Source organism: Salmo salar, chromosome 14, assembly GCF_965601325.2.
Source record: "Salmo salar chromosome 14, fSalSal1, whole genome shotgun sequence".
Classification (NCBI taxonomy): domain Eukaryota; kingdom Metazoa; phylum Chordata; class Actinopteri; order Salmoniformes; family Salmonidae; genus Salmo; species Salmo salar.
In genome coordinates this window covers 29,709,591-30,230,000 of record NC_138304.1, presented here as the reverse complement: position 1 = coordinate 30,230,000, position 520,410 = coordinate 29,709,591, and the positions used below count along the sequence as shown (strand labels likewise).

General features: G+C 42.8%; 9 protein-coding genes and 1 non-coding gene across 24 annotated transcripts in view; 5 read left to right on the top strand and 5 right to left on the bottom strand.

Annotated features, from left to right (window-relative positions):
* LOC106569178 (zinc finger protein 521) overlaps positions 1 to 57,507 on the top strand; it is a 169,254-nt gene extending 111,747 nt beyond the window's left edge. For 4 of the 6 annotated variants that reach the window (XM_014140254.3, XM_014140250.3, XM_014140253.3 and 1 more), the window contains exons 6-8: positions 17,312 to 17,443; positions 27,401 to 27,516; positions 56,043 to 57,507. In XM_014140254.3, the coding sequence (XP_013995729.1) occupies positions 17,312 to 17,443; positions 27,401 to 27,516; positions 56,043 to 56,072 (278 nt within the window). In that variant the 3' untranslated portion in view covers positions 56,073 to 57,507. The remainder of the gene's footprint in view (positions 1 to 17,311; positions 17,444 to 27,400; positions 27,517 to 56,042) is intronic. The other 2 variants (XM_014140256.3, XM_014140255.3) reach the window with 1 other exon arrangement.
* A 17,335-nt stretch (positions 57,508 to 74,842) lies between these two features.
* LOC106569281 (histamine H3 receptor-like) lies at positions 74,843 to 94,374 on the bottom strand. The gene is made up of 3 exons (XM_014140466.3): positions 93,767 to 94,374; positions 92,948 to 93,114; positions 74,843 to 78,170 (listed from the first exon to the last, which is right to left on the bottom strand). The coding sequence occupies exons 1-3, from the start codon at positions 94,011 to 94,013 to the stop codon at positions 77,382 to 77,384; spliced, it is 1,203 nt and encodes a 400-aa protein (XP_013995941.1). The 5' UTR covers positions 94,014 to 94,374; the 3' UTR covers positions 74,843 to 77,381.
* A 109,688-nt stretch (positions 94,375 to 204,062) lies between these two features.
* On the top strand, positions 204,063 to 255,743 carry LOC106569180 (oxysterol-binding protein-related protein 1). The gene is made up of 13 exons (XM_045694154.2): positions 204,063 to 204,423; positions 232,381 to 232,590; positions 242,296 to 242,371; positions 243,600 to 243,734; positions 243,873 to 243,970; positions 244,155 to 244,337; positions 244,615 to 244,722; positions 244,987 to 245,076; positions 245,555 to 245,681; positions 246,459 to 246,575; positions 246,857 to 246,980; positions 247,081 to 247,171; positions 254,206 to 255,743. Exons 2-13 carry the CDS (start codon positions 232,529 to 232,531, stop codon positions 254,306 to 254,308), a joined length of 1,314 nt encoding a protein of 437 aa, XP_045550110.1. The 5' UTR covers positions 204,063 to 204,423; positions 232,381 to 232,528; the 3' UTR covers positions 254,309 to 255,743.
* Positions 255,744 to 266,744: 11,001 nt separating this feature from the next.
* On the bottom strand, positions 266,745 to 269,286 carry LOC106569283 (uncharacterized). Its single transcript, XM_014140469.3, has 6 exons — positions 269,155 to 269,286; positions 268,732 to 268,892; positions 268,547 to 268,600; positions 268,041 to 268,445; positions 267,040 to 267,909; positions 266,745 to 266,807 (listed from the first exon to the last, which is right to left on the bottom strand). The coding sequence occupies exons 2-5, from the start codon at positions 268,874 to 268,876 to the stop codon at positions 267,047 to 267,049; spliced, it is 1,467 nt and encodes a 488-aa protein (XP_013995944.3). The 5' UTR covers positions 268,877 to 268,892; positions 269,155 to 269,286; the 3' UTR covers positions 266,745 to 266,807; positions 267,040 to 267,046.
* Positions 269,287 to 284,813: 15,527 nt separating this feature from the next.
* On the bottom strand, positions 284,814 to 309,797 carry LOC106569184 (tetratricopeptide repeat protein 39C). The gene is made up of 14 exons (XM_014140268.3): positions 309,303 to 309,797; positions 295,836 to 295,884; positions 295,046 to 295,174; positions 293,025 to 293,136; positions 292,394 to 292,775; positions 290,153 to 290,321; positions 289,848 to 289,941; positions 289,638 to 289,745; positions 289,297 to 289,406; positions 288,428 to 288,551; positions 288,147 to 288,244; positions 287,913 to 288,017; positions 287,746 to 287,784; positions 284,814 to 287,571 (listed from the first exon to the last, which is right to left on the bottom strand). Exons 1-14 carry the CDS (start codon positions 309,440 to 309,442, stop codon positions 287,479 to 287,481), a joined length of 1,752 nt encoding a protein of 583 aa, XP_013995743.3. The 5' UTR covers positions 309,443 to 309,797; the 3' UTR covers positions 284,814 to 287,478.
* A 175-nt stretch (positions 309,798 to 309,972) lies between these two features.
* LOC106569186 (laminin subunit alpha-3) lies at positions 309,973 to 427,894 on the bottom strand. Of its 7 annotated transcripts, none has more exons than XM_014140270.3 (77): positions 421,672 to 422,246; positions 421,553 to 421,579; positions 420,571 to 420,723; positions 395,876 to 395,993; positions 394,421 to 394,539; positions 394,133 to 394,303; positions 393,282 to 393,379; positions 391,310 to 391,425; positions 389,193 to 389,311; positions 387,463 to 387,553; positions 374,311 to 374,442; positions 372,000 to 372,050; positions 371,666 to 371,713; positions 370,360 to 370,494; positions 370,025 to 370,165; positions 369,408 to 369,545; positions 367,459 to 367,517; positions 366,685 to 366,784; positions 360,610 to 360,662; positions 359,885 to 359,990; positions 359,492 to 359,591; positions 356,716 to 356,872; positions 356,070 to 356,238; positions 355,120 to 355,262; positions 354,907 to 355,010; positions 349,199 to 349,355; positions 348,822 to 348,985; positions 348,573 to 348,681; positions 348,274 to 348,371; positions 344,240 to 344,441; positions 343,828 to 343,954; positions 342,767 to 342,906; positions 341,385 to 341,500; positions 339,862 to 340,073; positions 339,539 to 339,743; positions 339,105 to 339,249; positions 338,772 to 338,912; positions 338,242 to 338,403; positions 336,312 to 336,413; positions 336,102 to 336,185; positions 335,734 to 335,964; positions 332,744 to 332,857; positions 331,477 to 331,595; positions 331,147 to 331,328; positions 330,960 to 331,013; positions 330,695 to 330,846; positions 329,332 to 329,442; positions 329,085 to 329,196; positions 328,590 to 328,757; positions 328,120 to 328,316; positions 327,810 to 327,926; positions 327,537 to 327,691; positions 326,541 to 326,682; positions 326,318 to 326,417; positions 326,097 to 326,213; positions 325,800 to 325,970; positions 325,337 to 325,488; positions 324,837 to 325,052; positions 323,596 to 323,744; positions 323,334 to 323,496; positions 323,086 to 323,213; positions 322,478 to 322,625; positions 322,240 to 322,338; positions 321,953 to 322,116; positions 321,634 to 321,751; positions 321,092 to 321,232; positions 320,780 to 320,928; positions 320,416 to 320,547; positions 319,884 to 320,007; positions 315,734 to 315,867; positions 315,452 to 315,632; positions 315,092 to 315,247; positions 314,502 to 314,667; positions 312,300 to 312,454; positions 311,929 to 312,022; positions 311,672 to 311,791; positions 309,973 to 311,435 (listed from the first exon to the last, which is right to left on the bottom strand). In XM_014140270.3, the coding sequence occupies exons 1-77, from the start codon at positions 421,930 to 421,932 to the stop codon at positions 311,290 to 311,292; spliced, it is 10,350 nt and encodes a 3,449-aa protein (XP_013995745.3). In that variant the 5' UTR covers positions 421,933 to 422,246; the 3' UTR covers positions 309,973 to 311,289. The 7 variants fall into 7 exon arrangements, with proteins under 7 accessions (XP_013995745.3, XP_013995747.3, XP_013995748.3 ...); XM_014140272.3 differs by lacking the exon at positions 356,070 to 356,238 and adding an exon at positions 355,626 to 355,761 and having other exon boundaries at positions 421,672 to 422,245; XM_014140273.3 differs by lacking the exons at positions 421,553 to 421,579; positions 421,672 to 422,246 and adding an exon at positions 427,839 to 427,894.
* On the bottom strand, positions 335,649 to 335,724 carry trnaa-ugc (transfer RNA alanine (anticodon UGC)). Its single transcript has one exon. It is a non-coding gene; the product is annotated as a tRNA-Ala (tRNA).
* Positions 427,895 to 428,119: 225 nt separating the features above from the next.
* LOC106569187 (vacuolar protein sorting-associated protein 4B) lies at positions 428,120 to 460,868 on the top strand. Of its 2 annotated transcripts, XM_014140277.3 has the most exons (14): positions 428,120 to 428,467; positions 429,089 to 429,200; positions 430,436 to 430,536; positions 430,763 to 430,807; positions 448,819 to 448,930; positions 449,121 to 449,271; positions 449,473 to 449,531; positions 449,773 to 449,892; positions 450,121 to 450,277; positions 450,560 to 450,708; positions 455,810 to 455,891; positions 458,509 to 458,728; positions 458,859 to 458,999; positions 459,127 to 460,868. In XM_014140277.3, the coding sequence occupies exons 1-14, from the start codon at positions 428,435 to 428,437 to the stop codon at positions 459,226 to 459,228; spliced, it is 1,584 nt and encodes a 527-aa protein (XP_013995752.1). In that variant the 5' UTR covers positions 428,120 to 428,434; the 3' UTR covers positions 459,229 to 460,868. The 2 variants fall into 2 exon arrangements, with proteins under 2 accessions (XP_013995752.1, XP_013995753.1); XM_014140278.3 differs by lacking the exons at positions 428,120 to 428,467; positions 429,089 to 429,200; positions 430,436 to 430,536; positions 430,763 to 430,807 and adding an exon at positions 434,790 to 435,081.
* Positions 460,869 to 461,191: 323 nt separating this feature from the next.
* Positions 461,192 to 468,897, top strand: LOC106569188 (3-dehydrosphinganine reductase). The gene is made up of 10 exons (XM_014140279.3): positions 461,192 to 461,632; positions 462,094 to 462,183; positions 463,659 to 463,715; positions 463,906 to 463,971; positions 464,071 to 464,166; positions 464,996 to 465,187; positions 465,314 to 465,397; positions 465,497 to 465,580; positions 465,750 to 465,851; positions 466,109 to 468,897. The coding sequence occupies exons 1-10, from the start codon at positions 461,444 to 461,446 to the stop codon at positions 466,226 to 466,228; spliced, it is 1,080 nt and encodes a 359-aa protein (XP_013995754.1). The 5' UTR covers positions 461,192 to 461,443; the 3' UTR covers positions 466,229 to 468,897.
* A 1,034-nt stretch (positions 468,898 to 469,931) lies between these two features.
* On the top strand, positions 469,932 to 519,751 carry LOC106569189 (apoptosis regulator Bcl-2). Of its 3 annotated transcripts, XM_014140280.3 has the most exons (3): positions 469,932 to 471,078; positions 500,977 to 501,041; positions 515,845 to 519,751. In XM_014140280.3, exons 1-3 carry the CDS (start codon positions 470,533 to 470,535, stop codon positions 516,296 to 516,298), a joined length of 1,065 nt encoding a protein of 354 aa, XP_013995755.1. In that variant the 5' UTR covers positions 469,932 to 470,532; the 3' UTR covers positions 516,299 to 519,751. The 3 variants fall into 3 exon arrangements, with proteins under 3 accessions (XP_013995755.1, XP_013995758.1, XP_013995756.1); XM_014140283.3 differs by lacking the exons at positions 500,977 to 501,041; positions 515,845 to 519,751 and adding an exon at positions 507,295 to 507,475; XM_014140281.3 differs by lacking the exon at positions 500,977 to 501,041 and having other exon boundaries at positions 469,934 to 471,078; positions 515,845 to 516,262.
* The last annotated feature ends 659 nt before the right edge of the window (positions 519,752 to 520,410 follow it).

Here is a 520,410-nt window from a genome sequence, read left to right as displayed (position 1 = left end):
TTTCACAGAATGCAGTGTTACCCAATAGTCTGTTTATAGGAACTCTATGACTAGAGAATGATAGGAGATGGGCTTTTCCTCCAAGCAAAGTTATAGTAGCCAGACTATCTATCTGACTGAGATAAGCCAGAGAGCAGATTCAGCTTGACCCTGTATACAGTATGGTTGGCTAGTAGCTTCTTATAGTGCTCCCCTCTCCTCTAACCCCCAGCAGCCCCAGACTGAGTGTGCTCTCTGAAGACCTCTTCAGAGATATGGCCTATTGTATTCAAGGAGCATCCTCTGACAGTCTTAATGGACAAGTGGTCTCTCTCCAAGGCTATGGACTGTCTCTCTGTCTCTCTTTGCTCTCTCACTCTCACTGAAAAGACCACTCTGGGCATGTCTGGGATAAGAGCCGTTTTCTCTCCTATCCTCTTATCCTCCTCTCAGGCCCTACCAACGCTGTTGTATTTACTGGGAGGAACTAAACAGAGCGATCAGAGAACAGTGAACACAGTGAGCAGAGCTGAGGAGAAGAGGCTGGGGAGTGAACATGAGGAGGTGTGGGGATAAGATGCTTGGCTGAGGTGCTGAACAGGGCTGAGGAGGTTGGATGAGGAGTGGACTAGGCTGGGGATGAGGAGCATGGCTGAGGGATGAGGAGAGGGGCTGGGGAGTAGAGTTAAGGGGCTTGGATGAGGAGGTTGAACGAGGAGCGGGGCTGAGGAGGTTGGACGAGGAGCAGGGCTGAGGAGGTTGGATAGTCCGCCCGCTAGTCAGGAGCTGCCAGAGCTGCCCGCCTGTCAGGAGCTGCCAGAGCGGCCCATCTGTCCGGAGCTGCCAGAGAGGCCCGTCTGCCCGGAGCTGCCAGAGCGGCCCGTCTGCCCGGAGCTGCCAGAGCGGCCCATCTGTCCGGAGCTGCCAGAGAGGCCCGTCTGCCCGGAGCTGCCAGAGCGGCCCGTCTGCCCGGAGCTGCCAGAGCGGCCCGTCTGCCCGGAGCGGCCAGAGCGGCCCGTCTGCCCGGAGCGGCCAGAGCGGCCCGTCTGCCCGGAGCTGCCAGAGCGGCCCGTCTGCCCGGAGCTGCCAGAGCGGCCCGTCTGCCCGGAGCCGCCAGAGCGGCCCGTCTGCCCGGAGCTGCCAGAGCGGCCCGTCTGCCCGGATCTGCCAGAGTGGCCCGCCGTGCCGGATCTGCCAGAGTGGCCCGCCAGCCAGGCGTAGCCATCGCCGCCCGCCAGCCGGGCGCAGCCAGGGTCGCCCGCCAGCCGGGCGCAGCAAGGGTCGCGAGCCAGCCGGGCGCAGCAAGGGTTGCCCGCCAGCCGGGCGCAGCAAGGGTCGCCCGCCAGCCGGGCGCAGCCAGAGACACCTGCCAGCCGGTCGCGGCAAGAATCGCCCGCCAGTCGGGCGAGGTCAGGGGCGCCACTTAAGTGGACTACGTCAGGGATGGAGCGGAGTCCACGTCCCGCACCTGAGCCGCCTCCTATATAGGTGGGTTGTGGAGGGGGGGTGTAAGCACTGTGCCGTCATTGACGGCAGCCACCCTCCCTTCCCTCCCTTTTTGTTTAGGGGATTTTTCTGGTTGTTTTGGGGGTTTTCTGTGTTTTGTGTAGGTGCATTCCGGGGTCTGCACCTTTGGGGGGGGTACTGTCACGTCCTGACCAGTATAGAGTATATTTGGTTATTGTAGTTTGGTCAGGACGTGGCAGAGGGTAGTTTATTTATGTATTACGGGGTTTTTTGGTCACTGGTTTATGTTTGTATTTCTATGGGTAGGTTCTAGGTTAGTTTTCTATGTGTAGTTTGGGTGCTGGATGCTCATTTGGATGCAGGTGTTTCTAGTTGCCTCTGATTGGGAGTCCTATAAGTAGGTGTGTGTTTTGTAGGTTCACTTGTGGGTAGTTGATTTTGCGCAACTATATGTAAGTACCTAGCCTGTAAAACTGTCGGTCTGTCGTTCTCTTTTGTTTATTGTTTTTCGTGTTCACGTGTATTGAATAAATGATCATGATGAACATGCAACCCGCTGCGTATTGGTCATCTTTCTCAGACGATGATTTCTCAGTTTCGTCTGACAACGACAGCTGTGACAGCATGCTTTTCATTGACATCTTCAAAACGGATATAAACAACATGACCAAAAGTATGTGGACACCTTTTTGTCATACATCTCATTCCAAAATCATGGACATTAATATGGAGTTGGTCCCCCCTTTGCTGCTTTAGTAAAACAGCCTCCACTCTTCTGGGAAGGCCTTCCACTAGATGTTGGAATAATGCTGTGGGGACTTGTTTCCATTCAGCCGCAGGAGCACTAGTGAGGTTGAGCATTGTTGTTGGGCCATTAGGCCTGGCTCACAGTCGGTGTTCCAATTCATCCCAAAGGTGTTCGATGGGGTTGATGTCAGGGCTCTGTGCAGGCTAGTCAAGTTTTTCCACACTAATCTCGACAAACCATTTCTGTATGAACCTCACTTTGTGCACGGGGGCATTGTCATGCTGAAACAGGAAAGAGCTTTCCCCAAACTGTTGCCACAAAGTTGGAAGCACAGAATAGCCTAGAATGCCATTGCATGCTGTATCGTTAAGATTTTCCTTCACTTGAACTAAGGGGCCTAGCCCAAACCATGAAAAACAGCCCCAGACCATTATTCCTCCTCCACAAAACTTTACAGTTGGCAATATGCATTGGGGCAGATAGCATTCTCCTGGCATCCGCCGAACCCAGATTCGTCCATCGGACTTCCAGATGGTGAAGCTTGATTCATCACTCCAGAGAACGCTTTTCCACTGCTCCAGAGTCCAATGGCGGCGAGCTTTACACCACTCCAGCCGACGCTTGGCATTTGCGCATGGTGATCTGAGGCTTGTGTGCGGCTGCTCGGCCATGGAAACCCATTTCATGAAGCTACCGACGAACAGTTCTTGTGCTGACGTTGCTTCCAGAGGCAGTTTGGAACTGGTTTGGGATTATTACAACAGAGGACAGATGCTTTTTACATGCTACGGGCTTCTGCACTTGGCGGTCCCGTTCTGTGAGCTTGTGTGGCCTATCACTTCGAGGTTGAGCCATGGTTGCTCCTAGACATTTACACTTCACAATAACAGCACTTACAGTTGACAAACTGACTTATGACGGTGCCACGTTGAAAGCCACTGACCTCTTTAATAAGGCAATTCTACTGCCAATGTTTGTCTATGGAGATTGCATGGATGTGTGCTCGATTTTAGCGCACAGCAACGGGTGTGGCTGAAATAGCTGAATCCACTAATTTGAAGGGGCGTCCACATTCGTATATATAGTGAAACTTCATCTCAATAGGCACAAGCCATGAGCTTTAAACAAAATAACTTAGCACAACAAATATTCAGACAAACCCCCTAAGCAATTAGTCCACTGCCTCCTTTCTCTTTGTCCACATCACCATTGTGCTCTTTTTAAAAGTCACTCCTCCCACCTCCTCTTTCTTCATACTTTTTCCTCTGAGACTCCATTGCAAGTCCAAGGTTTCTGAGTTGAACCCACAGTTGGTTTAAGTGTAATAAAATGTATGTCATGTCTGTGGCGCTGAGGCTCTCTGGCTCTCCCCCCCTGGCTTCGCTCACCCCCCTCACCCCATCACCCCTGGCCCTGAAAAAGCCCTGAGTCTGTTCTGACAGGAAGGCCTCTGTGGCTTCCTCTGCAGTGATCTTTAGCCCCTCCGGGTCCTGTCAACTATTTCAGGACGTTTGTGTGATTTGAGAGCGGACTCAATCGTTTACAGCTCCACGCATGCTTCAGAGAATCGACTGAGGAGGAGGAAAAATAGACAGAAAGATGGGATGGGGATGGAGGGATGGAAGACTTGGACAGATAGACTAGTAGGCCTCTGGGAAATCCTACTCTGATGCCGGACTGGAGAGAAAAAAACAGGCCGGCTCTGGTTTAATCATGTTTATTAATATATGGAGCCTCTTCATATGGAACAATGCTATGGTGCAACGGTGCTATTCTTGGGGTTATGACATCTAGTAGGCACCCTTTTTTTATTGGATTAGTGAGTCATCTTCTTGTGTGTCCTTTTCTGCCCTTTCATTTGATTCCGATGGGTTCAGATAATGGAAACTATGGCAATGGAAGTCAGGTGCAGTCAGTGGCTGCAGAGGAGACCAGAGGCACGCAAGCTGATCCGTGTCCCAGATGATGCACATTTCAATTTGAACATATATTGACTCAATTCCTGGTATCTGTTTGTTTATCATATATTCAATCTTTATGTAGATGAGTGAGAATATAAATTATGTGTGAAGTGCTTTCCTTCAATGGCTTGTCGCACTTGTATATGTGTGTCTGTGTGATTTTATGGGTAGATGTGTGTGGGTGCATGAGTATGTGTGTGTGTGTGCGTGTGCATGTGTTATTGCCACTCTGAGAGACTGTGTGTGTGTGCACACTATATTAGACAAGGGGTGGCGAAGGGGGGTGCCCCAGCTCAGAGCTCTCGAGCTCTCCAGGGGTACAGCTTGGGGGAGGGAGGCCTGGCAGGTGGGGGGGTGGGGGTGGGGGGGGGGAGGGGGGGGGGTAGCGAGCGTAACTGCCATTCCAAGTGCCACATCTGCTTGACACCAGTCAACAGGCACAGTGATGACACAGTGGATGCCGTTCAGGGCCTGACTGTCCTCATCCACGTCTCTGGATTTTGGGCTGTTGGGTTGGTTCTGGTGAAGTGCAGAGGTGGATGGGGTGTGTCCAACGCAACACAGGCTTATAAAACTGTATGATTTTGTTGGGGTTTTGGGACAAAATGTGACAGGATTCGACTTTCACCCAAAAACACAGACATAGTGGATATCAATTTTGCTTCTCTATATCTCTCTCTCATGTGTATGTGGCCTTGTAGACTATTAGTTCATATTTGAACTAACCGACTGAGTCCATTGTCTGTTCTGTATTTGAGTGTCCGCCAACCAACCCAGCCATAGTGTAGTCGTTCAGCCCCAGAGGCTCCAAGGTCTGTTGGGGAGACGGGACGTTTCAAACAGCATAACTCCCTCTCTCTTTACACCCTCTCTGCTCCCATTACTTCATTATATGCAGGTGTTTTCCTAACTCAAGTTCCTCTCTCAGGTTCTTGCTCTTGATCTAATAAAAATGTAAGTGTAAATGCATAAGGCAAGGAAGAAGGGGGGAGAGGGAAAAGGAAAGGAGAAGGAAACAGGAGGCTGGTGGGAGAAGCTATATGTATACAGGCTCATTGTAATGGCTGAAATGGAATCAATGGAACGGAGTCAAACACTTGTTTCCATTTGTTCGATGTGTTTGGTACCATTCAATTGATTCCATTAGAGCTATTACAATGAGCCTGTGCTCCTATAGCTCCTTCCACCAGCTTCCTCTAAGTAGGAAGTAGCAGAATATGCTGTCTGAAGCAAATTATGGGCCCCATATAGATTCATCAGTCTTCCCGGCTGGATTAAGGAAGGGCCTTTCTAATGAAGTTCGCCCTGTCAAAATGAAGGGACTAATTCTGATTTAGCTGCGGTAATGAACTTCTCCTCTCCTAGTGAGATCAGCACCATGGGGCGAGAACGGGGGAGAGAGGGAGCAAGGGAGAGAGAGAGAGAAAAACAGGACAGGAGAGCGACGTGGATAGGAGGGACAAGGAGAGACAAGAGAATAAACTAGACTACACTCTTAGAAAAAAGGTTTCCAAAAGGGGGCTGTCCTAATAAGAGATCCCTTTTGGGTTCCATGTTGAACCTTTTCTGGAGAGGGTTCTACAATGAACCCAAAACGGTTCTACCGACAATCAAAAAGGGTTCTTGAAAGGGTTCTCCTATGAGGACAGCCGAAGAACCCTTTAAGGTTCTAGATAGCACCTTTTTTTCTAAGAGTGTATAGACAGGTAGGTATGTCGCTCACAGAAAATAATTAAAAACATTATGCAAAATGCCTGTCTCATATTTGCTGAGATGTATTACATTTCCAGCGTGGCTGTGTTATATAAAATGATGCTAATGTCTGGCTGACCCGCTGCGAATGGTGGCTTGCTGGTCCTGAGCATGCGTGGCTGGCCGCTACATGGAGCGTGCTCAGTGGGACTCGGCTTTTCTATTAAGGAAAACCTCTAGATACCTGATGATGAATTCTCTCTCACCAAATGTTCCCCTCTCTTTTTTGTGTTGAAAATATGAGCGCTTTTATAAATGACTTTGTAGAGCCCGGCGTGGTGCTCGATGCTCCGTGGTCTGCGCTGAGCGGAGGGGTGTGTGTGGTGTGTGTGTGTGTGTGTGTGGGGGGGGGGTTGTATTGAAGAGAGGAGGTGGTGGGGTCCCTCTGCACCAGGCTAAGGGAGTCAATTAAAGAGAGCACTGATAATTATAAGCCAGCAGAACGCAGGGGCTGGCTAATTGTACAGTGCTCCATGCCGCGAGACCAGCCAAGGGAATTTTCTCCATCTCTCCCCGCTCTCCAGCCATCTATCCTCCCTCCTGCTTCTTTGTGTGGATGGGCTGCGGACGGACACCATAGAGCCATGCGATCCTCAGCCTGCACAACGCAGCTGCCACCATGTGAATAGCGAAGAAAGGCCCTTGCAAGTGTGTCATAATTAACTTTTTACATTTAGGCCACTTACTCTTTTCATGGGCAGAAAGACAGATTCTTGTTAGAGTTGTCCCTCCTCTACCTCCCTAACTTGTGCTTATTTGCCTGTTAGCTTTTTTGTCTGATTCACTTCTGTCTTTTTCTCTTTCTTTCGGCAGCGGGTTGCTTTGAGCTCCAGTCAGAGCCTTCTTGTGCTGTGAAATAGCAGGGATATAGTCATTTGACCTTTATTTTCTCCCAACAAGAAAAGGCCCCATTAGTTTAGAATGGGGCATGGATGAAGTAAATGAGAGCAGTTGACTGCAGAATTGTGTTCGTATGGCTGCAGGGGGTCTAATGCTCCAATACCATCCATCTCAGCAGCTAGCCTGCACTGTTTGGCCCCGATGGACCTCCATACCTGGCCTCAAGCTGCAGTGCCTACACATAATTCGTTAACAAGTCTTCTGCTCTGCTCTCCCCTTTGCTATGGTGGGGTTTTTGTGTGTGCATTTTGGTGAACTGCAGCCCCAAAGACCTACCAACTATTAATTTGAGTTATAACCAGTGTGTCTTCTTGCTTTAACTGTAGCTATTAAGCAACAAAATGACAGACAGTCAGAAGATCGTATACTACCTAAGTAGTGTGTAAACACCAGGTCTTCTCTGGTTTCACTGTTTGAGTGTAGTGCACACTTCCCTACAGCAGCATCCTTAACTTCAGCTGAGTACTGATTAGCTAGAGAGAAAAATGCCACATGCCCAATGTTTTGATGTTCTTATTATTTACCTCATATTAGCCATCTTGATGTCAGACAGTGACTATTAGCTCATACTGTATGTATTTTACCATGTTGATTGTTAAGTTTGCCTTTTTGTGACTATTTAGCAACACTTTTTATGCATTGTATAGGTCTACTGTCTACTGTGCATAACCCATAAAGAGGCTATGCTATAGAACAAACACCTTGTAGCTCACAGATAACCCAGATATTACAGTGTGCTGTCCTCTTCTTCAAGGTGTTCTAGTTGGCTACGCCTTTTATACTGTCTTCAGGCCTTACGCTTGTTTATCTCAATACCAGTTTGGCAGTTAGAAGGTGCCTGTGACCTAGCCAACCTGGCCGCTAGGGGATGGTGTGAGACGGATAATGCCGGCGGTGTAGAGAGAGAAAGAGAGCGAGAAAGTGGCTAGCATAAGACTAGCTGTGCTCTGATTAGCACTTACACCCTACACTGTGCACTACTGTGCGTCCAGGTTCAAGTTCAGCCATGCATCAGGCCTGACAATCTCCCAGAGACTTAGGCTGCGTCTCAAATCACACCCTATTCCCATTTGGGACGCAGAACTATATCCCGCCCACCCCCAGTCGCCAGCGGCAACTCGCTTGTAAGGTCGTCGCTACCACTGTCACCCGACAACCTCACCCCTTAGTTCAGTTCACTCTGGAGGTTTGAAGTAAAAGTCACACAGACATGGCACAAGCATGGGACCCTGACATTGGGTTTTTTCTTTCTGTCTGTCTGTGGCACATTGGTTTTCACTTCCTGTTCTCTCCTTGTGATTGTCCCGATTCCCTTATACTCTCACTTCAATTCACGTCTTCTCTCTGTTTTGACATGGGTACACTTCTCTGCTACACATCTCTCCTCTATTCTTCTATTTTATAGCTGCTATAAAGGTAGTTTTACCAGTCTTAATGAGGTTATTAGCTAGCATTTGACCATACTAGGGCATCATTATCATCATACCTGTATAGTAATGACGGTGATGTTCAGGACGTTAAAATAGGGTTTTATTCTATAATGTTGTTCATAATGGCATGTCCTCCTCTTTAAACTGAGAAGGCAGGATATAAATATTAGGTATATTCCCCTCCAGGTGCCAGTTCTCCAATCAGCCTAGGTTCACAGGGAGCCAATCAGCCTTGGTCCAGGGGGAGCCTGGTCCCCGTGCGCTAGCTACAGTAGCTCCCATCTACCAGCTACATCCATATCCCGCCCCCTTTCTCTTCTCAACGCACTAATGGACCTTCTAGTATCTATAAAATGAACTGAGTTCCACATGAGAAGTGGTTCTATATCTCCAGAGAACACACATACACACTCACTCCACCGCACGGAGATGAATTTGTATTCACCCATAATTCCCTGGGCCTTAATCACTCAGATTTTCCCCCATTATCTGTTAATGGATAGTTCCCATGGAGATGTAGAGCCAAGTAAACCCACCTACTGTTTACAGCCCCAGAGCTGTCTACTCAACTCTGCCACCATACACACAACACCATAGCTTTACTCTATATACTAGTATGTCCTCTAAAAACCCAAATGATATCCTTCTCTCGCCTTCTCACAATTTCAAGAAGTATTACAGTCACAAGTAGCATTTCAGAGAGTGTGTAAGTTGAAAGATGTTTGAATGCAGGATATGTAACTGAGTCTTTCAGAAACAGCTGTGGACTACTCTGGGTTTTTATGCCAGGCAATTTCCTCAGATGTTTCTTGGTGTGTTTCCTGTGACCTATAGTACACCATATAGACCTGATTGAGCACAAATAATACCTTGTTGAGAGACTGCAGTCTGAATGTGACCTCAACCTTGACTTGACCCCGATTGTAGTTTGTTTAGTCTACCGTGTTTCCAATTCCTTTTCTATGACTACTGTTTTCTAATTATTCTCACCTGAGGAAAATGGCCTTCTTTTTAACGTCTTTGGTTGACATCTTTTGTTTTGTCTCCACAACTTTGTTAGAGGTTGCTGCCTGATTTTGAGAAGTGGGCAGACTTGGTTCCTTTAACTTCTATGGGCTACGTGGGACGCTAGCGTCCCACCTGCGGTACACACTATAAACAGCCAGTGAAATATCAGAGCGCCAAATTTGAAAACAACTAAATGTCATAATTCACATTTCTCAAACATACAACTATTTTACACCCTTTGAAAGATAAACATCTCCTTAATCTAACCACGTTGTCCGATTTCAAAAAGGCTTTACGGCGAAAGCATAAAGTTAGATTATGTTAGGACAGTACGTTGACAAAACCTTACACACAGCCATTTTCAATACAAGGACAGGCGTCACCAAAAGCAGAAAACCAGCTAAAATTATGCACTAACCTTTGACAATCTTCATCAGATGACACTCCTAGGACATTATGTTAGACAATACATGCATTTTTTGTTCTATCAAGTTCATATTTATATCCAAAAGCAGCATTTTACAATGGCGGTGATGTTCAGAAAATATATTCCCTCCAATACCACCGGTGAATCAGCGCTACGATTTACAAAATTACTATTCGAAAACATTGGTAAAATATAATATTGTCATTCAAAGAATTATAGATTAACATCTCGTGAATGCAACCGCATTGCCAGATTTCAAAATAACTTTACTGGGAAATCACACATTTCAATAATCTGAGCACTGTGCTCAGAAAAATACGCTAGGCGATACAGACCAGCGCCATCTTGGAACCATCTACAATCGTAAATAGTATTAAAAATATTCACTTACCTTTGATAATCTTCATCAGAAGGCACTTCCAGGAATCCCAGGTCTACAACAAATGTTGTTTTGTTCGATAAAGTTCATAATTTATGTCGAAATAGCTCCTTGTTGTTTCCGCATTCTGTAGGCTACTCCAAATGTACGAAGCGCGCGGAACATGTCGCCACGAAAAGTACAAAAAAAATCTATTTACGTTCGTTCAAACATGTCAAACGTTGTATAGCATAAATCTTTAGGGCCTTTTTCAATCAGAACTTCAATAATATTCAAAGCGGACGATTGCATTGTCTTATAAAACGTTTCGGAACAAAACAGTCCCCACATGAACGTGTGCCATAGGAGTAATGGCCATCCGCTTGTGACCAAGTTTCCAGCCTTCTCGTTCGGTCTGTTTTTACTGGAGAAGACTCAAACCACTTTGTAAAGACTGTTGACATCTAGTGGAAGCCTTAGGAAGTGCTAAACGAGTAACCAGTCCCTGTGTGTTTCATTGGCAAAGGCTTGAAAGTGATTCCACACATCAGATTTCCACTTCCTGTTAGGATTTGTCTCAGGTTTTTGCCTGCCATATGAGTTCTGTTATACTCACAGACACCATTCAAACAGTTTTAGAAACTATAGAGTGTTTTCTATCCAAATCGACTAATTATATGCATATTCTCGTTTCTGGGCAAGAGTAGTAAACAGTTTAAATCAGGTACGTTTTTTATCCGGCCGTGCAAATACTGCCCCCTAGCCCCAACAGGTTTTAAGAGGGAGCTTGTGAGTAAGATTCACAGTGCAACAGAGAGAAGTGTAAATCTAACTATCAGATTACTATGAAGTGATCCTGAATTCCCCTTTCAACTGGACCTGCTCTGAAGCAGAATTGTTTATATAGGGTATGGGGTAGTATGTAAGGTGTAGGGGTTAGGGTGGGATGAGGAGGGGACTTGGCTAGGATACATATTTTAATTAAGCCCTGTAGTGCAACATACTTAATTTTGGTCAAATTTTTGAGAATACCCAATACCTGAGAGTATTTGAGAAATCTCAGTAGCGTCTTTCAGTAACTGTATTCACTAGTGTGCACTATATCCACACTAAATCCTCACACATACTATACTGCACACACAGAGAGATTCATACTCTTACTTAAACCTACTCTACACACATACTGTACTATATACTGAGTTTACAAAACATTAAGAACACCTGCTCTTTCCATGACATAGACTGACCAGTGAAAGCTATGATCCCTTATTGATATCACTTGTTATATCCACTTCAGTCAGTGAAGGGGAGGAGACAGGAAAAATAAGGAATTTTAAGCCTTGAGACAATTGAGACATGGATTGTGTATGTGTGTCTTTCAGAGGGTGAATGGGCAAGACAAAAGATTTAAGTACCTTTGAACGGAGTATGGTAGTAGGTGCCAGGCACACCAGTTTGTGTGAAGACGCTCAACAGTTTCCTGTGTGTATCAAGAATGGTCCACCACCCAAAGGACATCCAGCCAACTTGACACAACAATGCATTGGAGTCAACATTGGGCCAGCATCCCTGGAGAACGCTTTTGACACCTTTTAGAGTCCATGCCCCGACTAATTGAGGCTGTTCTGAGGGCAACTCAATATTAGGAAGATGTTCTTAAAGTTTTGTACTCTCAATGTATACAAAGCTGTACTTGAACAGCCAGACGAAACCGAAAGGAAAACAAACCCCAGTGTCCCAAACAACCTTCAACAGAACATTAACTTCAGCCTGGTTGCTGAAGAGTAAACACAAGAAGAAATAATAAAGGCTGTCCTTTTTTTAAATAGTTTTCCTCCTCCGTCTCCCTCTCTCCTTACACATGGGAAAGATATTAGATGTTTGTGTTTTTCAGGAGCTGTGAAATACATAAACCATGAACCTTAGGCATGCCACCATGCCCTGTGGATATGCAGATGGACTTACTTTGCTGGTGTCAGGGACGCTTAGAGGGAGCAGGAACAGAAAAGATCTCATCTAAAAGATTTCGCTTATGAGTGCAGGGGGACAGGGTGGTGGCAGTGGAGGCAGAACACTCACGAGAGTGGAGGGAGAAGGGAGGGTGAGGGGGGGTGAGAGAGAAATATATATATAGAGAGAGGGAGAGCTTCCAGTCCCCAGTGGCTCTGTAACTATATCAAGTGTCTGCTCCAGTCGGTGCAGAGCGGGCCAGGGTGGGAGCTCCTGAATGCTCCGTCCTGATTGGACAGCCCTGGGGGGAGTCTGGGGGAGCGACAGGAAGTGACCTCACCCCGATGAGGGAGCTATAGGGGCACGCTGGCTGACTTCCTCCCTTGACTCTCACTAAGGAACAGGCTGCCAGTGTGATCCAACCCCTGCTCCCCTGTCGCATTCAAACCCGTCCCCCTATACACAGTTACATTACGGGGGCGGGCAGTACCGAATAGACTCGTGCACTCACACACTGAGTCATCACACTTGCACTGTATTGTCTTACACACACTCTTCATGCACACACATGCAGTAACAAACAATCACGTATCTTAGATTCACAGACATATGCAAACCTCTCTCTCTCTCTCGCTCCCTCTCTCACACAAATACACACACGCATGCACCCAAGGTCAGACGGTTGGGCAGGTGCAGAGTTATCTGCATAATGAAGCAGGTCAGGTCTCTGAAGGAACAGGAGTGTGCTCCAGGGTCAAACAAGGGCTGCACATATGGGCAAAGGCATGGAGTGCTCTGAACACACACACACACACAGACGGCCAGGTTGAATGGGGATCAAAGAACTCTGTCGCTATCTTACACACATGCACAAATTATGCACACACATCTGCACACACACACGTGCACACACACCATGTCTCATCTTTCAAAGGGGAATGCACAATTACAGGCGACACAATCAACTCCTCTGGTTTCTGTGATAAAATTGTTTTTTTTAATCTTTCCATCCATACCTAAGCCACTAAGCCAGACACACACAGTAAGACAATAGCTTGTCATGTGAGCTCATTCAGACATGACCAGCTTTAAATGTTTGTTTTGAGGTCATAGTAGAGGTTTCTTCTTGACAGAGTTATCAGGAGAAGAGGGCTGGCCATATGGTGATATAGAGCATAAACATGCTCTGTATATTATAAATTAATAGACTCACTATGCTGTGTAACACGTTTCCCATTGACCTCCTAGAACAGCCCAGGTCATTGGGTTGTATTGTCACTTTATATCGTATTACATGATATACAGTGGCTAGTCTCCATTGTACTGTAGGCAGCTAGTCACCAAAACAGGTACAGATACCTCTAATTGTTTTATTACTATACTGTACTGTTACTGTACTATACTGTAGCACCTCTTATTAAGTGACTACACTCCCCTTGTAAAGATTTAAACCAATAACATTTAACTTGGTATTAAAATGCTTTATTAACATTATTTTGCAAAGCTTGTTGTAATCGGCTGCAGGTTTCAGAAATTACCCGTTTTTTATAACGTTGCCAAATGTTGTTAGTGGAGCGATCCAGCCCATGTTGTTTAATGTGTGCTTTGAGCAGCGGAACAACAATTGACCATAAAAGTACAAATGGGAAAGTCACTGGCAGTGTGTGGGCTGGGGTTTTAAAACACTGGCATCTAGGTGGATCTGGGACGAATCTGTCCCGTTCATCGCAGGCCATTGTTGTTAAGGTGAGTTGCGTTGCCAGATCTGTGAGTTGCGTTGCCAGATTTGCCCAAGGCCCATCCGGTAACCCCCCACTCTGATCCTCCAGGGCTTTGGATGGCCACAGCTGTTTAGGTGGATTGTGTGTTTGCGCGTCTGGTACCCTGGGCCCATGTTGTGGGCATTGGGCTGTAGAGACTGAAGGATGGGCCCTGGCCCTGGATAGGCACCCAGGGACCCTCCTTCCATCCCCCTTCAACCCCCTCTCGCTGGCCCCATGCCTGGACCCATGCTTCACGGGACAAGGGGATTTTGACAGAGTACAGGCCCAACTGCATGGATAGCAGAGTGCACTGGGTTTTTATTGGCGTGTAGTTCAGAAGATGGGCAGCTCGGTTCTGTGGAATGCTGAGTCAGCGGATCGTTGTGCAGCAAATGAGCAGTAGGGAAGGTTCAGTGTCTAAACCAATGCCATTTATTTCAGCTATCAAGGTCTGAAATATCGGTCCGAGGTAATCTAATGTCAGGGAGAGACGTGTCATACATTCTAATGTAACAGGGGAATGGATGCAGACTCACAGTTGTTTTGGCCATTGCCATGAGCAATATCTCATTTCATGTATTAATTATAACTTGTGTATTAGTAATAACATGAAAACATGGGTATTCAACTTGGTTGAAAACCATGAGATTGAATTCAAATCAAATCAAATTTATTTATATAGCCCTTCTTACATCAGCTGATATATCAAAGTGCTGTACAGAAACCCAGCCTAAAACCCCAAACAGCAAGCAATGCAGGTGTAGAAGCATGGTGGCTAGGAAAAACTCCCTAGAAAGGCCAAAACCTAGGAAGAAACCTAGAGAGGAACCAGGCTATGAGGGGTGGCCAGTCCTCTTCTGGCTGTGCCGGGTGGAGATTATAACAGAACATGGCCAAGATGTCCAAATGTTCATAAATGACCAGCATGGTCAAATAATAATAATCACAGTAGTTGTCCAGGGTGCAACAAGTCAGCACCTCAGGAGTAAATGTCAGTTGGCTTTTCATAGCCGATCATTGAGAGTATCTCTACCGCTCCTGCTGTCTCTAGAGAGTTGAAAACAGCAGGTCTGGGACAGGTAGCACGTCCGGTGAAACAGTTGTGTTAAAGTGTCACGCCCTGACCATAGAGAGCCCTTGGGGTTCTCTATGGTGCAGTAGGTCAGAGCGTGACTAGGGGGTGTTCTAGTATTATATTTCTATGTTGGTGTGAGTATGGTTCCCAATTGGAGGCAGCTGATTATCGTTGCCTCTATTTGGGGATCGTATTTAATGTGGTCCTTTTCTCACCTGCGTTTGTGGGATATTGTTTTGTGTGAGTGCATTCAGCACCACGTAGTTCACGTTCGTTGTATTTTTATTGTTTTTTGTTTAAGTTTTCACTGCAAATAAAGATGTGGAACTCAACACATGCGTGCAGCAGAATTGGTCCGTCCATTATCACGACCGTGACATAAAGAGAGCGGTTAAAATGCCATGGTGATAATAATGGGAAGTGTGCAAACGTTGAGATGTTGAAACATCTATAATATTCTCATTTGCTCATATTGTTTATTATTAAATGTTGATTATAAAATTAATATCTTCCCACGCTTCGCTATTCTTACATTTTCCACTTTAATCTGTAAATTAGCCTACATGTTTTTATGCATTACATCTTTCCCTTTATCAAGCTACAGTAGCACTGCACCCTACAGTCATTTGCCCACACCAAGTCACCCACAGAAATGAATTTGCGTGTAAGCCAATCAAAAAGAGCGATGCTTTCCATGTTCAAAGTGCAAGACCTCGCCTGTGCAATTAGGCCCTACACTGGCCATCCAATTTATGCCTAATGGGTCTAGCTCACACATTACTGTTGTATGAGCCACGAAAGTTACAGGCAGGAGCCTTTGACACAAATGTGTTGGAGCTCAATTAAATGGGGAAGGAGGAGAAAATAAATAATATATACTACCGTTCAAAAGTTTGGGGTCACTTAGAAATGTCCTTGTTTTTGAAAGAAAAGCACATTTTTTTGTCCATTAAAATAACATCAAATTGATCATAAATACAGTGTAGACATTGTTAATGTTGTAAATTACTATTGTAGCTGGAAATGGCAGATTTTTTTTATGGAATATCTACATAGGTGTACAGAGGCCCATTATCAGCAACCATCACTCCTTGTGTTAGCTAATCCAAGTTAATCATTTTAAAAGGCTAATTGAACATTAGAAAACCCTTTTGCAATTATGTTAGCACAGCTGAAAACTGTTGTGCTGATTAAATAAGAAATTAAACTGGCCTTCTTTAGACTAGTTGAGTATCTGGAGCATCAGAATTTGTGGGTTCGATTACAGGCTCAAAATGGCCAGAAACAAAGTACTTTCTTCTGAAACTCGTCAGTCTATTCTTGTTCTGAGAAATGAAGGCTATTCCATGCGAGAAATTGCCAAGAAACTGAAGATCTGGTACAACGCTGTGTACTACTCCCTTCACAGAACAGCACAAACTGGCTCTAACCAGAATAGAAAGAGTGGGAGGCCCCGGTGCACAACTGAGCAAGAGGATAAGTACATTAGAGTGTCTAGTTTGAGAAACAGACGCCTCACAAGTTATCAACTGGCAGTTTCAAGAAATTGTACCCGCAAACACCAGTCTCAATATCAAGAGTGAAGAGGCAACTCCGGGATGCTGGCCTTCTCGGTAGAGTTGCAAAGAAAAAGCCATATCTCAGACTGGCCAATAAAAATAAATGATTAAGATGGGCAAAAGAACACAGTCATTGGACAGAGGAACTCTGCCTAGAAGGCCAGCATCCTGGAGTCGCCTCTTTACTGTTGATGTTGAGACTGGTGTTTTGCGGTCATTGTTGACGTTGAGACTGGTGTTTTGCGGGTACTATTTAATGAAGCTGCCATTTGAGGACTCAACATTCGACTCGACTAGGCACTCTAATGTACTTGTCCTCTTGCTCAGTTGTGCACCGGGGCCTCCCACTCCTCTTGCTATTTCTCACATGGAATAGCCTTCAGTTTTCAGAACAAGAATAGACTGACGAGTTTCAGAAGAAAGTACTTTGTTTCTGGCCATTCTGAGCCTGTATTCGAACCTACAAATTCTTATGCTCCAGATACTCAACTAGTCTAAAGAAGTCCAGTTTTATTGCTTCTTTAATTAGCACAACAGTTTTCAGCTGTGTTAACGTAATTGCAAAAGGGTTTTCTAATGATCAATTATCCTTTTAAAATGATCAACTTGGATTAGCTAACACAACGTGCCATTGGAACACAGGAGTGATGGTTGCTGATAATGGGCCTCTTTACGCCTGTGTAAAAATCAGCCGTTTCCATCTACAATAGTAATTTACTACATTAACAATGTCTACACTGTATTTCTGATCAATTTTATGTTATTTTAATGGATAAAAAAATGTGCTTTTCTTTCAAAAACAAGGACATTTCTAAGTGACCCCAAACTTTTGAACGATAGTGTATATTCTGGATCCCTTTCTGCTATTTGTACTCAGATTATTCACCCTTCTAACTATGCTGTTTTGTGTGTTGTGTGGTCTCTTTCTCCTTAGAAGAGGGCCTGAACCATGAGTGTAAGCTCTGCAGTCAGTCGTTCGACTCGCCGGCCAAACTCCAATGCCACCTGATCGAGCACAGCTTCGAGGGCATGGGCGGCACCTTCAAGTGTCCTGTCTGCTTCACAGGTGAGTGTCTGCGTGTATGTATGTGCTTGCACGTGTGTCCTCAGAGGGCCCCACCCACAAAATTGCATTACAATGCAAAGCAATTTTCAGAAACCTCATTGTTTGTCTAAAATGGCAAATGGTTTACTAAATGAGTATGAACAGGTCAGAAAGGCAGGTCAGCCAAAGCTGAAAGCAGTTCGTTGCGTGCATCTTAATATTTACTCAAATTTCCTCTAAATCAAGACCTGTCATGAGCAGAGGGATAGAGGGTAGAGGAGGGGAGAGAGAGAATGGGGGAGAGTGCGAGAGAGAGAAAGAGAGATGCGGTAGAGGGAGGGTATATAGAGAGGGAGGAAAAGAGTGTGCTATTGTGGAATAAAGAGGAAGGGGGGATGAAGGGAGTGAAGGAGGGAGAGTGAAGTGCTAATTGTGGATGTCGGTGGTGCTGATAGCTGTAATGATCTCATCTGTCTGTGTGCGTGGAGGTGGAAGGACCATGCAGGACTCCTCCGGAGAGGATAACGCCCTCCTTCAGTGTCAACAGGGTTAACTATCTCTATAATGAAATCTGCAAAGTCGTTAACTTCTCCTCATTCTTTCTTTTCCCCCTCTCTCAGCTCTTTAGCTATACCCGTTATTTTTCACTTTTCCATTCCTCAGCTGTTTACTCACTTCACTCGTTTTTACCTCAGTGTTTTTTCATCAGTTCATATTTAGAATTGATCAGGTCTCATCATTTTACTTGTCTCATATTTTCCCTCCTCCGCTCTTCATGTTCAGCTCTTCTCTTGTCCCATTGTCCAGCAGATGCTCACTCATTTGGCTTGTTTCTCTCACTTTTTCTCAGTATTCACCCCTCCTCTCATGCCCATCTCCTCTCATTGCTGTTTGGCCTTATCTCTCTTTTAGCAGCAGCTTATTGATATTTCTCCTCCTCCCCTTCTCCACCCTCCTCCCCCTGCCGGGGTCAGGCCGTTTAATATACAGAGCATGCTTTCTTCATCTGAGCCTTCATTTTCTACCGGCTGCTTTGACAGACAGGTCCCCCTTCTCCCTCTGCATCCATATCGATCACGGCGGCAGGCGCAGGAGAGAGTGGGATGCAGAGAGGGGGAGAGAGAGAGAGAGAGAGAGGAGAGCGAGAGAGAGGATGAGAATGTGAGCGAGAGAGAGAGAGAGAGAGAGAGAGAGAGCACCCTCAGGACAGTGGTGGTAGAGCAGACACACAGAGGAGGGGGACGGGGGGATGGATTGAAGTGGTGGACCATGGGGAGTATGGATGGAGGGACTGAAAGGCCTGCTACTGTTGAGAAAGAAGGGAGGGGACAGGCTGAGACTCAGATCACACTAGCCTCCTCAGGCATTTTCTCGATAGGGAGAAAAGGATGGGGGCAGTTGTCTGTGAGACCCAGTCTGTCCTTGAAAACATTTATACCCATTAAGATGGACTCAGTGATACAAGTCTGTATCCAAATTATCCAGTTTACCCGGAGAGGCATGTCTGTGTCGGAGGGGCAAAATTACTTGCAGTTATTCATTTGAGTTATTCACCACCTGGATTCGGTCTTATGTAGTCAAATTTGAAATATATATTTTTTTACATTGTTATCCAATGTTATCCAAGTAGAGACTCAGAGCTACAAAATGGTATATCATACACTTCATTTTTTGAGGAACAATGAGAAAGTAATTCTGCTTTGAAAGTTGATACACTTGTAAACTCAGTTTTGAGAAAAGGGCCTTTGAATGTTTTGGTACCTACTGGAGAGCTCTCCTTTGTCTACACCCATTCAGCATTGTTCACACCCTCTTAAGCCAGCCCCACACATCTCTTTAAGGATTCACATGAAGTCATGTGCTAAACAGTGAGTAGTGTAGTAAAGTTAAGACTAATACTTCTAGTAGCCTACAATAAGGGACAATTACAGGTAAACAGAAAGTGTCCAGATATTTAATAAATATTAGATGACGCTTACCCAGACACACTTGTCTAAATTGATGGGTCATGTGAAAGAAATGCTATAACCCCCAGGCACATCCAGTGGTGGAAAAAGTACTAAATTGTAATACTTAAGTATAAATCATTTCAAATTCCTTAGATTAAACCAGACATCTGTGTCCAGTCCAGGTGGTGCTCGTACAGGCAGACCATCTGTGGGAGAAATAATGTCAGTGTTGCACAGCAGCTGAAACCTGGTCCCGACAGTCAGAACGCTTCTTGGCGACAACAACACCAGGCTCCAGAGCATCGAAGCTGTAAAACAGGGAATAACAACAACAAAAATCTGAAAATATTACAACCCTGCACAATGTCAATTCACCTCCCAAGTTTAGATAAGAAAAATAACCTCATACAATGTAATGAAAATTATTTTCACCTGAAGTGCTGGTACTGCTTGATCTGTGGCAGCGGCCTGAAGTACGGAGTCAGGTGTTGTTGCCAGCCATAGCTTTCCACCAGCACCGTACCATCCTCCAGTCCAACCAGCTGTGGGATGTTGACCCCTGTCACAGTGCTGTCTTTCACAACACCAGCAATCTCAGACAAAGTGTTCACTCTGGTCTTTCTGAAGCGCTGCTTGATGAGACCGAATAACCAGTCGTGGGCAAACTTGGTGTGACCTGGGATCAGGAAGTGAAGGTACCAGAGCACAAACTTGTTCTTGTTTTGGCCACTGCAGTTATCACAATTCAGGTCCACACGTGTTTCCCCAACTCCGAGGTTGGTGAAGAAATGGAGCATGTAGTTGATGACTACGCTGCTGCCTTTGCTTGTTTGGGCCAGCTCTCTATTTGATGGAAGGCATTAGACCATTGTCCTTGTATGACTGGTGGAGAGTCAAGCGTGTTCTACTGATGCTGAAAGACAAATTCCAGATACAAATATTTTAGCATTATTATACAATAGATGCGAAATGGCATTCTGAGAAAACATCACTAACCTTACACACAATTCAATCATACACGTTACTAGCAATACAAACCGATTGTCATAGCTAAAGTTAACCAAATAAATTAGGTTCAACATTAATGTTAGCTAGCAAGCTAGCATCTAACCTCAGATAACTTTAGCTAGCTAACAGCAAGTTTTAACTTTAGCTACTGTAGCTAAAAAATGAACTATAATCCCAATCCATAGAGTAACATTATTAGCAATACAAACTGATTGTCATAGCTAAAGTTATCCAAATAAATTAGGTTCAACGTTAATGTTAGCTAGCAAGCCAGCAATCGAACTCCAGCTGGCTAGCGAATCATACATGTATATTAATGTTAGCTAGCAAGCTAGCCATCTAACCTCAGCTAATGTTAGCTAGTTAACAACAAGCTTTAACTTGGGGTCTTTTGTTTAGACATGTCACGTTAACGTTAGCTAGCTAAAAAATAAACTATAATCCCAATCCATAGAGTAACGTTACTAGCAATGCAAACCGATTGTCATAGCTAAAGTTAAACAAAAACGTTAGGTTCCTTGTTAACGTTAGCTAGTAAGCCAGCCATCGAACTCCAGCTGGCTAGCTAACAGCAAGCCTTAACTTGCAATGAAAACAACTTTCTGACAAAATTAGAAACGTATAATATCTGAAACTGTAGCTAGATTCTTACCCGTATACATGGATGAATGCTTCACGGCAGACTGCAACCCCTTTCATTAAATAAGACGTCCTGTGTCGTTTCCGTTTAGTTTGCACAGCTTGTTTAGCCCGTTGTGTTCCACTGATTTCAAAACTCGGTCAACTTCTTCCGTGACAACAATACTGTTGATCACCGTTTCTTCCCCATTACCGGCATCAGAAGACTCTACAATGTCTCCTTCAATTAAAATGTTGTTACCTAAATCAGGGATTTCCTCATTGTCTGATTCATTTTCAGAGTCATGGCACGATCGTCCTCCAGAAAGTAGTCTATTACAACTTTTTCCCACTGACCTTTGTCGATAGCGCCTGATAAATTCAGGGCAGCAATGTTATTGAGCAGTAGCAACATATCTGCAGTTCTCCATGGCTAACGTTATATCTTTAGAAAAAACTGCAGTAGAAGGATTATCTACGCATAACGAAAAGCTCATTTTAATGACACAAGATGCTACAATGCAGATCAATCTGAAATTCATCTCTCGGCATGTCCAGCCCACACATTATCATGGCTAGTGGGAAGGTTCCTTACTTTTTCTTTGGCTAAACCAACTAGGCTCGCAATTTAACAACTTCATTCGTATTTAAAGATGGCATAAAAGTTTGTTATTAAGGCACATGAAAGTTCACATGTTCGAGAAGGCATTTCTGCCAAAAAACGTCTCTCCTGTGAAGTCGTGACTTGCGACATATGCCTAGTTTCCTGAATCGGGTTACAATTACACTCTAGTCTGGTGGAGGTAGATCCCATTTACAAAACCAGGAGAATGGACAGACCATATAGGACCTGGTAATGAAAAACATAGGTAATATAGTAAAGGAAGAAGAAGAAGACAACTTTGGGGAAAGCTATGGTACAGCTCTGCAAATGGCATGTTGTGAATGTAAGATGAAAGGATGGAGAGAGGGAGGAGAAGGGGAAGAAAGCTGGGGAACAGAAGGAGGGTAAATGGGAGTGGAAGCGAGGAGAGGAGATGAGAGGAGAGCAGAGGTCCATAAGCCCCTGGATGATGAGATAGAGTGAGGCTGACTCTCCCAGGACAGCTTTGACAGGTTTCAGAAATGGGTGAGCCTGCAGTTAGAAGTGTCTGCTCTTCCCGCACCCTTAGGAGCTACGGGGGGCTGCCAGGGAAAATGTGATTGGGAATATTAAGACAAACAAAACAGGAGAAAGTGTTGTGGGTGTTCCCCCCCTTATGTCACAGTAGGCGAATGAAAGTCATAAAACTCCAGGATGTTCTTTGTCTTTTATTGGAAATAGAAAGTGATTTCTGTAGTGCATTCCTTTCATTCCTTCTATGAACTGCCCATCTCAAAATTAAGCTTATTACTAACAATGAAATGACATCAATCTGAGAGTACTGACTCACGTTGCCAGAAAATCTATAGCTGTCCTATCATGAACTCCTGGGTGTGAAACACAAGTAAATAAAACAGATAAATAAATACATAAAAAAGATGAAAGGGAGAATAAAAGCAGGATCAACTTTTCTCCCACAAACAGCTTAGTATTGGTGATGTATGTTCAGAGAGAGTGAGTGAGAAAGAGAGACAGCCTGCAGAGAGCACCGTCCACCCTGCCAAAATAAAGATGAGTTGGGGCCCGTGCTGGGGCCCGTAGTAAAGGAGACGTCTGCCATGGCGGAGGCCCCTGAGATCTAATCAGAGGGCTTAATATCCCCGACAGCCAGGAGACCTTGGCCCCTCCGCCCCGCCGCCTCAGCTCAGACCAGCCCCAGACCTGCTCACTCATTCGGCCTCCACTCACACAGCCAGAAAAGTCCACAAAGTCGTATTCCTCGCTCTCTCTCGCACTCGCTCGCACTCTTTCGAACGCACTTGTTTTCTCACTCTCTCTCTCTCCCTCTATTCCCCGTCTTTCTTCCTCTTTCCCTCTCTCTCTCCCTCTCCTTCCCTGTCTCTCTCTCCCTCTCCTTCCCTGTCTCTTTCTCCCTCTCTTTCCCTGTCTCTCTCTTTCCCTTTCTTTCCCTGTCTCTTTCTCCCTCTCTTTCCCTGTCTCTCTCTCGCCCTCTCTTTCCCTGCCTCTGCCTCTCGGTTTCTTGCTCTGTATCTTGCTTCCTCTCTCTGCTATTACTATGGCCCTGTGTAGCCATTGATAGGGATAGTTCTAAACGAGAGGTGCCAAAACTCAGTGTCATAAAAAATGTGCCCACTTCCCCAATGTTAAAAATATTTTCTCACAACCCTCGCCCTGTACTGTAAAACATTTTTGCATACCCTCCCCCTCATAAAATTAACTCAAACTAATGTTTCCGACCACAAATAACAATAACTTTAGTGACCCTGTGTTTATAAATGTGGATATCGACTTTGCCACTTCGGCATGCTTTTGTGGCACAGTCGATTACATACAAGGCTACGGGCCAGAAGATTGAGGGTTCGCCGACCACCACAGCTCTCCCGGCCTGTTTCATTAGACCCACACTACGATCAGAGCCAGCTGTAGACAATGATCAGTTAGGTGGAAATCAGATTTTCAACATTTTAATGTTATATTTATAATTATATATGCAACAAATTTTCCACCAACAGTTTCTGTGCCAACGCACCACAACCAATAAGCAAAGCTTACTGACTTTGGGTGCTTCAACATCATGATTTGCATTTTTAACACCACAATCTGGACAGTTTGGATGCCTGAATTATATTTTGAACAAATGTACGCATGAAGCCTACAGGAGACTTTTGAAGAAGCTTAATCAGATTAAAACGTGTTTATGGAAAGGGGTTACCAAGTCAGTTGCACAACTGAATGCATTCAACTGAATTTAACCCAACCCCTCTGAATCTGAGAGGTGAAGGGGGCTGACTTAAACCACATCCATGTCATTAGCGTCTGGGGAGCAGGTGTTGTTGGCAGTTAATTGTCTTGCTCAAGGGCAGAAATGCAGATTTTTCCACCTTGCTCAGGGATTCAAACCAGCGACCTTTTGGTTACTGGCCCATCGCTCTTAACATTATGCTACCTGTCTCCCCTCAAATGTAATACATTTTAAAAGATAAATGACAAATATTTAGGCTATATTGAAGTGTTAGGTTCTAGGTGCGCAAGGAATAGCTGCTCGGATCGGAGAGGAGGCAGAAAACGCATGACGCTTTCCTGAATAACTGGGCCTGCTGGGAGCATATGTGATCACATTATTATAGCACGACTTAGGAGAATGATGATCCGCAACAGACAGCGCATCTCAGTACTTAAAATACAGCCAGACTGGCCTGGTATTGTGCCTTTATATGCCTTATAAACTGTCCAGAGTAGACCCACAACTGATCCAAATTGAATTAATAGAATGAAATATTCAAATCACAGGGCTTTGTACCGTTATTCAAATGACAATTTCACTGCAGTTTACAGCCTAGAGTAGAATGTTGTACTCACTTGAAAACAATAAGGCAATTACTCATTGCTATGTGGTGTTGTAGGCTAGTCTAGGTAGGATAACTGTCCCTAAACAACATCAGTAGGGGAGCTTTTGGAGCTGCCTCTCCGCTTATACTGAACATTGTTGCAGCTTTGAATGATTTTGCGTGTGGTATCATTGTTAGTTAGCATATTGCAGATCTGGACAAACTATCCACCTACCACCATTGTCCCGTGTAGCTCAGTTGGTAGAGCATGTTGTTTGCAACACCAGGGTTGTGGGTTTGATTCCCATGGGGGACCAGTATGGAGAAAACATTTATGAAATGTATGCATTCACTACTGTAAGTTGCTCTGGTTAAGAGTGTCTGCTAAATGACTAAAATGTACTATGAAAGGTGGATAGAGGGCAGGATAGACAGACTGGTAGACTATATTGGCCTGTGGTATAGTTAATGTGTGGAAAGTGAAGTGCATAATGGAACCTCCAAAACACCTTGATATAGGGGAGGTGCATGCAAGCAGATGATAGAAGAAATCATATAGTAAAACCTACAAATAGGGTGAATGTAAACCTGGGGGAAAATGCATTATAAGAGCTAAATAAAAAGTTAGACAACACTCCCCAATTAGCCCACTTGGTCTTTTTACTCATAGTGTTACAATTTCTGATGATCAAGCTGTGAATGCATATTTGCCAGGGATATGTTTCAAGGATTGGTACAAACGTAGCGATGACATCAACCCACTGAATATTGATGTATGAACAAGGTCAGAAGACATGTTAACATCATGATATGAGGAGCACACCTGACACCTCTCTTGTGTACTGTATTGTAGGTAGGCAGGTGTGGGATTTGCAACCTAACCCCCAGATGAAAGTGTTTATTTATAACTACGAAAGTAATTTAAGAACAAATTGTTATTTACAATGACGGCCTACTTGTAAAGTCCCCTAACCCGGACAACGCTGGGCCAATTGTGCGCCGGCCTATGGGACTCCCGATCACGGCCGGTTGTGATACAGCCCGGGATCAAACCTGGGTCTGTAGTGATGCCTCCCAGTCTTGAAGCTTTTTTTTGTCGTAGTGATTTCTCTGCCTCCCAGTCCAAGACTGATAACTCACTGTTGCAGCTATTGTCTGCTAGCCTATTTTCAGTTAAAAAAAATATGTCAAAAACACAATCAAAGCCACAATCATTGTAGCCTCTTAGAACAAAGTAGTTGTATATTTAAAGCGTTGGATATTCTCATGTTGTAGTTAACCTTGGGATAAAACAAGGCTGTTGTGAATAGAACATCCAGCAAGCTGTCTCTATCTCTGTCTGTTTGTCCTTGTGTTTTTAAAAGTCTGCCATAACCATAGCTGTAGCGTTGTTTGTTGGTTCATTAGTGTGACTTTGTTCATATCAGTGTTCAACACGGTGTTTAGTTTAGTCGTGTACCACAGACAGCTGTCACTGAGATATTAGTAGCCAGGCAGTGTCTGTCACTCTGGATGTAAAGCACTAGCTGGAGATATATAAACGTTTATTTAAAAAAAAAAATGAAGGACCGTAGGTGGCGGCCATCCTGGTGTCTGTTTGCCGGAGCTAAGTGAGCCTCAGGCATATACAGCTCAATAATTAATATCAGCTCTCCCTGGTGCACTCAAATTGGGACATGTTGATGTTGCGAGCTCCGCCATGCGCCCGTGCGCTGCAGTGTGGCTCCCATCAGGGGCAAATGGGCTGAAGCGACCCCAAAGTGCTCTCAAATAAACACCTCACCTTTAGCGGCTGCTTTTCATTCACCTCCCTGCGGGCCTCAGCCCCTCAGCCCAGGCGGTGCATGCATTAAGAGAAAAGTTATTTTGAGCCGTTAAGAAATTCAAATGAAGCCTGGCTCCACATGGTAACTTTTCGGAAGCAGCCAAACCTTAGAGAGTAGACAGCCGGTACGTACTTCCTTAAAGCACAGGGGTCTGGGATAACAAACGCCATGTTTGAAGTGCCCCTCTGAGAACACAGAAGAGACACACACACACACACACACACACACACACACACACACACACACAAATTACACAGACAAGCACACACGCATATACCCATCTCCCTAGTCTACTGTAGCAACGTGGACTATCTATGGCTTAATTAAAGCACAAATGCATAGTATATATTTATATATTTTAAGTGCTAGGCAAGTTGTATGCGTGTATGTGTTTATATCATAGTGACTGTAGTCTTAGTCTGCATAAATAAATAGTGCATCTGCATGAATATTTATATTGTCGATATCATTAGCGATGTAGAGTAATGGAGGCCATGTTTTGCACGAAGCAATGCCAATTTCTTCTGTGGTTGTTTATTTTCTAGTTTGTTGTCCCCACAGTATTTCTAAATAAAGATCATCATTATTCTCCTAACATTATGTCCTAGCTCACTGTACTGTAGCAGCACAGCCGGGTATGACCACTCTGTTCAAAGATTGTTAGATAGGCCTATCAAAGTTCACTTGTTTTTTTCTTAATTACTGACATCATAGTGTCCTTTATTGTCCGTACAACATATTCAGGCGCAAGGATTTAGTGCGTTTTCCTAGCTATTGTCGAAGCATATATATTGGCTTTACAATCATTTGTTTCTCTTTTTTGTTTCTGTCTCTTTTAGCCTATGTCATTGTGGTTTATTTTGCATTTGCCGTTATTTCCTGATAGCTGTATTTGTTTTGTTAGCAACATTTTCAATATTTTACTATGATTTCAAAAAAGAAACTCATTTTTGTTTTTCCTCTTCCTCTCTTTCTCTCCCTCTCTCTCTCTCTCTCTCCCTCTCTTTCCCTCTCTCTCTCCCTCCCTCTCTCCCTCCCTCCCTCCCTCTCTCCCTCTCTCTCCCTCTCTCTCTCTCTCCCTCTCTTTCCCTCTCTCTCTCCCTCCCTCTCTCCCTCTCTCTCTCTCCCTCTCGCTCTGTCTATAGTATTTGTCCAGGCCAGCAAGCTCCAGCAACACATCTTCTCAGCTCATGGCCAGGAGGACAAGATATATGACTGCTCCCCGTGCCCACAGAAGTTCTTCTTCCAGACCGAGCTACAGGTAAACCCAAACTTAGCCCTGGTAGTGGACACCACCACCAAGCACACACTCACTCACTCACTCACTCACTCACTCACTCACTCACTCACTCACTCACTCACTCACTCACTCACTCACTCACTCACTCACTCACTCACTCACTCACTCACTCACTCACTCACACACATACATACATACATATGCAAGCAGGAGCACACACACATACACACATTACACCCTGCCTCCTCTCTGTCCCGGTTGAGACTGGGAGACTCAGACAGAATTACTCCAGTTGGTTTCCAAACGAATTTGTGATCAACAGATACAGAATGATTTGATTTGCTTATTAGACCTTACATATCTGGAATTAGAAGGATTAGGAGAATGTGCTTTTTGGGGAGTATTAACTATACTGTACAGAGAAAAAAACACACTTCAGTCAATAATATGCCAGCAACTCCCAGCCTCGTAATCACAGAGGAGGCACTCATAGCTAAATATGATCTGTGACTTTAGGGATGCCATATCTGCCCTTCAACATAGTTAGAATTTGGACTCTTTGAAATGTTCAACATTGTAGAGATAATCCATTTGCAAGTCATCTCTTCCCACTATCCTCAGAGTACTTAAACAAAATGACATAATTTCAGTCATCATTTTGTTGTTTTTAAGCAGCTCGATCATATTTGAGGGAATTGTATCCTGGCAGATCATGCCACATCTTTCCTAGTTCCTTGTACAAATCTTTAATTTTCTAGCAGTACCACTTTTATCTCTCATAGTTGAGAACCAAGGACCCTAACATATATGAATATATCCATCTGAGTAGAGACAATTAAAATGTTCGTATGTCCAAGCACCTTGTGAAACCCGCTAGTATACTCTCCCCTTTTTTGATTCCAGATAGAAGCCGTTTTGGTTCCAGGGAGAACTCTTTTGGGTTCCATGTAGAACCCTCTGTAGATAGGGTTCTAAATAAAATCCAAAAGAGTTCTACCTGGAACCAAAAGGGTTACTCAAAGGGGTATCCTATGGGGACAGCCAAATAATCCTTTTCGGTTCTAGATAGCACCTTTTTTTCTAAGAGTGTACCGAACATCATACTACTGACCTCTAACCCCAACCACCACTTACACAGATTGGTGGAGCAAGCTCAGTATTAGCATCTAGCCAGCAGATGGAAGGGTGAATCCAAGGTTTTAGCTTAGCATTGATCAGACAGTTTATATTGAGATTCAGCCAGTAAACACATATCCATGGTGTGCCAGGAGGAAGGTGAATGTGATTATTATCTACCGGTCAGTTGAGTCTACAGAACAGACCAGCATGAATAAAACAAGTGTTGATGCACCACCCACCAACATACAGGTTCCTCATGGAGGACAAGGTTATTAGTAACTAAAAAGTAGTGTGTTTAACTAACACGTCTTGTGTGTGTTCTCTATCTCTCTACACAACATGGCAAACAGCATCTGATTTATCCCACTTCATCTCTCATTGGAACGAGTGTTTTGAGTGTTTTCGCTATAGCCAGGGTTGTTACAAGTACCTGTAAACAATCTCAAATAACCTGGGGATGTTTTTCCTACTTTTTACTCTGACATGTTTTGGGATCCAGCTCCCGGAGGTGTTGTTTCATGCTTATATTGTTTTACACCCTTTGTGAAGAGACGGAGAGCAAACATGAAAGATCTATGGCACTTTGTTGTGGAGCAGAGGGCTGTGAAAAGGAGAGCATGTATTGAGCATAGGGGATAAGATGATCATCAAATTCAACCTGTGCCATGGCATGCTCTTGAAGCAACCCCAAGTGGGTGCATACACACATAGACACACACACACGTGTGCACACATGCTCAAACACACACACACACACACACACACACACACACACACACACACACACACACACACACACACACACACACACACACACACACACACACACACACACACACACACACACACACACACACACACACACAGGCTTATCACACTTAAACATACATTCAGAACACAGCATTACATACATTCACATTCTATAAGTTACACAAGCAGTTTATTAACACCAAGACCATCCACTGACTCCGCCTGGAGTTCCTTATTTTTAATAATGAAGACACATGTTTTCAAAGAAAATTACATTTTTCTTTGTAGACCTACAATGTGTTGTACAGCGTGGACAATGTTTCTAGAATATACAGTTGAAGTCGGAAGTTTACATACACCTCAGCTAAATACACATTCTGTGACGTCTCCATTCTGTGACGGCTGGGTGGTCCCATGTTGTTTATACTTGCGTACTATTGTTTGTATAGATGAATGTGGTACCTTCAGGCATTTGGAAATTGCTCCCAAGGATGAATCAGACTTGTGGAGGTCTACAATTGTTTTTCTGAGGTCTTGGCTGATTTCTTTTGATTTCGCCATGATGTCAAGCAAAGAAGCATTGAGTTTGAAGGTAGGCCTTGAAATACATCCACAGGTACACCTCCAGTTGACTCAAAGGATGTCAATTAGCCTATCAGAAGCTTCTATAGCCATGACATCATTTTCTGGAATTTTGAAAGCTGTTTATAGGCACAGTCAACTTAGTGTATGTTAACTTCTGACCCACTGGAATTGTGATACAGTGAATTATAAGTGAAATAATCTGTCTGTAAACAATTGTTGGAAAAATGACTTGTGTCATGCACAAAGTAGATGTCCAAACCGACTTGCCAAAACTATAGTTTGTTAACAAGAATTGTGTGGAGTGGTTGAAAAACGAGTTTTAATGACTCCAACCTAAGTGTATGTAAACTTCTGACTTCAACTCTAGATGTCTCTTTTCTACTGCATCCATACTGCGGCATAATGCTCGTCAAAGTTTATGTACCGTATACGAGTTGTTTGTTTCGGGATGTTGTTTTTTATATCACTACTCAAAAATGTCTCCCTAACATGGTGAAGTAATTTGTCAATCTCTCTGTAGTGAAGCTGTCATCCAGCGATGAGGAGATGGATGTTGCTTCTCTCTCTGCCTGGTCTACCTGGAGTTTTGAGTTTCTCTCTCCTCCTACACCCTGACACTCTGGCCCACTCTCTTGCTACCTCGGCTCCTCATCTCTCACTGTAGTCAGAGAGGTCAGGGGGTTACTGCAGGCAGGGAGAGAGAGAGGAGAGGGGAAGCAGGCAGGGGGGAGAGAGGATAGGGGAAGCAGGCAGGAGGGAGAGAGGAGAGGAGTGGAGAGGGAGACCTGTCTGCCATGGTAGGCAGGTAAAGGGAAGCAGCAATGATATTTGATTAATTTGCTGCTGAGATTCCCTGAAACAGACCAAAGGCTGTGATAGGTATGCAGGGCCACTCCCCTCTCCCCCACCGCCTCCCCTCTTCTCCCCCACTGTCCTCCCATCCTCCCACACCGCCTCCCCCTGTGAACTCTACCCTGCGAGGGGTAGACAATTTTCGCCAGCCTGTCGAGATGGATGATGGGAGAGCATCCGTCTAACCAGCCCTCCCAGGACCCCCCACCCGGCCACCCCCTCGGACCGGACAGATTGACTGACTCCTGGGCCTCGGTGACCCAGAATCCACAGTCCAGAAGAGACTCTGCTCTCCCCTAGACCACCATTGTTTCCAGAAACCCTCTGAGACCTGTCCCCACCCTCCACACACCACATCAAATTTATTTTTAAATCAAATTTATTTTTATATAGCCCTTCGTACATCAGCTGATATTCTCAAAGTGCTGTACAGAAACCCAGCCTAAAACCCCAAACAGCAAGCAAAGCATGTGAAAGAAGCACGGTGGCTAGGAAAAACTCCCTAGGAAAAACTCCCTAGAAAGGCCAAAAACCTAGGAAGAAACCTAGAGAGGAACCAGGCTATGAGGGGTGGCCAGTCCTCTTCTGGCTGTGCAGGGTGGATATTATAACAGAACATGGTCAAGATGTTAAAATGTTCATAAATGACCAGCATGGTCACATCTCCCCTTCCCCCATCCCATTAAAATATGGAGAGGAGATATTGCATGAGGTACTGATGGGGAGGGCCAATGGTTCAGTGCTGGTGCTATCAGGGCTAGCTGTGGTGTGGTCTCCAGTATGGTCTCCCTGCTCTCTCACTCTTTCTCTCTCTCTCTCTTTCTTTCTCTCTTTCTTTCTCTTTCTCATTCTCTCTCTCTCTTTCTCGTTCTTTGGATGTCTCTTCCTTATTACATAAGGCACTGAGTCACTGACAATGCTCTACTATTCCACTGGGTTAATGAGGCAGATATATTAACTGATGGTGGTGGCAGTGAATTAGCCACAGCTTAAATCTTTCTATAAGTGGAAGTTCATTTTGCGGTTCCACTTACATTTTTACATTTTTTCTGGGATGAGATTCCCCCTCGTTCCTCTTGGCTGGGGCTCTTTTCTATCCTACACTTTCATTATCATTCCTTGGAAGTCGTGTATGTCCTGCTCCAATTGACAGATGAGAGGAGGGGAGTGACTGGGTAGTCAATTGGTACACTAGGACTTCTCCTTCTCCCTCTTTCATTAGATACCCGCAGGACACCCACCTTAATTGGAGTGTCTTTTAAAAGGATTCCTTCAAAGACGCCGATGCTCGGTCCAAAGATCCAGCTCTGTAATGAGTGCTACAAGTCACAAGAACACGTCTGTATCATGTTGTACTACTTCTTCTCACAAATTACATCCTCCTTTTTCCTCTGTGTGTGATAGCCATTATTGCCAAGCTGTGACCGATTTTTCTGTTTTAAATTAAGGAAATGTATTAGCTGCTGTGTCGCCGTGTTAGTGTAAACAGCGATGCATGTCGTGACATCCATAATTTCTGGGGAAAATGCTTAACAATTGGGGGAAAATATATCTCGGAAATAGAGCAGAAATAATCACCATGGTTTGCTGTATTACTAATGATATTATTGCATTAGCATATGTAATAGCATAGCCCATGCTACTGTAGACCGGATAACAATTTTAGGGTCATTTCTCAAAGTCTGCGAGAGCCAAATATACGCAGTCATCACACAAAATATTATTTAAACAATATTACATTATATTATTTAGTGTTACGTTTGTCAGTGTTTTTTGGAGTGTGATATTTATTTGTGTTTTTGGGTCTCTCGCCGTCTTTGAGAAACTGAAACGAGGTAAAGCATTATTCTGACACGGTACATTGGGACTATAATTCCCATGAAGATTGATTTTTAGAATGTGCACATTTGGGATATGCCCCCACCTTGAGTGCACCATGTCCCTAACAACTTTCCACTCTGAGGCTGATCTACATTTCACTTTTTGAGAATACACTATCTTCATTTGCCAAGTGTGACAGCTTCACATGCATTTGAACTTCTGTTTTTTTCTTTTTAAATGACAAGCCATTCTTCTCTTCATCACCCCAGGTGCTCACAATGCTGTCACCATTTCAAAAAGTTGAGCAGCAAAATAAAAGTGAATAAAAGGGCACAACTGTGTGTTTGTGATGCGCTATAATTAATATTTAAATGTATTTATAATGATGTACAAACACGCTGTACAAACAGTCGCCAGCCCTGTAAAAAGGGATGTAAACATTGTGAGTTGAATGGCAACGACGTAACACGGACGTGGCGTTCTACTTTCCTACTGTAGGTGGATCAGAATTAGACAGCATGACAAACCTAATGATCCTACGAGGATTTTCTCACTGCAATGTGTGTGTGTGTGTGTGTGTGTGTGTGTGTGTGTGTGTGTGTGTGTGTGTGTGTGTGTGTGTGTGTGTGTGTGTGTGTGTGTGTGTGTGTGTGTGTGTGTGTGTGTGTGTGTGTGTGTGTGTGTGTGTGTAGAGTATGTGCCTCTGTTTCTTCCTCCAAGGGTGGATCTGATGTGTACATGCGAACACAGTGTCTGGAGGGAAACATGACAAAAACTCCCAGAAGCCTTTGAGGCATTCTCTTTCTCTTCTTCCTCCGCTCGCTGTACTACAGGGAAAAGTTAAAACCAAACAGAGGAAGGGATGCTCAGTGCAGGAATTCATCATCGGATCTGTTCCCTAACACACACACATTTGTATTTCTATTTCACTTTCTGACACTTTGATGAAGCTTGTCATTAACGCCGCATGAGAAATATATTCCAGGTTTCATTTACCTATTTAAAGAGATTCACTTTGCAAATGTCTGATTCTAAACGTGTTTTACAAAACCCTGTTGAGGCTAGCTGGTCCTCACAGCGTCAGATTAAACAGTTCCTCACAGATACGTTTTCGAACATGTACAATAATTATTAGACATTTCAATTTTGTACAAATGTTACATGACACCAATTGTGTGGCTATTAAAAGTGAATATTCTGACTGACTCTCTCCAAACAAGTGGGTAAACGTGAGAGTGTTTTTGTTCTTTGTCGGCGTCACAGTTTCCACTCAAATCTAACAGTAACCTCAAATTTACTCCTAAAATTCACTCTGTCACTGAAGTAGCTATAGCAGCGAGAGGAAAGGAGCGAGAGACAGAGAACAGAGAGAGGAGTATTGTATGAGTGAGTTTGCTGTGCTGTAGCATCATCGCTCCACCACTCAAACTCTTGTCCGTAAGTGAAGCAGTTAAATGTGAGAGTAATTTTGTTTTGTTTCTGGGACTGTGGAGCTCCATGGACCCCATCTCCCTCCCAGTGACAGGCTTGGATCTCACATCCTCTTCCCCCCTTCCACCCCCTGCCTCAGTCTAATTAGTGTGTGTAGCCCAGGGCTCACGTCCCACCAAGACTCATCCCCCCCATCTCCCTCCCAAGATGGCTCCCCTAAGAAAGATCCTTAATTGGGTTCTTTAGTCATAGTCTCCATTTTAAGTGTGGAAAGGCATCTGTGTTGGTAGCTATCATCTCAGAAATCATCTCAGATTTTTCTCTTTCTCTCGCTCACTGCTTTCTTTATCTCTCTCTTTTCACTGTCTCATTCTCCCCATCTCCCTCCCTCTCCATCTGCTCTCTCTCTCAATTCCTGTATGTATCTCTCTCTCTCTCTCTCTCTCTCTCTCTCTCTCTCTCTCTCTCTCTCTCTCTCTCTCTCTCTCTCTCTCCCCATCTCCCTCCCTCTGCCTTCTCTCAATTCCTGTATATATCTCTCTCGCTTTCTCTCCATATCCCTTTCTCTTTCTCCCCATCTCCCTTCCTATTTCTATCTCCCCTCCCTCTTTCCATCCCTCCCTCTCTCTGTTCTTTCTCTCCTTCCCTCTTTGCCGCTCTGTAGTCGCTTCATTAAATGAGGCTCTATAATAACCCAGTGGTTGTGCAGTTGTTTTGCTACCTCAGTCAAACGTCACTGCATAGTGGGTTTCTAGCACCATTCACTTGTCTACTTAGACAGGGTAATGATTATCATTTGGTGGAACAAAGCACACTAGCCCTCCAATAAGGGATCTGTCATCTCCCGTTGCACCTCAAAAAGTATCACGACTCAGGATATGACCCAAATGCAGACACAGGAGGTGGATGGTTCGGTACTCAGAATATTTATTATCACATAGGGTCAGGCAAAAGGTCAGGACGAGAGCAAGCAGAGGTTCATAATCCAAGGCAGAGTCAACAAGGGACAGAACGGCAGGCAGGCTCAGGGTCAGGGCAGCTAGAAAGGTCGGAACCGGGAAGACTAGAAAACAAAACTAGAGAGTAACACAGGTAACACATGGAAAACATGCTGGGACGACTTGACGAGACAAGACGAACTGGCAACAGACAAACAGAAAACGCAGGTATAAATACTGTAGAGTATTTGTGTCATCAAGGCAAAGGGTGGCTACTTTGAAGAATCTAAAATCTAAAATATATTTTGATAGTTTTACACTTTTTTGGTTACTACATGATTCCATATGTGTTATTTCATAGTTTTGATGTCTTCACTATTATTCTACAATGTAGAAAATAGTAAAAATAAAGAAAAACCCTTGAATGAGTAGGTGTGTCCAAACTTTTGACTGGTACTGTATACGGAGGGTACGGGGCAACAGAAGATGAACAGCAGAGGGGCTAAGGACTTTAAAGATGGGGAATGGAACAATAAAACAGGGGGAAAGTTTTCGATACTCCGCCTGGAGGGGCAGATCATGGGTGGACAGCCACACCCTCTGCCCGGGTCGATAGCATGGAGCCAGGGTCCGGGGGCGATCCGCTTCTCGCCGAGACATGGAGGAGGTCTAAAGAAGAGCGGACCAAGCTCTCTTCCAGGTATGCCAACAGCGGTGAATGAACATCTGGGCCGAGGGTATGCTGACATCTTCCTCTTGCTCAGGGAAGAGGGGTGCTGGTAACCCAAGGAACACTCGAAGGTTGAGAGTCCAGTGGCCGAGCAGGGAAGGGAGTTGCGGTCGTACTCCACCCACACAAGTTGCTGGCTCCAGGTGGTGGGGTTGGCAGAGACGAGGCAGCGAAAAGTAGTTTCCAGGTCCTGATTGGCTCGCTCCGATTGGCCGTTGGACTGGGGATGAAACCTGGAGCACAGGCTGGCCGATGAACCATGGAGGGTGCAGAATGCTTTCCAGAACCTGGACGAGAACTCAGGACCCCAATCAGAGACCATGTTGACTGGAAGTCCATGGATCCGGAAGACGTGCTGCACTATACGTTGGGCCGTCTCCTTGGCTGAGGGTAACTTGGGAAGGGGAATGAAATGTGCAGTTTTGGAAAACCTATCCACCACAGTAAGGATGGTGGTGTTGCCATCTGACGGAGGGAGACCAGTGACAAAGTCCAGGGATATATGGGACCAGGGGCGATGAGGAACAGGGAGTGGTTGAAGGAGAATCGAGAATTTCAATAAGCATTTCTCTACGGCTGGCCATGCTTTCCTCCTGGCTACCCCAACCCCGGCCAACAGCTCCGCACCCGTGCAGCAACTTTCCCAAGCCTCCCTAGCTTCCCCTTCACCCAAATCCAGATAGAAGATGTTCTGAAAGAGCTGCAAAACCTGGACCCGTACAAATCAGCTGGGCTAGACAATCTGGACCCTCTTTTTCTAATATTATCCGCCGCCATTGTTGCAACCCCTATTACCAGTCTGTTCAATCTCTCTTTTGTATCGTCCGAGATCCCTAAAGATTGGAAAGCTGCCGCAGTCATCCCCCTCTTCAAAGGGGGTGACACCCTAGACCCAAACTGCTACAGACCTATATCCATCCTGCCCTGCCTTTCTAAAGTCTTCAAAAGCCAAGTTAATAAACAGATCACTGACCATTTCGAATCCCACCGTACCTTCTCCACTGTGCAATCCGATTTCCGAGCTGGTCACGAGTGCACCTCAGCCACGCTGAAGGTACTAAACTATATCATAACCGCGATTGATAAAAGACAGTACCGTGCAGCCGTCTTCATCGACCTGGCCAAGGCTTTTCACTCCGTCAATCACTGTATTCTTATCGGCAGAATCAACTTCTCAGATAGAGTTCAGTGTGTCAAATCGGAGGGCCTGTTGTCCGGACCTCTGGCAGTCTCTATGGGGGTACAACAGGGTTCAATTCTCGGGCCGACTCTTTTCTCTGTATATATCAACGATGTCGCTCTTGCTGCGGGTGATTCCCTGATCCACCTCTACGCAGACGATACCATTCTGTATACATCTGGCCCTTCTTTGGAGACTGTGTTAACAAACCTCCAAACGAGCTTCAATGCCAAACAACACTCCTTCTGTGGCCTCCAACTGCTCTTAAATGCTAGTAAAACTAAATGCATGCTTTTCAATAGATCGCTGCCTGCACCCGCCCGCCCGACTAGCATCACAACTCTCGACGGTTCTGACTTAGAATATGTGGACAACTACAAATACCTAGGTGTCTGGCTAGACTGTAAACTCTCCTTCCAGACTCATATTAAACATCTCCAATCCAAAATTAACCTCTCTTGGGTAGGTGGGACGAAATTGTCCCGCACTATTCAACAGCCAGTGACACATCAGAGTGCCAAATTTAAAACCACAAAATGTCATAATTCAAAGATCTCAAACATAGGACTATTTTACACCATTTTAAAGACAAGACTCTCGTTAATCTAACCACATTGTCCGATTTCAAAAAGGCTTTACAGCAAAAGCAAAACATTAGATTATGTTAGGAGAGTACATAGCCAGAAATAACCACACAGCCATTTTTCAAGCAAGCATATATGTCACAAAAACCAAAAACACAGCTAAATACAGCACTAACCTTTGATGATCTTCATCAGATGACACTCCTAGGACATTATGTTATACAATACATGCATGTTTTGTTCAATCAAGTTCATATTTATATCAAAAACCAGCTTTTTACATTAGCATGTGATGTTCAGAACTAGCAACTAGCATATACACTGCAAACTTCCGGTGAATTTACTTAATTACTCAGCATAAAACGTTCACAAAATACATAACAATTGTTTTAAGAATTATAGATACAGAACTCCTTTATGCAATCGCGGTGTCAGATTTTAAAATAGCTTTTCGGCGAAAGCACATTTTGCAATATTCTGAGTAGATAGCCCGGCCATGACAGCTAGCTAATTTGACACCCACCAAGTTTGGCCCTCACCAAACTCAGATTTACTATAAGAAAAATTGGATTGGACGGCTTTGCTGTTCTTCGTCAGAATGCACTCCCAGGACTTCTACTTCAACAACAAATGTTGTTTTGGTTCGAAATAATCCATAGTTATATTGAAATAGCTCCGTTTTGTTCGTGCGTTCAGGTCACAATCCGACGCGCGAGCGCATTTCGTGACCAAAAAATTCAAAATATTCCATTACCGTACTTCGAAGCATGTCAAACGCTGTTTAAAATCAATTTTTATGCGATTTTTCTCGTAAAATAGCGATAATATTCCAACCGGGCGACGTTGTATTCGTTCAAAGACTGAAAGAACAAAATGGAGAATTCACATGAATGCGCATCTCCAGTGTCACTGTCCCCAGGCAGGCCAGTAAAAAAACTCTGCTGCTGTTCTTTGCCCAGAGACTGCAGACATCTCATTACACTTTCTGGCGCCTTCTGAGAGCCAATGGAAGCCTTAGAAAATGTCACGTTACAGCACAGATGCTGTATTTTTGATAGAGAGGCTACAGAAGGACAATAAATTGTCAGACAGGGCACTTCCTGTATGGAATCTTCTCAGGTTTTGGCCTGCCATATGAGTTCTGTTATACTCACAGACACCATTCAAACAGTTTTAGAAACTTTAGAGTGTTTTCTATCCAAATCTACTAATTATATGCATATTCTCGTTTCTGGGCAAGAGTAGTAACCAGTTTAAATCGGGTACGTTTTTTTATCCGGCTGTGCAAATACTGCCCCCTAGCCCCAACAGGTTAAATCTAGAATCTGCTTCCTATTTTGCAACAAAGCCTCCTTCACTCATGCTGCCAAACATTCGCTTGTAAAACTGACTATCCTACTGATCCTTCGACTTCGGCAATGTCATTTACAAAATAGCCTCCAACACTCTAATCAGCAAACTGGATGCAGTCTATCACATTGCCATCCGTTTTGTCACCAAAGCCCCATATACCACCCACCACTGCAACCTGTATGCTCTCGTCGGCTGGCCCTTGCTACATATTTGTCGCCAGACCCACTGGTTCCAGGTCATCTATAAGTCTTTGCTAGGGAAAGCTCCGCCTTATCTTAGCTCACTGGTCACGATAACAACACCCACCCGTAGCACGTGCTCCAGCAGGTATATCTCACTGGTCATCCCCAAAGCCAACACCTCATTTGGCCGCCTTTCCTTCCAGTTCTCTGCTGCCAATGACTGGAACGAATTGCAAAAATAGCTCAAGTTGGAGACTTATATGTCCCTCACTAACTTTAAACATGAGCTATCTGAGCAGCTAACCAATTGCTGCAGCTGTACACAGCCCATCTGTAAATAGCCCATCCTATCTTACCTCATATTTACTTTTTTGCTCTTTTGCACACCAGTATTTCTACTTGCACATCATCATCTGCACATCTATCACTCCAATGTTAATTTGCTAAATTGTAATTACTATGGCCTATTTATTGCCTTACCTCCTCACGCCATTTGCACACACTGTATATAGACTTTTTTCTATTGTGTTATTGACTGTACGTTTTGTTTATTCCATGTGTATCTCTGTGTTGTTGTTTGTGTCGCACTGCTTGCTTTATCTTGCCAGGTCGCAGTTGTAAATGAGAACTTGTTCTCAACTGGCCTACCTGGTTCAATAAAGGTGAAATATATATATATATTTTTAAAAGAGCCCAATGAGCCTGCCTTGAGTTGAGGCGCTTGGCAGTGAGGAGATATTCCAAATTCTTATGGTCGGTCCACACTAAGAATGGATGTTCCGGCCCTTCAAGCCAGTGCCTCCACACCTCCAGCACCGTCTTGACCGCCAGAAGTTCCCGATTTCCCACATCATAGTTCCCAGCAGAATTGAGATGATGGGAGAAGAAAGCGCAAGGATGCAGCTTTTGGTCCTGGCAGAACGCTGGGACAGGACGGCCCCCACTCCAATGTCCGAGGCGTCAACCTCCACCACGAACTGACGGGATGGGTCCAGATTAATCAGGATGGTGGAAGTGCTGAAACAGTGCTTCAGATCCAGAAACGCCCGGTCAGCAGCAGGGGACCACATGAACGGAACCTTAGGAGAGGTGAGTGAAGAGGGGGTAGGCCAGGGTGTTGTAGAGTCGAATAAAGCGGCAGTGGAAATGAGCAAATCCCAGGAAACGTTGCAGCTGCACTCTGGATGTGGGTTGGGGCCAATCCACAACCGCTCTCACCTTGTCAGGATCCATCTGAATGTTCCCTGCAGCGATGACGTATCCCAGAAGGAGACAGTGGAAAAATCTTCTTTAACAAACAACTGGTTCTCCAGGAGGTGCTGGAGGACTTGTCGGACATGGAGAACATGCTCTTGAGCTGACCGGGAAAAGACAAGGATGTCATCGAGATAGACAAACACAAACCATTTCAACATGTCACGGAGCACATTGTTGACCAGAGCCTGGAACACTGCAGGAGCGTTGGTCAGACCAAACGGCATTACTAGGTACTCGTAGTCTCCTCTAGCCATGTTGAAGGCTGTCTTCCACTCATCTCCTTCCCATATCTGAACCAGGTGGTAGGCGTTCCGAAAGTCCAACTTCCAAAAAATTGTCGCCCCCTGGGGGTGCTCAAAAGCTGAGGAGAGGAGTGGAAGCGGGTAACATTTTTTTACAGTGATGTCATTAAGGCCCCAGTAGTTGATACACAGGTGCAGGGTTTTGTCCTTCTTTACCAAAAAACCCTGCGCCGGCAGGGGAAGATGAAGGATGCATGATCCCAGCAGTTAGAGAGTCCTCAATGTATACCACCATGGTCTTGGTCTCCGGGCCAGACAGGGAATAAAGCCGCCCCCCGAGGTGGTGTGGTGTCCGGCAGGAGGTCAATAGCGCAATCGTAGGGTCGATGCGGAGGAAGGGATGAGGCGCGAGCCTTGTTGAAAACCGCCCGGAGGTCCTGGTACTCTGCGCGAACCGCGGAGAGATCCAAGGCTTTTCACAAGCCCGCAGAACGACGTCCCAGGGCAAGCTGCGCTGCCTTAAGGCAATGTGCATGGCAGAACAGGCTACAATCCAGGATAGAACGAGTGGCCCAGTCAATCAGGGGGTTTTGCCTCTGGAGCCATGAAATCCCAAAGCCACAGGTGTATGAGGAGATTGAATTAGTAGAAACTGTATGGAATCACTGTGATTACCCGACACTCGCAGGTTAACGGGAACCGTACTGTGAGTGACCCTGTCAACGGAGCATCAGTCCAAAGCTCTGGCATCCATGGGAATGGAGAGGAGTTGAGTAGAGATACCCAGCTCAGATACCAGGGTAGCGTCCATGAAGCTCTCGTCAGCCCCAGAGTCAATGAGCACCCGGAGAGATTTTGACCAGTCAGCCCACAGCAGGATACCGTGGAGTGGAGTGTGAGTAATGGGAGTTTGGAGACTCCCTGTATGGCCCACCAGCATTCCCGTACCTACTGATGAGCCTGATCTTTTACTGGACAGGTGGATATGTAATGTCCTGTTGTACCACAATACAGGCAACTGTTGGCGCTCTGCCTGCGTAAATGTTCACTAGGAGACAATCTAGCCCTGCCCTGTTGCATGGGATCAGGAGAAGATGAGCCGCTAGTCCCAGATGATCCCAGAGGGGGTTCGGGTGATTTCGGATTCTCTTGGGAATGCAGGTGTCGGGGACTTCCGGGGTTCTTCGGAGGCGAGGGTGAAACCATGGACGAGCGAGTGTGGCTGAGAACAGACCTTCTCTCCCTCCTGTGTTCCAGGAGGCGCCATCGATCCTTATAGTCAAGGCTATGAGGGAGTCGTGGTCCCTGGTTAACTCCCGGGCTGTGAGTTCCTCTTTGATTTCCTCCAATAATCCATAAAGGAAGGTGTCGAACAGGGACTCCGGGTTCCAGGCACTCTCGGCGGCCAGCGTACGAAAGCCAGCCGCGTAGTCTGCCAAACTTCGGGAGTCTTGATGAAGTAACTTCTGAGCCGCCTCTCTCCCGGACACATGGGAATCAAACACCTTCCTTACCTCCTCCACGAAATCTCCAGACTAAGGCAAACAGCGGATTGTTGATCCCACATCAGTAGTAGCGAGGTTACTGAGCACCCGGGAGGTTTCCGTTGTGGCTTGCTCCAGTAATGAGTTGAACATACAGTTGAAGTCGGAAGTTTACATACACCTTAGCCAAATACATTTAAACTCAGTTTTTCACAATTCCTGACATTTAATCCTAGTAACTGTCTTAGGTCAGTTAGGATCACCACTTTATTTTAAGAATGTGAAATGTCAGAATAATAGTAGAGAGTGATTTATTTCAGCTTTTATTGCTTTCATCACATTCCCAGTGGGTCAGACGTTTACATACACTCAATTAGTATTTGGTAGCATTGCCTTTAAATTGTTTAACTTCTATGGGCTAGGTGGGATGCTTGCGTCCCACCTACTCAACAGCCAGTGTAATCCCGTGGCGCGATATTTAAATTCCTCAAAAATGCAAAAACTTCAATTTTTCAAACATATGACTATTTTACACCATTTTAAAGATAAGACTCTCATTAATCTAACCACACTGTCCGATTTCAAAAAGGCTTTACAACGAAAGCAAAACATTAGATTATGTCAGCAGAGTACCCAGCCAGAAATAATCAGACACCCATTTTTCAAGCTAGCATATAATGTCACATAAACCCAAACCACAGCTAAATGCAGCACTAACCTTTGATGATCTTCATCAGATGACAACCCTAGGACATTATGTTATACAATACATGCATGTTTTGTTCAATCAAGTTCATATTTATATCAAAAACCAGCTTTTTACATTAGCATGTGACTAGCATGTGACTAGCATTCCCACCGAACACTGCCGGTGAATTTACTAAATTACTCACGATAAACGTTCACAAAAAGCATAACAATTATTTTAAGAATTATAGATACAGAACTCCTCTATGCACTCGATATGTCCGATTTTAAAATAGCTTTTCGGTGAAAGCACATTTTGCAATATTCTCAGTAGATAGCCCGGCATCACAGGGCTAGCTATTTAGACACCCAGCAAGTTTAGCACTCATCAAAGTCAGATTTACTATAAGAAAAATGTTATTACCTTTGCTGTCTTCGTCAGAATGCACTCACAGGACTTCTACTTCAATAACAAATGTTGGTTTGGTTCAAAATAATCCATAGTTATATCCAAACAGCAGCGTTTTGTTCGTGCGTTCAAGACACTATCCGAAAGGGTAAATAAGGGTGACGAGCATGGCGCAATTCGTGACAAAAAAATTCTAAATATTCCATTACCGTACTTCGAAGCATGTCAACCGCTATTTAAAATCAATTTTTATGCCATTATTTTCATAAAAAAGCGATAATATTCCGACCGGGAATCTGCGTTTAGGTAAACAGACGAAAGAAAATAAAGCATTCGGTCGACTCGGGCACGCGCCTAAGCCCATAGTACTCTGATCGGCCACTTGCCAAAAGCGATAATGTGTTTCAGCCAGAGCCTGCCTCGATATCGTTCAGCTTTTTCCCGGGCTCTGAGAGCCTATGGGAGCCGTAGGAAGTGTCACGTTATTGCAAAGATCCCCAGTCTTCAATAAAAAGAGCCAAGACAATTTGTCAGACAGGCCACTTCCTGCATGGAATCTTCTCAGGTTTTGGCCTGCCATATGAGTTCTGTTATACTCACAGACACCATTCAAACAGTTTTAGAAACTTTAGGGTGTTTTCTATCCAAAGCCAATAATTCTATGCATATTCTAGTTACTGGGCAGGAGTAGTAACCAGATTAAATCGGGTACGTTTTTTATCCGGCTGTGTCAATACTGCCCCCTAGCCCTAACAGGTTAACTTGGGTCAAACATTTCGAGTAGCCTTCCACATGCTTCTCACAATAAGTTGGGTGAATTTTGGCACATTCCTCCTGACAGAGCTGGTGTAACTGAGTCAGGTTTGTAGGCCTCCTTGCTCGCACATGCCTTTTCAGTTCTGCCCACAAATTTTCTATGGGATTGAGGTCAGGGCTTTGTGATGGCCACTCCAATACCTTGACTTTGTTGTCCTTAAGACATTTTGCCACAACTTTGGAAGTATGGTTGGGGTCATTGTCCATTTTGAAGACCCATTTGCGACCAAGCTTTAACTTCCTGACTGATGTCTTGAGATGTTGCTTCAATATATCCACATACATTTCCTTCCTCGAGATGGTCATTATGGCCAAACAGTTATTTTTTTGTTTCATCAGACCAGAGGACATTTCTCCACAAAGTACGATTTTTGTCCCCATATACAGTTGCAAACCGTAGTCTGGCTTTTTATATTGGGGTTTTGGAGCAGTGGCTTCTTCCTTGCTGAGCGGCCTTTCTGGTTATGTCGATATAGGACTCTACTGTAGATATAGATACTTTTGTACCTGTTTCCTCCTGCATCTTCACAAGGATTATTTGCTGTTGTCCTGGGATTGATTTGCACTCTTCGCATCAAAGTACGTTCATCTCTAGAAGACAGAACGCTTGTCCTTCCTGAGCGTGTGACGGCTGCGTGGTCCCATGGTGTTTATACTTGCGTACTATTGCCCTTCGGGCATTTGGAAATTGCTCCCAAGGATGAAGCAGACTTGTGGAGGTCTACAATTGTTTTTCTGAGGTCTTGGCTGATTTCTTTTGATTTCCCCATGATGTCAAGCAAAGAGGCACTGAGTTTGAAGGTAGGCCTTGAAATACATCCATACGTACACCTCCAATTGTCTCAAGGGATGCCAATTAACCAATCAGAAGCTTCTAAAGCCATGACATCATTTTCTGGAATTTTCCAAGCTGTTTAAAGTCACAGTCAACTTAGTGTATGTAAACTTCTGACCCACTGGAATTGTGATACAGTGAATTATAAATTGACCTCTCTGGTATCATTGGGACAATAGCGTCCCACCTCGACAACAGCCAGTGAAATTGCAGGGCGCCAAATTCAAACAGAAATCCCATAATTAAAATTCCTCAAACATACAAGTATTATACACCATTTTAAATGTAAACTTCTTGTTAATCCAACCACAGTGACCGATTTAAAAAAGGCTTTACGGCGAAAGCACACCATGCGATTATGTTAGGACAGCACCTAGCCACAAGAAACCATACAGACATTTTCCAGCCAAGGAGAGGACTCACAAAAGTCAGAAATAGTGATTAAATGAATCACTAACCTTTGATGATCTTCATCTGGTGGCACTCCCAGGACTCCATGTTACACAATAAATGTTTGTTTTGTTCCATAATGTCCCTTTTTATGTCCAAAAACCTCAGTTTAAATTGGCGCGTTATGTTCAGTAATGCATTGTCTCAAATAACATCTGGTGAAATTGCAGGGAGCCAAATCAAATTACAGAAATACTAATCATAAACATTGATGAAAGATACAAGTGTTATACATAGGATTAAAGATAAACATCTTGTTAATCCAGCCGCTGTGTCAGATTTCAAAAAGGCTTTACGGCGAAAGCACACCATGCGATTATGTTAGGACAGCGCCTAGCCACAAAACAACATACAGACATTTTCCAGCCAAGGAGAGGACTCACAAAAGTCAGAAATAGAGATTAAATGAATCACTTACCTTTGATCTTCATCTGGTGGCACTCCCAGGACTCCATGTTACACAATAAATGTTTGTTTTGTTCGATAATGTCCCTCTTTATGTCCAAAAACCTCTGTTTTGTTGGTGTGTTTAGTTCAGTAATCCAAAGCCACAAAGCGCGCTCTCAATATCCAGACGAAAAGTCAAAAAAGTACAATAAAAGTTTGTAGAAACATGTCAAACAATGTTTAAAATCAATCCTCAGGTTGTTTTTGTCATAAATAATCAATAATATTTCAACCGGACAAAAGCTTCGTCAATAGAAAAGGAGAAACAAGAAAGGCGTGCTCCTGATCACGCACTGGACTCATGTCTGGAAATTTCCACTGTTCACTCATTGAAAGTGCTGTATCTCCCTCATTTTTCAGAGTAAAAGCATGAAACAATGCCTAAAGACTGGCTACATGGAGAAGAATCCATTAAGATCGTGAACTGGGTCCTAAGTCTTTGTATGGTGGATAGGCTTTCAATGGAAAAACAGCCTTTCAAAATAATAGTACTTCCTGGATGGATTTTCCTCTGGTTTTTTTTGCCTGCCATATCAGTTCTGTTATACTCACAGACATTATTTTAACAGTTTTGGAAACTTTAGAGTGTTTTCTACCAATTATATGCATATCCTAGCTTCTGGGCCTGAGTAGCAGGCAGTTTAATTTGGGCACGCTTTTCATCCAAAATTCCGAATGCTGCCCCCTACCCTAGTGAAGTTAAATCATCTGTCTGTAAACAATTATTGGAAAAATTACTTGTGTCATGCACAAAGTAGATGTCCTAACCGGCTTGCCAAAACTATAGTTTGTTAACAATACATTTGTGGAGTGGTTGAAAAATTTGTTTTAATGACTCCAACCTAAGTGTATGCAAACTTCCGACTTCAACTGTATGGTCACGGCATTCATCCAAGGTATGGAGTCCCTCCATAAGGTTCTGAAGTAGCTCCTCGTGTTTTCCAATGGTGGCTCCTTGCAGGGAGAGCTGGTCTGAGTCTGCTGGATTGAGGGCAAGCAGAGGTTTGTAATCCAAGGCAGAGTCATCAAGGGACAGAACGGCAGGCAGACTCAGGGTCAGGGCAGGCATAAAGGTCAGAACCTGGAAGACTAGAAAACAGAACTAGACAGAAGGTAACACACGTAAAAGACGCTCGGATGACTTGACGAGACAAGTCGAACTGCCTAACAGACAAACAGAAAACACAGGTATAAATACACAGGGGATAATGGAGAAACATGTGAGACACCTGGTGGGGGGTGGCGAGAAGCAAAAAACAGGTGATACAGATCATGGTGTGATAAAGAGATGGCTCTTTTGTCTATCCAGCCAGACTATTCCAGCTATTACTCATTTATTACATGGCTATTATACACACAACCACATGCCAGAGGCTAGACACAATAAGACACACACCAAAGTCTCCCCACTCCACCCTAGCCCCAGAGCTGTACTGAATGTCCATGTGTCCCCAGACACCACACTTCAAACAAGACGGTTGGTTACCGAGGAGACCATGGCGGTGGTGGCCAAACAGCGAACAAGGTCAGCCCTCCCTACGCCCAAATAAATCAAATCAAATTTTATTGGTCACATACACATATTTATCAGATGTTATTGCGGGTGTAGCAAAATGCTTGTGTTCCGCGCTACCACAGTGCAGTAGTATCTATAAACAAATCACAACAATACACACAAATCTAAAAGTAAAAGAATGGAATTAAGAAATATATAAATATTTGATCGAGCAATGTCATAGTGGAATTGACTAAAATACAGTAGAATAGAATACAGTATATACTAATACAGTCAATAAGTGTTGACTGTGGAGAGTGCCAGCTGCTAGTTTTATTAGTTGTATTTATTTATTTGATTGTATTCTTCATAAGCCTGGCCTGAGGCCAAACAGGAAGAGATTGCCCCCCTAGTGGTCGTGCCAACAGTGTGGAATGGAGATCACTGCAAGCAAAGGGGGACTGAGTCAATACTGGCCTGGGTTCAATTAAACCCGCGATCACTTCTCAGACAGAACCCAGGGAATGTAGCACTGGGACTGCATGGGCCTTCTCTGTCTGGTCATAGGGGTGAACTTCACGTATACAGGTTAGGTATGATCAGTCTTTTTACAGTAGCTGGTGAAAACACCATAGAAACAATGGCTATTTAGAGCTGTGTGGAATGAAATAGCATTTGTCCAGTGCTTTGTGTTAGTAGTTCGGATACAGCATGACCCATATGTGTCTTTTAAAGCAGCCCAATGTTCCTGTTTAACTTGTGATCTGTTCTGAGGCCTTTGAGTTCTTTGCTCAGCGTATCTGAGCAGCAGCGTCCTCTGCTCTTATGCCTTAATTAAACTTCTGACTGATGACTAGAAGTGTGCTGTGGCTGGATCTCTGTGGTTTGGCGCTCCACTTGCTCCCTGTGCTCCAGATCCAGCTACTGTATGTTAGCAGACTTATGTCCGCTACGAGCAGAGAGGTAGTTTCAGCACACACTCAGTAGACATGGGGGGCATAGCCACTACTGTTTAGACATGGGGGCATAGCCACTACTGTTTAGACATGGGGGGGATAGCCACTACTGTTTAGACATGGGGCGATAGCCACTACTGTTTAGACACGTGGGGGATAGCCACTACTGTTTAGACATGGGGGATAGCCACTACTGTTTAGACATAGCGGGGTAGCCACTACTGTTTAGACATGGGTGGATAGCCACTACTGTTTAGACATGGGGGATAGCCACTACTGTTTAGACATGGGGGGGATAGCCACTACTGTTTAGACATGGGGGGATAGCCACTACTGTTTAGACATAGGGGGAGATAGCCACTACTCTTTAGACATGGGGGATAGCCACTACTTTTTAGACATGGGGGATAGCCACTACTGCTTAGACATGGGGGATAGCCACTACTGTTTAGACATGGGGGGATAGCCACTACTGTTTAGACATGGGTGGATAGCCACTACTGCTTAGACATGGGGGGTAGCCACTACTGCTTAGACGTGGGGGGATAGCCACTACTGTTTAGACATGGGGGGATAGCCACTACTGTTTAGACATGGGGGGATAGCCACTACTGTTTAGACATGGGTGGATAGCCACTACTGCTTAGACATGGGGGGTAGCCACTACTGCTTAGATGTGGGGGGATAGCCACTACTGTTTAGACATGGGGGGATAGCCACTACTGTTTAGACATGGGGGGATAGCCACTACTGCTTAGACGTGGGGGGTAGCCACTACTGTTTAGACGTGGGGGGGATAGCCACTACTGCTTAGATGTGGGGGGATAGCCACTACTGTTTAGACATGGGGGGATAGCCACTACTGCTTAGACGTGGGGGGGTAGCCACTACTGCTTAGACGTGGGGGGATAGCCACTACTGTTTAGACGTGGGGGGATAGCCACTACTGCTTAGACGTGGGGGGATAGCCACTACTGCTTAGACGTGGGGGGATAGCCACTACTGTTTAGACGTGGGGGGATAGCCGCTACTGCTTAGACATGGGGGGATAGCCACTACTGCTTAGACGTGGGGGGATATCCGCTACTGCTTAGACATGGGGGGATAGCCGCTACTGCTTAGACGTGGGGGGATAGCCGCTACTGCTTAGACGTGGGGGGATAGCCGCTACTGCTTAGACATGGGGGGATAGCCACTACTGCTTAGACGTGGGGGGATAGCCGCTGCTAGGGCTGTGAGCTGTATGACAATAAAAACAATTGTGCATGTCTTGGATGGATACAGGTAGCAGAAGTAAGGGGAGTTAGTGCTGGAATCGCTATAAGTTCTTGTTGATGTGAATATATGAGTTAGAAGAAAGTTTCCGTTGCCTACATGCGTCTCAACTTAGGATTCAAAATAAAATAGATTGTTTTGGCGTTTTTCTGTCTTTCAATGTCAGTTGAAATGTCACAAATCAAAATTACCTGACAACTCCCTAAATTGTTCTTTAGCAAATTATTCAATCATTGTTGTGAATTGGTGCGCATAAAACGTGTCAACAAAGGTTTACCATTTCAATTATGTCTCTTTGAGGCCTAATGAGAATCTGATGTTTTTCACCTGGCCTGGTCTGTGCTCTCTGTTGCCTGGCATCACGCTTGTAAAATATAATGTCTCCTCGACTTTCCCCCAGTTTGAGGGGTCCCCCGAGACCCAAGCTTAGAGAGTAATTATTGTTCATTCCATCAGCTTTCTGAACACTCTATAAAGTCACAGCTCTGGGTTGTAAAAGACAGGCTACAACCAGAAAGAATGAGTTGAGTTTTTAGTCCTGCTATAGTTTTGCCTAGTTTGTAGATTAGGGACTGACGCATGCCAGATCTTACAACTCCTACATAGGCATTTTAAGTATCAGCTAACCACATCATATGTTATAGCAATCTGTCAGTCGATGGCACAGTCGATAATGTGGCACGCAACAATTGGTTGATGCATGCAACATCTGAGCAGGGGAACGCGACCTAGGAGTAAACGAGAGGTTTAAAATGGCAGCTGATCTTTTTCCTCTGCAGGGCCTTGCTGCACTGGAGCCCAGACCGGTGCTATTGATGGTGACCAGAGGAATTGGAAACTACATAAAGAATGATTAATTAATAAATCAACTCCCCAGCCTGCATGCACTTTCCCTGTCTCTCTCCTCCCTCTCTCTCTATCTCTCTTCCTCTCCTCCTTCTCTGTTAAATTCTTTAAGACATTTGCATGGGTTTTCATAGGTACACAGGACCCCTGCCGGGCGTTCTCCCTCCCTCCCTCCGTTCCCTCTCACCCCCCGAGGGCGTTCCAGCAATATGATGTAATCTGATGAAAGAAGGCGGATGGAGGGTTAACGGTGGCAGAGAGCCAGTCGATGGAGGAGAGAGAGGAGGAAGAAGAGCCTTCTCAGGCACAGGCTTTATTCAGGAGAGAGGCGCATGCTCATTATTGATCAGAGCAAAACTTTATTTAGTGGAGAATTGACTGCTAAGGGTTTTACCTGGGCTCTGCTGGTAACTGGGACCTGCAGTATAGCAGCATGGTATATGTAGCCCAGCGAGTGGTCGGGAAGAAGAACCATGGGGGGTAAGGGAGAGTGTGGGTAAGAGAGGGGGAGATTGAGGATAAGATAGGGGGAGATGCGGGGTAAGTGAGGGTGAGATTGGGGGTTAGGAAAAAAGAAGATGGGGTAGCAGGGAGATTGGTGGTAAGGGGTTTAGTGGTTGGGGTCAGTCAATCTGTTATGAATTGACCTGTTTGATTTAGGTGACATTGGTGGGCTGAGGTTAGGAGCTGAGGCAGTGTATTTGCTGTATTTCACTGTGTGAATGGTTGCACACATTGGCCTTCAAGAATTTCATAAAATGATGGAGTCGAAATTGAATGATGGAGTTCTTATTTTCTCTCCCTCTTTATCACTCTCTCTCCCTCCCTCCGTTCTCCACTGATATACAGAACAGTATCTATCTTCCACTCTGTGGAGTTCAATATCCACAGAGGTAAAGGTATCATTTTCCTTTTACCTTTTTTTCTCTCTTTCTTTCTTTTCTTTCTATTTCCCTCCAGCCTGCATGGCTGCCACGGCCACTGAAGTCATTTAGCACCGTCCTTGAAAAAGCCCTCAGTGAGAAAACTACTGGCATGTTTAAGGAAAAGGTAGAATGCAGTGTGTGTCAGACAAAGCTGGGATGTGCAAGGGGTAGGGTGGTGGAGATGGAGGGGGGGGTACTCCCCAGGGGGGTTATTTTCCCCTCTAATAGCTGTTACGAGCCCTACATTATATCCAAGGAGCTACATTCCTTTGGGGTCCAGACACACACATACACATACACACACACACACACACACACACACACACACACACACACACACACACACACACACACACACACACACACACACACACACACACACACACACACACACACACACACACACACACACACACACACACACACACACACACACACACACACACACACACACACACACACACACACACACACACCGCGCGCGTGCGCGCACACGCAGGCACACTCTCCCTCTCTCTCTCTCTCTCTCTCTCTCCCTCTCTCTCCCTCTAACACACACAGACACAGAAAAAAAGCACACACACTCTCTCCCGGCCGCTTTGCTCGCTCCGTGTCAATATCCTGCCATTTGAAGTCACGTACTGCAGGGGCTTCTGGGAGTCACCGAGGAGCCAGTCTGACGGGTAATGGGCCGCATTCATTAATAAGGTTGCCGTGCTCCTGTCCCTCCCCGGCAATGCCACGGATGTCTTCACCGGGGGGATGGGAGGTGGGGGGGGGGCCGTCCCGTGGGGACTCTCCTCCCAGACTCACTTAAAGGAGCTTTATTTCATCGAGAGAAGAGAGAAAAGAGAGAGAGGAGAGGGAAGCAGAGGAGAGAAGAGAAGCCGGGGCCAGCTCTTTAAAATGAAGTGCGGGGGCCCAGATGGGGCCCCAGGCAAGCTGAGGCTAACCCTTCTAGGGGTCAAACTCCCTCCTGCCCCCGTCAAACAGCTTATTACCCCACCTGTCGGAAAGTAATCGCCCCGGCTGAAAGGAAAGCTGTCGAGGTGTTTAAATGCTTTATATGGAGGCACTTGAAAGGGTAAAGAGGGAGGGGATGGAGGCGAGGGGAGTAATGGACGTGGCCTAGCCTGCCTTAGGGATTCTGCTATGTTGATAAGACTGAAGGTGACTGCAGTCAGTGCATTGGTAAACTCACCTTTATGGCTCAGGCTCGCTGAAGGAGTCACAACCTTTTGTGGTTCAGGGTCTTTCCATGTTGTTTATTCAAAGAGAATTCAAACCTACCCAGAGTAGGAGTTTGCGTACGTGTGAGGGTGAGAGTGTGTTTGAACTGTATGTCACTGTTCTTCTTTGTGTGTGTAATCAGCGTACTGATGAGTGTGTGACAGGTGTGCCTAGTCCGTGGAAGTGTAGCGAGTCCAAGGCCATGTTTTTAACAGAGCGCAGCAAGTGGGGCATGTGGTTTGCATTAAAGGGATTAGCAGTCACTTCAAAAGATGACCTGGATTCGGCCCACCAGGGACACCAGTTACACACACACACACACACACACACACACACACACACACACACACACACACACACACACACACACACACACACACACCACACACACACACACTCCCTCCTTTAAAAACCTAGCTGGCGCAGCTGCCCCCACTACAACCACTCTCCCTCACTGCACCACACCCCACTGGTGAGTGTGAGAGTGTTTGTGTGTGTGTGCAGGGTTGCGTAGGTTACTTTCTAAATGTAATCCGTTACAGTTACTAGTTACCTGTCCAAAATTGTAATCAGTAATGTAATTTTTGGATTACCCAAACTCAGTAACGTAATCTGATTACGTTCCGTTACTTTTAGATTACTTTCCCTTTAGGAGGCATAAGAAGAAGACACAAATGTATGTTTCCAATTGATCGACATCTATTGCAGGATATATCAATGTTAAAGTTTAAATAGCTGGCCATATATTGATGTTAAATGTTACTTTATGGGTTGGTTAAGTAGGCTTCTTCTAACCCATCGCTTTCTACTACATATAATAATACGATAAAATTAAATCAGCAACAAAAAGAAACGTCCCTTTTTCAGGACCTTGACTTTCAAAGATAATTCGTAAAAATCCAAATAACTTCACAGATCTTCATTGTAAAGGTTTAAACACTGTTTCCCATGTTCAATGAACCATAAACAATTAATGAACATGCACCTGTGGAACGGTCGTTAAGACACTAACAGCTTACAGACGGTAGGCAATTAAGGTCACAGTTATGAAAACTTAGGACACTAAAGAGGCCTTTCTACTGACTCTGAAAAACACCAAAAGAAAGATGCCCAGGGTCCCTGCTCATCTGTGTGAACGTGCTTTAGGAGGCATGAGGGCTGCAGATGTGGCCAGGGCAATAAATTGCAATGTCCATACTGTGAGACTCCTAAGACAGCGCTACAGGGAGACAGGATGGACAGCTGATTGTCCTCGCGGTGCCAGACCACGTGCAACAACACCTGCACAGGATCGGTACATCCGAACATCACAGCTGCGGGACAGGTACAGGATGGTAACAACAACTGCCTGAGTTACACCAGGAACGCACAATCCCTCCATCAGGGCTCAGACTGTCCACAATAGGCCGAGAGAGGCTGGACTGAGGGCTTGTAGGCCTGTTGTAAGTCAGGTCATCACCATACATCACCGGCAACAACGTTGCCTATGGACACAAACCCACCGTTGCTGGACCAGACAGGACTGGCAAAAAGTGCTCTTCACTGACAAGTCGCGGTTTTGTCTCACCAGGGATGATGGTCGGATTTGCGTTTATCGTCGAAGGAATGAGCGTTACACCGAGGACTGTACTCTGGAGCAGGATCAATTTGGAGGTGGAGGGTCCGTCATGGTCTGGTGCGGCGTGTCATGGCATCATCGGACTGAGCTTGTCATTGCAGGCAATCTCAACGCTGTGTGTTACAGGGAAGACATCCTCCTCCCTCATGTGGTACCCTTCCTGCAGGCTCATCCTGACATGACCCTCCAACATGGCAATGCCACCAGCCATACTGCTCGTTCTGTGCATGATTTCCTACAAGACAGGAATGTCAGTGTCCTGCCATGACCAGGGAAGAGCCCGGATCTCAATCCCATTGAGCACGTCTGGGACCTGTTGGACCGGAGGGTGAGGGTTAGGGCCATTCCCCTCAGAAATGTCTGGGAACTTGCAGGTGCCTTGGTGGAAGAGTGGGGTAACATCTCACAGCAAGAACTGGCAAATCTGGTGCAGTCCATGAGGAGGAGATGCACTGCAGTACTTAATGCAGCTGGTGGCCACACCAGATACTGACTGTTACTTTAGATTTTTGATTTTGACCCCCCCCCCTCCCCCCCCCCTTTGTTCAGGGACACATTATTCCATTTCTGTTAGTCACATGTCTGTGGAACTTGATCAGTTTTTCTCAGTTGTTGAATCTTGTTATGTTCATACAAATATTTGCACATTTTAAGTTTGCTGAAAATAAACACTGTTGACAGTGAGAGGACGTTTCTTTTTTTGCTGAGTTTATATCTTTACATTACAAACCAAAGTCTATCAGAATTCCAGTCATTCCAATAAATGTTATACCCCTTGATCTTCAGGAATAGGACTTGGAAATATGGAAGTTGTCACGTCCTGACCAGTACAAGGGTTAATTGTTATGGTAGTTTGGTCAGGACGTGGCAGAGGGTATTTGTTTTATGTGGTTCGGGGTGGTGTTTTTGTAGAAGGGCGTTTGATTTATTATTTCCGGGTTTTGGTTTATGTTCTATGTTTATGTATTTCTATGTTTAGTCTAGTGAGTGTATTTCTATGTTAGGTTAATGGGGGTTTGGGACTCTCAATTGGAGGCAGGTGCTTCCTTGTTGCCTCTGATTGAAAGTCCTATAATTGTTTGGTGTAGGTTTTGTGGGAGATTGTTTCTTGTCTAGCGTGTGTGAGCCTGAGAAGACTGTTCGTTGATCGTGAGTTCGGGTTGTTATTTTGGTGTTCATTTTGAGTCTAATAAAAGTTCAAGATGAGCAACCACATACCTGCTGCATTTTGGTCCTCCTTTCCCAACGACAACCGTGACAGAAGTATAGATTAGCAAAATTAAGAATTTATTAGCCAACCCTACGCTGTTGTTTATGATTTTGTTGTCATGGAGGACTGATTGGGCTCGTTGATTCGAGTTGAAAAGTAAATGCTGCGCTCATAGAATGGCATGCTTTGAACACTACTGAAAGTGCTATTTACAAAAGTAATCCTCAAAGTAATCATCTGATTACAATATTTTTGCTGGCAATTTAACGGATTACAGTTACCATTTTTTTGTAATCCCTTATACTCCCCAACCCTGTGTGTGTGTGTTAATATATTCCATCACAGATATTACATGGTAACTGTTGTTTCCATGGCCACAGCCATTGATCTGATGTTGGTATTGATGGTTGGGGATTGAGATGTTGTAGGGAGGGAGATGTTGGATGGAGGGAGATGTTGTCAGCTCAGTGGTGGCGTGTCAGTGTGTCAGGAGAGGATTTAACCATGTTTAATCCCTTGGAGGACCAGAACATATGGCTCCTCATAACCGTTTGACTGCTGCTTGGGTTGATTGGACATACACCCACATCCTGACATTCACCACTAACAACACTACATTATGTCAATCACTAACCCTCTGAAAAACCAATGGTGAATTCATTATTTGGTATTAGGAATATGCCTTAATGTTAATGAGAAGACATTCAGTGTTCGAATTCAAACTTTCTAAACGGAGTAAATGTTGAATGAAATTAAATGTCCTTGTGTTCAATTTGATCTTGATTCAGTCGTTTCATTCCTTTCTCTCTCTATCCCTCTCTGTTCTTCCTCCTGTGCAGAACCACACGCTGACTCAGCACAGCAGCTAACCAGGCAGATCATCACTTGGCCTGAGGAGCAGAGGAGAACCATACGGCGAGGAGGAGAATCATGTCTGACCCAGTCAGTCCTCCAGCCACCGTCAGTGCAATAGCCCACTGGCTCTATTACACTGAACTTTGGATTCACTTCACATCAGGAAGGACCATGTCACACAAAAAGAAAAGGACAGATGAAAGACAGAGGTGTGAAATAAAGACAGAAAAACGTATCTCTGGTCTTTGTCTGGTCGTCATGTCAACAAAACTGGACAACTATCTTTGTAAATAGAAGTACTTCTTCATGTGTTGCTTAATAACTCCAGCTAAATTGTAGTCTTATACAGTACAGTATTTGCTAATGTACAGTTCAGAACCGGTTGTCCCCAAAAAATAGAGATTAAAAAAAGCTAAACAGAGAATGCCACTGTCAATCAGAAGATGTGGAACTCATCCACAATATGTTGGCGAAACAGGGTGCCATTGTGGGGTATTATTATATAGGGAACAGGAGGTTGTGGTATGGTCAGTCAGGACCCTTTTCATCAGCGCACATTTCCTGTATGTGACACTATTCTGACCTGGTCACTTATGACAGAAGGGTGTAGCAGGATGCTCGATCACCAGCAGAGCCTGACATGACATCACAGGTCTCATTCCAACATGGCTGCCATTCCAGTTGACCAGCTGAGGACTAAGTTGTGCATTTAATCTGGTCCGCCTGCCTACCTGCGCATGGACAAGTTCAAATGAGACAAAGATTTTAAAAAAAAGGGAAAAACAGGACAGGGTTCTGATATATGCAAAAGCAGTGACACAGATTTGAAAAGGCCAGCTAGCTACTCTGGTTGGCACGGTAACAGAGACATCGTGAACGCCCCTGTGTCTCCTAGAGCATCATGGGAAATCTCCAGCCCACTGACTCAAACCTGTACGTTTCTGTTATTAATGTTTACTGCTCGTTCAAGCCTGGAGATTACTGGAAAAATTATGTAATTTTTCTTAGCTCTTTGTATTACATTTTTTTTGCAACGGGGAATAAATCCATTTTGATTTGGGGTCGTGGGGGAGACTAGATGTATTAGGTCTCTCTGGGGGATTCTCTGGGGGATGTGCTTAAACTTATGTCCTGGGCTCTCCTTGAGAGCTCCCAACTTCTCCTCTTCCTTCCCTGTTTCCTGCGGTATCCCATTGCTCTGCTCTCTGCTCAAGCTGGAAGCCATTGTGGCATTATAATACACCAATATAAATCATTCTGTTATGTAAATGTTTTTGCATTCATTGAACCTGAGATGCACTTTTGTATGAAACTTTAATGTTTTGATCTTTTGATTGAGAATTGTTCGTACTCAGTTTACAGGAAATTAACCACCATCTCCTGCTTCAGCAAAAGGACAGTTATCTTGTCTGTTATTCAAATGTTATTGTAAAAATATCGAGTTCTGTATTTGGCAGACCTCGTTTTTTTTTGGTGTTGCACATGTGATGGAAATATTAAAACTGTATGAAAAAATGGCGTGTGTGTGTGTGTGTGTGTGTGTGTGTGTGTGTGGTGTGTGTGTGTGTGTGGTGTGTGTGTGTGTGTGTGTGTGTGTGTGTGTGTGTGTGTGTGTGTGTGTGTGTGTGTGTGTGTGTGTGTGTGTGTTTATGCATGCATGTGTGCGTGTGCATAGAGTATGTGTGTGGATCAATTAATTTGATTAAGTAGCAAAATGGGCCCTTGGCAGCATAAACATTATCATCTTCAAAAGCTTACTTTGCATTTTTGGTTTTAAATCAAATTCCATCCTTTTCGCTAGTTCCCTTGTGGCTCTGCCTAACGAACATCTGAGCATCTTAAGGGAGGTCTGCGTTATTAATGACTCCATTACCCATCACCCTGTGCGGTCCCATTCCACACACCCTCGCACCAGGCCTATTAGGGAGCCTGCAGCACTCCAGGGGACCAATGGAAAGGAAGGATGTCTGTGCCGAATGGGACAAAGGGCCAACTAGTAACATCTGTCTGTCTTTACAGATGATTCCTCACAGCAATGAGATGAAAAACACTGTCCAAAATAACTTATGACAAGGGACATGAGTATTTCATGCTAAAGCATACATTTAACAAAGACAACAAATTGAATAAGATTATAGAATACTTTATTAATGTTTTAATAAAATGCCACTTTTTTTCTAAACAAAATTAAGATTAGAAATAAATTAAATCAGCAGGGAGTATTCATTTGTACATATAGTATTATGATTCACCAACCTACCGTCTTAATACATCAATACTGTCACGCCCTGACCTTAGAAATCCCTTTTATTCTCTATTTGGTTAGGTCAGGGTGTGACTAGGGTGGGAAATCTATGTTTTCTATTTCTTTGTTGGCCGGGTATGGTTCTCAGAGGCAGCTGTCTATCGTTGTCTCTGATTGGGGATCATACTTAGGCAGCCTTTTTTCCCACCTTTGTTTGTGGGATCTTGTTTTTGGTACTGTGCTGTATGCCCTACTGAACGTTACGTTTTCATTTTGTATTTATTTTGGTTTTGTTTCGGTGTTCATCTAAATAAAGAAAGATGTACGCTTACCACGCTGCACCTTGGTCTAATTCTTCCCTCAACGAACGTAACAGAAGATCCCACCACCAAAGGACCAAGCAGCGTGGCCAGGAGGAGCAGGGATCCTGGGCCCGGGAGAAAAGGGAGTGGAGGACATCATGGACATGGGAGGAGCTTATGGCAGGGGACAAGACCCTGCCATGGAAGCAGGCGGAGGCAGCGAAGGAGGATCAACGGCGACTCCGAAGTTCACGACCACGACGGAAGCCCGAGAGGCAGCCCCCAATTTAGTTTATTTTTGGGGGGGGGGCACACGGGTTGGTCGGCGAAGCCGAGGGGCAAGTCTGAGAGTGAGGAGGAATATTGGGATAGACTGAGCGAGGAGTATTGCGAGATAGTTGAGGGGGGTGATGAGGTAGAGTGGATGCATTGGTGTCTGGATCAAGACAGTCGCCGTGAGGAGCGTGGGACCAGTCAGGCACCATGTTTTGCGGAGATACGCAATGTGTCTCCAGTGCGCATCCACAGCCCGGTGTGTTCTGTGCCAGCTCCTCGCACTTGCCGTGCGAAAGTGAGCATTCAGCCAGGACGGGTTGTGCTGGCTCAGCGCTCCTGGTCTCCAGTACGCCTCCTCGGTCCAGGATATCCTGCGCCAACTCTACGCACTGTGTCGCCAGTGCGCCTTCACAGCCCAGTGCGTCCTGTGCCAGCGCCCCGCACTTGCCGGGCTAAAGTGAGTATCCAGCCAGGACGGGATGTGCCAGCTCTACGCTCCAGACCTCCAGTGCACCTCCATGGTCCAGTATATCCTGCACCGGTTCTACGCACCAGGTCTCCAGTGCGCCTCCACAGCCCAGTACGTCCTGTGCCTGCTCCTTGCACTCTTCCTGAAGTGCGTGTCCCCTGTCAGGTACGTCCTGTGCCTGCTCTCCGCACTCGCCCTGAAGTGCGTGTCACCAGTCTGGTGCCACCTGCCCCGGCTCCACGCACCAGGCCTCCAGTGCGCCTTCCCAGTCCAGAGCTTCTGGCGACAGTTCCCAGTCCAGAGCTTCCGGCGACAGTTCCCAGTACGGAACCTCCGGCGACGGTTCCCAGTCCGGAACCTCCGGCGATGGTCCACAGTCCGGAACCTCCAGCGACGGCCCACGGTCCGGAACCTCCTGAGACGGTCCGGAACATCCTGAGACGGCCCACGGTCCGGAACCTCCTGAGACGGCCCACGGTCCGAAACCTCCTGAGACGGCCCTCGGTCCGGAACCTCCTGAGACGGTCCATGGCCCAAAGCCTCCAGTGATGATGCATGGCCCGGAGCCTGCAGTGATGATCCATGGCCCGGAGCCTGCAGAGGTGATCCATGGCCCGGAGCCTCCAACGATGGTCGGCAGTCCATGGCCCGGATCCTCCAACGACGGTCGGCGGTCCAGAGCCTCCAGCGACAGTCGGCGGTCCAGAGCCTCCAGCGACAGTCGGCAGTCCAGAGCCTCCAGCAACGGTTGGCGGTCCAGAGCCTCCAGCGGGGGTTCCCAGTCCGGAACCTTCTGCGGCGATCTATGGTCCGGAGTCCCCGGTGACGATCCACGGTCCGGTTCCTCCGGCGACGATCCACGGTCCGGAGATTCCGGCGATGATCCCCGCACCAGAGTCGTCACCGAAGATGGCGGATCCGCGAGCGGAGCGGGGTCTACGTCCCGCACCAGAGCCACCACCGAGGCTAGATGCCCACCCGGACCCTCCCCTATAGACTCAGGTTTTGCGGCCGGAGTCCGCACCTTTGGGGGTGGGGAGTACTGTCACGCCCTGACCTTAGAGATCCCTTTTATTCTCTATTTGGTTAGGTCAGGGTGTGACTAGGGTGGGAAATCTATGTTTTCTATTTCTTTGTTGGCCGGGTATGGTTCTCAGAGGCAGTTGTCTATCGTTGTCTCTGATTGGGGATCATACTTAGGCAGCCTTTTTTCCCACCTTTGTTTGTGGGATCTTGTTTTTGGTACTGTGCTGTATGCCCTACTGAACGTTACGTTTTCGATTTGTATATATTTTGGTTTTGTTTCGGTGTTCATCTAAATAAAGAAAGATGTACGCTTACCACGCTGCACCTTGGTCTAATTCTTCCCTCAACAAACGTAACAAATACAAGAAAATAGATACACTCACAGCACCTCCCTTTGGTCTGCCTGTAGGATGATTAGCTGGTAACAGACCCAATCATGTGTCCAGACAGATTATTGACCATGACGAGCCAGCACCAGGACCATGGGGAAATAAAGTCACTTTATATGTGACGTGTCAACAACAATTACTTCACTGGATTCTCCTTCACTGTATCCTAATGAACACATATAATGATAAGCTGATCAGGTATCTGTTTTGTATCTGATGTATCTGATGTAGAGGTTTTATCTGCCATTTTGACTCCTCTTCATTATGCTTTTCTGACTGTGACAATCTTTCTCAATTGAAATGGAATGCCACCACATTCCAAATTCAGAAATGGAATGGAATAGATGGCTCATCTCACCAGTGTTCCAGCATTAACTGTCAAGCAGAATGCAAGCTGGGCAGCCATTAAACAACTTTGCTAGCATCTCCCCGTGCCAGACACTTTTAATAAGCTTCAAGGGCATTCTGAACGGGTCCAGAACTTTGTGTTGCCAGAGATGGACTGGCCCACATCATCCATTACGTTAAATTGGGTGGCGGCCTCCAGCTCATATTTATGATTTAATTAAATTAACTTGTGAGAACCACCGAGGCCTCCCTTTCGCCCGCCAGCCTCAGCAATGAAAAGCACACACACAAAAACACACATGCGCACACAGGCACGCACACACACATACGCACATGTATACACTCTCACACACACACAAACACACAGATGCATATGCCTCCAAATTCCTCCTGCCCAAGAGTGAGACTGTGGGCGCTTTGGCAAGGGGACTCTCAGAGGCTCAATTAAAGGAATATAAATACACAGACCCCAGTCATCTCCGACAGCGAGCGATGGACCACATGGCCTGCACGGCATCTATAGAGATGCCATTACTGGGCTGATCCACCATAATATGGTTGTACACACATACTGTACTTTCAGTGCAAGAAGAATGATGTTCCTGGGTTGGTTGAACCGGGGTTTGGACATCTCACGCGCTGGTAGTCTTTGCCTGTTGATCTTCTTTTAACCACACAGGGTGGGTCAACTCCCACCACGCATTGTAGGCCTGGATTATCCTGCGGTATGAGCCTCTTTCCTGGTGAGGGGTCTCCCTGTCATCCTACCCTAAACTGAGTTAGCAGTGGAGTCCTGACACTTTATCAATCCGGGTCACCTCTCTTGGTCTATCCCTGCTTGCCACAGAGGTTAGCTCACTCCTTCATACTGTTAACACTTCATGGGTAGTTTGTGACACGGTATGCTACCTGTCAGAGGGAGCAATCCAATATTTATTTATAGTCCGCTCTGCTCTATTTTCGCGTGGCCCGCCTCTTACTGCTGTTATCTTGCAGTTCACGCAGGATACGTTCAGCCACGGGGTTAAACTATTTTTATAAGCGCGGCATAATCTCAGACACTCCTGCTAGCGGCTGGTCTTCCCTTTATAGTTGATCTGATAACACAACTTCAGGGGTGAATCACACTTGCCAAGTCCCGGGTATAGGGTTTCAGCTAAAACAAATTTATTGAAATTAATTCTCAGCCTAAAGCAGGGGTTCGGCACTTCGTCTGAGTAAGGACAAACTACAGACAATCGGTAGTCCTTTTGTGTGATTTTTACACAGTTACCCGCAACCTCCCCTGTGGTTTCCTGCTCAAGCCCACAATATGGTATGGCCGTGGGACACCTAAGGTGAACCCCCTGAGCCTATATTTGTTATAATGCAACTTTTTGTCTTCAGCACTTTATTTAACAAATAGTGTAATTTAACTAGTTAATGAAAACCAGTAACAATTCTCTTTAGGTTCCACAGCTTCACAACTGATGTGTTTTACCGGTTTCTTTGGTATAGCAATTACGATGCAGTAGCTTCTAACAATAGTAATTAAGTTCTGTTCTTACCTTACCCCACATTCTAATACAGGGCTGCCCAATCCTCTTCCTGGAGATCTACTGTCCTGTAGGTCTTCAGACCAACCCTAATTTAGCATATCTGATTCAGCTAGTTAAGGTCTTGTTGAGCAGCTAGTAAGTAGAACCAGGTGTGTTAAATTAGGGTTGGACTGAAAACCCACAGGACTGTAGATCTCCAGGACGAGTGTTGGGCAGCCCTGTTCTAATACATCAATCAGCTCCTGAAGCCCATGTCTCCTTTGACTACAGCCACACAAAACACCCCCTCCCACCTACACGTGATATTTAAGGAAAATGACATACCACATTGTCTCCTTTACACGTGATGTCTACACAGAGTCAGGTAACAAATTGGTTCCTTCGTAGGTGACGACAACCCGTGGTGTCATCTGCTTCATGGCCACGTCCCATCAGGCAACTCTACCAACTCCATCCGAGGGCCGAGGTTTGACGGGGGTGTCTTCAAATGAGATGAACCTCCACCGTCCGGCAGAGGATCATCTACCTACAGTCCACCCGCACCCATCATTTCCTCTTTGACTGGGTCTTGCTGCTCTTTAGCTACTTGTGGTCCTTCTTCCGTTCTTCTTGTCCCTTCCTAGTTTCAGTTACCAGATTTCTGTCTGGGGACTGGAGGAGTCATCAGTTCATACTGACTAGGCTCATTCATGACAACATGAAGCTAGGGTTAGGGTTAGGGTAATGGATAGGATTAGAGTTGTGCCAGGCGGTTGACATGAAGCTAGGGTTAGGGTTAGGGTAATGGATAGGATTAGAGTTGAACCAGGGGGCGGACATGAAGCTAGGGTTAGGGTTAGGCCTGAAGGACAACGTAGGGTGAGGCGGCAATCAGCAGGAGAAGCTCTCTAGTCTGCTGACCTCTGCTACCAGAGGCATACTGTACTGTATGATTCATGAAAGAATAATGAAAACCTACTGGGGTATTCAGCATGCTGAAAAAGCATTGTTTTTGCACTGCAAAAAAACACAAACACCAAACAACTCCTTCTTCGCTTCTTTTTGCTCCCTTAGCTTCTCCTTACTGCTGTTTCTTTTTCTTTTGTGGATTTCTTTTTTTAAAACTGACCATGGTTTAGGCTGAGCATTCCTCCCACTGAAGGGGACCTGGGAGACCTCTTATGGCATTCAATATGTGCGCCCAAGCATGAGATCCAGATCCATTTAGCCGTGGGATCCGTGGGGACTGTCTGGGGTAACCCAATCTCTCACACCACCGAGCCCATAGAATTAGGAATTAGAATACTAGAATGGATATGAACCTTCTTATGATGAGATAAAGGTCAGCCATTTTGGTCAGGGAGTTGGTCAACCTTGGTTTGCCAGTGCTGTGATAAGATATTGTGTAAAATAATGAATATGCCAACATTCCATTCAAAAGATGCAGTCAATCCACAGCCATACTGGCTGAAATCAGCTGATGATAGAACTTAGACAAATTGTAAATGCAACAAGTACTGCTAATGTATCATATATTAACACTCACAGCTTTTCAAGAAAACAAACATTTAGACATTTATGGTCTGTTTGCATATATTTTAGATGCTATTTATATAGATAATTGGTATAAAACCTGTATAAACTGTATTTATGATAATACAATGTATATTAATGTATGTGGACACCCCTTCAAATTAGTGGATTCAGACATTTCAGCCACACCCGTTGCTGACAGGTGTATAGAAACTGAGCGCACAGCCATGCAATCTCCATTGAAAAACATTGAAGAGCTCAGTGACTTTCAAAGTGGCACCGTGATAGTATGCCACCTATCCAACAAGTCAGTACGTCAAATTTCTGCCCTGCTAGAGCTGCTCAGGTCAACTAAGTGATGTTATTGAGAAGTGGAAACGTCTAGGAGCAACATCGTCTCAGCCGCCTCCATTGGAGGCGAGCAGGTTTGGCTGATGCCAGGAGAACACTACCTGCTCCAATGCGTAGTGCCAACTGTAAAGTTTGGTGGAGGAGAAATAATGGTCTGGGGACGTTTTTCATGGTTCAGGCTAGGCCCCTTAGTTCCAGTGAAGGAAAATGTTAATGCTACAGCATACAATAACATTCTAGATGATTGTGTTTCCAACTTTGTGGCAACAGTTTGGGGAAGGCCCTTTCCTGTTTCAGCATGACAATGCTCCTGTGCACAAAGCGAGGTCCATACAGAAATAGTTTGTCGAGATCAGTGTGGAAGAACTTGACTGGCCTGCACCTTTGAGATGAATTGGAACGCTGACTGTGAGCCAGGCCTAATTCGTCCAACATCAGTGCCCGACCTCACTAATGCTCTTGTGGCTGAATGGAAGCAAGTCCCCGCAGCAATGTTCCAACATCGAGTGGAAAGCCATCCCAGAAGAGTGGAGGCTGTTAATGCCCATGATTTTGGAATGAGATGTTCGACGAGCAGGTGTCCACATACTTTTGGTCATGTACTGTAGTGTATGACAATATTTTAGGTTGACAATAATTCTATTATATAATTTCTGATATATCACATGCCTTACTTTTATTTCCCTGCATAAGTAAAATCAGTGTTATGCCCCTACTGCCATTCATTCCAATTAGACTGGTTTGGACTTCTCCCTGACCAATATGGCTGCCATTTTCATTCCATTCTGGAATTTTGATGGTTTATGACATATCCCTTGTAATAATTGAATAGGATCTCTATGACCACACCGTCCCCTCTCCTCTCTCTCGCCCAAAGAGACATCTTTTCAAAACGGTGTCAGCAAAATGAACATTGTTGCCTCTCCATGTCTAATCGAATCTGTGTGAAAAGGGGCCTCCTTTAGTATTTTTTTTCAATTCACTGCATTTTCCATTTTAACAGACGCTTTTATCCAGAGTGACTTACAAGAGCAATTAGGGTTAAATGCCTTACTCAAGGAGACATCGGCAGATTTTTCACCTAGTCGGCTCGGTGACGCGAACCAGCGACCTTTCGGTTACACTCTTAACCACTAGGTTACCTGTAGTCATCTCCTCTTATTTCGCTGATGAATGTTTTGTGTCAAACTTGATCATTGTGATGCGTAGTAATCAGCTCTACTGTAACTCATAGGCTCTTTGTAAAAATCCATCTTTATAGAACACCTTCTAAAGAGAAAGAAATACTTATCACAGTGACTTCAAAACTAACATATAGAGAATTATTAAGGGCTATAGAGGTGTGGATGGCAAGAAAAAATCATCTCAGGTGATAATTGGAGATAAAAGTGTGTAGCTGTGAATATCGCCTTCGGATCTTGGAGGAGAGTCACAGAAGCTTGGCAACAGTGAATCACCCGCCCCCATGCAACACCACAAATCCTCTCTTCCTCTAATTCACCTGACAACACAGGTACTACGATACGTCACTACAACACTACTACTACAGTAGAACAAACATGACCTCAACTGTCTGTAATACAACGATGCGGCATAATGTTATATTAACTGAATGTATTGGAGGTACCATTGGAGCTTTGCCTATGTGATCTAGATCTTAACTTCCTCTTGAGCTGTGTACTTCCCATTTACACAGTTAGCTGCAGTAGCTGTATGTACACTGCATTATTTATATACACAGTACTATCTCGCTCTCTATCTCTCTCTCTCAGATGTTCAACCTTCCCTTCCCATCACACTGACATGCAGGAGCCAAGAGTCTTCCTGTGGGTTTGACCACACATAGTCTATATTTCATTACTTGGTGTTTAATTCATTTTAGAGAATACAAAAATAATCCCTCTGTTTTAGGTGTTTTTCTGTCTTGTTGGGTCTGCTAGGGCAGTGGGGTGGGATGGAAGATGATGGTTAGAGAGAGAGACTCACCTTCAGCCTCTCCCAGTTCAGGACGCAGGGGGGATCATTAGCCATCAGGGCCGCAGGAGGGAGGAGGGAGTGGGGGATGGACAGAGGAAGAGCCGAGCTCACATGGCCTCTGCTCTAAGTCTGAGTGTGTGGGGGTGTAGGAGAGGGCAGAGTAAGAAAATAGCTACTTCTCGGAGATGGGCAGGGATAGATAGAGAATGAAAGACAAACACAGCCACACTGAATTTAGTTGATTTAGTTGTATTTGGGCTAATTAGACTTGAGTCAGTCATTCCATGGTTTTATATGATATGTTTGATTGAATGCTTTCCTGGCAGAGGAGGCCTAACACACTGCAATGGAGGTGTGTTTTGGTGAAGTCTTATTTTTGTCTGTTTGTTTTGCCTTATGGAAGCTGGGAGGAAGGGGAGCTAATTGTATTGCCTCATAATGACAGTTAGCTTGTCATTTGTTTTCCTACATGTGCTTATTGGTGAACTAGGAAATGCTCTATAATGGTGCCTCGTGGGAGATAAAGGCCTCATTCCCCCTGCCTCTGTCTTTCTTTTTCTCTCGCTATCCCTGCATTACCTACTTTCTCTCACCCTCGTTTTATTTACTGCAACCTCTTTTCCCACTCTCCTCAACTCTTTTATTTCCTTCTGTCTCTCCCCCTTTCCCTCCCCTCTCTCTCCCACCATCCCTCTCCTCTCTTGCATATCTTGTATTGTAAACAGCTCACAAAAGTGTGACAAGGTCTCCTCGTGTTCCCCCTTCTTTACTCTCCCTTCTCCCAGCTGTTTGTTATTGTCTCCTCTGCTATCGTGTGTTTGTCTCTATCACACTTTTCTTTATTCCTCTCTCTCTCTTTTTTTCTCTCCGCCGCGTCAGAAAAGAAAAAGTTAATTAAATATGGAACGAGACGGAGCAGCATCTCTTTAAACCATCATGTCATTAAAATGGCATCCCTGGGAGATCAGCTTAAAAAGAGTCGGAGCACAATGTCTTCTCAGTCAGATATTTATGGGCCTGGTTATGTAAACATGCTCTCTTTATTCTCTATGTATATTTCATGTAATTATCACTTTTTGTAGCGCCTGTCCCCCGAGACATGTAGAGGCAAGGAGTTACTGGGGGAATGTCATTAGAAGAGACTATTGTTACAGAGCCGTTATGATACTGCTGTTGAATATGCTGTATGCTACATTCCCAGACTCACTGAGGAAGGCTTTTATCTATATTTGAGATGTATCATCCATAAATCATAATTGTATGTATTCATATATGCTTTTGAATCTGACTCATATCTCTGTCTGGTACGGGACTCAAGCTTAATTTAATCATCTGTACATTTACAACAACAGACCTTGTATCCAATTCACTCAATTATTTCTTCATCTGAAAGCAATGGATAAATGTCCTACAAAGGACTGATCAACTGATCAAATAAAAACAGTGGACCCTTCACCTCACCCATGATATGTTCCCATCTATAAAGAATAGGGATCTAGTGCAGTGTGAACTCGCTTCTCCAACAAAACTTGGAGAAGCCACTGCCAGCTGACGGAAGCTGCTAATTAAGACGGCTGGAGAGCCAGCAGGGGCATCTTATGAAACACTACAGGCACCTGGGTTGAACTAGAGTAGAGGAGGCTGGGCCTGGATCTCTATCACAACCCACAACAATGGTGCTGTGGAGGAGAGACAGGTGACAAGGGAGACACTATAGTAGAGGAGGATGGGACCTCTTTTGCGAGAGGAGGAGACAGTAGAGAGGGGAGACAGGGGAGAGGGAGGGGAGATGGGAGACAGTAGAGAGTGGAGACAGGGGAGAGGGGAGAGGGGAGTCAGAGGGGAGGGGAGATAGGAGGCAGTAGAGAGTGGAGACAGGGGAGAGAGGAGTCAGAGGAGAGGGGGGATAGGAGGCAGTAGAGAAGGAAGACAGGGAAGAGGGGAGATAGGACACAGTAGAGAGGAGAGACAGTAGAGAGGGGAGACAGGGGAGAGAGGAGTCAGAGGAGAGGTGGGATAGGAGGCAGTAGAGAAGGAAGACAGGGAAGAGGGGAGATAGGACACAGTAGAGAGGAGAGACAGTAGAGAGGGGAGACAGGGGAGAGAGGAGTCAGAGGAGAGGTGGGATAGGAGGCAGTAGAGAAGGAAGACAGGGAAGAGGGGATATAGGACACAGTAGAGAGGAGACAGTAGAGAGGGGAGACAGGGGAGAGGGAGGGGAGATGGGAGACAGTAGAGAGTGGAGACAGGGGAGAGGGGAGAGGGGAGTCAGAGGGGAGGGGAGATAGGAGGCAGTAGAGAGTGGAGACAGGGGAGAGAGGAGTCAGAGGAGAGGGGGGATAGGAGGCAGTAGAGAAGGAAGACAGGGAAGAGGGGAGATAGGACACAGTAGAGAGGAGAGACAGTAGAGAGGGGAGACAGGGGAGAGAGGAGTCAGAGGAGAGGTGGGATAGGAGGCAGTAGAGAAGGAAGACAGGGAAGAGGGGAGATAGGACACAGTAGAGAGGAGAGACAGTAGAGAGGGGAGACAGGGGAGAGAGGAGTCAGAGGAGAGGTGGGATAGGAGGCAGTAGAGAAGGAAGACAGGGAAGAGGGGATATAGGACACAGTAGAGAGGAGACAGTAGAGAGGGGAGACAGGGGAGAGAGGAGTCTGAGGAGAGGGGAGATAGGAGACAGTAGAGAGGAGAGGCAGGGGAGAGGGGGGAGAGGGGAGACAGGGGAGAGGGGAGTCAGAGGAGAGGTGGCATAGGAGGCAGTAGATAGGAGAGACAGGGGAGAGGGGAGTCGGAGGAGAAGGGAGATAGGAGACAGTAGAGGAGAGACAGGGGAGAGGAGAGTCGGAGGAGAAGGGAGATAGGAGACAGTAGAGAGGAGAGGCAGGGGAGAGGGGAGAGAGGGGAGACAGGGGAGTCGGAGGAGAAGGGAGATAGAAGACAGTAGAGAGGAGAGGCAGGGGAGAGGGGAGAGAGGGGAGACAGGGGAGAGGGGAGACAGAGGGGAGGGGAGATAGGAGACAGTAGAGAGGAGAGGCAGGGGAGAGGGGAGATAGGACACAGTAGAGAGGAGAGACAGTAGAGAGGGGAGACAGGGGAGAGGGGAGACAGAGAAGAGGGGAGATAGGAAACCGTAGAGGGGAGACTTTCCTAAATTAATTTTGTCCTCTCCTCTCCTCCCTGGTCCTGTTCCTGTCCTCACCTCTTTTTTGAAGAGCTGAGGTTCCTTCTCCTCCAATGCTTCCATCTGCAACTTCCCTATCAAGGAATAGACATTTGAGATATACCCAAGGAGACAGTAGAGACAGGATATACAGAGCAGACTGCTCTATGCCACACACATTCACTCAGGCATGATGTCGTGTCAAATATGATTCACAAATCAAAAGCTCTTTCCTTGTTTTCTATACATACAGAAAGATGTGATTGCATGGTATGATGGAACAGCTTGTCAAGGTGCATCAATCCAAACACAGACACACATACATGCCTATATTATAATGGGCACACACACGCAATTATTGCCACTAACTATTGTTCATTTGAATCTACTGTGCCATGGAGTCAAAGTGTCTCTGTTTAATTTAACAATGTCTGATTAGGGACAGGACAGTGCACGCAGGTCTACTGACTGTGAAGCTGTAATTTGTCCTCTGGTTATCAGGACCAGAAATCCCTCGTCTCGTCCCTCTCGCCCACCAGTGAACCTGCCATAATGCCATCCAATCTGACCCCTCACATCACCCTGCCACATCACCATGCAGTAAACCTATGTGAACTGCAGTGTTCTAAAGTTGTCTGCAATAACCACTGCAGAATTGCTTTTAATCAACGTCTGAAATGAGGGTGACTGGAAGCGTCGCCCCATGCTGATTAAATGTAATTGTTTAATTGCCAAGTGCTGGGAACCCATCCTAAGAGGATTCCAATGGAATTATTTAAGCTCCAGTCAGGAAACGATGTGTCCCGGAAAAGTGGAAGGAAGGAGGGAAAATGGAAAGAGGGAAAAATTGCACACAAAAAAAACTAGCTTTTTAAAATATTCTGTCTATGAAATACTGAGTGTGGTTTACCTTTCAGTTGGGTGATAAGTGAACAGCCTGGGGCCACATTGAACAGCAGCGACCCTGGTCAATCATCATCTCAAAGGAGGTCAGGTCACACTGAGGCCCTGTGTGGGGTGAAGGAGGATGGCCTCACCTCCCTCCTGTGTTTGATTTTCCCTTTCCCCTGTGGACCTATGGATCTATTCTCAAGGTGCTTTGGCCTTTATATCTACTGAAATATCCTGTGACAATGACTTTGTGATAAGGTCTGTGTACTGAAATGTCTGTGAGGGGTTTCACTGTCCTTCATCATGTTACAGTAAAGCACAGGTAAGCACAGCACCTATTCACCATTTTCAGGTCTAAGTCTTTTTCAGTGTCAAGTCTGAAGATTAGTTAGTCATTAGACGTAGAGAACCTAAACAGAGGTTTTCAGCATGAAGTCATTGTATCCGGCCCTATACATGAAGGACTCCTTAAAGGTTCTCATGAATGGGGTTATATAGGCCCCCTCCTCCATCTGTTAACCACTTCGTTTATCCGATAATGGACTCTATAAACTTATGGGGCACAGGTGCACTCCATTTAAGGTCGCAGAATTTAGTCACAGATGTTCAAATGTCTTCCTGCACAGACACAAACACACACACACGCACACACACACGCAGAAACACACATGCTCAAAGCCACACACAGTTAACATATTAGGAACACCTTCCTAATATTGAGTTGCACACACTTTTGCCCTTAAACCAGCCTCAATTGGTAGGGGCATGGTGTTGAAAGCATTCCACAGGGATGCTGGTCCATGTTGACTCCAAAGCTTCCGACAGTTGTGTCAAGTTGGCTGGATGTTCTTTGGGTGGTGGACCATTCTTGATACACACAGGAAACTGTTAAGCGTGAAAAACCCAGCAGCGTGGCACCTACTACCATACCCTGTTCAAAGGCACTTAAATATTTTGTCTTGCCCATTCCCCCTCTGAATGGCACACATACACAATCCATGTCTCAAATGTCTCAAGGCTTAAAAATCCTTCTTTAACCTGTATGCTCCGCTTCATCTACACTGATTGGCCACATTTAAAAACATATTTCCACAAACCCCATGACATTTTAATCTATCAATCACACTATCTTTCCTAACCTCACTGACCTAGTGCAGAATAGATGTCCGTTAGCGGAGCTTGTTTTAGCATTTACAAACATGCAGGAAGAACTGAGGTTTGGTATTTTGATGATGAGTGTAGTAATCCATCCCTACCGTAGGGAAATGCTCTTCCTACTGCTACTGCTGCATCCCGTGCCTCTAGGCACAAGTGTGTCTCTGTCTCCCAGTCCTGGGTTCAAATAGGATCTGCAATCTTTCAAATACTTTGAACATTTGTTTGAGCCTACCTGGAGTGACGTATAGTAGGGGTTTGCACTTTTTGAATTATTCTGTGCCAGGCAAGCTCAGTAAAGCGCAGCTATAGCATTTGAAAGATTTGGAATACTAATTGAACCCATGTCTGTCTGCTATCCCTCACCACCATACAGGGGAGGGAGAGGAGCTTAGCACCCTGCAGCTGTGGCTTTATTCCCAGGCAGGCAGCCAACACCTGACCATGCAAGGCCAGCTGGCCCAGATGTGCACACAGACAATGGCAACACTTTGAGCAATGCAGTCCCCTCTGGGACCCCAGGCACCTGCAAACCAAAGGCCCTTCTCACTATCTAGCATCATGTTGCAATTATACATCTAATAACTCACCATCACCCTGAGAGAACCACACTAATTAAAACAATAAAAATAAATATTTCACCTTTATTTAACCAGGTAGGCTAGTTGAGAACAAGTTCTCAGTTGGAACTGCGACCTGGCCAAGATAAAGCATAGCAATTCCACACATACAACAACACAGAGTTACACATGGAATAAACAAAACATACATTCAATAATACAGTAGAACAAAAGAAAACAAAAAGTCTATATACAGTGAGTGCAAATGAGGTACGTTAAGGCAATAAATAGGCCATGTTGGCAAAGTAATTACAATATAGCAGTTAAACACTGGAATGGTAGATGTGCAGAAGATGAATGTGCAAGTAGAGATACTGGGGTGCAAAGGAGCAAGATAAATAAATACAGTATGGGGATGAGGTAGGTAGATAGATGGGCTGTTTACAGATGGGCTATGTACAGATACAGTGATCTGTGAGCTGATCTGACAGCTGGTGCTTAAAGCTAGTGAGGGGGATATGAGTCTCCAGCTTCAGCTTCAGTAAACCAGGCGAGGCAATCATTTGAGAAACCAAGGCTGTCGAGTCTGCCAATAAGAATGTGGTGATTGACAGAGTCGAAAGCCTTGGCCAGGTCGATGAATACGGCTGCACAGTAATGTCTCGTATCGATGGCGGTTATGATGTCGTTGAGCATGGCTGACCTTGAGCATGGCTGAGGTGCACCCATGACCAGCTCTGAAACCAGATTGTATAGCGGAGAAGATACGGTGGGATTCGAAATGGTCGGTAATCTGTTTGTTAACTTGGCTTTCGAGGACCTTAGAAAGACAGAGTAGGATAGATATAGGTCTGTAGCAGTTTGGGTCTAGAGTGTCACCCCCTTTGAAGAGGGGGATGACCGCGGGAGCTTTCCAATCTTTGGGAATCTCAGACGATACGAAAGAGAGGTTGAACAGGCTAGTAATAGGAGTTGCAACAATTTCGGCAGATAATTTTAGAAAGAGAGGGTCCAGATTGTCTAGCCTGGCTGATTTGTATGGGTCCAGATTTTGCCGCTCTTTCAGAACATCAGCTATCTGGATTTGGGTGAAGGAGAAATGGTGGGGGCTTTGGCGGGTTGCTGTGGAGGGTGCCGGGCAGTTGAACGGGGTAGGGGTAACCAGGTGGAAAGCATGGCCAGCCGTAAAGAAATGCTTATTGAAATTCTCAATTATAGTATCATCTATATCATAACACAGGAGTGACTCTCCACAATTTATTTTGGAGCATCATACTAAACAAGTCTGTAGAAGATTTAGTACTACTGTAGATGACCCAGAAGCGTTCTCCACAGCAGTGGCCCAATTTGTGGAACTTACTTGCAGGTTTTGGTCTGGAAAGTTCACCAAAAACAACAGATATCTTGTCAATCTTGTCAAGCACTGTGTCACATTGAAGCCAAGCAACGTATTCAAAACAAGGCTGCATCTCAGGGTCTTATCCTTTCTAATAGACCAATGTTGGTGACATCTTTTTTTAAATCAATGACACAGCACAGCATAAAATTATCAAAATGACAGGGTTAAATATTTTACACATGGATTGCTTGAGTGAAGAAAGCGCAACTGAAGCCTAAGAAAATAAAGGCCTCAAATGAATAATTGTTGAATAATTGTTTTTTAGAATACGGAGGAGGCGGCGTGGTTACCACGCCGCCTCCTCTGTGCTTATTTTTAATCTCAATCAATCGAGGGTATTGATGCAGTCAGTAACTAAGTATTATGCATCGGCTGTCAGAGCAGCTTACCGATCACTGTACCTGTACACAGCCCATCTGTAAATAGCACACCCAACCACCTCATCCCCATATTGTTACTTACCCTCTTGCTCTTTTTCACCCCAGTATCTCTATTCTCTACTTGCACATCATCATCTGCACATCTGTAATTCCAGTGTTAATGATAAATTGTAATTATTTCACCTCCATGGCCTATTTATTGCCTTACCTCCCTACTCTTCTACATTTGCACACACTGTACATAGATTTTTCTATTGTGTATTTGATTGTACGTTTGTTTATGTGTAACTCTGTGTTGTCGTCCTGCTTTGCTTTATCTTGGCCAGGTCGCAGTTGTAAATGACAACTTGTTCTCAACTGGCCTTCCTGGTTAAATGAAGGTGAAATGAAGTAAAAAATAAAATAAACTATGGGTACACAGAGGGTGTTGATACAAACAAAAGCTAGAAGATGCACAGTGACATCTAGTGGCGAATTTACTCCTGTACACCATGTTCATTATCCAATATGGTACAAAAGAAACAAATACTTTGATTTACCATCTGTTTGTCATACAATAAAATGCCTTCTTGTATAATGCAGTTTAATCTGGCCAATATGGTAATTCAGCCTAAGAAATGTTAACATATCAGTTCATGTTGGCCAATGTTTGAGGACAAAGAAATATTTTCCAAAGAGGTCAGTAGTGGCATAATTCTGACAGCAGAGGAAGGTAGTGGCCTGTTTCTGAAAATAAAAAGAAACATGACACTTCTGTTGCTTTCTCCATTTCTCTTTTTCTGTGACCAAAGGTAGAGAGGTGGGCCAGAATGAACCTGCTTTGTTCCAGTATAATTCAAAAGGTACCACATTAAAACCTTTGAGGTTTGATATCAAAGTTAAACATGATTGTTTTTTATTCATACACCAAATATTGGTCTTATGATAATGATGACAAGCATGAATTCACATGGGCCACATAGTACCTTGGTGCCATATAATTTGATGAATACTGTACATTTGCACAAAATTCAGACTTCACAAAACGAACACTGCCATACACATGCTCATAATACATTCAAATCTACTCTTCAAATACACTTTTGTAAACAGCAGTCAATATGACAATCTGTTTTGTTATATCCAATATGTTCATTGGTAAAATATCAGATTTGATCATTACCCCTGGGAACACCACGTAATTGCAACGTGGATAATTGGGTACTGTAATATTTGGTTAAGAAGTTGATCAATGAGATTACAACCTATAGGCCTATCCACCCACTCAAAAACACAGCCCAAAGTTAGTTGAATTTACATCATGTTATCATTATGCTTTCAACCATCTAAAAGAACAACCAAATTCCAATGGAAAAGCAATGTCAGATGTTTTGTTTAATAACCTATCACTGCTTTAAAAAAAAACACAGCAAAGTTCAAATGAGAAAACAATGTCTGAGATTTTGTTTCGGTATACAACAGATTAATGTGTTATCACTGTGCTTCATCTAATGGCAGAAACAAATGACCTGGATTGCAGTTGAGATTACTTTAAAAGTACATGGTGCAAGTGATCACTGCAGTCAACACAGCCAAATATCAACAATTTAAGGAGATTTATCTTCTGCTTTCGGAGAGATAACATTAATAATATGCATGTAAATCTCTCATGGCTCAAAGTGGAGTAGAGATTGACTTTATCACTACTTGTTTTTGTAAGAAGTGTTGACATGCTGAATATATCAAGCTGTCTGTTTAAACTACTATCACACAGCTCAGAAATGCATACCCCACAAGACATGCCACCAAAAGGTCTTTCACAATCCCAAGTCAAGAACAGACTATGGGAGGCGCACAGTACTACATAGAGCCATGGCTACATGGAACTCTATTCCACATCAGGTAACTGATGCAAGCAGGCCAATCAGATTTAAAGTTCCCCCTATGGAACAGGGGACTGTGAAGAGATGGCACGCACTCTACACACACGTACACATGGATGTTGTATTGTAAATATGCGATAGTAGAGTAGTGGCCTGAGGGCACACGCTTAATGTGTTGTGAAAGGTGTTATGAAATGTAATGTCATGTAATATTTTAAATTGTATATAATTGCCTTAATGTTGCTGGACCCCAGGAAGAGTAGCTGCTGCTCTGGAGGAAGCTAATGGTGATCCTTAATAAATACAAATTCCAACTGTACCATTGACTTGGTCTGGCTTCAATTCCAGTTATTCTACAAATAATGTACATGTTAGATTCAAGTCTCCATCTCCATCCTATTCTTTAACTTCGATTTTTGGTTGAGATGGAGACATGAATCAAACATAGAAATGATTAATTAAGTCAGTGGCACAGATGGAACATAGTCAAAAAGAAGATACAACTCCTTCAAATGTTGATATTTGGTTGCGTTGACAACCAGACACAATTCAATATCACTACATATCATTACATTTCAAACCAACCAGAGTGAGAGCCTAGGCCTACTGAACTGAAACATTAGCTGTTGGTGACTTTACAGATTCTACTGTATATAGGTCTAAATAGCATCAATGATGATACAGTACATGAGTGATAAAGTATGGTCTCTTCATTTGCTACATAAAACCTACCCTTTCGGGAATGACTTTGAGAGCAACAGCAAATCTATTTCATTATTAAGTAGAGAACTCGCAAAAATCATTCTCATGATAGCGCACTGGTAAGAGTCAGTGACAAATATCATAGCTAAGCAGGGCTGGGCTTTGTTAAAACCTTGGGTAGGAGACCAAAGGGTATCTGTACAGAAATACATTCTCCAGTAGGAGGTGCTCTCCTGCCTATTGTTGTTTTTCTTATTTTGGTAGTGTATATGACATTGAAGATCTTTTAAAATGGTACATATTTTATACAAGGTTTGTCTATGTTAAAATCTGGTTACCATGACGACATAATCCTGTGGTAGAAATATCACCCTCAAAACAACAGTTGATGACTTTTTGTATTTTCCACTTAGATTCCACGTCACAAGACGTTGACAAATTACGTTGAAACCACGTTGATTCAACCAGTTTGTGCCCAGTGGGTAGTATCGCCTTTGAGTTTATGTAGTATCACCTTTGAGTCTATGTAAAGTGCTTCTCTTACAATCATTTTGGCTTTCGAGATTCACCCCACTTCTCTGGCCACTGGCCTATCACATGCAAGACAATCTGTTTTGTTCCATTAAAAATGTTCATTGCTAAAGTATCAGTTTTAGTCTTGATTATCTCCTTTAGGTCTATGTACAGTAAAGTGTTTCATGTGTGTATCACCACCTCTCTGGCTACTGGCCTATCCATCACATGATACAGTAGAGGCCCTTAAGTGATTGGCCATACTGCAGGTCAGTTGGTGGCCAGCTGAGTTGACCTCCGTCTGGGACACAGGATCCTGCTGAAGGCCCTGCGGAAGCTGCTGTGACAGAGCGGGTAGAGGAAAGGGTTAATGGCCGAGTTGAGCCACAGCAGCCAGAAGGTGACCTCATACCAATGGTGCTGGACGCAGCGCCCCTTACAGGCGGCTCTGATTATCATCAGGAGGGTGTAGGGCGCCCAGCACACAGCAAACACACACACGATAACAGCCAGCGACTTGGCAATCTTCTTGTCCCTTGACAGGCAGCTGCGCTGGGTGCCCCTAGTGGAGGTGTCCTGCCGCTCCAAGGGGGGATGGAAGATCTGGGAGTGGAAGGAACCCGAGCCTGATCCCCTCTCCTGGACAGACACAGTGCTAGACAGCTTCTTAACCACTACCGAGTTCCGGGAGAAGAGGGAAGTGAGGCGGAGGCATTCCCCTCTCCCCAGGGAAGGGGGCTGTCCATCGGGCGCGTGTGCCTGTCCACTTGTCTCATCTCTGTTCCGGAGCCTCCTCCGACGTATGTTGAGGTAGATGCTGAGGTTGAAGAAGGATACAGAGATTAAGGGGGAGAAGAACTCCAACATGGAGGCACTGAGGAGGAAGTACCAGGTGTAGTAGAACTCAGCGTAGCACTCATCCTCTGGGACACGGCTCTTCCCCACCACCAGCTCCCAGAAGATGATGGCAGGGCCATAGAGGACAAAGGCCAGGACCCAGACTGCTATCATCTTCATGATGGCTTGGTGGGTCATGCCCTGTCTGGCACGGTAGCTCACCTGGTGGAAACAAGAGACAAAGATGATAGACATGATTGGTGATTTTGGGCTTTGTTGTGTTATGACTCATTCTGTCTAGATGTTGGTTTGTAAAGGGCAATTCCACATGAACTGAATTGCACTGAGACTCAGATGTTTTACTTATAATGTATGCCAAACAAAAACCATTGATTTCAAAGTTCAATAAACCATGCAACTGTAACGATGTGCGCTGAGAGTCGGAAAGCAAGTTCAGGGAGTGCGTGTTTTAATAAATAAATGAAACATAATACAAAACAAGAAACACGAACAACGCACAGACAGGAAACTGAAACAGAAACAATGACGCCTGGGGAAGGAACCAAAGGGAGTGACATATATAGGGCAGGTAATCAGGGAGGTGATGGAGTCCAGGTGAGTGTCATAATGCGCTGATGCGCGTAATGATGGTGACAGGTGTGCGCCATAACGAGCAACCTGGTGACCTAGAGGCCAAAGAGGGAGCACACATGACAACAACTTTATGCACAATGACTAACTTTAACAATTTACACAGTACATTTTACAAAAACACATCTACTGGAAGAACTGCGCACATGCAAAGTTTGGTAACAGTTTTTTATGTCCACGTTTTCAAAAACCCTTAAATATCTGCTCCAAATTAACATTCAAGATATCTGCAGAAAGAATGGGGTGTCAGCTATGCTTTTGGTAATTGAACTGCATAATAATAATAATAATAATAATAATAATAATATACATCCAGTAACAGAATTGTAGTAATGGAATTTCATCATGGGTCCCTGATCTATAATACACAGAAATGTATAATTATTGATATGGCATTCTCTTCATGGTGATGTATCCTAAATAGGTACACAAAGGTAGAAATATGCAATATCTCCCTTTACATATTTGGGTATTATTCTACACACTGGCTATTACTTTAATGAGCTCCACCACCAAACAAGACCGCATTTAGTTGGTCCGGACAGGACCGAATCTGAACCAATCCTAGACGTCTATGTTTCACAAATTTGGACATCAAAATACAGCACAGTAGCGCTACTGTACCATAATGTACTGAACTATACTCTACTTTTCTTTACTGTACTCTACTGTAATGCACTATATTGAACTATACTCTAATTTTCTTTAGTGTACTCTACTGTTATGTACTGAGCTGTCCAAACTTGTGGCAACTATGATTGGTTCACATTTGGACCAAATCTTAACCAATCATGGACGTCTATGTTTGGACGTTAAAATCAAGGCTGGTCCGGACATGACCAAAAAACAACTGTGGAAGTCTGTGGACGTTGAAATCATAGCCAGGTCGGACCAAATTTTAACCACTTTTCAACGTCCATGAACGTCTCGGTGCTCAGTGGTTGAACAAAAAAAAAGACCCCACCTTGTCTAGTATATTTTGGTTTTGGTGACATTTGGAAAGTTTACAGACAAATGTGCTGAATCCATCAGGCCTGTCGTGAGATTTTTCATCCGACATGTACTTTACTTGCATAAAAAGGTTGGATGGAAACCTGGTTGTGAGGATGAAACTTAATATATGTACACAATATATGTAAACTTACATTGTGTAATATATGTACACAATATATGTAAACTTACAGTGTGTAATATGTACACAATATGTAAACTTACAGTGTGTAATATTATACAGTGTGTAATATATGTACACAGTCCACCCTTCAACTTGCTAATAGTAGGGAGTGACCAGGACCATGTGACCATGTACCAGGTAGTGTATAGGGGCTAGAGTTCTAGGTACCAGAGTATTTCCTGGTCAGGTCAGTAACAAGTCCTGGCCCTAGTCTTGTAGTGGAGGGCTTTCTAAGGAGATGTCTTGGTACATCTCCCTCAGCCTAGTCTGCTTCATGAGCTTCAATGAGTCAATGAGGTTCTTCAACAAGTCAATGAGGTTCTTCAACATGCTCTCTTAGATTTGATCCAATTTCTATCGGAAAAAGCTCAACTTGCCCCACCTGTCCTGACCTTACATCTCCATCTTGATCCCAATCTTTCCTTTTTACTTCAGATGCTCTACAATATGTGACGGCCTGCCACTTCTATTTCAAGTTGGGAGGAAAGTGCTTTAAGGCAAAATGCCGCTCCTTGGCTGCCGACCATCTCTTTCTCTCTACTTCTCTACTGATTGATTGGAGGGAAACTGGAGAGGATCATAGAAACTGGAGGATGTCTATGATCAAAGCGTAATGTCGTGTGGCTTAAAGAAGAGCCTCAGCCTCTCTAGTTTCATTTGTATTCATGCCTCTGATGTTAAGTGTTGTGCTGTGTGCTGGTGAAACAAAACAGAACATTATACACAGTATTACTCTCCTTTGTCTACTGTGCTTTGTGTGCTTTACCTCATACAAAGACACTAGAGAAGGCATGATCAGTCACCTGGCATATGCACATACAGTCACTGATGGCGCAAATTATTTAAATTGGCATAATGAAAGTGGGTGACACTTTCTGAATTCAGAGATGATGTTGTTTGGTACGAGAGCCAGTCAGTTTAAATAAATATATACAAATATTTCTACGCTCTCTGCCACATTGTGTTGCTAAAATAGGAGTTTTACACATCACAGATGACTTACTACCAAGACATTTTGTGCAGTAATTGTTATGGTTAAACTGATTGTGACAGTTCAGTCAGTGGTCTAATAAGGTATCTGATACATTTGTTCGCTATAGTTTATTTTAATTCAGTATGCATCTTTAGTATGTCCTTTGCTGGTCACGTTGCCGACAGAAGCAACCTATTCAAATACGGTCGATATGACACACTCACACAGAACTAAAGATGATGTCAATATACTCGATCTTCTTGCTCACCAAATAGTCCAGGTAGCCATTTCATTACCTGTTCAGGAGTCTTATGGCTTGGGGGTAAAAACTGTTGAGAAGCCTTTTTGTCTTAGACTTGGCACTCCGGTACCACTTGCCATGCGGTAGTAGAGAGAACAGTCTATGACTGGGGTGGCTGGGGTCTTTGACAATTTTTAGGGCCTTCCTCTGACACTGCCTGGTGTAGAGGTCCTGGATGGCAGGCAGCTTAGCCCCAGTGATGTACTGGGCCATACGCACTACCATCTGTAGTGCCGAGCAATTGCCGTACCAGGCAGTAATGCAACCAGTCAGGATGCTCTCGATGTTGCAGCTGTAGAACATTTTGAGAATCTCAGGACCCATGCCAAATATATTTAGTTTCCTGAGGGGGAATAGGCTTTGTCGTGCCCTCTTCACGACTGTCTTGGTGTGTTTGGACCATTCTAGTTTGTTATTGATGTGGACACCAAGGAACTTGAAGCTCTCAACCTGCTCCACTACAGCCCCGCCAATGAGAATGGGGTGTGCTCGGTCCTCCTTTTCCTGTAGTCCACAATCATCTCCTTTGTCTTGGTTACGTTGAGGGATAGGTTGTTATTCTGGCACCACCCGGCCAGGTCTCTGACCTCCTCCCTATAGGCTGTCTCGTTGTTGTCGGTGATCAGGCCTACCACTGTTGTGTCATCTGCAAACTTAATGATAGTGTTGAAGTCGTGCCTGGCCATGCAGTCGTGGGTGAACAGGGAGTACAGGAGGGGACTGAGCACGCACCCCTGGGGAGCGGGGTTCTTGGGCAGAGGGACTATGGTGGTCTGCTTGAAACATGTTGGTATTACAGACTCAATCAGCGACATGTTGAAAATGTCAGTGAAGACACCTGCCAGTTGGTCAGCACATGCCCGGAGCACATGTCCTGGTAAACCGTCTGGTCCCGCGGCCTTGTGTATGTTGACCTGTTTAAAGGTCTTACTCACGTCGGCTACGGAGAGCGTGATCACACAGTCGTCTGGAACAGCTGATGCTCTCATGCATGCCTCAGTGTTGCTTTCCTCGAAGCGAGCATAGAAGTGATTTAGCTCGTCTGGTAGACTCGTGTCACTGGGCAGCTCGCGGATGTGCTTCCCTTTGTAGTCTGTAATAGTTTAAAAGCCCTGCCAAATACGACGAGCGTCGGAGCCCCGGTGTAGTATGATTCAATCTTAGCCCTGTATTGACGCTTTGCCTGTTTGATGGTTCGTCGCAGGGATATAGCAGGATTTCTTGTAAGCTTCCGGGCTAGAGTCCCGCACCTTGAAAGCGGCAGCTCTACCCTTTAGGTCAGTGTGAATGTTGCCTGTAATGCATGGCTTCTGGTTGGGGTATGTACAGTCACTGTGGGGACGACGTCCTCGATGCACTTATTGATAAAGCCAGTGACTGATGTGGTGTACTCCTCAATGCCATCGGAAGAATCCCGGAACACGTTCCAGTCTGTGATAGCAAAACAGTCCTGTAGTTTAGCATCTGCTTCATCTGACCACTTCTTTATAGCCCGAGTCACTGGAGCTTCCTGCTTTCATTTTTGCTTGTAAGCAGGAATCAGGAGGATAGAGTTGTGGTCGGAATTAGCAAATGGAGGGCAAGGGAGAGCTTTGTACGCGTCTCTGTGTGTGGAGTACAGGTGATCTAGAATTTTTTCCCCCTCTGGTTGCATTTTTAACATGTTGATGGAAATTTGGTAGAACTGATTTAAGTTTCCCTGCATTAAAGTCCCTGGCCACTAGGCGTGCCTGGGTGAGTTGTTTCCTGTTTGCTTATTTCCTTATACAGCTGACTGAGTGCGGTCTTAGTGCCAGCATCTGTCTGTGGTGGAAAATAAACAGCCACGAAAAGTTTAGCTGAAAACTCTCTTGGCAAGTAGTGTGGCCTGCAATTTATCACAATATACTCTACTTCAGGCGAGCAAAATCTAGAGACTTCCTTAGATTTCGTGCACCAGCTGTTTACAAATATGCACAGACAGCCCCCCCCCCCTCATATTACCGGAGTGTGCTGTTCTATCTTGCCGGTGCAGCGTATATCCATGTCGTCATTCAGCCACGATTCCGTGAAACATAGGATATTACAGTTTTTGCTGTCCCGTTGGTAGGATATTCGTGATCGTACATCGTCTAATTTGTAATTTGGTTGACAACTCAACCAAATGTAAATCAAAACTAAACATCTAACTGACGTCTGTGCCCAATAGGCGAGTAAGACACTAGAGAAGGCACGATCAGTCAACTGGCATATGCATATCCAGTCACTGATGCTACAAATGATTTAAATTGGCACAATGAAAGCAGGTGACAGTGTCTGTGCCCATTTCTGAAAACCTAAGTTCAGAGATGGTGTTGTTTGGTACGAAAGCCAGTCTGTTTAAATAAGTTCATATAAATATTTATACGCTCTCTGCCACATTCTGTTGCTAAAAGTTGTGCACATCACAGATTACTTACGACTAAGACATTTTGCACTGTAATTGTTATGGTTAAACTGATTGTGACAGTTCAGTCAGTGGCCTTAATAATGTGCATTCCCTATCATTTATTGTAATATAATTTTTAAGCAATGGTGGCCAAGCTTTTCAGATTTGAAACCTCATTCCCCTGGCTGAAGAGGAGAAGCCCACACCAGGACAGGAGTTCTAAAGTTGAAAAGTGTCTTTAGTTTTCTGCTTTCATCATTGTGCGGGGGGGGGGGCATATAATTAGTGTTGGCACTGAGATTTGGGTGGTGGTGGGGGGTTTGGGAGGTCATGAATGATTAACCTGTCCAGATGGGGACCTCTGGGATGGTAGCAGAGTGGCACAGTCAGGGGTGAAAGTAAGGCGGTACGGTCCGGACGGCATCCCGGCAAAATAAATAGCGGGGGTACTCCGTACCGGTAAAACATGAGCCTATCACAATAATGAAAACAAAATGTCAAGAAAACTGTAGTCTATCACACCATTAATGTACGTATTTCAGAAATTAGCGAATGGACTTGGAAACGGGTGGTAGGCCTACAGCCTATGCTCCAAAATGCGATGTGATTAGAGAACACTGAAATTTGGAAATACACTATAAATACAAAAGTATAAGGACACCCCTTGAAAATAGTGGATTCGGCTATTTCAGCCACACCCATTGCTGACGGGTGTATAAAATCGAGCACACAGCCATGCAATCTCCATAGACAAACATTGGAAGTAGAACGGCCTTGTTGTTTTTGAAAGAAAAGCAAAAAAAATTGTCCATTAAAGTAACATCAAATTGATCAGAAATACAGTGTAGACATTGTTAATGTTGTAAATGACTATTGAAGCTGGAAACGGCAGATTTCTTTTAATGGAATACATAGGCATACAGAGGCCAATTATGAGCAACCTTCAATTCTGTTTCCCAATGGCACGTTGTGTTAGCTAATCCAAGTGGATTATTTTAAAAGGCTAATTGATCATTAGAAAACACTTTTGCAATTAAGTTAGCACAGCTGAACATTTTTGTGCTGATTAAAGAAGCAATACAACTGGCCTTCTTTAGACTAGTTGAGTATCTGGAGCATCAGCATTTGTGGGTTCGATTACAGGCTCAAAATGTTCATAAACAATGCACTTTCTTCTGAAACTCGTCAGTCTATTCTTGTTCTGAGAATTGAAGGCTATTCCATGCAAGACATTGCCAAGAAACTGAAGATCTCATACAACGCTGTGTACTACTCCCTTCACAGAACAGTGCAAACTGGTTCTAACCAGAATAAAAATAGGAGTGGTGCACCCTGGTGCACAACTGAGCAAGAGGACAAGTACATTAATGTCTAGTATGAGAAACAGACGCCTCACAAGTCCTCAACTGGCAGCTTCATTAAATAGTACCCGCAACACACCTGACGGGAGTCTTGACCCTTTCAATAGTAATTGAGCACTTACATTTGTTTGGTTGTTAGAAAAACAGCACTAAGGTTTAAGTGCCTAAATGTTCAAGAGAATGCGTGGAATGGTTTACCAAACTCTCAGACTCTCCTCTCTCTGTCTCTCACCTCAATCTCAGGCAACATTTCCTCTGCAAGTTGTCAAGCAAAATGAAAACAATGGCAACCAACATCAAGAGTTAAAGGGGCAGTGCATAAAAAAAACACAGCTTCATATTAGTGGAAACCAAGACTGTTCTCAGGGCAGGCCTGGTTGTAACTTGACATGTTCGAGTCGTGTCTTGGACAATTTCAGCATTTTAGCTAACCCAGCGCGAGAGGAAAGGCGACGATACGATGAATTAGCACGGCAACGACGGAAGCCCGAGAGGCAGCTCCCCAAGGTTCTTTTTTTCTAGGTTGGGGTTTTCGTATGATTCCCAATTAGAGGCAGCTGGTCATCGTTGTCTCTAATTGGGGATCATATTTAAGTTGTTGTTTTTCCCCACTAGTGTTTGTGGGAGATTATTTTGAGTTAGTGCATGTAGCACCTCTTCGTCACGGTTTGTTTTGTTTATGGTTTATTGTATGTATTGCATAGTTTCACATTAAAATAAAATATGTGGAACGATACGCACGCTGCGCCTTGGTCCATTCCTACACACACACACACACACACACACACACACACACACCTGCTACGAAATATAACTGCTAGTCAAAACTGGCAGACCTGCCCTGAGAGCAGTGTGAGTATCCACTAATAAGAGACAGCGTCAAAAACATGATGTCCATGCTTTTTTTATGATATTTCCATTCTCTGAGGTCGAAATAACACTCTGAAATTATGAAAATGATAATGCCCTTTCTGTGTAAGAGCTGTCTGAAAAAAAAATGCCCGTAATTTCAGCTTGTGTACCCTCCTAAATGTATCCTCCCAAATTGAAGGGGTAAGCGGGGTAGACTCTAGAGCAGGGGTCTACAACCGGTAGATCAGGAGCTACCAGTAGCTCGCAGTCGACCTATGATTAGCTTGCCAAGCAATTCTGTAAGTAAATTTTTTAATTTGTTCCATCGCAAACTGTCATAAATATAAAGCTCCCGGCTACAATCAAATCAAAGCCACATTGACATTATCCCACAACTGGTCAAATCAAATGTTATTGGTCATATACACATGGTTAGCAGATGTTATTGTGAGTGTAGCGAAATGCTTGTGCTTCTAGTTCCGACAGTGCAGCAATATCTAACATGTAATCGAACAATTCCACAACAACCACCTAATACACACAAATATAAGTAAAGGAATGGAATAAGAATATATACATATAAATATATGGATGAAGATTGACAGAGCAGCATAGGCAAGATGCAATAGAGGTGTAAATTACAGTATATACACATATGAGATGAGTAATGCAAGATATGTAAACATTATTAAAGTGGCATTACTAAAGTTACTAGTGATCCATTTATTAAAGTGGCCAATGATTTCAAGTCTGTATGTAGGCAGCAGCCTCTCTGTGTTAGTGATGACTGTTTAACAGTCTGATGGCCTTGAGATAGAAGCTGTTTTTCAGTCTCTCGGTCCCAGCTTGGATGCACCTGTACTGACCTCGCCTTCTGGATGGTAGCGAGGTGAACAGACAATGGCTCATGTGGTTGTTGTCCTTGATGAGATATTTTTGCCCTTCCTGCGACATAGGGTACTGTAGGTGTCCTGGAGGGCAGGTAGTTTGCCCCCGGTGATGCATGGTTCGCCACTATTGGCTTAAAATTTGTGATGGGGGGAAAACTCGATGCAGTTGCATATCACAATGTTATTTTTTGACAAGAATATATGTGATGGGGGAAAACTCGATGCAGTTGCATATCACAATGTTATTTTTTGACAATAATATAAACTCAGAAAAAAAGAAACGTCCCTTTTTCAGGACCCTGTCTTTCAAAGATAATTCGTAAAAATCCAAATAACTTCACAGATCTTCATTGTAAAAGGTTTAAACACTCTTTCCCATGCTTGTTCAATGAACCATAAACAATTAATGAACATGCACCTGTGGAACTGTTGTTAAGACACTAACGGCTTACAGACGGTAGGCAATTAAGGTCACAGTTATGAAAACTTAGGACACTAAAGAGGCCTTTCTACTGACTCTGAAAAACACCAAAAGAAAGATACCCAGGGTCCCTGCTCATCAGCGTGAACGTGCCTTAGGCATGCGGCAAGGAAGCATGAGGACTACAGATGTGGCCAGGGCAATAAATTGCAATGTCTGTACTGTGAGACGCCAAAGACAGCGCTACAGGGAGACAGGATGGACAGATGATCGTCCTCGCAGTGGCAGACCACGTGTAACAACACCAGCACAGGATCGGTACATCCGAACATCACACCTGCGGGACAGTACAGGATGGCAACAACAACTGCCTGAGTTACACCAGGAACGCACAATCCCTCCATCAGTGCTCAGACTGTCCGCAATAGGCTGAGAGAGGCTGGACTGAGGGCTTGTAGGCCTGTTGTAAGGCAGGTCCTCACCAAACATCACAGCAACAACGTCGCCTATGGGCACAAACCCACCGTCGCTGGACCAGACAGGACTGGCAAAAAGTGCTCTTCACTGACGAGTCACGGTTTTGTCTCACCAGGGGTGATGGTCGGATTCGCGTTTATCATCGAAGGAATGAGCGTTACACCGAGGCCTGTACTCTGGAGCAGGATCGATTTGGAGATGGAGGGTCCGTCATGGTCTGGAGCGGTGTGTCACAGCATCATCGGACTGAGCTTGTCATTGCAGGCAATCTCAACGCTGTGCGTTACAGGGAAGACATCCTCCTCCCTCATGTGGTACTCTTCCTGCAGGCTCATCCTGACATGACCCTCCAGCATGACAATGCCACCAGCCATACTGCTTGTTCTGTTTGTGATTTCCTACAAGACAGGAATGTCAGTGTTCTGCCATGGCCAGCAAAAAGCCCAGATCTCAATCCCATTGAGCACATCTGAGACCTGTTGGATCGGAGGGTGAGGTCTAGGGCGAGGGCCATTCCCCCCCAGAAATGTCCGGGAACTTGCAGGTGCCTTGTTGGAAGAGTGTGGTAACATCTCACAGCAAGAACTGGCAAATCTGGTGCAGTCCATGAGGAGGAGATGCACTACAGTACTTAATTTGTACGCTCATTCCTTCGATGATAAACGTGAATCCGACCATCACCCCTGGTGAGACAAAACCGTGACTCGTCAGTGAAGAGCACTTTTTGCCAGTCCTGTCTGGTCCAGCGATGGTGGGTTTGTGCCCATAGGCGACTTTGTTGCTATGATGTTTGGTGAGGACCTGCCTTACAACAGGCCTACAAGCCCTCAGTCCAGTCTCTCTCAGCCTATTGCGGGACACAGCCAGTGAAATATCAGGGCGGAAAATTCAAAAACAACAAAATGTCATAATTCAACTTTCTCAAACATACAACTATTTTACACCATTTTAAAGATAAACTTCTCGTTAATCTAACCACATTGTCCGATTTCAAAAAGGCTTTACAGCAAAAGCAAAACATTAGATTATGTTAGGAGAGTACATAGACAAAAATAATCACAGCCATTTTCCAAGCAAGGACATGTGTCAATAAAACCCAAAACACAGCTAAATGAAGCACTAACCTTTGACGATCTTCATCAGATGACCCTTCTAGGACATTATGTTACACAATACATGTATGTTTTGTTCGATAAAGTTCATATTTATATCCAAAAAAACGCATTTTACATTGGCGCGTGATGTTCAGAAAATGTATTCCCAGCAAAACGTTCGGTGAATGTGCACATCAATTTACAAAAATACTCATCATAAACGTTGACAAAATATATAACAATTATTTTAAGAATTATAGATAGACTACCCCTGGATGCAACCGCTGTGTCAGATTTGAAAATAGCTTTACGAAGAAAGCAAATTTTTCAATATTCTGAGTACATAGCTCAGCCATCACGGTGAGCTATTCAGACACCCGCCAAGTTCGGGGCAACCTAAACTCAGAATTAGTATTAGAAATATTCTCTTACCTTTGCTGATCTTCGTCAGAATGCACTCCCAGGACTGCTACTTCCACAATAAATTTGGTTTTTGTTCGAAATAATCCATATTTATGTACAAATACCTCCGTTTTGTTCGTGCGTACAGATCACTTATCCAAAGGCATAACGTGCGAGCGCGGAACGAGAGACGAAAAGTCAAAATGTTCCATTACCATACTTAGAAGCATGTCAAACGCTGTTTAAAATCAATCGTTATGGTATTTTTAATGTAAAAATTGCGATAATATTCCAACCGGACAATAGCATATTCATTCAAGAAGAAAAAGAAGGAACGGCGTGCTCGCGTGACCACGCATATCCAATCCCTTTGTTGCCAGGCAGACCACTCAGTAACTGAGCTCCTATTATCTGCCCAGTGACAGGAAAATGCTCAAACCACTTCCTGAAGGCTTTAGACAGCCAATGGAAGCCTTAGGAAGTGCAACGTCCCCCACAGACACTGTAGCTTCGATAGAGAATCAAAAGAAGAACTACAATTCTCAGACTTTTCACTTCCTGCTTGGATTTTTCTCAGGTTTTTGCCTGCCATATGAGTTATGTTATACTCACAGCCACCATTCAAACAGTTTTAGAAACTTCAGAGTGTTTTCTATCGAAATCTACTAATAATATGCATATTCTAGTTTCTGGGCCAGAGTAGTAACCTGTTTAAATTGGGTACGTTTTTCATCCGGCAGTGAAAATACTGCCCCCTAGCCCAGACAGGTTAATGCAGCTGGTGGCCACACCAGATACTGACTGTTACTTTTGATTTTGACCCCCCCCCCCACACACTTTGTTCAGGGACTCATTATTCCATTTCTGTTCATCACATGTCGGTGAACCTTTTTCCGTTTATGTCTCAGTTGTTGAATCTTGTTGTGTTCATACAAATAATTACACATTAAGTTTGCTGAAAATAAACACAGTACGACAGTGAGAGGACGATTCTTTTTTTGCTGAGTTATATAATATATATATATATATATATATATATATATATATATATACACACAGTACCAGTCAAAAGTTTGGACACACCTACTCATTCAAGGGTTTTTCTTTATTTTTACTATTTTCTACATTATAGAATAATAGTGAAGACATCAAAACTATGAAATAACACATATGGAATCAGCTAGGAACCAAAAAAGGGTTAAGCAAATCAAAATATATTTTATTTTGCCATGATGAGAGCTTTGCACACTCTTGGTATTCTCTCAACTAGTTTCATGAGGTAGTCACCTAGAATGCATTTCAATTAACAGGTGTGCCTTGTGAAAAGTTAATTTGTGGAATTTCTTTCCTTCTTAATGCATTTGAGCCAATCAGTTGTGTTGTGACAAGGCAGAGGTGGTATACAGAATATAGCCCTATTTGGTAAAAGACCAAGTCCATATTATGGCAAGAACAGCTCAAATAAGCAAAGAGAAACGACAGTCCAACATTACTTCAAGCCATGAAGGTCAGTCTGCTTCACAGAGTTCAAGTAACAGACACCTCTCAACATCAACTGTTCAGAGGAGACTGCATGAATCAGGCCTTCATGGTCGAATTGCTGCAAAGAAACCAGTACTAAAGGACACCAATAATAAGAAGACTTGCTTTGACCAAAAATCACGAGCAATGGACATTAGACCATTTGGTCTGATGAGACCAAATTTGAGATTTTTGGTTCCAACCTCGGTGTCTTTGTGAGACGCAGAAGAGGTGAATGGATGATCTCCGTATGTGTGGTTCCCACCGTGAAGCAGGGAGGGGGTGGTGTGATGGTGTGGGGGTGCTTTGCTGGTAATACTGTCTGTGATTTATTTAGAATTCAAGGCACACTTAACCAGAATGGCTACCACAGCAATCTGCAGTGGGACTTTCATTTGTTTTCAACAGGACAATGACCCAACACACCTGCAGGCTGTGTAAGGGCTATTTGACCAAGAAGGAGAGTGATGGAGTGCTGCATCAGATGACCTGGCCTCCACAATCACCCAACCTCATCCCAATTGAGATGGTTTGGGATGAGTTGGACTGCTGAGTGAAGGAAAAGCAGCCAACATGTGCTCAGCATATGTGGGAACTCTTTCAAAACTGTTGGAAAATCATTCCAGGTGAAGCTGGTTGAGAGAATGCCAAGAGTGTGCAAAGCTGTCATCAAGGGAAAGGGTGGCTACTTTGAAGAATCTCAAATATATTTTGATTTGTTTAACACTTTTTTAGTTACTACATGTTTCCATGTGTTATTTAACAGTTTTGATGTCTTCACAATTATTCTACAACGTAGAAAATAATAAAATAAACGTGAATGAGTAGGTGTTCTAAAACTTTTGACCGGTAGTGTATGTGATCATATTCAAATGAAAGAACGGTTTGAAATTATTATGTTTTAGTCAAATAATATATCTGTTTGGGCTTCTTGCGGTCAATTTGCAGTCTATAAATTATATATAATTATGCTCCGGCCCCCTGACCATCCACTCAAGAAAAAATAAATAAATGTAAAATAAATGTAAAAAATGTATAATTAAAAAAATATATTAAAAAAAAAACATAGGTGATGGGCTAATAAAGAATACTAGTATAGAACAAGAAGGCCTGCACACTGTTAAAGCTCCCAATTCACCGCTTTCTTGACAATGTTTCCATCCGAAACGGATCTTCCGTCAGGACAAACACACTGAGTGTTCACATCCCAAAATATACACATTTTACCTCACATGACCATTGCGGACATGACGCATGGTGGGTGCAAAAAGCATTTGCATATCACTAATAATTAAATAACAATGAGATGGGTACATGTAATGGTTCCAGAACATAATATATATTTACAAAATGACCAAGTGGGTAACCTGGAAGGCAAGACAAATCAAAGTGAAGTGACATATTTCAGGTAAGAAATGGTCTGAAATCAAACTCTTGATTCAGAGACATGGTACACAAACGGTGCATTCAATACAGTTCTCTTCTCAATAATAGATTATTAGTATCTGCGCCCATCCTAGGTGTCTTGACATGTTCGATGCCAATGTATCTCAAAGAGCTCATGTTGTGACGAGCCTCCATGACATGCGCAGCCACAGGGTTTTCTCTGGTCAAGGGTCCTGATATTACTCCTGTGTTCTGCTATCCTTGTTTTCAGAGCTTGTTTTGTTTTTCTTACATAGCATAGACGACAAACACGTTTGATCAGGTATATCACATTTTTGGGGAACATGTAATGATGCCCTTAATTTTAATGGCCTTGCCCGTAAAAGGGTGATTGAACATTGTGCATTTGTTCGTGAAGTTACACTGGGTACACCCGCCACATCTATAGTCACCGTCCAGCACATTGTCTAGAAAGGTACCGCGTGGCACTGGTGGAAGATCAGACCTCACCACCATTTGATGTTGGGGGCGCGTCTGAAGACTACCCACTGGGGTTCTTTAAACGTATTTTTCAGTTGTGGATCGGTGCTCAAGATCTACCAGTGTTTTTAATAATATGGTCGAACTGTTTACCAAATGGGGAGTACTGAAGGAAGCATTGAACGCGTTGGTCAGGGGGGCGGGGACGTTTGGGCGTGAGGCTGTCATCCTGGGTCATATTTTTTATAACGTTCCCTTGCGTCATGCAGCCATTCCTCTGGGTAACCCTGCTGTCTGAAACGCTCATCGAGATGGTCGGTTTGTTTGTCATAGTCCCCTGTGTACTACAAATCCTACGTATGCGACTGTATCGGCTAAAAAGAGGCTCAGGGAAATAAATGATACAAAACATATTTGGAGTTATTTTCATGAAATAAACACAGTGATTTAGTAGACATACAGTGATGATGCATAAATAAAATGAAAAAGACTGCAAGGGGGCTTTAAGAACTGACAATTGTGTGTAGGGTATCCTCCTGTCAAGGCATTCCCTCTCAAGGCATTCCAACGAACGAACTAATTCAAGGCCATAAGGTTCCTCCTACTCACCGCTCTGGTGACAGAGAGGAAGCGGTCATAGCTGATCAGGACAATGTTGAAGACAGAGGCAGTGCAGAGCAAGTAGTCCATGACCAGCCACAGTTTGCACAGTCCTCTGCCCAACATCCATCTCCCTGTCAGGATGTATGGGATGTACACTGGAATGCAGAATGCCCCTGAAAAACCAGATGGGGAGAGAGGAGAGGCATTGCACTTATTAAGATTACTTTATTGGTCAATATTGGGTCAACCAAAATGTGCTTCCACTTTTAACCCAACCCCTCTGAAAGACACACTTCACACGTTTTGTTTTTTTAGAGGTGCATGGAGCTGCCACATGAGAGCTGATGTTGTGGGGGTTAAGTGCATTACTCAAGGGTACAACAGCAGGCAATGGAATCTAGGTTTGATACCAGCAACCCTCCAGTTGCAAGCTCACTTCCCGACAGATTTTTCCCGTCGGACCCAGGATTCGAATTGGCAACGGTCCCGTTGTTATCTGGCCTCTCTAGCCGCTAGGATACATGTTAGTCTTACGCTTTAATAAATGTTTTTATTCTACTTTGCCAGGAGGAGTGGAGCCCTCATTTGTTCATCTGGACTTCCTGGCATTTGTCTGCTGTCTATAACAATGTTTTAATCGGAGCCTGTACCACTAATATCAGGCTGAGTTGCGGTCCACAAATAACATTCCTCATATTCTACTGTTTATTATTCTCACTCAAACACACAGACCAATAAATTACTTTAAATAAGAAAATAAATGCAAATGACATCTTCAACATGCAATAACAATGTACTTAATTTAATAATCATAAATGTTCTCACCAACAAGAAAATCCGATATGGCGAGATTCAGGAAGTAATAGTTGCTTTGAGACCTCAGACTCTTGTCTACTTTAAAGGCGAAAATGACCAAAGCGTTTCCCAAAACTATCACAACAACCAAAGTTACCATCATCATCAAAAGAATGACCATGACAGGCGCTGTGAATGCGTTGTCGCTCCACATTTTGGTTGAGTCGTTGTGCATGTAATTCCAGCTCGCGTTGGCATCGAGTTGATCTCCCCCCATGATCTTATTTATCAGCTTTAAATTGTGTTAAATCATTGACGGATATTCCAAGGAGTTGGAAATAGGCAATACAACACCTGAAATCCATGCGCATCTGCATCCACGCATCCAAAATGCAACTTCAGTATGTCCTTTGCTTGCCACCTCGCCGACCGGCGCAGCCTACTCAAATATGCATATGACCTAAAGATGCTGTCAATATCATATATCTTCATGCTCAACAACACTCATCCATAGCCTATCATGAAGTGCGCGCAGGTCTAGGCAGCATCAGAACTTTTGTTACGTGGAAAACGCTTTGGCATCTACATCACTATATACGTCGTCTGTGGTAACTACAATGAATTGAAACTTCAACTAAAAGTTTCCACAAGTGAGCAAACACCTCCACTAGCCTAAAGCCATACACTTATATGTGCTCTGGTATACCAGTGGCGACGGGTCATTCAGGGAAGGTGGGGCAGAGCCTGTTTTGACATTTTAATTTAGCGTTAATCATTGTCACATATCAGTTTTCAAACAATGTAAAACATTTTTATAATTGAGTTAATAAAGCAGCATACAAACAGTCTTTTTTTCTTTCTTGAATAAGGCAGCTCCAAAATGTAGGTGTTTCAGCCTAGCTCAGTGCTTTCTGTGGTGGTGGTGTGGCAGCCAGCAGAAAATAAGGAGAGTTGGTAATGCTCTCTAGTTGTGCCGTGATTGGCTCATTGTTCTGTCACTCATGGGGACACTAAATCAAAGGGAAAACAGGTTTTTAGAATTTTTAGCAAATGTATTAAAAACCAAAAACAGATACCTTACTTACATAAGTATTCAGACCCTTTGCGATGAGACTCGAAATTGAGCTCAGTTGCATCCTGTTTCCATTAATCGTCCTCGAGATGTTTCAACAACTTCATTGGAGTCCAACTGTGGTAAATTCAATTGATTGATTGGACAAGCTATTGAAAGGCAGGATTGTATCAAGTCACAGATCTGGGGAAGGGTAACAAAAAAATGTCTGCAGCATTGAAGGTCCCCAAGAACACAGTGGCCTCCATCTTGTATGCGGCTGCATAAATAATGTAATATGCCAGGGAGATATGTATACAGTAAATAAAACTAAGTGTATGTTGTATAGTAAGCTGATAGTAGCCCATGTGCCTCACCCTAATCATCTGGTCCCTTTCCTCCCTTAGCCTACTCCTCTAACTTGGTGGTGCACATGTAGCCTATAACCTGTTTTAGAGAAATGTAATCATTGAATATTGTAAGAGCTTTCATTGTCCGCATATATGCCCCCTTTGTGTATCCTACGGTTCTGACTTGGTGTACAGGAAGAATACTGTAAGAACAGCCCATGTTCTGAATTCTGTCACTGTGCATTTCAAAATTTCTGAACAAATAGGTATATTGACTACTTCCATTCTGGCGCGCTCATTAATGTCTCAATCGAAATTATGGATTGCCTCTTACCCGCTCGTCATTCCATTATGCCATATTTTGTACATCTCAATTGGCAGTAGAAACCGCATTTGTTTAAATAAGTCACCGTTTCAGCAATGTTTTTTTTAAAGCAGTAAATGAGGCTGAATGAACTGTTTCACTGGCAGACAAGACTCTACTAAAAGCCAGGTGTAGCAGTGGTAAGGATTCACTCCATTTTGCTGAAAAGAAAGCTCTGCTGTTGGGACAGCTTTATGTAGGCCCTAACAGTTTGTGGGCACCATTTTTTTGCTTTGCCTCCTCAGACTCTTGTCTACTTTAAAGGCAAAAATGACCAAAGCATTTCCCAAAACTATCACAACAACCAAAGTTACAATCATCATCAAAATAATGACCATGACTGCAGGGGCGAAAATCTGATATCAACTTTGGAGGGGACAATTACATGACATTTTCTCAAGAGCAATTCCTGAGGGGGACACCAAAAGTAGTGCTGTAACACATAGCCGCCATTGTAATATGGTAAATGTATATTGAGGAACCAAAGAAATAAGGTGTTTGCCGTACTCCTAACTACCGGTACCCAAAACTACACAACTAATCACAACAGCAATACCATTGCCTTTAACAAATCTTAGTTCAGTCACCAGTTTAAGTTGAGAGTGGGGGTATCCATGGCATTTTCCAATTATGTTCCTATTTTACAAGTCAAAAAAATGGAGAACCTTTCATAATGTTGCCAAACAAAGACTCAACAAACTTACCTGAGACTCCCTGTCTCTGCCAGTCTGTCCCTGCATATCTGTCCCCAACTCTGCTGTCTGTGTGCCATCTGTTGCCTGCTCTGCCTAATGACATCATTGTGAAACATTTCCATTAGAATTTCATTTCTTTCTTATGAACATTTTATCAACTAGTCTTTGAGATATTAGGCTACTAGGGTTCTTACTATGCGTTTTGGTGTATTGAAAAATACTCTGATGTCCGTCTTTTGTTTTCTGCCATTTTTCTACCTGGCTGGCTGGCTACACACACAGTGTGTAGGTTATTTACAGTAGGAGATGGGCTTCTATCATCTTCAATCATTCTATTTGGGCTTCGATCTAAAAGGTAGCTAGCAAATGTGAAACGGATTAAAATGACAAGAGTTGACAGCTGTATGAGTTCACCATTTACACAACATATGCTGCAACCTTTTGTAATTTTAATAGTTTGTTTCATATTGGCTGGCTTCCAACAATAGCTGAATTTGCAAAGCTAGCGAGCACCAATTCAGTTTCAGTGGTGTTTGCTATAATCTTTGCTACCCGGGTTAAATAAAGGTGAAATAAAATAAATAAATAAATAAAAGTTCACTTGCGAGAATTTAGCTTTTGCAATGAGGCCATTAAATATATTTAAGACAATGGTAGAAGAGAGTGTAGTTCTGTTCAGTTTGGATTTCAGTTTATCGCTAACCTTATCACAGGGACTTTGAAGCACTAACTTACATCATCTGCATGCTGATTCCATCTTTGACGACGCCACATAAATGGAATAGGTACTAGCTAGCTTAATAGTTAATATTTGCGCGCTAGCTCTGCATATTCAGCTAGTGTGTGTGCGCGATTGACTGGATTAACCTCACGTCAGTTACGTTCATTGAGTGCCTTTCAGACAGTAGATACGACCTCTCTGTTACCTAGCAAGCTAAGGAACTGGCAGTGGATCAAACCATTGTGAGGCAAAGGGTGGGGGGGTTGCAATCTTTTGAAACTTAAAAACGCGCTATTAAGTGTCTATAATCAGCACAATTGCTTTCATTGCGTATTATTAATATTATTTAAATTACATAGTTATGTTTCAGTGATATATTGGGGGGGGACAAATCATATTTTTTCCAGGATGGGGGGGTCGTGTCCCCCCCGTCCACCCTGGGATTTCCGCCCCTGCATGACAGGCGCTGTGAATGCGTTGACGCTCCACATTTTGGTTGAGTCGTTGTGCATGTAATTCCAGCTCGCGTTGGCATCGAGTTGATCTCACCCCATGATCTTCTTTATCAGCTTTAATATGTTGTTAAATCGTTGACGGGTATTCCAAGGAGTTGGAAATAAGCAATGCAACAGCTGAAATCCATGCGCATCTGCATGCACATCCACACATCCAAAATTTAAAATGCAACTTCAATATGTGCTTTGCTTGTCACTTTGCCGACCGGCGCAGCCTACACGAATATGCATATAATGACCTAAAGATGCTGTCAATATCATATACAGTGCCTTGCAAAAGTATTTATCCTCCCTTGGCATTTTTGCTATTTTGTTGCATTACAACCTGTAATTTAAATGGATTTTTATATGGACATGTAGAAATTGGTGAAGTAAAAATAAAACCTTTTTAAAAAAAAAAAGGTAACATTTTTCCAAAACATTATGTAAAAGTGGTGCGTGCATATGTATTCACCCCTTTGCTATTAGGCCCCTAAATAAGATCTGGTGTAACCAATTACCTTCAGAAGTCACATAAGTAGTGAAATAAAGTCCACCTGTGTGCAATCTAAGTGTCACATGATCTGTCACATGATCTCAGTATATATACACCTGTTCTGAAAGGCCCCAGCGTCCACAACACCACTAAGCAAGCGGCACCATGAATACCAAGGAGCTCGCAAAACAGGTCAGGGACAAAGTTGTGGGGAAGTACAGATCACAGTTGGGATATAAAAAAATATCTGAAACTTGAACATCCCATGGAGCACCATTTAATCCATTATTAAAAAATGGAAAGAATAAAAGACTCTCTCTTCTGTCTGTGTCGCACTCTTTTCAAATTATTGAATTGATAACAGGTTATGTGTTTATGGTTTTCAATCTCATGAATAGCCTTGCTTCTAAAACTTGAAGCTGTGCCACACAATCCAGCCTCTCGGGTCACTGCCTAACCACCAGCCCCAAAGTTAAGTGCTTAATTAGCCATTCAAAAGTGTATTTGTCATCTAACGTTGGACAGTGCTACGATGTTATGATTATGTTAACATTTATACAGCCAGGATCATCGTCAGAGGGGATTACCCCTTTGGGCATAAGTAATGCCACGCTGCAGGCCTGCGGTAGGCACCTCCAGCACAGCCATGGTTAAAGACCAGGCTGTGTCTGTGTTTGGGAAGGAAGTGATTGCTACCCATGGCTGGAAAAATTGGAAATGCCAATAAAGGAACTTCAGCAAAGCCGGTCCTTGATGAGGGAAAATTCAAACTGATAATTGGTAAGGGAAAGATTTAGATCCTAATGCAGCACTAAGTTATTTCCAACTCATATAATGTTTTACCTTGACACAATTTGGATTTGCAGAAACTGTGCAAAACAAGTTTCTAGATATACCCCCCACATTCATCTGATCAGATGAACAATGAGTATAAACTTCAAATCAGGTATAGGTTTACATACTTTCTTGTCAATGTATAGGTGTTTTGAGTGTTAATATACACATTTCTTCTGTGTTTTCTTATTTACAATGATGGCATTACTTACTTAAAACGGAGCCTAACATGCATGCATACAACACAGATGTTGTTGGTGCACCAGCCATAATATGAAAATGTATGCACTCACTACTGTAAGTTGCACTGGATAACCCTCGACGCTGGGCCAATTGTGCACCAATTGTGCACCGCCATATGGGACTTCCGTGCACCGCCAGTTGTGATACAGCCCGGGATCGAACCAGGGTCTGTAGTTACGCCTCTGCCGCTGCGCAACTCGGGAGTATATCATTACATACAGTAGGATAATCATTACCCATGTGACTGAGTTGACAGCCTATTAGTAATACCGCAAATATGGGCTTAATAACGATGTTTAACAACGATTACGGTTTTTTTTCTGTTCCAAGTACGACCCGTACTGTTCTGGGAAGTATGACCTAACTGTTACTTGTTATTTCCTTTGTCACTGTTCCTCATATAACACACACAGAGTTTCTGCTGTTACATCCTGTGAACTCTGCCCCTCTCCTCTTTCATCTCCTCCCCAGTTAAGACCGAGCCTATGAACAACAGTGAGACTGACTATCACAGAAGGCAGCACTGGACAGCCATGCAGGCAAAGGTAATATACTGTTATATACTGCATCCACTGTCCCTCTCATTTCTCCCCTTTCCTAACTAGTTAAAATGGAGCCACACATACACACACAGCTTCTGCTGTTACATCCTGTGAACTCTGCCCCTCTCATCTCTCTCCAGTTCTCCCCAGTTAAGACAGGACCTGTAAACAACAGTGAGACTGACTACCACAGAACGCAGCACTGGACAGCCATGCAGGTGAAGGTAACACCACACACAGTTTCAGCCTCTTATTTCTCCCTTTAAAACAGAGTCTAACATGCATGCATACTCACAGATGTTGTTGGTGTACCAGCCATAATATGAAAATGTATGTACTCACTACTGTAAGTTGCTCTGGATAAGAGTGTCTACTAAAATGTAAAAGACATTCATTTGAATACAAGGAATGCATTTCAGACTCCACATAGAAATAAGTTGCATTTGCAAAGTATTTCAAGAAACTAGAAAACATGTCAAGCAAGTATTTTTATATTCCACAAGTATTATCAGATTAACTGTTTCGTACAGATAATTATCAGACTCAAGCTACAAATGCTGGAAAAACATTTTTTCACAAAAGTAGTGCACTAGGCCTGTATTAGCGGACGATATGGAGGTCTTCAGCCGGGCATTTTTTTTCTTCCTGCATCTCCCACTCCCGTCAGCGCAGAACCCCCACCTCTCCCGTCGGCTTTAGCAACCCCACCCCCAAACTACTTCCCGCCAGCTATGCTTCCAGGTTGTCAGGTTTTATTCTCCCAGCTGGGTCAGGAGGGCAACATAGTGATTTGCATACAGATTGGGTCTTATGAAGCATTTACCTCACCCACTTTTCACCCAGTCACACATCTGTGGTACACAGGAGAGGAGAAATAGCCTTTCCAGCCCTGGAGGTGAGTGAGGGAGGAGGAGAGGGGAATTGCTATTCTTACACAGATGGAACACACACTAAAGAGATTACATGTTCAATAAAGATGGGTCTCAGATCCTGTAAAAGTAGCCAATGTAGCCATACTTGGGACTGAATGTCTACCCTACATCAGCTGACTAATTGACAGGTGTCATGCTGGATCTGAATTTACATGGCAATAGTTATCCAATCTCTGGAGCCTAACATTCATGGTGGTGAAAGACATTATGTGAGGATTATGTGTCCCACTTTCCTGATTACGTTTCCCACTTTGTAACTGCTGACTAGGATAATGGAGTAATCTTTCGGGAAATAATGTGAAGCAATTACTTCTTGTTGAAAACCCTATACTTACCTAGTGTACTGTAGCTCCCATGATGTGGGATTCCTGCATAAAGTAATGGTCAGACAGTAGAAAGTCAGTATTTTATAGCAGTGGTTCTAAATGTTATGTGATGAAAGAGAAAAACATTTCAACATTAGCTAGGTGTCCATCCAATTTGTGACAGACTTTCATACAAATATTCTAAAATCTGTAATATGCACATTTCCCACCTGAGATGCGTTTCCATCAAACATATTTGTTGCAGATAAAAGGCTGTACATGATGAAGCAGTGCACATACAAATTACTTTTGCTGTTAAATAAAAAATACAAGGTAAATGGGTTTCCATCGCTTTTCCAACTCTACTCTACACAAAAACTAAATAGCAAATGTGCCACTCTGGTCTTGGCATGTGCGCTCTAACAAACAGTTTGCAGATACAGTGTGGGTAGGCTACTTCTTACACACAGGAGGTTGGTGGCACCTTAAGCGTCCCCCTCTTCCTCAACCATGTCTAAAAAAATCAGATGTGCCATTTGCCTGAGAGTCAGAAAAATCACCATCATTGCTGCTGGCAAACAAACAAAAAACAGAGTGGGACCGGGTCTGTGTAGGCCTATAAGACCCGCGTGCAGTCTTGTTGTGCGTCCAAGAGTAGACAGACGAGCCATATTTGTAATCATCCTTGTCTCTATCAAACTTTTCCAATATCTTACGTCTCAAAAAACTATGGAATTTGTCAACGTCCTCTTTCAATTTGTTCTCTAAAGGGAGTTTTTGTTCCTCAGAATCAATATGAGCAATTTCTCCTTTGATCCCCTCGATATCTTTGTTTAGGAAATCTTTCTGACGTTTAGATTCCTCAATCAGTAACAAGATTAAATCAGTTGAACACTTGAGAATTGCTTCCAATTTATCTTTCAAATCTGGGTTATCATGTCCAAAGGATGGAAACTTCTTAATTTGAAAATCCTTGAGGAATAATTCCCTCTCTCCAATAGTCAGACAACGTGATTGTATGTAAGCCAACTTTTGTTTGTTTTTCCATCATTTTTTTTCAGATCATAGTATAGTCTGTGTAAATTTAGTGGGGAGTTCTCGCCACCATGTAGTAAAGAGTCTTCAACTATTATGTTCTTGCCTTGCTCATTTGTGAAAAATAAAGTGTTTGAAGAAGCCATAGTGGGCTGCTAAAAAATACCAAACATTCAGGAAAATGAATGGAGCAACTCCAAAAAAGACCTGGCAATATAGTGGCACTTAGTTTAAAGATCCAGAAAGTTCACATCGTAGGAGGCGTTTGAGACGATCACGAGAACTGGGAACCACTTCAATGGCCATGGCTTCTAGAGAGTTTGGGCTGCCATGGCCAACCTGTCTGTAATGTTCAGCCATGGGATATTTGTCGTTAGTAGTTCCTATAGCATAAGCATGTTCAGACACCCATTCCTTAAGCTTCCTCTCAGGGGACACTTGTGGACCTAGAACCTACTATACCAAGTGCAATCGTTTATCAACTGCAACACTACCTATGTTGTGTACAGTGCCCATGTAGATATTTGTAAATACACTACATAACTAAAAGTATGTGAACCCCTACTGGTCAAACATCTCATTCCAAAATCATGGCCATTAATATGGAGTTTGATGCTATAACAGCCTCCACTCTTCTGGGAAGGCTTTCCACTATCCATTTCTGTATGGATCTCACTTTGTGCATGGGGGCATTGTCATGCTGAAACAGGAAACTGTAACCACAAAGTTGGAAGCACAGAATCGTTTAGAATGTCATTGTATGCTGAAGCGTTAAGATTTCCCTTCACTGGAACTAAGAGCCCTAGCCCAAACCATGATAAAGATCCCCAGACCAGTATTCCACCTCCACCAAACTTTACAGTTGGCACTATGCATTGGAGCAGTTAACTGGATTTGGCGGATGCCAGGATAACGCTTTGTCCGTTGGACTGTCAGATGGTGAAGCTTGATTTATCACTCCAGAGAACGTATTTCCACTGCATTTCATGAAGCTCTGACGAACAGTTCTTGTGCTGACATTTCCAGAGGCAGTTTGGAACTCGGTAATGAGTGTTGCAGTCCCATTTTGTGAGCTTGTGTGGCCTACCACTTCGTGGCTGAGCCGTTGTTGCTCCTAGACGTCCAATTCACAATAACAGCACTTACAGTTGACCGGGGCAGCTCTAGCAGGGCAGACTTGTTGGAAAGGTGGCATCCTATGACGGTGCCACGTTGAAAGTCACTGAGCTCTTCAGTAAGGCGGGTGTGGCTGAAATAGCCGAATCCACTAATTTGAAGGGGTGTCCACATACTTTCTATATGTAGTGTAGGACGTACTAAGAGAAGGTTTATGGGCATCTGTCATCTTAAGCCGAGAATAACTAAACTCACACATTGTTTATATGTTGAGCTACAGTATACACTACCGTTCAAACCTTTGGGGTCACTTAGAAATGTCCTTGTTTTTGAAAGAAAAGCAAAACAATTTTGTCCATTAAAATAACATCAAATTGATCAGAAATACAGTGTAGACATTGTTAATGTTGTAAATGACTATTGTAGCTGGAAACGGCTGATTTTTAATGGAATATCTACTTAGGCGCACAGAGGCCCATTATCAGCAACCATCACTCATGTGTTCCAATGGCATGTTGTGTTAGCTAATCCAAGTTTATCATTTTAAAAGGCTAATTGATAAACCCTTTTGCAATTATGTTAGCACAGTTGAAAACTGTTGTTCTGTTTAAAGAAGCAATAAAACTGGCCTTCTTTCTTCTGAAACTTCTGAAACTCGTCAACGTCTTCTTGTTCTGAGAAATGAAGGCTATTCCATGTGAGAAATTGCCAAGGAACTGAAGATCTCATACAACACTGTGTACTACTCCCTTCACAGAACAGCGCAAACTGGCTCTAACCAGAATAGAAAGAGGAGTGGGAGGCCCCGGTGCACAACTGAGCAAGAGGACAAGTACATTAGTGTCTAGTTTGAGAAACAGACGCCTCACAAGTCCTCAACTGGCAGCTTCATTAAATAGTACCCACAAAACACCAGTTTCAACGTCAACAGTGAAGAGGCGACTCCGGGATGCTGGCCTTCTAGGCAGAGTTCCTCTATCCAGTGTCTGTGTTCTTTTGCCCATCTTAATCTTTTCTTTTTATTGGCCAGTCTGAGAAATGGCTTTTTCTTTGCAACTCTGCCTAAAAGGCCAGCATCCTGGACTTGCCTCTTCACTGTTGACGTTGAGACTGGTGTTTTGCGGGTACTATTTAATGAAGCTGCCACTTGGAATACTTTTACATTAGGTAGCGGCAATTAGCCAAGTGGGCAGAGCGTTGGACTAGTAACTGAAAGGTTGCAAGATCGCAATCCCCAAGCTGACAAGGTAAAAATCTGTCGTTCTGTCCCATAACAAGGCAGTTAACCCACTGTTCCTAGGCTGTCATTGAAAATAAGAATTTGCTCTTAACTGACTTGCCTAGTTAAATAAAGGTAAAATAAAAATAAAATAAAAAACATCAGCGTGTAGTTTACCAATAAAATGGTCTGACGGTGAAGTCTGTATTCATATCCCAAAATAGATTATCTCATTACAATACATTTTAATGGAAAGTTAGAAAAAATAACTAAGATCTTGCTACCGAGGAAAGGAAAATACTTGTCTATTTGTGGAAAAATCCCCCTGATTAACTCTGTAGTCATATCCCAGTTTACCTATTTGCAAGAAAAACCCTTTAATGAGTAGGTGTTATAAAAATGTTGACAGGTAGTGTATATATTTTATATATAGTGTATATATTTACAACAAAAACATATGTGGGATTGTAAATGATGCAGACAATTACATTGATGGAAGCTGCAATCTATCTGCAATATTAGAGCTGATTTACCCACCCCCGCCCCCACAATAAAAAAAATAAAAATTAAATAAAACCTTTCTATGCGGTTCATTTTATTTTCTTTCATTCATTTTAGCAATGTTGCTTGCAAAATGATTGCAGTTGTTCCCATAGAGATAGACAGTACATGGTTGCTCTATGTATCACTGACCCTGCATAAGCTAGCGACTGGGCTAACACAGCTAACCTTTTAGGTCAATAATATGCTGTTTTATTGAAAATGTTGTTGGCTTTATAATTGTGAGAGAAATTTAACTTGCTATTTAGTTATACTTAGGTAGCACAGGAGGCTGCTGAGGGGAGGACGGTTAATAATAATGGATGGAATGGAGCGATTGGAATGGCATCAAACACATGGAAACCATGTGCTAGGTAGCTTACAAGGTTAGCTGACTTTTCTCAAAATGAACCTTGAAGAAAATACGCTAGACAAGGTGGGATCTTTTTGTGTCTGTAAAATTAATTATGTGAGAAATGGCGGTGGAAATGCTTTTATGTGCAAATATTGATATAATAACCATCATAGCGAAGTAAACTTGGAGTCACACGATAACATGTTCTGTGGTTCTCCCACTACGACTCGTAGTGCAGTTTATTAGGTTATATAGGAAATAAGTGATGATGAACTTCACAGGGTGGAGAAAGTGCAAGGTGATGAGCTTTCCAATAAATATTGAGGGGTCTTGTTCTGGTGACATGATGATCAATGCTTGGCTGCCATTTGGCAAATTAAAATAATCTTGCTCTTTTGTTCATAATAATCTCATCATGTAGGCTATACTCACACTGTAGCTCTGCAAGCTGTTGGCTAGAATGCAGGTGTATATTTTTGTGACAAAACCATCAGTAGAGTTGGAAATGTGATGGAAACCAAATTAACTTCTATTTTCATTATTTGGGAATAGCATATTTTATTTATGTGGATTTTTTAATATTTACATCAAAATCTGTCACCAATTGGATGGAAAACTAACAATTGTTGACCATTTCTCCCCTCTTGCTGCAGCTTTGGCTCATCTCAAAATAACAGAAAAATGCTGTCTAAACCAGCATCCTGCAAACATTCAAAATGCAAACGTTCAAAAATGTTTTGTCACCCATGCTTGTTTTGTTGACATTGTTTTGTCCTTACTCACTGTTGCACCTATGGCACTAATCTGGTGAGCACCTTTGGAGCTCTGCCTAAGCAATGCATTTGATTGGTTGACGTGTTTTGCCAGGCATCACGATCGTGTCACTGTTTACAAATATCTGGGCATCTGGATAAATGAAAAGCTGTATTTTAGAAAGCATATTTCTGAGTTAGTTAAGCTGAGAATAAAAATGGGCTTCTATAGAAATAGGTCCTGCCTCTCGCTAAATAGTAGAAAGCAGATTATTCAGTCAACGTTCTTATCAGTCCTAGACTATGCCGACATCATCTAAATGTATATGGGCACAAGGCGAGACCCAAATGCAGAGATGGCTGATATTTATTATAGCAAAAGGGGCAGGAAAAAGGCAGGTCGGGTACAGGCGAGAGTTCATAAACCACGTCAGAGTCCAAACAGTACCAGGCGATAGGCAGGCTCGAGGTCAGGGGCAGGCAGAGTGGTCAGGCAGGCGGGCTCAGAGTCAGGACAGGCAAGGGTCAAAACCAGGAGGGCGAATAAAGAGAGACTGGGAAAAGCAGGAGCTGAGACACAAAAACGTTGACTTGACAAATATGACGAACTGGCACAGAGTGACAGGAAACACAGGGATAAATACACCGGGGATAATAAGCAACACCTGGAGGGGGTGGAGACAAGGACAAGGACAGGTGAAACAGATCAGGGTGTGACAATATTTTTGCAGCTGCCACTTCATTAAAGCAGTTAGATGCAGTTTATCATAGTGCACTGCCCTTTTTTAATGGCAACAATTTTAGTACTCATCACTGCATTCTCTACCACAATATTGGTTGGCCCTCTTTGTCTTCATGTAGATTGATACACTGCTATGTTTTCGCTTATAAAACGCTTTTACAAAAAGTCCCTCTGTACCTACCGTCGTTAGTAGTTATTTTGTTTATCTTTGTATCTTGAATGCTTTTCCCACATTTTGCTACTTGATCAATTACAAATGGTAATTAATTTAGTCACATCCTGTGAGAGTTGGGTTTACACCTGTTTGTCCACCACTAGGCGCGGCAGTGTTTTTTTTGTATTCTTTCCATGCATAAGCCAAAAAACAAAGGCTAATAAATGTTTTCACTACATGAGAGTGCCTTGATTACTTCTGGAAGTTTGTTTTTCTCAAAGGCTATTTCAGCAATGTTCATTATCTAGCATCAATTTATTTTTATTCTATAATATTTCATCCCATGATCAAAGAGCACTTCATGGATTAACTACATACCAAAGAACCACTCCTCTCCTGTCTCTTCAATAAATATAAATTGCAGACTGTCGGTCACACTTGATAACGTGAAAACTAGCACTTCAAACTAGCATAGTCAACAACTAACCAGACGGCACTACCCAGACCTTCTATGGGCGTGTGAGGGGAGGGTTCTTGAATTGTAACATCCAATCAAAATATTGCTATTCAAACCGTTTTTGTGATAGTCGTAGTGGGAGGACCACACAACATATCATCGTGTGACTCTAAGTTTACTTTGATATGATAGTTATTATATCAATTTTTGCATAATGGCGTTTCTACCACCATTTCTCGCAGAATACATTTTACAGACACAAAAACATCCCACCATGTTGAATGAACAAAATGTCTGTCAGCATTTGTAAATCTGTACTGGCATTTCCTGTTTCCGTCAGCCATAGGGTTGCCAGGTATAGCAAAAATGTCTAGACCAATTACCACTCAAAACCCACCCACAAGGCCTGAAAACTAGCTCAATAAATGTTTTTTTACAGCAAGAGAAGAGTTGCCACATGAGGGAGAAGTATATACAGTGAGGGAAAAAAGTATTTGATCCCCTGCTGATTTTGTACATTTGCCCACTGACAAAGAAATGATCAGTCTATAATTTTAATGGTAGGTTTATTTGAATAGTGAGAGACAGAATAACAACAAATAAAATCCAGAAAAACGCATGTCAAAAATGTTATAAATTGATTTGCATTTTAATGAGGGAAATAAGTATTTTACCCCTCTGCAAAACATGACTTAGTACTTGGTGGCAAAACCTTTGTTGGCAATCACAGAGGTCAGACGTTTCTTGTAGTTGGCCACCAGGTTTGCACACATCTCAGGAGGGATTTTGTCCCACTCCTCTTTGTAGATCTTCTCCAAGTCATTAAGGTTTTGACGCAGACTTTTGGCAACTCGAACCTTCAGCTCCCTCCACAGATTTTCTATGGGATTAAGGTCTGGAGACTGGCTAGGCCACTCCAGGACCTTAATGTGCTTCTTCTTGAGCCACTCCTTTGTTGCCTTGGCCGTGTGTTTTGGGTCATTGTCATGCTGGAATACCCATCCACGACCCATTTTCAATGCCCTGGCTGAGGGAAGGAGGTTCTCACCCAAGATTTGACGGTACATGGCCCCATCCATCGTCCCTTTGATGCGGTAAAGTTGTCCTGTCCCCTTAGCAGAAAAACACCCCCAAAGCATAATGTTTCCACCTCCATGTTTGACGGTGGGGATGGTGTTCTTGGGGTCATAGGCAGCATTGCTCCTCCTCCAAACACGGCGAGTTGAGTTGGTGCCAAAGAGCTCAATTTTGGTCTCATCTGACCACAACACTTTCACCCAGTTGTCCTCTGAATCATTCTGATGTTCATTGGGAAACTTCAGACGGGCATGTATATGTGCTTTCTTGAGCAGGGGGACCTTGTGGGCGCTGCAGGATTTCAGTCCTTCACGGCGTACTGTGTTACCAATTGTTTTCTTGGTGACTATGGTCCCAGCTGCCTTGAGATCATTGACAAGATCCTCCCATGTAGTTCTGGGCTGATTCCTCACCGTTCTCATGATCATTGCAACTCCACGAGGTGAGATCTTGCATGGAGCCCCAGGCCGAGGGAGATTGACAGTTCTTTTGTGTTTCTTCCATTTGCGAATAATCGCACCAACTGTTGTCACCTTCTCCCCAAGCTGCTTGGCGATGGTCTTGTAGCCCATTCCAACCTTGTGTAGATCTACAATCTTGTCCCTGACATCCTTGGAGAGCTCTTTGGTCTTGGCCATGGTGGAGAGTTTGGAATCTGATTGATTGCTTCTGTGGACAGGTGTCTTTTTATACAGGTAACAAGCTAAGATTAGGAGCACTCCCTTTAAGAGTGTGCTCCTAATCTCAGCTCGTTACCTGTATAAAAGACACCGTGGAGCCAGAAATCTTTCTGATTGAGAGGGGGTCTGTAGTAACTTGACAAGGAATGCCCACACGCATTTCGATATTACTTTCCTTTACTTTCAACCCAAACCTAAAGGTGTATTGCCAGGTACAAACGGTACAAATATAACAGAACTATATAGCCCACTCAACCGGTGGTAGAATCACATTACACAGAACTCACTCTTAGTGATGACATCATCAAAAGGGAAAGGTCACAGTCAATACCAATAATAACCATGTCATTATTTATATAGTGTCCACACTATAACACTTCTCCCCCCTCAATTTAAATCCCCCCTGTAAGGCAAACATAAGGTTAACAAGTAAACCACATCAGTGTTTTCTTTTCTTTACAACACCACACTGTAGAACTTCTGCTGGTGTTACCGTAAATGTAAACAAAACAACAACAAAATGACAGTCCTTATTTCTTTTCAACTAGGTCTGCTGCTCCAAACAAACACTAACACCACGAGTCTCTCAGTCTCAACTACAGAGTTAGTCTTTCAGGAGGCTTGTGACTACGCTGTGATCTGCGCAGTACTCCTGGTGTGCTACGAGACACAGGTAAGGCGTGCCCCAGTGGAGCTGGGTCTGAGGGCACAGGAGCGGGTTGGGTGTTTGTGAGAGAATGTACATCACCCTCTGCTGGAACCACTGAATGCCCCTGTTCCTCAGATGCTGTTTCCTGTGGGGTTTCAACTTGTATACTACCACCCACAGCTGTTCTGTCTGAAAACATGGTCTTGTCTTTGTCATAGCGCAGGCGGAGATGGTCCTGGTGTCTGCGCATGACTCGCCCATCAGTCAGTTTGACCACAAAGGAGACGGGACCACTCTGACTCAGAATGATACCTGGCAACCAGCGTTGGCTGCTTGTGAAGTTGCGGATGTAGACAGTGTCATTGGGTTTTAACTGTCTCTCCCTTGCGTGGTGGTCATGTCTCTCTTTTTGTTTCTCCTGCTTCCGTTCCACTCGTGCTCTGATGTTCGGACGCAGTAGATCCATGTGAGCTTTTGGCTTTCTGCCCATTAACATCACCGCTGGAGCCTGTCCTGTTGTTGTTTGTGGCGTGATGCGGTACTGGAACAAGAACCGAGTGAGCTTAGTTGTGATGGTTCCCCCAGTCATCCTTTTGAGCCCCTCTTTCAGTGTCTGCACAGCCCACTCCGCTAAGTTGTTTGAGGCCGGGTGAAACGGGGCGCTGCGGACATGGTGGATCCCGTTTCTACGCATGAATTCTTGGAACAAGTCACAGGTAAACGTTGTTGCGTTGTCGGATACCAGAGAGTCCGGCAGACCATGGGTTGAAAACACCTGCCGAAGCTTTTCGATGGTTGTGGTCGCTGTGATGTTGCTCATGATGTGCGCCGCCACTTGGAGTGTGCGTCCACCATGACAAGGAACATGTGACCCATGAAAGGGCCTGCAAAATCTATATGCAGCCTGGACCATGGGCGGTCAGGCCACTCCCACAGATGTAGTGGCGCGGGCCGCGCCATCTTCTGGTTGATCTGGCACTCAGAACATGATTTAACTTTGCCTTCTACCTCCTGATCCATGTTAGGCCACCAGATGTAAGATCTGGCTAAACTTTTCATCCAGGAGGCACCCGGGTGAGCCTCATGGACCTCATCCATGACTTGTGCACGGCCAGGGAGTGGAACAACCACTCTGGACCCCCAGAGTATGCAGCCATCCTGCACACTCAGCTCAGTTTTGTGCTTTGCATAAGGTCTTAGTCCATCATCCTCTATGACAGGAGGCCAACCCTGCATCAGGAATCTTTTCACTTGGGACAGGATAGGATCCCGGTCTGTCCACTGTTTGATCTGTTTGGCATTCACAGGTGAGTTTGACAATCTCTCCATTAGGAAAATTGTCTCGGGAGGCACCACAGTTGTGGCAGGCATCTCTGGTAGCGGGAGACGGCTGAGCGCGTCTGCATTTGCATTGTCCTTCCCCGCTCTATACACTATCGTGTACTGGTAAGCTGACAGTGTCAGGGCCCAGCGCTGTAACCTTGCTGAAGCCATGGGCGGAATGCATCTTGATTCACTAAAAAGGCTCATCAGTGGTTTGTGGTCAGTGCATATGGTGAAATGACGACCGTAGAGGTACTGATGGAAGCGTTTCACAGCAAAGACTATGGCCAGACCTTCCTTGTCTAACTGTGAATAACCCTTCTCAGCACTCATCAGCGTACGTGATGCGAATCCAATGGCTCTCTCTGACCCGTCCTCCATCTGATGAGAGAGTACTGCCCCGACGCCATAGGGTGAGGCGTCACATGACAGGATGATCTCTTTGTCTTGGTCAAAATGAACCAGAAGTTGTGCTGATTGTAGTAGTGCTTTCACTTCCTTGAAAGCTTTCTCTTGTGCTGGCCCCCACTTCCATTTACAGTCTTTGTGGAGCAACTGATAAAGTGGGAGCCAACACTGTTGACAGCTCCGGGAGGAACTTACCATAGTAGTTCACCATGCCCAGGAACGACCTGAGCTCTGACCCATTCTTGGGGTTTGGAGCATCCTTGATTGCCCTGACTTTGTCCTCCACAGGACACAGACCCTACGCTGTGATCTTGTGACCTAGGTATGTCACACTCTGTGCTTGGAATGTGCAGTTGCTACGCTTCAGGCGCAGCCCTGCCTCAGAGAATCTCTTTAACACCTGGTCCAGATGGTGGAGGTGCTCCTCCTCCGTCTCCCCTGTAACCAGGATGTCATCTAGGTACACTGCTACATGAGGGATCCCATGCAGCAGATTGTCCATTGTCCTCTGGAAAATGGCTGGGCTGGACGCCACTCCGAAAACCAAGCGGTTGTACCTGAACAAGCCTTTGTGCGTGTTCACTGTGACATACTCTTTTGAGTCCTCGTCCAGGAGGAGCTGTTGGTAGGTGTGACTCATGTCAAGCTTTGAGAACGTCTTGCCTCCTGCCAGTGTCGCGAACAAGTCCTCCACCCGTGGCAGCGGGTAAGCGTCTAGCTTAGAGGCCCTGTTGATGGTGAGTTTGTAGTCCCCACATATACGCACCGTGCCGTCACTTTTCAGAATGGGAACGATAGGAGCTGCCCAGCGGGAGAACTGAACAGGAGTAATGACGTTTGCTTCCTGCAGCCGCTCCAACTCATCTTCCACTTTCTTTTTCATGGCGTAAGGCACTGTCCTAGGCTTGAAAAAGCAAGGCTCGGCCTGAGGATCCACGAACAGCTTAACTGCAGTGCCCTGCAGTGTGCCTAGTTCATCTTTGAAAATCTCTGGGTACTTTTGAATGACATCTTCAGTCACTCGGGTGTGTTTTATCTCACCCCAGCTCAGTTGTATTTTGTTTAGCCAGTCACGCCCTAGTAAACTAGGCCCATTCCCTTTCACCACCAGGAGCCGTGCTCTCGCTTCCTGGCTGTTGTATGCAATGTCCACCTCTAGAGCCCCCAGCAATGGTATGGTCTCCCCGGTTTACGTACGCAGTCTGATCCCTGCCGGTGTGAGGGCAGAAACCTGTCTTGAGACCCATTTTTGTTTGTAGGTCTCCTCACTTATGACAGAGGCAGAGGCCCCCGTGTCAACCTCCATCCTCATCTGCTTTCCATCTACCTCCACTGTAGCATAGATAGGCTCTGCGCGCGGCTCCCTCACATTAAACATGTTGTAGGAACAATGGTCTTCCTCCTCCTCTGTGCTCTCTAGGTGGTGCGCTGCTGACTGAGGCTTTGGTGCTGTGAACTTGCCCAGCCCAGTCCGCACACCCTCTGGCTTGCTCCTAGGACCCCTGCGTTTCCGTCCAGCGGCACCTGCTCTCCGTTGCTCATTAAGCTAGCTAGCTAACTGACTACCTCCACTGTTTCTTAGCTAGCTAGCACCTCGCCCTGTACAAGTTGATAAAGTTTTATCCTCGTTGCCAAAAAGGTGTAAAAACTTGACAAGGAATGCCCACACGCATTTCGATATTACTTTACTTTACTTTCAACCCAAACCTAAAGGTGTATTGCCAGGTACAAACGGTACAAATATAGCAGAACTATATAGCCCACTCAACCGGTGGTAGAATCACATTACACAGAACTCACTCTTAGTGATGACATCATCAAAAGGGAAAGGTCACGATCAATACCAATAATAACCATGTCATTATTTATATAGTGTCCACACTATAACAGGGTCAAATACTTATTTCCCTCATTAAAATGCAAATCAATTTATAACATTTGACATGCGTTTTTCTGGATTTTTTTGTTGTTATTCTGTCTCTCACTGTTCAAATAAACCTACCATTAAAATTATAGACTGTTCATTTCTTTGTCAGTGGGCAAAGGTACAAAATCAGCAGGGGATCAAATACTTTTTTCCCTCACTGTAGCTAGCTAATGCTGTTAGCTCATTGTTGTCACATCACTTGTCATGATGTGCTGGCACTGCTCTCCTCTCACTCACACTGCTGCCTGCTGCGCTCCCTCAACACACAAACACGCTCCTCCGGCCCGCCCCCTCCCTCCCCACCACTCACTCACAGCCTGCGTCATTGCCTGATAGTCAGCAGCTGCAGGTAACAGTGAAATTAATAGATTAAAAAAATGAAGAGAAATGCCATGACGGCTGCGGTACAATTTAGAAGCCCAAAAACCCGTAACCCACGACCAATAGATTTTCACTTGCGGCATCGCTTTCAAAGTAACCCAATTTACCCGGAAAAACTGCAAACATGGCAACACTGATCAGCCCAGTCATGACTTTTCATGAGAAACACTCTTTTCACGCCACTTCGATACAGCTACGACCAGAAGTGATTTTTTTGTATCAGGTCAGGAGATTTAACATAGCAGGTTAGGTTAAGATTAGGTTAAGATTAGGAAAAGGTTTAGGGTTAGGTTTAGTGAAAATCACTTCCGGTCGAAGCTGTATCGAAGTGGCGTGAAAAGACTGTATTCCTTTTTTCATGCGTCAGGTAATTAATCCATATTAAATGGTTGGATGGAAATTTGGTTACTGTTGCCTTGATAACACAATCATTTTTGTCATGCCAATAAAATTATTGAAATTGCAATTGAAATTGGAACATATAAGGGTGAGCCATTACATATTGTCATAAAGCTAATATAATCCTAAATGTAGAGGTACTTTAATTATAGTAAGAGTGTCTGGAACATTTACCTAAGTGGCCTGGGCCCTGCCACAGGTATTTGTTATTCAAGAGAACGAGTCAATGGATTAACAAATGCAAGTTCGAAGCTTAGCTTGAATATGGAGAGCAGAGCAGAACTCTGTACAGTACATTGATTATACACAGCCGCCAGGTGAATGCTCTAGGGCTGGGGATTATACACTACTTGGTTTATGCACTCTTCTGTCTGTCCTCAAGTGTTAGTAGATGGAGGCTGCGGAGGATGTCAATGATTCCACACGTCATGTTACTGCATTACACTCATAAAACTATAAATATAGTTGTCTCAAGGATACTGAACACTAGTTTTCTCCCAGCAAACGGTGGGTTGTGTAAAAAGAGTTGTTAAAGTCACTGCATTGTAATAAAATGGAACCTTTTTGAGTCGTGGAAATGAACAGACGTGTTTGAAGTTTTTCTATCTTTTTGTGGATTTTGTTCTACTTTGCTGTGCATTGTGGTAGTTTTCAGTAGTTTAATTTTTTATGTTGTGACATCTGGGGGCCTTTGTGATATTTTGTTTTCGATAGTTTGTGATATTTAGTAGGACCCCATCTCACAAAATAGTAGACACATAAGATGAAAAACAAACTAGCCCTCCAAACGTACTTTTACATTCTGCTTCCATAATGCACATGCAATTCAACAATTGCCAGTGAGAGTTTGTTACCATGGCAGTTCAAAGTCATTTATAGATGTCAGACACAAAATAACTATTGAAAATAGACTGTTCTATGCCCCTGCTGACCCCCTTATTTACCGTTGTATAATAATAAAGTAGGTGTGCCAACAGAGAACAATGCCAACCTATTTATGTGGTGTAATAACTACGTCATCAACTTCCAATGTCTGACTTGAAGTATGTTTTTTGTTCATTCCGTAAATGGACAGGCCACAAAACATATTCAGCATTTTGATTCAAAGCATAAAAGGATATTCTGTCCCACAGTCCCACATATTGATACCATGGCATTGTTGAATACTCGTTGTCTTCCCTTGCCTTGAGTATTTATTTCAGATTGGGTTAATACTGCAGCTCAGTAATGCTCAACACATATCCACTCTGTGATGTTGTCTGAACACACAACATGGTCTCAGAGCATTTCATATTATTCTGTACATAAACACTTCATTTAGTATGATATGTTACGTTTTGTATGGTATTTGTGGATGTCCATCATCCATTTAGTATGATATGCTACGAATTGCAGTTCATGCGATTGCATTGGTTAGGGGTTAAAGTTAGGGTTAAGGTTATGAGTTAGGTGAAGGTCAAGGTTAGCTAAAAGGGTTAAGGTAAGGGGAATGGTTAGCTAAAAACGTTAAGACTAGGGTTAGGGTTAACATACTAAGTAGTTGCAAAGTTGCAAATTAGCTAAAATGCTAACGTTGCTAGACATTCATGTTTTATGCCCAACCAACCACCTTTCTTTAGTTTTTGCCTTATGTAACCTTCTTTTTTATGTAACCATACCAATTGCAACATATCATACTAATGTGAGTGTCCCAGATTTGCATTTACTATGTTAGGTCTAGTCTTTGAGACCAGTCTGGAACACAACACACACCAGGCAGTGTAGATTGACTGCTGGAGAGTAGTACCTCTGTCACTCTCTGTCACTTCCACAATCACAAAATTATACAGATGATCCTTCTATTCCAAAACACAAAATCAATAAATAATTTCCAGCCATTCACGATTTGGACCCTTTTTGCTCAGGCATGGATAAATAAATGTGGACAGTCTTCCACACATGATAATGTGGAATTGTCCGATTTAGAGTAGATAGATAATGAAGGTCCACATTATTTCTGTAGTGTAAGCCTATTAGACTCTCTTATACAGCACTCATGACGAATCATGCCAATTCGAACATGCAGGCAATGTATTTCTGATGAGGACCATGAACCTGAATCGCTTTGAATTCATCAGTCCATGTTTACTGAATATACAGCATTTGTCTCCTTTGTGCATAAACCCTTGATAAATCCATTAGGTATAGTCTACAGCACATTAATAAAATAGACGTATGCATTTAGCCTCTCTACCTGCAACAGGCATGGAGATCCCATCTCACATTAATACTAATAAAAATACATTTCCATCAATTGATATACAAGGTACATAACCTACATAGTGTGTTGCTGCCATCACCACAACCCTCCAGCCTGCTGCCAACCCAGGATCCAGGACCGCCTAGTGAGGGCACAGTGTTGGCATTTCCCTGCAGGTAGGTTAGAGCTAATTTAGATGCAAAAGGGCATGCCACGTCATAACTACACTTTGAGCAGATAAATGTTTTATTTAGTTTGGGCTGAATGCCGTTGTCGCCTGCTGGCTAATCCCATAGCAGTGTGCCACGACACCCCTATAGACTGAAACAACACTGGTTGAGACAAAACAATCACAAACTGAAAGTAACTGATCAAGAGGAACTGTGTTAGTTGAGGGTATGATTTCTCTAGCCTATATTATCTTTTTGTATCTATTGTAGGATGTTATGATTTTACTATTTGATAAAAATCTATGATTGTACATTTGTGTACAATTCAGTCTATGATTGCGAGGAACCAATCGAATCTACTATTACTACAACCCTAAATAAATATTTATCTGTTCAAAATATTTTCATGTTGATTTATCATGGGCTTATAAAAAACATGAGCTGGCGCACACCCAAAGAAAATTATTTTATGTAGAGGTGCTGACTAATGGCGAATAAAATATAAACTGTAAAAATAAATTACTGGGAGTTTATATGTAGAGTGTGCGACTCTATTTTATAGCTTATATGATATATCATGGGCTGACAACACCGGTGCAAGCAAAAAAACACCAGTGACTAGCATGCATTGGCATTTTCTATGGCAACACTGCACATATGTATAAAGGTGTTGGTTTTCTTCTCTTCCTGTAACGGGGTGAGTGACTGGTTGCCGGGAAGTCAGGCGCATGAGAGCAGAGATGGGTGAATGCAGGAGAACTTTAATATACACCCTGGCCCAAAGGCACAGGCGAGGCAGCACAAAGCACAACCACGGTAACATGAACCGGATTAAACAAACCTAGGTTTGAAACAAACCGAGCGCAAGCCAGCCTGTAGCGTAACACCCTACACAAAGAAAAATTCCACACACAGACATGGGGGAAACAGAGGGTAATATACATTTAGTCTGATGAGGGAATGTGAACCAGCTGTGCGGGAAAACAAGACAAAACAAATGGAAAATGAAAGGTGGAGCGGCGATGGCTAGAAGACCAGTGACATCGACTGCCGGACGCCGCCCGCACAAGGAGAGGGACCGACTTCGGCGGAAGTCATGACACTTCCAGACAGCTCATCCTCACCTTACTGCTTAGGCTTACAATTGATGTTGGTATGCCTCTCCACGTAAAGCTGCCTACAAACAAAACACATACAGTTGAAGTCGTAAGTTTACACCTTAGCCAACTACATTTAAACTCAGTTTTTCACAATTCCTGACATTTAATCCTAGTAAAAATTCCCTGTCTTAGGTCAGTTAGGATCACCACTTTATTTTAAGAATGTGAAATGTCAGAAAAATAGTAGAGAGAATTATTTATTTCAGCTTGTATTTCTTTCATCACATTCCCAGTGGGTCAGAAGTTAACATACACTCAATTAGTATTTGGTAGCGTTGCCTTTAAATTGTTAAACTTGGGTCAAACGTTTCGGGTAGCCTTCCACAAGCTTCCCACAATAAGTTGGGTGAATTTTGGCCCATTCCTCCTGTCAGAGCTGGTGTAACTGAATCAGGTTTGTAGGCCTCCTTTCTAGCACACGCTTTTTCAGTTCTGCCCACACATTTTCTATGGGATTGAGGTCAGGGCTTTGTGATGGTCACTCCAATACCTTGACTTTGTTGTCTTTAAGCCATTTTGCAACAAATTTGGAAGTATGCTTGGGGTTATTGTCCATTTGGAAGACCCATTTGCGACCAAGCTTTAACTTCCTGACTGATGTCTTGAGATGTTGCTTCAATATATCCACATACATTTCCCCTCCTCATGATGCCATCTATTTTGTGAAGTGCACCAGTCCCTACTGCAGCAAAGCACCCCCACAACATGATGCTGCCTAAACTCTCCCCGAATGCTTGAAAAAAAGCAAGTGACCCTCCCCTATACCCCAAATAATAAGTCAAATAAAGTGGAAAGAAGAGAACATGTCTACCAAACCCTCACTTCATGGACAGACCAGAGCCCTAGATATGTAGGTTCGCAGACCACAGTGAACAAGAGTAGGGGTGGAAAGATCTGCTTTATAGTAAAAACATTGTATGAATCTATCATCGTATTTGCAGGTCCGAGAAAATATTGCCTTTAATAACATTTCATGCAATTTTACGTAATTTTGAATATTAGCAGAATATTTTTGAACACCACACAAATTGCCGAAATTACAGGCTAAGAATGAACAGAGAGATTTCTCCAATGCCAAATCAGTGTGTCTTGTTTGTAATGAAACTTTCCCAGTTTGCAAATAATGAAATCTGTGACATCATTAGAAATCTGATCATGGTACTTTCAAAAGTTAGGTCTAACTTTCCACCGCAGACAGAGTAGGCATACCGACTCAGAAACATTTAAGCGTTAACTGCTGGCTATTCTTCTTCCGTGGCTTAACCCAACGAGAGAAGGTCACAAGTGTTTCCTTAAAAGCTGTCTGGGTTTAAACATCTTCTATTTTACAGAAAGTGAATATTTTTTTATTTTTTTATTTAACCTTTATGTAACTAGGCAAGTCAGTGAAGAACAAATTCTTATTCACAATGACGGCCTACCAAAAGGCAAAAGGCCTCCTGCGGGAACGGGGGCTGGGATTAAAAATAAAATAAAAATATTGGACAAAACACACATCACGACAAGGGAGACACCACAACACTACATGAAGAGGGACCTAAGACAACAACATAGCATGGCAGGAACACATGACAACACAGCATGGTAGCAACACAACATGACAACAACATGGTAGCAACACAACATGGTAGCATCACAAAACAGGGTACAAACATTATTGGGCACAGACAACATCACAAAGGGCAAGAAGGTATTCACAACAATACATCACGCGAAGCAGCCACAACTGTCAGTCACAACTGTCAGTAAGAGTTTCCATGATTAAGTCTTTGAATGATGAGATGCAAAAATAGCTTAACTTTTTTGGGATGGGGACAACATTCGGAATTTTGGATGAAAAGCGTGCCCAAAGTAAACTGCCTGCTACTCAGGCCCAGAAGCTAGGATATGCATATAATTGGATAGCATTTGGATAGAAATTTGGATAGAAAACACTCTAAAGATTCCAGAACTGTTAAAATAATGTCTGTGAGTATAACAGAACTGAAATGGCAGGCAAAAACCTGAGGAAAATCCATCCAGGAAGTGCTATTATTTTGAAATGGGTGTTTTCCATTGAAAGCCTATCCACCATTTAAAGGAATAGGACCCAGATTCCATTCCCTATGGCTTCCACAAGCTGTGAACAGTCTTTAGACATGTTTCAGGTCTTTATTCTGAAAAATGAGGGAGAATGAGCAGTTTCAATGAGAGGCCAGTGGAAAGTCACCAACCTGTTTGGTGCGCAATCCTGAGAGTGCGCCTTTCGTTGTTTTTCTTTTATATAGACGACGCTATTGTCCGGTTGAAATATTATTGATTATTTAGGCTAAAAATAACCTGAGGATTGATTATAAACATCGTTTGACATGTTTCTACGAACTTTACGGATACTATTTGGAATTTTCGTCTGCCTCTTGTGACCACATTTGAGCCATTGGATTAATGAACAAAATGCGCCAACAAATGGAGATTTTTGGATAAAAAAGAGGGACTTTATCAAACAAAACGAACATTTATTGTGTAACTGGGAGTCTTGTGAGTGCAACCATACAAAGATCATCAAAGGTAAGTGATTCATTTTATTGCTATTTCTGACTTTCGTGACTAATCTACTTGGCTGCTAACTGTTTGTAATGTTTGTAATGTTTTGTGTGCTGAGCGCTGTCCTGGTTTGCTTTCGCCGTAAAGCCTTTTTGAAATCTGACACGGCGGCTGGATTAACAACAAGTTAAGCTTTATTTTGATTTTGCACTTGTGATTTCATGAAAGTTAAATATTTATAGTAATTTAATTTGAATTTGATGACCATCGTTATGTTTGGAGGAAAAAGGGGGAGGCTTGCAAGCCGAAGAACACCATCCCAACCGTGAAGCACGGGTGTGGCAGCATCATGTTGTGGGGGTGCTATACTGCAGGAGAGATTGGTGCACTTCACAAAATCGATGGAATCATGAGGGAGGAAAATGATTTGGATATATTGAAGCAACATCTCAAGACATAGGTCAGGAAGTTAAAGCTTGGTCGCAAATGGGTCTCCCAAATGGACAATGACCCCAAGCATACTTCCAAAGTTGTGGCAAAATGGCTTAAGGACAACAAAGTCAAGGTAGTGGAGTGTCCATCACAAAGCCCTGACCTCAATCCTATAGAAAATGTGTGGGCAGAACTGAAAAAGCCTGTGCGATTAAGAAGGCCAACAAACCTGACTCAGTTACACCAGCTCTGTCAGGAGGAATGTGCCAAAATTCACCCAACTTATTGTGGGAAGCTTGTGGATGGCTACCCAAAACATTTGACCCAAGTTAAACAATTTAAAGGCAACGCTACCAAATACTAATTGAGTGCATGTTAACTTCTGACCTACTGGGAATGTGATGAAAGAAATAAAAGCTGAAATAATCATTCTGTCAACTATTATTCTGACATTTCACATTCTTAAAATAAACTGCTGATCCTAACTGACCTTAAACAGGGATTTTTTACTAGGATTAAATGTCAGGAATTGTGGAAAACTGAGTTTAAATGTATTTAGCTAAGGTGTATGTAAACTTCCGACTTCAACTACATACATACATACATACATACATACATACATACATACATACATACATACATACATACATACATACATACATACATACATACATACATACATACATACAAAAAAAATGTATTCATAAAAATGTTTTTACAAAGTTGCCTTGATTATTTTCCACTAACTTTACCACCCCTCCCCTAATTGCAGTAAACTAATGAACAACAACACTTAGGCCTCTACATCCAGCTGATACTGTACATCATGGGCAATAAATATTGTTTTTAATCAAATAAATGATAGTAGTAGCAAGATATCAAAGTTCACCTCCGGTCCTCCTTCTCATCTTTGCGCTCTTCTTCTCAAACTGAACAGAACAAAGGCTATACATGTAGGCAAGAGCAGAGCAGGCCGAGGCTCAGGGTTGGAATGTCCATTACAGTGTGTAATGCAGTCTAGTTTTATTTACACCATCCCAGCAGCAATCTTGGAAATATAACTTTGCTGAGCATGCAATTCGTAGTCTTTAGGCTATGTATCATTTGATTGAGACCACACTAAATAGCCTATAGACGCACTTGATATTGTGCGCCCAAAGGAGAATCAGAGGTGAAGGGCAGCATTGGGCACACTTTGATATTGCCTAATAAGCAACTCATTCTAAAACACTGAGAAATATTACTAATTACATGACCCTCCCTGGACTAGATTAAAAAAAAATACTAAACCCTCCCCTTGACTTAAATTGAAAAAGCATGACCCTCCCCCATTTTTCTCCAGGTAACCATTCTGTACATTTCAATTCACCAGTTACAGAAAATACATTCCATTGCATGAGCCACATCAGTTAGCATCATTTGAATGAATACTCAACATTAAAAAAAAATTGCATCACAATACTAGGCAACCAATGCAAGTGTACCGTGAGGTTACCATGCTGTGTTCAAGGTAGGTATCAGTGAGTCCGAGGAAAAGGAGCTATGCAGAGGAGTTATTGATCTCTCTTTCTCTCTCTCTCTCTCTCTCTTTCTCTCTCTCTCTCTCTCTGTTTGTGTGTGTGTCTGTCACTCTCTCTCTCTCTCTCTCTGTGTCTCTGTCTCTCTCTCTCTCTCTCTGTGTGTGTCTGTCACTCTCTTTATCTGACTGTCACCCCACCTCTATCTGTCTGCTATGAGGTTTCACAGGTCTCCTGCTTCTCATCAGGAAGTAAACAAGAGGAAGGTGCATTTAGCTGTTGGGGGAAGAGATTTGTTATCTTAAAAATACATTAACCCTTTACTGACACAACAAGAAAAAAATATAAGAAAAACCTGTATTTACCCTCAGTAAAAGCCATAGTGAACCATTTTTGTTTGCATGACTAAAACTTTGATAGATAATGCATCGCAAACATCTCAACCAGCTTATCGAGTTTCCCAATTAGAGTAAACAAATGTTGTTTTGGAATTTGCATAGACTTTTTAAATCATCAAAAACATTATACAATATTTTATACTATGTCTGCTTCATTTACTTATAATGGAAGATAGGCCTAGTTAAATGAGGACTGATATAAAATCTTAATAAAATATGACACATTTGTGTGTCCAAATATGAATATTCAAATGCATGTAAATTAATGTGTTTACAGTTTATATTCTTATAATACAAGTTAAAGTGCATGTACTGAATTATATTTTAAAACATATTGAAGATAACAGGCAGACAGTAAATAATTACATGGATTTGAAAGGATTTTTGTATTTGCACAGACAAAAAAATCTCATTACAATATTTCTCTATTATTACTAGCTTTGACTTAATAACGTTCCTTTAATGGGCAACTCAACCACCTGGTACAGCACATTTTTCAAGTGTTCTTAAAATTGTAAAACAACAACATATTAGTAATTTAATTATTCTTCTATTACGTTTTAGAGGACAACAACATTTTACAACCTTGTAATTTACCATTTTATACACAATTAGTACCAAAAATGTGGTAAATCAAAATCAAATCCAATTTTATTTGTCACATACACCGAATACAACAGGTGTAGACCATACCGTGAAATGCTTACTTACAAGCCCTTAACCAACAATGCAGTTTAAGAAAGAGTCAAGAAAATATTTTCTAAATAAACTAAAGTAAAAGTAACACAATAAAATAACAATAACGAGGCTATATACAGGGGGTACCGAGTCAATGTGCGAGGGTACAGGTTAGTTGTGGTAATTTGTACATGTAGGTATGGGTAAAGTGACTATGCATAGATAATAGACAGCATGTAGCAGCAGTGTAAAAACAAATGGAGAGGGGTGGGGGGGTGTCAATGTAAATAGTCCAGGTGGGCATTTGATTAATTGTTCAGCAGTCTTATGGCTTGTTGGTAGAATCTGTGAAGGAGCCTTTTAGTCCTAGACTTGGGGCTCCGGTACCGCTTGCCGTGCGGTAGCAGAGAGAACAGTCTATGACTCTGGAGACTGGAGTCTTTGACAATTTTTTGGGCCTTCCTCTCACACCACCTAGTGGATAGGTCCTGGATGGCAGGAAGCTTGGCCCCAGCAATACGCACTACCCTCTGTAGCGCCTTACGGTCAGATGAAGAGCAGTTGTCATACCAGGTGGTGATGCAACCGGTCAGGATACTCTCAAATGGTGCAGCTGTAGAACTTTTTGAGGATCTGGTGACCCATGCCAAATCATTTCAGTCTCCTGAGGGGGAAAAGGTGTTGTCATGCCCTCTTCACGACTGTCTTCGTGCGTTTGTATCATGATACTTTGTTGGTGATGTGGAAAACAAGGAACTTGAAACTCTCAACCCACTCCACTACAGCCCCGTCGATGTTAATGAGGGCCTGTTCGGCCCGCCTTTTCCTGAAGTCCAAGATCAGCTCCTTTGAGAAGTTTGATTTTGCACATATTCATTTCCTAGTTTTCAAGCAATGTTGAAAAAAAATGTGAGTCCGATAATGAAAACTACATGATCATTTTAAATGGCATTGGTTGAGATGATAAAATATGCCAAACATAATTCATACGTTTAATTTCATTTCAAATTGGTTGTCAGCATTAGCTCAACCACTCGGTTAACCTCAAAGTCTAAGCCTTCTATGGGTAAGAGTATAACACGAATGTCTAGCAACCCAAAGGTTGTGTGTTTCGAATCTCATCATGGATAACTTTAGCATTTTCGCTGATTAGCTACTTTCCATCTACTTACTAATTTTGAGCTACTTTGCAACTACTTAGCATGTTAGCTAATCCTTCCTCTAACTCTAACCTTAACCCCTAAACTTAACCTTAACCCTAACCTTAACCCCTAACCTAGCTAACATTAGCCACCTAGCTAGCCTAGCTAATGTTAGCCACAACAAATCGGAATTAGTGTAATGTACACGAATGTGTTCAAATCGTGCAATACACACAACAAGCTGTGACAGTGTGTTGCCTGGTCTGACAAACAGCACTGTGGAAGGTCGACATAGGAGGAAGTGGTAGAATGAGACGCAGCCCACACAAAAAACAGATAGCTCTAGCTTAAATTGACAGATTTTGATGGGGATTTTTGAATTATGTTAATTAGACTGACACACGGGTGCATCAATAGACTCTTAAGGATTTAAAGGGTTATTAAGCATCTGTTTAAACACTTTTTCTACCCTTTAACATTATAGCAGTAGCAGTAGTTTGGCAAAATGTCATAGTTGTATGCGGATCTTGTCCATGGCTGTGTCTAACAGACGAGGCCCTCACCTTGGCTTTGAATTAGTTGCCTTGGAAACCTGTCAATTTACATTCTCCAAAATACTATTTTAAGATTTAAAATTTTAAAATGACTAAATCTACTATTTACTTCGTAAATAAAATATAATTTAACTTTACATATCATAAAGCATTCACTTGTATATTATATTGGTTTTCAATCAATTGTGTATCTCTCCATAATAAAAGATGTTGGAATATTTAACTTATGCTAAAACCATTTGAATTCATTCACTTTTTGACAGCAGCCCTTTTGATTTGAAAAAAACCTTCCATACATATTTTTCCTTTATAGAAGTGCTCAGTAGGTGACGTTTTGCACCAGAATGCCAAAACATTTAAGAGATAAAAGTGCTCAAAGTTGACATATTTTGCATACTCCATCATACTATGTCTTCTTCTGAGACATAAATGTCTTCACACTGGAAAAGATAAAAGGTTGAGATTGATATAATTTAAAAGCTTACAAACAGGGTTGTCAAACTATTTTATAATTTCAACAACAAAAAGTTAATTGTCTTTTTTTACCTTAAATGTCAAATATATAAAAATGAATAAACTCAAATTATTTTTTATGTTCGCAGATGTTGTTGCTTAGACCCTATTTTACATCATCTAAGGTTTTTGTATTGTGCCTGCCATCGGTTGAGACAGAACATGCTCTTGAATATGGGGTGGGTGTCATGTACTAAAATGGGAATAATATTGACATTTTGACTTTCAAATGATACCACAAAGATGCAGATCCACACATCAGAAGATGTTGACTTGAATGGGAATATCTGTTGTTTAAAACTATACTGTCAATTCGACCTAGAGTAAAAGCAGGAAGTGTACCAATCAATGTGCTGTGATTTGTTGAATCAACTCAACTGACATTACAGCAAGTAGCCTAGTGGTTAATAAGAGCGTTAGGCAAGTAACTGAAAGGTCACTGGTTGGAATCCCTGAGTCAGCTAAGAGAGAAATCTGGCAATGTGCCCTTGAGCAAGACACGTAACCATATATTCTTCCTGTAAGTCGCTCGGGATCAGAGTGTCTGCTAAATGACAAAAAAATGTAAATGTAAAAAAATACAGTCCATTGCATGAGCCACATCCGTTAACATCATTGAATATTCTACATTACCATGGGCATTTTTTGTTGTTTTGAGCGTTTCGCTCTCGGAGTGTTCAGAGCGCACACTGGACACTCTGGCCGAGGAGTAGGGTTGATCCAAGTGTTCTGACCTAACAACGGCAGTCAAGCACCCAAGCTAACAGGCTAAAGTTAGCTAGCTTGCTAGCTACTTCTAGACATAAATGAGAGAACACCTCACTTTGAACGTTTTTCTCACCCCAGCAGAGCTGTTTAGGCATCTGTGCAGCTGAGAACAATTTAATTAAAAAAATTTGCTGACATTTACTGACACCGCAATATTCAACGGGTGTTGAGCATTTGTAAATTCATCAGTTATTTAGGGCTCTGGCACACAGATGAGAGTGCTCTGAAATTGGAGTAGATAGTCAGAGGGAATTTACGAACGTACCCTATGTATACTTTGTTCTTCACCAAATCTGGATTATTAAATAAAAGTAAAACTTCCTTACCATCATGCTGAATCTGTCCAAACATTTTTAGAAAAAATATAATTGTAGAAAAAATGACTTATAGTTTAATTTACAATTTGACAAAACACACACTTTTCATCAATATCGGTTTTAAATGTTGACAGTACCTGGTTAACTGCATAAATTAAGTGAATCATTTTAAAAGACACTTCACAGACTTTGTTAATGACACAATACTTTCTATTTAAATTCCATACCACTTTCCAATGAATGTTATTACATTTAGAATTCCAGTATACTTTTGCAGGAGGAAATCCAGGCTCAGAACATATCTTCCTAATATTAGTTCACTTTTTATCCTTGATACACACATGATCTAATAGGATGCTAAAATTGAATTCTTTATTCTTCTCATAAACATAATTTCCCTGTACAAGTCATATAAGACCTATAGGTATTGCATCAAAAACTATGGTATATTCCTTCAAGTCACTGGAATACCATATTTATTCAAAAAACTCAACATCAAATCAAATCAAATGTATTTATTTAGCCCTTCTTACATCAGCTGATATATCAAAGTGCTGTACAGAAACACAACCTAAAACCTCAAACAGCAAACAATGCAGGTGTAGAAGCACGTAATTACATAGTTGTCCATTTTCATTAAATAACTGTGTCACTAACAAAATACCATTCTCAAACAATCTTTAGAAAAATAAAGGTATTTTGATGTCTTTGTTATTCCAAATCAAACAGCTATGAAGTGAGAAATTATGTTTATACAGAATTTACCAGTATAGCAACGCTTGCTTATGTAGAAATTGGCTAATTTAAGGGGAATTGTATTTAGTTCAAAGTAACATTTTATGAGAAATTCAATGCCACCAACCTTTAAAAAACAAGTTTTGGAATAATATTCCAAATTCTATCCTTAAAGTGGATGTAATTCTTGATCCATCTAGTCTTAAAAAGAATGTTGGATGTAACAAAATCAATGTTAGATGTACCAAAATGTAAACCTCCCTGATCTTGAGTATTACATTACTTTTTTAAATAATGTGGTTTATTCCTCAAACAAAATTAAAAAGTTTAGTGTCTACCTCTTTAATTGTTACTTGGGGAACATCCAATGCCATTGTAGTATATATTCATCTTGATAATCCTTCAGTTTTTGAGAGCAATACATAACCATTTAAAGATAAAGACCTTAACTATCACGGCTCAGGCTAAGACCCAGATGCAGACACAGGAGGCGGATGGTACGAGTCTCAGAGTTTATTATAGTACAAGGGGCAGGCAAAAGGTAAGTCAAGGCAGGCAAAGAGTCGTAATCCAAATCAGAGTCAGGCAGGTACAGGACAGCAGGCAGGATCAGGACAGGCAGAAAGGTCAGAACTGGGAACACTAGGATAAATAAAAACAGGAGACAAAGGGCTGTGAGACAGAGGTTTAATCCTAGACACATGAAAAGTGGGATGTATACAGAGGGTGCGGGGCAACAGAAGACAAACAGCAGAGGGGCTAAGGATTTTTGAGATGGGGAAAGGGCAGATGAAACTGGGGGAAAGTTTACAGGTGGATAACTATACCCTCTGCCTGAGCCGTTAGCAGGGCGATCAGCCTGTCGCCGATACCTGGATGTGGTCTTCAGAAGAACGGCCATGGCTCTCTTACAGGTACGGTGACAGCGGCAGACGAATATCTGGTTGGAGGGTATGCTGACTTCTTCCTCTTGCTCAGGGAGGAGTGGGGGCTGATATTCCAAGGAACACTTGAAGAGCGAGAGACCAGTGGCCAAGCAAGGAAGGGTGTTACGGGTGTATTCCACCCACACAAGTTGCTGGCTCCAGGTGGTGGGGTTGGCGGAGACGAGGTAATGTAGAGCCGCCTATAGGTCTTGATTGGCCCGCTCTGACTGGTCGTTAGATTGGGGGTGAAAACCAGAGGACAGAGGACACCCAATGAGGGTGCAGAACGCCTTCCAGAAGCGGGACGAGAACTGACGACCACGATCAGAGACCATGTCGACCGGAAGTCCATGGATCCGGAAGATGTGCTGCACCATGAGCTGGGTCGTCTCCTTGGCTGAGGATAACTAGGGAAGAGGAATAAAATGTGCGGCTTTAGAAAATCTATCCACCACCATCAGGATAGAGGAAGACCAGTAACAAAGTCCAGGGATATATGGGACCAGGGGCGGTGAGGAACAGGGAGTGGTTGAAGAAGGCCAACCGGAGCTTGCCAAGGAGTCTTATTTTGTGCACACACAGTGCAGGCAGCCACGAATGCGGAGACATCAGGAACCATAGAAGGCCAAAAAAAAAGCATTGTTGGATGAAAGCCAGGGTCAGAAGGGAGACTGGATGGCAGGTCAGTCTCGAGGAATGTGCCCATTCCAGAACCAGGAACGGGCAGAGTCCGGGACAATCATCCAGTTAGCCGAACCCGGGGCAGGGAATGCTGTGCCTTATGGACTAGGCTCTTTATACCCCAGACAAGTGCAGCCGCTAGACAGGCGGTAGGGAGGATGGTCTCGGGGTCAGACGGAGTAGCAGCTGGGCTATACAAACGTGAGAGTGCATCAGACGTCACATTCTTGGACCCAGGGCAGTAGGAGAGAGTGAAATTCAATAACAGGGCCCAATGAGTCTGCCTACAGTTGAGGTGCTTGGCGTGCTGAGATATTCCAGGTTCTTATGGTCAGTCCACACTAAGAATGGGTGTTCCGCCCCCTCCAACCAGTGCCTCCACTCCTTCAACGCAATCTTGATGGCGAGGAGTTCTTGATTTCTCACATCATAGTTCCTCTCAGCAGGTGTAAGACAATGGGTGAAAAAAGGGCAGGGGTGCAGCTTTTGGTCCTGGGCAGAACCCTCCGACGGGACGGCCCCCACTCCAACATCCGAGGTGTCGATCTCCACCACAAACTGATGGGACAGGTCCGGATGAATTAAGATGGGGGCTATAATGAATTGATGTTTGAGGTCAGAGAATTCCCGGTCAGCTGCTGGAGTCCAGAAGCCAGGGTGCTGTAACCCCGGATGAAATGGCGGTAGAAGTTAGCAAATCCCAGGAAACGTTGCAGCTGCACTCTAGATGTGGGTTGAGGCAAATCCACCACCGCTCTCACCTTGTCTGGATCCATCTGTATATGTCCTGCAGCGATGACATATCCTAGGAGGAGATGGTGGAGTGATGGAATTCATATTTCTCCGATATAATGAAAAGCTGGTTCTCCAGGAAACGCTGAAGGACCTGTCAGATGCGGAGGACGTGCTCTTGAGCTGAACGGGAAAAGACAAGGATGTCGTCGAGGTAGACAAACACAAACCGGTTCAGCATGTCCCAGAGCACATTGTTGACCGGGGCCTGGAACACAGCGGGAGCTTTGGTCAGTCTGAATAGCAGAGCCAAGTACTCATAGTGCCCACTAGCCATGTTAAAGGCTGTCTTCCACTTGTCTCCTTCCTGTATCCGAACCAGATGGTAGGCGTTCCGAATGTCCAATTTCGAGAAGATAGTCCTGCTCCGAAGAGGTTCGAAAGCAGAGGAGATGACTGGTAGAGGCCCCAGAAGTCGACATACGGGTGCAGGGTTTTGTCCTTCTCCACAAAGAAGAACCCTGCAATGTATTGAATGCATGGTCATGGTGTTCTGCCAGGGTATGGAGTCCCGCCATAAGGCTTTGCAGTAACTCCTCTTGTCTTCCAATGGTGGCTCCTTGGGAGGAGACAGCGTTGCGGAGCTGGTCAGTCATGGCCAGTTCGTACTATTATGGCTAAGACCCAGATGCAGACACAGGAGGCGGATAGTATGAGTCTCCGAGTTTATTATAGTTCAAGGGGCAGGAAAAAGGCAAGTCAAGGCAGGCAAAGAGTCGTAATCCAAATCAGAGTCAGGCAGGTACAGGACAGCAACCAATCGGTAGGTCAAGGCAGGCAAAGAGTCATAATCCAAATCAGAGTCAGGCAGGTACAGGACAGCAGGCAGGATCAGGGTCAGGACAAGCAGAAGGTCAGATTTGGGAAGACTAGGGAAACCAAACAATAGAGCACAGGAAACACAGGAACATGCTGGTAGGACTTCATGGGACAAGATGAACTGGCAACAGATAAACAGAAAACACAGCTATAAATACACAGGGGATAATGAGGGGAGATGGGAGACACCTGGTGGGGGGTGGAGACAAGCACAAAGACAGATTAAACAGATCAGGGTCTGACATTAACAACCAAGCATCAAACCTATCTCTTAACTTTCTTAGCGAAGTGATTCAAATTCAAATTAGACTTTTTTTCCTAATGAATAACATATTTTATGGGAATACCGGCATTTTTTATATTTTTTTCACTAGGCAAGTCAGTTAAGAACAAATTCATATTTACAATGACGGCCTAGGAACAGTGGGTTAACTGCCTTGTTCATGGGGGCAGAACGACAGATTTTTACCAACCAAATCATTAGGTTTTAGCCTTTAAAGCAAATAAATCATTATTTCTTTTGCATTTAAAGTCAATCCAGATACAGAACAAAATACATTAAAACAATCCATAGCTTTTTTCTTTTCTTCTTTTTTTTCACTCTAAAAGTTGACATTTTATTTATTTTTCAAATATTTGAATACCTCTAAATGTATCGTTTTTTTTATTTGAAGCACCATAGACTGTGTGACCAATAAAAAACAAGAATAGTGCTATTGGGTTTCCTTGTTTTATCCCTCTATCTATTTAAAATCTGGGGGTAGTACCATTAGGACATTTAATAGAGCTATTGCATCCATTATACAATGTCTGAATAACTCCTTTAAATTAATTACCAAAACCAAAAGAAATCCAATGTTTCAAACATAAAGCCCTTGTGTACTCTTAACATTCTGTATACTACCATTGTCCTGAGAGTAAAAAATGACCCGCCTTCACTAAACCCCTAAAATAAAGCAGCTTAATTGAATTTTAAAACCCAAATCTATTTTGCATGAAGAAACAACCTGTCATTAATCACTAACTTTGTGAATATCTGGGTTTTCCCTAGTCACAATGCAGAAAGACTGCATTTAATCAGTGGACACCACTCATTTTTATTACAACACACCTGTCATAATTGTTTTCTTTACTAAAGTAGAGGTTTATTATTATAATTATAATTATTATTGCTAAAGGTACTGCATAGGTGTAAACATAATTTTTTTTGCAAGAGATAGCACTTGTATAGCCTAAAAAATTGCAGGAATGTTCAGAAAGTAGTTTTGAATGCATTTTTTTTAAGGGAAACAATAACAGTCTTGAACTTATTTGGCAACATAGTGATATATTGTTATATACTGTACAATGAGGAATTCAAATACAAAATTCTATTCTTCTCCCATTTTTTATAACCTTTGCAACCACCCACAAGGTGTATAAACAACAACAATAAATAAGAATAAAAATAAGAACATAAATCAATCAACTCTAATTAGCACATGTAGGACAGTATGCAAGTGTGCATGGACTTTGCAGATGTATTTCTCACATGTGCAGCACATAGTATTTGTTTTACAGTCCTTCTTTGGGGGGCAGAATTGAAATTGCCTCCTCTTGCCTGCTTCAGCTACAACCTCAGGTGGATCAGAACAAGATTCAGCCCCCTGAGCAGCTTTCACAAGTGCTGCAGAGGCTGCTGCAGAGACACCTTCTTTGAATGTGTGGGGTTACAAGTGCCTTTCCCAGCTGGTCCAGGAAAACTCTCCTCTTGTTCCGCTTATCAGGCATCAAGATAGGGTTGATGTTGTTCCTTATCACGAAGGCATTGAATGAGGACACATCGATGATGTTTTGGAAGATAACCAGGGGCCAGCGGGCAGTCATCCTCCTGCTGCTATAAATTCCAATCGACTTGTCCAGGTTGTCCACGCCTCCTTTGTTGTGGTTGTAGTCCAGGATGATGGCTGGCTTCCTGTCTTCACGATCACTGATCTCAGCCATTTTGTGCAATGTGTTCCAGTAAACATGTACATTACAGTTTAGTCATTTAGCAGACGCTCTTATCCAGAGCGACTTACAGTAGTGAATGCATACATTTCATGTCTTTTTTGTGTTTGTACTGGCCCCCCGTGGGAATCGAACCCACAACCCTGGCGTTGCAAACACCATGCTCTACCAACTGAGCCACAGGGAAGGCCAATGTGCTCAGGTGGACCACATTCTTGTTCCTCTTTGGGAGGTAAGAAACTCGAGTGGTGGTGAAGGCAAACTTTGATGAGAAAGCCTCTCTCCCCGTTGTTGCGAGGAGTGCAGGGGGGAGCCCAGGCTTGTTCTTTCTAACTGTGCCAACCATGGTGATCTTCCTCTTCAAGAGCTGCTGGCTGTTCATAAGAGGTGAAGAAATTGTCATATGTGAAATTTTGCTCCCTCAGTCCATCTGTCACATTATGCACAACCTGCATCCCCTGGTTCTTCTCCGGGCCTCCACTGGTCGACTTCCCTGTGTAGACTTGTATCTTACAAGCGTAGCTGGATTGTGCGTCACAAGCCACCAATATCTTGATCCCATACTTTGCTGGCTTGCTGGGCATATACTTCCGGAAAGGAAAGCAAAAGAGATTGCTATCAGTAATTAGTATCAGTGTCACAGAAAACAATCAGATAAATCAATAATATTAAAGCAATACATAATACAATTAACAGTGAAAATCACTTACATTACAGATATGAAAATAAAAATTGACCTCTGAATGGAACCACTTGCTCATCCACTGTTACTTCAGGCCCAGGGTTGTAGAGGTATGGCAGACACTCCACCCACTTTTTCCAGACCTCTCTTATGGCCGCCAGTTTGTCTCTCACACGTCTTGCAGGTCTTGACTCACGGTTGTCAAATCGTAGCATTCTTGAGAGAAGTGTGAAAGACTTTCAGTGGCATCATAGCACAGAACATTGCCCTTTATCTCTCTGCATCCCAGAGACCACATTTAGCCATGCCTCGGGACCTATACACACCCGTTAAGTTTAGCAGCCCTATGTAGGCACGCAGATCAATCTCACTTATCCTTTTCCAGTTGTCTCCATATTTATGGAAACACTCCAAATTTGTCATCTCCAGGATGATTTTTTTGATGGCTGGTGTGATGAACATGTAGAATGTTGAGGTGATGTCCTGGGCATGGGCAACTGCGCATCTTGTGGGCCCTGGTGTAATTAATCCTTATGACATTTTGTGCTGCCTGGTTGTCATATGGTGAAAAGGACTAGGGTTGCAAAGGGTCGGAAACTTTCCATGGGAAGTTAAGCCCAGGAATTTGGGGAATTTTGCTTAAATAATAATAGTGAACCTTTTTTGTGGGATACACATAAGGCAATTCTAGGTCTTGTGGCATATTTTGGTTAAACTATCCCCAATTCAATGGAATTGCAACCCTCTGCATGCACAGTGCATTCCTCCATCATATGTGCATTGCACTCTTCCATCACATATACAGCTGATTCTCAAGATCTTGCACACGAATGAGATGCTATTGAGCCCACACTACTACACTGTCTGAGCCAAGGACTACATGCTTTCTGGTAAGTTTTGATTACAATACTGGGTGGTGTGAATATATTTTATATGACATACATGATTTTTTGTTAACTAGTAAATAATAGCCTTCAGTAAAGTTAGTTTAAATCATTTCTAACTTGTTAACAAATTCTGCTAGTTAGTTTTTGCTACCATGTTGGTTTTAGATGGCTTGAGCCTGCTAACTGAGGAGTGTTAATTCACCTTTTTCCATACATGTTTCATTTTAAAACATTTATCTTACAAATGAGTTCTTTAATCTAACTGTTTAACTATTTATCTGTACATGGAATTGTATTTTATTTTTTTCTAATCTTTACAGGAAAATGCCACGGGCACTATCTGATGTGTGGAGACATTTCACTGCAGCTAATGTAGAAGGAAAAGCTATGTACATTTGCAAATACTGTGCCAAATCATATGTGAAGAATGCAACAAAGATGCAGAATCATCTGGCCAAGTGCATAAAGTTCCTTGAATCTGCTCGTCAAGGACACCATGGCACTGAAAACAATGGATACACTCTACAAGAGAGCCAAGGAAATGGTTAGGTATTTGAAGGGTCATCAAGTTATAGCAGCAATCTACCTCACCAAGCAAAGTGAGAAGAATAAGAGCACCACATTGAAGCTGCCCAGCAACACCCGTTGGGGTGGTGTTGTCATCATGTTTGACAGTCTCCTGGAGGGTAAGGAGTCTCTCCAAGAAATGGCCGTATCATAGTCTGCCGCTATGGACAGCCCCATCAAGAGGATCCTCCTGGATGATGTATTTTGGGAGAGAGTGGTAAGCAGCCTGAAACTCCTGAAACCTATAGCTGTAGCCACTGCACGGATTGAGGGAGACAATGCCATCCTGTCTGATGTTCAGACTCTGCTTGTAGATGTAAGATAAGAAATCCATCCTGCCCTGCCCACTTCACTGTTGCTCCAAGCAGAGAAAACTGCAGTTCTGAAATACATCAAAAAATGTGAAGACTTCTGCCTGAAGCACATACACGCCGCAGTGTACACGTTGGACCCCAAGCATTCTGGCACGAGAATTCTGTCTGCTGCAGAGATCAACAAGGCCTATGGTGTCATCACTACCATGTCTCGCCACCTTGGCCTGGCAGTCTGGCAAAGTACACTTCCAAGCAAGGGCTTTAGGATGGAGATGCAATATGGCAGTCGTGCCAACATATCTCATCAGCCACCTGGTGGCAGGGACTTTGTGGATCTGAGGCTATTTCCCTTGTTGCCTCCGTCATCCTTCTTGTTTGAGAGCACACACACCAAAGCGTGCAACAGGCTGACCAATACAAGTGTTGAAAAATTGGTGGCCATCCAGGCAAATTGTTGGCTTTTTGAGCCTGACAACGAGTCACCCTCAACAAGGTTGGATAGCTTTGGATAGAAAACACCCTAAAGTTTCTAAAACTGTTTGAATGGTGTCTGTGAGTATAACAGAACTCATATGGCAGGCAAAAACCTGAGAGTATTCTGAACAGGAAGTGGCCTGTCTGACAAGTTGTTGTTCATCTTGGCTCTTTTTATTGAAGACTGAGGATCTTTGCTGTAACGTGACACTTCCTACGGCTCCCATAGGCTCTCAGAGCCCGGGAAAAAGCTGAATGATATCGAGGCAGCCCCAGGCTGAAACACATTTACGCTTTTGGCAAGTGGCCGATCAGAGGACAATGGGCTTAGGCGCGTGCCCGAGTCGACCCCATGCTTTATTTTCTTTCGTCTGTTTACCTAAATGCAGATTCCCGGTCAGAATATTATCGCTTTTTTACGAGAAAAAAGGCATAAAAATGGATTTTAAACAGCAGTTGACATGCTTCGAAGTACGGTAATGGAATATTTAGAAATGTTTTGTCACAAAATGCGCCATGCTCGTCACCCTTCTTTACTCTTTCGGATAGTGTCTTGAACGCACGAACAAAACGCCGCTATTTGGATATAACAATGGATTATTTGGGACCAAACCAACATTTGTTATTGAAGTAGAAGTCCTGGGAGTGCATTCTGACGAAGAACACCAAAGGTAATAACATTTTTCTTATAGTAAATCTGACTTTGGTGAGTGCTAAACTTGCTGGGTGTCTAAATAGCTAGCCCTGTGATGCCGGGCTATCTACTTAGAATATTGCAAAATGTGCTTTCACCGAAAAGCTATTTTAAAATCGGACATATCGAGTGCATAGAGGAGTTCTGTATCTATAATTCTTAAAATAATTGTTATGCTTTTTGTGAACGTTTATTGTGAGTAATTTAGTAAATTCACCGGAAGTTTGCGGGGGGTATGCTAGTTCTGAACGTCACATGCTAATGTAAAAAGCTGGTTTTTGATATAAATATGAACTTGATTGAACAAAACATGCATGTATTGTATAACATAATGTCCTAGGTGTGTCATCTGATGAAGATCATCAAAGGTTAGTGCTGCATTTAGCTGTCTTCTGGGTTTATGTGACATTATATGCTAGCTTGAAAAATGGGTGTCTGATTATTTCTGGCTGGGTACTCTGCTGACATAATCTAATGTTTTGCTTTCGTTGTAAAGCCTTTTTGAAATTGGACAGTGTGGTTAGATTAACGAGAGTCTTGTCTTTAAAATGGTGTAAAATAGTCATATGTTTGAGAAATTGAAGTAATAGCATTTCTAAGGTATTTGAATAACGCGCCACAGGATTCCACTGGCTGTTACGTAGGTGGGACGATTTCGTCCCGCCGACCCTAGAGAGGTTAAACAAATCAAAATGTATTTCATATTTGACATTCTTCAAAGTAGCCACCCTTTGCCTTGATGACAGCTTGGCACACTCTTGGCATTCTCTCAACCAGCTTCACCTGGAATGCTTTTCCAACAATCTTTGAGGAGTTCCCACATGTGCTGAGCAATTGTTGGCTGCTTTTCCTTCACTCTGCCGTCCAGCTCATCCCAAAACATCTCAATTCGGTTGAGGTTGGGTGATTGTGGAGGCCAGGTCATCTGATGCAGCACACTTTTTTTGTTCACCTGGTATTATGCGTTAGTAATAATAGCCTACTTATTATTAAAATATCCCATGTGTTTACCAGTCACATTTCCAGGATTAAAAGTTCCAAGCCTTTTATATTCATTATATTTCTATGCTTCTTAGATTCCTGCAAACAAGCCATTGTTTACCAGACAACCATGTGACATTCAGGAAATCTGGTACCAAACAGTAAACTCTTCACTGTAGGATTCCAATTCAGACCTGATCCTTTGTTTTGCACATCCAGCAGAAAGGAGTGACATGTGGCTAAGCAGTGTGCTGTGATCAAAGTAGGTATCAGTGATGTGATCAGGAGACATGCAGAGGGATTATTGATCTCTAATAACTTCATCTGTCTCTCTCTCTCTGTATCTGTTTGTCTGTCAAACTCTATATCTCTGTGTATCTTGTCTGTCTGCTATATGAGGTTTCACAGGTCTCCTGCCTCAAATCAGGAATAAGCAAGAGGAAGTAAACAAGAGGAAAATGATTTTTGCTGTTGGGGGAAGATTTGTTATCATCAAAATACATTTAGCAACTGTGTAGAAGTTATTTTCTACTATTTAATAGTATAGCAGTAGCAGTGGTTTGGCAAAATTGTATAGTTGTATGCGTATCTTGCCCATGGCTGTATCTTTCCTTAGATGTTTTGAGTGTCCTGCTCATTAGTACAGATCAGGCTCTCACCTTGGCTTTGAACTAGTTGCCTTGGAAACACCTCAATTTACATCTTCTAAAAAAAATGTAATTGACTATTCAAAAATAAAATATTATTTAACTTGACATATCATAAAGCATTCACTCGTATATTGTGTTGGTTTTCAATCAAAGCAATACATTGTGTATCTCTTCATAATAAAAGATAAGTGTTGGAGTATTTAAATCCATTAGAATTCCTTCACTTCTTGACAGCTACCCTTTTGATTTGAACGAAACCTTCCATACATATTTGCCCATTGTAGAAGTGCTCAGAAAGTTTCTTTTTGGACATGAATGCCAAGAGAATAATGTCAAAGTGGAATTATGTTTTTCGAAAGTTTTACAGATTAATTAAAATAAAAAGCTAAAATGTCTTGTGTCAGTAAGTATTCAACTCCTTTGTTATGGCAAGCCTAAATATACTGAACATAGTAAATATAAACGCAACATGCAACAATTTCAAAGATTTTACTGAGAGTTACAGTTCATATAAGGACATCAGTCAATTTAAATAAATGTATTAGGTCCAAATCTTTGGATTTCACTTGACTGGGCATGAGTACAGCCATGGGTGGGCCTGGGAGGGAATAGGCCCACCCACATGGCAGCCAGACCCAGCCGCTGGGGTGCCAGGCCTAGCCAATCAGAATTAGTTTTTCCCCACAAAAGAGCTTCATTACAGAAATAAATACTCCTCGGCACTAAAGTAATACTGCAAAAATGTGGCAAAGCAATTAACTTTTGTCCTGAATACAAAGTGGTATGTTTGGGGAAAATCCAATACAACATATCACTGAGTACCACTCTCCATATTTTCAAACATAGTGGTGGCTGCATCATGTTATGGGTGTACTTGTAATCCTTAAGAACTGGGGAGTTTTTCAGGATAAAAAATAAATGGAACGGAGCTAAGCACAGGCAAAATCCTAAAGAAAAACAATGTTCAGTCTGCTTTCAACCAGACACTGAGAGATGAATCCACCTTTCAGCAGGACAACAACCAAAAACACAAGGCCAAATATACACTGGAGTTGCTTACTAAGATGTCAGTGAATGTTCCTGAGTGGCAGAGTTCTGACTTAAATCTGCTTGAAAATCTATGGCAAGACTTGAAAATGGTAGTCTAGCAATGATCAACAAGTAATTTGACAGAGCTTAACGAATTTTGAAAAGAATAATGGGCAAATATTGTACAATTCAAGTGTGCAAAGCTCTTCGAGACTTACCCAGAAAGACAAAAAAATGTAATTGCTGCCAAAGGTGATTTAACATGTATTGACTCAGGGGTGTGAATAGTTATGTAAATTAGTTATATATATATCTGTATTTCATTTTCAATAAATGTGCAAACATTTCTAAAAACATGTTTTCCCTTTGTCATTATGAGGTATTGTGTGTAGATGGGTGAGAAAAAATCCATTTAATCCATTTTGAATTCAGACTGTATGTAACACAACAAAATGTGGACCAATGACTGGAACGAACTGCAAAAATCACTGAAGCTGGAGACTCATATCTCCCTCCCTAGCTTTAAGCACCAGCTGTCAGAGCAGCTCACAGATCACTGCACCTGTACATAGCCCATCTGTAAACAGCCCATCAAACTACCTCATCCCCATACTGTATTTATTTATTTATCTTGCTCCTTTGCACCCCAGTATCTCTACTTGCACAGTCATCTTCTGCACATCTATCATTCCAGTGTTTAATTGCTATATTGTAATTACTTCGCCACCATGGCCTATTTATTGCCTTACCTCCCTTATCTTACCTCATTTGCACACACTTTATATAGACCTTTTTTCTACTGTATTATTGACTGTATGTTTGTTTATTCTATGTGTAACTCTGTGTTGTTGTATGTGTCAATCTGCTGTGCTTTATCTTGGCCAGGTCGCAGTTGTAAATGAGAACTTGTTCTCAACTAGCCTACCTGGTTAAATAAAGGTGAAATAAAAATAAATACAAAAAGTCAAGGGGTATGAATACTTTCTCAAGGCACTGTATCTAAAAATGCGCAAACTTGCATATGCTGTAGCTTATACCCTATTTTGCATTATCTGAGTTTTTTTTGTGCACACCGTTGGTTGAGACACAACATGCTCTTGAATACAGGGTGGGTGTCATGTTTTGGCTAATAAACGTATTTTCACTTTCAAATGGTCAACACATCAGAGAATGTTGACTTGAATGAGAATATATGTTGTTTTAAATGATACCGTCAAACCTACACAGTAAACCTTTTTATAGTTTGACAACCCTATTTGTAAGCTTTGAAATAATATCAAACTCAACTGTTTATCTTTTCCAGTGATGAAGACATGGAAGCCTCATGGTATTGTGGGGTATGCGAAATGTCAAGCACCTCTATCTCCCGAATGTTTTGGCATTCACGTCCAAAACGTCGCTTTCTGACCACTTCTTCCATGGACATGGAAGGTTTCATTCAAATCAAAAGGGATGCTGTCAAAAAGTGATTGAATTCAAATGGATTTACCAATTAAATCCATTAAAAAGCATTAGGCCAGTAACCAAAACATCGCTGGTTCGAATCCCAGAGCCAACTAAATAAAAAAATCTGTCGATGTTCCCTTGAGCAAGGTACTGAACCCTAAATGCTCCTATAAGTCACTCTAGATAAGTGCTAAATGACTAAAATGTAAAGAAAAAATAAGTAGAATTAACAAAACTGTGAAAACACATTTAGCAGATTTCAGCATAATAGCTCCCCCCCCCTTCCTTCCTCTCTCCCTAAAAGGTCCCTGTAGACTTGAGGATTCTATCTCCAGGTTCCTTTAGAAGCGGTGGCCTCTTTCTGGCTCCATTATCTTGTCATTTGAGGAGGATTATGTTCCGTAGCACACACGGTCCAGACTGATGCTAAATAACTGTGACAGCTTACAATAATTGCCAAGCTAATTAGTGGGAACGAGCTCAGCATCACTCTTCTCCCTGACCAGGCCTGGTTTGATGAACATGGTTTGACTAATGCATGCAGTGGAGTGATGTGTTTTTGGGGGTACTGTGACAGAGCTGGCCTTACTCTGTGCGCTTCAGTGGTTTAAAATGTTATAATTTTTCAAGAATTACAGATATTTATTTAAAAAGCAGGTAGAATTAGCAGCCTTCTTTTTCAATCTTCTTCTATGGTACTATGGCTCAAACCTACAGTACTGTGTGTGCTGTGTGTTCGTCTACTGTTCTGGAGTGTGACTCAAGTACACTTTGTGACACAAAAAAGGGGTGGGAAAAAAGTATGGGGAAAAGAGAAGAAAAAATGCCCGACTGTACCAACTAACCCTACATCCATTAAAACCTCACCACTATTCTACTACTTTGGCCCTATCGGATCCTACACCAGGCTTCCATTTCTGCTTTACAGTTGATAATCATGGCTAAGAAGCCAACCTTACTGAAGAACAGGTTATTCCTATTACTCTCTATTGGCCTCAACCTACTCACAGGGAGCCTTTTAGAATCCCTCGCCCTGGACCCATCTTCCTCTACTACTCTTTTCACTGCCTCAGCATATGACACCTTCTGTACAACTCTGAACCTGGCAACTTCGACATACTTTTATCTTACTGGACACTTCTGATCTCCAGCAACATGGGTAACCGTACAGTTAACACGCACAGCATTTTCCACCGACACTACACATTCCTTTGCATCATGCCCTCCTGCACACATCTCACATCTAGAAATCTCCCTCCTACACACTGCTGCAACATGACCATAAGTTTGGCACCTAAAACACTGTAAAGGGTTCGGGACAAGTTTCAAGTTTATTTACCACGTGCACAGGATACAACAGGTGTAAAACAGTACAGTGAAATTCTCCCCCTTGAGAGCTCTTTCCCAACAATGCAATGATAATAATAATATAGATAATAACATACAGTACCAGTCAAAAGTTTGGACATACCTACTCATTCAAGGATTTTTCTTTATTTTACTATTTTCTACATTGTAGAGTAATAGGGAAGACATCAAAACTATGAAATAACACATATGGAATCATGTAGTAACCAAAAAAGTGTTAAACAAATCAAAATGTATTTTATATTTGAGATTCTTCAAAGTAGCCACCTTTTGTCTTGATGGTAGCTTTGCACACTCTTGGCATTCTCTCAACCAGATTCATGAGGTAGTCACCTGGAATGCATTTTAATTAACCTGTTTAGGATAGGGGGCAGTATTGACACGGCTGGATAAAAAACATACCCGATTTAATCTGGTTACCACTCCTACCCAGTAACTAGAATATGCATATACTTATTACATATGGATAGAAAACACCCTAAATTTTCTAAAACTGTTTGAATGGTGTCTGTGAGTATAACAGAACTCAAATGGCAGGTCAAAACCTGAGAGATTCCTTTACAGGAAGTGGCCTGTCTGACCATTTCTTGAACTTCTTTTCCATCTCTATCATTTACTAAGGATCTCTGCTCTAACGTGACACTTCCCACGTCGTCCATAGGCGCTCAGAGCCCGGGAAAAAACAGAATGTCGTCATTCCAGCCCCAGGCTGAAACACATTATCGCCTTTCTCAAGTGGCCGATCAAGGGACACTGGGCTTATGCGCGTGACCCCGACCGCCCCCGCCTTTGGGATTTTTTCCTCTGTTTGCCGAAAAGGAGATTCCCTGTAGGAATATTATCGCTTTTCTACGAGAAAAATGTCGTAAAAATTGATTTTAAACAGCGGTTGACATGCTTCGAAGTACGGTAATGGAATACTTAGAATTTTATTGTCACGAATTGCGCCATGCGCGCGACACTTCTTTACTATTTCGGATAGTGTCTGGAACGCACGAACAAAACGCCGCTATTCGGATATAACGATGGATTATTTTGGACCAAACCAACATTTGTTATTGAAGTAGCAGTCCTGGGTGTGCATTCTGACGAAGACAACAAAAGGTAATCAAACTTTTATAATAGTAAATATGATTATGGTGAGTGCTAAACTTGCCGGGTGTCTAAATAGCGAGCCCGTGATGCCTGGGCTATGTACTTAGAATATTGCAAAATGTGCTTTCACCAAAAAGCTATTTTAAAATCGGACATATCGAGTGCATAGAGGAGGTCTGTATCTATAATTCTTAAAATAATTGTTATGCTTTTTGTGAACGTTTATCGTGAGTAATTTAGTAAAATGTTAGCGAATTCCCCGGAAGTTTGCGGGGGGTATGCTAGTTCTGAACGTCACATGCTAATGTAAAAAGCTGGTTTTTGATATAAATATGAACTTGATTGAACAAAACATGCATGTATTGTATAACATAATGTCCTAGGGTTGTCATCTGATGAAGATCATCAAAGGTGAGTGCTGCATTTAGCTGTCTTCTGGGTTTTGGTGACATTATATGCTGGCTTGAAAAATGGGTGTCTGATTATTTCTGGCTTGGTACTCTGCTGACATAATCTAATGTTTTGCTTTCGTTGTAAAGCCTTTTTGAAATCGGACAGTGTGGTTAGATTAACGAGAGTCTTGTCTTTAAATGGCTGTAAAATAGTCATATGTTTGAGAAATTGAAGTAATAGGATTTTTAAGGTTTTGAAAATCGCGCCACAGGCTGGCAGTGGCTGTTACGTAGGTGGGACGAATTCGTCCCGCCTAGCCTAGAGAGGTTAACAGGCGTGCCTTGTTAAAAGTTAATTGGTCGATTTTCTTTCCTTCTTAATGTGTTTGAGCCATTCAGTTGTGTTTTGACAAAGTAGTGGTGGTATACAGAAAATATCCCTATTTGGTAAAAGACCAAGTCCATTTTATGGCAAGAACAGGTCAAATAAGCAAACAGAAATGGCAGTCCATCATTACTTTAAGACATGAAGGTCAATCAATCAGGAAAATTTCAAGAACTTTGAAAGTTTCTTCAAGTGCAGTCGCAAAAAAACATCAAGCACTAATGGACATTAGGCCGGTGGTCTGATGACTCCAAATTTTTGATTTTTGGTTCCAACTGCCGTGTCTTTGTGAGATGCAGAGTAGGTGAACGGATGATCTCCGCATCTGTGGTTCCCACCATGAAACATGGAGGAAGAGGTGTGATGGTGTGGGTGTGCTTTGCTGGTGACACTGTCTGTGATTTATTTAGAATTCAAGGCACACTTAAGAAGCACGACTACCACAGCATTCTGCAGCGATATGCCATCGCATCTGGTTTGCGCTTAGTTTCGACTCTCATTTGTTTTTCAACAGGACAATGACCCAACACACCTCCAGGCTGTGTAAAGGCTATTTGACCAAGAAGGAGAGTGATGGAGTGCTGCATCAGATGACCTGGCCTCCACAATCACCCGACCTTAACCCAATTGAACATTTTAAAATGTGATGATCTAGTTTCGTTGGCGGAATTCAAACACTTGATCGATGTCTATATTATAGAAGAGTGTAATTGTTTTTAGGCCAGCTGTTTTAGTCAAGATGTTTGTGTTTTTAAATGTAATATGTTTTTGATGTACTGTATGTGTGTTTATAGTTTTGTTTAATGTTGTGTGAGTGTATGTAATTTGGTTTGTCTGAAACGTTGTTCCCCTTGCTGCTATTGGACCAGGTCTCTCTTGGAAAATAGATATTTATCTCAATGAGAATAAACCTGAATAAATAAAGGTAAAATAAAAAAAATTTAAAAATTGAGATGGTTTGGGATGAGTCGGACCGCAGAGTGAAGGAAAAGCAGCCAACAAGTGCTCAGCATATGCGGGAACGCATTCAAGACTGTTGGAAAAGCATTCCTCATGAAGCTGGTTGAGAACATGCCAAGAGTGTGCAAAGCCGTCATCAAGGCAAAGGGTGGCTACTTTGAAGAATCTCAAATAGAATCAGCCAAAACAAACAGTTTGTAACCCCATTTAGTTGGTTTGTTACGCATGTGTTGTTTTAGGCCAATTCTGGCCTTTGAGGCTACCATCCTCCCATCTATAGAAAGGTTCTAGGCGGGCTGAAAATAGGTCTTGCAGGCCTCAACGATGTTGTGGTAGAGAGGTTTTATTTTGCAGAGCAGTCCCGCTCCATGGCGGGAGCCTTCCTAAGCACCGATGCCCAGTCCAGGCACGGCGTCCAGTCCAGCTCCAGGGCAGGAGCCTTCCTCTGCGCCGATGCACAGTCCAGGCACGGCGTCCAGTCCAGCTCCAGGGCAGGAGCCTTCCTCTGCGCTGGTGGCCAGTCCAGGCACGGTGTCCAGTCCCGCTCCATGGCCAGAGCCCTCCTTTGCACCGGTGCCCAGTCCAGGCACGGCGTCCAACCCAGCTCCATGGCCGGAGCCCTCCTTTGCGCCGGTGCCCAGTCCCCATTTTGTTTCAGGTTTTGCGGCCGGAGTCCGCACCTTGGGGGGTACTGCCACGCCCTGGCCATAGAGAGCCCTTGGTTCTCTATGGTATAGTAGGTCAGAGCGTGACTAGGGGGTGTTCTAGTTTATAATTTCTATGTTGGTGCTAATTTGGTTCCCAATTAGAGGCAGCTGTTTATCGTTGCCTCTGATTGGGGATCATATTTAGGTAGCTTTTAGCCACCTGTGTTTTGTGGGATATTATTTTGTGTTTGTGCACCACGTAGTCACGTTTTGTTGTTCGTTTATTGTTTTGTTGAAGTTTCACTAAAATAAAGATGTGGAACTTTAATTACGCTGCGCCTTGGTCCCGTTCTTACGACAACCATGACAGTAGGGAACCCAATCACTATGGTGAGGTGCTGTTCCATTCCATGTTTAGATAAGATAAAATAAAATAAATGTAAAAATATCTAATACACACAGACACAGACACAAATTCTATATAGAGTAGGGAACCCAATCACTATGGTGAGGTGCTGTTCCATTCCATGTTTAGATAAAATAAAATAAAATAAATGTAAAAAATATCTAATATATACAGACACACAGACATAGACACACAGACACAGATTCTATATAGAGTAGGGAACCCAATCACTATGGTGAGGTGCTGTTCCATTCCATGTTTAGATAAAATAAAATAAAAATGTAAAAAATATCTAATATATACAGACACACAGACACACAGACACAGACACACATACACCCACTCACAATGTAGAGCCATGTGTACTTTACACATTTCATTACTGATTATATTTTTATATATGGCAAATAAAATAAAAATATCTCCAAAACAACTCAAATGAATAATATTTGATATTATTCAATATTATTCATTTCAAACAACAGTACTTATCAGTCATACACTGCATCTTCTCTGTACAAGAACATCTCCTCAGTTTGCGAGTCAAAAGTATTCTCACTATCCGAATCATCTTGAAGTAACTCACTGTCACTTTCCCTAACAATTTCTTCAATAATATCGTGTAGATCTACATACCTAGACTTTGCCTTTGATTTTCCAGATTTACTCGCCATAATTCTTCAGATAAAATAGTGGAAAATGCTCTCGAAACAATACTGCTACGCATAACCAGCGTGTCTGCTTCAGGTAGAATTTTCAATGGCGAATGGCTATGTTAACACTCAAGTTTTAAACAAAGGCTGGTCTTCCCGGATAGAACCATTACATATTGCCATTTACCTCAGCTCATTGGCTATCTACCAAGCTAGATTTCAAGATGATCAGTGGTCATTGGTCCGAAATACAGTCATTCAACGAAGCACTGGTCATATCATTGGTGCGCAATGAGGTCATAGTTTGGTGTGTTCAAATCAGTTGCTTTCGGTCAATATGGCCCGGGAAAAGAACCATGAAGTATGGCTGTGTTACTAACAAACAGAGGATTGCAATGAAACCAACCATGACTGGATAAACGTCCGTTTAGAGTGAGTAATTACATCGAATGTTACATCCAAAGTTTAAGGACACTGAATTCATGACACAAGCCATTTACAAAATGTTTTGTGTTAGGCTATAAAAATGGATTTTATTGAACAAAACGACAATTTATTGTTTTGTCGTGACCTTTTGTATTGCCAAAAGAAGAAGATCTTCAAAGGTAATTGATGAATTTTATTGCTATTTCTGACTTTCGTGACTAATCTACTTGGCTGGTAACTATGTGTGTAATGTATGTAATGTTTTGTCTGCTGAGCGCTGTCCTCAGATAATCGCATGGTTTGCTTTCGCCATAAAGCCTTTTTGAAATTAACAAGAAGTTAAGCTTTATTTTTGTGTATTGCACTTGTGATTTTATGAAAGTTAAATATTTATAATAATTTAATTTGAATTTTGCGCTCTGCAATTTCATCGGATGTTGCCGCTAGCGGAACGTCTAGCCATAACAGGTTTAAATGAAGACCTGAATCATCAACGTACAATGACACCTTTGTTTTTAAGCCATGGATTTCTAATCCCTTAATATTTTTGTTTGATCTAATATTAACAGCTAACATTTCGATGGCAATAATAAATAGATATGCCGATAGTGGACATCCTTGTTTTACTCCTCTTGACAGTTTAAAACTTTCTGAGATGTAGCCATTAATTACGATTTTACACCTAGGGTTACTATACGTAACTTTAACCCATTTTATAAGAGATTCTTCAAAAATGAAATATTCCAGATATTTATATATAAACTGCAGTCGTACTTTATCGAAAGCCTTTTCAAAATCAGCTATGAAAACCAGGCCTGGTTCCCCCGATAATTCATAGTATTCTATTGTTTCCAGTACTTGTCTTATGTTATCTCCAATGTATTGTCCATGTAAAAAATCTGTCTGATTAGGATGAAGAATATCTGACAGAACCTTTTTAAACAACAGGTTTATATTTTTACTAAATTAATGCAACAAGTTGAAATGATTAGATTGCTGTCACGGGAATTTTTGAATCCCATTGATAATAATTAACAATCAATAAGCCTTGACTAATCCCCAAGGTTTGTAAGACACTGGGTTAATAATAATTAGGCAAGGACTCAGCTTTCTGCAAAAGGTCTGTACAGTTTATTCAGAGAACGTTCTGAAGTACATTACACAAAGAAGTTCATTTTATGCTCTCTCCCCGCTTACGCACATACCTCCACACAAACAGTAGATATCCTACGCACATCCATACACATGAACAGTACGTGAATAGTATCCCTCCCCGGACTTCTCACCACTGTTAATCACTATCCAGCGCTGCCTGTTCCTTTCCCCCGAGATTAGGGGGACCTTGAAGGTTACTCCCTGTTTCTTCCAAGCCTCTTCAGGTCGGGTCACACACACATGTCTACAGTTCCCTTAGGCCCACTAACACACACACTTTCTCTGAAAAACATTAGCGCCTTTGGTAAGTGGTCGATCAGAGGACAATGAGACTGAGGGTTTCCCGGTCGGAATATTATCGCTTTTTTACGAGATAAATGGCATAAAAATTGATTTTAAACTGCGGTTGACATGCTTCGAAGTACGGTAATGGAATATTTAGACATTTTTTGTCACGAAACGCGTCGGGCGCGTCACCCTTCTTTACCCTTCGGATAGTGTCTTGAACGCACGAACAAAACAGAGGACATTTGAACATAACTATGGATTATTTTGAACCAAACCAACATTTGTTATTGAAGTAGAAGTCCTGGGAGTGCATTCTGACGAAGAACAGCAAAGGTAATACAATTTTTCTTAGAGTAAATCTGACTTTGGTGAGGGCTAAACTTGGTGGGTGTCTAAATAGCTAGCCCGTGATGGCAGGGCTATCTACTCAGAATATTGCAAAATGTGCTTTCACCGAAAAGCTATTTTAAAATCGGACATAGCGATTGCAGTTGCAATATTATTCATATTTGATTCAGTTATTTAAATAGGACGATTGCAATATTATTCATATTTGATTCAGTTATTTAAATAGGACTCCATTCTCAATATGTTAAATCCAGCAGAGCATTTAGGCCACACAACGTTTTATACATATTTAAAAAATCCTGTTTATCCTGTTATGGCTAGGGGGCAGTATTTTCACGGCTGGATAAAAAACATACCCGATTTAATCTGGTTACCACTCCTACCCAGTAACTAGAATATGCATATACTTATTACATATGGATAGAAAACACTCCAAAGTTTCTAAAACTGTTTGAATGGTGTCTGTGAGTATAACAGAACTCATTTGGCAGGCAAAAACCTGACAAGGTTTCAGGCAGGAAGTGGCCTGTCTGACAAGGTGTCATTCTTCTTGTCTCTGTTTATTGAAGAGTGAGGATCTTAGCTGTCCCGTGACACTTCCTACGGCTGCCATAGGGTCTCAGAAGGCGGTAAAAAGCTGAATCGTGGCTTTGCAGGCTCTGGCTGAAAAAAAGTAGCGCATTTGGGTAGTGGCTGGTTACAGTACTGTGAGACTCAGGCTCGTGCCCGCGTCGACCGAAAGCTTTGTTTACTTTCCTCAGTTTAGCTAAAAGGAGATTCCTGGTCGGAATATTATCGCTTTTTTACAAGAAAAATGGCATAAAAATGGATTTTAAACAGAGGTTGACATGCTTCGAAGTACGGTAATGGAATATTTAGATTTCTTTTGTCACGAATTGCGCCATGCCCTGATTTACCATTTCAGATAGTGTCTGGGACGCACGAACAAAACGCCGCTATTCGGATATAACGATGGATTATTTTGGACCAAACCAACATTTGTTATTGAAGTAGCAGTCCTGGGAGTGCATTCTGACGAAGACAACAAAAGGTAATGAAACTTTTATAATAGTAAAGCTGATATTGGTGAGTGCTAAACTTGCCGGGTGTCTAAATAGCTAGCCCGTGATGCCTGGGCTATGTACTTAGAATATTGCAAAATGTGCTTTCACCAAAAAGCTATTTTAAAATCGGACATATCGAGTGCATAGAGGAGGTCTGTATCTATAATTCTTAAAATAATTGTTATGCTTTTTGTGAACGTTTATCGTGAGTAATTTAGTAAAATGTTAGCGAATGTTTGCGGGGGGTATGCTAGTTCTGAACGTCACATGCTAATGTAAAAAGCTGGTTTTTGATATAAATATGAACTTGATTGAACAAAACATGCATGTATTGTATAACATAATGTCCTAGGGTTGTCATCTGATGAAGATCATCAAAGGTTAGTGTTGCATTTAGCTGTCTTCTAGGTTTTTGTGACATTATATGCTAGCTTGAAAAATGGGTGTCTGATTATTTCTGGCTTGGTACTCTGCTGACATAATCTAATGTTTTGCTTTCGTTGTAAAGCCTTTTTGAAATCGGACAGTGTGGTTAGATAAAGGAGAGTCTTATCTTTAAAATGGTGTAAAATAGTCATATGTTTGAAAAATGGAAGTTTTTGTATTTTAGAGGAGTTTGTATTTCGCGCCACACCCATCATTGGATAATGGAGCAGGTGTTCCGCTAGCGGAACGTCTAGATGTAAGAGGTTATCTTATTTTCTGTAATTAGCAATTCATATTTGTAGTAATGTTGGCAGTTTATGCAAAGGATTTTTACCTCTCGCCATTATCAAAATTACATTATGGCAAGCAATTATTATCTTAGCAAACACTTATTATGATTCATCCTATATTGTCCCTAACATCTTTTCCTCCCTCGCAACAGTTGTGGGACACACACACACACACACACACACACACACACACACACACATACACGCTCAACCCCTTTACCCCAAAACAACCATAGACTCAGATTCTCAACAGTTGCACCATCCTAGAGCCCAACTCAAGAAAGGTCTTGATTTACGAATGCATATACAGTTGCAGCTGTACGAGAAGGCCTGCAAAACTGAACAAAAAATGGGCAGAAATGGGGAGATTTGATTAACCATTGTCACGTCCTAGGTGATGGAGGTCAGATATACCCCCTTCCCCTGAAACTCCCACATATGGTCCCCTGTAGTGACCATACTCCTAAGCATCTCTGTGCAGTCAGACCTTTGATTTTGTGCCACCATGGCCACAATAATATGCCCCCTCTCTGAACGTCCGAGTGTGACCTCCTCCCCATGGATTACTGCAGCTAGTGTTGCCAGCACTGCCAATGCCTGAGTGGGGGCACCCCACTGGAATCCCCACCGGTACAAGGTCGTCAAGGTTCTCATTAGCAGCTTTGAGAATTTCCTTGTATATTAAGCTCTCCCATAAGGGGGCTCTAGCTTTGCAGGACCAACCCTGCCAGGCAGACTCAGAATCTTGAGGGGGCGGTGCTGCTCTAGTAGGTCTCTGACTGCATTTTGGCTGCATACAGGCCGTTTACAGCAGGCCCATAAAACAGATAGGGACTTCTCCTTAGTATCTGGGTCGTTCAGGTGGGTGTCTAGAGTATAGGGTTGTGGACTGTTAGATCAATATAGGACCATTAATTAGAGGTATAATTTATTTTTTTAAAGTAGTCCCCCCTGATAGGAAATAAATTAATTAAATGTATCATTTATTTTAAAATGCTGTTCCACCATGTTAGGACAATAAATAAATAAGATGTATCATTCATTATAAAATGTATATCCCTCATCTGCACAAAATTGAAAGCTCTCTCACAACCCCTGCTCACAGACATACATTGGTTCTGGAATATGCAACTTTCCCAAACACCAAAAAACACACACCACACCATCCATCTCAATACATTCACACATACTCACATACTGTGCCTTCTGTCTGCTTTGTTTTTATCTCCACCATGTTGAATTTGTAATTTTGTGTTCCAATTAGTTTTATTTGAAGATAGATAGAAAAGCTATATATTGTTTTGTATTATTACAATCCATAACAGGGCTAGAATTGTGTGTTTCCTTATTTGCCTCCTCTATGAGAACTTTGTAATTTTTAGAATAGTCTTTGTGTCTCTGAACAATTTGTAATTAATATACAGTTCATCCTCTACGAGAGCTATGCGTTTCCCTTTCCATTTATTTTCCTTGAAACTTTGTGACTAACTTTGTCGTTAGCAAACTTGATGATGGTGTTGGAGTCATGCATGGCCACGCAGTCGGGGGTGAACAGGGAGTACAGGAGAGGACTAGTCACAACCCTGAGGCGACCCATGTTGAAGGTCAGTGTGGCGGAGGTGTTGTTGCCTACATTCCCCACCTGGGGCCGGCCCGTCAGGAAGTCCAGGATCCAGTTGCAGACGGAGGTGCTGAGTCCCAGGGTCCCCAGCTTGTTGATGAGCTTGGAGGGGACTATTGTGATGAACGTTGGGATGTAGTCTATGAACAGCATTCTTACATAGTTATTTCCTGTCTTGTCCAAGTAGGGAGAGGGCAGTGTGAAGTGCAATTGAGATTGCATCATCTGGAAACCTGTTGTGGCGGTATGTGAATTGGAGTGGGTCCAGGGTGTCTGGGATGATGGTGCTGATGTGTGTCATGACCAGCCTTTCAAAGCACTTCATAATTTCAGATGTGAGTGCTACAGGGCGTTAGTCATTTAGGCAGATTACCTTGGGAACAGGGACAATGGTGGTCAACTTGAAACATGTTGGGATTACGGACTGGGACAAGGAGAGATTGAAAATGTCTGTGAAGACACTCGCCAGCTGGTCTGCGAATGCTTTGCGGATGTGCCCTCAGCTATTTGCACTGCCTCTGTATAGGAGACCTGCTGTACTGCCCGGATTCTTTCTACTTCAACCTCCTTCACCCTTACAGGGCACTCCTGGAACTCGGGAATGTCGCTCCCCTGTGTATCCACTGATTCTTCCACAACATATTTATTCTGTCTGCACACACTTTTCACGTGGCCAAACTTTTTACATTTACGACACTGCAATGGTCTGTTCACATAAGCTCTCACAGCGTATCTCATAAACCACAGCTTTCCACCGCGATGCCAGAGATGACACCTTTTACCAGTGCCCTTTTCAGAAAATCTTTCTACTTCATACTCCGATAATTCCCAGAGCTACAATTCACTTTCCTTTTGTTCTTCTGACATACAGTAAAGCAATGCTATACCACTCCTTGTCACTTTGATTAACTCCTTTCCCAGTTTGTCCTCTAACATCTCCTTGTCCGCAAATGGATCTCCCAAAAACACATTCCTATCCATGAAACATACTTCAACAAGGAACAAGGCATTATTCATAAACAGCTTTAGCCTAGACAACACCTGCCTTCAATTGAGAGTCCCAACCCCAATGAACCCAAACATAGAAACAGACACACTAGACTCAACATAGAATACATGAAAATCAAACAGTGCCCAAAAACCCCGGAATACCTAAATCAGCTGCCCTACAACAAACACACCACCCCTAACCACATAAAACAAATACCCTCTGCCACGTCCTGACCAAACTACAATACCAATTAACCCTTAGACTGGCCAGGACGTGACATATAGGTATCGTACAGTATATACCCCAACTTCACGTGTCGGTCGACGCTCTTCAAACATCAGTAAAATCTCTAAAAACTTTCCTCCCTTTTCCCATCCACCATACGGGTCACGCAACGCGTGTTAACTGCTCCTGGGATTTCCTGCCAGAGAAGACTGACGATAATAGCCATCGGTACACCAGAGATTACTCCTTTTACTGGTGCCCTGCTCCACATATTATAGCTATGCACAGTATGCTTCGATAACTTCAATATCCCCAATGCACGCCCTTTTACTCCCTTTGCTCTATATATAATGGCGCCGACAGAGAGGGCTGCCTCGCTTCTAGCTATTGGTAACCATCTTCTGATTTACAGTGCATTCGGAAAGTATTCAGACCCCTTGACGTTTTCCACATTTTCTTACGTTATAGCCCTATTCTAAAATGTACTAAATGTTTTTTTCCCTTATCACTTTACACACAATAACCCAAAATGACAAAGCAAAAACAGGTTTTTAGAAATTTGTGCATATATATAAAAAAACTGAAAAACTGAAAAATCACATTTACATAAGTGTTCAGAACCTTTACTCAGTACTTTGTTGAAGCCCCTTTGGCAGCTATTACAGCCTTGAGTCTACTTGGGTATGACGTTACATGCTTGGCACACCTGTATTTGGGAAGTTTTTCTCATTCTTCTCTGTAGATCCTCTCAAGCTCTGTCAGGTTGGATGGGGCACGTCGCTGCACTACTATTTTCAGGGCTCTCCAGAGATGTTCAATCGGGTTCAAGTCCGAAGCCACACCTGCGTTGTCTTGGCTGTGTGCTTTGGGTTGTTGTCCTGTTAGAAGGTGAACCTTTGCCCCAGTCTGCGGTCCTGAGCAGGTTTTCATCAAGGATCTCTCTAATACTTTGCTCCGTTCATCTTTCTCTCGATCCTGGCTAGTCTCCCAGTCCCTGCCGCTGAAAAACATCCCCACAGCATGATGTTGTCACTACCATGCTTCCCCGTAGGGATGGTGTCAGGTTTTCTCCAGATGTGACGCTTAGCATTCAGGCCAAAGAGTTCAATCTTGGTTTCATCAGAGCAGAGAATCATGTTCCTCATAGTCTGAAAGTCATTTAGGTGCCTTTTGGCAAATTCCAAGCGGGCTATCATGTGACTTTTTCTGAGGAGTGGCTTCCGTCAGGCCACTCTACCATAAAGGCTTGATTGGTGGAGTGCTGCAGAGATGGTTGTCTTTCTGGAAGGTTCTCCCATCTCCACAGAGGAAATCTGGAGCTCTGTCAGAATGAACATCGGATTCATGGTCACCTCCCTGACCATGAACCCTTCTCCCCCGATTGCTCAGTTTGGCCGGGCGGCCATCTCTAGGAAGAGTCTTGGTGGTTCCAAACTTCTTCCATTTAAGAATGATGGAGCCCACTCTTCTTGGGGACCTTCAATGCTGCAGACATTTTTCAGTACCCTTCCCCAGATCTGTGCATCGACACAATCCTGTCTCAGATCTCTACGGACAATTCCTTCGACCTCATGGCTTGGTTTTTGCTCTGACAAGCACTGTCAGCTATGGGACCTCATATAGACAGGCATGTGCCTTTCCAAATCATGTCCAATCAATTTAATTCACCACAGGTGGAGTCCAATCAACTTGTAGAAACATCTCAAGAATGATCAATGGAAACAGGATGCACCTGAGCTCAATTTTGAGTCTCATAGCAAAGGGTCTGAATACTTTCCGAATGCACTGTAGAACATATTTATTTATTTAATTTTAATTTGATTTAACCTTTATTTAACTAGGCAAGTCAGTTAAGAACAAATTCTTACTTACAGTGACGGCCTATCCTGGCCAAACCCTAACCCGGATGATGCTGGGCCAATTGTTCGCCGCCCTATGGGACTCCCAATCACGGCCGGTTGTGATACAGCCTGGAATCGAATCAGGGTCTATAGTGACACCTCTAGCACTGAAATGCAGTGGCTTAGACTGCTGCACCACTCGGGAGCAGCATATAAACACAGTACCACTCCTGGTTACACTTGACAGCATCCATCTTTCCCAGCTACTTTTTTGCCATCTTTGTGACCTCAAAAGAGTTTCCTAGATGAACATCCCTATCCCTAAACCATATTCCACAAGAAACGATTCACCAGCCTTCTTTTCCACATAAACGTTTGCCTTTTTCACTCCATTTTTGGACTTTACTGTTGTCAATTCATTCTCACTAGCTTTTTCTCGCGCACTCCGACTTCTGACATTTCTCCGCCTCCACTTGTTCAGTCTGCTCTACACAGCACTATTTAAAGGGCAACCATACAATCAAGGATAGGTGTGGCCAATCAACACAAAATGGCTGCCACCAGCCCTGCACATTTAACAGGTGAAAATAATTCAGCTGTTTAGCGTGTAACTGTGTAACGCCCTGGCCATAGAGAGGGGTTTTTGTTCTTTATTTTGGTTAGGCCAGGGTGTTACATTGGGTGGGCGTTCTATGTTCTGTTTCTATGTTTTTGTATTTCTTTGTTTTGGGCCGTGTGTGGCTCCCAATCAGGCACAGCTGAAGTTCGTTGTTGTTGATTGGGAGTCACACATAAGTGCAGGTTTTTCCGTTGGGGTTTTGTGGGTAATTGTTTCTGTCATTGTGTTTCACATGACAGGACTGTTTGGCTGTTGTTTTTTTCTTGTTTTGTTTGTATAGTGTTCTTCCTTACTTCAGACAGCCATTACAAACTGGCAATAGAGATCTTGTGATACTGGTTGGATATGAATAGTGGATTTAGACTAGGCCCAGGTAAAAACAGTTAAACATACAAAATATCATATAGTAAAACAGTAAAGGGGATTAAACACTGTCCAGTGAGAATGTCTTCCTCACCGGTACCTTCTCTTTCTCTGAATCAAGTTCAAAGCCATCATCCTGGCCTATTAATGACACTTCTAGAATACACTTTGAGTTTATTTGTCTGGAGTTATTCTAATGGGAAAGACCGATGCATATAATTCTAATAAAATTAAAATAAATAATAAAAAGGATTGCATAGAATGAGTCAGTATAAGCAAATGTCCACATGTCACCACTATTCAGTCAATAGCACAGTAGCTCTCTCCTTCCATCCCTGAATACTAAGTTTAAACTACACTCATCTCTGCCTGCCACCTCATTTCCTGAGTGGCCTCTGGTCACCTCTTTGGAGAGGGCCTTAATGGCCTGCCATGCCCTGCAGTGTGCCCGTCTTTCAAAGCCCCAGGAGGAGAGTGTTTGGCCCCTTGCGCCAGACAAGGAGATGACCCTCATTAGTCCCAATGGCTGCAGACAGGGGCTTCCGGAACTCACAGCATCACAAATAAAAAGACCACTTTGTCTGCGTGCCCTGCCAGGGGCCTAATTTATCAACCATGTGTACGTTTCATACTAAATTCCAGTGGTGTAAAGTACTTCAGTACAAATACTTTAAAGTACTACTTAAGTCATTTTTGGGGGGTATCTGTACTTTGCTATTTATATTTTTTACTACTTTTACTTCACTACCTTCCTTAAGAAAATATTATACTTTTTACTCCATACATTTCCCTTGACACCCGAAAGTATTTTGAATGCTTAGCAGGACAGGAAAGTAGTCCAATTCATGCACTCATCAACTGAACATCCCTGGTCATCCATACTTCCTCTGATCTGGCAGACTAACTAAACACACATGCTTTGTTTGTAGATTATGTCTGAATGTTGGAGTGTGCCCCTGGCTTTCTGTAAATAAAAATAACAAGAAAATGGTGCACTCTAGTTTTCTTAATATAACGAATTTGAAATGATTTATACTTTTACTTTTGATACTTAAGTATGTTTTAAACCAAATACTTTTAGACTTTTACTCAATTATAATTTCACTGGGTGACTAACTTTTACTTGAGTCATTTTCTATTAAGGTATCTTTACTTTCACTCAAGTATGACAGTTAGGTACTTTTTCCACCACTGCTAAATTCCGGCACAGACTACGCGGATATTCTAATATTTGCTTGAGCAAAGAAATCTTGAGATTTATCCCTAGCCACATCCTCAGAGCATGCGCAGACCAGCTGACTGGAGTGTTTATGGATATATTCAATCTCTCCTTATCCCAGTCTGCTGTCCCCACATGCTTCAAGATTTCCACCATTGTTCCTGTACCCAAGAAAGCAAAAGTAACTGAACTAAATGACTATCGCCCCGTAGCACTCACTTCTGTCATGATGAAGTGCTTTGAGAGGCTAGTTTAGGATCGTATCACTTCTATTTTACCTGACACCCTAGACACACTTCAGTTTGCTTACCACCCCAATAGATCCACAGACGATGCAATTGCCATCGCACTGCACACTGCCCTATCCCATCAGGACAAGAGAAATACCTATGTCTGAATGCTGTTCATTGACCTTAGCTCAGCCTTCAACACCATAGTAACCTCCAAGCTCATCATTAAGCTCAGGACCCTGGGTCTGAACCCCACCATGTGCAACTGGGTCCTGGACTTCCTGACGGGCCGACCCCAGGTGGTGAAGGTAGGAAACAACACCTCCACTTTGCTGATCCTCAACACAGGGGCCCCACAAGGGTGCGTGCTCAGCCCTCTCCTGTAATCCCTGTTCACCCATGACTGCGTGGCCACGCACGCCTACAATTAAATCAGCAAGTTCGCAGACAACACAACAGTAGTAGGCCTGATTACCAACAATGACGAGACAGCCTACAGGGAGGAGGGGAGGGCCCTGGTGGAGTGGTGCCAGGAAAATAACCTCTCCCTCAACGTCAACAAAACAAAGGAGCTGATTGTGGACTTCAGGAAACACCAGAGGGAGCACGCCCCTATCCACATCAACGGGACTGCAGTGGAGAAGGTTTATAGCTTCAAGTTCCTCGGCGTACACGTCACTGACAATCTGAATTGGTCCACCCACACACACAGTGTGGTGAAGAAGGCACAATAGCGCCTCTTCAACCTCAGGAAGCTGAAGATTTTCAGATTGGCCCCTAAGACCCTCAGAAACCTTTACAGATGCACAATTGAGAGCATTCTGTCGGGCTGTATCACCGCCTGGTACGACAACTGCACCGCCCGCAACCGCAGGACTCTCCAGAGGGTGGTATGGTCTGCCCAACACATCACAAGGGGCACACTGCCTGCCCTCCAGGAAACCTATGGCTACTTTTGCTTCACTCCGTGGTCCAACTCATCTCTAAACATCTCAATTTGGTTGAGGTCAGGTGATTGTGGAGGCCAGGTCATCTGATGCAGCACTCCATCACTCTCCTTCTTGGTCAAATAGCCCTTACACAGCCTGGAGGTGTGTTTGTTTATTGTACTGTTGAAAAACAAATTACAGTCCCACTAAGCGCAAACCAGATGGGAAAACGTATCGCTGCAGAATGCTGTGGTAGTCATGCTGGTACCTTGAATTCTAAATAAACCACCAACAGTGTTACCAGCAAAGCACCCCCACACCATCACACCTCCTCCTCCATGCTTCACGGTGGGAACCACACAAGCGGAGATCATCCGTTCTTCTACTCTGCATCTCACAAAGAAACAGCAGTTGGAATCAAAAATCTCAAATTTGGACTCATCAGACCAAAGGAAAGATTTATACCTGTCTAATGTCAATTGTTCATCTTTCTTGGCCCAAGCAAGTCTCTTCTTATTATTGGTGTCCTTTAGTAGTGGTTTCTTTGCAGCATGAAGGCCATTCACACAGTCTCCTCTGAACAGTTGATGTTGAGATGTGTCTGTTACTTGCACTCTTTTAAGCATTTATTTGGGCTGCAATTTCTGAGGCTGGTAACGCTAATAAACTCATCCTCTGCAGCAGAGGTAACTCTGGGTCTTCCTTTCCTGTGGCGGTCCTCAGGAGATCCAGTTGCATCATAGCGCTTGATGGATTTTGCAACTGCACTTGAAGAAACGTTCAAAGTTCTTTAAATTTTCCGGATTTGTCACACCCTGATCTGTTTCACCTGTCTTTGTGATTGTCTCCACCCCCCTCCAGGTGTCGCCCATCTTCCCCATTATCCCTTGTGTATTTATACCTGTGTTCTCTGTTTGTCTCTTGCCAGTTCGTCTTGTTCGTTCAAGTCAACCAGCATTTTGTGTCTCAGGTCATGCTTTTTCCAGTCTTTCTTTCCTCACACTCCTGGTTTTGACCCTTGCCTGTCCTGACTCCGAGCCCGGCTGCCTGACCACTCTGCCTGCTCCTGATCCTGAGCCTGCCTGCCGACCTGTACCTTTGCCCCCCTCTGGATTACCGACCTCTGCCTTACCCTGACCCTGAACCTACCTGCCGCCAGGTATCGTTGCACCACCTCTGGTTTACTGACCCCTGCCTGCCTTGACCTGTCTATTGCCTGCCCCTGTTGGAATATTAAACTATTGTTTATTCGACGTGGTCTGCATCTGGGTCTTACCTTTTCCAAGGCTGCCCACTTCATTCCTCTCCCCAAGTTACCCTCTGCCAAGAACACGGCCCAGCTCATGGTGCAGCACGTCTTCTGGATCCATGGACTGCCCGTGCGTGGACATGGTCTCCGACCACGGCCCTCAGTTCTCATCCCGGTTCTGGAAGGTGTTCTGCACCCTCATTGGGTCATCGGCCAGCCTGTCCTCCGGGTTCCACCCCGAGTCTAACAGCCAGTCAGAGCGAGCCAACCAGGACCTCAAGACCACCCTGCGCTGCCTGGTTTCCACCAACTCCACCACCTGGAGCCAGTAGCTGGTGTGGGTGGAATACACCCGCAACACCCTTCCCTGCTCTGCCACAGGCCTATCACCGTTTGAGTGTTCCCTGGGGTATCAGTCCCCGCTCTTCCCTGAGAAGGAAGAGGAGGTCGGCATACCTTCTGCCCAGATGTTTGGTCGCTGCTGTCGTCATACCTGGAGGAGAGCCCGGTCAGCCCTCCTCAAGACCACCTCCGGGTATTGATGATAAGCGGATCGCCATTGAACCCCGGCTCCCCAGTATCGTCTCGGGCAGAAGGTATAACTATCTACCTGGGATCTTATTGGCCCATTCCCCATCTCCAAGATCATTAGCCCCTCTGCTCTTCTGCTGCCCCGTATCTTTCGTATACATCCCACCTTTCATGTGTCCAGAGTCAAACCCATGTCTCACAGCCCTTTGTCTCCCGTGTCTGTTGCCAGTTCGTCTTGTTCGTTCAAGTCAACCAGCGTTTTGTGTCTCAGCTCCTGCTTTTTCCAGTCTCTCTTTTCTCACCCTCCTGGTTTTGACCCTTGCCTGTCCTGACTCCGAGCGCCCTGCCTGACCACTCTGCCTGCCCCTGACCCTAAGCCTGCCTACCAAACTGTACCTTTGCCCCCCTCTTGGGTTCCCGACCTCTACCTTACCCTGACCCTGCCTGCCGCCCGGTACCATTGTCCCACCTCTGGTTTACTGACCACTGCCTGCCTTGACCTGTCTATTGCCTGCCCCTGTTGGAATATTAAACTATTGTTTATTCGACGTGGTCTGCATCTGGGTTTTACCTTCATACCTGATAGGATTGACTGACCTTCATGTCTTAAAGTAATGATGGACTGTAATTTCTCTTTAATTATTTGAGCTGTTCTTGCCATAATATGGACTTAATCTTTTACCAAATAGGGCTATCATCTGTATACCACACCTACCTTGTCACAATACAACTGATTGGCTCAAACGCATTAAGACGGAAAGATAATCCACAAATTAACATTTAACAAGGCACACCTGTTAATTTAAATGCATTATAGGTGACTACCTCATGACGATGGTTGAGAGAATGCCAAGAGTGTGCAAAGCTGTCATCAAGGTAAAGGGTGGCTACAGGCCATGTGTAGCCAATGTGATTTATAGGATATTTATTTTTATCAGGATATTTTCTACCTGCAATGTTTTTATGTGTTGGCTTTATGTAGGCAATTTTTTACATAGATGGCAATAGAAGTTATGTTTTACATTTGTATAATTTTCATTGAGATTTTGATTTAATTTTGATTAATTGAGATGTTATTATAAATTAAATGAAAATGTTCCACGAAAATGTGCATATGAAAATCATAACTGGCATGCAGATTGGTAGAAATGGAAAGATAAATTGGCATTCCACATGAGAAAGGTTGCCGACTCCTAGTGAAGCCTATTACCGGCAACTTCAGGAGAGTAATGGCAGAATCTGCGAAAGCCAGCAAGAGTGGGAGAAGAATAGTTGGGTCAGGGTAAGGTTATTTTCTTCTGGTTATCTAGATCACTGGCACCCTCAAGGAATCAAACCCTACGCTTACGCATCAGACAAGCTCGATGCATATAGTTGATTTTATTAAAACACATAGGGTGTGTGTATATCTACAGTTGAAGTTGGAAGTTTACATACACCTTAACAAAATACATTTAAACTCAGTTTTTCACAATTCCTGACATTTAATCCTAGTAAGAATTCCCTGTCTTAGGTCAGTTAGGATCACCACTTTATTTTAACCTGTTGGGTCTAGGGGGCAGCATTTGCACGTCTGGATAAAAAAAATGTACCCGATTTAATCTGGTTACTAATCCTACCCAGTAACTAGAATATGCATATACTTATTATATATGGATAGAAAACACTCTAAAGTTTCCAAAACTGTTTGAATGGTGTCTGTGAGTATAACAGAACTCATTTGGCAGGCAAAACCCTGAGACATTTTCTGACAGGAAGTGGATACCTGATGTGTTGTATTGACTTTAAACCTATCCCATTGAAAAACACAGGGGTTTAGGAATATTTTGGCACTTCCTATTGCTTCCACTAGATGTCACCAGCCTTTACAAAGTGTTTTGAGTCTTCTGGAGGGAGATCTGACCGAACAAGAGCCATGGAACGGTGATGTCCCATTAGACACCTGGCGCGCTAGTTCATGTTGGGTACCCTCGTTCCAATACGTTATAAAAGAGTATGCATTCGTCCACCTTGAATATTATTCATGTTCTGGTTAAAAAAGGCCCTAATGATTTATGCTATACAACGTTTGACATGTTTGAACGAACGGAAATATATTTTTTCCCCTCGTTCATGACGAGAAGTCCGGCTGGCTTACATCATGTGCTAACGAGACGGAGATTTTTGGACATAAATGATGAGCTTTTTTGAACAAAACTACATTCGTTATGGACCTGTGATACCTGGAAGTGACATCTGATGAAGAGAATCAAAGGTAATGGATTATTTACATAGTATTTTCGATTTTAGATCTCCCCAACATGACGTCTAGTCTGTATCGCAACGCGTATTTTTCTGGGCGCAGTGCTCAGATTATTGCAAAGTGTGATTTCCCAGTAAGGTTATTTTTAAATCTGGCAAGTTGATTGCGTTCAAGAGATGTAAATCTATAATTCTTTAAATGACAATATAATATTTTACCAATGTTTTCTAATTTTAATTATTTAATTTCTGACGCTGACTTGACTGCCGGTTATTGGAGGGAAACGATTTCCTCAACATCAATGCCATAGTAAAACGCTGTTTTTGTATATAAATATGAACTTGATAGAACTAAAAATGCATGCATTGTCTAACATAATGTCCTAGGAGTGTCATCTGATGGAGATTGTAAAAGGTTAGTGCATCATTTTAGCTGGTTTTATGGTTTTGGTGACCCTGTCTTTGACTTGACAAAACATTACACACAACTCTTGTAAATGTACTGTCCTAACATACTCTAAATTTATGCTTTCGCCGTAAAACCTTTTTGAAATCGTAAAACGTGGTTAGATTAAGGAGATGTTTATCTTTCAAATGGTGTAACATAGTTGTATTTTTGAAAAATTTGAATTTTGACATTTATTTGGATTCAAATTTGCCGCTCTTGAAATGCACCTGCTGTTGATGGAGTGCACCACGGGTGGCACGCTAGCGTCCCACCTAGCCCCTTAAGAATGTGAAATGTCAGAATAATAGTAGAAAGATTTATTTCAGCTTTAATTTCTTTCATCACATTCCCAGTGGGTCAGAAGTTTACATACACTCAATTAGTATTTGGTAGCATTGCCTTTAAATTGTTTAACTTGGGTCAAATGTTTCGGGTAGCCTTCCACAAGCTTCCCACAATAAGTTGGGTGATTGTTGGCCCATTTCTCCTGACAGAGCTGGTGTAACTGAGTCAGGTATGTAGGCCTCCTTGCTCGCACACACTTTTTTTCAGTTTTGGCCACAAATCTTCTATTGAATTGAGGTCAAGGCTTTGTGATGGCCACTCCAATACCTTCACTTTGTTGTCCTTAAGCCATTTTGCCACAACTTTGGAAGTATGCTTGGGGTCGGTGTCCATTTGGAAGACCCATTTGCATCCAAGCTTTAACTTCCTGACTGATGTCTTGAGATGTTGCTTCAATATATCCACATAAATTTCCTCCTCATGATGCCATCTATTTTGTGAAGTGCACCAGTCCCTCCTGCAGCAAAGCACCCCAACAACATGATGCTGCCACCCCCGTGCTTCACGGTTGGGATGGTGTTCTTCGGCTTGCAAGCCTCCCCCTTTTTCCTCCAAAGATAACGATTGTCATTATGGCCACAGTTCTATTGTTGTTTCATCAGACCAGAGAACATTTCTCCAAAAAGTACGATCTTTGTCCCCATGTGCAGTTGCAAGCCGTAGTCTGGCTTTTTTAGGGCGGTTTTGGAGCAGTAGCTTCTTCCTTGCTGAGCAGACTTTCAGGTTATATTGATAAAGGACTCGTTTTACTGTGGATATAGATACTTTTGTACCTGTTTCCTCCAGCATCTTCACAAGGTCCTTTGCTGTTCATCTGGGATTGATTTGCACTTTTCGCACCAAAGTACGTTCATCTCTAGGAGACAGAATGCGTCTCCTTCCTCAGTGGTATGACGGTTGCGTGGTCCCATGGTGTTTACACTTGTGTACTATTGTTTGTACAGATGAACGTGATACCTTAAGACATTTGGAAATTGCTCCCAAGGATGAACCAGACTTGTGGAGGTCTACAATTTGTTTTCTGGGGTCCTGGCTGATTTCTTTTGATTTTCCCATGATGTCAAGCAAAGAGGCACTGAGTTTGAAGGTAGGCCTTGAAATACATCCACAGGTACATCTCCAATTGACTCAAATGATGTCAATTAGCCTATCAGAAGATTCTAAAGCCATGACATTATTTTTGGGAATTTTCCAAGCTGTTTAAAGGCACAGTCAACTTAGTGTATGTAAACTTCTGACCCAGTGGAATTGGGTCAGAAGTGAAAGTGAAATAATCTGTCTGTAAACAATTGTTCGAAAAATGACTTGTGTCATGCACAAAGTAGATGTCCTAACCGACTTGCCAAAACTATAATAATTTGTTGACAAGAAATTTCTGGAGTGGTTGAAAAACGAGTTTTAATGACTCCAACCTCGGTGTATTTAAACTTCCGACTTCAACTGTATATGGCAAAAATACATGTTAAAACATTTTGAGCAATCGATTGGTTGAAAGAACAGACGACTTTCGGTCAACCAAGATTTTCTTTTATCAAAAGAAAGATATGAAGTCAGAAACAGTTGTTGATTGCCATTGTTACTTGTAATGTTAAAAAGGGGATAAATCCAGTTTTTCTACATTAGCTATCTAGGCTACTCACCATCTAATTAATCAAATTATTAATCTATCAATAAAAATACTTATTATTTTGTAAGAAATGTAAGGTATTTTAACATGTTGCAATAAAGTTGACTAAAGTAGAAGCTCATGTATTTTTTGTATGTATTTTCACTTGGTAATGAGCAGTAGGCCTAAATAATTATATAGAAATAGTTCAATCCTGTGAAACATCTACTGTAGTAACAACATTGTATTCATGCAGATATTACATGTACTCTGTGGTGTACTAGTGTGTTTATTTTTCACTTGGATGCCGCTTTCAGAAGCTGACAATTAGATTGTCAGGATGGGTAACGTACTTTGCTGGTACACTATAATTACAAGTCTGTACCCATCATGACACACTTAATTTTAACTATCCAAATCCTGTGTAACACTTATGTGAATATTACATTGACTCTATGGTGTACTATTGTGTTTATTCTCCCACTTGGATGGCGCTTCCAGAAGCTTAAATTGAGGGCCAGGTTGTCAGGATGGGTAATATACTGTATAAGTACACATTCGTAACAACTAAGTACCATGTAAGATAGTTAAAATTAAGTGTATCTAAATCCTGTGTAACAACTAGTAATTACATTGTACTTAAGCAAACATTGCATGTATTATGCTTGGAAAGTGTATTATTCCTCAACTCGATTTAGATCTGTTTTCGTAAACTCAATCAAGTTAACCCAGATGGTACGCTTTATTTTGGGGGCAAGTGCTAGCAACAATGTATACTGGAGATATATTTTGAACAGTGCATATTCATGGTTAAGTGTTTAGAGCCTATTGAGCATAAACTATAATCTCTCAGACTCCCAGCGCATCTACAAGGGATCCCAACCTGTCACAGTTGTTAATGAATCGGATAGAGCTGAGAAGACGTGAAACAATACGTTTGTGAATTTAGTGGAAACCTGCCCATTTCTAACAAGAATTTGTGTCACTGATCTACACACAATACCTCACAATGTCAAAGTGGAATTCTGTTTTTAGAAATGTTTACAAATTAATAAAAAATGAAAAGCTGAAATTTCTTAAGTCAATATGTATTCAACCCTTTTGTTATGGCAAGCCTAAATAAGTAATAATAATAATAATAAGTTGCATGGCTCACTCTGTGTGCAATAATGTTTTTTATATGAGTACCCCATCTCTGTACCCCACACATACAATTATCTGTAAGGTCCCTTTGTTGAGCAGTGAATTTCAAGCACAGATTCAACCACAAAGACCAGGGAGGTGTTCCAATGGTTAGCAAAGAAGGGCACCTATTGATAGATGGGTACAACAAAAATGTGCAAACATTGAATATCCGTTTGAGCATAGTGCAGTTATTAATTACACTCAGTTGCCGGAGAGGAAGAAAACCACTCAGGGATTTTACCATGAGGAAAATGGTGATTGTAAAAAAATTGTAATGCTGTGATAGGAGATAACTGAGGATGGATCAACATTGTAGTTACTCCACAATACTAACATAAATAACAGTAAAAAGATGCAAGTCTGTACAGGATAAAAATACTCGGAAACATGCATCCAGTTTGCAATAAGGCACTAAAGTAATACTGCAAAAACGTTTTGTCCTGGCCAAATCCAACACAACACATCAATGAGTATTTTCAAGCATGGTGGTAGACACTGGGAGACAAATTCACCTTTCAGCAGGACAATTATCTAAAACACAAGGCCAAACATGCATGGGAGTTGCTTACCAAGGTGACATTGAATGTCCTGAGTGGCCTAGTTACAGTTTAGACTTAAATTGGCTTGAAAATTGAAGAGCTTGAAGAATTAAAAAAATAATAATAGGCAGATATTGTACAATCAAGGTGTGCAAAGCTCTTAGTCCTACGCCGAAAGACTCACAGCTGTAATCGCTGCCAAAGGTGATTATAACATGTATCGATTCGGGGGGGGAACAAAATGACGCCGTAGAGAGAACACGGTGTTTCAGCGAGCTCACGCGGTATTCGTAAATTTATATTCTTACATTAATCTCCTAGCTTGAAAAAGTGGTAGAATTGGCTAAATAAGTTACCCTACAATGAGTCTTGGCGACTATTTCTCAAAAATCTCCGACAACATGCCCAACAGAGCTACTAAGAAGTCGACCAAAACCGCCATCCGTGTAGATGTGCAGGAGGAGCTAGCTAACGTTAGCGAATCTAACAACATTACAGATCCAGGCACAATGGACCTGGTGATTCAAAGGATGACGGATAACATTACTAAAGTGATCGATGTTAAGATAAGAACGGTCCTGGAAGCAATAGCAGGCCATTCAGCTGAACTACAGAGGGTTGTCAAACGTGTTGATGAGGCGGAAGGAAGAATTGCTACTGTGGAAACTTCAACTACATCCATGGACACTAAGATAAAAGCACTTGAGAAACAGGTGCGCGAAATGGCGGAGCACATTGACGACTTGGATAATCGAGGACGCAGATGCAATATACGTGTTGTGGGACTCCCGGAAAATTCTGAAGGGACACGTTCAGTAAAATTTTTTGAGGAATGGATCCCTGACTACCTACAAATGGACACTAAGGCTGGTCGGGTGAAGCTAGACAGAGCACATCGCTCTCAAGCACCGATACCCGGTCCCAATCAGCGCCCACGACCAGTGGTTATAAAGTTCCACAACTTTACCGACAAGCAGCGCGTCATGGATGCGGCTAGAAACATCGGTTCTGACGGTAGTCAACGTAAAGGTCCAAAGGTCTCATTCTTCAATGATTATTCCACAGTGGTTGTACGAAGGCGCAAGGCGTTTGATGAGGTGAAGGCTCGACTCAAGAGAATGAAGATCGACTACGCACTGCTGTACCCGGCCACATTGAAGATTATGGTCAACGGATCGCCTAAAAAACTCTACACATCTGAAGCGGCTGCTGCGTTTATTGACTCTCTCGGGTAAATAACCTTAAGCTGCACCTCCGCAGCATTGGATAACGTCTTATTTTATTTTTAATCTGATCATGAAACAGTGGTGTAAGTTCTCATGTGCTCCTGTTCAGTAATATTCGTATCGTTATTATTTTTCTTGCTAAAGTAACTGCCGCCGTAGCTCAGACTGAGATATGTGTGAACGTATATTGGTGCCCAGGCTTGGTTTTAGGTGGAAGAGCCTCAATCTTCTTCTATTGATTTTAATTTCCACATATATAAAGGATGAGGCTATTGAGTGGCAATGCGGACTTAAGAGTCTACATTGGAAAGTTGAAATCCCCTGCATGTTAGCTAGTGGGAAAACCCCCTTTTGGATCTTTTCATGTTTAATTTTTGGGTTTAGTATAGTTCGAGTTCAGGGTTCATATCGTTTGTTTACGCTCAGTGAGATAGAGGAGAGTTCAACACATGGAAAAAGGTACCACCCTATTTTTACAGTAGGATTCAGTCTGGATATTGAATGGTCAAAGCGCAATGGCAGGTAACAGACTACGTGTATGTACATGGAACATGAGAGGGAGCCATAACCCCATTAAAAGGAAGAAGGTACTGTCCTTTTTGAAAAAAGAAAATATTGATATTGCCCTGTTACAAGAAACTCATTTGAATGATAAGGAACATCTGAAATTACAACAAGGGGAGTTTGGTCAAGTGTTTTTCTCATCATTTACATCCAGAAGTAGAGGTGTAGCAATTCTTGTGAAAAATAACCTACCACTTAAGGTCTTGAAGTGTGTGAAAGATAAATTGGGTCGCTTTGTTATAATTAATTGTACTTTACAAGGGCAGAGCATTTCCATAATGAATATTTACTTCCCCCCCCCCCCCCCCCCCCCGACTTCCTCACTAAGGTATTTCTAGACTTTTCAAAATTAAACTCAGACACTGCAGTGGTTGGAGGAGATTTTAATTGTTTGTTGAACCCCCTTATTGATAAGCTTCCCAGTGGTATAGCCTCACTCTCTCCTCAAGCTAAGTCACTTACAGCTATTTGTGATGATCTGGGGTATGCTGATGTTTGGAGAGCTTTTCATCCCTCCAACAGAGAGTTCACTTTTTTCTCTGCACCTCATGGATGTCAGACTAGAATAGATTAATTTTTTATGCCCAGGACGTCACTGCAGTCGGTTTTATCCGCTAGGATAGGAAGCATAGTCATATCTGATCATGCGGAGGTGATCCTGGACATAAAACTCAACGGGGCATTCAATCAATCAAGACACTGGAGGTTGAATACAACCATTCTTAAAGACCATACATTCACATCATATTTTATTACAGAGTTTAAAGCATTTTTCTCTATTAACTCTCAAATCAACAGATAACCCCTCACTCCTTTGGGAAACCTGTAAGGCGTACGCCAGGGGTCTGATTATGTCATACGCAGCCACTAAGAGGCGGAAAAAGCGTGAAAAGCAAAAAACACTAGAGGGTGAATTAGGAACTAAAGAGAAGGACTACATTGAAACTCCCACTCCTGCCCTATTAACCTGTTGGGTCTAGGGGGCAGCATTTGCACGTCTGGATAAAAAAAATGTACCCGATTTAATCTGGTTACTAATCCTACCCAGTAACTAGAATATGCATATACTTATTATATATGGATAGAAAACACTCTAAAGTTTCCAAAACTGTTTGAATGGTGTCTGTGAGTATAACAGAACTCATTTGGCAGGCAAAACCCTGAGACATTTTCTGACAGGAAGTGGATACCTGATGTGTTGTATTGAGTTTAAACCTATCCCATTGAAAAACACAGGGGTTTAGGAATATTTTGGCACTTCCTATTGCTTCCACTAGATGTCACCAGCCTTTACAAAGTGTTTTGAGTCTTCTGGAGGGAGATCTGACCGAACAAGAGCCATGGAACGGTGATGTCCCATTAGACACCTGGCGCGCTACTTCATGTTGGGTACCCTCGTTCCAATACGTTATAAAAGGCTATGCATTCGTCCACCTTGAATATTATTCATGTTCTGGTTAAAAAAGGCCCTAATGATTTATGCTATACAACGTTTGACATGTTTGAACGAACGGAAATATATTTTTTCCCCTCGTTCATGACGAGAAGTCCGGCTGGCTTACATCATGTGCTAACGAGACGGAGATTTTTGGACATAAATGATGAGCTTTTTTGAACAAAACTACATTCGTTATGGACCTGTGATACCTGGAAGTGACATCTGATGAAGAGAATCAAAGGTAATGGATTATTTACATAGTATTTTCGATTTTAGATCTCCCCAACATGACGTCTAGTCTGTATCGCAACGCGTATTTTTCTGGGCACAGTGCTCAGATTATTGCAAAGTGTGATTTCCCAGTAAGGTTATTTTTAAATCTGGCAAGTTGATTGCGTTCAAAAGATGTAAATCTATAATTCTTTAAATGACAATATAATATTTTACCAATGTTTTCTAATTTTAATTATTTAATTTGTGACGCTGACTTGACTGCCGGTTATTGGAGGGAAACGATTTCCTCAACATCAATGCCATAGTAAAACGCTGTTTTTGTATATAAATATGAACTTGATAGAACTAAAAATGCATGCATTGTCTAACATAATGTCCTAGGAGTGTCATCTGATGGAGATTGTAAAAGGTTAGTGTATCATTTTAGCTGGTTTTATGGTTTTGGTGACCCTGTCTTTGACTTGACAAAACATTACACACAACTCTTGTAAATGTACTGTCCTAACATACTCTAAATTTATGCTTTCGCCGTAAAACCTTTTTGAAATCGTAAAACGTGGTTAGATTAAGGAGATGTTTATCTTTCAAATGGTGTAACATAGTTGTATTTTTGAAAAATTTGAATTTTGACATTTATTTGGATTCAAATTTGCCGCTCTTGAAATGCACCTGCTGTTGATGGAGTGCACCACGGGTGGCACGCTAGCGTCCCACCTAGCCCCAAGAGGTTAAAGGAAATATTAGTCATTAGATCAACATTGGACTCCCTCCTAACACTCTCATTTAAGAAATTTTATGCAAATCTTTATGCCTCAGAACTGCCAAATGACGCACCCAAGTTAATGGAGAACTTATTTTCTAAGATTGAGCTCCCTACTATCTCCGAAGAACAGAGGTCTCTTCTTAATGCTCCTATTACTGAGGAAGAGATAATGTCCGCAATTAAGAATCTGCAAAATGGTAAGGCCCCAGGACTGGACGGGTTTTGTAGTGAGTTCTATAAAGAGTTCCATGGCCTGATCCTTGAGCCATTGCGTGATATGTTTAACCACTCATTTTCAAATGACCAGCTCCCCCAAACGCTGCGAGAAGCCAATATATCACTTATTCTCAAAAAGGGAACATGTCCGGAGTCTTGTTCCTCGTACAGACCAATTTCCCTTCTGAATGTGGATAGAAAATTGCTTTCTAAAATTCTAGCCACAGGATTAGAGGACTCACTGCCACTAATTGTGAAAGGAGACCAAACTGGCTTCATTAAGGGACGTAGGTCATGTAACAATGTCAGACGGCTTCTTAATGTAATTGAAGTCTACCAACGAAGTGCTATGGATGGTCTTGTGCTCTCCCTAGATGCTGAGAAAGCATTTGATCGTGTGGAGTGGTCTTACCTATTCTTTGCTCTAAATAAATTTGGTCTAGGGAACAACTTTATAAAATGGGTGAAAGTTTTATATGATGATCCTCAGGCTGCTGTCCTTACTAATGGACTACGGTCAAATAACTTCCCTATACACAGAGGTACCAGACAGGGCTGTCCTTTGTCCCCCCTCCTATTTGCACTTGTTATGGAACCACTGGCCGAGGCCATCAGGGTAACGCCTGCTATACAGGGGCTGCTCATCGGTGATGTTCACCATAAAATAAGCTTGTATGCTGATGATGTCCTGATATTCATTTCTAATCCCGAGACTTCAATCACATCTCTTATTAATATTATTGAGTTATTCAGCGAATTCTCAGGCTACAAGATTAACCTAACTAAATCAGAGGCTATGCCACTTGGTAATCTTCACTCTGTACCTAATACTTCTCCCCCCTTCCCTTTTAAATGGTCTCCCTCAGGTTTTATGTATCTGGGTATATTTGTAACTCCTAAATTCCAACAAATGTACAAAGCCAATTTTGTTCCCTTGTTCGACACAATAAGACAGGATCTGGAGTGCTGGAACTCTCTTCCGATTTCATGGTTGGGTAGAATATCCCTCTTGAAAATGAACATTTTACCTAGGCTACTCTACCCAATCCAAATGATCCCAGTATTACTCTCCAATAAGGTAATAAAGGATGTAAATGGATGGCTAAGTTCCTTTATATGGAGTAAACGCAAGCTAAGACTTAAGATGGCAATATTGCAGCTGCCAAGTTCTATGGGTGGCTTGGATCTGCCCAATATCAGGTTCTATTAGTGGTGTGCCCACCTATGTTATATCTCAGACTGGATCACAAACGACGACTCCTCTATTTGGTTAGACATTGAGACTTCTCTTTCAAAATACCCTTTACAGGATCTTTTGTTTTTCACAAGTTTCAAGTCTGTAAAAGATCATTGTAACAACCCCATTACACTTAACACACTCAAAGTATGGAGGTCAGTTCAAAGTTTCCTGGGAAGGTCCAAACTAACCTCTGCTCTTACCCCAATTCTTAACAACCCAGATTTCGCCCCAGGATTGCTGGATGCTGGCTTTAACGTTTGGCTTAATAAGGGCATACGCAGACTAAATGACATATTTGCGGATAAGATTTTATTGTCATTTGAGCAGATGGTTGAGAAATATGAACTCCCAAAGCAGGACTTTTTCCGTTACCTACAAGTAAGACATTATATTCTGAAGAGCACCACCTTAATTGGCAACCCTGATATGTCTGTCATTGAAAGAATGCTTTTTTTCCCACAAAGGAAAATGTCTGTAAGTCTGTTTTATGATGCTTTAAGGTCCTTTTCCGCTGTCGATACACAGAGGGTGAAACAAGTGTGGGAGAAAGAACTGTCTGTTACTATTGACGAAGAGATGTGGGAGGACATTTGGAAATATGCAAAAACAATATCTATATGTAATCGTACTAGAGCAATTCAATTAAGAATAATACACAGATTGCATATATCCCCAAATCGCAGACATGCTTTTACATTTACATTTACATGTAAGTCATTTAGCAGACGCTCTTATCCAGAGCGACTTACAAATTGGTGCATTCACCTTATGATATCCAGTGGAACAACCACTTTACAATAGTGCATCTAAATCTTTTAAGGGGGGGGGGGGGGGTTAGAAGGATTACTTTATCCTATCCTAGGTATTCCTTAAAGAGGTGGGGTTTCAGGTGTCTCCGGAAGGTGGTGATTGACTCCGCTGTCCTGGCGTCGTGAGGGAGCTTGTTCCAACATTGGGGTGCCAGAGCAGCGAACAGTTTTGACTGGGCTGAGCGGGAACTGTGCTTCCTCAGAGGTAGGGGGGCCAGCAGGCCAGAGGTGGATGAACGCAGTGCCCTTGTTTGGGTGTAGGGCCTGATCAGAGCCTGAAGGTATGGAGGTGCCGTTCCCTTCACAGCTCCATAGGCAATCACCATGGTCTTGTAGCGGATGCGAGCTTCAACTGGAAGCCAGTGGAGAGAGCGGAGGAGCGGGGTGACGTGAGAGAACTTGGGAAGGTTGAACACCAGACGGGCTGCGGCGTTCTGGATGAGTTGTAGGGGTTTAATGGCACAGGCAGGGAGCCCAGCCAACAGCGAGTTGCAGTAATCCAGAAGGGAGATGACAAGTGCCTGGATTAGGACCTGCGCCGCTTCCTGTGTGAGGCAGGGTCGTACTCTGCGAATGTTGTAGAGCATGAACCTACAGGATCGGGTCACCGCCTTGATGTTAGTGGAGAACGACAGGGTGTTGTCCAGGATCACGCCAAGGTTCTTAGCACTCTGGGAGGAGGACACAAGGGAGTTGTCAACCTCCGGCCCAGTCTCAAATCTCTGGAAGACTGAAACAGGTTTCCCTCAAGAATTTCCCTCCATTTAGCACCTTCCATCATTCCTTCATTTCTGTCCAGTTTCCCAGTCCCTGCCGATGAAAAACTTCCCCACAGCATGATGCTGCCCCCACCATGCTTCACTGTGGGGATGGTGTTCTCTGGGTGATGAGAGGTGTTAGGTTTGCGCCAGACATAGCGTTTTTCTTAATAGCATTTGCTTCCTTTGGCATAGGCTACACCACATTCATTAATAGACTTATGCATTTGGCCTCACTACCTGCAACAGGCATGGTCATCCCATCTCACAGATGAATACTAATAAAAATACATTTCCATCAATTGGCATGCAAGTTACATAACCTACAACCCTCCAGCCTGCTGAAAGCCCAGGATCCAGGACCGCCTACTGAGGGCACAGTGTTGGTATTTCCCTGCAGGTAGGTTAGAGCCAAAGGGCATGCCACGTCATGACTACACTTTGAGCAGTTAAATGTTTTAATTAGTCCCATAGCAGTGTACCACGACACCCTTATAGACTGAAACAACACTGGTTGAGACAAAACAATCACAAACTGAAAGTAACTGATCAAGAGGAACTGTGTTAGTTGAGGGTATGATTTCTCTAGCCTATTGTTATCTTGTTGTATATATTTTATTTTGTAACATTGTATTGTATTCAAATTATTGCTTTAGTTAAGTTTCTATGATGTAATATTGGTGTACAATTCAGTCTATTACTTCGAGAAACCAATCAAATATAGCCGACTACTAGAGAAATGTTATACTTTAAACTCAATATACTTTCATCTTGGTATGTCATGGACAGGTGAGAACAACTGCCCCATCTCATTAAAACCACGGAAATTGCAGGCATTGTTAGCAGAAAACAGGATCCCCCATTATAGTGAATGGAAAGACGTCGATCTTCGTAATCAATCTTTGTGGTAATACATTTTTTTTTTTTTTAAACAATCATGGTACAAATAATTGCTGCTAATACACCAGATGTATGTTCTTGAACTGAATAGTTTTAAATCGCACACAGAAGAAGTTTAATAATTTAGTTGCTGACGGCAGCCAGCCAGCAGTACCCCGGTCAGCCTTCAACTACACAATGAGAGGTGGCAGCACTGATCTAGCCTGCAACATCACTTCATGGAGTAGCTCAAACTGCACATATTATGTCTCCATGAGATGCCATCTTGACCAACTTAATTTGGCTTCAATTCGTTATTGAGTCTTCACATTAGAATGAATGGTGTCACGTGATCAATGCTTTGTCATTGGTCATGGGCTGACAACACTGATGGAGGCCAAACAACCAACAGATGATTGTCATAAAATAAGGTCCTGTTTTAGGAGTGAAAAACAGAACAAACTAAAAGGCCTCTGGCAGGTTAAATTAAGGTAACCTGCATGCATTGTGATTTTCTATGGGAACACTTGCCTCCACGTACGTGTATATAAGGGCATTTGTACTTTTCTTAGACAGCTCATGGTCACCTTACTACTTACATTTAATGTTTGTCAGCCTCTCCACATACAGCAACGTGCCAAAAAAAAACTAAAAACTCCCTGACTTCTTAGCTTCCTGCCCAAAAATCGTTGTTTCTCAGACAACCATGTGACCTTCATGACCTCTGGTACAACAGTAAAAGCCTAATTGTGTGATTTGATTTCAGACCTGATGCTTCATATTTTGCACATCCTCAAGCAGTAAGGAGCAACATGTGCCTACCAACTGGGCAAAAACTGGTTGAATCAATGTTGTTTCCATGTCATTTCAACCCAAGAATTCAATGTGATGACATTGAAACAACCTCGAAAAATGATTGAATAATGCAAAATAAAAAAAGTAATCAACGTAAGGTCTTTTCACCCAACTATGAACTTAAATCCAATAACATGGTGAAATGTTTTGTGAATTTCATGTTGAAATCACGTTAGTTGACAAGTCAACCAAATGTAAATCAAAACTAGACGTTGAACTGACGTTTGTGCCCAGTGGGTAAGCAGCACGCTGTGATCAAGCCAGCTACCAGTAAGTCTGGAATGTGTGCGTGTGTCACTATGTATCCGTTTGTCACCCCCACCCCATCGGTCTGTCTGTCTGCCTGCTATATGAGGGATCACAGGTCTCCTGCCTAATATTAGGAAGTAAACAAGAGGGGGAATACATTAAGCAACTGCGTTGAAGCTTTTCTCTACTCTTTAACAGTATAGCAGTAGTTTGGCAAAATTGTATAGTTGTATTCACATCTTGCCCTTGGCTGTTTCTTTCCTTAGATGTTTTGAGTGTCCTGCTCATTAGTACAGATAAGGCACTCACCTTGGCTTTGAACTAGTTGCCTTGGAAACATGTCAATTTACATCCTCTAAAAAAAATTCAAATGTACTATTAAAAAATAAAATATAATTTAACATATCATACAGCATTCACTCATATGATATTGTTTTTAAATCAATGCAATACATTGTGTATCTCTCCATAATAAGTGTTGGGATATTTAAATTAACAAAACTATGAGGACTAAGGTACAATAACTACTGTGAAAACACATTTAGTGGATTTCAGAATGACATTTCTATCGATCTTCCTCCCTCGCTCTCTCCCTAGCCCTCTCTCCCTAAAAGGTCCCTTTGGAGGATTCTATCTGCAGGTTCCATAAGGAGCAGTGGCCTCTCTCTGGCTCCATTATCTTGTAATTTGAGGACGATTATGTTCCAGAGCACACACGGTCCAGACTGACGCTAAATAACTACTCCAGCTTACAATAATTGCAAATCTAATTAGAGGGAACGAGTTCAGCACCATTCCCCTTATTCTCCCTGACCAGGCCTGGTTTGATGAATATGGTTTGATTAATGCATGCGGTGGAGTGGCGTGTTTTTGGTGCCTTCCCTTTCTCTGAATCAAGTTCAAAGCCATCATCATGCCTATTAATGACACTTCAAGTTTATTTGTCTGTAGTGATTATAATGCAAGGGTCTCCAACCTTTTCTAGCATGAGAGCTACTTTTAAAAAATGACACATGGCGAGCTACAATTTTTTTTTCTGCCGTTCAAATAGGCACATTCTTCTCTTCACCCTTGAAACTCTTCCCCATGTCCTTAGTGTACAAGATAAAGTAGTGCACTGTTATCTGTCAATATAGCTTGTAAAATAAAGATGAATAAAAAACTCTAAGGGACCATGTCTTGCCAAATAATGTCCCCCTGCATCACAATGGGATTCGAGAGTCCTTTGCTAGGGCCGTTGCTAGAACATTCCAAATTCTCTCCGGGCTACATAATGAAATACGTAAATCTCTTCATTTAGCTAGCTAGCCGGTGTCTTGCCAGAATACCCCCAGAAGTAGAGCAATGCTAATTCATATTAATATTACCCATGCACCCCGATAGTTTTCAATTCAGTTGCAATATACTATATCAAAGTACAAACAGCTGTAACTGTCACACCCTGATCTGTTTCACCTGTTTTTGTGATTGTCCCCACTCTCCTCCAGGTGTCGCCCATCTTCCCCTGTGTATTTATACCTGGGTTCTCTGTTTGTCTGTTGCCAGTTCATCTTGTTTGTGACGTTAACCAGTGTTTTTGTATTCAGCTCCTGCTTTTCCCCAGTCTCTCTTTTCTCATCCTGTCCTGACCCTGTACCCGCCCCACCTGACCACTCTGCCTGCCGTCCTGTACCTTTGCCCCACCTCTGGATTACCGACCTCTACCTGACCTGACCCTGAGCCTGCCTGCCGTCCTGTACCCTTGCTCCTATAATAAACATTGTTACTTCGACACGGTCTGCACCTGGGTCTTACCTTCATTCATGATAGTAACAACCTTAAACAATGAACAGCAAAATGAGCATTGCATCACATCTCTATCGAAATATGAAGGTACAATATTACACTGGTAATAAACACTCACCGGTTAACATATTAAAAGTAGCATGACTTTCCCGAGGCCAACTAAGAACTGATAGGATTTTTACTCTACAGTCTGAAGAGGAACATCACAAAGAGCCATCCCCACTTAGCGAAATTGGTTTTGGTATGGTGACAGCGTTCCCTGTTATTGTCAGTGTAGGGTAGGGTGTGATGGCATCACTCTTCTACCCCACTCTGGTCATCTTCTCTCCTCTGGTCTTCTTCTGTTTTCGGTTGGGCTCTCTTCTTTTTTCCTACGTCTCGGTCAGAGGTCAGCTGCTTTCACCTCTTGATGTATTTCTCAATTTCACCATCAGAAGCTTTGGTACTTTCAGCAGATAGCCCCTTTGATAAACGGAGAGAAAGAGAATCCTCAGAGTAAAACAACACATTTCAAATCAAATGTTATTTATCACATGCACCAAATACAACAAGGTGTAGACCTTACAGTGAAATTCTTACTTACAAGCCCTTAACCAACAACGCCAAAAAATAAGTAAAAAAATAGATAAGTAAAACATTTTTTTTTTAATAACGAAGTTTGAAATAAATAACTAATAATTCAAGAGCAGCAGTAAAATAACAGTAGCGAGGCTATATACCGGGGGTACCGGTACAGAGTCAATGTGCGAGGTAATTGAGGTAATATGTACATGTAGGTAGAGGTAAAGTGACTACGCATAGATAATAAACAGAGAGTAGCAGCAACGTAAAAGATGGAGGGTGAGGGACGACAATGCTAATAGTCCGGGTAGCCATTTGATTAGCTGTTCCGGAATCTTATGCCTTTGGGATAGAAGCTGTTAAGAAGCCTGTTGGACCTAGATTTGGTGCTCCGGTACCACTTCCCATGCGGAAGCAGAGAGAACAGTTCATGACATTTTTGACATTTTTAGGGCCTAGCTCCGACACCGCCTGGTATAGAGGTCCTAGATGGCAGGAAGCTTGGCCCATACGCACTACCCTCTGTAGTGCCTTGCGGTCAGATGCCGAGCAGTTGCCATACCAGACAGTGATGCAACCAGTCAGGATGCCCTCGATGGTGCATCTGTAGAACCTTTTGAGGATCTGAGGACCCATGCCAAATCTTTTCAGTCTCCTGAGGGGGAATAGGCTTTGTTGTGCCCTCTTCATGACTGTCTTGGTGTGTTTGGACCATGATAGTTTGTTGATGTGGACACCAAAGAACTTGAAGCTCTCAACCTGCTCCACTACAGCCCCGTCGATGAGAATGTGGGCGTGCTCGGTCCTCCTTTCCTGTTGTCCACAATCACCTCCTTTGTCTTGATCACGTTGAGGGAGAGCTTGTTATACTGGCACCACACGGCCAGGTCTCTGACCTCCTCCCTATAGGTTGTCTCATCATTGTCGGTGTTGTGTCGTTGACAAACTTAATGATGGTGTTGGAGTCGTTCCTGGCCATGACGTCATGGGTGAACAATGAGTACAAGAGGGGACTGAGCACCCCCACGTTGAGGATCAGCGTGGCAGATGTGGTACCTACCCTTACCACCTGGGAGCAGCCCTTCACGAAGTCTAGGATCCAGTTGCAGGCGGAGGTTTTTACTCCCAGGGTCCTTAGCTTAGTGACAAGCTTTGAGGGCACTAAGGTGTTAAACGCTGAGCTGTAGTCAATGAATAGCTTTCTCACGTAGGTGTTCCTTTTGTCCAAGAGGAAAAGGGCAGTGTAGAGTGCAATAGAGATTGCATCATCTGTGGATCTGTTGGGGCGGTATGCAAATTGGAGAGGGTCTAGGGTTTCTGGGATAATGGTGTTGATGTGAGCCATGACCAGCCTTTCAAAGCACTTCATGGCTACAGACGTGAGTGCTACGGGTTGGTAGTCATTTATGCAGGTTACCTTGGTGTTCTTGTGCACAGGGAAGATGCTGGTCTAATTGAAACATGTTGGTATTACAGACTCCATCAGGGACAGGTTGAAAATGTCAGTGAAGACACCTGCCAGTTGGTCAGCGCATGCTCAGAGGACACGTTCTGGTAATCTGTCTGGCCCTGTGAATGTTGACTTGTTTAAAAGGTCTTACTTACATCGGCAACAGAGAGTGCGATCACACAGTCGTACGGAACAGCTGATGCTCTCACGCATGCTTCAGTGTTGCTTGCCTCGCAGCTGTGCACCCTTTGTAGTTTGTAATAGCTTGCAAGCCCTCCCACATCGGATGAGCATCGGAGCTGGTGTAGTACGATTAAATCTTAGTTTTGTATTGATGCTTTTCCTGTTTGATGGTTTGTCAGAGGGCATAGCGGGATTTCTTATAAGTGTCCGCGTTAGAGTCCCGCTCCTTGAAAGCAGAAGCTATACCGTTTAGCTCAGTGCGGATGTTGCATGTAATCCATGGCTTCTGGTTGGGGTATGTACGTACGGTCACTGTGGGGATGACGTCATCGATGCACTTATTGATGAAGCCAGTGACTGATTTGGTGTACTCCTCAATGCCATCAGAAGAATCCTGAAAACGGAAGAATCCCAAAACATATCGTTTTTGCTTGAACGCAGGAATCAAGAGGATAGAATTATGGTCAGATTTGCCAAATGGAGGGCGAGGGAGAGCTTTGTACACATCTCTGTGTGTGGAGAGGTGGTCCAGAGTTTTTTTCCCTCGGGTTGCACATTTAATATACTGGTAGAAATTAGGTAAAATAGATTTGTTTCCCTGCATTAAAGTCCCCGGCCACTAGGAGAGCCGCCTTTGAATGATCATTTTCCTGTTTGCTTATGGCCTTATACAGCTCATTGAGTGCGGTCTTAGTGCCAGCATCGGTTTGTGGTGGTAAGTAGACAGCTACGAAAAATATAGATGAAAACTACAGCTTATCATGAGGTACTCTACCTCAGGCAAGCAAAACCTTGAGACTTCGTTAATATTAGATATCGTGCACCAGCTGTTGTTTACAAATATACACAGACCGCCACTCTTTGTCTTACCGGAGGCAGCTGTTCCATCTTGCCGATGCAGCGAAAACCCCGACAGATGTATGTTATCCATGTCGTCATTCAGCCCAAAATTGGTGAAATATAAAATAATACAGTTTTTAATGTCCAGTTGGTAGGATATTCGTAGCTTGTTAATTTTGTTATCCAATGATTGTACGTTGGCTAATAGGACTGATGGTAGAGGCAGATTACCCACTCTCCGTCTTTTCTTCATGTGAATGATGGGGATTTGGGCCTTGCCGGGTGTCTGAAGTTAATCCTTCACGTCCAACTCATTAAAATAAAAAAATCTTTGTCCAGTACGAGGTGAGTAATCGCTGTCCTGATATCCAGAAGCACTTTTCGGTCATAAGAGACGATGGCAGAAACATTACGTACAAAATAAGTAAAAAATAACGCTAAAACACACACAATAGCACAATTGGTTAGGAGCCCGTAAAACGGCAGCCATCTCCTCCGGCACCATTATTCACTCCTTTTAAGATTAATGTATAAATTGTGACATTTTGTCTGTCTTCCACATGCCGTAGCCCTGAAAGGAAACTTACTGGAACTATGCCTTTCAGGGCAAGCCGTTCGAATGCCTGCTTCCCATTGGCCCCTCGCCAGTTCATCTTCATGGCCAGGGCATTTGTCAGGAGTTTTGTTAGTATTCTCCACACAGTCTCGTTCCTTGGTGGTCATTCCTCTAGCCAGTCCAACAGATGTGATCTGAAAGACAACAAACTGGTATATCATGAAGATAATACTGATTAGAGCACTGCTTCAGAGCAGGGTTATTCATCAGAAGGGGTAAAGTACCAAGGTAATGGTAAAACCAGGGCTGGAAATTGAAGTGGAACTGCGTTCGGGGTCAGATTGAACAGGATTTGGTTCGGGTGAATAGCTTTTCAACACTATATTATTTTAAAATAAATGTAACCTTTATTTAACTAGGCAAGTCAGTTAAGAACAAATTCTTATTTACATTGATGGCCTAGCCTGGCCAAACCCGGACAACGCTGGGCCAATTGTGCGCCACCCTATGGGACTCCCAATCACGGCCGGATGTGATATAGCCTGGATTCGAACCAGGGACAGTAGTGACGCCTCTTGCACTGAGATGCAGTGCCTTAGACCTCTGCGCCATTTCCCATACCAGGTTCTATTTGAGGTCTGGTTGCCCAGCAATCCTTCCCTCGACTCCCTTCCAGTATTCCAGTGAGGACACCAGAAACCCAAGGTCGGTCACGTCCGGAACCTCTGATGGTGTTGAACCATTCAACTGCAGCCTTTGCAGTTGCAGCAAAATCAACTGTTGTTGTTGCTTAAGTGTCTCTAATGATGTTAAAATCTCAGGAAGAACTGCTGCAAAAAATGAAGAACACACATTTAACCCCAAGTTATAATATCCCCTAATCCCCCAACTGTCCAACCAGTTTTGGTTTATCCCTCACATGTCTAGTAGAAAGCATGAGCCGACGCAACCACAAAAATCTTGGTAGAGGGGCTGACTAACAGAAAGTAAACTCTATAAAAGTACATTTTTAAAAAGTTGCACACTCTAAATATGCTCCTAACAATTTTGGTTGTACACATTAAATTGTTGGGAGAATATTTTATTTTTACCCCTTACATGTAACACATTTACGATCACACATTGGCTGCTGCGGCAAAAGGCTGCTGTTGAATACTCTGGCTGTCTAGTGGCTCAATCCTCACTGGTATCTCTCTGCTACACTGTTGAGGTCTAATGACTGGTGCAGGAGGTAAACTCTGCCTCTATGTGGTCTTGGAGTGGGCATTGCTTGGTGATTTCTCAGTTGGCTCACTTTCATCCTCACTGGTTATATGCATATTAGTGCCTCTGATGTTGAAAACACATGAGGCGTATTAACGCATAAGAAATTGTAGTCAGGCAGTTGGCAAACATATCTAGCAAATAATGCAGAGATATTTAAGCCATCATGTTGTTTTAAGAATATGAAGGAACTCAAAATTATATTTGACAATTGGTAGTTATACCATTCTTTTCTTTTAATGTATGCTCCTCTGTCTGAAATCATTTTATAACATTTTTGACATGCGTTTTTCTGGATTCTTTTGTTGTTATTCTGTCTCCCACTGTTCAAATAAACCTACCATTAAAATTATAGACTGATCATTTCTTTGTCAGTGGGCAAACGTACAAAATCAGCAGGGGATCAAATACTTTTTCCCCCTCACTGTATGTGTTATTTCATAGTTTTGATATCTTCACTATTATTCTACAATGTAGAAAATAGTAAAAATAAAGAAAAACCCATGAATGAGTAGGTGTCCAAACCTTTTATTGGTACTGTAAATATACTTATAAAGTATGGTTACATTTCATTTGCTCTGATAAACCTACCCTTTTGAATGACTGATAGCAACAGTGAATATATTTAGTTATTAAGAGATCTCTCAATGATCATTCTCAGAATTGCACAGCGTTAGTAGTCAGTGACAAATATAAAAGCTAGGCTTAGTTAAATCCCTGAATGGGACACCTAATGAAATGTTGTAGATCAACTCTCCAGTAAGAGGTGCTGCCCAGACTATAGTTTTTTTTCCTGATAGCGGATATAACATTGAAGATCTGATGTTGTTTCAAATATACTAATTCAACATATTTTTTATACAAAGGTTTATCTATGTTGAAATGGGTTACAATAATGACATAATCCAGTGGTTTAATTTACACCCTCAAAACAAAAGTTTATTACTTTTTTCAAATCCAATGTATTTTCCACATAGATTCCATGTCACAATATGTTGACACATTACATTTGGACAATGATGATTCAACCAATTTGTGCCCAGTAGGTCACTTCCACAATCAGGAAATGATACAGATGATCCTTCTGAACACAAAATCAATCAATACATTTCCAGCCATCAACAAATCAACAATTTGTACCCTTTTTGCTCAGACATGGATTAATACATTTGGATAGTCTTCCACACATGATAATGTGGAATTGTTCGATTTAGAGCAGACAGATAATGAAGGTCCAGATTATTTATGTAGTATAAGCCTATTTGACTCTTTTATACAGCACGCACAATGAATCATGACAATTCACGCATGCAGGCAATGTATTTCTGATGAACACCATGGCCTTGAATCGCCTTGAATTTATCAGTCCATGTTAACTGATTATACAGCATTTGCTTCCTTTGAGCAGAAACCCTTGCAAAACCCATTAGGCATAGGCTACAGCACATTAATTAAATAGACATGCATTTGGCCTCTCTACATTTCCATCAATTGGTAAATAACTTACCCAGTGTGTAGCTGCAATCACCATGACCCTCCAGCCAGCCCAGGATCCAGGACCGCCTGGTGAGGGCACAGTGTTGGTATTTCCCTGCAGGTAGGTTAGAGCTCATTTAGATGCCAAAGGGCATGCCACGTCATGACTACACTTTGAGCAGATAAATGTTTTATTTAGTTAGGGCTGAATGCCAGTGTTGCCTGCTGGCTAATCCCATAGCAGTGTAGCAGCACACCCTTAAAGACTGACAACACTCGTTGAGACAAAAAAATAATCACAAACTGAAAGTAACTGATCAAGAGTTAGTTGAGGATATGATTTCTCTAGCCTATTGTTCTGAATAAAAACATTTGTCCTAGCTACAGAGGGCTATATTGGTCCACTAATAGAAGACTAGTAAAGGTCCAGTGCGCTACTTTTGTGAGAATTTGTATTTAATATATATATATATATATATATATATATATATATATATATATATATATATATATATATATATATATATATATATATATTTATTTTTTGATTTTTCAGGGGGTGCTGCAACACCCTCAGCTATGCAGAAGAAGTTATAAGGATCACAAGGAACTTGTTCTCATCTGGCCTACCTGGTTAAATAAAGGTGAAATACATTTTTTTTAAACAAACTAAAAAAACTAAAAACATTTAGTTGCTCATGGCAGCCGGCAGTACCCCAGTCGGCCTTCAACTTGAGCTACTCCTTGAGAGGGGGCAGAACAGAGCTAGCCTGCAACGTCACTTCAAGGAGTACTCACTTGGCAGATGATGTTGCATTTCACAATTGCTCACTCAATGACCTTAAAAACCTCTTACATCTAGATGTTCCGCTAGCGGAACACCGCTCCAATATCCAATGATAGGGCGTGGCGCGAATTACAAACTCCTCAAAAATCCCAAAATTATATGCATATTCTAGTTTCTTGGCAGGAGTAATAACCAGATTAAATTGGGTAAGTTTTTTATCCGGCCGTGAAAATACTGCCCCCTATCCTAAACAGGTTAATTGCTTAGATTTTGAGAACCATTTGCATTGGCTTAAACGTGCCGTCAAAATCCATTGGTACAAGTGACGATGCGACTGCCTGAATCAAGCCAAGTGAAACATACTGTACAGCCAAACACACCCAACCATACATAAAAAATAACATGCCATCTTAACCGACTTCATTTGGCTTCAAAGCGCTATTGAGTCTTCACATAGGAATTAATGGTGTCACGTGATCAATGGATTTGTCCATTCACATACAGTCATTGGTCATAAAATAAGGTAATGTTTTAGAAGTGAATGAACAAAACAGAACAAAACTAAATGGCCTCTGGCAGGTTATCTGAAGGTGACCTGCATGCATTGTGATTTTCTATGGCAACACTTGACTCCATGTACATATATAAGGGAATTGTTACTTTTCTTAGACAGCTCATGGTCACCTTACTGCTTACATTTAATGTTTGTCAACCTCTCCACATACAGCAGTCTACAGAAAAACAAACTCCCTGACTTAGCTTCCTGCAAAAAATATATATTTGTTTCCCAGACAACCATGTGACCTTCAAAACCTCTGGTACAACAGCAAAAGCATAACTTTGTTATTAGAATTCAAACCTGATGCTTTATGTTGTGCACATCCAGCAGTAAGGAGAAACACGTGCCTACCCACTGGGCAAAAACTGGTTGAATCAACTTTTTTCCCCCACATCATTTCAACCAAAAGAATTGAATGCGATGTTGAGTCAAGGTGGAAAACTGATTGAATTTAAAAAAGGAATCAACGTAATGGAATTGTCTTTTTTCATCCAACTTTGAACCTAAATCCAATGACATGGTGTAATGTTTTGTTGATTTCACTTTGAATTCACGTAGTTGACAACTCAACCAAAGGAACATCCAAACTAGACATTGAACTGACGTCTGTGCCCAGTGGGTAAGCAGCATGCTGTGATCAAGCCAGGTTCCAGTGATGTGTTGACACTAAGTCAGGTGTGTGTGTGTGTGTCTTTCCATCACTCTCTGTATGGGTCTGTCACCCCACCCCATCTATCTGGTCTGTTTGTCTGCTATATGAGGTTTCACAGGTCTTGTCGATCACATCAGGAAGTAAACAAGAGGAATTAAACAAGAGGAAGGTGCATTTTTTTAATAATCAAAATACATTAAGCAACTGTGTGGAAGCTTTTCTCTACTCTTTAACAGTATAGCAGTATAGCAGTAAAAGTGACAAAGTCGGGACTTATTTCCATTGTGGTCCCTATTTTGTACATAAATATACAATTACATAGATAGACATAGTACAGAGATAAAGACAAAAAAATGCTCAACCTCCAGATGAGTATGAGGGGGGAGTTTTAAGTAAAATTCTTACAAGCTTGTTTGGCTGGTAGCTTATTGTTTAGATGTTTGGGGCTGCTGGTGAACCATGATGTGCAGCATAATCAAAGTGACACTGGACTAGCACACTTGCCAGTTTCTTTAGTGTGTCTATTGCTAGGTTTCCATCCAATTGGCGACAGATTTTGATGGGAATATTCTAAATCTTCATAAAAACAATACGCCATTTCAGAGTTTCCTTTAGGAAAATTTGGTGCCGTACAACATGACAGGGAAGATTTTAATTTACCAGACATCTTGACATTCATATGCATTCAGATCCGACCTGGCGCAGCCAGTGCCATCAATTAACGACGGATGTTGGCCAAATGAACCACATTTAGTCCTTAAAAATAGCTATAACAAATGACAAAAACACTATTCCGTATGTTTCGATGTGTAGCATATGCAAAACTATATAGCTATTTTTTTTTTTGGGGGGGGGGGCACTTTCCTAAAATAACAATTGTCCACGGTTCAGCTGTCAGAGACTTAAGCACTAAATGTATCAGGGCATTGCATAGGCCTAGGTGTCCACTATGTGACACACACACACACACACACACACACACACACACACACACACACACACACACACACACAGAGTACCTATCAAGGCATAGGAGAAGATCATAGGAGAAGACCGGGTGGTGTCCGAAAGGTACAGAACAGCAGGCAGGCTCAGGGTCAGGGCAAGCAGCATTGTCAAAATTGGGAAAACTAGAAAACATGATCTAGAGAAAGACAGAAGCAAGGGAAAAACGCTGGTAGGCTTGACGAAACAAAAACAAACTGGCAACAGGCAAACAGAGAACACAGGCATAAATGCACTGGGGAGAATGGGGAAGATAGGTGACACCTGGAGGGGGGTGTAGACAAGCACAAAGACCGGTGAAACAGATCAGGGATAGACAGTACTAGTCAAAAGTTTCAACACACCAACTCATTGAAGCGTTTTTCTTTATTTTTACTATTTTCTACGTTGTAGAATAATAGTGAAGACATCAAAACTATGAAACAATACATATGGAATCATGTAGTAAACAAAAAAAAAAGTCTTAAATTAAAAAATACTTTATATTTGAGATTCTTCAAAGTAACCACCCGGTACCTTGATGACAGCTTTGTACAATATTGGCATTCTCTCAACCAGCTTCTTGAGGAATGCTTTTCCAACAGTTTTGAAGAAGTTCCCACATACAGTTGAAGTCAGAAGTTTACATACACCTTTGCCAAATACATTTAAACTCAGTTTTTCACAATTCCTGACATTTAATCCTAGTAAAAATTCCCTGTTTAAGGTCAGTTAGGATCACCCCTTTATTTTAAGAAGGTGAAATGTCAGAATAATAGTAGAGAAATTAATTTATTTCAGCTTTTATTTATTTTACCACATTCCCAGTGGGTCAGAAGTTTACATACACTCAATTAGTATTTGGTAACATTGCCTTTAAATTGTTTTACTTGGGTCAAACGTTTCGGGTTGCCTTCCACAAGCTTCCCACAATAAGTTGGGTGAATTCCTCCTGACAGAGCTGGTGTAACTGAGTCAGGTTTGTAGGCCTCCTTGCTCGCACACACCTTTTCAGTTCTGCCCACAAATTTTCTATGGGATTGAGGTCAGGGCTTTGTGATGGCCACTCCAATACCTTCACTTTGTTGTGCTTAAGCCATTTTGCCACAACTTTGGAAGTATGCTTGAGGTCATTGTCCATTTGGAAGACCCATTTGCGACCAAGCTTTAACTTCCTGACTGATGTCTTGAGATGTTGCTTCAATATATTCACATAATTTTCCTGCCTCATGATGCCATCTATTTTGTAAAGTGCACCAGTCCCTCCTGCAGCAAAGCACCCCCACAACATGATGCTGCCACCCCCGTGCTTCATGGTTGGGATGGTGTTCTTCGGCTTGCAAGCATCCACCTTTTTCCTCCAAAGATAACAATGGTCATTATGGCCAAACAGTTCTATTTTTGTTTCATCAGACCAGAGGACATTTCTCCAAAAAGTACAATCTTTGTCCCCATGTGCAGTTGCAAACTGTAGTCTGGCTTTTTATGGCGGTTTTGGAGCAGTGGCTTCTTCCTTGCTGAGCGGCCTTTCAGGTTATGTCGATATAGAACTCGTTTTACTGTGAATATAGATACTTTTGCACCCGTTTCCTCCAGCATCTTCACAAGGTCCTTTGCTGTTGTTCTGGGATTGATTTGCACTTTTCACATCAAAGTACGTTCATCTCTAGGAGACAGACCACGTCTCCTTCCTGAGCGGTATGACGGCTGCGTGATCCCATGGTGTTCATTCTTGCTTACTATTGTTTGTATAGATGAATGTGATACCTTCAGGCATTTGGAAATTGCTCCCAAGAATGAACCAGACTTGTGGAGGTCTACCATTTTTTTCGGAGGTCTTGGCTGATTCCTTTTGATTTTCCGATGATGTCAAGCAAAGAGGCACTGAGTTTGAAGGTCGGCCTTGAGATACATCTACAGGTACACCTCCAATTGACTCAAATGATGTCAATTAACCTATCAGAAGCTTCTAACGCCATGACATTATTTTCGGGAATTTTCCAAGCTGTTTAAAGGCACAGTCAACTTAGTGTATGTAAACTTCTAACCCACTGGAATTGTGAAATAATCTGTCCGTAAACAATTGTTGGAAAAATTACTTGTGTCATGCTAAGAAGATGTCCTAACCGACTTGCCAAAACTATAGTTAGTTAACAAGAAATTTGTGGAGTGGTTGAAAAATGACTTTTAATGACTCCAACCTAAGTGTATGTAAACTTCCGACTTCAACTGGATGCTTTTCCTTCACTCTGCTGTCCGACTCATCCCAAGCCATCTCAATTGGGTTGAGGTTGGGTGATTGTGGAAGCCAGGTCATCTGATGCAGCACTCCATCACTCTTCTTCTTGGTCAAATATCCCTTACACAGCCTGGAGGTGTGCTTAGGGTCAATGTCCTTTTGAAAAACAAATGATAGTCCCACTAAGCCCTAACCAGATGGGATGTCGTATCGCTGCAGAATGCTGGTTAAGTGTGCCTTGAATTCTAAATAAATCACCAACATTGTCACCAGCAAAGCTCCCCCACACCATCACACTTCCTCCTCCATGCTTCACAGTGGGAACCACACATGCAGAGATCATCCGTTCATCTACTCTGCGTCTCACAAAGAGATCAAGTTTGGACAGATTTCCACCGGTCTAATGTCCATTGCTTATGTTTCTTGGCCCAAGCAAGTCTCTTCTTCTTATTGGTGTCCTTTTAGTAGTGGTTTACATTTACATTTTAGTCATTTAGCAGACGCTCTTATCCAGAGCGACTTACAGTAGTGAATGCATGCATTTCATAAAAACATTTTTTTGTCGTACTGGTCCCCCGTGGGAATCGAACCCACAACCCTGGCGTTGCAAACACCATGCTCTACCAACTGAGCCACACGAATTGCTGTTTCTTTGCAGCAATTCAACCATGAAGGTCTGATTCACGCAGTCTCCTCTGAACAGTTGATGTTAAGATGTGTCTGTTACTTGAACTCTGTGAAGCATTTATTTGGGCTGCAATCTGAAGTGCAGTTAACTCTAATGTACTTATCCTCTGCAGCGTAGATAACTCTGAGTCTTCCTTTCCTGTGATGGTCCTCATGAGAGCCAGTTTCATCATAGCGCTTGATGGTTTTTGCGACTGCACTTGAAGAAACTTTCAAAGTTTTTGAAATGTTCCGTATTGACTGACCTTCATGTCTTAGACTGTCATTTAACTTTGCTTATTTGAGCTGTTCTTGTCATAATATGGACTTGTTCTTATTATGGGCTATCATCTGTATACCACCCCTACCTTGTCACAGCACAACTGATTGGCTCAAACGCATTAAAGAAAGAAATTCATCAAATTAACTTTAACAAGGCAGACCTGTTAATTTAAATGCATGCCAGGTGACTACCTAATGAAGCTGGTTGAGAGAATGCCAAGTGTGTGCAAAGCTGTCATCAAGGCAAAGAGTGGCTACTTTGAAGAATCTCAAATATAAAATATATTTTGATTTGTTGAACACTTATTTTCCTTACTACATGATTCCATATGTTATTTCAGTTTGATGCCGTCACTATTATTCTACAATGTAGAAAATAGTAAAAATAAAAGAAAAACCCTTGAATGAGTAGGTGTGTCCAAACTTTTGACTGGTACTGTATATTTATAAACTGGGTGGTTCGAGCCCTGAATGCTGATTGGCTCACAGGCGTGGTATATCAGACCGTAGGAATGACAAAACGTGTTTTTACTGCTCTAAATATGTTAGTAACCATTTTATAATAGCAATAAGGCACCTCAGGGGTTTGTGATATGGCCAATATACCACGGCTATATATAAACTCAGCAAAAAAAGAAACATCTTCTCACTGTCAACTGCGTTTTTTTTTCATCAAACTTAACATGTGTAAATATTTGTATTAACATTACAAGATTCAACAACAGACATAAACTGAACAAGTTCCACAGACATGTGACTAACAGAAATAGAATAATGTGTCCCTGAACGGGGGGGGGGGGGGGGGGGGTCTGTATCAGTCTGTATCTGGTGTGGCCACCAGCTGCATTAAGTACTGCAGTGCATCTCCTCCTCATGGACTGCATCAGATTTTTTAACATCTCACAGTTCTGGCTGTGAGATGTTACCCCACACTTCCACCAAGGCACCTGCAAGTTCCCGGACATTTCTGGGGGGGAATGGCCCTAGCCCTCACCCTCCGAGCCAACAGGTCCCAGACGTGCTCAATGGGATTGAGATATGGGCTCTTCGCTGGCCATGGCAGAACACTGACATTCCTGTCTTGCAGTAAATCACGCACAGAACAAGCAGTATGGCTGGTGGCATTGTCATGCTGGAGGGTCATGTCAGGATGAGCCTGCAGAAGGATACCACATGAGGGAGGAGGATGTCTTCCCTGTAACGCACAGCGTTGAGATTGCCTGCAATGACAACAAGCTCAGTCCGATGCTGCTGTGACACACCACCCCAGACCATGACGGACCCTCCACCTCCACCTCCAAATCGATCCCGCTCCAGAGTACAGGCCTCGGTGTAACGCTCATTCCTTCGACGATAAACGAAAATCCGACCATCACCCCTGGTGAGACAAAACCGCAACTCGTCAGTGAAGAGCACTTTTTGCCAGTCCTGTCTGGTCCAGTGACGGTGGGTTTGTGCCCATAGACAACGTTGTTGCCGGTGATGTCTGGTGAGGACCTACCTTACAACAGGCCTACAAGCCCTCAGTCCAGCCTCTCTCAGCCTATTGCAAACAGTCTGAGCACTGATGGGGGGGATTGTGCGTTCCTGGTGTAACTAAGGCAGTTGTTGTTGCCATCCTGTATTGTCCCGTAGGTGTGATGTCAGGATGTGCCAATCCTGTGCAGGTGTTGTTACACGTGGTCTGCCACTGCGAGGATGATCAGCTGTTCGTCCTGTTTCCCTGTAGCGCTGTCTTAGGCGTCTCGCAGTACGGACATTGCAATTTATTGCCCTGGCCACATCTGCAGTCCTCATGCCTCCTTGCCGCATGCCTAAGGCACATTCACGCAGATGAGCAGGGACCCTGTGCATCTTTCTTTTGGTGTTTTTCAGAGTCAGTAGAAAGGCCTCTTTAGTGTCTTAAGTTTTCATAACTGTGACCTTCATTGCCTGCCGTCTGTAAGCTGTTAGTGTCTTAACGACCGTTCCACAGGTGCATGTTCATTAATTGTTTATGGTTCATTGAACAAGCATGGGAAACCCTTTACAGATATAGGACATACAGAAGGAGGCTAATTCGTTAGCTTTAAATCAGAATATTTTTTATAAAGATAAGCATTATTTTGTTAGATTAAAGGAGTAACTCTGGTAGGCCTGAAACTCACTTCCTCACCTCAAGTTCAACTGTCAGAATCAGTTGGAGCGCCGGGGCAAAGTGCCTTCATATCATAGGCCTGCAGTAGCTAAAGCTCAATAATAGCCACACCATACCAAACATTTCAAAACTTTATTAGGGTAATATCAAAACTAAGTCAAGCCATTGTTTATAGAGAAAATGTGAGCAGAAGTGTGAATGTAAACCAGGGAAATAAAAATAAAAACTCCCCAAAGAAAAAAAGTTTGCTAACCCTCCCCTATTTTTGACCACCCATCACCAACAACAAATTTAAATCTGTCCCTAAATTAAATATATATTTTAACTTTACATATACAACATTCACTTCTATATTATATTGGTTTTTAATCAGTGTGATACATTGTGTGTGTCCCTATAATAATAGATAAGTGTTGGAATATTTAAATTAAACAAAAGTATGAGGACTGAGGTACAGTAACTATTGTTAAAACACATTTAGCGGATTTCAGAATAATGTCCATCTCCATCTTTCTCCCTCTCACACTCCCTCTCCCTAAAAGGTCCCTGTAGAGGATTCTATCTGCTGGTTCCTTAAGAAGTGGTGGCCTCTTTCTGGCTCCATTATCTTATCATTTGAGGAGGATTATGTTCAAGAGCACACTCGGTCCAGACTGACGCTGAAGAACTATTACAGCTTACAATAATTGCAAATCTAATTAGAGGGAACAAACTCAGCATCACTCTCCCTGACCAGGTTTGGTTTGATGAATATGGTTTAATTAATGCATGCGGTGGAGTGGTGTGTTTTTGATACCTTCTCTTTCTCTGAAACAAATTCAAAGCCATCATCATGGTCTATTAATGACACTTCTAGAATACACTGAGTTTATTTGTCCAGAGTGATTCTAATGGGGAAAACTGAGGCATAGAATTCAAATATAATAAAAATAACTAATGAAAAGGATTGCATAGGGAGAATGAGTAAGTATTAGCAAATGTCCACATAGGTCACCACTATTCAGTCAAAAGCACAGAAGCTCTCTACCTTCCTCCCTCCCTCCCTGAATACTAAGTTACAACTACACTCATCCTCTGCCTGCCACCTCATTTCCTAAGTGGCCTCTGGTCACCCCCTTGGAGCGGCCCTTAATGGCGTGCCATGCCCTGCAGTGTGCCCGACTTTCAAAGCCCCAGGAGGAGAGTGTGTGGCCCCCTGCGCCAGACAGGATAGTGATCCTCATTAGTCCCAATGGCTGCAGACGGGCTTCCGGGACTCACAGCATCGCTACTAACGAGACCTCTCTTTGTCTGTCTGCCTGCCAGGGTCCTCATTTATCAACCTTGTATACATTTCTTACTAAATTCTGGCATACATGTGGAGATTCTAGGATTTGCTTACAAAACACATTTATCAAACTGTTTCACGCAACATATACACGTTTTCATTGATAATCAGAGCCACACAATATTTGTGCTCTTGTGGACGAGCGCTACAAACCTGACTGGAAAACGCCCTCCATTCACCTTTTATCAAAACAAAATACCAGAGGTGACAGAACAGAGTGCTACGGTTGGAGTGTAGGGTTTGAGCATAGCCTGAAGGTAGGGAGGGGCTGTTCCTCTTGCTGCTCCATAGGCAATTACCATGGTCTTGTAGTGGATGCGAGCTTCGACTGCAAGCCAGTAAAGTGTGCGGAGGAGTGGGGTGACGTGGGCGATCTTGGGAAGGTTGAACACCAGGCGGGCCGGGCTGCAGCATCGGGGTGAGGAAGGGGTGTGAGAGGGGGTGCTTTGGGATTATTCAAGATACTTTTTGAACAGGTTAGGTTTCAAGCACCAATTAGCCTGAAGCTAGCCCGGCTAGGGCTCCTGGGCTACCACCGAAGCCCACTCCTGGGCTACAATATCCGGACCCCTTCTACAGCCGGTATGGGGCACAGAACCCCACCGATCCTCTAGGACTGGAATACCGACAAAATCTGCCCGAGGATTCCAACAGGCCCCTCAGGCGCGACGTCCGCTGAAGGCCCATTCTGCTAACCGTGACCTGCTAGCTACCTAGACCTACTTGGAACCCTACTAATCCACACCTGGTCTATCGACATCACCGCACGAAGAGGCAAAAACAGACTTACCTCTATCGCGACGTCCTCCAAAGGCCCTTCTGCTAACTTGCTAGCCCCGGTCTGCTAACTGCTAGCTTGCTGGCCCCGGTCTGCTAACTGCTAGCTTGCTGGCCCCGGTCTGCTAACTGCTAGCTTGCTGGCCCCGGTCTGCTAACTGCTAGCTTGCTGGCCCCGGTCTGCTAACTGCTAGCTTGCTGGCCCCGGTCTGCTACCTGCTAGCTTGCTGGCCCCGGTCTGCTACCTGCTAGCTTGCTGGCCCCGGTCTGCTACCTGCTAGCTTGCTGGCCCCGGTCTGCTACCTGCTAGCTTGCTGGCCCCTGTCTGCTACCTGCTAGCTTGCTGGCCCCGGTCTGCTAACTGCTAGCTTGCTGGCCCCGGTCTGCTAACTGCTAGCTTGCTGGCCCCGGTCTGCTAACTGCTAGCTTGCTGGCCCCGGTCTGCTAACTGCTAGCTTGCTGGCCCCGGTCTGCTAACTGCTAGCTTGCTGGCCCCGGTCTGCTAACTGCTAGCTTGCTGGCCCCGGTCTGCTAACTGCTAGCTTGCTGGCCCCGGTCTGCTAACTGCTAGCTTGCTTGCCCCGGTCTGCTAACTGCTAGCTTGCTTGCCCCGGTCTGCTAACTGCTAGCTTGCTTGCCCCGGTCTGCTAACTGCTAACTTACTTGCCCCGGTCTGCTAACTGCTAGCTTGCATGCCCCGGTCTGCTAACTGCTAGCTTGCTAACCTGGTCTGCTAACTGCTAGCTTGTTAGCCCCGGTCTGCTAACTGCTAGCTTGTTAGCCCCGGCCTACTAACTAGAGCTTGTTAGCCCCGGCCTGCTAACTGTCTGCCGTGTCCCCAGCCAGCCCAACCACTCACTGGACCCACATGTTCACTTGGCTACGCATGCCTCTCTCTAATATCAATATGCCTCATCCATTACTGTCCTGGTTAGTGATTACTGTCTTATTTCACTGTAGAGCCTCTAGCCCTGCTTAATATGCCTTAACCAACCACATTGTTCCACCTCCTACATATGCGATGACATCACCTGGTTTAAATCTCTCTAGAGACTATATCTCTCTCATCATTACTCAAAGCCTAGGTTTACCTCCAATGTACTCACATCCTACCTTACCTTTGTCTGTACACTATGCCTACACGTTCCCAGAAACCTGCTCCTTTTACTCTCTGTTCCGAACGTGCTAGACGGCCAGTTCGTATAGCCTTTAGCCGTACCCTTATCCTACTTCTCCTCTGGTGATGTAGAGGTTAATCCAGGTCCTGCAGTGCCTAACTCCACTCCCACTCCCCAGGTGCTCTCATTTGTTGACTTCTGTAACCGTAAAAGCCTTGGTTTCATGCATGTTAACATTAGAAGCCTACTCCCTAAGTTTGTTTTACTCACTGCTTTAGCACACTCTGAAAGAGCTGCAAAATCTGGACCCATACAAATCAGCCGGGCTAGACAATCTGGACCTTCTCTTTCTAAAATGATCTGCCGAAATCGTTGCAACCCCTGTTACTAGCCTGTTCAACCTCTCTTTCGTATTGACTGAGATTCCCAAAGATTGGAAAGCTGCCGCGGTCATCCCCCTCTTCAAAGGGGGTGACACTCTAGACCCAAACTGCTACAGGCCTATATCTATCCTACCCTGTCTTTCTAAGGTCTTCGAAAGCCAAGTTAACAAACAGATTCCCGACCATTTCAAATCCCACCGTACCTTCTCTGCTATGCAATCTGGTTTCAGAGCTGGTCATGGGTGCACCTCAGCCATGCTCAAAGTCCTAAACGACATCATAACCGCCATCGATAAGAGACATTACTGTGCGGCCGTATTCATCGACCTGGCCAAGGCTTTCGACTCTGTCAATCACCACATTCTTATTGGCAGAGTCGACAGCCTTGGTTTCTCAAATGATTGCCTCGCCTGGTTTACCAACTACTTCTCTGATAGAGTTTAGTGTGTCAAATCGGAGGGCCTGTTGTCCAGACCTCTGGCAGTCTCTATGGGGGTGTCACAGGGTTCAATTCTTCGGGCCGACTCTCTTCTCTGTATACATCAATGATGTCGCTCTTGCTGCTGGTGATTCTCTGATCCACCTCTAAGCAGACGACACCATTCTGTATACTTCTGGCCCCTCTTTGGACACTGTGTTAACTAACCTCCAGACAAGCTTCAATACGTGGACAACTACAAATACTTCCAGTGAGGGGGAAAAAGTATTTGATCCCCTGCTGATTTTGTACATTTGCCCACTGACAAAGAAATGATCAGTCTATAATTTTAATGGTATGTTTATTTGAACAGTAAGACAGAATAACAAAAAAATCCAGAAAAACGCATGTCAAAAATGTTATAAATTGATTTGCTTTTTAATGAGGGAAATAAGTATTTGACCCCCTCTCAATCAGAAAGATTTCTGGCTCCCAGGTGTCTTTTATACAGGTAACGAGCTGAGATTAGGAGCACACTCTTAAAGGGAGTGATCCTAATCTCAGTTTGTTACCTGTATAAAAGACACATGTCCACAGAAGCAATCAATCAATCAGATTCCAAACACTCCACCATGGCCAAGACCAAAGAGCTCTCCAAGGATGTCAAGGACAAGATTGTAGACCTACACAAGGCTGGAATGGGCTACAAGACCATCGCCAAACAGCTTGGTGAGAAGGTGACAACAGTTGGTGCGATTATTCGCAAATGGAAGAAACACAAAAGAACTGTCAATCTCCCTCGGCCTGGGGCTTCATGAAAGATCTCACCTCGTGGAGTTGCAATGATCATGAGAACGGTGAGGAATCAGCCAAGAACTACACAGGAGGATCTTGTCAATGATCAAGGCAGCTGGGACCATAGTCACCAAGAAAACAATTGGTAACACACTACGCCGTGAAGGACTGAAATCCTGCAGTGCCCGCAAGGTCCCCCTGCTCAAGAAAACACATATCCATGCCTGTCTGAAGTTTGCCAATGAACATCTGAATGATTCAGAGGACAACTGGGTGAAAGTGTTGTGGTCAGATGAGACCAAAATTGAGCTCTTTGGCATCAACTCAACTCGCTGTGTTTGGAGGAGGAATGCTGCCTATGACCCCAAGAACACCATCCCCACCGTCAAACATGGAGGTGGAAACATTATGCTTTGGGGGTGTTTTTCTGCTAAGTGGACAGTACAACTTCACCGCATCAAAGGGACGATGGACGGGGCCATGTACCGTCAAATCTTGGGTGAGAACCTCCTTCCCCCAGCCAGGGCATTGAAAATGGGTCATGGATGGGTATTCCAGCATGGCAATAACCCAAAACACACGGCCAAGGCAACAAAGGAGTGGCTCAAGAAAAAGCACATTAAGGGCCCGGAGTGGCCTAGCCAGTCTCTAGACCTTAATCCCATAGAAAAATCTGTGGAGGGAGCTGAAGGTTCGAGTTGCCAAACGTCAGCCTCGAAACTTTAATGACTTGGAGAAGATCTGCAAAGAGGAGTGGGACAAAATCCCTCCTGAGATGTGTGCAAACCTGGTGGCCTACTACAAGAAACGTCTGACCTCTGTGATTGCCAACAAGGGTTTTGCCACCAAGTACTAAGTCATGTTTTGCAGAGGGGTCAAATACTTATTTCCCTCATTAAAATGCAAATCATTTTATAACATGACATGCGTTTTTAGAAATGTGAGTTATAGATCTGTCATTCTCATTGAAAGCAAATCTAAGAAGCGGTAGCTCTGCTCTATGTGCTCTAATTCTATGCTTTCCATTCAAACAGTGGTAAATACAATATTTTTGGTTATTGAAAAGATATTTCACAGCGGTTTAGATATGTAAAGGATTCTCTACACTATGCATTCCTTGTGATGTCACAAGCAGAAATTAGGCAAACTACTGTATTTGAATTTTAGCAACAGAAAATGGTGGAGTGATTTATGCATATTGCACCTTTAAGGCAAGATGGTGGTTGGTCGGGGTCGGTGGGTGGGCATATATGCAAACAAATCTCATCAAGGACAACTTTAGCCAATGAGCTCCTTTGCAATTACTTAGCATGTTAGATAAGCCTAGCTTTAACCCTTTTAGCTAACCCTTCCCCTAATCTTAACCTAACCACAAATTGCCATTCGTAACATATCATACGTTTAGCAAATGTTTAACATATTATATTTTTTGCAAATTTAACATATTTTACAACTTGCAATTGGTAACATACTGCACAAATTGCAATTTTTTACATATCATTCAAATTGTAATTTGGAACATATCATACATGGATGATGGACATCCACGAATTAATATATACCATACAAAATGGAACATATCATACTAAAGATTGTCTCAGATTGACATACAAAGACCACCTTGCTCCCATTGACACCAGTGATAGCAGCTAGGTCTAGCCTACTTAGTTAATTTTCCATAGAGCCACACAGTGGAGGTGTCATAATACCAATAAAACGTAGAGGTCAAACAGGAAAACGCTTCCAATCGGTTTTACACCATTAATCTTTCGCTTAGGGGATTGTAGAAACACTAAAAATAAGGTATGTGTTTCGTGTAGGCTTACCCTGGCGTGACATTTTGATAACCATGTAAATCTCTCTCGGACAAGGTGACTTTTATCAATATGTTTGGCTGTATTTACTCAGATTCGAAAATTCTAATTAGCACCAAAGTAAACATCATGCAAAACTACAAATCCCTGAAAGCTCCTGCACATCATCTCTAGCTGACACCTTTGCTAACAGGTATTGTGTCCATTTAAAACTTGCACAATACAGTTCACAGAATTGTCCATTTAAAGAAATGTTGCCAATTTATTCATTAGTACATTTAGCTAACAGATAGTTAATCCAGAGAGTCTTACCTCAGTAGGCTTGTCCAGCTCATCATGGCATTTGTAAGTCCTTATGATAACCACATTACCAGCTAATTAGCATTTCATTTGTGTGTGGGGGGAGGGGTAAATACAGGTGAATATATTGATAACATGTCCTCTTGTCCTAGAGAGATTTACAGTTATAAAAACATCATGACAGGGTAAGCATACATGCAACACAGCCCTTATTTTAAGTGTTTCTAATATCCCCTATGGGAAAAATGAATGGTGGCAAAACGATTGGAACCATTTCCCTGTTTGATGGCTATGTTTTATGGGTATTATGACTCTGTGGTATTATATTATAAAACACAAAATGAGGGAGTGCCATGTCTGGCTTCCTATTCTGTATTTGTAAATGCCAACCTTTGTGGGAAATCTTATTGGTGCACACAAACTTTAGAGAATTTTATGTGCTAGGCACCTTTGATAAATGAGGCCCCAGAAAAAGTGGGCAAGAGTTGGCATTGCTTTACTTTTTTTTCCTTCCGGGTAGGCTTGTGTTTTAGTGTGGAGGTAAAAATGATAGAATGACCACACACAAATAATAACTTACAATAATTGTTTACCTTAAAACAATCTAGGAAGCTTGGGGTTGATCTTTCATTGACGAAGTGTACATTTTGTCTAAAGCCTAATGGCCTGAACAATGAAGCCACACACAAGGTGGTGTTCATTGCAATAGTTCCATCTAGCGTACAATTGGAGAACAACACTTGCTCAAATGCGTGACAGCATGTTCATTAAATCGCTTTTCTTAATTGTCTGTGATTTTGAAATTTAGATCAGCTTTGTTTAAAAACATATTTTCAAGAAAAGAACGTGTTTCTAACAATGACGATGAAAGGCTTTAAATTGATCACGTGCGTCCACAAGTTCCACGTTCCAGTCCTTGTCAGCTGACATCCATATACAATTTCACTATATACGCTGTCAATTGTCAACGCAACCTTTCCTATAGTGGATGTTCTTTACTGCGAAACTAATGTAAATTAGAATATATGTCCTGCTCACTATTGAAATGAAGGTAATAACGAACGTTTAGAAGCAAAACAGTCTAGCGCAGCCGACCACACACTACTCTAAAACGTGACTTTTCTGTAGGCGACTGTTGCAAGCACCAAATATTGATTTCAAGCACCGGAACATAGGCAAATGTCCCGGATATCAAAGCTGATTGCTGAATGTTTTTTTTAATCACCTGTTGCGCATGGAATCTAACAATAACAGTTTGCCCAGGTGAGGTGAGTCAATATGAACACAGACGTGTCTATTTATTTTCATGACGTATGCTAATTAAGTTACAGCACACATTGTAACATTGTTTCAGATTTAGTAAGTGTCGGTCTGTAATGTCAGATCGGCTACATCAATTATTGAGCAATTTGTTGTTTTATTCTAGTGAGAATCAGTGATGGAGCAGTTACTTCACCATGCCGAGACAGGAAGCCTGTCTTTTATCCAGTGGCTTCTGCAGTTCAGGCTTGAACAAGATCACAGACTCAACATCAATTGCAGCGGTACCGTTTACCTCAATATATGCTCATGTATATTGGGCGGCAGGTAGCCTAGCGATTAGAGCGTTGGGCCAGTAACTAACTGAAAGGTCGCTTGTTCAAATACCCGAGCCTTCAAGGTAAAAAAAAAAAACTGTTGATGTCCTTGAGCAAGGCACTTAACAATAATTTACTCAAGGGGTGCCTTACTACTATGGGTGACACTGTAAAACAACACATTTTACTCCACCTTTCAGGTGTATGTCACATTAAAATAAATATATTACTTTTATGTCAAACTGATGTGATGTCCTGTTGGTATGACCAAGGCCAGTTTAGGTTGGATAGTCTACATCTGGCCTGCTACTTTGGACACAAAGATGTTGTGGAGGAGTTACTCAAGGTGAGAATACAGACTTACTTATCAATTGTTAATGTATTACACATCATTTTACTTATATAGTACTTAGTTGTATTCAAATGAATGCTTAAGCCTTATGTATGTGTGTTGTTAGGATGGTGCTGATGGGAATTTTCAGAATAATTTGGGAATAAACATTTCATATGCTTTTTCCAGTACTTTCACCTGTGTACAATATAATGTGTGTTCAGGTATGCACAGCTACTTAGTATTGCATTTCTATGAAGAATGTAATCCTGTTTCTTTTACAGGAGGTAGTTATTTTGCTGTTACGATACCTGTGTCACTATCATCAATGAGATAGCCCAGGTCCCTAAATCTGTCTACGAGGATAATGAGACCATCGCCATGCACGAGGGCAAGTTGTGTGATTGATGGTCTTGCTTCGTCCCTGCACTGGGTTGTGTTCAGTAGATGAAACCGTTTTGAAATGGTATTTCCTGAACTTGTCCAATAAGAACACACATTTTCAATGGGTCGAGTGACATTTGAAACGGAATGAAATGGGGAGGTACTTCGTGAACTTGTCCAATAAGTACATATATCTTCCTTTCCCGTTGCATAACATTTTCCTACTGTTTGCCCTACTGAACATGACCCTGGTTTACAAACCCTATTTAATTTGTGCACAGCTGCAGAGATTAGAGAGAAGAGGATGGAAGAGAAGCTTCTGGAGGTGGACAGAGAGGGAGACCTCTTCAGCTGGTCAGCATCTGATCATCCCTGACCCTCCACTGAACCTCTCAACCTCAGGGTAGAGTAGAAGCCTGGCTTTCGGCTGACTGCCCAAATGGTCTTCTTGATGATTAACACTGTATATCATGTTACATTTCATCTTACATTGTCATCAGCTTGGTTACTGACTTTGCAATTGAAGAGGTCAACCTAGTCCTTCAGGAGAGGATGCAAGATTCTGCCACAAAAACTTGTTTGGTTTTATACAAATTTAGTTTGCACATTTATCAGTTGCTTACATGCAGAGTTAACTTACATGTGTCATGCATGTTAAGTGAATGTCTAGACACCATGTGCTTAATTCATTCATTCACTTTTGATGTCTTGCCTTTCTCAGCTCTGCAAGATGTGGCCTCCAGACATCCGCTGTAGAGACCTGCCTACAGGGGGCAGAAGCAGTGTCAGAAAGATGCTCAAGTCTGGAGCCAACCCCAGCATCAAGAAGGAGCAGCAACTGATATGTCCACTGAAGAAATTAAACACATTATTTTTATAACTATGGTACACCTTTTTAATAAATTTTAAATTGGCTTGTGACTTACATGTTTGCATGGATATTACTTTACGAAGTGCCTGGATGCAGTTTCAAATCACTTGCATTTCGTAATGTATAAAACAGGCATATAGATTTTACCTAACATTTATAAAGCAAAATCTACTTAGCTGGTGTCTATGGATGAGTCCCAAATGACACCCTATTCCCTACATAGTGCACTGCCTTTTACCAGAGCCCTATTCTCCCTGGTTAAAAGTAGTGCACTAGAATAAGGTTCCATTTGGGACGCATATGTGTTGTATTGACTGCCTCCCTCCCTGTCAGCTAGCAGGATGTCATTGATTAAATGACTGATAAATGGCTATGTTCTGTTGCAGACCAAACAGTTTTTGACCTGGCCTGCAGTGAGGAGATTAAGCAGATTCTGGTGGGCAGTCATGACAAGGTGAGATGCGAGAGGAACATTGAAGCAAAAAGCTGCTGATTCTGTGAATCTACTGGAACAAACAGTTGTTTTTCTTCCCCTAGAGGATACGACATGTGTTGTGCCGAACATTGAAGGCCTCTTATGGAAAGTATTTGTCTTTTGCATTTATTCTAAGCAAATATTAATATATTTTAAATATACTGTACAATCTTGAACAGAATGGAATTATTATATACCTACTATAGAATTACTATATTTGGGAACTGATGTTTTAGTGTTTCTGAAAACTGACATTGTAATGTAGTGATGCTGCGTTTGACCCTCAGAGTTCCAGTTTTCTGGGATGGCATTCCTATTGGGTGGACATTCAAAACGGAGCGCTATTCTGGTACCCAAGACAGTGAGTCTTTAAGCTACTTCCACCCTTACTCCCCTCTCCCTCCCTCCCTATTGGATACACAGCAACCTGCTCCTCTTTTCCCCTGAAGAGCCTGAGGCAGTGCAGGGATATCTTTCTGTCTGTGTGTTTGTTTCCAGAGCTGATGCAGTGGCTGGTGTCCGGAAGCAAGGCTCTAAGGCTCTGATGAAGGCTCACTGCAGAGTAGGTAGGCACCAGGGCACTGTGTTCTCCATGCTCTACCACACATTCAGATGTGGACAGCACAACAGACAGTTAGTTAACCTTTCACGGTTATGTACAGGCCTACCCTACTCCATTCGTGCAATGCATATCTGTCACATTATGTTGACATTAGAAAAATCTACTGTCATATCTTTAATGTCTATTGTTTTTATGTCTGTCACTCATTTAGATTGTATGTCATTCATGTTCCTCTCCAGGTTAAAGCATGGGACTAGTGCTTCTTCAGCCTCCAGTGCTTTGATCTTTGGGCTCCATCACTTTAAGGTGTCATCCAAGATGGATCCAGAGGCTATAAGAAAAGTGACGTTCTCCTAGTGTAGATTATGTGGTTTGGGACAACGTACTTCTTAGTTTACAGCACATAGGCCTAGTTCTGTGGAGTGTTTTTATTTGTGCTTGTGTGTACATGTGTACAGAGATGGTTGGATGCCCCGGAGGAGCATGTGGCCAACAGCAGCTGTCACTCTACCCAGGAGCAGACAGATGAGGAGGGGGATGAAGATAGATCTTGGCGACCACAGACTCCCTCCAGGTCAGATGAAGTCCACACCAGCGGTTCCCAAATATTTCTGTTCTGGAGACCACCAAATCACTATCGAAAGCTCTTGATCTAAAATAAATAAACACTAAAACATTTTGCAGACCACCTGCACAGCGGACCACAGGTTGAAACCACTAGTCTACACTCACACACCCAGACCGGAACTCAAACCAACACAGATTCCAACTTTTTCAGAGCTAGCCAATCAGAGTTCCATTGTTATCTTATTTTTAATATTCACTTTTCCAGAAAAGTGACAGTTGGTTTCAGTTAGCCCTGCTTGTGTGAACACAAGCTAAGCTAGCCCAGGCCCATTCAGTCGTATTGATGCTTACACAATTGTTTACAAGTGGGCTGTGTTCTAATTGGCTCATGCATTCATGGTGAATGGGTTATAGAAGCCTCAAGCCCCTCCCCCTGCTGTGACTAGCCAGTAGCTGTGTGTGACAAGGGAGGGGTAGTGAATTGGGAGGGGCTGATGGCTGTGTATGTATAGAAGGGAGGGTTTGTTTGTGTGTGTGCACCTGTCCTAGCGGCCGTGCCCTTGGGACATCAGTAGAACAGAGTGGTAATCACTAGCGAGCCTGTAGCAAGGACACAGCCGAGCAAGATCCGCTTTTATGCTGAGCTCTGCACTCTGCTTGCAGATCAGTGCAAGCACACACACTCACACATGCTCTTGCTTAAGGGAAACACTAGGCATTTGGAGACGGAACTGTTGCACGTGCATGTTAACACTCAGGCAGAGACGCATGCTTTCTCACACACACACACACACACACACACACACACACACACACACACACACACACACACACACACACACCGTTCACAGAGGCAGGCACATTTCTACCACCCAGCAGAGCATTCCGAGGACAGGAGAAGGAAAAGTGACAGCAGCACCCTCTATCCACTCAGGTACAGAAAAACATCCTGCTTTTGTTTTTCATTGTCTTCTGAACTACTATGGGTCTATTTGCATTAGGCTGCTCTTTATAAACTGTGCTTGTTTCATTCTGAGGCTAAGTACTTGAAGGTTGTTCAGGTGAGTGTTTCTTAAATGTATTTATTTTACCTTTTATTTAAACAGGGAGTCACCATTGAGACCAGGGTAGGGTCTCTTTTGCAATGTACGTAGATGATTAAAAACAGGCATTTTACATTCAGAACAAGTCATCTTGATTGCTCTGATGGTGAAGTGTGCCATTGAGTGTGCATGAAGAGGGTTTTGCATAGGGTTCAGTGCATTTACAACTTTTATCTGGTAATATGCATTTTATGACATTGGGTTTTATTGCCGTGTACGCTGTCATGTTAGAGCATTATAAGAGGTACCTGACGAAGAGCTGAAAAATTTAAAGAGTAGAGGATTTAGCAATACATTTTACATACAGTAAGGACAAGCTGTGCTCACTGTGCTGCTGTTTAGTGAACTTGGACTTCAACATCTGGTGCTATGACATTTCCGGAGGGAAGGTTGTATGACAATAGAGTCCCTCTGCAATACAGAAAGAGCAAGGCTGAAGTCCTGGTTTGAATGTAGTAAGTCAATGATGATATGACTGCAATAATCAGCCAGTATTTCAGTAGCTTCATGGTAAGAAACATACACTACATGCCACCTTTCCAACAAGTCCATTTTTCACATTTGTGCCCTGCTAGAGCATCCCCGGTCAACTGTAAGTGCTGGTATTGTGAAGTGGAAATGTCTAGGAGCAAAAATGGCTCAGCCGCGAAGTGGTAGGCCATACAAGCTCACAGAATTGGACCGCCAAGTGCTGAAGCGCATAGTGCGTCTGTCCTCGGTTGCAACACTCCCTACCGAGTTCCAAACTGCCTCTGGAAGCAACATCAGCACAAGACCTATTCGTGGAGAGCTTCATGAAATGGGTTTCCATAGCAGAGCAGCCACACACAAGCCTAAGATCACCATGGCAATGCCAAGTGTCAGCTGGAGTGGTGTAAAGCTTGCGGCCATTGGACTCTGGAGCAGTGGAAACATGCTCTCTAGCGTGATGAATCACGCATCAGCATCTGGCAGTCCGACGGACGAATCTGGGTTTGGCGGATGCCAGGAGAATGCTACCTGCCCCAATGCATATTGCCAACTGTAAAGTTTGGTGGAGGAGGAATAATGGTCTCGGGCTGTTTTTTTATGGTTCGGGCTAAGTCCCTTACTTTCAGAGAAGGGAAATCTTATCACTACAGCATACAATAACATTCTAGATGATTCTGTGGTTCCAGGTTTGGGGAAGGCCCTTTCCTGTTTCAGCATGTCAATGCCCCCATGCACAAAGCGAGGTCCATACAGAAATGGTTTGTCAAGATCGGTGTGGAAGACTTTGACTGACCTGCACAGAGCCCTGACCTCAACCCCCTCGAACACCTTTGGGATGAATTGGAAATCTGGCTGCGTACAGGTCTAATTGGCCAACATCAATGCCCGACCTCACTAATGCTCTTGTGGCTGAATGGAAGCAAGTACCCGCAGCAATGTTCCAACATCTAGTGGAAAGCCTTCCCAGAAGAGTGGAGGCGGTGGTATAGTAGCAAAGGGGGGACCAACTCCATATTAATGCCCATGATTTTGGAATGAGCTGTTTGGCCATGTAGTGTATGTCTGGAAAAAGTTTGTATTTCCTTCTCACCTTTTCGGATTTAAAAATGACCGTTTTGAGCTTGCATTCAAATGACCCCACAGTGGTCGGATACATTGCCTTCTGCTTGCTGGTCCTGGACCTGTGCTGTCTGATAGCGCTCAGAATATCTAGCAGCATTCTAGAAGATTCTATCCATAGTAAGCGATGCAAAGTGAGTGTCATAAACAAGGCTCACTGGCCAGACAGTCGAAACGGGATTGGTTGCTTGGACAACGGATCACAGAGATGTCTGAACAAGCACAATGTGTGTCGACTCCATGAGATCAGACTAATGGGATTAAGACACCTAGCAGAGTGTCCAGGAGGGAGAGATGGACCGTATTAACACTAATCCATCCATCTCCATCCCTCTGTTCTTACCACGGCACAGCTCTCACTACTACTGTTTAGGCAACAGCTGCAGCAGTAGAAACAGCCATTCTTTGCCTGTTGATGATATAATAATTTGATTGGTGCTTATATTTGTCCTATTTCACATCTACAAGTGTGTATTATATGCATGTGTGAATTGGAAATGTGTTTTTTGCATATCCCAATTCCACCTGAGACCCTCAGAGGGTGATTAATAGTGCCCTAAGTGTTTCCTGACTGTATCAGACCAAGAAACTCAGGGCCTCAGTCATTTAATACTGGTGGAGCCGGGAGTTTTTCCAGACTGCGTAACTGATCAGGAAAAACTCCTGACCCCTTGTCATGTTGAACTGGTATGACCAGAAGATTTTCCTGACAAAGGAAACATTATGATCAAGATCCGAAGTTAACATTGAGCCGCATGTTGTTGGGTTTTTTGTGACTGTTGTGTTATGGACAGCTTTTAGTTCTCACAGATGTGTGAGATGAAGATGTGAGTCATTTGGGGGTTTATCTGCAGTTACAGTCCCCCCTCCAGTGGGTGAATATTCCCTGACCCAGATCATTCATTATATCCAGATTTGGAGTCAAAATTATTTCTCTCAGGCAGGGGGAGAGAGCGTGTGATTGTCCTTTGAATTGTGGATGTCTCATTTGTCTTTGTATTTCCTGCTTTGTTTTCCAATATAGACTTGGCATCACCGTAGTGACTGTATTGTTTGAAAGCGGTGCAGAAACTCCTTTAAAGTGGAGTCTGATGTGCGTGTACACATACAAACTTCTGTGCAACTGTCTCAGCAACATCTTTGACACTTACCGATATCTGCCTCACACCCAAGTCACAACAAAAACACTGTCTCCATGTTATATATTTTTTTAATCTGTAGAAACAAGAACAACTGCTGTCACTTGGTTTTTGTCACCAGTATCAACAGTTTTGTGTGAGACTTCTAAAGTCATTCACATACAGCATGACACCCGCCTCCAACCCCTCAGGGAACATCATCACCGACAGATGCCAGGCAGCCATAACCCCTCATCTCCTCAATGAGTCACCCTGTCTTTCATCTCTCACCAGGGGAGATGGTGACCTGAGCCCAGGTCTGCGCCCTGTTCTCCGCACTGACCTCTCTCAGCGGGCCAGCTCACTGCACGGGACCTGAAGATGAACCTAAACACTTCATGTCCTGTTTCTTTTACAGTCTGAATTTCATTCCTGTCGCTGTGATCACAGCATGTAGAACCAGGCTGTATTCGGAGGTCAAATGTTCAGATATGTTGAAAGTACGGTTGAAGTCGGAAGTTTACATACACTTAGGTTGGAGTCATTAAGTCATTTTTCAACCACTCCACAAATTTCTTGTTAACAAAGAATAGTTTTGGCAAGTTCGTTAGGACATCTACTTTGTGCATGACACAAGTAATTTTTCCAACAATTGTTTACAGACAGATTATTTGACTTATAATTCACTATCACAATTCCAGTGGGTCAGAAGTTTACATTCACGAAGTTGACTGTGCCTTTAAACAGCTTGGAAAATTCCAGAAAATGGTGTCATGGCTTTAGAAGCTTCTGATAGGCTAATTGACATTATTTGAGTCAGTTGGCGGTGTACCTGTGGATGTATTTCAAGGCCTACCTTCAAATTAAGTGCCTCTTTGCTTGACATTATGGGAAAATCAAAAGAAATCAGCCAAGACCTCAGAAAAAATAATTGTAGACCTCCACAACTCTGGTTCATCCTTGGGAGCAATTTCCAAATGCCTGAAGGTACCACGTTCATCTGTACAAACAATAGTACGCAAGTATAAACACCATGGGACCACGCAACCGCCATACCGCTCAGGAAGGAGATGCGTTCTGTCACCTAGAGATGAATGTACTTTGGTGCAAAAAGTGCAAATCAATCCCAGAACAACAGCAAAGGACCTTGTGAAGATGCTGGAGGAAACGTACAAAAGTATCTTTATCCACAGTAAAACGAGTCCTATATCGACATAACCTGAAAGGCCACTCAGCAAGGAAGAAGCCACTACTCCAAAACCGCCATAAATAAGCCAGACTACGGTTTGCAACTGCACATGGGGACAAAGATTGTACTTTTTGGAGAAATGTCCTCTGGTCTGATGAAACAACAATAGAACTGTTTGGCCATAATGATCATTGTTATGTTTGGAGGAAAAAGGGGGATGCTTGCAAGCCGACGAACACCATCCCAACCGTGAAGCACGGGGGTGGCAGTGTCATGTTGTGGGGGTGCTTTGTTGCAGGAGGGACTGGTGCACTTCACAAAAAAGATGGCATTATGAGGGAGGAAAATGATGTGGATATATTGAAGCAACATCTCAAGACATCAGTCAGGAAGTTAAAGCATGGTCACAAATGGGTCTTTCAAATGACCCAAGCATACTTCCAAAGTTGTGGCAAAATGGCTTAAGAACAACAAAGTGAAGGTATTGGAGTGGCCATCACAAAGCCCTGACCTCAATCCCATAGAAAATTTGTGGGCAGAACTGAAATAGTGTGTGCGAGCATGGAGGCCTACAAACCTGACTCAGTTACATCAGCTCTGTCAGGAGGAATGGGCCAAAATTCACCCAACAACAGTTTTGAAGGCAATGCTACCAAATACTAATTGAGTGTATGTAAACTTCTGACCCACTGGGAATGTGATGAAAGAAATAAAAGCTGATATAAATTATTCTCTCTGATATTATTCTGACATTTCACATTCTAAAAATAAAGTGGTGATGCTAACTGACCTAAAACAGGGAATTTTCACTAGGATTAAATGTCAGGAATTGTGGGGAAACTGAGTTTAAATGTATTTGGCTAAGGTGTATGTAAACTTCTGACTTCAACTGTATAATGAATAGAGATGACTTGATTAGAATGTTCAGTAACATTGCACTCTACTAAACAGGCCCCAGGACCTTTTGTTGTTTCCATGTTTAGTTAATTCTACTCCATTATGTAAATATGTTTAGTTAAATGCACAATTGGGAGGGTAGTGAAGAGATGAAACTGTTTAGTGCAAAAGAATCCCTAACCCCATTTAGATGTATCATTGATGTCAACACTGTACAGTAGTGTATCTAGTATTCAATAGGACCCGTTTGCCCCAGAATCTCTCTCCTCTCTAGCGTGAAAACAAAGTTAAAGCTTGCAGGTTCAGGGTCCCGGGCAGCGAGGCTGGGAGCTGTGATTCTCCGAGGCTTTCGAAACAGAGTACAGCACAGCCACAGAGCCTCAGCAGAGCTTAAAATAGCGCTCTGTGTGCTGAGGCGAGAGGCTGGAGGGATGGGATAGGGAGAGGAGGGGAGGAGAGGACGCAAGCACTGGGGCACGTTACACAACAAAGTATTCCCAGATGGTTCTCCAGAGCCAAGCTACCACTTCAGATGGTCTTGTGAGCCTTGGCTCGGGCTCCTGCTGCAACGTGAGCTCAATTAGTTTCTGTAGCTACATAGATGAGCAAGACTACCTTGTTCTGAGTTGAGTTTAGTGTTTACAAGTGCTTGTTTTATTTCACAGGCAGAGTGAGAATGAATATACTATTTGTAAGGACGTTCCATCTGGTGGATATAAAAGGCAGCATATGTTATGCTAATCAAAATGGCAGTTTCTCATTTATGTCCTAGATTTAAATCTAGAATGTTCTACTGTTTATTCCTTGATCTAAGTTGAAAATGGAGAGGGGTAGATGTGGGGAAAAAAGCATATTTCAGCATTAAACAACTGGCCTTGGTCAATAGAGAGGCTCATTCCTAATTGAAATGTCCTCGTGTCTGATATTTTCCAATATTTATGCTATATCTAAGCAAATCCCCTTCCAGAGCATACAGACTGGAACTAACCCTGACCTATTTAAGACAGCATCTGGTTATGTTCTCCTTCTCGCAACAGTACCAACTCTCCCTAACCTCCATTGAGATCTCTAGAGGATGTCTTTTTAGCTGATGTGAATGTGTTGACAGGCCTACTGCACTGTAACTTGTATGGGGGGGAAAGAGAGAAGACTAAATGGACTGTTTCTGACACTACGGTGCCAGACAGCAGAATCAAAGGCATCTATTCAGAAGAATGTCAAAGGCATCTATTTATAGTATGGATATCATTCACCCGCATTTCTTAAAAGAAATTGATGTTCCATCCTTCAGAAAGTGAGTCCCAATTCTCCACCCCCAAAGTGTGGACTTGCCCACTCCCATTTGGGAGAAGGGTGAAAAATCAGGACTCAGCCATTCTACATTCAAACTAGACTTTTTGTAAGTCTGACACAAGGAATGGGGTTGACAAAAATGAATCCTGTTGTATTAGATTCAGGATTCAATTTTGATGTGGTTTCAGGTATTGTATATAAAACATGTTTACCTGGCCTTTTACCTGTTTGATGTGTTCCATCAAAGGATCATTACTTTCCATCCATCCTATCTGTTGTGATAAATTCACCTTTTAGCATCCCACCTGCCAATCTGATCGTGTACTGATCACAAATGGAGCTCTTTTTGAAGCAGCCCAGCACAACCTGTATTAGCATATTGATTCACAGGAGTCTACCTCATCTCTCTGACCTCAGCCGCAGAACTGGAGCAGGCTGGGGTAATTATCATTGGGCTAGACTCCAGTTAGGGCCATAGAGAACAGATGGCGTGTATATTATGATAATTGTCTGACCTATCTTCTGGGTTAGAAGGGATGGAGAATGTTTTTGTATGAATCAGCGCCTACTATTGTGAACTTACAAGGCAACTGCTTTGAGTTTTCAGTGTACCATCTACCTATGTAAGTGTCCTGACATTTTAAGAAACAATCTGAGGACTTCAACATTCTATCATAGTCACTGCACTCTCCAGTGTCTCTTCTGGTATTGAAGGGTTTTTGTTTATCGTGCTCTGTATTGAAGTATTCTCTCTTTTGGAATTGCTATCTGGCCTTTGGGTTTAAAGTGGTTATTTTTCCTCCTTGCTATGTTAAAGAGCCATGATATATAATATTCACTAATCCTTTACGTCATCATATAGAATAGATAACAAGTACCCTCTCACTGTCTGTCCCCCTACCTCTCAGGTAGCTATGACCTAGTGGTTATTAAACACCACTGATTACAGTATGAGTTTTACATTAGTGTTTTGCTGAGGTTGTGGTATTGCTTGTCCACATGCCCTTTTGACTGTGACGACAACACGCTCAACAATGTGTGCATTGTACCACAATAAGTCATACAGTAACGCACCAAGGTGAATGTCAGACAGCCACAATAGGTTGTAATAAAGGAAACATCACCTATTATTAGAAACTGCCCCTCGGGGAGGGTGATTGTGTGTAGGCTACGTGCGCAGTGTAATGTGAAACAGTCTTTCAGGCAGGATAATTGAAGTTTCTCTTTTTTTCTCATAACTTTAATTGAAGATGGTGGCTGCTCTCGCTATCTCAGATTTACAGGCTGATTTACAGGCTCCAGTTTCTGATGGAGACTATCAGCTGAGGCTGTTTGCCTGTCATCCTTTCCCAAGGTGACTTTGGCATCTTTTCACTCTGTGGAGACTTGGCTCACTTTGTTTTTGTCTTCAGTTACTGTGCTTTCTTTACTCAAGGTATTCAATCAACTTCTCCCCTCGGTAGATCATTAGGGATAGTATTTTAGACAAAGTATTTATTTATTTACCATAGTACTTGTTTTCTCTGGAAACGCATCAAAGGAGAAACTGTATTAATGTAACTCGAAGTAGGTTGACTTTCTTTCCAGCGGTCTCTTGAGTGGTCAAAGCCCGGGTTCTGACTTAGGCTGTTGCTTGGTAAGTGTTGTTTTGTCATAGTGCCTTTTACTACTGTCCTCCTGGTTAGTGGAGGATCCATAACAGCAGCATCAGACAGGGGGGAATGGCCAGCAACCGAGCTCAAGTTGCCCAGGAAAGACACTTGATCCTGGGCCACATTGCTCTCTGAGATGGGGGTGTTTGGTTCCGAGTGGAGGAAACTGGATCTGTAGGACGGGGTTTAGAACAATGACCTGCCTACCTGTCTAGAGCAGCTTCAGCTACAAAACTCTACAGAGGGAGTGATCAATACCACACAAACACATCTATCACTGTTTATCAGATCTATTATAGATGTATTAAAAGAAATGTCAAATTAATGTTCTGTGGGATAGTGTTTGTAATGGCATGCTGGGCCATGTCTCGTCTGAAGTGCCAACCTGTGTGTGTGAAGTTGGAATCAGGAAGTAGATAAGAACTAGCTACTGTCAGAGGCTCTCCAGACGTTAGCTACAGAGCACCAGGAAGTAGACCAGCAGTCCCTCTGTAAAGCCACACTATACACACTCCCAGAGGATGACTTCTATGATGCCCTGTCAGGTCAGTCAAATCCAACTGGTCTTCATGAAAGACTTGGACTGCATCCTAAATGGCATCCTATTCCCTATATTGTACACTACTTTTGACCAAAGCCAAATGGGTAGAGCACTACATTTACGTCATTTAGCAGACGCTCTTATCCAGAGCGACTTACAGTAGTGAATGCATACATTTTTATTTTTTTTCTCTGTGCTGGCCCCCCGTGGGAATCAAACCCACAACCCTGGTGTTGCAAACACCATGCTCTACCAACTGAGCTACAGGGGGCAGTACAATATATAAGTTCTCAACATCTGATATTTTCATTCAGAGTATTCAGATTTTTAATTGCAGGATATTCTGTTTTTCAATGACTGATCATTTATGAAAGACCTCTATAAACACCTCTATACAAAACGATCTATTAACACTTCTGGAGTACACAGCCAGTTTATAGTTTCAACGTTTCTTTGCAAAGGATACAGCAGGTGTAAAACAGTACAGTGAAATGCTTATTTACAAGCTCTTTCCCAACAATGCAGTTCTCAATATTCAGTATCAAGGTGAGAGGAAATAATATAAAGTAAGAAAACACACGAAGTACGAAAAGAAAAAGTAAAAAAGTGCCAGTACCATAATTACAATGTGCAGGGGGTACTGTATATGTAAATGGGTAAAAAGGATACATATTAATGGTAATGTTAATCAATATAGCAGCAGCGTAAGTGGTGAGTGGGTTTGAATAAATAATGGGCTGACTATCGTGGCTCTGCAGCAATTAACTATAAAGCTGAGTTGAGTCCTTCTGTCTGAATTGTTCATTGAAACTACCTGGCTCCCTAACCATAGCTCGTCCCCACTCTTGTCAGAAGTGAAAACCACTTCCCCTGTGGAGTTGTTTCTGTGTTGAAGAATAGGCTGGATCCTATATAGACGCATTGTTTATTTTTATCAGCAGCACAGACACCTTTAGGCTCCAGCAACACATATTTCTCCAGCAGACAGTAGGCTCTGGGGCTGAGGAAGATTTCACTCTTTTTTTGTCCTTTATACTGTAACTGGTTGGCAGTATTCTTTGGCAGAGAGTTAATAATTGTGTTGTATGATTTTCTGCTGACTGCCATAGCAATGGGTAGCCTATCCTTCAGATGGTCCTCGTAAACACACATTTTCACCATCTTTGACTATGCAATATCATAAAACCTTAATTGTATATGGATTGCTCATGACCATAGGCAGCTCTATCAGATGGGAACATCACACAAAGAGCAAGTTGAAGTTAAGAGCAACTTTAGAGTATGTGTCTCGGAACATAATTCACCACACATGCTAAAGCTCCCACAGCATGGTCCATTGCCCCAGAAGGTCCCCAGGGCACCTCAGCCACCCCAGCCTCCCTCCATATCTTTCTGTCTAATGACCAATCCCAGTGATGCATTACACGGCTGGTGACCCAACTTGCTACACTGGCTAATTGTCTCCACGTTGGGCTCAAATAATTGCCCTTAGAACTAGTGTCACAGAGAAGTAACAACCACAAAATGGCCTCTGCTAATGAATCCCAAGGCTGAGTCAGCTAGCTGTTGCTTCTTCTTAAGGTGAAATATTATCCCTTATTGAAAAGATATAGAAGAATTTAACAAGATTCTTATGTTCTACCTGGAACTTGTAAGTAATACATATGGCAACAAATACACATATAAGATTCATAGAAGAGTCGTGTAATATGACTGAAATGGGTGGATGACATTTACACATGACTGAAATGTTGCACGTATTGTATAAAAAAAACATACCAGAGACATGTAACCTAATCGTTCTAAGGTCTCTACATGGGACATACACATTTCTAACAACTTAGATCATAGTAATAGCAAGCTGTTGCAGGAGACATTTAAGCTAAAAGCCTATTTTTGCTTGTTCCGAAAATGCGATACAGAGGCTCCAAACGGAGGGTGTGACGCAATTGCGGAGCCTCCAGAGGGTTGCGGAGGTCAAATTGAGCTCCGTACCGCATCACCGTGCACCTCCCAAGTGTTCTAACAATGCTGAGGGCTCCATATACTGTAGCTCTGGATTGACACGATTGGTTGACAGTAGGTGGGGGCGGAAGGTCCTGTATAAACACAAACTCACTTCCTTGACAACTTCCTTCACAACAGCTCTGCTGCACGAAGCGCAAGAAGTATGAATGCCCTGAGTTCTGCAGAGGCCGTATCACTGTAAATGTTATACGGCCACTGCAGTTGTCAGAGTGACCGTGCAGAACATTTAAGCCATCTAAGGTCTAAACATACATGAGTCATGCACATTTCAAAGCACTTTCATTCCACTGTCTGACGTCATTGACGCGTGCAATGTTACTTATTGAAGAAAGAAGCAAGTAGTGCCCAACAAGGTAACCTGTCTAAATAACTATCGCCCGTAGCACTCACATCTTTAGCCATTAAATGCTTTGAAAGGCTGGCCATGGCTCACATCAACACCATCATCCCACATACCCTGGGCCTACTCCAATTCAAATACCACCCCAACAGATCCACAGATGACGCAATCTCTAATACACTCCACACTGCCCTCTCCCACCTGGACAAGAGGAACACCTACGTGAGAATGCTGTTCATTGACTATAGCTCAACGTTCAACACCATAGTGCCCTCCAAGCTCATCACTAAGCTCGGGACCGAACACCTCCCTCTGCAACTGGATCCTGCACTTCCTGACAGGCCGCCCCCAAGTGGTGAGGATAGGCAACAACACATGCGCCACACTGACCGTCATCACGGGGGCCTCTCAGGGTTGCGTGCTTACTTACCTCATGTACTCCCTGTTCACCCACAACTGCGTGGCCACGCACAACTTGTGGGAGTTAATGTAATGTAGCTAGGTGCAACTGCTATGTTAATGTAATGTAACTAGGTACAACTGCTATGTTAAGGAAACACAAGAACAATGGTTACATTGGTTGCATCTGGACATATGGCAGCTGGACACAACTAATGGATGCATTAAGTCAGGGCCATAAGTACATTTATGACAGTCAGACATACTAATGTCAGAAGGACACAGGAAGGAGGATGGTGGTAAAATGACCAACAGGTGAAATATAAGAATACAATAAATGTATTATTTTTTGTATGACATAAGGGGTCCTGCCACCATTATAATCTAACCAGAAGCAGAGATGGGCGTTACTGGGCGTAAACAAGCAAAGGACTCAGACTGAAAGATAATGGTGGCAGAAGGACTAAGGGGAGTAACTGCATTTACATATGGGATGTACCCATATGCTCTATGTGTATAAAAGCAAAGCCAGTGCTCAGGGAGGTTGGTTGTTCCGCGGACCAGCTCGGCTTTGCTATTTTGTATTAAAGCCTATATTGAATTCACAAGTGCTTGCAAGAGTGTTATATTTTTGAGGCAATATTCCTCGACAGACTCCAACACCAGCATTAAGTTTTCTGACAAGACGACGGTGGTTGGCCTGATCATGACGACAATGAGACAGCCTATAGAGAGGAGGTCAGTGGCCTGGCAGTGTGGTTCCAGGACAACAACCTCTCCCTCAATGTCAGCAAGACAAAGGAGCTGATCGTGGACTACTGGGCACGCCCCCATCCACATCGACGGGGCTGTAGTGGAGCGTCAATTTCCTCAGTGTCCACATCACTAAGGAATTATCATGGTCCAAACACACCAACACAGTCCTGACGAAGGCACAATAACTCCTATTCCACTTCAGGAGGCTGAAAGGATTTGTCATGGGCCCTCAGATTCTCAAGGTTCTACAGCTGCACCATTGAGAGCATCTTGACTGGCTGCATTAATGCTTGGTATGTCAACTGCTTGGCATCCAACCGCAAGGCGCTACAGAGGGTAATGCATATGGCCCAGTACATCACTGGGGCCAAGCTCCCTACCATCCAGGACCAATATACCAGGCGGTGTCAGAGGAAGGCCCTAAAAATGGTAAAATCGTCCAGCCACCGAAGTCATAGACTGTTCTCTACCGTACGGCAATCGGTACCGATGCACTAAGTCTGGAACCAACAGGACTCTGAACAGCTTCTACCCCTAAGCCATAAGACTGCCAAATAGTTAGTCTGGGTAGGTATTGGTTAACTAATTAATTATCTGCATTGACCCCTTTTTGCACTAACCTGTTTGATTCATCACATACGCTGCTGCTACTGTTTATTATCTATCTTGTTGCCTATTCACTTTATACCTAGCTATATGTACATACTGTATCTACCTCGTACCCCTGCAAATCGACTCCGTACTGGTAGGCCCTGTATAAAGCCAAGATATTGTTACTCCATTGTGTATTTATTCCTTGTGTTATTTTTCTATTATTTCTCTTTTCTTTCTCTGCATTGTTGGGAAGGGTCTGTAAGTAAGCATTTCACTGTTAGGCTAGACCTGTTGTTTACGAAGCATGTGTCAAATACATTTGATTTGATTTTGATATAACCAGAGGAAATGGAATTGTTATCTACAGTAATTACTCTATGCTTGGCCATAATGTGAACTACAAATGCTTGAGTACTGAATTAGATATAGCACTCTGTAGTGGTCAGCTCCAGCACAGTGTACAGTGCATTCGGAAAGTATTAAGACCCCATCCCCTTTTTCCACATTGTGTTATGTTGCAGCCTTATTCTAAAATGTATTTAAGTTTTTTTTTCCCCTCATCAATCTACACACAATATGTACCCCATAATGACGAAGGGAAAAAAATAAAAAATTGTGCAAAAAACCCCCAGAAATACCTTATTTACATAAGTATACAGACCATTTGCCTTGAGACTAGAAATTGAGCTCTGTTGGATCCTGTTTCCCTTGATCATCCTTGAGATGTTTCTACAACTAGATTTGGAAAGGCACACACCTGTCTATATTAGGTCCAACAGTTGACAGTGCATGTCAGAGCAAAAACCAAGCCATGTGGTTGAATGAATTGTCCATAGAGCTCCGAGACAGGATTGTGTCGAGGCACAGATCTGGGGAAAGGTACCAAAAAATGTCTGAAACATTGAAGGTGCCCAAGAACACAGTTGCCGCCATCACTCTTAAATGGAAGAAGTTTGGAACCACCAAGGCTCTTCCTAGAGCTGGCCGCCTGGCCAAACTGAGCAATTGGGGGAGAAGGGTCTTGGTCAGGGAGGTGACCAAGAACCTAATGGTCACGCTGACAGAGCTCCAGAATTCCTCTGTGGAGATGGGAGAGTCTTCCAGAAGGACAACCATCTCTGCAGCACTCCACCAATCAGGCCTTTATGGTAGAGTGGCCAGACAGAAGCACTCCTCAGTAAAAGGCATGTGACAGCCTGCTTGGAGTTTGCAAAAAGGCACCTCTAAAGGACTTTCAAACCATGAGAAACAAGATTCTCTGGTCTGATGAAACCAAGATTAAACTCTTTGGTCTGAATGCCAAGCATCACGTCTGGAGGAAACATGGCACCATGCCTACGGTGAAGCATGGTGGTGGCAGCATCATGCTGTGGGGATGTTTTTAAGCGGCAGGGACTGGGAGACTAGTCAGGTTTGAGGGAAAGATGAACGAAGCAAAGTACAGAGAGATCCTTGATGAAATCCTCCTCCAGATCACTCAGGACCTCAGACTGGGGCGAAGGTTCACCTTCCAACAGGACAACGACCCTAAGCACACAGCCAAGACAACGCAGGAGTGGCTTCGGGAGAAATCTCTGAATGTCCTTGAGTGGCCCAGCCAGAGCACAGACTTGAACCCGATCGAACATCTCTGGAGTGACCTGAAAATAGCTGTGCAGCAACACTGCCCATCCAACCTGACAGAGCTTGAGAGGATCTTCAGAGAAGAATGCAAAAAACTCCACAAATACAGGTGTGCCAAGCTTGTAGCGTCATACCTGTGACGACCCTCCCACTGTGACGAATTCCTTTCTTGTTTTCTTTAATAAGACGTCGGTGGGCGGAGCTGTTAGGGTCATCAGCAATCGGGTGTGTCCCGGGGATAAAAACACCTTTCCCCCATACATCAAGGAGACTCCACGCAGACACACTGTTGTTTTTTGTTGTTGTGGCATTTTGGGGCTTCTTTGTTTGTTTGTTTGTTTTTGGCACCACTCAACACCCCTCATTATCACCATCTATGCACGCATCCACTCACGTACGCTACTGACGACACACATTATTGTTACTTGTATATTGGTTAATTATATATTATTGTTATTTCTTTATCTCTGCGTTGTCACCATCTTTGTTATGGGCTAAGCCATTTCGTAACAAGTGGGGCCTCGTCCGGGATATAAGTTTGGTTCATAGACACTTTGGCGTGTAGTATTTTGTTGCATTATGACAGGTTAATGCTAATTGGGATGCGCTTTGGTTGGTATTCACTGCCTAGTCTTATTTTTTATTTAACTTTTATTTAAACAGGGAGTCACATTGAGACTAAAATCTATTTTTACAAGAGCCCTGTACACATTACAAGAAAAACAGAATATCAAAACAAAACAACAACAAAAAATTAAAATAATAAATAGACGTTTTAATAAAAGCAATCACAGTCAACTACATAGAGGTCCTCAATCATTTAAACTGCCTGAGAAGCACCAGCACATCTAACTGCAGTGAACTTTGTTCCACAAATTAGGGGCATAAAAACAAAACGCAGATTTTCCCAAATCTGTGGAGACTAGAGGGATCTCTAGTGTTATCCATTCCTGTGAACGGGTTTGGTAACTTGTGATTTTTATCTTAATGAATGATGTTACATATAGAGGGAGTTTCTGTCAGATTGCTTTATAAATAAATAAAAGACAATGCAGCTTTCTTCTTCCAGACAGAGAGATCCATCCTACATTTTATACAGACTACAATGATGAGTCCTAAAATTGTCCCCGGTGATAAAATGTATTGCTGAATGGTAGACTGCGTGCAAGGGTTTTAAAACAGGTTGCCGCATTCTTGTAAATAATATCACCAAAATCCAATAGAGGGAGAAGCTTTGTTCAAACAATCTTTCTCCTATTTTTAATACTAAGGCATGATTTTATTTCGATATAACAAAAACTATCTTGGATCTTAGCTTCTTAGTCAGATTTTTCATATGTGTTACGAAGGACAACTAGTCATCAATCCAGACACCCAGGTACTTATACTGAGAAAGAAGCTCAATTTGGGCTCCATTTATAGCGCAGATATGCAGGTCCTCAGGGTCAACATTTTGGGACCTAGAGAACATCATGAGCTTGGTTTTACTTGTATTTAACACTAATTTAAGATCTGTAAGTGATTTCTGAATTAAATCAAAGTCATGCTGAAGTTCACGAATGGCCTGCTGCACTGAGGTGGCACAGGAATACAAAACTGCATAGAGATGAATGTTACAAGTATTAACAGTGTTTCCCATGTCATTAATATACGAAGTAAACAATAATGGACCCAAAATCGAACCCTGAGGAACACCTTTTTCAATCTCAAGAAATTCAGATTTAACCCCATCTATCAAGATGGCCTGATCAAGACTCCCTTATGGAGTGGCAGCACATATGTGGATTTCCATGCTGTTGGAATACTTCCTGATTAAAAATGTGGGCTATCGAGCCAGCAATAAGGGGTGCTACACACTTAAGCAGACCAGGCTCCAAATGATCAGCCCCTGTACATGTTTTTTTGTCTGTTAACAAAGCATACAGGACTTCTTTATCAGTGAATTTTCTGAAAAGAAAACTCCCGACCAGCATTTTCACCATCTACATCCAAACTACTCTTTTCAAGAGCTAGCTTTGAAATGCATTCAAATATAAAGCCTGCAGAGATAAAATGCTGATTAAATGCATTAATGATATCAATTGTGTCAGTGATTGGGCCAGAATCTAAATTAATTTATTGGGGGAGAGAAGAGGAGACACAACCCTTCAGTGATTTAACAGCTTTCCAGAATTTAGCTGGGTTCCCTGTACATTCAGATAGTGTTTTAACATAATAATCTGATTTTGCTTTTTGAACTAGTTTTACACACACAATTCTCAATCGTCTGTGAATCTAGCTTTGGCCCAGGCAGCATCTCTGTTTTGTATGACTTCAGATAGCTCTGGACTGAACCAACGGCAAGACCTTTTTTTAATTATCAGTTTTTTAAAGGGAGCATGTTTATCTACAATACAATTAAAAACATTTGTGAAGTGGTTCAGAGCCAACTCTGGGTCAGGTATAGATGCAATACAATCAAAGTCACCAAAATAAAGGTCACAAAAAAAGGCCTGTTCATTGAAATGTTTTAAATTCCTCTTCTTGATAAGACAAGGTTTAGATGGAGGCATCCGTATATCCCTGACACATACAATGGGACAGTGGGCACTAATATCTAAAGCAAATAGCCCACTCCAAGCATATTTCTCTGGAGTATTTTTAAATATGAGGTCAATCAAAGTCGATTTCGTAGAGTTCTTTAAGTTTGGACGAGTGGGCTTTGTAATCAGCAGGGTCAAATTAAATGAGTACAAAAATCATTTTAACAGTCAGCATCCTGCGTTCCCCATGCAAGATTAAAATCTCCGGCGATCAACACCTCTGGGTTAATAAAAATGGCAATTAAATCAGTGAGTTTGTTTAGTATACACTTATTGGCGGATGGTGGACGATAGATTCCTATAACTGTTATTTTTGAGTTTGAACCCAACTGAAGCCTTAAGCACACAATTCAATTTGTTTAGGACTGGACGTAGCCTTTAAGGGAGACAGAAATAATATTCCTTGTGTAAATAGCAACACCACCACCTTTTGCCTTTCCTTTCAGCCCTAAACACATTGTAACCAACCATAGAAACCTCAGAGTCCAAGGTTTTATCAGTTAACCAGGTCTCAGATACAATAAAATAATCAGGGTCTGCCTGAGAGGCCCATATCTTGACATGATTCATTTTAGATAATAAACAACCAATATTAAGATGTAAAAAGGTCAAACCTTTTCTGCGTTTAAAATCATATGGAGTTTCAATACAAGTCAGATTACTTTGCGATTTCAGAACAACAGGAGACTCAAAGATCGGATTATACCTATTAGGAAAATAAAACATATTAGGAATAGCAATTACATTTCTCCGGTTAGCACCATTTGGCATGTAACCACTTTCAGATACAACACGTTGAACTCTCATAGAGACCAAAGAGGGGATGGTAAAAACTGACTTACAGTTGAAGTCGGACGTTTACATACACCTTAGCCAAATACATTTAAACTCAGTTTTTCACAATTCCTTACATTTAATCCTAGTAAAAATTCCCTGTCTTAGGTCAGTTAGGATCACCACTTTATTTTAAGAATGTGAAATGTCAGAATAATAGGAGAGAGTGATTTATTTCAGCTTTTATTTCTTTCATCACATTCCCAGTGGGTCAGAAGTTTACATACAAATTAAAATCAAATCAAAGTTTATTTGTCACGTGCACCGAATATAACAGTGAAATGCTTATTTACAGGCTCTAACCAATAGTGCAAAAAAGGTATTAGGTGAACAATAGGTAAGTAAAGAAATAAAACAACAGTAAAAAGACAGGTTATATACAGTAGCGATGCTATAAAAGTAGCAAGGCTACATACAGACACCGGTTAGTCAGGCTGATTTGAGGTAGTATGTACATGTAGATATGATTAGAGTGACTATGCATATATGATGAACAGAAAGTAGCAGTAGTGTAAAAGAGGGTTGGCGGGTGGTGGGTGGCGGGACACAATGCAGATAGCCCGGTTAGCCAATGTGTGGGAGCACTGGTTGGTCGGCCCAATTGAGGTAGTACGTACATGAATGTATAGTTAAAGTGACTATGCATATATGATAAACAGAGGGTAGCAGCAGCGTAAAAAGAGGGGTTGGGGGGGGCACACAATGCAAATAGTCCGGGTAGCCATTTGATTACCTGTTCAGGAGTCTTATGGCTTGGGGGTAAAAACTGTTGAGAAGCCTTTTTGTCCTAGACTTGGCACTCCGGTACCGCTTGCCATGCGGTAGTAGAGAGAACAGTCTATGACTGGGGTGGCTGGGGTCCTGGATGGCAGGCAGCTTAGCCCCAGTGATGTACTGGGCCGTACGCACTACCACCTGTAGTGCCTTGCGGTCAGAGGCCGAGCAATTGCCGTACCAGGCAGTGATACAACCGGTCAGGATGCTCTCGATGTTGCAGGTGTAGAACCTTTTGAGGATCTCAGGACCCATGCCAAATATTTGTAGTTTCCTGAGGGGTAATAGGCTTTGTCGTGCCCTCTTCACAACTGTCTTGGTGTGTTTGGACCATTCTAGTTTGTTGTTGATGTGGACACCAAGGAACTTGAAGCTCTCAACCTGCTCCACTACAGCCCCGTCGATGAGAATGGGGGCGTGCTCGGTCCTCCTTTTCCTGTAGTCCACAAACATCTCCTTTGTCTTGGTTACGTTGAGGGACAGGTTGTTATTCTGGCACCACCCGGCCAGGTCTCTGACCTCCTCCCTATAGGCTGTCTCGTCTTTGATCAGGCCTACCACTGTTGTGTCATCTGCAAACTTAATGATGGTGTTGGAGTCGTGCCTGGCCATGCAGTCGTGGGTGAACAGGGAGTACAGTAGGGGACTGAGCACGCACCCCTGGGGAGCTCCAGTGTTGAGGATCAGCGTGGCAGATGTGTTGCTACCTAACCTCACCACCTGGGGGTGGCCCGTCAGGAAGTCCAGGATCCAGTTGCAGAGGGAGGTGTTTAGTACCAGGATCCTTAGCTTAGTGATGAGCTTTGAGGGCACTATGGTGTTGAACGCTGAGCTGTAGTCAATGAATAGCATTGTGTATAAGTGTTCCTTTTGTCCAGGTGGGAAAGGGCAGTGTGGAGTGCAATAGAGATTCCATCATCTGTGAATCTGTTTGGGCGGTATGCAAATTTGAGTGGGTCTAGGGTTTCTGCGGTAATGGTGTTGATGTGAGCCATTACCAACCTTTTAACGCACTTCATGGCAACGGACGTGAGTGCTACGGGTCTGTAGTCATTTAGGCAGGTTGCCTTTGTGTTCTTGGGTAGGGACTATGGTGGTCTGCTTGAAACATGTTGGTATTACAGACTCATTTAGGGACATGTTGAAAATGTCAGTGAAGACACCTGCCAGTTGGTCAGCACATGCCCGGAGCACACGTCCTGGTAATCCGTCTGGCCCCGCAGCCTTGTGTATGTTGACCTGTTTAAAGGTCTTACTCACGTCGGCTACGCAGAGTGTGATCACACAGTCATCCGGAACAGCTGATGCTCTCATGCATGCCTCAGTGTTGCTTGCCTCGTAGCGAGCATAGAAGTGTTTTAGCTCATCTGGTAGGCTCGTGTCACTGGGCAGCTTGCGGCTGTGCTTCCCTTTGTAGTGTGTAATAGTTTGCAAGCCCTCAATTAGTATTTGGTAGCATTGCCTTTAAATTGTTTAACTTGGGTCAAAAGCTTCTCACAATAAGTTAGGTGAATTTTGGACCATTTCTCCTGACAGAGCTGGTGTAACTGAGTCAGGTTTGTAGGCCTCCTTGCTTGCACATGCTTTTTCAGTTCTGCCCACAAATTTTCTATAGGTTTGAGGTCAGGTCTTTGTGATGGCCACTCCAATACCTTGACTTTGTTGTCCTTAAGACATTTTCCCACAACTTTGGAAGTATGCTTGGGGTCATTGTCCATTTGTAAGAACCATTTGCGACTAAGCTTTAACTTCCTGACTGAGGTCTTGAGATGTTGCTTCAATATATCCATATAATTTTCCTACCTCATGATGCCATCTATTTTGTGAAGTGCACCAGTCCCTCCTGCAACAAAGCACCCCCACAACATGATGCTGCCACCCCCGTGCCTCACTGTTGGGATGGTGTTCGTCGGCTTGCAAGCCTCCCCCTTTTTCCTCCAAACATAACAATGGTCATTATGGCCAAACAGTTCTATTGTTGTTTCATCAGACCAGAGGACATTTCTCCAAAAAGTACGATCTTTGTCCCCATGTGCAGTTGCAAACCGTAGTCTGGCTTATTTATGGCGGTTTTGGAGCAGTGGCTTCTTCCTTGCTGAGCGGCCTTTCAGGTTATGTCGATATAGGACTTGTTTTACTGTGGATATAGATACTTTTGTACCCGTTCCCTCCAGCATCTTCACAAGGTCCTTTGCTGTTGTTCTGGGATTGATTTGCACTTTTCGCACCAAAGTACGTTCATCTCTAGGAGACAGAATGCGTCTCCTTCCTCAGCCTTATGACGGCTGCGTGGTTCCATGGTGTTTATACTTGCGTACTATTGTTTGTACTGATGAACGTGGTACCTTTTGGAAATTTCTCCCAAAGATGATCCAGACTTGTGGAGGTCTACAATTTTTCACTGAGGTCTTGGCTGATTTCTTTTGATTTTCCCATAATGTCAAGCAAAGAGGCACTTAATTTGAAGGTAGGCCTTGAAATACATCCACAGGTACACCTCCAATTGACTCAAATTATGTCAATTAGCCTATCAGAAGCTTCTAAAGCCATGACCTAATTTTCTGGAATTTTCCAAGCTGTTTAAAGGCAACAGTAAACTTCTGACCCACTGGAATTGTGATTCAGTGAAATAATCTCTCTGTAAACAATTGTTGGAAAAATGACTTGTGTCATGCACAAAGTAGATGTCCTAACCGACTTGCCAAAACTATAGTTTGTTAACAATAGATTTGTGGAGTGGTTGAAAAATGAGTTTTTATGACTCCAACCTAAGTGTATGTAAACTTCCGACTTCAACTGTACCTGTAATGCTAATATTTTCCTCACCTCAATTTAGTTGACCAAGAACCTTTACAATATTTGATGACTACAGCCGGGAGCTATTTTCACCGCGGTGAATTCCGTCTTCCACAAAGTAGCCAGGGCTATTCCAGAAGGAGTAAAAATTGTCATCGAAGGACATGCCCGAGTCCTTGGTTAGATGCATTAGCCACGGGTGAAGAGACCAAAGACGACTAAAATACTCAGTCCCACAACGGCGAGGAGATGGAATTGAGCCCGAGACAATTATATGTCCTGCTAATTTCTGAGCATTCTCCAAGAGTTGTAAGAAATTGCCTCTTAGTTTTACACATTTGAAAAGCATAATATAATTAGACCCAATATGCAACACAACTGTGTTCAGAGCAGGAACATGTTTCTTGATGGTGGGCATGATTTTTAATAAATCTAATACCTTAGCTCCAGGAAAACAAAGTGTACAGGTATTTTTGGACTTCCACCGATCTAACCATGGAGCTTCCCATACTAATAGTTGATGGCAGTTGTCCATGTAGAGCCGGAACCCTCAGCCCAACCCCAGCCCCAACTCGACACCCCACAAATGATAGGAATAGCAGAGCCCAGCGTAGACCCCGGTGAAGCAGAACCCACCTTCGTCCCCGGCGATGCCATCACAATGTTGTCCGATACAGAAGGAACCAAAGGAACCTCCGACGCTCCATGAGAAGATAGAGCTGGGACATCAGGCTCCAGAGCAGCTAAGCTATTCAATATCGGCAGCCCATTCATGAATCCCTTCACTGCAGAGGGCTCAAAGTGGAGGATGTCGACATCAACTTCCACTATGAGCGGCGACGTGTCTCCCTGTCTGGCCATCCAGGTCCAGGAGAGAATCCTCCCGCGATTCAGCAACAAAGGTCCCGCCTACTCCATTCTCCGTCGGTGAGCGATCATTTCCGAGCAGCGGCCAGTCCACCCAAGATAACCTGCCCGAAGGCGAGACTCCCATCAGCCCAGCGCGATGCACGGCCCTCTGAGTGGAGAAAAAAGAGAAAATTGCAAGTCTTGGCTTTCCCAGTAGCCTGTGCAAATCGGTAGCGACTTCCTCTCTGTAGCCCTCCGTGAGCAGGCAATTGTTGCACTGAAAGTCAGGGCATTCGACCCCATCCCGGAACAGGGAAAAGTATATACAATTCCTGCAGCGTTGATCACCCGTGAGGTGGTTGTGTTCTGCGTTGGAGAGAGGAACATTGGTTAGTTTCCAGGCCCCTGCCCAGGCTGGAAACTACTCGCTGTTAGGACAACGGTGCGAGGAGGTGAGTACAATCTGCTGTGTAGGGTAGTGCCATTTGCTACTCGGCGCTATAGTCTTTCTTTTCCCCTTTTAGGCTTAGCGACGTGTTCCACTTTGGAATACATTGGGGAAGGTTATTTTGTTTGTTATTTTTGTGTGGTGTCCGTGGACGGAGCAGTTGTCTCTACAGTGTGTAATTACCCACCGCGAATCCACACAAAGACTAGGGTTGAGTTATTGTAGGATTCGGGGAAACACCTTCTATCTCATCTCTCTCTCCTGTGGTGCCCAGTGTGATTGGCACTTCTCTTGTTGTGGTCCGGTCTAGTGTGCTCAGCAGAGGGGAAGAGTGAGATTTTATTTTGCAGTTACTTGTGACTATGGCATCTAATATAGATGAGTTCATTTGCGTTCCATCAGAGGAACTGTTAGAATGATGTACTAAAGAACAGCTGTTTAAGATCGCTGAACACTATCAGGTTGAAATTGGTGATAAATGTCAAAAACATATTGAAGGCCAATCTGATGGAGAGTGGTATACTCATAGTTACCACGCAGCCTCTGCCGAGGACTCGCCACCTCCCCAGCTATCTCCCCGTTTTGCGACAATGGCCCCTCCGTCTATTAGCCCTAGTCGTCTTTCTTTTGAACAGTAGAAAGAACTGCTTCTGTTAGAGCATTATTGCATATTGTTTTAAGCTAAAGCATGATCGTGTTAAGCATGAAAAGAAATTGGAATTTAAACAGGAATTGGAGCACGCTAAAATCAAGCTGCAACAAGAGTGGTTAGACTTGGTTAGGGATGGAAAGCTCCCAGGGGAGCGTTTGTTTAGGGAAGGTGACCCTGATTTACCTAGGTGACCCTGACCCTGGTCAGTAAATCAGACACATTTGATATTGTTGGAAACTTACGGCTATTGACAAAATTTTATGAGAAAGACCCTGAGACGTTCTTTTGATTGTTTGAGCACGTTGCTGACGCTAGGAGTTGGCCTGATTCTGATCGCACTTTAATGTTGCAGTGTGTGTTGACTGGTAAAGCGCAGGAAGCATATTCAGCTCCAACAGTGTCAGCAATGCTAAGGTTAAAATGGCTGTGTTTCAGATTTACGAATTGGATCCTGAGGTTTACCGCCAAAAATGAAAACATTTAAAAAGGGCTGATAAACAGACTCATGTTGAGTTTGTGCGAGAGTTATCTTCACAGTTTAATCGCTGGTGTTCCCCCTCTGCGGTTAAGACTTTCCAGGGGCTGTGTGATCTGATTATGCTAGCGCAATTTAAGGACCCAATCCCTGATTGGATAGCCACGTACATTAATGATTGAAGACTGAAGACTCTCTGAAGCTGTGGTTTTTGACGGACGAGTATGTTTTGACACAAAAGTGGCTTGGCAGAGCCCTGTATTCAAAGTGAGTGAGGGCGTTTGAAGAGATTTGGGCCTCGCCCACGGAGACACTGGTGTTTCTGCGTTCATGAAAACCTCTCACACTTGTCAATTAATGGGTAAACCTAATCAAGCTATTAAGCTGGTACCGCTCTTTCCTATTCCCGTAGTCAGCCTCGCTCTGAGAATGGTAGTAGTTACCTGTTCACTGTGATGTGTCAGACCACTAGGATTCCTGCTGCCTATCCTCTCCGGTCTATCACCACTAAGTCTGTGCTAAAAGCTTTGACTCAGTTTATCTCACTGTTTGGAATCCCTAAGGTTATTCAGAGTGACTAAGGTTCTAATTTCACCTCTAACCTGTTTGGTTCTCCAACAACTCCATTTTAAACACCATTTTGCTAGCACTTGTAATGCACAGAGTCAAGGAGCGCTGGAACGTTTCCATCAATCACTTAAGTCTTTGTTGAGAGCTTATTGTACAGAGATAAGGATTGGGAGGATGGGTTGCCATGGTTACTGTTAGCCGCCAGGTAGGTTTCCTAGTGTTCGGATATAGTGTGCATGGGCTTCTAGCAGTGTTCCAGGATGACTGAAAGTCTCCCAAGCCACCTCAGTCCCTATTATCTTATGTGTGTGATTTCCAGCGACGCCTGTGTACCACTGGTGAGATGCTGAAGAAAAGCTGTCAGCTTCACATGGGAGGATGAAAGAAATATTTGATCGGCGAGCTGAGCCTCGTCACTTTAGTCCAGGTGACCAGGTTCTTGCTCTGCTGCCCATTGTTGGTTCTCCTTTTAATAAAACACGATATTGACGAAGGGGAAGCTGACCCCATCCGTCAGCTGTTCTATAGAGTTCCTTCAGAGAAACTGAGTTGTCTGGATGCTGAGATCAGGTACATGCTGGAGAGTGATATTGCAGAGCCTTCTTTCTCCAGCTGGGCTTCTCCGTGTATCTTGGTCAGTAAACCGGATGGGACAAACAGATTTTGTACGGACTACCGTAAGGTAAACCGTGTCACTAAGCCAGATTAATTTCCTCTTCCTTGGATGGAGGACTGTGTTGATCAGGTCAGAGCAGCGAAGTTTGTGAGCAAGTTTGAGCTGTTAAAGGGCTATTGGCAGGTGTCACTGACGCGTGGGGCATGCAAAATCTCTCCCTTTATTACACCCTCCAGTCTGTACCGGTTATGAGTTTCAGCCTGCTTAGCAGCACCTGCCACTTTTCAGTGCCTTATGAATAGGTTTGTCTCAGGTCTGGTCGGGATGTGCTGTTTATCTGGATGATGAAGAGGTTTATGCAGATACTGGTGGACATGTTTTCTCATGTGCATTGTTCCTGAGTGCTGTGACGTATGCATGTCGTTCACGTGACCTGCCACTGTTTATTTTGTATATTGTGTTGTCCTGTCATCTGTTCCCTGCTGTCCTCATTTTATTTATTTCCTCTTCAAGGTTGCTTCCTGTGCGCAAATGTTTCTGAGGTCTGGGGAGGACGAGGTTGGTTGGGGCAGTGGGGCAGCTTAAATACAAACATACTGCCCTGGTGAATATATACATTTTGGGGGGGTTTGGTTGGTGTGGTGTTCCGGGGTCCAACAGGACAATGACACCAAGCACACAGCCAAGACAAAGCAGGAGTGGCTTCGGGACAAGTCTCTGAATGTCCTTGAGTGGCCCAGCCAGAGCCCGGACTTGAACCCGATCGAACATCTCTGGAGAGACCTGAAAATAGCTGTGCAGCAACGCTCCCCATCCAACCTGACAGAATGTGAGAAACTCCCAAAATACAGGTGTGCCAAGCTTGTAGCGTCATACGTGTTACGACCCTCCCACTCGGTCTGCCGAATTCTCTCTCTGCTCTTGTTTTCCTTAATAAGATGTCGGTGGGTGTGGCTGTGATGGTCGTCAGCAAAATGGGACACACCCGGGCTCGGGTGTGTCCCGGGGATAAATAAGTTACGACTCCCACCGAAGGTGGCACCCCCTCCTGCTCGGGTGGGGCTCGGCGGTCGTCGTCACCGGCCTACTAGCTGCCACTGATTCCTTTTTGTTTTCCCCTTTCTGTTATTGTTTGCACCTGTCCTTAGTTGGGTTGATTAGCGGGGCTGTATTAGCTAGTTGGCCCGCCTGCTCTTTGTGCGGGATTGTTTCTCTGTTGGTTGCTTTGTTACGCGCTGTATTGTATTTAGCGCTAGTGCGTTGGTTTACGCTCACTGTGTTTTGTCCCCTGTGTTTGGGGCACTTTGATTTTTGTGTGCGCTGAGTTCGCTATTTGGGGTGGCAGGTGTTTTTGCTGTATCGCTCATTAAAAGCCAGCACCCGTATCACTGCTTCCTGCGTCTGATTCCTCCTCCACTACGCCTAAGCATTACAAAATACCCCTTTCCCCCATACATCAAGGAGACTCTGTCCACACAGACACTGTTTTTTGTTATGGAATTTTTGTTTGTTTCGGCACCTCTTAACTACCCCTCATTATCACCATCTATGCACGCATCCACTCACTTACAGTACACTACTGACTACACACACCATTGGTACTTGTATATAGGTTACTTTATTTAATAAATATATTTTTGTTATCTCCACGTTGTCTACCTCTTTGTTATGGGCTAAGAGCCGGTTCATAACATACCCAAGAAGACTCAAGGCTGTAATTGCTGCCAAATGTGAGTCACAAAAGTACTGAGTAAAGGGTCTGAATACTTATGTAAATGTGATATTTACGTTTTTTGTTTTTTTATAAATGTGACAACATTTCTAAAGCTGTTTTTGCTTTGTCATTATTGGGTATTGTGTGTAGATTGAGGGGAAACAAAACAATGTAATCCATTTCTGAATAAGGCTTTAAAGTAACAAAATGTGGAAAAAGTCAAGGGTTTGAATACTTTCCGAATGCACTGTACCTTAGAGCAGGGTGTTCCAGCTGGCGGCCCGCAGGTGATTATTTACATTTTTTTGTTGGACATAAAATACTGTAAAAAACACCAGAAAATCATCTCCAAGTGATTTTAATTTTCGGAATCTGTTCCAAAGTATTCCCGCATAATAGCGAAATGTGTGATTGTATACAAATGTAAGCAAGGTTTCAAATTATTTTATTCAAATATGATCTGTTTGGCTACTTTCGGTCAATTTGCAGTTTACAAATTATTTGTAATTATGTTCCAGACCCCTGAACCGTCACTCAAGAAAATATTGTATACAGGCTACAATAGGAGCGCGCTACGGTGGTATACAGTTTGTGCCTTTTAGAGTGATCCCTGTTACTCTAGGATTGTTGCATTATTCATCCATCCACAGTTATCTACTGGTCAGTGCTCTCTCTCTCTCTCTCTCTACTCTTATAAATATACCATGCTTACTGCATCTATAATGAGATGATGATAAAGATCGACCGGCATGTTATGGAGCATTATGAGACCTGTATCTTGTTTGTTTACATAATAAAGATACATCAACACATTATGTCCATTTCTTTGATTGAACTTTACTTTTGGATTAAGCCACACGACCCACTTTTATAAATAGCATTACTCTATAATGAGAGATTTGAAGCTTTGTTGTTCCCATAACTGATCATGCCAGCGCAATTTTTGAATTTAAATGCTTTATTAGCATGCCAAAAAAATGCATTTGTATTGCCACTATCATTAAGTTCTTGAATATTTGATTAGTCATGCCAGCTCCTTAATCCCAGTATCTCAGCTCCTCCTCATTTTGTAGAGATCTGTTTTCCCCTCCCCCTTTTCCTGGGTGTTAATACCTGTGTTGTCCCTGGTAGCAGAAGAGTGAGGTCTAGGTTAGAGGCGGAGCCAGAGTACTGTACTAACCACAGCAGACACAGCACCCGGAGGAAGCAGAGCATCTATGTGGCTTCTCATTGGAACACTATCCCACAGGTGGGGTTTCGCAGGCTCCAGGGAGGGAGAGGAGGAGGAAGAGGGAGTTCAGTCAGTCACTACCGGGTGGAGGAGTGTGCAGGCAGGTTGCAGGTCTAAGAATATAGTTTTTGGGCTAGGTTTAAGCTAAGCTTACTATGTTTTGGACTGAGCTCAAAGGTGACATGACCCCCTCTCTCTCTCTGGCCACTGGCATCCCTCTCCTGCAGATTCCGAGAACAAGCATTCTCTCTCTCTGAACGGCTTCCTGTTTGTGGTCGGACACTCGTTTGAAGAGGAAGAGGAGAGAGAGCCCCCTCTGTTCAGCAGCAGCCTCCATTGCCGTACCACCCTCAGGGAACGGCCACCGCCAGCGGAATGTCCGGGGAGGGTAACCATGGTAACCAGAAGGCCCAGTGCAATGGAGTAAAGAAGCACAGGTAGGATCACGCTCTACTTAATGTGATGTAACGGCTTGTTTCCCACGTGGTTTCCAGCTTGGTTTTCTTGTCTCCTTTCTTCTCCAGTGTGTGTAATAGCAAGGATTGTATCAGTGTTTGGCTCAATTACTCTAGTATATTCCATTATTTTTATTTGATCGTTATTTTTCATTTCTAAAGTGTGTTTTGATCACGTGTGACATTTTGTAGGAAATTACTTGGTAGGAAAGACTCACCAGTCACAATGTTGTTACTGCTGATGTCCGTAATGTCATTAGAATGTATAATATTTGATCACTTAGCATAAGTCTTTGATGACTGTTGTGGTGTTCAGAATAGACTGTCAGCAGCCAGCGGCTCTACAGTATACTGTATGTAATGTGATACCCCAGTCTGTCTGTCTTTCTGTTCCAGTGTTTTTTGTTTGAGCACCCAAGCCCCATAGACAGGTTTCTCTTGTTTTTCCATCCACAGTTATGTCATTGAGATTCAGCAGGCTAGTGGCTTATTGGAGCTTCGTACACTGGGTCAGAGCAGAAAGCTTTTTGAAGATTGGCCAATCGACTTTCTTTACGTGGATGAGGAGGGTGGCATGCCCTTTTTCTTAATCCAACAATTGAACAGTGAATAATTTAGTACTTGCCAGCTTCGAGAAACAAAGACCGTGAGGAAAGGGATGTGTGTGTCTGTGTGTGTGTGTGTGTGTGTGTGCGTGCGTGCCTGTGTACATGCATGCGCCTTTGTGTGTATTGAAAGAGATTGATGAGAAGCTTGTTTATACATTATAAATCCTGTCATTCAGAGACCCTTGTTTATGTCTCTGGCTGTGTGTAGATACAGTACATTCGGAATATATTCAGACCCCTTGACTTTTTCCACATTTTGTTGCGTTACAGCCTTATTCAAAAATGTATAAAATATTTTTTTTCCCTCATCACAATACTCCATAATGACAGAGTGAAAACAGATTTTTTGCATTTATTGCAAATGTATTAAATATTTTTAAAAACATACCTTATTTACATAGGTATTCAGACCCTTTGCTATGAGACTCGAAATTGAGCTCAGGTGCAACCTGTTTCCATTGATCATCCATGTGATGTTTCTACAACTTGGAGTCCACCTGTGGTAAATTCAATTGATTGGAGATGATTTGGAAAGGCACACACCTGTCTATATAAGGTCCAACAGTTGACAGTGCATGTCAGAGCAAAAACCAAGCCATGAGGTGGAAGAAATTGTCTGCAGAGCTCCGAGACAACAGGATTGTGTCGAGGCACAGATCTGGGGAAGGGTACCAAAACATGTCTGCAGCATTGAAGGTCCCAAGAACACAGTGGCCTCCATCGCTCTTAAACAGAAGAAGCTTGGAACCACCAAGGCTCTTCCTAGAGCTGGCCGCCCGGCCAAATTGAGCAATCGGGGGAGAAGGGCCTTGGTCAGGGAGGTGACCAAGAACCTAATGGTCACGCTGACAGAGCTCCAGAGTTCGTCTGTGGAGATGGGAGAACCTTCCAGAAGGACAACCATCTCTGCAGCACTCCACCAATCAGGCCTTTATGGTAGAGTGTCCAGACAGAAGCACTCCTCAGTAAAAGGGACATCACAGCCTGCTTGAAGTTTGCCAAAAGGCACCTGAAAGACTCTCAAACCATGAGAAACAAGATTCTCTGGTCTGATGAAACCAAGATTGAACTCTTTGGTCTGAATGCCAAGCATCACGTCTGGAGTAAACCTGGCACCATGCCTATGGTTAAGCTTGGTGGTGGTACCATCATGCTGTGGGGATGTTTTTAAGCGGCAGGGACTGGGAGACTAGTCAGGTTTGAGGGAAAGATGAACGAAGCAAAGTACAAAGAGATCCTTGATGAAACCCTGCTCCAGAGCACTCAGGACCTCAGACATGGGCGAAGGTTCACCTTCCAACAGGACAACGTCCCTATGCACACAGCCAAGACAACACAGGAGTGGCTTTGGGACAAATCTCTGAATGTCCTTGAGTGGCCCAGCCAGAGCACAGACTTGAAGCCGATCGAACATCTCTGGAGTGACCTGAAAATAGCTGTGCAGCAACACTCCCCATCCAACCTGACAGAGCTTGAGAGGATCTTCAGAGAAGAATGCAAGAAACTCCACAAATACAGGTGTGCCAAGCTTGTAGCGTCATACCTGTGACGACCCTCCCACTGCGACAAATTCCTTTCTTGTTTTCTTTAATAAGACGTCGGTGGGCGGAGCTGTTAGGGTCATCAGCAATCGGGTGTGTCCCGGGGATAAAAACACCTTTCCCCCATACATCAAGGAGACTCTCCACGCAGACACACTGTTGTTTTTTGTTGTTGTGGCATTTTGGGGCTTCTTTGTTTGTTTGTTTGTTTTTGGCACCACTCAACACCCCTCATTATCACCATCTATGCACGCATCCACTCACTTACGCTACTGACGACAGACACTATTGTTACTTGTATATTGGTTACTTATATATTTTTTATATTCTCTTGCTCTCATCCAACACTTCTCACTCTGCCCCTACTCGGATGGTATTGCGCCGTCCCAACCTTCGCTCTCTCTCTCCCGCTACTCTCTCCTCTTCCATCCTATCATCTCTTCCCTCTGCTCAAACCTTCTCCAACCTATCCCCTGATTCTGCCTCCTCAACCCTCCTCTCCTCCCTTTCTGCATCCTTTGATTTTCTCTGTCCCCTATCCTCCAGGCCGGCTCGGTCCTCCCCTCCTGCTCCGTGGCTCGACGACTCACTACGAGCTCACAGAATAGGGCTCCGGGCAGCCGAGCGGAAATGGAGGAAAACTCGCCTCCCTGCGGACCTGGCATCCTTTCACTCCCTCCTCTCTACATTCTCCTCTTCTGTCTCTGCTGCTAAAGCCACTTTCTACCACTCTAAATTCCAAGCATCTGCCTCTAACCCTAGGAAGCTCTTTGATACCTTCTCCTCCCTCCTGAATCCTCCTCCCCCTCCCCCCCCCACTCCTCCCTCTCTGCGGATGACTTCGTCAACCATTTTGAAAAGAAGGTTGACGATATCCGATCCTCGTTTGCTAAGTCAAACGACACCGCTGGTCCTGCTCACACTGCCCTACCCTGTGCTTTGACCTCTTTCTCCCCTCTCTCTCCAGATGAAATCTTGCATCTTGTGACGGCCGGCCGCCCAACAACCTGCCCACTTGACCCTATCCCCTCCTCTCTTCTCCAGACCATTTCCGGAGACCTTCTCCCCTTCCTCATCTCGCTCATCAACTCATCCTTGACCGCTGGCTACGTCCCTTCCGTCTTCAAGAGAGCGAGAGTTGCACCCCTTCTGAAAAAACCTACACTCGATCCCTCCGATGTCAACAACTACAGACCAGTATCCCTTCTTTCTTTTCTCTCCAAAACTCTTGAACGTGCCGTCCTTGGCCAGCTCTCCTGCTATCTCTCTCAGAATGACCTTCTTGATCCTAATCAGTCAGGTTTCAAGACTGGGCATTCAACTGAGACTGCTCTTCTCTGTGTCACGGAGGCTCTCCGCACTGCTAAAGCTAACTCTCTCTCCTCTGCTCTCATCCTTCTAGACCTATCTGCTGCCTTTGATACTGTGAACCATCAGATCCTCCTCTCCACCCTCTCCGAGTTGGGCATCTCCGGCGCGGCCCACCGGTCGCTCCTACCAGGTGGTGTGGCGAGAATCTGTCTCCGCACCATGCGCTCTCACCACTGGTGTCCCCCAGGGCTCTGTTCTAGGCCCTCTCCTATTCTCGCTATACACCAAGTCACTTGGCTCTGTCATATCCTCACATGGTCTCTCCTATCATTGCTATGCAGACGACACACAATTAATCTTCTCCTTTCCCCCTTCTGATAACCAGGCGGCGAATCGCATCTCTGCATGTCTGTCAGACATATCAGTGTGGATGACGGATCACCACCTCAAGCTGAACCTCGGCAAGACGGAGCTGCTCTTCCTCCCGGGGAAGGACTGCCCGTTCCATGATCTCGCCATCACGGTTGACAACTCCCTTGTGTCCTCCTCCCAGAGTGCTAAGAACCTTGGCGTGATCCTGGACAACACCCTGTCGTTCTCCACTAACATCAAGGCGGTGACCCGATCCTGTAGGTTCATGCTCTACAACATTCGCAGAGTACGACCCTGCCTCACACAGGAAGCGGCGCAGGTCCTAATCCAGGCACTTGTCATCTCCCGTCTGGATTACTGCAACTCGCTGTTGGCTGGGCTCCCTGCCTGTGCCATTAAACCCCTACAACTCATCCAGAACGCCGCAGCCCGTCTGGTGTTCAACCTTCCCAAGTTCTCTCACATCACCCCGCTCCTCCGCTCTCTCCACTGGCTTCCAGTTGAAGCTTGCATCCGCTACAAGACCATGGTGATTGCCTACGGAGCTGTGAAGGGAACGGCACCTCCATACCTTCAGGCTCTGATCAGGCCCTACACCCAAACAAGGGCACTGCGTTCATCCACCTCTGGCCTGCTGGCCCCCCTACCTCTGAGGAAGCACAGTTCCGGCTCAGCCCAGTCAAAACTGTTCGCTGCTCTGGCACCCCAATGTTGGAACAAGCTCCCTCACGACACCAGGACAGCGGAGTCAATCACCACCTTCCGGAGACACCTGAAACCCCACCTCTTTAAGGAATACCTAGGATAGGATAAAGTAATCCTTCTAACCCCCCCCCCCCCCCCCCCCCCCCTTTAAAAGATTTAGATGCACTATTGTAAAGTGGTTGTTCCACTGGATATCATAAGGTGAATGCACCAATTTGTAAGTCGCTCTGGATAAGAGCGTCTGCTAAATGACTTAAATGTATATATTTTTGTTATTTCTTTATCTCTGCGTTGTCACCGTCTTTGTTATGGGCTAAGAGCCGGTTCGTAACAAGTGGGGCCTCGTCCGGGATATAAGGTTGGTTCATAGACACTTTGGCGTGTAGTATTTTGTTGCATTTTGGCGGGTTAATGCTAATTGGGATGCGCTTTACTTGGTATTCACTGCCTAGTCTTATTTTTTATTTAACTTTTATTTAAACAGGGAGTCACATTGAGATTAAAATCTCTTTTTACAAGAGCCCTGTACACATTACAATAAAAACTGAATATTAAAACAACGTACACGTGTATAAAACAATACACCAACAAAGATAAAAATAATAGACATTTAATAAAAGCAATCACATTCAACCCCAACCAATCATTTAAACTGCCTGAGAAGCACCAGCACATCTAACTGCAGTGAACTTTGCAGATTGTTCCACAAATTAGGGGCATAAAAACTAAACGCAGATTTTCCCAAATCTGTGGAGACTAGAGGGATCTCTAGTGTTATCCATTCCTGTGACCAGGTTTGGTAACTTGTGATTTTTATCTTAATGAATGATGTTACATATAGAGGGGGTTTCTGTCAGATTGCTGCATTGTCTTTTATTTATTTATAAAGCATTCTTCTTCCAGACAGAGAGGTCCATCCCACATTTTATACAGACTACAATGATGAGTCCTAAAATTGTCCCCGGTGATAAAATGTATTGCTGAATTGTAGACTGTGTGCAAGGGATTTAAAACAGGTTGCCGCATTCTTGTAAATAATATCACCAAAATCCAATAGAGGGAGAAGCTTTGTTCAAACAATCTTTCTCCTATTTTTAATACTAAGGCATGATTTTATTTCGATATAACAAAAACTATCTTGGATCTTAGCTTCTTAGTCAGATTTTTCATATGTGTTACGAAGGACAACTAGTCATCAATCCAGACACCCAGGTACTTATACTGAGAAAGAAGCTCAGGCTAGAGAACATCATGAGCTTGGTTTTACTTGTATTTAACACTCATTTAAGATCTGTAAGTGATTTCTGAATTAAATCAAAGTCATGCTGAAGTTCACGAATGGCCTGCTGCACTGAGGTGGCACAGGAATACAAAACTGCATAGAGATGAATGTTACAAGTATTAACAGTGTTTCCCATGTCATTAATATACGAAGTAAACAATAATGGACCCAAAATCGAACCCTGAAGAACACCTTTTTGAATCCCAGCCAGAGCCCGGACTTGAACCCGATCGAACATCTCTGGAGAGACCTGAAAATAGCTGTGCAGCGACGCTCCCAATCCATTCTGACAGAGCTTGAGAGGATCTGTAGAGAAGAATGGGGGAAAAATCCCCAAATACAGATGTGCCAAGCTTGTGCATCATACCCAAGAAGACTCGAGGCTGTAAGCTCTCCAAAAGCGGCTTCAACAAAGTACTGAGTAAAGGGTCTGAATAATTATTTAAATGGGATATTTCATTTTTCCAAAAAAAGATATAACCTGTTTTTGCATTATCATTATTATGTGTTTTGAGTAGATTGACAAAGAAAAATGTTCTACCATACTGTAGTATGTTAAGGAGAACTAGTTTTTAATTTGATACCTCAATTTGTAATCCCTTGTGATCTTCTGTGGCCCACAAGCATACAATAAATCCTTGATTATGCGAAAAGGCGTATTTAGGCTTGATTTGATTCGACAGGAAATGTAAAACATAGCTATGGAAAGTGAATGAGGCTTTAGAGTGAGTGTACGTAGTTACAGGAGAGGAGTCAGTTCATTCAGCCTAATATGTTATGCTGTGTTGTGTAGCCGACAGAAGTACTGCTCCGCCATGCTCCACTGGCCTGCTCATTCCGCTGTTGATAAGAGAGAGGGTTAGGATTTATCCCCACGGCCCTCCTCTTTCCATCTCTCCTCAATCTCCCTCTCTCCTCCTCTCCCTCCTTCTCTCAATTGCCTGTTGCGTCTGTTTAGTTGGAGCGTCAGTATTCATTGTGCGTAGCTGCTTCTCTGCTCACCTCTGAGCAAACACACCGTCTGACTCATACATACACACACTAGTGATGCGCGGGTTGACTCATAACCCGCAGCCCCCATGGTTATATCCGCAGGGCAGGTGGGTTTAGGTCATGAAATATAGTGTGGATGAAGGGCCGGTGTGTGGCGGTCGTGTTGAATAAAGAGAAAACAATAAATACAAAAATCCATAAATGTATCATTCTTGTACATCTATAGGCAACATTGAGGTTTTTCTTTCATTGTTTTGAGGCATACAAATAGCCTACACACCAATCCCCAAATAGCCTACACACCAAACGCTTTTGGGAACGGGCAGTGAAAGTTAACATTGATCGACTGAGGCAAAAAGGACAATGTCGGAATTTAATTCAATAAAATAAAAAGCTGTGAAATGGAGAGTTGAATATAAAGAGAAGGGAGGGCCAGAAAAGTTGCGAATGCGCATTTAGGGACTGTCTGTAGAGGCGCTATTTTTTTTGCATCATAAAAGCAGATAGTATTTCAGCCTCCTAAAATATGCATCCAAGTTGAACTGAAATCTTATCAGAAAAATGTTGGGTTGTTTTCACAGCGATCTATTTTGCACAGAAAATATACCATTTTTGGGGGGAGAGTAATTGCATCTTCTCCCCTGTCCCTAAACGTGTTTGCTCTGCGAAAGAAGCAGACATGACAGAAAACTTTACTGATGTCAACTAGATTGTAGCATTCATTCTATAATTCATGACATTATTCTCATAAGCAATGGTTTATTTAGTCTTCTATGGCAACATATAATGACATAAGAGAAGCTGCATGTATCTAATTATAGACAAGTTGACTAACAAATAGTCTACCAATATGACGGAAATTATAAGCAGAAACGTATTTAACTGAGGCAAAAAAATTATCCTGCACCCCAAGGCAAAAAATCGTTAGGCCGTCTCTGTAGTCTATATCACATTTTCTATATTTGCGGGTTAGGGTCGGGTGTGGGCTTCAGATTTTCACAGCTGACCCGTGCACCACTAATTCATACATACACACACACACACACACACACACAGGAACACACGCACACTCTCCCATTTATTCATGGTTATTGCACGAGGTTTGACCGCAGCAGTTACAGTTAGCTCATTAGTTGTCAGGTAACTCTGTTTCCTAATGGCAAGGCGAGGTAACTCTGTTTCCTAATGGCAAGGCCAGATGAGGTAACTCAGTTTCCTAATGGCAAGGCAAGACGAGGTAACTCTGTTTCCTAATGGCAAGGCCAGACGAGGCAACTCTGTTTCCTAATGGCAAGGCCAGACGAGGTAACTCTGTTTCCTAATGGCAAGGCCAGACAGGTAATTCTGTTTCCTAATGGCAAGGCAAGACGAGGCAACTCAGTTTCCTAATGGCAAGGCCAGACGAGGTAACTCTGTTTCCTAATGGCAAGGCCAGACGAGGTAACTCAGTTTCCTAATGGCAAGGCCAGACGAGGTAACTCTGTTTCCTAATGGCAAGGCCAGACGAGGTAACTCAGTTTCCTAATGGCAAGGCCAGACGAGGTAACTCTGTTTCCTAATGGCAAGGCCAGACGAGGTAACTCTGTTTCCTAATGGCAAGGCCAGACGAGGTAACTCTGTTTCCTAATGGCAAGGCCAGACGAGGCAACTCTGTTTCCTAATGGCAAGGCCAGACGAGGTAACTCTGTTTCCTAATGGCAAGGCCAGACGAGGTAACTCTGTTTCCTAATGGCAAGGCCAGACGAGGTAACTCTGTTTCCTAATGGCAAGGCCAGACGAGGTAACTCTGTTTCCTAATGGCAAGGCCAGACGAGGCAACTCAGTTTCCTAATGGCAAGGCCAGACGAGGTAACTCTGTTTCCTAATGGCAAGGCCAGACAGGTAATTCTGTTTCCTAATGGCAAGGCAAGACGAGGCAACTCAGTTTCCTAATGGCAAGGCCAGACGAGGTAACTCTGTTTCCTAATGGCAAGGCCAGACGAGGTAACTCAGTTTCCTAATGGCAAGGCCAGACGAGGTAACTCTGTTTCCTAATGGCAAGGCCAGACGAGGTAACTCTGTTTCCTAATGGCAAGGCCAGACGAGGTAACTCTGTTTCCTAATGGCAAGGCCAGACGAGGTAACTCTGTTTCCTAATGGCAAGGCCAGACGAGGTAACTCTGTTTCCTAATGGCAAGGCCAGACGAGGCAACTCAGTTTCCAAATAGTACGTCAAGCCCTCGCTGATATTCCAGATAAGGTTAATGTAATACAGCTGTTTGCATAACTAAATGGTGACTATTTTTTATTTTAGAAACATGCTAAAATGTTAACAGTCCTGAAGACACAATGATAAAGACCGTAGTTGTATATTCTAAACATGCTTCTCCATGAACAATGTCGAGAACATCACATAAAACCAGGGACACAAGCTTAAATACAAATGCACATACTTAAAAAGTGGAGACACACGTCATCAACAACAACAAGATACTGTACCACTATCTGATAAATGTGATAGCCTGGAGTGTTGCTAAAATGTAGGAGGAAGAGCGCTGTGCCTTATCTATACAGTAGCTATATCTAGGCCTCGGTGGAAGTATGCCACTGTAAGAGACTCTGGCTTAAACCCCTCATCAATTACTCTGTCACCATAGTCCTTGTTTGTTTTCTCCTGACACTGTCTCCTAGCCTGGTCCCAAATCTGTTTGTATCGTTTGGCGTGACAATGACCATAGGAGTTGACTATAGTAGTTGGTAAGACAGCACAAACAGATCTGGGACCAGGCTAAGAGACAGGATCAGGAGAATACAAACAAGGACTGTGTCTGTTTCAGTGGGAGTACTACATTTAGATTTGACCTTGTTGTTTGTCCGTTTCTGTTCTATCCCACAGAACGTCTTTACCAGCGCCCATGTTCTCCAGGAATGATGTCAGCATCTGGAGCATCCTGAAGAAATGCATTGGCATGGTGAGAATTAACACTCATTATTTATTTAAAGAAAAGTACAGTACTGTGTTGGTACATCCCAAAAAGCACCAGAGCTGGATACAAATGTATCAGGCTGGGCAAAGAAAGAAAGGGATGTTTGTTCACTGTTTCCTGTTCCCCGAAAAAAGTTGAAATCAAACAGTTAGCGAACATGCCTTTCTCTCTGCCAAGAATTCAAACACAAACAAACAGGATTTCCAGGACTGAGTTTGAGAAACCCTGCTGTAAAATACTCTGGCCGTCAGTAGTGGTCTGTAGGGATCCTAATACCCTCTCTCTACTTCCTGGATGAAATTTGATTTGATCTACAGCCTACACTTCCTGTAAATCCCCCAATTAAAAGGGTTGATTCCCACCTAATCCTGGGCTGTGTCCCAAATGGCAACACTATTCCCTATGTAGTGCAATACTTTGACCTATGGGCCCTGGTAAAAAGTAATGCACTTAATAGGAAATAGGGTGCTATTTGGGACACAGCTCTGGTGTAGAGGAAGATGCCACCATTGGCAATGGAGAAACTACCTTGACTATGTTTGTCCTATATATGGGGCTTAATGAGTTATATCCATGGCAATCTATTATTTTAGCCCAGGGTTCCTGCTGAAATGTGGGCCTTTAATGACACTCCAGAGACCAGTCAGTAGTGGTGTCAAACAGTGTTCCAGGCTGGGGTCTAGACTACAGCTTTTTGCTGATGTTATTTCACACCTCTCATCGAAACACCATTATGTGTGCTTTACAGGGAATTTCACTCTATTGCCAGTGTAGCTTAGCGGTTAGAGCGTTGGGCCAGTAACTGAAGTTTGAATCCCTGAGCCGACTAGGTAAAATGTATCAATCTGCCCTTGAGCAAGGCACTTAACCCTAATTGCTCCAGAGTCACCATCAATAATGGCACTTTCCGAGGGTGTCGCACTCACCCCTTTTGCCTTTAGAATAGCCTCAATTTGTTGGGGCATGGACTCTACTGTACAAGGTAGGTGTCAAAAGCATTCCACTCGGATGCTGGGCCATGTTGACTCCAAGGGATCATAGCTTTCACCTGGATTTACCTAGTCAGTCTATGTCATGGAAAGAACAGGAGTTCCTAAAGTTTTGTACACTCAGTGTATATTTGTCTGTGTGGGCTGTGAATGAACTTCATTGCTTGTGTGTTTCCTTACCCCTGTCTCTGACTCTTCGGCTCCTCTCTTCTGTCCCCAACCAGGAGCTGTCTAAGATAGCAATGCCAGTGATCTTAAACGAGCCCCTTAGTTTCCTGCAGCGGCTTACAGAGTACATGGAGCACACGTACCTCATCCACCAGGCGAACACCACCACAGATTCCATGGAGAGGATGAAGGTAGCGAGCACCCATTATCATCATCCTCTTAGATAGACACACAAGTTTTCACTCATAGTTACAGCCAGCTACTCTTTTTGCTGTGCTCATCTACAGCCGCTAACGTTACAAACTTCTGTTCATCTGTGATGGTTTCAGTGTGTTGCAGCGTTTGCTGTGTCTGCTGTAGCTTCACAGTGGGAGAGGACGGGAAAACCCTTCAACCCACTACTGGGAGAAACCTATGAGCTCATCAGGTTTGACCTTAGGTTGACTTTTCTGTATTTGTTCTGAGTTGGTCTGGTACCACTAGTCGTACTAGTTTGCGACTCAAGACGTCTTCAAAATACATCTCAACATGTCAGATGTCTGAAGACATTTGAAGACAGAAGGTGATGGCTAAGGTATGTAGCATTAACCCCCTCCCTCCTGTCCCTTCAGAGAGGACCTAGGGTTCAGGTGGATGTCGGAGCAGGTGAGCCACCACCCCCCCGTCAGCGCCTTCCATGCTGAGGGCCTGCAGGAGGACTTCCTGTTCCACGGCTCCATCTACCCCAAACTCAAGTTCTGGGGCAAGAGTGTGGAGGCGGAGCCTAAAGGCATCATCAGCCTGGAGCTACCCAAGTGAGTCTGGAGCTGAGATTCCCTCCACAGTGTACATGTAGCTTTCCCTCACTGAGGGTTTGGCTTGGAGTGTTCTCGAATTGGCCTTTATCTCCCAGTTAAGCTAGCAATACATCTATTCTGGGAGTTTTTTCTGAAGGCTGGATGAAATGAATAAATTGAAGCTTAAAGGACATTTGTAATCTCCCTGAAGTAGTTTGGTATGAGTTGGCATCTCTAAGTGGACATGGTTGGTGAGAGATTATCTGCTGCTATGACATGTTCTCCGTCTCTGCAGATACAACGAAGCGTACACCTGGACAAACCCCACCTGTTGTGTCCACAACATCATCGTGGGCCAGTTGTGGATCGAGCAGTACGGCAATGTGGAGGTGATCAACCACAAGTAAGGGAGACTACCTTGCCGTGTGTGTGTGTGTGTGTGTGTGTGTGTGTGTGTGTGTGTGTGTGTGTGTGTGTGTGTGTGTGCAGTAGTGTGGATCCACATTTGTTTCCAGTTTATTGAACAGTGTAACAGAACTGGGACAGATACTTGCCATTACAAAGGAGATAGACTGAGCAGCTACATGTTAGTTGTTTGAAAGTATTGTCTCACAGTGGGAAATAGTGAACGAGAATATGAAAACAAAGCCTTGTCTTTCTGTGACAGGACCGGAGAGAGATGCAGCCTGATATTCAAACCATGTGGCCTCTTTGGCAAAGAGCTGCACAAAGTGGAGGGCTACATCCTAGATAAAAGGTATTGTGGCTTTTCTTTTGTTACGAATTGAAGGTTTTTTGTATTGCATTGCTGGCCAGGTCTCCCTGGTAAAAAGGTATCCTGACCTCAAATGGGACTCCCTGGATAAATAAAGGTTAAAGCTGCAATATGTAGCTTTTTGGGCAACCCAACCAAATACACATATTAATGTGAGTTATAGATCTGTCATTCTCATTGAAAGCAAATCTAAGAAGCGGTATATCTCTTCTATGTGCTGTATTTCTATACTCCCCATTCTTAAGGTTCATTTTTGCATCTTTTACTTTCGGTTTTGTACACCAGCTTCAGCTGAATTTTAGCAACCAGGAAATGCGATTTCTGCTTATTGCACCTTTTTTTTAAATAAATGTTACAACCTGATTCTTTCCGGATTGTGTTCCTCACTGATGGGACATCTAATTACCAAAGAAAAGGCTACAACACATTTTGAGGCCCCGTGTGACACTTGTGTGTGCAGCAAAAAGAAGCTCTGTGCCATCTACGGTAAATGGACCGAGTGCTTATACACTGTGGACGCTGACACTTATGATGCTCATAAGAAATCTGACAAGAAGAACTCAGAGGAGAAGAAAAGCAACATGCAGGTACAGTATGATGTGCACTAATCAGAAACACACCATATCAAAAACAAGGAGGTGCCTCGAGCCCCATTGGGGTGATTATGTAACTATTATAATCTTTGAATTATTTTCCTTGTCTGCTACGTGAAATAAGCTATATACTATACCTTATGTCAGTCCAGTGCTGTTCAGTACTATTCATAGATTCAGATGATAAATGGAAATAAATATTACTCAATAAGCCACTAAGGGTGACATTTTCGTGGTCCAAACACCATGGTAGCGTTCCCCTGCTCAGACATTGCATGCATCAACCAATGGTTACATGCCACGTCATCGACTGTGCCATCGGGCACCAGATTGCAATAAGATGTGATTTAGCTGATACTTAAAATACCTTTCCATAAACCTCCTTGTAATCTGGCAGTGTGATTTCATTTCAAACTTTTATTGAACAGTGTGTGTTATAGGGAGGTGAATATTTGATTAGAGTTTAGTAAACTGAGCAATACATAAATAGTAAATTCTTAATAGCGCACATTGTTGAAGAAACATTTCAAATTAAATCGTGCTGCTAGATTACAATGAGGTTTTTGGTAAATTTGGCACCTAACACATTGCTTTCGCACCATGAAAATGTTGCCTGAAATGGATCCTTTTGCTCCATGCTCATGAATGAGTGGTATTTAAGCAACCTTTAAACTAGTTTTGGAGTGAAAACCCTTGATATGACCCAATAAGTAGCTATTGTAAGCCATACCTGTTTTAAGGTTGCATGTGTCCCCCTGTCTGTCCCTCCAGACCAGTGTAGATGAGGAGCCAGAGGAGATGCCCCTGCCTGACGGAGACACGGTCCAGGTCATCCCAGGAAGTGAGCTGATCTGGAGGATAGTCCCCCGGCCAGACAACTCTGCAGAGGTGAGAGGGGAGGAGCGGTAGGGGGTGAGAGAGAATGGGACAAGAGCAGTTCTGGGGAATAGCCCCCCGAGTAGACAACTGAAGGGATCACAGGCATGATAGAGTACTGTATTAGGAGGATTACTAAGAAGCAGAAATCTGGGATGTACTAATGATATTTTAGCCTTCTTGAGTGATTCAACTGGTTGTCAGTTTGACTCAGTTATTGATTTGTTGAATCCACTCTCTCTCTCTCTCTCTCTCTCTCTCTCTCTCTCTCTCTCTCTCTCTCTCTCTCGTAGTTCTATGCTTTCTCCACATTTGCCATGCAGCTGAATGAGCTGGAGGAAGGCATGAAGGGGGTCCTACCCCCCACAGACTGTCGACTCAGGCCTGACATCAGACACATGGAGAAAGGAGACATGGGTATGGTGATAAAGTTATATAGGGCATTGTATGATAAAAGCATTGTGTCCACATCTGGTGTTCAGTAATTTATATTTTGATATGTTAAAATATTTCTCAGACTCGGCAAGTGCAGAGAAGAAGAGGGTAGAGGAGAAACAAAGACTGTCCCGGAAAAATCGCTCCAAATCAACCGAGGAATGGAAAACAAGGTGAGTGATTGGGTCCTCTCCACCTCCTGGAACCTTTGCTTCTGCCGTGCAAAACCCTCATTGGATGTATGCTAACACTATGCTAGGCCTGCTTTGCTAATTATCCTACATTTGTGTCATAATGTGCTGTGTGTTTTGCTCTCCCCTGTGTTGTCATTGTGAAGGAACCCAGCTCTTGGCCCCAGGTTTGGCTCTGCTTGTCTGCTGTGTCTTTTGATTGTTGTTATGGTTCACTGTTTGAATGCTGCACTATACTGCCTCCCTCAGGACAGCTTTAGAATGGCAGCAAATGCATTGATTGAAACACTGATCATGCATCTGCACAACCTGAATGTAGTTGACTCCTGAAAAGTACGGTGCCTTCAGAATGTATTCACACACCCCTTGACTTTTTTCACATTTTGTTGTTACAGCCTGAATTTAAAATGCATTAAATACATATTTGGTGTCACTGGCCTACACAAAATACCCCATAATGTCAGTGGAATTACATTTTTAGAATTCTTTACAAATTAATTAAAAACGAAAAGCTGAAATGTCTTGAATCAATAAATATTGAACCCCTTTGTTATGGGAAGCCTAAATAAGTTCAGGAGTAAAGAATTGCTTAACAAGTCACAAGTTGCATGGACTCACTTTGTGTGCAATAATAGTGTTTAACATGGTTTTTGAATGACTACTTCATCCCCACACACAACTATTTTTAAGGTCCCTCAGTCGAGCAGTGAATTTCAAACACAGATTCAACCAGAAAGACCAGGGAGGTTTTCCAATGCCTTGCAAAGGGTAAAAAAATAAATAAGACATTGACTATCCCTTTGATAATGTTGAGAAGTTATTAATTACACTTTGGGTGGTGTATCAATGCACCCAGTCACTACAAAGATACAGGTGTCCTTCCTAACTCAGTTGCCGGAAATGAAGGAAACCACTAGGGGATTTCACCATGACACCAATAAAATAGTTAAGAGTTTAATGGCTGTGATAGGCGAAAACAGAGGATAGATCAACAACATTGTAGTTACTCCCAAACATAACGCTTTGTATTCAGGACATAAAGTTAATTACTTTGTCACATTTTTTGCAGTTTTACTTTAGTGACTTTATGCAAACAGGATGCATGTTTTGGAATATTTTTATTCTGGGAAAATCCAACACACCACTGATTACCGTCATGTTATGGGTATGCTTGTCATTGGAAAGGACTAGGGAGAGTTTTTTAGGATAAAAAATAAATGGAATAGAGCTAAGCACTTGCAAAAACCTAGATGAAAACCTGCTTCAGTCTGCTATCCAACAGACACTGGGAGATAAATTCACCTTTCAGCAGGACTATAACCTAAAAAACAAGACCAAATATATACTGAGTGTATCAAACATTAGGAAAACCTTCCTATTGAGTTGTATCTTTCACCTGGATTCACCTGGTCAGTCTATGTCATGGAAAGAGCAGGTGTTCTTAATGTTTTGTATACTCGGTGTACACTGGAGTCGCTAATATTTAATGTTCCTGAGTGGCCTAGTTACAGTTTTGAATTGAATTGGCTTAAATCTGTTGCAAGACTGGAAAATGGCTGTCTAGCAATGTTCAACAACCAACTTGACAGAACTTGAATTTTCTTTTAAAGAATAATGTGCAAATATTGTCCAATCCAGGTGTGCAAAGCTCTTAGAGACTTACCCCAAAAGACTCACAGCTGTAATCGCTGCCAAAGGTGATTTATTGACTCAGGGCAGTGTTGTAGCACTTATTGAATGTCTCGGTATTGGATACATTTGTACTCGGTCTTGACTCAGTCTAGCACAGCGGAGTAAAACCGCTTCACCAGGCCAAATATAAACACTCCTTTCTTGAAACATTATCTTAACAGCCTTTATACTGTATCTATTACAGACATGTTTGCGCAGTGGCGAACCTATAGGCTTTTAGTGTGTGACAGGTTCGTAATTCTGAAAGGACAGCAACCGTAATACCAGCGCACTCCTGTAGGGGAGTGCACTTTTTGTAGAACACGAAGGGTGGTGCCTTAGTATACGTAATATCCAAACATTTTAAGAATTTATGAAAACGTGACCATATCTAAGTGGTCGCTTGTCATAAAAAGTATAATTCTTCCTGGGGGTGTATGTGAACAGATTTTAAGTAGGTTTCATGTTGCTAAAATGCTGTCAATTCCACTTTAAATGCAACGTTTCACACACAAGCTATTTTGGAAGAGGTGGCTAACAACAGCAAGTGTGCTGCTATAAAAAAACAACTGTTCCACTCATCAGATGATGATCATTTGAAACTTAACGTCTTGTTGAAAGTTATTCTTGAAAAGGGAGAAGCTAACAAATTAGCAACATCCTCTTTTGATAACACCTGCTACAGCCGCTGCAAACTAGCCAACAACAATAGCTAGCTACAGTAGCTAGACCGTAGGAAAACTACTGCTCGCTATTGCACAGTGACCTGTTGGCCTTCAAGATTGCAGATGTTTCCATAAGTTTCTGTAAAAACAATCCCACCCATTAAGTCAAAATGGGATTCCACTATCACTCCAAAATTTTGCCCTTATACAATTGAATGGCAGATGCCTTTATCATGCTTTTAGTGGCCTAGCCAATGGCTGATTTAGCTACCTATATTTATCTCCCGACATACAAGTAAAGAAAAATCATGATTGGATCTTTTTTCTCTTCAGTTTTAACCATTTCCAACAAAAACCAGAGATTAAATCAGAACATAATTGAAAATAATATCATTATTATTATAATGATTATTTTATAAATCCTTAGCCCTTCTCTGAAGGCGTAGAAGGCCCATTGTTCCCCACTGTGTTTGGTTAGTAATAATTTATAGAGTGGCTCTATTTTCCCGCAGCATGCGTTTTATTTACTATTCTTAATATCTTAAGAATCAATGTGTTGTTCTGAAATATGAACACAGAAATACTGGACATTTTGAAATCTAATGGTGGTGATTTGATAAAATTACAATCATGGTCTGGAATTGCGCTTGCATTTTTTTGGTCTCGGTCTTGAGGTCTTGACTCTGTCTCTGACCCCTTCTCCCCCTCCCGGTCTCGGTCTTGACTCGGTCTCACCCCCCCTCCCCTCAGGTCTTGGTTTTTGACTTGGACTCGATTTGCTCCGGTCTTGATATTGAGTCGGTCTTGCTTTAGGTGGCCTTGAACACAACACCGACTCAGGGGTATGAATACTTAAGTAAATGAGATATTTCTGCATTTCATTTTCAATACATTTGCAAACATTTCTAAAAACATGTTTTTTCACTATGTTATTATAGGGTATTGTGTGTTGATGGGTGATATTTTTTCTTTTATTTAATCCATTATGAATTCAGGCTCTAACAATATAAGTCAAGGGGTATGAATACTTTCTGAAGGCACAGTACACATTGAATAAGCTAAAATAATATGTTGTATTTGCAGTGCAATTCACCTGTCCAGGATATCTGCATGCTCCAGTTTGCATGAATACCCTTAAGGCCAAGTTATATGGAGAAACACATTTTCAATTGAAGCGCTGGAAGGGATGGCTGTCGTTTTACAGACTCCTAACCAACTGTGCTATTTTGTTTCTTTTTTCGTATAGTTTGTAACTTATTCGGTGCATAATGTTGCCGCTACCGTCTCTTAAGGTCCCGTGTGTCTCAGTTGGTAGAGCATGGTGTTTGCAACGCCAGGGTTGTGGGTTCGATTCCCACGGGGGACCAGTACGGAGAAAAAATTTATGAAATGTATGCATTCACTACTGTAAGTCGCTCTGGATAAGAGCGTCTACTAAAATGTAAATGTAAAACGTTAATACCGAAAAGAGCTTCTGGACATCAGAACAGCGATTACTCACCCCGAACTGGACGAAGATTTTTTTCTTTAATTAGTCAGACGCAAAGGATATATTGCTTTGTCGAGACAAGGCCCAAATCCCTGTCATCCGTGTGAAGAAAAGACAGAGAAAAAGGGGGAGGAGGGCGGGGTGCCTTGTAAGAATTTTCCGATGAGTAGGTAAACCATCACTATCCTCCGTATTATTGGCCAACGTGCAATCATTGGAAAACAAACTGGATGATCTACGATTAAGACTATCCTACCAACAGGACATTAAAAACTGTAATATCTTATGTTTCACCAAGACGTGGCTAAATGACGACACGGATTATATAGAGCTGGCTGGCTTTTCTGTGCATCGGCAGGACAGAGCAGCTATGTCTGGTAAGATGAGGGGTGGGTGTCTATTTGTCAATAATTGCTGGTGCGCGATGGCTAATATTAAAGAAGTCTCGAGGTATTGTTCGCCTGAGGTAGAATGCCTCATGATAAGCTGTAGACCACACTATCTACCAAGAGAGTTCTCATCTATATTATAGCACCACAAACCGATGCTGGCACTAAGACCGCCGCACTCAGCGGCTGTATAAGGCCATGAGCAAATAAGCGGTGCACCTAGTGACCCGGGACTTTAATGCAGGCAAACTTAAATCCGTTTTACCTCACTTCTACCAGAATGTCACATGTGCAACCAGAGGAAAAAACTCTAGACCACCTTTATTCCACACACAGCGACGCATACAAAGCTCTCCCTCTCCCTCCATTTGGCAAATCTGACCATACTTCTATCCTCCTGATTCCTGCTTACAAGCAAAAACTAAAGCAGGAAGAACCAGTGACTCGCTCAATACGGAAGTGGTCAGATGATGCAGATGCTATGCTACAAGACTGTTTTGCTAGCACAGACTGGAATATGTTCCGGGATTCATCCAATGGCATTGAAGAGTATACCACCTGTCACCGGCTTCATCAATAAGTGCATCGACGACGTCATCCCCACAGTGAATGTACATACATATCCCAACCAGAAGCCATGGATTACAGGCAACATCCGCACCGAGCTAAAGGCTAGAGCTACCGCTTTCAAGGAGTGGGACGCTAACAAGAAATCCCCCTATGCCCTCCGATGAACCATCAAACAGGCAAAGCGTCAATAAGATTGAATCCTACTACACCGGCTCTGACGCTCGTCGGATGTGGCAGGGCTTGAAAACTATTACGGACTACAAAGGGAAACCCAGCCGCGAGCTGCCCAGTGACGCGAGCCTACCAGACCAGCTAAATGCCTTTTTATGCTCACGTCGAGGCAAGCAACACTGAAGCATGCATGAGAGCACCAGCTGTTTCATACGACCGTGTGATCACGCTCTCCGTAGCCGATGTGAGCAAGACCTTTAAACAGGTCAACATTCACAAAGCCGCGGGGCCAGACGGATTACCAGGATGTGTACTTCAAGCATGTCTTCACTGACATTTTCAACTTCTCCCTGCCCGAGTCTGTAATACCTACATGTTTCTAACAGACGACCATAGTCCCTGTGCCCAAAAAAGCAAAGGTAACCTGCCTAAATAATTACCACCCCGTAGCACTCATGTCAGTAGCCATTAAGTGCTTTGAAAGGCTGGTAATGGCTCACATCAACACCATCATGCCGGAAACCCTAGACCCACTCCAATTCGCATACCGCCCCAACAGATCCACAGATTACTCAATCGCACTGCCCTTTCCAACCTGGTCAAAAGGAACAAATATGTGAGAATGCTGTTCATTGACTACAGCTCAGCGTTCAACACCATAATACCCACAAAGCTCAGCTCATCACTAAGCTAAGGACCCTGGGACTAAACACCTCCCTCTGTAGTTGGATCCTGGACTTCCTGACGGGCTGCCCCCAAGTGGTAAGGGTAGGCAACAACACATCTACCACACTGATCCTCAACAGTAGGACCCCTCAGGTGTGCATGCTTAGTTCCCTCCTGTACTCCCTGTTCATCCACGACTGCGTGGCCAAGCACGACTCCAACACCATCATTACGTTTTCTGACAACACAACAGTGGTAGGCCTGATCACAGACAATGATGAGACAGCCTATAGGGAGGAGGTCAGACACCTGGCAGTGTGGTGCCAGGACAACAACCTCTCATTCAATATTGAGGAAGACAACGGAGCAGATCATGGACTATAGGAAAAGGAAGGCCGAAAAGGCCCCCATTAACATCGACGGGGCTGAAGTGGAGCGGGTTGAGAGTTTCAAGTTCCTTGGTGTCCACATCACCAACGAACTATCATGGTCCAAACACACCAAGACAGTTGTGAAGAGGGCACGACAACACCTTTTCCCCCTCAGGAGGCTGATGAAAAGATGAGGCAATGGTACCCAGATCCTCAGCTGCACCATCGAGAGCATCCTGACCGGTTGCATCACCACCTGTTATAACAACTGCTCGGCATCTTACCGTAAGGCGCAACAGAGGGTAGTGTGTACAGCCCAGTACATCACTGGGGCAAAGCTTCCTGACATCCAGGACCTATATACTAGGCGGTATCAGAGGAAGGCCCAAAAAATTGTCAAAGACTACAGTCACCCAAGTCATAGGCTGTTCTCTCTCTGCTACCGCATTGCAAGCGTTACCGGAGTGCCAAGTCTAGGAACAAAAGGCTCCTTCACAGCTTTTACCCCCAAGCCGAAGGACGGCTGAACAATGGCCACCCGGACAATTTACATTGACCCCCAAATCCCCTTGTTTTTACACTGCTGCTACTCGCTGTTTATTATCTATGCATAGTCACTTTACAAATTACCTCGGCTAACCTGTATCCCCGCACATTGACACGGTACCGGTACCCCCTGTATATAGCCTCATTATTGTTATGTAATTTTCGTGTAACTTTTTTTTTTTACTGTAGTTTATTTAGGAAATATTTTCTTAACTCTATTTCTTGAACTGCATTGTTGGTTAAGGATTTGTAAGTAAGCGTTTCACGGTAAGGTCTACACTTGCTGTATTCGGCGCATGTCACAAATACGATTTGATTTGGTTTAAATCCCACCATCAGGAGTTGACTACTGTATATTACGAAGTTTGTTGGTGTGGGTTTTGTATTTATCACAATCATCATGTAAAACACTCATGCCTGTGCCTGGATACTCTATTGTAGTTTATCTGACTTGGTTCCTCTTGTTGCTCCCATATAGGTGGTTCCACCAGGGCACCAACCCCCACAACAAAGCTCAGGACTGGCTCTACTCCAACAGCTACTGGGATCGGAATTACTCCCTGCTGCCTGATATATACTGACCTACAGGACACACACCACACACACACATCTCTATCTGTACACACCTCGTCTTAACTCGCTCTGCAATTTTTAATATTCTGACACTGGAGCTTTGACATTTTTCTCAGAGGGTTCATTGAAGGGGGAGAAAGTGAATCCTAGTCAGGTCATGCGGTCAGGAAAAATGTGTTATGATGTAGATGGTGTGAACATAGGCAAGGTCAAGGGAGAGTTCTGGCTTTAATCATTTCAAAGCCTGCTCTGGACCTGCTATAGTCCTTTGCATGGGTAAGGATGATGCTGGGAATTGAATGACCGTAAAGGCAACAACCATTCAGTAGTCCCTAAACATATCTCCTATGTCTCACTCAAAGCACAATTGTGAAGCCCTCATGAGTCTGTAAGCGATGGTCATTGACCAGTGTGTATAGAATTATTATAAAACTATAGGGTGTAACCTGCCAGTCATTTTAACAATGGGAGTGTTTTGAATGGAGTGGATTGAATGTGACACACCTCTTGATGGGTCTCTAGTATCTCTCACCAAAACACTTGTGAGAATTATGTCCATTTGAATGTGTTGTGCTCAGTTCTGTTCCTTACAAATGTGTGCAGCTACAGTATCAATTTAAGGAAAATAGAGCTTTCAAATAGTGTGTGAAATAGACTTGTTCCAAGTTCCTGCAGTCCCTGCTATATGCTAACAAACTAAACTGTCATTATAACACACTGTATCACAGTTGCTTGGACCTCAGCAACTATGGCTGAGGACATAAATGTCTGTACATATTATTGGATAGAGCTCTTCTATTCTTCTGAGCTGTAATACAATGTAGTACTTGAGGAATTTAGGATACTATGTGTAGAGGAGAATAGCTGTACTGTACTTAGAATTATGGCTCTTGCTTCCATAACACTTGAGAACTTAAAGTTTGACTACTTGGCTCTATATGAAGATATTTTTACGTGTGTAAAGGTTTCCTCTAAAGTAAAAATGTAATTCTGGATATTCTGAGAGGTACATGTAACTGTTTGAACTAACCCTAACACACTGAATGCAAATACAGTACAAGCACAACGTTGACTATGCAAGCATTAGCTGCACTACACCCACAGACACACAGTAAGCTTATATCCCAAATGGCATCCTATTTCCTACATAGCGCACTACTTTTGACCTGAGCCCAATTGGGGGAAAGGGCACGATTTGGGACACACACGGCCACTGTTCAACTCATTCATCCACTGCAAAACATTCCTCTCCTTGGTTGTGAATAGCTGCTGTTGTAACCTCGGTAAAGCGGTAGTTTAGATTGGATTATCAGTATAGTAGACTGGACCTAGCACACCCTGTGAATGCAGTTTTAGCTAGAGGCTACTCTCACTTTGTGTTTAGCACATTACAGAATCAAGATTGTTTCTATTGTTGCTAAATAAAAGCTTAATGTTACCTTAGTTTGTGTCCTACTTCTCTTATTTCCACCACCCTATCTGCATTTCCCTGAAGCATTACGTAAATTGTGGATGGAATTCCCCGCATAATACTAACTTTCCGCAGGGCACACACTGGTTGAATCAACGTTGTTTCCACATCATTTCATTGACCAACATGGAATAGATGTTGAATTGATGTCTGTGCCCAGTGGGATGGTTGAAGTTAGGCCTTGTTTAGCTTGTGAATTTCCTTACTTTTTCAGCTTCAGACTAGCCTAAAGTCTCACTTAAAACATGTGTTTATTTAATGAAGAGGGAGAACGTTTTAAATGATATGCACACGTTTATTGATACTAGACAACAGTCCCCTACCAATTAAATGGGGCACTAGTTGGCCACCTCCCGGATCCTTCCTGGTCCTCTTTCTCTGTGGGTTCAGAGGTGACAATGCGTATGAGAGCGGGGGAGTAAACAGTATTTCCTTCATCACTGATGACCTGCAGGAACTGGGCCTGACCGTCCCGACTGGAACCTCCGTTTACCATCTCCATTGGAACGGAGAAGGACAGGTCCCCCTGGGGGTCGTCCGCCCTGACCACAGCAGATCTCGACCTGGAAAACATTGCAGTCGGAACACTACGAGCGCTCTGGCTCAGGGACACCTGGTTGCCATCGAGGAACAGGAAGTAGTTGGGGATGCTGATCTCCAGGTTGAGGATAGTTGGATGCTGGGGTGGAGGGCGAAGGGTTGTGCTCTGTGACCTGGGTGTGAAGGCCCTTCTTGGGTACATCGGGAAAGGTGGTGGCTGGGGCTGTTGTCTGGGTCGGCCACACCAGGACTGGGTGTCAGACTGCTGAGGGGAAGGGGACCTCTCTGCCAGTAACACATGTCCAGGCCCAAAGTTGCGAATGAAAGCACTTCCATTGAACGGAGGCTGGGAGATAGTGTTAGTGGACAGTGTGCCCTCCTCCGTCTCATTGGCCAAGTGGTATAGTGTCCAGACCTGATTGGTGAAATTCTCGAAGGCAGGCTGAGCATCAGGACTGACACGTCCTGCTTCAATAGGAACGCTATGCGAGGGCGGGCCATGATAATCTAAAATGACAATAGAATGCAACAAAGTTGAAAATGTCAAAATCCACACATACAAGGAATTCAGAAAGTATTAATACCCCGTGATTTATTATATATTTTTTTGTGTTACAGCCTGAATTCAAAATGGATTAAATATAAAAAATGTCTCACCCATCTACACACAATACCCCATAATGACAAAGTGAAAACATGTTTTCAGACATTTTTGCAAATGTATTGAAAATCAAATACAGAAATATCTGTATTCACAACTCTGAGTCAATACATGTTACAATCACTTTTGGCAGCAATTACATTTGTGAGTCTTTCTGGGTATGTCTCTAAGACCTTTGCACACCTGGATTGTACAATATTTGCACATTTAAAAAAATATTCTTCAAGCTCTGTGTCAAGTTGATTGTTGATCATTGCTAGACAGCCATTTTCAAGTCTTGCCATAGATTTTCAAGATGATTTAAGTCAAAACTGTAACTAGGACACTCAGGAACATTCAATGTCATCTTGGTAAGTAACTCCAGTGTATAGTTGGCCTTGTCTTTTAGGTTACTGTCCTGCTGAAAAGTGGATTTGTCTCCCAGTGTCTGTTGGAAAGAAGAACCAGGTTTTCCTCTAGGTTAGCTCTATTCCATTTATTTTTATCCTAAAAAAAACTCCCTAGTCCTTGCCGATGACAAGCATTTCCATAACATGATGCAGCCACCACCATGCTTGACAATATGAAGAGTGATACTCAGTGGTGTTGAATTTGCCCAAAACATAATGCTTTGTATTGAGGACATAAAGTTAATTTCTTAGCCAATTTTTTTGCAGTTTTACTTTAGTGCCTTATTGCAAACAGGATGCATGTTTTGGAATATTTGTATTCTGTACAAGTTTCCTTCTTTTCAGTGTCATTTAGGTTAGTAATGTGGAGTAACTACAATGTTGTTGATTAATCCTCAGTTTTCTCCTATCACAGCCATTAAACTCAGTAACTGTTTCCTTCCTCTCCGGCAACGGAGTAGGGAGAACACCTGTATGTATTGATACGCCATCCAAAGTGTAATTAATAACCTCACCATGCTCAAAGCGATATTCAATGTCTGCTTCATTTTTTTACCCCTCTACCAATAGGTGCCCTTCTTTGCGAGGCTTTGGAAAGCCTCCTTGGTCTTTGTGCTTGAATCTGTGTTTGAAATTCACTGCTCGACTGAGGGTCTTACAGATAATTGTTTGTGTGGGGTACAGGGATGAAGTAGTCATTCAAAAATCATGTTAAACACTATTATTGCACACACAGTACATGCAACTTATTATATGACTTGTTAAGCACATTTCTACTCCTGAACTTATTTAGGCTTGACATAACAAAGGGGATGAATACTTATTGACTTAAAACATTTTAGCTTTTCATTTTTTATTAATTTGTAAAAATATGTAAAAACATAATTCCACTTTGACATTATGGGGTATTGTGTGTAGGCCAGTGACAAACAATCAGAATTTAATCTATTTTATATTCAAGCTGTAACCCAACAAAATGTGGGAAAAGTTGAGGGGTGTGAATACTTTGGCATTGGAGGGGAAATCCCTAAATGTCTTCAAAACAATTATTAAAGTTGAATTCTGAGGGAAAATGTACCTGGTCCAGTCTGCACACTCTGTGACCGTGTGTTTTGAGGCCCAACCATATTGGCTAGAGAAACTCCTAGAGGAATTCCAAGTTGCAGGGTCCCCTGCTGCACTTCTGTAGGGTGGGCAGTCACCTCTTCATGAAGGTGGACTGAAGTTCCTGAAACTTGTGTACTGTTGTCCAACAATCCTATGAGATTGGGAAGAGAAATCTTTAGAAAATAGGTTGGTTTTCGTTGCTAATATTTCAGTAATGTATTAATCTTGATACTTGCCTGATGCAAAATATGTTTGTGTTTCTGCTGCTCTCCTTGCACTCTCCTTTCTACTGGGTATCCTGACTGTATCCTGAGCTGTTTCCATTGCTGCAGTGTGAGACAGAGCTTGTGCAGTGATGTCACTCATTGGTGTTTTCACCTGGTCAGACTCCATGTCCAAGACCTCAAGACAAAGGCCTTCAGCAATGGATGGTCTGTACAAAATTGCCACATCAGAAACGACTCTTGATTTAGATGTTGCCAAAGGAGCTCTGAAAGACACTTGTTTAGTTGTGTGACTCTCTGTTGTTTCTGCTGTTCTCTCTACACTCTCTTCTCTGTATATTGCTTTAATTGTTGCTTTTTCAGAGGAAACACTTTCTAACAAACTACTTCTTGAAGATCTTGAAACTGCAGGTGAAATTCTTTCAACAGTAGCAGTTAGAGACATCAGTAGCTCCTCTATTGATGATGCATATGGAATCCCGGGCAGACTGGATTGTGGTGCAATGTCTGTACCAGACAGAGATTCACCAACTTGAGCTGTGGATGAAGATACAAATAATAAAATGTAATTTAGCAGACGCTTTTATCCAAAGAGACTTACAGTCATGCGTGCATACATTTGTCACATACTGTAAACATTTCAGCCAAACAATTTGTAGACAATTCTACAAATTGTACCTGATAGAAGAGATGTTTGTGGAGAAAATCTTGGAGAAACTCTGGGAGATGTCTGTCTCTCTGGTGTCTCTGCTGTTCTCCCCACCCTCTCCTGTCTACTTGGTATCCTGACTGAGGACACACTCAGTGCAGCATCAACTAGCTCTGTTTCAGAGAAAGCTCTTCCTAAATCACTTTCAAAATATCGTATGACTGTTTCAGAAGGAGCTGTTTCTGAAGATTTTCTTGAAACTGCTGGTGAAATTCTACCAACAGAAGCAGATGGAGACACCAGTAGCTCCTCCATTGATGGTGCAGAGGGAAGCCTGGCCAGACTGGATTGTGAAGAAACCCTTTGAGAAACTTTGGGAAATGTGTATCTGTCCATTGATGGTGCATAGGGAATCCTAGGCAGACTGGATTGTTGAGAAATATCTGTACCAGACGGAGATTCACCAACATGAGCTGTGGATGCAGATACAAAATCAGGCACATACTATTTGCCTTACAAGTTTTGCAACTTTTTCCTCAAAATGTCTTATTAGTAGCTTATTAATAGAGCATTCCTCAGAAATATGGATGACAATTGTACCCAATGTACGAGAGGTTTGTGGAGAAACTCTTGGAGAAGCTCTTGGTGATACTCCAGGAGATGTGTGTCTCTCTGGTGTCTCTGCTGTTCTCCCCACACTCTCCTGTCTACTGGGTATCCTGGCGGAGGAGGCCGAACCCTGATTCTCTAAAATGACAATATAATGCAACGTCAAAGTTGAAACTTTAAATTTTCAAATATATATTGAATAAAATGAATATATAGCAATGGATTTAACACAACAAAACAAGAAATTGGCACAATGTAACATGTATTCAATTATTAAAGCTGAATTCCTGTGTTCTAATGGAATATTTACCTGGTATTTTAGTCGGCATAATCTGTGACACATCTTTGAAACACACTGGCCCAACCACATTGGCTGCAGAAATTCCTAGAGACATTACTAGAGAAACTCCACTCCTGGCTGGAGATTCTCTGCCAACAGCAGCAGATGGAGACACCAGTGGACCCTCAATTGATGGTGCAGATTGAATCCTGGCCAGACTGGATTGTGGAGAAACTCTGGGAGATGTGCATCTCTCTGGTGTTCTCCCCACCCTCTCCTGTCTACTGGGTATCCTGACTGGGGACACTCTCTGTGCTGCATCGACTAGTTCTGTTTTAGAGAGAGCTCTTCCTGATAAAACGCTTTCAGAATATCTTATGACTGTTTCAGAAGGAGCTCTTTCTGACAAACTACTTCTTAAAGATCGTCTTGAAACTGCTGTAGAAATTCTACCAACAGAAGCAGATGGAGACACCAGTAGCTCCTCCATTGATGGTGCAGAGGGAATCCTGGCAAGACTGGATTGTGGAGAAACTCTTTGAGAAACTCTGGGAGATGTGTATCTGTCCATTGATGGTGCAGAGGGAATCCTAGGCAGACTGGATTGTTGAGAAATATCTGTACCAGACGGCGATTTAACAACATGAGCTGTGGATGCAGATACAAAATCAGGCATGTAGTGTATACATTTTATCTTACAAGTTTTGCTCCTTTTACCTAAAAAATGCTGTATTAGTAGCTTATTATTAGAGCATTCTTTAGTGTATGGATGACAATTGTACCTGATACAAGAGAGGTTTGTGGAGAAACTCTTGGAGAAGCTCCAGGAGATGTGTGTCTCTCTGGTGTCTCTGCTGTTCTCCCCACACTCTCCTCTCTACTGGATATCCTGACTGAGGACACTCTTTCAGAACCGGCTGGTGACATTGCCCACTGAGAATACAATGGAGATGCCAGTAGCTCCTCCATTGACAGTGTTTTGTCTATCTGAGCTGGTTCTTTTGCACCATCACTGAGAGACACAGAGGGAACCCTGGCCAAACTGGACTTAGATGCCAAGCCTGTAGCTGTTGGAGTAACATCAACATGGGTTGTGAAAAGACAGACCAGATTACATTATATGAGTACGCTGTGGTATTTTAAAATTAACTTCACCCAGACTACTAACATGACAACCAACCTTATATTTCATTCAAGATATTTGAAAACTGTACCTGAGCTCCAGGATGTTTGTGGAGGAACTTTAGGAGGTACTCTGGAAGATGTGTGTCTGCCTACTGCTGTTTCTGAGGGAGCTTTTTCTGCCATGTCACTTTGTGAACATCCAGCAGACACTGCTGGTGAAATGCCTCCAACAGCAGCTGGGGATCCTGGTAGGTCTGCCATTGATGGTGGTTTATACGTCTCATCCATATACAACAGTTCTCTAGAAGCTGATTCTGCTGCTCTTTCATCAGTAGAGGCAGAAATGCCATCCCCAGCAGGAGTTGGAGGAACAATCTCCCCCATAGATGGTGTTGTATAAGTCTCCTCCATATTAAAGATGACTTCCAAAGAGCCTGACTCTGTTGGACAATCACTCAGAGGGGGCCCTGGCTTAGATGACAAGCCTGTAGCTGTTGGAGTAACGTCAGCATGAGTTGAGGAAATACCGGGGTTTTTTTGTATGTTGTGATGCTATCCTGACATTTTCTTTAACATTTTACCTGAATTAGTGACATGGACCTTATTAGTAGTATATCACAGAGTTGGATGAATTCTGTACCTGACTCTGAAAATGTCTGTGGAGATACTCTGGGAGATGTGTGTCTCTCTGGTGTCTCTGCTGTTCTCCCCACACTCTCCTCTCTACTGGGTATCCTGACTGAGGACACTCTCTGTGCAGCATCAACTAGTTCTGTTTCAGAGAAAGCGCTCCCTGATAAACCACTTTCAGAATATCTTACCCCCTCCACTGCTGTTTCTGAGGGAGCTCTTTTTGACAAAGTACCTCTTGAAGATCTTGCAGACACTGCTGGTGAAAACCCATCAACAGAAGTTGGTAAAACCAGTAGCTCATCCATTGATGGTGCAGAGTGGATCCCTCTGGGCGCTGACTCCATTACTGTGGTTTCAGAGGAAGCTCGTTCTGGTAAGTCACTAGCAGGACATACTGCAGACACTGCTGGTGACACACCTTCACTGATATATCCAGAGGGAATCCTAGCCAGGCTGGATTGAGGTGACAGGTTTGTAGCATTCAGCAATTCATCAGAATAAGCTGTGGAGAGAGACACAATAAAACAAACCTAAATAAAGTAGGGGACTGTTCCTTTTACATCATTATCATAAAGTAGCATGGGCTTGTACTGTACACAGTAAGTCAACCTTTAGAAGTGACTCATACCTGACACAAATGATGTTTGTGGAGATACTTTTGGAGTTGTGTGTCTCTCTGGTAGCTCTGCTCCCACTACTGCAGTTTCAGAGGGAGCTCTTTCTAATACATCATTGGCAGACACTGCTGGTGAAGCCTCACCCACAAAGGCAAATGCAGTTCGTGACTCTGATAGCTCCTCCATTAATGGTACTGCTGCTCCCAAAACTACTGTTTCAAAGGGAACTATTTCTGATACATTACTGGCAGAACACCTTGCAGACACTGCTGGAGTAATCTCCCGAACAGAGATTGCTTCTCCCTCTACTGCTGTTTCAGAGGGAGCTCTTTCAGTGATGTCACCTTCTGAGCGTCTTGCTGTGGCAGTAGAGAATTCCTCCACAGCTGAAGGCGAGTGAGAGAGATCCTTATAAGAGAGAGTGTTAAGAGACTGAGACACAACCACAGGGTTGGATGAGGCCAATTCAGATATCTCCATCCCTGAGCATTGTAATTTTTGGTTCACAATCTCGAAAGCCTTGAGGGCTACTTTATCCACGACGGATGCTGATGTCTGCAGAAGCTCCTCCCAGGCCAGGTCTATGCTGGGTGAAGTAATAGGAGAGATATTTTCTGAGTGGCCCAATTTGACAGCTTTCTTCATTGAAGCAGAGTGAGTGGTGATTACACACCAGTCATCTTCTTCAAACATCACTGGAGAGTCTATAAAACACAGACATTACTTTTCAAATCAACAGAGAATACAGAACATCTATAATGCATTTTTAAACAATTTTCCTTTTTTCAGAACTGTGATATAGAGACATTTTCGTTACCTGACACAAAAGATGCCTGTGTAGATTCTCTGGGAGATGTGCATCTCTCTGCTGTCTCTGCTGTTCTCCCCACACTCTCCTCTCTACTGGGTATCCTGACTGAGGACACTCTGTGTGCTGCACCAACTATTTCTGGTTCAGAGAAAGCGCTTCCTGATAAAACACTTTCGGAATATATTGCAGACACCTCTGGTGAAATTCTACCAACTGAAGCAGTTGAAGACACCAGAAGGTCCTCTGTTGATGGTAATGTGTAAGTCTCCTCCACATTAGAGAAGACTTCTTTACAGGGTGGTTCTGCTGCTCTCTCACCAGTAGAGACAGAGGAAACCCTGGCCAGACTTGATTTAGGTGAAATAGTTGCTGCTGCCTCTCTCTCACCACAAGGTGCAGAGGAAACCCTGGCAAGGCTGGAGGTGGATGGCTTGTATGTAGCCTTTAGATATTCAGCAGAATGAGCTGTGAGGATAGAGAGGATGCAATTGCAAAGGATTTAAACATTACTATACATCTTGTAATACATTGTCCCTAAACAGTTTGTACCAAACTGGCAATACATTTTTGAGTATAGATTAATATTATACCTGACAGAAGAGATATTTGTGGAGATGTGTATCTCTTTAGTGTCTCAACTGTTCTCCCCACACTCTCCTCTCCCCTGGGTATCCTGACTGAGGACACTCTCCGTGCTGCGCCGACTCCCACTATCTCTGAGGAGGATACTTTCTCTGTGTCTGCCTGCTGCAAAGCTGCAGCTGAAGCCACCATTTTAATGGATGGCGAGCCAGACGCCACATTCTCCAGTAAGAATTCTCTGCTTCTCATCACCTGATCCACTGTTTCCTCAGCAGCTAAAGAGGTATTAATCAAGGCAGACGGCGTGCAAGGCAGGTTCTCCACTGAGGGCACTTGGTGGAACACCACCACATCAGACATCACCTCTGTTGTGTCATTCACCCCAATCTTAACAACCTCACCAACCGAAGGAATCCTGGTCAAACTACCTCGGGGAGATACACCTGAATATGTCCGACTGTCGCTTCGGAAGACAATGGTCTCCTGAAGGTTCGCAGAGTGGACGATGATGACGTCATCGGTTGGAGCGCTGATCAAGACTTGAGAGTGGTTGGCCTCCAGTAGACTGTCCAATGATGGAGCTCTCTGGAACACGACTGACTGCACAGCAGAGCCTGGCCGGGCCTGGGCCTCCTCTTCCACAGCTGGGCTGGGTTGACCTCCAAGGTCGGCTGGGCTGGACTGAGGTCCATCTCCAGGGTGGGTTCTATGGTGGGTTTCTCCAGGGGGACTGCTCAGAGACTGAACCTGCCTATCTGGCCCAACCATGGGCTCGCTGGAGGGGACATTGAACTCCTGGGCCGACCTTGGATTGGTCCTCTGGCTGACTGACAGGGTCTCCTCAGCCAGGCAGCAGTCTATGGCAGCTTGTGGCACTGGGCATACTATCCAGTCTTTGACATAATTTGCCTCTATGGAAAGAATAATAATTCCGGAAATTGTGAGCCATGTGTGTGAAACGTTCAACTGTATTTATTTGAAAGCATTTTATATGGCAGGTTGATTTTAAACATTGGGCTTTAATGAAATTGTTAAATGCAATGAATGTGCAGTGATAATGCTAAAGATAACATTGCGCACTATGACTGGCTGAATATTCCTTACCCCGTATCTCCTGGTACAGATGTGTAACATCCTTGGTATCCATCACAGGATTACCTGAAGCAAAAGAAAATATAGTTAATTGCCTGTTCCACTTTAACATGTCAGAATGAGCTTGGAGACTATAGGCCTAGCCTACATGAATTCAAAATGTAGCTAGAATCCGCAGTTGAACATATGAACATTTGAACATCTAGGCCATGTGCTGTTATAATCTCCACCCGGCACAGCCAGAAGAGGACTGGCCACCCCTCATAGCCTGGTTCCTCTCTAGGTTTCTTCCTAGGTTTTGGCCTTTCTAGGGAGTTTTTCCTAGCCACCGTGCTTCTACACCTGCATTGCTTGCTGTTTGGGGTTTTAGGCTGGGTTTCTGTACAGCACTTTGAGATATCAGCTGATGTAAGAAGGGCTATATAAATACATTTGATTTGATTTGATTTGAAAGAATAACAAAGTGGTTGCCATGCCTCTGTTTCGGTAAAAGGCTGAAGGATGGACTTGGAAAAATATAACCACTCTCAAAAATTCATAGACAGAGCTATGGATGCAAGGTCTGACCTTCCATGATATTACAATGATCGTTTTTAGCATGTTTTGAGGCTATCCAGTGTTTGTTCATATTTACACTGTGTACAAACATTGGAGTAAAACACTGTTATATTTGGGGTTCTAATGGGGTATGACAGTTTAACTAAGCTCATGAGGCATGTCTGGTCTTCAAAAATCTAAGGGTAGACCTATATATCATTCATTTATAAATCCAAAAATGGATGTAGCAACTAAGGATTCTAGCTTTAAATGTTATTAGGGTCTACTAAAAAACGGTTCGGCTACTTCAAATAATTCGTGTGTTGGTAAACATCAACTACTTATATGTATATGACTGCATCTACATCAGTCCACACCACTCACGTTCTCTAAATTCCAGCAGCTCAACGCAATAGGCGGCAATAAATTCCGGTATCTGCCTTGGTCCCTCAATTAATATAGCTCTGCAAAGACATTCTAGCCAACTCTTCAGCCCGTATGGGATGATGATGGTCAACGGGGGCTTGAAGTGTGGCGTACTCCTGGAAGCCATCTGGAAAAATGTCGTTGATGGTTTAGTTGCAGTAGTTGTTTACCTGATAATCAGACAGGCTATCCTTCTCAGCCTAGTGTACACTGTACAATCAAATGGATGCAACCAATTTAATTGGTTAAGACTTTTATCTAGGTAGCTAGATATCAAGTCAGATTATTCGAAATTGATTCATATTTTTTAGTTTAGTGAAAACATACCTTTGCAGATAGGTGTAACTCCTATTGAGCCACATCGAGGACTACAATATTGGATTGATTCAAATCCATGATATAAAATTCCGCGGCTGCGTGACGCCACAATGGTACTAACCTCATAAAAATGTATTGGCCAAATTGAAAAGGAATGCAACATTTGCATATTTTGTGCAGCCTAGATTTCAACAATATTATAATCCATTTCAGCAAAATTAAATATTCAACATGCCACGACATATCAGCAGTAGAAAATGCTTACGTAATTACGCATAATAAAGCACAGTCGTTCTCACTGGCACTCTTTAAGCATACAACACGTATTTTCAGTTCTACAATAATGATAATTAAAAACTAATCTGTAAAATACTTTATTGATCATAAAAATCGATGATAAAGTTGTAGGACTTTGCGTTCAGTCTGTCTGGGCATTCTGTAAAGAGAAAAATAACAGCAATTTAGCCACCTGAGAAATCTTTATTCTGATTAACAATATTCTGTGTCTACAAATTCATATATCCATGACGAAAACTTTCCACTAGTTTAATTATACTACCAATTAACAAAAGCTTCAAGGCAAAATTGTGTCAAACTGAAGACTTAATAAGATTAAATTCAATCAAATAATTTGCAGCTATCCATTCACAGAATAACTTGTTCCAAACCTGTCCCTTATGAGGATGGGAACGGGCTATTCTGGTTCTGCGTGGTCAATGGAACAACCCTCCTAGTCGGGGCGCTGCCTGGTCGCTGAGCCGGGGCATCCCTTCTCTGCAGTCCAATGGGGCACGGCACAGGGGCATACAGGGACCTTAGTGCACCGGCAGGGACTGGTCCATGGATGGCGTCACCCCCACACTGTCCTCGATATCCTCCATGATAGGAGGCCTGGGCGGCGGGCTCTGGCGCATAGCTAGAGCTGTCACTCACGTTGCAGGAAGTGCAGTTGAGCCGTCTGGATGTGGGTAGGCACTCGCTCCTGCAGCCAGGCACACCTGTGGCCATCCTGGGTCTCTGCTTGGGCCTGTAGTAAAGAGAGCCAAAGTGGTTGGCGAGGACAGGCACAGGGATGCACCGTGAGAAAGGGCTCTGCAATCCAGAGGGGCAGGAGGGCCCCATGGTTGGAGCCACTTGAATGCAGCTTGCAGAAGGGCTGAGGTGCTGGTGAGTGCACTGCGGCACTGGCAGTGGAGCGGCATGGTGGCACTGGGGCAGCACTGGCTGACCAGGGGGACGATATACCACTCTGCCATATCGCTGGCATCTGCAGGACGGCTGGACATATTGGCCAGACATGAGGTCCAAATAATAAGGATGAAAGCCTGGGAGGTAGGGTGGTGGTGGAGGGTATGTCGGGTAATTCTGGGGAAATCTGGGGTAGCAGGGTATCTCTGTGGGCATGGCGGCACAGGCATACCCCCCCTCCTGGCTGGTGGGTGTGTAATGCTGGGGAACACAGGCCTGTCCAGAAATACTGGCCTCGCAGCTGCTGCTGGCGAATATCTCTGCTGAGCCAGGTTTGACTTGTGAAGCAACTGTGGGGAAAACAGTGGGAGGGAGAGGAACACATTAGATCCCTAGTGCAAAGCAGATTTAGTTTTGCCATACATAGTTGATTTGATTTTGCCATACATAGTTGGGCCTCAGAATCTTACAGCACACATACCTTCACCAGTCTTGTTCTCAGTGGATGCCAGACCTGCTACTGCCTGGGAGGATGCATGTGCCACGTGTTGGGTGTTGGCGTTATTGTTGGTTGGTTGAAAAGGGCTTGATGATGTTGTGGGTACAATGTTGCCAACCAGTGCCCCTAGCTCCATAGCTGCAGAACCCAGGGTTTGGTTCACGTGCAGGTCCATGGCGGATGGAGCTGTAATATTGTTCACTTGTTCTCCACATGGGCTAGTGGTGGTCGAGTACCGTCTGTTGATCTGTCTCTCACTACTGCCTAGTATTTGCAGGTCCTGAGATGTGATCTCCAGGGCATTAAACGTCACATCCTCCTTAGAGGTCACTTTGTATCCATACTTCAACAGTTCCTCTTCATAGGCATTGTCACAGAGTCTCTCGGCTGGGGGGGGAGAGAAATGTTTGGGAATGTGACTGCAAAAGTATATGTTTTGTTTGCATTAACGACTATAGAAATACAGGGTGCATCATCTCTGGACTTACCTCTATGTTTATGAAAATCTTTCACCAGCTTGTTTGGTGAATAGGTCGCTATTTCTGCATTACAAAACAAATTAAATCTTGATCAGATGTATTTCTACAGAACGCTTAATACATGATAAAATGCACTGTACACTACGTAATCAGTCATATTTTTGTCTCTGTGGGACCATGGTGAGCTAATATACCATCTCTGTATTTCCGCAGTTCCATACAGTAGTACATGGCAAATAGCCCTAGGTCAGTTGGCCTCTTTCTTAGGTATGCTCGACTGAAGCCTGACAGAATGGTTATCAGGCCGTTTGGGATGAGAGGCTTGACGTGTTTAGACATGACCGTGTGTGGCGGACTGTAACAAGAAGAAACGCAAAGTAAATGCAACATCGCATTAAAGTAGCAACGGATTAGCCTGGGTACAAATCTGGTTTAGCTAACATTCCACTCCTTGTACTCCGTATCATGACAGTTTAGCATATGAGTGGAATGATAGCTAGCTAAACAGACTTATACTGTGGTACCCAGACTAACAATTGATCGCCCATGAGGCAGATTCATTCAACTGATCATGGCTCTGTAGCAAAATATAACAATCGAGACATATGAAAACTTACCTTGAATTTGCAAATTGTAAATTTGTCTGTCGATCTATGAGAGTAGGATCAGTTTACAGGTTACTGGTCATAGCGGCTCATTTTGAGTTGTCTGAGTTGTCGACTTCCGTTGCTATCGCGGACCTACCAATGTTCTGAAGTAACTAAGTCATAATGGTTGGAATGGAATGGCCTTTCGCTACATTAGAATTCATATGACATTAAATAATTAATCAAATAACCTGGCAATCAATTACCCTTATAAAATCAGTTATGAACCGTTGAGACATTTTGTTTCAGTGGCGGATGAAGAAAAACAAAAAGCACTGGCAGAAATCGGCACTAGACAGCTGCCAAAAAATCGTCCTAGCACGTCACTCCACTAGCTAAATAGGCGCTGTCCCTGGTTCTGATTTCTCCGCAAGTACTGTAACACCACCGCTTTTCCACAAAGTTGTCAATTATTAATACTTTGTTTTTTGACAAATGATCTAAACCTAGACTGGTAACTTAGTCTTATAACAAAATTATTTCGTATTTTACAGTCAAACTTGCAAATGTAAAGCATAAAAAAGCCTTCTTGAGAAAAGTGTTATTTTCACAACTGAATAGAGGAGAAACAAATCTGGAAATGTTTCATTTATGCAAATATAGGTTGTCATGTTACTGTTTACAAATAAATACACCCAATTAATTGAAAAACAAACAGAAAAGTTAAGTGTTCAGATGAATTGCATTTATTACAAGAGTTCAATGCGGATGGAAAAACTGAAATTTGATCCATTACTTTTCTTGGTCAACTTCATCATCCCCAATACTCTGTCCTGTTTTGGAAGAAAATGTATAAATAAAGTTACCATGACGACAAATAACATACTACAATACTGTAATCAATGCACTCAACAAAATAGTATTCACGTAGATCTTCTTTTGCACGAGGACATCATAGCATTACATTTTGTTACCTTTTATGCTGATTTTAAAAGACCATTCCATGTGGGCATGTGAAGTTGTCGGGCGTGTATCTGTACTCTCCGCGACCTCATGTGCACAAGGTCTGCATGGGTTGATAGCCTGTATGAACGCAGGGGAATAGACTACGTCTCCATCGTCGGTTGTGATCTGCAGTCGACAGCCACACTCTGCTCCGCAGAAACTGTCAATTGGCACAGAGAAGGACAGGAAACCAGTACAGCGTCCCCTGCAGACCACACAACTCTCTTGATCTGCTGGCTTTCTCTCTTGGGAAGAAGCCACGTCCGAGGTTCCGGATGAACGTTCCACAAGGAGATAGTTGGGGATTTTGTCTGTAAAAAAAAGTAGTTTGGGATTTTGTCTGTAAAAAAAGTTTTGCCTGTGCTGCAGATGGCTACAATGTACCGCTAATATAGGACTATTAATGGCCCAGTGCACTACTTTTGTGAGATGTATATATACACACAGTACCAGTCAAAAGTTTGAACACACACATTCAATGGTTTTTCTTTATTTTTACTATGTTCTACATTGTAGAATAATAGTGAAGACATCAAAATGATGAAATAATACATCTGGAATCATGTAGTAACCAAAAAAGTGATGAACAAATCTAAATATATTGCACTTTTTTTTATTCTTCAAATGTCAACTTTGCACACTCTTGGCATTCTCTCTAGCTTCATAATGAATGCTTTTCCAACAGTCTTGAAGGAGTTCCCACATATGCTGAGCACTTGTTGGCCTCCCACTCCTCTTTCTATTCTGGTTAAAGCCAGTTTGCGCTGTTCTGAGAAGGGAGTTGTACATAGCGTTGTACCAGATCTTCAGTTTCTTGGCAATTTCTCGCATGGAATAGCCTTTATTTCTCAGAATAAGAATAGACTGACGAGTTTCAGAAAAAAGTTATTTGTCTCAGGCCATTTTGAGCTTGTAATCAAACCCACAAATGCTGATGCTCCAGATACTCAACTACTCTAAAGAAGGCCAGTTTTATTGCTTCTTCAATCAGAACACAGTTTTCAGATGTGCTAACATACTTGCAAAAGGGTTTTCTAATGATCAATTAGCCTTTTAAAATGATAAACTTGGATTAGCTAACACAACGGGCCATTGGAACACAGGAGTGATGGTTGCTGATAATGGGTCTCTGCATGCCTATGTAGATATTCCATCAAAAAAATCTGCCGTTTCCAGCTACAATTGTCATTTACAACAGTAACAATGTCTTCACTGTATTTCGGATCAATTTGATGTTATTTTAAATGGACAAAAAAAAAAAAAAGGACATTTCTAAGTGACCCCAAACTTTTGAACGGTAGTGTACGTACAATATATATATATTAGCATGGTATTGAAAGATACCAGAGGGTGGATAACAAAAAAAAGCACTAATATAAGAAGTAGATGGTACATGTTATGTTTTTGGGCTAAATGTATACATTATGATTTGCCTCTGAACTGTATGTGAACCCCTCTGCAATCTACTGGCACTAACCATTAAAAACTAGGACTTCAACCAGGCTGTCCCTGTGCTATTTGCTCTCTTTCTCTCTTAAACTGCTAGCACAAAGCCTAAGTGAAAATGTGGGTTTTCACAAAAGATCATGAAAAAAAATAATAAACTGGCCCAAATCAGCTCTACATAATTCAGCAGGGAGGTGTGCAACTACCACACATTATACCAGTGGATAAACTACATCACCTACATAGGTATTATCATATCCCTTTCAATTCACATTCCTTGCAGAAAGAAGTATTTGCAAACCTTTTAAAACATCCAAAGTCAGTGGTCTTAGAAGGGTATTTATACTTTAAAATACATGTTTTATGTGAATGGATGTGGATGAAAGAATTCTGCCAGTGTTTTAATGTCCTAGTTTCATATTTATTTCTTTACCTCCAACTCTATATATCCAAGTGAGCCTATGAGGACCTTGGGGATCAGATTTACCATTATACCCATTGATCAAACGTATAACAGACAGACACCGCTCAAAATGAGTTGTTTGTGATATCTACACTCAGTTGCCACTTTATTAGGTTCACCACCCTAGTCACGGAAAAAAATTGCTCCTACATAGACCAAGTCCCATGGTCTTGGCTTGCTAGACACTAAAGCATGAAGAGAAGTATTCAGGTATTCTGTTACTGTTTGTTTGAACTTTAGAATGTGCAAAACGACAGCACAGTCTGTGATGGTCTTTAGTAACTCAGAAAAGTTACAAAACTTGTATTGACTGTAATAAACTCCAACTGGACTTAAACAGTCTATCTCCTTTCCCAGTTTCATCAACAGTTTTGAATTTACGCTGTTCCAGATGCGAAGGGGGTTGTACCTAATAAAGTGACCACTGAATCTGTAGACCTTCCAGAATGTGTTCTGAGAATACCCGGGGTATTAAACATTTGGCTGTAAGTGTTGAACAGTTGAATCTATTACCTCAGGAGATGATACCATTCAGCTTGTCTGGGGATGACAAAGAAGGACATCAACAAAGCCAAAATAGAAAATGATTGGAAGAGCCTCTTTGCTGTTAAATTAGAGACGTATAAATAAATGACTGGTGTGCCTTGTAACTACTTTAAAATTGTGGAACTGTTGCACTAAAAATGCAAACATTGATTTGGCATACAATTTAAGATTGTAAACATTGTACAACTTTATGTGAACATTGTCTAACTTCATATAGAACAAATTGCACTTGAAATTAAAATGTCTTTAAAGTTGTTGCAAATAAATGCATATTTTCACTTTTTTCTGCGACAATCACTGAATTAGTTATTGATTTCTTCATCTTTAAATGTAATATTGGATATTTTATGTATTTCTACCAAATCAAAACTGGAATTTCTACTCAAAGCAAAGGTTGTAAAAGTATACTTTACGCACTTGATAACAATAATACATTCCTCATTGCACTGTGTTGTTGTAGCACAGACAGGCTATAATCATTTTCTTCTCTAAAACTGTAGACCTAGGCCTAATTATAAATAGTGGAGCTTTGCCTGCCCAGGGACCACAGAGTGCAGACTGGATCTGCCATTCATAACTGTTAACTTTTTTTTCTTGCACTTTGACAGGTACATATTTAGCCTACAGCCCTAAAACAGTATTTACACTGAACAGAAATATAAAAGCAACATGCAACAATACCAAAGACTTTACCGAGTTACAGTTCATATAAGGAAATCAGTCAATTGAAATAAATGCTTCGGTAGTACAAACCCACAGTTCCATTAGTTGTCCGGGTGGCTGGTCTCAGATGATCCTGCAGGTGAAGAAGCCAAATGTTGAGGTCCTGGGCTGGTGTGGTTACATGGGGTCTGTGGTTGTGAGGCTGTTGGACATACTGCCAAATTCTCTAAAACGACGTTGGAGGCAGCTTATGGTAGAGAAATTAACATTAAATTATTTGGCAACAGCTCTGGTGGACATTCCTGAAGTCAGCATGCCAATTGCAAGCTCCCTCAAATCTTGAGACATCTGTGGCACTGTGTTGTGTGACAAAACTGCACGTTCTAAAGTGGCCTTTTATTGTCCCCAGCACAAGGTGCACCTGTGTAATGATCATGCTGTTTAATCAGATTCTTGATGTGCCACACCTGTCAGGTGGATGAATAATCTTGGCAAAGAAGAAATGTTCACTAACAAGGATGTAAAAAATTTGTGCACAAAATTTGAGATAAATAAGCTTTTTGTGCAATGGAACATTTCGGAGATCTTTTATTTCAGCTCATGAAACATGGAATAAGTTGTGCTTATATTTTTGTTGAGTGTATTTCAATTGACCGATTTCCTTATGAACTAACTCAGTAAATTATTTTAAATTGTTGCATGTTGCATTTATATTTTTTTGTTCAGTGTAGTTATCGGCTTACCTCTGACACAACACAACTAACGTTATTATCACAACAGAGCTAGCTAACGTTAGTGAACTTGAATTACATAAATATAAAATGATACTTATACTCAAATAATTTACTCTCGCAAGCTTGTGACCAGCACGCTGCAGTAGGGAAGTAAAGCAGAAATCAAATCCATCACTTCTGTTGTTTGGCTGTGCCCATAGCAACGTTCAAAAATGAGGTGGATAGAAAATACATGTTTCAGAGGTGTCAATAATAAAATATCAATGATACTAGGAAATATCATACGGCGAGTTTAGGGCCAGTAATCTTTTATCTTATCAGATATATAATAACCTGTTAGGTTCAACATTCGTTTGATGTTGGGCTGTGGGGCTGTCTGGGACCTTTGCTTCATCAACTTGGTAGCGTAGGCCACTTCTCTCACTCCGGTAGCAGACATAGACCCATCTGAAATAGACAACATGCAGAGGCCATTAATGTATCACCTCAACATAATTTACCATGCCCTCACCACACAGTGTACTGTCCCTTGCAATGTGAACTGCGGGCCTTACCCAATCTGTTCTTCAGTGGGTCTGACTTGGCAAGTCTCTTGATCAGGTGGTTCCTCTCAGCGATAGCCATCTTGATCAGGTTAGCAGGTTTGGTTTGGTTCTGCTGATGGCCCTCTGCAGTATGACCTGGCAAGAGGAACTGAGGTGTGGGGCTCTTGGAAAGACTCCTCTGGTGTCTTGGTGTTTAGTTCCTCCTGGACAGACTCCTCCTCTGGTGTCTTGGTGTTAGTTCCTCCTGGACAGACTCCTCCTCTGGTGTCTTGGTGTTTAGTTCCTCCTGGACAGACTCCTCCTCTGGTGTCTTGGTAGTTAGTTCCTCCTGGACAGACTCCTCCTCTGGTGGCTGGGTGGTTAGTTCCTCCTGGACAGACTCCTCCTCTGGTGTCTGGGTGGCTGATTCCTCCTGGATCATCTGTGGTGTCTCTGGTCCAGGACAGGGTGGAGCATCGGTAGTGTCTTCAGGCTGGGGTTTGGAAGTTACCTCCACATTTGATGTTTCGACATTCTCTTCTGTTTCAACACTCTCTTGAGGATTTTCAAATGTTACTGCCTCTTCATGTGGTGGACAAGCCAATCTTGATATTGGTGCATTCTCTACATGTTGAGGACTGACCAATTCTGGTATTGGTGCATTCTCTACATGTTGAGGACTGACCAATTCTGTTATTGGTGCATTCTCTACATGTTGAGGACCGACCAATTCTGTTATTGGTGCATTCTCTACATGTTGAGGACCGACCAATTCTGTTATTGCTGCATTCTCTACATGTTGAGGACTGACCAATTCTGTTATTGGTGCATTCTCCACATGTTGAGGACTGACCAAGTCGGATGATTTCCTGGTCTCTATGTTGTCTGGTTTGACCCACTCTGCTACTTCAGTAACATCCTCAGCAGGTGAAGGTCCCAATCCCAGTTCTTCTGCTGGATTCTGATGTTCCATGGCAGCACCGTCTGTAGTGAGAAAACATAACATGTTTAAGGATTCTGATGCTCCATGGCAGCACCGCCTGGTAATGAGAATGTCGGCATCAAAGTGCCTTCTTCAGTAATGCTGAAACGTTGATGATTTACCCAATAATTTACTGGGAGTTTATATATGGCGTGTGCAACTCTTTTTTTATATCTTATGTGGTACATATACATGAGTCAAGTTTTTCTGTGTATAATTCCTAAAATGTATTATGTTTACTCACTACAAGGCGGTGCTGCCATGGAACACCAGAATCCTAAAACGTGTTATGTTTTTCTCATTACCAGGCGGTGCTACCATGGAGCATCAGAATCCTAAAACATGTTATGTTCGCCGTTAGTCAGCACCTCCACATAAAATAATTTTCTCTGGGTGTGCGCCAGCTGTCACGTCCTGGCCACTATAAAGGTTAATTAGTATTGTAGTTTGGTCAGGACGTGGCAGAGGGTATTCGTTTTATGTGGTTCGGGGTGGTGTGTTTGTTGAAGGGGCATTTAATTTAAGTATTCCGGGGTTTTGGGCACTGTTTGGTTTTCATGTATTCTATGTTTAGTCTAGTGTGTCTGTTTCTATGTTTTGGTTAATTGGGGTTGGGACTCTCAGTTGAAGGCAGGTGTTGTCTATGTGCCTTTGATTGAGAGTCCCATATATGTGGGTGTGTTTGTGTTTGTCTTTTGTGGGTGATTGTTTCGTGTTTAGCGTATGTAAGCCTAACAGGACTGTCAGTTTATCGTGAGTTTGTTTTTGTTATTTTGTATATCCATCTTCAGTTTATTAAATGTTCAAAATGAACTATATCAACTCTGCTGCGTATTGGTCATCTTTTTCCGACGATGATTTCGTTATATCGTCCTCCGACGAAGAAATCCCTGACACCAGCTCATGTTTTTTATATGTATATGTACCCCAACAGATAAATGGAATTTGATAATATCAGATTCTAATACAAAGAATAGAATAGATAACGAGCTGAGTAATTCTTCCATATCCAAAATTACCAGGCAGAGGAGAGGCTGAGGATAACGTTCGGGAGGACGCTGGTCCCTCTTCAGTTTGTGTAGTTCCATGCAATGCTAGTCTTTCATCAGTTTGTGCAGTTCCGTGCAATGCTAGTCTTTCATCAGTTTGTGCAGTTCCATGCAATGCTAGTCTTTCATCAGTTTGTGCAGTTCCATGCAATGCTAGTCTTTCATCCGTTTGTGTAGTTCCATGGAATGCTGAAACTTCAGTTTGTGTAGTTCTGTGGGTTGCTGGTCTCTTCTCAGTTTGTGTAGTTCTATGCAATGCTGAAAGTTCAGTTTGTGTAGTTCCATGTGACGCTGGTCTCTCCTCAGTTTGTGTGATTCCATGGGCCAAGTTGTGAAAGGAAATGCATGCTTATAACAATATCAATTGTAAGGCTTAAGCCATGGTTCATTCCAATATCTATAAACACACTATAATATCAACATAGACCCCCATCAAATCAATCAATGTATGAGTTGATTAAAGTACATAATCTCACCAAACTTGAAATCTTCTGAATGCAGAGTTGAGGTTGTCAGTAATCTTTCAGATGTCTCCGGATTAGTCACCTGATCATCAGTCATTGCAGAAGATGCTTGTTGAGATACTCTGGGAGATGTGTGTCTTTCTGGTGTCTCTGCTGTTCTCCCTACTACTGTTTCAGAAGGAGCTCTTTCTGACAAGCTACTTCTTGAAGATTTTCTTGAAACTACTGGTAAAATTCTACCAACAGAAGCAGATGGAGACACCAGTAGCTCCTCCATTGATGGTGCAGAGGGAATCCTAGGCAGACTGAATTCACCAACATGAGCTGTGGATGCAGATACAAAATTTGGCACATACTGTATACATTTCACCTTAGAAGTTTTGCCAATTTTTACCTAAAACGTGTCTTATTAGGTCGCTCATTCTTCAGAGTGTGGATGACAGTTGTACCTGATACAAGAGAAGTTTGTGGAGAAGCTCTTGGTGATACTCTGGGAGATGTGTCTCTCTCTGGTGTCTCTGCTGTTCTCCCCACACTCTCCTCTCTACTGGGTATCCTGACTGAGGACACTCTCTGTGCTGCATCAACTAGTTCTGTTTCAGATGGAGCTTTCGCAGTAATATCACTTCCTGAACATTCAGGGGAAACAACTGAAGTTTGCTTTATAGGTGATGCAGACTGAGGCAGCGCTTTATAGGAAGGGGCCTTCTGAGGTATAATCACATCAGATATCTTGTCCACAGCCAGATCCTCAAAGCTGCTTGTTGAATTTCTCATCTGACCAGATGATTCTACCTCCGAGGCTGCTGAGAAAAAGACCTGAACAGATTGAGTGCCAGACATTTTCTCCTGCGAGGGAAATGTGTCACTGCTTGAGGATATATCCTCATCAGTCACAGTCTCCACAGCAGCAACAGAGGGGAGTTCCCCCATGGATGGTGGGTGAGGCAGCTCCTCAAACAAGGGAACCTGATAAAACATGACCCCACTAGAAGCTCCCTCTGGTTCCTCATCACCAGGGACAGGACTAGGATTAGGGGACAGGACACATGTTGTGTGGGAACGGTTGGATGAAGGCAAGGCTTTGCTGTGGAAGATGAGCGCCTCAGGGAGACCCTCGGAGTGAACTATAATCACATGCTCGGATGGAGCCCTGGAAGTGCGGATCAGCACAGTGTTCTCAACGTCGACCACGCCACTGACTGACGGATCTTTCTGGTACACGGCAGACTGGACCACTGAACTGCTGACTGCATTATCCTCCATGGCCTGGTGGCCAGGCTCCTCACAGTGTACATGGCTTGATGATGTATCAGATGGAGACAGACCTGACGCTGCGTTGTCTCGTTCCTCAGATATTTTGTGAGAGCATTCACTCAAAACAGATTCCGCCAGACCAGTGAAGGAGATGGTTCCCTGGTAGTCATTAGTGTGACCTCCTAAAACACAACACAACCCCAGACCCACCAGAGAGATGGGAGTTAGAAAACACATCTCATTACATTACCAATCTATTGCATCTTTTCAGTGGAAATATACTATGGAAAGTGTAGGGTATACATTTTGGACTTGTGGAACAAGGAAGGACTTACCCCTTAAATCTCTGAAGATGTATGAGAGCTCTTGAATATCAAGATTTGGATGTTCTGCACAATAAACCATAACTAATTACATGTTATTCAACTGCACAGATAAATGTTTATGTAGCTTAGAGTTCATTTGAATATACCAAACATTGTTTGGGGAATTTGTTAATGAAGTGTGAATTCATTTTCCTATAAGCACTGCACCTTTCTTCAATTGCAGAAGCTGGCCGCAGTAAGATGCTATGAACGCCAGGACATTTGGAGGCTCCTCCAGTAGAACCGCGCGACTGACGGCAACTAGCCAGCTCTTCAACCCCCAAGGTAGGATAAGCGTCGACGGGTGGTTCATTTTCGCAACCAGTGACACTTGTGTGAAAGTCAATGCAATCGTGAAGCACCTGCTATTGCTTATCTCTATTATGGTGAGATGAAGAGAAGAGCGGAGAGCTAAATATTTCAGGTTTGATTCGATTCCGCACACAGCCTAGATGCATTTAGACTAGCGTAGGTCATAATATAGACTTATAAATGACTCGTTTCACACTTACCTCTTCATTGTGTTTACAGGACGGTTCTCAAAACATGGCAAACATGCCGTATTTGATGTTGGTTATATACAGTCCGTTTGCGCGTAAAAGTTGGCGTTGATGTCTGTGTCACAATTGGGGGGGTTACATAGTGGTTAGGCTACGTCATAATAATGCTTGATTTTACATACAGTAGATTAAACATAGATTTCTGACAGATGTGTTAGGTTATCGGTTTCCATTGGCTTTATCAGCATTGTGATTGATATTAAATGAGATTCAAACACACTTATAACACACACAGTTGTTTTGGAAATATTTTCACCCTCTATCTAAATCTATAAAACCCTCTGGATTTATTCACTTATTCATCCAAAGATTTTCTCTGACCTCTTATCGAATAACAATAGTTATTTATTTTAAGATTTACAGTGTCAGTTGATGCCTAAGTTATAAGACACAGCGAGAAAAACAGCAGCTGTATGTTTGCAAGGAGTGATTTTATTTGCAATTGAAGATCCACCAAAGGGTCAAGTAAAGTTTAGCTGTCTGCCTGTGAAAACAGACCGAGGGTCATTACTGAATGCAGATCCTTGTTTATCCAAAACATCAATCCATCTCATTAAAAGAGTGAATAACTGTACGATACCTAATTTACAAAACAGTAAACAGACAATATACTGGTAGTCAAAAAGGGGACGGGCATTTTCCCAGGGTAGCTGCAGTGGAGGAGGCTACTAAAAGGAACTCTTTGCTTTCTGGAAGTATTCATAGTGGTGCCACAACAAAGGGGTATATCGTTTTTTTAATAAGAAGTTGCGGTGGTGAACCTCTGCAACATAGGTCTATCAGTGGTAGGGATGGTTAGGGGCCTTTACCATCACAACCCCAGGAGGAGGACATTGTGGCCCCAGAACTACAGGCACGTGGGTCTGAGTTCTGGCCATCACAAGCACACTGTAATGGGCTCCACTGGAATACTGATGATCCCCCCCCCCTTTATGCCCTCAGAAAAGCCTCAATTCGTCAGGGCTTGGACTACAAGGTGTCAAATGTTCCACAGGTATGCTGGCCCATGTTGACTCCAATGCTTCCCACAGTTGTGTCAAGTTGGCTGGATGTCCTTTGGGTGGTGGACCATTCTTGATACACACAGGAAACTGTTGAGGGTGAACATCACAGTGGCATTGCAGTTCTTGAAACAAACCGGTGTTCCTGGCACCTACTACCATACCTTGTTCAAAGGCACTTAAATATTTTGTTCTGCCCATTCACCCTTTGAATGGCACACATACACAATCCATGTCTCAATTGTCTCAAGGTTTAACAATCCTTGGATTTTACAAGTGAGATATTATAGCTTTCTCTTGGATTCACCTGGTCAGTCTATGTCATGGAAAGAGCAGGTGTTGTTAATGTTTTGTATACTCAGTGTATATAGTTAGTGTTTCTAATAAAGGGATAGCAGAATAGATTGTTAGTGCTGGTAATGCTGTATGGACCCTAGCTGGCAATACTTGTAAAACATCCAGTCTGCTAACATAGAATGAATATACAATATATTTTTCACCAAGTTGACTGTTTCCCTTTTGAATACCTTGCTGCATCTTTGCTGTACCATTCCCACAGGGACAGGGTTGACCACTGTGACCTTGACCCCAGGTGGATGGCTGAAGGGTAACATCCCTACCACGTCTGATCTGTGGCCTGCAAAGGGGGGGCTGGAGTATTGGGCGGGCTGGCTGACCTTCTGCAGCACCACTATCCCTACACTGGGGTTGTCCAGCTTTATCTTGATGGTACAGTGGCTGGTGCAGTCCGACACACTCTCAGGGATTGGAGGTAGGGATGCTGTCATTGGGGGAGGACTGGAGGCCTTGATGAGAGCCCCTGGAGTAGCAGGAGGAGCAGCAGCTGGATGTGAAACTACTTGCGTCACAGGTTGTGACCCATACCCAGGGATGGCATTAAAACGGACGGGTACAGAACAAGGGATATCTCCTGGTTCTAACTGACCCGCCAGGCGAACCAGGGCACTTTGCCTGTTGCTGGGCAGAATTGTGAGCTCAGGATTCTCTGATCCTTGGCGGATCAGAATGTTCTTCATTTTCTCTAACATTATGTTTGGGGGAGATTTGACCGTCACCTTTGGTTCTGAACCAGCTGTTGTCCCAGTTAGATTGGGGGAACTGTACGTTGGCTCAGTGGGGGATGCAGGTCCGACTGTGGAGTTGAAATCCCCCTTCATTGGACTGGCAATGGGCACGGATGTTGACAGTGTTGTTTGTTGTTGTTGGTGGTAACTGGCAGTGGGCACTGGCATGGAGAGTTTTGCTTGTTGTTGCTGGTGGCAACCGACAGGCATAGGCCATATGGTTGAGATTCCATTACTTGGCTTATCCACCACTACATAGCCAAAATAAAATGTTAGTGTAGCTATCACTTTTTAGTCTAACGTTACCGTATCGTTGTGCTTTTCTCTAAATACATATGTTCTAACTTATTCTCATTAGATGTGGATAATAAAATATGTTGAGCTTCAATAGCAGGAAAACAAATAACTACACGTATAGCTATAGTAGCTACTTGTAGGCTAATCTAGCTTTTTTTAAATGCATTGCTTACCCCATGCAAAATATGGATCTGCATCACAACAGCCTGGCGAACAGGTCATTTTGAGTTCTGACAAGTAACTGAGCAGATGTTAAAAGGATCAAATTGCCTTAGGCTCAGTCACTCCAGCCTCTGTTGATCTCAAGCAAGACAGATTTGAAAGGTAATGGTGATTGTTTTGTTTATTAAACCCACATTGACACCCGTGGAATCTGTTACTAAGCAATGTGGATGTGACATTCTATGACTCATTTTGTGAGTGTTCCAATGGTTCTAAGCATAGATTGAGTGGACAACACCGTGTGCATTTCAATGAAAAAGAGTGGTCTTAAACAACAGCCCCAATACTGAGCTTGACATTATCAATCTTTTGTATCAATGTGGAAGTTTACCCTCCATCTACTGCATTTATATAGCTGCAATTACCTTAAATTCTATATTTTTGTAGTGATTGATTGCGTGATTGTACAATATCAAAATTGAGGCAGATAAGAGATATACAGATAATTCATGCAATGCAGGAATTAAATATCTGTATTGATTATTATCATCTTAAAAGAATGCAAAGGAGAAAATGGCAACTACAAAAGTAGGTCCTTCTCGTGTAAAGACAGGATTGGTTGCCCTGGGGATTGTAGTTCCTGACAGCCTGTAGCAAGAAAAAAAAAAAATAGTCCATATATAACAGCATCATAACACAGCTTCTTCAACCACTTCTAATACCATAAGTTTATGTTCCTACATACATGGTAGTCATGGATGAAATTCATCAATATATAAACAAAAAATAACAACCATGCATTTCCTAGCGGCAACACGTTAATCTATATTGATTGTTGTTCGAGTGTGTGTCTGATCCTTTGCTGTGAAGCGATTCGCATCTGAGGATGCTGTCCTTCTGCTGTAACCCTCCCTGGTTCTGTCCCACGTTGGTGACAGGGACCCAGCATGAGGAGCCCACCCTTCTGAGTTCCTCCTGGTGCCCACACGAGAGCAGGGAGCTGTGGCGCTGCTGCAGCAGTGGGCACGGGAGAGGGCACAGCCCCTGGGTCTGCTGCCTCACCTGGTGGGGGAGTGGAAGAGGGGGTCAGAGTAGCAGGACTGGGGCTGAGGGAAGGAGGTGCCCAGTTTGTGAGAGGGGCAACGGGGCTCAGCCATGTGGTGGGTTTGCAGGCTGCCGTGGGACGACAATGAGTGGGGTGGCAGCAGATGCTAGAGTACGGCCACAGTCCTAGTACATGGGGATGTTGTGCTCCAGGGTGTTACAGTGCATCATGGTCAGGGAGCTCATCATGCCGCCCATCCTGCCCTGGGACTCGGGCCCCGTCAGGTGGAAGAGGTGCCAGTGGCTGCCGGTCCCACTGAGGCTGCTACACATGCCTGAGGAGAAAGACGGGGAAAGAGAGAAACCATAAGACATGATGGAAGTCTCACAAATATCCCCCAGTATATCATGTCTGTAATATTAAGGTAAAACCTATAGATGAATTACGTGTACAGCTACGAACCAACAAATGTACAGCTCGGGTTTGTTTTTTTACAATATACTTTACAACTAAAATCTACTGACAGTGCAATGATTTGAACATTAAATGAATGCACTGAAATGTCTCACTGGGCCTGTGAAAACACTGGGGCATGAAGTTAGTCTGCAGTCCATGTTTGGGCAGAGCCATGGCAGCCTGTTGCTGCAGAGACACAGGACATTACCCTGGGGAGTGGGTACTGTGGCCAATCCCAGGCGCTCCCTGGGGATACAGAGAGAAGGGACGGCACACCAAACAGGGGCCCTTAATAAGGCTCCTGCTCGGTGGCTCCTGGACTCCAGCGGTGTTAGCCACATAGCTGGGGGTCCTCTGTGGCTCCTGGATTCCAGTGGTGTTAGCCACATAGCTGGGGGCCCATCAGTGGCTCCTGGACTAGCACCTGAGCTCTAGCTGCTACATAACTCATTGTTCTGTCACTCCAGGGAGGTTGGTCACAAAACATGGGGTCCTTGGTATCTCTGAAAGAGCAGCCGAAGCCGCAGTCTGAGCTGGAGCCGGGCTGGCAGCTACAAGACATGGGGCCCTGGGAATGTCGGCTGAGGTCATAGGGACAGACAGGAAAGGGAGTCTTTTTCCCTCCTCTGGTCCCAGGCCCAGTTGGCACACCAGGCTGGGGGTGTTGGCCAGCTCTGGAGCAGGCAGTGAAAGGTAGACTAGGAAGGAGGTTCTGGTGTCTCCTGCGGGCGTGAGGGTGGGTAGGCATGGTGGAGCAGACTTGGACTGAGTTTCCTCTGTTAAGGCAGTAGCGGGCGGTGGGAGCTGCACACTGGGGATGCTGGTCTCCTCTAGTGACACAACAGGAAGGCACACAAAAACATGGGCCATGATGTCATCAGTCACCGCAGTAGGGAGATAGCATATTGGCCAATTCGGTCTCCACTGTGACCACACAAGGACAAATCAGAGTGGAGGATTGTGTCTCCACGGTTGAAGCAGTAGGGGACAAGCCAGCATGGAAGATTGGATTTCCACTCTCATTGCAGAAGGAGAGGGACAAATCAGACTTCAGGGACTGCGTTCTTAGCCAATAGGGGATCAGCCTGGAACACAATCATCTCGGGGACTTCCTCTGTCTACACGATGATTAGGGACTCTGTCAGGAGCATGCCAGTTCGGATTAGCACCGCATCCAACTCCTGGCTGATCTCACTGAGGGAGACCCGCTTAAAGAGGGCCGAACAGACGCATGCCCCGAGTGGAGGAGAGTCCTGAGGGGACAACTCTGAGTCAATCTTGCGGCGGTACACTGCCAGGCCCTGGGCAATGTCTGCTGGGATGGGCCCTCGGGACAGGGTGATGCTGGTGGCAGAGACCTGCAGGCCACTCTTTCTGTTCACTGTCAGTAGATGCCCCTGCCATTGTGTCCGTAGCCTGGATGTCTCGGCTGCTGCAGGGCTGGTCACTAGGGACGAAGGGGAAAGGCTCCCTGACATCCTCACATCTAGTTTCTATTAGCAGGTTGCCTGGCTCCCACTCCAGAATTCGCTTTTGGTTGGGGAACATTTCAGGACCTTGGACAGTGAGTGACATGCGGCTGTACTTGTGTTTTTACAGCTTTATTCTTGTTCATGTAGACTGGGAAGGGGATACCTAGTCAGATGCACAACTGAATGCATTTAACCCATCCCCAGGGGCAGCCTTAAATGCAGGTTATGATTTACAAGATGAAAACAAAAAGGAACTGATTTTGCCTGGGACAAGTGCCCTGCATGCCGTTTGTAAATCCAGCCATGACAGAATTATAATTGATCAACCCGTTTTGATAAACAATAACACCACCACCAACAAGCAGCATGACAGCTGATGAAAAAAAGTAACTTACAATGAGAGCCTTTTGTGGCCCTGACTTCTTTTATAAGATCATTTATTGTCATGCTTGGTTTCTCTGTGAAACAATGCAAAGTGAGTAGGTCAATAATCAAATGTTTCGAAGTGCTACATGCATCAGTCTAGTGTGGTCTACTAGAATTCAACAACAGAATAGCCTACCGTCTCTGCAGAGAAGAAGCGCATAGAAGACCGCTGTGAAGGCAGGAATAGTTTCCGGTTGATACTTTACCACAGCCTTGCTCATTCCCTCAATCAAATCCTTGAATCCCGTGGGAATATTCAACACTCTACGCGGATGAGGCATTTAACTGCTAATGAACACAAGCGTTCATGCACGAAATTAAACATTTGTTTTGTCTACTTCCAATGGCCAATGTGAAAATCTAAATGTTGGATTATTTACTTACAATTATTATTTACTGGTCAAACGCATTCCTTGTTGGACTTGAATTGAAGAGTTGTCCTTAGCGCAGTGAGCACCAATGAAAAGCTATTTAAGATGAGAGCCATGTATTTAGACATATCTAAATAGATGGCTGCCCTTGAGATAACATCACGCTCACTTATGATTGCGTCATAATAATGTCAGGTGTATTATTGTCAAGAAATAATGACGTTTTCCCGCGCACCTAGGCTAGCTAAAATTGGACTGCTACTGTGCAGCACGCGATCCAACTATTGCTGCCTTCATGACAACTGGGAACTCGGAAAAATACGAGGTCAAATCATGATGTCAGTGATCGTAAAACCGGAGCTCTAGAAAGAGGCTCGACTTCCCGAGCTGGAACTCCAAGTTGGATGACCGTTCAAATAGATTTTTCCCCAGTCTGAGCTCGTTTTTTCACAGTTAACAGTGGTCTTGAAAATAATTGAAATTAGAAGTTGGCAGTTTTCCGAGCTCCGCGTTACCAGTTGTTTTGAACGAGGCATATCAGATAGGTTACCTGACAATTTATCATACTTCTACATCAAATAATATGGACATTTCCATCACTATCGGCAAGGGTTGATTTAACTTTCAACTATAAAGCACCTGAAGGCTGCCTGAACACCACAGTCAATCATTATTTTATAACTAATTAGAATTTATTGCTTGTAGTCTTTTAAAGCCTGTTAGTGATAAAATAAATAAAAATGTAACTGCCAAAGAACTAAGCTACAGATGAAAACTAGCCAGCTGGCCAAATCTGCCATTTACAGAAATGTTAATTGAGATGCATTGTCCCTTACAAATAAATAATGAGACTACATGCATCTTAAAACACATTATGGAAATAAAATGGCCATATATTTAAGAGATGTATTGTTTTAACACATGATCTTATACTTAAAAAAATCAAAGCAACAAAGGAAAACCAGTTTCCAGCAAATACAAGTACAGCAGAGTAGGCCTACAGTGTAGATGTTATACCCATAAGTGAGTGTCAAAAGGACAATGTAATTTAGCTAGTAACATATCTATAGTATTAAAGTACAGTTACATATTTACACTGATATGAATAGGTGGTTTCCCTTTAAATATCAATACACTTGTTATTAAAACCAGTAAAAACATTTTTTTTTAAGTAACAATGTTGTAACTGGGGCTGCTTATATTACCATCTATAATGGATTCACAATGTCTATAACCTAAGGTGATGAAAGGGTTGGCATCAATTTACAGTGACAAAGGCCAGGTGAGGAGTAGTAGCATAGGGATTGTGCATTCAGATTGTTTACTACTGTAAGATCAACAGGACATTGAGGTCATCTGGCAGAAACCTAGACAGTAGGGTTGCTATGGCACAAGTTCACTGCTTTATAATGAAGTGTCATACACAATGGCATACACACTTTTCAATCTGAACCCTTTCATATCTTATGGTAGAGAAAGATATTATTGTACTATTCAGATTTTAGCCATTTAGCAGACTCAGGAGTAATTGGGTTCAGTGCCTTGCTCAAGGGCATGTCGACTGATGTTTCACCTAGTCGGCTCAGGGATTTGAACCAGCAACCTTTCAGTTACTGTCCCAACGCTCTTAACCATTAGACTAACTTCCGCCCCACTGACCGATTTCTCCCCAATATATTTTTCCTTGGTAAAAGAGTTACATTTGCCTCCCAGCAGCAACTACTGTACATATTTGATCTGGTTGAAACACACAATTACACTCCAGTAGTCTACACTATCCCTCCAGGAGATTTACTGTAAACTACGCATTACAAACTTGATGGCACATTCATTATACAAACATAAGTCAACTGAAACAAACACATTGCAGTGAACAATCACAGTGCTGTGAAGATCAAGATGGCTACTGCAGTCGTTTCCAGATCCTTCTACCCTCAACGCAGAGCTAGGGTGGATGTATGGTGGAGGAATGGGGCAGTAGTCAGGGTGGGGCCACCTCCTTCCTCATGGAAGCCAGAGCTGAGTGGATGCGTACATGGAGCCTGTTCTCAAAGTCATAGCCAGAAAAGTCATCCTGTAGAAACAAACACAGATTACAACATCACATATAACATCCTCAAAAGGGAACATACAGGTAAGGAAATAATTTCAAATGCATATCATGAATGACTGTCCCACATCATTCCAGATACTATAACTGACAACTACAAGTTCCAAAAACACACTATAAATGGAAGTTCTACTGTACCTTGGCCTGAAGCATCAGAGCTCTGCCCTTCACTTCAGACTGAGCAGAGAAGAAAACCACAATCAGATATACTCAATCAACTACTGTATTTAACATACACTTTCTCTACTCTGGGTAGACACATTGCGCAATACAATATAGCAACACACTGTATACACTGAGCTCACCTCAGGGCTGTCCAGTAAAACACAGCCCAACTCGTAGCAGGAGTAGGGCTGCACATAGGAGTTGTTCTGACGACCCACCTCATCTCCGGCAGCCAGATGGAAGCACTGCAATGTTCAATGAAACATAACAAAGAGTAGTAAACATTCACTATTCTCATTACACTAATATTTGCAGATACATACTTTGTGTGTACTTCGTTTTCAATACATATCAATAAGATGGTGAGACAGAACCTCAATAGCGTCTTTTATGTTGCCCAGACATCTGTGTATGTCACCAAGAAGCAGGTTTTTCAGGCCAGCAATTGAGACGTCATCTATTTCCTGCAGAACTAAGGAGACAGACAACCCACTGAGTTTCCTTCCACATTCACAGGAATGCACTTTTATGGCACCACAACAACGACTCACACAAAAGAGAATAGGCTATAATTGATTTGTGTAGCAAACATGGTAGTTGGGACTGGGAGTTTGATCATGTGTAGTTTGTCGATGTATGTTCTCACACTGTGTACCTTGGCTCATGATCTGTAGCTTAGAAGTGCAGCAGTTCGGCAGAGCCTTCCACAGGTAAAGTACCTCGATCACAGCCAGGACACACAGCTCTCTGGATGGGGTGTGTTTCCTTAGCCTCTCCGCCTGCACACACACTACCATCTCAGTCAAGAAGCAAAATTCTGCCTACTATATAATCAACTGTCAATTTTCCTCAATACAATGACTTCAGATCACCTTGAAACTGTATGACAATGAAAAATATTAATTTTCATTAGAAGTAATAATTCACATACACCACCATTCAAAAGTTTGGGGTCACTTAGAAATGTCTTTGTTTTTGAAAGAAAAGCAATTTTTTTTGTCCATAGCCTTCATTTCTCAGAACAAGAATAGACTGACGAGTTTCAGCAGAAAGTTCTTTCCTTCTGGCCATTTTGAGCCTGTAATCGAACCCACAAATGCTGACGCTCCAGACACTCAACTAGTCTAAAGAAGGCCAGTTTTATTGCTTCTTTAATCAGAACAACAGTTTTCAGCTGTGCTAACATAATTGCAAAAGGGTTTTCTAATGATCAATTAGCCTTTTAAAATGATAAACTTGGATTAGCTAAAACAACGTGCCATTGGAACACAGGAGTGATGGTTGCTGATAATGGGCCTCTGTGCACCTAAGTAGATATTCCATTAAAAATCAGCCGTTTCCAGCTACAATTGTCATTTACAACATCAACAATGTCTACACTGTATTTCTGATCAATTTGATGTTATTTTAAAATGGACAACAAATGTGCTTTCTTTAAAAAACAAGGACATTTCTAAGTGACCCCAAACTTTTGAACGGTAGTGTAGATCTATAGAAATGTGCTGTTGCCAGTCCCACATTCACCCTCTTTATAGAGAACTGTTCTATCTGATTGTTCTTCCGTTTCAGAAGCGTATGCACATCCTTGAAGACAGCGGCAGCCCCCTCCAGATCTCCTGATGCTCCCTGGGACACTATAGTGGACCACAGAGACAAGGCCCAGGGGTTAGAATCTGCAGGGTACCTCAACGCCAACATATTACCTTTATCAGGGGATGTATGCCATTATCGCTAATAGGCTCAGAAGCTTTTCATTCAGCTGAATTAGCATTCCCAGAACTTCTTTTACCTTTGAAAAGAAAGAAAACAAGAGGATGTTCTAACCCCAACACCAATTGAGTGACCTATAACCTTTGCCCTCTCACCTCCAGTTAGGTAGGCGTAGTAGCACTGGGACCAGCGTGACTCAGTCGCCAGACGCTGAAAGGCCCTGTAGGCGTCACTGTACCTCAGCTCAATCATACTGCACCACCCTGAGAAGAGCAGAGAGAATGGACTGTCACTCAGAAACAACAAGCCAATGGAGAGCATTAGTTAGAGATGATGTTGAAGTGAAGAGGGATAAAAGCGTGTACCTATTTCATACAAACACACATGCTGGATTTCCCTCTGGTCTGTAGCCAGCTCCAAGGCATTTTGGAAGGACATCAAGGCACTGTTGATCTGGCACTGGAAGTGGAGAGGAGAGAGGGGGAAGAGAAGGACGAAGACTAACACACTACAGCCACAGTGCTAGACACAGGTTACCTTGTGTTGTTATTTATACTCATATCTTGGCAGGGCACACTATAGCACGAATAACTTAGAGACGTTCAGGTTGTACCTCATTTAACTCCTTTTAAAATGTTTTCCCTCTACTGAACATGACCCAGGTCATTACCTCCAGGCGCTGCACCCTGCCCTTGAAGAACAAGAAGAGGGAGGAGTTAGGGTATACAGGCTCCTTCCTCTGGAGGATAGCCTTAGCCTCCATCAGGCCGGCCTGTGTGTCTGAGCCGTCCAGGGCAAAAAAGGGTTGCACTACCGTATAGTACCACAAGAGGGCCAACCTGCCACAGGGGGAAAGAAATCCTCGTTATTGGGAAAGGGGGATACCTAGTCAGTTGTACAACTGAATGCCTTCAACGAAATGTGTCGTACGCATTTAACCCAACCCCTCTGAATCAGAGAGGTGCAGGTGGATGCCTTAATCGACATCCACGTCTTCGGCGCCCGGGGAACAGTGGGTTAACTAAATTGCTCAGGGACAGAACGACAGATTTTTACCTTGTCAGCTTGGGGGATTTGATCCAGCAACCTTTCGGTTACTGGCACAACATGACAACAGTGACCACGTTTACATGCGCACAGTATTTCGGATAGTACCTCATATCCCGCTTAAGGGCTAGTTCGGGATAAGCTGTTTCCATTCACCTTTGATATCCTGCTCACAAGTATCCATGAATAAACAGAATATTCCTAATTCAAGTTCATATGGGTTAAATGGAATGTACCTGAAATACGGACACTGACTGTAGGCCTATAACCTCTCGCATGTAGAGTAATATAATATTAACTCCTGCAGAATTATGCATTTCTTGGAGTAAAATGATACAAATGCAAATTTTTTCTTAGGAACAGGAGTGGAGAAATATGATTTTTTTTCTTTCCTTCAGCATCTCTTGAGAAAATGCAAATGTCTTGTGTTAATGTTACGCAAGCAGATAGTATTTCAACCACATAACATATGCACTCAAGACAAACTGAAGTCTTATCAGAAATGTTTAGTTTTCTCAGCTTTTCATTCCCTTAAAACCGGTCAAACTGATGACATTTGGAAATAGTAGGCTATCGGTCCAGTACGGCGTATCAGCAAATGAATTATTCTGGAATTATTGAATTGCGCAGGTAGCCTACTTTTTGAAGTGATTTGTTTGACAATCAGATGAAAATACACAAACATATCCCGTCTAAGATCAGGATATTCCAGCCATCCCTCATAACCGCTATAAACTTTTTCGGTTATTGCAAACGGAATATGATATTTATATGCTCCAACTCAAAAACAGAATACTTGAGTATCCCAAATAATAATTGGATATTGGTGTGCATGTAAAATGTGTTCATTGAGAGTTTTAATGGTGAATATCAGCATTCAGAGGGTCAGTCAAGAAACCAAGACATATCCCATCTGTCGGTAAACATATGACTGATTTAAAGTTGAAAAGCTTGCTACCAAACTCAGCAGATAAGTCGGCTGACAACACAATCAAAAATCAGCAGAATCAACCGTTACATGCAGCTTAGATGTGAAAGCAACAGCACTTGAATGTCCAAGACAAATTTTCCTTCAGGCACAATAAAGTTAATCTGATCTTAAAATGTTGAACGTGTACTTGAATTTTTTTCTTTATTTAACTAGGCAAGTCAGATAAGAATAACTTCTTATTTACAATGACGGCCTACCCCGGCCAAACCCTAACCCGGATGACGCTGGGCCAATTGTGTGCCGCCCTATGGGACTCCCAATCACGACCGATTGTGATACAGCCTGGAATCGAACCAGGGCTGTAGTGACGCCTCTAGCACTGAGATGCAGAGCCTTAGACCGATGCCCCACTCTGGAGCCCCCCCTCCTAAAATAAACAATCTTGTTTTCTGCCAAGGCATTGATGGGAGGCATCAGTTTAACCAGTTCCTCTCGATTATTACAGCAGCTTACATTTTAGTCATTTAGCAGACGCTCTTATCCAGAGCAAATTACGGTTCAGACAGATGTTTCACCTAGTCGAACCAGCAACTTTTCAGTTACTGCCCCAACGCTCTTAACCACTAGGCTACCTGTCGCCCTTCATCTTGCCCTGACTAATGGGTTTCAGGCCTGTTAAAGGCTGTAGTTGCCTTCCAAATGGCACCCAATTCCCTACATAGTACACTATTGATGTCAAAAGTAGTGCACTATATTGGGAATAGGATGCCATTTGGGAGGCAGATGTGTCTCCTGCCTTCTGCAGTGGATGTGTCGGCAGAATCAAACAGTCACCACAGTCAAAAAACAGAACAAGTCTAAATAAACCAAGACACAAAAAAATGCATTTTGACACCCAATGTCCCTGTGGTCGGTAGTGGTACCCCTACTCACGTAGCTAGAGGGGCCTTCATGTCCTTACTTTCACTGGCATACGTAAGGGCGGACAGCCCCTGGTGACGGTCGCCAGGGAAACCCAGAAGGTTGACAATCTTCAGCAGGTGTGGCGGTACCATGGAGATGCACAGGTGGAACAGGCCGTAGCCAAAACTGACCGAGCCCTTGAGCCTCTCCAGGGCCTCCGGGCTCACCCCAAGGGTCCTCTGGGTTGGGGGCGTGGCCTGGTTGCGGTTGGCCTGTTCAGTGGATGGAGAGGGAGACCCTTGCTGGTCGGAGGCCCTCCTCTTGCTGCAATCCTGCAGCTGGTTGATGTCGCTATAACACTTGTTGTACATCTTCCAGGCTTTGCGGAGGATCCAGCCTCCTCTGATGTATGCTGGGTGGGTTTGGGAGAGGGGATGTCCATGAGAGATAATACACATAAACCAGGACATTTGAGTCCTGAGAGACATGGTCTACATCCCAATGTGCATTATAGAAAACAACTTATTGGACATGCATTATAAATCAGTATGCAAAAGTGGATATTGAAACAACAGTGCAGACAATCAGTCAAATAAATATGGTTCATCAGTCAGCTATAAGCCTACATGTAGGTCAAGGTAGAATTGATGAGGTGTCTCACATGAGAGTTCCTGTTTGATGAAAGAGAGGACAGCGAGGTACACCTGGCAGTCTGCCACAATGATCTGTCTCTGGAGGCGGTCTACTATTGCCCCCCCTGACCTCTGGGAGTCCTGGAGGAAGGCCAAACACACAGTGAGCACAGTGACATCTATAGCTGTCAACATCCAAGTGTTAGAGCAAGGCCAAATATGCATGTCAGTAAACATTGTCAATGTTATATACAGTTGAAGTCAGAAGTTTACATACGTTAAGGTTGGAGTCATTAAAATATCAATACCTTGAAATACTCTGATAGGCTAATTGACATCATTTGAGTCAATTAGAGGTGTACCTGTGGATGTATTTCAAAGTCTACCTTCAAACTCAGTGCCTCTTTGCTTGACATCGTGGGAAAATCAAAAGAAATCAGCCAAGGTTCATCCTTGGGAGCAATTTCCAAATGCCTGAAGGTACCACGTTCATCTGTACAAACAATAGTACGCAACTATAAACACCATGGGACAACGCAGCCGTCATACAGCTCAGGAAGGAGATGGATTCTGTCTCCTAGAGATGAACGTACTTCGATGCGAAAAGTGCAAATCAATCCCAGAACAGCAGCAAAGGACCTTGTGAAGACGCTCGAGGAAACACGTACAAAAATATCTATATCCACAGTAAAACGAGTCCTATATCGACAGCAAGGAAGAAGTCACTGCTTCAAAACCTCCATAAAAAAGCCAGACTATGTCCTCTGGTCAGATGAAACAAAAATAGAACTGTTTGGCCATAATGACCATTGTTATGTTTGGAGGAAAAAGGGGGAGGATTGCAAGCCGAAGAAGCACGGGGGTGGCAGCATCATGTTGTGGGGGTGCTTTGCTGTAGGAGGGACTGGTGCACTTCACAAAATAGATGGCATCATGAGGAAGGAAAACTATGTGGATATATTGAAGCAACATCTCAAGACATCAGTCAGGAAGTTAAAGCTTGGTAGCAAATGGGTCTTCCAAATGGACAATGACCCCAAGCATACTTCCAAAGTTGTGGCAAAATGGCTTAAGGACAACAAAGTCAAGGAATTGGAATGGCCATCACAAAGCCCTGACCACAATCCCATAGAAAATGTGTGGGCAGAACTGAAAAAGCATGTGCGAGCAAGGAGGCCTACAAACCTGACTCAGTTACACCAGCTCTGTCAGGAGGAAATGGGCCAAAATTCACCCAACTTATTGTGGGAAGCTTGTGGAAGGCTACCCGAAACATTTGACCCACGTTCAACAATTTTGAAGGCAATGCTACCAAATACTAATTGAGTGCATGTAAACTTCTGACCCACTGGGAATGTGATGAAAGAAATTAAAGCTGAAATATATAATTTTCTCTACTATTATTCTGACATTTCACATTCTTAACATAAAGTGGTGATCCTAACTGACATAAAACAGGGAATTTTTACCAGGATTAAATGTCAGGAATTGTGAGATATATATATATTTTTTTCTCCTTCTATATATATATATATATATATATATATATATTTTTTTTTTTTTCTTTCACAATTCCTGACATTTAATCCTAGTAAAAATTCCCTGTCTTATGTCAGTTAGGATCACCACTTTATTTTAAGAATGGGAAATGTCAGAATAATAGTAGAGAATTATTTATTTCAGCCTTTATTTATTTTATTTCTTTATAACTATATAACGTATTCCTGGAAATTGTTTCTGGAAATAGTTAGAAAGCTAGTTAACTTTAGCCCGTTAGCTTGGGTGCTTGACTGCCGTTGTGCGGTCAGAACACTTGGATCAACCCTACTCCTCGGCCAGTGTCCAGTGTGCGCTCTGAACACTCAGAGAGCGAAACTCTCAGTTTACGAACAAACAATCTGACAACACTCTGAATTTACAAAACAACAATAGTGCACTCTGGCACTCTCATGTGAATTTAGAGGGGCTGTGTGAGGTGCTATGCAGTCAATAGGTATGAACTCCTTGGAGGTTCATTAGGTGTGTGTGTGTTGTGTTGCACTTCACCCACACTCCTCCTGATCTTTTTTTTGATGGTCTCTATGACCCCAGTGTTGTCGCTCTCACACAGTCTCTCAGTGGCTCGGAGGTCATCAAAGGCCATCTGCATCTTCTCCTCCTCAAACGTCATCATGGCATTCTACACACAGCCGCAATCACAGTACCAGTCAGTCAGGGCCTTTCTCTGAGAGTAATACACAAAGCATAGCGGTCATCTCATTCGTCACGATATCATCCTGTAGCAGTCATATTGTTTGAATAGAAACACCGATCCTATCAGCAGCTACATAAAACAATACAAAGCACAGCTAGACATCCAACTATATGAGTCATGGATTTCTCTGAGTAATATTTCATCCAAATATTTTCAGAGATGAGCACAAATAATTTTTTCCCCAGTCAGTTCTCTAGCCCACCGTGAGCCAGTTATATCAGGTTGGTGAATTATTGATGATTCAGTATGTGGGCTAGCAGCAGGGGATGCACAGCAGGACTACTGCTCAGGATATCCGTAGTGTGCTATTACCTGTGTGACCTTCAATTTATTCAGCCAATCTGTACATCAGATGCTTTATGACTAGGTCTAAGTTTGAGATAGAGATGTACTGTCAAAAGCCAACAACTGAACACATTGGCATTCAATAAAAAACGTACAACATTACAGACTCCGTAATACATAGATATCTTCCTGTTTCCTAACTCCAATGGTCTACATTGCAGAAATATAAAATGAGAGTAGCAGTGATACAGTAAATCAGTAAGAGATGTTGACCTCCTCTGTCCTCTCCATCACTACTCACCAGGAAGCTGACAAAACTGGCTCCGAAACTCATCAGTGGACTGTGGGTCCTGGAAGAGAGATGGAGAGACAGATGGTTGAGGAAAGGGCCTTGTCAAATGTCAATAGACTTAGATAGACGTTTGGCTTGCAAAGCACAGCTAAAACAGATCAATTTCTTAAGACAGCTAGGACAGGTTAAGTGTGGTGAGGGCTAGAGTTATTTCAACTAAATCAAACTCAGATGGTGTGGCTGGAGGATATCCGAGTTGTTTTATTGCGCTGAATCAGATTTTTCACTTAAAAATGTATGCCCAACAAAAAAAACATTGATTTCAAAAGATTACCAAACAATTCTATGAACAAGGATTACTTAACAATTTACAAAAACATATTTACTAGAACTGTGCAGATGCAAAGCTTACTAGAAAAACGTACTTGAACTGGGTAAAATCTCCCTCTGATTTTTTGTGTCCATGTTTTCCAAAAATGTAAAATATCTGCTCTACATTGTAAAACATTTTTTTGAAGACATCACAACTATTAAATTACACATACGGAATCAGGTAGTAACCAAAAAAGTGCTAAAACAATTCAAAATATATTTTTGATTCTTCAAAGTAGCCACCGTTTGCCTTGATTACAGTTTTGCACACTCTTGGCATTCAATCAACCAGCTTCACCTGGAATGCTTTTCCTTCACTCTTTTCCTTCACAATTCTAAATAAAATCACTGACAGTGTCACCAACAAAGCACCCCCACACCACCTCCTCCATGCTTCACGGTGGGAACCACATGTGGAGATCTGTTCATCTACTCTGCGTCTCACAAAGACACAGAGGTTGACTCATCAGACCAAAGTCCACCGCTCTAATGTCCATTGCTAGCGTTTCTTGGCCCAAGAAAGTTTCTTCTTCTTAATATCCTTTAGTAGTGGTTTCTTTTCAGCAATTTGACCATGAAGGCCTGATTCACACAGTCTCCTCTGAACAGTTGATGTTGAGATGTGTCTGTTACTTGAACTCTATGAAGCATTTATTTGGGCTGTAATTTCTGAGGCTGGTAGTGGTGTAAAGCTTGCCACTATTGGACTCTGGAGCAGTGGAAACACATTCTCTGGAGTGATGAATCATGCTTCACCATCTGGCAGTCCGACAGACGAATCTGGGTTTGGCGGATGCCAGGAGAACGCCACCTGCCCCAATGCATAGTGCCAACTGTAAAGTTTGGTGGAGGAGGAATAATGGTTTGGGCCCTTAGTTCCAGTGAAGGGACATGTTTCATCTTTTAGTATAGTGTATTTTCTAATTCCTGCCCCTCATGAGGGAGGATAATGAAAGTTCAGAAGTAACAAGTAAAGCTTTTGTTTATGAATTATTAAGTGATTACATTTGACTCATTTAGCAGACATTTATCTCTTATCCAGAAAGGACTTACAGTTAGTGCATTCATCTTAAGATAGCTAGTTGGGAAAACCAAATCACAGTCATAGTAAGTACATTGATTCAGTACACACTCCAGAGTGCAATAGCGGGGAGTTTTACATCACTCGAGCTGATGCTTGGCATTGCACATGGTGAACTTAGGCTTGTGAGCGGCTGCTCGGCCATGGAATCCCATTTCATGAAGCTCCAGACAAACAGTTATTGTGCTGACATTGCTCCCAGAGGCAGTTTGGAACTCGGGAGTGAATGTTGCATCGGAGGACAGACGATTTTTAAGCGCTGTGTGCTTCAGCACTCGGCGGTCCCGTTCTGTGAGCTTGTGTGACCTACCACTTCGCGGATCAGGCGTTGTTGTTCCTAGATGTTTCCACTTCACAATAACAGCACTTAAAATTGACTGGGGCAGCTACAGCAGGACAGCAACTTGACAAACTGACTTATTGGAAAGGTAGCATCCTATGACAGTGCCACGTTCAAAGTCACTGAGCTCTTTAGTAAGGCCATTCTGCTGCCAATGTTTGTCTATAGAGATTGCATGGCTGTGTGCTCAATTTTATACACCTGTCAGCAACGGGTGTGGGTGAAATAGCCAAATCACTAATTTGAAGGGGTGTCCACACATTAATACAAAAGAATCTTAAAGATGTGGGTTTTTGGTAAAGGAATTAAGGCACAAGGCAATGTCTCTTATACTTAGAGGTCAGAAAAATGTCTACAGAACTAAATATAAAAAAGTCTTGATATTAGTTGGAAGGGGTCTTTACGTCAACATTTTCTTTTGATGCATTTCTAACACCTTAGAAAACATCTACCAGGAAGTCTTAAAATACCCATTTTCTATATTTTTGACCAGAAATCAAACCCATTGCTAATTCCTAATTTTTAGGATGGAAAATGGTTGAAAAATGTACTTATGCCTCAATTTCTCAAAAACATAGACTCTTAGCTTTTCATTTGACACCCGACATACTCCTATGAACTTCACGTTGGTGCGCATGGATCCTTTTACATGCAAATGACCAGGAGACTTTAAAGGTGCGAGTCAAGCAAAAGCAAGTACTTAAAAAATGTGATTTGTACTCCAAGATAACATTTCATAGTAGTTGCATTTATTTCCCAAAGTCTGTAAGGTTATTAACTTCCAAGAATGTAGTTGGCTAGATTCTATCCATGTTATGTTTTAATTTTGAAGCCTGCAGTATAGAAATATGGGATGAGGGAGGTGAACAGAAGTTTGATCAGCCTGGATTTTGTCTACAGCGGTCTACTTTCAGTTCCCTCCATCTCTTATGGCGTACAGTTCACAGTGTGCCGCTCTCTCTGGAGCTCTGAGCTCAATGTAATTAGTGAGAGAGGTGACATTTAGGCAATCAGCAGGAGACAAGGCTGTGTGTGGATCTAACTAAGCCTGCTGTGTTTAATCTGTAATCACAATGACTCACTGATTGGCACTTCACCTGCTGCCTGTGTAGCCTAGTTACAGTACATTGCCTAATACTATTGCCTATCAAGTTTTAGAACAATGCTATATTTAATATACAGTTGCACTCTAATATATTGGCACCCTTCAACATTTTTAAAATGATTCACTACTTTTAAAATTGAAAACTTGTTTGGTGTTCACACATGTATTTGATTGATTTACAACAGCACAGCAATCAAAACTGAAATTCACCTCAAATTAAACATAAATACAAATAAATGTTCTGGACTAAATAATTCAGAAGAATTCAAATTAATTTGGTTGGTTGGAGGCAGGTGAATCTCGTTTATTGTGTAATTTCTCTCACCTTAAGTTGCAGGTGCTTACAAGGTAAAAATATCCATTGAACCAGTTTTGAAAGAGAAAACAGAGCATTGCACTCCATTGTAAAGTGCAAGGGTGCCAATATATTAGAGCACAACTGTAAGTCAGTTCCTTATAATTCCAACGCAAGACCTTTCATAGTGAGACTAGAAATCTGATTTAGGCCTAATCACGCTGAGATCTAGGTATGGACAGTGATGACATTTATTAGGTTGCCGATGATATTTGAGGAGTGAGGTGATACTAGTAAATCATGTGTACAGCTTGGGAACACCAACTTGTTTGCTTTCAGAGTGTAACCTTAGTTAAAGAACATTCAATGACTGACATGACAGGAATGTTTGTGGCCTGCTTGCATAGCAGCTAACCACTGCTAACTCAGATGCAGTTCTCCCAACTGGTGTGAGATCTTGGCTAAAAAGCAAGTATGAATACGTTATTTGATAAAGTACAGATGTACAGCAAAAAAAATTAAAAATTAAACTATCCTTTAATATACAGTGGACTTTGAAATGATACACTGGCTGAGGTTAAAGTGCAGACTATAAGCTTTAATTGTATGGGTATTTCATCCATATTGGGTAAACCGTTTAGAAATTACGGCACTTTTTGTACATAGTCCAACAATTTTAGGGGACCAAAAGTATTGGGACAAATTCACTTATGTGTATTAAAGTTTAGTATTTGGTACCATATTCCTAGCACGCAATAGATTACATCAAGCTTTTGACTTTACAAACTTGTTGGATGCATTTGCTGTTTGTTCTGGTCCAGTTTAAGATTATTTTGTGCTCAACAGAAATTAATGGTAAATAATGTATTGTGTCATTGTGGCGTCACTTTTATTGGAAATAAAAATAGGATGTTTCTATACACTTCTACATGAATGTGGATGCTACCATGATTACGGATAGTCCTGAATGAATCATGAATAATGATGAGTGAAAAATGTACACGCACAAATATTATACCCCCAAGACATGCTAACCTCTCACCATTACAATAACATGGGAGGTTAGCATAGGCCCAAGACATGCTAACCTCTGACCATTACAATAAGATGGGAGGTTAGCATGTCTTGGGGGTATTATATTTGTGCATCCACTCATCATTAGGGTTGCACATTTTGGGGAATATTAAGAGGTGGAAACTTTGTGGGAATTAAAGGGAATATATGCAAATTAATATTAATACCAATTTAAATGTAGATTTTTTTTGCATTGGATAAATTTACCATATCATACGGAGACAGAAACAAACCTTTTACCTTATAAGTAGACATAATTGAAAATTATTAAATCCTTCCAATAGAAATAAAAAAAACAATTTAGTTACGAATTGAACTTTAATTAAAAGAGTTGACTCTTCACATGGGATGATTTCACTGAAGAAAAAAAAAGGAATATTGAATGATCTCCCAAAAACATTTAACATACATCTGTAAAATGATAGTCTAGAAACTAAAGCTCTGGTTGTCTTCCTCTCAGGCTTCCATGTCTTATCCCTGGACCTCCTCAATGTCCACCTCTTGAACATCAGACTCTGAGGCCTCATCTTCACTGTCACTTTCCAACCTTGTTGAGGATGGCTTGTTGTCAGGCTCAAAATGCCTCAAATTTGCCCGGATGGCCACCTATATTTCAACCCTTGTATTGGTCAACAGGGGAAGGAGCCTCCCTTCCACCAGGTGGCTGATGAGATATGATGACACGACTGCCATACTGCATCTCCATCCCAAAGCCCTTGCTTGGAAGTGTACTTCGCCAGACTGCCAAGAACCTTGCTCTCATCCAGGCCACGGTGGCGAGACAAGGTAGTGATGACACCATAGGCCTTGTTGATCCCTGCACCAGACAGGATGCTCTTGCCAGCATACTTTGTGTCCAACATGTACGCTGTGGTGTGTATGGGCTTTAGGCAGAAGTCTTCATGATTTTTTTATGCATTTCAGAACTGCAGTTTCCTCTGCTTGGAGAAACAGTGAAGTGGGCAGGGGAGTACAGATTTCTCCTCTTACATCTGCAAACAGAGTCTGAACATCAGACAGGATGGCATTGTCTCCCTCAATCCGTGCAATGGCTACTGTTATAGGTTTCAGGACTTTCAGGCTGCTTACCACTCTCTCCCAAAATACATCATCCAGGAGGATCCTCTTGATGGGGCTGTCCATATCAGCAGACTGTTATGGCCATTTCTTGGAGAGACTTCTTCCCCTCCAGGAGACTGTCAAACACGATGACAACACCACCCCAACAGGTGTTGCTGGGCAGCTTCAATGTGGTGCTCTTATTCTTCTCACTTTGCTTGGTGAGGTAGATTGCTGCTCTAACTTGATGACCCTTCACATACCGAACCATTTCCTTGGCTCTCTTGTAGAATGTATCCATTGTTTTCAGTGCCATGATGTCCTTGAGGAGCAGATTCAATGCATGAGCAGCAGTCAATGGAGTGAGGGTAGGACTCCACTGTAGACCAAGCAGCCTTCATGTTCGCAGCATTGTCTGTCACTAGTGCAAATACCTTCTGTCGTCCAAGGTCATTGATGACTGCCTTCAGCTCACCTGCAATGTAGAGACCGGTGTGTCTGTTGTCCCTTGTCTGTGTTTTTATAGAATACTGGAGGAGGGGTGGAGATTAGAGGTCGACCGAATATGATTTTTCAATGCCGATCCCGATTATTGGAGAACAAAAAAAAGCCAATACCGATTAAAATGTTTATTTATTTATTTGAATTAATGACAATTACAACAATACTGAATGAACACTTATTTTAACTTAATACATCAATAAAATCAATTTAGCCTCAAATAAATAATGAAACATGTTCAATTTGGTTTAAATAATGCAAAAACAAAGTGTTGGAGAAGAAAGTAAAAGTGCAATATGTGCCATGTAAAAAAGCTAACGTTTAAGTTCCTTGCTCAGAACATGAGAACATATGAAAGCTGGTGGTTCCTTTTAACATAAGTATTCAATATTCCCAGGTAAGGAGTTTTAGGTTGTAGTTATTATAGAACTATTTCTCTCTATACCATTTATATTTCATATACCTTTGACTATTGGATGTTCTTATAGGCACTATAGTATTGCCAGTGTAACCGTATAGCTTCTGTCCCTCTCCTCGTCCCTACCTGGGCTCGAACTAGGGACACATCGACAACAGCCACCCTCGAAGCATTGTTACCCATCGCTCGACAAAAGCCGCGGCCCTTGCAGAGCAAGGGGAACAACTACTTCAAGGTCTAAGAGCGAGTGACGTCACCGATTGAAACGCTATTAGCGCGCACCCTGCTAACTAGCCAGCCATTTCACATCGGTTACACCAGCCTAATCTCAGGAGTTGATAGGCTTGAAGTCATAAACAACTCAATGCTTGAAGCACAGCGAAGAGCTGCTGGCAAATACAGGAAAGTGCAATTTGAATTAATGCTTACAAGCCTGCTGCTGCCTACCACCGCTCAGTCAGACTGCTCTATCAAATATCAAATCATAGACTTAATTATAACACACAGAAATATGAGCCTTAGGTCATTAATTAAGGTAAAATCCGGAAACTATCATTTCGAAAACAAAACGTTTATTCTTTCAGTGAAATACGGAACTGTTCAGTATTTTAGCTAACAGGTGGCATCCCTATGTCTAAATATTGCTGTTACATTGCACAACCTTCAATGTTATGTCATAATTATGTACAATTCTGGCAAATTAATTACGGTCTTTGTTAGGAAGAAATGGTCTTCACACAGTTCGCAACGAGCCAGGCGGCCCAAACTGCTGCATATACCCTGACTCTGCTTGCACGGAACGCAAGAGAAGTGACACAATTTCCCTAGTTAAAAGAAATTCATGTTAGCAGGCAATATTAACTAAAAATGCAGGTTTAAAAATATATACTTGTGTATTGATTTTAAAGAAAGGCATTGATGTTTATGGTTAGGTACATTGGTGCAACGATAGTGCTTTTTTTGCAAATGCGCTTGTTAAATCATCACCCGTTTGGTGAAGTAGGCTGTGATTCGATGAGAAATTAACAGGCACCGCATCAATTATATGCAACGCAGGACAAGCTAGTTAAACTAGTAATATCAACCATGTGTAGTTAACTAGTGATTGTTAAGATTGATTGTTTTTAATAAGGTAAGTTTAATGCTAGATAGCAACTACCTTGGCTTCTTGCGGCACTCGCGTAACAGGTAGTCAGCCTGCCATGCAGTCTCCTCGTGGAGGGCAATGTAATCGGCCACAATCGGTGTCCCAAAATGCCGATTGTTATGAAAACTTGAGATCGGCCCTAATTAAATCGGCCATTCCGATTAATCGGTGTACCTCTAGTGGAGATGTAGTTAATTATTCCGTGCTAACGAACATTCGACCACCCATCAGAGATGATTGCAATACAGTCTGCTTTCTCTATGATTTGCTTGACCTGCACTTAAACTCTGCATCCAGCAAATGAGTAGATAAAGCATGTCTGGTTGGAGGGGTTTATGCTGAGCAAAGAACATTCAGAAATCTCTTTCAATACACATTGCCTGTGAGCATCAGAGGTGAACCAGTTGCATACACAGCTCGAGCAAGACATTCATCAGCATCTCTGACTAAGTTCCTCCATTGAGTCAAAAAAACTTCTGATTCCAGGACCATAAGCTGTTGCTATCGATAAGGTGTCTGATTCATTTCACCTCAAATAGAAGTATAGGGACTTTAGTAAGAGGTCGCTTGTTGTGAACGCTGAGGGAACTTTATGCACTTGGCCAGATGATTCTACATCTTTGTTGCATTCTTCACATATGATTTGGCACAGTATTTGCAAATGTACACAGCTTTTCCTTCTACATTAGCCGTAGTGAAACATCTCCACACATCAGATAGTGCCCGTGGCATTCTCCTGTAAAGATTAGAAAAAAAATGATTAAATACACACACACACACACACACACACACACACACACACACACACACACACACAGCTTAACTATTTATATGTAAATGGAAGTGTTAGACTAAACAACTCCTTTGTAAGATAAATGTTTTCAATTAAACAGTTAGCAGTCTCAAGCAAGCCAAAACCCACATGGTAGCAAAGACTAACTAGCAGAAATTGTTAACAAGTTAGAAATTATTTAAACTAGGGATGCATGATATAAAAATTGGTGAACATGTCTAGTTTAATACCGTTGAAAAACCAATGTCAATGCTGACGTGCATACCTATTTCAGCAAGACAACTCCAAGGCGAAATCCATTAAAGCCAAGATAATGGAATTCATTGCCCTTGACCATCAACCGTTCTCTGTCGTGGGTGATGTTGGCTTTCGCCGACTGGTCGAGCACCGGTACACTAACAAGTGTGCTATTTTTCAGATGTTGCCCTACCGGAGTTACACAGTAATAGCGTCACTGTTATTAGCTTCACGACATACACACTATGGAATGCCGTTTGGGTCTTTGCGTGTCAAAAAGGATACAATAGCACCGTCAATGCTGTACAAAAAAGTCTGCAAACACCGGCCACGAACGATGTGTTTACAATACCGCGTTGGTAATAAAGCATAATTTGTTCGACCGCAACTTCTGGGGTAGCTAGCTTTAGCTTGGTAACTAGCTAGCACCAATACAACCATTCTGAAAACCATGACCAGTAGAAAATGCTGTCATTTTCATTATTCTTAACAATGATTTAGGAATCCTTGTGAGTAAGTATTAGCTAGGTTGCCACTTGTTGTTCTTGTCTATTGAAATTCAGTTCATGAAAATAAATAGCTAGCCAGCTACTTAACCCTGTTGCCCAAAGCTAACGTTATAAGCAGCCAGCTAGCTTCATCTGGCTAATGAGGCACAATCGCACCGGGTTATGTGTTGTGAAGCTAGACACAATAAGGTGTAGGCACAATAGTGGAATTAGCAGTTTGCTTTGAAAATAAAAGTATGTCATTGACAGTGATGCAAATGAATACAAATAGTAGAATTATGACATACTTTTATTTTGAAGGCTAACCGCAAAGTCCACTATTGTGGCCAGCTTCACATAGATAGTTCTTATTTGATTAATGGTGGTCGAACCCGTCTTATACATTAGGGTTATTTTAGATGAGGACACCTAGCTATATAGCTAGCTAACTATAGCTACGGAAATGTTTGCTACGTTTTTGAAGAACATTGGCTAGCTCATGGATGCAAACAGCTTTTTTTATGACCAGCACTGTAGGTGCGTGAGACAACTTTACCAGCATCATAGCATACATATCGATGAATCATTGTGACATATGAAATACGAGTTATAGTGTAATCATTGTGTAACAAAGTTATTTGACGTGCACCTTTGACACGCAAAGACCCAAACGGCGTTCCATAGAAATCCTGGTTGAGAATGAAACGACTAAACAAATGAACAACAAAACAGCACAGCAAGTAAGTGAAAGAAAATAGGTTTTGATTATGGTTTTACTGGTAATGGGGACATGTGTAAATGCCAACAAAAAACTAACTTTTTGGTCAGTGTGGTGTGTGTAACCTTTATTTAACTAGGCAAGTCAGTTAATCAGTTAAGAACAAATTCTTATTTACAATGACGACCTACCCCGGACGACGCTGGGCCAATTATGTGCAGCCCTATGGGACTCCCAATCACGGCCGGATGTGATACAGCATGGATTCGAACCAAGGACTGTCGTGACGCCTCTTGCACTGAGATGCAGTGCCTTAGACTGCTGCGTCCATGTGTGTGTGTGTGTGTGTGTGTGTGTGTGTGAACTATTTAAACTGTACTAGAATGCTTAAAAGGCCGCAAAATTGTTAAATATCAGTTATGGGTGTCGGTTTTTTAGCAAGGAAAATATTGGATATTGTCACCAAAAATGTCACATCGGTGCATCACTAATTTAAAAACACTTTTCTGTAGGCTACTATTTACTAGTTAACAAAAAATAATGTATGTCATGTAAAATACAGTCACCCCACCCAGTAATGTATTCAAAACTTATCAGAGAGCATGTCATCTTTGGCTCAGACAGTGTAGTAGTGTGGGCACAATAGCATCTCATTAGTGTGCAAGATCTTGAGAATCAGCTGTACATGTGATGGAAGAGTGCACTGCACATGTGATGGAAGAATGCACTGTGCACGCAGAGGGTTGCAATTCCTTTGAATTGGGGATAGTTTAATCAAAATATGCCACAAGGTCTAAAATTGCCTTGTGTATCCCACAAAAAAAAGGTCCACCATACTCATCATTCATTCAGGACTATCATGGTAGCATCCACATTCATGTAGAAGTACACTGCTCAAAAAAATAAACACTAAAATAACACATCCTAGATCTGAATGAATGAAATAATCTTATTAAATACTTTTCTCTTTACATAGTTGAATGTGCTGACAACAATCACACAAAAATAATCAATGGAAATCCAATTTATCAACCCATGGAGGTCTGGATTTGGAGTCACACTCAAAATTAAAGTGGAAAACCACACTACAGGCTGATCCAACTTTGATGTAATGTCCTTAAAACAAGTCAAAATGAGGCTCAGTAGTGTGTGTGGCCTCCACGTGCCTGTATGACCTCCCTACAACGCCTGGGCATGCTCCTGATGAGGTGGCGGATGGTCTCCTGAGGGATCTCCTCCCAGACCTGGACTAAAGCATCCGCCAACTCCTGGACAGTCTGTGGTGCAACGTGGCGTTGGTGGATGGAGCGAGACATGATGTCCCAGATGTGCTCAATTGGATTCAGGTCTGGGGAACGGGCGGGCCAGTCCATAGCATCAATGCCTTCCTCTTGCAGGAACTGCTGACACACTCCAGCCACATGAGGTCTAGCATTGTCTTGCATTAGGAGGAACCCAGGGCCAACCGCACCAGCATATGGTCTCACAAGGGGTCTGAGGATCTCATCTCGGTACCTAATGGCAGTCAGGCTACCTCTGGCGAGCACATGGAGGGCTGTGCTGCCCCCCCAAAGAAATGCCACCCCACACCATGACTGACCCACCGCCAAACCGGTCATGCTGGAGGATGTTGCAGGCAGCAGAACGTTCTCCACGGCGTCTCCAGACTCTGTCACGTCTGTCACGTGCTCAGTGTGAACCTGCTTTCATCTGTGAAGAGCACAGGGCGCCAGTGGCGAATTTGCCAATCTTGGTGTTCTCTGGCAAATGCCAAACGTCCTGCACGGTGTTGGGCTGTAAGCACAACCCCCACCTGTGGACGTCGGGCCCTCATACCACCCTCATGGAGTCTGTTTCTGACCGTTTGAGCAGACACATGCACATTTGTGGCCTGCTGGAGGTCATTTTGCAGGGCTCTGGCAGTGCTCCTCCTGCTCCTTCTTGCACAAAGGCGGAGGTAGCAGTCCTGCTGCTGGGTTGTTGTCCTCCTACGGCCTCCTTCACGTCTCCTGATGTACTGGCCTGTCTCCTGGTAGTGCCTCCATGCTCTGGACACTACGCTGACAGACACAGCAAACCTTCTTGCCACAGCTCGCATTGATGTGCCATCCTGGATGAGCTGCACTACCTGAGCCACTTGTGTGGGTTGTAGACTCCGTCTCATGCTACCACTAGAGTGAAAGCACCGCCAGCATTCAAAAGTGACCAAAACATCAGCCAGGAAGCATAGGAACTGAGAAGTGGTCTGTGGTGACCACCTGCAGAACCACTCCTTTATTGGGGGTGTCTTGCTAATTGCCTATAATTTCCACCTGTTGTCCATTCCATTTGCACAACAGCATGTGAAATTTATTGTCAATCAGTGTTGCTTCCTAAGTGGACAGTTTGATTTCACAGAAGTGTGATTGACTTGGAGTTACATTGTGTTGTTTAAGTGTTCCCTTTATTTTTTTGAGCAGTGTATATAGAAACATTCTATTATTTACAATAAGTTACTCCAAAACAATCTGAAACACATCCTGAGTCACAAGATTGATGTAATCATTGCATGCTAGGAATATGGGACCAAATACTAAAAACTTCTGACGACTTGAATACACATAAGTGTATTTGTCCCAATACTTTTGGCCCCCTAAAATGGGTGCTCTATGTACAAAAAGTGCAGTAATTTCCAAAACGGTTTACCCAATATGGATAAAAATACCCCAAAAATTAAAGCTTACAGTCTCTGCACTTGTGTATCAATGTATAATTTCAAATCCAAAATGCTGGAGTACAGTGCCAAAACAACAAAATTGTGTAACTGTCCCAATACTTTTGTATCTCACTGTATATATGTCTAGTCCAGTTTGGCTTGCTCATCACAGCAAGCCTCTCAAAATAGCAGAATAGTGAAGTGATACTGATATAAACTATTGCAAATGTGCTTGGAGTCAAGAGTTATGCATTGAGGGGAAAAGGGAAACATTTCATAATACAGAAGTACAATCAAACACTGAATGAAATGATCTAGCATGACACAAGCATGAGGTGTATAAGCTAGCTAGCTGTGGGGAGAAACAACATAAGGTATTTAACAACAGATTGACAGAGCAAGTGAGCAGAGAGAAAAAGGTGTCTACAAACTGATATACAGCTCTGTAAGAGAGAGAGAGAGAGAGAGAGCTTGCAGGGGTGACAAAGACTGAAACTAGAGGAAGAAGGTACTTTGCTGCTATCTGCTGTGTAATGGACGACTTTCGCACTTCACTGAGTCATGGCTACAGTATGTCATGAGATGTGCAGGTTCCCTCCAGATTTGGTCCACTTGAGGACACAACAATAAAAGTGTTTGTGTACTTGGACTCGTGTGCATGCACACACAAAACAACACGTGTATAGGCACACACAGAGAATACCACGTGTGTAGGCACAAATACTAGCCAAAGGGTACAACTTTGGGCCAAATGACTAAAATGTGATTTTTTTTGTCTCATGTTTAAGCACCAATGCACACTGACAACTGATAAGGGACAGCTTGAGTCCCCATTGTGATCTTGCACACTCGATGTCAAGGTGTACTTTGTTAGAACTGTTGTTGCTGTAGTCGGTTATTGAAACGTGAAACTTGATGAGAAACGCTGTAGCAAACTCATGAGTTAACTTACGTGGCAACACATTAGCACATTAACACACAATAATCCGTTTCACGTGGGCTTCCTCAATCGAAAAAAATAAACAGATCACGGAAAAAAAACTAGACAGCACACAAAATATGATAGTTCCTAAATTTCAATATTTCCTAAATTAATTAACCAATTACAGTGATAGTCTATCATCTCATTGTTTATGGCACGGGACCGTCTGACCTGTATTTTCGGAACAGATCGTCGCTCTCCTTGAATCCGTTGTTGAGCAGCATGTTTATTCCTTTAAATGCCAACTCTGCGTCGTCAATCTGCTCCGCTTTCTCCTCCACATGTTGCTGGGCTGGTTCTGGTTTCGCCATCGATCACAACCAGTTTATTTAGTGCCGACAACAGATTGCCAAATGGTCAGCGCGCACTGCCTATCGAACGGAAACACCGGGGTGAAATGGAAGTGACAGCGGCTAGACTTGTGGGGGAGGTGTGCACTGCACCCTGTCTCGTTGCAACTGCTGTACACTAGGCTGCTAGCACCACCCACTTCGAACTAACAACGGCTATCTCATTTTCTTACAAATAATACTTTAATTCTGGCAAATGTGTTTGCGGTACAACAATACCGCTGATTTACATCGTTTTCTTCACCCGTGTGTATGTCCGTCTTTCTCTGGGTCGGGGTGCGTGCCGAAATAGAAACGCGGCGCGATCATATTTTTCTTGTCGACAGGGACTAGCCAATGAGCGTTAAGTATGCACTAATTATCCAATATTTCCAATACGGTCTGGCTACAGCAGGTATATATAAAACACCAGGGAGCGGGAAATATGCCCTATATTCTATATATCAACGAATGTGCAAAATGGACAGAATAAAATCCAAAACACTTTAATATTGGATATGGGCATGCTGTCTGCTGTATTTTATTAAAAGGTTACACATCAAATTTAAACACCAAGTTCATAGGCAATGAAGACAGACAGATGGACAGACATGATTAACCCACTCACAAATGTTGAATGATATCAGTGGTCAAAAGGTAGGAATGCATACACGTACAATAAAGGGTGGCCAAGTGTAAAGTAAATGGTAGCTGGTGTAACTGTCAACAGTGAATACATTTGCACTGAATGTTTCATTATGGAAAATAGTAATCAAGTATTATACACAATTATATACATAGTTTAGTCTGAGGTATATCCACTTGTATGTGAGAAAATCGAGAGAAATATTTAGTTTTGTAGTTGTGTACATTTCTCAGTGGTCCCAATTCGGTTGAATATCATTTTCGAGACTAATCTACTGAGGGAAAATGTCTGGCTTTTTTACCTTTATTTAACTAGGCAAGTCAGTTAAGAACAAATTCTTATTTTCAATGAGAGACAGATTTTTACCTTGTCAGCTCATGGATTTGATCTTGCAACCTTTTGGATACTAGTCCAATGCACTAACCACTAGGCTACCTGCCACCCCAAGAATTTCACCAATAATTCACTATTCCGAATCCATATTGATTATTAAAAATAATTCTGAAAGACAACATTCACATAAAGAAAATATCCCAATGCAATTATAGTAGGCCCTACATACAAAAATGGATGAGTTCAGAGTTACATGTCACAAGAGATTCAGAATGGTAATTTAAATCGAGTCCATTGTTGTGACTGACATTTTTGACAACTGACATTTGTGACTGACACTTTGTCAACTGGTCAACATGGCATTTGTTTTTTAAAGTGCAGGGTTGCTTATATTTGCTGGCCATGATGCAATACTGACCAAACACACACCACATCCACTCAATACTACGGGGGAGGAGGACAGGAAGTACAAAGGAATAGCCTAATGGGGGGAAACAGACATGTCTAACCCAGATGGTACAACATTAGAATATTAGAATATATTCAATAACAAGATGGTGATAATGAACACATTTATCACAAAATAAATATACTATAGTGTAACACTACAGACTAGCTCATCTCTCTTTATCTTTAGTTTCCTCATACAGAGCAACATACATGAATCTCTGAGCCGTTCGTATACCTATCAACCCAAATGTGAGTGTGTGCACACACAACACACACACACACACACACACACACACACACGCTTTCTCTCACACACATACATATTCTCTGTCTGTAGATTAGATTGCACGTGGCGGCCAGTAGACAGTGAACGTCCCAGGATGTGGTCATGGACTAGACTCTACTCAGCAGGACACTCTCTGAGGTTGACTGGACCCAACACCCCAGAGAGCTTCTCAAAGGAAACCGGGTCCTCATTGATCTTCATGTTCTGGATGCAGCCCTCGAAGGACCCTGTGACAGGGAGGGTCAGGTGCATGGACGTCTCTGCACAAGGAAGAGTCAGATACAGTACTGTATTCAAGAGGCAAAATAGTGATGGAGTCTAAATTCAGTGTGACTATATCTTTGATTTTATCTCTGATCTATCTTTCACCGTCCTATAGGATGTAAAGGTTATTATTTGTGTAAAATACAAGAGGGGCTTCATTACAGTGGACTCCAGGTCTGAAAGAGATTGAATGTAGTTGTAAATCCAGTGTCCTCTCCTCCAGAGTACCTACCTGGAATGCCGCCTACATAGAGAGGGTCTTTGGTTAGAGTAGAGGACGAGGAGGACGGTCCTATTTTGTGGTCACCGTCGGTGTCCACATGCATCTCCACAACATTGTTCCTCTTGATCACTGAAGTGAGAAACACACACACACACCCATTCCCCATGGGCGTCACTTATTACATATTAAATATACTTATTACTATGAATTTGTAGCTCGCTAGTTGGATAGAGGCAAGTTATAAAATGTTATAACTTAAGTTGTACCTGCAACTCTGTGGAACATTCCGTCACACAAGGGCTGCTTGGGCCGGACGGACACGTTGAATTCACCTGCTCCACTGTTCACCCGTGCCACCACCTGGAGGAACACATGTGCATCACAACACTGCACAACAGACTTATGGCTGCTCAGGCACCAGTGTCTACAAGGAAACTCAGCCTAAAATCAGCCTGAACTAGAATCATGTTTTAAATGATTTGAAAGTCAAATGTAACCCTTGAGAGGTCTGAAAGGTCAGCTTGAAAGGTCAAATCTAGCACTTGAGGGGTCAAACTAGTCCAAGGAATCATGTGTCAAGGAAATTTCAAGGCTGTGACTGGCCCAGTCCAGACAGCCCAGTGCAGGGCAGGCTCACCTCGCCTCTGTGCATGTAGAGGCTGAGGTGGTGTCCAGTGTTGGGCCCACGGCGAGGCCTGCTGGAGTCCCCCGCATGGAGCAGAACACCACTCAGACTCCTGGGACGGATGTCAAACACCACCTCAAAGCTGGAGCCCAACACAAAGGAATCATCTGGAAAAGACATCATCATCAGCCTCATCATTGTTGTGATTCTCATCTTCATCATGCACCTAATCTCCCGTGGGCAGACTCAGCGTGTAAGACTGAAAAATCTGACGGGACTGAATGGGATGTGTGAGATAACGAGCTGCAGTAGTTCTGGTTGTGGGGTTTTCGTCACTGGTTATTTAGACATACAGTGGGGCAAAAAAGTATTTAGTCGGCCACCAATTGTGCAAGTTCTCCCACTTAAAAAGATGAGAGAGGCCTGTAATTTTCATCATAGGTACACTTCAAGTATGACAGACAAAATGAGAATTTTTTTTCTCCAGAAAATCACATTGTAGGATTTTTAATTAATTGATTTGTAAATTATGGTGGAAAATAAGTATTTGGTCAATAACAAAAGTTTATCTCAATACTTTGTTATATACCCTTTGTTGGCAATGACACAGGTCAAACGTTTTCTGTAAGTCTTCACAAGGTTTTCACACACTGTTGCTGGTATTTTGGCCCATTCCTCCATGCAGATTTCCTCTAGAGCAGTGATGTTTTGGGGCTGTCGCTGGGCAACACGGACTTTAAACTCCCTCCAAAGATTTTCTAAGGAGTTGAGATCTGGAGACTGGCTAGGCCACTCCAGGACCTTGAAATGCTTCTTACGAAGCCACTCCTTCGTTGCACGGGCGGTGTGTTTGGGATCATTGTCATGCTGAAAGACCCAGCCAACGTTTCATCTTCAATGCCCTTGCTGATGGAAGGAGGTTTTCACTCAAAATCTCACGATACATGGCCCCATTCATTCTTTCCTTTACACGGATCAGTCGTCCTGGTCCCTTTGCAGAAAAACAGCCCCAAAGCATGATGTTTCCACCCCCATGCTTGACAGTAGGTATGGTGTTCTTTGGATGCAACTCAGCATTCTTTGTCCTCCAAACACGACGAGTTGAGTTTTTACCAAAAAGTTCTATTTTGGTTTCATCTGACCATATGACATTCTCCCAATCCTCTTCTGGATCATCCAAATGCTCTCTAGCAAACTTCAGACGGGCCTGGACATGTACTGGCTTAAGCAGGGGGACACATCTGGCACTGCAGGATTTGAGTCCCTGGCGGCGTAGTGATGGTAGGCTTTGTTACTTTGGTCCCAGCGCTCTGCAGGTCATTCACACCGTGTGCTTCTGGGATTCTTGCTCACCGTTCTTGTGATCATTTTGACCCCACGGGGTGAGATCTTGCGTGGAGCCCCAGATTGAGGGAGATTATCAGTGGTCTTGTATGTCTTCCATTTCCTAATAATTGCTCCCACAGTTGATTTCTTCAAACCAAGCTGCTTACCTGTTGCAGATTCAGTCTTCCCAGCCTGGTGCAGGTCTACAATTTTGTTTCTGGTGTCCTTTGACAGCTCTTTGGTCTTGGCCATAGTGGAGTTTGGAGTGTGACTGTTTGAGGTTGTGGACAGGTGTCTTTTATACTGATAACAAGTTCAAACAGGTGCCATTAATACAGGTAACGAGTGGAGGACAGAGGAGCCTCTTAAAGAAGTTACAGGTCTGTGAGAGCCAGAAATCTTGCTTGTTTGTAGGTGACCAAATACTTATTTTCCACCATAATTTGCAAATAAATTCATTAAAAATCCTACAATGTGATTTTCTGGATTTTTTTTTTTCATTTTGTCTGTCATAGTTGACGTGTACCTATGATGAAAATGACAGGCCTCTCTCATCTTTTTAAGTGGGAGAACTTGCACAATTGGTGGCTGACTAAATACTTTTTTGCCCCACTGTATCAGAATTGGGCGAAGGCAGAGCTTGAACTGCTTCACCTCGAGTGCTTGGCGTGTGTGCCCACACGGATCTGGGGGGGGGGGGGCTTTGGCAGTTGATTTTACTTTTGCAAAGGTGGAGACTTCCTTTTTTGCCAGAACTCTCAATTTATAACACGTATGAACACAGAAGTTAATCACGCAGCTGACCAAATTATGCAAGATTTTTCTTCTGGGTTAATGGAGATTATCCTGCACCATATTACCGATCTCAATATTTTGTTTTCTACTCACTGATAATGACATATGCCCCTCTTCCTGAGAAGTAGGCCCCACTCTGTGCCTGTCCGTCAAAGCAGGGACCAGCACCATGATTGGTGGTTGGTTCTGACATGGGAGTGCCATTCATCTTGAAGTTACGCACACAGCCAATCACACTTTGCTTTGGGAGGCGCTTCCACTGAAAGTAAAGAGAAAATACAATACAATTTTGGGGTTGTGAGTGTATACTGTATGTGTGTTTGTGTCTGTGTGTGCCTGTGTGTGTCCATCAGTGGAGGCTGGTGGGAGGAGCTGTAGGAGGACAGGCTCATTGTAAAGGCTGGAGTGGAATCAATGGAATGGTAAGAAACATATGGAAACCACGTTTGACTCAGTTCCTTTATACCATTCCAGCCATTAAAATGAGCTTGTCCTCCTATAACTCCTCCCACCAGCCTCCACTGGTGTCCATGTGTATGTGTGTGTGTGTGTGTGTGTGTGTGTGTGTGTGTGTGTGTGTATGTATGTATGTGTGTGTGTGTGTGTGTGTGTGTGTGTGTGTGTGTGTGTGTGTGTGTGTGTGTGTGTGTGTGTGTGTGTGTGTGTGTGTGTGTGTTGGCTACCTTCAGTTCTTTGTTCAAGGAATCAGGAGCACTTCCCATGTAAAGAGGAGAGATCAATTCCATGGAGGTGGCCTCATCACTGGTCAGCTGTCCATCCTGAGCCCTGATACCATCCACTACCAACCGGAACTTCTTCTTCTCTAGGCTGAATATTACCTGCAGAGGTAAGGTCACCACAGAGGACAAATCAATGTACATCCCTGTCACTGACTGATTATAGTGCCACAGAGTGATTTGGTAAGTTTTCTCTCATGAAACATTGAAAAACTACTGAACAACTACTGCTAACAACTGTTTGTGAATGTATGATGTGAAACAACATTACTGAGTGCAGATTGTCTTAGATTGTAACCCACTGACCGAGTGCCACTTTCCATCGTTGTACTTCTCCCTGTTGAAGATCTCCCTGCTCTTGTCTACTGACAGTCTGATCCTGCCCTTGGACAGGTAGAGAGCCACGTGAGAGCTCCCCCCTCTGGTGGCTGCATAGAACAACAGGCCTTTGGCAGACTTGGTCCTCACGTCCAGGGAGAAATTTGGTCTGGTGGAGGAAAGAGACAGGAGTCAGGAAGGAAGGAAGGAAGGAAGGAAGGAAGGAGAGAGAATGTGTGAGCGTGTGTGAGTGTGAGTGTGTCTACTCACCTGGGCTGGAGTGCCTGGGGAGTGAGGCTATAGCTCAGGCTACTCACAGTGCCCCCAATGTGGTAAGCATGTTCGACCAGGGCAGGGTGTGCACACACAGAGAGACTGTCATCTGACACCTCAATAACACCATCCTATACAGAACACACACAGAGAGACTGTCATCGGACACCTCAATAACACCATCCTATACAGAACACACACAGAGAGACTGTCATCTGACACCTCAATAACACCATCCTATACAGAACACACACAGAGAGACTGTCATCTGACACCTCAATAACACCATCCTATACAGAACACACACAGAGAGACTGTCATCTGACACCTCAATAACACCATCCTATACAGAACACACACAGAGAGACTGTCATCTGACACCTCAATAACACCATCCTATACAGAACACACACAGAGAGACTGTCATCTGACACCTCAATAACACCATCCTATACAGAACACACACAGAGAGACTGTCATCTGACACCTCAATAACACCATCCTATACAGAACACACACAGAGAGACTGTCATCTGACACCTCAATAACACCATCCTATACAGAACACACACAGAGAGACTGTCATCTGACACCTCAATAACACCATCCTATACAGAACACACACAGAGAGACTGTCATCTGACACCTCAATAACACCATCCTATACAGAACACACACAGAGAGACTGTCATCTGACACCTCAATAACACCATCCTATACAGAACACACACAGAGAGACTGTCATCTGACACCTCAATAACACCATCCTATACAGAACACACACAGAGAGACTGTCATCTGACACCTCAATAACACCATCCTATACAGAACACACACAGAGAGACTGTCATCTGACACCTCAATAACACCATCCTATACAGAACACACACAGAGAGACTGTCATCTGACACCTCAATAACACCATCCTATACAGAACACACACAGAGAGACTGTCATCTGACACCTCAATAACACCATCCTATACAGAACACACACAGAGAGACTGTCATCTGACACCTCAATAACACCATCCTATACAGAACACACACAGAGAGACTGTCATCTGACACCTCAATAACACCATCCTATACAGAACACACACAGAGAGACTGTCATCTGACACCTCAATAACACCATCCTATACAGAACACACACAGAGAGACTGTCATCTGACACCTCAATAACACCATCCTATACAGAACACACACAGAGAGACTGTCATCTGACACCTCAATAACACCATCCTATACAGAACACACACAGGCACAGAGAAACGGGAACTCAATATTAGAGACAATGGCTTAAATATGTGTATGCGATTAACCTCCAACGAAGCACTGGGGTAGGATTCGCCTTAGTCAATGGAAATGTGGTTCTGAAATGCAAAGACCAATTTTGGAGGATAAACAGCTTTGGTGAATATGACACTGTGCTCAATGAAACCTTAAGGTCAACTTACTGAACAAGGTCAACCAACTGAACAAGGTCAACTTACTGAACAAGGTCAACCAACGGAACAAGGTCAACTAACTGAACAAGGTCAACCAACTGAACAAGGTCAACCAACTGAACAAGGTCAACCAACTGAACAAGGTCAACCAACTGAACAAGGTCAACTAACTGAACAAGGTCAACTAACTGAACAAGGTCAACCAACTGAACAAGGAGACTCAGTGTTCCACAGAAAACAGGTATGAGCCCATTCTCATTCCTCAATCCTCCTTGTTATCTACTGTAGGACTCTGGGAGTTAGAAACTGTTCAAGATGTCTCCCATTTGGGGGTGAAAGCTGCTTTGAGTAGTAATCTGTTGATAGGCTGGCATATATTCCATCACACTTTCCCCATGATCAGTATCTCTTTACTGAAACCTGAATCACGATCTGTATCTCTACAATATTGATTTCTTTCATCATTTGATATCTACATGTTCAAATGCATATTTAAAAGGTGCAATCTGCAATTGCTTCTTCCATTTTTGATTTATAAATTCATGATCTGTACCCACTGATTACTAAAGAATTTAACAAATAAATGCCTCATGTGCTTAGTTCAACTCTCGTACCCCACCAGAACCCAAAATATAAGCTTTGTAAATAAAGTAAATGTAAACAAACACTATATAGCCTCACATGGTTAAAACTATAATGTTGATATCATGGATGGTCAGTCCTTGCATCCATAGGTCTGTCTATGAATTTGAGTGGTTACATTTCTTCAGCCCCATCCTTCAGTTTGATACCAAAATAGGGGCGGGGAGTCCCCTTTGTTATTGTTTCAACTGCTGAATGCCCCCCATTTCTCATTTCTAAGATGTGTGGGATGTATCACAAGTCATGTTTCCTCCACAAAAATGGCATGACACTTCCCAATCTGTCATTTTGTTGTTTTGTTTCAGTTTAGGTGTGGTGTGGAGGGAAGGAATGAGGCCAGGAGCCAATATGTGTAGCTTTTGATATGGCATACTTTCTTTGGGCAAGATACCTCATCATAATTGCCTCTGAACATGTGTGTGCATGTATATGCTCTTAGTATGCACATATAATTATAAGATCTGCTTGTGTGTACTGTATTTGCATTAATAAAAATGCATATGAAGAAATAGCTTATAAACAACCAAATAGGACACTCACGCTTGGCAGCATTTTATATACTCCACCAAAACTGTATCGATATTATATTATTCATGGGGGTAATTGTAATCATAGCATACAGTTGTGCCAATCTGTTAGTCATTGCATGTTTCATTGGGAAGAGTTGGTATATTAATGCTTCTTCATCAACAGAGCTGAGGTGTTTAGAGTGAAATTGATTGACAGGTGCTCACAAAGAAAGAGATAAGTGAGCTTAGTGGTTGATTTATTGTTGGAGACTTAGAAGATCAAATCATTTGGATAGACAGAGGCCAAGGTGCTCAGGTAAAAATGCTTGAGAAAGCATACATCAGTCAGTGGTGGCTGGTGGCACTTTAAAATGGGGAGGACAGGCTCATAGTAATGGCTGGAACAGAATTAATCGAATGGTCTCAAACACATCAAACACCTGGTTTCCATGTGTTTGACACCACTTCATCCACTCAATTCCAGCCATTATTGAGCCGTCCTCCCCACACCAGCCTCCTCTGGCATACAGTAAGAGATGCATGACAATGACGCACACAAACTCTAACACTGCTTATGCATGACAATGATGCACTGCTTTACCCAATACTCAGTTTAATGTTCCAGAATACATTCCAGGTATTCACAGGCCATAACTAATACCGTTCATTCCTAGTGCAATGTTCCAATAATAAACCCTCAGTCATTCCATAGTATAATAATATTATGATACTATATCCTGTTATGATAGTATCTCCGAATAGACCATAGATCATTCATTAGTTCATTGGTCCTAGTCATTGTTAATAGGGAGAGCAGAAAAGGAGTGAGGGCAGGGCAATGACCTAACATCAGGCTGGTTGTTACCAGATGGACTGATGATGATAGTGAATGAGTGGGTTAATTGATGCTTGTTAATCACTGGTCAGATAAATGGCTTATTGTCATGAAACATGCTTAAGATAGAACAGTGTACAAATCAAAAGCGAAACAATGCTCATTAAATAATTGTTTTTAATAGTTAGTTTGTATTTAATAATAGTAGCCATGATGACGTGTATGTCCATGCAGTACTTTTTGTATCAGTCAAGTACAATAGCAATGGGCTTGTGCAAACATTGTGTGAGATGCTCATATTTCTCATGTCAATATCAATTCATCCTCATTAGTCGGCAGGTCGTTCTTCTCTTCATCTCTGGAAACAGAGCAGCACAAAACACTGTGAACACCACATCAACACAACATGCATGTGAAGCATGGGATAGATGCTGAAGTGAGAACTGACACCAACGACTGGCTTGTTGCTACAGTAGGTAATCATAGTACAGTGTTATTGGAAACTGGGATTGTCTCGTTCCAACATTAGGACAAGGAAAAATAAATATAATTGTGATTGGTGTGACAAACACAAGACATACAAAAAAACATACCGCTTTCCTGTCGGTCTCACAAGTTATTTGGTAATAAAGGTAGTCATCAGTTAGGTAGGTCATTATTGTAAGTTCATCGTTGTTAACTGGGCTAGCTGAGTTCACTGTTCTTTCTCACCTTCCTGGAGGTGTTGTGGTCGAGCATCAGTTGTGGAGGTCTGTCAGCACTACACATATCCAGCAGCACATCTCCTGTAGAGCTGAACTGACTCAGGTCTTCTGCTATGTACAGAGAGTCAGGCCTGCAACACAACATAACACAACACACACAGCAACTTTCAGGAGGTGATACAACCAGGATAGTATCTAATATCAGGACATCAGTGCACTATGCAACGTGAACTATGAATGGTTAATGTCAACATTAAAACTACCATGAAACCTTCCTGTAAAAATAAACTTCTACTAGTTACGCTATGTTATGTTATTATTCATTGCTTGCCTTTCATATTCGATGTGTATTTTTTGTATTCTGCAGAGTTCATTTGCATAAGGGTCTCAATATGACTCCCTGCTTCAATAAAGGTTGAATAAATAAAACTACTACAACAACAGCCATTATGACAACTACATGTATATAACAACTATTACTACTGCTGTGTTGTTACTAACGTTAGACATTGTAATAATACACAGTGATGTGAGTTTACCTTCTCAGGTAGAGGTTGGAGATGCAGCCTTTGAAGGTGTCTTTCCCCAGGAACACAGAGCCTGGGTTTGACCTGAAGGAGCCTGAGGTTATCTGCCCTCCCACATCATCCTCATCTATCCGGAGCTCGATACTGTAGGGCAACACGGGACATGCATTCACATCTATGGTACTTACAGTATATGTGTCAGTGGTTACCAATCGGTATAGCGAGTGTGTACTGTACTGTCACAACAATCATACAGTAAGTCTCAATCTTCACCAATCCATCATGGAACTGGATAAAGTTAATATTTCACTTTTTTTTCAGAACATGTGGGTTTCATAGACTTCTATCAATCTATCTTGACTGTTTGATGTTCTACCTTTGAGGAGACACTCTCCTGGTGGCAGTCAGGTAATGCCATTTGCCATCCTGGTACTGCTTGCTTGATTTCAATGATTTCCAAACTTCGTCTTTGAATGTCAGAACCACGTAGCCGTCGACCAAGGCAAGTTCGATGGCACCAATGCTCTGTCGGAGACCAGGTGGGGATAACGATTATTTCAAACAGTCAGTCCACTTACATTTGCTGTATCCTAAAGCTAAACTGTTAAAGCAACTGTTGAAGGAAGGAAGAGGGAGAGAAAGAGAGAGAGTCAGAGACAGAGAAAAAGGGGTGTTGTAGTCTACTAACCGACTCGGTGTTCTGCAGTAGAAGCCCCTCTTTCTCAGAGCTCTTGAATCCCAGTGAGACTGTGATATCATTGGCCAGGCTGAAGCCTTTAAGAGCAGCTGACAGAGAACTGCCCACGTTGAACTCTGCTTTACGAGATGCCTGGAACACAGAGACATTATCATGCTGTTACTAACAGTGGACTGGAGTCAGTTACAGCATCTTGGTAGCATGAAAATACACGGTACTGGCACACAGAAATGGCTTCCTGACAGTATCAGTTATAGTTTCCAGTAAGTAAATATCATAGTGGTATGACTAAAAATGTAATGCCATGGTATTGATTTTATGTGAGAATTCAATAATTGAAAAAAGGCAGCCTATTTTCAACGACATATCAATAAACTTAAAAGTAACATCTATTTATTTAAAAAGTTTGAACATTTTTTAAGTTTAAATTCAAATCACTTCCTGAATTGGCTACCTTCAATTCAAATTGACCCGAAACGCTGACTTACTGTGTTGACCACATTTGAAAACCTTTGTGAAAGGTGAAGACTTACCAGGAAGTCCTTGGGACAACCCCGGCTGATGCCCACTTTTTCCTGGAAGGTGGGGTACTTGCTGTTGAGCTTGACGTTCTTCATGCAGCCCTTCAGTGGCTGGGCGGTGATGTTGTGTCTGTGAGCGAGAACACACAAAACACAATTTTATTTAGACTCCTCTGGTATGGTGTAGGGTTAGGGAAACAGTGTACTACCAATAAAGATTTAAAACTTACATCCATGTAACATGGGCAGAGTTTGATCATCAAAATGGCAATACCAAACATGGGCCAAACATAATAATATTGTTCCTAGTAAGTGGATGAAAAGCACTCACCTTTCTCTCAGGGCTTGTGGTAGGCCACCGATGTAGTAGTCTGAGTAGTCTCCAGGGGTGTACTGGACTTTAGCCTTGACCACCTCATTTCCTGCTACACGGATCTTCATCTCTTGGCTTCCTTTAGACTCTATGATGATCAACACTTCCGCCGAATCTGCATCCTGAAGAGAAGGAAAAATCAGGGGGAACCATTTAAGCAAAACAAACCAAATTCTACAAATAACCAAATATCAAAAAGATCGAACAGACCAATTATTCCACCCATCTAGTGCCAACTGCCTTACCACTGGGAAGACTTTGGTGGTGCTTCGTGCTGGTTCTCTGAGCAGGTTACTGTGGATGACAACGTAGCCTCTCTCAAACGTCACACTGTAGTAGTTGTACTACGAAAAGAAGGAAACAAGCAACGTTAAACACAGCCAGTGGACAGACTGACAACAGTACAGAATTTCAACAGCTATTCAGGTGTCATCAACTTTACCACACCAAATGTTTCCCGGGTAGAAAGAACGAGTAGCCTACCTCATTTCCAATGTAGAGGAGAAGCCCATTCTCTGAGCGAGTGGAGATGATCTGGGTCAGGAGGAGGGTGGACACCATGACACCTTGGGTGGACACCTTGGCATAGCCAGTCCCCTCGAAGTAGTCAAACACCACTGGCTGCATATACCTGGGCACAGGGGGATTCAATCAGAAAAGGGTTAAGGTTAGAAGATGTAAAGACTCATAACTACCTGGGTGTGAGGAAAACGATACGTTTTCAGATGCTACACTAGATGTGCGCGAGCAGAGCACGAGCCACTTCATTAAGTGTTCTCAGGCTCGGAAATAGAACTGAAGCCTAATTTTACGCTGAGCAGTGCGAGCCTCTCACGGAGCCGTGCTGCTAAAGCCCAGGTTTCATTGAAATGAATAGGAGCGTGTCACACTGTGAAAAGGTTACATGTCCAGTGTAAATAGTCTAGCCACTTAAGACGTTTAGCAGCCAAGTGACTGACAGGTTAGATTAATGTATAACAAGGACTCTAAGGCATTTTGAATATGGGACCTTTAGTCTTTGTTGTCCTCTGATCCAGAAGCATTATCTCCTGTCAATAACTCATTTTGGCTTTCAGTAGCTCTAAACCAACCTCTTGCATGGAGTCTCCAGGTTGATCTTGACAGCCTTCTTAAAGTTGTACAGACTGATGAATCTGTCGTTGAAGGTGGACAGCTCGATGCATCCTTTATAGTTTGGGTAGTTGAGGGAGGCTGGAGGCTATAGAAACAAAGCATATTCGGGAATAATAAGACTGAGAATGTTTCAATAATCAGGAATAGAGTAATGTCATCTAGGAACTGAAATGTTCATTTCCAGTCAATGTTTTGGGGTGCTTACAGTGAAGTTGGAGGGATAGCCCCCGACATAGAAGACCACGTCACTATGGTCCAGGTTCAGAAGGTTCCTGGTCAGCTCTCCTTGCTTACTGCTGGTCTGAGGAGGGTCCGGGTCATTAGATGTGAACAGTTTGGTGAGGATCACCTGTGCGTCTTGGTAAATTCTAAGAGATTGTAAAAAAGGTCAACGTTAGATCAGGGTTACTCACTCAAATAACATTTCCAATTCCTAAGACTTGAGATGGACGAAGGTATGGTTTTACCTGTGCAGGTCCACCTTGTCAAAGAATGCAGGCTCAGAGGGAGACCTAGTGATGTAGTCTGTCTTGATCTCATACTCTTCTCCGTTCAGCTTGTACACACAGAACAGCACATTCTTTCTCAGGGCCATGCCAATGTAGTCTTCAGATGACTGTGGAAAAGAGAGGTGAGGACCGTCAGTGGAAGCATTTCCAACCACAAGCAAACTGTCAAATGTATACGGTGCCATTATTTCAATAGAGAAGTATACAAATGGTCCTATATAACAGGACCCAGTGTGGCTCAGTTGGTAGAGCATGGTACTTGCAACACCAGGGTTCCCACGCGGGAGCAGTATGAAAAAGAATGATAAGTGACTGCTAAATGACTCAAATGTATTAGGAGGATGGCGACTGAAGTGCCAGAGAGAGTTTTATGACCATAAAGCAAATTGCCAAATTTTCACAAGGAGAACAAAGGACTACAAGGGCCAGGTTGTGTCTTGTCTAGGGCTGCAAAGCTGCTGGTAATTTACCAAAGTTACCGGAACCTTCAGTAATTTTGGTCATTAACAGAAAATCTATGGCAATCTATCGTAACTTTGGTAATATATACTTGAACAACTTAGAAAAAGGTATGTGTCCACACTGTCTATGAGTTTCTATTAGATAGACCATATGGTCCAAGAGAAAATAGAACGAATGAAAAAACTCTTCCAACTATTTATTTTTTCACAACTGCCACCAGTTTGAGGACCAAACATTGACTTCAAATACATATTGACATAGTCAAATAAATCAAAGTAAAAAAAAAATATATATATAATAATAATAATAATAATATATATATATATATATATATATATATATGTGTATATAGAGAGAGAGAGAGAGAGAGAGAGAGAGAGAGAGAGAGAGAGAGAGTGAGTATTCCATGCTGAAACACTCATATTAAACACCAATGGTATTCACTAAGTTGATGGTTTATATTTAGGATAATATTTTACAGCATTGTAAATCAATTTTAAAATGATTTTAAATTATTATTTTGTATATTTTCATATGATAATCCCACACAGAGGGCCAGAGATAATTACAGACACCTGTGATAATCTGAAATACCCAAAAGGGCCACTAGATGTCTTGTGATAGATTACATAAAATCCTTGAAAGATACCAACATTCTGGTAGTGTACTTGTAAACTTTGAACGTTTTAGATAATATACCCTCCCTTTGCAACCCAAGTGCTGTCCAGTCCACTCACGTCTTTGTTGCCGAGGTAGAGTACGAACATGTCTCCCTTGTCTGTGGTGGTGCTGTCCTGTCTGAGTCTGCGTGCTCCATCCCCTCTGCTGTTGTCGAGGTTCACTGGTCTCTGCAAGGACAGGGACAGGGCAGTGTATGCCTTCAGGTCCTCCATGTCCCTGGGGGGACGCAGCTCCACATGGCCCTCACCATTGAACTTCATGGGGACCACAATCTGGAGCGACAGGGGGAGGAGATGAGGAGAGAGGTTCTACATGGTTAAAGGGATCAGCAGTGTAAAGTTAAATCATTGTTTTCCTTTATGGGAATAACAACTGTCCAACAAATGATGGTACATATTCATCAAAGGGCTCAGTCAAGACCTCGACCTGCAATCCTTTCACTTGTATACTGTATGGCCAGTGGAAGGGGAATAGGTAATACACAGTGGGTATATCTGGTGGGGTGTGGACCCAGGGTGTGTGTGTGTGTGTGTGTGGGTGTGTGTTCTGTTCTTACCCTGTTGGCTGCGTCTCTAGACTGCTCGATCAGCTCCTTGATCCTCTTGATGTTCTCTGAGATGTTGGTGACGGGGGACAGCTGAGAGCTGAGCTCTTCCACCTCTGAGATCTTATCCTGCAGAGACGGGATTGTGTTCAACAGATTCTTCACTGTGGATGGGGAGAGAGGGAAGGGGGAGAGGGAGATACAGAGAGAGAGAGAGAGTATAGTTAGACCTTTTAACCATTTTACACCTGTAAAAAACACACAAAACAGGCAAAGAGTGGACAAACATCGCTGTACATACAGTACTGTACATGCATGGTAATATCAGCAAATAAGACAAGTAGTATTAATTCAACCTTTATTTTCCAGGTGAGTCCCATTGATACAGGATATAAATCTCTTTTTACAAGGAAGCCCTGTCTACGGGTGCATATTCCCTCCATCCTATGCAGACGTTAGTGGAGTGATCCCTCACCTGACTTGTTCACATCATCCATGACGCTGCTGAGGTTGGAGTCAGAGGGCATGACGTTGATCTTATCCACTTCCTCTCTGATGGCATTCAGTCTGTCCATGGTGGTGCTAGCCGTATCATTGGCTGACGCGGCCTTGCTCTTCGCCTCGTCCAACATGTCTCCTATGTCATCTGACAGGAGGAGAGAAGAGAGGGAATGAGGGAAGGAGGAGAAGGGTGTATTCCTCCACTGATCAGTAATTCTCTAGAATTTGAGCTGATCTATCAGACTTCCTCCTACTATCTGAGCCGGTTTACCTCTCTTGATGTTGTTCAGCTCTGCCTGAGCGTCCATGAGGTCCTTCTCCAATGCTTTCTTCTTCTTCTCTGCGTCCTTCAGGCGTTTCTTCTGGGCTGTGAGGTGATCAGAGGCCTCTGTGGAGTCAAACCAGAGTTTAGTTCAAAGTCATTTAAGCCACATATATTTGGTTGGCTCCCTGCCAACTCTAAAAACTCCATTACGACTTATAGCAACATACCTTTGAGATCTTGTTCGGCATCCTCTGCTTCCCTCAGTAGGTCGTTCCCGCTGTCTTTCAGATTCTTAGCTCTCTTTGTCAGGTCCTCTTTCTTCACATCCTATATTGCAAATTAATAACAGAAGTTTAAGAAGGTAAACCAAAGCCACATCAGCTAAAAGTTGAAGTGCTGAGGATTCATTATCTCTGTGATAAGGGTCTAGTGGCTGGACTGTGAACTGACCTTTAGGGCCTTGTCAGCTGCATCCTTGGCCTCCTTGGCTGCCTTCTCTGCAGCGTTGACTGCATCTGTGATGTTCTTGTAGGCCTTAATGGCGTCCATGGCATCACGCACATCAGAGCGGCCACTCGAGTCCCTCACAGCACTGTGACATAGGAAGATAGAGAGAGGAAAGGAGGGGGGGTAGAGAGAGAAGGAAGGGAGAAGAGAGGAAATGAGGAGAGAGAGGGGGTAGAGAGAGAAGGAAGGGAGAAGAGCAGAAAGGAGGAGAGAGGGGGGTGGAGAGAGAAGGAAGGGAGAAGAGCAGAAAGGAGGAGAGAGAGGGTAGAGAGAGAAGGAAGGGAGAAGAGCAGAAAGGAGGAGAGAGAGGGTAGAGAGAGAAGGAAGGGAGAAGAGCAGAAAGGAGGAGAGAGGGGGGTGGAGAGAGAAGGAAGGGAGAAGAGCAGAAAGGAGGAGAGAGAGGGTAGAGAGAGAAGGAAGGGAGAAGAGCAGAAAGGAGGAGAGAGGGGGGTGGAGAGAGAAGGAAGGGAGAAGAGCAGAAAGGAGGAGAGAGAGGGTAGAGAGAGAAGGAAGGGAGAAGAGCAGAAAGGAGGAGAGAGGGGGGTGGAGAGAGAAGGAAGGGAGAAGAGAGGAAAGGAGGCAGAGCGAGAGAGTACACAGGTCAACACACGCATCTGGATTTTCAACAAAGCAGAACAACAAACATGCAGCCTCTGGGGGATCTATCGGATCGCAGATCTATCTGGCATGACCCACTGAGGATGGAAACCACCCAACATAAACATCCCTGTTACAGAACCACAACGCCTGGCTTCTATAGTAGGTCGATTATACTGAGCCTCTATTGCTCTCATTAATTGTGCTGAGCTATTATCTGGCATCTTTTGTTCTATCCTGTAAAATTTATATTTTTAACAATATCTGGCGACTTCCATTACCTAAAACACAAAACGCTTTGAACTTGAGCTATAACCCAGGACCCATATCCCTACAACTCACTCCTGTAGTTCCTTGGCCAGCTTGGCCAGGTTCTCAGCATGTTTCTCTGCTCGCTCCACAATGTCCTCTTTGGCCGCGGCCTGGGACACAGCGTTGACTTTCTTGGTGAGGTCAGTCCTGGCCCCGTCCAGTTGGGCAGCTAGCTGTTCATACTCCTGGAGAGAGGAGCAAGACAACAGGGTCACAGTGTTTTTACAGTCTTTTATGTCCAACAATCAACATTTCATAAAAGGGGAACCCTGATGTATTGTGATGGCTGGTCTGTGTGCTTACTGTCTTGCTGTCCTCCAACATTCTAAGGAGGTCCTTTGTATCCTTCAACTGATCTTCTGCCATGGCTATCTGGTCCTGGACCTTCTTACGCTCTTTCCTCAGATCTTCCATACGTTTCTGAAGAACAAACACGATTCAATTGGTTAAGAGAACATTAAGCCAACGGAAATGTAATTGTGGAAACAATACTGACACCAACCATGAATGAACCATAGCAACGGAGACATGGTTACTGCACACACTAACAGCCTATACATGACTTCATAGTACCATCATGTTAGAAGTCTGGTACTGGGACTTTTATTATTACCAGTATGTCTTCCAGTGCCTCGGTGTTGAGTCCATTCTGAGAGTTGGCTTTCTTCACCATGTCCCCAGCCTGTTTCAGCGCCTCCTCCAGGTCCTTCAGTTTAGCTGCATAGTCCTTCAGCAGACCCTTCACCCTCTTGGCTGCTGCCTCATTCTGGTCATACTGCTTCGTCACATTGGCCTTGATGTAGTCCAGCACTGGGAGAGAAGAACAGATTCGAATAGAAATAGAAACTCACATTCTCGACTGAAGATTAAAAAAAACAATCTCGCTATTTTATTTGGATGCTGATGGTATCAAACAGTGTAGTCATCGTTATTGTGATATTAGGCCTCTTATCTGTATCCTAGATCAACCTAATGTGGTAGTGTTCTCCAACATCAGACGTTCCATATTCTAATGTTCTGAAAGAAAAGCTTTTAGGGATTTTAAGAGTTTGTGTTATTGAATGGACCAGGAAGAAGTCTTACGTTTCTGGGCTTCATCCCTCTCTTTCTCAGCTGCGTCTTTTTGTGGGTTGAAGTTCCTCTTCTCCATCTCCTTCACCATGCGTTCCGCCTCAGATAACATCTTAGCCAGGTTCTCACTGGGCACCACACCACCACTGGAACCAGACTCTTTCAGCTGCTGTAGCAGGGCTACACCCAATACACACATTCAGGTTTAGATACAAGGGAGGGGGGAGAAAGCAACAGAGCGAGAGATAGAGAGAAAGAAAGAAAGAAAGAAAGAAAGAAAGAAAGAAAGAAAGAAAGAAAGAAAGAAAGAAAGAAAGAAAGAAAGAAAGAAAGAAAGAAAGAAAGAAAGAAAGAAAGAAAGAAAGAAAGAAAGGAGAGGGTGAGAGAGAAAACAGAGGAATAAAAGTCACAATAAAAAGAAAGAGGATAAAATGGATAGAGAGAGACAGAGGTGGCCAATGAGATTTAAAAAGTAAAAAGGTGAGTAAACAGGAATGTTTTTTTTACCCAGGATCTTCTTGAGCAGATTCTTAGCTTCAGTATCCAGGTCTTTAGCTCTCAGATGAGTCTTACCCACATCCTCCAGGACTCTCTGGGCATCCACAGCCCTGTCACCTGCCTGAATGGACAACACACACACACAAACACATATTAGCTCTCCACAGCCAGCATACACACACCAAAACATATGCACAATTTCACGCACTCATGACGAACCCTAATAAAAAGACATCAAGAAGTTCCAGTCCAGTACCTTGCCTTTGAGAGCGTTGATATCCTCGTTGACACTGAGAGTGTCCTGCTCTAGTTGGCTAACCTTGGGCTTCTGACTGTTCACACTGGAACTGAACTTGTTCACCAGAGACTGTGGAGAGAGCACACAGCCTATTGTTCAATGCTTTATTATGACATGAGAGGGGGAGGGAGGGAGGAGGTGGAGCGAGAGAGAGAGAGAGAGAGTCATGTTTACTGTTATTTTCTGATTGCCAAAGCAAGTGAAATAAACAATGTAAACATATGTTTCCCATGACAATAAAGTCCTTTGAATGAGAGAGAGAGAGAGAGACAGCGAGAGAGAGACAGAGAGAGAGAGACACAGAGAGAGACAGCGAGAGAGAGACAGCGAGAGAGAGAGACAGCGAGAGAGAGAGACACAGAGAGAGAGACAGCGAGAGAGAGACAGTCCTCAGGCTGTTTGAGAGGTTGCTCACATTAGCGTATGCTCACATGGAGTGTAGGAGCTGCTGATATCCCACACGTGTGAGTTTAGCTACAACAAGTCCTGACCAGACCACGACCACTTTCTGACATGTGTTGACCCACAGCTCTGGGACAAACTGACTGAGATCAGGAGGATTCTGAAACATTCCAGTAGCTACACACCATCTAACACTCTGTGTGTGTGTTAATGTGTGTGTGTGTGTGTGTGTGTGTGTGTGTGTGTGTGTGTGTGTGTGTGTGTGTGTGTGTGTGTAATAATATTTACATTCTATTTATATACATGTATCTACTGCTGTACAACATTTTCAATCATTTTTGTATTTTTGAATATTGTGTGCTTGTTGACCTTTACTGCATTGATTGATAGGAACATAAGTGTTTCACCACACCTGCCATAACATCTGCTAAACTGTGTACGCAACCAATAAAATGTCATTTGATAATATTTTGGATTGTATGTTTCTGGTTTTAAAGAAGTCCTCATAAGGATAGTAAAACAAGGACAATTGGGACAAGTGGGGTTACCTTGCCGGTCCCCCACACGGACAAATGTTATGCGTAGGGGTTAGGTTTAGGGTTAGGTTTACAATTAGGGTTAGAAGGAGGGTTAAGGTGAGGTTACCGGTTAGGGGAAATAGGATTTGGAATGGGAATCAATTGTTTGGTCCCCACAAGGATAGTAAAACAAACGTGTGGGTGTGTTGAAGTGTGCGTTCGCACACACACAAGTGCATGTGTGCCTGCGTGCATTGAGAAGTAAGTGTACACTGTGTGTGTATGTAAATGACTATGTTTTGAAGTCCTCTCCCTCCCTCTCTGTGGCCTGTGTAGCCAGAGTGCATGGTGCTACACTTCATTACAGTAACAGTACATATAGGCCATTAACGCATTAGTACCTTGGTCTCTGTGATGGCATTTTCCAGCTTCCTGAGTCTGTCCTGAGAGGAGGCGGAGATACTGGCGCTATCCAGCTGAGTCTTAATTCTCGCCAGCTCCTCATCCAGACGCTGCAGGTCGTTTATTAAGGTCTTGGCGCAGTTATCACACTCTGAGAACCACATAGACAAGCGTAATCAATAGTTGATCATGACGAGGTAGGTGCCCCCATGTCCTGTCCTGTACTCTCATTGGACCCATCAGACATTCACAACAGACACTAACCTTGGCACTGCTCGTCAGTGTTAGTGTCCCCTGGCTCCAAAGTGTTCTTGCACACTGTAGAAAGAGCAGAATTATGCATTCATGATATAAAAGTAACTACAATGCCATTTCAAAAATAAACAATAATAATCAACTGAGAATAAAGCTATACCAATACACTCAATGTCTCAGTAACATCAACACTCACCCCCAGTCCTGGAGTCACAGCTGTTTCCATAGCCGTTACAGTCACAAGGCCTGCAGCTTCCTCCAGCTGTCAATGGATCACCGTAGTAACCAGGGGCACATCGTTCACACCTGTCTCCTGTGTAGCCTTGTTTACAAACACACTGGAACCCTCCAGCAGCCTCTCTGCAACCCACTGCAAAGCTATAGTGGAATGATGAAGAGTACATTTAAACAGTTGAATACTGGGCCAACGACAGTAAGTCATGATACCGTACACAGGTTTGATTCCACCAAAGAAGCATCTAATATGGTTGACCTTGCCACTGATTGGTTCTTTGGTGACACTGACCTGTTAGCTGGCACACTGAAGGGGCACGGGCACACCCGGCATGACCTCTGGGCAGCGTCTCCATAGTAACCCTCTTTGCAGCGCTCACACCTGTCTCCAGCCGTGTTGTATTGGCAGTTCTGTCCACAGGAATAGTAGAACACATGGTTAGAGCACTTGAGCATGTCAACAAGAGAATCTAAATAGTAGAGTCTTAAAGTAACAGAGCTGTAATCCATCATAGTGTACACGTTCCTATCTGTTTAGACAGTGAGGGGCACAGGGTAGTTCTGTGCTCTCGTAGTAAATAACCAAGTAACAAAGAGAATCTATAGCCTCACTAATTTAATGAAAATACCCTAATAAAGACCATAGTGAGTGTAAACATACTTTGTCCTTTTGTGGACATAACCACACTGCCATACCCCACCACAGGGTAGATCTAAACGTACATGACATAAATCCTATTTTTACCACAATGGAGGGTGATTGTTTTTATGAGAGAGGAGGATGATGATAGGGGGATGCCAAACATTTCTGTTCTAATCCATCCCAAAAAGTGATTTTGATGGACATTCACTGCAGAGAGAGAGTGTGCTCAGCCATGTGCGTCTGTCTGTCCGTTGCGCTCTGGGTTCCACAGGCCTGGAGAGAGGCACAGGCCTGCTCTTGAGTGGCTTGTGAAAGATGAGTGGAGATAGAGAGACGGAGGGAGAGAGAGAGAGTGAGCGAGAGAGGGTGAATGAAAGAGATGGCGCGAGAGTTAGAGAAGGAGGGGGAGCGAAAGAGAGGGAGGGATGGAGAGATAGAGGGAGATAAGAGAGAGAAAAAGGGAGAAAGAGAGAGAGGAGAATATAGAGTGCTGCGTGGGCTTTTAGAGATCTAGAGTTTCACCCTCCACTCCACCCTGCCATCCGTGACAGAGGGAGACAGATGAAGGCTCCCCTAGGGGCTCATGTAGACCCATATCACATTTATATGTGATCACATCTACTAAGGCAGACACACATCAGCCAATACTTTAATGTGGTCAGCCTGCTATGGTACAGAACAGAACAGTATGTGAGCACCCAGGTAGGGTGGGATGCCCATGGGGAGCCCACAGAAATGCCCAGTGGCATGGGTAAGATGTCTAGACTATGACTGATGACTGGACTGTGGACTTACATGGAGTCAGATGGGATGACTTAGGTATTGCACAAGACAAGTGGTGTACCTTCATATACGGTTATGGTCACTTCACTCTTTAGTGCTGAGTCAGAACCTGTGTGTGTGTGTATGTTCTTACCAGGCACCCCCCAGTCCTCTCGTCACACTCGTTGGCCAGGCCATTACAGGAGCAGGGCACACAGACACCCAGGTAGGGCCCACTGCCGTCTCTATAGTAACCGGTGGCACATTTCTGGAACAGAGAAACACAAACATCAGACATGAATACAGACACATCAAATACATACAGTAGATACAGCAATACTTCATGGAAAATCAGAGCTTTAAAAGTGATGTCTAGCTCAATGGGACTCAATGGATGAATAACAAAAAATATGACAAAGCCACACAAGTTCTATCACAAACAGAACACAATCCTAAATACACGTTTCAAAACAATACACTTAATTCCCACACAGAAGAACACTTTGCCATTCAAAGTGGCAGTGTTTGAGTAGAGAAAGGCTGTCTGAGTTTACCTTAGCTAATCTTCCTAGCAACAGAGAATGACTGATCTCACAAATGTCCCAAACTGTCCCCAGGTGGGGTGTGTCGCCAGCACCACGCTGAATACAAGACACCACACCACACACCACCGCCAAACATACCCTTTGCTCTGTAAGATAACAGTCTGGAAGTCAACTGATTTCCTACAGGTCTAACTCATGCACAGAGCAGCCACACATACATTACAGACAGTAAATCCATTTGTAAGCCAGCAGACTTCACCACTGCCGGACTTCCATAGGTTTACCTGGATCTGAGAGCTGGAACCTTGGTCGTCAAAATACGGATACTGAACAGTCTGTCCTCTGTCATTCACAGAAGGGTACTGGATTCTTTGGGTCCCCTGATCATTCACAGAAGGGTACTGGATTCTTTGGGTCCCCTGATCATTCACAGAAGGGTACTGGACTCTTTGGGTCCCCTGATCATTCACAGAAGGGTACTGGACTCTTTGTCCTCCCTGGTCATGTATTAAAGTATAATCTATTCTCTGTGCCTCTCGGTCATGCTGTCTGGGATAGCGGTTCCTCTCTCCCCTGGAATATGGTCTGTGTCCTGCGCTGCACAGTCCCAGTAAGGTTCCCCATAGCAGGACCTGTAGTAGCATGTCTCTCCCTCTCTGGTGTCTGTGTACACTCGTGTCTGACATCACTCCCGTTTAGTCTGAAATAACTCCCTGCTCTCCCTGCCTCTGCCTCTTAAACACACACACAGACTCACACGTAGAGGACACGCCCCTTCACTCACGTACAGCACCTGAGTCAGTGCCACAGTCAGAGCAATGTAGCAACATGTGCGCACACACACACACACACACACACACACACACACACACACACACACACACACACACACACACACACACACACACACCCCCCCCCCCCGCTACGTGCACGTCACACACATTTATTCTCATAACTATTTTCAAAAATACAACTTCGCTTAAACTAACAAACAGTCTAAAGGAAAATCCTAATGTTGCTAGGGTGTGGCTCCACCTGGGAGACTGAATGACTGTGTTTTTGATGGTGTGTGTTAATGTGTGTCCATAGGGTATCTTTGTGAGCATGCCAGTGTGATTGTGTGGTTCTGTGAATAATACTCATAGACCTCCAGACAGTACAGAAGATCACTCACACCTAGAATACACACACACACATTGTGTCTGTCTGGTTGAGGGTGGTGAGTAACACCGTCCCAGGTTGCCAGATACCATACTGGCTATGTGTCAGCATGCCTCTCCTTTTATTACTGCCGCTGGGTACATATTATCCATTTCCTCTGAACACACCTGATTACAGGATGTTGATGTCTCACACACACACACACACACACACACACGCACACGCGCACACGCGCACACGCACACGCACACACGCACACACACACACTAACACTGCTTAGAGCACAACCACAAAATGGGGAAAAACAACTCAAGTCAAATGAAAATCTACTGTAAAGTCATCAGGACACTGTTGCCAGGTAACAAGACCACATCTTCACTGTCAGCCGCCCATCCCTAGGGGTTACACACCGAAAATGGTTTCATTTGCATTCAATTTAATACGTGGATTTTCAGGGGGAAAATGCTTCCATCCAACTTTTCCTAATTGGAGTTTGAGACCCAGCCATGCACTAAACACCCGAAGGGGAAGAATTCTGTTTAAACTTGATGACCATCGTACTGTACATGTTTTTTATTGTATTTTAACTGCTGTTACCATGCCACAGTGGAGCAGTTTACAGCAGTAGTTGAATGTCTAATATTATGTCATGGTGATTGTGCATCTTCTCCCTCTGCCTGGGGCTTGGCTGATGAACTCAGACACACACAAACACACACATGGTTTTTTCCAGGACATTCCACACAGGGTTGTTTAAACCATCGGCTCTTCGATGGGCTGAAGGGTTTTTCCTCTGCCTGGCAGTGACCTCACTCACCCCGGGCGTGGCACCATTGTTTGGGCGTGTCACAACTACAACCCCATAGCGAGGAGGGGAGTTCTCACTCTTCTCTTTTCTAAAATGACTAGACCTGTCAGTCGTCACTTCTCCCTCTCAGCCCCTCCTGTATTCTTTCTCTCTCTATTACCGTCTCCTAATCCTTTTCGCTCTCCCACTGTCTTTCCCACCTCTTTTTCCCAATCCCAAACTGACCCTTAGCTCAAGCCCCCAGCCCTGCTTGTTGTGCATCTGAGAGCTAAAAGTCCAACTAGCCTTGGCCATACTACCATTTCCAAAATAAGACTCCAAGGCACCTCAGGAGTACTCTCTTCAAATCTTTAACCATATTGCTTATGCCTATATGACCCCTGTATATCAATATGAAACACCTAGGGGACTTGGAGTGAACGAGATCATAACATTTTTTTTTACATTTTTTGTCATTTAGCAGACGCTCTTATCCAGAGCGACTTACAGTAGTGAATGCATACATTTCAATTCATACATTTTTTTTTTTCTTTTTTTTTTTGTACTGGCCCCCCGTGGGAATCGAACCCACAACCCTGGCGTTGCAAACACCATGCTCTACCAACTGAGCCACAAGGGGCCGTCTCAAACCTGGCAGGAGTCTCCTCTGTAGACAGGGGAACAGGCACACTGCTCCACGGTGCTGGCAGGGCCCCCGGCCCCCGTCTCTGTAGCCTCCTCCAGGCCCACCTCCCCCAGACTGAGTCTCTGGCTCTGGGTGAAGTAAAGAGCCCGCACCCTCAGAGCCACCAGCCCAGCCAGGACCACCATCAGATCCTCCCTGGACACAGGCCGGTTGGTGCCGGCGTGACGCCAGTTCCCCTGCACATAACACACAGATAGGTATTAGTTAGGGAGTGGAAACTTTGAAGTGCTTTAAAGGTGTTGTTGACAACAGATAGAATGGAATAAGGACTCAGCTTGACCACTTTTTAGGTAGGAAAAACTGTTTTCTATACCTCCACTAGCTGGACTCTGCCCTGGTGGAGTCTGTCTGGTTCGGGGGTCTTTGGGGCCATGTGGACCAGGGCCATCTCCTTGCCCTGAGGACATCACAGAGAAACAACACTGTGTTACTCACAACAGGAAGTGAGTTATATACGACTTATACACCAATAAGAGAGATGTCATAATTAGCAGTGAGTGATGATATGTCATACTGTACGTACACGGAGAAGGACATCAGGTCTGCGGTCCAGCAACGACATCCCCTCACTAGGAATCCCAAATGACTTGGCCTGGTAGGTCAGGTAGCCCCCATAGGAAGACACCTGAGACAGGAGCAGAGCATACCGTCAGAGTCACTGGGACTGAACTATAGAAATAGAATGAATAGAACATTCATGAATGACTTAGCAATCATTCTAATTCTATGGTCTGAATCAGTGCAGAACTAGGGGGTATATTACAAAGCAGGAACAAGGAGTTTTTTATTTAATTTTCTTTATTTAACCTTTATTTAACTAGGCTAGTCAGTTAAGAACAAATTCTTATTTACAATGACGGTCTACCCCAGCCAAACCCTAACCCAGACGATGCTGGGCCAATTGTGCGCCGCCCTATGGGATTCCCAATCACGGCCGGTTGTGATACAGCCTGGAATCAAACCAGGGTCTGTAGTGATGCCTCTAGCACTGAGATGCAGTGCCTTATACCGCTGCGCTACTTGGGAGGCTGGCCTTCTAGGCAAAGTTGCAAAGAAAAAGCCATTTCTCAGACTGGCCAATAAAAAGAAAAGATTAAGATGGGCAAAAGAACACAGACACTGGACAGAGGAACTCTGCCTAGAAGGTCAGCATCCCGGAGTCACCTCTTCACTGTTGACGTTGAGACTGGTGTTTTATGGGTACTATTTAATGAGCTGCCAGTTGAGGACTTGTGAGGCGTATGTTTCTCAAACTAGACACTAATGTACTTGTCCTCTTGCTCAGTTGTGCACCGGGGCCTCAAACTCCTCTTTCTATTCTGGTTAGAGCCAGTTTGCGCTGTTCTGTGAAGGGAGTAGTACACAGCGTTGTACGAGATCTTGAGTTATTTGACAATTTCTCGCATGGAATAGCCTTCATTTCTCAGAACAAGAATAAACTGACGAGTTTCAGAAGAAAGGTCTTTGTTTCTGGCCATTTTGAGCCTGTAATCAAACCCACAAATGCTGATGCTCCAGATACTCAACTAGTCTAAAGAAGGACAGTTTTATTCCTTCTTTAATCAGAACAACAGCTTTCAGATGTGCTAACATAAAACATAAATCCATTTTTTTTTTAAATCTGCCGTTTCCAGCAGCAATAGTCATTTCCAACATTAATAATGTCTACAGTGTATTTCTGATCAATTTGATGTTATTTTAATGGACAAAAAAAAAGGGTTTTTCTATTTATTTTTAGGACATTTCTAAGTGACCCCAAACTTTTGAATGGTAGTGTATATATTGTATATTTAAGATAAGCTTGAAATGGGCATGGTCTAATTGACTCAGCAACCAAAAACACACATCCAAGTTGAATTATTTCTGGTTGTTTATTGAAGTTCGCTGGATAACTCATAGATCCTACTTTGTAGTGCCAGGTCAAAGCACCATTGGTTAGGCTCTATGGCAGCTGCTAAGACTGACTCCTCATATACTTTTCCTGTTAACACTGAATTCACCACTAAATAACAATTGATCAAATGTTAAAGCTAGAGTCCTTAATTAAAACAATAAAGCAATCGCCACGCCTCTGTTTTGGTAAAAAAGATGAGGGATGGGCCTGGAGAAATGTAGCCACTCTCAACTTCATAGGCAGAGCTACGGATGCAAGGACTGACCATCCATGATATTACAATGATAGTTTTAACGCTAGATAGTGTTTGTTTACATTTACATTGTTCACAAACATTGGAGCAAAACAAGCTTATATTTTGGGTTCTGTCGGTGTATGACAGTTGAACTAACCTCATGAGCCCAAAAATGGATGTAGTAACTAAGGATTCTAGCATAAAATGCTCAAGTGTAATATAAAAATACCTTCCAAATATTACTGAAACATATCCTCTTTATTAAACTGAACTATTCTATAAACAGTACATGTGCTCCTCCTGAGTCCCACTCGCTCCACTCACCCTGTCTCCCAGGTAGGATGGAGGCGCCACCCAGTGGAGGAGCTGAGTAGTGCCAGGCAGCTCCTGTATGTCTGCTACCACTGTGTTACTGGATGGGTTGAGGACTGATGCTACCTCCTCCTGGTCAGCTCTCTCCAGACGCCAGCCACGCATGTCCACAAACTAGTGGAAGCGGATGGAAAGAGAATTGTACTATATATAATAGGCCTGTGATTAGGTGAAATACCATTATAGGAAAAGAATAGCATGCTGTGGTATGCAATGGAGCGCAATGGGTTTATGTTCCGCAGGTGTGGCAAAGCTGTGGGTATATCCAGTCTATGGAATTTGGGTTGTTGCAACGCTGGTCATGTGGCGAGATAAGGGTTTGTTGGATCATGTGTCTGAACAAGTGCAGTAATAATAACACGCCATTTTAGATTTCTTTAGACCAGAAACCCAATAATGTATCAATGAAAACGCCTTTAAATCATCACACACACATATACAAACACACAACCATACAAATGCATGCACACACACACACACACCTTCCCCCTGCGTTTGCGGGTGCTCTGACACTGGCTGTTGGCTCCAAAGCAGAAACAGCTGATACAGCCCCTGGGGTGGGAGGGGTCAAAGTGGAAGGACCCATCTCTACAGGCATCACAGCGGGCTCCCTGGACGTTTCTCTACAACAACAGAAAAAAACATGTTAAACTGCGAAAGCCAGTGGTCAAAATATTGTTATGGCGTACGTAAACACTTAAGGGAATTATATTGCAGTGTACAGAGTCTTCCTATTTATAAATGTACACATACAGTACTGTAGATAATCCTTCTTCCTTTTACAAGTAGTATATTAATGGTGTATAGTCAGTCACCTTGCAGAGGCACTGTCCTGTGTCAGGGTGGCATACGTCTGTTGTGACCCCTCCCTGGTTACAGCTACATGGGAGACACTCAGGGAACCTGTAGAATCCTGCAGCGCACCGGTCACACTGGCGCCCCCCGATCCTGGGCTTACATCTAAACACACACACACACACACACACACACACACACACACACACACACACACACACACACACACACACACACACACACACACACACACACACACACACACACCGCATGTCAGAACAGAGTCAAATTTAAAGAGCTATGGTCACACTTACATTTTTAGTGGAGGGAATAGGCATATACGAATAAACACACAATAATCTAACAATAATTTACAACCACCACATATGATACACAGTGGCATTAGCGACACATACAGTATGGTGTATGTCAGATCAGACAGAAGGCCACTCACATGCACTGTCCGGTGTCGCGGTCACAGTCTCTCCCTGCGTTGGGCCTGACTCCGCTGGGGGAGCAGTCACAGCCCTCACAGCCCACTAGAGGGTGGTAGCTGAACGTCTGGCTCTCACACACATCACAGGCTGGCTTCACTGTCTGGGGCGGACAGATACACTGACCTGTCACCTCGTGGCACAGCCGCTGGCCACACTCACACGCTGAAGGGGACAGAGGATAAAGACAGGTTAGGGTAGGACACTGTGTGTGTGTATGTGTGTGTGTGTGTGTGTGTGTGTGTGTGTGTGTGAGACATTTTAGTAAGTGAAATCCACTCACGTTTGCAGTAGGGGAAGCCGTAGTATCCTGTGGCGCATCGTGTACACTGTCGACCGATGACATGGGGCCGACAGGGACACTGGCCCCCTACAGGGTTACAGGTGGGCCCCGTGGCTCCTGACTTATCACAGTAACAAGGCAGGGCCCCATCACTGTAGGCTGCTACCAGGGAGCGGGTCGAGACTTGGCAGAACTGGGAGGAGGTTCTGGGGCTGTGGGAAGTTGGAACAGGACGAGAACATTCAGGTCAGGGGACAATCAAAAAAAGTAATTCTGAAATTCTCTAGTTATAGTTTTTACATCCATACATTTAAAGGTAAACACAGCAAAATTGCCAAGAGCAGCACCGTGTGGCTCAGTTGGTAGAGCATGGTGTTTGCAATGCCAGGGTTGTGGGTTTGATTCCCACGGGGGGCCAGTATGGAGAAAAAATTAATGAAATGTATGCATTCACTACTGTAAGTCGCTCGGGATAAGAGCGTCTGCTAAATGACTAAAATGTCAAATGTAAAGATATTGAGATGAGTGAGACGCAAGACTTCGCTCTCACACAGCCACACACAGTATCTGCGCATGTGCACGGGTTCGCCTCACGCTGTTCAGAGCAAAGTAGCCAGGGCACCAAAACAGTGGAGTTGTTGTGAAAATGTACCCACTATGAGGTTTAGTTTCTGCATATATGTCAAATCGCTGAGTCTACCTTTACAAACTATTTAATACATTTTTTTTACTTTTATCCTTTTTCTCTGCAACTTCGTGGTATCCAATTGGTAGTGACAGTCTTGTCTCATCGCTGAAACTCCGTACGGACCTGGGAGAGGCGAAGGTAGGGAGCCATGCGTCCTCCGAAACACGACCCAACCAATCAGCACGGCTTCTTGACACAATGCCCGCTTAACCCGGAAGCCAGCCACACCAATGTGTCAGAGGAAACACCGTACACCTGGCGACCGTGTCAGCTTGCACTGTGCCTGGCCTGCTACAGGAGTCGCTAGAGTGCGATGGACAAGGACATCCCTGCTGGCCAAACCCTCCCCAACCCGGGCGACGCTGGGACAATTGTGCGTCGCCCCATGGGTCTCCTGGTCGCGGCCGGCTGCGACAGAGCCTGGACTCGAACCAGAATCTCTAGTGCCACAGCTAGAAACTGCGATGCAGTGCCTTAGACCACTGCGCCACTCGGGAGGCCGAGTCTACCTTTAACATGTATTGTAAAAGCTTGGAAATTATTGGAAAATTCGCCACTGATCAACCACTAGAGGGCTTTACTAAGAATAACATCCAAGGACTGTATTGTGGATGGGATTCTCTAGGACGGATATTCTGGTAATATATTAATGTAGGAAGCAAATACCTCAAATATACTTAAGTTTCAAATAAACATCAAATTATCCTACAATATCAATTATACTCATTCATCTAATCTTCAAATCACTCAGCAAAGCAGTTGAACCCATTCCACAAGGCAGGTTGTTTTGCTAGGGCTAAGTCTTGAGAACACGGTCAGTGAACTGAATACTTACTCTATATAAAAGCATTGACCTTCACACTGCCTGGTGAAATCAGATGATTTATCCAGTGGCATCTCTTTCAGTAGATCAGGGGTGTAACTATCATCAGGAACCACCAAGATATAATCCTGAAGAAGCGGAACAAAACATAACAAATCTTGTTAAAACCAAACAATGCTGTAGGCTTATCTCTCTGAAATACTTCCACTTTGATACTTATCATAGCTTAAGAAACGGTTTTATCTGACAGACGTTAAATTGACAAAATGTATAAAAACAAACAAAAGACTGGGCATTTCAGTGATACGTTGAGCTGTTTTGTTATTGTTGGTCTGCAGTGGGAGACTAGGTGGGGTATGCCGCATTATAAACTGGGTGGTTTGGGCCCTGAATGCTGATTGGCTGACAGCTGTGGTACTGTATATTAGACTGTATACCACAGGTATGACAAAATATTTATTTTTACTGCTATAATTACGTTGGTAACCAGTTTATAATAGCAATAAGGCACCTCGGGGGTTTATGATGTATGACCAATATAGCACGGCTAAGGGCTGTATCCAGACACTCCTTATTGCTTAATTAAACACCCTACAACAGGGGTCGGCAACAGGAGGCCCGTAGCCCAAATAGGCCCACAAGTGATACGTAATAATAATAAATATTTTGTTTTGGGTGAAAGAAAATACTCAAATCAACAGGAATCCAGATAAAAGGAAATCTGTCCCCAAGTATTCCCACAAATAAAACAAATAGACGTAGGGTATGTAATCTTGTCTCAATGTAATTTTTTTTCAAATACAATTTCTTTTTCGGCTTAAAATTGGTAAATTTGCAGTGTACAAATGATTAGAATTATGTTCCGGACCCCGGTCATCTACTCCGACCCAAAAAATTGTCCCGCGTCTGAATCTAGTTGCCTACCCCTTGCTCTACAGCAAATACAAACTGAGCTGTGTTTCACTTTGTTACTAGGTTGGAAAGCTCTAACAGTGTGGAGTGGGGTGTTGCCAGGTAGAATACAGTACCGCATTGTTGTTGTTTGGGACATTATATAACACGGAGGAGAGAGTCTCACAGTGCCAACCTTGTAAACCTCTAATACAGCCTAAATTCTTGGCTCCTAAATTACACTACAGGCATCACCACACAGACCTAGTCTGGGTTTTCTTCAAGACAGGAATACCTGTTCACCACCTTACAGTATTGGCAAAGATGATCAACTGACAAACTGTCTCTGTTCTCTTCTATTATCCACATTAACATGCTGCTTGAAATGAAGCAACAATTTAGGCATGTATTCTAAGTGGTATGCTAGTATAGAAATTGAACATAGCCAGAGTAAGTAATTGACCCAGTGACCATGACTGACCAACAAATTGTATATGACTGACCAGAGTGAGAGTCTTCCCGGGTGGAACCTTGAGAGAGATGGCTACGTCTTGCTGGGGAATGTCCAGAGCAATGCGCCTCTCAGCGATGACCACCTTCCTGCAGCAAGAGACACCAGGGCAGAAGGAGGCGTTTACAAAGCCTGGGGGGAGAGAGGGATGTGGGGGAGGAGCAGGGTCAAGGTAAAGGAGCGAGAGGGAGGAGTAGAAAGAAGGAAGGACATCAGTTGCGCCACGCGGTAATCCCTCCCCATCAACCCGCTAGAAGTGTGTCCGAGGCCTTTGATCATCTTGTCATGTGGGGCGCGAGTCAGATGCCTAATCTGCTCTTAAAAGAGAATCACCCCCAGCAACAGAGACCACTAGAACCCCCCCCAAAACCTTTCCTAGATAAAAATACCATAGAATAGGGAACTAGCTACTATGTTCATGACAATTGACATCACATTGATATCACTCATATCTCCCTCACTAGCTTTAAGCACCAGCTGTCAGAGCAGCTCACAGATCACTGCACCTGTACATAGCCCATCTGTAAACAGCCCATCTATCTACCTCATCCCCCATACTGTATTCATTTATTTATCTTGCTCCTTTGCACCCCAGTATCTCTACTTGCACATTCATCTTCTGCACATCTACCATTCCAGTGTTTAATTGCTATATTGTAATTACTTCGCCACCATGGCCTATTTATTGCCTTAACTCCCTTATCTTACCTCATTTGCACTCACTGTATATAGACTTTTTTGTTTTCTTTTGTTCTACTGTATTATTGACTACATGTTTGTTTATTCCATGTGTAACTCTGTGTTGTCTGATGTGTCGAATTGCTATGCTTTATCTTGGCCAGGTCGCAGTTGTAAATGAGAACTTGTTCTCAACTGGCCTACCTGGTTAAATAAAGGTGAAATAAAATAAAAACATTCATTCTTTGTAGATTTCATTACATCTTGGATGGTGATGTCGGGAGTTAGTAAGATCCTGGATCATATACACTCTCTATCCAACCATATCTATCTGGGTCAACCTCTTTATACACCTACATTGCGCACCAAACTCACCAGTCCAGGTGCGTCCAGCCTCCACCCGTACCTCTACAGGGAAGGTTGTGTGTTCAGGTTGACAGTAGTGAACCACAAACACATACCTGCCAAGAGCTTCCACCCTGGCACTGAAACTGATCTCAGTCTGGAGAAACACAACACAGGATGAACACATGTTGAGAAACATCCTCTGGTCAATACCACAGAGACAGTATACGATAAGAGATGAGAGACAGTATGTTTGCATAATTTGAAACATGCTCATTATCTAACATACAGCTATAATATATTTAGAACTATAGATGTCAGAGTTACTGCCATTAATGTTAGTGAAGCTGAGGGCTTCATGTCTCAAGCCCCACATGCTTTCCAGTGCCAGGTCCCACTCCAAGCAGCAGCACCTTTATGTGGGCCATCTCCATGCATGTACCTGGGGAGATTTTAGTAGTACCCCTTCACTCTGAACTCCAGGGAGAGGGAACCCCCCTGGCCCTGACTGTCGTCTCTGTCTCCACTCCTCAATCTCCCTCTGCTGGGGGACGACCCGGTGGGAGGAGAGGCGCCCGTCACGAGCTGCATCCAGAACCAGAGCTGAGGAGGGCCTGTCATACTGGCTGGGAACACAGTACTGACTGGAGGGAGGGATGGAAGGAGGGATGAGAGGAGGGGGAACAGAACAGATGAGGGGAAGGTTGGTTAAAGCTATTGTGAGGGTGCGTCTAAAATGGCACCCTATTCCCTATATATAGTGCACTACAGTCTTAGAAAAAGGGTTCTTCGGCTGTCCCCATAGGATAATCTTTTTGGTTCCAGGAAGAACCCTTTTTGGTTCTGTGGAAAGGGTTCGACATGGAACCCAAAAGGATTCTACCTGGAACTAAAAAGGGTTCTTCAAAGGGTTCTCATATGGGGACAGATGAAGAACATTTATTGGTTCTAGATAGCACCTTTTTTTAAAAGAGTGTACTTTAGACCAGGGCCCATTTCAGATGCACCCTCTGAGGGCTCCTGAAGTGTTTGCCAAGCACTACTGGGAAACACAGACGAGTTATTACCAGGGTCAGTGACCAGTTAAAGGCTGTGACCTGTGAAATCTTCAGTAAGCAGCTTTCAAATGATGACATCAGAATAACTATCACATTCTCTCTCATCAATGTATAGAAATCCCAACTAAATTACTCACACAACAAACCCACTGATCCCACTGCAATCCCCTATGCCCTAAAGACTTCATATTTACCCCCAAAGCCCTTTCCTGCAGTCAAATGAGCTAGTGGCCTCATGGGTGGAATGTTTTCTGTTGTTTCTATGTCAAATAGTTTTGTTACATTTCAGTCTTCTGTGATGTATACTGAACAAAAATATAAACGCAACATGCAACAATTTCAACAATTTTACTGAGTTATAGTTCATATAAGGAAATCAGTCAATTGAAATAAATTCATTAGGCCCTAATCTATGGATTTCACATGACTGAGCAGGAGAGCAGCCATAGGTGGACCTGGGAGGGCACAGACCCACCCACTGGGGAGCCAGGCCCAGCCAATCATAATGAGTTTTTCCCCACAAAAGGGCTTTATTACAGGCAGAAATACTCCTCAGTTTAATCAGCTTTCCAGGTGGCTGGTCTCAGACGATCCCACAGGTGAAGAAGCCGGATGTGGAGGTCTCTGGTTGTGAGGCCGGTTGGACGTACTGACAAATTCTCTAAAACGACGTTGGAGGCGGCTTATGGTAGAGAAATGAACATTAAATTATCTGGCAACCACTCTGGTTGACATTCCTGCAGTCAGCATGCCAATTGCACACTCCCTCAACACTTTAAGACCCTGGTGAGGATGACGAGCACACAGATGAGCATCCCTGAGACAGTTTCTGACAGTTTGTGCAGGAATAATTCTGTTGTGCAAACCCACAACTTCATCAGCTGTCCAGAAGGCTGGTTTCAGATGATACCGCTGGTTTAGAAGTCGGATGAGGAAGTCCTGGGCTGGCGTGGTTACATGTGGTCTGCGGTTGTGCAGCCGGTTGGACGTACTGCCAAATTCTCTAAAATGACGTTGGAAGCGGCTTATGGTAAGGAAATTAACATTAAATTATCTGGCAACAGCTCTGGTGGACATCCCTGCAATATGCATGCCAATTGCACACTTCCTCAAAAATGTGGCATTGTGTTGTGTAACAAAACTGCACATGTTAGAGTGGCCTTTTATTGTCCCCAACACTAGGTGCAGCTGTGTAATAATCATGCTGTTTAATCAGCTTCTTGATATGCTAAACCTGTCAGGTGGATGGATTATCTTGGCAAAGGAGAAATTTGCTTTTTGTGTGTATGGAACATTTCTGGGATTTTTTATTTCAGCTCATGAAACATGGGACCAACACTTTACATGTTGCGTTTATATTTTTTGTTCAGTATATATAAAGTGTAATATTGGAATGCAAACTCAAAACTGAATACATTTCAACTCTATATCTGACATGGTGCCTTCTTTTTTTAAGCCAATAAAAGTGTGTGTGAGGTGTATACTTTTGTTTCATAGTAGATTTGTTTAAGACTAATGTACCAAGAAACACTCTGTATGACCCTGATTTAGTACACTGCAGTAAAATGTTACCTCGCCCTTTCTCTTGCTGAAGTCTACTACTGGAGCCTGACTCCTTTCACAATCTGACAAAACACCCCTTTTAGTCAAACGCTCACTCTTTCTTTTCTCACTTTTAAGTCCTTATCATTGCTCTTATCACCAACACATGGCAAGCTTTTTGTTTTCTCAGGCCTGATCTTTTAATACTTTCCCTCCTTATTTGTTTTAGTGGAAACAGCAGAGCACCATGAAAGTAAAGGCCTTCTGTAATGTGCATAAACCACCACCATCAAACAAATTTGTTATTTCAAGTGTCTTGACAATAGATCCCCCTTCACTATTTTCAAGAAAATATCAACTTGCTAATTGCCTTCAACAATAGTGGAGCCAGGCAGGCAGTCAATTTACACTCAGTGGGTAAAGTGGAGTAAAACAGCCGGTAAAAACCAGCTGTACAATAACAGGACTGTTGCTGTTGACAGCTAGTCATCAGGAGCAAATATGGTAGTAAATCCTGGCTGTCAGACCTGGGTTCAAATATGATTTGTTTTATTTCATATACTACTATTCCGTTGGTTCCATTGCACCAGGCAAGCTTAATCAAGCGCAGTTGTGCTGGGTGGAGAACAGAGGTGTGTGGGGAGAGGGCCTAGGAGAGGGGATAGGAGAGGGGTTAGGAGAGGGGAGAGTGGATAGGAGAGGGGTTAGGAGAGGGGAGAGTGGATAGGAGAGGGGTTAGGAAAGGGGTTAGGAAAGGTGTTGGGAGAGGGAGAGGGTTTGGGAGAGGGGTTAGGGGATAGGAGAGGTGATAAGAGAGGGAGAGGGGTTAGGAGAGGGGTTGGGAGAGGGAGAAGGTTTGGGAGAGGGGTTAGGGGATAGGGGATAGGAGAGGGGATAAGAGAGGGAGAGGGGTTAGGAAAGGGGTTAGGAGAGGGGTTGGGAGAGGGAGAGGGTTTGGGAGAGGGGATAGGAGAGGTGATAAGAGAGGGAGAGGGGTTGGGAAAGGGGTTAGGAGAGGGGTTGGGAGAGGGGTTAGGGGATAGGAGAGGGGGTATAAGAGGGAGAGGGGTTAGGGGATAGGAGAGGGGATAAGAGAGGGAGAGGGGTTAGGAAAGGGGTTAGGAGAGGGGTTGGGAGAGGGAGAGGGTTTGGGAGAGGGGATAGGAGAGGTGATAAGAGAGGGAGAGGGGTTGGGAAAGGGGTTAGGAGAGGGGTTGGGAGAGGGGTTAGGGGATAGGAGAGGGGTTAAGAGAGGGAGAGGGGTTAGGAAAGGGGATAGGAGAGGGGGAGGGGTTAGGAGAGGGAGAGGGGTTAGGAGAGGGAGAGGGGTTAGGAGAGGGAGAGGGTACAGTCCATACATACTGTAGGAGAGGGGTTAGGAGAGGGGTTAGGAGAGGGAGAGGGTACAGTCCATACATACTGTAGGAGAGGGGTTAGGAGAGGGAGAGGGTACAGTCCATACATACTGTAGGAGAGGGGTTAGGAGAGGGAGAGGGTACAGTCCATACATACTGTAGGAGAGGGGTTAGGAGAAGGAGAGGGGAAAGTGAGAGGTTGGCCCATAGATCAGACAGCTTCAGGTAAGAGACTCTGTGCCCTGCCTGAGGAATGCATGGAATCACACCTGGAAAACAGGTGTGGAAGATAAGTATCTACAATACAACAGCTAGTATCCACCCCCAGAGAAAGGGGTACTGGTTGCACAACAGCCGACTGCCTGTCAAATATAAAACACTACCTTTACTGCCACGTTTGGTAATTGCTGCTGATGACTAGTTGTCAAAGGCACCAGCTGTCTATTTTAGAGAGTGTTTGAAGAAGTCACTAAGTCCTCTGGCAATCGAACAACATAGTATTATTAAGTAAAATGGCCTACCTGTCCTCAGTGAAGCGTCCATGGATAGATACACAAAGCACCTTGGGGTCCACATACTCCATGGAGAACTCCTCCGCAGGCACTGCATACACTTTATACTGAGAGGAATATACAGTTAATACAGTGACAGGAAATACAAGTATACTTCATTTTAATATAAACTTTATAAACTCGCTTATAGGGACGGTACCCTTCCTCTTACTAAATAATATGCACACTTCAATATAAGAAATGGACGACAAAGCAGAAGAGGTTGCACAAGTTATTGTCATGCAATGAGAGGCGTAGTTCTTTCTCACCAGCAACAGTGAAGCTGTGGAGGTCTGGAGAAGGAGCTCGGCCTTATGGGTAAGCTGGAACACTGCCATGCGATTTATTCCATCTACTGCCACACTCCGACATAGGAAGCTGTATTAGGTAAACACCCTCAATGATCAATGGCATTATAGAGCTGGAGAGCTGCATTAAAACAATATATTATGTTCAAGAAGGACAGGAATGAATAATGCACGCATGCATACACACTCACATACAGTAAACCCACAAACCTGAATTGGCAGCTGTAGATGTTGACTCTGGCCTGGATCTGGCTCTCTGATTGGCCAGTGATGATGAGGTTGACGTTCTGGACCATGTCCACCTCGCTGGCATACTCCAGGACCAGGATGTAGGGACCGGGGCGAGGCACGCGCAGGTTCAGCTGTAACTGGGCCTACAGGACACACACAGACATAGGGGAGGTCAGATACATTCTCCCAGTGTCACACTATAAACATACCGTCAAACTATAAAATCGTTTTTAACCATAAACTATCCCAATCATAGCAACAAAAAGTATGTTTGTGAGCGTGTTTGTGTGTGTGCGTATGTGCAAGCGTGCGTGTGTGTGTGTGTGGACTCAGCAAAGCCCAAGACCTAGACCCACCTGTCTCCCGGTGAGAGAGGCCATGTCAGGGTGGTCTGGGGTGGGCCGGCGGACACGAGCCTGTCTGCTCCTGCGTCTCCTCCGGCTGGAAAACTGGCCCTGAGAGCCCAGCACAGAGCTCAACCTGTCCATCGCCACATGCTTATACAGCAGACAGCTGGACCGAGGGAGGGAGACACAAGAGTGGTCAACAGTCTGGGGATGGCATGCATTGTTTTTTAAAACACAGGAAAACACAGAGGAGACAAAGACAACAGCACTCAGTCTACAGCATGTACAGTACAAAATGTTTTTTTTGGTAAGATTTTATAAAAAATGTTTTAACAATACAAAACATACAAACAACAACATAACTCAAACATCAACTACATCCCCCCTGCTCACAGCGACATGCTCACACACCCATCTCCAGCACTTTTCTGACTCAAATAGGATTCCCTCAAGGTTGCTCTGATGCTGAAAATATTTCAAATCAACATTTTGTGATAAACTTGCATAAAGTTGCATGTATTTGAAAATATCTACATTGGTCAATCCAAAATTGCTATTTAATGCTGTCATGGAAATAAATGTATTTCCTACTTCCAAGTAATTTACGCTTTCTATGTTTACCATGTGGACCAATTTATCAGTGAATTCTGAAAAGCTATCCAAGAATTGTTCCACAAGGTTGTGTTTTTAGGGAGTGATATTGGTTCTTGTAGAATCTGTTTCATTTTCTTCCATGTTGTTATAGTGTTCTTAACTATGAAGTTGTTAATGTTCTTAGCTTTATCCTTTGAAAAAAGACACGTGAAAAGATTCTGGGAATGAGAATGCACATCTTCATAATGTACCCATTGTTCCTCTTTAGTGCACTTATATGTCGCAAGTAAAAGCCTTGGGTGGCGAGTTAATACAATGCCAAATCTTGGTTAAAACCAGCCTCAGATTTAGGGACAAGTAAAACTTTCCTTCTTATTCTGAGTTTTATTTGCCCATATAAAGTCTGTTATTATCTGAGTATACTTTTTTAAAGAATGTCTTCGGTCGGTTAAATGGTATTACCGAGAAAAAATATAAACTTTGGGAGCCATGCCATTCTGAAGAGGTTTATTCTACCTATAAGATTTATGGGAAGATTGTTCCATTTAAATAGTTCTGCTTTCATATTGTTGAGTAATGGGATAAAGTTATCTTTATATGTTTGTTGTCACTTTTTAAACATCCTAAGTAAGTGATATTTTTTGTAGTCCACTTAAAGGATTGCTGTAGATCATCAGTTATTATTTTTATTTAGCCTATTGCCATTATTTCATTTTTTTCCCACGTAAATTTTCTATCCTGAGATTTTAAAGTATTCTGAAAATATTTTTAGCAGGGGGTCATTAACTTTTCAATATTGGTCAGGTATATCAGAAGATTGTCTGCAAATAAGTTTTGTTTATATTCATGTTTACCAATACTGATACCTGTTATCTGTGGGTCCTGTCTAGCGGTTCAATTGCCAGTACAAACAGGAGGGGGGAGAGAGGACATCTCGGTCTTGTGCCCCTTTCTTACGCAATTTCATCCGATAATGTATTATTTGTGTATAGTTTTGCTTTAGGACATTTATATAATATTTTTATTAAAATGTACTATTTCAGATGGAAAGTTGAACATTTCCAAAGTTTTGAATAGAAAAGGCCATTCAAGACAGTCAAAAGCCTTTTCGGCATCAGCCATTATTGATAAATCTATATCTTGTTTTTTGGGGTATTCTATTAAACTGAAACACGTTCTTGTATTTATTTGTAAGTGTATGTTTTTAATAAACCCTGTTTGATTAATATGTATCAAGTCCGGTAAAAGGTTTGCCATTCTATTGCTTATGAGCATTGTTAAAATGTTATTGTCACAATTTATTCAACTTATGGGTCTGTAATCAGCAGGAGACTCCAGATTAATCTGGTTTTAACATAACTGAAATAACTGTTTGATACATTAAAATAGGAGGCACTGAATTGAGTGACGTGTGTTGTCATTTGTGTAAATAGGGGCGCTATTTTGTCCAAAAATATAAAATAGAATTGTATGGGAAATCCGTCCATTCCTGGTGCTTTTCTCTGTGTGAATGTTTTAACAGTGTCTAATATTTAGTTTTGTGTGATCCTGTTGTTGTTTAATTCTGATTTCTATAGATTTTCTAAGAAGCTTTTAAAATTGTAATTAATCAGGTTGTTGTTTCTAATTAACACATCTGTATCTTTATCTTCTAAGATTATAACTGGTTTGGTGAGTATTCGTTTTGTGAGGGCTGCGAGGTTTATTTGCCATGAAGTAGTAGGCTTTATTTTAGTTTAACCTGTAGTTGTTGGCTCTCTTCAAAAGTAAAACACCATATTCCTGCTTGTTCAGACATTTTATTTTTGTCTTTACTTTGTAAAGATTGTTTTAATGGGCTAGTTCTAAGATACCTATTAATTTAATAAAAATTTCTAACTCAGATTTAACTTTTGCAGAGCATGAGACTATCATTCCCCCAATATACACCTTAAAAGCATTCCAAATTATAACGGGGACTGGCTTTTCTCCATGTCTACATTTGTAATGGTAAAGGTTTCAAAAATATATATTTACGTATTTAATACATTTCGGGTCTTGAAGATGTACTCTGTTCATTCTCCATACTCTTGTCGCTAAGTGTATTTGCGATTGGTGTAATTAAGCATGATAACGGAGAATGATCCGATATCACTATTTTATGGATTTTTTAACCCAGTAAATTGTTGAGTGCATTTTTGGAAATAAAAATTATTGAATAGCTTTTCTTACTTTCAGAGAAAAGAAATATTTTGTAGTTGGGAATGGCAGTCTTCAGGTGTCCAGTTAATTATTTATAGAGATAAATGTATTTGCCTTTTTTATTACACCGTCTGTCAATCTTATAGAATATATGATTTAGGTTGCCTGCTAAAATAATAGTTCCTGTCTGGATTTGATCTAATATACCTTGAATTCCATCTAAAAACACCAGATTTGCCCCTGGTGTGATATGTGTATTTGTCACCATGTAAGTGTGCTGGGATATAAGGGAAAATGTTGCATTCTTATTTATCACTATGCCTACACATCTGCTGTTACTACAGTAGGTGGCAGCATAGGCCTCTCCAACCCAGCTCCTCTTTAAATATATATTTTTATTTTTTACTTTTTTTATTTCACCTTTATTTAACCAGGTAGGCTAGTTGAGAACAAGTTCTCATTTGCAACTGCGACCTGGCCAAGATAAAGCAAAGCAGTTCGACACATACAACAACACAGAGTTACACATAAACAAACATACAATCAATAATACAGTAGAAAAAGTCTATATACAGCATGTGCAAATGAGGTAGGATAAGGGAGGTAAGGCAATAAATAGGCCATGGTGGCGAGGTAATTACAATATAGCAATTAAACATTGGAATGGTTGAATGTGCAGAAGATGAATGTGTAAGTAGAGATACTGGGATGCAAAGGAGCAAGATAAATAAATAAATACAGAATGGGGATGAGGTAGTTGGATGGACTATTTACAGATGGGCTATGTACAGGTGCAGTGATCTGTGAGCTGCTCTGACAGCTAATGCTTAAAGCTAGTGAGGGAGATAAGAGTCTCCAGCTTTAGTGATTTTTGCAGTTCGTTCCAGTCATTGGCAGCATAAATATTACATTTCTCATTTTTTGTAATGTAACTCTTGCAGGAAAACCACATCTGCTGAGAATCTCTTTAAGTGTTCAAGAACCATATGATTTTTTTCCCCCCATCATGAAGCCTGTGCACATTCCAAGTAAAGTAAGTTGGATTTTATTGGTCTTTATAGAATCAAAGATCAAAGATTAAATATTTTAGCAGACATGTCATATGAGGGCGATGGGCATTCCATGAAATGGGAGAGTCATAATATGAATACATAGTAGTTATTATATACATTACATACACATATACATACATACATGCATATAGAGTGTGTGAGCATGTGGTCTGAGCAGACAGAACACACAAAAAACATAAAGCAAAGTACTTCTTTATACTTTCTTCTTTGCCCTAAAAAGACGCTATGCCTTTTTAGGGCTTTTAAGCTCTAACTCCTCTCCTAATGTACCAAAACACTGGATTATGTCATTGTACATACATTGGAGGAAAAATGCCACTTAAGTACTGTGGTCAGTTTGTATTACCTTGTAAATTAAATTAACGTATAGTGGCTGATAGGGGTCTACTTGGGGAAAGTGGGTCCACTGAGAGACGGAAGTGGAATGAGTGTGTGTGGGGGAGTATATGGTTAATATACCACGGCTAAGTGTTGCTGTTACGCACGACGCAACGCGGAGTGCCTGGAGACAGCCCTTAGCCGTGGTATATTGGCCATATATCACAAACCCCTGAGGTGCCTTATTGCTACTAGAAACTGTATACCTACGTAATTAGAGCAGTAAAAAAGAAATGTTTTGTCACACCCGTGATATACGGTCTGATATACCACGGCTGTCAGTCAATCAGCATTCAGGACTCAAACCACCCAGTTTATAAATCCTCTTTTGTATTGTCTTTTCTGTGTCCATGTAGCTCATTGGCATCGGCTACTTCTATCATTACTTTGATAAGCTGGTCTAAATATCATTGTATGTAGCCTAGTGTGTATCGCTTTTTCACACTTCGTCCTCTCCTCAGAGCAGTGGGCTCTCCTTCAACTGGAAAGGGCTTCATCTGTGCTTGTGAATTCCATCTTTCAAGTTCCTTTCCATACCCACAGCACTTCTGGGAAGCAGAGTTGAGACTTGATTCCTTTTTCCTCCATTGAATGTCTGATCGGAATGTATTGCTTGCGGTTTTTTTCTCAGCTTAGCAGACAGATCCTGGACGGATCGAATGGACTGGCAGTGGATTTTGATCTCCCTCTGTGCCTTCAGAATGTTGATTTTGGTCTGATAGTTCCACAACTTGAAGATGAACATACAAGGGTATTTAACGTTCTGATGTTTCATGCCGATCCGATGGCATCGTTCCAGATCTTCTGGTGATATATCCACGCCAAGCTCCTCTGATATCCGTTTGACCACGTAGCTAAAAGGTCTCCTTTTTCCTTCTTCTGGAAAGGACAATATTCTCATGTTGTTTCATCTCATTCTATTTTCTGCTGGTCCAGTTCATATTCTAAAGTATGCAAACCCTGTTTCCAGAAGGCAAATTTTGTTGCCTTGTTCGTTCATGCGCACGCCTTATGCATTTCTGACACGATAGACTTCACATTCTTTTAGAGCAAATCTACTTTCTTAACAACAGATTGTAACAGTTGGTTTGTTTTGGTGGCATTGAGAGCAATTTAGCTTTGTTTTCCTGGATATCCTTTAGCTGTTCATTACTCTCTATTGTTGCTCCTTGTCTTTTCCTCTGGGGGAAGCCATGGCTTGTTGAGTTTGTGTCGCTGCGTTGCGTTACCAACTGATTGGTTCGCGGTTGTAAATAACTGACCACTCACTCTCTCCCAGTTGCTTGGGGATATATTGATCTATTGATTTTAGAGGCTTCATTTAAACTCTGTTGCCTGGCTTCTACATATAACCACAGTTTTGTCGGTACAAAACGGAGCTACTCACTCCCCATGCATCCATACATTCAACAGGCACACTGTCTGGAGCCAGCATTCACATGACAGAATAGTATGGCATGGTAAAGAGGATTGGGGAAACAGAGGGATTACTTTGCGTCTCTGTTGGCGGTGGATGTGTACGTGCAGGGCTGGGTGATCTTTTCCTGGAGGACGGGAGCCTCGTAGTAATCACTTGGCAGCAGCACCAAGTAGTCCTGGGAGGGGGGTGAAGAGCAGAGAGAGGAAAGATGTATGATCTATCCCTCTACCTTTTTGCATCCTTATTTTCTCTTCTGTATATGTTATTACAGATTCTAGTCTCACCAGTAGAAGGCCCTCTGCCCGGATGCGTATGATCCATTTCCCAGGGGTCAGAGAGAAGAGCTCAGCGAAGCCATCGCCAGGGACTGTGAGGTAGGCAGGGGAGGAGCTAGGAGGAAATACCACTTCCTTACTCTGACCTGACCCTGCAGGATACAATCAGTCAGTCAGGATACAGCTAAATGCAGCTAAACACAACAACACAAGACGTCACAGCTAACAGCACACATGTTGACATGTTTTTATGTAGTTCAAGGTACACTGTATATCAACAAGGGTGTGGCTAGGCACTCCATGCCATTTCAGGGTAGTAATGCATTGCCAAACAAAAGAGCAAGGATCAAAAAGACTTCGATGAAAGCTCAAACCCTTTAACAGCCTATACAGTAGGTTTATCTATGTACAGTATCTGTGTTTTTGAGGGTGTATGGGAGATAAAACTGTTTCTGTTCGATTGTTAGGAGATTAATATGACTTGTGTGAAGCAGGAGTTAGAGAGGCAGCCTTACCTTGGCCACCTCGAATATAGTCAGCCGTTACACTACCAGTCACACTGTCCTGGCTGCTGGGGTTAGCGTACCGCAGGACAAGTCGGAACAAGGATCGCCTTGCCTTGTCCACATGCACTGTTACTCTCACTTCACTCTGCAGGGACAGGAGTTAGACAGACTTATGGAGAGGGTGCAGGATGGTGGTGGTGATGGCCGGGGGAGGGGCGGGTGTTACTCTCTACTGTTAGTAGAATAGAAGGCCATGCTGGTAGACAGCTGGAGATATAGAAAGAGTTACAGGAGAAGAAGTGAAAGCAGTAAGCTAATATGATCAACAGAGGGGAGCAGAGCAGAGCTAGCCTGGTCCCATGACCACAGGAGTAGTAAGATGGCACAAACAGATCTAGGACCAGTTTATAGCAGAGCTAGCCGGGCAGCAAAGGGGAAACACCCATCACTTACAGTCACAGCAAGAGTGAAAACCAGACTCGTCCACCACCAAGATCCTGGCTCGGACTCGCCCCCTGTGCCGCCACCCCTGTGTGGGCCTGAGGGCGGTAGTGGTGATGTAGCGAAACACTATGTGGAAGGGGCCGGGGAAACCCACAGCTAGCGATAGGATCACCTCTGGCTGAGGAGAAACAGGGGTGGCGTCTGAATTCATGGCACCCTATTCCCTATATAGTGCACTCCTTTTGACCAGAGCCTGGTCAAAAGTAATGCACTATATAGAGAATATGGTGCCATTTCAGACACACCAAGGGTTAAGACTGACTGGGAGAATGGCCTGCTTCTTTACAGAAAGCTACAACCAACATTCACACCAACACACTCAAAAGAAAAACACAGCCACCACAACATTCACCACAAAACCCAACTACCATCCACTACCACCAGACCCAACACATTCAACAGGTTCTAACCTGCAAGGAACCACCAAGAATATCCATCATAAGAAATGCTTGTAGGAGCACTTCCACAAAGAATGTACAGCAGAAATGAGGTTTAAAGCAAAAAGCAAAAAGCCACTACTAAATCATTGAGATGACAGGCAGGTCAGGCAAGCACAGACTGGAGGTTCTCTTATCAACATCAACATGTGTCTTACCTGTGCTGGGGACATGATGGCGTATCCTCTCCAGCTGAATTCTGGGAACTCCTTGGGGTCGAAGCCAAAGCGTACAGGCCTGGCGTTAGGGGTGATGCCATCCTCCACCTCATACCTCAGGTGGTGCAGGCTGGGGAAGTAGTAGTGAGGTGCTGGCCTGGTATTGTCAGACAGGAGGGGCGAGAAGGGGTGGAGGGAAAGAGTAAAAATAAAACACTTAAGCTATGTTTCATATGTTTGGAACATAATCATGGCAGTCTTGATTTATAATGCATTTATCCTATTATATGAAGATGACATTTTCAGTTTGTTTCTTGCCATTCATCAGTATTTAACAACATTTGCTCCAAATCCAGGTTTATTTTCAGGATCAAGAAGGGCCTTAGGTGGTGGGCTTGGCATGGTCGGCTCATCGGTGTGGCTGAATTTCAGAGAACATTTTTGAGGCCCCCATCTTGGCAATGTAGCAAAACTTTACATTTTTTAAACAAATTTCCTGCAATTGTACAAATGCTCCATGGAGCTGAGATACATTTTTGCCGTTTTAAAGCACATTTCATGTGTTTCTACATATTCTGCCATGGAGCTGTGTACGTGGGGGTGCTTTGCTGCAGGAGGGAATGGTGCACTTCACAAAACAGATGGCATCATGAGAAAGGGAAATGATGTGGATATATTGAAGCAACATCTCAAGACATCAGTCAGGACGTTAAAGCTTGGTCGCAAATGGGTCTTCGAAATGGACAATGACCCCAAGCATACTTCCAAAGTTGTGGCAAAATGGCTTAAGGACACCAAAGTCAAGGTATTGGAGTGGCCATCACAAAGCCTTGACCTCAATCCTATAGAAAATTTGTGGGCAGAACTGAAAAAGCGTGTGCGAGCAAGGAGGCCTACAAACCTGACTCAGTTACACCAGCTCTGTCAGGAGAATGGGACAAAATTCACCCAACTTATTGTGGGAAGCTTGTGGAAGGTTACCCGAAACGTTTGACCCAAGTTAAACAATTTAAAGGCAATGCTACCAAATACTAATTGAGTGTATGTAAACTTCTGACCCACTGGGAATGTGATGAAAGAAATAAAAGCTGCAATATATCACTCTCTACTACTATTATTCTGACATTTCACATTCTTAAAATAAAGTGGTGATCCTAACTGACATAAGACAGGGCATTTTTACTAGGATTAAATGTCAGGAATTGTGAAAAACTGAGTGTAAATGTATTTGGCTAAGGCGTATGTAAACTTCCGGCTGCTGAACCATGAAAAACAGCCCCAGACAATTATTCCTCCTCCACCAAAATGTACAGTTGGCACTATGAATTGGGGCAGGTAGCGTTCTCCTGGCATCCGCCAAACCCAGATTCGTCCGCCGGACTGCCAGATGGTGAAGTGTGACTCATCACTCCAGAGAACTCGTTTCCACTGCTCCAGAGTCCAATGACGGCGGGATTTACAACACTCTAGCCGACGCTTGGCATTGTGCAGGATAATCTGCCTCTGGAAACCCATTTCCTAAAGCTCCCGATGAACAGCTCTTGTGCTGACGTTGTTTCCAAAGGCAGTTTGGAACTCGGTAGTGAGTGTTGCAACCAAGGACAGACGATTTTTACATGATACGCGCTTCACGGCTGAGCTGTTGTTGCTCCTAGACGTATACACTTCACAATAACAGCACTTACAGTCGACCAGGGCAGCTCTAGCAGGGCAGAAATTTGACGAACTGACTTGTTGGAAAGGTGGCATCCTGTGAATGTGCCATGTTGAAAGTCACTGAGCTCTTCAGTAAGACCATTCTACTGCCAATGTTTGTCCATGGAGATTTTATACACCTGTAAGCAACGGGTGTGGCTGAAATAGCCGAATCCACTAATTTGAAGGTGTGTCCACATACTTTTGTATATATAGTATATGTAGAATATTGGCCTGTTGGAAACTACAACTCCCTACTACATCACATTGTAATGAACACAATGGGAGACAGAGAGCTGGTTTCAAGCGCAGGACACAGCAGGTGTTTATTGTAAAGGACCACAGGAGGAGGCAGGTAGCTGGGTCCAGGGGCAGGCAGAAGGTCATACACTGGGGGTCCATAAAGGCAACAGTACAGGCAGGGAAAAGGCTAGGAACGTCGTCTGGGAGATCAGGCAATAGGTTGATATCAGGAAATCCGATAAGCTAAGGTTCAGGCAGGGAATAGGCATCGTTAGTTTTTGTCTGCCTCACTATCATACACGGGAGGATTAAATTACAGAAAAAAACAGCGCTCCGACTAGAAGTGTGTCACAAAACAAACAATACCTCACAATGATGGGGTGCAAAGAACTGAACTAAATAGTGTGTGATAATGACATACAGGTGTGTGGACAGGTGATTGGGATCTGGAGAGAGAGCTGCGTTCAGGGGATCTACGTGTTTGAGAGTGTGAGTTGGAGAGTGAGCTGCGTTCAGGGGATCTACGTGTTTGAGAGTGTGAGTTGGAAACAGATGTTACACACACAATTTGGGCTTGATCTGATTTATCTTTAGAGAAATTGTGCATTGCCCTCATAGAAAAAACTAAATGGAATTCAAATAATTTAACCAATGTTTTCAATTAGTTGTTTAAAAACCCCAAAACAGAAATTTTGGTTAGTCACTCAGAACTAGACACTGAAAAAATGCTAAGCGGCCCGCCCAAGGATTTCAATGGCAGAAAGAAACGTGAATTTATGTGATAACTTGAGAAGCAATAAATCCTGTCATTGTGTGTTTAGTTTCAGTCAGTCCTTACTCATTGCAGGTGCGGCCCACTATGTTCTTCCGACACTGGCACTGTCCAGACATCTCGTCACACCCTCTGCTGATGGCCCCACCCACATCACACTGGCAGCCTATCAGAGAGAGGCAGCAGGTCAATGAGGTCATTCTGATTAAAACAACCATAACAGATCATAAAGTCAACTCCTGACTCTAGGTAGTTCACTACCTTACATGTTAATTATTGATCTATTACTCACACAACGTTTTCGGTCAAGTGAGACAGTCTTTGTGAGACAAAGACACACCTTTGTGACACATTCTATGGTTGATTAAGCTACTTCCCCACACGTTAGACAAACTGATAAGATAAAAAGAAGATTGTGTATTTATAGGAAGCCAGTCTGCTTCATGTTAGGTGACTCACCTTGACAGCCAAAATAGTTCCTCTTCTGCAGCAGGTAGTAGCCCTCCTTACATGTGTCACAGGTATGGCTGCACACGTTGGGCTTGCAGAAACACTGCCCACTTTTCTACAAAAGTAGACAATGCTGAAGTTAATGGGGAACTGCTAGTGAGATGTGAACGTTGCCAAGTAAATTGTGATTTAGTAGTGTAATAATTAAGGGATAATCAACGAGGGACTATGCCTTCTATGGGAAATAATGAACTATGCGCTACTTGCATTATTTTCCAGAGAACGCACAGAGCCCTGAATTGATTATCCCTTTTATACCATGGCTGTAATTTAACACATTTGCTGGTAGAAATGTGTTCAACATCCACTGAAGTAGCTAGCAAGTTTACTAGATAGCTACAGTTACTTCACTGGTAACCAAAAAACAGACTTGTTTGCCATTATGAAAATCAAATTCAACAATGCCAATAATGTTTTCAATTCGACTTTGCTTTCAAAAGCAGCTCAAACAATAGCCACTGAATTATACCGTGCAAATAAACCGTGCGTTATAGAAAGGCCTTCAACAATGCCATGGTTTAAAGGAAAATATCCAAACAAATGGACCCCCTAGTTAAACATTAAGCGATTTATGGTAAAAGTATGTATAAATCAGTTAGTACTGGTGTGCTGGACATAAAGTATCCGTATCATATGGCAGTACAGTATGAGCAGACAGAGGTAGACAGACTCACCTGTTGACACTCTCCTACCCCACCCAGGGTCCCTTTGACATCACAGTGACACTCTGGGAGAGAGATAGGAAGTATAAAGTGAGAAAGTCTGCTCTATAGGTACAGCTTGAAACAAATGAATCACACGTTATTCAGTGATGCAATGACAATACAATAGAGCAAAAGCAGAGAGATGATAGAATAACAAACACTGTAAAAGGGAAGATTAAAAAAGTGAGAAACAGAGAGAGAAACAGGGGGGGGGGGGCAGAGAGAGAGCGAGAGAGAAATGAAGAGGTTGGGCACTGTAGGGTATAGGGAACAAGACTCTTTACTGGATTCCACCACTTTCATGGGTGAAAAACAGCAGCAACAAAAAACATAAATCTTCTGAACTGCACATATCCACAAAGGACCAGGGGAGCCACTGCTCTCTTTCTCTCTCCTAACCCTGTCAACCGTCAGAGAACAATCCTCAGTATTCATCCGGCATCAGTAAAACATGAGGCATTCCTAAATATTAAAAGATCTTATTTCTTTCTTCCCTCCATCCATATAGTGTATCTCCTGGCAGCAGGCAGGCAAGCAGTGGTGATAACATTCTTGCAGAACTGTAACTTTAGACAGGTATCTGGACAAAGGCTGGGGCTGTTTCTACACTGCACTCACTGGCTGGTTGAGGAGAGGCAGTTCTGTACATGATAAAATTATGAGGATGGGGGGGCAGATGTTTTAAGCAGAGAGTCCTCTCCTTTCCACAATAACCCACATATAGAACCAGTCAAAAGTTTGGACACACCTACTCATTCAAGGGTTTTTCTTTATTTTTATAATTTTCTACATTGTAGAATCATAGTGAACATCAAAACTATGAAATAACACATATGGAATCATGTAGTAACCAAAGAAAGTGCTAAATCAAAATTTATGTTGTATTTGAGATTCTTCAAACTAGCCACCCTTTGCCTTGATGACAGCTTTGCACACTCTTGGCATTCTCTCAACCAGCTTCACCTGGAATGCTTTTCCAACAGTCTTGAAGGAGTTCCCACATATGCTGAGCACTTGTTGGCTGCTTTTCCTTCACTCTGCGGTCCAACTCATCCCAAACCATCTCAATTGGGTTGAGGTCGGGTGACTGTGAAGGCCAGGTCATCGGCTGCAGCACTCCATCACCCTCCTTGGTCAAATAGCCCTTACACAGCCTGGAGGTGTGCTGGGCCATTGTCCTGTTGAAAAACAAATGATAGTCCCACTAAGCGCAAACCAGATGGGATGGTGTATCACTGCAGAATGCTGTGGTAGCCATGCTGGTTGAGTGCCTTAAATTCTTAATAAACTCAGCAAAAAAAAGTCCCTCTTTCAGGACCCTGTCTTTCAAAGATAATTCGTAAAAACCCAAATAACTTCACAGATCTTCATTGTAAAGGGTTTAAACACTGTTTCCCATGCTTGTTCAATGAACCATAAACAATAAATGAACATGCACCTGTTGAACGGTCGTTAAGACACTAACAGCTTACAGACGGTAGGAAATTAAGGTCACAGTTATGAAAACCTAGGACACTGAAGAGGCCTTTCTACTGACTCTGAAAAACACCAAAAGAAAGATACCCAGGGTCCCTGCTGATCTGCGTGAACGTGCCTTAGGCATGCGGCAAGGAGGCATGAGGACTGCAGATGTGGCCAGGGCAATAAATTGCAATGTCCGTACTGTGAGACGCCTAAGACAGCACTACAGGGAGACAGGACAGACAGCTGATCGTCCTGGCAGTGGCAGACCACGTGTAACAACACCAGCACAGGATCGGTACATCCGAACATCACACCTGCGGGACAGTACAGGATGGCAACAACAACTGCCTGAGTTACACCAGGAACGCACAATCCCTCCATCAGTGCTCAGACTGTCCGCAATAGGCTGAGAGAGGCTGGACTGAGGGCTTGTAGGCCTGTTGTAAGGCAGGTCCTCACCAGACATCACCGGCAACAACGTCGCCTATGGGCACAAACCCATCGTCGCTGGACCAGACAGGACTGGCAAAAAGTGCTCTTCACAGACGAGTCGTGGTTTTGTCTCACCAGGGGTGATGGTCGGATTCACATTTATCGTCGAATGAATGAGTGTTACACCGAGGCCTGTACTCTGGAGCGGGATCGATTTGGAGGTGGAGGGTCCGTCATGGTCTGGGGCGGTGTCACAGCATCATCGGACTGAGCTTATTGTCATTGCAGGCAATCTCAACGCTGTGCGTTACAGGGAAGACATCCTCCTCCCTCATATGGTACTCTTCCTGCACGCTCATCCTGACATGACCCTCCAGCATGACAATGACACCAGCCATACTGCTTGTTCTGTGCATGATTTCCTGCAAGACAGGAATGTCAGTGTTCTGCCATGCCCAGCGAAGAGCCCGGATCTCAATCCCATTGAGCACGTCTGGGACCTGTTGGATCAGAGGGTGAGGGCCATTCCCCCCAGAAATGTCTGGGAACTTGCAGGTGCCTTGGTGGGAGAGTGGGGTAACATCTCACAGCAAGAACTGGCAAATTTGGTGCAGTCCATGCGGAGGAGATGCACTGCTGTACTTAATGCAGCTGGTGGCCACACCAGATACTGACTGTTACTTTTGATTTTGACTCCCCCTTTGTTCAGGGACACATTATTCAATTTCTGTTAGTCAGATGTCTGTGGAACTTGTTCAGTTTATGTCTCAGTTGTTGAACCTTGTAATGTTCATACAAATATTTACACGTTAAGTTTGCTGAAAATAAACGCAGTTGACAGTGAGAGGACGTTTCTTTCTTTCTGAGTTTAAATCACTGACAGTGTCACCAGCAATGCACCCCCACACCATCACATCCGTTCACCTACTCCACATCCCACAAATACACGGCGGTTGGAACCAAAAAATGTGGACTTATCAGACTAAAGGACATATTTCCACCGGTCTAATGCCCATTGCTCGTGTTTCTTGTCCCAAGCAAGTCTCTTCTTTTTATTGGTGTCCTTTAGTGAAGGCCTGATTCACGCAGTCTCCTCTGAACAGTTGATGTTGAGATGTGTCTGTTACTTGAACTCTGATGCATTTATTTGGGCTACAAATTCTGAGGCTGGTAGCTCTAATGAACTTATCCTCTGCTGCAGAGGTTACTCTGGGTGTTCCTTTCCTGTGGCAGTACTCATGAGAGCCAGTTTCATCATAGCGCTTGATGGTTTTTGCGACTGTACTTGAAGAAAGTTCTTGACATTTTCTGGATTGACAGACCTTCATGACTTAGTATTGATGGGCTGTCGTTTCTCTTTGCTTATTTGAGCTGTTCTTGCTATGATATGGACTTGGTCTTTTATCAAATAGGGCTATCTTCTGTATACCACCCCTACCTTGTCACAACACAACTGATTGTCTCAAATGCATTAAGGACAGAAATTACAAAAATTAACTTCTAACAAGGCACACCTGTTGATTTAAACGCATTGCAGGTGACTACCTCATGAAGCTGGTTGAGAGAATGTCAAGAGTGTGCAAAGCTGTCATCAAGGCAAAGGGTGGCTACTTTGAAGAATCTCAAATATATTTTGATTTGTTTAATACTTTTTTGGTTACTAGATGATTCCATGTGTTATTTCATAGTTTTGATGTCTTCACTATTATTCTACAATGTAGAAATAATCAAAATAAAGAAAAACCCTTGAATGAGGAGGTGTCCAAACCTTTGACTGGTATTGTATGCCCTACAATTCCACTGTAAGGTTATTCTTGGACTTGCACAAAGATATTCATTTAAAATCTTGAGCTTTTACCTCCTGAAACACAGGTTCAATGACTGCTGTTAAACACCATAGAGATAAAGTAAAATAAAATGTAAAACCAAAAAAAATTAAAAATAATCACATTTACGTAAGTATTCAGACCCTTTACTCAGTACTTTGTTGAAGCCCCTTTGGCAGCGATTACATCCTCGAGTCTTCTTGGGTATGACGCTACAAGTTTGGCACACCTGTATTTGGGGAGTGTCTCCCATTCTTCTCTGTAGATCCTCACAAGGTCTGTCAGGTTGGATGGGGAGCATCACAGCACAACTATTTTCAGGTCTCTCCAGAGATGTTCGATCGGGTTCAAGTCCAGGCTCTGGCTGGACATTCAGATATTCACTTGTCCTGAAGCAACTCATGCGTTGTTGGCTGTGTGCTCAGGATCCTGTTGGAAGGTGAACCTTCGCCCCAGTCTGAGGTCCTGAGTGCTCTGGAGCTGTTTTTCATCAAGGATCTCTCTACTTTTCTCTGTTCATCTTTCCCTCAATCCTGACTACTCCCCACAGCATGATGGTGCCACCACCATGCTTCACCGTTGGGATGGTGCCAGGTTTTAATCAAGACGTGACGCTTCAGGCCAAAGTGTTCAATATTGGTTTCATCAGACCAGAGAATCTTGTTTCTCATGGACTGAGAGTCCTTTAGGTGCCTTTTGGCAAACTCCAAGCGGGCTGTCATGTGCATTTTACTGAGGAGTGGCTTCCATCTGGCCACTCTACCTAATTGGTGGAGTGCTGCAGAGATGGTTGTCCTTCTGGAAGGTTCTCCCATCTCCACAGAGGAACTCTGGAGCTCTGTCAGAATGACCATCAGGTTCTTGGTCACCTCCCCGATTGCTCAGTTTGGCCGGGCGGCCAGCTCTTGGAAGAATCTTGGTGGTTCCAAACTTCTCCATTTAAGAATGATGGAGGCCACTATGTTCTTGGGGACCTTCAATGCTGCAGACATTTTTTGGTACGCTTCCCCGATTTGTGTCTCGATACAATCCTGTCTCGGAGCTCTACGGACAATTCCTTCGACCTCATGGCTTGGTTTTTGCTCTGACATGCACAGGGGTGTGCTTTTCCAAATCATGTCCAATCAATAGAATTGACCACATGTGGTCTCCAATCAAGTCATAGAAACATCTCAAGGATGATCAATGGAAACAGGATGCACCTGAGCTCAATTTTGAGTCTCATAGCAAAGGGTCTGAATACTTATGTAAATAAGGTTTTTTAGTTTTAATACATTTGCAAACATTTCTAAAAACCTGTTTTCGCTTTGCCATTATGGGGTACTGTGTGTAGATTGATGAGGAACATTTTTTATTTCATCCATTTTAGAATAAGGCTGAACACTTTCCGAATGCACTGTATGCCTGCCCATATAATAATCCCACCGCCACCATGGGGCACTATGTTCACAACATTGACATCAGAAAACTGCTCGCCATCTGCCCGGTACAGTTGAAACCAGATTCATCCATGAAGAGCACTCTTCTCCAGCGTGCCAGTGGCCATCGAAGGTGAACATTCCCCTACTGAAGTTGGTGACGACGCCAAACTGCAGTCAGGTTAAGACCCTGGTGAGGATGACGAGCACACAGATGAGCATCCCTGAGACAGTTTCTGACAGTTTGTGCAGAAATTCTTCTGTTGTGCAAACCCACAGCTTCATCAGATGTCCAGAAGGCTGGTTTCAATTGATACTGCTGGTTTAGAAGTCGGATGAGGAAGTCCTGGGCTGGCGTGGTTACATGTGGTCTGCGGTTGTGCAGCCGGTTGGACGTACTGCCAAATTCTCTGAAATGACGTTGGAAGCGGCTTATGGTAAGGAAATTAACATTAAATTATCTGGCAACAGCTCTGGTGGACATCCCTGCAATATACATGCCAATTGCACACTTCCTCAAAACTGTGGCATTGTGTTGTGTAACAAAACTGCACATTTTAAAGTGGCCTTTTATTGTCCCCAGCACAAGGTGCACCTATGTAATGATCATGCTGTTTAATCAGCTTCCTGATATGCCACACCTGTCAGGTGGATGGATTATCTTGGCAAAGGATGTAAACAAATTTGTGCACAAAATTTGAGAGAAATAAGCTTTTTGTGCGTATGGAACATATCTGGGATCTTTAACTTCACCTCATGAAACATGTTGCGTTTATATTTTTGTTCAGTGTACATCAGGATGTCATGAAGGCTTCATTTTAAAATGATTATCTGTTATGAGTGGAGCAGGACAGTATAGCTGCAGAGATACATTAGTCGAGTAAGATCATATGCAGGTCACCCACCTATACAGCCGCTGGGGTTCTCTGTTGCTAGGTTCCAGTAGAGCGGTTTACATGTATCACACAGGGTTCCATCCACATTGGGCAGGCAGCCACATGAACCCTATATCAGGATGACACACACGTGCAAACACAGATGCACACACACGCACACACATACAGACAGACACATACCAAAGATCATTTAGATATTTGATTTGGAATTTTAAGACCCCTTGAAGTGTAATTTTTTTTATTTTTATGTTTTATGAAAAACATGCCTTCCTGCTATCTCTAAGGAGACGGATTGGGGTAGTCCAGGGGGTGTATTACTTGTACATCAAGCTGCCTCACACTACAGAAAGAGGAGATAGGTTCCTGCCCAATGGGCCGTTCTGGCTTAGACAAGGCTACTTACTTACAGCATATTGCTTAAAAAGTAGTAGATATGCTTTTTTTTATGCAGAACAAAACCCTACAACTAAGGTAAAATGTTTCAATAACCATTCACAATGGTAGTGATGTTTTCTTTCCAACAAAACATTTCACACAAAGCAACCCCACCACACCTCTGGAAATCCTGTATTCCAGAAGCATTGATGCATCTTTTTCCTCTGTAATATTTAAGGAAGTCGCTTTTTCTCTTGTAGGTACTCCCATTACCCTCAGCTAATAAAATTATAAAGATTATAAAGAACGAAGAGGCTTAGAGTGGGCCATGTTGGGGAGGCAAAAAAAACTAAAAGTAAAGTAAATATTTCTCAGTCAGCCATGTTGTGGGAGGCATAGGTTGCATACCGTTTGTGGATCTGCTGTGGTGACCTCTGACCCTGCTGGGTTACACTGGCTGATAGAGGCTGGAATAGAGGATATAAAAATGTCTGTAAAAACTTCACGCAAATTGTCATTTTATGAGGAGGACAGACAGCTGTGCTCCACGGAATACTTTTACAGAACAGTACTTTGTTGGCAAGGTCACACCAGGGGTGACTGAAGTAACTTAAATCACTAGGCAGGATATGAAAACTATCTCTACAATTATCAATTTTACATGTTGTATAAACCACATTGAGAAATGTTTGCCTATTATTTGGTCAAACACCCCCCGTGAAACATAACCGTTGAACCATCTCCCGTGGGGATAGCATATCTTAAGACCAGCTCTACCTCCACATCACAAAGATGGTTTAGGTTACAGGTAGTCAATGGAATTGTTTAGAGAACAGAGCCTGTGGTCTTTTTGACATTTTATTTAACTAGGCAAGTCAGTAAATAACAAATTCTTATTTACAATGACGGCCTACCCTGGCCAAACCCTAACCCGGATGACACTGAGCCAATTGTGCACTGCCCTATGGGATTCCCAATCACAGCCGGTTGTGATGCAGCCTGGAATCAAACCAGGGTCTGTAGTGACGCCTCTAGCACTGAAATGCAGTGCCTTAGACCGCTGCGCCACTCGGGAGCAAGTCTTGTGGTAACACATCCAGTTTCTACCAAATACAGGGGTGTCCGGAATTATTGGATCCCTTGATAAAGATGAGCAAAAACACTGTTTAAAATAAATATAAATACTGAGCTTTATTGTATGCAAAACTTTTTTGGTATTATATTCTTCTATACTAATACAATTTCTCAAAATAATTGATTTTGTTTAACAAGTAATACAAATCTCAAAAAGATGGGGTAAAATATATTGGGTCCCGTTTTCAATACTCTAGCACCTTCCTCTTGAGAGGATAACGACATAGACATTCCTTCATAAATCATCTTTCCAGATTCTTGATATCCTTCGTCTGCACTTATGGGCTGCCCTCTTCAATTCAAACCACAGGTTTTCAATGATTTTGTGGTAAATTAACTATTTCGTTGTGGATTTGGTGTGTGCTTAGGGTTAATGTCTTGCTGGAAGATCCACTTGTGGCCAAGTTTCAGTCCTGGCAGAGGCAACCAGGATTTGGGCTAAAACGTCCTGGTACTTAGTAAAATTCATGATGCCGTTGACCTTAACGGCCCCACAAAATCAACATTTTGCAATGGCCATCTCAGTCTCTATACTTCAAACCCATTGAAAAACAGTCCATAAGTGCAGACAAAGGATATGGAAAGATAAGGTTCTGGAAAGATTCTGTATGGAGGAATGGTCTAAGATCCCTCCCAATGTGTTCTCCAAGGCTCAGTGTCATTATCCTCGCAAGGGGAGGGTTCTGGAGTATTGAAAACAGGGGATCCACAGGGATGCTGGCCCATGTTTATCCAATGCTTGCCACAGTTGTGTCAAGTTGGTTGGATGTCCTTTGGGTGGTGGACCATTCTTAATACACACAGAAAACTGTTGAGCGTGAAAAACCTGGCACCTGCCTGGCACCTACTACCATACTCCGTTCAAAGTCACTTAAATCTTTTGTCTTGCCCATTCACCCTCTGAATAGAGCACATATACAATCCCTGTCTCAATTGTCTCAAGGCTTAAAAATCCTTCTTTAACCTGTCTCCCCTTCATCTACACTGATTGAAGTGAATTTAACAAGTGACATCAATAAGGGATCATAGCTTTCACCTGGATTCATCTGGTCAGCCTACATCATGGAAAGACCTTGATTCAATCAGGGGCTCCTAATGTTTTGTACACCGAGTCTATGTCCCCCTCTACTTCTATACTGTCTAAATAAACCCCCAAAATATGAAGGGAGTTTTTTAAATTTTATTTAAAGAAAGAATCTAGTGAGGTAGAAGTTATAGGTTACCTGAACACTTTGGAAAGCGGAGGCCTGACCCAGCACAACGATCACACTGCTGGCCCACCACCCCAGGGCGACACAGACACTGGCCTGATACTGGGTTACACATGGGGTCATAGGAACCCTCCCCAGAACACTGGCAGACTGGGGAGAGAGAAAGGCACAGAGAGAGGGACTGTGAGATGTTTCATGGGAGAATGAGATGGCATAGCGTCAAATCAAATGCCTCTAACAGCACAGATCATAGTACATCTGCAATATGTATCCTTTAAAGTCAGGAACGCGCTCATGTTTAAACGGATCAAGTCTATATGGGTCGGCTTTGCTTTCAGTGATTTGTTTTGTTCTGACAACCATGGGTAAATCATAAAAACAGAATGACTCGATAAGACAGATTTTATTTATGTGGAGTAAATCAAATATGGGCTTTAAGGGTCATTGTGGGAGAATCAAGGTCTGTAGCTACAGCGCTGAATAGGCTACATTAAGCCCTGTGAGACTACACATCAGTTTTTCCATCAGCAGCAGCTTGGTCATGTAAAGGTTGATGTGGGCAAGTCAGTGTCTGCAGTGCAGTAACCATCCTGTGGGTGTGGCCAAAACAAGAGGGTGAAAACACGCACAGGCACAGTCCGGGTATCCATAGTAACCGGGGGCACACTGGTCACATTGCGGTCCCACGTAGTTGGCACGGCAACGGCACTGTCTGTTGGGCCCGCAGACTCTGTCAGTCGCACCTGCACCGTCACAACGACACACTGTCACTGTGAAAAGAAGCGGTGCGAAAGAGAGTACTGTTTCTGTCTACTACAGGTTGATGATGTCAATAATGAAACAAAACAATTGATTAATTTTGTGGGGTCATGTTTTGGCATAAAATCTAATTCAAAGAGGTTTTGAGAATGAAAATTGTTGATCTATTTGAGCTGTGGTTTGGTGAGAGGGAACCGTTCCTCACTGTGGCAGTTAGGGAAGGTGTGGTGTCCTGGTCGACAGCGGTCACATCGCTGGCCTTCCACCCCTTCACGGCACACGCAGCGCCCTGACGCATCACACAGCTCCAGAACTGATCCACGTCGGTCACACAAACACTCTGAAAATAAAACAAATAAAAATACATTATTCATTGCAGACACACTATCTGAATGTAAATAAACACAGAAGAGATATTTCATCACACAACACCAGAAAAGCTAGATTGAGACTCAATATATAATGGGAAGCCCCACAGGCATTCCCACGACATGTGACATTGGCAATGGGCCTTTCTTTAGCACAGTTTAAGATTAAATTCCTTCTTGTAAGGACACTGGATGAAAGTAAATGATTTTTGTCGCCCACATTCCCAGACAAACAATAAATATCGGAGACTGAGACAGAGTAAAAGACATCCTTTATATCCTTGTTTCAAATAAAAACAAGCTATTTTTCTAATCTGGCATTTTCCCCCAAGTTGATCCCAGCGAGAGAGAAAACAAAGTCAACCGGCAGTTTGGGAGGGGACCGTTCACAGATATTAATAGAACGTCTGTTTGTTTCTCCCTGAACCATCCCAGCTGACCCAGTGGCATCATGGGAAGAAGACATGCTGGCAACCATCAGGCAAGAAAGAGCACTTAACCTTCAGAACCCCATTAAAGAAAACATGTTGATATTCCAAAGTCAGGATCTTGAAATCAGATGAGTACACAGTGCAGTTAGTGTTATCACAGACACGCACACACCTTTGACACAAAGTAAACCCCTTTGGATTGAGTGGTCCCCTAAAAGGTCTGGTAATCCTCTGTTTTATGACCTGTCCTGTCCATATATAACTCAACAGCATGGCCCACAGAAAGAGTCTGAGGCAGTGCTCTCTACAAGCAGGACATCTCAAATAGAGAGAGAGTGGGAGAGAGAGACAGAGAAAGAGAGTAGGGAGAGAGAGGGGAGAGTGAGAGACAGAGGCGAGAGAAAGGATGAGAGGGGAGAGTGAGAGAGAGGATAAGAGGGGAGAGTGAGGATAAGAGGGAAGAGTGAGAGAGAGGATAAGAGGAGAGAGTGAGGATAAGAGGGGGGAGAGAGAGAGGATAAGAGGGGGGGGGAGAGAGAGAGAGAGGAGAGAAGGAGAGTGAGAAGGAAAGAGAGAGAGAAAGACAGAGACAAAGATAGATTCTCAGCCTCATTCCCTTAGAGGTGTCAGGAGCCCTACTGCCTTACAGGAGTCAGAGCAGAGGCGCTGTAAAAGCTGTTAGTATAGCGTAGGGTAGTCTAATCACACTCACGTTGACAGCTGGGTGGTCCGAAATAACCAGCAGGGCAGGCAGTGGGCCCTGTGGAGAGAGATGAAAAGAAGGAGGGGGAAGGAGAGGGAGACAGAGAGTGAGAGAGAGGGGGGTGCAGGAAGGGAGGGAGAACGAGAGAAAAAGGGAGGTGTTACACTATAAAGAAGGCAACAAACTAAATCAGATAAACAAGATCATTATCAGAGTGATCAGACTAACATATAACGAGAAAACATGGGTAGTTTATGTGGTCATGTTTTGTCTTGTTATAAAAGGGTATGTTAGATTACATTACACTGTGGTTACATTACAGTATAATGTGTACAACACTTACCCACTATATGGCCGGCAGGAGATTTAGTGGTGGGCTGGTAGATTGGATATCCTGATTTAAAAGAAAAGCGTAAAATCTATTTCAACACCATGAATATCTACAGTGGTTTGTGTGCTGTGCTCTACCCCAGTAATCTAGTAATCTACTTGGTATGAGGAACAAGCTAACAGCTAGTAGGAAAGAAATTGTATTGAACACCCCATGAAAATGCAAAATACTGCAACATCATTTTAATCAGACTGATTCATAAGCTTTAAGACAAAGACCAAAAAGAAAACCCAATAGAGATAGTATAGATGGATAGCAGCCCACCCCAAACAGATCCTGATGTACTTATTACCAGGGAGTCTGTCTACTATACATGTTTAGACTGCTCTTGGAGCACTCACAACCTCCAAAAGATAAAATCCTGCTTTTAATAATCACATCCAGTAATAAATCTCTGTACTGTATTAATAGAATGCCAACCCAAATTCTTCATTCTACATTAAATCTTCTGTTTATATGACAAGGGAAAGCTAACCACCTGGGGTCGATTACTCACTCATTAGAATTTCTGTATAAAAGTTGCCATGAAAGGTTTAGTTAATGATTTGTGTCTACCATAGCTAAATCCACGGGGCAATCAAGATATGTATAAACCCCCTTTTGTTTTTACTGTGGAAGGCATGATTAGACTATGGGGATGAGGAGGGTCGTTGTGGAATGTAGCCAGGACAACATCATGTTTCACTTTCTATGGAATTGGACTGTTCCAGAGTACATCAGTTAAACAGATTCCAGATTTACAATATCAGTAAACAGTGAGGAGTGAGGAACAGAAGGCATCTTCAAGATGATACTGTCCTTGTCAATACAGAAACTGTGGAAAGACATGAGAGTGCGCATGAAAGTAACATATCTTGGTCAACTGTGTTTCTAATAAGGACTTAGTCATTTATGAAAATAGACAAGCTACTTTGGGAGAATAGATAGACAGTACAGTATAACTGCCAAACTCTCTCACAAACACATTGTGTGACACATGGTGATTGCTGTGACAAGTCCTAAAGTAAGGGCTTGTCAATCATGGCTTTTGGTCTGACACCGTGTGAAGCACGAGGAATGTTCTGAATACAGAGTTGAAACATGACCTTGTGCATCATCACGCACTGACACAATATCTAAAGGTCAATAATCAGAATACGAGAAGAACGAACAACTCAACCTAAAGACATGCAGGGTGAGGCATGTGTCTGTTTTGACATGCTAAGGTGAAGGTACGGCAGAATGAGGAGAGTGTGGTAAAGGATTGATATTTCATTTCTTCTGAGAGTATGTTGTAGCAGTACTGCAGCCATTGGATGAGTAGGCTTCACTGTAATTTGTATTAATGTATTTATTGTGTGTTTATACATCTATGATCCTAAAATGTAAATTCATTATGACATGCAAATCCAGTTAATTGATATTTTCCAATCAACTCAACCTTTACCTGTTTGTGTGAATGTACAGTCTTTCAACTCTGTAATTAGAACATTCCTCGTGCTTCTCATGGTGTCAGACCAAAATCCATGATTGACAAGCCCTTACTTAAAGGACGTCGCCACATAGAATGTAGAATGTCCCTTTAATTGTCAGTTGACTACTTGTGAGCCTTTCTAATTAGCTAATTGCACACACCTGTGGCTTCCTGCTTCAAGTGCTCAGTTTCTTTAAAAATGGAGGATGATGTTCAGTGTGAGGAGGACTGCTGGTATGGCATGAACGTTTGAATAAAAATAGCCTATCACCATCTCTGTCTCGTCAATGTGAGAGGGCATCGGCCAGCTCCCTCACACAGCTCCACAGAAAACATATCCTGCATGCTTGTTTTTCTTTTCTTTAGATCTGGGCATGTTGATCCAAAACATTCAATAATTTGACAAATCTTCTTACATTGTTATGTAGGAATGAGGTCAATTAGCCTTCTTCAGATCCCAACTCTTCACTACATTCTGCATGGACTTTTACTGTATAGAAAGCTTCCTCTGAGGTCAAAAGCAGGACTTCCTCAATTAAGAGCTTCTGAAGGAGTTTCCTCCCTCACCCTGGGTCCAAATGTAAACCAAGCTAGGGCAGGGCTATATTATACGCCTTCTTATTTGTTATTCATTCATACGTTTGTTAATTCTCCCACTGGTCATTCAGTCATTTATTTGTTGTTCGTTGGTTAAGTCGTCAGTCTGTCCCTCCATCCATCCATTCATTCAGTCATTAATTTCCTCTGCGTACAACATATTTCCCATCCCAAATAATCGGTACATCTTAGAAATGAGGATAGTTTACGTACTGATGCACTGCGGGTAGCCATAGTAACCATCTGCACAGCGGTCACAGTTGTTTCCCGTGAATTCTGCCCGGCATCGGCAGCGTCCTGTCCCCATCTCACAAGCAGCAGTTGTCCTGGCATCACACCTGCAGGCTGTAGTTGCACGCACACGCACACACACACACACACACACACACACACAAACTTCAGCCATGGGAAAAGACTGCTCTTGCTGCTTGTGACATACAGTGCATTCGGAAAGTATTCATAACCCTTCGCTTTTTCCACATTTTGTTACATTACAGCCTTATTCTAAAATGTATTTTAAAAAAATGAACATCTCATCAATCTACACACATACCCCATAATGACAAAGCAAAAACAAGTTTAGACATTTTTTTAAATGTATTACAATTTTTTAAATGGAATATCACATTTACATAAGTATTCAGAAACTTTACTCAGTACTTTGTTGAAGCACCTTTGACAGTGATTACAGCCTCGAGTCTTCTTGGGTGTCACGTCCTGACCAGCAGAGGGAGTAGTTGTTTAGTATTGTGGTCAGGACGTGGTAGAAGTACTGGGTATGTGTTTGTCTAGTATTTCTGTTTCTATGTTGGTCTGTGTGGCTCCCGATCAGGGACAGCTGGTTATCGTTGTTCCTGATTGGGAGTCATATATTAGGAGTGTGTTTGTCACCTGGTTTTTGTGGGTTGTTTTATTTCACACTGCTGTAAGTATCTATATAGCCTGTGAAACTGTCATTAGTCGTTCTTGTTTATTATTATTATTATTATTATTATTATTATTATTATTATTATTATTATTATTATTATTATTATTAAAGATGAGCATTCACATCCCGGCTGTGTTTTGGTCAATACAACACGGCTACACCTGTGACATTGGGTAAGACTCTAAAAGCTTGGCCTGTATTTGGGGAGTTTCTCCCATTCTTCTCTGCAGATCCTGTGAAGCTCTGTCAGCTTGGAAGGGGAGCATCACTACACAGCTATTTTCAGGTCTCTCCGGAGATGTTAGATCGGGTTCAAGTCTGGGCTCTGGCTGGGCCACTCAAGAACATTCAGAGACTTGTCCCGAAGCCACTACTAGGTTGTCTTGGTTGTGTGCTTAGAGCCGTTGTCCTGTTGGAAGGTGAACCTTCGCTTCAGTCTGAGGTCCGGACCGCTCTGGAGCAGGTTTTAATGAAGGATCTCTCAGTGCTTTGCTCCGTTCATCTTTCCCCTCGATCCTAACAAGTCTTCCAGTCCCTTCTGCTGAAAAACATCACCACAGCATGATGCTACCACCAACATGGTCCACCGTAGGGATGGTGCCAGGTTTCCTCCAGATGTGACTCTTGGCATTCAGGCTGGAGATGGCTGTCCTTCTGGAAGGTTTTCCCATCTCCACAGAGGAACTCTGGCGCTCTGCCAGAGTGACCATGGGGTTCTTGGTCACCTCCCTTTTTGCTCTGACATGCACTGTCAACCATGGGCCCTTATATAGACAGGTGTGTGTGCCTTCCCAATCAATCAATTTAATTTACCACAGGTGGACTCTAATCAATTTGTAGAAACATCTCAAGGATAATCAGGATGCACCTGAGCTCAATTTCTAGTCTCATAGCAAAGGGTCTAAATACTTAAGTAAGGTACCTGTTTTTTATACATTTGCAAAAATGTCCAAAACCTGTTTTGGATTTTTCATTATGGGGTACTGTGTATAGATTGATGAGGAATAAGAGTAAGGCTGTAACATAACAAAATGTGGAAAAAGAGGAGTCTGAATACTTTCCGAATGCACTGTATACGACAACAATCAAAGAAAATTATTATGGAACTAACAAGCTTTCAGTCTGTGTTTTCTCAAGAAAACACTTTTTGCTGTTGAGCTCACTTAAGGGCTTAGAAGCATTTCCTATACATGCAATGCATTAATTTCTCATCCAGACTGACATCAGAATGGAAATTAAATGAACATACTTTGTGGGCATAAACAGTACAGTGATGTCAGGATTGTGTTTTATCAATCTCCTGCAAAATTGTCCCTCAGTCAGCTTATGTGATACACACAAATACGTATGGTCACAGTTTTGTTATTTTCACTTTCTTTTATTTCAGAGAAAATAAAATAAAAATTACCTAAATATTCTTTTTAAGAATATACAGTTGAAGTTTACATACACCTTAGCCAAATACATTTAAACTCCGTTTTTCACAATTCCTGACATTTCATCCCAGTAAAAATTCCCTGTTTTGTGCCAATTTGGATTACCACTGTATTTTATGAATGTGAAATGTCAGAATGATAGTAGAGAGAATTATTTATTTAAGCTTTTACTTCTTTCATTACATTCCCAGTGGGTCAGAAATTTCCACACACTCAATTAGTATTTGGTAGAAATGTAAATTGTTTAACTTGGGTCAAACATTTCGGGTAACCTTCCACAAGCTTCCCACTAAGTTGGGTGAATTTTGGCCCATTCCTCCTGACAGAGCTGGTCTAACTGAGTCAGGTTTGTAGGCCTCCTTGCTCGCACACGCATTTTCAGTTTTGCCCACGCATTTTCTATTGGATTGAGGTCAGTGCTTTGTGATGGCCACTCCAATACCTTGACTTTGTTGTCCTTAAGCCATTTTGCCACAACTTTGGAAGTATGCTTGGGGTCATTGTCCATTTGGAAGACACATTTGCGACCAAGCTTTAACTTCCTGACTGTTGTCTTGAGATGTTGCTTCAGTATATCCACATAATTTTCCTGCCTCATGATGCCATCTATTTTGTGAAGTGCACCAGTCCTGAGGTGTTGGCTGATTTTTCTTTTGATTTTCCCATGATGTCAAGCAAAGAGGCACTGAGTTTGAAGGTGGGCCTTGAAATACATCCACAGGTACATCTCCAATAGGCTAATTGACATCATTTGAGTCAATCAGAAGCTTCTAAAGCCATGACATTTTCTGGAATTTTCCAAGCTGTTTAAAGGCACAGTCAACTTGGTGTATGTACACTTCTGACCCACTGGAATTGTGACACAGTGAATTATAAGTGAAATAATCTGTCTGTAAACAATTGTTGGAAAAATTACTTGTGTCATGCACAAAGTAGATGTCCTAACCGACTTGCCAAAACTAGTTTGTTAACAAGAAAATTGTGGAGTGGTTGAAAAACGAGTTTTAATGACTCCAACCTAAGTGTATAAACTTCCGACTTCAACTGTATATCAAATGGACCGTCATGATGGTTTGGAAGAGGCCTCCTATCTTAGTCAACCAGTCTTCAAATTATTGATTGTCAAATAAGTGTTTCGCTTGTTCACATAAACATAGACAAGAGCAATTTGTTTTGTAGTTGGTCATAATTCAGCAAGAAAATGAAATTGCCTTCCATACATTCTGTTCTATATTATTATAATAATAATAATAATAGCCTTTTTTCTCCATGAAGCCCACACAGGTTCTTACTTGAATGAATAAAAAATATGTAGGTATCCTGACATACCAAATGACCTTTACTTTACACATTAATTATACTCTAACAAGGTCCGTAGGGCTTTTTCCAAGAGATGGTATCTGCTGTGCTGGTACAGCCAAAAACTTCTGTCATTTGTCACACAGTAGGGGTGGTTTTCTAGGATAATCTATAGCCCTATTCCTACTTTATAATGAACTAATTCTCACCTTTTTAGATGAACAAAGATAGTTTAGTCTATAAAAAAATTATATTTAGTTTTATTGTTGAATGTTTTTCAGCTGTTCAGATGGATTACCTGGTAAACCATATCTCCTGATTCCTAGAATAATCTCAAAATGCTGTATTGCTTTAGTAAAGCCTGCTGTAACTCTAGGGATGCATCTATCGTCATGAGTTAACCCTGTTGATCTCTGTTGTGCTTTCAGGGGATCACAAGCCACATGTCAACCTGTTACTGTCATTAATGTACTATTATTAGTTGGGCAACTACAGCTGTATGTCACGTCCTGATCAGTATTTGGGTATTATTTGTATTGTAGTTTGGTCAGGACGTGGCAGAGGGTATTTGTTTTGGTTGGTTCGGGGTGGTGGTTTGATTAGAAGGGTGTTTTTATTATTTCCGTGTTTTTATTATTTCCGGGTTTTGGGTTATGTTCTGTTTTTCTGTATTTATGTTATCTCTAGTTTAGTATTTCTATGTTAGGTAATTGGGTGTTGGACTCTCAATTGGAGGCAGGTGTTTGTAGTTTCTTGAGGTATGGGTTTTGTTTGTATTTTGTGGGTAGTTGTCTTTAGCACTGCTGTTGTAAGTATAGCCTGTTAAACTGTCTTCTGTCGTTCTTTTGTTTATTGTTTTTCCCGTGTTCACATTTACTTAATAAATTATAATGATGAGCACGCAACCCGCTGCGCCTTGGTCGTCTCTACACAACGACACCCATGACACTGTACATGGATTACTACAGTACCACAATTTGCCTGTTGTATGACATGTTCCCTTCATAATTATGATGGATCTGCATTTCAAATGGTCACATAGGCTAGTGTTTACAATCTCAAATTGAAGCATCATTGTTTTCCTTGAAATTACTGTATTTGGTTGAATATAAGAACATTATACTAAAACGTAAGATTCATATGAATGTCTTCTCATCTGAGGTTATAGATGCAGAGCAGGGCTAACGCGGTGACTATGGGAACACAGTTTTACTCTTGGTCTTGTTACTTCACTCCAGAATAACCCAGGCCTCTCCCCCTCCCTCCATCCCCCCCCTTTCATCCTGATGCAACATTTAAACAGAGATGGAGCAGGAAAGACTTGAGGACAGAAACTTCAAGTTTAAAATAGGAGGGCTGTATTTTTTTTCTCTGGGTTCTAGACTTATAAAATGCGATGTGATTCATCTACCGACCTAGGAAGATTATGACTTCTGACAGTATGCAGTATATACGCTGCATTGACAACCATTATGTATTACACAGATCACGAACCACAAGCCCTTATGAAATGCACGCATGATGTACCAAATATGCATGAATATCTGCATTGGAATCCACTGTGTTGTAGCCACTATGACGTAGGCCTAGGTTATGATCAGAAAAAATGTAATTCTTGGGGTTCAGCATGTGAATGGACAAGAAGCTCGTGGACGAGGCTCCTACCCATTAGTTAATTTTGCCAAATTTGTAATTTTCATTCCACTCTCTTACATATTTGAGTTCGTAAGTTACCTTTTTGATTAAAATGTCACACGACCTGAGGAGCAGAAGACTTGTAACTAACGTTTCAATCCGATGGCAAATGTGAATGGTAATGGCGCCGACTCCAGTCCAACTGTTACGGAGCCTCATGCGGTCACACTCCCCAGAGATCTTCAGAACCTCCGTATGGTTCTGGTCTCGGAAATTACAGCTACCATTGCCACTCAGTTCAAAACTGCCATCGATGCTGCTCTGGCCCCCTTCTCCGCCGTCCTAGATGGTGTTCATCTTTCCTGACCTCAGCTCAAATGTCGCCAAGAAAATAACTAAATTACTCAATGTGAACGCAAACTTTGAGAAGAAAGTGAAATTCTCACTCCGCTTCCCTGCTCGTCTGCACATTGAACATGCCGGGGGGAAGTTACAATTCAACTCCCACGAGGACACCAAGCGTTGGTTTGACAGTCACTTCTGAGCCATATCTTGGATCTATGACCTACTCTTTTGCCAGGTAGCATGCATAGCCTAGCCTCTAAGTCAAAGGTATGTTTGACTTTTACAGCAGGGCATTTTCTTTCTCCCTGTGGCCATTCCTTTTCTACTCGGCAGAAACACTAACGTTATTGAACTCTGATAAAAATGACTAATACTGTCTTGTGTGGTTGTCATTTAAGCTATTTAAGCTTGACATCATGAGAACATTTTTAAAAAATCAGCTAAGACCTCAGAAAAAGACATTGTAGACGTCCACAAGTCTGGTTCATCCTTGGGAGCAATTTCCAAACACCTGAAGGTACCACGTTCATCTGTACAAACAATAGTACACAAGTATAAACGCCATGGGACCACACAGCCGTCATACCGCTCTGGAAGGAGACGCGTTCTGTCTCCTAGAGATGAACGTACTTTGGCGACGAAAAGTGCAAATCAATCCCAGAACAACAGCAAAGGACCTTGTGAAGATGCTGGAGGAAACGGGTACAAAATGATCTATATCCACAGTAAAACGAGTCCAATATTGACATAACCTGAAAGGTCGCTCAGCAAGGAAGAAGCCACTGCTCCAAAACCGCCATAAAAAAGCCAGACTACGGTTTGCAACTGCACATAGGGACAAAGATCGTACTTTTTGGAGAAATGTCCTCTGGTCTGATGAAGCAAGAATTGAACTATTTGGCCATAATGACCATCGTTATGTTGTAAGGTAAAAGGGGGAGGCTTGCAAGCCGAAGAACACCATCCCAACCGTGAAGCATGGCGGTGGCAGCATCGTGTTGTGGGGGTGCTTTGCTGCAGGAGGGACTGGTGCACTTCACAAAATAGATGGCATCATGAGGCAGGAAAATTATGTGAATATATTGAAGCAACATCTCAAGACATCATACAGGAAGTTAAAGCTTGGTTGCAAATGGACAATGACCCCAAGCATACTTCCAAAGTTGTGGCAAAATGGCTTAAGGACAACAAAGTCAAGGTATTGGAGTGGCCATCACAAAGCCCTGACCTCAATCCAATAGAAAATGTGTGGGCGGAACTGAAAATGCGTGTGCGAGCAAGGAGGCCTACAAACCTGACTCAGTTACACCAGCTCTGTCAGGAGGAATGGGCCAACATTCACCCAACTTATTGTGGGAAGCTTGTGGAAGGCTACCCAAAATGTTTGACCCAAGTTAAACAATTTAAAGGCAATGCTACCAAATACTAATTGAGTGTACGTAAACTTCTGACCCACAGGGAATGTGATAAAATCATTCTCTCTTCTATTATTCTGATATTTCACATTCTTAAAATAAAGTGGTGACCCTAACTGGCCTAAGACAGGGAATTTTTACTAGGATTAAATGTCAGGAATTGTGAAAAACTGAGTTTAAATGTATTTGGCTAAGGTGTATGTAAACTTCCGACTTCAACTCTATATATGTCACTCCTTTTGGTTTCTTCCCCAGTCGTCATTGTTTCTGTTCCTGTTTCATGTAGGTGTGTTTCTTGTTTTGTTCATTCATTGATTAAATGTATTTACTCCCTGAACTTGCTTCCCAACTCTCAGCGTACATCATTACAGAATGACAACTCAACAAATGGAAGCATCAGGGACTGTTTTTTGTTTTGTTTTGTGTTGGGGGTGATGTCGGGTCCGGGTGTTGGACCCGGTGCTACCTGGGAGGCCTCAGCCGGTTTGTAGGCTCCCATGCCGAAGCTGGGTGAACAGATTCCTGTGCCTCACCAGAGGCAACCGGGGAAGTCTCAGCCAGCTCATCAGGTTCACTCCTCAGCCGGTTCGTCAGGTCTCTGCGCCTCAGCAGAGGCGACCAGTCTGCTCCGGATCCCCGGGATCGTCCCTGGGGTTGGCGTCCTGTGGCTGGAGCCGAACTCGCCAGGGAGGGGGGGTACTGTCACGTATGCTCTCTCTCCGGTGCTCTAGGTCGTCTGATTGAAGACTCGCTCCCTGAGTCAGGACAGTTCCGTTTCACTGTTATGGGATGTTTGTTTTGGTTATCTGTTGACCTACTTTACAATTTTGTGAATGCCTTTTCAAATATATTTCACGATTGGTGCTACGGAGCCTCTCCGCCTTAGGATAGGAAAGTTTTCTGTTTATATGCACCGACGCTGCGCTGTTTCTATTCGCTGGGGAGGGGAGGGGGAGTGACATTTTCACGTCCAATTTCATTTTTTTTTTTTTCTTGGCTTTTTTCATCAGTTTTCTCTTATCAAATGCTTGGTCTGTTTTCACACCTTTTTCATTTCAATATTTTAGATGGCTAACAACACTAATAATAGAACTATAGGTAGGCCTAATCCTATAACGATTTTATCTTGGAATACTAAGGCCATGAACAATCCTGTCGAGGTCTAGGGTCTTCTCTCATTTGAAAAAGCTAAAAGCAGATGTGGTATTTTTACAAGAGACCCATTTACGCATTAAAGATCACTCAAGGCTGCAAAACTCCAGGTTTAGTCAGGTTTTCCATTCAGACTAACTCTAAAGCCAGAGGGGTTGCAATTTTGGTTAGTAAAAGAATACATTTCTCTACTACTAATGTTATTTCAGACAGTAATGGGAGATATTTAACCATAACTGGCACCATTTGGCACACACCTGTAGTATTGGTCTATGTATATGCTCCTAATTTTGATGTTGAATTTGCCAATGGGTTGCTGGGGAAAATCACTTCTCTGAACACCCATCTTTTGATATTTGTCGGGGATCTGAATTGTGTTATTAGCCCGACTTTAGACCGCTCCAACCCCAGAACTATGTCTCCTTCTTCTATGTCAAAGTCATCTCAGATTTTATGGTTCAGAATGGGTGTACAGATCCCTGGAGATGTCAGAATCACAGGCAAGAGATTATTCTTTCTTTTCACATGTACACCATTCTTTTTCTCGTATTGAATATTTCTTTATTGATCATAAGTTACTTCCAAATGTCACCTCTTCTGAATATTTACCCGTTGTAATTTCTGACTATGGACCTTTAGCCCTCGACAGACTCGTACTCCTCCCTGGAGATTCAATTCTCTTCTCCTGTCTGATGCAGACTTCTGTAACGTTATCTCCACTTCTATTGATCATTTTCTTTTTTCAAATCAGACAAGCTCAACCTCTCATTCTCTCTTATGGGAATCACTCTTATGGGAATCACTTAAGGCCTATCTTAGAGGATAAATTATTTCTTATTCTTCTCATTTAAACAAAACTCAGAAAGCTAAACTAGAAGAACTCACTAAAGCCTTCCTTGACTTAGACCATCAGTATGCCCTGACGCCATCCCCAGAGCTATATAAGCAACGCTTGAACTTACAATATGAATTCAATCTCTTGTCCACTACAGATGCAGAACAGTTACTATTGCATTCACGTGGTACCTACTATGAACATGGCGACAGGGCAAGTAGTCTGATCGTACACCAATTAAAACACAGTTTACCTGTCTGATTCCCAAAATTAATGATTCCTCTCATAGCTTGATTTCTGACCCTACGGGGATCAATGACACCTTCAAATCTTTCTATTCCTTTCTATTTCCATCAGATACTGCCAATATGACTACATTTTGGGTGAACTGGAGACTCCCACTGTTGAAACTACAGATGACCTTGATTCCCATCTCAGCCTTCAGTCTATCAAGTCAATGCAGAGCAGCAAGGCTCCAGGGCCTGATGGGTTTCCAACTGAGTTCTTTAAGAAATTCTATACCAAGTTAGCCCCTTTACTTGTATCTATGAATAATGAATCACTTGAATGTGGCTCGTTGCCACCTACCCTAACACAGGCTTGGTTTACAACTACTGAGCACTGTTTACATATGCTCAGCAGAATGAGTGACTAATTGGTCTAGGTAGTATCAAATGAGGAAAACAGCAATTGTCCCTAACATGTCACCATATACAATAACATGTCTTCATATACTATACAATGGGAGTCCAAAGGAGTTCAGTATAAATTATCCCCATTGTCTTTGTAAGCTATGAGCAGGTACAACAATATCTATGGATTTTCTATCACGTTAAGTCATTCATTTGTAAATAATTTGTTACAGGTTTCAATATCAGCCAACGGAACAGGTTACAGTTTGCAACAGCACAGTGAGTGGCGAATGAGCATTGACCTTAATTGAGTTTGTGGCTTCTTTGGTCTTTTCTAAGCACTGAGGGCAACCATTTTAATTCCATCACCTCTCAAAGCCCAATCACAACTTGCAGCTATTTATGTGGCGAGGAGGAACAACGACATACTATGCTAGCAATGTAAACAAGTGTGGCACTGAATTTAGCAACAATACAAGTGGCTAGTGCTAGGTGCCACTGTGTGTGTGTGTGTGTGTGTGTGTGTGTGTGTGTGTGTGTGTGTCAGAAACAACACCAAAGTCTATGGAAGTCTTTGTTCCATTTTGGTCTTCCGTATTAGTCATAGGTCAGAAAGCAAGCTACACTAGCTCTTTACTAAATATTAATACCCCAAATATTTGATATACAGTACCAGTCAAAAGTTTGGACACCTACTCATTCAAGGGTTTTTCATTGTTTTTACTATGTTTACTACATCGTAGAACAATTGTGAAGACATCAAAACTAGGAAATAACACATATGGAATCATGTAGTAACCAAAAATATATTTTATATCTGAGATTCTTCAAAGTAGCCACCCTTTGCCTTGATGACACCTTTGCACACTCTTGGCATTCTTCATGAGGAATGCTTTTCCAACAGTCTTGAAGGAGTTCCCACATATGCTGAGCACTTGTTGGCTGCTTTTCCTTCACTTTGCGGTAAACTCATCCCAAACCATCTCAATTGGGTTGAGGTCGGGTGATTGTGGAGGCCAGGTCATCTGATGCATCATCATCACTCTCCTTCTTGGTGAAATAGTCCTTACATAGCCTGGAGGTGTATTGGGTCATTGTCCTGTTGAAAAAACAAATGATAGTCCCACTAACCGCAAACCAGATTGGATGGCGTATTGCTGCAGAATGCTATGGTAGCCACGATGGTTAAGTGTGCCTAGAATTCTAAATAAATCATCAACAGTGTCACCAGCAAAACACTCCCACACCATCACACCTCCTCCTCCATGCTTTATGGTGGGAACCACACATGCTGAGATCATCCATTCACCTACTCTGTGTCTCACAAAGACACGGCGGTTGGAACCAAAAATCTCAAATTTGGACCAAAGGACAGATTTCCACCAGTCTAATGTTCATTGCTTGTGTTGCATGTCTCTTCTTCTTATTGGTGTCAATTTGACCACAAAGGTTTGATTCACGCAGTCTCCTCTGAACAGTTGATATTGAGATGTGTCTGTTACTTGAACTCTGTAAAGCATTTATTTGGGCTGCAATCTGAGGTGCAGTTAACTGTTATGAACTTATCCTCTGCAGCAGAGATAACTCTGAGGCTTCATTTCCTGTGATGGTCCTCATGAGAGCCAGTTTCTTCATAGCGCTTGATGGTTTTTGCGAGTGCACTTGAAGAAACGTTCAAAGTTCTTGACATTTTCTGGATTGACTGACCTTCATGTCTTAAAGTAATAATGGACTGTCGCTATGTTCTGTATACCACCCCTACCTTGTCACAACACAACTGATTGGCTCAAACGCATTAAGAAGGAAATAAATTCCACAAATGAACTTTTAACAAGGCACAACTGTTAATTGAAATGCATTCCAGGTGACTACCTCATGAAGCTGGTTGAGAGAATGTCAAGAGTGTGCAAAGCTGTCATCAAGGCAAAGGGTGGCCACTTCGAAGAATCTCAAATATAAAATATATTTGATTTGTTTAACCTGTTAGGGCTAGGGGGCAGTATTGACACGGCCGGATAAAAAACGTACCCGATTTAATCTGGTTACTACTCCTGCCCAGTAACTAGAATATGCATATAATTATTGGCTTTGGATAGAAAACACCCTAAAGTTTCTAAAACTGTTTGAATGGTGTCTGTGAGTATATGGCAGGCCAAAACCTGAGAAGATTCCATGCAGGAAGTGGCCTGTCTGACAAGTTGTGTTTCATCTTGGCTCTTTTTATTGAAGACTGAGGATCTTTGCTCTAACGTGACACTTCCTACGGCTCCCATAGGCTCTCAGAGCCCGGGAAAAAGCTGAACGATATCGAGGCAGCCTCTGGCTGAAACACATTATCGCTTTTGGCAAGTGGCCGATCAGAGTACTATGGGCTTAGGCGCGTGCCCGAGTCGACCCCATGCTTTATTTTCTTTCGTCTGTTTACCTAAACGCAGATTCCCGGTCGGAATATTATCGCTTTTTTATGAGAAAAATTGCATAAAAATTGATTTTAAACAGCGGTTGACATGCTTCGAAGTACGGTAATGGAATATTTAGAATTTTTTGGTCACGAATTGCGCCATGCTCGTCACCCTTATTTACCCTTTCGGATAGTGTCTTGAACGCACGAACAAAACGCCGCTGTTTGGATATAACTATGGATTATTTTGAACCAAACCAACATTTGTTATTGAAGTAGAAGTCCTGGGAGTGCATTCTGACGAAGACAGCAAAGGTAATAACATTTTTCTTATAGTAAATCTGACTTTGGTGAGTGCTAAACTTGCTGGGTGTCTAAATAGCTAGCCCTGTGATGCTGGGCTATCTACTGAGAATATTGCAAAATGTGCTTTCACCGAAAAGCTATTTTAAAATCGGACATATCGAGTGCATAGAGGAGTTCTGTATCTATAATTCTTAAAATAATTGTTATGCTTTTTGTGAACGTTTATCGTGAGTAATTTAGTAAATTCACCGGCAGTGTTCGGTGGGAATGCTAGTTACATGCTAGTCACATGCTAATGTAAAAAGCTGGTTTCTGATATAAATATGAACTTGATTGAACAAAACATGCATGTATTGTATAACATAATGTCCTAGGAGTGTCATCTGATGAAGATCATCAAAGGTTAGTGCTGCATTTAGCTGTGGTTTGGGTTTATGTGACATTATATGCTAGCTTGAAAAATGGGTGTCTGATTATTTCTGGCTGGGTACTCTGCTGACATAATCTAATGTTTTGCTTTCGTTGTAAAGCCTTTTTGAAATCGGACAGTGTGGTTAGATTAACGAGAGTCTTGTCTTTAAAATGGTGTAAAATAGTAATATGTTTGAAAAATTGAAGTTTTTGCATTTTTGAGGTTTTTGAATAACGCGCCACGGGATTACACTGGCTGTTACGTAGGTGGGACGATTTGGTGCCACCTACCCTAGAGAGGTTAACTCTTTTTTGATTACTACATGATTCCAAATGGGTTATTTCAAGGTTTTGATTTCTTCACTATTATTCTACAATGTAGAAAATAGTAAAAATAAAGAAAAACCCTTGAATAAGTAGGTGTGTCCAAACTTTTGACTGGTACTGTACTGCAACTAAATGCGATACGTTCACATCATTAGGCACTTAGGAAAAAAGGAAAACACTACGGCCATAGAGAAAGGAAAAACGGAGAAATACAGTTTGAAGAGAAGGAAGGGTCTCACTCACGTATACAGCCACTGTGAGACTGTGGAGGTACTCCATGGGGTCTGTAGAATCCATCAGCACAGAGCTCACAGTTCACCCCCGCCGTGTTGTGCTAGTGAGAGGGAAATAGACAGAGATATCAGACAAATGTCACACAACACACTCCTGTCCTGCTTTAGAATGAATGGAGTGATTGGGTCAGAGGGACACAATGTTTTGAAGGGCAACTAAGGTTCCTCTAAAGCAAGAAGAGAAAATGCTAAACTGTTTTCTAAAACTATAGATAAATGTTTGTATCAAACCCACCTTACAGTTGCTAATCTATCTGTTTGCATTTGGGACCTTATCTTCTTTCACACTGAGTGTGCATGCAGTGTAGATGGCTTGTTTTAACATGCTTCCTGCAAGGGTATTTTAGTCCCAAATGATAATAGTGCATCTCATAATTGTTTTTGAGAAACATTACTTTGTCTTGGGAGATTTAGTCAAAATGAACTGGCTGACATCTTGTTTGATTTGGAAGACATGCCAACTTTTGCACAGAGCGGGATTTATCTTCATGCCGTTTGCACAAGGAGTTTAATACAGAGAATACCCACCGTGTGTACGTTGACTTATAACTGATCCGTGCTTATTGACATTTCCATTACAGACCTCATTGCCTGCTCGTAGATCTGGGTCATGTTCAATAGGGCACAACATAGCAAAACGTTTTCCAATGGCACAGAAAACAATCTGTGTTTTTTTATTGGACAAATGCTGCTAACCGATCTGTGACCACTTGCTGTTGAACACAGATCGAGAGAGAGCTCGATTTGTTGTTTTGGAAAGTTTTGAGTCTATTGAAAATGTTTGGTTACTAGCTAGCTACCTTTCGAGTCTGGATCCCGCAACGCGGTTGGCATCAGTTACTGGGACCGCTACTATCTATCCAGTGATCCTGTCGACCAAGGCCGGGTCTGAGGAGCTTTTAGGGTAGCAGCTAGCGTAGCTGCTAGCTAGCTGCTTATCAAGCTAGCAAGGTTTTCATGAGGGGTTGAACGTAGCCCGGGACGCGGTTAGCCATTGTGGCTGGGACCATGAATTGTCTCGGGCTTGTGGCTGTCTAGACCCCTGCTGTTTGTTGTTGTTGTGACCTACTTGTTGTGTGTATGTACTGACATGTATGTGTAACTGATAGACACACAGACACACACACACACACACACACACACACACACACACACACACACACACACACACACACACACACACACACACACACACACACACACACTACATGTTAATGTTTTTAAATGTATGTAAATTGTAAACTATTTTGTCTGTAATGTCTTTTTCGCTTAATGTCGGACCACCGTAAGACTAGATCTCGCCTTTGGCGTCGGGTAATGGGGATCCTAATAAATCATATCAAATGCAGGTAGTGCCTAGTTTCACTCCATTCACTTCTGTTTTGTGCCTACTGAACACTACACCTGTTCTCATTCTAGTGTAGGCATGCTCCCGGTTCATCTTAAAGAGCACCCACATGCATGCTATACATACCATACAAAATGCCAAATTACAATGTTGCATGTCACGCATAAAATCCAAAAGATGGGCATATATTGATGAGGATATCAAAATATAGTCTATGGCGCTTATCTCTCATGCGCAACCACACACGCGCACACACACACACACACACACACACACACACACACACACACACACACATATGAATCTATTCGGACCTGAAACGGGCTTCATACCTGGCAGTTGATGCACACTCCTCCGCCGTTGTAACTGCCGAAGGTGTCTAAACTTGCTGTCCTCTGCTCCACCTCTGGGTCATAATAACACTCAGTGGCATGTGAATGGCACTGGCAGGCTGTGGGAAAAACAGAAACAAACACACAAATCAGAGACACACGAAACAGACACACACAGACAGGTAAGAGTCAGTACTGTATTGTATATATTATATCTAGTTACTATCTGTTACTATCCATTACTATCCGTTCCAAAAAGTGCAACTATAAAGTCTATCGAGCTCAAAACGATTTGTTTTAATGTCGCATAGAGCTGTTTCTTTTTTTAAACAATCTTTTTATTAAGAGCTGTCATTTTATTGTGAGGAACTGCAGTTTTATCAGACATTGTTTCTGTTTTGTCCTCTGTTATGTGAGTTTTTTTAACAGGACTGTACTTCCTCTACTTTCTCCTGTAAAACCTCCTCCTAAATCTGCCCGGTTAATGTTTATGAATGGTTAGGGTGCATTTGTAATGTGAGTGTACTGATTGGATTACAGACTTCTCCCTTGCTATCTCTCTTTCGCTCTCTCTTGTTCTGCGGTTGTAAAGTTGCAGGGTCAAGTTTCAGCATCTCCGACACAGGATCTTGTCAGCAGGCCAAGGCAATTTGGAACCAGCTGGCATTGGGACTGACTGGCTGGCTGTATAGAGTACAGCAGTAGTGGCGCTGGGCTAGCTACAGTAGACTGCATACAGTGCAGTTCATCACCACATACCACATGAGTAACGCCCTCAACAGTTTGCTGAGGACTCTTCCTAGTTCCAACACCATATCAGGGCATTTAGCACCGAAGCTAACGGTGGAGGAGATGGTGAAAGAATCATAAAGATAAGATATTGCTACCATGGAAAGGAAAAATACGTGTCTATTAGTGGAATTAACTCTTTAGAAATATCACCAGTTTACCTATTTGCTTATGGCCTTGCCTACACCTAGCAACTTGTTTTTTAAATTATATGAGCAAAAAATATACCATTTTATTTGGAACGGCAAGCCAGACAAAATTAAACAGGCCAATTTATTCAATGAATATGAGTTTGGAGGGCAGAAATGATTAAATATTAAAGTATTAGAGCTCTCACTAAAGGCTTCAGTCATACAAAAGTTATACTTAAATCCGCACTGGGTCTCCAGCAGATTAGTCAGAATGTCTCATTTCATGTTCAAGAATGGCCTTTTTCCCTTTATTCAAATTACAACCTTTCACTTTCAGTCACTTGAAAATGAAATAATCTCCAAAATATCGCAACTTTTAAAACAAGCCATAGAAAGTTGGTTGCAATTTCAGTTTAATCCACCAGCAAAAACAGAACAAATATTACAACAAATATTATGCTTAAACTCAAATACACTAATTGATAAAAAAGAAAACATTACTTTTGAAAAAAATTGTTAAATGATAGGACTAATAAATAATGCTGGTGGAGTTGTCACATATGCAGCTAACAAAAATATATGGAAATGTCTGCTCTACCCAAAATTACAACCAAATATTTGCATATATATCTGTGGCTCCGCTTTCCCATGACACTGAAAAACTCCTTTGTGACAAAGGAGAGATAGTAAACAACGGTCATATCCACATACCTAGTTAACAATATCGTGGCATCACAAACCAAACAATGCTGGCTTGGCAATTAGTTCTTTACACGTTGTACTTTTCAGCACAGTTCCAGTAATTATGTATTGTCATGGATGTGCAAGCAGGGCAGGCCAGTACAGCTTGGTTTGGCTTGGTTTGGCTCGGTTTGGCTCAGTAGTGTGAATAGAGAACAGATACAGCAGAGTGAGGGTGAAGCATGGCACTAACGTTGGGACACAGACCGAACAGTCAGAGAACAAAGAGAAGAGCTTGAGGATGGAGACTGACTAAGAGAGGAGGGTGACAATGGAGGGTGGCAAAGAGAGGAGAGTTGAGGGGAATAAAGCGAGGAGGGTAAGGGTGGAGAGTGGCAAAGACAGGAGGTGAGGATGGAGGGTGACAATGAGAGGAGTGTTGAGGGGAACAAACAGAGGAGGGTAAGGGTGGAGGGTGGCAAAGAGAGGAGAGTGATGGTGGAGGGTGGTACTCACGTTGGCACTCGTTGGGGCTGTCTGTCGTCGCCACCCGCCATGGCTTCTGGTTGAACCCTGGACAGCAACGGTCACATGACTCACCACAGGTGTTGTGTTTGCACTCGCACTGCAGCCTAAAGACAGGAGAAGAAAAGAAGAGACATCTGGGTTTCCTGCATCATTCTTTCACATTTATGACTCTCCAAGAACGGCGCCGGAGAGGGTGGCTGCGGTTTTAGGTGCTCCTAACCAACTGTGCTATTTTGTTACATTTTTTGCGTTGATTGTAACTTATCTTTTTACTTATTTTGTACATAATGTTGCTGCTACCGTCACTTATGACCAAAAATAACTTCTGGACATCAGCACAGCGATTACTCACCTCAAACTGGACGAAGATTTTTCTTTAACGAGTCTGACACGAAGGATATACTGCTTTCTCTGGAATGGGCCCAAATCGACATCATTTGCGTGAAGAAAATACAGAGAAAAAGGGGGCGGAGGTCGGCTGCCTTCTGAGAATTTGTACAACACCTAGTCCCCCTCAGGAGACTGAAAAGATTTGCCATGGGTCCTCAAATCCTCAAAAAGGTCTACAGCTGCACCATCGAGAGCATCCTGACTGGTTGCATCACCGCCTGGTATGGTAACTGCTCGACCTCCGATCGCAAGGCACTACAGAGAGTAGTGCGTATGGCCCAGTACATCAATGGGGCCAAGCTTCCTGCCATCCAAGACCTCTATACCAGGTGGTGTCAGAGGAAGGCCCAAAAAATTGCCAAGGACTCCAGCCACCCTAGTCATTGACTGTCCTCTCTGCTACCACATGGCAAGCGGTACCGGAGTGCCAAGTCTAGGTCAAAAAGGCTTCTTAACAACTTCTACCCCCAAGCCATAAGACTCTTGAACAGTTAATGAAATGGCTACCCGGACTATTTGCATTGTCCCCACCCTACCCTGCATTGTTACGCTGCTGCTACTCTCTGTTTATTATCCTTGCAGTGTCACTTTGCCTCTACCTACATGTACATATTACCTCAATTACCTCAACTAACCGATGGTCCCGCACATTGACTCTGTACAGGAACCCCCTGTATATTAGCCTCGCTACTATTATTTTATTGTTGCTCCTTAATTATTTGTTATATTTCTATTTTTCTTAACTGCATTGTTGGTTAAGGGCTTGTAAGTAAGCATTTCACTGTAAGGTCCACACCTGTTGTATTTGGATCATGTGAAAATAAAATGTAATTTCATTTTGAAGAGAGGATGTCATGTAGCCTACCTGTATATAATCAATATAGAGCATCTCTACTCAAAAGCATCTTCATGCAAGGTGTAAAACAGTCAAATAACTTCCAAAGTGAGTGAAGCCAATACAATGGATAGATCAGTCGTCACTATCAAACTGCAGGATGATGTCATTAACCCTTATTGTTTTCATTGCCGATAAAATACATCAGCTCTATAACAACATAATCTTGGCCTCTTGCCAACGGTTTACATCACACTTACAATTACTACTAATCAGTATAACTAAAATAACCGGTTGCCTTTTTACAATGGCAATGCCAGGAAACAAACAGATGAGGTCATTTCTATCAAACCACCAACTATCTCTTCAATCTCAGACGCAGATGCTCTAAGTTACACCAACAATTTCTTCAGTTTTAATCTCATCCCATACATTCCAGAACACCAACTGACTGAACACAACACATCCATTCAAACCTGTAAATGATGAATAAACAATCTACAAAAGAAGAGTTTATCATTCTGGATTACTCAATGAATCCTCTCCTCTTTCTTTTGGGAAACGTTTGCATACATAATACGCGTATTACAGTGAATGAATGATGGACAAATAATTCAATTGTAAGCATCAACAACAAGAAACTAAGTTAAAAATAAACAATGTTTTAGCTAGTCAAAAACAAGTGCATAGGCTTACAAATGTTACAGGTGAAGGTAAGAAAAGGGCTCAACTCACCGATTCGGGTTGCCTTGGTTACGTCCCCCACACACCTGTGCATGGCCGTGACAAACGCAGCGTCCCCCGACACTGATGTCTTTGATGCTGTAGTAATACTGTCAACAACACAGAGAGGGAACAACACCGTCAGAATATTTTAGCAGAACCAAAACAATCAGCTCTATTTGAAACACTCCATATCAACCTCACCTAAACAAACCCAGCCATAGTCTGGCACCGCAGCTGATCCGAGTCACATTGGGTTAACTGGTTTTTAGTCAAGGCCTAGGCGACAGACCCTCACTAGCATCATTTAAGATGCATTTATACAGGTGCAGTACCAGTCAGACGTTTGGACACACCTACTCATTCCAGGGTAACCAAAAAAGTAACCAAAGGAGTTAAATAAATCATCCAAACTATTTCATGTCTTCACTATTATTCTACAATGTAGAAAATAATACAAATACAGAAAAACCCTGGAATGAGTAGGTGTTTCCAAACTTTTGACTGGTACTGCACGCACGCACACACGCACACACGCACACGCTCCGGACATTGCTCGTCCTAATATTGATATATTTCTTAATTGCATAATTTTTTAATTGCATTTGTGTATATTGTTGTGAATTGTTAGATATTACTGCACTGTTAGAACTAGGAACACAAGCATTTCGCTACATTTGATTTGATGAGGCAGCAGGTAGGCTGCATATAACAGGTTGGTGTGAGATAATGTCATTGTGTTTTGTACTCTGCTGACGATGCATTCCTTGTTGAGTTGAGCTGTAATGAACTGAACTGAATTGATCTGAACTGTAAAGAACTGAATTGGGTGCCTGTCCTGCTGTTGTGTGACTCAGTCTCACCCTGCGTGTGACAGTGGGGTCCCTCTGGGCCTTGGAGATGAGGTGCCCCAACAGAGTGCTGGTCCTGAGGAAGTGCAGGCGGATGTTGGTGGCTTTGGTGAAATCTCTCAGCACTGGAGAATAGCTGAAGTTCTTAGAGCCCGGGCGACCGTTGACCAGAGACACCACAATCTGGACAACAACACAACATCACTCAGACACAAATATCCCCATCAATCTATAGAAGTAGTAGTCTTTTGGTACATTTCACAGGATTCAGCAATTCCCATTCCCAATTCAGTTTCTCACCTCTCCGTTCTCCAATGGGACAGTTTTAGAGTACTCTGTGGTGCAGATCTGGTCGTCATCTCCAACTATGCGTCCATTCGGTTGTTTGCCAAACCTCTCAATGCACTCCCTTTCAGAATCTGATATCAAGAACACAAAGAGTGGTCTGTCAACTACACAGGAGGCTGGTGGCCCCTTAATTGGAAGGAGGACGGGCTCATAGTAATGGATGGAACGGAATGTATGGAATGGTATCGAGCTCAAACACAATGTTTCCATGTGTTTTTATACCATTCCAATGACTCCATTCCAGTCATTATTATGAGCTGTCCTCCCCTCAGCAGCCTCCTGTGGTCAAATACCATCATCTCTCTATCAGGGGCCCACCATGACAGGCCTTGGTGGTTATTTGTCTAAAATACTTTCTTCATCATATTCTTCACCTGCATCTTTTGCCTCTGATCTTATCCATCACTATTAGAAGAAAAAAAGCATGTAGCCTTGTCTGAGCCAGAACGGCCCATAGGGTCTATATCCTGTTTTTGTAGCATGAGGCAGCTTGATGTACGAGTACACCCCCTGGAGAGGACGCCAGTCTATTGCAGGGCCTTGACTGTAACCCTGAATCGAAATTGGAATGTTGAAAATTGAAAAATCGTTGCTATTTTTGTGAAGATACATCTACTGAATACCAAGAATTAAGACTATTAAATACATAGAGCCAGGAGTGTATGAATCTTCGAGAGAGAGAAAACCCTAAACTGAAATTCAAAGCTGTTTCTGCTGGGAAGGTGTGTGTGCTCACACAGGTGCCTCACAGGGACTGGACATGTCTTCACTTTGAGAGCAGGCTGGTGAGTCTGTGTAGGCCAGGGGGCGGTATATAGCAGAGAGTAGACCTACTGACTGGATCATATATGTATCATAAGTCACTCATAAACTAAGCTCTTTGCACTTATGGTTAAGTATTAGTATTACAGCTCTGTAGAACAGCACGTTTTGGGCTTCACAAATCTTTTACGAAGACATTTCATCACAATATGAGATTTTCATATGTGTGGGAATGTTTGCCAATTCCCTCTAGTCTGCATTAAGCAGCAACACATCTGAATTTCAAGGAATGTGAAAAAACATGTACTGGACGATAGGTCATCTTCATGATCCAATAACGCTGTTTTCAACTGTTTCAAAAGTTTTCAAGTTAGGGCGGCAGGTAGCCTAGCCTGGGCCAGTAATCAAAAGGTTGCTGGTTCGAATCCCAGAGACACCTAGGTTATAAATCTGCCGATGTGCCCTTGAGCAAAGTACTTAACCCTAATTGATCCTGTAAGTCTCTCTGGATAAGAGCGTCTGCCTAATGACTCAAATATAAATGTCAGTCCTGCCCAACCAAGAGCCTTGAAAAGCACAAGCATGATACACAAATGTGTATACTGTGCACATGGTATGAATTGGAAAAGAAACAGCAACACTTACGAGCAAAGTACTGCCATGAAGTGTATGTTTTCCCATGATCCAGGGAACGCTCCAGGACCCACAGGTCAGGCCGCGGGGCGTTGGCAAACTTGATCAGGACGTAGGCCACATGGAAGAGCTGTAAACAAGATTAACACAAAGAGTACAGCAGTGTAAAACAAAGGGCTACAAACAAGTTGTTAATGGATTCTGGCAGTAGAAGTTGTTGGTTCAAAACGCTGTGGTTTCCTGTGCCTTGGTCCACTAACACCAGCTCAGTCTTGGCAGACGGCTCAGCCTCAGACAATACTCCATTTCCTTTCACGTGAAGGCTAGAGCACAATCACTTCAACAACAATAATCTGCTCGACCTGTACCTCCTCCGGCTAGCGAAAACCACCACAGCCTAATGCCCTGAAATCTGCTGGCTTAGCCGTTGGGTCAAACGTTCTAATCAAATTCTGTGTCTGCTTTCCTTCCTTTTTAATAACAGTTGACTTGAAACTTGTATTTCTCATATCACAACCATGTGGCCCTCAAGTGCTCATATAGTGTGGTACAGTAAAATACAACCATTGGAAATTATTATCGGCTCAATGAGACCTGTGTTGAGATTGGATGGAACTGCTGCAGGTGCTTCTGAAACACCCATCCTCCATGTCCTCTGGAGAGAGATTTCTCCCTTCAAAAAACACAGGCTTTACAAGACCACCGGATGATGATGATGATGATGATGATGATGATGATTGTTCCCCAGTGTACACTACCCTTTCTCTACGACCCTCACGGCTGTTTCCACACTCAATGTTCCTCTCTCGCCATCATCATCATCAGGGCTCAAGAGTGGGTTGCTTCAGTTCGATTACATAGAATTGAAAAGCTGCTTTTTTTTTCAACAGTCAAAGCCATCTTTGTGGTGGTTGCCATGGAGCTTGCACGGCTCGGAATTAGAACTTATGACATCAGACCACACAGAAGTGGCAATTGCAGTGTAAACAAACACACCTGACCACCCCACCCTCACTTTTCTGCTTTTAAGGCTGCAAGCTAAAATTATTTCCAAAAGATTTCATTATTAGCAGAGATCCTAAAACATGAGAGAGAAACATAAAAGACCATGCACACATGAGCTTGACATACTGCAAGAAAACTGTATCTAACAAAGAACATGATCTTCAAAAAGAATGGCCCTGCTTTAAAACTGTCTGCTTTTGGCAGAGTTGAAAAGGATAAAGGCAGGCCCACACTAGTCTGGGATCATTCAGAGTCTCCAAAACCCCAGCATGCTTTTGTGATTGGAGTTAAAGTTCTCCGTCTCCCTTTGTCTCTCCTTGCACGAGGAAGAGCTGTGCTAATAGTGATATCAAAGCAAAGCAAACTCTTGGCCGAGGAGTCTGAGACTTGTCAACCAGGCTCCACAATTAACTTGGAAGGATTGCATCCCCCCACCTTGAGAAATGACCAGTAGTTAATTTGGATTTGATTGATCTGAGGAAGGTTCAGGGGGTCAGATAGTATGTTGAGCCTGGTCTTGTCTTGCCAAGTCAACACACATAAACCATTACAGAACACTCCAAGCAGCTGGTCAAAACCTCTGCTTTCAACAAGTAGCCTAGATAAGTGTGCAAAGATCTAAGTTTAGAAGCAAAATGAATGGAGTGGAAGTCTTAAAGACAATGATTTGTGCGCAATCTTATAGCTCTTGTCTTAACCCCGTTGGCAAACACCCTGTTCTGACCTCTATTGCTCATGGGAGTGTCTCAAAGCTAATCAGAGAACACTTCCACCCACCATGCTACAGGATACACAAGGAACAAAAATATATAATCTGAGATTCTGAGTACACAAACAAAACGTAGGCTGCATATTGTCAGACCTAAAAACAGACACAAGGCAAAGTCTTGGCTGAGAGCTGAGAGGTTGCTATCAATAGACTGGGTTTGTTGAAGAGGAAGGAGCAGGAAGATGTTGGTTTACACGCGTTGGGATGCGATGATGGTGGGACTGGGATGGGGGGGTGGCCAGAGACGTGTCGACTGGCATGTGGGCCTGTTTCAGATTCCTGCCATGCCGTCACATTTCTCCCCCCTCTCCCCCCATGTCACCATGCCAGGGCATGCCACTGCTTTCAGGAACCTGTCCCTGACAAGTGGCACACAACAGCGACAATCTTCTAGGCCAGAGGAACGCAGCTCACACATAAAACAGAGACCAAACATAAATAAGTGAGATTAAAAATACCTGCCACAAACTGATTCTCTAGTAACTACCTATGAAATATCCCTAAAGTCCAACAAAAATCACAAAATGATGTAATCAAAAATAAAAAAGTGAACTCTTCTTTCTTTGTACAGGTATAAAACATGAATTACTTCATAGAATAAAAGCAAATCCTATCTGTGGATTGGCATCAGGGTTGGGCTCAATTCAGAATTTTGGAATTGAATCACGGAATCAGTAGGCTATTAAACAAACATTCAAACAGAAGCAGGATCGGTCTTATTTCTGTAGAGATATATATATATACTGCTCAAAAAAATAAAGGGAACACTTAAACAACACATCCTAGATCTGAATGAAATAAATAATCTTATTAAATACTTTTTTCTTTACATAGTTGAATGTGCTGACAACAAAATCACATAAAAATAATCAATGGAAATCCAATTTATCAACCCATGGAGGTCTGGATTTGGAGTCACACTCAAAATTAAAGTGGAAAACCACACTACAGGCTGATCCAACTTTGATGTAATGTCCTTAAAACAAGTCAAAATGAGGCTCGGTAGTGTGGGTGGCCTCCACGTGCCTGTATGACCTCCCTACAACGCCTGGGCATGCTCCTGATGAGGTGGCGGATGGTCTCCTGAGGGATCTCCTCCCAGACCTGGACTAAAGCATCCGCCAACTCCTGGACAGTCTGTGGTGCAACGTGGCGTTGGTGGATGGAGCGAGACATGATGTCCCAGATGTGCTCAATTGGATTCAGGTCTGGGAAACGGGCGGGCCAGTCCATAGCATCAATGCCTTCCTCTTGCAGGAACTGCTGACACACTCCAGCCACATGAGGTCTAGCATTGTCTTGCATTAGGAGAAACCCAGGGCCAACCGCACCAGCATATGGTCTCACAAGGGGTCTGAGGATCTCATCTCGGTACCTAATGGCAGTCAGGCTACTTCTGGCGAGCACATGGAGGGCTGTGCGGCCCCCCAAAGAAATGCCACCCCACACCATGACTGACCCACCGCCAAAACGGTCATGCTGGAGGATGTTGCAGGCAGCAGAACGTTCTCCACGGCGTCTCCAGACTCTGTCACATCTGTCACGTGCTCAGTGTGAACCTGCTTTCATCTGTGAAGAGCACCGTGCGCCAGTGGCGAATTTGCCAATCTTGGTGTTCTCTGGCAAATGCCAAACATCCTGCACGGTGTTGGGCTGTAAGCACAACCCCCATCTGTGGACGTCGGGCCCTCATACCACCCTCATGGAGTCTGTTTCTGACCGTTTGAGCAGACACATGCACATTTGTGGCCTGCTGGAGGTCATTTTGCAGGGCTCTGGCAGTGCTTCTCCTGCTCCTCCTTGCCCAAAGGCGGAGGTAGCGGTCCTGCTGCTGGGTTGTTGCCCTCCTACGGCCTCCTCCACATCTCCTGATGTACTGGCCTGTCTCCTGGTAGCGCCTCCATGCTCTGGACACTACGCTGACAGACACAGCAAACCTTCTTGCCACAGTTCGCATTGATGTGCCATCCTGGATGAGCTGCACTACCTGAGCCACTTGTGTGGGTTGTAGACTCCGTCTCATGCTACCACTATAGTGAAAGCACCGCCAGCATTCAAAAGTGACCAAAACATCAGCCAGGAAGCATAGGAACTGAGAAGTGGTCTGTGGTCCCCACCTGCAGAACCACTCCTTTATTGGGGGTGTCTTGCTAATTGCCTATAATTTCCACCTGTTGTCTATTCCATTTGCACAACAGCATGTGAAATGTATTGTCAATCAGTGTTGCTTCCTAAGTGGACAGTTTGATTTCACAGAAGTGTGATTGACTTGGAGTTACATTGTGTTGTTTAAGTGTTCCCTTTATTTTTTTGAGCAGTATATATATATATATATATATATATATATATATATATTTCACATGCACATATATATATATATATGGATGATTTATAAAGCCAGGGACATTTAACAGTTAGGCTATTGATTATAGACCTAATTAAGTTGGCGTTTCCTCTCTCCTCAATTTTCTTAGACAATTAAGGCAAGTGCTGTTTTCTCATCTCCTAACTCCGCTGCTGCCTGCGACACATAGTTCTCAAAACCAATATGCTGGTTAACTTTACTAATATGCATATACTGTAGCAACATGGTCTAGGAAAAGGCACCAATTCAACAGCACACTGATGTGTTTCAGAACCGCGGACAGCGACCGCTATCCAACCTGGGAGAAACGCATGTTATAAAATAATATAATTTTTTATTAGTGTTGCACCTTTGTTCTTACGTAATATAACCCTATACAACTTCAGTAGCACATGTCTTAGTGATGGACTGTGCCATCCCCATGACCTCCACAATGGATTAGTCCACTAAGACTGGCATGAATCAGACAGGTGTCTTGTACTAAAGAAATCTCGGATGACCAACAGCCTATCGACCAAACAATCAAACAAAAAACCAATGAGGTATAAAGAACTCGAGTCTGACCGTTGTTTTTTAGATAATCTACTCACGTTCGCATATGCCAATTCATGGACTGTCTATAAATGGGTTGCATTCGGTTTTGACGGACCAACATCGCATTCGTGTCATCATGTCATCCAAAAACATGGCAGACATTGGGTGAATATAAAATGTTAATATCTTCGGCTGAGTGATGAAGAAAAAAAAACTGCCTCAGCAACAATTATTTGAATTTTTCTATGTATTTTTGGTGCACAAATATTACAACTAAAGTGTCTTATTAGGAATTTTCTAATCTGACTTCTCTATGTGGTCGTCTATGGAAATAGTCTTTCTGAGCCAGGCATCACTTAAACTGCAGTACTGAAGCAAGACTGTAGGAGCAGTTGAAACCGTGCTTCTAGAACTGAACCCTGGCCCCTTGCATTCAACCAGAGAGGAAGAGGCGAAGCGAGAGGGGAAACTCAGTCCAAAATCTGTCTCCTCCAGCATGTGGTGTTTTTTAGTTTTTCACCCACCAAGCAATCAGGTTTTGTTTTGAGGTCAATGAGAGAGTGTTGAATTTAGTCAACAAAAAACACAATGGTTTATTTGCAACATGAGGCTAATTTGATAGAATAGAAGTTTCGTAAGGCTTAGGTTGTTACGAGTGTACTGATATAAGTAGGACACGTGACATCCTGGCAATGTTGATAAAAAACACTTTATATTGGAGTTGCGCCTGGGGTTGTGCCTGTTGTTCACAGGACTATCTGCCCTCTCAATGGCTAGAATTGTCCCACCCGATCTCACCTCCTCCCAATGAGGACATGTATTTCCATTGTTAGAGTGGCAACTCGAACATCTGGTCAATCAATATAATGGATAATCTGTGATTCATGAGTTGAAATTAAATTTAAACTGGCCACACCCCACAGGATGTAGAATTTGAATATGAGTTTGAGTGACGGGAAGTAGAATTTTAAAGAAATTCCACTCAGTCATAGAACATGAGAGTTTCATTCAATCTGACAGGACACATTTCCAGATACCAAAGAATATATAACTTTTGTCTGAAAACAATGTTCATATACTCTTTTAACCTTAGTGCTTAGAATAGCAAATTATATTTCCACCAACCATGTAATTTGTTTTGCTTCTTTTTGAAGGCCTCAGGGTCAACTTGAGGATGTCATGCATTCTGAAAAAGGGATTGAAAAATCGCATACACTTTTTTCTTTACCTGATCATTCATTTTAAGAGTTTGCCCTGAAAATCAATTGTTTCAACAATAGTTTATATGCATGTACAGTACCAGTCAAAATTTTGGACACACCTACTCATTCAAGGGTTTTTCTTTATTTTTACTATTTTCTACATTGTAGAATAATAGTGAAGACATCAACATTATGAAATAACACATATGGAATCATGTAGTAACCAAAAAAAGTGTTAAACAAATCAAAATATATTTTAGATGGAATCATGTAGTAACCAAAAATATATTTTAGATTTTAGATTCTTCAAAGTAGCCACCCTTTCCTTTGATGGCACACTCTTTGCATTCTCTCAACCATGTTCATGAGGAATGCTTTTCCAACAGTCTTGAAGGAGTTCCCACATATGCTGAGCACTTGTTGACTGCTTTTCCTTCACTCTGCAGTCCAACTAATCTCAAACCATCTCAATTGGGTTGAGGTCGGGTGATTGTGGAGGCCAGGTCATCTGATGCAGCACCATCACTCTCCTTCTTGGTCAAATAGCCCTTACACAGCCTGGAGGTGTGTTTGAAGTCATTGTCTTGTTGAAAAACAAATGATAGTCCCACTAAGCGCAAACCAGATGGGATGGCGTACCGCTACAGAATGCTGTAGTAGCCATGCTGGTTAACTTGTTATGGATAGGGGGCAGTATTTTCACGGCCGGATAAAAAACGTACCCGATTTAATCTGATTATTACTCCTGCCCAGAAACTAGAATATGCATATAATTATTAGCTTTGGATAGAAAACACTCCAAAGTTTCTAAAACTGTTTGAATGGTGTCTGTGAGTATAACAGAACTCATTTGGCAGGCCAAAACCTGAGAAGATTCCTTACAGGAAGTGCCCTCTCTGACCATTTCTTGGCCTTCTACACTCTCTTTATTGAAAACTGAGGATCTCTGCTGTAACGTGACACTTCCTACGGCTCCCATAGGCTCTCAGAAGGCGGCAAAACGTTGAATGATGACTTTGCAGGCCATGGCTGAAAAACAGTAGCGCATTTGGATAGTGGTCGATCAGAGAACAATGATAAAGGGGGCGCGTGCACGAGCCGACACCATGTTTTTATTTTTTCGTCTTTGAACGAAAACAGGGTTTCCCGGTCGGAATATTATCGCTTTCTTACGAGAAAAATCGCATAAAAATTGATTTTAAACAGCGGTTGACATGCTTCGAAGTACGGTAATGGAATATTTCGAATTTTTTTGTCACGAAACGCGTCGGGCGCGTCACCCTTCGGATAGTGTCTTGAACGCACGAACAAAACGCCGCTATTTGGATATAACTATGGATTATTTGCAACCAAACCAACTTTTGTTATTGAAGTAGAAGTCCTGGGAGTGCATTCTGACGAAGAACAGCAAAGGTAATCCAATGTTTCTTATAGTAAATCTGAGTTTGATGAGGGCCAAACTTGGTGGGTGTCAAAATAGCTAGCCTGTGATGGCGAGCTATCTACTCAGAATATTGCAAAATGTGCTTTCACCGAAAAGCTATTTTAAAATCGGACATAGCGATTGCATAAAGGACTTCTGTATCTATAATTCTTAAAATAATTGTTATGTTTTTTGTGAACGTTTATCGTGAGTCATTTAGTAAATTCACCGGAAGTTTCGGTGGGTATGCTAGTTCTGAATGTCACATGCTAATGTAAAAAGCTGTTTTTTGATATAAATATGAACTTGATTGAACAAAACATGCATGTATTATATAACATAATGTCCTAGGAGTGTCATCTGATGAAGATCAAAGGTTAGTGCTGCATTTAGCTGTGGTTTTGTTTTTTGTGACATTATATGCTAGCTTGAAAAATGGGTGTCTGATTATTTCTGGCTGGGTACTCTGCTGACATAATCTAATGTTTTGCTTTCGCTGTAAAGCCTTTTTGAAATCGGACAGTGTGGTTAGATAAAGGAGAGTCTTGTCTTTAAAATGGTGTAAAATAGTCATATGTTTGAAAATTGGAAGTTTTCGGATTTACGAGGACTTTGTATTTCGCGCCACGCCCATCATTGGATATTGGAGCAGGTGTTCCGCTAGCGGAACGTCTAGATGTAAGAGGTTTGAAGTGTGCCTTGAATTCTAAATAAATCACTGAGAGCGTGACCAGCAAAGCACCCCCACACCATCACACCTCCTCCTCCATGCTTCACGGTGGGAACCACACATGCGGAGATCATCATGTCTCACAAAGACAAGGCGGTTAGAACCAAAAATCTCCAATTTGGACTCATCAGACCAAAGCACAGATTTCCACCGGTCTAATGTCCGTTGCTCGTGTTTCTTGGCCCAAGCAAGTCTCTTCTTATTATTGGTGTCCTTTAATAGTGGTTTCTTTGCAGCAATTCGAAAATGAAGGCCTGATTCATGCAGTCTCCTCTGAACAGTTGATGTTGATATGTGTCTGTTACTTGAACTCCGTGAAGCATTTTTTTGGGCTGCAATTTCTGAGGCTGGTAACTCTAATGAACTCTGCAGCAAAGGTAACTTTGTGTCTTCCTTTCCTGTGGGGGTCCTCATGAGAGCCAGTTTCATCATAGTGCTTGATGGTTTTTATGACTGACTGACTTTATTGTCTTAAAGTAATGATGGACTGTCATTTCTCTTTGCTTATTTGAGCTGTTCTTGCCATAATATGGACTTGGTCTTTTACCAAATAGGGATATCTCTGTATACCACCCCTACCTTGTCAAAACACAACTGATTGGCTCAAACGCATACTTCCGGCGACGACAGAGATGGCCGCCTCGCTTCGCATTCCTAGGAAACGATGCAGTATTTCGTTTTTTTATGTAATATTTCTTACATTGTTACCCCAGGAAATCTTAAGTTTTATTACATACAGCCGGGAGGAACTATTGGATATAAGAGCAACATCAACTTACCAACATTACGACCAGGAATAAGACTTTCCCGAGGCGGATCCTGTTTGGTCCACCACCCAGGGCAATGGATCGGATCCCAGCCGGTGACCCAAAACAACGGCGCCGCAGAAGGTGCAGACGGAGCTGTCTTCTGGTCAGGCTCTGTAGACGGGCACATCGCGCACCGCTCCCGAGTATACTACTCGCCAATGTCCAGTCTCTTGACAACAAGGTAGATGAAATCCAAGCAAGGGTTGCATTCGATCACGTGGACTGGGATATGTTTGCTCTTTGTTTCAAGGAAACATGGCTCACTCGGGATACGTTATCAGAGTCGGTACAGCCACCTGGCATCGCGCTGACAGAAACAAACATCTCTCTGGTAAGAAGAAGGGCGGGGGTGTATGCCTTATGATTAACAAGACGTGGTGTGATCATAACAACATACAGGAACTCAAGTCCTTTTGTTCACCTGACCTAGAATTCCTTACAATCAAATGCCGTCTGCATTATCTACCAAGAGAATTGTCTTCGATTATAATCACAGTCGTGTATATCCCCCCGCAAGCAGACACCTCGACCGCCCTGAAAGAACTTAATTGGACTCTATGTAAACTGGAAACCACATATCCTGAGGCTGCATTTATTGTAGCTGGGGATTTTAACAAGGCTAATGTGAAAACAAGGCTCCCTAAATTTTATCAGCATATCGAATGCGCGACCCGGGCTGGTAAAACCCTGGATCATTGTTACTCTAACTTCAGCGATGCATACAAAGTCCTCCCCCGCCCTCCTTTCGGAAAATCTGACCACGACTCCATTTTGTTTTTTCCCAGCCTATAGACAGAACTAAAACAGGAAACGCCCATGCTCAGGTCTGTTCAAAGCTGGTCCAACCAATCGGATTTCACGCTTCAAGATTGCTTCGATCACGTGGACTGGGATATGTTCCGCATAGCGTCGGACAATAACATTGATGAATACACTGATTAGGTGAGCGAGTTTATTAGCAAGTGCATCGGTGATGTTGTACCCACAGCGACTATCAAAACCTTCCCCAACCAGAAATCATGGATTGATGGCAGCATTCGCGCAAAACTGAAAGCGCGAACCACTGCTAATAATCAGGGCAAGGCGACCAGAAACATGACCGAATACAAACAGTGTAGCTATTCCCTCCGCAAGGCAATCAAACAAGCTAAGCATCAGTATAGAGACAAAGTAGAGTCGCAATTCAACAGCCCAGCCCCGTCGCGGACCATGATGTCTTGCTCCCAGACAAACTAAACAACTTCTTTGCTCGCTTTGAAGACAATACAGTGCCACCGACACGGCCCGCTACCAAAACCTGCGGGCTCTCCTTCACTGCAGCCAAAGTGAGTAAAACATTTAAAAGTGTTAACCCTCGCAGGGCTGCCGGCCCAGACGGCATCCCTAGCCGCGTCCTCAGAGCATGCGCAGACCAGCTGGCTGGTGTGTTTACGGACACATTCAATCAATCCCTATCCCAGTCTGCTGTTCCCACATGCTTCAAGAGGGCCACCATTGTTCCTGTTCCCAAAAAAGCTATGGTAACTGATCTAAATGACTATTGCCCCGTAGCACTCACTTCCGTCATCATGAAGTGCTTTGAGAGACTAGTCAAGGACCATATCACCTCCACCCTACCTGACACCCTAGACCCATTCCAATTTGCTTACCGCCCCAATAGGTCCACTGACGACGCAATCGCAATCACACTGCACACTGCCCTAACCCATCTGGACAAGAGGAATACCTATGTAAGAATGCTGTTCATCGACTACAGCTCAGCATTTAACACCATAGTACCCTCCAAACTCGTCATTAAGCTCGAGACCCTGGGTCTCGACCCCGCCCTGTGCAACTGGGTCCTGGACTTTCTGACGGGACGCCCCCAGGTGGTGAGGGTAGGAAACAACATCTCCTCCCCGCTGATCCTCAACACTGGGGCCCCACAAGGGTGCGTTCTCAGCCCTCTCCTGTACTCCCTGTTCACCCATGACTGCGTGGCCATGCACGCCTCCAATTTAATCATCAAGTTTGCAGATGACACTACTGTGGTAGGCTTGATTACCAACATCAACGAGACGGCCTACAGGGAGGAGGTGAGGGCCCTCGGAGTGTGGTGTCAGGTAAATAACCTCACACTCAACGTCAACAAAACAAAGGAGATGATCGTGGACTTCAGGAAACAGCAGAGGGAGCACCCCCCTATCCACATCAACAGGACAGTAGCGAAGAAGGTGGAAAGTTTTAAGTTCCTTGGCGTACACATCATGGACAAACTGAAATGGTCCACCCACACAGACAGTGTGGTGAAGAAGGCGCAATAGCGCCTCTTCAACCTCCGGAGGCTGAAGAAATTTGGCTTGTCACCAAAAACACTCACAAACTTTTACAGATGCACAATCGAGAGCATCCTGTCGGGCTGTATCACCGCCTGGTACGGCAACTGCTCCACCCACAACCGGAAGGCTCTCCAGAGGGTAGTGAGGTCTGCACAACGCATCACCGGGGGCAAACTACCTGCCCCCCAGGACACCTACACCACCCGATGTCACAGGAAGGCCAAAAAGATCATCAAGGACAACAACCACCCGTGCCACTGACTGTTCACCCCGCTATCATCCACAAGACGAGGTCAGGACAGGTGCATCAAAGCTGGGACCGAGAGACTGAAAAACAGCTTATATCTCAAGGCCATCAGACTGTTAAACAGCCATCACTAACATTGAGTCGCTGCTGCCAACATACTGACTCAAATCTCTAGCCACTTTAATAATTAAAAATTGGATGTAATAAATGTATCACTAGTCACTTTAAACTATGCCACTTTATATAATGTTTACATACCCTACATTACTCATCTCATATGTATATACTGAATTCTATACCATCTACTGCATCTTGCCTATGCCGTTCGGCTATCGCTCATCCATATATGTTTATGTACATATTCTTATTCATTCCTTTACACTTGTGTGTATAAGGTAGTTGTTGTGAAATTGTTAGAGTACTTATTAGATATTACTGCATGGTCGGAACTAGAAGCACAAGCATTTCGCTACACTCGCGTTAACATCTGCTAACCATGTGTATGTGACAAATAGAATTTGATTTGATCTGAATTCCACAAATGAACTTTTAACAAGGCACACCTGTTAATTGAAATGCATTCCAGGTGACTACCTCATGAAGCTGGTTGAGAGAATGCCAAGAGTGTGCAAAGCTGTCATCAAGGCAAAGGGTGGCTACTTTGAAGAATAAATTATAAAATATATTTTGATTTGTTTATCACTTTTTTGATTACTACATGATTCCATAAGTGTTATTTCATAGTTTTGATGTCTTCACTATTATTACAAAATGTAGAAAATAGTAAAAATAAAGAAAAACCCTTGAATGAGTAGGTGTGTCCAAACTTTTGACTGGTACTGTATATAACAACATATTTGATGTTTATCTACAATATATTTGTATAGACTACACCTAATATAAAATAGAATCACTGAATTCAATTCTATTTCCTTTAATTGAAATTGCAATTCTGTATCCTGTTTACTACTTCAATTCAAATTCAAGATTTGGAATTTGAGGCATTCTCAATTCCATTATCAATTGAGCCAAACCCTGATTGGCATGAAAACCATGATGACTGAACCTCACAACAAACCAACCCTTCAGAAAGACTGAGAACATGAGTTAGGTCTAGCGGCTGAGGCTGCTGCCTCAAACACACAAACAGTACACAGTATGTGCCCTTACCTGTGCTACCTGTGTGGGATCGAATCCCGGCCCCACTGGCCTTCTTAAAACAAGTATTTTCCCTCTGTCTCTCTCTCCCCTATTAATAAAACAATAAAATATGAAAGGACAGAGTGTATAATCCATAAAGAAAAAAAATAATGACTGAGAAAAAGCTTAGAGACAAGCTGTCAGAAGAATACAACTGTCTCCTGGCAGACAGAAAGAGAGCGAGAGAACAAGAGAGAGAGAATGGCCTGGCCTGGCAGTGCTCTGTTCTTTTCTGTCTCAGGGCTGTTTCCATCCCCCCGTCCTGCCAGTCTAAATATTCATACTTGACTTATATCCAGCACTTTCTGTTTGGAACAGCCTGAAATATCTTGGTGACATGATAACAGTCCCAGTCCAGACTCCTGGTATGTGCTGCAAAGACATGAAGCAGAATTGAAAAGACAAGCCCTGTGAACAATAAAACTCAACATGAACCGGGATATTGGTCTTATTCATCATAACACTTGAAGTGATCTCCACCCGAAATCTAAAGGCCTGGGCCATAGGAATAGGAGTGTTAGTCATATCTATGGAGGACGATGGGTGTGGAGGGTCAAAAAGGTTGAGTTGTCACATCTCACTCCTCCAGCTCTTAGCACCAGTCCAAATTCCTGCCGGTGACCCGCATAAACAAGCCATATACACAGGGCGTTAAGTTTCCAGATCTCTCATCTAAACTCCAGTTATCACCCCAGAGAATAGAGCAGGCAGATGCCTCAGCAACCTCCCACCATAACACCGTTCTCACCATCACGCCCCAGTGTTGTCACCTTCCTCTCACTGCATGTTTACTGAGTGTTCGCACCATCATGCCTAGGCTTGGGCGGTATACCGTAAATACCGTATACTAGGGTATTTGGAAAAAGACAGAAAGGTTTTTCAACAACGTCAATACCATCAAAACTATTTATTTGAAGTTTTTCAATAAAATTACAATATTTGTAGCTACTTTTTAAGTTAATACCGGCAGTCAACTTGGGCAATACATCAGGAGATGAAGCAGATTGCGTTCTTCATTTCACCTGTTACATTATTTTACAATATGAAGCTTATCGTAGTTCCCCAGAACAGTTGAGTCAGTCACGTGTTTGTTTGTAAATAGCAGACGCCGGGAGCTGGTGAGTCCATAGTAGTCTATATTTATCAGCGAGTCTCTGTTGTGTGGTGCACATGAGGTGATGAAGTTACACTTGTATTCTCTCGTTCACTTTCACTTGTAAATGTCCACACTCACCGAAAATGACATTCGGTAGCTACTAGCTATGCTTGTATAACTTTATGAGCTGGATTTGCCTGTCTTTACAATTAGTTTATGTTCGTTTTCGCTCGTTAGCATTTAGCTAACAGCATCTATGTGATTATTAGTTTGTGTAACAAAGGCCGTTAATACCGTAAATCCCGAGGAGGGTATGAAGGAGGGTATGACGATATGAAAATCTGGATACCGCCCAAGCCTAATCACACTCTAGTGTTCTCACTTTCCTCTCACTGCATGTTTACTGAGTGGTCTCACCTTCTCACCAAAACAATACAGTTCGGATAAATGTAACACAGCCGCATAATGGAGTGAGATACTCAATGTTTTATTGAGAGAAAAAAAAAATCATAAAATATTGACTGAATTATAGCACATTAACAATTGCATAATGACGGACAACTGCCGTGTTGTTGGCTCCATGCAGAATTCCTGCCCCGACTTCACACATGCCTGTGCTTCAGCTAACGGAGCCTGGCGGTCAGAGTTTTACTCCCACTGAACAAATAGTCTACACTATTAGAAACTAATACAGTATTAGAGCCTATGGAAAATAGGCTGATAGCGTGACTTTATGACTTAATGCCATGCCTGCCTTGTGGATCTGTCCAATCATACTGTAATCTAACCATGTCCATCAAATGAACTCAATGAACTGGGTTGATATAGTCTTTCATTCATTTAATACTGAGTACTCTGTGAGATTGTTACAGTAAGACACCACCTACAAGAAGTTCATTTAAATGAAGTAATAGAGTTGAAATCCTACTGTCTTTGGTCTCGAGATAACATTGTTTGTTATTACATGTGCTTGTTATTCTGAAAATGTAGGACAGACAGGTGTTCAACTGCAGTCCAAAAACAAATAATCTCCAAGCCTTAGGCAGGAAGGAGCCAGTCAGCCAGGAGGGTTTAGGAGGGCTACTGTAAAAAGCAAAAGCCTAACAGATACAGTAGAATCTATCTGACAGAGATCTCTTTGTGTTTGATGTTAGGGCAGAGGAATGCACCACGGCCGAGCTAGGAACAATCACCTTCTGTTGGAGCGGATCAGGCCCTGCCTGCCAGCCTGCCAGCCTGCCAGCCTGCCAGCCTGACAGACAGTTGCAGGGCGTTTTTAGTCTGGATTGAAACAATGCAATCTACAACTGTTTGTCTGAAGTGGAACAGGTGGTGATAGTGGCCAGGGTGGTGGGCCGTGGGTGTATTTCTCTCTGTCTCCATGGTGGGCATACATTCCACCTCTTTTCAGGCACTCAATGATCCTTTTTAAAGCTATATACTCAAAATAGTCTCTCCAAACATGTGGGCTTGGCCCAAAGATAGTGCATAAAATTACCTCTTGTGACTATGAAAATGTGATGAATGCAAGTTTATACAAGCAAGGAACCTATTGTAAAAAGGTACAGCTGCTGCTCTGCAATTGACTGAGAATGTTTCCTGAATGTTTGATCAGTAGGTATGATTGTGTTGGTGGCTAACCCATTATAATGGCTTGTTCTGAGTTCACGTTTAGTAAACGGAATACCTAAACACCTGATTACAACATATTGTGTTTGTAACCAGCACCACTATAAAACTATAACAACCGATCTAAATTAGAACAAACAGGACGCATCAGTGATCGTGCCATGTATCAAAAATACATATAGGAAAAGTCTTCATCCACACCTGTGTCAATGACTGTATCAGTAGGTCTACAACCTCTGATAAGCATTTCTATGTAGCACTATTTATATGGCCTCCACGGACCTTGAAAAGGTGAGTTAAGATAAACCCATTCTGCTTTTCCACAACGGAGCTCCAGGTTTAGAAGGTAGTGGCATTCCTGTCCAACAATGTGATCCAGACATGAAGCCAGGGTGAGGTTGCTAACCAGACTGCGTGGGCTGCCTGCCTGCCTGCCTGCCTGCCTGCCTGCCTGCAAGGCCGAGCCCAGGGAGCGGGGCTGTAAATATGTGCAACAGACACCCGACTGCAGCTGGCATGGCGCCCACCACAGAGCGGAGCACAGCAGAGCCCACCAGCTAAACACAGCTACTTACATCACCTCCATCATCACCACAGCAACAGCTAGGGAGCCAAACATGTGTCCCAAGAGTTAGACTATGCCAGCAATACAGTAAACACTGACAAAGGTATAGGAATGATATTGGAAGCCTATTTATACAATGGTACAGTATCATCAATAATACCACCACCAACATAAGGAAAGGATATTCCATTTAAGATTTTGTTAAGAACCAAATAATGATGACACTGGATTTGAACAAAATTGGTAACATGCGGTAAGTGGTAACATAAGTTATTCCATTCCAAATATGTTTTTGATTATTCTGATTCTTGCTTTTTATGATCTACGTTCTGATTCTATTCCGTGTATGATAGAGTACTGCTCCTAAAAGTATTCTGTGGTTTGATAAGCACCTGGTTCTTTCCAGGGCCTAATTGTGAAGTTATGCTGCTGATATATGCATGTTGAATCAGTACCAAGGCTGTCAGGGAAATAGACTGTAGTAGCGGTCAGTGAGAGAACAAAACCCGGCTCAACTCAGTCCTGTACGCTCACCTTAGCAACACAACAAACACATATACAGTTAATACTGCAGGCTGCTGTTGCAACAACATCACAATACACATACCTATATATCTGCTATAACACAATCCTCTGAACAATCAATTTTATCACTGTCTATGTATCATTTTGACTGTTAGCATTAGCTGTTTGCTACTGCATCACATTAGAAGGCATTTGCACCATGAATACTCAAACACAGAACCAGACACACAGGGAATCATATTTTACTCCATCATATGCAGCTATCATGGAAGGTGGGTAGGTATTCAGGGTGGGGTGGGGATGGTGTGTGTGTGTGTGTGTGTGTGTGTGTGTGTGTGTGTGTGTGTGTGTGTGTGTGTGTGTGTGTGTGTGTGTGTGTGTGTGTGTGTGTGTGTGTGTGTGTGTGTGTGTGAAGACGAGGGAGGCAGACAGGAGGGTCTTTTCCACACAGTCTGCCCAATTCACTGCACCTCCTCAATCCATTTACCCACTGTAAAGAAAAGGCCAGATCACTTTCAGAGAAGCCTTGAAAAGAATCCAACCCTTTGTGAAAACAGCACAGAAAGGATGTCACACAATACAGCCTACATCGATTCCAGGACAAATGTGGGTATAAAACAATCAGACAAAACTTCAGTGGGAGGCAGCAGGGCCTGGAAAGATAGAGAGCGGATTAAGTTCAACAGGAAGTCTTCATAACTTACAATAAATGAACCACTACCAGCAAGCTTCAGAAATGCAGTCATCCTAAACTAGCCCAGCTCCTGATATAGTACTTTCTTATCTTACCATCAAGTCACTCAGCCATCCAGCAACAAGTACCACACACTCATTACCAAACTCTACAGAGTAGGGAACAAGTACCTGACACCTAGCATTAAAACCCACCTATCAGAACAAACTCTCACTTATCAGAGACACTCTCCAATCCAGATACCTACGCTCACCATTCACAACCATGAGTACCTCACACCTAGCCAATCGCAGCCCACCTCACATCAGTCTTGTACATGATATGACAAATACCAAATTTCACACAAACAAATCCTAACCCCCTGAAATAGCAACCAATCAGGGTTCGATCAGAGCTTCACACAAACCAATTAGAGTCCATTCAATGGGATCGCGCCCACCAATCAGAGGCCTTTCAGTACGTGGTATGACAGACAGCAGTAAGCCCAGGCATCTCTGTCTCACATGGCCCAAGGCACTCAGGCAGATAAGCACATGTCGTCAGGGCTCCTAAAATACATTCCCCAGAAAAAACTGACTGCATGGGCGGCTGTGGGGCCGATCCATCCGTGGTGCCAATGTTCACTTGGACAAAGAGTCGCCACAACACCCTGTAAATAGTTTTAACAAGGGAGGGCAAGTCTCGCTGTACAGGTAAACAGGCTGTTTTGTGGAGAGGATTTCATTGTGTTCGTTTGGGGAGGACATGGTTTTGGAGAGTTTTAATTTATATTGTAATTAAGAAAATGTGCCTCTGTTAAGTCAATAAAAAATGAACAAGATGTTGAATTAGATTTATTGGGTTAAAATCTACTGCATCATGAAACTCACAGCAGAAGGCTCTAATCAATGTGTTGGCTGTCTTTCTGAGTGAGCTGCTCCAATGCCCCGAAGACAAACTGGCTAAGGCAATACCCTCCACCAGATCCAGTTACTGTAGAGTACACAAATCAAGAAGCACCCTTACACCCAGGATCTGCCCATAGTAGGAGGGAGTTGAAAGTCATCTCCTGATTTACGGCAGGCTTTGTCACGGGTCACAGGTCAACAGCCCACAAGATAACACAGGCAGGCGGCTGGTTAAGTGTGAGAGCTGCTCGCCTCAGTCAACATAATCCAGCGGTGTGGTTGGGTTGATTTGCACAAGGAGCTACACCCAAGGGAGTTGTACTCTTTCACACTGACTGACTACAAGATTTAAAGCAAGTAAATATTTTGTCTAATACAAAGTTCCAGGCCCATTCTGACTCTTTCCTTTTCTAAAAACTTCAAACGTATGATCATGTTAATCCACAAAGGAAATGGGTTCACCTTTCTGTGCTATTATTATATCATTCAACATTCCACAAAAGCTTAGCTGGAATCAGCCCTTGACGGATTGGTGCTGCTTCAAACGTGCCACTGCTTTACAGAACCATCAGAAATGGCCACGTCAAAAACCACCCGGCTTCCCTTTGAACTCGGTTGGTTTGACATAAACAATGACGGTGCCATTATCTAATTTATCCGCTTGGAGAGATGGAGATAAGACTGGCAAAGGGAGGGAAGGAGGGAGCGAGCACCTGTGTTAGTCTTAGAAGAGACCACAAAGACCATTCATTTAACTGGATCCAGCCCGTACAAATATCAGTGACCGCATCATCTGTTCCGTGCCTTAACTGAATCTACAAAGGCTTTGAACTGCTTCTATCAGGCAACATAAATCTGATCAATTCTATCCAAGCATTAAATAAACCTGAGCAGGAGTAGGCATAGATTGTTAAGGGCGAAAGGGAGTGACCAAGGATCTGGCAAGTTAGTCTGAAATAAACTTGACATTCTTTATCTTACTTGGGAGGTACACTTACTTATTTTGACAAATGCTTTATTATGACTGTAAAATCATCAAAGGGTTATAGGAACCAACACTATTTGACAGACATCTGTGCTGAAAGCACATGGAAGTGTGGTTGACTGAATTCTTTCAGAGGCATCGACAACACCTTTCCTTATCTACATACACCTCTGATGTGAACACATGGCCTACACAAGAATGCATACCCAGAGTTAATAAACACAAAGTAACATTGTACAACTTTACCAAACTTAATTATTCTATGGGATACAGTATTTAACAATTATCATGGAAGAATACTGCTTTGACTTTGTTTTTCAGTTTTCAGCTGTTTCTCTATTAGGTAGGATGATTTTGTGAAGAACATATTATCTATGCAGTTTAACGAATTAAGTCTCAGGTCAATGCTGCCAAATCAGTCTGCTCTAATTTGTGAAACAATAATCTTGGAAGGCAACACTCCAATAAAACCAGCTGTTTTAAAGCTGCAAGCTTTTTAATGAAAGCAGATTGAATCTCAGCACACACAGCCTCATAAATACATTCTTGGCATTGACAAAAGACTTAGTGGAAGCTAAAAACAAATGGATGACATAAGGGGTAGGGGCCAGGTGAGCTTGGTCTGGAGCCTCACTGGATCACAGTTGAGTGACTCCTCATGGACAAAAAAAAAAGATTTAATCCATGGAATGGTCCTTTGGAAGGTTGTTGACATATCTTAAAGAATAACTGAGAAATAATTAAAGTTGCCATATTTATGACAGGCCTCCTTTAAGACGCCATAATGTTTAATCTGTAGGTGCTACAAAGAACAAATTGTTGAACATAATATTCTCTATGGGCATATCAAAGTGGGATCTTTGCTACTTTTAGAGTTATGATCCAATTTGTAAGCATTTCCAACTAAATGAATGTGAAAATGGATTCAAAATGGTCACCCTCTGCTGCTAATTTGCAGGATGTGCAATGATACAAGTAAAAGGCGGGCTGTTATTGGTTACATTGCCTACTATGCAAATTTCTCTGTATAAAATGGGCCATAACCTTTTAAGCTAGCAGAGATCCCACTCTGGAACTTTGATATGCCTGTAGAGTATATTATATTCAACAATTAATTGCCAAATTTGCCAAATCAAAAATGGTTTATTTTCAATATGCATGTTTATGTTTTTCAATATTCATAAATAAATATAAGAAAAATGTTATTGAAATCATAATGCAACTTATATTACAGAGCAAGCATAAAACTTCATTCATTTTTTTTAGCTTTTTAGCACCTACAGATGAAACACTATGGAGTTTTAAAGGAACTTTTAAACTCCACAAACTTTTATTAATTATTTCTCAATTATGATTTTATATACAAATGTCAAATATATGTCAACAATCGTTTCACCAAAGGACCATTTTATGGGTTAAATCTCGTGAAAATACCAAAAAGCATGGTCATTTTTTTGGGCCAGGCTTCGTGAGGAATCAGACAGTTGCTGTTTGGGCGGGACAAATGGGGAGAGGGGAGCCGTGTGGTTGATAGTTTCTGAGAATACTTCATCCCCGTGCCCTTTATAGCACGCCTTAATGCAGTAATGCCACTTTCCCCGCTCCCAAATAAACTGAGCATTACCACATCTTAAACGCAGACGTCCCTCGCGCCCTGCATGCGTCCACGCTTTTTTCAAGCCATGCGGGCACTATGTTTAGCCTCTCTCAAGCCCCGCTGCTCCGCACAACTCAGCTCAGCCCAGCTAAAAACAGATATAGAAGAATTTGCCACTGCTACCCATTCTCTTCCCACAGTGCTCCTGGGGAACATGGATGAAGTGTGGTACTCACTTTTAGGAAGATTTACTTTATAGGTGTCTCCATTTGGTTCCCACCCCTTAACCGCAGACAAAACCTGTTTCCAAATCACAACAGGTCCAGCCCTGAACCCACTCCACCCACCCAACCCGGACCTACTCCCCCAGATCAGACTTTAAAATCCCTCTGATCCCTAATCCCTGGACACAATTCCTCCCCTTTTCCCTCACCGTGGACAATTGAGCGTAAGGTGAAATTTCATGGGCTGTGAGCCAAACTCCTGCTGCAGCCACAGGTCCTAATGGTTACCTATCCTCCAGCCACAGGGGCATGATCTGAGTCTGATTCCTGGCACCCAGCCAGCTGTGGGACATCACTCACATGACTACAGCTGCCCGTCTTTCTCAGACAGGCTTACTTACACTTGTAACTTAAAGCATAAGCAGACTGACAGAAGAAAACCCACCATTGACTGTATGCGGAGAGTCAATCGCAATCCCAAATGCATTCACACATACACACAGCCAATGTTCCCTCTAAACTGCGAGCATGCGTGGGTGCGCAGAAGCCCGAAACGGCCGCACAGCTTCCCCAGGACTGCCACACAAAAGAAATAACAGCCCACGGAGAGAAACACAAGATTGAACTTCACTCAACTTTCTAGAGCAGTGGTCACCAACCGGCCAATAGTGATCGACTGATCGATCTCCAAGGCATTCCTAGTCGATCGCCAAACTCGGGCTGTTGGCGGTAGGTGCACTTGACTCAGCTGCCCTGCGCGCCGGGTAGGTGAACTGTTGCCATTTTGAACCATTTCATGTGTCTGAAGGTATAAACTCTGCCTTCCCGGCAGGCCCTGAGAGCAAATCAAATCCACTATAGGCCTACCGCTGGCCAATGGGATGGCTCAGGTGACAGTGTCTGCAGTAACATAGCAGGCATATAAGAAAGCTACAGTAAAGTTGATACTGTGACATTTCAAAACGTTTAAAACCACTAGAGAGACTGTCAACGAATACAGCAAAGAGCTGCTGTTTTCATGAGTGAGTTCATGTGTCACGTTCTGACCTGTAAAGGTGTTATTTGTTAGTGTTTAGTTTGGTCAGGACGTGGCAGGGGGTATTTGTTTTATGTGGTTCAGGGTGGTTGTGTGTATGTGTCCATGTAGAGAGGGGTATTTGATTTATTAGTCCAGGGTTTTGGTTATTGTTCTATGTTAGTTTATTTCTATGTTCTGTCTAGTCATTTGTATTTCTATGTTTAGTTAATTGGTGTTGGGGGCCTTCAGTTGGAGGCAGCTGTCTATCGTTGCCTCTGATTGAAGGTCCTATAATTAGGGGTGTGTTTGTATTGTGGTTTGTGGGTAGTTGTATTCTGTTTTGTGCTTGTCACGTGACAGAACTGTTAGTGTCGTTTCTGTTAATTGTATACGTGTGTATTTTGTTTCTCCTTCTTATATATTAAAAAGAGAAGATGAGTATACACTTCCCTGTTGCGTCTTGGTCCTCCACACACGACACTCGTTACATCATGTTTAAATTCTTCCTCAGCACTGTCAACACTTTGTATTCAACACGTTTATAAGCCATAAAATGCGCGATCTTCCTATTTCCACTCAGCGCTACAACCAGCACTGCAGCAGTAATGAATGAGTAGGAAAATGTATTGATGTGCTTGCATCATTATATAATCAGCGGCTTGGGTATTTTTTAATATCAAGGAATATCTCACTTTCTTTGTTCAAAGGAGTAACATGAATTTGTTCCGCCATCAGCTGGAAGACGGTGTCCCTTTTTGTTCAGTGTCAGTGTCAGCGTACCCTCAGTCTGCTGCTCTCTCCCTCCGCTGAGACTGACCACCAGATGCAGGCCTCATCAGCCCACTAAAATATACATTATTTAAAAGTATGCTCACTCAGTTGTGCCTCACAAGTAATACAACAACGGATCTATTACCGGTGTGATCATATAGCCTACCTCATTTAAAAAAATATATAATTTTAAAAAATGGTCTGAACAACAATGCATTGGCAGGGCATCTTCCAGCAAAGCCAATATGCGGTGATAATGTATTGGGCCTATTAGCTTACTGCACAAACCTCATTGCTAGTACTGTTTTTATTTGGTTAATGTTGCATAGGCTTACGGTTTTTAAGTCACGGTAAAAGAAAGGTAGATCTCGGGTTGCATTTTGACTCAGAAAGTGATTATGACTCAGAAAAGGTTGGTGACCACTGTTCTTGAGGTTTCCCTGAGTTTTCCCTGTTAACACTATCAACATTTCCCTTTATTGTCGCAAGTGTGATCGAATAAATGCAATATTAGCTTTCAATCCAACATACCGAAACAAAACAAACGATGCAAGATATTTTGTTGTAGGCATAATGGATCGGAGTAGGATTCTATTGCATTGACATGCACAACTCAGCCCGTACTCTACACAGACGGTGCGGCATAACCAATCAAAGCTGCAGTAGGCCTATTTGGAAATAGATCATTGCCATATATGGATCTGTGCCATTTACATTGAACTGGACTGTGTTTACAACATGAGCTGTCGTGTGTAGATGCGCTTGTTTTGAGATTAAAGCTAGAGCTGCATGTTGCCACGTGCACATTTTGTTCATATCCTTTGCTAGTTAGTGAGTTATTAGCCCAGTTATAGATCATTTGTAGTCAGCAATAGGGGAGTGTTTGCTTCCTACAAGAGAATAAAACGTGTACATTTCGAGACATCTTTGAAAAGCAAGTAAGGTGAAGAGCTTTTTTTTCCTTAAAGAGACAGCGCTGTATTTAGAGACTTGCTTGAATATGCTAAGTAGCCAATAGGCAGAGGGTAGCATAATTTGTCAGATTCTCTGTAAGAATGGTATGAGAATAATAATGCATTTTATTATGTAAAGTGGTTTCTTTCATCAAAACAACACAACAACATTTTCAGTCACCTCCTTGTCTGAAGGTCAAGTGGATAGCCAGGTTAATGTCAAGCCCTGCATATATATTTTTTTAAGCCTCATGGAATGTAGGCCTACATTGAACACCACATATTGTCTGCTATTGTAGGCTGAATGATAGAACAGTTATTTCCATGTTCAAATGTCATGGGATGCATTTTCTCTATTGTTTTTGATGGTGGGCTACTCTGGTAGGCCTTCATTATAATCAAATAGCCACCAGTGGAGGCTGGTGGGAGGAGCTATAGCAGGAAGGGCTCATTGTAATGGCTAGAATGGAATAAATGGAATGGAGTCAAACATGTGGTTTGATACCATTCCATTTATTCCATTCCAGCCATTACAATAAGCCTGTCCTCCTATAGCTCCTCCCACCAGCCTCCACAGATAACCAGAGTAGACTACTTGGCCAATGTTAAAACTATAACTTAAAGCGGGTACAGCCTCAGTGTTCACAGTAAACGCGTGCTGGAAGTTGCACAGAATTTTCACAATGTTCAAGTTTGCGCTGCGCAGACCTGAAATTTGCTCAGTGCCAAAAACAATTAGAGTGAACATTGCACACAGCCACTCTGCTTCACCACATCAGCATTCAGCAATTATTTCCACACACTCATGTCGACGATGGCTAGAATCAACTGCAAAACACTGAACAGTGCACTGAAGAAGCAGAAAAACTAACTTCCCACTCATTGCCATTCATCCTCTCAGTCCCTCTTTAAGTTGACCACTAGGTAGTGTTATGTCTGTCTACATCACTGAAGGCAGGTTGCCACCTCACACCAATGACATAATGCACCTTGAATTAGCTGAGAAAGGGAAAACCTTGTCTCTATTCACCCCATGACATCCCACTGTCACATTTCATACTCTCACCATGGTAACGTTGTCAATCAAACAACAGCTACCGTGAAGGTAGAGCACTTGGCTGAGTAGGAACCAATGTAAGACCACCAGGGTTTCTCACTCACCTGTCCGAGGTCCAAGGTGACGTTAACCTCATTGTACATGGGTCCACGGGAGAGAGGTGGGCTCTGCCACCAGCGCTCGGTGCCATCGATTGCGTTGCTCACCGGGTGGGCTTTGTTAGGCTCGTTGGCGTTGCATCGGTCACAATACTGTCCCTGCAGGGAAAGGGCAAATTAAATGGTGTTACTCTGAGCCCAAAACACATACACACATATAAAGAGTCCCACCAACACAAAGCAACACATTCAGTGCATAGTAAACATGTATTCAAGTCCATGAATAGGCCAGTCACATTGTACATAAAAGTTACACAAAATACAAAACATGCAAACATAGACAAACACTTTGCAGACAGTGCAAGTAATTACATGCATAGTATGAACAACGGTAAACATTATATATGGAATTACTCTAAGTCTTTCTATACAATAATGGTAAAAAACAATATATAGGCCTTATTTGTGTAGGTTCTAAAGCCCCTGGGCCTTAAGTGTTCCAAAGGTATTCAAACTCCTGAAGGGGCAAGTTTATTAAGAGGGCATTCGCTTTAGAGACCTCAGGAGTTAAGCACAATGGTGTAAACTTGGTCAGAGCAGGCAGAATTGCCAATGTTTCCCATAGTGCTATAGTGACTCATTCTGGAGCCTGGGCGCAAGAGAAAGGAAGCAAGGAGCATTGATTCAACTGTAATAACAGTGTAACTCTAAATATGGTAGTTCACATGGGAATATATATATATATATATATATATATTATATATTTATGTATGGAAGGCAAAATCATAAGAAAATCACTAGTTTGCAAGGAACCAACTTGATTCCAATTCGATTGGATAATACAAATAAGATTTTATGGATTGTTGTTTATCTGTTGGTAGGCTTTCCATTCACTTCATATTCAGAACTCTATTAACACATGCGCATTAATATTTAGTATTTTACGCACGCACTCATCATGCCAATTTCTTGCATACTTACAACTTACATTTGAACTGTAAACATTATTAACTGTCTGAAAAAGCAAAGGCAGAAAAGTTGTCAACAATATTAACGTTTCGAAATGAAACCACAATCATAAAACTGTCAATTTTGTTCACTCTTCACCTGTATGGTTTGACTAGGAAGTCCGAATGTAGGTCCTCCAACAAGTTTACAGTACAAATCAGATCTCGGTCTCCCCGTTTCATCTTGACCGCACGTTGCGGTGGCGGAGATCCGTGACCCCTCCGCGAGGTTGAAGTACGGAGGACTCAAACTGAACCCCGTTATTTCGTTAGACACTTGTGCGTAAACGTCCCCCCAAAGCAAGAGCGTAAAAGTACATAATAAAGCGGCAGGATGAGCTCCCTTCATCCCCCTCGCCATGTTTCACCTCAATAATCCCTGTAGATGCTGAATTCAAATAGCAACTCGCAGTTCAAGTTCATGTTTTCTAGATCGTAATGAAATAATATGCACTCTCCACGCATGAAACACTACGGTTCCTTTGATCCTGGCAATGGAACGACTCGTGCGTCCAGTGTGCGGCTCTTGATGTAAACGTTAGACTCGTTGCTCTGCTGCTTTTGCCTCTGTGATCCCCTTCGACAACATGTTTCTTCGTGAAAAAGAGCTTGTTCACGTTTCTCCCTGACCAAACTCTGCCACCCAGGGCCGTATCAGGTGTCAACAGTGACTACTTCGGTCCAAAGGTCTCTAGAAATGTCAGCACTGACTCACAGCCAAAATGAAAAAAATGTGTATGCCTATTTCAGAGTAGACATTTTAGAGGACAATTCCACGATAATGGAATTACGCGTTGACTCCGTTTTTTTACTTTAAAATGTTACCAAACACAAAACCTTGATTTCAAAGTTTAACAAACCATACAAGTCTATGCACAATGACTACTTGTAACAACTTCCACTTAAAAATGTACAAAACAAATTTAGTGGAAGAGCTTTGAAGATGAAAACTTTGGTAATAGAATTATGGTAAAATCTTCCCTCAGGTTTTAATTCGACCATGTTTTCCAAACACTCAAATATCTCCTCCGAATTAAGTTTAAAAGATGTCTGCAAAAAGGATGGTGTGTCAGCTATGACATCAAATCAAATTTTATTAGTCACATGCGCCAAATACAAAAGGTGTAGACCTTACAGTGAAATGCTTACTTACATGCCCCTAACCAACAATGCAGTTAAAAAAAATACGAATAACATATAAAAGGAAGAAGTAATTAAAGAGCAGAGTCAATGTGCGGGGGGCACCAGTTAGTTGAGGTAATTGAGGTCAAATGTACATGTAGGTAGAGTTATTAAAGTGACTATGCATAAATAATAACAGAGAGTAGCAGTGGCGTAAAAGACGGGGTGGGGAAAATTCAAATAGTCTGGGTAGCCATTTGATTAGATGTTCAGGAGTCTTATGGCTTGAGGGTAGAAGCTGTTTAGAAGCCTCTTGGACCTAGAATTGTCTATGACTACAGTGGCTGGAGTCTTTGACCATTTTTAGGGCCTTCCTCTGACAGGTATAGAGCTCCTGGATGGCAGGAAGCTTGGCCCAAGTGATGTTTTTTATTTTACCAAGTAAGTTGACTGAGAACACATTCTCATTTACAGATATGACCTGGGGAATAGTTAAAGGGGAAAGGGATGAATGAGCTAATTGTAAGCTGGGGATGATTAGGTGACCATGATAGTATGGAGGACAGCTTAGGAATTTTAGTCAGGATACCAGGGTTAACACCCCTACAATAAGTGCCATGGAATCTTTAATGACCTCAGAGAGTCAGGACACCCATTTAGCATCCCATCTGAAAGACAGCACCCTACACAGGGCAGTGTCCCCAATTACTGCCCTGGGGTATTGGGATATTTTTTAGACCAGAGGAAAGATTGCCTCCTACTGGCCCTCCAACACCACTTCCAGCAGCATCTGGTCTCCCATCTAGGGACTGACCAGGACCAACCCTGCTTAGCTTCAGAAGCAAGTCCAGCAGTGGGATGCAGGGTGGTATGCTGCTGGCCATGTACTGGCTGTACACACTACCCTCTGTAGTGCCTTGCGGTCAGAGGCTGAGCAGTTACCGTACCAGTCGGTGATGCAACCAGTCAGGATGCTCTTGATGGTGCAGCTGTAGAACCTTTTTAGGATCTGAGGACCCATGACAAATTTATTAAGTCTCCTGAGGGGGAATAGGTGTTGTCATGCCCTCTTCACGACTGTCTTGGTGTGCTTGGACCTTGTTAGTTTGTTGGTGATGTGGACACCAAGCAACTTGAAGATCTCAACCTGTTCCACTACAGCCCCGTCGATGAGAATGGGGACGTGCTCGGTCCTCTTTTTCCTGTAGTCCACAATCATCTCCTTTGTCTTGATCATGTTAAGGGAGAGATTGTTGTCCTGGCAACACACGGCCAGGTCTCTGACCTCCTCCCTGTAAGTTGTCTCGTCGTTGTCGGTGATCAGGCCTACCACTGTTGTGTCATCAGCAAACTTAATGATGGTGTTTTGGTTATTGAACTATGGAAAGTGAAGTGGATTTACACCCGGTAAAGGAATTACATCATGGATCCCTGATCGGTACTACACAGAAATGCATAATTATGGATATGAATGTCATTCTCCTCATGTTTCACAAGTTTGGACAGCACAGCTGAGCACAGTATAGTACAGAGCAGTACAATACAGCACAGCAGAGCAGAGTAGGGTAGAGTTCAGTACAGTATAGTTCAGTACAATAGCGTACAGTACAATAAACTTTACTATACTCTACTTTTCTTTACTGTATGGTACTGTGCCCTATTCACTGTACTATGTTGTACAGTACTGTGCTCACTGTACTGTACTGAGCTATCCAAACTGATTGGTTCAGATTTGGCGCAGTCTGGTCTGTCTGTGGACATTAACATCAATGCCAGGGTGGACTGAGCCTGACCAAATGTCAACTACTTTTCAATGTCCATGGACATCGGGTGTCGTTTGATGCTCATTTGGTGAGGTTGCTGGTTACAGTAAATGGAAGGAGAGGGGGCTCATTGGCAGGGGTCAGTAAGATCCAGGAGAGGTTACATTAACTGGAGAGTGAGAGAGAGAGATGGGTTGTCCAGATTCAGACTGTTTTAACACTCTTGGTTTGACCACATTTGAAATTTTAGTCATTTAGCAGACACTCTTGTCCAGAGAGATTTACAGTCTAAAAACAGTTATGAGCTTAATATAACAGTATGCCACTGGAAGGGAGGACAGTAGCAAGTGACCCAACTGTGGTTTGTGACTATTAAGATTTCCCATTGTAGCCAATTCAGTTGCAGTAATTCTGTTACTCCCTTTTTTGGTAGTACCGTTACCAATTTGGTATCGGAATTACGAGTTTCAATCACTTAATAATTCATAAACAAAATTGATATCACTAAAATCACTATAACTAACTGATAGGTCTACCATTACTTGTTACTTCTGTGAAATTTAGAAAATATATTGTGAGTTTTTGGTAACAGAATTACAAGGCAAACGGCAATATTTCTTAAATCTACAGAAGGTAAACAATTTCTCAAAAACTAAATATGAGTGTTGATATTAGTTGGCAGGGGTCTTTACGTCAACATTATTGTGTTTTAATGTATTTCTGATACCTTTTATAATACTTTAACTGATATATGTTTTCTAAAACCTCTGTTCCATCTGTTTATCCAGAAATCTGTCCCTTTACTTATGCCTAATTTTAAGATGGAAAATTGTTGCAAAATGTATCTTTGCCTTCATATCCCCAAAATATAGACTCTTTGCTTTCATTTCACATCAAATCCGGTATGATCCCATGAAATTCACATGTTGGTGCTCATGGCTCCTTTGATGGAAATGCTCTAGACAAAGTTGACAATTCTTTCAAAATACAGCATCATAAAATAATTGCGATTCCTGAATTATGTCGATTCTTCAACTGACCACTGATTTGTTTCACAGTAAAATGAAAGATTGCATTAAGGCCGCTATAATAAGACCACACAAACAGTATATGAATGTGCAGGGATCCACTGAATCTTGATTTAATTAGCTGCAAAGTAGGCTGTATGAGCATTTGTTGACAGAGAGAAAAAGTGGAATGTAACCGGCAGATCACAATGTTCGAAAACACATCCATCCATCTCATCCAAAAACAGACTCCCCACCCTCAACACACCCCAGCAGGCCATTCTGTGCCACACCCAACCCGAGCAAACATAACCCAGATTCATCTAGAGATACACTCCTTTCTCCTGCCTACCATTGCTATTTCCAGTGCCATGGTCAGGGATTATGTGCAGGATGTAAACATAGTGGATTATGAACAGATTAAATACCACCCAAAGGTAGTTATAGCCTCTACAGAATTTGTCAAATTACACATTGGGCGTATATATTCAATTGGGCAACATAAATAATGTGCTGTTTAGATTGTTTGTGTTATCAGCTCCCACCTTTGTGAACTATTCGTTGCAAGTACAATATTCACTCACTGATATTACATTTGCAGTTCAGATACACTATACGTGTATACAAAGGTATGTGGACACCCCTTCAAAATAGTGGATTCGGCCATTTCAGCCACACCCGTAGCTGACAGGTGCATACAGCCATGCAATCTCCATAGACAAACATTGGCAGTAGAATGTCCTTACTGAAGAGCTCAGAGACTTTCAACGTGGCACCGTCATAGGATGCCACCTTTCCAACAAGTCAGTCAAATATCTGCCCTGCTAGAGCTACCCCGGTCAACTGAAAGTGCTGTTATTGTGAAGTGGAAACATCTAGGAGCAACAACGGCTCAGCCACGAAGTTGTAGGCCACACAAGCTCACAGAACGGGACCGCCGGGTGCTGAAGAGCATTGCGAGTAAACATCGTCTGTCTTCGGTTGCAACACTTACTACCGAATTCCAAACTGCCTCTGGATGCAATGTCAGCGCAAGAACTGTTCGTTGGGAGCTTCATGAAATGGGTTTCCATGGCTGAGCAGCTGCACACAAGCCTAAGATCCCCATGCGCAATGCCAAGCATCAGCTGGAGTGGTGTAAAGGTCACTACCATTGGACTCTGGAGCAGTGGAATCGCATTCTCTGGAGTGATGAATCATGATTCACCATCTGGCAGTCTGACGGACAAATCTGGGTTTGGCGGAGGCCCCAAAAAAATTAGACCTGCCCGAATGTATAGTTCCAACTGTAAAGTTCAGTGGAGAAGGAATAATGGTCTGGGGCTGTTTTTCATGGTTTGGGCTAGGCCCCTTAGTTCCAATGGAGGGAAATCTTAACGCAGCATACAATGACATTCTAGACGATTCTGTGCTTCCAACTTTGTGGCAACAGTTTGGGGAAGGCCCTTTCCTGTTTCAGCATGACAATACCCCGTGCACAAAGCGAGGTCCATACAGAAATGGTTTGTCGAGATCGGTGTGGAAAAACTTGGCTGGCCTGCACAGCGTTGACCTCAACCCCATCAAACACCTTTGGGATGAATTGGAACGCTGACTGTGAGCCAGGCCTAATCACCCAACATCAGTGCCCGACCTCACTAATGCTCTTGTGGCTGAATGGAAACAAGTCCCCCCAGCAATGTTCCAACATCTAGTGGAAAGCCTTTCCAGAAGAGTGGAGGATGTTATAGCAACAAAGGAGGGACCAACTACATATTAACGCCCATGATTTTGGAATGAGACGAGCAGGTGTTCACATACACTTCATGATCAAAAGTATCTTAAAAATACATGTTTTACTCACATGGGGTGGCAAGTAGCCTAGTGGTTAGAGCATTGGACTAGTAACTGAAAGGTTGCAAGATCGAATCCCTGAGCTGACAAGGTAAAAATCTGTCGTTCTGCCCCTGAACAAGGCTGTTAACCCACTGTTCCTAGGCCGTCATTGAAAATAAGAGTTTGTTCTTAACTGACTTGCCTAATTAAATAAAGGTAAAAATATATATACTGTACTACCTAATAAGCCCATCTGTGAGGAAGTAGATTCCACATTATCCCAATGTAAACCACTAGTCCTAGGGGGACACCTTGTGGGGATCAACACCACTGCATGAGGGAGTTTTGCAAGACAGGAATTTACAATATTCCCGAGCGAAAAACTCACATTGTTGCTGTTGATGACCTCATACCGGTAGATCATATTATGTACTTCCCTTATACTTGCACTATATCTACATTTGATGTATACTTTTTTCTGATTTATATCCCCTCTATGGGAGTTTCAAACTGAAGGACAGATATGGGAGAAAGATATTAAGGGTAACCCATTAGCCTACCGTGAATGGTGCTTCTCATGTTTTCCTGGACTGCTGACTATACTTACATAACAAGCCATGAATAATGATAGAGGCCTCTAGTGGCCAAAAGACAGTTTTAGCATGGGCAGAGCCATTGAGTTTCAATGGCAATTCCCAAGCTGTCACATACGCTACAATGGCACAGACACAAAGATGAGTCCTCTATCTATCTCAATGTAACAATCTTATCATGACTCACAACCAGGCGGAACTCATGCCTTGTTCAAAACTCTGAAATCGTCGACTTCCGTCTTCAGTGCATTCAAGACAACTTGTAACTTGGGAAAAAAAGCAAGCTCCGACTGGGATTTTTTTTTTTAAACGGTTATCCAAGTCGGAAACGCTGGCATCTTTCTAGCGTTCCGACGCACTAAAGTCCCATGTCAGATATTTCCGAGTTCCGAGTAGTTTTGAACGCGGCACTAGTCTCAGCATTATCATCATTATTTTCTACAGACAAGTCTCTGACGCGTGTGTGTTGTGAGATGAGCAACAAGGAAATAGCTGTGTAAACGAAACTGTAAAATCAAGGCAAGGGGCTCAGACTGTGTTGGTTCTCAGGAGCAACTGACCGTATGAAACTTCCCATGGAGCCAACAAATCTACAGGTATAGAGTAACTGACAACTTATGTGATTAGCTTGGTAGGCTGATGTATGTTTTATTGTAAATTATTAATAAATGTTTATGGGCCTATGGGTTTGATTCCACTTGTCAGAATGAGACTGTCAAGCTGTCTTAGGGATAGTGCCAACAGAGAACTCTAGTCAAGCAAATGTTGCTTGTGTTCATGCTGTGTTGTTACTTTTGATCAGCTAATCAACTTGTTTATAGAGTAATAGAGCACAGTACGTTATAAATAGAAGGTCTAAATGAAAAACATGCAAACAAGTAAAAGCCATTGTGAGCCACTTAAAATAGTGTTTAACTTTCACACAGCTAAGAGAAATTCCATAGTGGCTTGTGATGCTGATGCTCCATCCCATGTATTCTATTATCTAATCAGAGCATAAGAATTGTATGAGTCTGTCTCATTCAAATGAAGCAATGTAGACATAATAGGAAAATATGTGATGAACAATGACAGGGAATGATGCTGTGACTGAGTGCAGCAGTTCAACTTATCCCTCTCTTCCACCCAACTCATCCCTCTCTCCTTCTCTTTTCTACCTTACTCATCCCTATATCCCACTCTTTTCTGCCCAACTCATCCCTCTCATCCTCTTTCAGAAAGCTATTGCTGTAGCACAGAAAGCCTCCCAGGAGGACCAGGCTGGGAACTACCAGGAGGCTATCAAATCTTACCAACATGCTGTCAAGTACTTCCTGCACATTGTAAAATGTATGTAACCATGACTCCTGAGGAAATGTCATACAGACATGATGACAGTCTAGTCTCTGAATATTACATTTTAGCAGACACTCTTATCCAGAGCAACTTACAGTAGTGAGTGCACACATTCTTACTTTTTCATACGGGTCCCCCATGGGAATCAAACCCACAAACCTAGCGTTGCAAGTGCCATGCTCTACCAACTGAGCCACATGTCAATGCATGCTGATTAAGGAAATGCATATTATTTAGCCTACAGCTCGTACTTGCATGCAGCGGCAACAGGTAGCCTAGCGGTGAACAGCATTGGACCAGTAACCAAAAGGTTGCTGGTTCAAATCCCCAACTTGAAGAGGTGAGAAATCTGCCACTGTTCCCTTGAGTAAGGCACTTAACCCCAATTGCTCCTGTAAGTCGCTCTGAATAAGAGCGTCTGCTAAATGACCAAAAAATATATACCATTTAGGCCTACTGATAAATTGTAGCCTAATTTAGGTAATGGTCACTTTCTGTTACTCAGGGAGCCAGTGACAAACAAGGAGACAATACAATTAACTGATATACAAAATGGTGGAAAGATGCTTTTGTTTTATGAATCACAAGTTAAACAAAATAGTTTTGTAAAAGGGTAAATGTGTATTACAGTCTTGAAGACAGGCAAGCCACAAAAAGGAATTTCACTACAGAAATCAAAATCAGGGTTTGGCTTAAGGCTACAGCCTACTGTGAAACAAAAGGGGCTTACAGTTTACCCATAAACAGGTATAGGCCTTCTCTCCCCTTATTCTACACCAATTAGGTATATTGTCACCACCTACTACCAAAGATGGTGGATAATTGAAGATCGTTCACTCAGGCCATTGAAAAAAAAATGTCCAGTCTACTTATTGGGTGACTCTCCCATAGACAACAGCTGGCTCTGGTCTGCTTAGTTTATTGACTTTGACCATTGAACCACAACAAATTAGGGAGTGGGATATCTCACTTCCACTTCCATCTCTGCTACTACTCTAGCCTTGAGTTTACAGGCTACTGGTATAGCCTTGTGGTTCAGTTGGTAAAGCATGACACCAGGGTTGTGGGTTTGATTGCCACCGGAGAACCAGTAAGAAAAATGTTGCACTAACTACTGTAAGTCGTTCTGGATAAGAGCGTCTGATAAAATGTAAAATACCTTGAGCCACTACCTGGGCAAAACCATTGCCTTAGTGTTAACCGTCTCTTCCAACTTCTCTCCCTCTCAGGTCAACCACAGGGTAAAGAGGGCAACCAGAAGATCAGGGACAAGTGCAAACTGTACCTGGACAGAGTTGAAGAACTACAGGAGTATCTAGAAAAGAAAGAGGTTATTAGACGGTTGAACATTTTATAAATAATGTAGTCTAACGAGTAGGTCCAATGTTATGCCTTATATATATATATATATATATATATAATTTATTTAACATGAATCTGACCGGCAACTCTGTGGTAAGGATAAAGCTAATAGAAGATGTGCATATCCTTCAAATGTCAACATGAATCATCCTTATCTGACCTACACATGACATTTCATCTTTCTACAATACAAGGTTGGATCCCAACCAACAATAAACCCCACTGAAGAAGAATACAAGGTGAGTGAAAAGATACTGATAACTAACCGCTTTTGTATATGAATGTCTTAAAGAGCAACTGCCCCTAAAAACCAACTTCTCATTTAGAAAACAGACTATGCAGCATCGATATGAGTCAGAAACATTTAGTCTACTGACAAAATTGACTAAAAATAATTTGTTATAAAGTCAGTGTTTGAGTTTTGTGAGACTTGTGGTAAATGAAGGTTGGGTTTGTTTCAACCCTGCCCACAGCTGGTAGCACACAATTAATAATAAATTCAGAGTACAGCTTCACTCGACATAATCTTCATGCCTGTGGTAAATTTGGTTTCACTTTGGATATCCCTATGGGGCTAGTTAGGGACCATCTGTAAATTACACAATGTACATGGGACAACCTCAAACCAACTATAAATTGTAGAAATTCATATACAAATATTGAAGTGTTTAATGAGAACTAAAAGGTGTGCAACATGAAAATATTGCCTCATTTACATTGTGTAATTTATTGGCAGTCCCTAACTAGCTCCTCAGATGGGCTATCAAAAGTCAAACCAATTTTGCCAGGGGTGCACACCAGCCAGCTGAAGCTAATTTGACAAATAATTTGTCTAACTCTTCCCACCTGTGAACACACACATCAAACCACACCCCTAAACCAACTCACCTTTGATGCCCGAAAGCAAAGCCAAATCAGAAAGTGCAGTCACTGGCTATATCTTAAGAAATCATGATAACAAAAATGAGCTTTTTGGTCTTAATTTAGGGTTAGATATAAGATTAGCAGTGTGGTTAGGTTTATAATCAGATGTTAAGAAGAGAAATGTTAGAAATAAGCGGGGTTTAGCCATAATTATTACTTTGGCGCTGTGGTAACAGGGCAGCATGAAGTTAACATTCTGGGACGCTCAATTGAACGGAAACGGTGCTGTACTGAATGACCAGTTGAAAAACGGAGAGGAGTTGAGGAACACTGTCAGCATGGCCACTGCCCTTTAAAAACAACACTTATAGCTTCAAGCCACACCCACCAAACATACCTCAAAGCCTGTTCAACAATGTTTTGTGGAAAAGTGTCATTCAGTACAAGTTGTTCCACAATGTAACAAACTTTTTTTTTAACAACAAATCAATACAGGAAGTACATGTGGGAACACAAGTGTATATATAAATAATATACAAAGGACAATTGGGCTAGGGGGTACAATATCACATTACACAAGGGGACATACATACACAAAGGGACATACATACACTTATAATTCTAACAGCTTTTTTGTTAGAGTATTTAATTGTCTTAAAATATAGTTCAATTTCTTAAAATATAGTTCGAAATGTGGTGTTTTGTTTGTAAATTTACATTTGTGAATATGAAATTTGGCCAAAAGAATGAAGTGAATTACATAAAATTGTTTCAGCTTATTTCTATCATAGGTAAAGAATCCAAGCAGTACATCTCTCCACAATAGTGTAAAATCTTCATAAATGTGTTGAATTATGAATCTATTGATGTCTTGCCACAATTTCCTTAAATGAATACAATGCTAAAAAAGATGCAACATCGCTTCTGGGTGGTGATTACAAAAGGTACAATAAGAGTTCATGTTTTCCTTAAACTTCTTCATATAGTGGTTGGCAGGATAATATTTATGAACAATTTTTAAGGAAAGTTCCTTAATTTTGTTAATAGTAGGTATGTGTGTGGCAACATCCAAACTTTTTCCAACAGATATTATCAATCAAACCATTCCAATAAGGCATGACATAAGGTATAGATACAACATCCTGCTGAAACAAGGTTATTGAATGGACCAAAAGAGAAACAAATCTTTCCTACTGATGAGTCAACAGGGTTAGCGGAAGGTAGGCTCTGAGGGTCTTGACACGTTCCTGAATAATAAAGCAACACCTGAGGGAATGGCATCTAAAACAATTTAAAAATCTTTAGGTGTTACAGGGACCTTGTAAAGTGATAAGAATTCCTTACAACTAAGTAAAAAACCTTCTGCATTTACAAGTTGGCTCACCATTAGGATATTATTTCGGAACCAATATTCTAAAAACAAAGTATTTTTATACAATATATCCCGATTATTCCATATACAGTTGAAGTCGGAAGTTTACATACACTTAGGTTGGAGTCATTAACTCGTTTTTCAACCAGTCCACAAATCTTGTTAAACTATAGTTTTGGCAAGTCGGTTAGGACATCTACTTTGTGCATGACAAGTAATTTTTCAAACAATTGTTTACAGACAGATTATTTCACTTATTCACTGTATCACAATTCCAGTTGGTCAGAAGTTTACATACACTAAGTTGACTGTGCCTTTAAACAGCCTTTGAAAATTCCAGAAAATGATGTCATGGCTTTAGAAGTTTCTGATAGGCTAATTGACATAATTTGAGTCAATTGGAGGTGTACCTGTGGATGTATTTCAAGGCCTACCTTCAAACTAAGTGCCTCTTTGCTTGACATCATGGGAAAATCAAAAGAAATCAGCCAAGACCTCAGAAGAAAAAAAATGTAGACCTCCACAAGTCTGGTTCATCCTTGGGAGCAATTTCCAAATGCCTGAAGGTACCATGTTCATCTGTACAAACAATAGTACGCAAGTATAAACACCATGGGACCACGCAGCCATCATACCGCTCAGGAAGGAGACGCGTTCTGTCTCCTAGAGATGAGCGTACTTTGATGCGAAAAGTGCAAATCGATCCCAGAACAACAGCAAAGGACCTTGTGAAGATGCTGGAGGAAAATATCGACAGTAAAATGAGTCCTATAACGACATAACCTGAAAGGCCGCTCAGCAAGGAAGAAGCCACTGCTCCAAAACCACCATTACAAAAAGCCAGACTACGGTTTGCAACTGCACATAGGGACAAAGATCGTACTTTTTGGAGAAATGTCCTCTGGTCTGATGAAACAAAAATAGAACTGTTTGGCCATAATGACGTTAAGTTTGGAGGAAAAGGGGGGAGGCTTGCAAGCCGAAGAACACCATCCCAACCATGAAGCACGGGGGTGGCAGCATCCTGTTGTGGGGGTGCTTTGCTGCAGGAGGGACTGGTGCACTTCACAAAATAGATAGCATCATGAGGTAGGGAAATTATGTGGATATATTGAAGCAACAGCTCAAGACATCAGTCAGGAAGTTAAAGCTTGGTCGCAAATGGGTCTTCTAAATGGACAATGACGCCAAGCATACTTCCAAAGTTGTGGCAAAATGGCTTAAGGACAACAAAGTCAAGGTATTGGAGTGGCCATCACAAAGCCCTGACCTCAATCCTATAGAAAATTTGTGAGCAGAACTGAAAAAACGTGTGCGAGCAAGGAGGCCTACACACCTGACTCGGTTACACCAGCTCTGTCAGAAGGAATGGGCCAAAATTCACCCAACTTATTGTGGGAAGCTTGTGGAAGGTTACCCGAAACGTTTGACCCAAGTTAAACAATTTAAAGGCAATGCTACCAAATAGTAATTTAGTGTATGTAAACTTCTGACCCACAGGGAATGTGATGAAAGAAATAAAAGCTGAAATAAATGATTCTGTCTTTTTAAGTTTGTTTAAAATAAATGCAGTTGACAGTGAGGACGTTTCTTTTTTTGGGAGTTTATGAACCTATCCTTGGTTATTAGTCTGAGTACTCAAGTATGTCTAATACTAGAAATATATTACAAATGTCTGTTCCTCAAAGCTAGACTGTGTTCCATTAATGATTGCATCCATGACTTCTTCAATTATTTTTGCAAGTAGTAAGGCTAATGTCTTATAGGCACTGTTAAGAAGACAAATTGGACGCCAGTTAACAATGTAACAAACATTCAAGCAAACTGAACGCACCTCTGACGACCAGTTACGTAATTTCGTGTTCGCGTGAGCGTTCTAGGGAAATCAACTACACATCTCATTATGTGTTTCCACTGGGATAGCACAGCCACAAAGTAAAAAAAAAAATTATATACCGTAAAAATTCGCGAAAACAAAATGTAAGGTTAAGCATTTACTTTTAGGTTTTAAAATAATATTTTAATAAGATTAATTGTATAAATGGGCGGAGTTTATAACTGTGGCGACCCTGAATGTGGATTTCTTTTTTTACGCTTCAGTGTTATTCAACGACCTGAAAAAGGAAAACAATCCAGTTGATTTTAAATTAAATAGCGACTGATGGGCTGTAGTTTTAATTATTAACAAACATAAGGCCTGTTTTGCCCCCTTATTTTATTCGAAACTATTTTCTTGACAAGTAAGTAGCTGTTATGGCTGCCAACAACAATTTACAGGTAAGTTGGGAAAGCTGCCTACTATTGTAGCTAGTTAGCAACTCACACAGTTTAGCTTTCTAACTAACGTTTGTTCGTGATTCGTTTTTGGTTATCTTGTTAACTTGACCAACTTGCCGTTATACCAGTGTTGATGTGAGCCAGTTAACTTTACCGTAGCCCGATAGCTAAAGCTATGTTAGCGTGTTAGGTAACGTTAGCTAGCTAGCTATATAACGTTAGTTCTTTTGTTACTGCGAGCTTGCCAATTTGAGGACAGAGCAGCAACTAACGTTAACATTAGTCACTCAAATTCGTTGAAGCCTGTATAACTAACTAACTTAACGTTAACTTTTACCAGAAACGTGATTACATGCACGTTTCCTAGAAGCTAGTTACAGTAGCGAAGTTGACATGTTCATGTTGGTTTAAATGTGTACAATAATTGACCCCTTGCCTTGTGTTCTCGATGACTAGCGCTCCCCCCAGCAAGGCCAAGACAATCTGAAATGTCAAACTAGTACCATGATAATGTAATCGACTAGTTAACTATCTAACGAAACCTGTCGTGAGTTGATTGTTGATATCTAGCTAATTTGGTTCCCTGTCAGTCCAACTGTTTGTAGGAAGTGAAACTACAGCCACGCTCTCTTCGTTAACGTGAGATTGTGCACAATTTTGGGCTTCGAGGGGGAAGCAAATTAACAATGTTTTGGTTCGTTTCTAGCTTGTTAGCTAGCTAATGCTAAATTAGCTGGCTAGTCAGTTCAATTAATACCCATATCACACAACGTTAGCTGACGACGTCTTAACTTTAGATCATTAGTATTCATTATTACAGGAAAATAAACATGAATTACAAGTTAATGGCGAGCTAATGACAGAAAATAGCCTACGCTTGTGAGTGTGACGATATAAAAGCAGGGCATTCCCCGGAGAGTTTTAAAACTTGGGACACTGTCTCGTTGGCCTAACGTTATATCCTAATTTGATTTTGGTGCAGGTCATGTTGTTGTTCACATTACCGTCACTGGTAAACACTATTTCAAATAAAATCAATGTTTGTCACATTCACAGGATACAGAAGGTGTAAACGGTACAGTGAAATGGTTACTTGCATAGTGGAGTCTTGTTTAGACAGTTATCTAGCTAAACAATGAACCATAATCCCAACTCATGACGTTACTACCCTGCATAAATCTGCTGGCAGATAAAATTAACAAACTAGGTTCAATGTTAGCTAACATTAGGCTATAACTAGCAATGCAGATGGCTCTGAAATACAAATATTACTACACAGATCATACACGATAACTTAGTTAGGGAGCCAGCTAGCTAACAGTACGCATTCTGACAATTAGAAATTTAGAATATCTGAAAAAAGTAGCTAACTAGACTCTGTTTTACACGAATACATGGATGAACGCTTCTCCCTCTGTCACGGATGCCATGGTGACCCATAGTTTGAAGATAAAATCCAGAGACCAGTGTTTTATACAACAGCCTTGTGTGTACTCTTTTCGACTCCCTCTTCATATTTGCAATCAAACGCCAGAATTTTCTCCATCTAATCCTTAGCTATCATACTCTGCTTCCATCGGACATTCCACTGATTTCAAAACTTGATCCTCCAGAAAGCAAAGAGCATTTAAAACAAAAACAAAAAAAACATGTTATAAAGGATTACCTACACGTACTGAGCAGCTCATTTTATAGACAAACGTGCTACATGCAGACCAATCCGAACTCCTCTCTCGCCATATCCAGTCCAAACATTATCACAGCTAATCATGGCTAGCAGGAAAGTCCCTGTCTTGTTCTGTGGCTAAACCAACTAGGCTTGTAATTTAACAATTTATGTTGTATTTACAGATGGCATACAAGTTTGTTATTAAGGCACATGAATATTGTTCCAAATGGCAATTCTGCCGAACTCATTTTAATAAAAAAAATGTTTACATTCAAATGCCTCTCCTGTGAAGTAGTGACATGCCTAGTTTCCTGATAAGAGATGTGTGTGTGGTCAAATGAAATAAAATAATTAGACCCTAATCAATTGATTTCACATGTCTGGGTATACAGCTATGCATCTGTGAATCAGAAAACCAGTCAGTATCTGGTGTGACCACCATTTGCCTAATGCAGCGCAACACATTTCCTTCCCATAGAGTTGATCAGGCTGTTGATTGTGGAATGCTGTCCCACTCCTTCAATGGCTGTGTGAAGTGTCTTGATATTTTCTGGATACACGCTGTCGATCCAGGGCATTCCAAACATGCTCAATGGGTGACATCAATCAAATGTATTTATAAAGCCCTTCTTACATCAGCTGATGTCACAAAGTGCTGTATAGAAACCCAGCCTAAAACCCCAAACAGCAAGCAATACAGGTGTAGAAGCCCGGCGGTTAGGAAAAACTCCCTAGAAAGGCCAGAACCTAGGAAGAAACCTAGAGAGGAACCAGGCTATGAGTGGTTGCCAGTCCTCTTCTGGCTGTGCCGGGTGGAGATTATAACAGAACATGGCCAAGATGTTCAAATGTTCATAGATGACCAGCAGGGTCAAATAATAATCAGTGGTTGTCGAGGGTGCAACCGGTCAGCACCTCAGGAGTAAATGTCAGTTGGCTTTTCATAGCCGATCATTCAGAGTATCTCTACTGCTCCTGCTGTCTCTAGAGAGTTGAAAACAGCAGGTCTAGGACAGGTAGCACGTAAGGTGAACAGGTCAAGGTTCCATAGGCACAGGCAGAACAGTTGAAACTGGAGCAGCAGCACGGCCAGGTGGACTGGGGGACAGCAAGGAGTCATCAGGCCAGGTAGTCCTGAGGCATGGTGCTAGGGCTCAGGTCCACAGAGAGAGAGAATTAGAGAGAGCATACTTAAATTCACACAGGAGACTGGATAAGACAGGAGAAATACTCCAGATATAACAGACTGACCCTAGCCACGACACAAACTACTGCAGCATAAATACTGGAGGCTGAGACAGGAGGGGTCGGGAGACACTGTGGCCCCGTCCGACGATACCCCTGGACAGGTCTAAACAGGCAGGATATAACCCCACCCATTTTGCCAAAGGACAGCCCCCACACCACTAGAGGGATAACTTCAACCACCAACTTACTATCCTGAGACAAGGCCGAGTATAGCCCACAAAGATCTCTGCCACGGCACAACCCAAGGGGGGGCGCCAACCGGGACAGGAACATCATGTCAGTGACTCAAACCACTCAAGTTACGCACCCCTCCTAGGGACTAAGCCAGTGACTCAGCCCCTGTAATAGGGTTAGAGGCAGAGAATCCCAGTGGAGAGAGGGGGTAACCGGCCAGGCAGAGACCGCAAGGGCGGTTCGTTGCTCCAGTGCCTTTCCGTTCACCTTCACACTCCTGGGCCAGACTACACTCAATCATAGGACCTACTGAAGAGATAAGTCTTCAGTAAAGACTTAAAGGTTGAGACTGAGTCTGCGTTTCTCACATAGATAGGCAGACCATTCCATAAAAATGGAGCTCTATAGGAGAAAGCCCTGCCTCCAGCTGTTTGCTTAGAAATTCTAGGGACAGTAAGGAGGCCTGCGTCTTGTGACTGTAGCGTACGTGTAGGTATGTACGGCAGGACCAAATCGGAAAGATGGGTAGGAGCAAGCCCATGTAATGCTTTGTAGGTTAGCAGTAAAACTTTGAAATCAGCCCTTGCCTTAACATACTCGCATGTCTGGTGAGTATGTAGGCCATTGAAGAACTGGGACATTTTCAGCTTCCAGGAATTGTGTACAGATCCTTGCGACATGGGGCTGTGCATTACAATGCTGAAACATGAGGTGATGGCGGTGGATGAATGGGGCATGACTATGGGCCTCAGGATCGCGTCACAGTATCTCTGTGCGTTCAAATTGCTATTGATAAAATGCAATTGTGTTTGTTGTCCGTAGCTTATGCTTGCCCATACCATAACCACACCACCACCGTGGGGCATTCTGTTCACAACGTTGACATCAGCAAACTGCTTGCTCACATGACGCCATTCATGTGGTCTGCGGTTGTGAAGTGAGTTGGACGTACTGCCAAATTCTCTAAAACGACTTTGGAGGCAGCTTATGTTAGAGAAATTAACATAACATTTTCCGGCAACATCTCTGGTGGACATTCTAGCAGTCAGCGTGCTAATTGCAACCTCCCTCAACTTGAGACATGGCGTTGTGTGACACAACTGCTCGTTTTACAGTGGCCTTTCATTGTCCAGAGCACAAGGTGCACCTGTGTAATTATCATGCAGTTTAAGCAGCTTTTTGATATGCCACACCTGTCAGGTGGATGGATTATCTTGGCAAAAGATAAATGCTCACAAACAGGGGCGTAAACAAATTTGTGCACAAAATTTGAGAATCTTTTTGTGCGTATGGAACATTTCTAAGATTTTATTTTAGCTCATGAAACATGACCAACGCTTTACATGTTGCGTTTATTTTTGTTCAATGTAGTTATTTTTATAAAATAAGTATCAAGGTAGGTACAAGATAATTATTTAACATATTTAAGTGATTGATAAAAGACTGAACTTGAGCAAAGGTCATTAAATAATCAATATTGTGTTGCGCCTTGAACCAAAACTCTTTAAGTTGTTGTATTTAGCTTTTTTAAAACTTTTGATGGTCTTTATGCAGACTTCTATATCAAACATCATTATGTTGAATTACTCAGACAATATTTCAAGTTTCTATGAATATATAGCTAAATTAACTTGACCTTTTTTATGACTATTTTGTCATTTACCCAGAAAGTAATATATGGGGCCAGGAGAGAGCTGGTTAAGGTTTGTTTAAAAAGTCAGGCCTCCCGAGTGGTGCAGTGGTCTAAGGCGCTGCATCGCAGTGCTAGCTGTGCCACTAGAGAGCCTGGTTCGAGTCCAGGCGCTGTCGCAGCCGGCTGCGACCGGGAGACCCATGGGGCGGCGCACAATTGGACCAGCGTCACCCGGGTTAGGGGAGGATTTGGCCGGCTGGGATGTCCTTGTCCCATCATGCTCTAGCGACGCCTGTGGCGGATCAGGTGTACGGTGTTTCTTCTGACACATTGGTGTGGCCCGCTTCCAGGTTAAGCGGGCATTGTGTCAAGAAGCAGTGCAGCTTGGTTGGATCGTGTTTCGGAGGAGGCACGGCTCTCTGCCTTCGCCTCTCCCGAGTCCGTACGGGAGTTGCAGCGATGCGACAAGAAACTACCAATTGGATACCACGAAATTGAGGATAAAAAGTTATAAAAGAGAAATGATTTGTTTCAAAAGTCAATGCCGACTTGAGCTATCTTTAGCCAACAAAAAAATATTTAAGTGCAAGCTCACCATGTTAAAAAGTTAATTTCAAACCAGGGTTTCCGTTAGCCATGTTTTAGCAAAAAAGTATATATATTTTATATTTACTTTGTGTGTGTGTGTGTGTGTGTGTGTGTGTTATCTATATCAAAGTATTTTTATAGAAAATAAAAAGCTGATGATGTAAACCTGGCACCAGCCAATTGTCCAGGAGAAGGAAAATAATGCTTTTAGCCTACTGATAGAAATACTAGGTGATGGAAATACAATTGACCGGTTTAGCGGAATTAAATTGGCCACTGTATTTTCATAGTTTATTACAGACACAGCCTATGAGCGGAAAATCTGTCAGACCGCTTGAAAGCTGCTGCTACAGTGGTGTTTTCCCATTAATTGCATAATGGAACGAACATTCACTCGTAGGCTACTACCTTGTACGCTTATGTGAAGAAATAAATAGTTTATTAACATTTTAAGATAACCGTTATCTGTTGAATCAGCCTCATTGCTTTTTTAATGTGTTTTTTTTCTATGTATCCTGGGCCTACTGGTTGTATGCATTTGGGATCTATTGTCTAACTAAATTTGTTCTCTAATTCACGGAAGATCTGATGGGCTACATATTCACCCATTCGGTTGACTCTCTCATTGAGTGGGTTCCCGCTAATAAATATCTGGGTATTTGGATTGCTAAAGATATAATGTTTAAAAATATATACTGATAAGCTAGTTAACTTCTCTAGGGTAGGGGGCAGTATTTTCACGGCGGGATGAAAAACGTACCCAAATTAAACGGCCTACTACTCGGGCCCAGGAACTAGACTATGCATATTATTAGTAGATTTGGATAGAAAACACGGAAGTTTCTTAAACTGTTTGAATGGTGTCTGTGAGTTTAACAGAACTCATATGGCAGGCAAAAACCTGAGAGAAATCTAACCAGGAAGTGGGAAGTCTGGTGCTTGTAGTCCTTTCAAGTCATTGCCTATCGAACACACAGTGACTTAGGGTTCATTTTGCACTTCCCAAGGCTTCCACTAGATGTCAACAGTCTTTAGAAAGTTGTTTGAGGCGTCTATGATGAACAGAGAGCGAACAGAGGAAGTTGGAAGTTGTTGACTCAGGAAAGCAAATGAGTTCATTGGCGCGCATTCACATGAGAGTTAGCTGTGTTCTAAAACGTTTTTCAAGACACTGGAATTGTCCGGTTGGAATATTATTGAAGTTCTAAGTTAAAAAGGCCCTAAAGATTGATGCTATACAACGTTTGACATGTTTGAACGAACGTAAATATAACTTTTTTTTACTTTTCATTGTGAAATTTTCAGCGCGCTTCCTACACTTGGAGTAGCTTACTGAACGCGGAAACAACAAGGAGTTATTTGGACTTAAATTATGGACTTTATCGAACAAAACAACATTTATTGTGGACCTGGGATTCCTGGAAGTGCCTTCTGATGAAGATCATCAAAGGTAAGTGAATATTTCTAATGCTATTTATGATTTTAGATGACTCCAAAATGGCGGGTATCTGTATTGCCTAGTGTATTTTTCTGAGCACAGTACTCAGATTATTGCAAAGTGTGCTTTCCCCGTGATGCTTTTTTGAGATCTGTGACAGCGGTTGCATAAAGGAGATGTTCATCTATAATTCTTTGAATAACAGTTTAATATTTGATCAACGTTTAGGATGAGTATTTTTGTAAATTGTAAGCCGTATTGGAGGCAAAATATTTTCTGAACATCATGCGCCAATGGAAAAGGTTGTTTTTGGATATAAATATCAACTTGATCGAACAAAAAATGCATGTATTGTGTAACATGATGTCCTAGGAGTGTCATCTGATGAAGATCGTCAAAGGTTAGTGCATAATTATAGCTGAATTTCTGGTATTTGTGACCTTGCTAGGAAAATGGCTGTGTGGTTTTTCTTGTGTTGGAACGGTCCTAACTTTATGCTTTCGCCGTAAAGCCTTTTTTGAAATCGGACAACGTGGTTACATTAAGGAGACGTGTATCTTTAAAATGGTGTAAAATAGTCGTATGTTTGAGAACTTTGAATTATGACATTTTGTGGTTTTGAATTTGGCGCTCTGATTTTTCACTGGCTGTTGAATAGTGTGAACCGTGGGTGGGACGCTCCACCTGCCCAAGAGAGGTTAAAAAGCTAAGGTTTAAAGTGGGCTTCTTTTTTAGAAATAGATGTTGCCTCTACATGAACAGCAGGAATCAGATTGTGCAGTCAACTTTCCTGCCAGTTCTTGACTTTGGTGACACCATTTACCAGAATGCAGCAGCCACTACTCTTAAACCATTGGGTGCTGTCTGCCATACTGCTCTTCACTTTATTACAGGTGACAGTTTTAGTACTCATCACTGCATCCTGTATCAGAATGTCGCCTGGAACTCACTAAAGTCCTGTAGATCACTTAATTATTCCCTTGTTTACAAAGCTCTGCTCCACAAGCTTCCAACAGACCTCATTTCCCTTTTGAAATATAAAAATATGAGATACTAAATCGATTCGCAAGGTTGGTTAACTCTTCAGGTCCCTCTTGTCTCCACAACGTTTAGTAAATCCGCCTTTAGGTTTAATGCACCACAGTTATGGAATACCTGTAATAAAACAAATTACACATGGCTTCCCTGGTGCCCATAGGGCAGTTTACAACGCTGTTAAATTAGTTTGCTGAAGTGTGCAAATGTTTCAATTGACTATTACATCAGGTTATTATATTTTGGTTATGTTGATGGAAATGTTGTCCTTGGGGCACCATTGCAAATGAGGCACTGGTCTCAATTGCCCCCCCCCCCACAAAAAAAACCTATCTCTGAGTCTGTTTGGAATAGGCTATTTCTTTCTCACAGAGGAACAACACGCCACGTGTGATCACGCTCTCCATAGCCGATGGAAGTAAGACCTTTAAACAGGTCAGGGTTCAAAAGGCCGCAGGGCCAGATGGATTTCCAGGACGTGTACTCCAAGCATGCGCTGACCAACTGGCAAGTGTCTTCACTGACATTTTCAACCTGTCCCTGACCGACTCTGTGATACCAACATGTTTCAAGCAGACCACCATTGTCCCTGTGCCCAAGAACACCAAGGTAACCTGCCTTAATGACTACTGACCCGTAGCACTCACGTCTGTAGCCATCAAGTGCTTTGAAAGGCTGGTCATGGCTCACATCAACAACATTAACCCAGAAACTCTACACCCACTCCAATTTGCATACTGCCCCAACAGATCCACAGTTGATGCAATTTCTATTGCACTCCACACTGCCCTTTCCCACCTGGACAAAAGGAACACCTGTGAGAATGCTATTCATTGACTACAGCTCAGCGTTCAACATCATAGTGCCCTCAAAGCTCATGAATGAGCTAAGGACCCTGGGACTAAACATCTCCCTCTGCAACTGGATCCTGGACTTCCTAACAGGCCGCCGTCAGGTGATAAGGGTAACAACACATCCGCCACACTGATCCTCAACACAGGGGCCCCTCGGGTGTGTGCTCAGTCCCCTCCTGTACTCCCTGTTCACTCATGACAGCATGGCCAGGCACGACTCCAACACCGTCATTAAGTTTGCCGATGACACAACAGTGGTAGGCCTGATCACCGACAACGATGAGACAGCCTATAGGGAGGAGGTCAGAGACCTGGTCGTGTGGTGCCAGGACAACAACCTCTCCCTCAATGTGATCAAGACAAAGGAGATGATTGTGGACTACAGGAAAAAGAGGACCGAGCACGTCCCCACTCTCATCGACGGGGCTGTAGTGGAGCAGGTTGAGAGCTTCAAGTTCCTTGGCATCCACATCACCAACAAACTAACATGGTCCAAGCACACCAAGACAGTTGTGAAGAGGGCACGTCAGAACCTATTCCCCCTCAGGAGACTGAAAAGATTTGGCATGGGTCTTCGGATCCTCAAAAGGTTCTACAGCTGCACCATCGAGAGCATTCTGACTGGTTGCATTACTGGCTGGTATAGCAACTGCTCGGCCTCCAACCGCAAGGCACTACAGAGGGTAGTGCGTACGGCCCAGTACATCACTGGGGCCAAGCTTCCTGCCATCCAGGACCTCTATACTAGGCGGTGTCAGAGGAAGGCCCAAAAAATTATTAAAGACCCCAGCCATCCTAGTCATAGACTGTTCTCTCTGCTTCTGCACAGCAAGCGGTACCGGAACGCCAAGTCTAGGTCCAAGAGGCTAAGAAGCTTCTACCCCCAAGCCATAAGACTCCTGAACATCTAATCAAATGGCTACCAAAACTATTTGCATTGCCCACCCCCTATTTTACGCTGCTGCTATCCTCTGTTTATTATCTATGCATAGTCACTTTAACTCTACCTACATGTACATAACGCCTCAATTACCTCAACTAACCAGTGCCCCCGAACATTGACTCTGTACCAGTACCCCTGTATATGTTACTGCTGCTTTTTTACCTAACACTTATTTTTTTTCAACTGCATTGTTGGTTAAGGGCTTGTAAGTAAGCATTTCACTGTAAGGTCTACACCTGGTTATATTCGGCGCATGTGACAAATAAAATTTGATTTCGCCAATGGAATAGGTATACTTTTCTACTATGGGGAGTATTAGGTTGACATAGGCTGGTGATTTTACTGTTTGTTACTAGTCTTGTTTCCAGAGGAAAAGTAAATGTGGCAGTTAGCATCTAAATTAGGTAAGATGTGTAACCGTTATCTAAATGTGATTTCTGACCATTATCTAAATGTGATTTCTGACATTGCTGAGCACAGTGGCTGGACGCCCTAATCCGGTTATGCACCCAATGCATATGGGTCCGGTAAATTTCTCAAATGTCGGTTAACAAAAAATTATGCCGGTCAAATATCCGGCGCCACATTTTCCTAACAGATATTCTGCTTCAAACCAAGTCTTTCAGTTGATTTGTTCACATAATTTTGTTAAGCTTAGCAGTAGCATTTGAAACAAAACAAAGCGATGCATTAGTCTCTCCTGGCCCCATATACTTTTTTTCAGGGTACATGAAAAATGGAAGTCCAAAAAAAAAAACATCCTTAACATTTTATTTGGGCCTCTCAAAACACTAATTTAAACATCTTAGCTCTGGAACAATATTTTGTTTCATACCCTCAGCATTTTATAAAATAATGTGCTTTAACTTTAGCAGCCCTTTATCTGAATGAGCAGCCTGGTCTCATAGACTAGAAATAACATAGTAAAGTACTGGACACCAGTATCTTTGGGCTCCCGTGTGGCGTAGCGGTCAAGGCATTGCATCTGTGCAAGAGGTGTCACTGCAGTACCTGGTTTAAATCCAGGCTGCTTCACATCCGGCTGTGATTGGGAGTCCCATAGGGTGGCGCACAATTGGCACAGCGTTGTCCGGGTTTGACCTGGGTAGGCCGCCATTGTAAATCAAAATTTGTTCTTAACTGACTTGCCTAGTTTAAAGGTTGAAATGTAAAAAAATAACACTCAAATTAGTATGACATGTTAAGTTTGGTATGGTTACATAACGCGAATGTCTAGCAACCCAAAGGTTGTGAGTTTGAATTTCATCACAGACAATTTTAGCTAATTTGCAACTTTTCAACTACTTACTACTTTTTAGCAACTACTTGGCATGTTAGCTAACCCTTCCACTAAACTTAATCATTTTAGCTAACCCTAACCTTAATCCTTTTAGCTAACCCTGACCGTAAAACCCTTTTAACCTAACTCCCAAATGTAACCCTAACCCCTAGCTACCTAGAATTTGTAACATATCATATATTTAGTAACATATACTAAATGGAGTGTCTCGGATTTACACTACCGGTCAAAAGTTTTAGAACACCTACTCATTCAAGGGTTTTTCTTTATTTTACCTTTTTTTTTTTTTTTTTTTTTTTTTTTACATTGTTGAACAATAGTGAAGACATAAACTATGAAATAACACATGGAATCATGTATTAACCAAAAAATTGTTAAACAATTGTAAATATATTTGCGATTCTTCAAATAGCCACCCTTTGTCTTGACAGCTTTGCACACTCTTGGCATTCTCTCAACCAGCTTCATGAGGTAGTCACCTGGAATGCATTTCAATTAACAGGTGTGCCTTAAGTTGTGGAACTTCTTCCCTTAATGCATTTTGAGCCAATCAGTTGTTGTGACAAGGTAGGGGGGGAGGGGTGTATACAGAAGATGGCCCTATTTGGTAAAAGTCCATATTATGGCAAGGACAGCTCAAATAAGCAAAGAGAAACGACAGTCCATCATTACTTTGTCACTCAATCTGGAAAATTTCATGAACTTCGAAAGTTTCTTCAAGTGCAGTCGCAAAAACCATAAAGCGCTATGAAAAAACTGGTTCTCATGGGGACCGCCACAGGAAAGGAAGACCTAGAGTTACCTCTGCTGCAGAGGATAAATTCATTAAAGTCATCAGCCTCAGAAATTACAGCCCAAATAAATACTTCACAGCGTTCAAGTAACAGACATCTCAACATCAACTATTCAGAGGAGACTACGTGAATCAGGCCTTCATGGTATAATTGCTGCAAAGAAACCACTACTAAAGCACACCAATAAGAAGACTTACTTGGTCCAAGAAACACGAGCAATGAGCATTAGACCGGTGGAAATCTGCCCTTTGGTCTCATGAGTCCAAATTTGAGATTTTTGTTTCGAACCGCCTTGTCTTCGTGAGACGCGGTTTGGGTGAACAGATGATCCCTGCATGTGTAAAACTGCCTCTGGAAGCAACTTCAGCAAAATTAATTATTTGTCGGGGGCTTCATGAAATGGGTTTCCATGGCTGAGCAGCCATGAAAACCCAGATCACCATGTGCAATGCCAAGTGTCGGCTGGAGTGGTGTAAAGCTTGTCGCCATTGGCAGCAGTGGAAACGCGTTCTCTTGAGTGATGAATCAAGCTTCACCATCTGGCAGTCTGACGGATTAATCTGGGTTTGGCGGATGCCAGGACAACACTACCTGCCCCAATGCGTAGTGCCAAATGTAAAGTTTGGTGGAGGAATATTGGTCTGGGGCTGTTTTTCATGGTTCGGGCTAGGGACCCTTAATTCCAGTGAAGGGGTATCTTAAAGCTACAGCATACAATGACATTCTAGATGATTCTGTGCTTCCAACTTTGGTAACAGTTTGGGGAAGGCCCTTTCCTGTTTCAGCATGACAATGCCCCTGTGCACAAAGCGAGGTCCATACAGAGATGTTTTGTCGGGATCGGTGTAAAAGAACTTGACTGGCCTGTACAGAGCCCTGACCTCAACCCCATCGAACACCTTTGGGATGAATTGGAGCGCTGACTGCGAGCCAGGCCTAATCGCCCAACATTAGTGCCTGACCTCACTAATGCTCGTGGCTGAATGGAAGCAAGTCCCCGACGCAATGGTCCAACATCTAGTGGAATGCCTTCCCAGAAGAATGGAGGCTGTTATAGCAGCAAAGGGGGTGACCAACTCCATATTAATGATGTTTGATTAGCAGGTGTCCACATACTTTTGATCATGTAATGTACATGCAGAATAATTCGAAAGGCTCTGTGACCAGGTTGAAAGGAGGAGTTCCTGGCTGATTCATGTCATTGAAGATGCATTTTATGATGATTTTGGTCTATCACCTTTGACAAGCACCTTTTTTATATTAGGGCTCTGATTAATAACCACTCTTTAGGGATGGTGAAAGCCAGTAGCAGATGTGACAGGCCTTTAAATCAAATCAAATTTTATTGGTCACATACACATGGTTAGCAGATGTTAATGCGCGTGTAGCGAAATGATTGTGCTTCTAGTTCTGACCATGCAGTAATATCTAACTAGTAATCTACCAATTTCACAACAACTACCTTATATACACACAAAATGTAAGGGGATGGAATAAGAATATGTACATCAAAATATATGGATGAGCGATGGCCGAGCTGCATAGGTATGTAGATGGTATAGAGTACAGTATATACATATGAGATTAGTAATGTAGGGTATGCAAACATTGTAAAGTGGCATTGTTTAAAGTGACTAGTGATACGTTTAATACATCCAATTTTTTATTATTAAAGTGGCTAGAGATTTGAGTCAGTATATTGGCAGCAGCCACTCAATGTTAGTGATGGCTGTTTAACAGTCCGATGGCCTTGAGATAGAAGCTGTTTTTCAGTCTCTCGGTCCCAGCTTTGATGTACAGTACATTCCTCTGAATACTAAGTGTTTTCTGTATTATATTACTTGTATTATATTAAACGCTAGCGCGAAATTCATAGAAAGAAGATTACAATTGCATTAAATTCATGACATGTCCCCCTGTCCCTAGTGAAAGTCCCATAGTTTTTAAGAGTCAATTAATTCTGATTAGCAAGATCAAACTTCTTGCAGCTAATCCTCTTTCAATTTGTTGCTTTCCTTATGTATTTGCTTTTTTGATAACTTTCTCATTTCTGTTTTTCAGAAAGCCATAGATCTGGCCAGCAAGGCAGCCCAGGAGGATAAAGCTCAGAACTACGACGAGGCCCTGCGTCTATACCAACACGCTGTTCAGTACTTCCTACACGTAGTAAAATGTATGCTTCAAGACAATGAGATATTTGCATACTGCTCTTTCCTCTTTTAGAGTTGTAATCCTTGTCAGCAGAATGCATTTTTCCATTTCGCACAGTTCAGGGGGATTACTGTAATTGTGATTATTTTCTAAATAAAAACATATACGCAAGACAGAATTTTAATACAATCCTTGCATTCCTCTCCTGCCAGATGAAGCCCAGGGTGACAAAGCCAAACAGAGCATCAGGGCCAAATGTGCTGAGTACCTTGACAGAGCAGAGAAGCTCAAAGAATACCTGAAGAAGAAAGAGAAGGCTCCACCCGCCAAGCCTGTGAAGGAGTCCCAAGCTGACGACAAAGGGTGTGTGTGTATGCGCGAAGTCTTTGCTCATGCAATGAGGCTTGGCTGTGTGTGTGTGTGTGTGTGTGTGTGTGTGTGGGGGGGGGGGGGGGGGGGGGTGTATTGGAATGTGATGAGTCAATTAGTTGGATCAAAAACATCTTGTGGTTCTGTGTACACTTTTGCCCTTCAGCATAATTGAGATGGATTGTTATTGTGCAGAAATGAAAGTGATGAAGGAGACGACCCAGAAAAAAAGAAGTTCCAGAACCAACTTTCAGGTTAGTTGTATCACTGACATACTGTGTGAAATTTGTACTTTTGATTTGCATTATAACTCTGTTCCAATTTTATAAGATGCCAAAGGTTATTTGGCTCAGTTTCACTTTACTTTTACCTCACCCGGTTGAGGTGTCTAATAAATACATTTATTATTAGGTTTTCACATGAATGTGTCTGATTATTTTCCTTTACTGTAAAATGATTTGTATGTTCCCATCATACTGGATTTTGTTTTTTTAGGCGCCATCGTTATGGAAAAGCCAAACATCAAGTGGAATGATGTTGCCGGTTTAGAGGGAGCCAAAGAGGCCCTGAAAGAAGCTGTTATTTTGCCAATTAAATTCCCACATCTTTTCACAGGTAATGCAGTCTTACTGCCTCAGATCTCCAGAGAATTAATGATGATGTCATATCAGAATGTATGAAAAACATGCTGAAATGACCTACTGAAAATGAGTCCATCCAACGACATTGTATAGAATCAATTGATTATTACCGTTCATTCATTTGAAAATGAGAAGCTTAGCCTATTTATTCCCCACTGTTATTCACGACCACTCCCAAAGACAACATGTCTCTGTCTGGCAGGTAAAAGAACGCCATGGAGGGGGATCCTGCTCTTTGGTCCTCCTGGTACAGGAAAGTCCTACCTAGCTAAAGCTGTGGCCACAGAGGCCAACAACTCCACCTTTTTCTCTATCTCCTCCTCTGACCTGGTGTCCAAGTGGCTGGGAGAGAGTGAGAAGTGAGATTTTACTCTTAATCCAGGGGAACATGAATGATTATTTGTAGATATAAATCCAATGATGCTGTTTTAATGGTTGTAAATTAGGCCTAGATTAAGCCTAGTCCTAGACTAAAAAGCAAACTCGATAGAGATTCTATTCTCTGTTGGGGGGAGAAAAAAAAAAAAATGTAGTCCTGGATTTAAGTTGAATCTGTGTCCGGGACACCAGCTCCATGTATCTATTGGGGAAAAGCATATGATCATCTTTATGTTTCTTTGAGCCTTCTTTCTCCTCTCCAGATTAGTAAAGAACTTGTTCACTCTTGCACGGGAGCACAAACCCTCCATCATCTTCATAGATGAGATAGACTCACTGTGCGGCTCCAGGAGTGAGAACGAGAGTGAAGCAGCTCGCCGGATCAAGACAGAGTTTCTGGTTCAGATGCAGGGTGAGGGCGACAGAAAACAATTTACATACATACATACACAGTGCCTTCGGAAAGTATTCAGACCCCTTGACTTTTTCCACATTTTGTTATGTTACAGCCTTATTCTAAAATTGATTCAATGTTTTTTCCCCCCTCATCAATCTACACACAATGCCCCATAATGATGAAGCAAAAACAGTTTTTTAGAAGGAAAAAAAAAGAAAGGAAATATCACATTTACATAAATATTCAGACCCTTTACTCAGTACTTTGTTGAAGCACCTTTGGCAGCAATTACAGCATTGAGTCTTTGGTATGACGCTACAAGCTTGGCACACCTGTATTTGGGGAGTTTCTCCTATTCTTCTCTGCAGATCCTTTCAACCTCTCAGGTTGGATGTGGAGCATTGCTGCACAGCTATTTCCAGGTCTCTCCAGAGATGTTCGATCGGGTTCAAGTCTGGGCTCTGGCTGGGCTACTTGAGGACATTCAGAGATTTGTCCTGAAGCCACTCCTGGGTTGTCTTGGTTGTGTGCTTAGGGTTGTTGTCCTATTGGAAGGTGAGCCTTCACCCCAAATCAAAATGTATTAGTCACTTGTGACGAATACAACAGGTGTAGACGTTACAGTGAAATGCTTACTTACGAGCCCCAAACCGACAATGCAGTTAAAAAAAATAAATAAAAGTAACAAGTAATTAAAGAGCAGCAGTAAAATAACAATAGCGAGACTATATATAGGGGGGGTACCGGTTAATCGAGGTAATATGTACATTATTAAAGTGGCTTTGCATAGATGATAACAGAGTAGCAGCGGTGTAAATGAGGGGAAAGGGGGCGAGGGGGCAATGCAAATAGTCTGGGTAACCATTTGATTAGATGTTCAGGAGTCTTATGACTTGGGGGTGGAAGCTGTTTAGAAGCCTCTTGGACCTAGACTTGGCGCTCCGGTACCACTTGCCGTGCGATAGCAGAGAACAGTCTGACTAGGGTGACTGGAGTTTTTGACAATTTTTAGGGCCTTTCTCTGACACCGCCTGGTATAGAGGTCCTGGATGGCAGGAAGCTTGGTCCCGGTGATTTACTGGGCCGTACGCACTACCATCTGTAGTGCCTTGCGGTCGGAGGCCGAGCAGTTGCTATACCAGCCAGTAATGCAACCAGTCAGGATGCTCTCGATGGTGCAGCTGTAGAACCTTTTGAGGATCTGAGGACCCATGCCAAAACTTTTCAGTCTCCTGAGGGGGAATAGGTTCTGACGTGCCCTCTTCACAACTGTCTTGGTGTGCTTGGACCATGTTAGTTTGTTGGTGATGTGGACGCCAAGGAACTTGAAGCTCTCAACCTGCTCCACTACAGCCCCATCAATGAGAGTGGGGGCGTGCTCGGTCCTCTTTTTCCTGTAGTCCACTATCATCTCCTTTGTCTTGATCACGTTGAGGGAGAGGTTGTTGTCCTGGCACAACACGGCCAGTTCTCTGCCCTACACCATAGGCTGTCTTGTCGGTGATCAGGCGACACTGTTGTGTCATCGGCAAACTTAATGATGGTGTTGGAGTTGTGCCTGGCCGTGCTGTCATGCGTGAACAGGGAGTACAGGAGGGGACTGAGCACGCACCCCTGAGGGGCCCCTGTGTTGAGGATCAGTGTGGTGGATGTGTTGTTACCCTTACCACCTGGGGGGGGCCTGTCAGGAAGTCCAGGATCCAGTTGCAGAGGGAGGTGTTTAGTCCCAGGGTCCTTAGCTCATTCATGAGCTTTGAGGGCACTATGGTGTTGAACACTGTGCTGTAGTCAATGAATAGCATTCTCACAGGTGTTCCTTTTGTCCAGGTGGGAAAGGGAAGTGTGGAGTGTAATAGAAATTGCATGTACTGTTGGGGTGGGCGGTATGCAAATTGGAGTGGGTCTAGGGTTTCTGGGATAATGGTGTTGTGAGCCATGACCAGCTTTTCAAAGCACTTCATGACTACAGACGTGAGTGCTATGGGTCGGTAGTCATTTAGGCAGGTTACCTTGGTGTTCTTGGCCCCATGGACTATGGTGGTCTGCTTAAAACATGTTGGTATTACAGACTCGGACAGGGAGAGGTTGAAAATGTCATTGAAGACACTTGCCAGTTGGTCAGCGCATGCTCGCGGTACATGTCCTGGTAATCCGTCTGTCCCTGCGGCCTTGTGAATGTTGACCTGTTTAAAGGTCTTACTCCCATCGGCTGCGGAGAGCGTGATCACAGTCTTCCGGAACAGCTGGTGCTCTCATGCATGTTTCAGTGTTATTTGTCTCGAAGCGAGCATAGAAGTAGTTTAGCTCGTCTGGTAGGCTCGTGTCCCTGGGAAGCTCTCGGCTGTGCTTCTCTTTGTAGTCTGTAATGGTCTACAAGCCCTGCCACATCCAACGAGGGTCAGCGTCGGTGTAGTACGATTCGATCTTAGTCCTGTATTGGCGCTTTGCCTGTTTGATTGTTCGTCGGAGGGCATAGCAGTATTTCTTATAAGCTTCCAGGTTAGAGTCCCGCTCCTTGAAAGCAGCAGCTCTGTCCTTTAGCTCAGTGCGGATGTTGCTTGTAATCCATGGCTTCTGGTTGGGGTATGTACATACATACTGTTACTGTGGGGACGACGTCATCGATGCACTTATTGATGAAGCCAATAAGTGATGTGGTGTACTCCTCGATGCCATTGGAGGAATCCCATAACATATTTCCGTCTGTGCTGCAAAACAGTCCTGTAGCTTAGCATCTGCTTCATCTGACCACTTTTTTATTGATTGAGTCACTGCTGCTTCCTGACCCTTCTCCCCCAGTCTGAGGTACTTAGTGTTCTGGAGCAGGTTTTCATCAAGGATCTCTCTGTACTTTGCTCCGTTCATCTTTCCCTCGATCCTGACTACTCTTCCAGTCCCTGCCGCTGAAAAACATCCCCACAGCATGATGTGCCACCACCATGCTTCACCATAGGGATGGTGCCAGGTTTCCTCCAGACGTGATGCTTGGCCTTCAGGTCAAAGAGTTCAGTCTTGGTTGCATCAGACCAGAGAATCTTGTTTCTCATGGTCTGTCTTTAGGTGCTTTTTGGCAAACTCCAAGTGGGCTGTCGTGCCTTTTACTGAGGAGTGGCTTCCGTCTGGCCACTACCATAATGTTCTGATTGGTGATGTGCTGCAGAGATGGTTGTCCTTCTGGAAGTTTCTCCCATCTCCACAGAGAAACTCTGGAGCTCTGTCAGTCAACATGGGGTTCTTGGTCACCTCCCTGATAAAGGCCCCCAATTTCTCAGTATGGCCGGGCGGCCAGCTCTAGGAAGAGTCTTGGTTCCAAACTTTCAAAATCATGTCCAATCAATTGAATTTACCACAGGTGGACTCCAATTAAGTTGAAGAAACATCTCAAGGATGATTAATGGAAACAGGATGCATCTTTGCTCAATTTCCAGTGTCATAGCAAAGGATCTGAATACTTATGTAATTAAGGTATTTGTGTTTATTTTTAATACATTTGCTTGCATTTCTAAACCTGTTTTCGCTTTGCCATTATGGGGTATTGTGTGTAGATTGCTGAGGATTTTTAAATCAGTTTTAGAATAAGGCTGTAATGTCACAATGTGGAAAATGTCAAGGTGTCTGAATACTTTCCGAAGGCATTGTGCACACACAACCAGTCAAAAGTTTGGACACCTACTCATTCATGGGTTTTTATTTTTACTATTTTCTTCATTGTAGAATAACAGTGAAGACATCAAAACTATGAAATAGCACATATGAAATTGTTTAGTAACCAAAAAAGTGTTAAACAAATTATATTTTAGATTCTTCAAAGTAGCCACCCCTTGCCTTGATGACAGCTTTGCGCACTCTTGGCATTCTCTCGATCAGCGTTTGCAAGGAATGCTTTTCCAACAGTCTTGAAGGAGTTCCCACATATGCTGAGCACTTGTTGGCTGCTTTTCCTTCACTCAGCAGTCCAACTCATCCTAAACCATCTCAGTTTGGTTGAGGTCGGGTGATTGTGGAGGCCAGGTCATCTGATGCAGCACTCCATCACTCTCTTTCTTGGTGAAATAGCCCTTACACAGCCTGGAGGTGTATTGGTCATTGTCCTGTTGAAAAACAAATGATAGTTCCACTAAGCACAAACCAGATGGGGTGACGTATCGCTGCAGAGTGCTGTGGTCGCCATGCTGGTTAAGTGTGCCTTGAATTCTAAATAAATCACCACCTCCACACCTCCTTATCCATGCTTCACGGTGGGAACCACACATGTGGAGATCATCCTTTCACCTACTCTGTGTCTCACTAAGACATGGCGGTTGGAACCTAAAATCTCAAATTTGGACTCATCAGACCAAAGGACAGATTTCCACTGGTCTAATGTCCATTGCTTGTGTTTCTTGGCCTAAGTCTCTTCTTCTTATTGTCCTTTTTAGTAGTGGTTTCTTTGCAGCAATTTGACCATGAAGCCCTGATTCACGCAGTCTCCTCTGAATAGTTGATGTTGAGATGTGTCTGTTACTTGAACTCTGAAGTATTTATTTGGGCTGCAATTTCTGAGGCTGGTAACTCTAATGAACTTATCCTCTGCAGCAGAGGTAACTCTGGGTCTTCCTTTCCTGTGGAGAGCCAGTTTCATCACTGCGCTTGATAGTTTTTGCGACTAAACTTGAAGAAACTTCTTCAAAGTTCTTAATTTTCCTGTATACCACCCCTACCTTGTCACAACACAACTGATTGGGTCAAACACATTAAGAAGGAAATAAATTGCACAAATTAACTTTTAAGAAGGCACACTTGTTAATTGAAATGCATTCCAGATGACTATCTCATGAAGCATGTTGAGAGAAACCCAAAAGTATACAAAGCCGTCAAGGCAAAGGGTGGCTACTTTGAGAATCTCAAATATAAAATATATTGACTTTTTTGGGTTACTACATGATTCAATGTGTTTATTTAATTGTTTTGATGTCTTCACTATTATTCTGCTATGTAGAAAATAGTCAAATCAAGAAAAGCCCTGGAATAAGTAGGTGTGCCCAAACTTGTATGTAGATTATAGTGGACTGTATTGGTGTTTTGGTCATATTAAGTTAAAATGGTTTTGAAACGTTAATAAGATATTTTTCCTCAGGAGTGGGGAATGACAACGATGGGGTACTGGTATTGGGGGCCACCAACATCCCTTGGACATTGGACTCTGCCATCAGAAGACGGTAATGACACATTGTTACACTGGCTTAGCCTACCATCCCAACTGTGTACCAAATAACTTGTCCTTTTATTGTTGTTGACTGTGACACAACAGCCTTACAAATGTATGGTAACATGTACCACCCTGCTTTAACTCGTTTGGATAATAATAATGGGAAATCTCTGAAGTTAGAATACTGTGACTCAGCAGCACTGCTTCTTATCTTTGTTTTTGCTGCTCAGATCTACCCTGTAGGGGATGTAAATGTATTCTTCTTCCTGTAGAGTATGTGATTTTATATATATATATATATATATATATATATATATATATATATATATATATATATATATATATATATATATATATATATATATATATATATATATATATATATATAGATATATAGATATATATATTTTTTTTTTTTCACACCTATGAGGTTGGAATAATATTGTGAACATTATGATAATGCCCTTTTAGCGTAAGAGCTGTTTGAAAAGACTGCCTGAAATGTCAGCCTGTTTTGGTTGATAGACCAATACAAAAAAAAGAGATACAAACTACCCACCAATAACAGCTAGTTTTCAGTTTTCCACCTCCCCACTAGGGTTGTTGCGGTGACCATATTACCGGCAGTCATGACCGCAGTAAAATTCTATGCGACATTTGAGTCATGGTAATCTCCTTTTATGCACTCTGGAGATAGTATCCAGATCGCTAATGGCCTGGTACTCCGGGCTCCATTGTCCCTCTAACCACTCTGACATCAATGTAAATGAATTCGAAAATCACATCAAACACTTGTATGTGCTTTTAGAACTCACCTTGCTGTGATTGATCATTTGAAGAAAAGTTCAACAACGGGTTGAAACGTAGTGGAGAATATGGTCCTTGTGGATGTTGTTTCAAAGCCTAACACAACAAAATGGACACTGCTTTCTAAGGTGATTAATTCAAAACAGCCATATGCATGTTAGCTTAAAGAAAAATGCAGATGTAAGATATCTTTTTTGTGCATAATTGGTCTAGCCTAAATTAAACAAATTCAGAGTTAGCCAACAATTATAATGAATTTGTATTTGATGTTGAATAATGGGGATTTCATTTTTTTTTAATAATAGTCTGGCACATGACCTTTTTAACTAGAGAATTTCTCGCCGCCATGCGTTTCCATCTCCTCCCCCTCTCCTTCATTCCTTTCTCCAGTGCGCAGAGAGAGGGGCTGTCAACAGTTTAATGAAACATGTTTCGTTGTGAAAACATGTTACTATTGATGTTCCTGAACAGATTTCCCTTGGCTTCCCAAATTAAGCACTGGGTAGCTGCAGGAACAGGGTTGGAGAGCTCATGGCATACAGAGTTTGGGTGGAATATCACCTGTACCACTGTGAAATAACCAGAGTAGCCTACCCAACATGAGTGAAACGAACCAGTGTGAAAGTGGCCTCTATTTGCTATTCAAGTGCATATTGATTACATGTCTTTTTTTCTCTTCCCCCTGTTCTTGCCCATTTGATCATTCTAAATCTAAACTCATTTAACATATTGGTAAAGACGAGATTAAATTGAGAATAGTCTGGATGGGTGAAAGTATGATCACTTGATGAGAGAACAGTATGTGCAGCCTGAGGCAAGGAACAGAGCTCAAGCTTTTTTTGCCACTTTCTCAAATCCTCAATAGCCTATCATCACGCAGCCCATATCTGGATTTCGAAGGCATTCTATGGTTTGTATCATTCACAACTGAAGTTGCCAAATAACTGTAAATCTAGCGTATAGGACCTGTTTCAAATGATCACTTTTTTACGCTCAACATAGCCACTTCATATGCACACTCTCACTCTGGAATCTGAAAAACCCTTTCTATTTTATTCAGCTAAGTTCTGTTATATTCTTCTTACTACTTACAGAATGCTGCCTGAGGAAGACTAGTAGTCGAAACGCATTGCAGTTGTGCGTCCTGATGTACTATGCTGGCTACTCCCATATGCATTATTTTGTAAATGTATTCTGTTAGTAGTTGACTTAAGTTTATTGCAATGTACTGTCCACCTACTCCTTTCCTTTGGATTCTTCTTACTATAAAATCATATAATATAAAATAATGGCACTGGACTTATAAGCATATATTGTCTGCTAAATGAACAAGCATATTGCATGGTGCATAGCCAGATAACAGTAGGCCAACTCATTCTGTTCTTCTGAAATCCATTTTCTTCATACCATAATGTTTCTTTAGACCTGACTAAAATAATGGATTTATTGTGACGGTGTATATTTAACTAATTTATTAGACTTTTTGAAATGTAGACGATACCAAGGGTGCACATCAGCGGCTTGTATGTGTGGAGGCCCGGAGATGCTAAACGTGTTTGTTAATTAACGGTCAATTACCGTGTGACCGGCAGTCTTTTCCATGGCAATAACCGGGTGACAAAATTTCATGACCACCAACTGCCGTACTCCCCACTCAGACCACTCCCAGACAGTCCTAGCAAAATTCTTGCTTGAGAAATTGCTCTTTGCTAATAAGCAATTTGTTTATTTTTGACCAATCACAGTAAGGTACTTAGTTGTTACCCAGAAATGATTTGATATTGAGATAAAAACTGCATTGGAACTTTTAATTATCTCAGGTTTGAGAAGAGGATCTACATCCCCCTGCCAGAGGAACACGCCCGCACCTTCATGTTCAAGCTCCACCTAGGCGCCACCCCCACCAGCCTCAACGACTCTGACTTTGTCACCCTGGGAAAGAAGACAGACGGGTACTCGGGGGCCGACATCAGCGTCATCGTCAGAGATGCGCTTATGCAGCCCGTCAGGAAAGTTCAATCAGCCACTCACTTCAAACGGGTACGTCTCCATAATGACGACCAGTGAACAACGTCTGTGTATTCTTCAGTGTTAATCTTTATATCAAGCTATGCAATTTTCTATTGAGTTTTGTTATTTTTAACACAATAAATTGCATTTGTTATTGAAGGTACGAGGGCCATTGAGAGACAATCCGAAAATCCTGGTAGATGACTTTTTGACCCCGTGCTCCCCGGGAGACCCGAACGGCATCGAGATGACATGGATGGAGGTCCCTGGGGAAAAGCTGTGTGAGCCAGTCGTTTGTATGGTGAGTGTGCAAAATTAAGTTATTAATATTATTCAGTTATCTGTTTCTCCGTCTCAATGGTAATGTTTTGGGGAAAACAAGATTGTTGAATAACCCTTGATCATGTCTCTCTCTTTATTCTTTGCAGTCTGACATGCTGAGGTCCCTGTCCAGCACGAAGCCAACTGTCAACGATCATGATTTGGACAAACTGAGAAAATTCACAGATGACTTTGGACAGGAGGGCTAAATGTGGCATTTTTGTTTTTACCAAAGCAAATATTATGATTGTATTAAAGTGTTCATTCTCCCCTTCAGGCTCTGTTGGCTCATCAGAAGTGTGCCACATGACTGCTCTACTCATAGAAATAGAATTACTAGAACAGACATCCCCATTTAAGTCAAATCTATTTCTATGGCTCTACTGAGCTTGACTATTGGCCACATAAGGGGTTAAACAAACGTGGATATTTTCTTAGATGCCCCCCATGTCCAAAGAATTACGGATCACTTCACTGCAAGATGTCTGAGGTAGACTTGATTGGTGGATGGAAAGCTGCATGGAAATGAAGAACCTTGGTGTTACATAGGCATATGTTCTGTGGAATCTGTTTAGCAGCATCTTGGCCCGAATCCTGACTTGAGAACAATGCTCAACTCAAACATTTGCATATGTCATGCTTTGAAGTCATTGGGAGTTTGATTCGAGTTCCCGATACAAGCTTGTTAACCAAATTAAGATGCTGCTTATTGTGCAGAGTGCTTATCTAACTTCCCCAATACATATCTAAGCTCAGTTTAAGTACCACTTGCCATCAGTTAAATTGCACCTCACTTGTCAGTGTAAGCACCCATATACTCTACTTATTTTTGTACACAAGAGAGAACTCCTTTTATAGTAGATACTTTATGGAGATGTTTGGCTCTTTGGTCTGGAGAGAATGAAATGTACAATGCATGCCATTTGTACTTTCAAAGGCCTTTGTAGTCTCAAGGTGGTGTAAAAGACATGGGTTTGGGTAGCTGAAGCACTGCAAATGTATTTGTCATTCTACATACACAAGATATTTGTGGGGCTTCGGCTAGGGTTAAAAGAACTACCGACAACAATCGGGATGGAAACGACATATTGTGTATATGTACCTTTTTTTCTTTTTTTTTCCAGGAAGGCTACTCTGGTTTGTTCATTGTCATTCTGATTTAAACTGTCAGGATCACCAAAAGTACTGGACCAGACACCTTATAGACTAGGATTCAATACTTTTCCCCCTGACCATCCACACCATACATATTTTTCTGTTACATATTGCTTATCTTCCCAACATGAACTACTGAAAAGAGATGCCTTTTGGAGATCCAGTCACACTGTCTAACAGTGCTGACAAAACAACGGGGCTAATACTTTTGTGAATGGAATTGTAGAGGTAACCTGAAATTGACATTTTAGGCACATAACAGCGTCATGTCCTTTTTGTTATGGCATTGGTGGAATGCAGCTCGCTTGAACTACCTTTTAAGATGTGGCAATGCGCACCATGTGCCTTCTGAAACAGGTTTAGGTAGTAAGAACATATACATTTGTTATTTTGTTTGGTTCATTTAAAAACGTGGAAGTTGATATCCAGAGGCACAGCTATATTGTGTGTTTTGTCATCGTTGTATTGAAATGTAATAGATTTGCACATTTCATGTAAACTCTTATCTTATATAGATTGTATTCTGAAGACAAGCCTTTCAAAGTGTTGGACATCTTTTGTGTTGTCTTTTTAACTCACTATAAAAGTGTAGAGAAACATACAGATATCATATACTGTATCAATCAGTGAGTGGAAAAGTCAATGTATATGGTTTTCTTTCCCATGCTTATGTAAATAAAAGTAATATTGAGAACATTTGACTTAAAGTATTGTCTCATGGTCCAGGTTGAGGATTCAAATGAATCTTTACAAATGCCAATATCCGTCATTGTAAATAAGACTGTTCTTAACTGACTTGCCTAGTTAAATACAGGTTAAACAAATATATATCTCATTTGACAACATTGAGGGGGATCTAGATCTGGCGATGGAGATAGTTATGTCGGTAGAATAAAATGGTTGCACCAACTATAAGGAAGTACACCATTGCATTTTGGGAAGTGTTGTCCTTAAACTGAGCAAACCTCGGTTAGGTGGCAGTTTGCTTCGTGGTTTAAAAACTACAAATACCTAGAACGGTGGTGAAATTGTCGCATCCGTTCAAAGTGCACAATACGACTTGTTTTGGTTCATATTGCAGCTAGGCAGGAAAATATCGTAGATCCAAGGTCCACCACGGCATTTTATCTTGGAAGCAAACCCTCTGACACGCTGCCAAATATACTGCTAGAAAACTCTGTGTTTCATCGCCACTCCTTTTGACAAGCGCAAGCCCCCGCGATTCGCCCCTACTGAGTCTAGAAGCTAACCGAACTGCCAGCTTCACCCATGTCCTCTGAGGAAGGTTTGAGTTCAACGATCACGGATTGGCTTTTCTTCAGTTCCTGGTGGCTCCTTTTGCCTTTCATTATGCTTCTAGTCGTTGTTGCATTCGTCGTTGCCTTCGTGTTGCTGTTATACATGATATCCCCTTTGATTAGCCCCAAACCTCTCAAATTAAATGGGGCCCACGTCGTGGTAAGTGCTCATTGCCATAACTAGACAACGGTATCATATTCAGACTTGCTAGTTAAAAACAAGGTACTATGTTAGCTACGTTGCATTGCATAACCATTGTACCGTAGATTTTATAGGGTGTTGCAGGTGAAGGTGTTTCGTAACGGCGCTTGCACACGCCCACAATTAATTGATAGCTTGTAACAGAGTTGACAATGTATCGTCTTTTGCAACATGTTGCAAGCTAAAAGTGAAAACTCTAGTATGGCAATAAGTAGGCCAGCCAGTCAATGACACTCAATTTCGTAGAAATGACTATACGTTTTAGCAGAAACACATGTACTAACTTGAAAAAAAGCTACATTCTAATGACCTACTGTATATACTGTAAGTTGGACTTTGACGCTAGGGGACCACCCCTTGTATTTAACTTTTTAAGGGGAATGACCCTCTCTCACCTGCCACCACCTTTCAACCCACAGGTCACTGGAGGTTCCAGTGGAATAGGAAAAAGCATTGCTATGGAGTGCTACAGACAAGGAGCCTTCATCACACTAGTGGCAAGAGATGAGGTGAGTAGAAATCCACTTCAAATCAACATCCTTGCAGGGCTCTACAGTGCAACCATTTTACTTGCATATGCGGCTAAATATTTTGCTGTGACCTGGAACTTTTATTTAGGAACACTAGTGCGCCTAGAAAAATTAAGGATTCTAGCTTGTTTACGTCAAATATGTTTTATTGTGCTCCAAAATGTCTACATTTCCCAATTTAGGCGCACACATGCTTCGTATAATTATATACACTACCGTTAAAAAGTTTGGGGTCACTTAGAAATGTCCTTGTTTTTGAAAGAAAAGCAAAAACAATGTGTCCATTAAAATAACGTGAAATTGATCAGAAATACAGTGTAGACATTGTTAATGTTGTAAATGACTATTGTAGCTGGAAACTGCACATTTTTTATGGAATATCTACATAGGTGTACAAAGGCCCATTATCAGCAACCATCACTCCTGTGTTCCAATGGCACGTTGTGTTAGTTAATCCAAGTTTATCATTTTAAAAGGCTAATTGATCATTAGAAAACCCTTTTGCAATTACGTTAGCACAGCTGAAAACTGTGTTCTGATTAAAGAAGCAATAAAACTGGCCTTCTTTAGACTAGTTGAATATCTGGAGCATCAGCATTTGTGGGTTTGATTACAGGCTCAAAATGGCCAGAAACAAATAACTTTCTTCTGAATCTCGTCAGTCTATTCTTGTTCTGAGAAATGAAGGCTAATCCATGCGAGAAATTGTCAAGAAACTGAAGATCTCATACAACGCTATATAGTACTCCTTTCACAGAACAGTGCAAACTGTCTCTAACCAGAGTAGAAAGAGGAGTGGGAGGCCCCGGTGCGCAACTGAGCAAGAGGACAAGTACATTAGAGTGTCTAGTTTGAGAAACAGACCCCTCACAAGTCCTCAACTGCTGACAGCTCATTAAATAGTACCCGCAAAACACCAGTCTCAACATCAACAGTGAAGAGGTGACTCCGGGATTCTGGCCTTCTAGGCAGGGTTCCTCTGTCCAGTGTCTGTGTTCTTTTGCCCATCTTAATCTTTTATTTTTATTGGCCAGTCTGAGATATGGCTTTTTCTTTGTAACTCTGCCTAGAAGGCCAGCATCCCGAGTCGCATCTTCACTGTTGACATTGAGACTGGTGTTTTGCGGGTACTATTTAATGAAGCTGCCAGTTTAGGACTTGTGAGGCGTCTGTTGGAACACAGGAGTGATGGTTACTGATAATGGGCCTATGTAGATATTCCATTAAAAAAAACGACAATTTCCAGATACAATATTCATTTACAACATTAACGGTGTCTACACTGTATTTCTAATCAATTTGATGTTATTTTAATGGACCAAAAAAATTGCTTTTCTTTCAAAAACGAGGAAATTTCGAAGTGACCCCAAACTTTTGAACGGCAGTGTAGATATATTTTTTTCAGCGCATCACTCAGCCAGCACATTTATCAATTATTCTTTAATTTCCTTTAGAGTAAATTGGTTCAAGCGAAAAAAGAAGTGGAGAAATGTGCCATTAATGACAAGCAGGTATGTATTATGTTGCTACAGTACATGTTTTGGGACAACGTGGATGAAGGACAATGTTTTTGTTGTTCTTGTTTTTCTTTGGGGGGGGGGGGGGGGGGCAAGAAAATCATTGAATGTTGACCTGGATGATCTCATTAGCAACTCACTTGACCGCTGACTGTTTTGGAATTTGTATTCCTCTTCCACTCAGGTGGTGCTCTGCATATCAGTTGACGTGTCCAAGGACTACAGACAGGTGGAAAGTGTGATTAAGCAGGTAAATCACAAGTGATAGGGGCCTTTTCCATCATATCAATTCCTAACTTTTTAATAATTCTCTGCAAGTAACAATATCAATATAATTTCATCCATCTAGTGCCAAGAAAAGCTTGGTCCGGTGGACATGCTGGTGAACTGTGCTGGGACGTCCTTCTCTGGGAAGTTTGAGGAGGTGGATGTGGAGCGCTTCAGAGTAAGTACTGGAACTAATGAGGTGAATAGACCGACAGGTCTGGAAGGGAGAACGCAGAAACCCAACTCCTTACAGTGTGTGCCTCAGAAAACCTTGATGTTGTGCCAAAATGAACATAATTTGAAACTAACTCTGAATAGGCAATGAGACAAGATGTTTCCCAGATTGAAGATTCAAAAGGTTTGATGTCTGTCCAAGGTGGAACCAAGGGTTCAGTTTAAAGGCAGCTAGTGAGCCAGAAGGTTAGATTGGATTGCAGTCTAGGTCTGCTGCAGATGTAATTGCAGTGGAAGAATGAGAGAGGGGTTTAATTCCAGACTGAAGAGGTGGCAGGTTTCTTCACTCTAGAGGGACAGTGAAGGGAAGGTACCAATACTGAAATAATGACCCAGGCAAAATTAGGTTGTGTGTACACGTTGCAAGTGTGTGTGCATGAAGGGATTATTCTGATACTAAGATAATAATCATGACCAATGGAAAATGTGATTGTGTGTGTGTTCCCCACATCCTAATGTATTTAATGTGCTTCATTAGCTTTCTTGGGGGGAACTGGGCTGTGCTGGTGCTGCTAGCTAGTTCCTTCTCATCCTGGCATTTCACTGCTGGTCACATGCCTCGTTAAGGGTCTGAAGTCATTAGACCTCACCCCATAGAAATGCTATTACCATGGAAACTGCTCAGAAATATAACAATTACCATGTCAGGAGGCTGTTTTCTCAAGTGAATACTCTGATAGTATGTATATTATTCAGTCTATGAGTAATAATATACCTTTTATTAATAATAATACATTCATAACTTTTTGTGATCCTTCCCTTGTCTATAACAGAGTATGATGGAGGTGAACTACCTGGGCAGTGTGTATCCCACACGGGCTGTAATCACCACAATGAAGGAGCGTAGGATGGGACGCATCATGTTTATCTCCTCCCAGGCTGGCCAGATCGGCCTGTTCGGCTACACAGCCTACTCTCCGTCCAAATTTGCCCTACGTGGTCTGGCTGAGTCCCTGCAGATGGAGGTGAGTAGTATACAATAGTTCCTTTTCCTGCCCACATTGGGGAACAATAGGTCAAATTCACAACATAAAAATGTGGATAAGTCTCTTTAAGGATGAAAGCACTCTTTCCTCTACTCGTCCCTGCAGATGAAGCCATATAACATTTATGTAACGGTGGCCTACCCCCCTGACACTGACACTCCAGGACTAGCAGAGGAGAATAGGACAAAGGTGAGTCTCCTCATGAAAAGGGGAAAGTGGAAACTCTCTCATATTTTGTCTTTTATTCTAACGCCTCATGTTATATTTTGTCTCTTTGTCCTTCCATAGCCTTTAGAGACTAGGCTGATCTCTGAGACATCTGGGGTGACTCAGCCCGAGCAGGTGGCTAAGATCGTTGTCAAGGATGCAGTGGTAAGACATTGCATTCTCAGCAAATGTCACTATGAAATTCAGCAGGCCTCAGGCCTACATAAAAACCTTCATCAATAAATACCTTCCAGTCAGAAACACAGAGAGAATTGCTCTCTAAAAGTGTGATAAAGCAGTTTTTCTGACGGTCATGTCTTTGTGCCCCCCACAGCAGGGGAACTTTAACAGCTCTGTGGGGCCTGACGGCTACATGCTCTCAGCTCTCACCTGTGGAATGTCACCAGTCACCTCCATCACAGAGGGCCTCCAGCAGGTAACTACAGGACAGGAACAGCACTGTCACTGTCCCACTACAACACACCCCAAATATTACTATTTTGGTAAACATGTGTTAACTGAACCTTAACTATCAACTTACAAAATGGCTTTGGTATCTATTACACATCTATTGTAACCATAGAGATAGAAATATGACAATTCTATGGTTATAACATAATAATAGATTGTCCCAAAACTGTCTGTTAGTGTCTAGAGCCCAAATTGTTAATGTGGCCTCTGATCTCTGTGCAGATTGTAACCATGGGGCTGTTCCGGACCATTGCTCTGTTCTACCTGGGGAGTTTCGACAGCATTGTGCGTCGCTGTATGATCCAGAGGGAGCAGGCCAAAGCAGCGGACAAGAGGGAGTAACAACCCCCCGCCTCTATCCTCCACTATTATAGCCACTGGAGAACTCACCCCAGCCAGCCCTCCTCTCCTCTCCTCTCTCCCCTCCATTCCTTAGAGGGCACAACCCTGGACAGGCTAAATGGCCAGATAGCTCGTGCGCCAGTGATAATACCGAAGTAAAGAAAATGGCGGGTGTCCTGTTACTTATTATGTAACACATACAATTCTTGGCACTCAATTGTTTGTCCACATTTTTTCATCATTCCAGTGATATTGTTTACTCAAGTGCTCTGTGAAACGTTTTAATTGTAACTGTATACCTGCTTTTATTGTTAAGGCTGCTTTACCCAAGGGTCTATGAGGGCAGACTAAACACTACTAGCTTGCTGTTAAAGTAGGCCTTGTCAACACCTGAAACGTTAGCCTACTTTTGGGCCACCCTATCCTCCTATTTTTTCCATGCAGAGTGGAAAGTAAGGGATTGCCAGTCTGACTGGTTATGTCAGCATGTTGACCTGCAATCCCTTCCCAAGAATCAGAAGAAACAAGAACACTAACTAACCATGTGTCATACAGACCATTTTGAGTAAGCTATCTTTATCACGTCAAACTACTGTTATTTTCACCAAATGTGTTCCTCCTTCCTTCCCAAGCTTTGCAGGCAAAGCTTCTCTTTATTCCCTCTGTGTCACCCTGTGCCCTTCCATGTGCTGCTTATGTAGAGTGATGTATTGGCCCGTGCTGTGGATGCATTAACAGAGCTTAGATGGGATTTAACAGTGATGAGAGGGGGCAAAGCAAAAATTTAAATTTGCTTCCCGGAAATTATCATCCAAGGCATTTTTAGGTAAAATGATTGTATGTGCAAGTACGAGAGAATGTGTGTGCTGTGTAGGAGCCGTGTGAAGAAGCCGAGGGAAAAGATTTTAATGCAGTGTTACAATGTGTTTAAATGACTGTACACTGACCAAACCTACTCCAGGGAGAAAGAGAAGCCATTGGACACTGGTGCTGGCTGGGGAAAAAAGAAAAACCTATATTCCTCTTATTTGCATGCCACTTTCACATTTTACTTGTGTTTCTTACCTGAGGTAGAAGCGGTATGTAAAAAGTAGGCATAGGACAGTTGTGCGATGTAGTATGAGAACAAATCCGCTAACATCTGATGCCAGCCTCATTCACTATTTCCTGTCTTCCTATGATGTCTTATCAGTTGTTGATCTCTGTGTATGTGTGATCTGTGCACATATTTTGCCACGTAGCATCCAAGTAGGGGTCTGTGATTTAAAGTGATGGGGTGGTGTCTAGACAAGGCGTGGGGTGTGACTCGCAGGTTCCAGCAAAGACCCTTCAGTCCTAGAGAGGGCACTAGAGCTCTATTTTATATAGCGGCCAAGAGATTAAGAGGGACTGGCAAACTCAGTCTGTGCAGAGCAACATGAAGGAACTATGTGTGCTATTGTACTGTCTAATTTTACATTTCATCCACAGTCACCGTGGACACTATCCTATACTCTCTTACTCTCTTAACTGAGTGTAATTTGTCTCAGTAAGTATTAACAGTTCCTTCCTGAAGTCCTCTAACTCCAAGCCTTTTAAACATCTCGTATTTACCTTACCTTCTTACCTTCTCAACATTCTGCTTATTGGGGAGAGAAAAGATAAAATGTGAACTCATGCAAGTCTTCCTTCCATCCATCAACTGTGGGGAGAATGTACTGAACTTTAATGCAAACCATAGGCTACGAATCAGAAAGTATACTTTTTTTTTATCCGCCAATATTTGAATGCCAAAATGTATTAAGAGACCATTTCTGTAAATGCAATGTAACTACTTGAGATTTATTTTGTTTGATGTTGCTGGTCTGTACTATCCTAGAAACAGTTTGTAGTTCAGCCAAGCACTACAATTGTGGGGACCCATTCCAAGCCTTAAGAGAGAACTACGAATGATGTTAATGCTAAAATAATGGAATTTATTCACAGAAAATAATGTGGCTTAAGCCGCTTGTGGTTTACCAGTTCATTCGATTTTTCTGCGAAAATGCCAACTGTTTTGGTGTATTTTCTTTGTCAATTTCAGTTTAGTTTTTGTACAAAAAGGCCTTACTCAAACCCAAAATAAGAAAGTGAGAACGGATGATTCAACTCTGAGGTTCTCATTTGACATTGGTTCAAGGCACATTTGTCACTGTCCAGCGCTTAGTTTGTCGATACCTGTCATTTCCTCATCTGTACATTGTTAGCTTTGACTCACTTTCATCTTTAGGTAGCAACACATATATGTTGAAGTTTATAGACATTTGATATAATATGTAGCTCATGGAAAAATATATTTTGTTTGAACACATTTTAAGCTTTGCAAATCACGCCTATGCTTACGATATGTTAAAACACTACAACAAGTTGTACCATTGTTAAACCGCTCACTCACACTCTAGTTTTCCCATTTGTTGGTGTTGTCCAGAGATATTTAAAAGAAGATTATAAAATGTTTAAGTACAGTGCTACTGAATATTATCATTCTGCTTGTGTTCCTATGTTATTGGTTGTGTTTCATTTTGTTTTGGCCAAATGTGTACGAATTTCACCTTGTGTGCCATTGAAAAGAAAAATGTAAGGAGTAGAACAATGTTGCTTTGTCTTATTTTCTTACATGATAAAACTAAATAAATAACTTTGGAAAATGACATTTCCTCTGCTAAATGCCCTCTGTTTTTGTCTGCTCTCAGTACTGTTGATGCAGGCCTTTTAAAACACAACTATGTTTAGTCTCCTATTGTTTTCAATAACTTTTGTGTGATTCTGTATAACCTATACTGTATGTGTAGCTGTGTTTGCTGAATTCTGACCTTACATTATTCAGTTGCTGAGGGTTGGACTATGGCTACAGTTGATCAATCCTGACTCCTGTGTATTCAGAAGCTGAGTGGAGTGGGTGTTCTGTGCCACTCCATACCATTATACAGTTTTGATGTACAGTAGGTGCGTGTTGGGGGGCAGGTGTTAAGTTTTACGTGTTCTGTTTGAGAAGGCTTTCATCTTCCATAATGGGAACAGAACAGCCTGGGCAGACACTAGCTATTGTATAGTGCCCTCAGATCAGCAGGAAGACTGCATGGGGATTTAGAGGCTGCGTTGCCCTGTCAGAGAATGTGTAGAAGATATAGGCAGGTAGAGAGACTGAGCGAGATATACACAGACACACTGGAAGAGAGAGAAAAACGCAGAGAACATCAAAATATATGTCCACCAATGAGATGGATGGATGTCCATAAGGATGCTAGATAAAAGCAGTCCCCTCATGGGGAATCAGAATGGTGTAGTCCTGTCTAGTAAGGGCTCAGCAATTATTAATCAGGCAGGGCTAAAGAAAGCAAGCTTGAAGCTCCCAATTCTTCAAATAAGGCAAGGTTCATCAATTTCTACAACTTGATCCGAATTGATAGGCTACTGTTTGTAATAGTTAAAATGGCTATTCATCATATTTCGAGCCATAAAATATTGGGGAAATGTTAGGGTTATAGCACCATTTTCTGCATTAGATAAGAATTAAAGGTTAAAATCCTATCATGCCTATCATGGCATAAATTTCTCTACAGATCAAACGTAACCAAATAGGAAGGACACATAGGCCTACTTGCAATTTCCAAATGCACAAGTGATAACTTTGTATGGGTGACGTAAGAAATACCTCACCAGCAAAGCAGCAAAGAATGTTCATCCAACCCTCAGTGTGTAGCTGGAACACAGGCAGCAATATTATTGTGGGATACAGTCTTCACTGCACAGTCCCTCGAAATGGCTCTCCGTACGCGTAACAAGGCGCTAGGATAGTTTGCGGTATCATATTCTGGATGCATGCGACGTTGATCTTCTCATGTGGTTTTTCGGTCATGTATTTATTTTTGTAGTGTAGGCTACATTATGTGCATATCGAGAATATTTGAATCTCTTCCGTATTTCTGGTTGTCTGGATTTGGGAGTCTACAGATAACACTAGCCACTTTTTGAGCAAGGCTTCGAATATTTCCTTTTGACAGCACAATTTGGGAAACATTTTGATATTCTTACGTGGATATACTTGGACTTTTTCACGGTTTCAGCCTAGTTGGGTGAAGGGACAGTTTTTCAATCCACGCACATCGCTCCCGTGTTTCGTTCTGCACGGTTCGATAGTATCCGATAAACTTGACCAGCGCCTTTTCTCAGAAATACACTTTTCGTTTGATCTGATGTATTGCGCGGAGCAGTGCATGTTTATAAGTACGATGTATTATTCTTAAAAACTAGGATTGTGGAGGTCATTATCAGTGCCAATCATAATGGCAAACGACGACAACCGCTGTATAGTGGAAAAGTACATTTGTCACAAACTCTTGAAAAGGGGATATGCGTGGGATTTCGAGAATGCCGAGGATGAGGAAGATGCTGATAATAATGGGTCGATGATTTCTCCTCCGCCTGGTTTGGCACGGCGGTGCCACGGGGCCAATAACGCCAGACCGGGCAGCGTCCCCCATCTTTCCAAACGGCTCTCCCAAACGGACCCGCATGCAGCTATTCACAGAGTTTTGCGTGAGGCCGGGGACGAACTCGAACGACTGTACCAGCCCGACTTTGCGGAGATGTCACACCAATTGTATCTCACGTCTTCTATGGCAGAAAGGAGATTCAGAGAGGTGATAGACGAGCTGTTCAGGGACGGGGTTAACTGGGGACGAATTGTCGCCTTCTTCGAGTTCGGGGGCACAATATGTGTGGAATGCGTGAACAAGGAAATGACGTCGCAGGTTGACCACATCGCCGGGTGGATGACGGAGTATCTAAATGGACCGCTGCACAGCTGGATTCAAGAGAACGGGGGATGGGTAGGTGTAATCTCTGCTTTGAATTGCCCGATATCACGTTGATTTATGCGTAGGCTAGGCTACATTACGCATGATGCGGTGGGAATGTCTGGATATTAACGATATCATATTTTAGTGTTCCTGATTTGATATTCAGGCTGTTTGTCTAGCATGTCTGGCCAATAAGATATTACAGTATCTGTCACACCTCCTCACGCTCTAAAGCCCGCCTCAGCCGACTGTAACCGACTGAAGTCAGAACACCTTACAAATATTGAGTTACACCCCCCATTTTGCCCTCAGAACGGACTCAATTCGTCGGGGCATGCTCTATAAAGTCTGAAAGCAGATGCTGGCCCATGTTGACTCCAATGCTTCCCACAGTTGTGTCAAATTGACTGGAAGGCCTTTGGGTGGTGGACCATTCTTGATACACACAGGAAACTCTTGAGCGTGAAAACCCAGCAGCATTGTAGTTTTTGAAACAAACCTGTGCGCCTGGCACTTACTACCCTAGCCCATTTAAAGGCACATACATATTGTGTCTTGCCCATTCACCCTCTGAATGGCACACATATACAATCCCTGTCTCAATTGTCTCAAGGTTTAAAAATCCTTCTTTAACCTGTCTCCTCCCCTTGATCTACACTGATTGAAGTGGATTTAACACGTGACATCAATAAGGGATCATAGCGTTCACCTGGATTCACCTGGTCAGTTTATGTCATGGAAAGACCAGGTTTTCATAATGTTTTGTACATTCGGTGTATATTATTATTATTATTGTTATGTTTATTATTGTGTCATTCACTTCTCTTTTTTTGACCAGCACTGTTTGAGCTCAGAGCATAAGAATTCCACTGTACCCTGCGATTACATCTACAACCCTGTGCATGTGACTAATAAACTCATCTATCTATCTATCTATCTATCTATCTATCTATCTATCTATCTATCTATCTATCTATCTATCTATCTATCTATCTATCTATCTATCTATCTATCTATCTATCTATCTATCTATCTATCTATCTATCTACAGTTAAAGTCGGAAGTTTATATACACTTAGGTTGGCGTCATTAAAACTCATTTTTCAACGACTCCACAAATTTCTTGTTAACAAACTATAGTTTTGGCAAGTCGGTTAAGACATCTACTTTGTGCATGACACAAGTAATTTTTCCAACAATTGATTACAGACAGATTATTTCACTTATAATTCACTGTATCACAATTCCTGTAGGTCAGAAGTTTACATACACTAAATTAATTGTGCCTTTAAACAGCTTGGAAAATTCCAGAAAATGAGGTCATGGCTTTAGAAGCTTCTGATAGGCTAATTGACATCATTTGAGTCAATTGGAGGTGTACGTGTGGATGTATTTCAAGGCCTACCTTCAAACTCAGTGCCTCTTTGCTTGACATCATCGGAAAATCAAAAGAAATCAGCCAAGACCTCAGATTTTTTTTTTTAGACCTCCACAAGTCTGGTTGATCATTGGGAGCAATTTCCAAACGCCTGAAGGTACCACGTTCATCTGTACAAACAATAGTACGCAAGTATAAACACCATGGGACCACGCAGCCATCAAACCGCTCAGGAAGGAGACGTGTTCTGTTTCCTAAAGATGAACGTACTTTGGTGCGAAAAGTGCAAATCGATCCCAGAACAACAGCAAAGGACCTTTTGAAGATGATGGAGGAAACAGGTACAAAAGTATCTATATCCACAGTAAAGCGAGTCCTATATCGACATAACCTGAAAGGCCGCTCAGCAAGGAAGAAGCCACTGCTCCAAAACCGCCATAAAAAAGCCAGACTACGGTTGGCAACTGCACATGGGGACAAAGATTGTACTTTTGGAGAAATGTCCTCTGGTCTGATGAAACAAAAATAGAACTGTTTGGCCATAATGACCATCATTATGTTTGGAGGAAAAAGGGGGACGCTTGCAAGCCAAAGAACACCATCCCAACCGTGAAGCACGGGGGTGGCAGCATCATGTTGTGGGGGTGCTTTGCAGCAAGAGGGACTGGTGCACTTCACAAAATAGATGGCATCATGAGGCAGGAAAATTATGTGGATATATTGAAGCAACATCTCAGGAAGTTAAAGCTTGGTCGCAAATGGGTCTTCCAAATGAACAATAACCCCAAGCATACTTCCAAAGTTGTGGCAAATGGTTTAAGGACAACAAAGTCAAGGTATTGGAGTGGCCATCAGAAAGCCCTGACCTCAATCCCATAGAAAATTTGTGAGCAGAACTGAAAAAGCGTGTGCGAGCAAGTAGGCCTACAAACCTGACTCAGTTACACCAGCTCTGTCAGGAGGAATGGGCCAACATTCACCCAACTTATTGTGGGAAGCTTGTGGAAGGCTACCCGAAACGTTTGACCCAAGTTAAACAATTTAAAGGCAATGCTACCAAATACTAATTGAGTGTATGTAAACTTCTGACCCACTGGGAATGTGGTAAAAGAAATAAAAGCTGAAATAAATAATTCTCTCTACTATTATTCTGACATTTCACATGCTTAAAATAAAGTGGTGATCCTAACTGACCTAAAACAGGGAATTTTTATTTGGATTTAATGTCAGGAATTGTGAAAAACTGAGTTTAAATGTATTTGGCTAAGGTGTATGTAAACTTCCGACTTCAACTCTGTCTATCTATCTATCTATCTATCTATCTATCTATCTATCTATCTATCTATCTATCTATCTATCTATCTATCTATCTATCTATCTATCTATCTATCTATCTATCTATCTATCTATCTATCTATCTATCTGTCTGTCTGTCTGTCTGTCTGTCTGTCTGTCTGTCTGTCTGTCTGTCTGTCTGTCTGTCTGTCTGTCTGTCTGTCTGTCTGTCTGTCTGTCTGTCTGTCTGTCTGTCTGTCTGTCTGTCTGTCTGTCTGTCCGTCCGTCCGTCCGTCCGTCCGTCCGTCCGTCCGTCCGTCCGTCCGTCCGTCCGTCCGTCCGTCCGTCCGTCCGTCCGTCCGTCCGTCCGTCCGTCCGTCCGTCCGTCCGTCCGTCCGTCCGTCCAACTAGCTAGCTAGCTAGCTAGGCTTGGTTAAACCTGCTATACTTCTGTTAAACACTGTACTGCTTTCACACATAGATGTCTGTGACACTATCTGCAGAGAACAGTCTGTACTGTAACCAGAGCTGATGAGGCACTAGTAGGACAGGACCATTATACAGTATCTGTCTCGCTCCACATCCGTGGCGGGACATAGCTGGACAGACACATGTCAGGGGAATGGGTGCCATCAAATTAATAGTATAGGCTACCAGCCCTCAGGCAAGACAGGACAAGAGATGAGGACCACTGTCAGAGATTCACATGACCCATAGAATCCTCCAACCAAAACAAAGTTGAGAGCCCCACACACACGCACGCACATGCACACACAATGCATTTATCATCTATCATCAAATAACTGAGCATGCATCACCAACTTCACATCCACAACAACCTCTGTTCTGTTTTTATTTTGTTCCTGCTATTTCCCCTCTGAAGATGAACAGCGTGGCCACTCCTTTACCACTGCTCTCTTCTACAGCTCAGCAGATATTAGGCCGAACTGCCAAAAAGTTGTCCCTAATTGACAAAAGTACTCTTAATGAGAACATAACATTTGTTTGCACCATTTCAGCTATTTAGCTGGAAGCAAGGTGGTAGAGGGGGGTGGGTATTGGAGGGGTGGAGGCTAATCAATGATTTATGCGGAGCATTTCATCTCTAAAGGAAGGAGCGTTTAACATTCCCCTTGAGTCTCGTCTGCCCCTGAAGGTGGCAGGTTGTGCTACATATCAAAGGGAAGCACGGAGAGGATAGAGGGGCCTCCAGGATTACAGAACCACAGACTACAGCCAGCCTGTATGTATATTTAACATGTAACATGCACTCTCCAGTGCATTTTGGTTCAGTTGGAGCCCTTTTGTCTCTTTTGAAACCTGGGATGACGGGATCCGGCTGTGGCTGCCGTGTGTGTCTGTGTGTTAGAGGTCTCTGGAGCCTGTATACCCGACTACCCGTCTCACTATGTACTGTTGTATGTAGGTCAGCATAGACAGTAGTGTTTCAAGGCTGAGGCGACAGGATATTCATGCGCTATATCTATGAGAACTGAAGGGCACGGAATCTTTTAATCCGAAGGTTAATTCCATATTATGGGAAAGTATATGCAACCAATTCTCTGTGTCATTTTGCCAGGGACTTGTGATAAGTGACCAAATTGAACATCCCCCCCAAAAATTGTCTGTGATGTAAGTGAGCCTCAGATGACATGCCAGAAACAATTAATTAAATGTGTTTGTCACTTAAAATATCAATTAATCGCTGAGTAAACGACGGGTCTAAATGAATTGTTTACGAGTGAACTTCAGTAATCGTAAAGATTGTGCAAAAGAAGAGAAAGGAGAGCAACATCATTGCCATGGATGAAACAGCCCACTGGGCACAGACCTCAGTTCAACGTCTAGTTTTGATTTACATTTGGTTGAGTTGCCAACTAACATGAATTCAACGTGAAATCAACCAAAAATGTCACCTGTCATTGGATTTAGGTTGAAAGTTGGGTGAAAAAAAGACGAAATTCCCTTACGTTGATGACTTCTTGTAAATCCAAGCAGTTTTCTACGTTGGTTCAACATCATCACATTCACTTTTTTGGTATAAATTGCATGGAAACAATGTTGATTCAACCAGTTTTTGCCCAATGAGAGCAGTGTGGTTTGAAATGATCAGCTCGACAAGATGGTCTCACGTGAGGAAAATTCAACGTTTGTCCAGGGAGGGATAAATGTCTATGAGTGGAGTGAAAGTAGGTAACAGTTGTTAATACAGAAAACGCTTGATGGTTAAGCATTAAAAAATGTACGGTTAACTTGCCCCTATTGGACGGTATTGAAGGCATCTCCCGAGGTCCTGTGGAAAAGGGACCTGGACAAACGCTGAGTACTGAAGTCTATCTGTTGTGGTTGCATTGCAACTATGGGGGATAAAAGGCGCAACAAGGTGCAATGAGTGAAAGAATGTATGATAGGCAGCCTTGTCTTTTTTAAGTAAATGTTGTGATTTTTTAACCATTCCTGAACCTGTGACCAGAAACAAGCTACATAGGGGCAATACCAGAATAAATTATCTAGTGATTCTCTCTCTTCGCAGCGAAATCTACAGAGCTGAGATTGTTGTATGCCGCATATATATATATATATATATATATATATATATATATATATATATATATATATATTATACACTGCTCAAAAAAATAAAGGGAACACTAAAATAACACATCCTAGATCTGAATGAATGAAATAATCTTATTAAATACTTTTTTCTTTACATAGTTGAATGTGCTGACAACAAAATCACACAAAAATAATCAATGGAAATCCAATTTATCAACCCATGGAGGTCTGAATTTGGAGTCACACTCAAAATTAAAGTGGAAAACCACACTACAGGCTGATCCAACTTTGATGTAATGTCTTTAAAACAAGTCAAAATTAGGCTCAGTAGTGTGTGTGGCCTCCACGTGCCTGTATGACCTCCCTACAACGCCTGGGCATGCTCCTGATGAGGTGACGGATGGTCTCCTGAGGGATCTCCTCCCAGACCTGGACTAAAGCATCCGCCAACTCCTGGACAGTCTGTGGTGCAACGTGACGTTGGTGGATGGATCGAGACATGATATCCCAGATGTGCTCAATTGGATTCAGGTCTGGGGAACGGGCGGGCCAGTCCATAGCATCAATGCCTTCCTCCTCCATGTGCCATGGAATCGGTACATCGAAAATCTCCTCCCATTTATTTTGCAACCTGTATAGCGCAGCTGTCAACATTTTTGTCCTCAAATGAAACTAGTATATTTTTCTATTTATGCCAATTGCTTTCAGCCAATTTGTATCTTTAATATATGGCAGGAAAACAAGTTCCCTACCTTCTCCCTTTCCATTTGCCTCCTCCATTTTTGTGGTAATGTTGCAATCAGTTGGTTATACATCTTGATTGAGCAGACATTCCCATATATTTTCGATAGCTGCTGATGTGACATAACTCCACCGTTTATATTCATACTATAATTAATAAATATAATTTTTTTTTATTAATCAGTATATTTGAGTTTAACAATAACATTTGTTATAATATTTGTTCTATCTTTTCTTGAGGATAAAACTGAAATTGTAGCCAGCTTTGTATGGCTTGTTTAAGAAAGGGCGATACTTTAAACCAAATTTCATTTTCAATCAGTCGGAAATGAGAAATTGTAATCTGTATAAATGAAAAAGGCAATTTTTGAGCAACGGGATGAGCCTTTCTTAATAATCTACTGGAGAACCATTTTGGGTTTAAGTATAATTTATGTATGAGTGAAGCTTTTAGTGAGAGGTTTAAAGCTTTAATATTTAATCATTTTAGCCCCCCAAACTCCTATTCATTATATAAATAGGCACGTTTAATTTTGTCTGGCTTAGCATTCCAAATAAAATGAAATATATTTTGCTCATATGATTTAAAAAACGAGTCGTCTGGAGTAGGCAGTGCCATTAGTAAGTAAACTGTGATAGGACCAAAGAGTTAATCAATGTGATTTTTTAAATTGACCTCTCCATGGTTGAGGGAATTATCTATTTTTGCAAATTTTCTATTGAAATTGATTGTGGTAAGTTCATTTATATTTTTTGAGATGTGAACACCAAGTATGTCTACTTCACCATATACCCACTTTATTGGTAAACTACGAGGTAGTGTAAACGCTGTGTCTTAAGATTGCTGGATCAAATCCCGAGTTGACAAGGTAAAAATCTGTCGTTCTGCCCCTGAGCAAGGCAGTTAATCCACTGTTCCCCGGGCAACGAATACGTGGATGTCGATTAAGGCAGCCCCCAGCACCTATCTGATTCAGAGGGGTTGGGTTAAATGCGGAAGACACATTTCAGTTGAATACATTCAGTTGGACAACTGACTTGGTATCCCCCTTTCCCTTTTAATGATCCAATACGTAATATGGTACACTTGTCATAATTAGGTTTTAGTCCAGAGAGTCTAGAAAAGTGATCAAGATCTTCAATGAGACTGTGCAGGGATCCAGATTGAGGACTAATGAAAAAACTTGAGTCATCAGCATACATTGACACTTTTGTTTTTATCCCCTGAATTTCTAACCCCTTGATGTTCTTGTTGGATCTAATTTTAATAGCTAGCATTTCAATGGTCATAATAAATAGATATGGAGACAACGGACAGCCCTGTTTTATTTATCTTAAAAGCTCAATACTTTCTGAGAAGTAACAATTATTTACTATTTTACATATTCGGTTGCTGTACATAACTTTAAACCATTGTATAAGAGATTCACCGAAATTAATGTAATCCAGCCATTTATATATAAGTTCTAGTCGTACTTTATCAAATGCCTTTTCAAAATTTGCTATGAAGACCAGGCCTGGTATCTTTGATGTTTCATAATGTTCAATTGTTTCAAGTAATTGTCGTACATTATCTCCAATATATCGTCCATGTAAAAAACCTGTCTGATCAGGATGAACAATATATGGTAAGACCTTTTTTATTCTATGTGCTATGCATTTCGCCAGGATTTTTGCATCACAACATTGAAGTGGTAGAGGCCTCCAGTTTTTGAAATGGACTGGATCTTTATACTTACAGTACCACCTGGGTCCTGTTTTAGTAGTAATGAAATCAGACGTTCTTGTTGAGTACCTGAAAGTCTACCATTTTTATAGGAGTAATTAAAACATGCCAATAATGGATCTTTGAGTACATCAAAAAAGGTCTCATATACCTCTACTGGTACCATCAAGCCCTGGTGTTTTTACAGACTGAAAATATTTAATTGCCTCAAAAAGTTTTTTCCACTCTTCTGTAAGTTGGCCTTCGCAGAGGTCTTTCTGTAAATGTGTTAATTTTACATTATTATTATTAGAAAAGAAAACCTTACAGTTAACATCATTCAGTGTAAATGGAGGAGACTGAAAAGAAAACATATGCTTAAAATATTTTGCTTCCTCTTTCAAAATATAATTTGGTGAATAATGGATGAGTCCATCATTTGTAACAAGATTCTGTAAATTATTTTTGGTAGCTTTTCTATGTTGAAAATTCCAGATTCTTTTGTTGCATTTTTCTCCATTTTCCATCCGATTAGCTTTATTTTTGTAATACATTACACTTGATCATTCTTGAATAAGTACCACCAATTATTTTTGTTTTTCTGCTAACTTATTTTGTGCCTCTATAATACAGTTTCCATTACCATCTACCTGCGCTGTTATTTGTTCTATTTCCTTTATTAGTCTCATCTCTTTTGACCTAAATTAATGATGAGTATTGTATTGTATTGAATGGTACATTTAAAAGTGTCCCATACAATAAGGGGATCTGCTGTACCTATGTTGTGGAGAAAAAAGTCAATTATGAATTATTTTGTCTAAGTTAAGAACAAATTGTCATCCAATAGGCTTTATCCCAATCCACATGGAAATTCTGTAAGAGTTACTGTGTACGGAGGCCAATTAGATGGTGGTCCGATCGCATTCAGTCTCCTATTAATACTTATTTATTTTTTATTTTTTTACTTTTGATGCTAGTTTGTGCCCATAGGTGACGTTGTTGCCGGTGATGTCTGGTGTGGACCTGCCTTACAACAGGCCTACAAGCCCTCAGTCCAGCCTCTCTCAGGCTAATGCGGACAGTCTGAGCACTGATGGAAGGATTGTGCGTTCCTGGTGTAACTTGGGCAGTTGTTGTTGCCATCCTGTACCTGTCACGAAGCTGTGATGTTCGGATGTACCGGTCCTGTGCAGGTGTTGTTACACGTGGTCTGCCACTGCGATTACGATCAGCTGTTCCTCCTGTCTCCCTGTAGAGCTGTCTTAGGCGTCTTACAATTTATTGCCCTGGCCACATCTACAGTCCTCATGCCTCCTTGCAGCATGCCTAAGGCACATTTACACAGATGAGCAGGGACCCTGGGCATCTTTCTTTAGGGGAACTTGACCATAATAAATAAATACATACAGTTGAAGTCAGAAGTTAACATACACTTAGGTTGGAGTCATTAAAACTTGTTTTTCAACCACTCCACAAATTTCTTGTTAACAAACTATAGTTTTGGCAAGTTGGTTAGAACATTTACTTTGTGCATGACACAAGTAATTTTTCCAACAATTGTTTACAGACAGATTATTTCACTTATAATTCACTGTATCACAATTCCTGTAGGTCAGAAGTTTACATACACTAAATTAATTGTGCCTTTAAACAGCTTGGAAAATTCCAGAAAATGAGGTCATGGCTTTAAAAGCTTCTGATAGGCTAATTGACATCATTTGAGTCAATTGGAGGTGTACGTGTGGATGTATTTCAAGGCCTACCTTCAAACTCAGTGCCTCTTTGCTTGACATCATGGGAAAATCAAAAGAAATCAGCCAAGACCTCATAAAAACAATTGTAGACCTCCACAAGTCTGGTTGATCATTGGGAGCAATTTCCAAATGCCTGAAGGTACCACATTCATCTGTACAACCAATATTAAGCGAGTATAAACACCATGGGACCACGCAGCCGTCATACCGCTCAGGAAGGAGAAACGTTCTGTCTCCTAGAGATGAACGTACTTAGGTGTGAAAGTGCAAATCAATCCCAGAACAACAGCAAAGGACCTTTTGAAGATGATGGAGGAAACAGGTACAAAAGTATCTATATCCACAGTAAAACAAGTCCTATATCGACATAATCTGAAAGGCCTCTCAGCAAGGAAGAAGCCACTGCTCCAAAACCGCCATAAAAAAGCCAGACTACGGTTGGCAACTGCACATGGGGACAAAGATTGTAATTTTTGGAGAAATGTCCTCTGGTCTGATGTAAGAAAAGCCCTGACCTCAATCCCATAGAACATTTGTGGGCAGAACTGAAAAAGTGTGTGCGAGCAAGGAGACCTACAAACCTGACTCAGTTACACCAGATCTGTCAGGAGGAATGGGACAAAATTAACACAATTTATTGTGGGAAGGTTGTGGAAGGCTACCCGAAACGTTTGACCCAAGTTAAACAATTTAAATGCGATGCTACAAAATACCAATTGAGTGAATGTAAACTTCTGACCCACTGGGAATGTGATGAAAGAAATAATAGCTGAAATAAATTATTCTCTCTACTATTATTCTGACATTTCACATTCTTAAAATAAAGTGGTGACGCTAACTGACCGAAGACAGGGAATTTTTACTTGGATTAAATGTCAGGAATTGTGAAAAACTGAGTTTAAATGTATTTGGCTAAGGTGTATGTAAACGTCCGACTTCAACTGTATAGTTTTAGAATCTCAGTGGGTCCCTCAACTTACTGTTGAGAGTTAGAATAGTAGAATACACAAGTTGCAATTTCAACATTTGGTTGTGCATCAGCAGTTTTTCTCATGTTATGTTAGTCACTGACAGTCACTCAATTAGCAATGTCAGCTAACAATTTTTTGATTGTTAGGTTAGTCTAGCCAGCTATCTAAACTTATAGTAATCATGGCCGAATACTGACTGGTCACACTGAGCATGTGCCGAGGGGCCCTGGCCTACAGGGGGCTCCCATTGGTTTTGTTAGTCACTCTCACTCAGACATCATCATTGTCTTGGATTTCTTTTTAGATTTGCAGAAAATTTGCTTTAAAGCTGTACATTTTCTCTTTCTGCCCTATAGCAAAATGAGTAGAATTGCAGAAAGCTTGCTTTAAAACGGCAAAATATACTCTACTCCCCGTGGTAAAATGTGTAGAATTGAAGGAAATTAACTTAAAAGGTGCAATATGCAGAAATCGCTCCGCCATTTCCTGGTTGCTAAAATTCTAATAGTTCGCCTAATTTCAGTTTGTGACTACTACAAGTGTAGTAGACAGTCATTGTACTATTTAAACTTCTGTGAAATATCTTTTCAATAACCCCAAATTATAACGACACAAGGCGAGACCTAGATGCAGACACAGGAGGCAGATGGTTTGAGCTCTGGTATTTATTATAATCCAAGGGATCGACAAAAGGCAGGTCGGGGACAGGCAAGAGTTCATAGCCAGGGCAGAGTCCAAAACAGTACAGGGCGGCAGGCAGGCTCGAGGTCAGGGGCAGGCAGAGTGGTCAGGCAGGCGGGCTCAGAGTCAGGACAGGCAAGGGTCAAAACCAGGAGGACGAGATAAGAGAGACTGAGAAAAACAGGAGCTGAGAGAAAAATGCTGGATGACTTGGCAAACAAGACGAACTGGCACAGACAGACAGAAAACACAGGTGTAAATACCCAGGGGATAATGGGGAAGAAGGGTGACACCTGGAGGGGGGTGAAGGACAGGTGAAACAGATCAGGGTGTGACAGTACCCCTCCCCTCTAAGGCGTCCTACCTGGGTGCATACCTGGTTGACCGGGGTGCCTGCAGTGGAAGTCAGCAATGAGGGCTGGGTCCAGGATGTCTCTAGCGGGGACCCAGCACCTCTCCTCCAGGCCATAACCCTCCCTGTCAACCAGGTACTGGAAACCCCTGCCCCGCGGTCGAACACTCAGGAGGCGTCTCACCGTGTATGCCGGATGGCCATTGATGACACGGGGCAGAGGGGTGGGCCTGGAAACAGAAGACAAAGGGCTGTGAGACACGGGCTTAATCCTAGACACATGGAACGTAGGGTGAATACGGAGGGTACGGGGTAACAAAAGACGAACAGCAGTGGAACTAAGGACTCTAGAGATGGGGAAAGGGGTAAAGAAATGGGGGGAAAGTTTGCGGGACTCCACCCAAAGAGGTGGACTCCTCCAGTGCCATCTTGACCACCAGGAGTTCTTGGTTACCCACGTCGTCTGCAGTTGAGACGATGGGACAGGAAGGCACAGAAAATACGATGTGGGTAACCAAGAACTCCTGAGCTTTTGGTCCTGGGCGGATCGCTGGGACAGGATAGCCCCCACTCAAACGTCAGAAGCATCGACCACAACCACAAACTGACGGGACGGGTCCGGATGGACGAGGATGGGGGCTGTAGTGAACCGATGCTTCAGGTCCACAAAGGCTCTGTCAACCGCTGGGGACCATGTGAACGGTGCCTTGGGAGAGGTGAGTGCAGAGAGGTGGGCCGCCAGGGTGCTGTTGCCACGAATGAAACGGCGGTAGAAATTGGCAAATTCCAGGAAACGTTGTCGCTGCACCCTGGACGTAGGTTGGGGCCAATCCACTACTGCTTTCACCTTTTCCGGGGGTCCATCTGGACATTTCCTTTAGAGATGACATATCCCAGAAAGGAGAGGGTAGAACAGTTGAACTCGCATTTCTCCGCTTTCACAAATAACTGGTTCTCCAGGAGGCGCTGAAAGACTTGTCGAACATGGAGGATGTGTTCTTGGGCAGAACAGGAAAAAAACAGGATGTCATTGAGGTAGACGAACACGAAACGATTTAACATGTCCAAACGGCATTTAACAAGTCCAAATGTCATGACCAGGTACTCATAATGTCCACTTGCAGTGTTGAAGGCTGTCTTCCACTCATCCCCTTCGCGTATCTAAACCAGGTGGTAGGCATTCCAAAGACCCAGCTTGGAGAAGATGGTAGCCCCCTGGAGAGGTTCGAAAGCCGAGGAGAGGAGTGGTAGGGGCTAACGATTCTTGATCATTATGTCATAAGGCCCCGGTAGTCAATGCACGGACGCAGGGTCTTGTCCTTCTTTTCCACAAAGAAAACCCTGCGCCGGCAGGAGAAGCAGAAGGATGGATGCCTCCAGTAGCCAGAGAATCCTCATTATACTCCTCCATGGCCTTGGTCTCCGGACCGGATAGGGAATATAGCCGACCATGAGGCGGTGTGGTGCCTGGGAGAAGGTCAATGGCACAATCATAGGGACGATGCGGGGGAAGAGAAATAGCCCGTGCCTTGCTGATGACTTCCAGGAGGTCATGTTACTCTGTGGGGATGGCAGAGAAATCTGAGGCTTGACTTAAGCCCTGAGGAGAACGTCTCGGGGAAGGCTGCACTGCTTTGAGGCAATGGGAATGGCAGAACGGACTCCAACCCAGGATGGAACTCGTGGTCCAGTCAATAACGGGGTTGTGTTTTTGGAGCCAAGAATATCCCAAAAGAACAAGAACATGGGGTATTCAATGAGGAGTTGCTGTATAGCCTCACTGTGATTCCCTGAAACCCGCAGATTAACAGGAACAATGCTGTGGGTAACTCTTCCAATGGAGCGGCCATCCAGTGCTCTAGCGTCCATGGGAACAGAGAGGAGTTGAGTGGGGATACCTAATTCAGAAACTAAGGTAGCATCCATAAAACTCTTATCCGCCCCAGAGTCAGTGAGCACCCGAAGAGATTTAGACTGGTCTCCCCACAGCAGTATCACAAAAAAGGGAGTGCGGGTGATGGGAATTAGAGGATTCCCAGTCTGGCTCCCCAGAGTACTTGTACCTACTAAAGAAATAGGTCTCTTAACCGGACAGGTGGCTATATAAGGGAATCGAGGTCCAATGGTAACTCCCACGCTGTGAGCTCGTGTTTTATTTCCTCCGACAGTCCGTGAAGGAAGGTATCGAACAGAACCTCTGGATTCCAGGGACTCTCGGCGGCCAATGTGCAAAACTCTACCGCATAGTCTGCCACACTACGGGAGTTCTGATGTACCTTCAGTAGTTTTTGGGCCGCCTCTCTCCCGGGCACCGGAGAATCGAATACCTTCATCACCTCCGCCATGAAATCTTCCAGGTTATGACAAATGGCGGATTGTTGCTCCCAAACGGCCGTCACCCAGGAGAGTGCCCTTCCGGACATTAGCGTAATTAGATACGCTATCTTCGATCGATCCGAAAGGAACGAAGATGGCTGTAGCTCAAAACTGAGGGAGCACTGGGAAAGAAATGCCCGGCAGGTTCTAGGATCACCAGCATATCACTCCGGAGGAGGTAAGCGGGGTTCTTGGGGAGCCAGGGTAGGCTGAACAGACCCACCACTAGTAGGGAAGTTACTGAGTGGCTGGGAGGTCTCAGATGTGGTGTGCTGCTTGCGAGCTAATTCACGGAATTGCTCCGTCAACGCCTTGAACCCCAGGTCGTGGCGTTCCGCCAGAGATCGGAACCCTTCCATCAGGTTCTGAAGTAGCTCCTCCTCTCCTAATGGTAGCTCCCTGCAGGGAGACAGTGTGATGGAGCTGGTCCAAGTCTGCTGGGTCAGTCATGGCCAGTTCGTACTATAACAACACAAGGCAAGTCCCAGACAGAAAACACAGGTATAAATACCCAGGGGATAATGGGGAAGAAAGGTGACACCTGGAGGGGGGTGGAGACAAGGACAAGGACTGGTGAAACAGATCAGGGTGTGACACAGATATTGTATTTTCAGCTGTTTAAAGCTTGTGTACAAAACTGAAAGTATAAGACTCAAAAATGAAAAGCTGTGCAAAGCTGTCATCAAGGCAAAGGGTGGCTACTTTGAAGAATCTCAAATGTAAAATATATTTAGATTTTTTGTAACACTTTTTTGGTTACTACATGATTCCATGTATGTTATTTCATAGTTTTGATGTCCACTATTATTCTACAATGTAGAAAATAGTACAATAAAGAAAAACCCTGGAATGAGTAGGTGTGTTCAAACTTTTGACTGGTAGTGTGTATATACCGCTTCTAAGACTTGCTTTCAATGAGAATGACAGATCTATAACTCACATTTCTATATGAATTTGGTTTGGTCACCCAAAAAGTGACATATTGCAGCTTTAAAGAGATTATCCGGTACTTGTGTATACTTTTTAGCCAGTAGTTCTGAAAGTAGCACTCATGAGCCAAAAGTGGTCCCCAAAAATTGCGTACCACGTCACATATTGTATGCGCAGATATGTGCACCACCTCATTGCTCAATCTCTCTCTGATGTATCCTCTGAGCCATTGAGCCTGCTCTGCAACCTCATTGGATAACGCTGGGCAGGCCTCTCAACTGCGAGGGACAGCTAGAGGGCTGGCCCATGTGGGGGGAAATGTACAGAAAATGGCGCGGCACAGCTTCAAGAAATCAGTCACTGAAGTAATTTACAGTAATTCTGCTCATAGATTATGCACGTATGACCCACACATTGACACATCCTGCCCAAAGCGGGAGCATGTCTTTACATTTTTCTCTCTGCCATCAAGTGGGGGACCACTCAAATCTCTCTTAGGGTCCCCAAAAGGCTAGGGGCCGGCTCTGCTCTCAAAGATCAGGTATACTTGAGAACATTTCAGTCTTCATTAGGTATGTTCTAAAGGTTATACAACCAATATGGAATATTAACTATCAGAGGTAGTAAATCAAATCAAATCAAATGTATTGGTCACTTACACATGTTTAGCAGATGTTATTGTGGGTGTAGCGAAATGCTTGTGCTTCTAGCTCCGACAGTGCAGTAATATCCAACCGTTTCACAACATATACCCAAAATACATGTAAATCTAAGTAAGGAATGGATTAAGAATATATACATATAAACTCAGCAAAAAAAGAAACGTCCCTTTTTCAGGACCCTGACTTTCAAAGATAATTCGTAAAAATCCAAATAACTTCACAGATATTCATTGTAAAGAGGTTAAACACTGTTTCCCATGCTTGTTCAATGAAACAAACAATTAATGAACATGCACCTGTGGAACGGTCATTAAGACACTAACAGCTTACTGACGGTAGGCAATTAAGGTCACAGTTATGAACTTAGGACACCAAAGAGGCCTTTCTACTGACTGAAAAACACCAAAAGAAAGATGCCCAGGGTTCCTACTCATCTGTGTGAATGTGCCTTAGGCATGCTGCAAGGAGGCATGAGGACTGCAGATGTGGCCAGGGCAATAAATGGCAATGTCCTTACTGTAAGACGCCTAAGACAGCGCTACAGGGAGACAGGATGGACAGTTGATCGTCCTCACAGTGGCAGACCACGTGTAACAACACCCGCACAAGATCGGTACATCCAAACATCACACCTGCGGGACAGTACAGGATGGCAACAACAACTGCAGAGTTACACCAGGAACGCACAATCCCTCCATCAGACTGTCCGCAATAAGCTGAGAGAGGCTGGACTGAGGGCTTGTAGGCCTGTTGTAAGGCAGGTCCTCACCAGACATCACCGGCAACAACATTGCATATGGGCACAAACCCACCGTCGCTGGACCAGACAGGACTGGCAAAAAATGCTCTTCACTGATGAATCGTGGTTTTGTCTCACAAGGGATGATGGTTGGATTCGCTTTTATCGCTGAAGGAATGAGCGTTACACCGAGGCCTGTACTCTGGAGCGGGATCGATTTGGAGGTGGAGGGTCCGTCATGGTCTAGGTCACAACATCATCGGACTGAGCTTGTTGGCATTGCAGGAAATCTCAACGCTGTGCGTTACAGGGAAGACATCCTCCTCCCTCATGTGGTACCCTTCCTGCAGGCTCATCCTGACATGACCCTCCAGCATGACAATGCCACCAGCCATACTGCTCATTCTGTGCGTGATTTCCTGCAAGACAGGAATGTCAGTGTTCTGCCATGGCCAGCAAAGAACCCTGATCTCAATCCCATTGAGCATGTCTGGGACCGGTTGGATCAGAGTGTGAGGGCTAGGGCTATTCCCACCAGAAATGTCCGGGAACATTCAGGTGGCTTGGTGGAAGAGTGGGGTAACATCTCACAGCAGAAACGGGCAAATCTGGTGCAGTCCATGAGGAGGAGATGCACTGTGCTGAAAATTAACACAGTTAACACAGGACGTTTCTTTTTTTGTTGAGTTTATGTCAGAGCCACATTGGACTAAGATACAGTAGCATAGTATAGAATACAGTATATACATATAGTATAGGGTCACCAACAGTGAATAGGGAACATTGTGCTATTGTGTGTCTGAGACTGAGGTAAATCCAGCTGCATGTTGATGTTTTCCTTTCCTCTAAAAACAGAGAGAAGTGGAAAGCTAATTAACCTAATAGTGACATTAAGATACATGAGGGTGGTGTGGAAAACCTCACCATCAGCATGCTTCCTGTTATTTTGAAGACAGTCTCAAAGCTCTAAATAAGTAAGTCGCTGGCCGTTGTTGAGTCTGGGAATCAGGGAATCACTGGTGCATGAGCCGAATATAATACTTTTCCCAAAACAAAAACTATCTGTCTCATCAGAAAGAACAAGGTCTCAATTGTTTGTAATCCGTCTGTGTTGGGATGGCTCACATTGTTGTGATGATTACTCCCCCACACACCAAAACTCCTTAAGACTCACCCTGGTGCCTGTAGGCATATCGCTCATACGTTTGTGTTGTGTTATCCTGTCCTGTCAGTGTGCCTTTTTTTGTCCTGCTGTTTTTTACCTGGATAAATTCACCCATTTCCTGTCTTTTGTGGCGAGAGTAATTGCAGCTGTTTAAAAGGGTATATTTTGATAGGATAATAATGTCTCTGAGTGAGACAGACAGTGTCACACATAGACATAGTGTTTTGGTTCCATGTCCACCTACGTGTGGCTCCGTGTGGCACACCTGTGTTTATTTGTGGGACGCTTCAAAACAAGTGATTGGATAGTGGCAGCCTGGCAGGTAGACAGCTGCCAACTTCCTTCTGAAATTACACACTTGACCTCAAGGAGTAGTCTGGTTGAGAGGGCGAAGGGGGGTCTGGCCAAAATGTACTCTGCTAAAATACAACACCGGTCCCACAGCTTGTCCCGGCCTACAGTTAACACAATTGCAAAAATAATGGCTTAACCTTAACATGTTTGCTTTTCTGAAAAAGTCTGGTTCACAAAAGATTCAGAGTTTATTTTAAGACACTGAACTCCTCTCTCACTTCTAACCACTTGTTTATTTTTGGGTGTGTATATGGTAAGTGGAGGGGTAGAGGGAGAAGGGATGAGAGCACCTGGAAAACCCATCTGGAAGTTTGGAGCCAGGTGATTGGAGGGTGGGGGGAGACAGGCATCCCCCTGGCCAGTCTAAACACCACATACAGGGTAGTCTGGAACGATGTGAACCAGGTGTTTTTGTCTGAGGGCAGGTGTTTGTCGTAATAATGGAGAACAAATATGATTGGGTCAGTCATGAAGAGGGTAATCCCAATTTCACGATAAGGTGGGGTGAGTGGGGGAGGTGTTGCTAGGGCAGTGTGCTGCTGTGGGCATATGGTCTGTCTGCCTCCCTTCTTCTTATTCTCTACCTCTCTGTTCGGGCTGAGGGGAACTGGGACAGTTGGGAAGTCATTAATATCCATCAGGGTGACACGTTTGCACAGGATAAAAGGGAGAACCTGGTTCTCCTGTGCCTGGCTGACATTGGAGACCTTGTCTTCCAAATCACACAGTATTCCCTATATAGTGCACAGAGTTCTGGTCAAAAGTAGTGCACTGAATAGGGAATAGGGTGTCATTTGGGAAGCATAGACAGCCATTCCTCCTGAGAGATGTGTTTGTTTATAGAGTCCATCCAAGCCCCAGAGGACTGCAGGGATTGATACTTTTTAGGTTTATATCATGATGGAACGGGAACAAGCAGCCATTAGCCAGAGATGATCGGTGAGGCTTCAGAAGCCTGATCCAGCTATCAACAAATCCAGATGCTTTTCTAACCACAAATCAACTCGAAAAAATACTGTTATCACTTCAACCAGAATGTTGGGGAGACTCATAGTCTCTGCGGATGTGGACTATTAGAATGGGGGTTGTATGAGGGAGATTTAAAAGCATGTATGAGCTTAGCCTTAGCCGGAGAAGCCAAGTTTTCCCCCTCTGTTGTACCCCTCTGCAGAGTGGAGTGCAGAAAGCAGAGATTGAGTGGGCCTTGGTCGCTCACCATCTGCCACTCTGTTTACACTCGTCAGCACGAAAGAGAGAGAGGGAGAGAAAAAGAGAGAGAGACAGAGAGTCAGCCACTGAAATGTCAAAAACATTTCCTACTGACAGAGCCAGGTCTCTGCCTCTGTGACTCAGACCTCTCTGACATGAATCCACTCTTTCAGGACCAGGCCTGGTGAAGTCACTTTCTTCTCTCCATCCCCTTTCTCAGTGACTACCATTTATTTTGCTATTAGAGTGTTTCTAAGGAGAGGCAACTGTGTTTGTCACTGAGTGATAAAGTTGCATATATCTTCCCTGACATGACTTCACTAGTTTTTATATGACGTTACGCTACTATAGCACATCAATCAAGATCATAAATATAATACTGTTTGAAGGACACTTTTCTTTTCATTTACGACAGTCACCTGAGCTCCAAATGAATTCCCTGAGATGAGCTCTCACTGAGTATACCAAACATTAGGAACACCTTCCTGATATTCAGTGACAACCCCGCTTTTGCCCTCAGAACAGCCTCAATTTGTCGGGGCATGGACTCTGTCGAAAGCATTGCTGGCTCATGTTGACTCCAATGCTTCCCACAGTTGTGTCAAGTTGGCTGGATGTCCTTTGGGTGGTGGACCATTCTTGATACACATGAGAAACTGTTGAGTGTGAAAAACCCAGCAACGTTGCAGTTCTTGACACAAACCGGTGAACCTGGCACCTACTACCATACCCTGTTCAAAGGCACTTACATTTTTTGTCTTGCCCGTTCACGCTCTGAATGGCACACATACACAATCCATGTCTCAATTGTCTCAAGGTTTAAAAATCCTTCTTTAACCTGTCTCCTCCCCTTCATGTACACTGATCGAAGTGGATTTAACAAGTGACATCAATAAGGGATCATAGCTTTTACCTGGTTTCACCTGGTCAGTCTATGTCATGGAAAAAGCAGGTTTTCATTATATTTTGTATACTCGGTGTATAACCTACACTTTCTAACTAACTTTGAATGGGTATTACCGTACGAGTGACTTTTTCTGTGTTTTATGTCTAGAGTGAGAGGATATGGCCTATGGTCTTCTCCTCCGCCAGATGCCTACACACCCCTCCTGTCCTGTGCTTATTTCTGGCTCTTCATAGGAGAGTCCTTGGAATGTCAGCTCAGGAACAGAGACTGTAAATAAATAATGGAGAAGTCCTGGGTATAGCTTTCCTGAGTGACCAGAACAGCCAAGGGTGTGGACGGCATTGGACGCTTGGCGGTTTGTTATTTTGTGGACAATCGCTTTGGCCAGGCCATGCATAGTTCATACACAGACCAACAGAGCAGTAGACTGTGTGTCTGTTTCCGTGTGGGTGTATCAGTGTGTTTCTGTTATTGTGGGCCTGTTAGTCCACGGTTAAACTCAGAGATGGGCCGTATTTCTGTTCCATGTATTTGAAATATGTTTTTCAATTACTTCTGAGTATTCTGGGCTGAACTACTTTCGAGAGCTATAATTTGTATTTTCAAAATACTTTCTATACTATTTTTTGTAGTGGTTCAGAATTTTGCAGTCCCCTACATTGGTATCAGAAGTCTGATGGCACTATGGTGTGATAAGAGCATCTGCTAAATTAACCAAATACAAATGTTTTTGTTCAAATGGACAATTACAAAGCATGCTGAGTATTATTCTAATGAGAATAATACTTAGCAGGTTTAGGAAAACTTACGCAGCAAATCAGGAGAATTATGAATGTATCCCATCTAGACATGACCCCGAAATTAGGCCAATAATAATACCCAGTGTGCTTTGTAGTTCAATTTGATATGTTCATTTTCACATATACATTTACATTTTGGTCATTTAGCAGACACTCTTATCCAGAGTGACTTACAGTCAGGGCATTCAACTAAGTTAGATAAACAACACATATCACTGTCATAGCAAGTAAGACGTTTCTGTAACGGTTACTGAAAATGTTTTTGCTGTTCGGGCCGGCTACTTGCAAATGTATTTCTGTATTTTAAAATACAAAATGCATGTATTTTAATTAAATATATTTCAAAATACCAAGTATTTTGTAGTTTATTTTAATACATTGATCTTTATGGTATTTTGTAATTGTATTTTGTAAGTTTTGCCCATCCCTGGTTGTATGCTTGCATATACAGCATGAGTGTTGTTCATGTGATTGTACATTGTCACAGTGTGTGCGTTTTAAAAAACCTCTTAGGGCTCGGATCCCACTAGCGGGATCAAAATCGACAACATCCGGTGAAGCTGGAGCGCGCCAAATTCAAATGACAAAATTGTAATATTAAACATTCATGAGCATACAAGTGTCTTACATCATTTAAGTGTCTTACAGATTTCAAAAAGGCTTTACAGCGAAAGCATACCATGTGATTATCTGAGGACAGCGCCCCACATCAAAATACTTTTTCAACAAGCACTGGCTTCACAAAAATCACAAATAGCGATAAAATAAATCACTTACCTTTGAAGATCTTCCTCTTTTTGCAATCCCAAGGGTCCCAGCTACACAATGAATGTTTGTTTTGTTCGATAAAGTCCTTCTTTATATCCAAAAAAGTCTGTTTAGTTGGCGCCATTGATTTCAGTAATCCACTTCTTCAACATGCATACAAAGGAATCCAAAAAGCTACTGGTAAACTTCATCCAAACAAGTCAAACAATGTTTCTAATCAATCCTCAGGTACCCTAATATGTAAATAAATTATAATATTTCAGACAGAAAGAACAGTGTTCAATAAAAAAGGAAAATAACAAAGAATGCGCCCTCGTTCACACGCGCCAAAAGTCTACCTGTCCTGATGAGAACACTTTGGATAAACTACAACTACTTGTTCGTTTTTCAAGAAACAAGCCTGAAACCCTTTCTAAAGACTGTTGACATCTAGTGGAAGCCATAGGAACTGCAATCTGGGGCCTATTTTTTTGTATATCCCATAGGATAGCATTGAAAAGGCATGTGACCTCAAAATAAATTATTCCAGGTGGATTTTACTAGGGTTTTCGCCTGCCATATCAGTTATGTTATACTCACAGATATTATTTCAACAGTTTTAGAAACTTCAAAGTGTTTTCTATCCAATGCATATCCTAACTTCTGGGCTTGAGTAACAGGAAGTTTACTTTGGGCACGTCAGTCATCCGGAAATTCAGGAAACTGCCACTAGCTGTACGAGCACTGTATGTATTTGACGTGGTTGTTCATGTTTACCCTGTGCTTGTGTCTATTGACCTATTCTTCCATTATGCTGTACTGTGCGACTCTTAGGCACTACCATTTCAGAACACATAGATTCGTAATATATGGGCACAATAAACTCTGACACTAAATGGATATCCCCCAAATAGAGCCCCAGGGCTGCTGATGTAGTGATGGGGAGATACCTTACACACACACACGCTGAGCATGCGCACGCACACACACAAACACACACACACAGACACAAACACACACACACACACACACACACACACACACTTACTACCTCGTGACCTGGCTTGCAGTGTCAGGTGACAGTAGAGACCCATGAAAAATGCAGGGCCATGTGAGAGGCCTCTAAATATAGATGTGTTGCTATTACTGCTCCCCTGCACCCTTTAATTGTCTTATTACCGTATGAACAAAACACTGCACCACCACCACTAACATCTCACATCATCACATACTTAGAATAACCTATGTGCCTTTAATGAACTATTTGAAGTTGGAGATAAAAAAGGTTGTTTCATATATCAGTCACACTTGTTAGTAGACAGTCACACTTGTTAGTAGACAGTCACACTTGTTAGTAGACAGTCACACTTGTTAGTAGACAGTCACACTTGGTAGTAGATAATGAGGGGTCTATTGAGACATAAGTTGACTTTGACACTGGACAAACGGGTCCCACTATATATCAGTGTGGGGAAGGTTGAATGGTTTGAATGGGATATTTTGGGACCTGTTCCAAAAAGGCTGGCAGGGAAAATTCCATCTATGTCATTATTTAGAAGGCAACCATGGCTATTGGCTAACGCTGTACAATATACAATCAACGATATACCCCCCCCCCCCAACTAGAATGTGAACTTACGATCTGAATTGGGAACTGTATCCACATGTGTTCTCTGCTGTAGTTCTTGCTTGTGATTTATGTATGTATTTATGCACTTATGTGGAGATGCTGAGCTGTGATTTGTTGAGATGCAAGACACGTTTCCCGAAAGGGACACAATAAAATAATAATAATACTGTTACTATATGTGCCTTATCATTGCCATACAAAGCTCTCTCAGGGAGACTGTGGCATGGAGAGTAAGCCAAGCAGTTGTCAAGGTTCACTGACCAAATAGTAGCCACGCACACACACACACACACACACACACACACACACACACACACACACACACACACACACACACACACACACACACACACACACACACACACACACACACACACACACACACACACACACACACACACACACACACACACAGAGAGAAAATACAGTAGTGGATGTGTTTGTGTGAATCAATTATCTTCTGTTGTCACAGTAGCCTTGCGCACTGCAGACACACAAACACGCACATACAGTACACACATACAGCGAGAGAAGCGGATGTAGTGGTCTGAATCAATAATGTTGTGTTGTCACAGGGTGACATGTCTGCCATGGAGGGCAGTGAGCAGATGGCCCTGGGCTGCGTAGCCTAGCTTCCTGTTAGCCATGCGATACCATGGTGATACAACTACAGCCACAACAGCCCAGCCCAGCCGCCACCGCTGGGAAATCCCACAAGCCACTGGGCACAACACTGGTCATTAACAAACAGCATGGGCATTATCGACATTTCTCTGAAATGCTGAGCAAAGCACAATGTGTCCAAAAGAAATTAGGATGATTGGTAAATAGACTCACAATAGTGTTGTGAGGTAGGCATATTTTCTGCTCTTTCTTCATGTGATTTCTTGTAACCGAGGAAACTCCTCCAGACCTTTGATGGTGCGGGGAAAGTGATGCGCATGTGATGTCAAAGAGACGAAAGCTCACTGGGGCATCGTTCCCACCTACGGTATGGGGAGGGTACGCCAAAGTTTCCCACAGCGATCAAGTAAACGTCACTCACGTAAACTTCTCAAGCAATGAGCCACATGTCCTCCTCACACACCAACAAGCAGATCCTGTCAGCTTGAGGGAGAAAACATTCCTTTTTGTTGTTAGCCCTCTGGGGCCGCACTCTTCCTCAGGCTCCTAGAAGATGTCTATGTTATTCTGAAGGGTCTACATGATGTTAATCTAGGAATCTTGTCATTGTCAAGGGGATGGTGGAGGAGTATCGGGGATAGACTGCGGTATATCAGGAGGACGGCACACTACCCCTCTATTCTACACGGGTCTGTTTAGCATCATAGTTTTAAGTGAGAAAGTTCAAACGACCTTGTTATGACTAGATCCAGTGATGAAGTGCTCCCGTTTGCTTGTTAGGACCAAACAAGAAGAATACAAGCAGATCATAGACATGTCTAGACATGGTTTACGTCCATGAATATTGCCAACACAAGTTCATTAAGTCAGTAATAAGACCCATAAACGGGTTTCATTTATCTTCTCAGCAATTTTATGACACTTGGTGGTGAGCAGCAGTGCTACAAAAGAAAAACACCCAGTGTTATGAAGAAAGAACCACAACACCTTTCTCTTTCAAATGTTGTTGACTCCCCATAGGGCCTTCCGTTAGGTCACAAGTACAGAACACTCAGTACAGAACACTCAAGAAACTCTTGACACATCTTCTGATTTATATTCTGACTAGGGAAAACAGTTGGCAATTCATTTGGCTTGTTCGATCATCCCTCTATCCATCCATCATACAGTAGCTTCTTGGGCCCTGGTCAAAAGTAGTGCACTAAATAGGGAATAGGGTTCCATTTGGGACTGACACAGTATGTCCACCATCAACAGGTTCAGTCCAGCCATGCAGAAACAAGACCCTTTGAGCTTCCATCCCTGTCCTTTAATCTAGTTCCAAGTTAATGAAGAGTATTGCGCACACGGCGCTCCATTACAAAAAGGGTTTGTGGGTAAAAAAAAGTGCCACTGGATAAAAACCGCCGACCACAGAAGTAGTGATTAGAATTGCTTTGATCAATAGGTGATGTTAACAGGTGAGGAGGGGAGAGGAGAGGAAGGGTTGGAAGGTTGGGGAGGCAGGTTGGGAGTGAAGGAGGTGCATTGGGAGGTTGGGTGAGGAGGGAGAGGCGGGTTTGGAGTGAGGAAGGAGACTGGGGGGGGACCTCATCAAACTACAAACAGCCTGCTTAATTAAGGCCATAGTACAGGACCACAGGCCAAACAGGAGCTGTAGCTCCACCACATCACACATACACTGTGGTCCTCTGGCCTAGCATCAAGCCACACAAGCTGCAGGACCAGGAAGAGACAGCTTGTGCTACGCCAGGGTAATGAGTGGCAAGGCCAGTGAGGGATGGATGGCTTAATAACAGGGTAAAGGGTTGTCAAAGCCAGAAAGTAATTGCATAGGTTAAGGGTAAATTATGACAGAATCTGGATAACTGATGCCAAACCAAGAATTGGAACACACTTGTGTAATGAACTGGATGTACAACTTGTTTTTGAATCTGAAAAGTAATCTGACACGAGTCATCTGTTTCCCCTCAGTTTCTTCTGCTGATAACAAACTGGCAAAGAAAAACAGTAACATCGCTAAACATTACATTGCAAATGGTTAGAATCAGAAAATCGATTATGGGCCAATAGTCTCAAATCAATTTTTCACTTGTCAAGCAATTTGAAGTAACTTCTTGGTTTAAAAAAAGCAAACATTTTAGTTCAGATCTTTTCAGTTGTAGCACTCAGGCCATCATGTACTTGTTTATTTGGCTTCTAAATAGACAGCCAATAGGCCGTTTGTTGCCACCCCATTGACATGTTCCGTGGATCCTTATGTGTGTACTAGGGAGCAAGGAGCTGTTGAAAAAATGCTAGAAACCTCAGTCTATTGTGAAAGTGACACCTAGCTCTCCACACCTTTTCACACTAGACTTATAATGTCACAATAGACTATTTATTGACATTCATCAGACGGGCTGGGCCTGTTTCCATTTTGACTCTCTGCACATAGACAGTGAAGGTCACAGGCCCAATATTTACAATGTGTTGTGTTCTCTCCAATGAGTAGTTAATGAAGAAATTGCTAACCAAACAGAGAAGGCTATTCAGGTCTTTGGTTGCAGCAGAAGAAAGTTGCAGCAGGGATAAAGAAATAAGAGGCAGATATGTACTCAGTGTATTGTGTCTTTCTGTCCTTCTGCTTCTCATTGTCTTAATACATCAGACCAGACAATCGAGGAATGTTGGCCGGTCCTTAACGAGGGTGTATTATTTTGATTGTGTAATGCTGGTGTAGTAGTGACTAGCTAGCTCATCTGAGGGAGATAGGCAGTAAGACGTGGTCATCTCAGGGTGGAAAGCTGTCACAGCCCCCTCAGTTCAGACCCTGAGTGGAGTTGTTTGTCTCCTCACATCAATGCATTCTTCTCATTCCTCCCCCTTGGCCTGGGATGAAAATCAGCTGGTTTCTGAAGACAGAGAGAGCGGAGAGAGAGACAGAGAGAGAGAGAGAGAGAGAGAGAGGGGATTGGTGAACTTTTACCTTGTTTCCCAGGCGGAAGGAGAGGGGGAGGAGAGGGTCTTTTTTGTTGTTGCTGGAGACATAAAATGTGTTGGTTTTGGCATGACGGACGTTTCTGTCAATATTGAACGACTGAAAAAGTATTGTTTTGGTCATGCTTCTGTCAAACTCCGTCTGAAAATTGTTTTGTGTGAAACACATTCGTACTCCCCCTGTTTGACAATGACCTCATGCTCCGAGAAAGAGAGACAACTTTGTCACGCATTCCAGAATCCCAGTCTGCGGTAAATCGACAACTTTTGTGGGTAGTCCTTCAGCTTTCCCTAATTCCCTTGCTTATTCCTTATATAGTGCTCTTCTTGTGACTAGGGGCCCATACTATATAGGGAATAGGGTGCCATTTCAGATGCAGGTTAGTGAATCTCAGCTCCTTTCCTCACCAAAGCAGTTCCAGAAGGAGAACCTGCTTCATGAAGATTATTGTTTTACCTGACAATAAGCAGTCATCTGAGATCCTGCAGCTCCCAGCATACTGGCCTCTCATTTACATGTCCCAAAAGACGAACCTGAAACCGCAGCCTCATGTACACCAATCACATCACGAAACCTGCTCTCTTCTTCTATCTTGATGCCAAAACTGACGAGAGCTAATCACAGGCTCACTCTACATTACAAGACATCTCTGTCATGAAAGGAGAGACTCTGTGATACAGCAACTGTCAGGCTGTGATGTTCTAGCTAATACTACTCCTCCACTGACTTAGATAAGTCTCTCTTGGATGATGATAATGTGGGCTACTACCAAACCTCATGAACTGAGGGGGTGTAATTAGCTCACTCTTGAAAATCTTGATTTCATTTACTAAAGCATATAATGTTAAGCAAGCACCACACTACCTTTTTGGTGTGTATTAAAAGCATATTAGTATTAAAAGCATAGAGCGTTGGACTAGTAACCGAAAGGTTGCAAGATCGAATCTCCGAACTGACAAGGTAAAAATCTGTCGTTCTGCCCCTGAACAAGGCAGTTTAACCCACCGTTCCTAGGCCGTCATTGAAAATAAGAATTTGTTCTTAACTGACTTGCCTAGTTAAATAAAGGTAAAAAATAAAATAATAATAAATATTATTATTAAAAGCATATTAGTATTAAAAGCATATTAGTATTAAAAGCATATTAGTAGCTCTTTGTATTAAATTGTGTGAGCTATCTTTGAAGTTAAACTGCCTGTGTAGTCTATTGGTTAGCCTTACTGGTTTTAGGTAGGCCTCCAAATATGAAACACTAGCAGATCATAGTCCACCCTAACTCCAGTCCCCTCCAGCTGAGCCTCCACCCTTTCTCCATGGTATTAGTTTGAAGGAGTGTTTGGCTTGTCTGGAGGCCTCCCTTAGTTACAGGAACACACAGCCTCTGTGATTTGGCCATGGATCATGGTTGGCTTTACCACAGCAGAGAAGCCATACAGCCTCAAACCAGACCGCGATGTTATCGTCATCTCCACACCCGCCCCCACAGAGAGTTTAGCCAGGGGAGACAAGGGGGAACTGATCCATGCTTTTCCTAGAGAACACTAACTTCTTCCAATAAGTTTGCGTAAAACTCAGTCAGGGGCCTAGAAACAGTAAAAACACAAGTATCCACTCCACAGAAAACACGTTAAGTGCTCATAAGCAGTGTACTAAGCACGTCATAATAACCATATGAGAGAAGCCCACAGAGATGGTGTGGTGTGTGGTCTGAAGGACAGACCGGTGGCGCAGCCGCTGTCACAGGAAATGAACCTCTCCCACAGGGGGTAATTGTCACAGGAGAAGAGAAGCAACAGGCCACCTGAGAATCTGCCAGTTCCCACAGTCTGTGAGGCCGTATCAGGCCTACAGTGGCACTGGGGCTTGGGCATGGCTGGGGGGCATCCCACGCTCGCTCAGTTGCCACAGCATTGTGTCAATAATTTTGGATCCCACCCCCTTGTTGCACTGATTTCAGGCTGATAGCGTGCTGGCAGTGAATGGGGAATGCAGCACAGGACTGGGAATGAGCAGCTGTAAAACCTGGTTTCTAATCATTGCTTGAACAATTTACCACAGGGTGGTAATCAAGCATTGCGGCATACGTTTTTCCGTGTAAGGGGACTTTACTTTGACGTGCTTCAGATACCACACACACCACTAAGTACCTCTTTTCAAGATTCCCTTCTCTTGGCCAAGTGAATGATTAAAGAAAACAAACCAGTTAGGTATAATCTTCTCATGCACCTAATCCAGGCAAAGAACCCACAGTTGACAAATTTTCGGTAGACCCCATGGTATCAGTGTTAAATTGTTAAAGCCAACAGACGTCATCACTAGGATATCTAGCAATCCTATCAGTCCACTCTGCTGTGCATCCAGGGAGAGAACAAAGTGGCAGACTTCCTATCCTCATGCCCAAATCACCCATACCTCCCCCTCCCTCCCCCTCCTTCGGGGTGAGGTACGTGGTGACTCAGTCACCCTGTTCTGTTCCATTCTCTCCTCTCCTCCTCACGCGTCATCGCTGGCCTTTTAAACAGCCAGGGCTCTGGAGATGGGGAGATGAGAGAGAGCAGCTTTATTAGATTGGGCAGCAGCAGCTCTGACCTGGCCAGCTAGCCTGCTGTTATTTATAGCAGGGAGAGAGACCAGCAGTGGGTTGTGTTCCTTTCAGCCAATTCCTGCTCCCGATCCTCTTCTTACCCTGCGTGTACAGACAGACAGCAGAGGCTCACAGCTGATGCTCTCCTTTTGTTACCTCACTAACGGGAGCTTTACATGTGATGGGAACACTTTGTTTGTTTGTGTTGCATTGCTATTATTGAATGCTTGTCTGGAAAGTGAGGTTAATGTAGAGTTGGATGGTCATCATGTTACTGAGAGGAGAGCTAGAGAGAAGATATCTTTGTAAGGTCAGACGGACTATTAGAGGAGGTATTGTCTGACTTGCCAAGCATGTCTGTAGCTTTTGGCCTTTCCTTTGATGTATTTTCTCTGTCACGTTTATTCAGACTGTGCCCCACTGTGCCTGTAAATAATATGCTCTCTGAGCTCTGAGCGTAGATTAAGGTGTGCTGCAGAGAGCCTATAAACTAATCCACCCAGGCTGGACAGGAGGAGGTAGAAAGCTAACCAATCAGAGAGGAGACCCTGTCTGTCTGCATCCAGCCAGGTCAAACTGCTCTTGGTTTGCTTCAGGATCAAAGATGTCTCGTACAATGAATTCTGTTACAATACAGGACCAACTATAATCAAATTACACTGGAGTTCAGTCAAGGGTAACAAAGGTTGTTTGTAGAATAGGAGAGTTGTTTTTACAGTTCAAAGAGCCAACAGTATATGATATGAAAGAGCCAAGGTGTCATACACCCACCTAAATAGGATCTGATTTCACTCTTGTTTTACAGTCACTGAGGAACATAAATCCACAGTTAAGGCCTACAGTTACTCCTCTCCCGACTCCCGTGAAACAGTAAGTCACATGCATAAAGTAGATAACAGATTTCTCCTGGTTTGCTGGTGGTGTTAAAAGATGAATAATTGAGATGATCAAAATGTGAACTGTCATGGCAGCCTCTGGTGATTTACTGGGCTATCACGTTACATGTTCCAGGAGAGGAGAAGAAGACCCGTGGGAGCTCACTGTTTTGTAAACACACCGATGATGCTGACACATATTTTAATATTTATCAGAAGCAACAGGGCCATTTGCAGGTTATTTTGGAGAGAGGATAGAGTTCACTTGTTCTATGGCATTTTTCCCCAGCAATAGCGCAGCCACTACCTAAAACACAGACATATGTCCAAACAATCCAGCATGATTGCTGACTTTACTTAATTTATACATACAGTCATGTCCTCTTTATCAAAGATGATCATGGTCAGACAAGCATTGAAACTTGCCATTAGGTGGAAGCAGGCATATTGTCATGATAATGCAATACATGTTTTTCAGTATGTCCTTGTCCTAAGTAGGCATCTCTACAGTAGCAGTGTACAGTTAAGTGACCTTTCATCCTATTCAATACTCATTCTCTATGATTTGGTAGCTAGTATGATAAGTTAAAAGTTATATTGCTTGTTGTTGTTTTAACCCCCCCACATAACAAACATTCCAGATTGATTATAGCTCCCCTTCTCTATTTTCTTTGTGACTGTACAGCCAGGCTTTCAGTTTGCTTCTGTGTGCATCCTAATATCGATGTTATCCAAGGACTCAGACAGTGTCCCGAGCTTTATCTCCTGAGCCTATGCTGCTGACGCCATGTTTTTTCCGGGTAATGAGTGTCTGAAAACTCCTCAGTCGTCTGTTTTCCAGCAGGCAGCAGGTCGATGGATGACACTCCAGAGACGCTAAACACACCGGGCGACCTGGTCGCCTCAGACTCGAGGTTGCCATCTTGTCACCTATTTTGTCTGGAGTGGACAGGATTGTGTGGATGATGTCTGGACGGCATGTGTTTAGGTTGCACATAGGGCTGTGGCGGTCACAACATTTCGTCAGCCGGTGATTGTCAAGCAAATAACTGTCGGTCTCACGGTCATTGACCGTTAATTAACATAAACACATTTAGCATCTCCTGGCTTCCCACACACTGATGCAGACCTTTCGAACATCTACATTTTAAAAAGTCTAACAAATACATGTAATTAGCCTACAACTTCACAATAAATCCATTATTTATTTTAAACTGCATGAAATGAAGAAAATGTAGTCCATATCAGAAGAACAGAATAGCATACTCTGAGTTGCCCTTATGTTAGGTCCTGATCTAGCTATGCCAAATGGCTGTGGGCTACACTAGTTCATTTAGCAGACAAGATTTGCTTAGAATCTGTGGCATTATTTTATAGTATGAAGAATACAATTGATCAAAGCTGAATAAAATAGAAAGGATATTTTCTCCAAACGATTTGAGGGAGTGCACACATACGGCTATTCTGTGTTGAGCGGTTAACAAAGAGGGACAATAGAGTGCTGAGTACCAGGCAGTTAGCTAGTTTGGTAGGCTACTAATGACCATCAGAGGCATCAAAGCTTGGAGAAGCCTAGTTACCGTGACTAAACGGTCACGTGGAATTTGACTGCCTTCATGTTTCATGACCGCCGGTGTGGCGGTAATATGGTCACCGTAACAACCCTAGTTGCACATTGTAAACAGAAATATGTATAGATACAGGCAGGATTTCCTGCTTGATCAATAAACAGATGTAGCAATATTACTCAATGAGAGATTATCCCCAATAGCTTGCTTATAGTTTCTGTTTCTGTGTACTTTTAACCTTTCCCTTATCTGCCTCCTAATTTCTCTCTGCCCACCCTCTTCCCCTCAAAGATTTCTTTCTCTATGAGTTTTATGTTTAATGAGCTTTTGTGGAAACAGCAAGATCCTCATTAGACAACACACTTTAATGTCCTGTCTGCAGAGTATGTGCTATACCCTTGGTGTATGTTATGGTAGTGTAGTGCAGACACATCATTGGGACACGCTTGCTTTAGTGGATGTTGCTCTAAAGCCACAACGTTTAGAGCCACTTTAATGAATGTCTGAACTTTAACCCACATTTATCCTCCTCCTCCTCCTCTCATCCCTCCTTCTCCATAATAAGGAGAAGAGAACTCCCAGGCTGGCCGCAATTAGCCAGTGAAATGTCTTAAAACAACAAAGATAACTGGCTTAATAATTTATCTGGTTTGGCAAAGGCCCTGCTGCATGGTGGTGTTTAAATTGTCTGTCTGTCTGTCTGTCTGTCTGTCTGTCTGTCTGTCTGTCTGTCTGTCTGTCTGTCTGTCTGTCTGTCTGTCTGTCTGTCTGTCTGTCTGTCTGTCTGTCTGTCTGTCTGTCTGTCTGTCTGTCTGTCTGTCTGTCTGTCTGTCTGTCTGTCTGTCTGTCTGTCTGTCTGAGAGGCTAGAGGCCAGCCAAGCGTACAAGGCTACTCCTCTTTCACACACAAGGCAAGTGTGGGCTAGTTATCCATTCACAGTAACGAACAGGGGAAACCCAGGATACCCAGGACTGGAGAGGAATTTGGGAATTTCCTGTTCCACTCTTAGGGATGGTATAGTTAAACTCCCTCTACACTGAGGGACACTCTATAAGAGACAATGCTGAAGATCTGCATTGTGAGAAAAGTAAACCAGAGGTCAACAGAAGACAGTCCTGCTAGTGAGAAAAGTAAACCAGAGGTCAAGAGAAGACAGTCCTGCTAGTGAGAAAAGTAAACCAGAGGTCAAGAGAAGACAGTCCTGCTAGTGAGAAAAGTAAACCAGAGGTCAAGAGAAGACAGTCCTGCTGGTGAGAAAAGTAAACCAGAGGTCAGGAGAAGACAGTGCTGCTGGTGAGAAAAGTAAATCAGAGGTCAGGGAAGACAGCCCTGCTAGTGAGAAAAGTAAACCAGAGGTCAAGAGAAGACAGTCCTGCTGGTGAGAAAAGTAAACCAGAGGTCAGGAGAAGACAGTCCTGCTAGTGAGAAAAGTAAACCAGAGGTCAGGAGAAGACAGTCCTGCTGGTGAGAAAAGTAAACCAGAGGTCAGGAGAAGACAGTCCTGCTAGTGAGAAAAGTAAACCAGAGGTCAAGAGAAGACAGTCCTGCTGGTGAGAAAAGTAAACCAGAGGTCAGGGAAGACAGTCCTGCTGGTGAGAAAAGTAAACCAGAGGTCAAGAGAAGACAGTCCTGCTGGTGAGAAAAGTAAACCAGAGGTCAAGAGAAGACAGTGCTGCTGGTGAGAAAAGTAAACCAGAGGTCAGGGAAGACAGCCCTGCTAGTGATAAAAGTAAACCAGAGGTCAGGGAAGACAGTCCTGCTGGTGAGAAAAGTAAACCAGAGGTCAAGAGAAGACAGTCCTGCTAGTGATAAAAGTAAACCAGAGGTCAGGGAAGACAGTCCTGCTGGTGAGAAAAGTAAACCAGAGGTCAAGAGAAGACAGTCCTGCTGGTGAGAAAAGTAAACCAGAGGTCAGGGAAGACAGCCCTGCTAGTGATAAAAGTAAACCAGAGGTCAGGGAAGACAGTCCTGCTGGTGAGAAAAGTAAACCAGAGGTCAAGAGAAGACAGTCCTGCTGGTGAGAAAAGTAAACCAGAGGTCAAGAGAAGACAGTGCTGCTGGTGAGAAAAGTAAACCAGAGGTCAGGGAAGACAGCCCTGCTAGTGATAAAAGTAAACCAGAGGTCAGGGAAGACAGTCCTGCTGGTGAGAAAAGTAAACCAGAGGTCAAGAGAAGACAGTCCTGCTAGTGATAAAAGTAAACCAGAGGTCAGGGAAGACAGTCCTGCTGGTGAGAAAAGTAAACCAGAGGTCAAGAGAAGACAGTCCTGCTGGTGAGAAAAGTAAACCAGAGGTCAAGAGAAGACAGTCCTGCTGGTGAGAAAAGTAAACCAGAGGTCAGGGAAGACAGCCCTGCTAGTGAGAAAAGTAAACCAGAGGTCAGGGAAGACAGTCCTGCTGGTGAGAAAAGTAAACCAGAGGTCAGGGAAGACAGTCCTGCTGGTGAGAAAAGTAAACCAGAGGTCAGGGAAGATAGCCCTGCTAGTGAGAAAAGTAAACCAGAGGTCAGGGAAGACAGTCCTGCTGGTGAGAAAAGTAAACCAGAGGTCAAGAGAAGACAGGCAATGTGAATGTTGTCATAAATATAAAGCAAAACAGATTTACTGGGCCTGATATAAGGTTGGGCTAGATTTTTGTTAGATTCTTGGCACCCGTGTGACTCCTACTGACCTTTTAAAAAGTGTCGATCAACAAAGCGCTCTTGGTGAACTTCAGCGCTGAAAGACTGTAACCTTGGACTGATTCCCTAGCCAATCACCTACTGAAGTTAGAAGATGCTCTTGGTGAAGGGTAAACTACTTGTCTTGTTTTTGTTATTGTGGATAGCGTAATGATATTTCACTATCTCAGCGTAAGCTAAAGGCCACTTCCCTGTCTCCTCGGACCTTGCATTTGGCAAAGGGGAGGGAGGAAGGGTGAGAGGGAGAGAGGGAGGGAGCGAGAGAGAGAGAAGGAGAGAGGGAGGGGGGGACAGGGAGAGAGAGAGACTAACCTCTAGTTGTTTTTTTTTCAACAGTAGTCACATGTTATCCTAACTGGTGTCTGGGAGCTGAACTAGAGAACTAGAGCATGATACAGTACCAGACCATGGTCTTATGATATCCACCTGACTGACCCTCTGTTTCCTCTCAACCCCTGGTGCTCCCTGTCCGAAGTTATTACACACTTCACCCTTCTGGGCTTTTCCAAATGGAATGTCGACCCAGTTGTCGCATACAAAACATTCATTGAATAGGACCGGAATATATAATAACTCTCTTTGAATTATTATTTTTTTAATATAAGTACAAACAACAAAGCAAAAATGAAACAGAAATAAACTGAAACAACACAACACAAAAACAACACAACTACCACAATTGATACACGCCACAACCAGCCCACACCTGTCCACGAACACACAAAAATACACAGTAGCTTCCCCTTTCAATACACATACATACATCAAATCCCCCTCACATGGAAATGTCACAATCCTCAAGATGGTCAATATAAAACTACCAGACCTTATCAAACATGTCCCTTCTCTGCCCAGCTTTAAAAAACTCAATCTAATGGAATATAACTACATAGTTCAGCCCTCCAGTTCGTCATTGAAGGTGAGCATGATGCTTTTCAATCGATAGTTATCTTTGTTTTTGCAGCAATTACACCTAGGTTGCAAAACTTTCTTTGGTCACCAATATTTACTTTTCCCAACATACATAGTTGTGGAGATGGATGGATATAAATTCCTATACACAAGGATATGATAGCACAGACATTATCCCAAAAAGGTGTCAGTTTGTCAAAGGACCACATCATACGTAATACGGTTCCTTTATGTGGTTTTTTGCATCTCCAACAGCGATATCACATTTCTGGGTGCCTTACATGCATTCTTTCAGGAGTGTAGTAAATCCTATGGATTATCTTGATAAGGTTGTAGGAGAAAATATGAACATTTTCACATACAGTACCATTTAAAAGTTTGGACACACCTACTCATTCCAGGGTTTTTCTTTATTTGGACTATTTTCTACATTGTAGAATAATAGTGAAGACATCAAAACTATGAAATAACACATATGGAATCATGTAGTAACCAAAAAAGTGTTAAACAAGTGAAAATATATTTTATATTTGAGATTCTTCAAAGTAGCCACCTTTTGCCTTGATGACAGCTTTGCATACTCTTGGCATTCTCTCAACTAGCTTCATCAGGTAGTCACCTGGAATGCATTTCAATTAACATGTGTGCCTTGTTAAAAGTTCATTTGTAGAATTTCTTTCCTTAATGTGTTTGAGCCAATCAGTTGTGTTGTGACAAGGTAGGGGTGGTATACAGAAGATAGTCCTATTTTGTAAAAGACTAAGTCCATATTATGGCAAGAACAGCTCAAATAAGCAAAGAGAGTAGGTGTGTCCAAACTTTTGACTGGTACTGTATATGTGACCAATACATTTCTTCCTTGAGATCTGTTTCCCATTTTTTCTTTATAGGTTCTGTGTCACACCCTGATCTGTTTCACCTGTCTTTGTGCTTGTCTCCACCCCCTCCAGGTGTCGCCCATCTTCCTCATTATCCACTGTGTATTTATACATGTGTTCTCTGTTTGTCTGTTGCCAGTTCGTCTTGTCTTGTCAGGTCTTACCAGCGTGTTTTCCCAACTCCCTGATTTCTCATGTTCTGCTTCCTAGTTTACCTGGTTCTGACCATTCTACCTGACCTGCCCTGACAAGTTTACGAACCTGTCCTGACCCCGAGCGTGCCTGCTGTTCTGTACCTTATGGACTCTGCCCTGGATTACAGACCTCTGCCTGCCTTTGACCTGTATTTTGCCTGCCCCCTGTTTGGGTCAATAAACATCTGTGACTCTAGCTGTCTGCATCTGGGTCATTTCCTGAGTTCTGATATTCTGAGCTATCAGGTAGAGATTCAACTTGATATAACCTGGACATCAACTTATTTGGTGTTGCAGCTTCTTTCAGCATTTTTTTCAATGCTAAATGCTTCGGGTTAATCCACATTTTGTTGAAGCGATTTAATACGATTTCATAGTTGTAAGAACTTAAAAGAAATTGGTCTTGGATAACCCACATTTTTCTTGTGATTGATTGAATGACAGTAGAGAGCATCATAGCACATATGCTCAAAATTCATGATGCCACTTTGGAACCTGGACTTAAAAGTATTGCCATTTTACTGTTGTTTTATTTCTTTACTTACTTATTGTTCACCTAATACCTTTTTTGCACTATTGGTTAGAGCCTGTAAGTAAGCATTTCACTGTAAGGTCTACACCTGTTGTATTCGGCGCATGTGACAAATAAACTTTGATTTGATTTGATTTGGAGGTCATGTGGGGTTGTTCCAAAAAGGGGTTTCTTCCATTTCATGAATTTATGTACATTTTCCCAAATACGAATTGAATTGAATTAAATCATTGGATTGTCTTTTTTTCTTTAAAGCCTTGGACCCAAAGTAGTGAATATATTTTAAATCATAGGTTATTACAGTTATTGTTTCAATACTCTTCCAACCACAAGGCCAGTCTGCTGTCCATTGTTTAAGTGAATGCAGTTGTGCGGCCCAGCTTTATAAGGTACGTGTAAAACATAAAATTTGACTCTTGAGATCTTTTCATTCCAAATAAAGTTGGAGAGTTAGGCAATTTATTTTCCCACGACTGCATGGCCGCGCACGACTCCAATACCATCATTAAGTTTGGCGACTACATGAAGGTGGTAGGCCTGATCACCGACAACGATGAGACAGCCTATAGGGAGGAGGTCAGAGACCTGGTAGTGTGGTGCCAGGAGAACAACCTCTTCCTCAAGACAAACTAGCCCCCATTCAAATCGACGGGGCTGAAGTGGAGCGGGTTGAGAGCTTCAAGGTCCTCTGTGTCCACATCACTAAGGACCTATCATGGTCCAAACACACCAACACAGTCGTGAAGAGGGCACGACAACGCCTCTTCTGCTTCAGGAGGCTGGAAAGATCTGCCATGGGCCCTCAGATCCTCAAAAAGTTCTACAGCTGCACCATTGAGAGCATCTTGACTGGCTACATAATGGCTTGGTATGTCAAGTGCCTGGCATCCGACCTCAAGACACTACAGAGGGTAGTGTGTACGGCCCAGTACATCACTGGGGCTAAGCTTCCTGCCATCCAGGACCTCTACACCAGGCAGTGTCAGAGGAAGGCCCATAGACTGTTCTCTCTGCTAGCGCACGGCAAGCGGTACTGGAGCGCCAAGTCAGTGACGAAAAGGCACCTGAACACCTTCTACCCCCAAGCCATAAAACTGCTGAACAGTTAATCAAATGCCTAGCTGGAAAATGTACATTCGCCCCCTTAATTATTTATTTATTTATCTTAATTGTTTTGCACCGACTCCGTTGCACTAACTGGCTCTACGCACACACTCACACATACTACACTGACACTCCAACACACAAACACACACAAAATACACACTCACACATACTACACTGACACTCCAACACACAAACACACACAAAATACACACTCACACATACTACACTGACACTCCAACACACAAACACACACAAAATACACACTCACACATACTACACTGACACTCCAACACACAAACACACACAAAATACACACTCACACATACTACACTGACACTCCAACACACAAACACACACAAAATACACACTCACGCATACTACACTGACACTCCAACACACAAACACACACAAAATACACACTCACGCATACTACACTGACACTCCAACACACAAACACACACAAAATACACACTCACGCATACTACACTGACACTCCAACACACAAACACACACAAAATACACACTCACGCATACTACACTGACACTCCAACACACAAACACACACAAAATACACACTCACGCATACTACACTGACACTCCAACACACAAACACACACAAAATACACACTCACGCATACTACACTGACACTCCAACACACAAACACACACAAAATACACACTCACGCATACTACACTGACACTCCAACACACAAACATACACAAAATACACACTCACGCATACTACACTGACACTCCAACACACAAACACACACAAAATACACACTCACGCATACTACACTGACACTCCAACACACAAACACACACAAAATACACACTCACGCATACTACACTGACACTCCAACACACAAACACACACAAAATACACACTCACGCATACTACACTGACACTCCAACACACAAACACACACAAAATACACACTCACGCATACTACACTGACACTCTAACACACAAACACACACAAAATACACACTCACACATACTACACTGACACTCCAACACACAAACACACACAAAATACACACTCACGCATACTACACTGACACTCCAACACACAAACACACACAAAATACACACTCACGCATACTACACTGACACTCCAACACACAAACACACACAAAATACACACTCACGCATACTACACTGACACTCCAACACACAAACACACACAAAATACACACTCACGCATACTACACTGACACTCCAACACACAAACACACACAAAATACACACTCACGCATACTACACTGACACTCTAACACACAAACACACACAAAATACACACTCACACATACTACACTGACACTCCAACACACAAACACACACTGAATACGCTCACACACACAAAATACACACATGCATATTGACACCACACATACACTTTCACACTTCACATACGCTGCTGCTACTCTGTTCATTTTACAGTGCATTCGGAAAGTATTCAGACACAGAGACTTATTCCACATTTTGTTACGTTACAGCCTTATTCTAAAATTGATTAAATCGTTTTTCCCCTCATCAATCTATACCCCATAATGACAAAGCAAAAAACATTTTTTTTAATGTATATAAAACAATTAACTGATATTACATTTACATAAGTATTCAGATCCTTTACTCTGTACTTTGTTGAAGCACCTTTGGCAGTGATTACAGCCTCGAGTCTTCTTGGGTATGATGCTAAAAGCTTGGCTCACATGTATTTGGGGAGTTTCTCCCATTCTTCTCTGCAGATCCTCTCAAGCTCTGTCAGGTTGGATGGGGAGTGTCGCTGCACAGCTATTTTCAGGTCTCTCCAGAGATGTTCGATCGAGTTCAAGTCTGGGCTCTGGCTGTGCCACTCAAGGACATCAGAGACTTGTCCCGAAGCCGCTCCTGCGTTGTCTTGGCTGTGTGCTTAGGGTCATTGCCCTGTTGGAAGGTAAACCTTCACCCCAGTCTGAGGTCCTGAGCGTCTCTCAGTCCCTGCCGCTAAAAACATCGACACAGCATGATACTGCCACCACCATGCTTCACTGTAGGGGTGGTGCCAGGTTTCCTCCAGACGTGACGCTTGGCATTCAGGCCAAAGAGTTCAATCTTGGTTGCATCAGACCAGAGAATCTTGTTTCTCATGGTCTGAGAGTCTTTAGGTGACTTTTGGCAAATTCCAAGCGGGCTGTCATGTGCCTTTTACTGAGGAGTGGCTTCCGTCTGGCCACTCTAGCATAAAGGCTTGATTGGTGGAGTGCTGCAGAGATGGTTGTCCTCCTGGAAGATTCTCCCATCTCCACAGAGTAACTCTGGAGCTCTGTCAGAGTGACCATCGGGTTCTTGGTCATCTCCCTGACCAAGTCCCTTCTCCTCCGATTGCTCAGTTTGGCCAGGAGGCCAGCTCTAGGAAGAGTTTTGGTGGTTCCAAACATCTTCCATTTAAGAATGATGGAGGCCACTGTGTTCTTCGGGACTTTCAATACTGGTACCCTTCCCCAGATCTGTGCCTCGACACAATCCTGTCTCAGATCTCTATGGACAATTCCTTTGACCTCATGGCTTGGTTTTTGCTCTGACATGCACTGTCATCTGTGGGACTTTATATAGACAGGTGTGTGTCTTTCCAAATCATGTTCAATCAAATTAATTTACCACAGGTGGACTCCAATCAAGTTGTAGAAACCTCTCAAGGATGATCAATGGAAACAGGATGCACCTGAGATCAATTGCGAGTCTCATAAGAAAGGGTCTGAATACTTATGTAAATAAGGTATTACTGTTTTGTATTTTTAACACATTTGCAAACATTTCTAAAAACCTGTTTTCACTTTGTCATTATGGGGTATTGTGTATAGATTGATGAGTATTTTTATTTATTTAACCCGATTTTAGAATAAGGCTGTAACGTAACAAAATGTGGAAAAAGGGAAGAGGCCTGAGTACTTTCTGAATGCACTGATTTGCAGAAATCCATTCAGGTGTATTTTGTGGCTTATGGCGAATGCGTTGTAATGTTCTAAGTTGTGCTGTTGCTCCACACAGTCCAGTTCAAAGTGAATGATGGCAGGCCCGTGTGGCAAATGGCTTCTTTGCATAAAGGATTTCTGTAGCTTTGATTGGCTATAGCGCACCGGTCTGCGTAGACGCCGGGCCTGGACGAGAGATGTATTTATTAGGTTTTATTTACTGCAGTGTCAATGAATTGTTCAAATGCACGGCCGCTTTCCCACTCTATATTGCTGTAGAATTTCAACAAATGCCTTAGGATACGTCATTCCCAAACATTCTAAGAATTTATGAAAATGTGAAAATTACCATATCTAAGTGCTGGCTTGTCAGAACATTTTTCAAAAAGTATCATTTTCTTCCTGGGAGTGTATAAGAACAGATTTGAATAAGATTTAATGTTTGCGAAAAGGCTGTTAGTTCCACTTTAATTATTTTGACTGGCTGCACAATTCCATTGACATTGCATTTTGGGTTGCTCAAACATGATGCACATTGTCTCTTTGCCTATTCTCTGGCATTGAATCATGTACCTACTGTAGCTGTATCATACTATGGTCAGTAAGGTGTCATGCACCAGCTGGTAGAAGCATCCAGTAGCAGGTCTGTGTAGTTGTCTCAGCAAACTGTTTTTCCTTTGGTGGGTGGGTGGGAAAAGAGAGTATCAGCCAACCTGTGTTTTTGCCAGAGGAGCCTTACTGTGAACACATTCCTCACAGTTGGAGGTCTGACTGAGGTACCCGCACACCAATTAATACCTGAAAACTGCCTTATAGTATGAAGGGAGAGGGATGGAAGGGTGTGTGTTGATGGGTGGGTATTATCAGGGAGGGGGAGAGGGGGAAATTTCAGTGTGTTGAATGACCTACAGTACATGCCTTTTCAATTGGTAATTTTTGCATTTAATTCTATACTTTTCAATTAAACTCATTTCAGCAAAAAAAAATTAAAAAAAGAATTATAACAACGCTAACAATAGGATAAATGTCTGTTGGTTAAGTGAATGGTGTCTGACTAGGAATGGTTGTTTGTTTCGATACCCGATGGCCTAAAGTGAAGAAAATGCTGATCTGATCTTTCTCCTGACTGTGTCAATGGCCTCTGGCCCCAGGAACGCTACAGGAAAGGAGAGGGAGAGGAGGGAGTCAGGAAATACTTCTCTGTAGCCGTTTGAAACAGATTGCCTTTTTTAGTCATCCTGTGAGGCTTTGCGTTGCTTTACTGGGAATATTTGCTAACAGTGTGACTCTTCAAAGAAGATGCCCCAGTTTCTCTCTCAAGGGCAAATTTAAAAGAAACATATATTTGTGTTGCTTTACAAATAGTAGATAACATAATTCATGTAGGTAAATGTAGCCTTGATCTAATCAAGACAGGCTGAAGTAGACTTGGCCCCCAGGGGACTAATAAAGTAGAATTTAATTGAATTGAGTTCACCCATAATCAGGTTACCAGCCATAACAGTACTCCACTACTGAGGTGAGGGGTGTGTGTTTTGTACCTATAATCCATTGCATCTCAAATGAATTGTTTATTATCTTATATGATTGTCAGTGTTGAGACAGTCTCGGTTAGGGTTAGTCCTACTGCTGTAACGACAATGTATTACCAGTCTAGGGTTAGGGATTTACTGTAGGGCAGGGGTTTGAGCAACGGGGCCTCCTTCAGCACTGAGGAAAAGGCTACACAATCATGTGTCCTGATCCCTCAACCCTCACACCCCTCTTATAGCCAATGGTGCACTCCTTCCCACATTGACCAGTTTGATACAGAACAATCAACAGCAACCATTAATGGGGTTTTCAGGGGGGGATCTTTGTACTGTAGCTTCCTGTACAGCTGTTTCCACTGTCAAGGCCTGAAGGCTTATAAACGGACGTCTTGATTTCCTCATACAGCACATGGGTCATAAATACATTAAGCCAGGGTGAATATCATACCGTACATGAAAAGGACATACAATATGTGATCCTTTTATAAAAGGCTGTATTGACTGAGATTATGGAGAAGCAGTTGCACCCTTAACAGACTGTTGTAGGACCATGGAGCATCTACAGTGCGCTCCAGAAGTATTTAGACAGTGACACGTGTTGTTGTTTTGGCTCTGTACTCCAGCACTTTGGATTTTAAATTATACAATGACTATGAGGTGAAAGTGCAAACTGTCAGGTTTAATTTTAGGGTATTTTCATCCATATCGGGGGAACACTTTCTGTGCATAGTCCCCCCATTTTAGGGGACCAAAAGTATTGGGACAAATTCACTTATATGTGCATTAAAGTAGTCAAAAGTTTAATATTTGGTCCCATATTCCTAGCACACGGTGATTACATGTGTTTCAGATGTATTTTGTTCCCAATAGAAATGAATGGTAAGTAATGTATTGTGTCATTTTGGAGTTACTTTTATTGTAAATAAGAATAGAATATGTTTCTAAACACTTCAACATGAATGTGGATGCTACCATGATTATGGATAATCCTGAATGAATCATGAATAATGATGAGTGACAAAGTTACAGAGGCAAAACAAACTGCAAATGCATCCAACAAGTTTGTAGAGACACAAGCTTGATGTAGTCATTGCATGCTAGGAATATGGGACCAAATACTACACTTTTGACTACTCTACTTTAATACACTTACAAGTGAATTTGTACTAATACTTTCGGTCCCCTAAAATGGGGGAACTATGTACAAAAAGTGCAGTAATTTCAAAACAGAACATCCGATATGACTGAAAATACCCTCATATTAAAGCTGACAGTTTGCATTTTAACCTCATAGTCATCGTATCATTTCAAATACAAAGTGCTGGAGTACAGAGCCAAAACAACAAAACATTTGTTACTGTCCCAATACGTTTGGCGCTCACTGTATATGGAGAATCACAGCTGCTATATGGTGTTTGCCATTAATATATTAATGACCCCAACTGGTGGCTTGCGGGCCGAATTTGGCCCGCGGGTGGTTTTATTTGGCCCCCGAGGTTTTCTGAGCATAAAAATTAAAACCGTTTAAAACATTTTTTTTATTCATTGTTGGACATAAGACTGTAAAAACACCAGGAAATCAGCTCCAATTTATATTCATTTAAGAAATATCTCCCCAAGTATTCCAACACATAATAGAGAGACACGTGATCGTACACAAATGTAAGCAAGATTTGAAATGATTGTGTTTGAGCCAAACATTATATCTGTTTGGGCTTCTTGTGGTCTCTTTGCAGTCTACAAATCATTTGTAATTATGTTCTGGCCCCCCGACCTTCCGCTCAAGAAAAAAATCGGCCTGCGGCTGAATCTAGTTGATGATCCCTGACATACAGTATACTGTAGCTCCCATCAATACATCAATAGGAAGTAGTGTATCACATGACATGGGTTTGAGAGTGTATGTTTTCATGTGGAGTGTTTGTCTTGGGTTGTTTCCATGAGTATCCCAGGGTGTGTGTGCGTTCGTTCATGCGTGTGTGGTGTTTATGAAGGGGTAGGCACAAGGGGTGTGAGGGGCGCTGGTTTGAAATGGATCCGGCTTCCTGCATGCATGTAATAACACAGCAGTTGGATGGTGGCCAAGGGCATTTAGATCTGCAGGCACTTCCAAAGGAGACCCCCCAGCAAGCTTTGAACACGGGAATACACACACTGCTTGTATTAAAGTTGCATTATAAAGGTTTTGTATAATGTCGCCAGTAGTTTTGAAAGTTGTGCTCACAAGCCAAAACGGGTCCCCGAATATTGTGCACAATTGTGTACAATAGCATTCATTTTGTATGATATGTTACGTCTTGCAAATTTTTTATAATGTTTCCTGCAATTCGTATGATATGTTACGAATTCAAATTCGTACAATATGTTACACATTTCTAAGTGCTTAAGATTCTGTTCAGTCTCTTTAACTCTGCCTCTCTCACTGTCTATCTTTCAGGAGGCCTTTGTTGAGCTCTATGACAGACAGAGGGACTCCGTGTTCTGTTCGTGGCCGTCCATCAAGACTGTCTTTGGCCTGGCTGCACTGGGGGCTGCAAGCCTTACCATCGGAGCTTACCTTACACAGAAGTGAAGGAGTCCCCCCCCCTCTCTCTTTCTTTTTCTTCTCCCTCCCGCTCTCACTCCTTTCTCTTTTCAAAGGCCCCCTCCAAGATCCCCAACCTGCCTGTCTTCAAAGCTTCTCTCCCCTTTCTCGAAAAAACCTCCCTCTTCCTCACTTAAAAAACAGACACAAATCAAACAACAGCAGGAAATGGAGTCACTGCCCACACAGAAGAGAATATGTCATGAAAGTCGTGCCATTTAACTGTAATCACAAAAAGTTTGGCTTGAAAAGAGACGAGATGAAGGGAGGGTTGGTGTCGTTTTTGTTCTGCCTGCTTGAGTACTAGTTGTAGCATGAAACCTTTGTGTGCTCGTGTAGACTTGTGTAGCATGTGTCGGTGAGGCAAAAGAAAGCATAGACACTCTTAGAAAAAGGGTTCCAAAATGGTTCCTCGGCTGTCCCCATAGGAGAACCCTTTTTGGTTTCAGGTAGAACCCTTTGGTGTTCCATGTAGAACCCTCTGTGGAAAGGATTCTACATGGAACCCAAAAGGGTTCTACCTGGAACCAAAAATTGTTTTTCTAAAGGTTCTGCTATGGGGACTCCCTTCAACCCGCCTTCAAAGGACTTCCTCCACACAACAGCTGCTCTGAATGTATAATGGAAGGAGCTCGCTACTAACCAGCACGGTGTGTCTGTCCACCCACCGCTTCTACACTGCAATATACCAGGATACCAGGAGCATCACTCAACTCTGAACACAGAACCGTTAGTTACAACCACAAGCTCTGACAACACGTCTTCTAGGCGCCACAGACGCAACTTGCTCTGCAGAGATCTTAAAGAGATCTGTTGGACAATGCAGTAGAATCACTTTTTTGCATTTGACCCATATGAAATGTAATAAGAGAAAGATCGAGGGAGGTATTAAAGAGAGGATAGAGGGAGGTATTAAAGAGAGCATAGAGGGAGGTATTAAAGAGAGAATAGAGGGAGGTATTAAAGAGAGGATAGAGGGAGGTATTGAAGAGAGAATAGAGGGAGGTATTAAAGAGAGGATAGAGGGAGGTATTGAAGAGAGGAGAGAGGGAGGTATTGAAGAGAGAATAGAGGGAGGTATTGAAAAGAGGAGAGAGGGAGGTATTGAAGAGAGAATAGAGGGAGGTATTGAAAAGAGGAGAGAGGGAGGTATTGAAGAGAGGATAGAGGGAGGTATTGAAGAGAGGAGAGAGGGAGGTATTGAAAAGAGGAGAGAGGGAGGTATTGAAGAGAGAATAGAGGGAGGTATTGAAAAGAGGAGAGAGGGAGGTATTGAAGGCGTGAACAGCAGGTTAGTTAGAGCTTTTGGCAGCCCAAACCCCTGTTTGATCAGATGTTACTGACAGAAAGTGAAAAATATTATTCCACCTAGCTGGGTTTCTGGCTTAGTCGAGATCAGAGGGGGATTGAGGGATAGAGGTAGATACAGAGAAAGAGAATGTGTGAGAGACAAAAAGAGTGAGCGAAAGTCATAGAATGGGCAGAAATGTGGATACAGACAAAAAGAGATAAAGGTGTTGGGGTCAAACATAAGATGTGGATTCATTCCAAAGGTTCAGTGACAGTGAGCCTCCCTCTCCAGATGCTAGAGGCTCTTCTACAGCCTGTTCTAAGATGTCTCACTTGGAGGAAGAACTGTGTCCTTGAATGGTCTGGCATGGTTCTGTTTGGCCTCACGTCACTTCCTCCTCGTCAGATGTCTCTGAAATGCATTTCTTGTACTCGCACTGCCTCTCTTTTTCTCTCTCTCTCTCTCTCTCTCTCTCTCTCTCTCTCTCTCTCTCTGTCTCCCTTTCTCTCTCTCTCTCTCGCTCTGTCTCCCTTTCTCAATCTCTCTCTCTCTTGGTGTCTGTCTCCCCCTCTGCCCATATGTCTGACCAGAACTCAAGGTCTCACCCACCCAAGCCAATCCACCGCTGAAAGGGGACTGAACCAAACTGCCAAATCTCCCAGAACATGTCCTCCAGCTGCTGCTGGGCTCTGATCTAGGGGACAAAGAGGCCCCACATACCCCCCCACAGCCTACGCTAATGGTTGATTCCACATTTAGGAGGACCTCCCAATGTGCACCTCTCTCAGTTTCTCAAACCGTAGCAGACTCCAACATGGGATACCCAGCAAGAAGAATCCCTATTGGACACAAAGACTGTCTACTGTTTTGAAGTGGTGTCCATTGTATTCCCAGTAACTGATATATTTGAGCCCCCTTGCTGCGAGTCTGTCGCTGCAATGGCACAGATCACATCATCTCTTTAGAGTAAACAATCATTTCCCAGAATACTTTAGGTGTTTGTCTAGTGTTGGAGATGACATAACCTTCTTGGAAAGGCTTACTATCCATAATATTTACTATTTTGCTCTCTCTTTCACACACGTTAATGTAGATAAGTATGTGTAGAGAGCATGTTGTTAACTCATCGCAATGATTTCTCTCACCAAAAATCTCTCTTTTTGTTTCGGTCTTCTTTTATCAACACAAAACTTATGTCGTCTGAAGTTTTCATAGAATGAGTATTCCCTATGTATACCCATATTTATGTTAGATGTTACACATACCAACTAATGATTTTTTATTTATTGAGAGGTACCAGAACACAGATATTTAAATCATAGATGAAATGAAAAGTTAAGCTCATGGAGACACTCAAATGTCTTGAGAAATCGTATCTTTCATTTTATTAATGGAACCACACTGTAACAATACACTATTTGGGGCTGGTATTGAATCAACAGTAGAGTAACATTTCTGTGTAAGACATGTTAATGTGTTAATATTGGCTTAACGCTGCTGTACTGTATAGTCCTGATTTAACTTAACTCACAGCTTCAAACTGCCACACAGATACAGTATTGTTATAGAAAGCTGTAAACCAAAGTGAACCTGTAAGTAACATTGTGTTCGTAAGATGTAGCATGAAGAGATAAACACATGCCAATTCACTTTCACTTCTTTTAAATATTGTCGGAGTGAGATTTTGCAGGAAGGGTTGTTGTAAAGACAATGTCTGGCAACCTATTCCCTTTATAGTGCACTACTTTTGAGCAGGGACCAAAGGGCTCCATAGTAAAGTAGTGCACTATGTCAGGAATAGGGTGCTATTTGGGAGACAGTAGATATTAGCCTGCTTGGTGTTGTTCAGAACATTTCAGTAGATACCGTAGCACCCGAATGCATCCAACTGGACCTGTTAACCGGTGCTTTATTGATATACATGTATGTGTGGTAATTGTTAACATAGTAATGAATTCCTTCTCAAGCTTATGTAGTGGCAGAAAAGTCTCCACATCTTGTGCTTTTGACCTGCTAGATTCTATCATCATAACCAAGGGCACCATTTTTTTTCTATTATAACAGAGGTGAATCTCCCTACTCATGATAAACCCTCAAGTGATATGTACATATGAAACAGAAATTAGTATGACATTTTTTTTTGCAGGAGTTTAATAATAAGGAGTATAATAGTAGTATAATAATAAGATAAGAAGTCACTAACTGACTTGTTGCTAAATAAAATGTGTAAAGGTTTGTATGTGAGGAGGAATCATTTGAAGTATAAAGTCATTCTCATGTTCCCTTCTGTGATTGTGATTAAATGAATGTAGCCTACATCACACCATGGTTATAGTGTTGTAAATACAGTTCTCAACCTGTGGCACTTAAGAGGTCAAATCAAATGTGCTACCATTGTTTATGCTATGTATGTATCACAATAAGCTAGATGGGATCATGCTGTTCCCAATAAACCACATCTTTCCTGCAGTATGAGTTTGCAGTCTGTGATGTCTGTTTTCGGCATGCGGTTTGGTATTGTTTTGGGTGGTGATCTACAGCACGTGAACCAATGTTCTGCTCAAAAGACAATCATTCATATTTAAGATTGGGTTGTGTTATATTGTGTTTATGGAAAAATAATGGACACCAATATTGATCTCAAATATGTCATCCACCCTGTCTGTGTACTACTACATCGAGAGAATGACAGAGAGGGGGATTGGGAGGGAAAGAGAGAGAGAGGGAGGGAAAGAGAGAGAGAGACCTTTATGAGAAGTGTGATCATAGTGCTTTTCCGCATCTGTGTGGCTGTGTGCTGCTGTCTAGTCAGTCCATACGGGTGGCTGGCTTGACATGGCTGTATGAGATACGCAGCCTCCTATTCTAATGAGCTCTGCAGAGGAACAGCAGCTGCACCCCACAAGACATCAAAGCCCCCCCCCTGAAACGCAGTTTCTCAGCCCTCGCCCTCTCCGACTGCAGATAAATGCAACGTGTAAAAACCAAATACCCCGAGGTCTGGTTTTTACACCCTCTTTCCTCCTCATTCATATCAGACTTGTCTTCAAAGGCCAGGGATGTGTGCTGCTTCACAGAATTAGTGAAAGGCATGATGCAGTAAAACTAATGCTAGAGAGCGAGAGAGA

Excerpts from the sequence above, each read along its gene's own strand:
- LOC106569281 (XM_014140466.3), bottom strand. The coding sequence starts at position 94,013 with ATGGGGGGAGATCAACTCGATGCCAACGCGAGCTGGAATTACATGCAC. Across the intron at positions 93,115-93,766 it reads CATATCGGATTTTCTTGTTG|GGGCATTCTGCATTCCAGTG; the intron begins GTGAGAACATTT and ends CTGGTTTTTCAG. Across the intron at positions 78,171-92,947 it reads TCCTCTCTGTCACCAGAGCG|GTGAGCTACCGTGCCAGACA; the intron begins GTGAGTAGGAGG and ends TGTTTCCACCAG.
- LOC106569180 (XM_045694154.2), top strand. The coding sequence starts at position 232,529 with ATGTCCGGGGAGGGTAACCATGGTAACCAGAAGGCCCAGTGCAATGGA. Across the intron at positions 244,338-244,614 it reads ATCAGCCTGGAGCTACCCAA|ATACAACGAAGCGTACACCT; the intron begins GTGAGTCTGGAG and ends CCGTCTCTGCAG. Across the intron at positions 247,172-254,205 it reads ACCGAGGAATGGAAAACAAG|GTGGTTCCACCAGGGCACCA; the intron begins GTGAGTGATTGG and ends GCTCCCATATAG.
- LOC106569283 (XM_014140469.3), bottom strand. The coding sequence starts at position 268,876 with ATGTCTAAACACGTCAAGCCTCTCATCCCAAACGGCCTGATAACCATT. Across the intron at positions 268,446-268,546 it reads AGATTTTCATAAACATAGAG|CCGAGAGACTCTGTGACAAT; the intron begins GTAAGTCCAGAG and ends CTCCCCCCCCAG. Across the intron at positions 267,910-268,040 it reads TGAGAACAAGACTGGTGAAG|TTGCTTCACAAGTCAAACCT; the intron begins GTATGTGTGCTG and ends TTTTCCCCACAG.
- LOC106569184 (XM_014140268.3), bottom strand. The coding sequence starts at position 309,442 with ATGGCGAAACCAGAACCAGCCCAGCAACATGTGGAGGAGAAAGCGGAG. Across the intron at positions 292,776-293,024 it reads CATCAAACAGGAACTCTCAT|CATACATCAGAGGAGGCTGG; the intron begins GTGAGACACCTC and ends AAACCCACCCAG. Across the intron at positions 288,018-288,146 it reads ACATAAAAGACGCTATTGAG|TGCTTCCATCTGGCTGCCGG; the intron begins GTTCTGTCTCAC and ends TGAACATTGCAG.
- LOC106569186 (XM_014140270.3), bottom strand. The coding sequence starts at position 421,932 with ATGGCGAGGGGGATGAAGGGAGCTCATCCTGCCGCTTTATTATGTACT. Across the intron at positions 328,317-328,589 it reads GAGGGATGAAGCCCAGAAAC|TGCTGGACTACATCAAGGCC; the intron begins GTAAGACTTCTT and ends CTTCTCTCCCAG. Across the intron at positions 315,868-319,883 it reads ACCACAACACCTCCAGGAAG|GATGGTGTTATTGAGGTGTC; the intron begins GTGAGAAAGAAC and ends TGTTCTGTATAG.
- LOC106569187 (XM_014140277.3), top strand. The coding sequence starts at position 428,435 with ATGAAACTTCCCATGGAGCCAACAAATCTACAG. Across the intron at positions 430,537-430,762 it reads AGTATCTAGAAAAGAAAGAG|GTTGGATCCCAACCAACAAT; the intron begins GTTATTAGACGG and ends CTACAATACAAG. Across the intron at positions 458,729-458,858 it reads CAGCCACTCACTTCAAACGG|GTACGAGGGCCATTGAGAGA; the intron begins GTACGTCTCCAT and ends TTGTTATTGAAG.
- LOC106569188 (XM_014140279.3), top strand. The coding sequence starts at position 461,444 with ATGTCCTCTGAGGAAGGTTTGAGTTCAACGATCACGGATTGGCTTTTC. Across the intron at positions 463,972-464,070 it reads TGGAAAGTGTGATTAAGCAG|TGCCAAGAAAAGCTTGGTCC; the intron begins GTAAATCACAAG and ends TCATCCATCTAG. Across the intron at positions 465,852-466,108 it reads TCACAGAGGGCCTCCAGCAG|ATTGTAACCATGGGGCTGTT; the intron begins GTAACTACAGGA and ends ATCTCTGTGCAG.
- LOC106569189 (XM_014140280.3), top strand. The coding sequence starts at position 470,533 with ATGGCAAACGACGACAACCGCTGTATAGTGGAAAAGTACATTTGTCAC. Across the intron at positions 471,079-500,976 it reads TTCAAGAGAACGGGGGATGG|TCACTGAGGAACATAAATCC; the intron begins GTAGGTGTAATC and ends CTTGTTTTACAG. Across the intron at positions 501,042-515,844 it reads CTCCCGACTCCCGTGAAACA|GAGGCCTTTGTTGAGCTCTA; the intron begins GTAAGTCACATG and ends TCTATCTTTCAG.